We start from the raw sequence: 576,716 nt of genomic DNA on the forward strand, positions 1-576,716 counted from the left end.
ACAAACAGAATGCCTAATCTTTCACATGGCACACACATGACATTGTCACACAGGGTCATGCTGGGCGTCAATTTGACAAGTGAGACAGTGCCCCTGTCCCTGGCATCATGTGACAGATGCCCGTACTGAATAGTGTGCCATCCCAGTGTTGATGTGCATCACAACATGTTTATAATCTTACTTATGTGACAAGTTTAAAGGTTATGTGAACCACATAGTGCCCCATCACAAATGGCATGTCTCAACAGCTCATCACACATCAATTGTGACACATGATCACATGCCCTGTGCTATATCACTGTCTGTCTGCCACACCTAGGGCCTGCTGATGTAAGGATGCCATGCCAATATATACATCGACATCCTCATTATGACCTTACACCTACATCCCTGCCATGTGTTTTCCTGGTATCACTATTGTAATGGTGCCATGCGTGAGCTTGTAAAACGCACCATACACATGCATTCACTAGAGCGTGTCAAACGCCCAGAACCCCTATAGTACGTGCGTGTGTACGGATTGTTTCACTATTACATTCGAGCCATACGCGATAGGACCGTACCCCAATGGTACGTGCGTATGTACGGGTCGTTTCACTATTACATTCGAGCCATACGAAATTGGACCGTGCGTGTGTACGGGTCGTTTCACTATTACATTTGAGCCATACGCGAGCGGACCATACCCCAATTGTACGTGCGTGTGTACGGGTCGTTTCACTATTATATTCGAGCCATACGCGAGCGGACCTTACCTCAATAGTACGTGCGTGTGTACAGGTCGTTTCACTATTACATTGGAACCATAAAGAGCGGACCCTACGTCAATAATACATGCGTGTGTACGGGTCCTTTCACAATTACATTGGAGCCATACGCGATTGGACTGTGCGTGTGTACGGGTTGTTTCACTATTACATTCGAGCCATACGCGAGCGGACCCTACCCCAATAGTACGTGCGTGTGTACAGGTCGTTTCACTATTACATTCGAGCCATACGCGAGCGTACCGTACCCCAATAGTACATGCATGTGTTCGGGTCGTTTCACTATTACATTCGAGCCATACGCGAGCGGACCCTACCCCAATAGTACGTGCGTGTGTACTGGTCGTTTCACTATTACATTCGAGCCATACGTGATTGGACCGTGCGTGTGTACGGGTCGTTTCACTATTACATTCGAGCCATACGCGAGCAGACCCTACCCCAATAGTACGTGCATGTGTACGGGTCGTTTCACTATTACATTCGAGCCATACGCCATTGGACCGCGAGTGTGTACAGGTCGTTTCACTATTACATTCGAGCCATATGCGAGCAGACCGTACCCCAAAAGTACGTGCGTGTGTACGGGTTGTTTCACTATTACATTGGAGCCATACGCGAGCGGACCCTACCCCAATAGTACGTGCATGTGTACGGGTCGTTTCACTATTACATTTGAGCCATACTCGATTGGACCGTGCGTGTGCACGGGTCATTTCACTATTACATTCGAGCCATACGCGAAAGGACCCTACCCCAATAGTATGTGTGTGTGTACAGGTCGTTTCACTATTACATTCGGGCCATACGCGAGCAGACCGTACCCCGCCATTGCGTGTGTGCGGGACGTTTCACTATTGAAAAAGTTGCATTCGCGACGGAAAACGCACCGTACTTGTGAGTGGATCCCAGAAAATACATAGGGAACATCTAGGGGACGAGTAGAATGCCCAGAATGCAGGCTAGCTGTCAAGGAAACAGAGATTTGAGTGTGTTCTACAGGTGTTCTGAAAAATTCAGTTGGCCAAAACTATACAATGTTGCAAAATTTGTTGTGGAGCTCAAGCTAAATTTTTAAACCATGCAAATGTGTGTCATGGCCTTATGTGTAATGGGATTGGATGAAACATAGGATGCAAAGTAATCTGTCCTATCACACTGTACTCTTTGGACTGACAGCCCCTCTGCAGCACTGATTTAAGGCTGCATGTGGCTGTGAGAGGGCACTTGCCTGCACAACATTGGAGTGGCCAACACTGCTGCTGTCTCTGCATTCCCTGGACTCTGATTTTGCTGACCATGGAGACCATGACTGCATTCAGTGAGGAGGAGAACCAGGCCCTACAGGATGCCCTCCTACCAAACTTCATCAAGCTGTATGGGAAACCAGGGGATCAGGTGAGTGATGAATGTGTGAGTGTCACTATAGTTACAACAGAAGAGTAGCACAGAGTCAAACAGAACTGATTAGAACTAAGTAAAACCCACCCTGGGTACCTCAACAAAGACTACAAACATGAAAACAACTATGGGAGCATTTCGACTCTTCAGAAGAGAGATTCCCATCAGTCACCATACGATTCCGCCCTTCATCATCTGGGAACTTTCAACCTCAGAGACAAAAGTACTCACAGTGGACTGGTCAGTTGTTCAAAACCTAGACACACCTGTAAAGTACTAGAGATGAGGGGGAAAAAAACGAGGTAGTATAGTGACTGAAAGCAGTGCTATAAAAGTGAAGTGCAGTGTGCAAGATGAAATGTGAGTTGTAAAATTAGGTAGGGAAGTGAAAAATATATTTATTAAGGGATCACTTCACTCCTAAAATAAAACCATAAGTGCGTAAGTGGTCTAAACAAATAACCACTGCTGGAACAAAAAGGTCGACATGTTTCTGCAGACTGACAAGACCAACTTAGTATCCGGCTGCTTCTTCAGGACCAAAACGCTACTGCTTTAGAGACATATAACAACATATAACTAAGAGAAGACAATAGATATCACCTGCAATCCAGTGATTCTGTCCTTCTCCTGGCAATTGGGCAGGAGAGAAAGCCCCACCTCACCTGGCATACAGCGCAGGTAAAACAGGGCACCGCTCTGTCCGTCGGTACCCCGGGCGTCCCTCTGGGCTGTCGTGGGACCTCGACAGCCCAGAGGGACGCCCGGGGTACCGACGGACAGAGCGGTGCCCTGTTTTACCTGCGCTGTATGCCAGGTGAGGTGGGACTTTTTCTCCTGCCCAATTGCCAGGAGAAGGACAGAATCACTGGATTGCAGGTGATATCTATTGTCTTCTCTTAGTTATATGTTGTTATATGTCTCTAAAGCAGTAGCGTTTTGGTCCTGAAGAAGCAGCCGGATACTAAGTTGGTCTTGTCAGTCTGCAGAAACATGTCGACCTTTTTGTTCTATCAGTGGTTATTTGTTTAGACCACTTACGCACTTATGGTTTTATTTTAGGAGTGAAGTGATCCCTTAATAAATATATTTTTCACTTCCCTACCTAATTTTACAACTCACATTTCATCTTGCACACTGCACTTCACTTTTATAGCACTGCTTTCAGTCACTATACTACCTCGTTTTTTCCCCCTCATCTCTAGTACTTTACAGGTGTGTCTAGGTTTTGAACAACTGACCAGTCCACTGTGAGTACTTTTGTCTCTGAGGTTGAAAGTTCCCAGATGATGAAGGGCGGAATCGTATGGTGACTGATGGGAATCTCTCTTCTGAAGAGTCGAAATGCTCCCATAGTTGTTTTCATGTTTGTAGTCTTTGTTGAGGTACCCAGGGTGGGTTTTACTTAGTTCTAATCAGTTCTGTTTGACTCCGTGCTACTCTTCTGTTGTAACTGTTCTTGGGGACAGTAGCACTTCGGGGTCATTAAACTGTCCCTACAGACCCTCCCCCCCCGTGTTTTCTTGAATGAGTGTCACTATAGCCATTGTGTATTTATGGAACAGACATGCAATGTTGTTTTGAGTGAGGGCCGGGTGTTTACATTGTGGTATCTCCCATGCAGTGAATGATGTAGTTAAATAGTGTTTACTGCTTACCTGCATTGTGCTTACTGCGACATTCAATGCAATGTGAATCACACTTTCTGCGGTGCCACACCTTGCATGTTTTTTAGCCATGATTTACTGAGGTGTAACAGTGTTCCCTTCAGAGTGACAGATGAATGTACTCACTGTTGTTAATTGTTTTTCGTGACCTGTGTGGATGTTGGACAAATGTCTGCTTTGAAGTCATGGACATTGAGGAGTGTGAATGTTCTGTGTCACCTGGCTATTTGTGTATGTGATGTTTGGCAACACTGATGCATGGCGTATGCCACAGCTGTACCCATCTGATGTGACAAGTATGCAGTGCCGTGTGCATGACTTGGACAGTTAGCATGATGCCTGTGTCACATATTTGTAAAGTGTGACATGTGCAAAGTGAGGTTGTATACACTGTTGACAATGACAAGCAAATGATCTGTGCTAGGGTGTGCATGTGTGGTCTGCTGAGGGTTCTTAGGTGTAGTGTGATATGTGTCAGCATGTCACGTGCTGTCCACCACCCTGAAGTTACATATCTTGTTCAGTGTGTGCCATGCTTAGTGAGTGGTTTGCACCCCTTATGGCATCTGTTGCCTTTCAAAGGCATGTAGTGCATTGGTGTGTGCTTACAGGCCACATTCACATGGACAATGATGCAAGTCCTGTCAGCATCCTATGCCCTGTTGTCATCGTCAATGTGGTGCAAGTGTGTGTCTTTGGGACATGGAGCAGGTGTATGGATGTTGTTTCACTTTGTCTTCCTCACAGGTAACTGCCTATGAGAAGGGGGAGATCTGGCTGGACATACCCAGGGCTGTCAGGTCTGTGGGGGCCCTCGCAGTAGGATCCGGAACATCCGAAAGAGGTGGCAGGACATCTGGTGCTGGACCCGCCGTGTCGCCCAGGTCTAGCTGAAGCTTGAAGCTCCACGCCGGCATGGCTGCACCCGTCACCTCCCCCCCCCCCCCACATGCTCCGGGTCCTGGAAGTGGTTTTTCCTGACCTCCATAGGCAGTTGCAGGAGGGACAGCAGCAAGGAGGGGGTAGGTACATGTCTGTTTGTTGTCATGTATGTCACATGCTACCTGCAGTGCTCAGAAGCCTGGTAACACTCCCACAGTTGGGGTAGTCTGGTCAGACAGGCAATGTATGCATTGTCATTACAAGGCCCCATATTTAGCTGATGGTTTTACATCCCTTCCCCTCCTCCACATGTGTCCCCTGCTTTGGGTATTTCATTTTTGCGCATGTACTCCTAGGGTGCAATGTATTAGTATGCATATTGCTTAGCACATCATCATGTTGGAGGGAGGTCAGTGACAGGTGTTGGTACCTTACCTGTTCCACGACCTGTGCACTGTGTTTGCCCTTCATGATTTTTTGGCACTGATCATGAGTCTCAACATGGAGTTCAGCACGGGTCTGCCTCAGTGGCCTTTGTTCCTGGTATACTTTGTATTTCTCATGTATTAGCTACATGTGCACACTGTCCATGTATACAATGTTTGGCTTGTGCATACTCACACTGGGCAGTGCGTGTGTGCATATTCACAAGAATATGTTGCTGGTTGTTTGTGGCTAATATGGATGGGCGGCCACACTAGGTGACCTTGGGTTAATTTAAATTGCTGCACAGTTATTGATACCCTGATACTGAGTTTTCACTACTTGAGCTGTATCACTCACATTGACGTGGTGATGGGGGTGTTGTGCAGGGGAGGTGTGATGGGCCTGCCTGTTTAGCCTTGTCAGTGGTGAGCTGTGTATGTAATTTCTGATGTGAACTCATCACTATGCACTTACCCTGTGATGCTGGACAATGCTGTCATTGTTGGATTTAGAGGCTATTTTGTCGGCTCACAGAGATAATTGTTCCACATAGATTTGTGCAACATGTATGTATTGGTGGTGCAACACAGTTTTGTCTTCCTGTGCACACTACTGTATTCACATTTCCCATGTTTTTGAGGGTGTGTCAACAATGCAGTGATGTTTTTAATATTCACACTTCCAGGCACATTAGCTTAGGCATTTTCAGGATTTTGGACACGTGGGCCACTTCACTTGACAGCCAGTGTGTGTTATGTGCTAGCAACTGTATGATCTGGTGATGGATGCCCCTGTGAGGAGTGTCACAATAGTGTGTGGTGATGGAGGGAGCCGCTGTACCAATCATATACTCACACCCAGTCAACAGGTCAGGGTTTTATCCATCACCTTTCTGTTGCCCACTCTGCCCCCCCAAGTTCAAACATGGTCATGTGCAAATCTGTCTATCCATGTGCCTCATGGGAACAGTCCAGCCAAAAATGTCCAGCCAGGAGGACATGGAAAAATGTTTTTTTTCCCTTTTTTCCGAATTATACCAGGAAGAGTCGTCTCCAAGTTCTGTTAACACTCTGCGGTGGTTGGAGAGTAAGGCTCTTCCAGGTTTGACTGAGGAAGGCCGAAATATGCTTAATAGCTGCTTTACAGAGGAAGAAATTAAACTTTCCATAAAAAATAAAAAAAAAGCAGCGGGCCCGACGCTCTTCCTGGCGAAGTATATAAAGTACTTCAAGATCTCCTGGTGCCGAGATTATGTGATCTGTGTAATTATATCTATAGTCCAGAGGGCAGGATTCCGCCTTCTTGGAAGGAGTCCACAATTGTGCTAATTTTAAAACAAGGGAAAGACCCACTTGGGCGGACTCCTATGGGCCAATCTCCCTGCTAAATGCGGATTATAAGATCGTTACCAGCGTTTTGGCAGGGAGATTGGCCAAGTTGGCTCCATCACTTATTAACCCTGATCAGAAAGGATTTATGCCTGGTAGATATATTCAAGATTTAACCCTACAGTTGATTGGCAGTATCGATCTTGCGGAGGCACGGTCTGAGCCGCTAGCGGTGGCAGCATATGACGCCGCAAAAGCCTTCGACCGTGTCAATTGGCGATTCCTGTGGGATGTTCTCAGCATAATGGGGTTTGGAGCAATTTTTATTCAAGCACTGAGAGGATGTTATGAAGGCGCCTCGGCTGCGATTTTGTGAATGGTTTTTTAAAAAGTTTTGAGCAGGGAGCTACCCTTTCAGACAGGAAAAGGATTGGGTCACCAATTATACAAAGTACAGAATTCCTTCTCCTGGATTTAGTAAATCTTAAATTAGGTACACCCTTAAGAGGACGTTCTCATTGGGAAACAAGGGATTTGCAGTGTTATACGGGTTACCAAATTTACACCTGAAACAATATGTCGGACCCACACGTACTATAAAAACCTCATGTACAAGGACAAAAGTTTATGTAAAAAATCATTCATTTATTTTGTAAAAGTTAAAAAATTCATAATAACATGAGATACGTTATCTGAACCAACAAGCAGTACATTTCAAATTTTTGCAAAAATATACACTCAAATGATTAAAAAGGTTGTCAGATTAAAAATGCTATAATAGCACTGTCTACATCAACATATTAAAAACATCTCATTTATTGGTCAAACAATGGTAAAGGAACAAACTGTAGACGCGGCGTTTCGGTGCCCTTTGTTTTATTCTTGCACCTTCTTCAGGACTCGTTCCCTGTATTTGTCACATCTACAAAAATCATAGTACATTTCATTAGGTCCCATACTTTTATTGCATCAATTACACTTAGATTGCTATAACTATTTAGTTTTCCCTAATATTTGGTAACCCACATACATAGCAATACAAAGGTCATTGCATATTGCTCACCAGCATCTCCAATGCAATGCTTATTTTCTTAAGTATTTGTATCTAGGACTTGTATCATGTTATTGTACTCTAGATACATGTTGGATGTTTCATTAATTAACATCACGGACTATTTATCTTATTGACTCTATATACACCCTGGCGGTTGACTTACCCAGGAGATTTTATTTCCTGGATCTGATGTCTGAGCCTGTTTCTATCCGCTCTTTACACTGTTTCTTTGTTTATGCTAGAACAACAAAACTTTTCATATATATATATATATATATATATATAGCACTCGATCCTTCTTTCTTGGAGAGCCCGGTTTAGAAAGGCGAGCTCCGATCGCGGTCGCCATATTAAATTGGGACCTCGATCTGAAGACCTGGGATTATGAAGGATCGGATGCCCAATCCAAGATGGCGACCGCAATCGAAGCCCGTTTTTCTAAACCGGGCTGTTTAAAACAATCTAAATGACAATAACAATAGTATTTGTCATGAATAAAAGCGCACATTGAGAAATAAAAAATACCACCTTAAAGAAAATGCAATTTAGATGCATGGCACTCAGCAGAAAAAACACATTTACGAAAGTACTAACGTCCAGACATCTAGTCCATATAAATAGGACTGGATGCTTATAAAATAATGAAATATCAAATCGGGGACAGTAAGTATGCTTTATGAACTAAATAGGATGGCTGGTACCAGATATATAAACAATCAAACACACTACAAAATGGCAGCGCTAAAACCCAAATCAAACGAACTAACTAACAAGAAACAGATACCAGGTGATAGCAATTAACCAATCAACAAGGGTATATAATCTGAAAACAGTAGGTGAGTTAACCAGTTGAAAAAAACCGGGGAAGAGGAAGGCGCCACGCAGTTCAGCTACCTATACCAAGTAAGTAGGACAAAAAGAGGGGGCTCTAACTTTAGAGAGAAGATGGGTATAACATTATTGTCCCTATTCTTTTTTCTTTTTGTTTCCCTAGAGTTGACAGCTAAAAATTTTTTTAAAAAAGCTCCAACTGAGACACTGCATAACCTTAAGATCTGGACAAATAAGAGAGTGAACTAAACAGAAAGTAACTCGTTATCTAACCAGTGAGGTAAGATGATTACTGTAGATATAAGACAGAGCACCAGATGTCCTAGAAAAACCTAGATTAAAACCACTAAAACCATGAATTGTTTTTTGATATAATACAGCTAGAAAGATATGAGGAAAAGAAAAGGTAGCTCCCAGAGGTGTCCTTCCCACCACGCAAAGTGATATGGAAAGTGGACCGGTAAGAATCTAAGCACACTAACATGTCTGACTTATGCAAGCAAAAGGGTAGTGTTATAAAAATACGTCTTTTTCCAATTAGGATTGAAGTGGGTCCCTTCCATAAAAATAGAGTGAAAACCGGAAATTAACCAGCACATGAGGTAAAGATCAGAACTATAGTTTTTCTGATAAATGTCCACATAAGTCAGCAGGAATAACTATATGAAAAGTTTTGTTGTTCTAGCATAAACAAAGAAACAGTGTAAAGAGCGGATAGAAACAGGCTCAGACATCAGATCCAGGAAATAAAATCCCCTGGGTAAGTCAACCGCCAGGGTGTATATAGAGTCAATAAGATAAATAGTCCGTGATGTTAATTAATGAAACATCCAACATGTATCTAGAGTACAATAACATGATACAAGTCCTAGATACAAATACTTAAGAAAATAAGCATTGCATTGGAGATGCTGGTGAGCAATATGCAATGACCTTTGTATTGCTATGTATGTGGGTTACCAAATATTAGGGAAAACTAAATAGTTATAGCAATCTAAGTGTAATTGATGCAATAAAAGTATGGGACCTAATGAAATGTACTATGATTTTTGTAGATGTGACAAATACAGGGAACGAGTCCTGAAGAAGGTGCAAGAATAAAACAAAGGGCACCGAAACGCCGCGTCGACAGTTTGTTCCTTTACCATTGTTTGACCAATGTTAGACCTGACATCATTGGCTTGAGTCTCTCCTCCATTTTTCTGTTTGCCTCTACTGTTTTACGATGTTTTGCTGGTATATGCTTTGGGCGCCGTGTCACTGCTGATCAGTGCCATAGCGCAAGTGCTCCCTATGTTAAAATGATGTATCTATTGTATCCATGTTTGGCTTATTTGGTTTACTGTCAGTCCCTAGTCTAGTGCACCAGGAGTGCCGGGGCTTGTAAATACGAATGCCGCTCGTGGGCTTGCAGCACGTGTTGTGCCACCCACAGGAGCGGCCTAGTAAAAGAATGTCTACGGGTCGGTCATTGCGAGACCCACGTGCAGTCTTGCACTGTCACGTCGGCTGCGCAGGTATACCTACCTGCCAGCCCTCCAACCTTCCCTTAACTTCATGTTAGTCACCCCTATGGTAGGCCCATGGGCAGGGTGCATTGTAAGTGTAAGGTAGGACAAGCCTGACCAAGTTGGCATGTCCTGATAGTGAAGTGCCGCCATCTTAGTGCTTCACTATTGCGAGGTAGCCTGCTCTCCGTTGGATAGAATGGGCCGCCGGGATTATTAATGCTATGATCCTAGCTGGCTCGGAGAGTACGGTGCAATGTCGAGTTTGGTATCCCTGAACTCGGGGTTTAATTACGCATCCATTGGTGTGGATGGTTTTTGGACTCTGGGTTCGAAAGTAGTACTTTTAGAGAGTGTCTATTTTCTTGTCTAACCATATCTGGTCTCTGCTGGTCTTACGTGTGTGTGACAGGAGCTGGGTGGCTCCAAGAGGTCTGGATGAGTCAGTATGGGATGAGTGGGACATTTACGTTGAGAGTAGGGGGAGAGTAGTTGTTGATAGCCTGCCTTGCCTGATACAATGCTGGCTCCACCTCCTGCCAAGCGGCTGATGGCTCTGTGCCTGCCATGGACGATCCTAGCCCCACCTCCTGCCAGGAGGGCGATAGCTCTGCTCCTGCCAGTATCAATGCTGGCTCCACCTCCTGCGGGGCGTCTGAGGACCCGGCCCGGCTCAATGAATAGGCCAGGTGCGACTACCTAGCTCCACCCACCACAGACCCAGGATGTTGGGAAACCCCCGGCATAGACAAAGGGATCAAAGACGAAAAGGGGTATAAGAGAAGGACCCCTGAACTAGGAAATCAGATCACTTCTGACAAGGAACCCTGTAACCAAGGACAAGAAGCCTGCTGATCTAAAAGGACTGCCTACCCCTTCTGCCAGTGTGCTGTTGTTGGGGGAATCCTGCAGTGCTTCTTTATTTTTGCCAAGGAACCAGGAGAGAGGAACTGTGTGTGTACTCTCACGCTTGCTAAGAAAATCTCCAAGGACTGGAAGAGTGCCAGTCTCCTGCTGAAGTCACAGGGCTAAAGGACTTCATCTGCTGAAAGTGCTATTTGCTGGAAGTGCGAATCCAGCACCTCTGAAAGAACCAGCAATCACGACGATCGGACGCTGGGCCCGACCGACGCCAGCAGCAACGCCAGTGAGTAGGAGTACGGCTCTAACTCCAGAGGACCTCGTGTCTGCCCCGCTGCTGATCGCATCAACCGTGTGCCCTTCGACGCTGTGAGCGCTGCTCACTCTGTGCAACTGCATCATCGACAACGCCTGCTGAGGCCTGATCGACACCGAAGACGCGACGCCGGATTGCTCGACGCCGCTGATCATCGTGTGCTTCATTTTCCTAAGGTACTGTGTTATTGGGGGTCCGTGTGACTCCAGGCCCGGTGCAGCGCTCCTCGCGGTCGACGCCGAACCTGTGGATTATCTTTGCCCCGGCGTTGTGTAGCTCCCGTGTGAGTTACCCTGTTGCTAAGAACTGTGTTTCCAAGAAGAAGAATTGCTTGATACTAAAGACTTTTGTGCTAAAGAAGAAACTACCTTTGAACTATTCCTTTTCCTTCCTGAACGTATTTATTCCGATTGTGTACAGTTTTGCCGTTATTTGGTCTTGTGCTAAGTCTTATATAAAAATACTTATTTTTATAATACTACTGTGTCGTGTCCATTTGTAGCGTATTCACGTTATTACTGTATGTGGTCATAATTGCTTAACACACAGCCTCTGAGATAAGCCTGTTCTGCTCTGCCAAGCTACCAAGGGGGTGAGCAGGGGTTATCGAAGGGTGTGATCCTCTTGCCCTGACTAGAAAAGGAGTGTCCCTATTTGTCAGAAGTGTATACCTCTGCCAACTAGAGACAGCCGGTTCTAACATTGGATGCAGCGGTGAGGATTTGGACCTTGCATTTATGACCCATGTACAGTGATTAGTGTGCGCTACGTAGTGAAAGCAGACCATAACGCGGTCACAATCTGATTCGGAAGGATCCTATTTTTGTTCTCCGCTTTCCTGAAACGTGATTTTCTAAACACTGCCAGTTTTAACCATGAGTGACAACGGAGTCACTACCCCTGCTATCGTTGTTGTTGAAGAGTTCGAGAGGAGTAAGCTGAAGAGATATAAGAAAGATGAGCTGAAACACTTTTGCAACCAGTTTGAAGTTCCTACCACCGGCCTCTCGAGAAAAGATGATTTTTATAAAGCATTGCAGGCCTGGTGGGAGTCCAGAAATCCCTCTGATGTGGTGGTGGTACCCACAGAGGAAGGGGATGAGGAGGTGCCAGTGAATGGACCTGTGCCCTCTCCCGGAAGCAGTGTTTCCTCCAAAGGTCTTTCCCCTGAAGAAAGAGAAGAAAGGGCGAAAGAGCGAGCTTACAACATGGAGATGGCAAGGCTAAAGATAAATGGGCAGTTGGAGTTAGAAAATGCGAGAGGTAGAAGGGAAGCTGATTTAGAGATCAAAAAGTTGGAGTTTGAACGAGAGAAGTTAGCTTTGGAGCGTGAAGCCAGGTTGAGGGAACTGGATATCCAAGCTAAAAAGTTAGAGTTGACTCCCCCTGGTGGCAGCATTCCATCCGAGCCTGCAGAAAGTAAGTTTTACTTCCCGAAAGATGTGATCAAAGATTACAATAAGAATGAAGATATTGGTCAATGGTTTAAAGCATATGAGTTAGCATTGTTGGCCCACCAGGTCCCTGAGAAGAATTGGGGAGCGGGGTTGTGGGGTCGCTTTGTGAATGAGGGAAGAGATACCCTGTTAGACATGCCTGTTGCAGATAGGATGTCGTATGCTCATATGAAAGATGCTTTAATGTTGCGATATGGTTTAACCCCCGAGCAGTACAGACAAGCTTTTAGAGAATGTAAGAAGTTGCCTGGTACGACGTGGGTTGAATATGTGTCTTATTTTTGCAGAGCCATGGATGGTTGGGTAAAGGGCAGCAAAGTGGAAAGTTATGAAGCTCTCTATGATTTGTTTGCGTGGGAGCACTTGTCTAATAACTGTTTTCCAGAGCTGCGCCAGCACCTGATTGATAGCAAGATATCTAACCCTAGAAAACTTGCTGAGGAGGCGGACCGCTGGGTCAGTACCAGGGTCCACAAGGGTCCAGTGGGAGACTCAGCCAAAGGTGGGCAGGGTCCCCAGCAGAAGAGTGGGGGGGACAAGGGTAAACAGAAGGAGTCTCAGAAAGGGCCCCAAAGTAATCCCCAAGGGAACCAAGGGAAAGGTTCCCAGCCTCCCCCTGAGAAGAAGCCAGGGGCCCCGACGGGTAAACCTGTTCATAGGGGTCCCCTAACCTGCTACGGTTGTGGGCAGGTGGGACACCGGTTTTATGACCCCCAGTGTCCCAAAAAGGATTCAAATGCACCGCCGCGTGCACCCCCTCGTCAGTTGGCAAGTGTAGCCTTGGGAGGGGAGGAGATGGTTGTCCATGGTGGGAGGGGTCCCGCGGAAATGTCCCTGGTCTCGCTAGGAGACATGCAAATGGTCCCTCCACCCCCTCTGCCTAGTAACACTAGTAAATATAGGCAGTGGGTGACCATTAATGGCCATAGAGTGGAAGCTCTCAGAGACACCGGAGCGAGTGTGACAGCTGTCAAGTGTCACTTGGTGTCCAGAGAGCAGGTGGTTCCCCACGCATTCTACCCCGTGATAGCTGCCGATAACTCCCAGAAAGAGTGTGAGGTGGCTCAGGTTTCCTTTGAATGGGGGGGAGTTTCTGGTACTCTTCAGGTCACTGTGAGGCCCGCCATGCCTGTCGACTGTCTCCTGGGCAATGATTTGGAAGACTGCCCTTGGGCGAAGGTGGAGCGAGCGGCGCACTTGAAAATGTTGGGTGTACCAGAGTGGGTGTGTGCAACCACTCGATCCATGACAGCAAGTAAGGGTGTTGATGGGGTCCCGGAGCCTGAAAGTACGGCCCAGGACCCAGCTGTGAAGAGAAGAGGCAGGAGGCGCGGGAAACCGGCCCCCGTTGTTCCCGTGGTCCAGAAGGAGGTAGACCCTGAGGGGGATGCCCTGGAGCCCACAGGGGAACAAATTGCCGAACTGGGAGATCTGCCCGAGCTGACCCACTGGCAGCAGGATGGTGGTCCCTCCAGGGAGGAATTCTGTGCGGAACAGAAGGTGTGCCCTTCTCTTGTGGGCATGAGGCAGCAGGCCTCAGCCCAATCCTCAGGTGATCAGTCAGGGTCACATTTTGTGTACTGGGAGAACGACCTCCTGTATAGCGAGCCTAAGGCTGCTGAGCCTGGGTCAGCCCGTGTGCTGGTGGTACCCCAGCGCTTCAGAGCCTTCCTACTGGGTTTGGCTCATGACGTACCGTTAGCTGGACATCTGGGGCAGGACAAGACCTATGACAGGCTTGTCACCCATTTTTATTGGCCTCAGATGCGTAGGGATGTAGACATCCATTGCAAGACTTGTCGCACTTGCCAGGCAAGTGGGAAAAGCGGAAGGAAGCAGAAGGCTCCCCTCCAACCTTTTCCGGTGGTCAGCACCCCCTTTGACCGGGTGGGTATTGACATTGTTGGGCCCCTGGACCCCAAGACAGCCCTGGGCAACAGGTTCATCCTGGTCTTGGTGGACCATGCCACAAGGTACCCGGAAGCCATCCCTCTCAGGACAGTGACGGCCCCCGTGGTGGGACGGGCACTGATGGGTGTTTTCTCCTGGATGGGGTTCCCCAGAGAGGTGGTGTCCGACCGATGCACCAACTTCATTTCGAACTATATGAAGTCTCTGTGGAAGGAGTGTAGGGTAACCTACAAGTTCACCACTCCTTACCACCCTCAAGGAAATGGGCTGGTTGAGAGATTCAACCGGACCCTGAAAGGCATGATTATGGGTCTTGAAGAACCAATGAGGCGGAAATGGGACGTCCTCTTGCCATGCCTGTTGTTTGCTTACCGTGAGGTGCCGCAGAAGGCTCTAGGGTTCAGCCCCTTTGAGCTCTTATACGGTCACCCGGTAAGAGGACCTTTGAGTCTGGTCAAGGAAGGCTGGGAGCAATCTCCCAGGAAACCTCCCCAGGATGTATACAGCTACATGCTGGCCTTTCGGAACCAGACTCGGCGCTTCAGAGAACTTGCTCAGGCAAATCTGGAGGCCAGCCAGGAGGAGATGAAGCGATGGTACGACCGGAATGCCACTCTGGTAGAGCTTCAGCCTGGTCAGGAAGTGTGGGTCATGTCCCCTGTGGAACCTTGTGCGCTCAAGGACAGGTGGACTGGACCGTTTAAGGTTGTGGAGAAGAAGAGCGATGTCACCTACTTGGTGGACTTGAAATCTCCCAGGAACCCCTTGCGGGTCCTGCATGTCAACCGTTTGAAGCCCCACTTAGAAAGGTCCGAAGTGGGCATGCTCCTAGCTACAGATGATGGAACAGAGGAGGAGAGTGAGCCTCTTCCTGACCTCCTGTATGCTAGAGAGCAAGACGGGTCAGTGGATGGTGTGGTCCTCTCTGACACACTGACCCTTGAGCAGAGACAGGATTGTCACCAACTGTTGGGGCAATTCCCGGATCTGTTTTCCTTGGTTCCGGGTGTCACGCATTGGTGTGTCCATGACGTTGACACCGGAGACAGCCCTCCTGTGAAGCACAAGGCTTACAGGGTGACTGACAAGGTCCGAGCGTACATTAAGGAGGAGGTCTCCAAAATGTTCGCGTTAGGGGTGATTGAGTCCTCTAGCAGTCCTTGGGCCAGCCCAGTGGTCTTGGTCCCGAAGGCTGCAGCGCCTGGTGCTTCACCGGAACTCCGGTTCTGCGTGGACTACCGAGGGCTCAATTCAGTCACGAAGACTGACGCGCACCCCATCCCCAGAGCTGATGAGCTCATTGATCGGTTGGGGGCTGCCCGGTACCTTAGTACGTTTGACTTAACGTCTGGGTACTGGCAGATCGCCTTGACTGATGGGGCAAAAGAGAGGTCAGCGTTCTCCACACCAGATGGGCTATACCAGTTCCGGGTGATGCCCTTTGGGATGAAGAATGCCCCTGCCACCTTCCAGAGGTTGGTCAACCAGGTCTTGGCTGGACTGGAGGAATTCAGTGCCGCCTACTTGGACGACATCGCAGTGTTCAGCGCCAGCTGGGAGGAACACTTGCGCCACCTCCAGGAATTGTTGTTGGCCCTGCGCGGAGCAGGCCTCACAATCAAAGCCAGTAAGTGCCAGATTGGGCAGGGTTCTGTGGTGTACTTGGGACACCAAGTAGGGAGCGGTAAGGTGGCCCCCCTGCAACCCAAGATTGATACCATCCTGGCTTGGGCACCGCCCAAAACCCAAACGCAGGTGAGAGCCTTCTTAGGACTCACGGGTTATTACAGGAGGTTTGTCAAGGATTACGGCAACATTGTGCACCCCTTGACTTCGCTGACTTCCAGGAAGCAGCCACGAAACGTGATCTGGACTGATGCCTGTCAAACGGCCTTTGACACCCTGAAAACTGCAATGTGCACAGCACCCATACTCCAAGCACCCGATTTTTCGAAAGAATTCATTGTTCAGACGGACGCTTCAGAGCATGGCGTGGGGGCTGTTCTAGCTCAGGTGAATGAAGAGGGCCGAGACTTGCCGGTAGCCTTCATCAGTAGGAGGTTACTTCCCAGGGAAACGAGGTGGAGTGCGATAGAGAGAGAAGCATTTGCTGTGGTCTGGGCGCTGAAGAAGCAAAGACCCTACCTGTTTGGGACTCACTTCCGGGTTCAGACAGACCACAGGCCCCTCAGATGGTTGATGCAAATGAGGGGTGAGAATCCAAAACTGTTGAGGTGGTCCATTGCTCTACAGGGGATGGACTTTACGGTGGAACACCGCCCTGGTACAGATCACGCCAATGCTGATGGTCTGTCCAGATTTTTCCGCCTTAGTGATGAGGACTCCCTAGGTTAAGGGTAGTTCCCCCCACATTTCAGCTGGAGGGGACACGTGTTAGACCTGACATCATTGACTTGAGTCTCTCCTCCATTTTTCTGTTTGCCTCTACTGTTTTACGATGTTTTGCTGGTATATGCTTTGGGCGCCGTGTCACTGCTGATCAGTGCCATAGCGCAAGTGCTCCCTATGTTAAAATTATGTATCTATTGTATCCATGTTTGGCTTATTTGGTTTACTGTCAGTCCCTAGTCTAGTGCACCAGGAGTGCCGGGGCTTGTAAATACGAATGCCGCTCGTGGGCTTGCAGCACGTGTTGTGCCACCCACAGGAGCGGCCTTGTAAAAGAATGTCTACGGGTCGGTCATTGCGAGACCCACGTGCAGTCTTGCACTGTCACGTCGGCTGCGCAGGTATACCTACCTGCCAGCCCTCCAACCTTCCCTTAACTTCATGTTAGTCACCCCTATGGTAGGCCCATGGGCAGGGTGCATTGTAAGTGTAAGGTAGGACAAGCCTGACCAAGTTGGCATGTCCTGATAGTGAAGTGCCGCCATCTTAGTGCTTCACTATTGCGAGGTAGCCTGCTCTCCGTTGGATAGAATGGGCCGCCGGGATTATTAATGCTATGATCCTAGCTGGCTCGGAGAGTACGGTGCAATGTCGAGTTTGGTATCCCTGAACTCGGGGTTTAATTACGCATCCATTGGTGTGGATGGTTTTTGGACTCTGGGTTCGAAAGTAGTACTTTTAGAGAGTGTCTATTTTCTTGTCTAACCATATCTGGTCTCTGCTGGTCTTACGTGTGTGTGACAGGAGCTGGGTGGCTCCAAGAGGTCTGGATGAGTCAGTATGGGATGAGTGGGACATTTACGTTGAGAGTAGGGGGAGAGTAGTTGTTGATAGCCTGCCTTGCCTGATACAATGCTGGCTCCACCTCCTGCCAAGCGGCTGATGGCTCTGTGCCTGCCATGGACGATCCTAGCCCCACCTCCTGCCAGGAGGGCGATAGCTCTGCTCCTGCCAGTATCAATGCTGGCTCCACCTCCTGCGGGGCGTCTGAGGACCCGGCCCGGCTCAATGAATAGGCCAGGTGCGACTACCTAGCTCCACCCACCACAGACCCAGGATGTTGGGAAACCCCCGGCATAGACAAAGGGATCAAAGACGAAAAGGGGTATAAGAGAAGGACCCCTGAACTAGGAAATCAGATCACTTCTGACAAGGAACCCTGTAACCAAGGACAAAAAGCCTGCTGATCTAAAAGGACTGCCTACCCCTTCTGCCAGTGTGCTGTTGTTGGGGGAATCCTGCAGTGCTTCTTTATTTTTGCCAATGAACCAGGAGAGAGGAACTGTGTGTGTACTCTCACGCTTGCTAAGAAAATCTCCAAGGACTGGAAGAGTGCCAGTCTCCTGCTGAAGTCACAGGGCTAAAGGACTTCATCTGCTGAAAGTGCTATTTGCTGGAAGTGCGAATCCAGCACCTCTGAAAGAACCAGCAATCACGACGATCGGACGCTGGGCCCGACCGACGCCAGCAGCAACGCCAGTGAGTAGGAGTACGGCTCTAACTCCAGAGGACCTCGTGTCTGCCCCGCTGCTGATCGCATCAACCGTGTGCCCTTCGACGCCGTGAGCCCTGCTCACTCTGTGCAACTGCATCATCGACAACGCCTGCTGAGGCCTGATCGACACCGAAGACGCGACGCCGGATTGCTCGACGCCGCTGATCATCGTGTGCTTCATTTTCCTAAGGTACTGTGTTATTGGGGGTCCGTGTGACTCCAGGCCCGGCGCAGCGCTCCTCGCGGTCGACGCCGAACCTGTGGATTATCTTTGCCCCGGCGTTGTGTAGCTCCCGTGTGAGTTACCCTGTTGCTAAGAACTGTGTTTCCAAGAAGAAGAATTGCTTGATACTAAAGACTTTTGTGCTAAAGAAGAAACTACCTTTGAACTATTCCTTTTCCTTCCTGAACGTATTTATTCCGATTGTGTACAGTTTTGCCGTTATTTGGTCTTGTGCTAAGTCTTATATAAAAATACTTATTTTTATAATACTACTGTGTCGTGTCCATTTGTAGCGTATTCACGTTATTACTGTATGTGGTCATAATTGCTTAACACACAGCCTCTGAGATAAGCCTGTTCTGCTCTGCCAAGCTACCAAGGGGGTGAGCAGGGGTTATCGAAGGGTGTGATCCTCTTGCCCTGACTAGAAAAGGAGTGTCCCTATTTGTCAGAAGTGTATACCTCTGCCAACTAGAGACAGCCGGTTCTAACAACCAATAAATGAGATGTTTTTAATATGTTGATGTAGACAGTGCTATTATAGCATTTTTAATCTGACAACCTTTTTAATCATTTGAGTGTATATTTTTGCAAAAATTTGAAATGTACTGCTTGTTGGTTCAGATAACGTATCTCATGTTATTATGAATTTTTTAACTTTTACAAAATAAATGAATGATTTTTTACATAAACTTTTGTCCTTGTACATGAGGTTTTTATAGTACGTGTGGGTCCGACATATTGTTTCAGGTGTAAATTTGGTAACCCGTATAACACTGCAAATCCCTTGTTTCCCAATGAGAACGTCCTCTTAAGGGTGTACCTCATTTAAGATTTACTAAATCCAGGAGAAGGAATTCTGTACTTTGTGAATGGTTTTTTGACACCACGCTTCCATATCGGGAGGGGAACTAGGCAGGGGTGCCCCATCTTGCCCCTCCTGTTCGACCTCTATATCGAGCTGTTGGCACAGGCGCTGAGGATAGACGAACGAATAACACCCTTTAGAGTAGAGGACTATAGCTGCCAGCTGGCGTTGTATGCAGACGATTTGATGGTGTATACCAGCAATCCGGTAGAGGTATTCCCTAGAGTGAAGGAGATAATGGCTGAATACGGTTGGTACTCTGGTTATTTGATCAATAACTCAAAGACAGAAAAGATGTGCTGGGGAGTCGACCAATGGGAGAGAGCCCAAAGCAGCCAGTTTAAGTACTTGGGTATATTAATAACATCTGATGTCAACAATATAGTGAAGAATAATGTAAAAAAGGTGACTAAGGATATCGATCACCTCTTCTCGAGATGGCAAAACCTTTCGCTGACAATATATGGCTGTGTAAATTTGGTCAAAATGGGCATTTTGCCCAAGCTGACCTACTTGTTCAATACGATACCCCTGACTTTTCCTAATAAAAGCTTGGAAAAAATTCAAGTGAAGATTGGTAGTTTTATTTGTGCAAATAAGAACGCTAGGATATCATGGAAAAAATTGAAAAGAAGACTGTTAAAGGGGGGACTTGCGCTTCCTGATGTCCTATGGTTTGCCTTTGCTTTTCAGTTAAAAAATATTCGAAGCCTTCTTACTACCCTGGATGTATCCAATTGGGGGCAGATCCTCAATACGATGGTGGACCAAGAGGGAGGTGGGCCTGGGTTCTTGTATAAATTCGGTGCACCAAGATTCTACAAAAAGGTACGCCTTAAGGTATTAAAATCTGCCTCACTACTCTGGAGTACAGTAAAAGGAAGTTGTGGTATAAAATACTACTCAGATTTTGCCCCAATATGGGATTCTCCCGGTATACCATCTTGTCTCCAGGATAGTTTGTCCCTTCCTGTTAGGAGAGCAGGAATAACAACTTGGTCAGACTTGGTAAAAGCAGAGGGAGTACTCCCTTGGGAGGTTTTGAGATCCAAAATTGGGGACTCCTTCTCTAGATTTAAATACATCCAACTCTGTTCCTGGTTTTCCGCTGAGAAAGAGAACATCAGCGGTAACTGGGACATTGAGCTTGCTCTCCAATCCCCGGGCTGCAGGAAAAGGGAAGTGGGACTGTGGTACAGGAAACTGATTGAGGCAGATGAAATACAGGCCCCCTCATTACATCTTGTTTGGAGCTTGTCTAGTTTGGAGGTTGTTTCAGCTACCCTCTATGATACATCTCTCCAATACCTGTATAAATATGTTAGGTCTGCCTCTCTCAAGAAGAATCACTTTTACGTTGTAAATAGGCTTTACTATACGCCAAAAAAAATCGCAAAGTTTGTTAGCCCACCCCCTTTGTGCCCCAGATGTGGTATGCCAGAGGCAGATGACATCCACGTCTTTTATGAATGTTCTATTTTGGGTAATTTCTGGGGTACTGTGGAGAAGGCATTAGAGAGTATTTTTAAGGTGAAACTTAGATTGAATGTAGTAAGGGTCTAGTTTGGGTTGGACACTGATCTCATTAGTGGGTTCAGGGGGGCACAGGTTGCTTTATTTTTCACTCTTATACTCATTGCATGTAGAGAAATATGCAAGCTGTGGAAAGATGCTAGTCCTCCCCTGTATGAAAACGGGCTCCGGGCTGCATTGAGAATGGCACATTTGGAATCTGGAATGGCATATAACACTAATATTATTGTTTGGCAACCTTTGATAGACTGGGGAATAGAAATGAGGCTGGTTTAAAGTCCTGAAAATGTCCTATGATTACACCAGGCCCCGGAATAAAGGGGTAGCCGAGATGGCTCAAGGCAAAGTAAGAACTTCAGCCCTGGGCGCCCAGAACGGAATAGGGTTGTTAGTGTTCAATTGTACTTGCCAAGGGTGAGATGAGGACAAAAAAAATGTCAAGTCATGCCTTCCATGGATTGAAAACAAGGTTCCTGGGACCACTTTCTGGCATTACAGCGGTCTTCAGCCATGCTTGTTTGTATACCCATCTGTGTTTCACGCAAGCCTGGCTATAGACAGCTGTGATGCCAGTGAGAGGTGATAGAAAGCTTGTTTCAGGTCCAGGGATGGCATTACATGGCAGTTCGTGCAGGACTGTTCTCATGTGGCACAGGGTCAGACAGATTTGAACATGACCATGTCTGGACTGGGGTGGCAGAGTGGGCAACAGAACGGTGATGGATCAACACCTGACCTGTTGACATACAGTGGCTCATCATTGTGACTCTCATTCAAGTTGTGGCCTGGTATGTTACTTGTATCTTTCTATGCAAGGAGCGTTGTGTCTATTACAATTGCGCAGTACTAGACTTAAATATGTGCTGAGTTATGTGGCATGTGACTCATGATGCATACCATGATTAGAAATGTCCCCAAATGATTTGTTGCTCATATGTCTGATGTGTACAGGTGACTGATATATATTTTTACTTTCTCCTTGCCAACAGCATCATCACCTGAAAGTGGAGGAGACACAAGCATGGACCAGGCAGAGGGACCCAGCCACAGTGCCACCAGCCTTGAGGTGTCTGAGGGAGGCAGTGGCACAGAGGGTGAGGGCAGTCAGGCGGCCGGACCTCATGAGCAAGACACATCACATCATGCGGACGGCTCAGCTTCGGACTCCCAGGAGGAGGGGGAATATGCAGCAATGGCATCTGGACCCACTACGTCTGTCCCCTCCTCATCCAGACCCATCTTCACCCTCCCAGTTGCTAGGGCCCCTTCGGTCCGTGCTGCCCCCCTTGTCTCCTTCATCCCCGGCACCGCAGCCCCTGCCCCTGTCTCCCCTGCTGCCCTCAGTGCTAAGTCTGTGGACCTACTCCGGCAGATTCAAGTTGGTCAGACGTCAATGCTGACTGTCCTCCATGGCCAAACACAAATCATGACACAGTTGTTGTCCTTCATGGAGGGCATGCCATCTGACATGTCGGATCAACGTCGGTGTTTGTCGTCCATAGACTCTACACTGACGGCAGCACTTGCCATCCTGCAGTGTCAACCCCCCCCACTCCTTCAGACCCATCCACATCCCACTCTCCCATACCTGTCTACCATACACACAGACGCACCAGATCACACACCCCAACAGAGACACCCAGCACACCCACACGTAAATCAAAGCGCAGACCTTAAGGCACCCAATCTCAGGGGGATGTAAGCACACCCACAGGGACAGGGGACAGACATCACACATCCACCCACAGACACACTACACCTGACTCACAGCCCTCTACCTCCACTCCCATTGTGTCCCCGGGTTCAGGTAGTGGCCTGTCAGAACTGGCAGCAGTGTGCAGCACTAAATATGTTTCATCCTTTTGCACTGCACCTGCCACTGTGGAGGAATCCTCCCCACCTGCACCCACTACACATACCCTTCCCTCTCCTGTCCCTGCGGTGCCGGACACTGACTCCGATGATGCCCCCCATGGGTCCACAGACCTCTAACTCCACCATATGCAGGCAAGTTTGGGGGTGACAACCTCCACAAAGTCACCACTGTTATGGACAGTATTTTGGACAGGCCATTGGCCTTCTGTGATCCTGGACTCAATTATTTATTCATTTACATAATGGGGCTGAATAAAGCATTTTGTTTTTCATTCTGAACTATTGCATTTCAGGGAATTGCTTTAGGTGCTGTGTGCCTACGAGTTGGTGTAATATTAATGTTTTGGTATTGTGAAAGATGTCTATTTTTCTGATGGGAATGAGGTGGACCATGCTATCTCTGTGCTATCCCAATGTTGCAGCAAATTATCTAGATTGGCGTGTGTGCAGTTTGCATCCAGACATTATCTGAAACATTGTCCCTTCCTCAGTGACACATGAGATCTTCACTACAGACAGTTGCACAATTGTTGTGGTGACTTTTGTATGGATTTCCCATAGATTTGTACATTCCCTTCGGCAATGGCCATGCCTGCTCACAAATGAAATCATATAATTGTTCAGTACCATCCATGCTACTCACTGTGCTTGGGTTTGTAGTGTGTAGTAATGCCTTTAGGGAGTCCATCATAATTTTTCACACTATGCATGACAATGTTATCCGCCTTGACCTCATGATTCAGATTGTAAAATTAGAAATTTGTGCACACAAAACACATTTGGGTGCTTTGTATCTAGGGGTTTTCTACCCTGTTCCTTGCATGACGGAGTACATGTTTCACCACCTGGACATTCACATCATGTCCGGAATGTACATGACACTTTATTAGTCCATTTGTGCTTCATTTATTTGGTGGTCTGTTACATGACTACAAACTATTGCGTCATGATGGAGGGGGGGGGGGTGTGCACCAGCAAACTACATGGGTGGATATGCATGTGGGATCTGACAAAACAACCACATGTGGTGTGTCACCCAGTGTGTGACAGGATACCATTCTACGTGGAGTAGGTCACTGCTGTGAGTGATGTGTTGATATGCAACTATCATGAGTGTTAAAGGTTAGGGATGTACACATACAGGCATGTAGTTGTTGTATGATGTTGGAAATGCACACCCCTATGACTGAGCATTGCTGGGAGTCCTGTGCACCCACCCCCTATACTGTTGGGCAGTGCTGGAAGTCCCGTGCACCCATCCCTCCTATGTCTGGGCACTGATGGGAGTCCTCTGCACCCACACTCCTATGTCTGTGCACTGCTGGGAGTCCTCTGAACCCACCCCCATACTGTCTAGGCACTGCTGAGAGTCCTCTGCACCCACCCCTCCTATTTCCGGGCACTGCTGGGAGTCCTCTGCACCCACCCCCTATACTGTTGGACACTGCTGGGAGTCCTCTGCACCCACCCCTACTATGTCTGGGCAATGCTGGGAGTCCTGTGCACCCACCCCTCCTATGTCTGGGCACTGCTGGGAGTCCTCTGTACCCATCCGCATACTGTCTGGGCACTGCTAGGAGTTCTGTGCACCCACCCCTCCTATGTCTGGGCACTGCTGGGAGTCCTCTGCACCCACCCCCTATACTGCTGGGCACAGCTGGGAGTCCTCTGCACCCACCCCTCCTATGTATTGGCACTGCTAGGAGTCCTCTGCACCCACCCCCTATACTGTTGGGCACTGATGGGCACTGCTGGGAGTCCTGTGCACCCACCCCTCCTATGAGTGGGCACTGCTGGGAGTCCTCTGCACTCGCCCCCATACTGTCTGGGCACTGCTGGGAGTCCTATGCACCCACCCCCTATACTGCTGGGCACTGCTGGGAGTCCTCTGCACCCACCCCTCCTATGTATAGGCACTGCTGGGAGTCCTCTGCACCCACCCCCTATACTATTGGGCACTGATGAGCACTGCTGGGAGTCCTGTGCACCCACCCCTCCTATGTCTGGGTACTGCTGGGAGTCCTCTGCACCCGCCTCCATACTGTCTGGGCACTGCTGGGAGTCCTATGCACCCACCCCTCCTATGTCTGGGCACTGCTGGGAGTCCTCTGCACCCACCCCCATACTGTCTGGACACTACTGGGAGTCTTGTGCACCCACCCCCTATACTGTTGGGCACTGCTGGGCACTGCTGGGAGTCCTGTGCACCCACCCCTCCTATGTCTGAGCACTGCTGGGAGTCCTCTGCACCCATCCCCTATACTGTTGGGCACTGCTGGGAGTCCTCTGCACCCACCCCTCCTATGTCTGGGCACTGCTGGGAGTCCTCTGCACCCACCCCATACTGTCCGGGCACTGCTGGGAGTCCTCAGCACCCACCCCTCCTATGTCTGGGCACTGCTGGGAGTCCTGTGCACCCACCCCTCCTATATCTGGGCACTGATTTGAGTCCTCTGCACCCACCCCTATACTGTTGGGCACTGCTGGAAGTCCTTTGCACCCACCCCTCCTATGTCTGGGCACTGCTGGGACTCTTCTGCACCCACCCCTATACTGTTGGGCACTGATGGGCACTGATGGGCACTGCTGGGAGTCCTGTGCACCCACCCCTCCTATATCTGGGCACTGCTAGGATTCCTCTGCACCCACCCCATACTGTCTGGGCACTGCTAGGAGTCATCTGCACCCACCCCTCCTATGTCTGGGCACTGCTGGGAGCCCTCTGCACCCACCCCCATACTGTCTGGGCACAGCTGGGAGTCCTGTGCACCCACCCCCTATACTGTTGGGCACTGCTGGGCACTGCTGGGAGTCCTCTGCAACCACCCCTCCTATGTATAGGCACTGCTGGGAGTCCTCTGCACCCACCCCTATACTGTTGGGCACTGCTGGGCACTGCTGGGAGTCTTGTGCACCCACCCCTCCTATGTCTGGGCACTGCTGGGAGTCCTCTGCACCCACCCCCATACTGTCTGGGCACTGCTGGGAGTCCTCTGCACCCACCCCTCCTATGCCTGGGCACTGCTGGGAGTCCTCTGCGCCCACCCCCATACTGTCTGGGCACTGCTGGGAGTCCTCTGCACCCACCCCCTATACAGTTCGGCACTGCTGAGCACAGCTGGGAGTCCTGTGCACCCACCCCTCCTATGTCTGGGTACTGCTGGGAGTCCTCTGCACCCACCCCTCCTACGTCTGGGCACTGCTGGGAGTCCTCTGCACCCACCCCATACTGTCTGGGCACTGCTGGGAGTCCCGTGCACCCACCCCTCCTATGTCTGGGCACTGCTGGGAGTCCTCTGCACCTATCCCTTATACTGTTGGGCACTGCTGGGAGTCCTCTGCACCCACCTGTCCTATGTCTGGGCACTGCTTAGAGTCCTCTGCACCCACCCCCATAGTGTCTGGGCACTGCTGGGAGTCCTCAGCTCCCACCCCTCCTATGTCTGGGCACTGCTGGGAGTCCTGTGCGCCCACCCCTCCTATGTCTGTGCACTGTTGGGAGTCCTCTGTACCCACCCCCTATACTGTTGGGCACTGCTGGAAGTCCTCTGCACCCACCCCTCCTATGTCTGGGCACTGCTGGGAGTCTTCTGCACCCACCCTCGATACTGTTGGGCACTGCTGGGCACTGCTGGAAGTCCTGTGCACCCACCCCTCCTATGTCTGGGCATTGCTGGGAGTACTCTGCACCCACCCCCATACTGTCTGGGCACTGCTGGGAGTCCTCTGCTCCCACCCCTCCTATGTCTGGGCACTGCTGGGAGTCCTCTGCACCCACCCCCATACTGTCTGGGCACTCCTGGGAGTCCTGTGCACCCACCCCCTATACTGTTGGGCACTGCTGGGCACTGCTGGGAGTCCTCAGCACCCACCCCCAATACTGTTAGGCACTGCTGGGAGTCTTTTCCACCTACCACTCAGATGTGATGCACCGAACACATACATTACAGACGTGTGTGCGGCACTTATCACTATTGCAGTGGGCATATGCGCTAGAGTGTGGCGCACCGTAACCTGACATTAATGGCGTATGTGCTGCACGTATCACTATTGCAATGGTGATATGCGCTAGTGTGTGGCGCACCGTACCCAGACATTACAGACGTGTGTGTGGCACGTATCACTATTGCAATGGTGATATGCGCGTGCGTGTGGCGCAACGTACCCCTACATTAATGGCGTATATGCAGCACATTTAACTATTGCAATTGTGATGTGCGCGTGTGGAGCACCGTACAGGTATACTTCGGTTGTTGCGGTAGGTTGTACTCACCGTCTGCGCCGTTGTCGGTTTCTATGTACGAGGTTGTAGGCGTACAGGACTGGGATGACACGGACGATGGGGTTCATGTCGTGTATGTCGCGTACCGAGGTGCGGTTCGGGCCGGACTCTGCTTTTACAGCTGTTTTCAGCTCCCGTAGCAAAAGGGCCGTACGGAGTGTCGTCAACATGGATCGTACTTCCTGGTCCGGAAAGAGCGGCCGATTTACGTTTGGACGTAGCGTACCGCATCACCCGGATACAATCCGTATGTACTTTCTAGTTGTACGGTGTTTGGTACGAGTCGTATGGAGGGGCGCTTTGGGTTAAGATCGTACTTGCTTGTACGTTCGGGGACGTTGTAGGTGTACAATTCGTACGGGAAAAACGCTCCGTACAGCTAATCAGAGCGCTTTTTCCCAAATCGGAATCGACACCTAAATGTATCTTATATTAAAAAGATTCCTATTGTACAGTATTTATTTTGCTTAGTATTGTTTAAGGGCAGTGTGTTACCCCTAGTTCTTTCTTCCAGTGCCAGCCGGAGTATGCTCACCCCGCTTTCGTTTAACACCAGGGTGGGTATCCTTTATAAACCCTCCTAGGGTCATTTATCTTCAACTCTATTCCTGTCTCCCTGCTCTCCAATTTCGACCTCCCAGAGGCAATCGCCCTCTGCAAGAGAGTGCTTCTCTTCACACATCTGGTCTGCTGTCACCCCCAAACGCATGCTGCAGTAGAATGCAGATTAACAGTCGTTGCTGCATTGAGCGCCACATAGCTTGGCAATTCTAGAAGTGCAATATTTGTATTTTTTAGAATTTGTTTTACAGTTCATCGAAACTTATATACACCTCTTCGTTTTTCATTTGCACTTGCTAATTCCTTGGCATTATATACTGGTTGCATCACAGGAACCGCTGCTAGCCCTTGTAACATAAATGTTAGATGGTAGGCTATGAGGAGATCAATGGTACTGAAAATATACATACTCTTGTCTTCCAGGCAATAATAACTGAAACACATTAAATGCCCTTGCTAAGTTCAACTGGGTCTCCAACATTCACTGTAATCTAACGAATAAGTTAATGTGCATGTATTCATAGAAGTGCTGTGAAAAACCATTTACAGTACTCCAAGGTCTAGTCACAGGGTATCTACGGCGTTAGAAAATACCACTATTCTCAATTTATCAATACCTGAACTATCAATTGACTACAACCACCTTCATTGGTAGAATATGGAATTCAACTTTCAAGCACACTAAAACATAAAACATGTTTGTGTGCTGTTTCTGGAACTTCATTTGTTTCCATTTTTTAGGTCTGACGCTTAATGGCGCTTGAGCCATTCATGGCGAAGATTTTGTACTCTTAGGGGCTTTGGCTCAGCCTCCATCACCAAGTGAGGCTTCTTTGGCTCACGAGTATTTAGCCATTAGCATGAGACATTGTTAATCACATTTGGACAATCCTTAGTAGTACTTTAGTCTTACTTTGTTTCTATTGGCTGTTTGGGTGTTTCCTTCCACCTGCATACTTAACACCTTCTCTCATCCAATTACTGTTTACACAAAGCAATGTTAACTGACTTGCACTGTGGATAGCACTTTATTTGCTTTTGTTAGTGCTCAAGAGTGAGCCTGAAACCTATTAACTTTGCCAGTGCTTCTTTCAACTGTAACCAAAGGGTTTACCACCTTTGTAAGTGCATGGATATAGCAGCCTTAATATTTTTTTGCTTTACTCTCACCATGTTTTCTAATCACTCCCTATCAAACAAGCATTGGCAAAGCCAATACATCTCTTACCTGCAAGCTATTGACTTGGTCAACATTTTGTTTGACATGTCGTACAGCAGTGTGGCAGCTGTCCATCATGTCTGAAAGTGAAGTCGAAAAAAATGGTATTTACTTTCAGCAGTGCTGCATATCAGGCACGCTGTAGTACACCATGTCTAAAAGACATTGACACGGGTAACAGACCTCACATTAGCGAGACCTATTGGCTTTGCCAATGCTTGTTTAAACTGGGGGTTCTGATTAACAAAAAAGGGGTGACCCTGTGTCCCTCAGAACCTGGGTATTCAATAGTTAAACAAAAAATAGTTCTGTCGGTTAAGACAGATTACTTGATCAATGCTCATAAATGTAGACAAACGAAAGACAGCTCTCTGATACACAGTGTACGTTTTGAGAAATAAATGCTCAAAAAACAAAGTCATAAGGTCAATGTGTTATATTGTATAAATTATAACAAATTTTTTCCGAACATATCATAATTACTGCATTCAAGGATACATTTTTCAATACATGATATGACCGTCATAAAAACATGCAAATTTTGTGACTTTTTGTGAAGTGGTGCTCAATGGGGGTGATAACATATACAGTGCGCAGGAATTAATACATATACATATATACAAAATATATTTCAAATGCCAGATGCTGAATATTGACCAAGGATTCCTAAGATTGTTGTGAGGATCCTGGTGAGTCTGGGCCTATAAATGCGTGGACGTTTCGACCCTCAAGCGCCCCTGTGGATGGTCGCGGCGGGTCTTTCTCAAGACAAGGAAGGATGACAGTTCAGGTTAAACAGACAGGGGACCCTCAGTCTGAATCTTTGTGGCGCAATGGCCCGTGGTATCTAAAGTGTAGGTGACGGGGCGCGATCGGCTGCTCTCCGTGCCTGCATAGGTCCGCGTCCATCATGGAGGTCTAGAGGTGATTGCGCTGTTTTCCAAAACAAAGTAATCTTTTTCTAAAGCTAATCTACCTTCCACCCATGTTTCTTGTAAACAGATTATATCTGCCTTTTGGGAATGCAAGAAGCATAATTTCTCCTTATAATCTTTAAAACCAGCAGTGTTCCATGAGATAAGCTTCAGCTCTCTGTTAAAAATTTGAATGTGGTTTGGGGCAGAGAGTAGATTTACTCGCTAGAACTCCAGGTAACCAACTCCATTTAGACTGATCATCCTTCACCGTTTGTTTAAGAGGAGGATTTTTATATGAAACTTGCCTTTCATTCCTAGCCACACATATTTTTAAGTCCTCCGATCTAAAACTAGACCAATCCGACAACAGCACACCCGTATTGGAGGGAGGTGATAAATTGGCAAGAATACTTTGAGTTCGTTTTTCCCCAAAGTATGGCATAACATCTATCCCTCTGACTTGTAATTCCTCCGCCCACTGTAGAATAAGATTTGACACAACTTTAGAATGGAATTTCACCCTTGTGGATTTTGTAGATCTCCCTACCAAGGAGTTAAGAAGGAATACTACGTCCAAATCGGACGTTTGAATTAATTTTAAACTTTCAATCTCTTTGAAACAGATCAGTAGGGCAGATCTATTTAGAATTAAGTCTTGTTCAAATAAGGGAGAAAAATCCAGAAACAAAGTATCTACATTTATTTTTTCTTTAGGGGGAATGACTACAATTGAGGAAGGATCCTGGAAGGGTCTTGCTGAAGGATTGAGAGAGGAAAGGGAAGGATTAACAGAAGGAGAAGTAACCTTGGGAACAACTTGGAAAGGCCCTGCTGTAGAATTGCAATATGAAAGGAAAGGGTTGACGGAGGGTAAGGTAACCTTGGGGAGGAAAGGATTAGTGAAACTTATGGGACCTAAACCTATAGACGGGAGTTCCCCTTTAGGGGAAACAATCCTGTCTTCTTCATGAGGGGTAGGAGACTGCTCAACCTGAGGAAGATCTTCTAGTATTGGTTCCGCACTTTTATCAAAATGAAGTTTTCTCTGTCTTTTTTTAGAGAATCTTCGAATGGGTTTTCTCTTCTTTATTCTGATCTTTTTTTGTTTCAAAGGACTCGATTTTTCAATCAATCCATGATTTGCTTTAGGGATCTCCTCTTCTTTGTTTGACGGCAAGGAAAATATAGGGAAGAGAGAGGGAGTTTCAATTTTATGAATGAGTGGGGACGTTGTTATTACCTCTATCTTCTCACTAATGGGAGCTATGCTCGCCAGGAGGTAAAACGCCATATATACCTGCCTATTTATTACTTATGTGCATGCACCCCAGTTCTCTGTGCGTAGTCTGCCACTATTCTTATTCAGTGGTTTGTTTAATAAACCGATTCTCTGGGTGTGATAAAAGGGGCCAAACACAACTCATTGGCCCAATTTAAACACAAGGGGCCCTATTCACAAAGGTAAAGTAAAAAGAAAGTCTAACTTTATGACTTTTGGTATTCACAAAGGCATATACGAGTAGTACATGCTCTTTATGAATACTAAAAGTCGTAAAGTTAGACTTTTGTCTCACTTTACCTTTGTGAATCGGGCTCAATATGTATATATACAATTTGCACAACAATCTCACCACACCTGCCTCATAACAGGGTTCTAAGTGTAAAGTTATGGTTGATGGTCTGACAAAACAAAATGGTGGTCTATTGGCCATTTCCAAAACAAAAACGCATTTGAACCAAAACATGGCATGGGAGTAGGCTATTTAGTTGATCGCGTAGGGGATCATTACGATGGGGGTGTCAAAGCTGGATTGAGACCTGCCGATAAGGAGTCAGCAGTCTCACCTACCATAGTCCTCCTTATGATGCTTGTCGGACAATCATTCGACCGACATCTTAGCGGGATTGGGACTGCTCGACGTGGAAGTCCCACCTTCGGAATTACAATGCGACCACCAGCACAGCAGTGGGACACATAGCCTTTACTATTGAAACTTGTGCTACCAGCTGGAAAAGGGCTGCAGCACAAGCCGCAATAGTAAAGGGTATGTTTTCAAACATCTATGCACCGTGTGCGAGGCACCAAAGTTACCCTTCCTGTACAAAATACTATGCCTAGACAAGTTTAAACATTTTTCCCACTTTGTATGTGTGCTGCATGTGCAGCACACATGCAAAGTCGGAAAAGAACTGAGAAATAAAAATGTTTACCTCTTAATGCCTCCTTTGAAGTGTCATTATGTTTTGGCACAAAACCCTGTCTGTAACTGTTTGTAGATTGGGTTTTGCATCAAAAGGCATGGGTGGTTGCATGGGAACGCCCATGCACCACCAATGTAACGCCCTCTTGGTGCTCAGTAATGCAAAACAGTGTTTTGCACTGTTTTGCGTTACTTTTAGGGAACTTTCCAGCACAAATCCAGTTTTGCGCTGGAAAGTAAATAAGAAAAAAAACATTTTGTGCTGGTTAGCTTAACTTTTGTGACGCTAACCCAGCACAAAATGTTTTTAAATCTACCCCATTATGTGAAGTGAGCTCCAGCTTGCTCCTATCCAGAGGGAGGAGGCAAGTTCTGGGAATGTGTATAGCCCTTAGCTAAGCAGAAGTCATGAAACTCAGCCTCACAGTTGCAGGGTCTCGTCACAAAGTGTCAGAGGATCCATAAACATGTTGTTTTGCAAAGTGTTTACTTTCGAAATCTCTCTGCGGGAAAATTGCTGAAGTGAGGTAACTGCTGCACACATTTTAACTGTGATATGCAGGCTAACTCATTTGCACACAGAACAGAATTTAACATCACTCAAAATCACGTCCCAAGTGGGGGTACTTAGAGGTAATTTGTAATCAGCAATTCCTGATCTGTTTTCACTTTCTGCTTGCTTTCTATAGGTGAAGATACAGCTTTTTAGGTCTCGCTAGAGTCAGCGCGCATGCGCTGCTCTTGTGAGAAATTAAGTAGGTCCTTTAGAAGTACTCCAGGCCGGCGATCAGCTTGCGAGAACACGCACAAGCACGCGCAACTTGCACAGCACTTTTTGCCAATGCTTGTATTTATTTGCCGCCAATCTTAGTAGTTTTTGGGTGGTATACTTGAGAGAACTTGGGTGTTAAACACCAGGGGGCAGTCTTCCACAGACTAGACTGTCTTTTCCGAAATGTTCATTTGGGCATACCTTGAAGACCACTATTGCTCCGAATACTCAGGCGGAGCAAAAATTACTGCGTATTTTCATGCGTTAATTTTGCACCGTTCGATTTCAAGCTTTCGTCTGCAATTTTTCCGTGTTCACTTTTACTATGCAGTAAAATAGCTTTAGGAATGAACGCATGCGATTTTGCCTGGCAGTAAAATTCCATGCACAAAATTAATACAGCTATTGAACGTTGAGAGAAAAATCTTCTTACATTAACAATTAGCGCCTAAATTTACTACCTGCCTAGAGCAAGTGGAACTTTTTTTTTTACATATAGTGTGCATTTATTTAACTGCTTTAAAACGATGGTAAACGTAAAATGTGACATTAACAATTTTTTAACCAAAAATAATTTTATTAATTTAATAATTGGATTTTATTTTTTATTTATAGGTTATTTATATTAAAGGCTAGTGATATTGGAATTACTTAACATTATGCTATTCAAAATTGCTTTCAACATTGAAACCCTAACAATAAATATTAGCATTGCAACATACATTTACATTTTTAGACATCGATTTATGCCGCAGTAACCTTGATATATTTATGACTTACATGTAAAATATCATGCCGATCTTCAGTCACTCAGTCAAACAACATCATCACCATGGCATGATGGCAGGGTATGTCAAATAAATTACAGTTTCTCAGTAATGAGTTCGAAACAATAATTGAGTTGCTAAAAAATGTTTGATTATTTAAAAAAAAAATGTGATTTTACAAAGTATGTCACAATAAAGAGGAAACGCTTCATATGAAATATTAATATATGTTTCCTGCTACATAATAAGATTGTTTTAGTAAAAATAAACAAATGCACCCAATTTTTAATCAATAAAGTAAAAAAAATACATTTGATAAAATATATCTATAAAGAAGCATCAATTAAGAAGGGTCATTAAGTGAAGCATTGAGTGCAGCCCTACTTCTTGGACTTGCTGGGAACATCCGTTTCTGATGAGGTAGAATTACTAGTAGGTAGAGGGGATTGGCTGCTTAAAGGAGTAGGAGATGGCTCATTAGTGTAGTGTGGTAGGTGGCCTCAATAATCCTTGCTGAAATGCATGTGTCCATGTAAACATAGGACAGGGACTCCAAAGCTGAGTTAGTAAATGTTTTAACTTATGTTTAATCCTTAGAAGCCCTCCAGCCACAAAAACATCTGGATCCCTCCGACCAGTCTCTCCGACTTCCCAGTATCATCAGAACTTTACCGCATTCCACATTGTATGGTACATCACTGAGAAACAACTAACTACTTAACATTCTTAACATTATTATAACCAAGATACCACAGTCTGTACATTTACTGATCCATGCAAGGATATCTGTGCCTCCCCAAACATGCTCAACCATGCACCAGTCCATATCCTTTTTCCATATCCCTATCTCAGGGGTCTGGGGGACGAGGGTTGTTTGCTCATCATAGTCAGACAATATCTCATCTTTCTGCCTTTAGGACTAGGCTGCAAAATATTTTAAATGGGGTCTTCTCCTCCAATATATCTAGAACAAACAGTTTCACTTTGGGTTCTACTAGGAGTTTTGGACTTTTTTCATGCATTGAAATACCCCCTTCCAGAAGATCTCCAGTCAAGGGCATGACCATAATGTAAATATAAAGTTACCCATTTAGCTACATCCCCTGGGACACCAATCCAATCCGGCGCTGACAAATTTAACTAAGTGTGCTCTAAGATATTGTGAACTTTGTAGAATTCTTAGTTGTAAGAGCTGGAATCCAGTCCAAATTGCTTGAAGTAGACTTAGAGGCCACATTCTATGACAAAACACTTTTAAAAGAACTAGACTCCTGGGCCCATTGAACCAACCTCATACCCCCAGATAAACTGGCTTCAGGAGAGCCAGAAGCACTCTAGATGACATTCTCCGTTTCTCCTTAGTCATCCAGGAGACGCTAAAGGTAAAACGGACCAGCCTGTTTGCTTGTTTTTTATTACTTTTAGCCACTGGCTGCCCTCCCCAAATAATGTCTTTTAATCAAAAATTGATTGTTTTCTTAGATAAACAATTAGTTTGTTTTAAGAATTGACTTGATTTTGTAACATATAGATTTTTTAAGAACCAATTGAAATTACAATAACACCAATTAAATACCTACAGACCCTGGATTGATTAAAGATCTGATTAGGGATTAATGACGGTAAACATCCCCACCTTTGACCCATCCTATAAACGCCGCAGCATGACCTCTGACTCCCTCTTGTAGGAAATATGCCCTCGAATGAAAGGGACAATCAAAAGCAATCAGTACTTGTATGCTGCATAATTACACTGCGCTCAACGCAACATACACTCCAAATACCACTCAGTGCCACATAATTACACGCCACATAATTACACTGCACTCAATGCAACATACACTCCAAATACCACTCAGTGCCACATAATTACAGGCCACATAATGACACTATAAATCTATCTATCTATCTATCTATCTATCTATCTATCTATCTATCTATCTATCTATCTATCTATCTATCTATCTATCTATCTATCTATCTATCTATCTCTATCGCCCTCACTCTATCTATCTATCTATCTATCTACCGCCCTCACTCAATCTATCTATCGCCCCTCACTCGATCAATCTATCTATCTATCGCCCTCACTCTATCTATCTGTTGCCCTCACTCTATCTATCTATCTATCTATCGCCATCACTCTATCTATCTATCTATCTATCTATCTATCTATCTATCTATCTATCTATCTATCTATCTATCTATCTATCGCCCCTCACTCTATCAATCTATCTATCGCCCTCACTCTATCTGTCGCCCTCACTCTATCTATCTATCTATCTATCTATCTATCTATCTATCTATCTATCTATCTATCTATCTATCTATCTATCTAGTTTCAAGTTTATTTTTATTTGCTTTGGTACTCAACTGAGGACCACAAATATTTTAAACATAAAATTCAGGTTATTTACAACAGTAAAATTTCTTGCGCTAATACAATGTTAAAAAAGATTTTAAACATTTATAAAAGTTATAACAAACAAATTCATTTGGCGGGAATTTACATAGAGTGATCAGTTCCTTTGCTGAGTTAATCCTACATTTAATGTATATGGCTTGCAAATACCGCTTCCTTGCCGTTACCACCTTTGGATTTAAACAGGCAAACATTAGATGCTCGACATCTTGCTCTCCTCCATTACACAGATTACATTTAGAGTTTTCCTTTAAGTTCCATTTGGCTGTTACAGTTTTGACTGGTAAAATACAGAACGGGAGCAGAACAATCGCTCTCCTGACAGAATGATTTAGGTTGAAAGCAATGTACTGTTGAATTTTCTTTTATGTTATAGTTTCAGTGAAATTCTTATATGTAGATAGTTTAGAACAATGCAAAAGGTCTAGAAGAAAGCTCAGCCTTGAGGTGAAATGTTTCAAAAAGAGTTTAAGTTGGGATGGTGTCCAAGCTAGCAGCAAATCGATATTAATCTCCGCTAGCTTTTCTTAAAAACGTGTTTGGATGAGTCACGATCAATTGTTTCTATTTTGAGCAGAGATCGAAGAGTTCCTGCCTCTGCGTGCAGGAGATTATATGCCCACCTGATGACATTAGCAATTCCTCAAGAGTAGGAGCTGGTTAATGAGAACTAGAGGCGAAGAGCTTGTACAGGAACGGCCTGTGACACCTTCGTTAGTCTCCATAATATTTTTCCTTCTTTTAGGTCTAGGAAGTTCCACTGGTTTATGGGGATATATTCCAAGGCATATCATAGTACAGGTGGTATCTTAACACTATATACCTTGAGCAGAGAAGAGAAATGCCTGTGTCCTGACGCTGCGTATAGTCTTGCAAGAGCTCCCGCGTGTACATCAGCTTTCCTGGTCAGGTTCACAGTGTGTGGCCGATTTTGTAGAGACTTGGTGAAGATCCTGCCTAGATAGGTGTATTCATTTACTTCTTCCACCTTGTCTCCCCCAAGGGTCCAGTTATATTTAGAACTCTTTTTCTTTCCTGAAAAAGAAACTATTTTTGTTTTGGTAATGTTAGGGATTAAGTAATTTTCCTCTGTGTATTTGTTCAGTGCCTGGAGATTGCTTTGTAGTCCAAATGGTGTTAAATCTAATATAACAATATCGTCTGCGTATAACAGTGTATGTATGTTATGGGAGGCAACTTTTGGTAGGAAATTGCGTGCTTGCTGGAGACATTGAGGCATATCACTGAGATAGAGTGAAAAGAGTAGGGGAGCAAGGAGACATCCCTGTTTGAGGCCATTGGGGGTCGGAATAGGGCTGGTTAAGCCCTTTTCTCTCCCCATTTGTACCTGGCACCAGGTGTCTGTATGCAGTGATATTAATATTCGTAGTAACTGGTATTCCCAGAGTATTCTCCTGTCCACCCTATCAAACACAGTCGAAAAGTTGATGAAAGCTGCGTAAACAGCCTGAGATTTGATGGACACGTATTTATCTAGGATAGTTTGAAGGATGGCAATATTGTCCGTGACTGAATGCTTTGGTCTAAAGCCAGCTTGATATCGAGGGATCAGTCCAGATGAGAAGGCCCAGTTTTTAAGTTGATCCAGGACTTCCGCCCTGAAGATCTTTCCAGTGGCATCCAGCAAAGCGATTTGTCTGTAGTTACCAGGTTGTAGTCTTGATCCCTTTTTATGTATAGGTATGATGATACTCCCCTTCCAGGACTTCGGGATTACCCCAGTGCTGAGAATGTAGTTGAAGAGGGGGGAAAGCATCCTGCTCCACCCTTTAGGATCGATCAGGAGGTCTTTGATTGGGATTTGATCTGGGCCAGTTGCTCCTGTTGATCTCGCCCTTCTTATGTGTATCTCAATAGAGAGGGGAGTGGATGTTCCAGTATTTAAGATTTCAGTTTCTGAATTACTAGAGAACGTATAGGCCATTTCTGAATTATTGTTTAATTTGTATAGATTAGTGAGATAGGTTTCCCATTCGTTTGGGGGCACAGGAATACTTTGTAATGTTTTTTTCTTGCCCGTTTCTTTGGCGATTATGGTCCAGTAGGCACGTTGGTTGTTCTGTTTTGCTGCTATCTGCAGATCCACCCAATTTTGATCTTGGGTTATTCTCTTGTGTTTTTCTTTTTCTCTCCTCCGTTGGTTCTTTAGTTTGTTAATTTCTGCTTGCCTAGACGGTGAAGCTTCTAAGAACTGTGCTCTTATCAGTTTATTTAGCAGCTTTGTTACAGTATCTAACTTTGGATTTTTGTTTTCAGTCTTTGTAAATCTTGGTTGCGTCAGCTTTTTCTGCAATTTTTGCGTTAGTTCTTTTATGATCAGTTCAAAATTCATTATTGGGTTTACAGAGTGTGTTGTTTGAAGAAGCTGGTTAGTGGCTATTGTATTAGTTATCTTATCAAGTGTCGCTGAGTTCCAATAAATCCGCCTTTGGTTTTGATTTACCATGACTGTACTGTGCTTGTACATGATTTGAGTAGGTGAACATAGATGTATTTTCCACTCTGTAGATAACTGTAGGATAGCGTGATCGCTTCCATGAACAACATTTATTTTTAGTTGTAGGGGGGATCCGAACAAGTCGAGACTGGATATCATATAATCCAAAAGTGTGTTGCTATTATTCCCCTGTCTCGTATTTGAAGCGGGAATGTCGCCTTCCATATTCCCGTTTAATATTATTCCATTTAGCGTTGGAAGCGAAGCTAGTAGAATTTTTTCCCCTTTGATCCGCCTTGTTCCCTTTGGGGAATAATGGAGTGGAAATTTCCAGCGCCTCTTCTTTATACCAGTTAGACCATTTTGATATTTCTTTGTTGGAAACTTTTGCATTTAGGTCCCCCATAATGAGGAACGGTGGATACTCATGCCTTTTGATTATTTGATCTATGTCATCCAGGATCTCTGTCATCATTCCATCCATTTTTGCTCCAGGCGGGATATATACATTAAAGATTATCTATCTATCTATCTATCTATCTATCTATCTATCTATCTATCTATCTATCTATCTATCTATCTATCTATCTATCTATCTATCTATCTATCTATCTATCTATATATCTATTGCCCTCACTCTATCTATCTATCCCCCTCACTCTATCTATTGCCCTCACTCTATCTATCTATCTATCTATCTATCTATCTATCTATCTATCTATCTATCTATCTATCTATCTATCTATCTATCTATCTATCTATCTATCTATCTATCTATCTATCTATCTATCTATCTATCTATCTATCTATCTATCTATCTATCTATCTATCTATCTATCTGTCTATCTGTCTGTCTGTCTGTCTGTCTGTCTGTCTGTCTGTCTGTCTGTCTGTCTGTCTATCTATCTATCTATCTATCTATCTATCTATCTATCTATCTATCTATCTATCGCCCTCACTCTATCTATCTATCTATCTATCTATCTATCTATCTATCTATCTATCTATCTATCTATCTATCTATCTATCTATCTATCTATCTATCTATCTATCTATCTATCTATCTATCTATCGTGCTCAATCTATCTATCTATCTATCTATCTATCTATCTATCTATCTATCTATCTATCTATCTATCTATCTATCTATCTATCTATCTATCTATCTATCTATCCATCTATCTATCTCACTCACTCTATCTATCTATCGCCCTCACTCTATCTATCACCCTCCCTCTATCTATCTATCACCCTCCCTCTATCTATCTATCACCCTCCCTCTATCTATCTATCACCCTCCCTCTATCTATCGCCCTCACTCTATCACCCTCCCTCTATCTATCTATCTATCACCCTCACTCTATCACCCTCCCTCTATCTATCTATCACCCTCACTCTATCTATCACCTGCCCTCTATCACCCTCACTCTATCTATCGCACTCACTCTATCACCTTCCCTCTATCTATCTATCACCCTCCCTCTATCTATCGCCCTCACTCTATCACCCTCCCTCTATCTATCTATCACCCTCCCTCTATCTATCACCCTCACTCTATCACCCTCCCTCTATCTATCTATCACCCTCACTCTATCTATCACCCGCCCTCTATCGCCCTCACTCTATCTATCGCACTCACTCTATCTATCTATCATATCACCACAGCATCACTGAGCACCACCACAGCATCACTCATGGGCACCACAACATCCCTATGCGCTACTACAGCATCACTGAAGACCACAGCATCACTCGTCGCCACCACAACATCACTCAACGCCACCACAACATCAATCTGTGCAACCATTCAACACAACTGGTTCAAATATGTTCTCTCAATGTTTCATGCTTTATTACAAATGTCACAAAAAGATGTTAATATTTCACTTCTGTTCTTGGATTTTCGTCACAATAAAATACACTGAACATAATCTTCACAAAAGTTATTTACAAAAGTTTAAGCTATTGCCATTATAAATTACAATAACTTTTATTTAAGTATTAATTATAAAAAAAATAAAAGCCATTGTTATTTGTAATATCAATACATCTAAGTCACGTAAATACAACAGATATTGCATTACACATGGTATAGGTGTCACATTTGCGTAAGTTATAACTATTGGCTTGTAAATGATAAAGCTATTAATTTCGCTATTTTCAAAACCAACACATAAATAAAAAATGTGTCATTTACAATACCAATAGCTCAAACGTTCATAATACGAGACCTATTGTATGCAAATGCTTGTTTTTAATGTAATGTTCTAAATCTTGGCTACATCTTCGTTGTTTGTTTCGAAGATTTATTTATCTGTTGCACCATGGGGCTCATTAAGTCTGCAAATGACAAAACACGTTTCTAAAATCCAAGACACCAATTTAAGTGGGAATGTGCGAAGCTTATATTACAGAGTGAAGGCTTGCACAGAGCCCGAATATTGGTATTTTACAGTTTTCCAATATTCCTCTTTCTACACAGTACACACTGGCATAAGTTATCCCCACAACCTAGCAATATTTGCTCTCAAGTGGCAATATTTCCATGAAGTGGTAGCCAGCGGGTCTTTTTGAGACTTTGCAGATACATGGATGTTTGCGATTGTTTTTCTCTCGAAACAACTTAAATGGATGCGAAAATCGAAGATATTTTTTTAATTACAAGTAGTTATTGTAATAATAACCAAGGCTGTGGGGCCTTTGTGAGAGAAACATTTTTACCTATTTACCACTTGAATACTATTTTATAGGAACACATTTGTATCAAACAGCTGTACCTTAATGAACATGCCTCAATATTCCTTCACTCAGTTGTGCTTATTATTCACAGTATTAAAAGAAAATATTGTTGCAGTCTACGTAAAAGGCAGCGTATTGTGAGCGTGCCGCGTGTGACCTTTGATAGCACGCAGGATCAGATAAGATTCCTTTCTGACGCGCCTGTGTGCAGAGGTATGTCTGTGGCCCTTTAGGGCAGGCATCAGCTGGACGCCCAGCGGCGCCCTACAAAGGTAAGTCTGTGATGTGCATTGTTTCGGCTCATGGATCTGTGTATGGCACGATGACCTAACTGCGCGGATCCGTGCCAGGGGAGAACGGAATAAAGGCGCAGATAAAAAGATCAATGAAGAGGATTACTTCTAGCCTCACCCAGCTGCAGACAGGCAGCTGCCGGTGCCAAGCCCTCCTGCGCCCCCCCCCCCATTAGAGGACAGGGTGGAGGGCTCCCCTATAAAACCCCACAGATAAAGCACACCCAACGAGATATAGGGAAAGAAAGCACACGGATCCTCCAGGCAGGCGCAGCACAGGAAAACAGGCAGGAGGAGATGGCGCAGAGGCACGAGTGGGGCTACTCCAGGCACAATGGTGAGTGGACCCAGGTCTGCAGGAAGAGTCACTGTGGAAAGTTCTGCGGAGTTCAGTTGGGATTTCTGCCTCACACGCACTTTGAATCTCTATGGTTGTTAAAGTGCTACTGGCCTTGATTCTGAGATACAATTCGCTCATACAGGTCTTAGCAATGATATTGTTTACATTACCGAGCTGACTGCAGCAGCATGTGTGGTCCCATTCCTTTACCCCGAGTCAGTGAGTTTGTAAATTGCAGTTGGTCCCAACAACAAGTTTCCCCTGGTTTTCCTGATGGTCTTCTTCCTGTTTTGCTGCATATCTCTTCACCATATTTGTGGGCTGGAGAAGCAAGTACATGATTGTGTAGAGCCATGAGGTTGGGCTGCTTCTTCGAGAGTGGCAGTGACAGACAGGGCTGTCTGTTTTCTTCCCTCACTTGATGGATGGCGAGGGTCCAGTTTTTGGTGACTTGTGGACTGCACGGCGTCGTAACTTTGCTATGATGCGATTGTCTTAATACATGCATTTCTGTGGGTTTCTTCAGAAAATACAGTTGGGAAAGACTGGTAGGCCCAGACGTACTAATCTTGGTACTTCCCAATATGAAAGTAAGCACTGCTGCATTATTGCACGATTGGTAAACAAAACTGGGCAATTTTATATTTATTAAGAGTTACAAGGATTTCATCATCCATGCCTGTGCCAAAACCCCGTTTTAATGTGATGGTCAGTGTTGCAATGCTGCAAAGTTTACGCAGCACAGCCTTGAATGAGATTTGTACTCAAGCTACATCATCCTGTACAGATATCAGGACAACAATCCAGGGGTAAACTGTGTAAAATACATCATTTTTAAAAATTGTACATTAAACACTCAGGAATATCTCATGACTTTCTCCTTATCTCTTGATTTTGCCTGGTTTCATTTGGGGCTACGATTTTAGTCAGAGCAAGATCATGCTATTTTTGGAAGAGTTGGCTTTTCATGAAAATCTATTGTAGAGTGTGCTGTTTAGGTCCTATTGCACCCCATTTGAATAGATAATGAAGGTTGTTGGCGCTCCACAACGCAAAGCCACCTTGCACTTCTTTCACTTCAACTATTCATAGTGAAACGTATTTTGGGGCAGATTTACAAGCCCTTGTGCCACTTTTGCATCCCTTTTCCCTTGTTAAAAGTGACGTAAAAGTGGCGCAAGGGGCTTGTAAATCTGCCCCTTTCTACCTGAAAGCTGAGGTTTGTTCTGATTTGCATCTTGATGTGCCCAGTAGTTGCATGAGCAGCAGTGCTAATTTTAGTTACTATGGGCTTGAGAGCTACATCCATAGCATTGTAAAGACTTGTGGGTCTATTTACAAAGGTAACTTACACTTGAGAGTAATTTACATTTGTGAGTTAACTCTTACACTTCTGAGTAACTTTACTACCTTTGACTAGTCGCAAAATCTGAGTGCAAATTTACTAAGAGTGTCGAGTTACATGTCTCCACCACATTTAGGGGTTGGAGCCAAATTTATGAATGTAAGTTACTACTACCAAAAAGAAACAGTAGTAAGTCCGGCACGACACATGGCCGTCACTTATCTAACACCCTCTCATAGAAAATTATCAGAGTAAATTAAAATATTTAAAATGGGTAAAAATATAAATAATTTTTTTAATGTTAAGAAATAAACATATTTATTACACTTTTATAAAATATTTACATGCTTTTATGATTTAGTAATTATACAAAATTACATTTTAATAAATATAATTAAATTGCATTCAATTTATTCTTGACCATAAGGATATCCCTCCCTGTCTGAGGAGTATCCTTACAGTAAATTATTGGAAAAAGTAAAACAAAGTTTATATACCTTGAAAAAATATATCAAAAATATTTTTCAAAATGCTACAGCACTGTCAGCTTAATTTTAAATGATATCTTTAATCAATTTAAATATATTGAAATAAATTAAAAATGTTTTTCTGGAGTTTAAATTAGAAAGTAAATTCCCACCTTTTTTGTTATGCATTGATAATTATTAAAAGTGATGTAAGGAATAATGAAAAGTACTTTTATTTTATTTTAATAACATATATTCTTACCATAATATATTTTTTTAAAGTGTTAACATATTATATTTTATAATTAAATAATAAATATGCTTATTTTATATATTCTTTAACAATAAGGGTTTAATTACGATTCCTGTCAGATGCGCGTCAGACCGACATCGTAGCAGAAGAGGGACCGCCTAACAAGGAGTCGGAGGTCCTGTTTCCCAGATTACGAACTGACCACTGACTGAATTGGCGGTCAAATCCTGTATTTTTTCCATTGTGGCTTGTGCTGCCACTCGCAGTTCAAGCCTCAATGGAAAAAATTCAGAGTGTAAACATCCCTGCACCGTGTGGCAGACACCATGGGGTCCCTGCCACATGGTGCAGGGATATTTATGGGGGCATCACAGGTGACCTCCAGGCCCCATAGCAGAGGGCTGTATGAGAAGGCGGCCCTGCTAGGGGCCCCCAAAGTCACTTTCCGCCTGCCTTTTTATGGGGGGTGGACCATCATGAAAGGGGAGGCGAAAAGCGAAATTGTAATTCTGACGGCGGAGCCGAGGCTGGCTCCACTGCCATTTATGGATTACTTTTTCGACCGCCGCTCGATGGGGTCCATGAGCCCGTTGAAAGCGGAATAGTATTCCCTCATGGTTGTCCCTCCTACCACCAGTATCGCAATATGGCGGTCGGACGGAAACCTCTGATGTCGGGTGTAAAGCCTCAGATGAGCTGTCAAAAGCCTTTCCGCCCAACATCATCATGAGGTCCTAAATCAATTTTTATTTATATAGTTTTTTATTTTAACAAATTTTCTTGATTTTACCAACATTGTTTCCAATGTTTTTTTAATTTCCCTACCTTCAATATTTTCTACCGGAGGGTGGTGTAATACAGTGGTTGGCCACATAAGGTTGTTTCGGATCCTTTTTTGGATCCTTTTTGGTTGTAGTAACTTTGTAAGTTCAGTTTATGATTAGCACTGGACTTACTCTATCATAAGTGTGTGCACATCCCTTCCTAAATCCCTCTTTTCCCCTCCTCATGCCCCTTGTTACTCTTCTCTTATCCTCTCCCCTTTAGTCATAAGTATTCTCCATTTTTCGGCCACTCCTCTTTCTCCCTCCCACAATATTATTAGAACGTGAACTTACATGTGCAGAGACTCCGCAGTTGTGTAGGAGACCTCCCCACAGCAAAAGATAAGAGAGATAGAGGAGGAAGCTCCACATGAAAGTTTGTGAATACCATATAATGGCATTTTTGTAGTGCTATTGTAATATTACAAAATGTACTACAAAGTGCAGTTTGAGGTGACATTTCTTTGTTCGTATTCTGAGGGGCTTATCTGTGTATATGTATAGGTATCTCACCCCCATTGTTTCTGCATAAAGGGTGAAAATTGTTTATGAATGAATAATGTAGTTTTCTAGAGTTTTCAGACTCTCGTTGACAACTACATGTTTGAATTGATGATTCCTTTACAAAATAGCACAATTCTCAGCTTATGATTACAAGCATTGAATCCAAAATTTAGGTGACTTGACTCAGGACAAATCCATTAATAAGGACTGGAACAGGAGATTTGTGGTGTCTAAAATGGAGAAACCATATTTAACATTGTACATTACAAAGGTTGTCATTCTTGATGTCTCTGATATTTCATTAAGATTGAGTATCATATTTGAGATAATTTGGAGTGTGTCAGCCTATTTCTGGACCGAAGTGCCTTGGTTATATAATCCCAATTCTCCATATAACTCTGAGAAATGTTTCGCCCTTTGAAGAATTAAGCAGCGTCCTGCAAAATTGTAGTCAAGGGATGTCCAGCGAGGCTTCAAGAGGATTGGATCCATGCCACATTTTCAGAATATTCTCACAAGATACATTTACATGCAACTAACCTAATGGCACTCATCTACAAAGCCACTGTGGCCTGGAAATTGTGTGTGGATCAGGCTATCTTGGAACCAATGCCCTGATGTAGTTCGTTCACTGGCTATTGCTAGGAAGCAGAAAGGACCCTAATACATTGATATGGTTCATAGCCCTGGTCTGCATAAGACACAGAACAGGATTGCGCTCCATATTTATAAAAATGTTCTGTACCAAGTGCTGCTGTGACTTGAGACTGCATTTGGGACAGTGAGATGTTTAAGCCAGACTATCCTAGAGAGTTGTACACCCCTCTGGTGTAGGGACTCTAAGAGTGCATGGGACTCTTAACACCCAACTGCAAAAGGCATTCTCAGAGTGTGCACTAACCTTGCACCACTTCTTATGCCCCAAATAGTTAGGCCCTGATTTACTAAGCCTTTGTGTTGTCCTTGTGTTGCGCAAGTTGACGCAAGGCAGAAGAAAGCCTTAAGAAGCATTTACAAAGCCATTTAAGGGGCAATTTGTGTGTCTTTGTATAGAAATGTAATGCAAAGCAGTGGCTTGTGCCTTGTTGCATTTCATTTTGTAGTTTTAGGTGTGGGTGTGGGTGGAGCATGGTGTCCCATGTTCCTACCTATGCCATTTATTGCAATCCCAGACTTACTGAAATCAATAAGCCTGGGATTGCACCCAACTGGTATGCTACCCCTAACATGGCATAATGAGGGGTAACATGTTTATTTCTACTCATTACTTCCTTTTACGTCTATTTTCGTGCAGGAAGGTATTCCTTCCTGCTCAAAAACAATCCTATCCATAATGCGGCCACTCTTGCACCTTGGTGCAAGGCTGCCTTCATTGGCGTTAGGCAGCCTTAAATGCGCCAGTGTAATCTGAGTGAGTTAAAAAAAAATTGACAGAGCCAATGGCCTGTTATTTTGAATAATTACATTGCTTATTTTTTATTTAACAGTAATGGTTTGCATGTATGGTTGTTTGGTTGTGCATATGTGGTTGTTAGGATAGGTAAGTGGGTGGATGCATAAGTGATTTAGTGGATGAATAAGGTGGTGGATGAATTGGTTGCTCTGTGGGTAGTAGGAAAAGGATTTGTGGACAGTGAATGAATGGTATGGTGGGTCGATGAGTATGTAGCTGATTGAGTACATAGTTGGATAAGTGAAGAGACCTCACATGATCCAACCCAAGAGGATAATAGCATGATCCAGGAAGCAGGCACCAAGAGCTGAGTAAGACAGGACAGAAAGTTTTGTTGTGTACACAATGGATAATGTTAAGTCTCAGGAAGGACGACATCAGTGGGTGCCCACAGCAAGGGATAAGATTGCGCAAAGAAGCTCAGGAGGATGTGGTATTTATTGACCATGTCTGTGGCTTTCCGCAGCTCTGACTATCTGCCCATCCGTAACTAGAGAAGTGGGCCTGTTAGAGTTCGCTGGGATGGGTGGGCTATCCTGGTCTCTTTCTTCAGTAGCTGACCTGGAGTTGCCTAAGAAGAGGCAGTATTGCACTGCTGTGAACATACATGTAATTGTAGCAAATAGTATAAAACTTTAGCAATACATGAAAAGCAAACAGCTTGGACAGCATTGCCAGGATATGAACTCATGACGTGCAGATTTCTGATAGGTTATCATCAAACACTTAAGACTAGCCACCCTGCCTGTGTAATTCCTGGTGGCCCGCCTACAATATCTCCTTAACATGAAGAAAAATGTACATTATCAGGACTTGGAACTTGAAACTGTGGCAGGGATTTTCATGAGCACAGACTTTTAGTGGTTGAAGGCATGTTGTTAGCATTGCACCCTGGATGATTTTGAGAACAAAAAAAGCGACTACGTCCAAAGGTAAAACCTGGGACCGAGGTGAGGTGGAACCTGTGAAGTGAATATGATGGCTATGAATTCCAGATTTGGCCCACTTAACAGTTTCATCTGGAGCTTGTGGACGATGCATCCAACTTTGAGGGACCCTCCTTGCCATCAGTCTAGGATCTTGCCCTGTTGAAGAATTTAGACTTCTCTGTAAGCCAAAGGTAAAACCGTTGACCAGGACAATGCTCTTGATGTATCTGACCTGTGTTCCTTTACAGTCCACCTGAAATCGCACCTACTGGGCCCCGGTTACCGGAAACGGCTGGTGTTGGGTAAAGATAGCGGGGCGGGGTAGCGCGAGCGGGGAGGAAGTTAACAACACATGAAAATAAGGAACTTACCTGCCGCTCGCAATATCGCCACACTTCTGCTGCTCTTCTGCACAGAGGCTCCCAGACACCTCTATGGCCAATTCAGATGTTGCGCTCATGCTGCTGGCAGCAGGAGAGAAGTGCAGGGACTGGCCTGAGTGCCCAGGATTTGCCCTCCCACAGAGACTGGGAGCCTTTGCCTGCTGTTTCCAACCTGGCAATGCAGCTCAGGTTGGAGAGACATCTCAGTGCGCATGTTGGTTTGGCCGTTCTAGGTCGGCCAGCCAAACCCACATGCGCACTTAGCAGCAGTTTCCACCACTCCTTCTATGCCCATCATCACGATGGCCCCACCCCCTAGACTTGGCTCTATGAAGCAAAATAAAATGATTATAAACCTGTGTGATTGTCATTTTATTTAACAAGTTTTCATCTGCTGGCGGGGTGGGGGGGGGGGGGGTGGTGGTGGTTACGGAGTGACGCTCCACACCCCCATATTGAAGGAGCTGTGCCTCTGGCTGTTTGTGGCATAGCCGTCAGGTTTTGGGCAGAGATCCTCTCAGAACTATGTTTTGGTCTAACCAGATTGTGTTTATTATGTTGGGTCAACTTAATAGTTACTGCAGTTCCTGGGGCCCACCATCAAAATAAATGCAGACCCCCATCAGCACATATGGCAGCAGCTGCTGCAGGTATATATGTCTTGTAGTTGCTCTACTAGTAAATATGTCTCACTACTCAAAATTAATGAGTAAATCACACCTCTGCTTGGTGTAAGACACAACTTATTACTAGAAGTGGTTTGTGAATCAGGCCTCGATCATCAAGTTTCAATCTCACCTAATACAGAAGACACAAACACTTATAATGACAGTTTTTTTTAATTTGGCTATCATGCATTGACCATGACCTCAGATGATTCTTTACTTCTCTCTACATTTCCTCAAGATTAGGTATTCTATTTTGTTTATTTGAAAGTGGTAGAACATTTAGTGATCTGAGATTGGCAAAAGGACTTGTAAATTTGCTAGGAAGCAAGGGTTCATGATGTCTTGCCTACTGCAGACCAAAAGCAGAACCCCAATAATCTAATCTGATCAACAGACTCCACCAGATCGGAATTCAAGGCAGCCCTCAAGTGGATTGCTTCCTACCTCGCAGGTAGAATGCAGAAGATCATCCTCCCTCTATACTCCTCACTTCCTTAGAACATCACCTGCGGTGTACCTCAAGGCTCTTTCCTCAGCCCAACCCTCTGCACCCCTAGCTAACATTGTCAGGAGCCACGGACTCAACATTATCACCTACGCTGAAGGCACCCAACTCATTCTCTCCCTGCCAAACAATCTTACAACCATCAAAGACAAGTTTCAAAGATGCATGAAGGACGTGGCCATCTGGATAAACAACTGTCTCAAACTCAACACAGACAAAATAGAAGTACACATCTTCGGGAAAGGAAAGGACACCTATTGAACAACGCATGGTGGCCACCCTAGCTGGATCCCACCCCAAAACCCATGAACACTCCTGCAACCTCGGCATCACACTTGACAGCCAGCTATCACTGAAGAAGCAGGTCATTGCCATTTCCTCTGCCTACTTCTTCGCCCTCTGAATGATCTGGAATGTCCTCAGATGGTTCCCACCCAACACCAGGCACACTATCACACAAGCTCTCATCACCAGCAGGCTCGACTATATCAACTCCCTCTATGTAGGAATCATCCACCAACTAAGGAAACTCCAGACCATCAAGAACACAGCAGTCAGACTCATCCTCGACCTCCCTAGACAGACGCACATCACCCCTCACCTCAGGACAGTCCATTGGCTCCCAGTCATAAAGACATGTCAGTTCAAGCTGCTCAAGCACGTTTTCTAAGCAGTACAAAGCAGTATCCACTGAAGGACCAGTGCATCTCAACAAACAAGTGAATTTCCACCAACCCAACAGGGAGCTTAGTTCTGCATCCCACGCCCTAGCAGTCACCCAATGCATCAGCCGAGTGAACAGCGGAGGCCACTCCTTCTCCCACCTGGTGGCTAAGACCTGGAACACCCTCCCACATGCACCTCAGAGCCTGCAAACATACAGGTTGCTATAAAAGAACTGAGGCAAGTTTAAAAAAATCTACTTAAGTGGGTGGCACAATAAGTGCTGCAGGCCCACAGTACCATTTAACGTACCAGCCATGGGTACAAGTAGTATCACTTTACTACAGGCTTAAAAGTAAATAAATTGTGCCAATTGGGCGTAACATAATTTTACCATTTTTAAAGGAGAGAGAAAAGGCACTTTAGCACTGGTCCGCAGTGTTAAGGTGCAAAAAGTCCTATGCCCTACAAAAATGAATTCAGCAAAACAGGAGGGGTCAGGGCAAAAACTTTGGGGGTGACCCTGCCAGGTCCAATAGAGTGCTTGGAGGTAGACTGGAATTCCTTAAAACTCATTCTGACCGGGATGAACCCAAATATTCTTGAATGCCAAAGTACCTCTTTGAGGAAGGAATCTGGCACTTGTTCCAAGAATTGTTTCATGAATTCTACGTCATTCCTCATTAACATTGACAGTCATTTCAATGGCAAGTATTTCCTCAAAACCAGCTGCCTTGATGTTGAGCAGGCTACAAGAATGGATATAGACCACCCTTTTAGCTGTAATATTCTGAGCAAATCCAGATTGTATTTTCAATCCCTTATATAACACCATGTGGACATTTTGTATTTCAAATTCTATCTTTACCTTCTCCTATCTTATTCTGCATTCTTTCCATCAATTGTTCTTTTTGCCTTCTCCTATCTCCTCCATTTGAGGTTTGGTGACCTAAAATGCTTAAACTGTAAATGTCATCCATACGACGTGTGTAATACAAAAAAAATCCATAATGCCTTGCTATTTTGCTTCTTATATCTATCTATGTATGCTCCACCTTCTTCCGGAGTAAGTGTTTTATCTAGCAGCGGCCCATGCAGGTAAGAGCAGTGGGGCAATGGGGCTGGGTTGGGGGGGGGGGGGGGGCTCGGCAGACGACCACGAGGAAAAATTCATTATTTATTTAATTTTCCATGTTGGTCATCTATCAAATGCCCCCAACCCGCCACCACTCTTACCTGCATGGTCCACTCCTTCTTTCATCTATATTGTTTTTGTGCTTTTCATGCTAGCATGACCAATGTTCATGAACCCAAAGCAGTGACCATCAGGCACATCTTTGTTCATTCCCCTCTCCAGGAGGGCTATCCCTCACACATCACCACACACATCAACCACCTGGGTCCCAGGACATGTGACTGGAGTAATAAATAGGAAGTAGGTGTATGTGCCCTCACTCTAGGTATGCATTTAAGTAGATCTCTGTGTATTCCTTTGTCACAGTGAAGCTGGTGCCACGCCAAACTCTGCAATGGCAATGAAGCAAACTAGACCCTACATTTCTCCTCCACCCATGCAAGGATGAGACCTGCATCTGGTTGTTTCCCTTGTGGTGCAGCTCAGGCTATTCCTATTGTTAATGAGGATGAGGAGTGCATGGTGTCGCAAGGCCTGACTCAGGAAGGGAGCCTTCAGGTCTATGAGGCCCAATAAGCTGCAGCCTCCTCTCGCAACAAAACTGCTGCTACAGTACTTTCCCGCCATGGGAGCTATCTTCCCTAGCAGAAGAAAGGGAAGATTAAGTTTTCTGGAAAAAGAGTCACCTACAAGCGTCATCACCTGCCTAGGCAGGGTCGAACCATTCGCACTACAAGTACTGATCTATTTACAGTATCACATAATCACTTGCCTATGGCACACACCACCTGCTTCCTTGCACCTGAACAGAACTATTTACATGCAGTTATTGTTCCACTCTGCACATACAACCCCAGTGTTGCTGTCCGAGCAAGGGATTCGAAAGTGCTTGCCAGTGAAGGTGCACAGCTGCATTCTGACCCAGCCTCGTTGTAATCATCTACCAAATAATTCCTCACTGCATAATTGTTCCTGCCCAGAAACTAAGACACTCCGGGCTTCACAATGACTAGTCAGCTGCTCCTACACCTCTGCAACCACCTTCTTTCAAGGCCGTCTGAAGAGGCTGCAGAGAATCCTGTAGTGCGTGACGTTGCACATGTGGTCATGGTGCACCAGCACTCATTATTACATCGCTGACAATCACCGTTGCTGGTACTCCTACATTTGCGATGATGAGTGGCATGTGCCCCCACCCACCGCAATACTCGCAACGCACCAGCAGCTGCCTATGGTGATTCAGATATCTACCATCTGACATACAGGTGAGCACATGGTGTCAGCACCGTACAAACAGCACCGCACCGTCAGTCGCTTTATCTAACTGCAAACCACACCGCTCAGAACATCAAGATAAGTTCTACAGCTCCTGACGTTGTGAGGTGTTACCAATGAGCACTCATGGCATGCAATGTTATTATCCACCGTTATTGGGGCAGCCTTGCACACTTCTGAGAAGCTTGACCAGCCCTGGGCCTGAGCTTGCATTCGAAGGTCAAACAGCAAGTGCTCACATGGTACCATAGCCCAATGTATTGCCTGCCTCACCTTCATGTTAATGCTTGGACATAGCCACGTCTGAGTGCCACAGACAGCAAGGTTGTACAGTGCTTGAAACAAAAAACACAACCCAACTTAGACAAGCATAGAACCGTGTTACCTACCTGAGAATCCCACTGTGAGTCAGGCACACCAAGGACATGACACAGCTGCAGGACCGGTCAAGCCTGTGGCAGCCCTGGGTGCAAATGCTCCTGATACCTACCCATGGCACAGACGGGAAACATCCTATACAACAAAACGTTTACAACGCAATGCTTTTACAACGCAGGTTTTACAACGAAAACCATTACAACGCATTGCACTGGGGGACGCTCTAGGATAGGGAATAGTTTTAATTTACTATCCAACACCTTCCCTACTAACCACGGGGACTGGAGTTGGAATAGTAAATTAAACTATTCACTATCCAGCACCCCAAAGCGCTATGCGTTGTAACAGCATGCGTTGTAAAAACTGCGTTGTAACAGCATGCATGGTAAAACCATGCGTTGTAATGTCATACATCCGGCACAGACCATTCCACACAATTTGTTAGCTAGAGACCCTCTATCACCCATCAGCGAACTGAGTGCTCCTGCCGCAGCAGCACCTTGCTGGCAAGTCTGGGTGGCCAAGCTCAATAACTGCTTCAAGGCCATGAAGGAGAGTGATGGGGAAACAAAAAAGTTGCCCCTGCTAACCATACAGGGGGAGAAATAGTCGACTTTTCTGGAACCTCACTTACACAGGCGATAAAACGGATTATGACAGTGACGAATAAACCCTGATTTTGATTGTTTAAGCTTTGCCAAGCTCGACAGCATGAAGAGGAGTCCATAGATGTCTTCTTTGCATGTCTCATTTAACTGGTGAGCACCTACACAAAGGATGATCCACAGAAGGAAGCAAGGGCACATCTTGTCAATGGCTGTAGGTTGGATACCCTGAAGCGCCTCATCCTCAGACATCCAGGGATAAAGGTACAGGAAATTCTCACACTAGCCCACTCACAAGAGCTCTCAAATGATTAAGCATAGCAGATGGAGCTAGTGTTCACTGAAATAAGTACCAAAGTGGAACCTAGTGACCCCAGGCCAATCAAAACCATTGCAGCTGTGCTGAGAGATTACATGCCACACACCCAAGCTGTACCCAAGAAACTCGTCCATGCAGAAACCATATGGTTATTGTGGATTTAATCAACACCCACTCTAAGGCTGCCCAAGCAGGGACAAGTTATAGTCAAACTGCTAGCAACCCAGCCACTTTGTCCAGGTCAGCAGAGGAGGGCAATGCTTGACCCCTAAGAGAACAAATGGCACTGAAGAGATGCCAAGAACCGTGTGCCATTCTGTCAACATAAGGAGAATCTAGTCTGGACTGAAGCAACACCTTCGGGCTTGATAGCCAAGACACGAGTGAGAATAACAACATTTACCTGATTTCCTGCTTGGCTGGCGAGCAAACAAGCCTAAGGAAACTGTGCCCAACTTGCTACATATGTGTGGAGGCACACCTTTTGTGTCCCTCATCGACACCAGGGCATCCGTGTATGTAATGTGCACAGAACAATTTTCCAAGTTAAAGTCCTCACCGACATTGGGCCCAAGATGAAAAATCTTTGTATGTGACGCTATGGGGGTCTAACCAGTAGAACGACTCCCTGACTTTCTGGGTGGCATAAGGAAGTGCAATGACATCAGGCAGTAAAACTGATTGCTCTGTGACGAGTGCAGGCAGAACTCAGCGTCACTGAAGATGGTGTCCTTTTGTGAGGACAGAGGATAGTAATCTCTGCAGCCTTGAGCAAAACACGATTCACCTATCAGGCGTAGAACGTCAAGGAACAAGGAAAGCTAAAATCAGACTCAGGAGAAAAGTTTGATTCCCTGCGATGGACAACTCAGTAAATTAGGTGGAAGCTCAAAGCCAGTCACCCCAATTTAACAGTGTCCCTGAGAAACATGCCCTTATTACCACCAAAAACGCTAGACAAGGTCAGTGGCAATATGACAATGTTGTGTCTCGAGCTGTGCCGTGTTGTGTCTCGAGCCAGTATTATGCTCTTCCTGGCTCTAGCACTACACGGTTGTGTTCTTGTGCTCGAGTTCTCACGCTCCGTGTAGTCGGCATTTGTTGTTAATTGAAAAGGGGTTTGAACATTCCTTAAGAATGTTAGAGGTTGTGGGCAGATTTGGTGGTTAGAGCTGACCGGCGGCTGCGTCCGCAATTCCTCTGTCAATAGGGGTTATGTTCCTGAATAAAGGATTATCTACTATCTCGGACTACGTGTATCCATCATAACAGACAACATGGACTTCATATTCCACCCAGATGTATGGGACATATCGATGATCACAGACCATTTCTCAAGGTATCCGAATGTAGAGGCTGTAACCAGCACTGATTTCGAACAAACCCAAAAGAAACTAGACCAATTATTTGCCATGTTTGGGCTTCCTTAGACATTAAAATCAGACAACAGTCCACCATTCCAGGGTAACACATTTAGAAACTATCTATCATCCCTAAACTTAAGTCACTGGATGATCACACCCCAGTGGTCTCAGGCAAACAGCGAGGTGGAAAGATTAACGAGGACCCTAAACAAAGTGATCAGAATCCGGGTAAACAACAGAGACAGAGAGTAGGCAATAACACATTCTTGGGGCTTACAGTCAAACTCTTCTCTGTCCATGAAACAGAGGATCCCAATGTTAGAGATTGAGGGAAGAAGAGGTATTGAAGGCGGTCCTTATCTGCATCCTCCCAAAACAATCTCTATAGCACCGGAACACAATCAGAACTGGTACATTTAGACTTTGGTATCCAACAGAAGAAACCTTTACCTAACTTGTGGAAACCAGATGATCTGATTATTTACCCATTCGAAAAGACCAAGGACATATATAAAATTGTAAGGAGATGTCTCACACATCCTCCGGTGTCATGCTTCATTATTGGCCCACCATGCTTGCCAGGGACAATTCTAGTGGTGAGTGGGTCCTTTGTATTGGCAGGGAGTACTTATGATGTGTAGTGGAAATAATAATCTCAGACCCTTTCTAAAGTATTCTCTTTATTCTTAAGAGGCTCTACAATACAGAATAGAATCCTCCCTCATGTGTCTTGCCGTTTTAGATGCAAAAACCTTAACAAATTTTGTATAATACTCGATCAACCCTAAAAAGGACCTTAGCTGATCTTTACTGGTGGGTATAGGAGCTTGTTCAATTGCTTCAAAATCTTCAACTTGTGTTCAACACCTTGGTGACCTAAATAATCTATCCATCGCATGAATACCTGTACTTGTCTTTCCCTAAGGTTAAGCCTGAACACTTCAAAATGTCCAACACACTATCCATCTTGCATCATGCTCACACAACTTTTTCCCACCAATCAACACATTGTCCTGGAAACATGTTACACCAGGCACATCTACAAACAAATAGTTCATCAATCTGTGAAAAACGGAGGATGCGGAGGCCAGTCTAAACGACGTGCGCTTACAGCGGTATGCTCCTTCAGGGGTCACAAATGAGGTTAAACGTCTCGACTCATCGCACAATTCTATCTGATGATATGACATCGACATCTCAAGTGTTGTAAAGATTGCAGCACCATTTAAAGTGGACAACATCCCAATCAAATCCTCTTGTTCGCATTTGAAAAATGCATAAAACCACAATTTTCAACCCGTTGTATGCTCATGACGAGCTCATTTCGTCATGGCATACACCTCTTGAGTGCTCATAACGAGCTGAGCTCGTCATGGCCCGTGGATCGCCCAGGTGCTGGTAGAAATCCCCTGCTGTGCTGAGCGTTCCATAGGAGCCAATGCACCTGTGACGAGCTGAGCTCGTCATGAGCACCCGAGAGGTGTATGCCATGACGAGCTGAGCTCGTCATGAGCATGCGGGCGCTGTGCGCGCCCCCCTCCCCCCAGCACAGCAGGGGAATAACCCAAGCAGTGAAGGGGTTAAATACACAGCAGATTAAACAAATGCAACAAATCTATTAAAAGTATAAAAAACAATGTAAATGGATTAAAAAAAAGTCCTCTGTGGCTTAGGCAGTCTCTAAAAAACAATACACCTGCTTAAAGTTTAATAACAATGACACTACAACATTGCACCTACAATACATCATGTCATGAAGCATATTATTGGAGTTTCTAGAGAATTTATTACAGCAAGAGCATGAGAATGCAAATTTAAACTCAATTTTCTCAGCATAGGAATAATACATTTTTTCTTTCTAGCTTATAAAATAAGCTAAAGAATAAAATGTGAGAAATGGATTGAATAGACCATTTATCGTAAGACAAGGAGATAAATGAGTAAGGGCCCGATGTAGGTAAATGGCATTTACCGATTCGTAAATACCGAATTTTAACGATTCTGTATTTACAAATCGGTAAATGCTATGTAGGTATTTTTACCGATTTTTTTACCGAATCTGGAACATTCGGTAATTACCGAATCGCTATTTACCGATTCGGTAATTGCCATTGATTCCAACGGGCCTTGAGGCCCATAGGAACCAATGTCAATTACCGAATCGGTAAATACTGATTCGGTAAAATTACCGAATTTACAAGGGGGACAGGGTGTTACTTTGACACCCTGTTGCACCCCTGATTCAGGCTTGTGTGCCATGTGTCACACATACATGCCCTTAGGGCACGTATGTGTGCCACATGGCACAGGTGTACATGCACAGATGTGCATTTACACAGGAATTCGTTATTTACCATGCAATAGTATTACATGGTAAATAACGAATTCTTAGGGGCTTGTGGCACTGTTTCCAGTGCCACCTACATATAGATTTACCGATTCGGTGTTTTACAGAATCTGTAAATTTACCGAATCGGTAAATTTACCAATTCTGTAAAATATAGGCCCGACATCTCAATCACCAAATACCGGTCGGTAACGGCCGAAATCGGCCGTTACCGACCGGCATGTGGTGACCTACATCTGGCCCTAAGTGAATAGACTTGGGACGGGTAGCCACCTATTAGAGGAAAGATATTCAATCTAATCCTGATCAATAGTAATCAATGCAAATTATTAGATATGAAAGAAAGATAGGCATGACCCAATGCTACAGCGGGTATTGCCTGGTAAGCTTGTACCATGAGTTTGGATTGGTTTTGTTGCCACCTATCATAATCACACTTAGCAATTAATATACTTTTTAATCTTGATTTGGGAAACGGCAAACAATGAGATGGGGATTCAAACAGGGATAATAGGCTCAGATCTTTAAAGGTCTGCTTTACATAGGCTAACCAAGGAATACTGGTCGCTCGGTCAAGAGTAAGTAAATCCCCAAGCACCATTTGGTTTAATTTAACAGAGTCACTTTTCCAAATAATTAGCCATAGTAAAAGCTGGGCTAGTTTAATAAGATCAGTTATAAACGGAATGCTTAGCTCTTTATAAACAATGATTTTCAGGCAGGAGGGTGGGATTGACAGCAATCTTTTTAAGAATTTATCCTCAACTGCCTGAATAACATCAACTAAAGCTGTACCCCAAATTGCAGCACCATATGATGCTATAGATACTGATTTTGCCTGATAGATGTCCAACATTTCCTTACATGGTTTCTTTCCTAAGTTGGAAGAAAATTTCTACCGTGCTGGTAAGCTTTTTTTCATAAGGTTCATCCTGTTTAAAACCATTGCAGACCAATTTAATTTAGCATCGAAAAGTATTCCCAAATACATAAAATTCTCCACACGTTCCAGCGTTTTTGTATCTAATTGTAGGTACATTAGTTTTTTCTTTCTGGTACCAACTACCATCACAAAACTTTCAGATTTATTTACTGAAAATCCCAAATCTGCCATATATTCTGAATAAATATCAATGGATTTCTGAAGGGCCCTACTGGCCATAAGGACCGTGTCATCGGCATATAGCAGTGCGGGCAAGGGTACACCAACTACAGCTGGAACACCCTTACATTCAGTACTAAGTACTTTGCTTAGATTATTGGTGTATAATTAGTAGAGGAAAGGGCAAGGACACAACCTTGATGTATGCCCTTTTCATTTCTAAAAGAGTTTGTACATTCGCCCTGTATCCCATATCTGATTACAGCCCTTGAGTCTCAGTAGAGCTGAAGAGGATTATGGAGTTATCCACGCCTATCGACTCCATGATACCCCACAATTTGCAGTGGATCATGCAGTCAAAGGCCATGGGCAGGTCCATAAAGGCCAGATATAGGTGACCCTTTTTTGCCAAGCGTATTTAGCTGCAATTAGGACTAGGTTTAAACACTGATCTACCGTCCCCCTTCCCTGTTTAAATCCATACTGAATATCAGCCATGACATTATTTTCATCCGCCCAACTCTCCAACTAATTCAGTAACAGACTCCCCATTAACTTGGCTGTACTATCCAGTAAGGAGATTGGACGATAATTAGCTGGATTCGAGGGATCTCCTGTCTTAAAAATTGAAATGATCAATGATTGTTTCCACGATGATGGGGAACCCATTTTGGCTACAGCGTTAAAAACTAGGGTCAAAGGTGGGGCCCATATTAGTCTGTATGGAAGAGAAAGATATCAAGTGAGACACAATACAGTCAGACTGCCTTTAGGGTGGGCAATTGTAAAAGGGCGAGTTCTATTTTCTCATATGAAAACTCCAATAACAGGGGAGCTGGAGAGGAGTTCACTGAAGCCATACCATTACCTTCTGATTGAGCATGGAATATATTTTGGAAATGTGTTAAGCAAGTTATTTTGTCTACATGGGGTTCAAACGATGGACCACCCCACCCCCATGCAAGAATGGAGCATTGGTCACTTTCCAGAAAGCCTTGCTTTCTTTACTCAGTGATGTTGGTCTCAGACTGCTTCCTCCCGTAATTGGCTATTCCTCACTTCTCTTGCCAGTTTATATTTTGCCCTAAGGTCTCTTTTAAGTGATTGATTTCTTGGATGTATTTTGAGGGCATTCCTCAGTTCTCATGATGCCTTGGAGCAATTAAGCTTGAACTATTTAGTAGACTTTGAGAACATTTGAGAAGCTGGTCGAAAAAGGTGGGTTCTAATGCTAGTTAAAGTTTTACTGAAAGCGACCACCACTTGTAAGCTACTTGTTTGTGGGTCTAAACAGTTTTAAATGTCCTGTAACATTTCTCCTACAACCAAGGAAAGAGAACAATTAAAACCATTTTTTCCCATTTTAAAGTAAAACCATTTATCCTAGATAAAAGCGGTTTAGAGGCAGAGAGTGAGCTTGATTTACTAAAATATGACCAGGAGAAGGTGCAATGAATTAGAGCATGGTCGCTAAATTCGGTCGGCTGCACCAGAATATTCTTCACACATTTCTTAAAATATGCAGGGATAATTATAAATTCAATTGTCGAGGTAGAGCCGGACCGATAAAAGGTTAAGGATCATTTGATCTGTGTAAAGATATAATGGATTTATTGAAATTAAGTCCCAAATCAATAAAAGGCTATTTAAAGATGTTACCATATTTGTGATGGTTAAAGTGGGTAATCACAGACTCACTCAAGTCAGTTTCTCAGCAAATACGCTGATCAGTTTTACTACATGTATGGACAATGGCTCATTGATGTTGGGGAGTGGTTGGCGGTCTACCAAGATATTGGAATTTAGATCGTGCAAATCCACACATAAACGCAAAGACTTATCTGACTTGCGCACCAATATAACTGGGGCCAACCACTCTGAACTCTCAATGGGTTTAATAATGTCCAAATCACAAAGGTTCTTTATCTCCACTTTAAGTCCCTCCCTCAAATTGATGGGAATCCACCTTGTGCAATCTCGGCTTTGTCTTATCACTCAAAATTATGCGGTGTGGAAACCTTTCAATCAACCAAGTTGTTCTGTAAACACCTCTGGATAGGCACTAGTCCAATTATTCTCAGCCACATTGCACACATCACTACTGTACACTTCTAACAACCGTTGTCTCGATAATACTAACTCCGGATGATTAGGATCGAGAATTAAATCCAGGTCCCCTTGCTCATTTCACCCTAAAAGATTGGAAACTCCTTTGGCCACATACACAGTGCCACCTGCAATACTGTTCACAAAACCACGAACTCGAATCGCATTTGCTTAATACCTCCACCCTTTTACCCCCACAAGCAAAGATTTTAATGTGTAACTCCTGGACATAAGCATCTTCGGATGTGTCTCCTTTTTGTCAACACCTGACACATGTCTTACTGTCAGGTGGTTATATGAGCTTACATGCAACTTACTACCACCCGTAAAACATGACACCTCAGTCTTGCAACTTTGTTGATTTCCACCACCTCGGTTCCCACTGGGAAAAAATGTGTCCATTGGACGTTTGCCAGCCCTCTTGACGACTTCTTTACTTATGGCTTTGACTTCCTGATCTGAAACACCTTTCATACAAAGCTCAGAATGTTCAATGCTTCTAGCAATAGATATGCCGCTTCCAAACTTGGGCCCTCATTTATGAAAAGTGACGCATTGCTGCGTGAAAACAGCGATGCGTCACTTTTCACTGCGCACTCCTTGCGACACCAATGATGCGTCATATTTAATGTATGACGCATCATGTCGCAAGGTCTTACAGATACGTCAGTATTTCTGATGTATCTGTAAACGCAAAAGTGACGCAATGCTGGAGTGTGTCACAAAAGTGACGCAACTCCAGCAATGCGTCCTTTCACATGGGGAAAGCCCCATGTGAAAGGGTTTGCGTCAGTCTTACGCCTGCTGTGAGGCAGGCGCAAGATTTTGACGCAACAGCGTCCTAAAAGTGACGCAGTGAAATCTCATAGATTTCACTGCGTCACTATTACAAGGCTTTTTGCGGGGAACGCCCCCTCTGCATACATTATACCTGACGCAGGTATAATGTGGCGCAGGGGTTTAAAAAGTGACGCATCTACCTAGATGCGTCATTTTTTAAATAAAACGCAACAAGGCGCATATTTTACGCTGCTGGTGCGTCACAAAAAGTGACGCACCGGCGGCGCAAAACTGACGCAAGGCCTCATAAATAAGGGCCTAGGATCTTTTGTGAACAACAGTCTTTCCTGGATCTTGCAATTGTTTGTTTTTTCAATTAACTGATCCCTTATGATTTCATCTGTGAGATTTGAAAATTGCACGTCACTGCCAACTTGTGCAAAGCTGCCACATAATCATCGATGATTTAAACTGGTGCTTCCGCACATTGTAGAAACTTTTGGCGTTCCAAAACCGTATTTTTCCTGGGGTTGAATCTCTTTTGTAACGTATATATAACAGAAGCATATTCATCCATCACTTAATTATGACCATCTTTCCCAGATCCTACATGTGCCAACACAATTTCCAACAGAAGGTTCTTTTTTTTCCAATAATGTTTATTAATTTTTAATATACCATACTTAAACAGCAGAGCAGTAGTTCAGATTGTGCATGAATTTCAGTATACCATTCACTACAGAGTTATAAAGTTATACACACATTGTATATAAGCAAATATTGAGAACGTATCATGAGTCTGCTGTTACATTGCTGCATAGAGAAAGCATTGTTAATCAAAAAGACAAAAGAAAACTACTTAACATATTAACAGTATATGCTCTTAAAATTTGTTGTGTGTACTCTTTATGTAAGTTACTCGTACATACTTGGATCGCGGTTCCAACTGTAGGTTCTTACAGATATTCCTTCCCTCAGTTCTGAGATTGTAAAGTAACAATGCATTTGTTTTCTTAGATGTAAGAGATTCACTATCCATTACATCCAGATATGATTCAAAAGTCTTATGCCATTGCTCCCAACAAATTGGAGGTGTACCTGGGGATGCCAAAAATTGTGGGGGTGTAACCTCTCTGTACATGACTGCTATTGTAGCTTACTCTAAATTTAAAGTAATTATGTGCTACTTGTTCCTTATGCAAAGTTATGTTATCTACCTATTTTACAATTACGCCAGAGCGCCTGCAGATAACTTTCTCACAAAATGTATCCTTTGTTCCCTTTAAATTGGTTATGGCACATCCACTAGAAAATCCTGTGTTTGCAATTCCTATGTAACCTCTGCTACTCAAAGATGGCTGCCATAATGATTTCACACAGTTAAAATAAAGGGTGTGTCTGTCACTGACAGATCAACAGGCAAACCATGTTCAGAAAAGCGGTTAGCGGTTCAGCTTACACGGCCAGTACAGGTAATTCCCGCTGAGCGGTGCCACACTAGACGCTGCTGTCTTGCTGACGGCACACAGCCACTAAAAACTGACAATGCTGTAACTTACGACTGACCTTTGCTGAGAGCATAAGGCCTGGTACTACCTATACCCCCCTCCTCCCTTGTCAAGACCCACATAATATCAATAATAAGATTTTCTTTGGATTACGAGGTCGTAGATAAGCCCCTGGCGGTATTTATTAACATAACATTAAAACAAATGTAATATTTGCAATATTTACAAAAATATGCAGAAAGCATTAAAATGACATTGATTACATTGATAAGTACAAATGGCAGATGGCTAACCTTAACATAACTCTAATACAAGTTATTCCTATCGAATCTAAAGATATCATCATCAATAATCCTAATAGCAGTTACTTTTCTGCGTACCCCTATCTGAACCTACGGCAAGGTCAATAACTGGTGTCAGATCCTTATCCAATTAAGCTCGCCCTCCTACCGGAGTGCGCATGCGCAGAGTTCCCGTTCACCGTGAGGGTACTCCCCCCCGGTTACCTCGTATCCTATGTATACTATCTCCATTAGGGGCCCTTGCAGTTCTTTGCCATTGTGCACGTGCCGGGTGGCCAGCCAGCCTAGGTAAAGCGTAACTCCTCACTCCCCCGCACCCATCCAGCCAACCGGCTGTCACCGCCCCTGGAGTTCTAGGAGAGACCACTTTTCCCTCCCCCTTGAGCGACCCCATTCGAGAATGGCGCCGCGCTCTAAGGACCTTAAATTTACTGCTCACCAATCATGACCTTACCGCTTGACCAAGAAATAGCACTAGTAAATACGACAATAGATGACCTGTAGAAGAAAAAACATCTCACCAGACACCACATTATAAATGGAACAAAGCATACACTACAAACCTTTGCTTTAGGGGACAGTGGGTGGGGATATAAAATTACAGCCTCGTGGTGAGACTGGTCCGGCAGGCTGGGGAGCCCGCGGAGCAAAGAGGATGATTTCTCCGCTACCCGGCCTTTTATGGAACATTTCTGGCCTGGCTGGTTCTAACCGACCTGGCGTAGTCCACACGCGTGACCCGGAAGTGATTGAAAATCACTTCCGGGACATGCCCCGGACCCATGACCAATCGTGTTTGAGGCGGGCCTGTCACGTTACTACTGCGTTCGACAGGCCTGCCTCTAGGGTCGTCAGGGGCCGGCACGAACGCCATACGTTAGGCGGGTCCGATGCCGGCCCCGCCTTTTCTCTATGGCCTGGTACTACCTATACCCCCTCCTCCCTTGTCAAGACCCACATAATATCAATAACAAGATTTTCTTTGAATAAGGAGGTCGTAGATAACCCCCTGGCCGTATTTATTAACATAAAATTAAAACAAACCTAATATTTACAATATTTACAAAAATATGCAGAAAACATAAAAATGACATTGATTACATTGATAACCTTGACATAAATCTAATACAAGTTATTCCTATCTGAATATAAACATATCATCATCAATAATCATAATAGCAGTTACTTTTCTCTGTATCTCTATCTGAGCCTAGGGCAAGGTCAATAACTGGTGTTATGTTATGTTATGTTAAAATGGGACTTTTATAGCGCAACGGCTACTCCAAAGGAGTGTCCCGGCGCTTTGTGCTCCAGACCAAAGAAAAGCTGGAAAACATAAGAGTAAAAGAACAGGGGCCTGAAAGAGGGGACGGACTATCCAGAAAACAGCCAAGTTTTTAAGTCTTTCCTGAAGACAAGCAGGTTCGCGGTATTCCGCAGAGACACCGGTAAGGAATTCCATAGCTGGGGAGCAAGGAATCTAAAGGACCGGCCGCCTAGCCGAGCCCTTTTGATACGTGGTACCCGAGCCAAAGCCAATGTTTCTGACCTGAGGGATCGTGTAGGTCGGTAGAAATCCAACCTCTTCTGAAGATATTTAGCACCATTGCCATGCAAGGCCTTATGGGCAAGGGTCATGGCCTTGAACAGTATCCTCTTCCGCACCGGAAGCCAGTGGAGGGATACAAGGAGGTTCGAGGCGCTGGTGCGACGGTGCAGGCCAAAAATTGCACGAGCGGCAGCATTCTGGGTAACCTGCAGACGCTGGAGGAGATATTCTGGCAGACCCAGATAAAGGACATTTGCATAGTCCAATCTGGATCCTATAAGTGCCTGAACAGTGATCCTCCGATGTTCCTCCGAGAGAAGGGGAAAGAACTTGCGAAGCATTCTGAGGATCCCAAAGCATGTTCCCGTAAGAGTCGAAACCTGGGATTTGAGCGAAAGCTCGTTGTCAATTTTAACTCCCAGGTTCTTAGCCCACTTCGAGGACTGAGTGGGAGGGAACATGTCAGCAGGCCACCATCCATGCCAATCTGGTTCCGATGGGCATCCGAAGAATAGTATTTCGGATTTGTCCGAGTTGCACTTGAGACTGTTATGATGAAACCAGTTAAAAACAGCCCCAAGGCACTCGCGGATCCTTTCTCCATCGAACTGGTGTCAGATCCTTATCCAATTAAGCCCGCCCTCCCGCTGGAGTGCCGATGCGCAGAGGGCCCATTCACCATGAGGGTACTTCCCCCCCCCCGGTTACCCCCGTACGCTTTGTATACCATCTCCATAAGGGGCCCTTGCAGTTCTGCGCACTTTACTGGTGCCATTGTGCACGTGCGGGGTGGCCAACCAGCCTAGGTAAAGCATAACTCCCCACTCCCCCACACCCATGCAGCCAACCGGCTGTAACTGCCCTTGGAGTTCTAGGAGAGACCACTTGTCCCTCCCCCTTGGGCGACCCCATTCGAGAATGGTGCCGCCCTCTACGGACCTTAAATTTACTGCTCACCAATCATGACCTTACCGCCACAGGCCAGCATAGTTGCCCGACTACTTGGCCCCCCAATTTGCTAGCTAAGAGGTTATATCCTGCTTGTGAACCCCCCTAACCATGCCAGCAGATTCTCTAAAAGGATTTCATTACCTACTTTTGACAAATGGACACCGTCTTTTAAGAAGCACAGCTCCGCCCTGATACACCCGTGGACGATGGTCTGTAAGTGAGGAGACCTAAACAGCCTCTCTATGGGCCCGATTCACAGAATGAACTTAAGACTCAATCCTAAACTTACTACTTTTGGTATTCACAGAATGAACTTACTACTTTTGGTATTCACAGAAGTTAGGATTTTGTCTTAAGTCTGTCTTAAGTCTGTCTTAAGTTTGTCTTAAGTCTGTCTTAAGTCTGTCTTAAGACAAACTTAAGACAAAATCCTAACTTCCTGTGAATGCCAAAAGTAGTAAGTGCATTTTGTGAATGCCAAAAGTAGTAAGTGCATTCTGTGAATACCAAAATAGTAGTAAGTTTAGTATTGAGTCTTAAGTTCATTCTGTGAATCGGGCCCTATCTTATTATTGATCCTCCTTACTGAGTGATTCAATGCCCTTACAGACTCCCCCTCTCTCCATTGAAATCTGGGTACCATCTGTGACCAAACTATTGTGGACCTTGGGCATGTCTTAGCTAACCAACCCACCTCCGTGATTATGGCTTCCACTAGCCCCTTTCTACCCAAATTCACCAGATCATTCCCTCCCAGGTGCAAGATAATGATACTAGGGAGAGCCCCCCCCTTACTCAACAGGTCCATTACAAAACACCTTAACTGACTAAAGCGGAGACCCCCTTTCCATGAAATGACACCCTAAAACCAACCTGCTCAACTCTGGATTTGCAATTCCCTGAAAAGAAAAAGGCATTCAAACGTCTCACATGTGAATGGGCGATCATACAAACGACATGTGGTCCTGCTTTCTGTGGATGTGCACGTCCTTGTGTTGATAGTAGCTACTGTTGTGCCGCCGCCAGTTTCCCCCCAGCGTGACAGGCTTGAGAAACTGTAAGTGTAAGCAGAAAAGGAACATGCATCAGTACCAGGCAAATGTCCTATTCACAACATGTGCAGCCGTACGTAGCGTTTATAACAACTGGAGGACCACCTCCCAATCCTTTCCACAATGCTACTATGAAAACCTCTCGCTGTCGCCTCAGTGGCAGACCCAATTCTAAAATAATGGGTTCCAAAGCAACTAGGATCCAAGCCTGTTTTCTGCACTTCCATATCCATGACTCTTTTAAACTGAAACCTGGTGAACGGGTACCATCAGCATGTATTAACAATGTCCCCCCTCTTGTACTTGATCTATGCCGTAAGAATGCCTCTAACTGTGTTACGGGGCAGCAAGGGTTACCATGTGCCTGGTGTAATACTATCCCCTCACCCCAGGCTTCTTAATCTGTTTTGGATTTCCTAATGGATATCAATAAGGTGTCGCCTTGTATCTTCGCATGTTCTAACTGCAGACCCCCTTTTACGTCCTGTCTATTCTGGGCAACCAATTCCCCTACCCTAAAGGCACCATAGAAGGCTAGTGAAAAGGCTGATCTGAAAAGTAGAGCTTCTTTTGGGGTGCTGTAAATAATATCAAGAGTCCCTAGTAAAGATGTTAGCAACTCCACCCCTGTTGGATGTCTTGTGTCTGGTGCTGACCCCTAGATGCGTTGCCACTCTTTTAAGGCTTTCCTAACTGTGAAGCTGTTGGAGGGATCTCCCCTGTCTCTACTTTGCGCGAAGAAAGAGATTGCTGCCACATGCCGCTGAGCGCCCCTCTTCAATGAAAGAACCTAAGTAACGTAGAAGTTCCCCTGTATCATGCCGCTTCTCCGCCCACTCTCTTCCCAAGAATGTACAATATGCCCAAAACGCCCCTTCATAAGCTTTCCTGGTCCTGGGAGCTAGGCTCGCTGCCACGAGGTTCGATAGTTGGGGCACCAATCTGCCAAAGAACTTCTGGGAAGGATGTCGGAGTTGCTTCTGCAAATGGGAGGTGTGCCCTGAAAACCTGCATCTTGAAGTGAGAGAGTGCATCAGCAGCATAATTCAATACCCCTGGCACATGCTTAGCTTTGAATTGCATGTTCAATTTCATACATAACAACACTATCTCTTTCAACAGGCGGAGAATCACTTTACACCGTGCTGCCTGTTGGTTGATGCATTTGACTACAGTCATGTTGTCCGACCAGAACACCACTGATTGATTACGCAGACGTTCAGGCCAAACTGTCAATGCCACCCAGATGGGAAATAGCTCCAAGAAACCAATGTGGCTGTCACACCATTCTCCACCCACCAAGCAGGCCAATGCTGAGCCACCCACTCATTACCGAGTATGGCACTGAATCCCACACTACCCACAGCGTCAATCCATAAACCTAGCTCCGCAGAAGTAGAGGGTGGACTGTGCCATACTACCCTGCCGTTGAAGTTCTGCAGGAATGCCATCCAAATCCACATGGCCTGCCTAAACTCAGCCGACAGTCTTGTGTGGTGGTATTTTTCTTGAAAACCTGCCTTGGCCTGAGAGATGGAGCGTGAAAATGATCGTGCCATCGGTATGACTCTCAGAGCAGAATTCAACTGCCCTACCATCTGTTGTAGCTGATGCAAGTCACCTTATCTTTTGCCAGGCATTGCTGCAATGCTGTCCTGAATTTCTTAATCTTGTCTGCCGGTAACCAAAAACACCCTTGGACTGAGTCTAACTCAATGCCCAGGAATTCTATCATAGTTGTTGGACCTACTGTCTTTCCTGGTGCCAGGGGAACCCCAAAAGCCAGCATGAGCACGCAAAATTCCTTCAGTTCCCATGCACACTCCCGGGAGCCCGCTGTCCCCAAGATAAGAAAATCGTCCAGATAGTGCATGACAAACTGATGCCCTGTCGCCTGCCTAAAAACCCATTCCAAAAATGAACTGAATTTCTCAAAGTATGAGCAGGAGACAGAATGCCCCATGGGCATGAACATGTCCATGTAGAATTTGTCCTGAAACTTAAAACCCAGGAGGTAAAAATCCGATGGGTGAACTGACAACAAACGAATAGCAGACTCAATATCAGATTTTGCCAGCAGGGCATCAGGGTCCAGACCCCTAAACATCTCCACCGCCTGGTCAAAAGAAGCATATTTCACACTACAAATCTCATCACTGATGGCGTCATTCAATGAGTTGCCCTTAGGTGCCAATAGATTATGAATCAACCTGAACTCCCCACCTACTTTTTTGGGGACCACTCCCAACGGGGAGCAGACAAAATTGGGTACAGGGATGCAATCAAATGGCCCAACTACTCTGCCCAAGCTAAGTTCCTTTTCAATCTTTGTTGCTGCCACGCCTGGATTGGTCCTAACAGAAAGTTGATTTTTGAATTCAGGTGTCCCTACGTAGTCAGGTTCAGGGATCCTAAAACCATACATGAAACCTTCTCGCAATGTTCCAGCAGTGGAATGATAAGGGTACTTGTTCAGCCAAGGGGTCATAGCTGTTACATTAATGGGTGAGTGTGACATATGTTGTGTCACTCCCGTTTCTTCCTTCCCTTATATCCTGATTTCTTGAGACATTTTGACTCTGGGTGAGATGGGTTGGCACAGATAGAGCATGCATGTCTGAACTTGCATGTGCCTGGGGTCCTGGTGCATGCCTGCCTATTAAAATCCCAACATGCCCCCTTCCGTCCTCACCTACTAGCTGGACTAGTAGCAGGGCCCTTGGATTGGAATGCCTGGCCCCTGTTAGTGGGTTAGTGGATTGCGCTGGGCCAAACTGATCTAACCGTGAGATTGTGTCAACGCGGTCCCAGCAAAGGGAGGGTTCAGATGCCTTCACCTATCTAAAGTCCTTATCGTATTCCTTCCACCCTATGCCCCCATACTTGACATGAGCCATAGTAATCTGACTCTGGTAACATGCCATCTCTTCATGTATATTAGGAAAATATTCAGCCATCACTGCCATAAATACTGAGAAACCAGTAATCCAGTTATTCAAATTCTCCTCAATCCTGGATTTTCAACAATTCACTTGCCCATTCTCTAGGGAGCATCCAATCCTTCTGTTTCTTTGCTTCCTCCCTTTCTCTTTCATCCAGGAGCAAAGAGAAAATGCTAACATAACTACCTGACCATGTAATTTCTTTCACCTCTCATGTTACGTGTCTGGCCAAATTCTCCCTCCCGGTATGTGATTCACACACACCCAACAGTGGTAATGTCACCTGCTTACCTGCTGAAGCCACTGCAGCTGGCTCCATCAACTTCTCCTTCGCCAGGCAGTTCACTGGCACGTTCTTGTTGATTTCAAGTGGAAGAACCCCACTGGTTGGTTTGGGAAGAGAAGTAGTACCCAGCCCCCCACCTGACGATCCCCCAGGTGTTGCAACAAACTGAGCCACCATCCTCTTTGCTTTAGCCAATGGGTCTTCCCCTATTTCTATCGCCCGACCGATGTTGCCAACATCCCTGCCTTTCCTAACCTAGGAAGAACTGCAGCTAATTGTGCCACTAAGTCCTGTGAAACCGGGTTAGAGCCCACAGGAACGTCTTTTGGGTCCCCCCCGTGGTCACTGAATCCTGTGCGCCGCTTCCTGCCAGAACCACCCTTGCAGAAACAACCATGACAGGGGCACGGAATGGAACACTTCCCAGGGGGACCCCCGCAGGAACCACTGGGTCTGGGGCACCCAAAGGAACACCTCCCAGAGGAACCACACCCGGTGGACCGGGCACCTTCCCTTCACCCCCGAGCTGTGGGACTGGCACAAGTGCTTTTGGCAAACTCTTTTCTTTTGTAACCACTTTTTTGGGTCTGGCCTGCTTGTGAAGGGGGCTAATTCCCCCCTGGGCATGGGGGGGCACTACGGTTTGCCAAGGCCTCTCCAAAGCCTCACCTTGACCCTCTACCCTCTTTCTGAGATCTGCAAGGCTCTGCCCTATTTTATCAACCTTCTTCCATCTCCTATCCATAGTCACCATTTTGCACATCATTGTCTCCATCATGTATTCCATGCGAGAGCGCTTCTCGCCGCGCTTTGCCTTACTGGCATAGCTTCTAACCAATTGCAGGGTTACTTTGAAAGTGCCGGTCACTAACACTGCGTACACAATGCTACCCACACTTAAGTATTTTCAGTCTTATAATGAAAGACACCCCACTGTATTTCAATGCCTGGTACACTGTCCAGGCCCTTACCTTAATGCTGCTGTAGGTGCAAGACCGGCTGTAAGCACCCACGCAACTGGAGCTGCGCCACACCAGCTAATCTGGTGGTTAGGCGAGTAATCTCAAGCCAGCGCGGCTCACAGAGCAGTGGAGTGCAGGCCAGTCTGTGTCCTCTTGAGCGATGCCCTTGTGTTGCACCGGATACGCCAACAGAGATGAGCCTCCTTGTGCTTGGACTCTACAATCGGGACAAGGAAAAGATTAGAGCAAGTGAAACTATAGGCGTGACTCTCAACAACCCCTCAACAGGTCTGTTACACTGTAATCAAATCAATCTGTATTCTGTTGCTTTATTTATTGAACGTTCACTCCTATGTGATTAGCCCGAACAAACAGCCCCCGCGGTATTAGCTGCACCACAATGTAAACTGCTACACCAATGTGCCTTGTGCTCAGCCCGGGAAACTGTTTAAGTTAAAATCACCCTGTTATTTAATAAATGCGCTTGCCCCACACACAGCGCTCAGCCCAGAGAACAACCGCTACACCAATGCACTCGGTAAGTAAGCAAAGATTGCCCCACACGCAGTACCACAGTCCCCTCTGCTCACCCCGGGTAACCGTTTAACTTAAAACCACCCGGTTATTTAAGAAATGCGCTTGCCCACATACGCAGCGTTCATCCCGGAAAACAGCCCCCAGCGGTACTTCATGCACCGCAATGTAAACCGCTTTAAAATACCGTACAAACTATTCCTCACTTGTAAACAAAGGGATTCTGTAACCCCCTGTTCAGTTACCTTACAGAAGCGCTGTACGCCCCACCGACACAGATATCACAGCCTCCGAGTCCGAGGGAGCATGGGTCGGGTCTGAGCTCCAAGCGCGTCTTCTGGATACCGCGTCGAGCTGTCCTCAATCTCGCTCGCCTGCAGCAAAACAAAAGGGGGAAAAGAAGCCTGATGTCCTGCGACGCCGCTACGCTCTCCTCAGCCGCCTTCACCGATTCAAAGCAGCCAACAGCACTAGCAAACAAAGCTGCACCGCTTTCCTCCCTTCGAAGACCTGAAAAATAAAGAGATAACTAAAATTACAGCCTCGTGGTGAGGCTGGTCCGGCAGGCTCGGGAGCGCGAGGAGCAAAGAGGATGATTCCTCCGCTCCCCGGCCTTTGTAAATGTAAATGTGGCGTATTTGTATAGCGCGAACAGTGACCCGGAGGCATCCCGGCGCTTGTACTCCTACCACAAGGGAACCCCTCCTGGCTTTTCCTTGTGGGGTGTCCACTCCTGGGCATCCCATGGTGAAACCAAGCATCCCTTGTGTATCAGGGGGCCTTTGTGGAGACTAAGCAAGCTATTGCCCAGAGTTGCAGCGTGGGACCCATGCTTAGAATCGGCACTGAGGCGAGAATATCCGGTCAGAGGAATTTAAGCCCGAAACTCGCCGAGGCGGGAAGCGAACCCTGGTCCCTGGCCAGCGTTCTGCATCAAGGTCTGCCGCTCTAAGCATTGAGCCACACTTCTCCACACTTCTCCCTTTTATGAAACATTTCTGATCAGACCGGTTCTAACCGGCCTGGTGTAGTGATTCAAATCACTTCCGGGGCACGCCCCGCACCCATGAACAATCATGATTGAGGCAGACCTGTCGCATCACTGCTGCGTGCGACAGGCCCGCCTCTAGGGTTGTCAGGGGCTGGCATGAACGCCATACTTTTGGCAGGTCCGATGCCGGCCCCGCCTTTTCTCTGGCTGCAGGGACTGATTAGTTGTTGTCCGTAATGCTCAGCGCTGACGCCTGCTCAGCCCGACTGCAACTCTCTGCCGAAGCACAACTCACGGCAGGCTCAGAAATAAACTTCTGCATGTTGGATCCTCCAGGGGGCGTGGCAAGCAAGCCATCATGGCGGATGGAGACTGTTAGAGCTCCGGTGCCGCCGGGAGACAACACACCCTGTAAGCTGTAACGGGGGGCCGTCCTGCGCCAACAACGGCTGGATTCTGCCCCTGTGGTGCCCCGCTCGCCTCGACGAAAGTTTGGAGTCTCCAGGTGCCGCGGTTGCCCGGCGGACCGAAAGGAGGAATCTGCGGCCTGGGCCCGCACGGCGAGCCGGGGCCTCGAGTGCGGGCTATGCCCGGGACATGGAACGCTGCCTGCCGTGGTGTCGGGGGACTGTCCTGGTGCGAACAACTGACGAACTGCCCAGCTACTAGCGGAGCCAAGGGGTTGCAGGCTGAGACCATTCCCCCCCCCCCCCCCACCGACACCCCTGATGCAAGATTTCGGGGGTCTGGAGGCGACCACCCGGAGGGAGGAGCTGGCGCACGGAGAGGAGCTCTGCCTGCGGGAACCCCGGCGCCACACCGCACCGACGTCCTTGACCGGAGACCCGTGAGCCTGCCGCCGAGTGGGGGGAGCACGGAGACACCGTGGAAGGCGCCGAACTGGCCCAATCTGCCTTCCCCCACCTCCCCCCACCCCGCTGACATTGCCGCTGCTGGAGAGCCAAGACGGCGGGATAATACAAGCGCCAACGGCCTGGGTCGAGGCTGGAAACGTGTGAGAACCACTGCAATTACCCTGTGTAAGGAGGGGGTAATGGGCGGAGGGGAACCGCCGGCCTAGAACCGCGCTGCACTGGAGGGATAAGGACTCGGTCGGTCGGCGCCAAACACAGCGGAGGCGCGGGACCGGGCCCAAAAGACGAGTGAGGGCGCGAAGAAGGCCGCCATTGTTGTCTAGGGCAGGGAGTGCAAAATCGCCCACCCTGGAATTAAGGAGGCGGCGGAAGCTGACTGCCCACCCTGTGAACTGGTCCCTGATGCCCCACTGAGGTGGACAGAGGTGAGTGAGGCCTGCGCCCTCATATGCAATAGTGCCCTACCTGGGACCCTGTCGAGAGGCCGACTACCTATCGAAGACTAGAGAGACCGCAGGGCTGCGACGGGAGCCCGAGTGGAAGGTGCACAGGAGGTGGTAGGTGCCTGCCCTGCGACATGGCCCGGCCGCTGCGTGGGCCTCCGGACGACGACCATGGTACGAAAAGGTACAAAGGCCACGGATGGCAAAGAGGGAACATCTGCGGGGCCTACTCCAGATGCGGGCCTGGGAGGTTCCACACCTCTAACACTGACCTCTAGAGGACCAACAGGGGGACAAACTGGATCTGATACTCAAGGAAATCAGAGACTCCAGGGCCGTGATGGAGACGCAAATGGGCACCCTTACCACTAACATCTCACTGCTTAAAGCCGATCATGATAAACTGGCGGACAAAGTCAAAGACCAAGGGCTGACGGACCTCACCCCGACGGTGGCGGAACACACCGACTCCATCCAACAAATTTAACACCAGGTAAAAACTCTTATGGAACGTGTGGAGGATGCAGAAGGTCGCAATTGACGCAATAACATCCACGTCATTGGACTGCCGGAACGCAGTGAGGGGCCCCACGCGACGGAATTCATGGAGCAGTGGTTCAGAGACAACGTAGCTGCAGAGGGACTGTCACCGTTCTTCTGTGTGGAGAGAGCGCACAGGATCCCCACTGGCCGACCGAGACCGGGACAACCACCACGGCCCCTGATTGTAAAGATTCTTAACTATCGAGATAGGGACACGCTGCTTAGACAGGCCCGGATGAAATCCATCATAGAGTACGAAAACAAACGTATCTCACTATACCCGGATTATACCAACCTGGTGCAGAAGCAGAGGTCTTCCTACTACGAGATTAAAAAGAGACTCCAGAGAGCCAAACTCCGCTACGCCCTGTTGTTTCCTGCACGCCTCCAGGTGATCCACGACAACAAAACTCACTTCTTTGAAAGCCCCACGGACGTGGAAGAGTGGCTAGAAGTGATGGATATCGAGGAGAACCCAGACCCAACCCAAGGCTCATCGGCCAGCAGATCCAAGGATGGATCAGATCACGCGGAGGACAGGTCAAGGGCACGTAGTGCGGAACCGAAACGGCGTAAACCTACTGCTCACCAACAGAAACAAGAACAGGATGATGCTGTGGCAATGGTGGGCTCCTTCAGGGAGGAACGTGGGACAATAAATACGGACACTGAATACTGCAATGTACATTCGGACTCGGAAAATAGTATGGTACTGTTCCCGACTGTAACACCCAGAGCAGCAGATGAACTTTTGGACAATGCCCATGAATAACTCTTAATATGGATGAGACCTGGATCTTCAGGTCAAATTGGTATCCTTTTCTTTTATTATAAACTGAATGCACAGCCAAGACATGGTGGGGGAAGGGGTCCTGCAGACAGGGTGCATGATTGTGTTTATAACTTGATTGATGAAACCTGAGGTAACCAAGTTGTGCTCCCTATATACTGTCTCTGACATGAGGACCTCACACACCCCACACCTCTGTGCAACACAGGAATATAACACTGTATAAGCAGGGGAAATGTCCCCCCCAAAACGCGGCTAACAGTAATGGACGAATATATGATAACTCTCCCGGCCGCGCCGTTGAGCCGACGGCGCAGACAAGTATGGCTCTTTGGACACGGCTCAAGCTTAGCCGACCCCCCAAAAGCGTATGCACCACAGATTGTTTGGTTATGTTTTTCAGTTTCATGTTCGGCACAGCAGGATTTAGAGGCTGCGCCTTCAGAGTTTGTGTTTGGGTAAGGGAGGGAACTGTCTCCAGGCTAGCACTGACAATGTACATACTGCAACATGAAAAGATACCCACTGTGACACCAGTATTTGGATATGACTGAAGAGAAAGGGAAATATAGGCTGGTTACTTGGAATGTGCGAGGGCTAGGGGCGATACAAAAACGACATAGAGTACACGCCTTCTTGATTCGCTAGCGAGCGCACATAGTATTCCTACAGGAATCCCACCTAACACAGTCCGAGGCGCACACATTACGGAAGAAATGGAGGGGAACCATTTGTTTCGCCACGTATTCTGCCTTCTCCAGGGGGGGCCACGATATGGGTGCGCTACGGTACCCCTTTCGTTGAACTGGAGAGGAAGGTAGACGAGCAAGGGCGCTACATACTGGTAAAGGGCACACTAGACAGTACAATGGTAGTCTAGGGTAGTATATATGCTCCGAACTTTGACCAGGACAGATTCCTTACAACCGTGGGTCGGGCCTTGGCAGACTGGATAGATATCCCCTGGATATTAGGGGGAGACTGGAACATGATACTAGATGTGGACCTAGACAGATCACACCCTCCCCGCCAGACAACAGGGATACATAAACTGTCTGATTCATTTGGCACATGGCTTCAGGGATGGGGAATGACAGATGTGTGGCGCACGCTACACACAAAGAATATTCATACTACTCCCCACTGCACAACCTACATACCCGCCTAGACAGATTCATCTGCACCAACTCCTTGACGGCAAAGTGTACGTCCTCAGCCTACCTTGCCAAAACATTTTCGGACCATAGGCAGCTAACGCTTGACCTACACTGGGGAAAGATACCCTCAACAGTACCCACCTGGAGGCTCAACCCCTCACTACTTGAAGACGGCCCGTTCCGCACACACCTTGCCGACACGTTAACCAATTACTTCAGGGAAAACTGGGACTCCACGTCCTCGAACTTGGTAGTATGGGATGCAATGAAGGTTGTGATAAGGGGAGCCGCGATTGGTCGGTTGGTGGGAGCCAGACAAGAAACTCATGAAAAGCTCTTTGAAGTGGAGAACCGCCTGAAAGAACTTGAGACTGAGGTAGGAATAGACCCAGAGCGCAAAGGCGACTTACAATTGTGTAACATTGAGCATGCAGAAATCCTGGAAACCTTAAGGGTTATGGATTATGGGGACTATCTGAGACGACAGCAGGCGGAGGCGGACAGGTCCGGTGCACTGCTAGCTCGTTTGATGCGAGATACCCCTGAGATCCCAGTAATTACGAGCATCCGGGATGAAACAGGCAGACAGGTAAACACAAAACTAGAAATTAACACTGTGTTCAAGACCCATCTAGAGAGACTCTATGCTCCTCCCCCTGCAGATACTAGGGATGCCATGATAGACTTCCTAGGAGAATTGACTATTCCAACCCTGACCCAGGAGATTCAGACGGCCCTAGCCAAACCCATAACGCAACAGGAGATTAAAGTAGCTATCCACACACTTAACCGGGGTAAGACCCCGGGTTGAATGGACTGCCTGGGGAGTTTTACCAAACTTTTTCCGAAACACTGGCACCCGTCTTGGAAAAAATTTACAAAACTGATTATGAAGTTGGCCATCTGCCAGCCACGACTATGCAGGCCTTGGTAATTTCTATTCCGAAAACCGGCAGAGACACCCTTGACGTGAGTAACTATAGACCCCTCTCCATGCTCTCCTCGGAGTATAAAATCCTTAGCAAAACTATCGCCTTACGAATACAAGCGGAGTGGACAAGCAGTGGAGAAGTGTGGCTCAGGGGTTAGAGGCGGCAGACCCGGAAGCAGAGATCAGTCCTGGACCAGGGTTCAATTCCCTGCCTCGGCGGGTCTTGGGCTAAAAATTCCACGGACTCGATAATTCTCGCTCCGGTGCCTTCTCGACTCACGGGTTCACACTCTGCGACTCTGGGCAATAGCTTGCTTAATCTCCACAACGGCCCCTCGCGGCGGGATGCCTGACTTTCACCTTGTGGATACCCGCTGGGGCTATCACACAGGGGAATATCAGGACGGGTTCCCTAAGCAAGCGCCGGGACACCCACTGCGGGTAGCTGCGCGCTATATAAGCTCAACTACATACATACAAGCCCATCACCCTGGCCTGATCCACACTGATCAATGTGGCTTTCTCCCAGAGAGCAGTACTTCTTAGAATACGAGGCGACTCCACGCCCTCATGACGACTGCCCCACAAGAACTGCCGCATGCTGGCTGCATAGCCCTGGATCTCCAACAAGAGTTTGATTCCCTGACATGGGACTTTATGTTTGAAGCCCTAAGACGCTTCGGCTTCCCGGACGCCCTGATAAAATGGATTCGTCTGCTATACACTAATCCAACGGCTAGAGCACGCATAGGCAGGCACACCTCGGACAGTTATGACGTCCACAGGGGCACCCGACAGGGCTGCCCGCTGTCGCCCTTTATGTTCGTACTTACACTAGAACCCCTAGCGATCGCACTCCGAACAAGGGCAGCGGAGGCGGGCATACCAGTTGGGGATATCCATAATTTGATCTCCATATATGCCGACGACATAATGGGGTTCCTCCGTAATCTGCAGGATGACCATGCACACCTAGCGACCATCTTTGAACGATTTGAGACAATCTCTGGCTTGGCCGTAAACCCAGAAAAATCACTGGGCTTCTTTTTCCGGGATGGACAGCGGCCTACCCATATACAGTTTGGTACCTATGAGATCCAGGTAGCACCAACCACATTTAAATACCTCAGTATTAATGTATATTGGAGTCAGGAAGACCGATTGAGGGTAATGTACGGGGGGCAATCAGTGGCCTTCGGAGCAGCGTGAACTTTTGGACATCCCTGCCCCTATCTGTAATGGGCCGGGTGGCGATCTCAAAAATGGTCCTCCTTGCCCGGGTACTGTACTACTTCGTAAACTTACCAGTACTACTCCCACAACAAATGTTTACCACACTAAACACATTATTAATCAATCTCATCTGGGGGTCGGGAAGACGGCGAATAAGCCTCAAGAAATTGCAACTGAACACCAGACAGGGAGGCCTAGGCGTACCAGACCTACGAAGCTACTATTATGCAAGCCGACTCCAATGGCTGACACTCAACTAGATCATGCCTCCTTCGCACAATCCACAGGTGCCCCGCAACGACTGTACTTCCTGCACGCCTCGGTGACCCACTATATAAGACGTACCTGGGCTCCGTAACGTTCCAAGCCAGACCAACACGAATTGGTTTATCTCCTCCACTATATGGGGATGGGAGGACACCTAGTAAAGTGGCTCAATGTGGGCATTAGAGAACATGCAGCTTTGCCCCTCACCACACTCAGGGAGGCTTGAGCTACGGACACAGGGGAGGCCGTAACAGACGGATGGAAGATCATCCTGGGTCACCATAGGAGGGTGTCCAGAAATGTTAAATTCAAATTTATACAGGCCATGGTTTTACATAGGGCATATCTCACCCCGAAAGGCTCCACAGGATGTTTCCTACCACCCCCCACAACTGCCCTAGATGTCAGGAGGATGAAGCAAATATCCTCCACATGTTGTGGACATGCCCGAGATTATGCAACTACTGGGTGACGATCAGAAACACACTATACACTGTAAAAGCCCTGCAGATCCCTGAGGGTGCACTACCCTGCCTGATAGGACACAGGAAGAGATCCAAGACCTGTAAGGCACAACTGAAATTTTTAGATTTAGCCATCTTGTTGGCACTCAGAGTTCTCACTATGAGGTGGAAGTCGCCCAGACCCCCAAATGTAGAAATATGGCGATCTGACCTGCTGAAATGGGGCAAAGCGGAAACTGCGGTGCTGCGTAGGGAGGAAGAGAAAGGACTACGTAAATACCCTATTGCACAAGAATGGGAACGAATGTGGATAGAGTTGGAAGATGTAGACCTAGAAATGCCACAAGGACTTACCATCCGACCGTACATACAATATGTGGAATGCCAGCACGTACGGTTATTTAGACAAGATGCACCGGTTAACCAAGCCAAGCAATTGAAATACTCTCTGGAAAGACTAAAAGCTAATATATCCAAGTTACAGAGTGTGTACAAAGAAGCAGCTGGGGGACAGGGAGGGGGAGGGAAGGGGTTGAGGGACAGTTCATATACAGGCGATATTGTAATTTGAATGCAAATGATAAATGTTGCAATGGCATGATATCCGGAGAAATGTGAGATGTGACGAAAAGTTAGATACGAAGATTAATACGCAAAAGTTGAGTTAAAGAAAACGGTCACGAATAAAGAGTTTAAAAAAAAAATGTTGGATCCTCCAGGTGCTGGTTCGTCACCAGTAAAAGGAGGCAACAGGTTAAGACGAGGTAAGATTTATTATCCTAGCTAGCACCGGCCTCCGGCGGCTGCAACCATCTTCCTTCAAATCCCCGCCTTTGCCAACGCTCCACTGCCGGTAACAAAGGCATCGAAACATGACACACAGACTCAATACCTCTCTATTGGCCTATGTTAGATTCTCTTTTTGAATTCTTTTGTGTTGTGGTTTAACTATATGTCAGTTGGGGAAAGGTCCTGGGCCCTTTTGTACAGAGGAAGCTGTGCCTTTTCCACTCTCAATAAATCACTTCAAGTAACCTGGGAGTTCAATATTTATCTACACTACACATCCCTTCCATAACTATGAAATCGTGACGTGAGGAATTCCTGAGAACGCAAGATGCAGCCATGCCTACGGGCAAAGTGCAGCCAGTGATCACCCCATTAGCAAGAAAATCATTGATTAGTTTGACAACGACCACAACTAAGCATGGGCGAATTTTGCGAATCTCGCGTTCGCGAATTTTGCGGATTTGCGAACTCGCAATCCGCAAAATCCGCGAATTCTCGCGAATTTGCGGATTTTTTTTTTGTGTTCGCGCGGGTTTCTGCCAGGTCGCGAGGGTTTTTGTACAATTTCGCAAACGCGAACTTACCTGTCGGGTCGCAAGTTTAGCGAACTTGTTGTTTCTACGTGTCCAGCCTGTTTGGGACACTCTTCTTCATCACTGCCACCCTCTGTCACCACATGCCACCCTCTGGCTCACCCATGCCACCCTCTGTTTCATCACAGCACCCTCTGGTTGTCCAGTGTACATTATTGTGGCAAAGCAAAGCACACCTTCCCTGCCTCAAGTGACCTGAATTAATTTGGGGCTGATTAATGTGTCACAGAATATTTTTTTAGCTGGCACCTGCTTCCTTAGTGCTTCCTGATTAGTGATCTTTTGCACTTGCTAAGTGCTTTCATTGTTGCAAAATTAGTTACAACACCTGCCCTGCCCCAACTGACAATAATGAATTAGGGGCTGATTAATGTGTCACTGGATTTGAACTTCCAGCCTGGCTCCTGCTTGTCTCCCTTAGCTGTAATTCAGGACCTTTGTGGCATATGTGTAACTATTCTGAGGGTCAGAGCAGGGTCACATAATAGTTGCAAGTAGGCAACTGAACTCTGGAGGGGCCCCTCAGGAAGCACTACAGGAAATGGCTACTAATGATGAGCTTGAACTTTTGAACCTGGTAAGTAGTTTCAGTTTTGCTAAGATCGTATTTCTGCAATTTAGCGCTTATTCGCGGGGCGCGAAGTTGAACTGGGAAGCCGCGAACTCACGCGAACAGTGCGAGCAAGCCATAAAATCCGCTGCTCGCAGATTTGCGGATTTTGCGGGAAATTCGCGAATCTCGCGGATTGCGAATTTACCGAAAAGCCGCAAAATCCGCGAGCGGAACGGATTTTCCGCCCATACTTAACCACAACTGTCAAAAGCTTCAGTAAGATGAATCAGCACTGAACTCTAGGAGCATCATCTTGTCATGTATGGTGTCAAACATCCTGGATCTTTGCATCAGTGTTTTTTCCTTAATCACAATTAGATAACATTAATTAGATAACATTATAAACTCTAGTGACGATGTTTTGCTGCAGCTGACAGTCTGTCTAATTGTCCCCTTCTGTCCTGCTGATTAGCTCTGAGATTAATAGACTACTGCATGTCCTGTTTGTTTTTGTTTTCCCCATTGTAGTTTTGATCTTTTGTAATTATTTGGGAGTAACATGGCGTCCATCACTTCACATCACTGTGCAGTCACCTCTCCAAGAGTGCCGTCTCGTACACTTCCCTAAACTCACCTTTCTCACAGGACAAGTGACCAGGTTAATAAATAGGAGCAGGGCGCACATGCTCTTACTCCAGTTCAGTGACTTAGGGTCTGATTTTGATGTGGACAGAGCTGGTCCTGTCATTGCTTTTTCAGAAGTTTTCCACATGCCGGCTTGGCAGTCCACCTGTTGTATTTAGGAGTTGGTGGGTCCTTGGAGAGAAAACCATCATAGTCCTGCTGCCTCTACCAGAATCTTTCTCCCATGTTTACGGCATCAGAGGCAGAAGCGGCTATCATAGGGAGTCCCATCAAGATTCCTGCTATCCCAATTACAATGTGCCTTTCCATCGAGGCAACTGTGGCAGGGAAACCTCCAAGCCCGGGTTAGAGGAAAAGATGAAAAAGAGGCGAAAACGTAACTTTTTTCAGGTTCCCACTTCCATTTCCATTTTGAACGCCATCGTCCAGGTTGTTCCTGTGCTGCTACCACTTAAACACAACACTCAGCCACCCCGTTGTTGATGGAATCTAAGGTAGGCTTGTGTGTCACCTGTCTCACTATGAATCATGTGGTAACATTAGCTATCTCCTCGTGTAATTTTACATAGCTCTTATATGCATTTTTATGTGTCCTGCATGAGTATACATCTTACCACTTCTTATAGTGTATTGACACTTAAAAAATAATTTATTAGTGGTGGTGGTTGTGGGTGTTGTGCTTGTGGTGCTTGTGGGTGTACATACAATAGTGTGTGTATGTTGTGTGTATGTTGGTGTGTTACCTGTGGGTGTACATACAATCGTGTGTGTATGTTGGTGTGCAATGCTATATGTAATAAAAAAGGGCATTACACATTGCCTACATATACATTATGACACATTCACAATATATGTATGTGTACTGAGATAATGATTAGAAGTGCTTACTTGTCTCCACACCAGCAGGGCCTCACTCTGTCAGAACTCTGCTCCCAGGGTACTGCCAGCACAACAGGAATTTGCCCAGCACAACATGAATTCGCTGGCCCCCAGGCCAGCGAATTCATGGAACTCCTCCCTGGCCTCAATTTCTGCCACCACACCACCTCTGCCACCCATGTCAAGGGACATACCCTTAATCAGGTGTGGAGTAATAATCTCACCATCTCTACTCCCACCATTCGCCCTTGCATTTGGTCTGATCACTTCATAATCAAATTCACCATCTCGATCACGACTGACTATAAGCCCCCAGTAACAGAGGGGGGCCTTATTAGAAAATGGAGCACTCTCGACAAACCTGCCCTTCTGGACAGCTTAGCTAGCTCCCTTCCAGTCGACGATACCGACCTCGAACAGGCTGAAACTAACATCTCCCAGTGGCTGTTAGCAGCAAGTAACATACATGCCCCTTTGAAAAATCTCAAAACTGCTCGCCGCTCGGACGCCCAGAAGTGGTTCTCTCATGATCTAAGGGCCCAAAAATTAGACATTCGTCAAAAGCAACGGAAATGGAGGAGAGACTACGATCCACACGTAAAATCCCTCTATCTGGCCGCTCGTGCAGCTACAAGAAAGCCATCATCCAAGCCAAGGCCTTGTATTTCTCTAATATAATCACTCATTCAGGAAACAAATCCAAAGAAATTTTTGCAATTGTCAATGAACTGTCAAACATAGAGAGAGCCCTTCCTAAACCGACTGTGTCCCAAGATTTGTGTAACTCCTTGAACCAATACTTCCTTGACAAAATCACCACCATTAAAGATAGCATTCCAGCCACTGACCCTACACTGAATCACTCGTTACAGACACCCAGCACTCCCTGCTTCGGTCACTTCCCACCTCTCAATGTACACTCCCTTCAAGCACTTCTAATAAGGGTAAAATCTGGTTCAACCAGGGACTGATGCCCCCCTCATATCTTAAAGGAAATTGTCTCGGCCTTCCCCGCCCTCATCCTGACCTTCCTTAATGCCTCTCTGTCTCAGGGCATGGTTCCTAAAGCCTTCAAAGAGGCAGTGGTCGTACCCCTCTTGAAGAAACCGGGTGCGGACCCCTCAACCCTCTCTAACCATAGGCCAATTTCCCTTCTTCCTTACTTGGCCAAGGTCCTGGAAGCCCACGTAACCACCCATCTCTCCAATTTCATTGAACAATCCAATTATCTGGATCCTCATTGTAGGAGAGTAGGGTCTGCTATCCTATGGTCACCCCAAGTTTATTGGGATGAAGGACTCCTTTACACAGAGGGTAGAGACCCCAAGCCTGGTGCAACCAGGAGGTTGGTTATACCTCTGCAATTTAGGGGTTTCATTCTCACCTTGGCCCATGATATTCCTTTAGCAGGACACTTAGGCCAGAATAAGACCTGGGACAGGCTTGTCCCTCACTTTCACTGGCCTCACATGTCTGAAGACACCAAGGAGTTTTGTCGCTCCTGTGAAACCTGCCAAGCCAGTGGTAAAGCAGGTGGAACCACAAAGGCCCCCCTGATACCACTACCTGTGGTGGGGGTTCCCTTTGAAAGAGTGGGGATTGATATTGTAGGTCCAATGGATCCCCCTACAGCATCTGGGCACAGATTCATACTGGTGGTGGTGGACCATGCCACCAGGTACCCAGAGGCAATTCCACTTAGGACCACAACAGCTCCTGTTGTGGCCAGGGCCTTACTTGGAGTTTTCTCCAGAGTGGGGTTTCCTAAGGAGGTAATATCTGACAGAGGTACCAACTTCATGTCAGGATATTTGACAGCTATGTGGAAGGAATGTGGTGTCAACTACAAGTTCACCACTCCTTATCATCCACAATGTAATGGGCTTGTTGAAAGGTTTAACAAGACCCTAAAGGGTATGATCAAAGGATTACCTGAAAAGCTCAGGCGAAGATGGGACATCCTTCTACCCTGCCTTTTGTTTACTTACAGAGAGGTCCCTCAAAAGGGGGTTGGCTTCAGCCCCTTTGAATTGTTGTTTGGGCACCCTGTAAGAGGACCACTGTGTCTGGTGAAGGAAGGATGGGAGTTACCTCTCAAAAAGCCTAAGCAAAACATAGTGGACTATGTACTTGGTCTCCGCTTCAGGATGGCAGAGTACATGGAAAAAGCATCCAAAAACCTTGAGGCTAGCCAAGAATTACAGAAAGCTTGGCATGACCAAAAGGCTGTCCTGGTTGAGTTTCAGCCTGGACAGAAGGTATGGGTGTTGGAGCCAGTGGCCCCAGCAGCACTCCAGGACAAATGGTCTGGACCCCATACAATTCTGGAAAAGAAGGGAGAGGTTACCTACTTGGTGGACCTAGGAACTCCCAGGAGCCCCCACAGGGTGCTCCATGCCAACAGACTAAAGGCATATGTCAGCAGGGCAGACATGGGCTTGCTCATGGCTACAGATGAGGGACAGGAGGAAGAGAGTGACCCTCTCCCAGACCTGCTCACTCAGAACCCTGAGGATGGCTCAGTTGATGGTGTGTCCTTAGATGGCAGCCTCACTGAACATCAGCAAAATGACTGTAGACAAGTTCTGCAGGCATACAGGCATATGTTCTCATTGACACCCAGTCAGACTAACTGGTGTACCCATGTGGTGGACACTGGTGACAGTCTTCCTGTAAAGAGCAAGATTTACAGGCAACCTGATCATGTCAGGGACTGTATAAAGACTGAGGTGCAATAGATGCTGGAATTAGGTGTCATTGAGCCTTCAGAGAGCCCCTGGGCTAGCCCAGTGGTTCTGGTCCCCAAACCTCACACCAAAGATGGCAAGAGAGAGATGAGGTTCTGTGTGGATTACAGAGAACTCAATGCTGTCACCAGGACAGATGCACACCCTATTCCAAGGGCAGATGAGCTCATTGACAAGTTGGCTTCTGCCAAATATTTGAGCACATTTGACTTGACAGCTGGCTACTGGCAAATCAGGTTAGCTGAGGAGTCTAAAGCCAAGACAGCATTTTCTACCCCTAGTGGGCATTATCAATTTGTGGTGATGCCTTTTGGTTTGAAAAATGCACCTGCCACCTTCCAAAGGTTGGTGAATCAAGTCCTTACTGGGTTGGATGACTTTTGCGCAGCATATCTGGATGATATTGCTGTCTTTAGCTCCACCTGGGAGGATCACCTGGTCCACCTGAAGGAAGTGCTTGAGGCTCTGCAAAAGGCAGGCCTCACTATCAAGGCAACAAAGTGCCAGATAGGGCAGAGCAAGGTTGTATACCTGGGCCACCTTGTAGGTGGAGGCCAAGTTCAACCACTGGAGAGTAAGATCCAGACCATAAAGGACTGGTCCCCTCCAACTACCCAGACTCAGGTCAGAGCTTTCTTGGGCCTGACTGGGTACTACAGGAAGTTTGTTAAGAACTATGGGTCCATTGTGACTCCTCTTAATGATCTGACATCTAAGAAGATGCCCAAAAAGGTTCAGTGGACAGAAGTCTGTCAAAAGGCATTTGATGACCTGAAGAAGGCCATGTGCTCTGCACCTATCCTGAAGAGTCCTGACTACTCAAGAGAGTTCATTGTCCAAACAGATGCTTCTGAGTTGGGAGTGGGAGCAGTGCTTTCACAGCTTAATGTAGATGGCCAGGACCAGCCCATTGTTTTTATTAGCAGAAGGCTGACCCCCAGAGAGAAACGTTGGTCAGCTATTGAGAGGGAGGCCTTTGCTGTGGTGTGGGCCCTGAAGAAGTTGAGACCATACTTATTTGGCACTCACTTCAAGATTCAGACCGACCATAAGCCCCTCTTATGGCTTAATCAGATGAAGGGTGAAAACCCCAAACTACTCAGGTGGTCCATTTCCCTACAGGGGATGGACTTTACAGTGGAGCACCGCCCAGGGACTGACCATGGCAACGCAGATGTTCTCTCCAGGTACTTCCACTTAGAACATGAAGACACAACTGGTCAAGGTTAGTCTAATGTCCCTGCGTTTGGGGGGGGGGTTGTGTAGGAGAGTAGGGTCTGCTATCCTATGGTCACCCCAAATTTTTGCTTTTTGCTTCACTGGTTTATGACTTAATGTGGCTGTGGGCCTGCTAATCAGACCCACAGCCTGCTGTTCTCTCTCTAAATTACTGCCAATGCACTCTAGGTGCATTACGAATTGGATACTGGTTCACCTTGTTGGCCCCTGTAACAGTGTACCCTAGGTACCCAGGGCATAGGTGCATCCAAGGCCTGCCAGGGGCTGCAGCATGTATTGTGCCACCCCTGGCCTGGCCTCCATATTTGACACAACTGGCTGATCACTCAGCTGGGGTAAGTTGGTGTAATCACCTCTTACTTAGATATAGTATCCCTATATCTACCCTTAAACTGGACACATATGTCCCTATCAGCCACTCCTATGGAAGGCCTCATCAATCCTGGAGGCAGAGTGCTTGGAAATATGTGAGATGGTGCTCTAGCATGAGCTGAGCCTGTCTGCAGCTGTCGGGAACCACTCCCTAAGCTGTTCCGGGATATTGCCATACCATATACTCTTAAGTGCATTATAATCCTCGCGGTTATATGCTATCTTTGGTTTGGCTTTATCAAAACATGTCGAGTAAGGTGTCATACGAATTGGAATACTATCCCCTCGACAGTTCTGTCGACGGGGATAGCATTCCACCCTTCTAGAGGGACACGACATGTGTGTAGCCTTAACCCCGGTTAAAGTTAACCAGAGCCTCAGCATCACAAAATGGATGCTGCCACCACAGACACGGGTCTGACCTCCTGCTGCTGGGAGTCCTTCCAGCGAGGGAGGCTTGGACAAAGGGTTTTCTGCCTTGGGAGGGGCGAGCACCACCCCAGACAGGGTTTTGTGTATTGGGTAGGACAGGGCTGAATAGATTGAGACATGCCCGGGGCACACAAGGTGTCCCCGTGCATAAGCCAGTCCAAACCGGTCCTGGGACTTTCCAGACCCAGGCCTGGCGAGGAGCTGGACAAAGGAAAGGGGGCGTAACCGCCCCCCTTCCTGGTTCCTCCCAGAGGAGGGACCTAGTAGGTGATCCACCCCTCAGATTGGGAATAAGAGTGGGAGCAGTGCCATTGCACAGCAGATCATCCTGAATCAACTTTACACGAAGAAGAAGACTGGACTTCGACATTCTGCTGCACAGAAGACTGAAGAGAATCTCCCTTGTGGCCTAGGAGTGGCCACCCTGTGAACACAGGCACCAACCAGCGAATCGACGTCTGCTTTGCCGCCGCCTCCCGCCTCCCGCCGGAGCCCGAGCCCAGAGCCTGACAAGACCCAGACTCCCAGACTTCTCAGAGCCCGATCCACAGTTCCTGCAAAGAAGGGACCCGTGGAGGCACCGATAGACGTGGGACCGGACTTCTTGGAAGACACCCGAAGAGCTAACAGCGCAGCACCAGAGGCATCCTCGACAATGTGCTTTGGGGACTGAGAACCCCCACCATCGAGCAGCCCTTGCACCGAAGATCAGCCCCCCAGCATCTCCACGATCTGCGTGGGGCCCTTTTGCATTGTGCCACTTGACGCGCCATCCCGGCCACTAGCCACGTGCTCAGCGGCCATCTTGGCGACTACAACTATGAACTACACTGCGGGTCTGGTTGCTCCAGACATGCCCTAGCTCCTGTAACAAGGAGCCCCTGCTCAGACCTGCTGGTCCGAGTAACAAGCCTTTCTTGATTCCTGCGTGGCTTGCATTAGCCAAGGCCTGTTTGCTACAATCAAGTTGCCGACACCGCCAACAGCGAGAAGCCTGCGTGGGACAGCTTGTGACCGACTCCTGGACGTCCTCAACCCCCGGTGTCCACGTGGCTGCAGAGAGAAGCTACACCTCAACACCTGTTTGCACCCGACATCGCCTGGTTCCAATCTGGTTCCACGGTAGTCACTGGCTAGTGACTTTGAACATTGCCCCCTCTGCTTTCAGGTCTTCACATCTTCAGATCCACCCTTGGATCCACCGGAACTCTTCACCTCGAGCCGCCTGCAGCATCTTCAGCTCCAAGCACCATCGACCAGCGTGATGAAACCCGACACTACTTCGACCCTGTGCACCCGCTTCCTGTGGGTGAGGTAACTCAGCTCCGCCGGTGTCCCTACACTGGTACACACCTCTAGGGCCTGTGTCTCAAGTTTCAGCTTTCTAGGTCACTCGGAAGGTTCCGAACTAACTAACTTTGTACTTTTTACGCACCATAGACTTTGCATTGGTGAGTGCCTGCACTTTAAACACTGCACCAAGTCCCGCGGACCTTTCCCGACTTAGTCACTGCTAGTCTCAAATAGCTCCAGCGATTCCCAAGGCCCTAGGCTTGTTTCCTTTCCGATTGGTATCTCTTATACCACTTTCTTAGTATATGGTTTAGGTGGCCCCTAGGGCTCATCCATATTGTGCAACTTTTGTGTATTTTAAACTGTCTTGTGTTTAACGCTTGTGCTTCTGTGCTCATAAAGAGTCCAGGGGATACTTTTAGTTAATAAATCAATATATATTTTCAATATATATCTGTGTGGTGTCCTTTCATTCGGTATTCAAGGGGATTGTGTATGGTAATTCAGCTGGCTTCAAATGCCTTTCAGCGTTTAGCCTAAGACTGCTTTGTCCACGTTACCACTAGGATAACTGGTCTATAAGGTTGACTTACAACCAATCATCATAAGGGTTGCTTGGCATGGTACAAAGTGATCACTAGAATTAGTGAGCATTATATACCAGGCCAACTTCTCACACTCATCAAGCGGGGTTTCGTCCGGCCCATTCCACTGAGACTGTTATCACCGCTATCATGGACTCTCTCCGTGACAACGCAGACAAGAGAATCCCTCAGGCCTTGGTCCTACTGAATCTCTCAGCTGCGTTCGACACGGTCGACCATGCCATCTTATTGGATCGTGTCGAACAGGCTGGTATCTGCAACTCGGCCTACAGTTGGATTAGGTCCTTCCTCAGTGACCGCAATCAAGCAGTCCGGATTGCCCCCTTCACTGCCCCTAAAGTTCGGACCACCTGCGGGGTTCCCTAGGGCTCCTCATTGTCTCCCCTCTTGTTTAACCTGTACCTTGCCCCCTTGATCAAGTCCCTGAAAACGTTCAAGGCCGTCACATTCAATTATGCTGATGACCTTCAACTTATTTTCACAATAGACAATTCTCCCGAATCCATCAGGGAGGCCAGGGACACCATGCTTCACATCCGTCATTGGATGGACTCCAATCACCTAAAACTGAATCCCGGTAAAACAGAGCTAGTTCTCAATGGCAAAAGCCAAACACTGTGGGGCCCACACTATTGGCCCCCCACCCACCCCCTCCGCCTCTGTAAAGAGCTTTGGAGTAGTCATCGATCGGGATCTGTCTCTAAAAACCCAAGTGGGCACGGTAGTTTCCTCCTGCTTCTACCAGCTCTGCAGGATTATGAAAATCAGCCGGATGCTAACCCAGTCGGCCTTGATCCAGGTGGTGATCGCATTGGTAGTGTCACACCTGGATTATGCCAATTCCATCTATCGGGGCCTTCCTCTCTACCTTAGTAGACGTCTCCAACTGGTGCAGAACCAAGCAGCCAGGCTGATTCACCAGCAACGTCGTTGGCAATAGGCCAGGCCACTGTTAAAACAACTTCATTGGCTCCCCGTTTCCCAATGAGTAGAATTTAAAACTGTATGTACCATCTTTAATTCTCTCCATGCCTGCAGCCCCTAGTTTATTCACATCCTCCTGCCCAGGTACATCCCTTCTCGCAACCTCCGGTCTGCCAATCTCCATCTGTTGGCCACCCCCACCTTCTATTTGAAGCGTCAGGGAGGACGTAGGTTTGCGACTCTCGCTTCCAAACTCTGGAATTCCCTCCCTCTGGACATCCGTTCTTGCACTGACCTTCTTATGTTTAGGAAACAACTTAAAACTTGGCTTTTTTTTCAGGCCCAGGCATAACCCTACCTCACTTCTGAGATTCTGCTAGTCAGCGCCATGAAACCTCTGGGTGTACGCGCAATCTATAAAAAGTTATTAACATAACATTAACATACCATAACAGGAACATCTAAATTGGCTCAGCCCAAACCTGCCAGCCTGACGGTGACAGACTACTGTTAGCCAGCAGTGTGACGGAGTACTTGGAACTGCCGTTGCTGTGGGACAGAGTTAGCCCCGCTAAAATTTAAATCAAGCCCTGAGTTATGTGTCCCTGACTTACTTAGCACAACGAGGCCTGCACCATGCAAGACCCTGCTCCTAAGTTTGCATTTCATCTCATCCCATTTCTGTCTCTTTGTTCACCCATGAATGGCTTGAAAGTTTCTTCATTTCATTTATTGCTGGCCGATTTCAATCATCCCATGAATCATCTTTCGAGATTAGTATTATGACTTTCGGTTTATAATTTCAGAGTTATAAATATTTTAATTTCTTCCTTAGCCCTCTGGTACCTTTGTACACAGTGCTTAATCTGGTTTACTTTTCATCATTTCACAAAGTCACGATGTATGCATTACAAAGGTTCGTGCTAGCACGCTATTGCTAGCAATTTTTCAATCTTTCAATTATTGCATTTATTTATTTACAATTTGGCATACATGTGAACTTGCAGGCTGATAATCAATGAACGGGAAGGAGTGCTCTATAATCCTTTAAGAGAGTGCTATACAAATGACATTGCTCAACATAATCCACTTCTGCCACCTAGTGGATTTTTTGGTACAATTCACTACTTCATACAGTTATGAATTGATGTTCACAACTTAGTTCTCAATAATCATATTTCATTATTAACTTTATCATTTCTTTTTGCTCCTTTAGAATAATGAGTATATCTTTTATAAGAGGTATCTGTCCATGACTTTATATTTCAAATCATATCTCTATGATCCATACTCTTCATCCATACTCTGTAAGTTTTACTTCCTTCCTTCATTTTTAAGAATGATACGTTATTCAAAGCGCTCAGAACGGTTTTCATTCAGCATAAGACTGAATAATAAATAAAACAGCTGCAAGAAACCTAGGAAAGGTTACCACGGAGCAACTATGAGATCCTAGGGCCTACTGACTCCCCCTTCGATCTATCCTCTTGTTTCTGCTGTTCAACAACAAGTTACCTCTTCGAGAGCTGACCCAAAACTTTTTTATGGGGTGAGTGAACCTTTAACTGGTCCCCAAGTCTAGAAACCCCCTACTTCAATGACTCTCAAAGCCAGGATCATGAGGAGAATCTTTGACTCAGGACTTTGAATCCCTCAATCAACACTGTGATCAGAGGCATCTATCTCCAGCTATGCTTAATTCACAAAATCCTTCCTCTCTGCCAAGCCAGTCATAGGGTAGAACTAACAAGATCTGGACTACTGCAATGCTCCCTGCACCTGTCTTTCTAAGAAACCCACTGGCAGGCTAAATTACTAGGCACCAACCCTGTGCCCATACGTCTCAAACACAACCACATCATACCAGTTGTTAGAGCTCTTCACTGGTTTCCATCAGAAGTCTGGGTTGAATTCGGCATTTTCTGCACTATCCACAAAGACTAGAGGGGCAAAATATTTCTGGAATACCTGCGCAATATGGTTTCTGTAGACTCAAGATGGAAATGTTGGAGAAACTACTCCAAAGATGGAAATAAAATACCTGCACAATCCCCAATTAGAGTGACCATTGTTGAATAGTGCCACATTTAAATTTGAACTGGTGCTAGAACAGACTGCACACTTGCAACGAAAAATATTTAGTTATGTTTGTTGTATGTGTTTTGCATGTTTGTAACCCCGAGGAAGACTCAGCGACGGCTCGTGGAGGGAGTTACGGTGGGGCAGGAGGAGAGGGAGGGGCAGGGTGGAGGTTGCTAAAAACCGGCATATGGGTAATTGCAGGTAAGTAAACAATTTAATTAATAAAACGAATTTCGTAGCTCGCACTGCATTGCATTTTGCGATGCAAGGCGCACTACGAAATTCGTTTTATTAATTACATTGTTTACTTACCTGCAATTATCCATATGCCGGTTTTTAGCAACCTCCACCCTGCCCCTCCCCCTCCCCACCCTCCTGCCCCACCATAACTCCCTCCACGAGCCGTCGCTGGGAAGACTGTGTTTAGGCGAAACACGTTGGCTGTGCTTATTGAAAAGAAATGGATTAAAGAAAGAGAAAACTACAAGCGCTGACTGATTCGTCTTGTTTGCTATAGTCCTGTGTCCAAATTGTTGCCTGCTACATTTTGGTTTCTGTTGCCTCTCAATCTATGATTTAAGTAGCTAAGCTATGGCCAACTGGTACCTGGCTTCTTTTGGGTGGGAAACTTAGCTCAATAATTAGTGTTTACTTCAGGAGGGGCGGCTGCCAGTCATTGTTTTACTCTTGCTACCAAGAAGTGTATGTATGGTGATTACACTGAGCAATCCTAAATATATGCATCTTGGCTTGTTTGTGCCGTTTTTCTGTTTGAACTTGGTTGTTGGTGTGGATACATGTACACCTGTCCAAGTACGGATGAACCTTGCTCATAACTTTGGTACTGTGCACATGAATACAGTTTGTGGAATCCCTAGCTACGGCTCATGGACTATGTATTCACTTTACACTTTATATGCAAAACAATCTCTACAATTGACTTTTTTGGGAGTATTATCTCTTGGCAGTGCATTAATTAATCACTGGGACTTTATGATATTCTTTTGTAAGTTTAAAAAAAATATCTACTGAGTACATTCCATGCTGAGTTTTTGCTCCATATTCATGACTTTCCACTGGCAGTTTTAAATGTTACAGTATTATCCAGTGGTGGCAGCATAAGTGTGTCCCGTGCATGTGTTCCCCGTCCCGTTCCCGGAGTAATGGTACCTGTGTCACGTGTGGTCAGGTTGAGAAATCAGGGGTGGTAGAAACTGCCTTACCGGTCTGGGGTGTGTGTGGATGAATGGTGTGTTGCACTGGACAAGTGGTGTGAGTTCTCTGAAATAAGGAACTTGCTGAATACTTGTTGTGTACTCTTGTTTTTGCTCAGACACCTAGGTTCCTTGTGTTAAACTTTTCCTGAGAACGTCTGCAGAAGTGGAACCTGCTTTTGATTATTTCTGTGGTCTGTTTAGATACAGTATGTTAGAGTGTTAAGGTTCTGGGAAGAGGGAGACATAGAGGTGGAGTGATTCCAAAAGGAGTGGCTTTGGTGTTTTCCAGCCCAGCATTGTGGAAGAGGTTCAGAGTAGCCCAGCTAGGTCCCGGTGTAGGGGCCCTGTCCTGTATCTGAGGAGAAGGAGTGGGTGGGACTGCGTGTCTCCAGGTGCCCAAAACCCAGTCTCAGGGCCTGGATAGTTTCTTAAGGGAACATCAGGTCGGGGGCCTAGGCTGTACTAATAGGCCATTTGAGGAGGATCTCCCAGGGTGGAGAGAACGTGGAGCACCTCTAAGCAGGGCTCTAGTAGTTCTATTGTCTGGCCGTACTGCTCCAGGTGGGAGGGTGCAGAAGTCCAGATGGAGGGGTGCATGGGGGATAGGCTCCCCAGTGGAAGAACCAGAGGGTCAGGGGCCAGCCAGAAGGGTTGTGTCGCCGGCGAGTGACCATGGTGATGCCACTTCTGTCCTGGATAACAGGCAGACTTGTGACACGACACATCAGTTATGTGTCACCCTCAAGGAAGTCCTAGTGCGCCAGGCATCTGACCAAAGGGTACGTCCCTAGGTTGGGGAGCCAGTAGCCGTTGTTTCCGGATCTGGACGTAAGGGTAACTGTAAGCAGTGTCCTGAAGTTACAAGAAGAAACTTATTCCTGAAGAGAAGGTACCGGGTAAGCTGTATGGAGTACTGTCCCTGACCTGGGGTATTGGCCTGCAGTGGTTGCCTTGCTGCTGAAGGAGAGGAGAAAGTCTTAGATTTTTGTTTTCAACTTGTAGAAGTCTTGGTGCGCCGCCGCCAGGCATCTAATCAAAGAGTAGCGTCCCTAGGTTGGGGAGCCAGGTTCAGGTGTTTGCCTGTCCTGGACGGCAGGGCGACTGAAGCCATTGTCCTGGCCAGTTTGTCTTCTAGGGGTACCATTCCAGTTGGGAGGGTGCAGAACTCTGGAAGGGGGTCAGAGGGAGTCTGACCCCTGTGCATCCGTGAATTTGAATCCCAGATGGTAGACCAGTTCAGGGAGCTGTGACCTCGCCCTCAAGATCACCCTGGTGTCCTGTAGGCACCGCAACGTGCAACGCCTCGCTACACCTCCATGGCATGGTCTGACCGCTGTCACTGCTGCTATGGGAGTAACGTCCCGAACTGGTGGGAGAGTTGTGTTCTGGAGGGTGCTTCTCCTGGGAGAGTGTGCGACCCCAGAAGAAGTAGAGGGAGGGTGGGGCATTCTTGCCCGTGACCTCTGGTCAGCCTGAGGGTGTGGACCCTAGGTTGAAGGATCAGTGGTAGTTTGGAACTACACTGAGAAGGAGGGTGGAGAATGGCTATTGTAGGCAAGGGGTTACTACCCCCACTCTGTAGATTGGCATGGACCAGTGGTATCTGGGTGGCCTAGGGCCTGGTCCTAGCCGGGGACAACAAGGAGTACCAGTGGGGTAGCCTGGTTGAGCCAGAATTGTTTTTTTAAGTGTGCTTGTTTTGGAACAACGTGGCGTAGAACCGGAGGGTGTCCCTGCAGTGCGGGCCCGCGTCCGTGTTCTATCGCCCAAAGCAGGGAAGTCCATCACAGTGGTGATTGGTCTGCCCTGCGTTTTGGCTGGAAGAGGGTGGCGCACTGTAAAGTGCGTGCGCTCTCTGAGTGCGTGTGTGAGATTGGCCTGCCCTCCAATAGGAATGCATGGGGAATGTGTGGGTCCATGGTAGTTCCTGATGTGTGGGGTGTGCAGGCTCGAGTTTAGTATGGGCGAACTCGTGAGATTGAATGCTGCACGATGATGTGTGTGGCGTTCATGTGTCTAGTGAGGAAGTACCACTTTTGGAGTTGGCCTGTCTGTGCAGTGAAGGTGCTAGCTTGTGATTGGCTGGGGCTCGCTGGTGTGCCAGGCTCCTGGAGTCAGGATGGGTCTGCCCCGGTGGTGAATGGGAGATCTGCATGCTGATGGCTGGGGAGGAGTGCACCTGGGACCTGAATAGGGCTGGGCTTTCCCTCCACAATGCTGGCTCCACCCCCTGTGGTGTGTCTGATGTCCCTGACCCATCCTGTGAATAGGCAGACGGGCTGAGCAAAACAAAGTGCTCAGGAACCAGTTGTATCTGGTTCGCCCCTTGCCTGCACCTTTAGACAAAGGAATTGTGTGTATAAAAAGAGGCTATGACCTATTGTAAAATGTTCTTGTCTTGCTACTTGAATCCTGCCAGGGGTGTGCTGCTGCTGGGGCCCAGGGGAAGGCTTGCCTCCCTGGGCCCTGCCCAGCCCTTGGATGCCTGATGGATTTCCTGAAACCTTTGGGGCTTTATGTCCTTATTTAAGGACCTTGGGGACCTTCGTGCGCTATTCTTTACCCCAGGACTTTTGATTGACTAAGCGCTGCTGAAAGCGCTATCTTTTAATGGGCCCAGCTGATAAAGAGCACGAGGGCTCCGCAGCCCAGCGCGGCTGCAACCTTGCCCCCCTGCTGGAGGGGAGAGAGGCGGGAGCCTACCCCACATGTTGCCACTCACTCAAATTTTTTTATGAATTTATGGGTGCCCGGCGCATTTTTATTTAAATTACGGGCCCCCCCCCACCTGGCTTCTGTGGTCATCTCACGGTGAAAGGACGCGGGTGCCCACCCCGCGATTGCCGCCTAGATCAGAAATCACCGCCGCAGCCCTGCTCTGTGATACCGGACGTCAGGCGAACCTGGTGGTGACGTGGGCGGGGCCTTCCACCGGAAGCAGAAGTGCGGCCCACAAGAGCAGAATCGAGTGCAAGGAGTGTTGCAGGGCTCCCATGAGCGACGGGGAGCCCCGGTGGAGGAATTTGCCCGGAGCCTCGCCGGCTCCATGTCAGAAGCCCCGGGTCCCTGGAGGGGGGCCCGGGTGAAGTGAGGAGGCAACAGCAGCCGCCATTGGCAGCGCAGGGCTCCCGAGTGGAACAAGGAAGCCCAGCGCCACAAGACAACCAGAGGAGCCTTTCCCCCGCCGAGAGCCGGTAAGTGAAGACGGCTGGGGCGGGGGGGAAGCCAACACAGGGACCCGAGTTGTGCCCCTTCTTTTGAGCGGCCCCAGATGGTAGTGGGCAGCTCCAGCAAAAGCTCTTGTCATTCCAAGGACCCCGTGGGGGTTCCTGAAGTGCCGGGCCCGTTTTTCCCAGGAGCCATTACGCTCCAACCACGGGGCCTTTCCTGGGGGTAGAGCGGCCCCGGTTGGCAGCGGGCCGCTCCCACAGTTTGGAGAACACATTTCTTTTGAGCCCACAAGGCTTCTGAGGCCCCAGTGATTCTTAGAGTCCCCACGAGAGACTTGGGACATGTTATGTTCAGAGCCTAGATGGCTCCAACCTGTGCCACCATATATTTGTTCTAGAGCTTGGAAGGCTCCCACGTGGCACAGTTTTGCTCCAGAGCCAGATAGCTCCAGCATTTGTGCGCATTCTTTATCCCAGAGCCAGATGGCTCCCACAGTTGGTGCAGTCTTTGTTCTTAAGGTGCTAGTGAAAGCCCATGTCGCAGGTTGCTTTCCAGCTGCCCAGCAAGTAGTGGGCTTCTAAAAAGGAGAGGTGGTCCAAAGGGGAATCCAAGGCTATATCAGTCTTCACGTAGTTTTGTATAAGAAGGCCCCACTCAAAAAAACTCTGGACCTCTTGAGTTTTAAACAGTAAAGTCTTTAGGGGGATAGTGAGTGTGTTTACAACATTTCTTTATATCATCATGCCAAATCCTTACTCATATAGATTGAGTCAAAGTCCATTTTTATGTAGAAAAAGGATCTTTATTGATTCTAGTAAAAACATGAACAGCCGACACGTGTTTCGCCCCCTATGGTGATTCGCGCCAGGGCTTTTTCAAGGCTATTTACATATCAGTCTGCTCATTGCAGTTCTTCATCATTATTGTACTGTTTTCCAACAATCTTTCTTCTTGGTTCCGGTGTCCCTCTCGGTCCTCCCTGCTCTGCTCTGGTGGACGGTGTTGGACATTCTCACCACGGGTCTGCCTCTCCCCTCCTCTCCAGTTGTTCTCATGACGGATGCCAGTGCAGTGGGGTGGGGTGCAAAGTTGGGGTCGGACTCCCTTCAGGGTCATTAGTCCCTTCTGGAGGGTCAGTGGTCTTTGAATTGGTGCAAGTTGTCTGCAGTGCTCCGGGATCGGTTGTTGAACCGCAATGTGCTTGTTCGTTCAGACAACACAGTGACAGTGCCCTGCCTGAATCACCAGGGGGTATCAGGTCCAAGACCCTGAATGCTGTGGTGTCCCTGTTATTTTGCTGGGCGGAGCGGCACCCTTGTCTCTGGTGGCTGTTCATATCCGGGGAGGTCCTCAGTCAGTATTTTCCTGCCTCCTAGGAGTTAGCCTTGACTCCAGTGGCCTTTTGTCTGGTGTGCATGAGGTTTGATCCTCCTTATCTCGACCTCTTTGCTTCCCGGCTTCTGCTCCTGGGTCCCTCAGGCGGGGTCTTGGGTGGTGGATGCTCTGACCTTTCCTTGGCCATCTCGGGTGCTGTATGCCTTTCCTCCCCTTGCTCTATGTAGGGATTTCACGGCCAAAGGGGTGTAAAAGTCAGACTGCAATACTTTCCGATCTTGGTTGGTTGTGTTTTTATTTGTATTAAGGATAGTGCAGATCAACAGTATATAAGGGTATAGTTCATAGGGTCTCGGAACACTGGTTCTCTGCCTCCTGTTGGGTCCAGACGGGGTTAGGAAGGTAGGGCCTTTTCTTGAACTCGAAGGTCTCTGGAATCCCGGGGTCTTGGGGCCTCAGAAGGGAAGAGAAAGAAAGGTGCAAGGCACAGGGTCAGTACTCTATTCTGCCTTTCTAATGTGTGTGCTACCGTCACCAGTCCGTGGGGTGAGGGGGTGTGAGGGATGTCCAAACAAACAAACTACCACCCAGTGCCTCTCGAGTATTCTGCCTCCCGCCTCCACGTATCAACTTCTCTACCTCCCGCCTCCCCAAACATCCCACCAGAATGCCCCTTTCAATGGCACTTGCCTGTGGCCGTGGCCCGTTCCTTGGGCCACGGCGCCTGGACCCGGGGCGTCTTCTCCTCCTCCTCTCAGCCCACCGGGTTTACTCGAGGTGTATAAAACGGCCTCCTGTTGTGGGTATTCCCTCGCCGGTTCCTCCCCTCGGCTCTCTGCTTTCGCTTCCTCCGCTCCTCCTCCACGGCTCTCTGCTCCCTCCTCCTCCTCTGGTCCGATGCAGCTTTCGGTCCTCTCCACCACGTCTCGCCTGCTCGAAGTCGTCCTCTCCGTTGGTTCTCCTCCTCGTCCTCCAGGTGCTCGGCTATCCTGCCTTCGCTGCTGCACCCCGTCTGTTCCATTCCCAGTCCTCTTATCCTCCTCGCTTCCGCGTTTCGTCTTGGCTCCGCCCCTTCCGGTTTGCCCGCGACTAGAGTGCTATCCCGTTCCTGGTCTGTGTATGACGGCAAGGCGGAAGTGCCTTTCAGGGTACCACCACGGTGTCCGTCCTGCTCCTCCTCACACTCTAATCTCTCAGTGTCTGTATTTCCTGGTGGAGGAGGATTGGGAGGTGGTGGTGGTGGTGCCCTTCTGGACCCGCCAGTCCAGGTTTCCCACTCTGTAGTTGTTAGCTGGTCAGGGTCCTTGGTTCTTCCTGTTCCCTCTGTTTCCCTTGCGGTCCTCTCTGATATTGTCCCTCCGGCAGCTTCATCTGTTGGTCTGGAGGTTGAGAGGCAAGGGCGGAGGAGTCGGGGTCTCCCCGCGCATTTAGCTTTGGCTTTTCAGCAATCCAGGAAGCAGTCTACTCTCAAGTCCTACAGTCATCATTGGGGTAACATTAAGCATTTTTTGTCAAGGTCTGTCGTTGTCTACTCTGGATTGTCCCTTGCCTGATGTCCTTGAGTTTCTCTGGGAGGGGTTTCAGAAGGGATTGTCTATCTCCACTTAACGTGCCACGGGGGCTACTATTCAGGCTTTCCATTCCCCTTGGGGAATTTGTCTGATGTTGATGACCTGGTTTCTCGTTTGCTGAGCAGTTTTTAATTGTCACTTCCTGTGGTACAGCCTTCTTTTACTCTTTGGGACTTTCCTTTGGTGTGGAGGGCTTTGATGGCTGCTCCTTTTGAGCCTTTCGAGGACGTTGAGCTGAGATTTGTTACTTTCAAAGTTGTTTTTTTGGTGGCCATGATTTCAGCTAGGCCCCTTGGGGAGATGGGAGATTTGATGGCTCGGGAGCCTTTTCTGTACTTTTTGGACGATGGCGTGGTTCTGCGTTTGGATTTGTCCTTTATTCCTAAAGTTCCTTCTCAGTAGTTCCATCGCTCCCAGGAACTGGTCTTGCCTGCTTTGATTGTGGAGCAGGTGGAGGGGTGATCTACCTTGGGCTTTGTTGGATTTTTGCCGGGCGTTGTGGATCTATGTGGCCATACTCGTCCTTTTCGGCAGTCTGACTCTCTGTTTGTTTCTTTTGGTGTTTACTTTCGTGGTGCAGGGCTTCCTCTTCCTCCATTGGTCGCTGGCTGAAGCAAGTTATCATGTTGGCCTACTCCCTTTCAGACTCCCCTCCTCCGGCTGGAGATCAGGGGCATTCTACTCGTGGGGTGGCGGCCTTTTGGGCGGAAGTTTTTGCGGTGTCCCTGTCTGAGATTTATAGGGCAGCCACTTGGGCTTCTGCTAATAACTTTGTTAGGCATTATTGTAGTCAGAATGTTCTGGGGGATGATGATAGCTTTGGTCTGGGGATGCTTCAAGCTGTGTGCTCCTGATTCCCCTTTCTTTCCGTTCTGTTTTTCAATAAATCACTGGGTTTTCTTTTTTTTCTGTGTCCTGGTGGTTTGTTGTGGGATGATGGCCGGTTGCTGCTTGGGTATTCTCACTTGTTAAGTATGGAGAGGACGAGGACAGGAGGGACCTGGGGATAATGTCCTATTACTTACCGGTAATCTTCATTACTCCAGGTCCCATTATCCTCTTACCCTTCATATGATTCCTCCCTCCCTCCTGGACTTGCAGCCCTCATCTGGGGCTTGGTGGTTCAGGAGGAATGCTGGGTAGAGTATAGTTATGTACTTCCAGTGGGAGTGGGAGGGGTGGTACCAGCATTCCTTCTTTCTTTTTTCTGTTGGTAAGATACATTATCTCACTTGATAAGTATGGAGGGAACGAGGACAACTGGACCCGGAGTAATGAAGATTACCTGTAAGTACTAGGACATTAGTGAAGTGGCTCTAGCCATTGGAAAATGTGCACTCAGGAAAGCACCAGGCCCAGATGGTGTCCCTGCCGATATCTATAAATCTAATATTAACCTATTGGGCTCTCCTCTTAATAAACGTGATAAGGAATTCTGTGATCGGTCCCATCCTTACTCTTGGAGGTCAGCAGCCATTGCCCCCATTTTCAAACAAGCACTGGCATAGCCAATAGGTGTCACCTTTTGGACCTTGTAAGTGTTTAGCTATGCAGCACCTTAAACTGGTGCAAATACAATATGACGTAGATGATGTAATGAAAAACACATGTATTTTTTGTTTAATAATTTTTAGAGTAAGAAAAACATTAGCAAACATATGAACACAATACAAATATGATACAACAACCAATATTGAAAAATAGAACATGAGTAAATAATTTAGCAAAAAAGAAAAGGGGAAAACAAAACAAGAGAGAAAGAAAAAGAAGAGAATAAAGAAAGAAAAGAAAGGAATAAAGAAGAAAAAGATTATATAAAGAAGAAAAAAAGGATTAAGATAATAGCTACGATGCAGGTGCATATGTAGAAAGATATGAAGTGAAAGGTAACCAAAATAGGTCAGATTTAATCTTCTGAGAAAGGGAAAGCGAAGAAACAGTAGCAATTCTGTGTTCATCACAAATGTAATTCCACCATATTAACATTGGTAATTTAGAGGTGTCTTTTTAACAGGACAAGATCACTTTAAATGCAATAGCAATGAAAAGATCAAATAACAAAGATTTAGGAGATAGGTCATCAAATGCAGGTGAAACTGTACCAAGAAAAATATTTTGAATTGATAATGGAATATTGCATTGAAATATTTCCATGCATTTAGCCCAAACAGATCGTCAAAACTTCAAATCATTAGGACATTCATACAATTGGTGAATCAAAGTACCAGTAAACACAGAGCAGGACCAACATAGGGGAGAGGTGGAAGGGGAAAACGTGGATATACATTCAGGAGTAATAAGAGCTCTACTATAGATGAAATATAGGAATTGAGTGATACCAGCTGCTCCAGAAGTTTTAAAGAACTTAAGCCAAAATTTATACCAAGAAGGAATAGGCAGTGATATAGATAAATCCGCTTCTCAGAGTAATTCATTAGAGGCTTTAGGTCTTTCAATAACAGGTGACAATATCATCTCATAAATAGAAGCAGCCTTGGGTTTAGGTTCATGAGAAATGTTGTATAGAGGTGAGGTAGGGATAAGAGAGGGGGAAATTGAAGGAAAATTATTTACTTTTAGATAAAACTGTAAAGCAGAAGAAATTAAAAGGTACTCATTGAGAAACAAATTAGGTAAGTTATACTGTGACTGCAAATAGGAGAAGGGAATAACAGAGTTATGATGGACAAGCTGATAACTTTCACCTGCGAACCACTTTGGACTCGCTGCTGTCCGAAGAACCTCTCTTGCCACCGCTGAGCTGTTTGCCTGCCTGTTCATCTTTATAACTATGCTGGACGGTGAAGTCCCTGAAAGCCACGCTTTGTACTGTTGGGGAGGGGCGCCACCCCAGATCCCCTCCGTTCCCTTTTCTCCTTACAGCTTGTCTGCTTCACAGGCTTCATTTGAAACGTACCCATTCTTTGTGACCCTGCATTCTACAGTGCCTCATATTCTCCTTAGGGTTATCCCCGATAGAGACTCCTGTCCGTCCTGACTGAGCCCTGTCTGATCTGGGTGGATTTTCCAGCATTTGCTACTTTGTCTCTTCAGACGAGTGACTTATTCTCCATTTAAGAGCCATTTCCTAAAATTTTCAAGGACCCCATTGATGGTTAGTGACCATCCAGTACTGGTGCTCCTTGTCCCCCGTTTTGCATTTCATTTCTGGATCGCATCAGTTATTCCCCTGAAGAAGGTGATGGCTAGTTCCTAGCGCTTCACAGAAACGCGCCTTGGCCTTGAGTTTGATGGAAACTATGGAGTGTTAGAAACAAAACAACTCTGTAAATTGTAACATCCCTTTTTGTACATTACTCATGCCATTGTAGAGAGGTTAGATTGTTTGTTCATCCTTCAAGTCTCTCTTACCATACACAAAGTTTCCTGAACCCCGACCTGGGATCCAGTTTAAAAACTTCCTTCAAATTCTGGTTTCTGTCATTCTTGTTCATGATTTTTCAAGTGTATGATTGCGAGAGAGAGTCTTTAGTATGAATGGATCTAGTGTGTTTGATGGCCTAGACTATGCCTGGATGAGAGTTGTTTTAATAGCTTTGTGCGTCATCTTTCCTGACAGGGAAAGGTGTGTTCATTTACTGTTATTACATGTATTTTTTTATTTGCTCGTTTTTGTATATACACACATGTTCATTGACACTGTTCCTGTGTACCCCAGATTTAAACGCTAACAGAATTCTTTTCTTCTTATATATTTTACCTTGTATATCAATTAGATCTTTTGTTTCAATAAAGCATTGATTTTTTGCCTATTATATATTCATCTTTGTATGCATTGAAATGTTCTAGTTATTACATGTGCCGTATGACCTTGTTCTCCCCAATTGAGAAACCCACTTTAGACCATTTAGAGATGCGCCCGCTCATACTTATTCTAGGCAGGTGACACTGAGCTCCTTCCTATCTGGAAGGTTGTTGCTATTCAGAAATAAACATAGTTCTATTTTCCTTCCAGTGATTGTAGTAAAATGATTTCTGTCTAATTTTTACAAATGTGTTATTCCAAATAGTAGAAGACAGAAGGCACTGATGTGGGTCAAGGCCAACTGACAAACATTATATAATAGTTGTTGGGAGTATTTCAATATAGGATTATTTGAAATAAAAGTACAATTAGACATATATATTATATTTTTAAAGGAGAAATCCAGCAGTTGGGAGTGTTCAAATGCAATCCATTGTGGTATGGGGTTATCTTCAAATCCATATGTTAAGCCAAAAAATTGCCTAATTAAAAATGCAGAATGATATAGTTTAAAATCAGTAAAACAAATACCTCCCTCATTAAGTTTCGCAAGGGCAATATGGGGTGTTTAATATTCCATACAAATTTGATACAAACGAATTGATTTGAGAGAAATATGAAACAGGAATCCTAAAGGGTAACATGGATAATGTATAAAGTACTTGGGAACAATCATTATTTTAATAGTGTCCAGTCTACCCCACCATGATAAGTGGGAGCCACCAGGAGAGAAGAAATCTTTGTAATGTGATAATTAATGCATTAAACGAATGACTGAGTGTGTTAGAGAGAGTAGAGAAGAACCAAATTCCAAGATATTTTACCAAGTGAAGTTAGTGTTGGCAAACATAAATTGGTAGCATAGGGAATTTAAAGGTAATACCTCTGTTTTAGAAAAATGTTATTTATAGCCAGATATACTAGAGTATAACTGGACCTCATCTAAAAAGGGCAGTAGGGAAGAAATAGGTTGGACATATAAACCAGAATATCTTCGGCATAAGCAGTCAGTTTAGTTTCAGTAGCATTATCTATAAACCCAGAGATAAGTGGATTAGCACAAATGCGTTCAAGGAATGGGTCTAAACATAAAACAAATAACTAGGGTGAGAGAGGGCAACCTTGACTGGTGCCTCCATATAAGGGGAAATATTTAGAGAAATGGTTATTAACAAAAATACTGGCATGCAGGCAGAGTATAATAATTTAACATAGGAGATAAAGTTTGGCCCCACATCATACCAATGCAGAGTAGTAAACATGAATGTCCAAGTAATACGATAAAAAACCTTCTCTGCATCCAGAGATAGTGCTGCAAGAGGAGACTGGTATTTTTTTCCAAAGGTGATGACATTAGAAAACATTTGTGCATTATCAGCAGCCAATCTGCCCTTAACAAAACCAGATTGATCGGCATTAATCAGTAATGGGACATGGATTCAAGACAAGAGGCGAGTGGTTTAGCAAAAATCTTACAATCATAAATAATTAATGAGATAGGTCGATAGTTTTTACAAAGGGAATAAGGACAAGCAGAGCTTCCATAAAGGAACCAGATGCCTTATAGACTTGGAGGAAGGAGTTAAAAAAAGCAAGGAGTCTAGATGCAAAAATAGATGAAAAAGTGGAAACTAATTCAGCTGAGAGGCCATCAGGACCAGAAGCTTTAGAATTTTTTAGATTTCTAATGGCATCGGTTATTTCTTGGAGAGTTATCTCAGCTTCTAAAAAGTCAAATTTTTCTGACAAGGATGGGGGTTTAGGGAGACCATTAAAAAATGAATGCATATTCTGAGGAGAGGGTTTTGTGTCATCAGAATATGCAGATAGATTCATCAACGAAAAATGGGCTCGCAAAGGGCCAGATTCTGAGAATCTGGCCCTTTGCGAGTGCAATTTTTGCATTTGGGATTCATCATCCCAAATGCAAAAATCGGTAATTGCGAAATCGCATATTTGCGAGGAATTGCATTTAAGGAATCTCTATTTGAGATTCCTTAAATGCAATTCATTAATCATTTTTGATTTGCGAATTCGCTATTTTGGCCGCTATTTACCGCGAGGTCAAACCTTGTGGTAAATAGCGAAAACTTAGAAAACTGCATTTAAATGCATTTTTCTAAGTTGCATGTTACACACACACATGTCCTTTGGACATGTGTGTGCGCAAGACCAATGTAGATTACATTTCACGGGTGCTACAGGGTGTCCTTTGGACACCCCTGGCACCCTTGAAATCGCATCCTTATTTGGGATTAGCAAATTGCTAATTGCAAATAAGGAATAACTCCCCATTCATTTCTATGGGCCTTTAGGCCCATAGGAATGAATGGGGAGTTATTCCTTATTTGCGATTAGCAATTTGCTAATCGCAAATAAGGAATGTGTAGGAATCACAATTTATTTAGCGATTCCTACATGAATCCCGTTTTGCAAGTCCTTAATAGCGATTCCTTAATAATCGCTATTAAGGACTCGCAAAACGGCACTATGATGAATCTAGCTGATAGTGACTGACAGTAATCTTGAAAAGTGTTAGAAATATCTCCATCAGAGGATGCCAATTTGTTGGTATGCTCATTTAGGATGTAACCAACATGTTTGTGTTCAGATTTAAATTTCAAAAAATTGGCCAACATTTTACTTGCTTTATTTTGGCCTCCATGGTACTTAGATTTAATTTTAAGAAGAACATTACATGCATCAACTGTAGCAAGTTTGTTAAGAGCAGATTTGACCTTAATTAATTCCTGCAGTATCAAAGGGGGTTTTGATGTAAAATAAGTATGCTCCAGCAATTTACATTGATGTAGAAGAGTGGTATAGTTGGCGAGGTTGGTTTTCTTCATTTTTGCTGAGTATGCAATAGTAAAGGCAAGGAAAGAAGCTTTAAAGGCATCCCAAGTATCGGCGATAGAGGTGTCCAATGGATTAATAATATTAAAAAATTAATTGATAAAAGTAGTGGCTTCAGAGATGAAAACAGTATCAGACAAAAGAAAATTATTAAGTTTCCATCGACCAAATTTCGGAGTGTTCAGGGAGAGATCAAGTGAGGAAAGGACAGGAGCATGGTCCGAAATAAAAATAGATCAAATCTCAGAAGATTGGATGGAGGGAAGTAAGGGTTTACTAACCAAAATATAATCAATTCTAGAGCGAGTATGGTAGACAGTAGAAAAAAATGTGAATGCAAAAGAATCAGGATTTTCCATACATAAAACAATGGATGCGAGGCAATGGCAGATTGAAAAGCTTTGTGGGAACTATCGGGATTGAATTTACATTTAGACTGTCTGTCAGAAAATGGGTCTAGCCACTGATTAAAATCACCAGCAACAATAATGTTAGGATAATCGATGGAGGAAAGTTAAATCTTGATGTTATTCCAAAAATCAGAGTCTGGCCTAACAGGGCCATAAATGTTGAGTAAAACAAGTTCTTTATTGTAGATGACAACCTTAGCCATTACCCAACGCCCATCACTATCACATTGAGTAGATAAAATGTGTACATGCAACGACTTATGAAAAAGAATAGCAACACCATCCTTACGATTGGAAGCTGGGGAATAAACAATCTGGCCCACCCACTGTCTCTTTAATTTAACCCCTTCCGTGCTGCGAACGTCCAACGGTCGTCGCGTGCACTACCTCGCTGGTGCTGCGCACGACCGTTGGACGTCCGAATCCCGTTAGCGCGATCGAACGTCCGCACTGGGGCGGAATGTTCGACGCGCTAAACGGGTTAAGAGATTCAGCATCATTACAATGGGTTTCCTGCAAGAAAGCAACATGCAAATTCAATCTAGACGAATGAGAAAGTACCTTCTGTCTTTTAACAGGGAGTCCAAGACCACGAACGTTCCACAAGACAACATTACACATATTGGGAGGTGGGGCAGGTAGTACATGAATGGAGATGATACACTTTGGGAACAAAGCTGAAAACAGAGAAACAGCATGTATTAAATGAATATAGGACACAAAATAAACAGTAACAAAAAATAGAGCTAAGCACATGCATCGTACAGATTAAAAAAAAAGAACAAGAACAAGAAAAGGGATAGATCAAGGAAAGAGATCCAGATCTAAGATGAAGAGTAGATGGAATGAACATGGGGCGCAACAGCACAGAGAACAAAAGGAACAACAGAGAAATCAATACTCAGATATAAGAAAATGAACAGCCATAAGGAATATTTTAGAAAAAAGATTAGAGGCGTTGGATAGAACCATCAATGGCGCTTGGTGTGAGACTGTGGAGAAAAGACTTCAATTTCACAGGATCATCAAAAGAACGAGTAGTGCCCTCATGAGTAATTTTACATAGACACAGGTGTAAGATGCCATAGCGAATATGTAACTGCCTCATCTGTGGGTGAAGAGCTAGAAATTCCTTCCTTCTGGCATTAGTAGCATTAGAGAGATCTTTAGAGAGGAAAATGTTATGACCGGACCATATGAGGCGACGCGTTACTTTTGCTGCTTTTAGCACACCAATGAGATATGTAAATTCCCAAAATAGCATTATAATTCCTCTAGGTCTAGTGGAGTGTGTTCGGATGCGACCAAGACGATGTGCACATTGGATGTTTAGTGGAGGCTCTAAGGGAAGATCCAGGAGCTCAGGCAGGAACCTCTTTAGGAAGAGAAGAAGGTCCGAGCCCTCCAAATTCTCCGGAAGGCCATACAGATGGTGGTTGTTATGCTGATTGCGATTTTCAAGGTCCTCAGTATGTAGCTTGAGGCGTTGAATTTCCAGCTCCAAGATAGGAATTTTTGTTGTGACATTGTGTAAATCACTGATACTCTGCTCCATATTAAACACCTTTGCTTCCATATTAACCCATCTCTCCTCAATTTGTTGAAGTTTCTCATTAGTAGAGGACATAAAAGAGTTAAGACCCCTCCCTTCATTGAGGATAGTGTCAAGGACAGAATTGTGAGACGACAAAATGGGTAAGGGGGGTGCATTTTTAACCCTATTGGGTTTTGTACCAGAAGACCCAGCAACAACGGAGGTTGAAATTTCACCAGCCATATTAGCATGGCGAAAAGGATGATGAACCAGCTGGAGAGGTGATATCAGCCAGCCCATACACTTTACACACTGCTAAGAGGAAGGCAGATATGAAGAAAAAAATTTAATTTCGATATATGTGTCGCATACCAAAAAGAAGAGACGATCCTCCGCTTAGCGAACAAACCGATGGTATATAAAGCCAAGTCAATGTAAAAGATTATATTTGGAAACAGCATGCAGAAAAAAAAGAAAAGAAAAGGAATCCATTCATGTCGAAAAGTACCTTCTGAATAAGAGCTATAATAAAAAAGTCCAAGTTAGGTGAAGAAAAAGTGCCAGCAGCTATATAAATATATAAAAGAAAAAAGGTGCCGAGCGTTAATGAAAGAAACGCTAGTTTTATCTCATGAAGAGATCTTGACGTGAAAGCAGCAGGCTCGCAAAATGGCAGCCGCTCGAATTGATAACAAGGGAAATCTCACCGCTGCCGCTCCGGATCAGCCAGGAGAAAATTCATCGTCGGAACAGCTCCAAATGCTGCTCCGACCCTTAGGAAGTTTTCAGGCAGAGGCGTGTTCTGCCAAACGCCGAAAAACAGGCTGAAATGCGCGAAAGAGCTCTGCATCAAAGCAGAGCTCAGGTCAGTCCCGCCATCTTGTTCCGGCGCGAGACCACGCCCCCATAAAAAACATATATAAATGAAACCACCTTCATCTTGTCACCTGTATGAAGTCCAATCCATCGTATTCCAGCTACATCCTTGACATTAATATCAGCAATCCAAAATGCACGACGAGTCCTGGGCATGTAAATGAACCAATGAAGTTAAGCTTTGCCCGAAACTCTATGCTCCCAAAAAAGTGTTGTGGTTGAGAAGACAAACGAGAATGAACTGAAACATTTGTCGCTTATTATAAAAGAATGCAGGAAAACATAAAGCATTAGCATAGCAGCTGTCAATTCCTATCTCATAGAAGAAGGGTAGCCAGGTATGCCCTTTTTGCTAATGATAGAGCCACATACGCCATTTTGAGTGTGGCTCAATATGTCCACAATGAACATCGCCCACAAATTGAGACCACTCGCTTTCTCATAGCAGAAAAGGCCACTTTATTCAGGATATGTATATTCATAAATTTCCCAACAGATCATCAATCATGTAAATTTGGCAGTTGAACCGAAACCATTTATTTATTTATTTCATTTCATTATAAATTTAGACTTTATACCGAAACCATCAAATAATCTCTTTTCTTGTATTGAACTCATCATAACTTCCCCAACATTTTCTTTCCATTTTTCCCCTCCGTTGTTCTGTATAATTCCCCCTATCTAACTAATAACTGGAGGAGCCCGCTCTAGACTTCTCCTCCCTGGGGATTTTATGCCTCAAGCTATCTGGTATGGGAAACGCATCCTGAAGTGGCAAACCATATATATATATATGCATACTCACCAATAACACACTCGTAAACCTGGCGATATACAAAAGCATATATACATATATATACATAAACACATAGCACATGTACATCTATTTCATGAAGTACATCGTGTGTTTTTTTTTTTTTATAGGGTGGGTGGGTGGGATTTCGCTAAAGAGGAAGAAACCCCCTCTCTAAACTACCTGCGCCTAATCTCCTCAGAAACTACGCACTGATACCTGCCCTGACGCTCCCTCTCTATCATGCTCCTGGACCCTACCATTATGCGCGAAATCCGCAGGGGGAGACGTCTCGCGCCGCTCGCCCTGCGGAGCCATCGCCCACAAATTGAGACCACTCGCTTTCTCATAGCAGAAAAGGCCACTTTATTCAGGATATGTATGTTCATTAATTTCCCAACAGATCATCAATCATGTAAATTTGGCAGTTGAACCGAAACCATTTATTTATTTCATTATAAATTTAGACTTTATACCGAAACCATCAAATAATCTCTTTTCTTGTATTGAACTCATCATAACTTCCCCAACATTTTCTTTCCATTTTTTCCCCTCCATTGTTATGTATAATTCCCCCTATCTAACTAATAACTGGAGGAGCCCGCTCTAGACTTCTCCTCCCTGGGGATTTTATGCCTCAAGCCATCTGTTATGGGAAACGCATCCTGAAGTGGCAAACCATATATATATATGCATACTCACCAATAACACGCTCGTAAACCTGGCGATATACAAAAGCATATATACATATATATACATAAACACATAGCAAATGTACATCTATTTCATGAAGTACATTGTGTGTTTTTTTTTTTATAGGGTGGGTGGGTGGGATTTCGCTAAAGAGGAAGAAACCCCCTCTCTAAACTACCTGCGCCTAATCTCCTCAGAAACTACGCACTGATACCTGCCCTGACGCTCCCTCTCTATCACGCTCCTGGACCCTACCATTGTGCGCGAAATCCGCAGGGGGAGACGTCTCGCGCCGCTCGCCCTGCGGAGCCATCGCCCACAAATTGAGACCACTCGCTTTCTCATAGCAGAAAAGGCCACTTTATTCAGGATATGTATGTTCATAAATTTCCCAACAGATCATCAATCATGTAAATTTGGCAGTTGAACCGAAACCATTTATTTATTTATTTATTTCATTTCATTATAAATTTAGACTTTATACCAAAACCATCAAATAATCTCTTTTCTTGTATTGAACTCATCATAACTTCCCCAACATTTTCTTTCCATTTTTTCCCCTCCATTGTTCTGTATAATTCCCCCTATCTAACTAATAACTGGAGGAGCCCGCTCTAGACTTCTCCTCCCTGGGGATTTTATGCCACCCAGGAAAACCAAGGAGTTTTCCTGGCCCCACCCAAGATAGGACGAATGTTCCTTCATAACTTTGAATTGCACCATAGATTTACCTGTAATTCTTGCGCGAGCATGTCTCTGATTTCAACTAAATAGTAGGCCATGCCTAACTGAGACAGGTGGACCCCGTCATCTCGAAAAAGATGAATATCGCTACTCGAGATGTTTTCGTGTGGTAAAACCTCAATCTTCATAACGTTACAAAACACCCTTATAGCTTTGTTTAGTTTTTGTCTGGCCTTTTCAACTGCTGCATGAGACCTGACCTGTCGCCAAGATTGTCTGTAGATGAACTCTGTCCAAAACAAGCGAGTGGTCGGCCAATTTGTCTTCAGCACCGTCAAATCAAGTTGCATCTGCTTGATGAGCGTGAGGCCTGACATTGTGACCAAATTGTTCTCGCCTAAATGGATGATAAGGTGGTCCGGACAACCTCGTATGTGGAACATCTGTGTTATTGTTGGAAACAGATCGGCCCACTTCATGCCTCCTTTACCCTTCCAGACTACTTCGTGCTGCGCGCTAGGAATACCCAGTGATCGTCCATAAATCTGCTTCTCAGCGAACAGGGCTGCCCACTTTACAAACGAATGGCCTACCATCCAGGTCTGCCGTTTAAACTTCGAATTTTCACCCCGCACAGTACCTGAAATGAAATAAGAATTAGACCAACGCAACCCATCGGGGTACCAAAACAGCAAAGTCATTTTCGCACATAACGTTTGTAACTGTTAGACTTCCATCTGCCAATGCGTTTTAGTACATCCAAACCCAAACCCAACCTGCCAGCCTCTGTAGCTGCCCCTATACGAAAAGAGTGTGTGGCACAAAATTGCAGAATGTCAGCGCCCCTCTCAATACCGCTAAAAATTGTGAACTAGTAATCTTCTCTCCAGATTCATGAATGAAAATATGGCCTGTTTTGAACGCGTCCCTAGAGACAAATCGAACCCACTCTTGCACAGGGCAACAGTCTGCCATCCCACTACTGTTCAGAAAAACCCACGTACCTCGGCCTAGCTGATCGGTTTTAGACTTCCTTACCCATATCCCCAATCTATGTTCTCTTACTGAAATCTCTGCACTGGATAGACCTCTGTCACTTCCCACTCCCGACACCTCAGAAACCCTGAAAGCCCCAAAGAACATCCAAATCATAGCTAACCTAAAACGCCCAACCTCCCAACGATCATAACAAAACAACCCCAACTGTTCTAACAACTTCTGGAACAACTCAAATGTGATGGGAGCTCGTGGCCGCTGAAAACCAATTAAACCCCGCGGCAAACCCCTCAACATTTTTCTTACTAACTGGTCATCCACCGGGTCAAAACCCCACAACAATTGACCATAGAAAGATAAACCGGACAGCTTTCCTGCGATGGTGGTGTGAGACAAACCTTTATCTATGAGAGTCAAAACAAAATCGCAAATACTACCTTTGACCTTCCCCACTGACTCTGATCCGCCCAAACTCTGTGTGTAGTGTAAAAACTCCTGCCATGCTTGCACATAACTTCTTCTAGTCAAAGGGGCAATGGACTGCTCGACTAGCTGAACGATCTTCACTCCCTTAGGGCCCAAAGGTTGTGTGGCACTTCCGTTTTGTGGAGATCTGCCCCTGGCGCCAATTCGCGGAACTTCTGCCACTGGAATCGGGAAAGAGCATTAGCAATGCAATTATTAATCCCTGGGACATGTCTAGCTTTGAACATCATGTTGAAGCGTAAACTTAAAAGCATGAACATTCTCAATAATTGTAAAACTCTAACGTCTTTAGCCTTCTGGTTGTTTATCAGGTTCACCACTGCCTTGTTATCAACATGAAAAAACACCGACCTGTTCTGAAATTCTTGGCCCCACACTAGTAATGCTACAATCAGCGGAAAAAACTCTAGAAAAGCAATGCTCCTGCCTTGACTCTTCCAATGTTCTGGCCAACCCGCTGCGCACCACCTTCCTTCCCAGAAAATGCCGAAACCACTGGACCCCGCAGCATCAGAATATATTTGAACTTGCCATACAAAATTGTCATCCACAAAATGTAAAGGTATGCCATTGAAATTGTCCAGAAAACACAGCTACACTCGCAAATCTTCTTTGATGTTTTTAGTCACTCGAACTCTGTGGTGTGGGAGATATGCACCAGATAAAACCATGCCTAAACGTCTACAAAACGTCCTACCCGCCCTCACCACTCGACAAGCGAAGTTCAAATAACCCAACAATCGCTGCACCTGTCTCACCTCGATTTTATTTGTGTTCATAACAGTGAGGAGAAAAGCCTTGATCTCGCAAATCTTACTCCATGGAAGGCGTGCTGTCATGTGTGTGGTATCTAATTCAATGCCCAGGAAAGTTATGACTGTATCAGGTCCTTCGGTCTTGTCTGGTGCTAAAGGGACCCCCAGAACCTCAGCAAGCCTCTGGAATTGCGTCAGTGCTTTTTTACATTGTCCCGTGTTTGCCTTTCCTATGAACAGGAAATCGTCCAAGTAATGACAACTGACACCCTCTGGACACGTCTGAGAAAAACTCCATTGTATGAATGTGCTGAACATTTCAAAGAGCGCACAAGAGGCCGCACAGCCCATTGGCAATACTCTGTCAACAAAATAATGTCCTTGAAAGAACATCCCCAACAGTTCAAAATCAGTAGGGTGAATGGGCATCAAACGAAAAGCAGATTGAATATCACATTTTGCCATTTCAGCCCCCTTTTCCATTTTTGTCACTAGCTCCATTGCTTCATCCACTGTTGTGTAAGACACTGATGTGTCCAACTCTGATATAAAATCGGTTATAGATCCCCCTTCTGGCCAGGACAGATGCTGAATCATTCTATATTCGCCAGCAGCTTTCTTGGGAATGACTCCAAGAGGGGACACTATCAAAGTCGGTAAAGGACAATGTCGGAAAGGGCCCGATATTCTACCTGCTTCGATTTCAGTTTCCAGTTTTTTACGTACCACCTCCGGCAGCTCCTTAGCAGAACGCAAGTTGTCGGCCCACCTCTGTTGTCTGGGGCCCTGATATCCCAGTTTGAAACCTTCCCGAAACCCCCAGAACAAACGAGATGCTGAATCAGTATTGTGATATCTATTCAACCAGGGCACCAAGCTATTCAGTCTAATTGGAGTAGGCGCCTTTTGGGAAAGTAGGGAAAGGGGCGCCTCTACCTCTCGCTGCCCAGCCACCCTGCTCTGGAAACTGCTGTTGGTCACTGATTCTGTGTCCACTGAAACCCCCCGCTGAGGGATTACATTGCGTGAGCGGATGACGCCCCCCACAATGGGAACAGTCGTGCTTGAAACAGCACAATGGTCTGTTGCACATTCCTCTGTTATAATTCCAACAGGCTCCTGTACCTGATGAAAAGCCTCTTCCCCATGTACCTGCTCCAGATTGAGCGGGACGCCATAGAAAGAGCCTGTAGGGGACTGGCAAGCCACTTGCTGTGTGTGTCGTAGCCGATGGATGAGATGTGGACATCCATTGAAGCCAAAGCTCCGAATCTCCGTCACCCCAAGGCTTCTCTACACAAATGCTAATACGAGCTCGAAACTCCTCGTCATAGTTAAGCCAAGAGTATCCCCCAAAGTGTAACTGTGCCTTCCTAACTATGTCCATGTATTTGTAAAGGGCAACAGACCTTTCTGGATACCTTTCACAATATATGCTTGCGTATATCAGGAAGGCTGAAGTCCAGTTCTCAATCGTACGAGGCACCCTGGGACGTCGCGCTAACTCCCATTCCTCCTCTTTTGAACCCTCTTTGGCCTGTACATCTCGGTGCAGCAACTTGAATATGTCTACGAACTCGTGATTCCATATTCGCTGCTTAGTTTTGTCCGACAAGTGGGACCCCAACGGCATCGCCAACCCCATATAAGGAAGCCGCTGCCTAACATTAATAGCTACCCTCTGCTCCGATGCCGCATCCTGAGCATTCCCTCCCGCCATAGCTGGCAACTCCTGAGGTAAAACTCCTGTGTTTATTGCATTAATCGGAGGCAGTGTACCAGAAACCGCCGAAGTACCTGGCAAAACATTTTTCCTGCCTTCCCCTCCCCCAACAACGTTCACCACAGGTAACTCTCGAAATTTCGCCCTGTCATCTCTTCCCTCATCCCACACTGCCCACCATTGATGCTTACCGCATGGTAGCTGTCCTGCACGTCGCTGCAATTCGTTCGGAGACATCCGCTCTTGATAGTCTCTTGGGGTCACATTCACCACCGAAAAGTCCGCACTTGACCTCTGAAACAACAAAGAAGAATTTGTTGCCCCCCCCAACCCTGACCTCTTTCCCCACAGTACCCACAAAACTCTGTTTGGACTGGACACTCTTTTTGGCTTTCTTTGAATTCCCGACGTGACCCTTCGACGCCTGACTAAACTCACCCCTTACCTGAAAACCACCACTAGTATCCGGGCAAGCTCCATCCCCCACTCCCCCATCAAAAGTCGACCAAATCAGATCAGAACTCCGCTCTTGAGGCCTGTCTGATCGCAAAAAATCCGCTCTGGATTCACTGGAGTATACTTTACCAAACTCCTCAGTATGCAGTGACACGGTAGGGGCAGCCGCATGAACAGATGGCGCATCCTGAAAATTAACCATCTGCGCCTCAGCCATGTCGCCCGTTACTCGTGAGGAAGTAACAACATCCCTAGGAGCATGGCGCATAGCTTGGTTGCCAGTGAACATTGGGCGCTCGACCCAAAGCAACTGACCTTCTCCGCTCCCGCCCTGTGCTCTCTTCGTGTGTGGTGTGTCATACGGTGACGGGCGGGCCCGTGGAAACAGATATTGAGTGTCCCACCGCCTGGCTTCAGGATCTGCTGACAATGTTGTATGTCCATGCTCCTGTTCGCACTCTTCTTCCGTGTCAGTACCCTCATAATACTCATCCTCTACCTCAGAATCACTCACATCCTGTGTCCCCTGAAATGCTGCAACTTGGTTAAATGCCTGGGTACCAACCATTACAGCCAAGGGCGGCTCTCGTGCGCCCGACTCAACAGTTCTAGTCAGCCTCAGACTATTCTGAGGTAATTGCATAGGAATCAGTTGGAGAGGAGGGGCGCGGGTAGGTTGCGTATCATAAACCACTTCGTCATCGCTGTCACTGGAGTAAGCCACCAACGAACCCGTCCTCCCTCTCATTATGAACTTCTGACTGACATTGTTCTGTCCATGGTCCATGCCCGTTGCGTCGCGGACAGGAAGACAATTTAAGGGATGAGGAGGTAATGGAAACCCCTGCCCACCCATCCTGTCCTGGATAAGAGCCACCTTCTTAATAGCCTTTTCCTTCCCTTTTCTCTTCAGAGCCACCTGTGTACTACTCTTAGCTGCTCCTGAAGGAGTTCCCGCCACCAGCGTATTTACCTCAGAGGCGTTCGGTCTGTTGTCGAAGTCGCTCGCTGGCTTTTGATGTGTGAGGGAAGACGCTCTTCGCACCGTCACGACTTTTCCTGTCTCGCCAGGACGCAAAGACGCCTCCACACCAGCGCTCAACGAACAGACTCGCCCATTCCGTTTCTTGACAGAAGCCGGTTGACAGGCTTCAATGGCATACTTCACCCCTTTTGCCGCTTGTCTCTGTGGTGGGCGCTTTGGGGGAAGCATTTCATCGCGCGCTGCCTGTGTCAGCATGTCTTCTCTCCCTTCTTGCTGGATCACTCTTGTTAGAACTGGGGGTCTCTAGTTGGCAGAGGTAGGTACCCCTGTCCAAATAGGGACCCTTGCTTCTAGCCAGGGCAAGGAGATAACCCTCTTAGATAACCCCTGCTCGCCCTCTAGGTAGCTTGGCCTGAGCAGTCTAGGCTAACCAGTGGCAATGCGTAAAGTATTTGTACCAACACTCACAGTAACACAGTGAAAACACCACAAACTGATTCCACAACAGTTTAGGAAAATAAAGATATTTATTCTAAACTACACAAGACCAAAACGTCAAAAATCCAACACACACACAGTTCGAGAATATGGTTTCAAAAGAGTTCTTCAGGTTGTAATCAAAGTTCTTTAAGTTGCGTTAAAATAATCCACAGATGCGTGAAAAGTTCACAGTTGCGTCACGTTTACTCACAGTACCTTTTAGATGCAACAAAGTTCCACAAGCAGGAAGCTGGTGCGGTGGAAACAAGCGATGCATTACTCCTGAGACCCTGGGGAGGCGATGCGACAGCCCCGCTGCAGCAGCGGGCGTGTTGCGACGAATCCGGTCTGTATGGGGAGGAAGGCCGCTTGTGTGGATTCCGGTGCGTAGGTTCCGTAGGAAGTCTGTTCTCGCAAAGGCACGATGCGATGATCTCGTAGGGGCTGCGACGATCTCCGGGGCGACGATGTGCGGTCCAGCGGTGATCCTCTCTCTCGCAGCTCCTCGATGCAATGGTTCTTCGACGATATTCGCAGCGACGTGATGCGGTCCGCAAGCAAGCGGGGCGGTGATCTCATCCAGCGATGACAGGCTCTGCGACGACACTCGCAGCGATGTTCGATTCTCCCGCACCAGTGTGGTGCGTCCCGCAAACGAAGGATGCGACGGCTCCGGCAGCGGCGTCAGGCGCTGCGCCGATCTCGACCTTCGTAGCGGCGGGAAACTTCTCGCACTGTCGGGGATGCGCTCCGCAAGCGAGCGATGCGACATTTTTCAGCTTCAAAAAGTCTCTCAAGCTTAGTTTCAAGCTTCCCAGCTCAGGTTCAACTTCCAGAGGCCCCACAACTGGATCAAGCACTCTAGGAAGGACAGAACTCTCTCAGCAGAGTTCAGGGAAACTGGGGGTGAAGTCCTTTTGTTCCTGTGACTTCAAAGACAGGGAGCCAGCTCTTCTCAGGCCCTTGGAGATTCCTTCAAGACAGGGGACACAGCTCACAGCAAAGTCATTCCCCTCTCCTTGGCAGCAAAGCAACAGCAGGTCAGTCCAGCACAGCAACAGCAGGACAGTCTTCCTTCTTCAGAGTCAGCTTTCTCCTTGGCAGAGGTTCTTTCTTGATTCCAGGATGATCTAATTTTCTGTTGTCAGGGGTCCTGTACTTATACCCCTAAAGTCTTTGTTCTCTCTGTGCATGTGGGCCCTGAGCCCGGTCTGAACCAGTTCTGGGTGGATCCTGAGCACTTTGTTTTGCTGGCTGCATCTTTCCTTTCAGAGTGAGGGGCAGGGTCCTCAGCCGCCCAGTAGGAGGTGGAGCCAGCATTGTGGCAGGCAGGCACAGCCCTATTCAGCCCAGGTGCTAACTCCTCCCACCACTCAGGTTGCAATGCATCCATTCAGCCTAGTGCTGACTCATCCAGCCTCTGGGGGAATTCCCCAGCCCCTGTCACTCACAAACCAGACAGTCAATACACAAACAGGCCCAGGCACACAGAAGGGTCAGACAAGAGAACAGCAACTTTCTAAAAGTGCTGTTCCCAAACACAGGATTTAAAAACCACCTTTCCTAAAAGATGTGTTATTAAATTCTGAGTTCAGGGATACTAGATACTTATGTCCTATCTTGTTCCTATGGGATGAAATGCTGTTAACCACTGTAGCCAGCATCCCCCATGTTAACCTATGGAGCAAGATAGCCTTACAATAGTGAAAAACGAAAATGGCTGTAATTCACTACCAGAGCATGTCACCTGCACTAGTACATGCTCTACCTTTCACATACACTGCACCCTGCCCAGGGGGGTACCTTGGGCCTTCCATAGGGGTGACTGATGTGCACGAAAAGGGAAGGGTTAGGCCTGGTCAGTGGGGACACTGACCAAGAGGACATGGCAGTTCTAAACTGCCCGTAGGCACTGCAGTGGCAGGCCTGAGACACCATTTTAGAGCTACTCCTGTGGGTGGCACAATCAGTGCTGCAGGCCCACTAGTAGCATTTGTCATCACCAGCTCTGGCACACCCAGTGCACTTTACTAGGGACTTCATGGTGAAACAAATATGCCAAACATGTATATCCATTCAGAATAACAATTTACATAGGGAGCACTTACACTCTGGCACTGATCAGCAGTGGCAGAGTGTCCAAAGCATCTAAACCAGCAAAAACGAATCCAGCACAGCATCAAAAATACAGGAGGCAGAGGCAAAAAGATAGGGGTAATCACGCCAAAGATGCCAGGTCTAACAACTCTCAACGCCGCTATCAGCTGTTCACTCATTTCCATTCTGTGAAAAATGAACTTTCTCTGACTAAACTAACCTTCACTTCTATACCACCAAAGTGATTAACCTGCCTGAAACTCGGATTTCGCTAAAGAGGAAGAAACCCCCTCTCTAAACTACCTGCGCCTAATCTCCTCAGAAACTACGCACTGATACCTGCCCTGACGCTCCCTCTCTATCACGCTCCTGGACCCTACCATTATGCGCGAAATCTGCAGGGGGAGACGTCTCGCGCCGCTCGCCCTGCGGAGCCATGGGACGATAAGTGCAAGTGAAATGCGCCCACACGGACCAGAAGTTGTGGCAATTCCTGACATTTCAACTATCCCTTTATGCCTTTGAAGGCTTTTCAAAATAGATGAAATTTCGATTTCCTTCTTCTTTTTGCTATAATTTGTAAAACAAATGTCTATGCCGAATACGTAATGCATTATCCCTTTGTAAATAACGATGGCCGCTGTAGTTGATGACATTCAGGAACCATGATAAGTTGTTTAACCCTTTCGCTGCTGATGACGAGCTCAGCTCGTCATCACCCACGGGTGTCGTGTGCTGATGACGAGCTGAGCTCGTCATATCTGCAGCAGAAGAGCAATTTGCAGCACAGCGCAAAAATCCCCGCAGCAGCCATGTGGTTAAGCAAAGGATTAATTCACAGGGGCTTTACTGAAGTCTGAAGGAGCTGTAATCATTCTCTTTTTGATGAGTGAAATGCTTGAACATTTCCTTGACTTCAAGGTCTTTCACCCCAATATATTTTATTTCTATTATTTTATTATATGAAAATAACTGTGTAATGTTATATATATTACGCAGCAATACAAATACTGGCATTTAGAAAATGTAAGCAAAGAACTTTGAAAAAAGGTTCTTTTCAAAGGGTAATTTAAATGGCAGTTCCTTGATGCTATGTCCTTTCAATATTTCTTCACGTATTCCACCAACCTGTTATATGGTTGGAAGTGATAACTTTAATATTTGGAACTGAGAAGAAGGAGATCGTGAAATTAGCAAAGGATAAGTTTGCTACCCTTTTGCAGAAAATACAGGGCTTTCAGAATATCACTGCACCCAGTGGTATTTTAGGAAACGATTTGTATTCAAAGTTCATTTCAATTTTTTATTAATATCTATACTGTTCCACAGTGCTGTGAAATAAGCAAGGAAGACAGTGGTAGAATACACAAAACGATTAAATATATAAGTGCACACTATCACAGAGTATCCAGAGAGCCAAGAATAACAAACATACATACAGCGATTTTACATATTTTTACGAAGCAAATTAAGCTGCTTTTGGGCATAAGCCTGCCAACAATAACACCTTCGGGCAAAATATAAACGTGACCTGTGGGTAGGCCTGAACTTTGTAGGTGGATAATTAAAAGGCTTTCTTGTAGTGTACACTTTCTAATGCAATATTATGAGTAAGGCATGCCGACCGGCCTGGAAGATGCAATTGTGCAATCCCTAGGTTTATTAAAATAGAATGCCGCTGACAATGCACTAATAGCCAATCTGGGAGAGAGACATGTTGCAATCTGGGAATTGTTTGCGGTTTCAAATCAGTTTTTGTTCTTTTAAAACCGTGCTTCTTTTAGAACAGATTTTTGGAGAACAGTTTTTTTTACGCTTGCTTGAGAGTCCCGCAGATATGTAGATCTTAGTCTTAGTACTATGAATGCCAGGAGTTATTAGAAGAGAAACACTTGATTTAATGGTACTACTATTTATGAGACAAAGATAAAAGCAGAGTCAGCAGTTTCGGAAGTTGGTCCTGTGACCTGAAGATTAAGCAGAGATCTGTGCAGCAGGGCGAACACCCATTTATTTACATGTTAATGCAGTACCAGTTACTGCAAAGCGCGGCATGGCATCTGACTCACCCAAAACATGCAGAGTACAGAACAAGCACGTCACAACCAACTTCGAAAAGGACGGCCTGCGGGTAGACGACAAACTGGCAGCGTTACTCCTTGAAGGCTCAAACATGTAAATTCAAAGGACAGAATTAGTTACAGATTAACGAGCCAGACGGTCGCATCCCACAACAAGGGGTGCCGCTTAGACTGGGCGCGCTTCATGCAGCAGCGAAGACCTGGTTTCCTTAACACAGCATTAGCGTATTCATTTGTAAAGTAAAATACACCAAGTGGACTTGTGGAATCGAGATCATCGCTAGGTGCATTACGCGGTAAGACAAATCTTAAGGAACTGTTACTTACTCAAAAAAAGTTGCATATAAATAGAAAATTAAAACGATATGATTTCATACTCGTATGTACAACCCTGAAATTGCTATTGGGTGTGAAGCTGGAAGAGCAAACATGCAGTACAGCACTACTGGCAATTCCGTGCTATGAGAGTGTGGAACAATAATCAGGAAAGTAGGGTGAGATGAGGCAAGTTCTAAAAAAGGAAAATCGTTTTATGAATGAATAATCATTTATTGTATACAATTACTAAACTATCCACTACAATAAAATCTCTTTACACAGATGACCTGGGAGCAAGGTCACTTCTCGTCTTCGGGTGTATGCAAAAACGATAACCAAATCAGGGATGCATAACTCACTGGAGTTAAAACCTGCCCTGCTTATAAGAGGCGAGACACAAAATGCAGCCTTCGGAGACGGGCTGGAAAAAAGGAACTCTCAAATCGGCCCCACAAATGCCAAACATATTTCAGGTAAAACACTTCCTCACCAGGGCAGGTAACCTCAGTCACGCCAGTGTAAGTGACAGGTTACCAGGTGATGCCATCTCACTGGGACATAACCCCATATTGGAATTTCCATCCACAAATTGCCTTTTCTGGCGTCTGTATGGTTTGTGTTAAATTTAACTAAACAGAATTACAACTCCCAGAATGCATTGATTTTGCAACCAGAAAGAATAGGACTGGAGCCAACTGGTCGTGCACTTCGTGGAAACAACAGGTCGTTCAGGTGACATGCAGCCATCTCCTAACCGGCCGGATATACATGCAAAGTCAAATTAACAAATGTATTTTTAGGCATAGTTAATTAAAACCTTCTCAAAACGAAAAAAACAAAAGTCTCTCCATGCCCACCATATCTACAATGTGAGGCAGATCCACAGAGCGCAGGGCTTCACATTTTGTAGTCATTTTCACAATCGCCGCTTCCTAAAACAGCTAAAGTGATGTCTAAAGAGATGCTCTTCGTCAAATGGCGTTCCGCTTCAATTCATTTGAGGTGATCTCAACGCAAATGAAGTCTAAAACTTAATGAGGCACAGGAACAAATAACAATCAATGCCACGCGACTAATTCCTGAAAAGATGACCCCAGCAGAAAACATTTAGTTGAGCACTGCATGTTTGGGGTCTCAAGTAAATGGCTTGACACGCTCGTTCTGATTATTGATTGGCTGGCCTGGCACAAATAAATTATGGGACTCGGTGAAAGGCTAACACCATTTAAAGGGACGGACAACGCAAAAAGAACGGGTTTACACGGACTTTATGCGTTGTATTGACTTGCGATTTTCCAGTGTGCGATGTCATGTACTTGCCCATAGGAATCAATGTATCTGCGTTGCAACGCCGTGCGTTGTGAACATTGCCGGTCAAACGGTTTTTGCGATGCATTGCACGCGTGGTAAAAGCACACGTTGCAATTATGTGCGATGTGTGAACATACATCCGTGCACACACAAAGCTTCATGCGGGATGCTTTTGCTTCGGCTACATGTACCCATCTGCCTGTAAACTGTGGAACACAGGTTAAAACCTCCGACAGCTCTGGGGAAGAAACCATGACTGGAAAATATGTGTAAACGGTACAGAGTTGAATGCCACAGGGTCCAATCCCACTTAGCTTGGTGGGTGAATGTACCTGCTGCACGGATGTATGTTCATCGGAGGTTTTAACCTGTGTTCCACAGTTTACAGGCAGGTGGGTACATGTAGCCGAGGCAAAAGCATCCCGCATGGAGCTTAGTGTGTGCACTGGCATTCTGCCTTAGCCTTCCGGATGGCCTGGTGTCCCGATTTTATGCTAATTCCCGGCATAAACAATGGAATACATTGTTTAAATTTCAGCTGTGTCGAGCACCAAAAACACATTTTCTTCTGTCTTGTGGCCCTGTCCAGTGTCCACCCTCTACACATGATACAGCTAGATCATCCGATGGGTGAGGATGCTGTCTGAACAAACAAACAGCATTGAATCGCTGGGTGGATCCGACTCCTTTAAGTTGCCCAAAATGCTGCATCATCAGTCTAGCTTCATGGTCAAATGGTTTCCTTTAGTGCCGCCATGCCCATCCAGACATTGTGGCACATGAAAGTAAAGGTTTTACAAAACAAATAACTAAAAAATTCACAGAAAATGAATAGTAGCAAACGCAAAAAAAAGGTGAGCGTTAGAAATAAAGTATTCATAGTGAAAAGGAAAAATGCCGACTTCCAATGTAAAGAGCCTGTAGTTCACTACCAGAAAAACAAGTGGGCAAGTCAACAAATTCCAGGGAGAGAGAGCTGTAAACAGCAGTAGTGTAACACGATCCGTGGCTGCGATGCCCAAATGGGAGGAGGGTCCATCACATGCTGTAACAGGAAAAAGCGTGAACACAGCGATGGGCCTCAAAAATGTTCACTGACTTAAATTGTCTGGGCAACAACCAGGCAGCCCAAGGAGGGACTTTGAAAAGCAACCCACTAACAAAAAGTCAGCATTTCTGACTGGCACAATAAAGAACCAAATGGAATCGATGGGCGTGGTTTAAGCCCTAAGAGAAGTTTACAGCATGTCTTGCACACAGCGCATGCACGCTTCCTTGTCTCAACCTAAAAAGGAGATACAACATTACCCTCAAGTTTCAGGCCAATCTCCTGGCTAGATTCCAGTAAAAAGATTCTTGGCTGAGAGCTTGGGTTGAAGAAAATAAGATACTTTCTGAAACACAATTTGGCTTCAGGCCAGAAAGTTGGCACTGTAGAACAATCCTTAAATGTCTATATTATAACATGGAAATACGTTGTGGCCTAGAAGAGAGCCCTACATTTGTCCTTTACTTATTTGAAGAGTTGCAAATGTGATCTTTTTCCATTTCTCTCTTTCCATTTGAATTTGATGGGTTTCACCCCTGATGACTAGTTTGAAAATGTAATATAACTTTTTAACAATCTGTGCCACTGTAATAATATACTGAAATAAAGCACAGGTCAATTTATATTGTTTTGTCCATCATATTCAGCACCTCTGTTCTCCCTCCTGGTCCCTGTCTTGGGCAGGTCAAACCTGAAACAGCATCAGAAAGGATTGGCATTCCTACAGCAACTTTGCACAATAGACGACTGTCATGCCGTTTTAATTTTTAATAAGGAAATAATATGAAGAGTTTCATATATGATCTTATTCTTTTTACCTGTTTTCATTTGAATTTGATGACTAGTTTGAAAAATGTTATGTAACTTTTTAATAATCTTGTCATATTTTACATTTTGTGCATGTTATGCCTTTTAAGGCTCATTTTAACTGAACTGAACAGAATTTTGTGTTCTATTTGTAGGACCAGATATTTGGGACGAGTTTTTCCCAAAGGCCAGAGGAGACTGCCAGTCTCCCATTGAACTTCACACCAGATACATCAAGCATGACGCTTCGCTGAAGCCTTGGAGTGCCTCCTATGACTCCGGATCCTCACTCACCATGCTGAACATAGGGACCACCTGCAGGGTGATGTTTGACGATTCAAACGACAAATCAGGTTACTTTCCAATTCCATATCACATCTTTGATCTATTGCACAACTTATGGGGCAGTGGTGAGTTTAAAAAAGCAAACTAGTTTGGGAATACTCCAAACCATTCAAACATTCCATTTCACTAAATGAGGGTGGGCTGTGTTAAACATTCCAAAAATGAAATGAGTTTGAGACAAAGAAGAGAAGTAGATAGAGAATAGCAAATCCTCCTAAATGTTACACTAAGGGGCGAAAATCGCTGAAATTGTATCAAACTCCTAGAAGTACTGTTCAAAGCTCAACTTCACCATTTTTCATTAGTCTAGAGCCCATTCCTTTTGAACTCCTAGCTCGCCCAAAGACGCTTACAGATAATGAATCCAGAGATAGTACACTTCATTTTATGGTGAATTATTTGCTTCCTATAACGTACACATAGTTGAATCAGCTGGGTGTAATTTGCTTTGGAGCAGGATTTAAAATTATGCTTTCATTTTGATTGGTTATCTCTTTAGATTAAACTAAAGACTAACCTGCATTTGACTTAACCTGGGTGGTGAACTCCACTCCTCTTGTGGAGTTTCCCGCACTCCGCTTTACACGGAGCTAGTGGAGTTCCGAAAAACTTCGCTTTGCGCAGCGGAGCAGAGTTTTTTCCTCGCTCGTGTTTACCAATGCCAAGTTAGTGAGCGCGAGCAAAGAAAATCCTCCTCCCGACGAGATTTTTCCTCATTTGCGATCAGCAACATCAAGATGGCGAGCGCAAGCATGGAAAATAAACCTCCCGGGGAGATCTCTCAACGCAGGGGGGGGTCAGGTTTCTCATTGAGGGTGGTCGCGTATGCTCGCGACCGCTCGTGTTGAGAAACTGCCCGTTCACGTTAAGAAAGCTGCTGCTCGAAAATCTACTTGAGCGGCAGAAAAGGTAAGCTTGCGCTGTGCATGGTGCTGTTCGCAATGATTGCAGAGTGCGGACAAGTATTCGGCATGTGCAATCACTGCGAACAGCATTTTTCTACCGTACTCTGCAGCTTGCGGAGCTCTGCATAGTGCGATGTTTTTTTTTTTGCACTTCGCGTAGTTCTGCGTAGTGCAACTCAATGAACTCCACCCAGGGTTACATTTGACCTGTGGTGTTCAATAATCCAAATATTGTTTTAACTAATGGGCATTGGGCCAAGTCAAGCTACTGAGCAAGCCTCCTTTGAAAGAACCCAGCCCTTAAGATCAAAGTAGGCAAGAATTTGGTGCAAAGGCTCTCCTAGATTGGGTGAAGATTGAGACCATCACATTTTTCTACATTTACCGGAGACCAAAAATTAGGGTTGGATACTTGCTTTTCAACGCTGCTGCGTGTGCTTATACACAGCCACCACCGGGAAAGATCTCAAATATTTGCAGCCAACGGACCTCACCACATTACTTAAGTACGGATCACTGAAACAATGGGCCTAATTATGATGGGAGTGGGAAAGCCTAAGACAGCAGGCAAGAGGCTTTTCGAGTCTCATTGTGGTTTCAGTTTCGACCGCCGCATTACCATGCAAGCAGTCAAAAGTGAAACCGGACGGTCATTCCGGCTGGATTCCAACAGGCTCAAGGAGCCCGTCGGGCGGTTAGAGGCCTGCCCGCAATCCTTATGGATGGCGTTTCCGCCGTCGGGATTATGATGTCGGTTTCCTAAAGGCTTCTCATGATGTGCTCTCCGACATGGAAAGCCTGTTGGAAAGTGAAATTGGGGTCCCCTAGCAGGGCCCCCTTCACCCAGCAGCCTCTGATTGGGAGCCAAGCAGGATTGGTGCCCCCGTTAAACCCTGCACTTTGTGGGTGCCTGCCACGTGGTGCAAGGATGAACAGATTCTCCCAGTTGTCTATGGGAGCTTGTCCTACCGCCGCAGCACAAGTTTCCAAAGACAAATTGGAGTATGCACTTGCACCATGTGAAGTTGCATTGTAATCTCAGTGTCGGGACTGGTGACTGGAGGTCAGCCGGTCCCGAGACCACAACGACACATTGTAATTAGGCCCAACATCGTGGTAATGAATATCGTTGGCAAAAATATCGGAAAAATATATTGTTTTCCATAATATCGTGATCCTACACTCATAATGATAGTACAACAATATTGAAAAAATATCTGACACTAATATTGTCAAAGAATAGACAGAAATATTGATTTTTAAATATACATCGAATTTAAAGTAGCAAATGTTAAATATCTTATCATATAATTAATATTTAATACTGTTTCTTATGTTTCAAATGCTTGTTGCTGATGCACCCAAAGCGGGGGCCTCCCTACATGAGGGTGGACTCACAAAACAACTATTTTCAGCCAAACCGACAAGGACGATGAGCACTGAGGGTGATTTAAGATTCAATTTATCATTTAGACACCATTATCACAGATGTGTTTCACCTTTCTGTCTTGTTCACTGTGATTGTTTAAAACACGTGCACCTCCCCTAAAAAAAAGAAATCATCATACTTTAGGAACATAGAAACAGACTTTATATACATAGAAAGGGGAAACCCTATGTCAAAAGTGCATACAACAAAAGAGTAACCGAGAGCCATTTCAAAAAACATTGTTTCTGATATTGTAATTCTTCATCAAGCCTTCCACATTATAGTATTGGAGAATTTCTATCATATGCAAACTGTCCATACTAATACCATTTTGGCATTTATTAAAATAAATCCATCATGTTACAAAAAACAGACCATTACCTCTTGAACAGAGAAAATGCATTTAAAAAAACCCTGTCACTAACCCGGTGATGGCAACGCAACAGACAGTCCGTTCCTCCTTGCCTGGCCCGGAAGTCAGGCACAGGGGAGAAGTCAGGTCATCGCGTCTGATCCAGATCAAGAAGGAGACAGAAGCGCGCGCAGGGAGAGAGACAAAAGAGAAGATGGAGACCAAGAACGGGACGCAGGAGTAAACGGTACCAGAGAAGGTTCCCGGGGAGGAACTCAGGAAGGAGCGGAGCAGAGTGAGCCCATGCTGTCCGCGAGACTACAGGAAGACCCGGCAGAAAAGGTGTCCCCTGGCCGCCCGACAACAGAATGTTCCCACCACGTCCCACTTGACCTACTTTTTAATCTCCGATTACATTTTTAATTATTATCTACTGGTGAAAAGAGTCTACCCATTAATCATATACTTATGTCATGATATCATTTGAGATGTCATCAGTGATGTCATCAGTGAAGTCACTGACCATGTCATGAATGATGTAATATGTGATGTCATCAGCAGTGCATTGCGGGGGCGTGAGTTATAGTTAGCTGAACTAACAATAACCGGGGAATTTCTATGGTTTTATACGAATGAAATGTCCAACTAACTATAACGTCCCTGAAACCTATGTTTTTTTCAGTGAATTTCTAACGCTTTTAAAATGCTAATTTCTAACTATAACGTGTCTGAAACCCATGGTTTTTTCAGTGGATTTCAATGGTTTTTTAAAGGATAATTTCTAACTATAATATGTCTGAAACCTATGTTTTCTTCAAGGAATCTTATGTTTTTTGAAATGCTAATTTCTAACTATGCCTACAAAGTTAGCACATGTGAAGAAAGAGGAAGAAAAGCACAGAAAAAAGCAAGGCACATGCAGAAAGAGGCAACAGAAGTCCAGAAAGACGAAGAAAAGTGCAGGAAGAAGCAAGAGATGTGCAGAAAGAACCAACAGAGGTGCAGAAAGTCCATCTGTGCCCTCAACTTTTTTCTGACAGGTACTGGTGGTAACTGACTCTGACTAACCAGGACCGGAGCCAGTGCTATGCTAAAAGGCACTTAGAATACAGTGAAAATACCTACATACACTAGGGAACACTATGCGTTGGGGTACCCCTGTAATTAGCATGACCGCTTCTGTATTTGCCATGAGTTAATGCCTGGGTCATGTCATGAGTACATGGGTAGTGGCTGGATGATTAGAGTGCTGCAAGGTCAGTGTATGGTGATTATATAACTGCTTGGGTTTTGGCGGAGTGATTAGATAAGTCCATGATGCTGGATGGGTGATTTGAGGAGTGCAGGGGTAGTAACAGAGAGATTTCTGGAGTGCATGGGTACAACCTGGGTAATTGGAGGAATGAATCAGTACTGTGTAGGTGGTTAGAGGTCTGCATGGTAGTGCACAGGGGATTGTAGCAGTGCATGTGTTAGTGCCTACATGGGTACTGACTGGAAGATTATAGTACTGCAAGGAGAGTACATGGTGAATTTATAAGTGCTTGGGTTTTGGTGGAGTGATTGAATAAGTACATGGTGTTGGCTGGGTGATTGAAAAAGGGCAAGGGTACTAACAGGGCGATGGCTGGACTGCATGGGTAGAGCACAGAGGATTGTAGCAGTGCATGTGTTAGTTCCTGGGTTATTGCATAAGTACATAGGTACTGATTGGATGATTAGAGTATGGCAAGAACAGTGCATGGTGAATTTATAAGTGCCAGGGCTTTGGTGGAGTGATTGGAAAGTACATGGTGCTTTCTGGGTGAATGGGGAAGTGCATGGGTAGTGATAGCGCGGGTCTGGACTGCATGGGAACTGCTCAGGGTTTTCTAGCAGTGCATGAGTTAGTGCATGGGTCATTGCATGAGTGCATGGGTAGTGAATGGATGATTAGAGTGCTGCAAGGAAAGTGCATGGTGAATTTATATGTGCTTGGGTTTTGGCAGAGTGACTGCATCAGGCTCCGCCCCCTCGCTTCACCACTGTGCAAATGCACCCCCTGGTGGGTTTTATTTGGGGAATAAATTCCCCTTGAATCCTGAGGGTCCCTGGTAGCCAACTAGCCCACCAGGTACCTCAAGTAAGCGCCACAGAGCAGCGTTGCAGAGAGGTGGTCCAAGGCAATGTCCCTTTTTACACCTCTCTGCAACGCAACTCTGTGGTGCTTACTGGATGTACCTGGTGGGCTAGTTGGTCCCCAGGGACCCTCAGGATTCAAGGGGACTTAATTACCCAACTTAAAACACGCCACAGGGCGCGTTTGCACACTTGTCACATCAGGCCATGACCCCTCCCTGCACCACTGTGCAAACGCACCCCCTGGTGCATATTTGAGGTATCTAGTGGGCTAGTTGGCACCCAGGGACCGTCAGTATTCAAGGAGAATTAATTCCCCAACTTACAACGCGCCAGGGGGCGCGTTTGCTGAGTGCTGCAGGGAGGGGGCAGGGCCAAGCAACGATGCCGGCTTTAAAAAAATTAAGAAGGGGGGGCCGTGTGGCCCCACCTTCTTTTTCCTTTTTTTGGGCCCTGGGGACCCCATCCACCAGGGCCTGACCCCTTTTTTTGTACATGTAAACGAGAAGGGGGCCGCTTGGGCCCCCCTTCCGTTGCCAATTCCGGCCCTGGGGACCCCATCCCCGTGGGCATGGCCACATATATTTTTTTTAAGGAGGGGGGCGGCGTGTCACCCCTCCAGAGGCCTCTATTGCTCCGGGGACCCTAACCCCCGGGGCCAGCCTTTATTTATAAATGTTTTTATTTGGGGAGGGGGGCCGCTTGGTCCCCCTCCCAGGCCACATCTGGCCCCGGGGACCCCATCCCCCAGGGCCTGGCCATCCTATTGTTTTTTATTTTTGGGAGGTCGCCCGCGTGGCCCCCCTCCCGGGCCACTTCTAGCTCTGGGAACCCCATCCCCCGGGGCCTGACCTCAACATTAAAAAAATATATATATTCACAGTGGAGGGGGCCGTGTGGCCCCCTCCTCAGGCCAATTATGGCCCCAGGGACCCCATCCCCCAGGGTCTGGCCTCAACGTTGGGGACTGTGGGGGGAGCCCCAATGTCCCCACAGTCCCGCTGGCTCCCCGCGTCCTGCGGGAGCCGGCATTGCTTTTCCACACGGGGGGCTGCTGACATGCAGCTTCCCGTGTGGAAAAGCAAACAGCTTTGGATTTTGGCAGCGAGAGCAAGTTTGCTATGACAGGGGTGGAGCTGCATGGCTCCCACCCTGCCATAGCAAACAGCAGTGTCCCAGGGGTGGGCACCCAGGACACTGCAGGAGCCAGCCCTGGGGGTTGGCGGTCTCCAGGGCCATTGAGGGCCTCAGGAGGGCGGCCACGAGGCCCCCTCCCTCCATTTGAAATCCCCGGAATCTCAATATTAAATGCCCTGGGAAAGCGGGGAAGTGGTGGTCCCTGGGGCAGTGTGGGGAGGCTTGGACCCCCCACACTAATTATTTTTTTTGCCCCGGGGAGGTGGCGATCCCCAGGGTTCTGAACTGCTGAACAGAATTACACCAAATTTTGCAAAAAAAGATAGCGCTCGGTTCAGGAAAGCAACCTTTTTTTAAATGGTGTAAATACTTTCAGTAGCTACTGAGAGATTCGAAAAACAAAAGTCAAAAAATCCATTTCCCATAGGAAACTTTAGACAAGGCTACAGCCCGAACTGCTGAACGGAATTACACCAAAACGGGCAAAAAGGTAGTTATTGGTTCAGAAAGTGACCTTTTTTTAAAATGGTGTAAATCAGTTCAGAAGTTGCTGAGAAAATCAAAAAATAAAACTATTGATATCTAGGGGCGTGGTGGGTTCGCGAACCCTCCCAACCATGCGCTTCATTCTAATTGGCTGCCAACAGTCCAAATCCAGAAGTGTTGGCAGCCATCTTGTGACTCAGTAGAACCAAGTCACAAGAAAAAAGTGAAAGAAAGTGAAAAATGAAGAAAAGTGGCAGGGTGAGACACCCTGACCCTCTAGGCCTGCTCAGGGGGTCCCACAAGGACCCCCCAAATTCTTTTTTTTCTTTTTTTTTTAAACGTACAAAAGCGCGCAGGGTGTGCGAATCTGGACGAATTTTTTTTTAAAGGAAGTGGGGCTCCCCCACTTCATATAAATGAGCCCCCAGATGGGCCAGGTCCCGGGGGCAATCTTATATTTATACCGCCACCTCTTTGGGGCTATGTAAATTAGGTGCGGGAGGTCACACAGTCTTTCCACGCTCCGGGGACCACCACCACCCGGGGCTTTGAAAATAGAGGGAGGGGGGCCACAGGGAAAACCTCCTCTCGCTTCACTAAAGGAAAGGAGAATTGCTTTTGGGCAAGGGAAGCTGCATGTTAGTAGCTCCCATTGCCCAAAAAGAATGCCAGCTCCCGCAGGAGGCGGGGAACCGGCGGGACCATGGGGGCATTGGGGCTCACCCCACGGTCTCCAACAGAGAGATCAGTCCCAGGGGGATGGGATACGAGGGGCCAGAAGGGACCTGGGAGGGGACCACGTAGCCCCTCCCCTTTGAAAATAAATCAATTATGTAGATGTGGGGATGCTTGGGGGATGGGGTCCTGAGGCGAATGTAAATTAATGAAAGTGAATGCCTTTTTTTTTTCAATAAAGTTTGGAGTCGTGATCCTAGAGCAGCCCCTAGTGTGAACATGAAGGGTGCGGGACTCTCAGCGTGGCACCCTAGTGTGAATACGAATGGTGCGTGTCCCCCAAGTGTGAAAGTGTTGGGTGCGTGGCATTCAGCGCGGCACTCAAGTATTTCGCAGGCCTTTAAAACCCAGAGGGGCATATTCTCAAGGACAAATCGCAGAGTTAACAGCAGCCAAAATAAAAATAAATTTAACGCACCATTCACAAGTTCCGCCCGGAAAGTGGCGCGTTACAGGCAGAAGGTTCCATAAAGAAGTTTGTCCTTCCTTGGTCTTGTTCTCTTTTGGTCGGGTATGAACCAACTTATCCCTAATGTTGGCACTTCTTTTGTACGCAAACACGGGAACCAGAAGTTTATTGTTTCCTGTATTTAGTATCTTCCAATTATACTTTTCTTTATTTGATTTGAATAACCTTAAAACGTGTTGACAAAGGTAAGTCTGGAGTTATTCTCTTTTTCCGATTGGATCTCCAAAAGTGCTTCTCTATTATTGTTGGCCGCCCTTTTGCGTGACCTGCGTATTATAGGTGGTTGCATAATTCTTTACCTTCAGGTCTCTGGCCAAGGCATCAGCATGTTCATTATACTTCTCGATAGAAGAGCAATTGCGCCTTACCCTGAGGAATTGCCCAAAAGGCAAGATCTCACGAAGAGCTTTTGGATGGTAGCTTTGATATGGTAGCAAAGAGTTACAAGCCATTGGGCTTTTGTATAACTCTGTCGCCAAACCATCATCTTTAGGAAAGATCTTGACGTCCAGAAAGGACAAATTTTCTTTTGAACACTCCAACGTGAATATCGAGAATTCATTCTCAGCGTGTTAATAAAATCGTGGTTGTGCATCAACCTAGGCAGTTTTAACATTTCACCTTACATATTAGTTTATCACATCATTCCTTTTTTTGCCCTGCACCCTCGCTACTCCTTGAGGCTCACATATGGGATTTAGCATTTCTCCCCTACAGTAACATACTAAAGAAAACGGTAGTCAGTCAAAATATCGAGTTGGAAATATCGACCTACCATAATATCGAGTCTGAAATATCGAAGGAGCATAATATCGAAGGCAAGAATATCGTAGGACAGAATATCGACCCAAGGTAAGTAATATCGAAATACTTAATATCGATGTAAGTAATATCGAAGTTAGTAATATCGATAGCATATATATCGATGTTAATAATTTCGATGACACTAATATCGATATTTGTATTATTTTATAGTTTTTTAATATGTATGTGTTATATGTTTAATTTAAGTATTTAAAATAATTACTATTATATGTGTATACATTTTCTATAATAATATAGAAATTTATAAGGAAATTTGATGTTTTAGTACCGGAGCGGGTTGTGGGTTTATAGGGGAATAGGGTGGGAAGTAATTTAATTATGGTAAGTTGATTAATAATTAGTAGGATTAATTAATTAATTATAATTATTTGCTAATTAATATTGATTAATTGGGAAATAATTAATTGATTAATTGATATATATTTTCTGTAGCGGGATGTGGGTTTATAGGGGAATAGGGTGGGGAGTAATTTAATAATAATTAATTAATTAATATATGTTTTTAAATATTTATAACTAATTAATTGGCAAATAATTAATATTAATTAGTTAATTAATTAATATAATTTTGTACCTATTTTAAATTAGTAATTAATTGGTAATTAAATAATATTAGTTAGTTAATTACATTATTAGAGTAATTTATTTATATATATAATTTTTAGTTACTGTTAATTAATTAATTGGGGAAAAATGATATTAATTATTAAATTATATTAATTACAGCTTATGTGCTAATATATTTACTTTATTGTTATTGTTAATTAATTATTAATTGCTAATTAAATAATATTATCTAACTTTGGGTTAAGGAGTATTTTTAGGGTTCAGGGTCATTTTGGGGTTTTTGGGTAAAGGGGTATTTTGAGTGTTTAGGGTCAGTTTTCAGTTTTTGGGTAAAGGGGTATTTTTAGGGTTCAGGGTCAGTTTTCAGTTTTTGGGTAAAGGGTATTTTTAGGGTTCAGGGTCAGTTTTCAGTTCATGGGTAAAGGGGTATTTTTAGTGTTCAGGGTCAGTTTTCAGTTCATGGGTAAAGGGGTATTTTTAGGGTTCAGGGTCAGTTTTCAGTTTTTGGGTAAAGGGGTATTTTTAGGGTTCAGGGTCAGTTTTCAGTTTTTGGGTAAAGGGGTATTTTTAGGGTTCAGGGTCAGTTTTCAGTTCTTGGGTAAAGGGGTATTTTTAGGGTTCAGGGTCAGTTTTCAGTTTTTGGGTAAAGGGGTATTTTTAGGGTTCAGGGGCAGTTTTCAGTTTTTGGGTAAAGGGGTATTTTTAGGGTTCAGGGTCAGTTTTCAGTTCTTGGGTAAAGGGGTATTTTTAGGGTTCAGGGTCAGTTTTCAGTTTTTGGGTAAAGGGGTATTTTTAGGGTTCAGGGTCAGTTTTCAGTTTTTGGGTAAAGGGGTATTTTTAGGGTTCAGGGTCAGTTTTCAGTTCGTGGGTAAAGGGGTGGTTTTTGGGTTCAGGGTCAGTTTTCTCGACTGTTGCACTCTCTGGAGTGGGAATAGTAATTTTATCCCTACGCTATCAAACGCTTTCCCTACTGTTCTACTCTCTGGAGTAGGAATAGTAATTTTTACCCTTACGCTATCCAACGTTTTATATAATTAATTGTTAAAATATCACATGTTTATTTTATTTTTTATATTACTTACATTTTATGTATGTTATTGTTTTATGTTTGTACATGTATTAGTAAATTAGAATATATTTCATTAATTTAGAAATTAGTAAATTAATTATTAATACTTATTGTTCAGTACATATATATTATATCTTTACTGTATATATTTAATAATGTATTATTAATATATATGTTTTATTTATTAATTTAAAACATTATTAGATACTTTTAAATATGTATATTTTATTTATTAGTGTTATATACTTACTTTTACATTTATATATATTAAAAAAAAAATCGATATTTTTAACATCGATATTTTTTACAACGATATTATTTTTTCGATATTTTTGTACTTACCATGTTGTAGATAGGATGTCGATATTTTTGCCCTCGATATTGTTGACTCGATATTCTTGTAGGTCGATATTTTTGTAGTCGAAATTCTGTCATAGATCCAAAGAAAACATCTCTGAGCTCCTTCATCACAGTGAAGAAGTCGTAGCACCCAGAAGGACTAGGTTTTCCTACTGGAAAGGAGGAACCCATATGATGAAGCATGTCACGCATGGGTGAGTGAGGGTTCTAGTCCTTAAGGGATACATTCCCCCTTATTAACATTATTTCTCTTCATTTAGTTCATAAATATAATTTCTGTCAATGAGAGAGTTTGGATACAGACCGCATTTTCCGGCCCAGCATAGGCCTATAGTGCGTCGTTTAGATCCGAGGAGATAGTCTGTTGTTTATTCTGTCTGAAGGGGAAATCTCTCCTCACAGGTCTATAAACCTGATTCCCTGGGACCCCAACCCCATTTCTTGTTGTTACAGAGAATGGAAATGGCCTCCAGCACATGTGCCTGGCCCTTTTTATTCGCAGAGTTACACGTTCTGTGATGCCTGTGCTGCATGGGTATGGTGTGGGTGTAAACCAGCCATGAGGTAGTGGATGTGGCATGCTGACAACTAGACCTGTGATCAGCAGATCACTACAGGGAAGACCTGGGACATGTAGCATTGTCGTTCCTCCCTGTAAGTGTAAGCGGAGTGGGCTGGCCTGGCGTATGACGGTCTTGCGTGAGGCTGTGAACAATGACTCCGGAGCTCTGGACGTGGTTCCGTCCTGGGCTGTATGAGGAATCACCTGATGCGGGGGTCTCTGTTGAAGAGTTGCCGCCACCCGGGTGCAAGCGCCAATGTGTCACCCTGTGACCCAAATCCCACAACATAGCCAACATGGAAGGTAGGGGGAATCATTGACCCTACATTCATCCATACTTACACACATGAAAGATCGTGGACTTGACATATCTGTGTGGATATGAATGTTTATTGCACATTCAGTGGAGTGTTGCAGCTGTAGCAATACAGAGCCATGCAAAGCCTACATTTCAGTTTTTGGTACATGGAGGGCAGCCAATTAGATCCAAGCTAATGCTCGGAGGTTAGGCTCCACCAACACATGTACTTATCCAATCACTCTGCCAATCCCCAAGCACTTATAAATTCACTATACACTCTCCTTGCAGTACTCTAATGATTCAGTCTCTACCTATGTACTCATACAATGACCCAGACAAAGTTACATAACCAAAGTCTTCCCCACTGCCAGAGGTAACATGGTTGCGTGCACTGTCCACAGCACAATGTAATGTGGTAGGGCCCAGGGGCATCATGCATACGTAATGAACACACAAACACATTAGATAGATAGTGGAACTGGGTATGGGCATGTGCGCTCTGCCCCTTTTTATTACCAGGGTCTCATGTCCAGGGACGTCTGTGCTGGATGCGTGTGGGGTGAGTGTAAGCCAGACCTCAGGGAATGGTTAGTGCTGCAAACAAGTACAACAGTAATTATCAGATCACACACAGAGATTCAATCATAAAGGGTGTATGACTTGTGCTGCACTAAGGTAGGGGCACCAGATGTGAAATAATACTCAAAGGATTCTATCGTAAAGTGTCCATGACTTGTGGTGCACTGATGTAGGGGCAGCAGATCTGAAATCATACACAAAAGATTCTATCATAAACGTTTCATGAGTTGTGGTGCACTGAGGTAGGGGCATCAGAAGCATTCAGCAATCGCGAGTCGATATGAATTGTGAGCCCTGCTGTCAGCAGTGTAGATCGAAGGCAGTAGTCAGCACAGACATTGAGGAATGCTTTTTGTCAATTCCTCTTGACAAAATCTGAGGACATTGAGTACAGTTCACTCTGCAATTAATAAATCAAAACTGAATTTGAATTGTGAGCTCTGCTGTCCATGATACTGCATTCAGGGTTCCTTTGGCTTGCAAAATGAATGTGGTCATTGTACTTAAGCTATAACTGATATAAAACCTGTTCTTAAAGCAGGATACTAAAAGGATATTATGTAGGATTTAGGGACATTATAGTTAGATGCCTACTGGACTCTGCAATTAATGAATCAAGACTCAATTCTAATTGTGAGCCCTGATGACCGCAGTGTAGGCCAGAAGCTGCAGTCAGCAAAGGCCCACAGCCACATTGCGTTGACTTGAGCTGTACAGAGTTAGTGGCACCTGAAGCACTCAGCTTGTGCGCAGCCTGCGATAATGAGTGGTTCGGACGGGCCACACTTGGAGCAGTGTCTGTTGCCTACTGGACTGCCTCATCTGCAATCGCGACTCGATCTGAATTGTGAGCCCTGCTGTCCGCAGTGTACATTGAAGGCAGTAGTCTGTTTAGACATAACTATTTGGTGTTGTGCCACTGGGGGCCTGTGTAGAGGAGGCTGGCTGTCATGGCGGCAGCCTTGTTGCAGGGTGAGGGCCTCCGCTCTGGTAGATGCATTGGCCTTCCCAGAAGTGAACAACACCCAGAACCCCAGCCTATTTATTCACACTCCTACCCTGGAGTGGCATACGTTGGATCAGCCCACTCTGCTTCAGCTTACAGGGGGGCGACACAGCTACATGACGAGATCTTTCCCACTGCCTGAGGTAACTTGGCTGCGTCCACTGTCCACAACACTACAAACACCAGCAGTATATTTAGTCATGAAGAGGTCTGTGCTCTGCATAGTGAGGTCTGTCCAGCACATTACTGCTACACTTGGCATTGTGTGCATTGTTATTGATGGGTAGCTTGTGTCCTTCACACATACTTGGATGCCACATCTCCCAACATTTAGCTATTGTGTGACTGAGGGGCCATGCTGTTTTGGGAAGGTCCGCTGTCCTGTTCTGCGCTGCCTTGGTGGTAGTAGGGGGGGTGGTCCGGCGGGATGTCCTGGGGTGGTGGCGGTGGGTGTTGTGGCCTTCTTGGGTGTCGGAACTGCATGATCAGAAGCTCTATGACATGTGCTGGTCTTCAGATGTTGTTCTGGGCAGGGCTCCCTTTCATAATGGAGGTAGTTGTCCTGCTTACATCAGTAAAAGGCAGATGTTAAGTTCTTCCCTGCTAACGCCGCATATCGCCTGTTTTTGGATCGCATTGCCGATTTGGCTTGTCGTTGAAAATATCGGGAAGTGGTGTTTTCGTGTTATTTTTGCACGGGAAGCCTATTCTGCATATCATTAGCGTTAGTTGTCGGTTTCATTTGTGGCGATGTGTTTTGCTGAAGCTATCGCTGAAAAACTAGCGATATCGTCAGTTTTCACCAAGTTGAGAATGGGATGATAATTTAAAATTATTGAAAAAAACATAGGTTTAATGAACATTATAATTAGAAATTAGCATTTAAAAAACCTTTGACATCAGTGATGTCATCAGTGATGTCACTGACCATGTCATGAGTTCTGTAATATGTGACATTATCAGCAGTGCATTGCGGGGGCGCGAGTTATAGTTAGCTCTACTAACTATAACGGACAAATTTCTCTGGTCTTGTACGAGTGAAATGTCCAACTACCTATAATGTCCCTGAAACCTATGGTTTTTTTTTCAGAGAATATATATGTCTATGTTTTCTACACATGTGATTTGTGATGTAAACAGTGGGAGGGGCACTTTTGCACTTTAAATTTGAATGATGGTGTTTTCAATCTGTGACACGTGATCAAGGGCTTACGGGCTTGAAACGCGTTGTGTTGGGTCACTGAATAAAATACTGCCCACTTGAAAAACCTCGGAGGTCTGTGTCTCTTTCCTCGCCTGACTGCCATTGGGAGAACTCAGGAAGTGGCTTGAGAGTTTCTATATATATATATATATATATATATATATATATATATATATATATATATATATGACGCCCGAAAACCCTTCTTAGTTTAGCAAGAAAGAGGCAGCACTCATAGACCAAGAGTTATCCAGGTGATTTAATCTTTTGGGAACAAAAAGCACAGACGCGTTTCGGCGTTAGCCTTCGTCAGTGTGTCACTCCTCATTAACAGACATCCCATTAAATGTGAACGTAGATAAGCATTGACATAAACATAGGACTTCACCCCTGTGTGCCACAATGGGCGCCATATTGAAAAGGTGTTCTATCCAGACAGGGATATGGTCTAATTCGTCCGTATATTCTCACGTTGAAATAAAGCCGTGGATCGACCAGTGTCCTTTGTTAAAATGTACAATGCCATACATACAAACAAATAATAAACAAACAATACAGGCCCAAAAACACAGAGTAAGAGTAATATAGCATTTCATACGAAATTCATCAAAAGAATCATCATAAGAATTCATCAAAATTTGGCATGAGAATTCATTTCTTTGAAATATTAATTCAAAATGTATCAAAAATTTATCAAAAGTTTACTCTATCAAGGGGATAACCATCCAAAAAGGGGGTAGGGGGTGTACCATGACGTGTGGCATACATTTATAATATATCCAAATTAGCCAGAAAAGCCAAGAAACTAAAGGAGCCAGAAAGCTCATAGGGATATCACATTTCATTTCATCATGGGGCTTCTCAGGGTTAATTTTCAACATAATTCTGTGACCCCCACAATAGAGTACCCAAATATAGAAAGACATTTCCCATCAAATCATAGTCTCATATATATATATATATATTCACTGAAAAAACCATAGGTTTCACACCAGTTATAGTTAGGAATTAGCATATAAAAAACCTATTAAATTCGCTTAAAAAACCATAGGTTTCACACCAGTTATAGTTAGCTGCAAATTTTACTGACATAAAACCATTGAAATTCCACGTTATAGTTAGTTGGACTCACTATAACTTGCGCGTGTAATGCACTGCTGATGACGTCACATATTACATCACTCATGACATGGTCATTGACATCACTCATGACATCACTGATGACACCATCCAGTTAAAGTGTGTCTTTCTGAAAAATAAATATGTTTTATATATGTATATGTAAAGGTCGATGGAAGAATAAATGTTTAAATAAGTGTGTAAATGAATGTTTTAAAAAAAAAATTGATTGGTTAACTGGCTTATTAAGTGTATCTTAGTGAATACATATATTAGCGAGTAATGTTTAAATATTTAAATATATGTATCAGTGTTTCACTTTGTGTATATTTGGCTGCATGGGTTGGTGAGTAGCTACATGTGTGTGTATATGGGTTATTAGATTTGTTTTAGTATCAGTATGAGTCTCTGTATAGTTTAGTGGGGGTATTACTTAGCACATAGATGCATCAATGACTGACTCACTGTTTAGATGTGTTTTGAAGACAGCATATGTGCAGGACTGTATGGGTGGATGAGTGTGCATATGTGTGTGTTAGTGAGTGAATGACTGTCTCATTGGTGTCTTTATCAGTAACGACATATGTTTTAATCTAGTATATGTGAGTATTGATGTTTATAAGTGAGTATATGTGAGATTGTACGAGTCCCTGTTTAAATAAGTATGTGTTTCTATAAGTGATTGTTTAAGAGAGTAAGTATGTGTAAGTTTCCTTAGAAGTAAGGTGGTAGTGTGTGTGTAGTTGTATATGCAAATAAATGGATGTTCAATAGTTTATTTGCATGTGTGAGTGAGTATGTGTGTGAGTAACTTTTGGATGACTGTCGGTGTGTAACAGGATGTATTTGTGTATTTCTACATACGATGAGTGAGTATATGTATGAGTGACTATATAGAACTGTTGGTGAATGAGTGGATGTGTATATAGATGGTGGTATTACTGAATTGTTTGTTGTAACTGGTATGGATATCTCCATTTTTTGGAAAATGTTAGTTTCTATTTTTGAATATGTGTTTCAAGGGTTACATTACACTGAAAGGAGGTCTGTCACTCTGTCACAAAGATGGTGTCATCAGTGATGTCATGAGTGATGTCACTGACCATGTCATGAGTGATGTAATATGTGACGTCATCAGCAGTGCATTACACGCGCAAGTTATAGTGAGTCCAACTAACTATAACGTGGAATTTCAATGGTTTTATGTCAGTAAAATTTGCAGCTAACTATAACTGGTGTGAAACCTATGGTTTTTTCAGTGAATTTAATAGGTTTTTTATATGCTAAAGCCTAACTATAACTGGTGTGAAACCTATGGTTTTTTCAGTGAATTTCATTGGTTTTTTAAATGCTAATTCCTAACTATATATAAGGCCCCAAACCTATGTTTTTTTCTTTGAAGTTCAAAATTTGGTTAATAGCAAATGTCTATAGCTATGAAATGTAATATTTTTGAAAATGAATGAATCCTATATTTTATTAGTATTTTAAACAATTTTGTAATTTTGTAATTTTTTAAAAATTTTTGACCCTGGAGCGCTACCGAGGCACGCCCCGGTGAGCGCCCCGGAGAGCGTAGTCGTTTGAAGCGCCCCGGTGCGCGAACCGGGAAGCGTCCCGTTAGCGCCAATGTCGCGAACGTAAACATGATCGTTACGTATCGCGTAGCCGCGTCCGCGTGATACGCACGGCGTAAGCGCACCCGGAAGCACTCGAGCGAATAAGATCGCGCAAAGTAAACTTCCGACGTGCTTACGGGATGTGACCCGGGGCGCGCCCCGGGCGCGCCCGTGGGCGCGTCGCGTAAGCGCGTCGGTCATGTGACCTGAAATTAACACTTTTAATTGATGCAGAACAGTTTTACTTTCATAATGATGAAATCCCTGGTCTTGTGACCTGAAAATAACACTTCTCATTGGTTCAGGCCTTTTTATTTTCCAAATGATGAAAGACCCCACCTTTTTTCCTTATTCTGACTTTGTCCTTTGACTGAGGAAGACCTGTTTCAGTAATAGAGAGAGAACTATATTGTACTTTCTAATGGCTACTGTACCTGCAACAGCTGGAGCATCTGCACCACCACCACCACCACAACCACCAAGAGGGCCACCACAACAGTACATTGGTGGTCAAGAAGAGGAGGAGGAGGAAGAGGAAGAGGAGGATGGGAGAAGATGGGGCTGCCTGAACAAAATACCCCATACAAGCCCAAGTCACACATTGTAGGGGAGTTTTTTTCACTCCCAGAGGGCAAGAAAAAAGTGAATGTGGCCAAGGTAACTTGCCTAATCTGTAAAGAACAACTCTCAAGGGGCAACCCAAACAAAAAGTATTCCTTTGGTAACAATACCATGATTCGACATATGATCCGTAAGCACCCTAACAACTATTCTCGTGCAGAGCTCAGGGAACTGGCCAGTAACCTCCCCCAGTCTTCAAGGACCACCTCCCAAAGAAACAAACCCACTTCATCGGGACCAGAAACATTAGAGATGATGCCTTGTATTCAGCAACAATTTGCTGATTTTAAAATCACTTGTATTGAATGTGGCAAGCTTATCGCCTATGGTGAAAAGAGCGTAAAGCTCATCGTCCTTGCTGGAGACAATCACAAGTGCCCCAAAAAGAAGTAATTTTTTCAGTTTTTTGTTTTTTGCTCCAGTTGAGCCAGTTTCAATTCCCTTTTTTTTGTTTCTCCCCCTAAAAAAATACAAAAAAAATATTAAACTGTTTTGAAAAGCCAAAAAAAGTAATGTTCAAAAAACATTAAAAAAAATATAAAACAACAAAAAGAAGAAAAAACCCAGTTCTTTTTAGAACTACTTCCAATTTATAAAAAAAGGCTTCATTTTTAAAAAACTCTGTCATTCTTTTTTCCTCATGGTACGCTCCCCGGTCCGCTCCCCGGTGTGCGTACCGTGCGCTCCCCCGCGCAAAACGAAAAAAAAAATGGTTTTTTTTGCCCCGCCGGACCCTTTTATAGCCACCACATCAAACCTAGGGGGTCAGGGGGGGTCTACTCTGCCCCCTTATGGTCATTTCCCCCTTTGTTTTGGCCACCTCTTGCGTCTCGATCCTACCGATACACAAGATGGCGGCCGCTCCGGACTGTATCGAATGTTTACAGACACCTGAGAGCCAATCAGCTTTCCGTGCGCACCTGGCGTGTCGCGCCCGCTGCGCTCCCCGGTGCGCGTACCGGGGCGCTGCCATAGATATATATATTTTTTTTAACCTAAATTACTCAAAATCCACTGGAGCACATATCTTGAGACATAGCAAAGGCACATCGGGCTACCAGTCCCTACAATTTTGCCAAGTTTGGTGCAAATCCATTCAGCCGTTCAGGCTAAAAGTGAGTTTGACCGCCCTATGGAAATTAACATGGGGAAAACACGTTTTGGGACCCCCCTTTTATCTCGAACCCCTCTTGACGAATCCCCCCAAACTTTCAGGGAAGGACTGGAGCTCGACGAGGCAAATTTTAGGAAATTTTCAGGCAGATTCATCAATCGGCGCCAAAGTTATTCCAAATAGAATTCTGAGATTTTGCATTGAAAAAAATCCTAACTATAACTACCTACTGGCGACACATATGAATGTATATATATATATATGTATATATATATATATATATATATATATATATATATATATATATATATATATATATATATATATATATATATATATATATATATATATATAAATTCACTGAAAAAACCATAGGTTATAGAACATATATAGTTAGGAATTAGCATTTACAAAACCTTGAAAATTCACTGAAAAAACCATAGGTTATAGGCCATATATAGTTAGGAATTCGCATTTACAAAACCTTATTTTACTCACACAAAACCATTGAAATTCCATATATAGTTAGTTGCACTAACTATATATCGCGCACCCGTAATCCACTGCTGATGATGTCACATATTACATCATTCATGACATGGTCAGTGACATCACTGATGACATCACTGATGACATCTCAAATGACATCACTGATGACATCTCAAATGACATCACTGATGACATCACTGATGACATCTCATTTGACATTACTGATCACATCACTGATGATATCATTCATGTGATAATACGATGAACCTCTTCAGACTCTAATATAACCTTAGATACAATCAGTGTAAACAGGCACTCACAGACTGTCACTCATCCATGGAGTTACTCACACACCTAGTCAGTCATGCAAAGAATCAATCACACCTCCATTTCCTCAACTATACAGTTATACAAACTTTACTTATTCAAACATATACTAACACATATTTACTCTCTTATACAATCCCTGATACAAGTTCACAATGATCCATACAGCCACTCACACATTCACTGGCTCTTATGCACAGTTATTTATATATGTCAACTCTCACATGTACTGTGTTTTACATATGTACTTACTTTGACATGTAGCACTGAGATATCCATTCACTCACCAATACACTCATGCACACAGTCAACCGCCCATACAGCTGTTTCCACATGCACTTTTGAAACCATACATCTAGTGAATCAACTGCTCACACATCTATGCACAGAGTCATATACCTCCCAGCCACCCACACACACACTCAGTCTCCCATACAAATACTTGGGCAACCAATCAATAACCCATATAGTTACTCATATAGCTACTTATCAACACATGCAACAGTTTACAGAACAACAGACATAATGATGCACAAATTAAGACAGTTTAGTCACTAACCCATGCACTCAGTGAGACACATTTAATCACTCACTCATACAGTCAGTCATGCACCTACTAAATCCTTCATCCAGACACTTATACATCCACTCATTCTTCAATATGTAAGACATATTTTAACTTTACAGAAACATACAGTCACTGGATGTTGACATCAGTGATGTCATCAGTGATGTCATTTGAGATGTCATCAGTGATGTCATCAGTGATGTCACTGACCATGTCATGAATGATGTAATATGTGACATCATCAGCAGTGGATTGCGGGTGCGCGATATATAGTTAGTGCAACTAACTATATATGGAATTTCAATGGTTTTGTGTGAGTAAAATAAGGTTTTGTAAATGCGAATTCCTAACTATATATGGTCTATAACCTATGGTTTTTTCAGTGAATTTTCAAGGTTTTGTAAATGCTAATTCCTAACTATATATGGTCTATAACCTATGGTTTTTTCAGTGAATTTTCAAGGTTTTGTAAATGCTAATTCCTAACTATATATGGTCTATAACCTATGGTTTTTTCAGTGAATATATATATATACATACATATATAAACATATATCATCTGTATATCTATATAAATACAAACATAAATGCATGCATACATATACTTATATGCATACAGATGCATGTTATTTACATGAAAGTTGAAAAAACACTAATAAAAGCAAAGCTAAAAAGCCACCTCATTACAAACAGAATGGCTTTAATTTAAACGAGGGCGAGATCTATTGCATTTTCAATGCTTGTTTACTTTGGTTCCATCAAGAAGGCATTCAGATGTGTCACACATTTGCCATAAATTCTGAATGTTAGCGCTCTAGTTGCACATTAGATCACTGTAGTAAAGCTACTGCTCACCAGGGACGTCTGCTGCTGGTATTCAAAGTGCATGTTTCAGTCTGCATGTCAGAATTTTTTTCATGAAATTGAAGAGGGTTTGAGAAGTCACTCAAAATGTGCCCTAATTTTTCTTTCTGCAGCACTAATCATAATTCATATGTCAACATATACCCCCTCATTTTGTTCCTTTTTAAATTAAATGTTTTAAGAGTTACCACTTTAGTCCAATCAAGATGGCTTCAGGTGTGCCATACCTTTGTAATAAGTAGGACTGTTAGCGCTCTAGTTGTTCTTTAGAACACTCTGGGACATTCCTTCATTGGGCTATACTTGGGCTACATTTGGGTGATATTTGGGCTACATTTGGGCTCTTTTGTCTCTGGTGGCCATTTTGGGAGACTGCATGTCAGAATTTTTTAATGAAATAGAAGAGGATTTGAAAAGTCACTCAAAATGTGCCCTAATTTTTCTTTCTGCAGCACTAATAATACCTTCTATTGCATAATATACCCCCTCATTTTGTTCCTTTTTAAATTAAATGTTTTAAGAGTTACCACTTTATTCCCATCACGATGGCTCCAGGTGTGCTATACCTTTGTAATAAGTAGGACTGTTAGCGCTCTAGTTGTTCTTTAGAACACTCTGGGACATTCTGTCATTGGGCTATACTTGGGCTACATCTGGGTGATATTTGGGCTACATTTGGGCTCTTTTGTCTCTGGTGGCCATTTTGGGAGACTGCATGTCAGAATGTTTTAATGAAATAGAAAAGGATTTGAGAGTCACTCAAAATGTGCCCTAATTTTTCATTCTGCAGCACTAATCATACTTTCTATGGCAAAATATACCCCCTCATGTTGTTTCTTTTTAAATTAAATGTTTTAAGAGTTACCACTTTATTCCAATCAAGATGGCTTCAGGTGTGCCATACCTTTGTAATAAGTAGGACTGTTAGCGCTCTAGTTGTTCTTTAGAACACTCTGGGACATTCTGTCATTGGGCTATACTTGGGCTACATCTGGGTGATATTTGGGCTACATTTGGGCTCTTTTGTCTCTGGTGGCCATTTTGGGAGACTGCATGTCAGAATGTTTTAATGAAATAGAAAAGGATTTGAGAAGTCACTCAAAATGTGCCCTAATTTTTCATTCTGCAGCACTAATCATACTTTCTATGGCAAAATATACCCCCTCATGTTGTTTCTTTTTAAATTAAATGTTTTAAGAGTTACCACTTTATTCCAATCAAGATGGCTTCAGGTGTGCCATACCTTTGTAATAAGTAGGACTGTTAGCGCTCTAGTTGTTCTTTAGAACACTCTAGGAGGCTGCAGTAGAACACAAAGGAATCAACTGACAGTCTCTGTCCTTGTTGGATGTACATGTTTTACTGAGAATGTCAAACTTCATTTTCACATGACTGAGAAAGATAATGTGAATTTACAGAAAATATGCTTTCAGTTTAGCTTATAGATCCCCTTCCAAACCACTGTGGGAAAATCATGAGATATTAGTTTTCTTTCAAAAAATATTCATGATATCACAGCAGAAGGTTTTTTCACATGGTAAAATCACCTTAGAACCCACCACAATTCCTAAAACGAGTATGGTACCATCAACAAATGATTTATAATGTAACTAAAGTCCTAAAACCCTCTATTAACTACAATGCTTTTTAATGAGGTGCTATCATGTATATTGGTCCCAAGATGGCTGCCAACACTTCTTGGATGAAGTGCTGACAGCCAATCAGGTCAGATGTGTGGTTAGGCTCCGCCCAGATATATATCTTTTTTTGAACCTAAATTACTCAAAATCCACTGGAGCACATATATTGAGACCTAGCAAAGGCACATCGGGCTAACAGTCCCTACAATTTTGCCAAGTTTCGTGCAAATCCATTCAGCCGCTCAAGCTAAAAGTGAGGCCAACCGCCCTATGGAAATTAACATGGGAAAAACATGTTTTGGGACCCCCCTTTTTTCTCGGCCCCCCCTTGATGAAACCCCCCCAAATTGTCAGGGGCTGCTCAGAAACAAAATGTTCCATTTTCCTGAAAATTTCAGCCAATTCCGTCCACAAACGCCAAAGTTATTAGACATAGAATTTTCAAAAATCCCATAGAGAAAAAATCCTAACTATATATACCTACTGGCGACCGCCAGTAGGTAATATATATATATATATATATTATATGTACATATATATGTTCATATATATACATATATATATGTACATAAATATATATATATATATATATATGTATGTATATTCACTGACAAAAACCATAGGTTTCACACCAGTAATAGTTAGGGATTAGCATTTAAAAAAACCATTAAATTCACTGAAAAAACCATAGGTTTCACACCAGTTATAGTTAGCTGGAAATTTTACTGACATAAAACCATTAAAATTCCAACGTTATAGTAAGTTGGACTCACTATAACAAGCGCGCCTGCAATGCACTGCTGATGACGTCACATATTACATCACTCATGACATGGTCAGTGACATCACTCATGACATCACTGATGACACCATCCAGTGAATGTGTGTCTTTCTAAAAATAAATATGTTTTATATATGTATTTGTAAAGGTTGATGGAAGAATAAATGATTAAATAAGTGTGTAAATGGATGTTTAAAAAAAAATTGATTGGGTAACTGGCTTATTAAGTGTATCTTAGTGAATACATATATTAGCGAGTAACTTTTAAATATTGAAATATATGTATCAGTGTTTCACTTTGTGTATAAGTGGCTGCATGGGTTGGTGACTGACTCACTGTTTGTATGTGTTTTGAAGACAGCATATGTGCAGGACTGTATGGGTGGATGAGTGTGTATATGTGTGTGTTAGTGAGTCAATGACTGTCTCACTATTGATGTATATAAGTGAGTATATGTGAGAGTGAGAGATTGTAAGAGTTTCTGTTTAAATAAGTATGTGTTTCTATAAGTGGATGTTTAAGAGAGTAAGTATGTGTAAGTTTCCTTAGAAGTAAGGTGGTAGTGTGTGTATAGTTGTTTTTGCAAATAAATGGATGTTCAATTGTTTATTGGCATGTGTGAGTATGTGTGTGAGTAACTTTTGGATGACTGTCGGGGTGTAACAGGATGTATAGGTGTATCAATACATATGATGAGTGAGTATATGTATGAGTGACTATATAGAACTGTTGGTGAATGAGTGGATGTGTATATAGATGGTGGAATTACTGATTTAGTTGTTGTAACTGGTATGGGTATCTCCATTTTTTGGAAAATGTTAGTTTCTATTTTTGAATATGTGTTTCAAGGGTTACATTACACTCAAAGGAGGTCTGTCACTCTGTCACAAGGATGGTGTCATGAGTGATGTCATGAGTGATGTCACTGACCATGTCATGAGTGATGTAATATGTGACGTCATCAGCAGTGCATTGCAGGCGCGCTTGTTATAGTGAGTCCAACTAACTATAACGTTGGAATTCCAATTGTTTTATGTCGGTAAAATTTCCAGCTAACTATAACTGGTGTGAAACCTATGGTTTTTTCTGTGAATTTAATAGGTTTTTTAAATGCTAATCCCTAACTATAACTGGTGTGAAACCTATGTTTTTTTTCAGTGAATTTCATAGGTTTTTTAAATGCTAATTCCTAACTATAACTGGTGTGAAACCTATGGTTCTTTCAGTGAATTTCATAGATTTTTAAATGATAATTCCTAACTATATATAGGGCCTCAAACCTATGTTTTTTTCAGTGAATTTCAAAGGTTTTTTAATAGCAAATTTCTATAGCTATGAAATGTAATATTTTTTATAATGAATCCTATATTGTATATTTATGTAATACTATTTTATTTATGTATATTGTTCTTGATTTTTTCAATTTATTTATTTTTGCCCTGGAGCGCTCCCGGTGCGCGTACCGGGGAGCGTGCCGGTCAGCGCAATCTTGCGGCGCGCCCGGTGCGCGTACCGGGGAGCGTCCCGTTAGCGCGTTTGCCACGAACGAAAACATCATCGTGACGTATCGTGTAGCCACGTCCGCGTAATACGCACGGCATAAGCGCACCCGGAAGCACCCACGCGCATACGAACGCGCTACGCGCCCCGGGGCGCACCCCGGGTCACGTAGCGTAAGCGCGTCGGGTCATGGGACCTGAAAATAACACTTTTCATTGGTTCAGAACAGTTTTGGTTTCCAAATGATGATAGCCCGAGTCATGTGACCTGAAAATCACACTTTTCATTGGTTCAGGACAGTTTTGTTTTCCAAATGATGAAAGCCCCCACCTTTTTTCCTTATTCTCACTTTGTCCTTTGACTGAGGAAGACCTGTTTGGAGACCTATTCCCAATTTGTACTGAAAAATGGCTACAGTAGCAGCAGCAGCAGGAGCATCTCAGCCACCACCACCACAAGGACCACCATAACACCACAGTGGTGGAGATGAAGAGGAGGAGGAGGAGGAGGAGGAGGAGGAGGAGGAGGAGGAGGAGGAGGAGGAGGAGGAGGAGGAGGAGAGGAGGACGTTCCTGCAAGAAGATACTCCCACCTATAAGCCAAAGGAGCACATAGTCTGGGAGTTTTTTTCCATCCCAAAGGACCAGAAGAAAGTTAATGCGCCCAAGGTGTCTTGTCTGATCTGTGGCACTGTACTTTCAAGGGGGAACCCCAACAAAAAGTACTCTTTTGGCAACAGCACCATGATTCGCCACATGCAACGCCGGCACCCTTTCAACTATGCTAGCGCAGAGGTGAGGGAAATGGCCAGAAACCCTCCCCAATCTTCTCCCAGCACATCCCAAAGAAAACAACTCACTCCATCGGGTCCAGAGGCAAGGGAGATGGTCCCAAACATACAAACCCAGTTTGGACAATTCAAAATTGTTTGTATTTTTTGTGGGCATACAATTACTTATGGTGAGCAAAGCATTAAGCTCATCAACCGTGCTGGTGACAACCACGTGAGCCCCAAAAAACCTTAATTTTTTCCTGATTTTTTTTGCTCCAGTTGAGCCGTTTACAATTCCCTGTCTTTTTTTTGTCTCCATAAAAATAACAAAAAAAATATAAAATTGTTTATAAAAGCCAAAAAAAGTACAAAATGTTCCAAAAAACAATAAAAAACAATATAAAACAACAAAAAGAATAAAAAACCCAGTTATTTTTAGAACAACCTCCAATTTATAAAAAAATGCTACTTTTTAAAAAAAGATCTGTCATTCTTTTTTCCTCATGGTACGCTCCCGGTGCGCGTACCGGGCGCTCCCCCGCGCAAATCGAAATGGCCCCCACATCAAACCTAGGGAGTCAGGGGGGGTCTACCCTGCCCCCTTTTGCTAATTTCCCCCTTTGTTTTTGCCACCTCTTGTGTCTCGATCCTACCGAGACACAAGATGGCGGCCGCTCCGGACTGTTTGGAATGTTGACAGACACCCGAGACCCAATCAGCTTTCCGCTCGCGAACTCGCGTAGCGCGATGGTGCGCGACCCGGTGCGCGCCCCGGTGCGCGTACCGGGGCGCGCTTATAGATATATATATTTTCTTTAACCTAGATTACTCAAAATCCACTGGAGCACATATCTTGAGACATAGCAAAGGCACATCGGGCTACCAGTCCCTACAATTTTGCCAAGTTTTGTGGAAATCCATTCAGCCGTTCGGGCTAAAAGTGAGTCCTAAAGATAGACTGGTTCCCTTATATACAAAATAAGCTAAAACTTAGCCTTAAGTCAAAAAGATAAAATCATGAACTAATGCGATCTTAAGCATGAAGTACAACAAAATTTATTAAAGTAACAAGAATAAAAACAGTTTACATTTATGCATCGTAGAATTCCTAAGCATAACAATTAAAATTCCAACTAATAATACAATCTATTGTGACCTGCACAATACAAAAGACAGACAAAAATTTGTAAAACATAAAAAATTGTAAAATACAAGTGGTACATTCAATGCTATGATTTCATCACACCCTTGTTGTATAGCCACAAGTTTTATATTGTCAAGGGAGGAAAGGGCTTGAATTGTACAGTGGTTGGGCGTCGACGGGTTTCGGTGGCACTGGACAGAAATATGATCCACCTTTATCAAGACTAAGGTTTGATGTCTGTCTTGTTTCTGGGTCTGAGAAATTACCCTATAATAGATATACATACAATTAATCATCCATTCACTTAAAATACTTCCACAATTGTGATACTTGTTCAGCGCATAACATTTCAATTTCACATTGTTAACTCACATTTCCTATTTACAGGACATATTTTGCGACTGACATAGTACAGCTATATTGTGTTTGTTCTGTCATGCATTGTCTCTATTACCCCCATCTTTGCTAGCTGTTATCGAAAACCAAATCATAAAGTTTACTGGGAAATTAGAAGGTAAAGGGTCATCCTCTATTCTCAGTTACTACTTTGGTACAGCACTACCTTTTACACTATCGTGTTCTATTAAGATATCTATCTAGCCGTCTTATGTGGTTATCAAGGCACCCTACTACTTATGATGGATTTGGACCTATCCAGGAAAGTTGGAACCTCATACATTTGAAGTTTTAAAGAAAGAAACTCGTAAAGTCTCTTCCACTTTTAGGAAACCTAGATACTCTTGTAATTTGGATAATTCAATCTCCATCTTACCTATACCAATCAGCAATGCGTGATTAACAAATGAGTCTGGGGACCAAATCTCAACCGCGTTTCTTAAATGCAATGTACATATTGTGTGGTTTTCACCAGAAAAGTTTCTAAGTGTCTATTTTTGAAACGTACAAATATTCCTCTAAAATCAGCCGAACTATGAATTCTGATTTACTCACCTGTTATCAGGAGAGACCTCAGTGCTGCATCTTTCAGCCCACTACTGATCCTGAAAAGTAATCCTAACCATACTTACAGTAACTTGAATTTCCTTCCAAAGGCTCACATTGACTGGTTTCACTTGGAAATTCTTCTTAAGGCCAGATTCTGAGGCGGGTTGGAAAGCATTCCCACCCAGGGCCTGATTCTGATTCTGTTAGGAAGGCCTCCTAATGGCATTTGCTCCTTCCAAATAGGATTGTGAGCGACCCAGTGCCCAATTACGATGCAGTTAGGAACATGTGCTCCCACTGAATTCCTAACTATATATAGGGCCTCAAACCTATGTTTTTTTCAGTGAATTTCAAAGGTTTTTTAATAGCAAATTTCTATAGCTATGAAATGTAATATTTTTTATAATGAATCCTATATTGTATATTTATGTAATACTATTTTATTCATGTATATTGTTCTTGATTTTTTTATTTATTTATTTTTGCCCTGGAGCGCTCCCGGTGCGCGTACCGGGGAGCGCGCCTGTCAGTGCAATCTTGTGGCGCGCCCCGGTGCGCGTACCGGGGAGCGTCCCGATAGCGCGTTTGCCGCGAACGAAAACATCATTGTGACGTATCACGTAGCCGCGTCCGCGTGATACGTACGGCATAAGCACACCCGGAAGCACCCACGCGCATACAAACGCGCTACGCGCCCCGGGGCGCGCCCCGGGTCGCGTAGCGTAAGCGCGTCGGGTCATGGGACCTGAAAATGACACTTTTCATTGTTTCAGAACAATTTTGGTTTCCAAATGATGATAGCCCGAGTCATGTGACCTGAAAATCACACTTTTCATTGGTTCAGGACAGTTTTGTTTTCCAAATGATGAAAGCCCCCACCTTTTTTCCTTATTCTCACTTTGTCCTTTGACTGAGGAAGACCTGTTTGGAGACCTATTCCCAATTTGTACTGAAAAATGGCTACAGTAGCAGCAGCAGCAGGAGCATCTCAGCCACCACCACCACCACAACACCACAGTGGTGGAGATGAAGAGGAGGAGGAGGAGGAGGAGGAGGAGGAGGAGGAGGAGAGGAGGACGTTCCTGCAAGAAGATACTCCCACCTATAAAAATGTAATGTAATGTAATGTAAAGGAGCACATAGTCTGGGAGTTTTTTTCCATCCCAAAGGACCAGAAGAAAGTTAATGCGCCCAAGGTGACTTGTCTGATCTGTGGCACTGTACTTTCAAGGGGGAACCCTAACAAAAAGTACTCTTTTGGCAACAACATCATGATTCGCCACATGCAACGCCGGCACCCTTTCAACTATGCTAGGGCAGAGGTGAGGGAAATGGCCAGAAACCCTCCCCAATCTTCTCCCAGCACATCCTAAAGAAAACAACCCACTCCATCGGGTCCAGAGGCAAGGGAGATGGTCCCAAACAACCCAGTTTGGACAATTCAAAATTGTTTGTATTTTTTGTGGGCATACAATTACTTATGGTGAGCAAAGCATTAAGCTCATCAACCGTGCTGGTGACAACCACGTGTGCCCCAAAAAACCTTAATTTTTTCCTGATTTTTTTTGCTCCAGTTGAGCCGTTTACAATTCTCTGTTTTTTGTTTGTCCCCATAAAAATAACAAAAAAATATAAGATTGTTTATAAAAGCCAAAAAAAGTACAAAATGTTCCCAAAAACAATAAAAAAAAACATATAAAACAACAAAAAGAATAAAAAACCCAGTTCTTTTTAGAACAACCTCCAATTTATAAAAAAATGCTACTTTTAAAAAAAATCTGTCATTCTTTTTTCCTCATGGTACGCTCCCGGTGCGCGTACCGGGCGCTCCCCCCGCGCAAATCGAAATGGCCCCCACATCAAACCTAGGGGGTCAGGGGGAGTCTACCCTGCCCCCTTTTGCTCATTTCCTCCTTTGTTTTTGCCACCTCTTGTGTCTCGATCCTACCGAGACACAAGATGGCGGCCGCTCCGGACTGTTTGGAATGTTGACAGACACCCGAGACCCAATCAGCTTTCCGCTCGCGAACTCGCGTAGCGCGCTGGTGCGCGCCACGGTGCGCGTACCGGGGCGCGCTTATAGATATATATATATTTTTTAACCTAGATTTCTCAAAATCCATATGAGCACATATCTTGAGACATAGCAAAGGCACATCGGGCTACCAGTCCCTACAATTTTGCCAAGTTTTGTGGAAATCCATTCAGCCGTTCGGGCTAAAAGTGAGTCCTAAAGATAGACTGGTTCCTTTGAGACATATACAAAATAAGCTAAAACTTAGCCTTAAGTCAAAAAGATAAAACCATGAACTAATGCGATCTTAAACATGAAGTACAACAAAATTTATTAAAGTAACAAGAATAAAAACAGTTTACATTTATGCATCGTAGAATTCCTAAGCATAACAATTAAAATTCCAACTAATAATACAATCTATTGTGACCTGCACAATACAAAAGACAGACAAAAATTTGTAAAACATAAAAAGTTGTAAAATACAAGTGGTATATTCAATGCTATGATTTCATCACACCCTTGTTGTATAGCCACAAGTTTTATATCGTCAAGGGAGGAAAGGGCTTGAATTGTACAGTGGTTGGGCGTCGACGCGTTTCGGTGGCACTGGACAGAAATATGATCCACCTTTATCAAGACGAGGTTTGATGTCTGTCTTGTTTCTGGGTCTGAGAAATTACCCTATAATAGATATACATACAATAATCATCCATTCACTTAAAATACTTACACAATTGTGATACTTGTTCAGCGCATAACATTTCAATTTCACATTATTAACTCACATTTCCTATTTACAGGACATATTTTGCGACTGACATAGTACAGCTATATTGTGTTTGTTCTGTCATGCATTGTCTCTGTTACCCCCATCTTTGCTAGTTGTTATCGAAAACCAAATCTTAAAGTTTACTGGGAAATTAGAAGGTAAAGGGTCATCCTCTATTCTCAGTTACTACTTTGGTACAGCACTACCTTTTACACTATCTTGTTCTATTAAGATATCTATCTAGCCGTCTTATGTGGTTAACAAGGCACCCTACTACTTATGATGGATTTGGACCTATCCAGGAAAGTTGGAACCTCATACATTTGAAGTTTTAAAGAAAGGAACTCGTAAAGTCTCTTCCACTTTTAGGAAACCTAGATACTCTTGTAATTTGGATAATTCAATCTCCATCTTACCTATACCAATCAGCAATGCGTGATTAACAAATGAGTCTGGGGACCAAATCTCAACCGCGTTTCTTAAATGCAATGTACATTGCATTTAAGAAACGCGGTTGAGATTTGGTCCCCAGACTCATTTGTTAATCACGCATTGCTGATTGAAGGTTTATAAAGGTTATTTTGTATTGTGCAGGTCACAATAGATTGTATTATTAGTTGGAATTTTAATTGTTATGCTTAGGAATTCTACAATGCATAAATGTAAACTGTTTTTATTCTTGTTACTTTAATACATTTTGTTGTACTTCATGTTTAAGATCGCATTAGTTCATGATTTTATCTTTTTGACTTAAGGCTAAGTTTTAACTTATTTTGTATATGTCTCAAGGGAACCAGTCTATCTTTAGGACTCACTTTTAACCCGAACGGCTGAAGGATTTCCACAAAACTTGACAAAATTGTCATCAAACCTTAGTCTTGATAAAGGTGGATCATATTTCCGTCCAGTGCCACCGAAACGCGTCAACGTGACGTCATCAGCAGGGCATTGCTGGCGCACAAGTTATAGTTAGCTGAACTAACTATAACGGGGGAATTTCAATGGATTTTGTATAAGCGAATTGTCCAGCTCACTATAACATGTGTGAAACCTATGGTTTTTTTCTGTGAATTGCCAAGGTTTTCTAAATGCTAATTCCTAACTATAACATGGCTGAATCCTATGGTTTTTTCAGTGAATGTCTAAGGTTTTTTAAATGCTAATTCCTAACTATAATGTGGCTCAAACCTATGTTTTTTTTCAGTAAATTTCAAAGGTTTTGTAAATGATCATTTTTAAAAGTATTAATTGTTATATTTTTTTATACTGATTTTCTACATTGTTTTGAAGTATTTATGTTTAGATATTTTATTTTTTAAATTACATTACATATTTATTATATAAATTGGAAAAAAAATGTTTTTAAAAATATTGAAATTGTGATATTTTTAATTTTTATTTTATATATTTTTAATGTATATATATTTTATATAGCAGGCAATGATATTCTATGGAAGGAAATTCAAGTTACTGGTAAGTATGGCTAAAATTACTTTTCAGGAACAGTAGCGAGCTGAAAGATGCAGCACTGAGGTCTCTCCTGATAACAAGTGAGTAAATCGGAATTCGTAGTTCGACTGATTTTAGAGGAATTTTTTAAAGTACCAAAACTCCACACTTAGGGGCTGATTCTGATGAGGTTTGGAAATGCTTCCTGACCGAATCAGGTTGGAAATGGTTTCCGACCCAGTCGAATCGGGAGAGTCCGACTGTCCAAGTACAATGCATCCGGATGCTTCCAGATACAATTTGGTTGGACTCCTATAGAATTCAGTGGGAGCACATGTTCCTAACTGCATCATAATTGGGCACTGGGCCGCTCACGATCCTATTTGGAAGGAGCAAATGCCATTAGGAGGCCTTCCTAACAGAATCAGAATCAGGCCCTGGGTGGGAATGCTTTCCAACCCGCCTCAGAATCTGGCCAAAAGAAGAATTTCCAAGTGAAACCAGTCAATGTGAGCCTATGGAAGGAAATTCAAGTTACTGTAAGTATGGTTAGGATTACTTTTCAGGATCAGTAGTGGGCTGAAAGATGCAGCACTGAGGTCTCTCCTGATAACAGGTGAGTAAATCAGAATTCATAGTTCGGCTGATTTTAGAGGAATATTTGTACGTTTCAAAAATAGACACTAAGAAACATTTATATTGACAACCACACAATAGATTCCTATGGAAGGAAATACAAGTTACTGGTAAGTACGCTTAGATTTACTTTTCGGGGTCCATACTGGGCTCAAAGATGCAGCACTGACGTCTCTCGTGATAACAGGGGAGTAAATCGGAATTCGTAGTTCAGGTGATTTTAGAGGAATATTGTGTTTGTGCTCAATAGTGAAGGAAGGGGGCGGGGCCTGAGGTGACATGTGTGCAAACACGCCCTGTGGCAGGTTTTAGATTGGGGAATTAATTCCTCATCAATCCTCAGGTCCCCTGTGAGCCAACTAGCCCACCAGGTACCTCTAGTATGTGCCAGGGAGATGCGTTGCAGAGAGGTGTTCAGAGGGCACGCCCCCTTTTACAACACTCTTCAATGCAGCTCCGTGGCGCTTACTGGAGGTACCTGTTGGGCTAGTTGGCCCCTAGGGAACCTCTAGATTGAAGAGGAATTAATTCCCCAAAACGCGCCTCAGGGCATGTTTGCACACATATCACCTCAAACCCTGCCCCCTACCTTCACCACTGTGCAAACGCGCCCCGTAGTGCGTTCTAAGTTGGGGGATTAAGTCCCCTTGCATACTAGCCCACTAGGAACCTCCAGTATGCGCCAGGGGGCTGCGTTGCAGAGAGGTGTAACAAGGGGCGTGGCCTCATTACACCTCTCTGCAACGCAGCCCCCTGGTGCGTTTGCAGAGGTGGAACTAATTCCCCTTGCATTCCGGGGGTCCCTCGGGGACAACTAGCACACCAGGAACCTCCAGTATGCACCAGGGTGCTGCGTTGCAGAGAGGTGTAATGAGGCCATGCCCCTTTTTGCACCTCTCTGCAATTCAGCCCCCTGGCGCGTTTGCAGAGGGGGAACTAATTCCCCTTGCATACTGGGGGTGCCTGGGGGCCAACTAGCCCACCAGGAACCTCCAGTATGCACCAGGGGCTGCTTTGCATAGAGGTGTAATGAGGCCACGCCCCTTTTTATACCTCTCTGCAATGCAGCCCCCTGGCACGTTTGCAGAGGGGGAACTAATTCCCCTTGCATACTGGGTGTTTTTGGGGGCCAACTACCCCACCAGGAACCTCCAGTATGCACCAGGGGGCTGCGTTGCAGAGAGGTGTGAAAAGGGGCATGGCCTCATTACACCTCTCTGCAACGCAGCCCCCTGGCGCGTTTGCAGAAGGGGGAACTAATTCCCCTTGCATACTGGGGGTCCCTGGGGGCCAACAAGCCCACCAGGATTCTCCAGTATGCGCCACGGGGCTGCGTTGCAGGGAGGTGTAATGAGGCCACGCCCCTTTTTACACCTCTCTGCTACGCTGCCCCCTGGTGCGTTTGCAGGGGGGGAACTAATTCCCCTATCATACTGGGGGTCCCTGGGGGCCAACTAGCCCACCAGGAACCTCCAGTATGTGCCAGGGGGCTGCGTTGCAGAGGTGTAATGAGGCCACGCCCCTTTTTACACCTCTCTGCGTACACAGTCCCCTGGCGAATTTGCAGAGTGGTAACTAATTCCCCTTGCATACTGGGGATCCCTGGGGGCCAACTAGCCCACCAAGAACCTCCAGTATGCGCCAGGGGGCTTTGTTGCAGAGAGGTGTAAAAAGGGGCATGGCCTCATTACACCTCTCTGCAACGCAGCCCCCTGGTGCATTTGCAGAGGGGTAACTAATTCCCCTTGCATACTAAGCTGCCCTGGGGGCCAACTAGCCCACCAACAACCTCCATTTTGCGCCAGGGGGCTGAGTTGCAGAGAGGTGTAATGAGGCCACACCCCTTTTTACACCTCTCTGCAACACAGCCCCCTGGCGCGTTTGGTGAGGGGGAAGTAATTCCCCTTGCATACTGGGGGTCCCTGGGGGCTAACTAGTCCACCAGGAACCTCCAGTATGCGCCAGGGGGCTGCGTTGCAGAGACGTGTAATGAGGCCACTCCCTTTTTTTACACCTCTCTGCAACGCAACCCCCTGGTGCATACTGGAGGTTCCTGGTGGGCTAGTTGGCCCCCAGGGACCCCCAGTATTCAAGGGGAATTATCCCCCTGGCGTGTTTGCAGAGTGGTGCAATCCGTCATTTTTTTTATCGGCAGGCATATCCCGCGATAAAAAAAAAGCGTTTTTAGGCCGTGGGGGTCCTTGTGGGACCCCCTAAGCAGGCCTAGGGGGTCAGGGTGTTTCTACCCTGCCCCCTTCTTGAGTTTTTCGCGTTTCTTTTTCTGTTTTCTTGTGCCTCGGTTCTACTGAGGCACAAGATGGCTGCCAACACTTCCTGGTTTGGAGTGTTGACAGAGAGTTTACAGCCAATTAGCATGCAGTTCGTGCTCGTAATGGTACGCGAAAAGGACTCGGACAGTACGCGTACGGTACAACTTCGAATATATATCTATGATTTTACTTTTGATTTTCTCAGGAACTACTGAACGGATTTACACCATTTAACAAAAAGCATAATCTACGGAGCATACTCTACCTTTTTGCCAAATTTAGGGCCTCATTATGATTGCAGTGAATCCGCATACTCCGGGCCGGCGGAAGCCACCGCCGTCCCGGAGTATGCGGATTCACCGCTGCAGCCACATAGAACACCCACCGCCAGATTAGGATGGCGGTGGGATTGCGGATGGACCAGCGGCGGACTGCAGGTCCGTCCGCCACTGATCCGCGGGGAGGGGAGGGCTATTTGGTGACGGTGTCTGCAAGACACCGTCAGCCAAATTAGGATTTGCACGGAGACATGCTTTTCCGCGGCGGCTTTTCCGCCGTGGAAAAGCATGTGGACTTTGGCTTTTGGGGGCCCGTTGCAGGCCCCCAGGGTGTCGGGGGGTGGGGGGTGCACATGGGGGGTACCTATGGTACCCCCCAACATTTACAGGCCCAAAGCGGCAGGCACCGCGCGGTGCCTGCCTCTTTGTGCATGTAAATGTAATACATGCATTTTTAACATTGCGGCGGGTGCAGCTTGAAGCTGCACCCGCCGCAATGTTAAAAATAGAGGATGTGACCGCCACCCTGGCGGTCAGATCCTAATTTGTATGGAGGGACCGCCGCTGCCCCTGCAGACGGTCCCTCCTTCTCTATGGTGGCGGACGGACTTGACATTATTGCCTAAAATACCTTATCAACCATTCTAATTTGTTGACCCTTGGCCAATGAGAGGACCAGTTAACGTAATGTCTCCTTCACGGCTTTCCTGTCCCTCCGACATTGCTACATCATCTACGATCTGACGATTCTAAATACGGGGCCCATGCCCCATTAAAAATCTGCCCCGATGGATTGACTAGGATGCAGGTAACATTGTCATAAAGACAGGCACGGACGTTGATTTCTTTTCTTAAAATGACAAATGTCCTCTCAAAAACTTTTGACTTTAATAGTCCTTCCACCTCTTTATGGGGTTGACCAAACGGTGCACACAAGTGATTCCTCGCCTCAGCCGCTGGATGTACACAATGGAGACATCCATAGGTTTTGTTCAAATGGCTCGGCATCCACGAGTTTGTATAACTCTCAACCTTCATTCCAGTCAACGGGGAAACCATTCAACGGCTGTGCCAGCGAAATTCGATTATCCTCATTTCTGAAAGCGTCCCACACAGCTGCTGCACTCAGGACAGGCACATCTGTTTGCTAGGTGGGAAAAAGTGTCCCACACAGCAACTTATTTAACAATTTTTAGAGCACTCAGGGGGTCTTTAAAAGTATTTATTAGCCGCAGTAATTTCAGCATGACTCGTTTCAGCATTTTGCCTTTTTCAAACGTCGAAACGTGTCCTTCCGGAAATATTTATTTTACATTATATGGATATTTTTTTACAATTTTAAATATATTAATATGAACATATCTATATATATTTGCAATATTATTCAAATTATATAATCTTAAAACATATTTTTCTTAAATATGTTAGACTACATAGACTTTATATATTTCTTTATCTTACATATGGAATGAACCTTGAAAATATAAAAAATACAATAAGATAAAACATACGAAGTGGAGATAAAATATATAAATTAATGTACACAATAAATAAAATATTAAAAACTAAAAAAATACAAAAACACTTTTCAAAAATACTATACTAAAATATGCTGTCTTCTCACATGAGAAATACTCAAGGCACCACAAATACTATAAATACTAAAATATGTTGTCTTCTCACATGAGAAATACTCAAGGCACCACAAGTACCAGGAGTCCATGCAGGTACCAAGCCCACTGGGGCGAGTCCAAGTTGAAATATGGGTGCACTTACTGCCATGCATCTCTGTCAAAAACATGTCTATGAAGAAGAGCGGGAGCTCGAAACACATCGGCTGTAAAGAACAGTTGTGTACATCGTACGTGTTTGTGCAATTGGCAATACTTAGCTGTGTAGGCTTCTACTGTTTTGGGCAACTCTATGTTTTGGCTTCGTAATGGTTAGCCTAGCAGAAGCCCAGCTTCGGAAAGCAGACCTTGGCAATGCAAACTGGCATGTGCCAGCGATTTTATTGTTGAGTTTAATCTAACAGAGTGCATTTCATCTCACATGAGAAATACTGAAGGCACCAAAAGTACCAGAAGTCCATGTGGCGCCCACGCCCACTGGGGTGAGTACAAAGTTTAAATATGGGTGCACTTACTGCCATGCATCTATGTCAAAAACATGCTTATGAAGAAGAGCGGGAGCTCGAAACGCGTCGCTTGTAAGGAACAGTTGTGTACATCGTACGTGTTTGTGCTGCAGCTTCCATTAAATCAATTGGCGATACTTACCTGTGTGGGCTTCTACTGTTTGGGGCAACTCAGTGTTTTGGATATATATATATATTATAGATTAAGAAAGGCTGCTGACTCAGCCGAAAGGCGTCGCTTCAGTCGCTGGGTTGAAGGAGGCCCTATTAACCCCTTCCCTGCGGGGGATTTTCACCTCGTGTGCAGGGGGAGTGGGGCCGCGTGCGGCGTCACACTGCTGGTGACGAGCCCAGCTCGTCATGAGGCACAGCGCAGCTGCACTCAAGACGAGCTGAGCTCGTCACGACCACACCCGTTTTTAGAACGTTCAGCACAGCGGGGAAATTATCCTCGCATGCAACGTGCCAACGGCCATGACAAGCTCAGCTCGTCACCAGCACAGAAAGGGTTAAATAAAGAAACCTTGATCCTGCAGTCTTCGAGTGCGTGCCTTCTTCTTGTGAGGAGTAAGGGATGCTATGGATATATATATATGCATATATATATATCCATAAATAACAAAATAAAAACATATTAATCAGTTTATTCATAATTACTATTCATTAACATAGTTATTGTTCAATTAGTAAATAATTTTTAATCAATTATTAATTAATTACCTTCCCACCCTATCCCCTTGCACCCCAGCAACCCACACCTAAAATATAACTTAAAAAATAAGCATTCCATAAGTTACATTTTTAAAAACAATTAAATAATTAATAAGCAATTAATAATGAATTTCTAATGAATTATTTCTTAATGAACTTCCCAGCCTAAACCCATACAAACCTAGCAGCTCGCAACTAAAATATAAGTGCAATACTTCAATTGTTCATAATTTAAATATTTAAAATTCAACTAAATTATACATTTAGAAATACTAATTAATTATAAATTAAGTATTAACAGAATACCTTCCCATCCTCCACCCCGCAAACAAAACATCTTGTAACTAAAATATTAGTGCAATACATAATTATTCCATATTTTACATAATTAAAAAATAAGTTAAATAATTATATAATAATTATTGTTAAATTATTAATTCATTATTACTTAACTTCCCACCATAAACTCCTTCAAACCTGGCAGCCCACCATTAAAATACAAGTAAAATAAATAAGGATTTCATAAAGCACATAATTAAAATCAATTAAATAATTGATTAACAATTAATATGTAATTGTTAATTAACTAGTACTTAATGTACTTCCCACCCTATCCCCCTAGAAATGCAACAACCCGCTACAACACTATAAATTACTATAGAAATGTAATAGAAAATGTGAAATCACTTAAAATGACAAGCTATATTTAACACACATATCTTTTATATCAGCAAAAGTAGCACAGAAAATCAATACATCAACAAAAACACATTCAAAGCATTTTAAAACAATATTTGTTACCACTATATTATTGAAAACACTATTAAAAACATCAATATTATTAAAAACAATATTACCTATATAAGTGATGTTCTTGTCAATGATATTTGTTCATCACAATATTTGTGTAGCACAATATTTTTTCCCCTGATATATCAATACAATACAATACAATAATTTATTTGATTTAGTTCTCTTATGAGAACAACAAATTATACACGACACAAATTTAATTTTTGCTAAAAGAGATTATCACATCAATATAATTTTAAAAAAGACTTTAAAAAATTGTACAGGTTAATACACACAAATTCATTGGGTGGAGCATTGGAGAGGGAAATCAACATCTGGACCGAGTTTATATTACATTTTGTTTTGATCGGGGTAATGTATCTGTTCCTAGCTGCTACCACGATCTCGCTAGGACATACAAACAGAACATGTTCTAGATCTTGCACCCCACCTTTGCATAAGTCACAGAGATTCGTCTCTCCTTGATTTGATGCCCACTTAAAGGTGTATGATTTCAGCGGAAATATTCCTAGCCGTATTTGAAGTATAGCTCGCCTTACTCCATGATTTCGGTTAAAAAAGATATATGGTTGCGTTTTTTTAAAAACTATTGTGTCCGCTAACTGTTTGTACATTGAGAGCCTGGAGCAGTGTTGAATATCCAATTCCATGCTTAGCCTGATATATCTGTCTCCCGATATTTTGAATTCAATATTTCGTGCAAATGCCCTTCCGTTTACATACAAGACCCAGACTCTGGAAATTATGACTAACGCCAATGATGATTGTTTCAGCTACGTTACCCACAAATCAATGTTCCTGATGGGACTACTCCAATAATGTTAATGCCCACTGAAGGCCTATGCTGGTACAATAAAAAAATTACTAAGTCTCCGATTCAGAGTGTCGCAGTCCACAGACTGCCAGGCTTGATGGGCGTGAGGGTGACGGTCTCCTGACCGCCCATTTACAATATGGGCAGTGGGACCGCCACAGCCCTGTCGCCAGGAAACCACCTTCACCTGGTTGTGTTGCAGCAGTCAGGAGGCAGTAATAAGCTTGGTGGGAATGCCGCAGTATATAACAAGCATAGACTCTGCCACGGTTTTCATGGTTGTTCCACTGCCATGAAAACGGTGATGGAGAGGAAACAAAGGTTCACACCCTGTGGATGTACACAGGGGTGTGCATGCACACCACTTCGTGCATGGGATTAACTTTTCAGTCCATGGCATGCAGGAACTGTTTTTGGCGTTCCCATTGCAGTGCCCATTTTCAGGGCACTGCTGTGGGAATGGCGAAAACAAAGTCCACCGGACAGGAGGAAACTTCTAATCTTGCGCACGGTCTGACCACACCTTTGGCAGTACATCCGCTGGACTGACCCAGCACAGCAGCGCTAAAGTTGTAATCAGGCCCTTAATAACCTGAATATATGCATTGGTCGCAACAATTCATCCAGATCTCCTATGTCATATTTGTTGTCTCTTTAAGATTCAAAATGTTTTGAGAAGGTCTCACCCCAAAGACCTCCACCAGATCTTCTTTCTTACTCTCATACCTTTGATGATCACGCATATGTAGCCCATTTTTTTGCCTCTGTGAGACTGTGGTGCACATGGTCGATATTGCTTGCTGCTTTCGCTTCTTCACGTAGCTTGTGAATATCACACACCAATTCAAACTAAGTCAACCCCCCCAAAACATGCCTGTTAACAAAATAAGCCTCAACTATATCCTTGAGAACGTGAGGTTGAGGGGGGACTGACAGGGGCTGCTGCTATCACAGAAACGACTGGGTTAATAGCAGCCTGCAGAAACTCAATTTACCGTCTCTCTCTCCCTCTAACTCAGTGGTTCCCAAACTTTTTTGATCCGTGGCTTCCTTGACCTAATTGGCAGTTGGCTGTGGCTCCCCAAAATTTTTTTACCGGAGGGCGGGTGGAGGGGATGAAAGCTCGACCGTGGGAGTACTTCGTGTTGTCTTCCTTAAATTAATTGGGATGCAATGAAAGTATTTAATCATATTTGTAACAAAATAAAAAGATAACAGTTGCAAAAGGGGAAAAACAAACTTTTGTTTTATGTGCTGATACGTTTTCTCTCACCGAGAATGTAAATACGGTGTGTACTCAGGGGTGGGAGGCTGTAGTGAAGCCAGTGACCATACTGATGTTTCAGTAATATCTGAATGTATTCCCCTTTCAGGGACCATCCGAGAGTTCTACTGGGTTTGGTCTAGAATAGATTAGAAAAATGACGATAGCCTTTTTTTAAATTTCATTGTAAATGCATATTCCAGATTGAATATATGGAATATGCATTTACAATGAAATAAAAAAAGTGTATTTTGTTTAAAAAACATCTTCAAATGTGCGTTTACAGACAGGGCCATAGTCATTTTTCTAATCTATTCTAGATCAAACCTAATATAACTCTCTGTTAATCAGGAGTTAAATTCCACCGAGTTAAGACGGAGCCACTCAGTGTTATCATTGCGAACTGGAGTGAATTGCACCCAACAGGCAAACAGGCACACCGAAATTCATTTAATACACCCCATTATACTTTCGCAAATGCTTGTGGTTTTGGGCCTGCCCTGAAATGACTTTCACCAAAATTCTTAAAAAATTGTGTACAATTGAGTCTGAGCATTGTAACTATGAAAGTTGCCTCATCTTATTTAGCGCCATCACGAACTGTGCAGTGGGGGCAAATAATTTAAAGCAGTACTAATAATTATTTCAGACTCATAAAATAAAAACGCCATGCATCTGGAACATTCGAAAGTGAATAATGTGCTCCCAATATTATTAATTTAAAGCGGCGGATTGCAACTCAGCAAGTACGCAGTCACAGACTAAAGCGGTCGTATGAATGCATCATTGCAGAGGAGCTTAATACTGCTCAGTAAGTGGCTTGAGCTTCGATCTTGGCCTTCTTGCTTTTATGCCGGGGCTCCTAACATTTTACTCCCGTACTGTTCGATGGACTACACAGGAATCCCTCCCATCCTAGTACCAGCACTCAAACGGATTTCACTTTCTTACTTACCTATTTCCTTGCCAAGAGGATCCCACGAGGCAGCGCAGCAATAACGCTCCTCAAACAATGGTCAGAGCTGTATGCCAGTAATGCGGAGACTATGCCTCTGAAAGCACGTACAACACATGCGTACGTACGCACGTATGGCGGCAGTGCGCTCTTGGGCCAAATCATTTCCCACAATTATGCAAGGGGAATTTCTACATTTCTACCGCTGCGGCTGCAATTTCCCACATTGTGCCGTGGCTCCCCTGGCAACTCATATTGGGGCACTGGATGGCGCGGTGCACAGTTTGGGAACCGCTGCTCTAACTCCTTCTCTTTTTTCCACCAATTTTCTAAATTCTCTTGGACTCACAGGACTTTATTTATTCATTCACAAGCCTTCCTCTTTTCACTCTGGGTATTAAGATACTTAGTTGCTCAGTGCACTTTTCCTACCCGACTTTCTTTCTGACTCTGGCACAGGTTAGCAAATAGCATGTAAAGTTCATCTAAACATTCGAACTATGCATTTGATTCGTAGATGCTCAGAAACTAATGATGGTACATATGTTCTTATTACAGATAATGAGAACCCCCTGGTTTTAATAGTATGTATGCACCTGTCTGTTGTCCAGTTTCTTGTTGGCCCTGAAGAAGGTGAAGCAAAGTAATGACATCACCGAAACGTACGTAGGCCGTACGCACCAGAGACCCTCACACAAAAATTAATTCAAACCCTGGAGGGAAAAAAAAGGAAAGGATCCCTAAAGACTATTAACCCTCACAATAAAAAGAAAGACTTAAAGACTATTGGTCTTCGCAACATCTTGAGGAGTCTACTAGAGGACATATTATTTGTTTTTCACTTTTTCCATTGTTGTTTGTAGTGTTAGCAATGCCAGGACAATTAGTATGAAAGATTGTCTATGTATGAATGCTGGTATGAGTGAGAGTAACTTTATATGTAATGTTTAGGGGTTTCTGTCAAGATATGATTTAATCTTGCATTTTAGAAATGTTTTGCACATAAGTTACCATGTCACTGTATTGCAATTTTGATAAAATAATCACAAAAAAATGAGAAAAAAACTAAAGTGTTATGATAACGACAGAAAATAAATGAAAGAAATAAAAAAGAAATACTCAGTCTAAGTGAATTAATTTATGTTTCTTGTAGCATCCAGTATGTAATTTTGAAGAAACTTTTATGTTCATGTATAAAGAAATATAGGTCACAATAGAGGTTCCCCTTTTTCTTGTTGTTGAAGTGCCCAAAGTGCCCCAGCACCTCAAAAACTTTTTCCCATACTAAACCTCGCCTCAAAAGCCCAAATAAAAACACCCCCTCCCACCAAATTAAAACAAACTACATGCATTACACATTACATTATTAAATAAAATGTAAGTGTACTTAAATATGAAATACCAGCATTTGTAAAGCACACAGCTACCTCCGGAGAGGTTTCCCGGCGCTGGGGGCCATCAGGAAGATTAAGCGAGCTATTGCCTAGAGTCACAAGGTGCTGGTCTAACCTGCCGCCGGCACCGGGGATCGAACCATGAGCTCCAATGTTCCAGAGTCAGCTGCCCTGGCCGCTGCACCCGCCTCTTCCATACTTACCCACGGGCTTCGTGATCTACTTGCTGTCCTTAAAGCCTGTGGAATGAAGAACCCTCCCCTAACCAATCCTGGAGTTGCTCTCATGCTACATGAGAAAAGCGCCATGATTTGATGGAGTGGGTTGGCAAAATGCTCCTTTAGGCCCTTGAGGCCTGTTCTTGGTCTCCACCCAGCTGTCTAAGCCACTGGGAGGAAAGCTTTCATGTGCGCATGTCACTTTGGCCTGCACAAGATGACCGGCCAAAGTTACATGCACACTTTGAAATGTGTGTCCAGCACTACTCCAGTCCTCATGCTGCCAATCGGCAGCAGAAGACACACTCTCCTGGCTCAGAGGCAGACTGGGCTGTGGCACGCCTTGGTTAAAAATAAAATGGCAGTTAAATAATTTCATTGTCATTTGATTTTTAACACTTTGCACGGTAAGCTGTGGGCGATGGTGGAGGGGTGACATGCCCCTGCCCTCATAAAGAAGCCACCGCATGCTAAGAAATGTAGAAACTTGGATGACCGCATCCCTCCAGGTATAACAGACACTGGGGCAGATTTCCAACTTCTGTCGCATCTCTGCTAATCAGCAGGATGCGCCAGAACAGTTACGACACGCCAAACCACCCATGTGCAACCACTGATATGCCACATTTACAATGCTGCACACCGTGGCACACAGATGGGCAGATGCGTGTCGCATCCCCCGGCAGAAAGACGGCGCATTGCTGGAGTTGCGTCGCAAGGGCGACGCAGCTCCAGCAAGGCTCAGGGTGCCCCTATGCCTAGCATGCTGCATCAATCCTTATGCGTGCTTCAAGCAGGCGCAGGGCTTTGACACAGCATGGCCGTAAAAGTGACTAAATGAAGCCACTTTTCTGAGGCGTTCCTGCGCCAGAATGCCCACCCCTGTAACGGAACGCCCACATGTGGCGCAGGGCTTTACAACGTGACGCATCTCCCAGGTGTAAATACCCCACAGCATGGCGTGGCTTTGCGCCGCCGCTGCGTCACAAAAGGTGGCGCAAATGTGGCGTACAGGGCTTGTAAATCTGCCCCACTGTTTCCAGCCTTGGACTTTAGTGTAACAGCCAAATGAATTCTGAATATGTAGTCTTGCTTTGCTTCTATTCAGTTAATTAGACGTAATACATGTAAAACGAATGAAGTGAGGCCAAAAGGTTTAGGACTGAAAGCAGTATCGATCATGACCTGGAATGAGGGTGTCACCTCCAATAAATAAATCCGATTATAATCTAGTCTAATGATAATGTCCTTGGTGTGATAATTCCCAGAACCATATCTTGTCAGTGGTAGTGTACAGGACGACAAAGGGATCAGAAATAGATTTCATGTTGCAGTTTTAAAGGGCATGAATCAGGCTGTGGAGTCCAACGCAGGCCCACTGTTACCAGGCTATTCAGCTAAAATAAATATACATACAATGGCTCTAAATGGAAATCACTACCTAGTCAGTGGCTATTCTGAAAAACTGGCATGTACCCAGCCACCCAGGGCCTTAGGATAAATACCGCAGCCTTATGTTATGCCATGTTATGCACTTGTATAGCGCCCCAGCCTTTGTGATGGCACCATAATGCGCCCAACCGTGCTGCAGTGCATTATTTCTTGTTCAGAGGCTTATGCCAGCCGTGACGAAAGACAGATTACTAGCATTCTGTTGTCCTAGTACCTATGACTAGTCTAAAGCTGTAGTGTAAGCGGCGTCACATACCAGTTCCATCGTTATTAGGAAAGTGACCATTAATAGTGTCAAGATAGAAGGACAAAGCAAAAGGTCAAATAAAAAAATGTCTTCCATAACTGCAGGTCTATCTGATGAGGTGTTCTGCATTAATCCACACTTTCAGGAACAATGAACTCTAATGGAATGACCCAGGAGACCTTCGTAACCTTAATAAAAACAATCTGTTGTTTCTGGTATGCTCAAGTATTCCCCAGAGCAAGGATCTGGGTCATACTACAGGGGACAGCCAGTCCTCTTTTATTATGTTACCTTAAGAAGCAGTGCTGCACATACAAGGTAATATTTTTATGCTGGAAATCTGGAGCATAGCTTCATTCACCCGAATTAAACAGAGACAATGGGTTTTAAGTATGTGCATTGAAATGTGTGCAGATAGGTGTAATTTCAAGGAAATCCATCAACAACTATACAATACTTAAAAATGTATTGTCATGCGAACAAAGTCAATAAGAACCACTACGATCACACTTCATCAGAAATAAATCTTTTGTAAGTGGCATATCTAGGTTGTCATGGGCCCCAGTGCAAGCAAAGTAACTGAGCCCCTTCACTAGGGTGACATACAAATAGTTTTGTGTTTCAACGCCCTGCACTACATTTTTTTAGGTCAAATACACAACCCTAAAAAGCATTACCAAAGCCAATAGGTTTGACCATTGCAAAGTGCACACACAACTATTACATGCTTGGACCCCAACACTTACATAGGCACCCCCCATGCTGCACTCATACAGGAATATGCTTCACTTTGCATTCACAGAGGAACAACTTTCAACCAGTAGATCACTTACTCTCACTCACAAAAGACAATGTTAATTCTGCATTCACACAGACACATACCTCACAATGCACAAAACATGATGGTTATACAGCACTCACACAAACACACTGCTCCCACACAGGTGCATTACTCACTAAGAAGGACCAGAGTTGGGACAGATGTTGGCATAGGAGACACAACTTAAGTATCGGGTGCATCGGTCAACCAGTGCATTTCAAAGCTGTTGAAGTAAGCTACACTTAAGCCTGAATGTCAACTGAGGCTATCTAAAATCCCATTTGCCACACTTTGAACAGCACAGCAGACTATGTGAGTCTAATCTTTGTGGACTTTTGACGGTAAGAATCTAGGCATCAAAAAAGACCCACTTGCCTTTTAAAAAACAAGGTGGTGTTTTTTCTTGTAGTGCAAGCAAATGCTAAAATAAACAGAAAAGTAAAAACAAAAGAAAACAAATAAGCCAACTAAACTTGGAGAGCATATATTTCCAAAAATATTTCCATCAACCAAGCAAGTGCATTCAAATGTTATATTACTGAAGCCCAAACAAATTACATTTTGTAGGAACTTTGAAATTTTCCTGAGCTCAGTATGGACTGGTTTTGCCCACTTAAGAAGTAGTAGAATCAGTAAAGAACCTAAGCTCCAAGGGCACTCTTTCAAACAATTAACCAAAAAAACAGAACCTGGGCTTTAAAGATTTATTTTTGTGATCTGTAATATTGTCATGGTTTTGTTTTTTGTGTAAGTTTTGTTCAATTTTGTGATTTTTTCTCTTTTTGTAAATGTAGTATTGTCATTTTCCCTGTGTATTGACAAGCTTATAAATGTTTTTTTACGAAGAATACAGTTAAAAAAGTTAATTATTGTACAAAGGAAAATGAAAAAACAATACATATTTGATGGTCAGAACATGTGGTGTGTGATCATGTGTGTGAATGATTTTGCGGAATGAAATCTATACTGGCACTTGTGTTGTTTCTCAAACTTTGTAAACCTGGCATTTTCAGAATTGTAATTTAAAATCCGACTTCACTATAAGCCAGGATTCTAAATTGTGCCTCAGAGACACCAAACTTGAACTTGTTATCGCTTTTCATTTGGAAATTACACTTATAAGATGTAATTAGGTAATTCCAATGTTATCCTATGAGAGAGGTGGCCTTGCACTAGTGATAACAAATGTAAATTGTTTTCACTACGAGGACATGTAGAACTTCAAAATACATATCCAACCTTTTACATATATTGCACTCTGCCCCCTGGGCTGCCTAGGGCTTACCCTAGCGGTGATGTAAATGTATTAAAAAGAAATGTTCAAGCCTGGCAAAAGGTTTTCTTTGTCTGGTTGAAATGGCAGTTTAAAACTGCACACACAGGCTCTGCAATAGCAGGTCTCAGACATGTTTAAAGGGCTACTTAAGCAAGTCGCACAATCTGTGCTGCAGGCCCACTAGTAGCATTTAATTTACAGGCTCTGGGCATCAGTGATGCCACTTTACCAGGGACTTATAAGTAAACTAAATATGCCAATTGGGTATAAGTCAATGATACCACATTTAGAGAAGAGAGCACACGCCTTTTAGCACTAGTTAGCAGTGGTAAGGTGCACAGAGTCCTAAAACCAGCAAAAACGAGGAGGAAGGGAAAACTTTCGGGGAAGACATCTGAAATCCAGCCTGGTTTTTTTGGGGGTGCTGCAACACCCCTGCGTCACTGCTTCCAGCGCCTATGTTAGTAGATGCACTCTCAGGGCTCAAGGGGTTGTTGTACTTGCCCTCCTCCACATCTGGGCAGGGGTGCATTGCACTGCCTGAACCACTGCTAGCTACACCCTTCATTTTTGTCTTTTTATTTAGTCAATTGCAGCACAGATATATACAAAAAGTATGTGCTCCATGTCTTTGGTGAACACAAAGTGCTTGAAAAATTGTTTGGGCAGCACAATATAGTGATCAAAATGAAACAGCAAAAAGAACACAGTAATTCCACAACATGTGCAGATAATGGTTCCCAGTGTATGAAAGTTTGTAATTATTCTTACGGCAGTAATCAGAGAGGTCTCTGCCCTCAAAGGAGTGCTTCATTGTTTTTACTGTTGCTGAAATTTTAAAACAACATTACTGCTAATTTTTTAACTGTGTTTAAATCATGTACCTTGGGGGAGCTGTCTTATAGCTCGGGTGTAGGGTAAACTGGGGAGCTGGTGCTGACCAGGGAGAGGCACATGCAGTAACGGGCGCCGGGTCAGCGGTCTAGTGGCTGGACCCGACGCTCTGCTGGCACTCTCAAAAGCGCAACATGACGCAACTGTGCCGATATTCATGTGCCTCTATGACAAAAATTACCCTAGCACCACTTGATGATAGGCCATTTGTTATTAGCTTTATAGTGATGGTTTTCCTTAAGTTTTCAGGGATCATTATAGCATCCGGGTCATTTTGTTGGAAACCTGTAATGTCTAAACCCTGTCTGGCTGCAGCTCCACTGGTCTCGTTTTCAGTCATGTTGTTGACTGAAAGTTTGCAGCCCAAGTTTCAAGGAACAAAGATAAGGTGCACAATATTTTGGAACACTGTATCCTTCAACGTTGAATCAAACCAGAAACAAATACATAGGATTTTCGTCCTACTCAGTTTGGTGGATATTTTATCCTTTTACCCACTCCAGACATCTATTGGAGTATTTTAAGGAATAAGGGATCTCTGTGAAAAGCACGACTGAGTTACTCTAGTATCTAGCATTAAATTAGTGCCTTACCAAACGTTGGGTGCCATGTAGTGTAGTTTCTATATTACCAATAGGCTCTGCCCATTGGAATAACATATCCTATAGATGTGACGTAGGACTTAAGTCGACTAGGTCTCTATCGAATATATTAGACTTAATTGTGAGTGCCAGCTAGCTCAGAGGTCACTTGAAACTTTCTCGAATACACAAGAAGGGATTTGTTTCTGACAATAGCATAAATATGACAACTTTGTTTCCCCAAGAATAAAACTGATCTTCAGAGTCGTGGAAACAATAGATAGATATTTTACTCAGTCAATCGTGCATGCTTCGTTTCACCAGAGGTGCAGAGAAAATTAGAGAGACGGGCGTTTTCAATAAAAGTATTTATTGAACAGTCTTCTTTCTCATGTAGAAGAAATGAACTGCTACCATCGTAACACTGGCTGTAAAGTATAATGCGTACTGCAAGAAGAGTATAATGAAATAATACTGTAAAAGCATGGTATGGTTTCTAAGCGAGAAAATACATACATAAATAACAAAGACTAAAAGTACTCAACTGGTATTTCTAAAATACGTCTACCCTGATAAAAAATAACCTTAGTCTAGTACGAGGGAAGAAGTAAGTATGTGTTTAGTTTCTTTGCCAAGAATCTATACAAGATTTCTCTTAGTGTCTAATCAGCTCCGTACCTTGGTGTAGAATGAAGGAGGTCTGGTATCTTTCTGTCTCGGGACTCGATTACCCAACACCCCGCAAGGGAAGCTTGGAAACTCTGGACCTGGATTCTCAGCGAGAGAAAGACAGCCTCTCCCTCAGAGCGTCAGCTTGAGGGTCGCCTTCCTTCGGTACTTGCTGTAGCGAGATGCGTTTTGCAAGTAGGTAGTCGGACTGCTCCAAACCACTGTGTGTTTGCTAGGGCAAGTGTAGGCATATTTAAACCTTGAAGGTGCCTGGATTAACATAAGGTCGGACATAATAACATCAACAAAGAATGGTAGTTCTTTGAAAACGCCATGATTTCTAGGACAAATCAATATTCAAGAAAGGGGATGTCCCTAACTGCTGAAGCAGAGTTTTCCAAGAAATCGTTGTGGCTTTTTGGAACTAGTGGAAGTAGCCATGCTGTATTTGGACTGGATGGGTTATGTCTAAATATAGGTATGATTATTATGCCTATATAAGGGTAATGTGAATTATACCTATATAAGTGCATGAATCAGTAAAATTACACTAGGGTCCTGAAACGCTATACAACACCCACTCCACTTTGTTATGTATGACAGTACTAAATACTAAGCAAAGACATATCTAAAGCATATGTTTACAATCCCATCCAAAATACATAAAATGCATTAAAAACGGTTGTACATGAAAATGAGCATTGGTGCTGCATGTATTTAAAAAACATTATTTTCATTCAAAGCCTGTAGTGTGACAATGGAAAAAATGCTTATCAGAATGAATCATGAAATAACATTTATGAAATGGCTCTGAAATACAGAATAAAGGTCGCGACCATTCCATGACAGAATATATAAACTGTTTAGGTTGTGAACAAGGTCAAATATTGTCTTTTGGAAGTGTTCAAAGAATTCTTGTTCTCTAAGAATAGTTCTACTTTAGGCAGATTACTTTGTGCCCCCAAAAAAATAATTACATTTGGAAAAAGTTAATTCGAAGAAATATAGAGTTCTGAAGTTAGAAATTTTGTTTTGAAAAATGAAGGTCAAATCAGAGTTCATCAGAACGCTGTGTGCTAACTTCAAAAGTCACTCTAGCTGTTGGGAGAAAACATCAACTCTTCTAAATTTGAAAAGAATGTGTTTACTACTGTAGGGGAAAGTCGGACTATCTTGTTAAGCAGATCAATTGTACACAGATGAGAAGCATAGCCGTCAGCGTCAGTCGCATTAGCAATGTTCGCAGTAGATGGTACCTGTGTGCCTGTCGGTCCACGTATCTCACCATCAGCTGGTTGTGCTGGTGAGACCTCCATGAATGCCGTCATCAGGATTGGTAGCCGCTGGGGACAACACAATGCACGGGCCGTTACCAAACCAAGCAAAGCGTCAACATCCGTTGGCAGTGCTGATGGAAGTGTTAGACAGATGTCTAGCACGCATTCTTCTCCACATAACAGGCATCGCAGAACAGGTAAGATGCAATCTAGCCAGATTGGTCTGAATGAAGGAAACCATGTGGTATTCAGATCTCTAAATGAGCCAAGCCCAAAATCTGGATTATGCGCTCACGACACTTCATCGCCAGGAGAGTGTTCTCGATGGTAATCTGGGCGTCGTTAGTCAATTGGCTTGCCATATCGGAGCAGAAGTAGCAAAAATAAAATCCCTCCTGCGAGTCCCAAAATGAGAAGCAGTCTGCCAAACACCGAGTGCACGAAGTTTGGAAATATGCTCAGGACTGCTTCAAAGGGTGTTAACAGTCCCCAAAAAATTGTCTTAAGTACATGTACAATACCACTGGTATCAGACATGTTTAAGATACGACCTAACATTGCTGCGAAATGTATGGGGCAGTTTGTTGATAATAAGGCATGTATGTCCGCAGAGGACCTTGCAACTTGCAGATCATATGTCTCTTTAGACGAGGTCAGTGGTACCGTTTTTTGTAAAAGAATGGCTTTCATTCTGCTTAAAGTATCAATTCGAATACAAGAGATGTTCAGTGAAGGCCATAATGGTGACTCACCATCTCTCTTGCTTTTAGGAAACAATACTTGCATACAACAAGTGACCCTGGCTGATACACTTACGAGATAGGCAATTCCTGGCATCATTCCACAACAGCTGTGATCATTCAATCAATCAATCAATCAGAGTACTTGTAAAGCTCGCTACTTACCCGTGAGGGTCTCAAGGCGCTGAGGGGAGGGGGTACCACTACTGCTCAAAGAGCCAGGTCTTGAGGAGTCTTCTGAAGGCGAGTAGGTCTTGGGTCTGCCGTAGGGGGGTAGGGAGAGTGTTACAGGTCTTGGAGGTGAGGTAGGAGAAGGATCTGCCGCCGGAGGTTGTTTGTTGGATGCGGGGGACAGCGGCTAGGGCGAGACTGGCGGAGCTGGCGGGTGGGGGTGTAGAAGCTGAGTCTGCTGGTCAGGTAAGCTGGTTCGGCATTGTGGAGTGCTTTGTGTGCGTGGGTGAGGAGCTTGAAGGTGATCCTCTTGTCGATGGGGAGCCAGAGTAGGACTCTCAGGTGGGGGTGATGTGGCTGTGGCGGGGGATGTTGACGATCAGTTGGGCGGAGGCGTTTTGGATGTGTTGTAGTCGTCATAGGTGTTTGGCTGGGATTCCTGTGTAGCGTGCGTTGCCATAGTCCAGCCTGCTGCTGACGAGGGCCTGTGTCACCGTTCTTCTTGTTTTGGTCGGGATCCACTTGTAGATCCTGCGGAGCATGCGAGGGTGTTGCAGAAGGAGGAGGAGATGGTGTGAGCCTGTTCAGACATGAAGAGGGAGGAGTCGAGGATGAATCCTAGGTTGCGTGCATGGTCGGTGGGTGTTGGTGCTGTTCCCAGTGTGGTCGGCCAACAGGAGTCGTCCCAGGCTGAGGGGGTGGGTCCGAGGATGAGTATCTTCATCTTGTCCGAGTTTAGCTTCAGACGGCCGTTGCTCATCCAGTCGGCGATGGCCTTCATTCCCTCGTGGGGGTTGGTTTTGGCGGTGTGCGTGTCCTTGGTGAGGGAGAGGATGAGCTTGGTGTTGTTGGCGTAGGAGATGATGTTGAGGTCATGTTGGCGGGCCACTTGTGCGAGGGTGGCCATTTAGATGTTGAACAGCATTGGGCTGAGGGATGAGCCCTGGGGGACGCCGCAGATGATGTCAGTAGCTTCGGATCGGAAGGGCGGGAGGCGGACCTAAAAATTGGATCTATCACTGCTGCCGGAGAACCTTGCAGGTGGCAGGATAAGTTCGTCGAAGAACCATCACAGGTTCCATGTAAAATAATACCCTGACATAAAAGTGCGCTGTTACATTGTGTGCCACTAAGAAATACTTCTTTTCCCTCACTCCAACATTTGTGTGTGTATGGTAAATCCCAGGTTGACTTATTGTATTCTTTACCAAACCTTTCATAAAGGCCAGCTGGTATGTGTTTCAAGCAATACTGAAACTGGAAAATCGTCACTGGCAAAGTAATGGTGCCATGTATTATCCATTCTATGGCTGGTTTCTCAGAAACAAATCATGGTAATCTTTCCAGTTTTTCTATTCTCAGCACCGTATAGTTAGCTCCCCTTTGTGCCAAAGAGATTTGTTTAACTGTAAAGTTAAATCCAGTAAACAATGACGTGGCGTTGATTAGACGCCAAGGCACATAGCCAGAATGAAGATTTTGTAACATCCAGCCTAGCAGCATTATAGAACGCAATTGTCCATGTTGTAACATGAGCAAGTCCTGTTCCATTATGTCTATGGCAGAGGATATAATGCTGTACAAAGAATACATTCTGTATGACAGAGTTGTGAACCCATTATCAACTACAGAGAGAGCTTTCTCGAAATTCATACGATCAATTTCTCGTATTCGTTCTGCAGTTTCCATTTGCATGACTTTCCATGCTTCATTATAAGCAGCATAAATACCGGCGTATATGAAACGTTTATGACGCGGTTTATGAGGCCCTAATAGGAAGTCCCTCAAATCAACGCCTTCTTTAAGTAAAGTTAAGTGTTGTTTAACCTCTGTAGGTGTAGATTGTTGTAGCCATTCAAGGCATAGTTTTCTTACACTGTAAGATGTTACTATCCCTGGATGTTGTCTTTGGACATATCTTGGGTCTGGCCTAGTTACTGTAAACCCTTGTGTCTTGTTCAGGAATCTATCTTGACAGATATTCGTGTATGTGGGCCAGATTAACCAGGATGTTTGTTGAGCAGTGCCATTCAAAAACATTATTTGCTCAGGAATAATGCAGGCTCGGAATAAGACTTCTATTCCCTGCACTTGCCAGTCTTTTGAACCCCAGACAGTTTTTGTTTCTATGTTGTCTCTCCAAAAGTCGAAACCTAATGAGGACAACCGGGCATAAAAGGCTGCAGAATAAATTTGCTTTGTATTTGCCAACATACTTTTCATTCCTGTCTTATTAGCATTTTTTAATTAAAATGTTTCTGGATTTGTGGTATTAAAACCTGAGAAGTATTGAAATTTGTTATAGAATGTTTTTGAGCTACCTTTTGGTGGCGTTGGACAATGTTCCCATTGATTGAAAGTATAAACATTTCTAGGGCTTGCAGATTTGTGCAAGTAATGATGACCAAAATGATTCTAACAATACATTTGTGCATAATTTATTTATTTATTAATTTATTACATTTGTATGGCGCAACAGCTACCCTGAGGGTTTCCCGGCGCCTTGGATCTGTTTAACTGAACAAAGAGTACTGTGGACGCTACTGATTAAAAAGCCAGGCTTCGGCTCCCCTCCGGTATTGGAGGTAACTAGGTTCCAGACGTAGTTTGAGTGGAAGAGAATTCCACAGAACTGGGGCCAAATAAGTGAATGAGCGTCCGCCCAAGCGTGCTCGTTTGAACCTGGTGACAACAAATTTGGCTTGAGACATAGACCAAAGAGTGCGGGAGGGAAAGTATTTCTGGGCCAGTTTACATAAATAGGTAGGTGCTTCCCTCACATTGATCCGAAACATATAGCAGAGTGCTTTAAATTTCACTCTATTGGCGATCTTCAGCTAATGCAATTTCTTCAAATATTCTGACATGCTTGTACGCCCTGGGAGATGAAGGAGCAACCTAGCTGCGTCATTTTGTATAACCTGAAGACGATTAGTAGTGTCTTTATTAGCTCCTAAATAAAGGATGTTTCCGTAGTCTAATCTAGAATCTATTAAGGCCTGTAATACTGTTCTCTGTGCCCCTTCCGGGAGTTGCCACAGTATTTTCCTCAACCATTTGAGGATTGCAAAGCATGTTGAAGCTGTTTTAGCGGTTTGTGCGCGCATTGACAACTTATCATCAACTATTATCCCGAGGTTGCGAGCAAATTGTACCGCAAACGGGGTCGGGCCCATTTCAACCGGCCAATGAGTGGGGCCCCAAAGATCCTTATGATCACCAAAGATAAGTAACTCTGTCTTTTCCCCGTTCAGTTTTAATTTGTTTGAGTGAAGCCAATCAGCCATTCTCAGTATTTCAGAACGGAGAGGGGAAATTTTAGATTTGTCAGTAGTTGCTAGGGAGAACACTAATTGCGTATCATCCGAGTAGGAATAAACAGTAAGGCCCATTTCTTCAGCAATTTTAGCTAATGGGGTAACATAAATATTGAATAATAATGGACTCAATATAGAGCCCTGGGGTACCCCGTAGAGGGAGTTCCGGATATCAGAGGAGTTGTTTTTGGAAAAGACCTGAAAGGTCCGATGTGAAAGGAATTGTTCCAGCCACCTTAGTGCTTTCCCTCTTACTCCTATGTCCTCTAACGTCTGAATCAGGGTTTTGTGGGAGATGGTGTCAAAGGCGGCACTCAAATCTAAAAGAATGAGTGCCACTGTGCCACCGCCATCCAGTTCTTTTTGGATGGCTTCAGTGACCCCTAATAGGGTTGACTCCGTGGAGTGGCCCCTTCTAAACCCTGACTGAGAATAGTGCAGCAGATTGTTATCATTGACAAAGTCAGCTAGTTGTTTATTTACGTGCTTTTCCAAAATTTTCGAAAAAATTGGTAGTAATGGTATTGGGCTAAAATTAGAAAAAATCTCTGGGTCGCAATTTGCCTTTCTTAGCAAGAGAACTACCATAGCACGCTTCCAGTCATCAGGTACCACAGCTTCCTCTAAAGAAGCGTTTAACAAAGATCTGATTACACCCAGAATCAAAGGATCCAGCTGCTTTAGAATGGACTCTTGAGGTGAGCCTGATCTAATGCTGTTAAGTACTTCTACAAAAGTCGTGTTGTCCATAGATTGCCACCTTGTTAGTACGTTCTCTGGGGAATTCACCCTTTCCGCTCTCTCACTGGGGAGAGAGGCTGATGCTACAGAGTCTGTGGCCTCATCATTTTTGCTAAAATTAGAATAAATCTTTGTTATTTTCTCATTAAAAAAGTTAGCTATGAGATTGCATTGCGTAGTGGACAGAGTCAGGGGTTCTGGTTGGTGAGCCGCTCCTGCCAGGTTTTTTAAAACTTTAAAAAGGGTGCCAGGGTTGCTCTGTGTGGCTAAGATGGTGTCTTTAGTGTAATTTCCCTTAGCTATTTTACAGGACAAATGGTAGGCGTTAAGCGCTTGTTTATATATTTCCTTAGTAGCTAGGTTATAATCTCTTCTCCACTGCCTCTCTAATTTTTTACAATTACTTTTTTCTTCTCTTAATTTCTCAGTAAACCACGGGACAGGGCGATTACATGATTTGCGTTTGCTCAAAGTAAGCGGGGCTGTGGTCTGTACGGCACTAGCTAGCCACATATTGATCACTTTGTGGTCACTAATTTTGAGCTCCTTAAAAACAGTGTCAGGACTTGAGTGGATTAGCTGTGCGTTGAGGTCATTTATGCTAAGTTTTTGGCCAATTCCTGAACCAGACTTCCGATCTAATCAGGTTTTTGGTACTGGGAACCCAAATTTTAAAATGGGTTAGAAAATGATCAGACCATAAAATAGGGAAAGCGGGCTCACAGATTATGCGATCGAAATTTGCAAAAATCGGATCTAATAAATGACCTGCAGAATGAGTGGGGCCATTTTTCCACAATTGAACATTAAGTGCTTCTAGGTCAGAAAGAAGATTGAGGATCATAGGGCAGCTACGATCCTCCAAGTGCAAATTGAGATCCCCAAGAATGGAAAATATAGATGCTTCCATTAGAAATGGAGTAATCAGCTCTGACAAATCAGCCGCCCAATCCCCAGCCGCCCCAGGTGGCCAATAAATCAGGATTCCAGTGAATGTAGTTTGGGGAGTCAAAGTAAGTTTAAAAAGACCAGCTTCACAGTTGGCCAGATTAAGATCTTCCCCATTTGCATATATTATTTTTAATTATCCCTATGCCGCCCCCGCCTTGGTTAAATCAATCTTTTCTAACTATGGCATAATTTGGGGGGAGGGCCGTGGCAATATCTGGCCCTGAACTAGCATTTAGCCAGGTCTCAATTAAAAATAATGCATCCGGCTGCTCATCAGTTAGAAGATTAAAAATATCCTCTTTATGTTTAGGCAGTGATCTGCAATTCATACTGAGTACTTTTAAAAGGTTCCGTGCAAACAAGAGTGTGCAAAATAGCAAATATTTTTAGTCATACCCGCCACTTCGCCACCCCAGTTAAACAGCAGATCCAGCGAGTGCCTGTGGAGCCCACAACTAAATAGTGCTCTGTTGAACCTTCTAAGTATTCCTGTTTTGTAAATTTTGCAGATATTTCTAAATCTGACATCATGTTATTAACAGTCTCAAAGTCCCAATCATCAGAAAATGTGCTGGGTGAAACAAAGTCACACTGGGAAACCTTGAATTGATGTGGAATCTTCAGCAGCTTGGCAGGACCATAAATGTCATAATCTGTTCTGTCCCTTGCTATACCACCTGGTATTGGAACGGCTGTGATGTTCACTGATGACATGTCTCTTTGTTCATGATGAGATGATTTGTGTGGTTTCAGGAGCAAGTTGATATTCTTACTTGCTGTGTCCATTTTACTATATTTTCCATCTATCAGCTTTCCCAAACTTAAAACAAGAATGAGCCAAAGTAGGAGAAAAAGTACACCTAACACAATCCAAAATTCAACACATGGTGAAACCAGATAAGTCTTTTCTAGTTGCTGAAAAAGTGCAGTTATTTTGTCTTTAAAAGTTTTGTTTGCTGCATTGTTTCAGGCTCACTGGGATCCTCAGAAAATGTATCAAAGTTGATGAAATAGCCAGAGCTAGTTCTGTCAATTGTTGGTATTGCATCCGGATTACTTGAAATCGCTGGAGCTTCTGGACCTCTTGCCATATTAGTACAGTCCGAGGCTACATCATTGTAAACAGGAGTGTCTTGACAAACTGTTATTTGGGTTTCACAAGGCACAAGTTCCATTGCTTTGTTGCATAGTCCTTCATTTCTTACTGCAGATTCTTCAAAGGTGATGAGTCTCTCCGTTTGAACCTCTTGGATAGTAGCCAGATTTGGTCTTCTGCTACATTTTTGGAGTCCACAGGGCCCACTACTTATTATCGGCCACATGGTGTGGTTTTACCAGGTCAATTGATACAAACCGGTTCTCCTTTCTTCCAGCAAGGGGCGGCAGTAACACTGTTCTTGATCCGTGGATTGCTAGCACAGGTACTGGTTTTATGTATGAAGGCCCAAATTCCTTCTTGTCCGCGATCTTTTGTCTGACTAAATCCCCAATCTTTGGAATCTAGATAGGCCTTGCTGGGACAGGTGGTTTTTGTTCAGTGGTCGTTGGCTTCTGTAATGTGTTACTTAGACTTCTTCTTGTTTCATTTAAGTCCTGCAAAATAGCCAAAGGGTTTTTGTTCTACCACTGAAGTTTGATCGAGATTGTTAAGACTACGTTGGACACTTATTAGATGTTTGACCCACCTGTTACTCGAGCCTAGTACCCTAACTGTTATAGATTGCTTTATGTCACAGTTTTTTCTTTCCACACCCGAATTTCCCTCAGGATGGAATGGACTTGAGTACCGCAATGTAACGCCCAAGCTGGCCATGGCCTTCTTGTAAGCTCGAGAGCTAAACACAGGAATCTGGTCAGAATGTAGCGTGCCAATTGCATATGTGCCGATAAAGACTCGCAAATCTTTTATGAAAGTTCGGGTGTCAGCCGAGCGCTGAGGCCACATCCAAATGAATCTTCAGCATCAATCCTCTGCGACTATTATATATTTATAGTTGCCATCCCTCTGTAAGGGACCAGAGTGGTCCAGATAAACACATGCTAATGGTTTATCTGAAATTAGAGGGGACCAGGCGTTTCACAGTCGAAAACTTCATTTTCTGGCAGATTTCACATTCCAAAACATAGTTTCTGGTCTGTTTCCTCATGCGCGGCCACCGGTATCTTTGTTTTAATAACAACACTGTGACAGAAATACCTGCATGTGCAGAGGCAAGCCCTTCATGTGCTGCTAAAATGAGTCCTAATCTGTGTTCCATGTTTGAATTACTCTATCCCCCACTCCAGGGATTCGAGCAAAAGGAACATTATTTGCATCAGTTATATAGGAGTACTTGAGTGGAAAGCCTTTTGGTAGCGTTTTACCGCTGTCTTTATTGGAAGCGGCGACAGCCTGCATTATTTTGCTGTCTATTTTTGTTTTTTAACAAGTGATTGCAGCTACGGAAGCCGTTTGCACAGCTGCATTCGCGGCTTCATCAGCCAATGAATTCCCTTCAACGTGAGCGCCATCACGCTGATGACTCAGTGTATGGATCAAGTGAGTCTTTTGTAGTTCTTTCTGTAACTGAACTACTTGCTCCCAGAGCAACTTATGCTTGATTGTGCCACCTTTTGCATCTTTGAAACCATTTTAAACCCAGTTCTGCAAGTATTCATTATAAGATTGGACGCAGTAATACGAATCGCACACTATGAGTGTGGGTAATTCGCGATCAGTATTTTCCAGCACCATCTTGAAAGCCTGTAGTTCAGCTCGCTGAGCTGTAAATCTCCGAGAGATTGAGTTTTTGTGACCATAGGCCAGAATTTACCATTGTGCCAGCGACCTTTAACAATTGCGCATGCAGCACTATAAGCTTGTTTACCCCCAATAGCGGGCTGTGCTGATCCGTCTGTATAAGTTATACATTCGTACTGTTCTAGAGGGACAATTTCAGTCAGCAGAGGACATTCTTGTTCATATTGTAAAAATTCTTGAGTTTTCAAGTAGGGGTCAAAAACGTATTAAATGTCTGTCATAGTAAGAGAGTTAACCCATTGTATCCATCTTGGATGTAAAACCTTTGCATTCGGAATGCTTGCTTTTGTCACTTCCTCTAAGGCAGGTATAGGAGTAACAACTTTTGTATGTTTTCCCTGTGCGAGAGCTCTCTCTTTTGCTACTGCAGTTTGAACCGCTGTCAGAATTTTTTCTGTTGAAGTGAATTTCATTTCAGCTTGTGTGTACAAGTGTGATTTACAAGCAATTGGTGCTTTTTCACCTTCATTAAAGGTTAAGTACGTGAATCTGCATCTTCCTGGGATGATTTGGATTACAAGGTTGCGTACTTTTACGCGTGTCTGTAAATGTGTTGTTGCTAACATGTCTGTTTGCACTGAACGCCAAACTTCTGTGTGTTTTTTAGTCTAATTTGTTGTTTTAAAATCACGTTTCATTAATTCGCAAAGAGGTTTAACCCTTTCTGCGTAATTTAGAATGTAAGTTCTTCCGAAATTCAGGAAATCTAGTATTGACTGTAAGTTTTTCAGCGTTTTTTGAGGTTGGAGCAGCGCACATTTCTCTAAAAAGTTTGCTGCCAGGCTTTTGCCTTCACTTGAAAGTTCGTATTCTAAGAATAGGACGTTGAGGTGGGCAATTCTTGATTTTTTAAAGTTGAATTTGTACCCTTCAGATGCGAAACCAAGTATTATAGTGTTCACCCTGTTCAAGTGCCCTTCCAAATCATCGTCTGTAAGGTGGATATCATCAACATAAGATAATGCCTCATCATCATACGTTTGTAGTAACTCTGTTACTCTGGATGAAAATAACCCTGGACTATTCTTGAATCCCTGGGGGAGACAACAGAAGTGACGCTGTGTCCCCATAATTGAGAAAGCGGTCAAGTACCTGCTTTCAGGTGCGATATTTTGACAGAAGAAACCGTTTGAAATATCTAATGTGGTTTTTTGCTTTTTGCGCACAATGTTATTCATCAGTGCTGCACTGTGTGCATTTTATACTGCAAATGCTTTGCAACAAGAGTTAAAATGTCTGTAGTCCAAAACTAGACGATATGTATTGTCTGGTTTGGAGATAGGAAACAAAGGATTGTTCATGGATGAGGTGCGTGTTTCAATCACACCCTGGTATTCAAGTTGATCTAAGATCTCCCTGACATGCTTCTTAGCTTCATGCTTAACTGGATACTGCCTTTGAGCAGTTGGTTGATTTTTTAACTGGATTTTATGATGAGGAGAATCCTCATCCCATCCTACATGATTTTTATAGAATGCTGGAGCCTGGGCTACAGCCCATTTTCTGGCATAAGTATATTTTTTATGAATCAGAATATGGTTGGAGAAGGCTGGCATAATGATCTCTTAGCCATGTGGGCACTCCCTGACAAATTTTGGTGGCCAGTCTTTTTCACCTAGAAGAATGTCATAACCCTTAGAGAGCTTCTCCCAAAAGAGTGCTCTTATTTTCCTAGTGATGTCTAACTCCAGCCGGAGTGTTACTTCATATAACTTATGGGGTACACTAACCCTGATGTTGGCAGTTTCAACTTGAATATACTCATTCAAGTTGATTGTCTCCAGAAGCTCCTTCAGGATCTTGCGAGCTATGGTGACTTCTGCTGCGCTGTCCAGCATTGTCTGGGCCCACTCCCCATTCTTGAGTTGTGTCCTTAAGATCCTCGGCATGTCTGATTTTTAGACCTGCTACCTTCTTTTTAGTGAATTGGGTTTTCTTACTTTTTTGGAACGTGTTGATCGTCTTTGGACTTCACGCGTTCTTCCTTGTGTTCTGTCCATCCCCTTCTTTCCGATTTCTGTGAGGAACTCTGAAAGGTACGAGAGGAACGTGTATCAGTATCTTGATATCTATCAGGTTTTCTCAAATTATCCCTATTCCTGAAGTAGTACCTCTTTTCAGAGGGCTCCCTTTGAGGAGACCTACCTCTGGATTGAGAACGCTTCTCTTTAGGAAGTTGTTACATCTGGCTATGTCTTACATTTCCCTTGCTTAGACTTCCCCATTGCTTATCCACTGTAAGTGGCAGAATGCCTGATGACATCATAGAATATTTGGTGCCTGACTGGTGTGTGGAGAGGCAGTTGATGGCAGGCAGGCTGAGCGACAGAAGAACTGCTCCTGGTGGGGTTACAATTGCATCTACTTATATCTGTATTATTAACTTAACCTGGAACTAATCTACAATAAATCAAACCTATTATATTATACTGGATTCAAGAGAAGTGTCTGTCTAGTATTTTCCCACTTCTTTTTAGGAGTAGTGAGAGTGTTTTTAATAAAAAAAATCAGGATTTTCTGTTAGTTGGGGCTTTACTGGTTTTTCACCCAAACTATCTCTACCTAGTACTTCATAGGGTTTTTCAATTATTCTGGCCAGTTCATATGGTTGCTCAGTTACATCAAGTTCTTTTAATTTTTGGTGGATCGCCATGGATGCTGCTTCACCTTTAATATTAGCTAATATTATAGCTGAGACCTGTTTGAAATCTTTTAAGTAATTTCATACCTAGATTCAAAACAGGCTCTGGCCTGTATTCATTTTGAATCTGTTTCAGGGCGTCTGGTATTACTGCCATAGACGGAACACCATGAGTTTTTGTGTAGATTGCAGCAAGACTATACCCCAAGTGTTGTAGTCCTCCAGATGTGGTGCGATCCCCATTGGTAAACAGATTGTTAAAATTCTGTGTTTCTCATGAGGTGTACTGTCAGGAAATACTGCCTCAATTTGAATGATTTGTTTTAGCTAACCAGAATGGAATTTGTTCCCGTTTTGCGGGTAATTTACCAATGACTGATTGTATGGTCTGTGGTGTAATTTTATTTGTGTTCCCCTGATGAGGGGTTTGCTGTGGAATCCTGATAGCAGGTTGGACTGTTAGACTCCGCATGACATATTGAACCAATTGTCTATGTATTTAGATTAATTGTTTTGGTTGAACTAATAGTTCTTCACTTGACATTTGTTCAATGTCAGGATGTGGTGTATAGCTGGCTAGTACCGGCCATGTTGCTCCTGGTCTACCTAGTGGACAGATCCTGGTAATGTGATTTTGATGTTGTAGGGTGCCTTTAAACCAGAGCTGATGCTCTTGGTAAGTTAGTGGAATTTCAATGTCTTCAAAAGGAACGTATTCCGTTGGAGGTTCCTCTACTTTGTAGAAGTGGAACACATGTGTTACTGGATTTGCTTCAGGGAAGACAATCCATGAATAGAATACCTCTGTCTGCCGATATTCATGTGCCTCTATGACAAAAATTACCTTACCACCTCTTGATGATAGGCCATTTGTTATTAGCTTTATTGTGATGGTTTTCCTTAAGTTTTCCGGGATCATTATAGCATCCGGGTCATTTTGTTGGAAACCTGTAACGTCTAAACCCAGTCTTGCTGCAGCTGCATCTCCATCAGTCTCGTTTTCAGTCATTTTGTTGACTGAAAGTTTGCAGCGCAAGTTTCAAGGAAACAAAGTGAGGTGCACAATATTTTGGAACACTGTATCCTTCAACGTTCAATCAAACCAAAAACTAATACATAGGATTTTCGTCCTACTCAGTTATGGTGGATATTTTAGCCTTTTACCCACTCCAGACGCCTAGTGGAGTATTTTACGGGAAAAAGGGGTCCCTGTGAAAAGCACGACAGAGTTACTCTAGTATCTAGCGTTAAATTAGTGCCTTACCAAACTTTGGGCGCCATGTAGTGTAGTTCCTATATTGCCAATAGGCTCTGAGCATTGGAATAATATATCCTATAGATGTGACGTAGGACATAAGTCGACTAGGTCTCTATCGAATATATTAGACTCAATTGTGAGTGCCATCTAGCTCAGAGGCCACTAGAAATTTTCTCGAATACAGAAGAAGGGATTAGTTTCTGACAACCGCATAAACATGACAACTTTGTTTCCCCAAGAATAAAACTGATCTTCAGAGTCGTGGAAACAATAGATAGATATTTTACTCAGTCAATTGTGCATGCTTCGTTTCACCAGAGGTGCAGAGAAATAGAGAGACGGGCGTTTTCAATAAAAGTATTTATTGAAGAGTCTTCTTTCTCATGCAGAAGAAATGAACTGCTACAATTGTAATACTGGCTGTAAAGTATAATGTGTACAGCAAGAAGAGTATTATGAAATAATACTGTGAAAGCCTACGGTTTCTAGCCATAAAATACATACATAAATAACAAAGCCTAAAAGTAGTCAACTGGTGTTTCTAAAATACGCCTACCCCGATGTATCTAACCTTAGTCTAGTACAAGGGAAGAAGTAAGTATGTGTTTAGATTCTTTGCCAAGAATCTATCCAAGATTTCTCTTAGGGTCTAATCAGCTCCGTACCTTAGATTAGAATGATGGAGATCTGATATCTCTCTATCTCACGACTCGATTTACCAACACCCCGCAAGGGGAGCTTGGAAACACTGGAGCTGGATTCTCAGTGAGAGAAAGGCAGCCTCTCGGTCAGTGCGTCAGCTGGAGGGTCGGCTTCCTTCGGTACTTGCTGTAGCAATATGCGTCGAGCAAGTAGATAGTCGGACTGCTCCAAACCTCTGTGTGTTGGCTAGGGCAAGTGTAGGCATATTTATACCTTGAAGATGCCTGGATTGACTTAAGGTCGGACATATTAACATCACCAAAGAACGGTAGTTCTTTGAAAAAGCCATGATTTCTGGACAAATCCATATTCAAGAAAGGGGATGTCCCTGACTGCTTTCGCCGAGTTTTCCAAGACATCGTTGTGGCTGTTTGGAAATAGTGGAAGTAGCCATGCTGTATTTGGACTGGATGGGTTATGTCTAAATATGGGTATGATTTTTATGCCTATATAAGGGTAATGTGAATTATACCTATATAAGGGCATGAATAGGTAAAATTACACTAGGGTCCTAAAACACTACACAACACCAGACTGTGAAAATATTAATTTCTCAATAGAACTGACTCCCTTATTGTCACTTTCTGGCATTTTTATCTATTGTCCACCAGGGACGAAGGGACAATTCTGCGACTCTTTGTTGGAAACAGCTATCTTGCTAGCACTTTGGCTAATTTTATTCTTCTCAGAGATTTTATTATGCATTCGATGACCCCATGGCAGCAGCGGCGAATGAGCTAGCTCTCGACCTCAGGGTCTGCCAACTGTCTCAGAAAGTCCCGGAACCCACCAATATCAAAGGTCACCTCCTGGACCCTATGTTATCAAACCTGGAGGAACTCAAAGGGAAATCCCCCTCCCTATACCGTGGTCAGACCATTTTCTTATTCCTTTTATTTGCCCCCCCTCTACTGTATCACCCTTCCATTTGACACACAGGTTTATTCGCCCCTGGCCCCAACTCCCCCTGTAGCGGTGGATACAGAAACTTGAAAATACTAAACCACACCTTGATCCCAATCCTGTGACAGCCAACAAAAACGTTGTGAACTGGATTGAGATATCTCTGAATACAGTGCTCCCCAAGAAAACTATCCACAAGAAATTGGGACCTAATAGGGCTGCTTGGTTTTCTCCCACACTACGCAGCCTAAAACAGCAATGTAAAAAGCTCGAAAGGATATGGAGAAAAGTTTTCTCACCCAACAAAAAACAAGAATATAGAACAGCCATCGGCTTTTATAAGGCAGAAATTAAGAAAGTTCAGGCTGCCTATTATGAAGAAAAGATTACATACGCAGGGAACTCCTCAAGAGAAACTTTCCTCATAGCTAAAAAGCTACTTAAAGTTCCCTATCCCCCAACAGCACCCGATCCTTCGGGAAACCACTGCAACAGACTTGTGGAATACATTTCCACTAAAGTACAGAATATTCTCAAGCAACTCCCCCAAAGACATAGTGATACAATAACCTATCCCGCAGACCTTAGCCAGTGCCAAAAAGAACATCACTTGGAAACCTATGCTTTGCTGACCCATGAGTCCTTTTTAGCCATTCTTTCCTCAGTTAAATCACGATCACCACTTGATCCAGCACCACCCAATATTTTAAAACTGGTGTTAACACAATTGCCCCTGCTATCATTGGCCTGATTAACGCCTCCCTTGCTTCAGGAATAGTCGCTCCTGAGGGGAAAAAGGCAATGATAATAGCATTGCTAAAAAAAACGCACCTGGATCCTGCGGACCTGGGCAACTACTGTCCCATCTCGTTGCTCCCAGAAACATGTCAATAATTTACTTTCCACATTCATTGAGTCTCAAAACCTGCTCCACCCCTCACAAATGGGCTTCCGCCCCCGTCAGGGTACAGAGACCACCTCATAAGCGGTTGTGGAAGAATCAAGAAAGATCATGGATGCAGGAGCTCAGCTGCCATAATTCTCCTCGACCTGAGTGCAGCCTTTGACATGGTGAGCCATCAAACTTTGACTCAACGGCTTAGGACCATTGGTATGTCCGGCACCGCCTTACTATGGCTCCAATCTTTTTTAGAAGACAGACGTGCCCAGGTTTTTGAAGGAGACACCTGCTCAAAACCCCTCCCCCTCCAGTGTGGAGTCCCTCCGGGATCCTCCCTGAGTCCAACCCTTTTTAATAGTTATATGTCTCCATTGGCAGATATTACCTCTCCCTTTGGGATTCATATTGTTACGTATGTCGGCAACACCCAGCTCATTGTCGCACTAAAGAAGAGCAACAAGACGCCTACTGAGCTCCATTCTTGCCTCGAAGAAGTGGCCAAATGGATGAGCCTATCCCATTTAAAACTTAACTGTGACAAAACCGAACTGATGCTGTTAGGCAACCATTTAAATTTCAAATCATGTACTATGTGGCCATCCTGTATGGGTCAAGCACCGGTCCCAAAAACAGAGATCAAAAGCCTTGGTGTCTGGTTAGACCAAGAACTATCATTTAAAACACAAGCCAGGAAGATGGTAACATCTTGGTGTGGGCTGTTAAAAATGTTATGTAAGGTGCTTCCCCTCCTACCCATTCAATCCAAAAAACTGCTGGTCCAAGCTCTAATTCAGTCCAGAATAGATATGGCAACGCCGTCTACTTGGCGCCCATGGCTCAGCTGTTCTGAAACTACAGATCGTGCAGAACTCAGCCGCAAGGCTGCTTACTGGGACTCCCAATAGGTGCTCAGCAAGACCTTCTCTGCGAGTTGTCTATTGACTCCTGGTGCAATAAAAAATCAATTTTAAAGCCCTGTGTGTAGCTCACAAGTCTCTGAGAGGAACTGGACCACCTATTATCAAATACCTGATCCGTCCTTACAAAGCCAATAAAATATTTACGCTCAGATGAGCTTCACTTAGCGTTAATACCCAAGATCAAGATCAAGAAAGCCAGAAGCGGGGGACGGCTCCTTTCTTACAACGCAGCTAAACTTTGGAATGCCCTCCCGCTGAACCTCCGTAAAGAACCCAACCCCCTCACGTTCCGAAAACAATTAAAGACCTGGCTCTTCCCATAGAGGCGGGCTCCCCCTCTGGTTACTGTCACAGATCTGGGATGCCTACAGGTAGCCTGCGCTTTATAAAAACCCTTTTCATTTCATTACGTAAAATTCATTTAATAAGAGAAATATATTCCAGCTGGGATACAGTCAATGACGTTTCAACCTTCCACAAGTTAGCAGGTCATCATCAGGGCCAAAAATAATTGAGCACTAGGAGGCTTAAGGTGCTAGGAGATCAGTTCCAAGGAAACAAATTAATCTTGGTAACACCCTCTCAGAATGATGTGGAGGCGTGGGACTAAATAGCATCCAGAATTACCATGTGGAACTTCAAGGATCAGTATTGTATGTAAGGCAAGTCACTGACTTATGGAGTATTGCCTTTTGAATAGCAGAGGCAGAAAGTGTTTGGTCAATGGTCTGGTGCCAAATGGTATGAGTCTGAGTGAACCATGCAGTTTCCAACATCTTGGGTACCTTAAACTGACCTAACAAAAACTCCCAAACCATGTTTTGCCTTTATCAGGGCAAACATTTTCAGCTGCAAATTTGAATGGGGATAATGTGTAGAAGATGCAATAAATCAGGGCTAAAATGATATTTAGCACACTCTGTATTGTCATTTATTTGAACAGACGACTTTTCTCATAGGCTCAAAATGTCAGATGGTTTAAACTAATGGGTGGTCACGCCTTAGCGGAAGGTGGTAGTTATTGTGGGGATAGCTCTTAAGCACCAATAGCTCCAAGTCTTCTTTTGAAGCTGATTCTGCCAGCCCGAAGCAAGTAAATCATGGAGTGCTACATTATCTACTTGTGTTGGGTTCAGAGAAGACCTAACTGTTGACATACACCTTTACAGCTTTTACTTTTGCAGTATGTTTTTGTGTTTGCCACCTGCTCTATCTGACACGTAAATCAGATTTTGAGAGGGCTTTTGAAATGAGTGTTGAATAGGTACGGCCTGGACCTTGCTCCAAGAAGATTATAAGCAAACCTCAAATCGTAGTATCATGATTAAGTGCATTTAACAATTAAGTAATAACAGATAACAGTCAAAGAGTTGAAACTTTTCAAATAATCCGTTAGCAGTCATTTGGTTTGATAACTGACCTATTCGAACAACAAAAGGCCTGGTTGGTGGAGAGTACCTTCAAATACAACTCTTTTCGGGGAACTGCATATAGCATGGTCATATCAATTTCAACCTGCTATTTTGTCCAACGTCCAATTTTACTCAGTCCCAATCTCTGTCTTTCTTATTATTATCCTGAGCAAAAGGTTTAACAGAACCACACTGCTGTGAAAAATGCCAAACCACGCAAATCCTTTCTCACTCCAAGAAAATAAAGGAATAACACCAAGGAAAATAAGTGAGAAAGTGAGAGGGCACCTGACGTACGCAACACCAGGAAGGCTACCAGATGGTTCTCACCAGTATGCCCACGTTTATCATCATTGGTTACCAACTCACAAAAGAAAAAGTATATAGTGTTAAAGGAGATAAACAGAAAAAAGCGAAGGAAGCACCAACATAACCCCGTGATCGAACCAGAACAGACTTGTTCAATTTCAATTAAAATCAAGATAAAGAAGGAAGGCCTTCCTGGAAAAGGTTAGCAACATGCTGTGCTTTTAATTCGAGTACAGCTCACAATCCAGAACAATGAGGGTATACTATGAGTGAGTCTTTTTTCTTAGTATGGCCTTCATGAAGTTTCAAGGATGAATCTCATTTCACAGCATTTCACACCCAGGCCACTTTTCTATCCACCAGCTGCTGCCATCCATTGCTCCTGAAATAATCTGTCCTAGGCCATTCATTAAGCTCGTGCCACAAACATTCTAGGACCTGAGTAAAACTAACCATTAAGCATTTACCTTTGAGAAACAACTTTCAATCTACTGTTGTGGGCCTTCTGTCATGCCAAGTGCACCCTTTGCCTCTTTGTTGCATCATTCAAGACCAAGAAGAGGTGAAGAGATGCTGCGGTGCAGGTTATAAACCATTCCTGCCACTCTCGTGTGATTCAGTTTTAGTTTTATGTTGCACAACTTACTTCACAGGCCTGCAGATGGCAATTTATGTAACTCCCAGTCTCTGTCTCAATGTCAGCCATCGCTCACTCGCTGGACTGGCAGCCACAAGCCATCCAATGCCATTCTCACTGGCAATGACTTTAAAACAATGGACCACGGATGTAATATATACTCGTATTTGTTTTCTATCTGGATACTTAAAAGCCCTAGATCACCATGTTGATAGGACATGTTTTTAAATATAGTACCTATGTAACTGGATCCTTCAGGCTTGAAAGCCTCTGTTACTTAACTGTGTACGACAAACATTGGCAAAGCCACTAGATTAGAAGTTGCTGGCTTTACCACTGCTCAATTGTGTACTGCGAAGCAAGTGAAAAGAAAAGCATCTGAAAAAATAGATTATACAGAAAAAAAGTTAGCATTCTTTTTCTGTAGCATCCATCTTTCAGCGCTCGCTCCCCAAAGCTACAGGGCCACTGGATGGCCTGTAAAATAGTCCTTCAAGTATTCCAGCGGAGGCAGATGGACAGGCCTAAATAGTCGAGGTAAAACTGTGACATAAAATACTCCTTTAGGCTAACCCAAGATGTGCTTGATTATGTTGCAAATAAACACCTGAAGGTTCCATTGCAGAAGAAGCCAATGGCCCGAGAAGGCTGATTCAAATCCCTTTAATCTGAGTATAAAACACAATATGTTTACCCTGAATGGCTCGATACAATATATCTGGTTATTAATTTTAAAGGAAGTGGCATTATTGAGAACCATGCCGTGCCCAGCTTTCCCGGAACCGTTTCTGGTCTCTTCTTTATCAAAACTCAGGGCTTTGTTTTTAGTCATGCCGCTTGGCGTCGCTCTCTGCTCTTCGTTTCCTTGTGACCTGCTCCAATATGCAATCAACGACGCCTGCCCTACAATTCATCTCAGTAGTGGCAGAATGTAGGCCCTTAATCTGAGAGCTTAATCTGAGAGCTCTGTTTTAATTTCCTGTCATTCAAGATTAAATTTAAGATTAAAAGCCTCTTCAATCCAGATGAAAAAGCTGCAAACAACGAGTGCAGCCCCCCCCCCCCTCACCTACCCTTTACCCAGGCCTGCAGCAGGAGCAGAAGAACGTGCAACGTCAAAAGGTGGCTCGCCCCCTGACCTTATGATGTGAAACGTGAACGGTCATGGCGAATTCCCCACATAAAAGTATGGTCTCATCTAGGTGAATTCAAGGCAATTTGAAAAAAAGCATTGTGTGCGGGGCCAGCTATCCTATCCTAATTTTAATAGGAAAAGTCCTAAATAGCAAAGCCGTTAAAGACAAAGCAATGAAACAGTATTAGGGTTAGAGTTCAGGTTTGGGGGAAGAATAGAGCTAGGATGTAGGGCCCAGGTTTAGAGTATGGGTAGAGAGCAAGGGTACTCCAGTAGTGAGACCAGGGGTAATATATTTAGTTGAAAATACAGCGGTCTGGGGGAGGCCACTGAGGTCCTCAGGTAGCCAGGGCTACTAATATTTTAAGTATAGCCTTCAGTGTTAGAATCGTGGGCTGGAGTCCGTAGAGTCAATCTGGGGGATCCAGACTGCCCGAGGGGGCCAAATGTTGGAGGATAGGAAGGTAGTGGATCCGGGTTACTGCTGGTGCAAAGCAGAAACCAGCTACTGGCGCTGGAGTCAGCCGGCATGGATAAGTCAGCAGGCTGACTTATCCTCACTGCAGGAACTGTGGACCGCTCACCTCCACATTCTCCGGAACTAAACCTTCCATGACCCAGCGATGATCCCAGCTTAAAGCATCACGCTTTCAGATCCTACCAGCTCACACGTTCTTTCATCCTGATGATGGTCTCTAACTAAGAAGATCGAAAGACCGTCGACTTTCACAACCGAAACTCCTTTAACATAACTTAATGCTTTTTGAGTTTTGTACAGTGTTGTTAATGCGATGTAAATTTTAAGTCACCAGCACCTATCACTTCACACACTTTCACCTACTGTGTGAGCACCAGGAATAGCTCCTAAAAAGTGGATGATACTCTGTTTATGATGTTAAGAAATGTGATGTCATTCGTACAACCTGTGTCCTTTCATACATTGTCACTCTGGTCCTATTTGGACTCCATCTTCACTACTAAAACCTAGACGAAGGCTATACTTTAAATAACAGTATCCCCGGCTACCTGAGGACCTCGGTGGCCTCCCCCAGACCGCTGTCTTTTCAATTACTAGCGTATAGATAGGGCATTGAACTAGCCTTATGGTTAGAGGTTTGTTATATGGTGTAGGGCCTAGTGTTAGAAGGTTAGGGCAATGGTGGTGGTTGCGGTGAGGGTAAAGATTAGAGTTTAGGGGTACCATTAATCATTTAGTTGGAATAATTTCCAGCGTATTAATTTTAGTTGTTGTTTTCCATGATTCCAATTAGAAGGAATGCTGAACAATCATAAATACTCTGTAAGGCAATTTGTGAATTTTCTTCAAAGGGGCTTTTGTACAAATCATGTATTTTTAGCATTGTTTTGACAACACAGCTGTCGCCGACCTTATGTGGGGAACAGAAAAAAAGCTTTACGAAGCACTACTGAAAGTGGGGCTTTGGCTCCTCCCAAATGTTGATTATCTTGAACACAGGTTTGATTGAACAGAAAGCGTACTCTTCAGTTGAAAAAGAGTGCTCGTATTGCACCTTTTGCATGCTAGAAAGGTTCATGCTCAATACAGCAGGACTGAGTTGGTTATGGTGTCAAGCCAATGATAAAGACATACGGCATATCTGATTATTGTGAAACGGTATGACAGAGGAAGAAGGCCTAATTTATGTATTGTGAAAAAAATATTTGAAACCAAAAGACCATTAAGGGTTGATAGTCAGTACCCATTGTTATAGCTTGTATACAGGTATTTTGTTACATACATTGTCACAGATTACCATAGTAGGTGTTAGAAATGGGGGTCTCTAGTTGGCAGAGGTAGGTACCTTTGTCCAAATAGGGACCGTAGCTTCTAGTCAGGGTAAGGGAGATACACTCCTAAAATAACCCCTTCTCACCCCTTGGTAGCTTGGCACGAGGAGACAGGCTTATCTCAGAGGTAGTGTGTAAAGCATTTATGAACACATACAGGAACTCAGTGAAAACACTACAAATGGACACCACACCAGTTTAGAAAAATAAGTAATCTTTATCTAAACCAAAACAAGACCAAACAACAAAAAACCACAATACAGTATCAAAAATATCCTTAAAAATAGGTTATTCACTCAAATCAAGTTTCTAGCAACAAATAACTCCAACCGGAGTTATTACGACGTTGTGACAGATGAAAAGCCCAAAGAACAGCCCTGACCTCCAGGTTGCGGCGTCGGGCCCGGAGTCAAGCAGACCCACAAAGAACAGTACCTTGGAATAGATGAAAGTGAAGATGGTGCATGGTGTCGGGGAGGAGATGCGCTGTTGACAGCGACGTCGGTTCCCTACGACCCCAAGGGAGGTGATGCCTCTGTTCCTTACTGCAGCTCAGGGCCGGTGAGACGTCGGTTCCCTACTGTGTTAGGTAGGTGACGTCACGGATGGCAGAGAGGCATTGGTTCCTTATGGCGGTGCGATGTCGATGGATTCGAAAGTCACCCACATCGAGGATCGGCTGCCCGTTGATGAAGCACCGACATCGATGAAGTCGTGGCTGCGGTGTGAGCCGGGACGGATTGTTATGGACTTTCTTTTTTTAAAGGCAATTTTATTGATTTTATTACAGTTCTTATGTTCTACAAAAGTTGCCATTTGGTCAATAGCATAGGCATATGCGTAGTTGAACTTCAGTTACATTGCTATAAGCAAACTGTAATTGCACATATAAACATTTACATATATTAGCATCCATTGCTGAAGATATGTATCAAATATCATGGGTAACGCCTGATATTGTACATAATCAAATATATATTATATGAATCAGTTCTACCCCTTAAACTACACATTAATATTCCCTATTCTAAGGTTAACCCCCTCCCACCCATTGTCCTGGCTTCCCACATGCGTGTACATATATTAAAAGGTTATGTTCTCTCATTTATGAGTATATGGTGGTGGCAATAGTATCCATTTATTGGTTCCTAAGAATAGATGCATTGTACAATATATGGTATTACATGGGTTCAGTTGTATTAACAAGCGTGGATGGGGAAGGTGGTCTTTTGACTTGGGAAATTGGGGTTTCGCTGAACCCTAGCTTTCAATGATTCTAACATCTGGTCCCAGTCCAAAGATATGGGAATTTTACAAAAGCACAGAGTTCTTCTTTTTCTATAATAGCACTTTCTGCACTGCCCCAGCAAGTCCTTTCTGTGTGCCAGGTAAGTAGAGTAAGGGGAATGGCTGACTTCCATCTCATCGTGATGGCGCGCTTCGCTATAAGTATAGTCAAGTCTGCGAACCTATAACGTACCTTTCGCTCTTTCGTACAGTGGTGCAAACACAGTAGGCAGCTTTTTGCTGTTTTCCAGACAGCAGTGCCCGTAATTTCTTCTAGTTAATGTCCTATTGTGTGCCAGAATCCCCGTAAACACAGGCCGTCCCACAACATCTGGAGTATATCAGCACCAGCCTCCTGACATCGGGGGCAAGGGAGTTGCGCATCCGGATACATACCGTTAATACGGTGTAGAGTAAGATAAGCCCTATGCAAAATCATATACTGTATATATTTAAATTTAGCATTTCAGGACACAATTGTAGGGAATTTCTGTATGAATGCCAACTATCTATCTGTGAAATCAATGCCTAGATCCCCAGTCCACTTTGTGCGCAGGAGAGTAAGTGATATTCCTGATTGTACCTTAATGCCTCTATATAGCCAGCGGGTAAGGTGTTGCCCCTCCCCCATTAAGTGTACTGCATGTACTAGTTTATGAGTAGAGGGCTCCCCCCATCGGGGGACCAGTATTGTTTAATATAGTAGGAAATGGCAGATAATCAATGTCTGAGGGACACCTTGAGCGCGGGTGAAGTTTTCGTGATCCGCCAGTGTGTCACCTATAAACAGTTCCCCAATCGTCATCACTCCTTCCTCTGTCCATTGGGAAACTTTACGTTGAGTGATCATCCGAGTCGGAGTGGGTATCCCAAGCAAAGGGATATTAGGAGAGTATGGAGAAACTTGTTAAGTATATTGTAGTGTCCGCCTCCAGTACTTTAGAGCTGTTTTAATCAAAGGGGGGCACTGGGTGGCAGCCTAGTGTTCAGCATGAGCAGTATACTCTGGTCAAGGATTTGTAGTGTGTATAGCCATTCTTGTGTATGTTATGCCCTGCTAACAGGTATGAAAGCCATTGTAATTGACTGGCTATACAATGTGTGAAAATCAGGGGCGCCCAATCCTCCTTCTTCGGGCCTCAATTGTAATTTTGCTAGACTCACCCTGCTATGTCCACTACTCCATATAAGTTTCGATAGGAGGGTATCGAGCGTGCAAACAATTTTGGCTGAAATGAATATCGGCAAATTAGTGAAAAAATATAAATGCCTCAGGACCATCACAATTTTTTAAATGGCCACTCTGCCCATTACCGACAAGAGCAGCGAAGTCCACAAAGAGACCTGTGCCCGCAAAGATCTGATTGTCTTCCCTAGTTACTGTCCAGTAGGTCCTGTGAAGATAGATCTATATATTTGTATGCCTAAGCATTTAAAAGTTTGCAGTGCAGTTAATAAAGTTAAGTCCCCAAAATGAATGGGGTCTGGGTTTTCCTTATATCGCATGTAAAATTCATGTGATTTGGAAGCATGAATGGCCAAGCCCAAAACCCGCTCAAACTGTTTTCATATATGTGGGATAGGTTATATATCTGTAGTGAGGTCTTCCAGAAAAAGTATAAGGTCATCAGCATATGCGGACACTACATGCGTTGATTGTCCTATTTGAATCCCTATTACTGCATCCTCTTTGCGCAGATTGAAGAGTAAAGGTTCTAGTGATAAAACTAATAACAGTAGCAACAGGGCACAGCCTTGTCATGTTCCCCTTGCTACTGGGTAAGGGTGAGAGATATGGTAGCCCGTCCTAGCACGAGTCGTAGGGGCGAAGTATAATAATTCAACCCATCTGAGGTTTCTTCTTGAGATGCCATATCTTGTCGGAGTTGCCAACATATATTTCCAATTAAGCATATCAAACGCTTGCTGGAGGTCTAGGAAAATACATCCAGTTTTACAGGAGAGTTTGGATGCAGCCTCCATTATGTAATGTACTTGTCTGATGTTTAGGGAGGGACAATGTGTTGTGGAGAAGTGTGGCTCAGGGGTTAGAGGCGGCAGACCCGGAATCTGAGATCGGCCCTGGACCAGGGTTCAATTCCCCGCCTGACGGGGCTTGGGCTCAATAATTCCACGGACTCGATAATTCTCGCTCCAGTGCCTACTCGACTCACGGGTTCACACTCTGCGACTCTGGGCAATAGCTTGCTTAATCTCCACAACGGCCCCTCGCGGCAGGATGCCTGGCTTTCACCTTGTGGATACCCTGCCAGGGTATCTCACAGGGGAATACCAGGATGGGTTCCCTAAGCAAGCGCTTAGATACCTGTGGTGTGGGTGATTTGCGCTATATAAATACATGTACATTTACATTTGGATGTCACGAGCGGTGTCACCGGCCCCGGTGGAGGCAGCGGCCTCCATGACTGCTTTGGAGTCTATGTGGTGGGCGTCGGGCCTACGGTGCAAGTCGGGGCAGTGCGTTGTCCTCTTCACGAGCGGGGTCTATGGCTACGGTGCAGGTTACGGCATCGCTCGCCGGCTTCAGTCTTCGAAATTTCCTTCTGTAAAACAGCAGTTCCAGATGCAGAGAGACAGAAGGGATGACGACCTTGTGACCCTGAGACTTCAGTACAGGAGGCAAGCTCAGTTTCTGGCCCTTGGAGGTCTTTTCTTCAAGCAGGTGACAAAGCAAACAGCAAAGTCCTTTTTCACCTTTCCTTGGCAGTAAGCAGCCACTGCAGGCCACCCCCAGACAGCAAACATCACAGGGCAGTACTCCTCCTCAGCTTAACAGGTTCTTCTCCTTGGCAAAGATTCCTCTTGATTTCCCAGAAGTGATCTAAAAGTCTGGGGTCTGGGCCACAACATTTATAGCACCCAGACCTTTTTTCTCTGAAGACAGAGAGTGTCTGTACCCAGCCACTACCAGTTCTGTCTTCACTGGTGCAGTTTCCTGGCAAGAGGTGGAGACAGCATTGTTGTAGGCAGACCAGGCTCATTCAGGTGAAAAGGAAATCTCCTCCCCCTACTCTAAATTCAGCCCAGGTCTATTCATCCCAGCCCTGACTCCTCAGACTTATAGAGCCACTTCCCCTCTCCAGCCCCTGACATCCAAAAGCCAGACATGCAATACACAAACCTAGCAGAGGCACACTGGATGCTTAGGCAAGAAAATACCTTCTTTCTATAAGTGGTATTTTCAAACAGAATGTAAAAATCACCCTCACTAAAAGATGCACTTTAACATTATGAGTTAAGGCATCCTAAATTTTACTTTTCGATCTTGTTCCCAGGGTCAGTTATAAACAAACTCCCCATTCTGTCCTATGGGAACAGTTAGCCTTGCAATAGTGAAAAACGAAAGTGGCAGTATTTTACTATCAGGACATGTCACACACATCAGGGCATGTCGTACCTTTCACATACAATTCACCCTTCCCACAGAGGTACCTTCGGCCTACTTTAGGGGTAACTAATATGTAGAAAAGGGAAGGCTTAGGAACTGGCAAGTGGGTGCACTTGCTAAGTCAACATGGCAATTCCAGACTGCACACAGGCTCTGCAATGGAAGGCCTGAGTCAAATTTTACAAGCTGCTTCTGTGGGTGGCACAATCAGTGCTGCAAGCCCACCAGCCACATTTGATTTAAAGGCCCTGGGCACTCATAGTGCATGGTACCAGAGTCTAACAAGTAAATCAAATACGCCAATCAAGGAATCACTAATCCATTACAATAATTTACAAAGGGAGTACTTGCCCTTTGGCACTGAGCAGCAGTGGCATAGTGCCCAAAGCATCTAGACCAGCAACAATGGAGTCCAACACACAGCAAAAAACAGGAGGTAAAGGAAAAAAATGGAATGTAGACCCACGCCAATGTTGCCAGGTCTAACAATGGGCAAGTGTTTTAGTGTGGTTTACCCCTCTGACAAACCATCAAGGAAGATGATCTAAGTAATTTTGGACTTATTTGTAATTTTATTCAGACTGTGAACTCTCTTACAAATACTAAAGGAAGGAATTTTCAAGTAAATTCTGCCAAACACCATATGCAGGGCTTCACATTGTGAACCCCCTGACAAATGCATGAAGAAGAAAGAAGTTTGACATGATGAACTCCGATAGATACACTAGGAAATTTACACTAAACACCAATGGCCACCGGATGGGAGCTCCTCCACTGAGCTCCTGGGTTAAGGGATCACCTTTTTGGTAGAAATCCCAGCACAACCCGGCCATCCATCGCTCCCCTTTGCCCTGCTGCCCTCCTACGCCACCATACAACAACATCGTGCAAACTTGGCCCCCGCAGCGCCGCACCAACCAGCCTCAAGGTACCCCACTTACCTCAGCTGTCCTGAAGAGTGGGCTGCTAGTCGAATTCACATGCCCATTGGATGCCTCGCTGAGTTGCTGACGAACGGTGCCCCAACCGAGTGTTGCTCCATGAATCCTGCGGGCAGCGACTGAAGGCTGGGCTGCTGGGGTACCGACCGAGGATGTCTGTCCCGATCTGGCAATCTCAGTGAGTCCGATCCTACCCTCCCCTTCTACTCCGCTGCAGGCCATTTTTGGGTCCCTTAACCTGGGACTGGCCGGGAACAGGCGAAGCTGCGCTGGCTCCTAGGCAAGGTTCTCTGCTCCAGCGACGGATAATCCTGGCAATTACCGAGGCACTGGGAGGCTGCTTTGCCGCGTCGCCTCCCCCCACCCCTGGTGAAGCACTCCCACGACGATAACGCTCGGGCTACAGGGGCATCGGGGAGCAGAAAAGAATGATGTGAAAGGGCAACCGCAATCCTCCACTAGCAAACGAAGCCTGGGCTCTATTGTTGAACACCATAATCAAGAGCACGTAGCACATCCCTTGCAAACAGAACTGAGGAGCCGAGGTACTGGGGAGCTGTTTCTTGCCCCCCCTGATGCAGCGCTGCCGTTCCGATCGCGCAGCAGAGAAACCACGTGCTGCGAGGAACTGTTGAACGGGCTCACGGCTTGAGACAAAGCCCTGCCCCATCCCCGACACAGTAACCGCACTTAAAGCAGCAGTAAGCTCAATGGCTGAGAACGGTGTGCCTGCCTTGAGGACTTACACATGGAGAACAACAGATGGTTAACTCGGCCAACAGATGAGAAGCCCCCCACAATATGACAAGCACTGAGTGAGCCGTGTGCATTATCAGGGACATAGCGATATCCAGACACGGTGGTGAGTCTGGTATTGGAATTCTTAGCAGTACTGTGAAGCGGCCAGTCTATGACACAACAGCAGCTTTATTGCCCCTGCCATTTTGTTCACAAAACTGCCCCTTCACGCTGCCCAGACAGTCTACCCTCGAAAATGGCAGCACCTTGAAATGGCTATAGAGAGAGGACTAAACAATAGAAACAAACTAGGGTCCACAGCTGTACCCCAGCCAGGCTTGATCAGCAATGGAAACAGAAAGAGGACTGCACCTTCTCAACAAACAAGGGCCCAAAACTGCACCCTGAGCCATGCTCGCTCAGGTTGCTGCCATCTTGAAGTGGCACTGACCTGCTATAGCAATCAATAAAAGCCTGTTGGTCCTTGGAAAGCTCCAGGAATTTCATCTCACTTACGACCCGGCCTAACTCTTATCTCTCAAAGTTACTATCCCAATGACTACGGACATAAGGATTTGTGCTGATTACTGACCCAGGTCGCTCCTTTAGTGCCCAACCCTTTTCAACATGGTTGGTCCTGGCCTGACTGGTACTGGGGTAAATGCATACACCCTGGTTTACCCCCTACCCTCTCCAAAACGGCCGCAAAGAATTTCCAGCACCTCACCCTGAAAAATCACCCTGAGACTCTGATCTCTGACCTATGTTTCAGTGCGGACAATGGCACAGTCATCAACGATCTTGTTTTCTACTCCAGAAGAACCCCTGCTTGGCGCAATACCTTTGAGCACTTCCTTAATGTACGCTCAACCAGGAACCTTCCATACGGCAGTATGCTCACAATAGCGCCCTCCGCAACCCTGCGAGCCGACCTTACCATCACACTTTACAAAAGCGGCATTGTATTGGTCCAAGCTTCAACCAAAAACCTTAATAAATTTGCGGACCTTTTTACCCTCCTCAGAAACCATGTGCATGACACTAGCAGGGCGACCAACTCCCGCCTCGATGATCTTCCGACCTGCCCTCCCCGTATATCTAACTTCCCACAAACCACCTCTCTAAGGTTCTCCAACACTACTCCTCCCAACCCCTCCAGGTCGTTCATCGGCCCTGCCAGCACTACCGCCCGAGACCTCTGGTCCCCGTCCCTCTTTCTCCCCATACGGTCTCGGAGGTCTCTAGCACAGGTCACCCCAACCCCCTCAGCTCATCTACTAACGCAATCGACCCAAAACCCTTGGTCTGCTAACGTCTAGCTCCCCACTCGGACTCTGAGATCGGTAAGCCTCCAATGACCTATGATGCAGGTCAAGCTAACCCTGCTAGCCCACAAACCACCCCGCTACTGCTCCCAATACAGCCGATCCTAACCCTCCTAGCACCACTATCGTGCCTGCTCCCAACACAGCCCATCCTAACCCTCCTATCACCCCTATCGCCCCTGCTCCCAATACAGACCATCCTAACCCTTCTAGCACACCTACTGCGCCCCTCCTTATATGGATATTGATACTCTCCAGAGCCTCCAAAATAATCCAGAGCATCCATTTCTCCATCCTGGATCTAACGAACCTCCTCCACCTCGCTGAACTCTCCTTCGGCAGCCTCAAGCCCTTGTTGAACTCCACTTCACCATATATTACAGAGCTCCCCAAACACCCTCTACCTCCATCCCTGAGGCCCCTTCGCCCTCGCAAGCACCCTTGCCACCAATTGGAGGAAGAAACCCTAGCTCTCGCCCTCTTCTACAACCCTTCCCTCGCCTCACCAAATCCGCTAGACCTCACTGAAAAAGAAATCCTCGCCATTCTACAGGACCACAATGCAGACCCAGTCAGACCCTTGTCTATCAGCTGTGAGTGAAGAACATCCCATCTGCACGGTCGCTATCAACCCCTGCAGATCTGCTACCCTCTGCAACAGAAGTGTGACCAGAAGCAATCTACTGCCTGTACTTCTGTCTGCCCCGACACCCCTTCCGACGGCTCCCTGACTGGTCTCTGAATCAACTGCTGATCGACAGTAAAGCACCCCGCTGTTGTTGCTGCTCTCATCATGAACAATAAGTTTGACTTAGCAATTCTAACAGAATCATGGCTAAACAATTCCTCATCCCCGTGCCTGGACCTCTTAGTCCCTCCCAACTACAACATTGCTAGGCTGGACAGACAACATAGCAAGAAAGGAGGGGGCATCGCCTGAATCAATCGTTCTAACCTTCATGTCACCGAAATTCTGGCAGATACCACCAACTCCTGCGAATAATTCATCCTCTCAGTTTGCAATAACTCCACCCAACTATGCAACCTCCACATCTTTTACCACCCACCAGGCATGAACGACTCCTTTACTGACCTCCTCATGGAAATCCTCACAGCAAAGATTTCCTCCAATGCTAAAGACATCTTCCTCAGCGATTTCAACTTACACTGGAACAACCTCAAGGACCCCCATGTCAACACCCTTAAAGACCTCCTCACTGATCAAGCCCTGACCCAATCTTGTTTACTCCCAACTCACTCGAAAGGGGCCACTCTTGACTGGATCATCTCTAAGGATACAACTGTCAAGCTTATCTCAATAGACCCCTGTGACTGGTCTGACCACCACGCCATTGCCTTCCTACTACCTGGCACCTTCAAGACAAGGGCACCCTAGCCGGTGCTTCCAGAGCGCTGGGTCAGAGACACTAAGTACCTAGACCACGAGGAACTCGAGGCTCGGTGCAAATCTGACCTCCCCCGCACATATCAAGGCGGTCAGTGACCTCAATGGTCCCTATTCGGCAACTATGTCCAACATTCTGGATGACCTAGCCCCACTAAAACTAAAAAGAACTTAAATCAAAGATAGAAACCCGACAATCCGAAACAATCTGGAGAAAGCACCCCTCTGCCGCTCACCAAAAACTTCTCTGCCAGGATTTGCATTGAAAGATATTCCCACTGCTGGTATCAATGCTCCAAAGATATCACCTATTATTTCTATTACACTCTCCCTCTTTCTATGACTTAAAGGTTTACCTATCTCATTTATGCCATTCGTACCTCTATCTACATGAAAGATTTTTGGAAAGACCAAACCCGCATTTTGCGGGATTTAGACAGCAGGGCTGCTTGTGAGGCTCGCATCGCGGCGTTAGCCGCCATATTGGGTCAGTGTTAGTGCGAACGGGCCGTTTACTAGGCGCCATCTTGGTTGGCGGTCTAGAGGCTCGCATCGGCGGACTCCCGCACTTTGGTTTGCATTTAAGGAGCTCTCCCCCTACGTTCAGGTAGATCTTTGGAACCTGCACACGCGTAACATTCTGTTACTGCAATTGCCAGCTTTTAATCTTTTTATTTCCTTAGCACTGTGCACGCTCGCGCTGTAACATGCGCACTCGCGTTTTTATATAATTTAGAGGCTTCTGATTAGTGGAGGACTTACCCGCACTATAATAGTTGACGCACCCGCATTTTGCGGGATTTAGACAGCACGGCTGCTTGTGAGGCTCGCATCGCGGCGTTAGCCGCCATATTGGGTCAGTGTTAGTGCAAACGGGCCGTTTACTAGGTGCCATCTTGGTTGGCGGTCTAGAGGCTCGCATCGGTGGACTTCCGCGCTTACGGTGATAAATAGTAATGGTGGACCCAGCGCGCAGCGTTGGCACGCAGCGGGTGCGTCATTGGCGCGCCGGAGGTGCGCCAGAGGTAAGCCCGTTTGTGCCCGTTTGCGCACAGGGCGCGCAGGCGTGTGGAAACGCTGCCCCTGCGACCCCCACTCGTTTAATTTATACTAAAGAGGAGCTCCTTGGTTGGAAACCTGCTGATATATCCGGCCATCAGTCCCCTATAACCAATAGATGTCAAGAATCCTTGTCCTGTGGCTTGCTGAATGTGAGATCACTCTGCAAGCATTTCATGGAGATAGCGCTACTCATTGAACAACATGAGATAGACGTTCTCTTCATGACAGAAACCTGGACTAGGATAGATAGCGCAGTGGATTTGGGGCAAGCCTGCCCCCAGGATACAAGAACAGACACAATCCTCGTCTTGGGGCTAGAGGAGGAGGCGTAGGGCTAATTTACAGGGAATCGCTGGATTTTTCCCAGCTGGAAATCAAGGGAATCCCCGGATTGTGAGCTGATGCGTTTTTCCTTGAAGGGGTAAGGTGCGGTTTTATATACCGGCTTACTGTGTTATAGACCCCCGGCTAGTGCCTTGTCTGCCGTGACTGAGCTCACGGATCTGATCTATGATCTCTCGAACTCCCACGCCAAATTGGTGGTGTTAGGGGATTTCAACCTGTGCCCAGACGGACCAACAGATTCAGCCTTTAAATACCTGACTCAGGCATGCTGTAATATCCAATTGGAGCAGCTAGTTCTCTCTAAGACTCACCAAAAGGGCCATGTTCTGGACCTGATTTTTGCAGACACTAGCCAGGTGACTGTTGGGAACATCCTACCGCAATGCTGGACGGACCATGCCCTCCTCCCTTTTTCTATAGCTTTTCCAGTAGGCTGCTTAAAGAACAGTAGCACGGGAACTGTTAAGATTGGTAGAGAATGGTCGAGGCTTCTGAAACATGCTAGTCTGCCGAATCTGCTCCCCGGAACCTTTAGGCTGGGAGGCAATGCAGATGAAAGTTACAACTCTCTCACCCAGCGAATCACCGCCTCTCTGTATAATTTTGCCCCACTGAGGAAAACGCGGGATAGAACCAAAATCGCCATGCCCTGGTTTTCGAGGGAGCTTCTTCAGCTTAAACTTCAGTGCAAGCGCGCTGAGCGGGTATGGAGGAAACAGTATCTTGAGCCTGACAAACTCCTCTTTAAACAACAACTGGCGGCTTATAAGTCGCAGATCAAATGCGCTAAAGCTAGGTTCTTAGAGGAGACTTTATTGTCAGCCTCAAATAAAGCCCAGGCCTTGTTTAAAATTGTTAAAGATCTGTCAAGCCCGGCCTGTGTTACAACAGCTATTCCAGCCTCTCAATTACTATGCGACTCGTTGGCTAAGGCCTTTGAGGATAAGATCACGACTATTTTGAGTAAATTGAGCCCCCGGGCACCCGTGGTTGCATCACCATCTTTATTAGAGATGGAGGCCGGGAAAGCCCGGTTGTATAGTTTTCCTCTTCCTTCTTTCATGGAATTCTGCGCTCTAGCGGATGGAGTATCTTCAGGCTCTCCCCTTGATGTGCTTCCGCACAAATTTTGGAAGTTGTTCAGGGATGAGCTCTTTCCTCCCCTCCACGCAATCTGTTGCCAGTCCCTTGGCTCTATCCAGGTCCCGGATAGCTGGAAGCTTGCAGTAGTTTCTCCGCTGCTGAAGAAGGAATCGCTGGACCCCTTGTGTCCAGCAAATTACAGACCTATCTCATTGCTCCCTTTTCCGATCAAAATCTTGGAAAAACTGGTTACAAAACATCTGTCCAGTTTTTTGGAGACTAATGATTGTCTGGATGCGGCGCAGATTGGTTTTAGACCAGCCCATGGAACTGAATAAGCTTTGGTGACTGTCTTGAATGACCTCCGTTCACGTGCCGACCAAGGTCGAGCAGCATTTTTAGTGATGCTCGACATGTCGGCAGCGTTCGACAAGGTCAGCCATGCCATCTTGATCAGGAGATTGGAGGAGGCCAGAGTGTCGGGCCTGGCCCTGGACTGGCTGGTCTCATACCTTGCCAACAGACATCAGGTGGCTGTCCTGCCTCCCTTCAAGTCTACCATCAAAAGGGTTGGGCAAGGCGTACCTCAGGGTTCGGCCATCAGTCCCATTCTTTTTAACCTCTACCTCTGCCCCCTGGTCAAGCTAATTAAATCTTTTGGCATTGCAGTCACCAATTACGCCGATGACACACAATTTATCTTATCTTTTGAGGGTAAGAATGCAGTGTCACAGGAGACCTTTCATCATTGTATGGTCACTACGGCGGAATGGCTGGGCAACAACTCTTTACAGTTCAACAGCTCTAAAACCGAGGTGCTGCACTGCTCGGCAGACCGTATCCCTCGACCTTTACCACAAGATTTTTGGCCCTCTTCCTTTCAGGGCACAGTAGCGGTGGCAGACTCCGTTCGAAACCTGGGAGTGACGATGGAACCCAATTTACAACTGGATGGTTTCGTAAACAAAACAGTGTCCACCTGTATGGTGCTGCTGCGCACCCTGCGGAAGATCCTTCCCCTGCTCCCGGCCCATGCCAGACCAGAAGTAGTGCGTAGCATCATCTTAAGCAGACTCGATTACTGCAACACACTGCTTCTGGGAGCACCCGTCACCTTGTTGGGCAAACTGCAACAAGGTGACGGGTGCTCCCAGAAGCAGTGTGCCGCTAAGTTGGCACTTTCCCGCCAGCGCCTCGACTCTTCTTCAGCAGCACTCAAGGATCTTCATTGGCTGCCTATTTCCCAACGTGTTGAATTTAAAGCTCTGTGTTTGGTTTTTCGGGCTCTCCAAGGTCTGGGACCGATTACTTTGCAGGAGTTGTTCTCCTGGTACACCCCTACTAGATCTCTTCGCTCCGCCTCAGCCTACCTAGTGGTAGTTCCCAAGATCCGGAGGATACGGATGGGTGGCCGTTCTTTTGGCTACACGGCATCCAGGCTATGGAATGCACTGCCATTGTCTCTTAGAAGCTCGGGAGATCTTTCCTCTTTTAAAAAGGGAATAAAAACTCACCTCTTCCCAAGGATACTGTAGTTGGCTGTTAAAGTAATGTTTGTGTTCAGGCCTTGAAAGATCACAGCGCCAGGATACCCGTTGGGTGGCAGTTGCGCTTTACAAATGTGCCATACAATAAAATACAATACAATACAATACAATACACATAGCAAGTCCCATACCAGTGGTCAGGTAATCTATAATAAGCCTTGTTTCCACATATAAAATAACTACCAGGAAAAACTGGATCTTTTCCCCCTTTAAATCCCCAACCCTCTTGAATTCTATAAGTGTCTTTACATTGACTTGCACCCACAAAAGAATTATCATAGTATTGTCTCTCCTAATACAAAATTTCCCTAACAATGGAGTATCTATATTTATAGCTACATTCACATTTCTTTCATCAAGATTTTCATCATCAAATGTCCAATATTTGGATTTCTCATGCCTTACTTTTTCTTTTCGTTTATAAGCCATCCTTCTCTCTTCAATCATATCTAAAAATGCTTTCTCTTCCACTCTCATTTTACATGTCAAATTATTTTTAAATGCATAATCGAGGGTCAACTCATCTATTTCTAAAAAATATTCTCCCATAACTGTAGCAGGCTTTTTCTTACCCAATGCCTTATCAATTTTTAATTTTGCAAAAACTTCATCTGAATTTGAGTAGAGATATTCTAATTTACCTGTTTGACAAAACAGGCTTGCAATCACACTACACGTGACTCCATATGTAAGCGGAAGGTGGCGATATGTCACCCCCTCGGAAACAGATGCGGCTAACTTTACACACACATAACAGTCGCTAGCATCCATTGTTCAAACATACTCAGATAACTATTTTGAAAATGTATTCTTCGTAAAGTCACTGATAGAGCTATCCTGTTGTAATTCTGGCCTATATACATGCTGCTTGTTAGACTTTGATTCGGCATTTTGTTCACCTGAACTCACATTATGTTTTAACTTTACTAAGTTATCCTGGAAAGGAATGACAATAGCTAATATTATCCATATCAACATTAGTAATCCAGTGCAAATTAGACCCGACCTACACCATTTTTTAAAAAAAGGAACATTTTGTTTTATGCTCATTAGTAACCATTTATTTATTTATTTATTTATTACACAGCAAATTTTTCTAACAAGATTTCTTCGACCTTGTGTCTCTTGGCTACTATTTACCTCTTCAATTGGAGGTAGGACAATATAAGTCCATTCAGGTGATTTGTACTTCTGATTTGGTCTTCTCACTCTTCAGTTTTCTTATTTGACAGTTCTTTCACTCTGTTAGGAACATCTCCATAGCTGGTACTTGGAATTTCGTCCTCTGAGTTGTTTCCTCTTTTACAGTGTCAGGATTTTCGTTCCTGCTTTCAGAGCTTTCTGTCTGTCCTTCAGAATTTTCTTGTTCAGCAGTTTTATCTTCACCTTGCTCAGTGTCCTTACTGGTGTCAGTCTTTCCCAATTCTCGATCTTCAGATTGATCTTCAGAATTCGGTACTTCAAGAGTTTCTCCTTCTCCTTCAGATGCAGAACTAGTATCTGATATTTCCAGATGTCGACGTTCCTGTCGATCTTCAGTATCTGGACTTCTCTCTGGTTCACCTTCAGAGTCAGAATCAGTTGTGCTTTCACCTTCTTCGTTTAGATTTTCAGGTTCAGGCACCCGGATTGTGTGGCTTGTGTGCACCCATCCCTTTTACTCCGGCACATTTGACTGCTGTGGTGCTAACCAATATGACCTGTCTTGGTCTTTGCCAACGAGGTAGCAAGCAGTTTCTTCTGCGGTGTACTTTTATGCGAACCCAGTCTCCAGGAACTAGATCAAGAGCAGGATTTTTCTCTTTCGTGTTCAATTCAGTTCCCACCTGATGAAACACAGAAATCACCACATCAGACAGGTTTTTGGAGTAATCCAGCATGATGTCATCATTAATTGTCAACAATTTATCAACTGGTACAAATGCTTGTCTCATCACCCTGCCCATTGAGATCTCATGTGGACTTAGTCCAGTTTTCCTGTCAGGAATGCTTCTCAAGGTCATCAAAACAAGTGGCAAGGCATCGGGCCATTTAGTCCTGTTGCTAAGCACATTTTTCGAAGCCTGCCCTTAATTGTTCCATTTACTTGTTCAACCACTCCTGAAGCCTCAGGTCTGTAAGCACAATTTGTTTCTGGCGGATGTCCAGTGCTTCACATACCATTTGCATGAGTTCATTCTGAAAATCGGGGCAACGATCAGTTTCAATGATCACTGGGAAACCGAATCTCAGTAACATTTCCTGTAGAAGTAATTTTGCAACAGTTAGACCATCGTTCCTCCTTGTGGGGAAAGCCTCTACCCATCAGGAGAACAAACAGATGATCACAAAAATATATCTGAGTCTGTTACATGGCGGAAGCTCAATAAAACCCAATTGCATTTGTGTAAATTGACCTCCCTCCGGTCCTATGGTTCCGAAACTTGCAATTGTTTTCCTGTTTGGATTAAACTGCTGACACACAAGGCATCTCTGGCACAAGCTCTCAGCTATCATTCTGAACTTGGGATTGTACCACGTCTGGCTGAATAAACAAAGCATGGTATCTCTCCCAATATGAGCTTGACCATGGTACATTCGGGCCATATTTGAGATCATGCTATCGGGCATTACTGGTCTTTCATCTTTGTAAACCCAAATTTCATCTTCCCCTCTTTGTCTGCATCCTGCCTTTAACCAAATATTTTTCTCTTCCGGGTCAGCTTCTTTCTGCATTTGCCTCACTTCCTGCCAAGTTTCAACTACATTTGTTAGCATCAAAGGACTTGAAACATGCTCTTTCTCCCTGTCCCGGTTGATAGATGCCAGGTTTTTAGTACAGTATTTGGAAATTGAGTCTACATACCTGTTACCTCGGGTGATGGAATCATCCCCCTTTTTGTGAGCTGCACATTTCACCACAGCTATTTTATCAGGGAGTTGAATTGCGTCAATTAACATTCTCACAAATTCTGCATTTCTTATGGGGGATCCTGCAGAAGTCAAATAACCTCTTTGGGACCACAGTTGTCCATAGTCATGGACAACCCCAAAACCATATTGACTGTCGGTCACTATAGATACCTTGATTTCTTTTCCCAAGTTCACATGCTCGAATCAAAGCAATCAATTCCGCTATTTGAGCAGAACGAATTCCTTTCAGACAAGAAGCTTCCAATACATCTGCCACAGTGCAAACTGCATGTGCTTCACTCAAAACACCCTCATCTGTTCTCAGACATGAACCATCAACAAACATCACATAGTCAGATTCAAGCAATGGCTCATCTTGATGTCTGATCTTGGTTTGGTACAATATTCAAGAACATCTAGGCACTTGTGATCAACCTCATTTCTCACTTCGTTTTCCATTGTACCTGGCAATAATGTAGAAGGGTTCACATTTACGCATCTAGAGATTGTCACATTTTCTGCTCCCAGAATTGTCTTCTCATATGTGGTCATCCTATTGTTGGTCAGGTACTGTGCTTTTGTCCTAGTGAGGAGAATCTCCACAGAATGAGGTACATACACCCTCACAGGAAATCCCATCATTATCCCTTCACTTTGCTCTATACTGACACTTGTAGCTACTACTGCTTTTAGACAACCTGGCAATGCCTTTGCGACAGGGTCCAAAACGGTTGAGAAATATGCAATAAGTTTTCTCAGTCTTCCATGTCTCTGAATCAGTACTGACAATGCACATCCTTCTCGTTCACTGCAGTACAATTCAAACTCTTTTTCATAGTCAGGCATCCCTAAAGCTGGTGCTTCACATAAGCTTGTTTTCACTTGTTCAAATGCTTCCATTTCAGTTTTGGTCAGAATGATAGGGTCTCTGATATCTGCTCTGGTTACTCTCTGCAAAGGCTTGGCAATCAGTGAGAAACCACCAATCCACTGTCTACAGTAACCCACCATTCCCAGGAGCATCCTCACCTGTCTTTTGGTGGCTGCATTCCTTGTATCATTTTAATGCTTTCTGCAGTGACTTCTCTAATTCCTTTGGCAATCTTATGACCTAAGTATTGCACTTCCTTCTGACAAAATTGTAATTTTGACGGAGACACTTTATGTGCCTCTTCGGCCAAATGATTCAATAATGCAATGGTATCAGTTACACATGCATCTTTTGTCTTCGATGCCACTAGGAAATCATCGATATATTGGACCAACACGAACTCTCCAGGCATGCTCAAACTTTCTAATGATTTCTTTAACAACTGATTAAAGATAGATGGACTTTCGGTATACCCTTGAGGGATTTGGCACCATGCCAAAATACGATCTCCGAATCTGAACTCAAAAATTGGCTGGCTTTCTGGGTGCAATGGAACTTTAAAGAACGCATTACACAGATCGATCACAGTGTACCATTCTGCATCATGGGGAATTTGATATAGAATCACTGCTGGATTTGGTACAATCGGACAACATGGCACAACTATTTTATTTACCTTTCTAAGGTCTTGTACAATCCTAAATGTTCAGTTTGGCTTTTTCAATACCATTATCGGTGAATTACAAGGACTACTCTCTATTTCTCTCAATATTCCTTGCTCAATCATTTTGTTTATCACTGTTATTCCTTCAATTATTTCTGCTGTCATTTTGTACTGGGGAATGTTTGGGTAACTCGCACCTTCTTTGATAGAGACTTTTACAGGATCGACATCTTTCATCAACCCAATATCTTCTCCTGTGAAATCCCACACTTTTCCTGTCACTACCTTTTTCAATTAATCCGGTATCTTTTCTCGATCAAACACGGGTAACAATTTATTTTGTTCTGCCTCAATCATAAGCATGGTCGTTTTATACAGACTATCTTCATCTGGGGTTTGCAATTCTATGCCATATGGTGAACAGCATATGGCACAGTTCATTTTACATAGAATGTCTCGTCCTAACAGATTTACAGGGCTGCTATCACACACCACAAATCGGTGCATATCTTTGAAATTTCCAATCTCTACCTCAACTGGTTGTGTTAGAGAGGTTTTAATTTGTCTATTAGCTACACCTACAACTTGGATGTGGTCTCCTGAGAGAGAAGATTTTGGACTTCCACTGATCTAACAGTAGAACGGGTAGCACCAGTGTCCACTAGGAAAGTTATTTCTGGTGATTTCCGAAGGGCAAGATGGCCACAGCTGGACTGTAGCGAACAGTCGCATCAATTTCTTCTCCATCCTAGGAAGATGCCGGAGCATTGAATAGGATGCTGTATACCCCCGATGGCTTTGAGAGCTGGATGCAAGTGGGACTAAGAGAGTACAGAGCAATCAAGCGTGCTAAAGCTTAGTCTGAACAGCCTGATCGCCATTCTCTCCCAATCAAAGCTGGCTTTTAACATGCCCCCACGGCCCCACAAGCAAGAGAAGGAGAAGGAGCAGCCGGAGCCAATTGTAGCAAAAACGATGGCAGAAAGCACGACAAAGAAGGACCCACCGGCTTCAGGTCCGGTGCAGCGATCCCTCGGAGCAGTGCGAAAAACGACAATCCTCGCTCCGAAGAAGAAAACGGAGCCGCGTGGGAAAACAGGAGACCGAGGCAGTACGGAGGAGGTACGGGCTGTATCGCTGCAGAAGCCTGGGAAAGAGGGCAACCAGCAGAAAAGTAAGGATTTCACAATAAAGCAACCTACACTGGCTGAAGCCTTCAACCCAAAGCCTGCAGAACAGCCGGACGTCAACCCGATTGGAAACGAACACGGGCCGTCCTAGAGGGCGCTGCGAGCGAAGTTGCTAGGCATTGCCCAGGCATGGATTCAAGCTCTGCAGCAGGAGATCCCATGGCAAACCAGGAGAGAGGTGAGACGACTTGTGTTTCAAAAAAAAGAGAACCCGATGGAAACGAGGGGGCGCTGAATACCGTAGAGGCAGGCAATGCTGACATGTTGAGCGCTCTAATGGTGGTGGAGTCTGGATTGAATATCCCGCGCCAAACTGTAAGTACATGGGGGAGCGACATTAGCTTGGCAAACAAGAAAGACATGGCAAATTATATTTTTCAGGAAGGCCTGGAAAGAAGGGGTGGAGGCTCACCAGAAGGGGATTGCTTTTTTTCTCTAAACGAAGACTCTGATTCTTTACAAACCAGTGAAGTGAGCTCTGGGGAAGGGACAGACACAGGGTCTAGCACCTCTGGCGATAAAAGCACTCTGAAAAAACGGAGATCAAAAATAAGGATGCATGCTCCCCGGCAGGGACGGATTAAAGGTTAGTTTGGGATTACTCCGCCACCTCACAGGTGTACCAGGATGAAAACAATTTACCACTTACACCCACGGAGGCCCTTAGCTAATACCCCAGCTCAGCATGCTTCACCAGACTTACTATTTAATACCCACAAACTGATGCAGGGGGAAGCAAGAGCAGAAAGCCGCAGAGCTAGACAGGCTACAAAGAAAATCCAGAATACACTAAGGAACTCAATGATGAAGTAGCGGACAGAGTGACACAAGTTGAGGGGAGAACTTGAAAGCTGTAAGACGACATGAGTAGCTGGCAGTCCTTCCAAATGGCGCAGGAGAAACTGGCAGAAGACATAGAGTGGAAACTGGAGGATTTTGAAAACCACCAGAGGCGGAACAATGTTAGACTTTTGGGTGTGGCAGAGGGGCAGGATGCCAGGCTATTTGTGATAAACCTGTTAAAGGGAGCATTTCCTGACACTCATGCCAATGGGATAATGAGGTGCAAAGTGCGCATAGGTTCCCATTCACGATGAAGAAAGAGCGGGGAGCAGGGGGGGCTGGCCAGGGGAGCATGCCCAGGGCAATACTGGTAAATGTGGGGAACTACCTGCTCAGACAGAAAATCAATGACAAGGCTAGGCCAGACTCCAAAAGATTGTTTAATGGCACCACCTTCTTTGCCTGACCCGATTTCTGTCACGTCATGGTGGAAAGAAGGTGGAAGCTTAGGCAGTTAATCACACCCTTCCAGGCCCTAGGTTCAGAGTCTTACCTTTTGTTCCCTGCCAGGCTCAAGATAATCACAAAAGGAAAAGTAAGGATGTTATTTTCAGAAATTAAGGCACAGCAGTTTTTGGAGGAGTTAAAGGGCCAGAAGGGCGGCTAAGGGTGTTAGTCCTGCTCACAAGACAAGACAACTCACCGCTTTAGTTAGCTGTGTAAATAAGGTCCTTCATTTTTAAAATGGCGTGGGTGGGAGGGCACGGGGCACAAAGGGGGTAGCACTGCAAGTACCACAGTGCTAGGGGTGAGAGGGATGCGACAGCTGCAATTCAAAATCGACCACACATAGGTCATGTGTGACCTATTTGCCTGTAAGGGGGCAGGGGGGATCGGGGCGGGCTCAGGGTGGGGCAGGAGGGGCTGGGGGAGGCAAGTGGGAGTGTAACGGGGGAGTGAAAGGTATACACAAGGTAGGTTCACACAGCATGGCAGCACAGCATGTTACAGACTGGATACGCACTGGTATATACTCGGTTGATAAAACTGGCATCAGGGCGGCAGGAGCGCAATACGATACATTTTAATGAGTATTAGAAATGCCTCGATAAACATTTGTGGCCTCAATGATGGGAATAAAAGGCGTAGAGTGGCTGCACTTCTAAGAACAATGAGGTTGGATATAGTTTGCATGCAGGAGACCCATATTGAAGGGACTAAAAGCTATCTCTTGGAACAACTGGGCTTTACAGTTTTAGCTTACACAAAACAGGGGACTAAAACTCGCGGGGTGGCCATACTAGCCAAAAGGGGAGTTACTATTGTTAAAAGGAAAAAGGAGGATTTATTGGGGAGGTGGGCACTTCTTGAGTGCTGTATCAAGAATGAGACATTTACACTGGCTTCCGTTTATGGGTCCACTGAGGATGAACCAGATATCTTTGACTTTCTGGACTCGGAGCTCCACCTATGGCAAGAACCTATAGTCTGTTGTGGTGATTTCAACATCAACGGCCTGTCTGGCTTAGGCACAGAGGACGGGCAGGTCTATACTGGCTGCAAGCTGTGGACCTTCCAAGCAATTCTCAATTTGGCACATCACAATTCATTAGCGCACTTATGGGCACGCTTGAATCCAGTGGGGACTTGAAGTACGTTTTACTCAGCGCCCCATAGGATATCCGTTAGATTGGATTACTTATTGATCTCAAATTCTTTAGTCACAAGGGCAAGGATAGATAAACAACCCAGAATTATATCTGACCATAATCCTCTAATACTCACGCTTAAGCTGGGGAGAGTGGAGGTTAAAGAAAATAGCTGGACATTTGAGAGGGCTCTATTCAAAGACGAGGACTACGTTAAGCATATGCGCGAAAGGCTCGCCATATTTTGGGAGATCAATAAAGGGAGTGCCTCCCCGGGGGTCGTCTGGGATACCTGCAAGGTCGGCATTAGAGGGGAGACATTAAGCTATACACTACACAGGAATAAGCAGGATAAGACTAGGATAGAAAGAAGGAATAAAAAATGAATAGAATTAGACGAAGAGCTGAGCATGGCTACAGAAAGGAAGGCGCCCCTGGAGGATATCCTTCTAAGGATCACGTTAAGCAAAGCAGAGGCCTGCGAGTGTATCTCCAGTAAGGCGGCTGCTAACTACTTAACCAAAAGAGAAAACTGCTATTAACTTAGTGAGCATATAGTGCATATTCTGGCGATCCGGACAAGGCAGAAATTGGCGGCTGGGGAAATCAGAGAGATCTCGGATGGCAAGGGAGGCTTGACTTCAGACCCACTGGAAATAAGGGAGGTTTGTAGGCATTTTTATGTGAATCTCTATAATCAAAACCAGATTGCAGATATGACACTTATTAAGGAGTACCTTGATGGTATTCCACACCCGATCATTTCTGAAGAGGAAAAAGGTGCACTGGACCTTCCTATAACGCTACAGGAAATAGTCACAGCCCTGGAAAATCTCCCCTTGGGGAAAGCAGCAGACCCGGACCAGAATTTTATAAAGTTTTTAGGGAGGCTCTAGGCAAGGATATCTCTACCACACTTTTACAAGCACAACAAGGCATATCAAATCCAAAAAATCCGGCGCGGGGGGGGGGTCTGGGCGATATAATAGTTATATTAAAAAAGGGTAAACCTCCCCTGGATCCCGGCTCTTACAGACCCATCACACTTATGAATGCAGATGCAAAAATATTCTCTAAAGTATTAGCAGCAAGGTTAGGCAAGGTGATTAGGGGTCTGGTTAGTCCCACACAGCACAGCTTTATCCCCGGAAGGGGTACCACACAGCATATAAGACAGATGACAACATTATTTGATGTAACAGATGTCTCAGGAGACCCTGCCGCAGCCATATTGTTAGACGCAGAGAAGGCCTTCGACAGGGTCGCCTGGGACTACCTGTGGATGGCTATGAGGTGGTGCGGTATAGGGGAAGGGTTTGTAGGGGCGGTGCAGGCCCTGTACAGAGATCCGTCGGCTAGAGTAAAAATTAATAAAGGCTTTACCAATTTGATGCAGATTAAGCGGGGGACCAGGCAGGGGTGCCCCTCCTCTCCATTACTATTTGCCCTATATATGGATCCACTGCTACGTTGGCTAGAATATAATAACAAGATCCCACCCATCGTTATGCACGGAGAAGAGTATAAAACACTTGCGTATGCAGACGACGTCACCATCATCATGTCGTCCCCATCTGAGGCAGTCAAGGAGATTGAACTAGAGGCCAGGGGTTTTGGGGCAATATCAGGTTACGAGATCAATAGGGCTAAAACACAAATAGTTAGGAATATTGCCATACCCTGTAATGATGATAGGGTGGTCAGCTCGGCTGTATATTTAGGGATAAGAATCACATCAGGCTTAAACACTCTGGTAGAGCAGAATATGGAGCCACTAATAAAGAAAGTCAAAGAGGACCTTGAAAGACTACATAATTTACATCTAACAATAGTAGGCTGCACAAATGTAATAAAAATGCTCATACTGCCGAAATTCCTCTACTTGTTTAGGGCAATACCATTGTTATTCAAACCTAAATGGTTTGACAGAATAGAACACATACTGAATAGGTTTATCTGGGCCCATGGTAAAACAAGGAGAGCTTACCGCTATATCGCTCTCCCTAGGGAGAGAGGGGGCTGAGGGGCCCCAGATCTTAGAATGTACTACTGGGCGGCGGCACTCCAATATATGCAGGGGTTAATAGGCGGAGCAGGGATAAGAGCAGTGGACTCTAGAAGCAGACCTAGGTATACCAATCTATATACTATTCTGTTGGGGAGTGCAACAGGGAATGGCTTTTTAAGCTGCATTGATTTTAGCTACTATAAACGTACAAAGTTTAAGACACTACAAGCGGCGTACAAGATCTGGGCAGCTTTCTCCAAGAAGTTCGGCATTGGGAGGTTCAATAGATACACCCGTATGGTAGCAAATGTCTCCCTGCCTGCTGAAATATTTAGGGATTCAGTGATGTCGAATTGGGGGATGTGTGGTATTCAGAAAGTAGGAGATCTCCTGGGCCATGATGGACAGCTTCAGTTTTAGGAAATACAGTCTAAGTATAATATTGATAGTAGGACCTTTTTCAAATACCTACAGGTTAGGAGTTTAATTGGTAGCAAAAATGGCGGACCCGTAGGGTTTGGTCACAATCGTATTTTAGATACTATTGAGGGCAGGGGGGATTGCACGATACGCCGGTTCTACTCAGAACTGATTGTAGCCAAACCAGATGACCTTGAGAAATTTGCCATAAAATGGACAGAGAAACTAGGCATTACTCAGGAGGGGTTACAGGTTACCCTGGGCTTGGGACAAACCATACTGTGCTCCGCCTCCTTACAAGCACAACACTACAAGACAATATATTCTTTGTATCACACACCTGCAAGGATAGCACAGTGGGGGGGGCAACTCAGGCACTACCTGCTCATGCTGTGACTCCAGCGAGGCAGACATAATTCATATCTTTGCGACATGCCCACAGCTCCATGCACTTCTAAGGGTGATTGAAAAATGTATGGACACCTCACTGGGGATCAAGATCACCCTCTCAGCAGATTTAATCATACTGGGGGTTAATGCAGAACCTGGGGGGCCGCATGCAGAATTTCTGTTCATGGCTATGGCGGTGCTACGTATATGTATAGCTAAGTATTGGTTAGATAAGGTACCCCCAAACCTTCATCATTGGCTAGCCAGGCTGCTGGCCGCTTATAACCTAGAAAGTGCAATCTATGCCAGGAAAGGCCATAGGGGCAGAATACTAGGGGGGAAATTTGGAACCCCATCGAGCAGTGGAAAAAGGGATTGAATAGCATACCAGGGTATGGATGTCTATTTCTCTTTATCGGGGGTGTTGTTGGGCAAGAGATGCTGATGGGGTTAAACTGTTCCTGTAATTGTATTTTTTTTTCTTTTTTGTTTCTTTTTCTTCTCTTGCTTGTCTATAACTGGCTTTTTTTACTTCCCTTGCCCTATTTTTCCTTTGTTCTTCTTTTTCTGGCTTCCTACTTGATTGAATTCGCAATGCTGTGCCTAAACTGTGTAAAATGTGCTTAAAATGTGCGTAAATTATGTAAGAAAGGGGAAAGAAGGATGAGAAAAAAGAAGAAATTACAATTCGAATGAATTGTATAGTATGTTGCTGTGCCGTGTGCTGTAACACCAGGTGTAATGATTATTGGAAAAAAAATTTAAAATAAAAAAAATAAAAAAGGAAAGTTATTTCTACATCATTCAGTTTTCTGTTTACAAATGGACCAGACTGATCTACCTCAAGAGTGGCTCCAAGCACACACTCTTCTCCCTCTCTCAGGCACCGTCAGAAACTTTCATCCGACTCACTTCCACCTTCTTCTTGCAACCAATACTGGGGACTCACATTCACTCTAGGTGATCTGTTTACCTGCTCAACTCCGCAGAATCCTCTCTCTGCACTGTATCTCTGTTGATTAATACTGTGTGGTGGTTGTGGCACCTGACTTTGCTGAGTAACTATCTGCTGCTGTTGCAGTTGCTGTTGGATTACCTCATTCTGCACCTTTGGGTTCAATTATGTATTTTCGGGATTAACTCTTGGTGGATACTTACATTCTTTTCTCCAATGCCCTATTCTGCCGCAATTATGACAAGGGAACTTTTTCTTGAGCTCTTCGATATTTCCTACTAATTTTGTTTTGGGGAAATTCCCTTTCAATTTTCCTTGATTTGTATCAGCGTTTTTATTTTCCAATTGTGCTACCTGGTGTTCTGCTACCTTCACTTGTGCCCACATAGCTTTTTCTTTTAATTTCCTTTCTTTGGCATCAATTTCTTCACAATAACATTTGGCTTTTCTCAAAACATCATCTACAGATCCTGACTGCCATCCTATCATATTATGTCTGATCATATCTCCGATTTCTGGCCTTAATCCATATATACGAATCGATATATAAAATGACTTGTCCTTTTCACTCAACTCTTCATATCCACTGTATTGTTTAAATACCAACAACAATCTTTCATAAAATGAATGTACAGATTCTTTTGATTCTTGAGTGGTTCTGTCTATGTTAACCCAATCTGTTTCTTTTGGCGGAATTTTATTCTTTAAAAACACTATCACTTGTTCATATTTTCTCATTACTTCAGGTGACGGGGCACCTGTCACTTTGTCTCGAGGATACTCTTCCCTTGGCCAATTTACAGATATTTTACATTCAGTCCACAAGTCTGCTGGCACTACTATGTCAAATAATCCATCCAGATCAACCCATAGTACTTTTGAAACTTTTACAAATCGATCTCCCTGTAGATACCATTCTACTGGCTTTTCTCTCACTCTGGGGAAATCATTTGTAAATGATAATATATCCTATCTACTCCATGGAACATGCACATATCCTCCTCCAGGTATTTCTCTCATAGGGAACTCTTTTGTGACCGTCTCCTTTTCTCTAACCGGGAATGCTAACGTGGATTTATCACTAGTCTCCTCTTTCTTCTTTGCCTATTTCACTCTCCATTTATTCACATCTCCCCATCTCCTTAGCAGCACAATTAATTCTTTTATTTGGGTTAACCTTCCGGCAGTATTCGTGTTTTCAATGTCTTTTTCTGAAAAATCTACTCTATAGGATTTCTGCAATGTTTTATTCTTTGCAAATTACATTTCAAATTCATTTGCCAGTCCTTCTAATTGATCATGTATAGATTTCGCTTTCCATGTTATGCTTTTACACATGAATGTAAGTTCATCATCTTGGTTCGTTTTTAATCTTTCTGTTCCAATTGTTCCAATAATTAATTCTTCCATGTCAACTTTTAATCTTGCTATATCCAGTACTTTAGGTTCATGCTCTTTTAACCCCTTCGATGCTCATGACGAGCTCAGTTCGTCATGAGGCACGGTTGAGCTGTGCTTATGACGAGCTGAGCTCGTCATGAACAATGGGATTTACAGATCACTCAGCACAGGAGGGGAATACCATCAGCAGCGATGGTGTTAATTTCAAAGTTTTAATCCAATCACTTAATTCCTGCTCTGATGGTCCTACAGGGGTTTGCGTTAAATCTATTTTTTCAATACTCTTTTCGGATGTAGCAGAGTCAGATTCTGCTCCGGTTGCACACTTATGTGGTAAACTCTGATTGAAAGTTAAATCTGGCGGATTTATATTACCCGTTCATCTGATTTCTGACAAATCTGGATAAATATTTTCTTTTACTTTTTGCAAGCTCTGTTGTAAAGGGATTGTTAAACGTGGTTCTTTTATTTTTTGATTTTCGAAAACTGGGATTACAGGTCCTATTGTTACTGGAACTGTCATTGCTTCCATATTTTTCGTAAGTTCTTGTATCTTTTCTGTCAATTCATTTGTAGATCGTATGTATTCAGCAGTACTGGCTTGTTCTTCAACTAGTTTTTCTACCCTATTTACACTTTCTCGTTCATTAATTTGCATGGGAGTTCCGGCAAGTCTTGATTCTGTTATTGAAGTACTCGGGTTATATCTCACCTCTACTCCCTCTGGTACATCTTTAAAATGAGGAAATTGTCTTGGAGTTTTATTAATTCCTTCATCTACAATAGGAGCATTAGGTGTAGTCCATAAAGAACCTGGTTGATATGGTGGCGGTCTTCTATTTAATATTTCTTCTAGTACACCATCCTCTGATTCACTGTCACCATAACCTTCTCTCCCTGCTTACGCTTTTTCCCTCTTTTTGTGCATTTCCGCCCTTCATATTCTTCCACTAATCTGACTGGATACATGCCATCACACATGTTAGCATTTCTCCATCTATGCATTCTACTCTCATGAGTCTCTCCCCTTAAATTACGAAATCTATATCTTGGTCTGATATTCCCTCTCAATCTTTCACTTTCCAATTCATGCATCTCATCTTCCCATTCAACTAAAGCTTCAAACTGAGTCTGTCTAGGTCTTGGTTCAAGGTTCATCATCTTTTCTCTCAAATTTCGCAAAACTGCCACATCAAAAGATCCTCCTTCTGGAAAAGCTAGTACACCATCATTTCTGGTATATCTAACCCAATTCTCTAACCAAACAGACGTATGGTAACCATATTTTGACAACATATAGGAAGCAGGCGTTTTTGGCGGAGGAAGTAATTTTCCCTCTCTTGTTATTATCGTCTTGTCCTTTACAAACACATTTTTCAATTTCTGAAACCATGAAGGTTTCTTCCTTTCCTCTTCGTAAAAGTAATCCACTATTCTGTAAATTCCCTGGGCCTCATTTATGAGGCTGTGCTTAACTTTTACGCCGCCGGTGCGTCTCTTTTTGTGACGCACCAGTGGCCTAAAAAATGCACCTTGTTGCGCCATATTTACAAAGTGACGCATCTAGGTAGATGCGTCACTTTGTAAACCCCTGTGCCACATTATACCTGCGCCAGGTATAATGTATGCAAGGGGAGGCGTATTGACGCAAGGAAGGGTCGTAAAATTGACGCAGTGAAATCTATGAGATTTCACGGTGTCACTTTTAGGATGCCGTTGCGTCAAAATCTTGCGCCTGCCTCACAGCAGGCGTAAGACTGACGCAGTCCCTTTCCCATGGGGCTTGCCCCATGTGAAAGGACGCATTGCTGAAGTTGCGTCACTTTTGTGATACACTCCAGCAATGCGTCACTTTTGCGCCTACAGATACGTCAGAATTACTGACATATCTGTAACTCTTTGCGACATGATGCGTCATACTGTAAATATGACGCATCATTGGTGTCGCAAGGAGGGTGCAATGAAAAGTGACGCATCGCTGTTGTCACGCAGCGATGCGTCACTTTTCATAAATGAGGCCCCCTGTCTTTCAAAAGATTGCGCACTTCCTAATTGATGTTCCGTAGCACCAACCTATCACAGAGTGGTTAACACTAGCGTACCAATTAGAACGAGATACGTCTCTTTAGTCCTTAACCAATAGTTTTGCTGCTTTTCGTGATGCACCAATCAGCTCTTACTCTGTCTTGGTCACCAGAATCAATCCCAGCGCGACACTTTTGACGTCACCAGCGCTCCGGCTTCTGCAGCGCTGACTGACCCCCTCCTTTACAAGGTTTATTGAGAAGCTGTATTTACAAGATATTCAACTGAATTGGTTAGTAACTTACACAAAACAACTCCATTCGTCTGTTTCGCTAAACAAAGTGATAGTTTTCTCAATCACACAAGTATTCTGTATTTCCAGTAGACAGCGCTTACCTCTTCTCTACCACAGAATATTAATTCGCCGATAAAGCACCGCTTCCCTCTACCTTAACCTTCTCACAAGCTCGGGTTAAGTTCTATTACTCTCCGAGCAGTAAGTTTTAAATCAGGATACGCAATGATCCCTGTACTTGAAAGCCAAGATTTTATGGCCTGTTCTCGCTATACATTTATCCTTTCACACGTAGTGTCCCTAAACAGTGATATATGACAATTCCACCGCAGTATACAATGGTACAATTTTTTTTAAACTGAATATGCGATGCTCGACTTCACTTGCCAATCTTCCTCTGCCTGCAGACAGAGTGGCCAAATTCACGCAATACTTGGAAGCCTTTTCAAGACTACATATAACGTAATACGGACTCAACAGATGTTAGTCATAATTCTGTACATCAAAATGTAAATGTACATGTATTTATATAGCGCAAATCGCCCACATCGCAGGCATCTATGCGCTTGCTTAGGGAACCCGTCCTGGTATTCCCCTGTGAGATACCCCGGCAGGGTATCCACAAGGTGAAAGCCAGGCATCCCGCCGCGCGGGGCCGTTGTGGAGATTAAGCAAGCTATTGCCCAGAGTCGCAGAGTGTGAATCCGTGAGTCAAGTAGGCACCGGTGTGAGAATTATCGAGTCCGTGGAATTATTGAGCCCAACCCCCGTCGGGGTGGGGAATTGAACCCTGGTCCAGGGCCGATCTCAGCCTCCGGGTCTGCCGCCTCTAACCCCTGAGCCACACTTCTCCAAACCCCTTATATGACACTTTATACATAATCGTAGCTAATTCTATAGCAACCAATGCTCTGCTACCAAGCTAATTACTGATGCAGCGTTACTCCGGAAATAATTTCTAATTCCATATCACCTTTCCCTGAAGTACAACATCATGCATCTACTCGTCAGTGGGGCCCATAACACTGTGAGTTACTCACAAAACATTTCCATCTTACTTCGAGGATCAGTGAAATTCAAAGGAGAGATGATGTATCATAGTGGAGTGTCTAAACTAAAACTAATATTTATACTATTTACACCTGCAGTTTAAATGAATTTACCATGGTTTTCATCAACAAGACATTTATTTAGACCCTCCACCACTGTGGTCGACGAATCTGCTGGTAAAAATTAGGCATAGGAAAACTCAAGACCAGCTTAATTCTCCATTTATCTAATTTTTATTAAGAGCAGATTTAGCATGTCTAAAAGTTTATTCACTTTATTTATTTATTTATTTTTAAAAAAAGAACATTTAAAAGAATAAGAATCTATTTCAAACAGGTAATTTAATTTATTTTAAAAAAATTCAGAAATGGACATTTTATTAAATTCAGAAATGCAAGTATTAGCAAAAGACAGATAGTTCCCAAAATTCATTTTCTCCTACTTCCCTAACTTCCCTGACTAATAACCTCACCTAAAGTTCAGATCTCATTCAAAAGAAACAGAAAAATTATTCAGAGTCTTACATCTCATGAAAAATCAGCACTCCGACAGCATCTCTCGAGGAACTCGAAAAGAAGTTTTTTCTTCAATAATATCAGCACTTTTTATACCTTTTTCACTAGCCCTATCTATCTAAAAGAGTAACGTTCAGCTTAAATTCGAGTTCTGATTGGACAATTTTGGGTAGATGAGATAATCTCATCATTATAATATTAGTTTTTCTTCCGTCAGCTAGTTTTGGGCAATGTCCGGCCTAGTCCTGTTCTCCATTTGCAACTTCGCAAGATCTTCTCACGTTCTAAACCATTGTGCTCATCCTTTTGGCAGCCATCAATACTTCCAGGCCACACCTTCCTTGAACTGTGTTCACTCCAGACACAAGCAGCTCGCATTCGGACTCGCATTTTATTTGCGCATGCGTATTTCTTTTATGGCCACAGTAATCGAGTGACTCCATTTTCTGCTAGGCCTCACAAGTCAAAAATAGGAACTATCATAGAAACAAACACAAATGAACGTTAATTTAGGAATTTTAACCCTTCTGTTTACCTCCCCCCCTTTCTAAGGTTTTCCCCTTTAGTAGTTACCTAGCGAAATAGCCACATTTAAGGATATTATACTCACTTATCCTTTAGGTTTTGCCAGAAAACACATAAACAAAATCACAATAATGCCGCATTCCATTATCTCAAAGCTGCCTATTAGTTTAGGACATGACAGAATCACATAATTAGTTAATTAAGATTGCAACATAAGCACAATTAGTTCTCACGTATGTCTGTGTAGGTGCAACTTTTTATTCTAGGTTGGTTAGTTTCACGCGTCATTAAATTAGTTCAAGTTATGATTATGGAAGTGTGATTTCACAAGGGTACACAAAATGTTGTTTCTCCACCTTGCTCCAACAGTGGCACATGGTATTTTTTTAAAACACTCTCAGTCAATATCCTCTGTTAACGCCACAAACTTCGACTTCGGCTAGCAGACTATGCCTCGCTTCACCCCACCAAGCTCGTCCCCCTTGTAACACTTATTACCTGCCAAAGCCTACCTTGTTCATTGTGTAAACATTTCCTAAATTTTATAATCATGGGATCTTTGGAATATATTTGCTGCTTGATCAATAGCCCAATTGGTGTCTATAGGCTGGTAAAAACTATAGAATGATGTTAATTGTGATGAAACTGATTAACGTCTGACTGTAGCCAAACATTGTCTCCTAGCAAGTGTCACCTTCTCAAACCTGCAACCGTAAATGCAGAAAATGTACATTTAAAAATGAATGAATATACTATTTATGTTGTTTTACATGCAGTGATCAAAGGAGGGCCACTCAATGGAGTCTACAGGTTGCGGCAGTGCCAGTTTCACTGGGGATCTTGCGATGAACAAGGATCCGAACATGTTGTGGATGGAATGAGGTACTCCGGCGAGGTAGGTGTTTTTTTTTAAAAGGAAAGTATTCAGTTTTTAACACTTTTAGAAATCCCCTCTACACATGTAAGGAGTGAAATAAATTGAAGGAGTGAAATCTGCTCAGACCGGTGTTGAAATTCTGAATTGAGCAGAAGAAATTAAGGGCTTTTGGGGGGGAACTATGGGCGGACTCGGGGAGGAGATGGCGAGATGATCAACACGTTATCTAACCACACTCTTTGTTTATGATTTGGCCAAAGAGTTTTATGTGAACTCTAATGAGTTTCATAAAGAAGTGCATGTGGAAAAATAGCTGCAGTTGTGTCTTTGCAAGAAATATAAAGTGACAGGTATAAAATGACACAAACGATATGGGTTATATTTAGGGACACTAGACTTTTGCACAGTGGAGGGATTACCTAGCAAGCTAATTAAATAATGCAAGAAAAAGCGTATTATGAGGAATTATACAGAACATTGTATGGCAGTGCTATTTTGATATGTCGTCATTGGACCACATTTTGCTACTGTCTCAACAAGGTTTTCACCGCCTTAGTACCTACCCAGTTTAACAGCTAAATGTAGTGGTGAGCACCGATAGCTTCATGTTATGTTTTGCAGTCTAAACTCTACATTTGTAATAATGATCTCACACAATACATTTTAAATATCACACGTACCCTTGTACTTAACTCATTCAAGACAATGGTATTCTCAGTCATGGTATTCTCAGAATTGTTTTGCTCAGTAATGGCACTCAGAAGTTTATTCTCAAATGTCGAGTGAACTTTTGAAAGATATGCTGCCCCTAGAGAGGACATCCAGATGAGATTCAGGAATATTTAAAAAAGACGGCCAATTTATTGCATCGGCTAGGATTTTAGGCATAGGGTAAAAAAAAAAACGGAAAAATCTAAATTAATAAAAATATTGGTACATTTGTTCCGCAACTATATTTTTAAAATATTTGTAATTTTCTAAATTACCCATCGGACTCTCCAGAAACCTTTATATTGTTATGTAAGATTCTTAACGCTCCAGCTTAGCATTAAAGATGCCTTTGGGCTTAATAGTCCACAAGAGATGCTTGTGGATAATATTTCTACCACCGGCTGATCTTGTTGATATGACGGTCATAGTGCAGACCGTGGTAGATAAAAGCCTGGTGAATTATGTGTGCTGTAGTTTAGTTGTGACCACCTAGGTAGGATTGGCTCTCTTGATTATTGCGGCCGAATGTTCTAAGGTAATGAGTCTGGAATCCTGATGTTGTATCTCCACTGATAAATGTCACAACATGTGGGATGGACTTCCAAAGGCAAACTACATACAATAGTCGGAGTATCAGTTTAACCTGATCTCTGAAAATACTCCAGCATAAACGTCTGGCTTCACTTCTGATGTTCATCTTGAAAGATCACAAATTGGAATATAATAAGTGGAAGTTTTAGTGCAAAGTTGAGTCTGAGGTACATCCATGATGTCAGGAGTCTTATAACTGTCCTTTTGGACCAGTGTGATTTTGTTCGCTAACTTATTACCTACTAACTGCAGAAAACAAGACACCCCAAGGGGCCTCTCAATAACGGTATGAGCAGCCATCCATAGACATTTCATATCGTGTAAAAAACATCCCTTGACATCCATGGGTGTTCAATGTCTCAGATACAAGTAAGATATTTCCATGGATGCAAATTTCTATTAAAAACAGATATTTAGCAAACATCTTAGTTTAACTTCTGGGATCAAATGTTAGTTGCCCTGCACTAATTTGAGGACTAAAGATTGTCATGCTCTCCCTTTTTCATTTGCACAGATACATTTGATTCACTGGAATAACAAATACAGTAGCTTTATAGAAGCACTCAAGAATCCAGATGGAGTTGCCATTGTGGCCATTTTTATGAAGGTACGTGAAGTAAAACATCTTCTTTTTACTCCTCACAGACATTAACTGTTCTCATCTCTAAATCAAGTGTTTCACGTGAGCCCCATTATCCATTAAACTCAGTGTCTCCCTTTCTGCACTAGGCCACATTCTTCTTGAAACCCAGAGGCCCCCTTCTGCATTCAGCCACAATCTTCTTTAAACCCAGTCTTTTTGTGACCTAATGTCATTGTCTCCCCATCCAACAACTCTTTTTTACAAAGCCTGGTGCTTCCCTTTCTCCATTCAGCCACACTTCACTGAACCTACATGGGTGACCGCATATTTCATTAATTCATCAAGATGCTGCTAATGTGTTAAGTTGCCTTTCTTTTGCACTATATTTCTCTTTGTATTGAAGGTGTGCTTTCTTTTGCTTGAGCTATCTCATCTTTCAGTGTGACTGAATGGGTTCCACACTGAGTGGAGGGTGCCACCGTCTAGGTGTTGGTGTCATGAAAGGCCGAGCAGCGAGTGGAGTTCGCGACATGGTGGCCTTACAACCACTGTGTCATGCTTTGAATCCCACATAGGAATAGTAAAAATGATTATTCTCACTACGTATGAAGGTAAGAACATGGTGGTTGTGGTAGCTCGGTCAAAGAGAGACATCATCTCTGAATGTTGAAAGCAGAGAATAAGTGTGGTCTCAGACGGCACCCAAAGAACTAGAAAGAGACTGAGGCAGCTGGCGTCAGGGGAAGTCACTGCAAAGGTGCTAGTCTGCTCAGCTTAAGATGGGGGAGATGTGTAGGGGTACCCAAAGAGTTAATGGAACTTAGCAAAAATAAGTCAACAAGCTGAGGACTTACAGGGCCATGGTAAAAGGGAGCGGACTACATCCTAAGTCATCCTATGAGAGCCAGAGAGGCTGGAAGCGATGCAGGGTTCCATGAATTGGAACATGGTTCGGAGCCCTTCCGGTCGAAATCGGAATCGGCCCCTCAGTGTAGGACAATGGCCTGTGAACGGGTACAGGTACAGCGTGACTTTCAGGGTCCCCCGCTTAATCTGCAGAAAATTGGTAAAGCCTTTATTCATTTTTACTCTAGCCGACGGATCTCTGTACCAGGCCTGCACCGCCCCTGCAAACCCTTCCCCTATTCCGCACCACCTCATAGCCATCCACAGGTAGTCCCAGGCGACCCTGTCGAAGGCCTTTTCTGCGTCTAACAATATGGCTGCGGCAGGGTCCCCTGAGACATCTGTTGCATCAAATAATGTCATCTGTCTTATATGCTGTGTGGTGCCCCTTCCGGGGATAAAACCGTGCTGTGTGGGACTAACCAGACCCCCAATCACCTTGCCTAACCCAGTTGCTAATACTTTAGAGAAAATGTTTGCATCTGCATTCATATGTGTATGAAGATGGGAAAAAAGTGTTTGACAGGCCCACTGTAGTAGTTCTGAGAAAATGCCTGGGGGTAGATGACTGGCCTAAAAGTTACTTGGGCACACATTCATTTAGGGATGCCCCAGCCACAGAGGAGTACAAACTGAGACTGAGTGAAGACATTTGAAAAATTCAGCCATTGGTGGTCAAAGTGCATTTGGGGTTATGTTCTCCCCAGGAAAAAGATAACAAATGGACCATGCAAACCAAGATTATTTATTGTCAGGAGTGAGAGAATGGAGGGGCCAGAAGAAGGTTTTGTATTTGTGGTCATTTGATAGTGAAATGGGAAGAGGAGCAAGCAATAAGTCAGTGCTATAGGCTGTAGCTGGGCCTCGGGAAAGAGAAGGTAATGGTGCATTTGTATGGCCAGGGAGGATGCCATGGGTCAGGTCTTACGTATGTTTCTGGTGATGGACGAAAGGAGGCCAGGGCCACATACAATACTGTTGCATGTGGAGGAGAATGATTTGGTGTATGTATTGGGCCTGGAGCTGATTAAGCTGGAGAAGACAAACATGAAAAGGATCATTGATGGTGGGAAAAGACATAGATTTGGTGGACTTTCTAGAAGTATTTGGAGGGGTGCAATGAAACCAGCAGTGCAAAAAAATGGGTTAATGGTTGACGAGGGTGAAACTCTACTCAAGCCTTAACCAAAATCCTTATCATGGTGAAGCCACAAGCAAACCCCAAATTAACATGTGCTTAACCCTTTGGTAGCTTAGAACAGAGCAGTCAGGAAAATTTAGAGGCAATGTGCAAAACGTTTATGCAGCACTTCAATCAGTACCAGAGTCAAAATACAACACAAAAAAATCCCACACCAATTTAGAATAGGCTAAGTTTAATAAACAAAACAAGGCCAAAATGAACTCTAATCAGTAGAACCAGAGATATACAATTTAAATAATTTCAGGCAGTTGTGCCAAAAAGTCCAAAGTGAAAACTGTGGTTATCTGGTCATGCTGGACCGGAACAAAGTCACAAGGTCAAGCTGACCATGATGGAGCGCTGGTTGATTACAGGGACCTAGTTAGGCCTGTTGAATAAGTGTACCTTAAAAACCAATTGCGGAGCGTTGCAAAGTCCGGCATTGAGGATGGGTCACACAGCAGAGGTGATGCAAGGTCTGGAAAAGAGATGCATCACACAGCGTCGGTTCCGGGAAGCTAAAAGCTTCAATGTGAGGTCATGTGTCGTCGTTGAGGAGGCTGCTGATGATGGGGCATGTGATGCAAAGTACTGAGTTGAAGATGCATCACGCAACCCCTGGTTCTGAAGAAGTTGCGGGCTTGTGATGAAAAGTTCTGCGTCTTAATCCAGGCTGCGGATGATGAGAGGCTTGTGATGTGAGGGCCTCCATCAGAGATATGTCCCACCGTGGTGGTGCTAATGAGGCTATGGCCTGCAAAAGTGATGCAAATGTATTTGCACCAGGAAAGTCTTTGCAGTAGAGGCAATGTGTTGGTTGTGCTCAGGGTTGCGCCATCCAGCAGAGGAGCTGTGTCGGTTCTGCTGGGTCCTCAAATAGGCTGCCGGAGCACATTCAAGTGCTGGTTACAAGAGACTAGCCTACAGATGGGCAACCAGAGCACATTCAGGTGTTGGTTACAAGAGACTAGCCCTTGGAGTCAAACCAGTTGCTCTCACCAAGGCAAGAGGTAGCAGAGCAACAGGCCAGCACAGCATGGTAGCAGTCCAGCAGAGTGGCAGTCCTTTTTAGCAGAATAGTAGTCCTTCTTCCTAGCAGAGTCTTCCTCAGATCAGAAGTGTTCTGAAGAGTTTGTGTCTAAGCTTCAATATTTAAACCTGGTGCCTCCGTTGAAGTGGGAGAAGCTTCTAGAGGTTTCCCTTTAAGGTACTCAAGTTTCCTGCCTCTCCTGCCCTGACTTCAGACTAAATACTGGGGGTATGCAATCCTTTGTGTGAAGACAGGACACAGCCTATTTTGTTGGAAGTGGGGTTGTGCCTAGCTTCACCCCCAAATACTGCCAATGATGGCCCATTCAGGCACATCTAAGCTCTCTATTTTATATGGCAGTCTGGGAGTAATATACTAGGACCAACAACACCTAGTCATGTGGCCCAAAGACAGGTTTCAGGCACTAGATGGCTAAGACAGGAAAATGCCAACTTTCTAAAAGTGGTTCCACCAAGTTGCACAGCCACCAAGGCTATAAATCCAAAGAATCAAACCGTTTTAATAATCTTCATTTTAATCAATTGTTTTTCATTCCATTCTTCTTTTTGTCACCTTATTTATTCAATTCGTTTTATTCATATTCACTGTATGATGTTACTTTCATAAAACTTCAAAAGCACAAATAGCATTCCTCGTGTCATGATTTATCTAAAAACAACCCAATGCATTTCGGGAAGATATTCCCTCGTCAGGGGCATCTAAAAGAATGAAATTAACATGAATATTTAATCCATCTACTTTAGCGAAATGATGCTCTTAAAAAAATAAAAGTGAAATAAAAACAGAATTTCACATGAAAGGAGTCCATCTTTTGTACATGAAATTATTGATCGCCCTCAATTACAAATTCAAACGTTATGATTTAATCATACCCAGACACTGAAAAAAATTCTTAGAAGGACTAGCAAATCAACTCCCGTCACTTCCGCAAGGCCTGCATTCTTACCATTTGTTTAAAGATGATATTCCTCCAGTTTTCTCCCCTAACTTACGAGTGATTGTAAACATCAGTTCATCAGCGTTCAAACTACCCCAAGCAAAATTATGCTTACCATGACATCTGGTCCCTTTACTATACTCCTCACTTATTAAAACAAACGTAACAATCACATCTTCTTGTTGTTACTCAGCGTGCCGAGGCGCGCGTGTCTCGCTTTAAGCATGAACAAATAATGTCAGAGAAGTGCCAGTTTTTATGTTGTACCGCCCTCTACAACCACCCCCAGGTGAGACTAACCACATCTATACCGGAGTTATAAACAAAGCTAAACGACAGACTCAAAACTCTTCCCCCTTCTCCCACACAACAACACATCCCATAATGCAGTGTGCTCCGTCCTTCACATGTTATTTTCCATTACTCGTCTATTCCTACATGACACCAAACTAGTGTTGCTGCCAATAAAACTCAATGAACGTTCTTTATCAACATCTACTGCAGTTTCATGCTAAATTGCAATATTTAATCATTGCGACGAAAATAGTTAGTTTTACTCCTTTTCCTTGTTTTAACAAACTGCTTACATTCATTCTAATAGCCATGACTGGGGTCCTGCTCCTGTGCAGATCGTCATGGGTTATATGATAATCTTTGCCGTCCTTCACATAATGTTATTTTCCATTACTTGTCTATTTCTACATGGCACCAAACTAGTGTTGCTGCCAATAAAAAGGTGAAAAAAAGAAGAATGGAATGAAAAACGATTAAAATGAAGATTATTAAAACGGTTTGACTCTTTGGATTCATAGCCTCGGTGGCTGTGCAACTTGTTGGAGCCATATTCGTCTCCCCCCGTAATTTGTGAAATTGCAGCGCAATGAGACGAAGCGCGGAACAAATAAGCACGCTCAGTAAAGCAACAAGGACTAAACAAGGATTAATAAGGAATAAACGTGATTCTTTGGAGTGCTTCTCACCACCCCACTTAACTTTCTAAAAGTGGCATTTGCAAAATTGTAATTCAAAATCTGACTTTACCATAAGAGAGGATTTTTCACAACAATTCCAAAGACATCACTCTTAAATGGTTCACCTAGCAATAGGGGAAAGGTAACACACTCTACCAACCCATCATACTCCTGGGCAGACTAGAGGTCAGATAGAGGTTCACTCTGCTCTTTCACCCCTTCATCTGTCACGAGAAGCATATTGACTTTAGACCTCTCAAAGTGGGGTTTGAGGCAGTTTATGTGGATCACTCTTAAGGGGTTTCTAGGGATCTTGAGATCCACCAGGTATGTGAACTCTCTTTCTGCTCCTTCACCTCATATCGGCCTGTCCAGCAATCCTGGAGAGCTCTGGGCTCCACAGGCTCCATAACCCACACCTTCTACCAAGGTTGAAACTCTACCAGAGTGGCCTGGCCGTGCCAGATTTTCATGACTTCTTGACTGGCAATGCGTCTGGTTACTGAGTGCAGCATGAAGCTGACCACATCCTGAGGGGTTTTCCTGGGATCTTGTTCTTACCCCTCTCTTACAAGGCTAAGAGGTCCTCGGCAGAATGGCCATAGAGCAGTTTGAAGGGGCTAAACCCAGCTCCATTTGGTGGCAATTCCCTGTAGGCAATCAGAAGGCATGGCCGGACAGAGTCGTACTTACGTGTCAAGGGCTCAGGTAGGCCCATTATCATGCCTATGAGAAAATGTTGAATCTCTCCACAAGCCTTTCTGTTTGGGGGTGATAAGGTGTGGAGAACTCATAAGTCACTCAACACTCATCCCACATGGACTTCACGTACGCTGACACAAATGTATTGCTTCCTTCAGACACTAACTCTTTGGGGAACCCCACATGGGTAAAAATCCACATCAGTGTGCTGGCCACCGCAGGTGCAGTCGCCGAACTCAGAGGGATGGCCTCTGGGTAGTAGGTGGCGTGGTCCACCAAGACCAGGATGAACCTGTTGGCTAAAGCTGTCTTGGAGTCCAAGGGACCAACAATGTTGAGGCCTCTGAAAGGCCAACAACAGGTAATGGGGTCAAGGGAGCCTAGAGCTCTTTCCATGACTTCCCACTGGCCTTGCATGTGGGAAAGGACCTACAGAATGCATTTGTGGCAGTTTTCATCTGGGGCCAATAGAAGTGGGCGACAAGCCTGTCACCGTACTTATTTCGCCTCAGATGTCCAACCAGAAGGATATTGTAAGCCAACCCCAGTAAGAATAGCCTGTAACACTGAAGGGCCACCAGCACATGGGTTGTCCCAGGTCCAGGAACCTTAGGCTTACTGTAAAAATGGCCAGATAAAATTCTTTTACTTCAGGTATGGTCTCAGACAGTTCGGCTGCAATGAGAGTAGGTTTGGAAAAAGCAAAAGAAGCCAATCAAAAATAATTTTAAAATGATCTCAAATTATTTATATGGGATGGTAGTGTAACACAAAAATGACTGTATGGCAGACTGTAGACACCAACTGCACAAACTCAAGTCCAAATCCTTACCGCTGATCACCAATGTAAGAAATTGGGTTACTGTTTAAGGGGGGGGGGTGTAACCCAACTCAAGCAGGAACCATAATCCTTGTCAGGGTGAAATCCAAAGTAAACCCCAAATTAACCTCTGTTCTGGAAGCTTGGCGCAGAGCAGTCAGGCTTAACTTAGAGGCACTGTATAAAGTATTTATGCCGCACTTCAAACAATAATAACGTTAAAACACCACACAAAAAGGGATCCAACACCAAATTTCAGGGACCCGCACCCAGGTTTTAGGGTACTCTTGTTCAGCGGGCCTAAGTGGGCCCCTGTAGATGGCCCACTTTCCCTCACAGTGGGCCTAAACATTTGACTTTGTCCCGGTCCGGCGCAAACAAGATAACCACAGTTGACAAATAGTGCTTTTTAGTTTTAAATTTGTTTTATTGATTTCAAAAGTAGCAGTAAACATTACAGTGCAACAAAGGCATATCAAGCCAGGGAGGCCACCTAAACAGATAAGTACACAAATTCTGTAAAGCAAGTAGATGGTCAATTACATTTGACATGACAAAGGTTCAGTGCCTTGTCTGCAAATGTCTCTTATAGTGAGGCGATGAAATTGTAGGAGTAAAAAACATAACCAAAACTCCCATCCAGTCCCCCCAAATAGTGCTTTTTGATAAATCTTTACTGACATCTTTAAACTTGCATATGTTCAGTTCTACTGATTTGATTTTTGTAATTGTAGTCTTGTTTTATTTATTAAACATACTCTGTTTTCCTTAATCAAATGTGCTGCATAAATACTTTACACAGTATATCTCTAAGTTAAGCCTATCTACTCTGTGCCAACCTGCCAGTGGGTTGAGCACAGGCTAATTTTGGGTTTGCTTGTGACTTTACCCTGACAAGAATTGTGGTTTTTGCTTGAACAGGGTTTCAGCCCCTTCAACCATGTATAACTCTACTTTAACCCTTTCCGTGCTGATGACGGAACCGCTCCATCATCAGCTGCGGTGGCGCTGTGCTGATGACAGAGCGGTTCCGTCATGGCCCGCCCGACGCGCCTGCTCGGCGCTGATTTCGCGCCTGCACGGTGAGTTCTATTAAGCGGGCGGGGCCATGACGGAACCACTCCGTCATGAGCACAGCTCAACCGCGGCTGGTGACGGAGCGGTTCCGCCACCAGCATGGGCGCGCCGCGTGGCGCCCCCTCCCCCTTAGCGCTGCGGCGGAATAGCCGCCGCAGCGATGAGGCTGACCTTTGTTTTTTTATGTGACTTTATAATGCTTTTTTAATGTAAAGTAAGATCTTATTATTATATCTAAATACACTTCAGCTATGTGTGGCCAGGTGCAGCACTCAATATCCTGTGAGCAGCCAAACCCTCAGGATGGCCAACTTCCCAAGGGTGGCCTACCACACCATCACGCATTACTTTTAGCTCAGAACAAGAGGACCAACTCCCTGAGTCTTCAAAATGTTAAAAATAACCTTTCTGTTGATAGTGCGTTTCTCCAGTATTACATCTTTCATAGATTCACATGCTTGTATCTTCCACGTCGTCATGGTGGGAGTCTCACGGTAACAGAATGACCAAAGCAGTATCATAGAAAAGAAAACTGCATAGAAAAGCCCATAGGGACTGTACTATTTGGTAACCAGACCTCCTCATTGTTTGGTCCAAAAGTCAGCCAATCAGCATTGCTGCCCTGCCCTCACACTCCCCAGCAGAATCTTCCTGCCTCAGATTTCCAGCCTTCGCGTGAGAAAGGAGTCTCCCTGAGCTCCGCTCGGTTTGATGTTCCTGTGTGAACTATTGACCTTTCATTTTCTACTGTCTTATCATCTGGTTTAAGGTATTGTGAGTACCTATTTCTTTCAGTATGGCTGAAAGCTCTAAAAAGAGGCTTTTCAGACCTTGCAGATCCTGTGGAAAGGCTAGGCTTTTCTCTGAAGACCCTCACAAGGACTGCTTATATTGTCTTCATCCAAAGCATGTGGCCAAGGATTGTAAATATTGTAGAACCTTCTCTGCTAAAACGCTGAGGGACAGAGAGGCTCGTTTGCTGTTGTGGCTTCAAAAGAAGAAGGCCGCATCAGATTCTGATTCTGGTGAGGAATTCATTGCTTTAACACCTAAAAAGAGAAAGGCCTCACATTCTGAGGAAAGGGTGGACCCTAAGAAGGTTAAATTGAAGGGGAAGGAGGTGTGATCTCTCCCTCAGACTCTCCTCAAGAAGCAGTCAGGTCAGAAAGGGGCAGGATCTGCTCCATCGACCAGCTCCCTGGCTTCTGCTGAAAAATCTGTGGAAAAGACTTCAGCCCCGTTGACGACTTCACAGTCGACGACGACGGTTTCGACGACGGCAGGTGCGTCGACGACAGGACTAATGCAGTGTCAACGACGACTACGTCGACGAGTTTGATCGTCCCGTCGACGAAGAAAACGATGACGACGACATCGTCGACGACAGGGTCAGCGACGACGTCGACGACGACCCCTTCGACGGGTACCCCGTCGACGACAGTTCCGTCGACGATGGCTTTGGTGACGACGACTCCATCAACGAGGGCTATGTTGTCGACGACTCCGTCGACGAAGAGTGTAATTTCAATGGCAAAGGCATTTAAATCACCGCAGTCGAAGACTTTGATCTGCATTCACTCATTTCAGTTGTTGAGGGGTTCAGCAACCATAAGTAAATCTGCAGAATTCACGTCGTGGACGCAGATGTCGCCTTTACCACCATCTTCTTTGCTGGAGCAGGATTCAGAAGGGGAGGAGTCGTCCGAAGTGGCATATAGCCCTTCACAACTTAAGATAAAAAGCCAGGATACAGATAAAGAAGAAGTGTTTTCCTTTAAAGTGAGAGCTCATTCTCAATCTTCAAGATATGAATCTTTCCAGTAGACCTGTGACTATGGGGAAGATTATGAGCAACAGGAAGAGTTGCGAGAAGAGTCGCGAGAGGAGTCAGTCTCCATACCTGTATCTCTGGTTTCTGACCTGAGGTTTATGATTAACGACTATTATCGTCATTTTCCAGAGGCAAATGTGCCTCTGTCATCTACGCCGGTGCCTACAACACAGCCTCCAAGAGCCCAAACTACTCCTCACACGCAGTCTCTGAGATCACCACCAGTGGTAACGATCAGGGACGATCTGATGGACACTGATGATGATGAGCAACCTGAGGAAGGTGAGCTTATACATGACTCTACGGGAGGTCAGGAATGGAATGAGTACATTTTGCCGTCGGCTCCTTCACCTACTCCGATGCCAACCACTTCTCCTCCTCAGGATATTGGAGGATTCCATGACATTATGGAAAAAGCGGCCAAAAGATTTGATCTGGAAATGGAGGTTAAAGAAACTGAATGTTTCTTACATGATTTCAAAGATGACACAAGGAAATCTGCACGCTCAATTCCGATTATTCCTCACATTTGGGAGGAGGGCCTAAAGATTTTGAAGACACTGGCTTCCATCGCGGTGTCGGTTCCTAGAATCGAAAAGAAATATAGAGCACCAGAGTCTTCTCCGGCCTGCTTGATAGGTCACTCGAGACCAGAGTCGGTGGTGACGCAAGCGGCACAAAGAAATTCAAAGAATCCGGTTTCTACTTCAATGGTGCCGCCAGACAAAGAAGGAAGGAGGATGGATGGAGCTGGTAAGAGGTTTGCGGTCATGGCAGCCTCTACTATTAAAGCAGCCAATGCTAGGGCCCTAATTAGCGGTTTTAACAGACAAATGTGGTCGGATTTGGCACCCATTCTGTCTGCGCTACCGGAGGATAAGAAAGAGGAGGCTGCTGCTATCCTCCGTGATGGGGCTAAGTCGGCAGCGGAATCCATTGACGTTGCCATGGATATTTCCTCTATGGCCTTCAGGCAGGAGCAGTTTCACTTCGGAGACAGGGTTTGCTAAGGGCAACATCCTTTCGTCCGGAGGTGCAGGCGAAGATTGTTGATATGGCATTCGATGGGGAAAATCTTTTTGGCAAACATGTAGACAAGGCGCTACCAGGTATCAAGTCAGATACAGATACGGCTAGAGTGCTGGGATCCCTTCAGCAAGGAAGGTTCCAGTCCTTTCGTAAGAGAGGTACAAGAGGTCAATTTAATCAGAGATAGTCATATACATCCAACATATATCAGCCCTATAACCAGCAAGGATGTAGGCAATACAATTCATGAAATCAATACAAGCCTTCCAACTCTTCTTTCCAGCAACAATCTAGGGGCAAGTCCACCAATAGAGGAAAGAATCAACAAACTAACAGAAGACAATTATTTCATGCCGGCGCTCCCCACACAGCACGTCCCGGAAAACGACCACTATCTGTCTCTCTTCTTCGACAATTGGATGTGCATAACATCGGACAAATGGGTTTTGGACGTAATAAGCAGAGGCCATACCCTAGAGTTTGTGCAAATACCACCAGATCATCCCCCGGTGCTCAGACACCATCAACATCATCAGGAGCTGCAAAAGGAAGTCCATTCACTATTGCAGAAGGGGGCTATAGAGGAAGTACCTCAACAACACAGAGGGAAAGGCTTCTATTTGCATTTCTTCCTCATCAAGAAGAAAGAAACTACGAAGTGGAGGCAGGTATTGGATTTGAGGGATCTGAATCAATACATAAAGAAAATTCCCTTCCGAATGATCTCGTTGCAGGAGATCCTACTAATGTTAAAGAAGAAAGACTTCATGGCTTCTTTGGATCTAATGGATGCATACTTCCATATCCCAATTCATCGGAAGCACAGAAAATATTTAAGATTTGCTGTGGAGAGTCGCCATTTCCAATTCAAGGTGTTGCCATTTGGCCTCAAATCGGCCCCAAGGGGGTTTACTAAGTGCATGGCCCCGGTGGCAGCACACTTAAGGTTAAGAGGGCATTGCATTTACCCATATCTGAACAATTGGCTGGTGACAGGTCCATCATTCATGAAAGCCAAGAGGTCCATTCAGTGCTGCATCCGCCTGTTCCATCGGTTAGGCCTAAGAAACAACTTGGAAAAATTTTCACTGATTCCAGCTCAGGGCATTCTATTCCTAGGGGCATGGATATGCACCAAGGAAACAAAAGCATACCCGTCCGAAGAAAGGATGAGGAAAATAATGGGCCTCGCAACATCCCTTCAAACAAAAAGGTTCACTTCTGTGCGGATGTACAAATCCTTGTTGGGGATGAAGTCCTCTTGCATCCCACTGGTTCCAAATTGCCGTCTTCGAATGTGATCCTTGCAGGAGCACCTAGACGAGCAATGGGTTCAGTCCAAAGGAACCTTCGAAGATCCGATCCGAAAGGTGCCGCATTACCGCGCCGCGGTTTGTTAGCGCTTAGTTTTTAATTATACCTGCTTTTGAATTATTGACTATTTTATTTTGTTTCTTCAGCTTTTATAGTGGAACTGGCTGGGCTCTCTCCCCCCCTCATACCTGCATATAATTTTGGAAAATACACCACCGTTTTGGTGGGTCCGGGTTCTGAGGGTGGTCCGGGGATCGACGATCGGCGCCATTTTGGTTTGGGACGCTGGTCTTTCGGCGGGCGCCATCTTGGAGCGTCCTTGCGCTCCTCCCACCATTTCTCCGCCTATTTAAGGTGATTTTTGGCAGCGAGCAGCCTGGAAAAGGTGCCGCATTACCGCGCCGCGGTTTGTTAGCGCTTAGCTTTTAATTATACCTGCTTTTGAATTATTGACTATTTTATTTTGTTTCTTCAGCTTTTATAGTGGAACTGGCTGGGCTCTCTCCCCCCCTCATACCTGCATATAATTTTGGAAAATACACCACCGTTTTGGTGGGTCCGGGTTCGGAGGGTGGTCCGGGGATCGACGATCGGCGCCATTTTGGTTTGGGACGCTGGTCTTTCGGCGGGCGCCATCTTGGAGCGTCCTTGCGCTCCTCCAACCATTTCTCCGCCTATTTAAAGTCGCTCTCTCCCGCGCAGCCGGACGCCGTCGCTAGCCGGAGTCTTGCCAGAGTCCTGCCCGTCTGCGCCCGTCCGCGCTAGGGACGCGCTGGGCGCAGCGGGCTCCTCCCGTTTAGTACCTTTTGGGAGGTAGGATGATTGTTTACACCAGTGCATTGCTCCGGGCGATTGGGCAGTCCCTCCCGCGGTGCGTTATTGCACCGACCCATCCCTTGTGTGGCCCCTATCAATGTGCCTGCAAAGGACGGTCGCTCGACCAGCCAGCGGGTATTCGGGACCATGACAACTTTGCAGCCCCACTGGAAGGCATAAGTGTGCCTCAGCTGAGCAAGTGTCGTGTTCATGGTCTGCGGATGTTAAACCTTAATACTAGATCTCTGGTTAAACATCATCTGTCTATCATGGACCTTATCACCGATGAGGAGCCAGATTTGTTTATCATCACTGAGACCTGGCTCCAGGACACAGACGCAGCCATAATTCATTTGGCTTGCCCCCCAGGATATTCACTTTTTACGTGGAACCGCCTGTCCAGAGGTGGAGGTATTGCCCTAGCTATAAAATCTACTTTTGCGTGCACTTGGACGGGTCTGCATATTGCTGGGTGCGAAAGCGCCCTGTTTAAGATCACCATCAGTCCCCAGTTCACGCTGTCTGGGATGGTCGTATACCGCCCCCCAGGCAGTGATGTAGCATTCAGGGGAGCTTTCCCTGAGGCGGTTAGTACGCTAGCTAGTGACTGCGCCAATTTTTGCATCTTAGGTGACCGTAACCTCCATTTTGACAACCAACTGACCTCGGCTATCAGTGGTTTTCTGGCGGATTTGGAGGCCCTTCAGCTGACCCAACTTGTCACTCAACCTACGCATGTGGCTGGCCACATTTTGGACCCGTTTTTTACTAACTTACCGGATGTCCAAGTTTCGGCTATTTCTCCAGTGGGATGGACCGATCATTTTTAGGTGTCCGTCTGGCTACCTCTCCCCGAAACCCCCATTATTCCATCTCCTAAGCGGATCCCTCGGCGGCACTGGAATAAGCTTAGGCTAGAGGACCTACATTACATCATGGCTGAAGAGCCACTAGGCCCTCTGCTCAACGCCACCTTGGGCTACGACCAATTCTGCAGCTGGATTACCAAGGCGCTCGACATATTGGTGCCCATCATCTCAAGTAAATCCAGCTCCAGGCAGTCGAGTCCTTGGTATGACAGTGCCCTCCGCGCTCTGAAGGGTTCATGTAGACGGGCAGAAAGGGAGTGGCGGAAGACGTATGATGTCATAAAAAAAAGCGTATTTGGCTTCCGTCAAGCTCTACCATCGAGTTATCTGTAGAGCCCGTGCGGCGTTCTACGCGACGGAATTCCGTAACAGCCACAATCCATCGTTCCCCAGTACGACGCTGCCACTCATTCCTCTGAATGGCCCTCGCAGCTGCCCGACATTACACTCTCTCCCTACTCTGTCCTGGGATGGGTTTGTCAAGTTGGCACAACGAGTCAAGTCCGGCTCTCCTGCGGACCCGCTCAGACCTGCCCTCTTTAGAGATCCCTCTTTTCAGGGGCGCACTGTAGTGTGTTCGCTGATTAACCTTTCCTTGACTTCAGGTACGGTTCCTGCCAAGTGGAAGCAGGCGGTGGTTTCCCCGATCCTGAAAAAACCATCATTGGATCCTTTAAAACCGGACAACTACCGCCCGATTTCATTGCTTCCCTGGCCGGCCCAAGTCATGGAGGCTCACGTCAACCTGGCTCTATCCGAGCATATGGCCCGGGCCAATGTCCTCGACCGTACGCAGAATGGGTTCCGTGCTGGTCACAGCACGGAGACCGCCCTTCTGGCAATGGTAGAACATCTGTGGAGTGTGTTGAATGCAGGTCAAACGGCAGCGCTTATTTTATTAGACCTTAGCGCTGCCTTTGACACGGTGTCCCATCGCATCCGTCTGCACCGCCTGGAGGACATTGGCATCTGTGGCTCTGCTCTGCAGTGGTTCCGCTCCTTCCTTAGCGATCGCTCCTTCTGCGTTGCCACCCCTTCTTTTCAGTCCAAATTCCATCAGCTGGACCTGGGGGTCCCTCAGGGCTCCTCGCTGAGTCCCACGCTTTTCAATCTCTACGTGCGGCCGCTGGCTGATGTCGCCAGGCAGTGGGGCCTAACCATGGTCTCGTATGCCGACGACACGCAGCTAGCGGTCACGATCCGCGGGGATGTCGAACAGGATGCCCCCAGGTTCCGAGATGGGCTGAGAGAGGTGGCCAGCTGGATGAATAACAACTGTCTCCAGCTGAACGCGAAAAAAACTGAGGTGATGATCATTGGGAGGGGAGCAGATCGCTGGGGGGACATCTGGTGGCCTCTGGAGTTAGGGCCGGCCCCTACACCAGTGATGGAACTTAGAAACCTGGGAGTGTGGCTAGATCACACCCTTTGCTTCACTACCCACACTAAGAGAGTGGCGGCATGCTGTTTCGGTGTCCTGCGTGGGCTAAGGCCGGTGCTCAAATTTTTTGATGCTCCGACGAGACAGTTGGTTATCCAAGCGACGATTATCTCCCGGCTGGACTATGCCAGCTCGCTCCTGCTGGGAGTTAACCAATCTGAGATCGTTCGCTTGCAGCGCGTACAGAACGCGGCTGCGAGAGCAGTGGTGGGTCTGCCGAGGTCCTGTCCCATTTCCAATACTCTGCGGTCCCTACATTGGTTACCGATCAAAAGCCGAATCCACTTTAAGGCCCTTAGCCTTGCCTTCAAAATTTTAAAAGGGTCGGCACCTGAGATTCTCAATAATCTCTTATCCGCCTATGTCCCGACTCGCTCTCTCAGATCTCTTGGGCAATCCCTTGCGGTTATCCAGCGTTTCAGGCTTAGCCGGATGGGCGGTCGCTCTTTTCGTGTGAGAGCTGCGCCTCTCTGGAACTCCCTCCCTTTGGAAATCCGCCTGTTAGAGGATCTATTAGCATTCCGTAGGGCCGTGAAAACTCACCTGTTTTAATTCCTCTTATTCTGACTTTTTCACTTTTCTGTTTCCTTTTGCGTTGTGTTATGTTCACCTTTTCCTGCGCCAGGACGCTCCTTAGCTGGAGCATCTGTGCGCAAAATAAATGATAATAACATAACATAATATAACATAACATAACATCACTCATATATATATTCACTGAAAAAACCATAGGTTTTAGGCCATATATAGTTAGGGGTTAGCATTTACAAAACCTTAATTTACTCGCACAAAACCATAGAAATTCGCATATATAGTTAGATGCAATAACTATATATCGCGCACCCGCAATCCACTGCTGATGATGCCACATATTACATCATTAATGACATGGTCAGTGACATCACTGATGACATCACTGATGACATCTCAAATGACATCACTGATGACATCACTGATGACATCTCAAATGACAACATCCAGTGACTGTATGTTTCTGAAAAGTCAAAATATGTCTTACATATTGAAGAATGAGTGGATGTATAAGTGTCTGGATGAAGGATTTAGTAGATGCACGACTGACTGTATGAGAGAGTGATTAAATGTGTCTCACTGAGTGCATGGGTTAGTGACTAAACTGTCTTAATTTGTGCATCATTATATCTGTTGTTCTATGAAGTGCTGCATGTGTTAATCAGTAGCTATATGAGTAACTATATGGGTTATTGATTGGTTGCCTAAGTATTTCTATGGGAGAGTAAGTGTGTGTGTGGGGGTGGCTGGGAGGTGTGTGACTCTGTGTATACATGTGTGAACAGTTGATTCACTCGATCTATGGGTTCAAAACTGCATGTTGAAACAGCTGTATGGGTGGTTGACTGTGTACGAGTGTATTGGTGAGTGAATGGATATCTCAGTGCTACATGTCAAAGTAAGTAAATATGTAAAACACAGTACATGTGAGAGTTCACATATATAAATTACTGTGTATAAGAGCCAGTGAATGTGTGAGTGGCTGAATGGATCATTGAGAACTTGTATCAGGGATTGTATAAGAGAGTAAATATGTGTTAGAATATGTTTGAATAAGTAAGGTGTGTATAACTGTATAGTTGATGAAATGGAGGTGTGATTGATTCAGTGCATGACTGACTAGGTGTGTGAGTAACTCCATGGATGAGTGACAGTCTGTGAGTGTCTGTTTACTCTGAGTGTATCTAAGGTTATATTAGAGTCTGAAGAGGTTGATCGTATTATCACATGATTGATGTCATCAGTGATGTTGTCAGTGATGTCATCAGTGATGTCACTGACCGTGTCATTAATGATGTAATATGTGACATCATCAGCAGTGGATTGCGGGTGCGCGATATATAGTTATTGCATCTAACTATATATGCGAATTTCTATGGTTTTGTGCGAGTAAATTAAGGTTTTGTAAATGCTAACCCCTGACTATATATGGCCTAAAACCTATGTTTTTTTCAGTGAATTTCAATGGTTTTTTAATAGCAAATATCAAAAGCTGTCAAATGTGAAGTACGTGATAGGTACAAACATTTTCGTATTTATGCACGCTGATGTACTTTGAACGCTGCCCCCCCCCCCTCTTTTCTCTTAGCAGTACTCTCTCTTTGCAGATAGTGAAGGGTAGTTAACGCAGGCCTTTGCCTCCGTTCTAATCCGTCGTGCCTGCTTCTCTCTCCATTTGATTGATTGTTATCCAAGCATTTACTGTTTTAGAATTGGTTCTCTTTGGTTCATTCTCTATTTACAAACAAGCACAGAGTCGCAATACTCTGTTTAGTCTTTGCAGATAGTGAAAAATCGTTTTAAAAAACAAAAGGAATCGAGCAAAATCAGTAGGCCACTAATGGGATCTCTTTTTGACCTAGCTAAAATAGAAACATTAAAAACAACCCCTCATGAGAAATACGAAACTAGTGAGATGAACTGAGCTCCACACGATGATGGCTGCAAGACAGCTCGGCTCCGCCACCCACCCCACCCAAAATAACGACAAACCCTATGCAAATATTATAAATATATACAACACACCAGCAAAGTAACAAGGTAAAACATTTTATTAAATAACTATTTACATAACTATTTTATTCTTTTAGTTGCCCGATCCGGCTAGCTCAATCGATCGAGCATGAGACTCATGCACACTGATCTCCTTTGCCTCAGTCAAGCATCAATAGTAAAATTGAGTGTTCGTTCATGGTTTTGGTCCCTGAGTTGCTTCAATGTCACTGCCTTGCACAAATGGCATAAGTCCTGGATGTTGGGTGCCATAGTTCAGAGTTCTGAGCAGCGCTTGTAACACTGTCTAAAGCTTATTTGCACCTGCTGCAGCTTCACTATTCTCAAAGTAAGTGGGGGCCGTTTGTGGACCTGACTGCATTTGAAAACAATGTGATACGGTACCTCCCTAAACCACTTGACGGAGGCCCCCGAGGGGCGGTGTCATGGCACGGACTCGGAGAAGACGCTTGGCTCCGACCCCCTCCCCAAGTCTTATAGCCCTGGTGTAGCCTGAGATTGCACCCGACATAGGCGGCCGGCTCCCGGGGTCAAGCTGTCTTTGACGTTTTGTAGCCTTTCGAATTCTATCCTTAGACGGCATTGTCTAATTCCCAAATAATCTGCAGTTGAATCTGTGGTGAAATATAATAAAAAATGTTATTAACCACTATTACCAAACAGTAAATCAATAACAGTAAGAACTAGATTTGACAATGCTATAAAAAAAATAAAAAAAAGTATGCACAAGGGTGCAGGGGGTATCACTTTGACACCCTCTGACACCCTCAAAACAGGCACAGGTGCCATGTGGCAAGCAAACCAGCCCTAAGGGCAGATCTGCCTTTCACATGACATAGGTGTGCGAGCACACATGTGCATGCACACCGGAATCGGTATTTTACCATGAAGTTTGATTTCATGCTAAAATACCGATTCCTTAAGGTCTTTGGGACTCAGAAGACTCCCCCCAACATAACAAATTAACAGAATCGGTAAAATTACCGATTCGGTATTTTACTGAACAAATAATTTTTCCGATTCTATAAATGTAGATTTACCTACACGTGGCCTTGGATTTAAGCCCCTACATATGGATTTGCCATTTAACAATCGGAAACGGCCGAAAACGGCCGTAACCGGTCGGTAAATGGCCTGAAACGACCACCTACATCTGGCCCTAAGTGTGCATGCATTTGATTTCAAACAAAGTTTTAAAACATTTTATGTACAACAATAATACACCTAGTGCCAGATGTAGGTAAATCACATTTACCAATTTTGAAATACCGAATATTACCGAATTTTACCGATTCGGTATTTCAAAATCGGTAAATGGGATGTAAGTACCAACATCTGATTTATTACCGATTCCTTAAAAATTCGGTATTTACCGATTCGGTAAATACCGAATCGATATTTGCTATTGAATCCTATGGGCCTTGAAGCCCATAGGATTCAATTCAAATACCGATTCAGTATTTACTGAATCGGTAAATACCGAATTTGTCAAGGGTGCAGGGGGTATCACTTTGACACCATCTAGCACCCCCAAAACGGGCATGTGTGCAATGTGGCACACAGACATGCCCTAAGGACACGTCTGTCTGTCACATGGCATATGTGTACATGCACAGATGTGCACAGATGTGCATGTACACAGGAATCAGTATTTTACCATGGATTTGTATTCCATGGTAAAATACCGATTCTGAAAGCCATGTGCCACTGGAAAATTGGCTACGCACATTTCAATCTTGCATTTTCGGTAAAATTACCGAATCAATAAAATTACTGATTCGATAAAATTACCGAAAAAGCAACATTTAAGGGCAAATTAATTAATTTTACACATGGGGGCGTATTTACAAGGGCCTTACACTACAAGGAAAACGACTTCAAATGACCAGACACACATGGGGACGTATTTACAAGGCCCTTGAACCCGGGGGAAGTAACTTGAAATTGCTAAGCACAGAGTATCTACAATGCCCGTGCAACACTTATGCATCATTTTTTACATGTACACCGTAACATTAAGAACACAATTACATCATATATCTGTTCCGCAAAAGCGACACATTGCAGGAGTCACATCATTTTACCATCAAAAACAATTTCACCTTTTGGTGACTCTTCCATTCTGAACATTGTCCCACAATCCGTTTGACCTGAAACGATTACACAAATAAAACATTTGTGACTTTTAAATTTCCGGAGAAGTATAATTCACCAATACCTTAAGAAACATGGAAGTGGTGAAAAAAGCCAAGCTTGACGTTACGGCAGTTACGAGGTAGCTAGGCTCCGCCACCCCCCCACTGCTCCAAGCATGTCTGTCCCACCGCCCGCCACGCCCATTAACGGTAACATGAAATAGATACAAATCAGCAGATACCTACCCCCATTCCGGAAACTCCCGAAGTGCAACAGGGCCATGGTTACGCCCATCCGGAAGATGAGGCCTCGACACGTGCAGGGCAGCCGTGGGGTGGATGGCCCGAAATGTACTGGTCTCCCGATTCCCTTCTTCTGCCGCCTTGCAGGCCACGGGGGGGGTTGTCTTGCCTCTGTCTCCGACCCCCCCTCTTATCGCCTGGTCCGGACTTCACGGATATCAACGCCAGGTGTCGGCGTGGGGTGCGCTGGGAGGGAGAGGCGGCGCGAACGAGCCTCTCCCACCCCCACAGGTGGGGGCCCCTCAGCTGCACCCCCAACGCTCCACTCACCCAACAAAAGGGTTCCTCCACTCTTGCGATGCAGCGGCGCTGCATTCACCCGACAAAAGGTCTTGTCCACTATTGCGAGGCAATGATGCTCCGCTCACCCAGCGGGGTCTCGTCCACTGTTGCGGTGCAACGACGCTTCTAGTTTCCTGCATCCAGAAACGTTCTCCTCAACTTTGAAGATTCTATAAGAGCCACGGGGGCCCCCGATGGGGAATGACTGCCATGATCACCCACGGAACGACCACGACGAAGCCGCGAAACGTCGGCGCGCTCATGCCGGCGCCGGCCTCAGTCTTGAAATCACCAAAATCCTGCAAGACTACCAACTTGATCAGTTCCGGTGGGACACCAGTATGACCCGGTAGGAGAGATTGTTTCCTCCCACCCCACTTTCACTGATGGTTCATTTCACCAGTCCCCTCTGCTACCCTTCAACGAAAACTTTTGGACTGCCAAAAGAGGTCCCGGTCCAACCACGAGTTGGTGGAGACATTTTGACTATACTTAAACCTTCCTGACCTCACCCAAAATGGCGCCGGTACAAATGAAACTCTCAACTCCTTGTTGTGCCCCGATTGCTCAGCCTTGATATCATGAGATATGTATGCAGTTTTTAGCACATGAATTGATATGGGATAAGACTGATTATATGTTCGGACAATGAATTCATCCAGGATGGGTATTGATTATACTTTCGAACAATGAATTGACATGGGACGGGTACTGATTACACTTTCGAACAATGAATTGATATTAACTTCTAATGCATCATTGATTACTGTATTTATTATTGAAGGTTCGAATTGTCGACACTTTTGGTACTTGCTCACAATGAATTATCGATATGATTTTGTTGCACTTCACGCACTTTTCACTATAAAAATCAACGACCACTTACTCTGTTATGTTTTCCACAAATAAATCCCCCCCCCCCCCATTTTCAGTTCCAGCCTGCTCCGTGGCCGGCTCACAGGGTTATAAACCCGTATTTGGGCACCAACATTTTTATTAAAGGTTTTTGAAAAAGCAAACGTAGTTGTAACGCGTAGATTGGTAAGTTTCGAAGAAATGGCCACTGTTTCCGAGTTTAAAAAAAAAAAAAAAAAAAAAGCAGGTGAAATGAAGCAGCTCAATTAGTTAAGGGTTAAAAAGTATAGTACGCAGAAACATTGAAAATATGAATGGTCCAGGTTTGTTGTGTGTTTTTCATTTTTCTACAGCATAAAGCAATCGATAAAGATCCTGGTATTTAGCCTCTACTTTATATGCTACCTGTATCAGGGAAGTTGTTTTAAATGCCCCAAGCCACCCCGAACGAATGTAACCTGGCCCCCCTAGTACGAACGAAAACGACCCCGTACTACTGTAGGTTATCTCTCTTCCTCAAAAATGACAAAAATTACTTTCTAGAACGTTTTGGACATTGATGATTTTCATATGATCTATTTATTAAAGTAATACTCATCTCTCCGCATGAAATTAATTTTCCACATGCTACACAAGTCAATCTCATCTGCCTAAAGTTCTTTTACAGATTTGGGACCGTTTCCCTTGCTTCTGACTCACTTATTGCTAAGTCATTGGTGGATGTTTTTGCCGGTCGGGGATTATCCACCAAATCTCGAAGTTGTGCTTTAGAATAATTAAGAGAGTGCCACCTCTCCATGTGCCGATGCATGGTATGATTACCATAGCTATATTTTTTTTCGGTCCCTCTCGAGAGTTTTTTTTTTTACAGATGAGGCAGGTAACGAACCTGGCATTAACTTTCTTTTCATGAGAAGGAAAAGAAAAAAATTGCCAGATAAAATTCACTTTCACATGGGACGTTCTTGGCATTTCTTTCAGAAACTTTTACATCACTGTGTCATTTCTTTGTCTATCCTGGTTAAAGCAATGTCATGTAAATAGTTGTTTAAAAAGTTTTTTTTAACGTGTTTACTTTGTTGGAGCGTTGTATATATTTATAAGGTATTAAAGTGTTATAATCCTACAACTTTGTTGGAGTGCTATATATTTTTAATGTGACACATAATTGTGAAGACTTTGATGTACAAAAAGGCATCCCTGGAATCTTCCACTTCAGGCTCGGACCCACACACCCTCACAGTGAGAATCCCCTCCCCAAGCACAATACAGGATGGTTATCAGATAGTAGGAACGCGTGTGGTGTGACGGATCTCATCGGGTGGGGGCCTTGATCTACTGTAACTCCTTTGAAGAGGGGTGATTCTTTACAGCTGGGGCCATAAACTACATCTGCAGGGCTAGGTGATAGCCTGGGACCGGCCTGGACAATCGGACACAGAGGAAGAGGAGTGTCAGAGGGTGCGGTAGTGAATAGGGTGAAAGGGAGGTGTCGGGCGGGTACAGAGTGTGATTCTCAGGGAAGAGCAGCGCAAATGGGGGGAGGTTTATGGCCCATGCATGAGAGAAAGAGCGGGGGTGACCAGTGCGTGGGGGAGATGCTTGCAAGGGTGGGGAGCCATGCTGAGGATCAGCGGCGTTCAGAGAGTGGGTCTGGTCAAGGCATCTAAAATGGCTGCCGTGCACGACAAAAGTGTGGCATTGCAAAAAAGGCAAGATGGCGCAGACAATGTTTATCAATAAGGATTCATTTATAACAATTATTTTTAACAAAATATTTACTCGCAGTGACAAAATGGCGGTCAACAGCTCCTGATTTCCAGCGAATCGAACGTTAACAGAAGTCAAGCGGCAAAAAAAAAAAAAACGCTCACGCACAGCCGCTGGAAGACATGTATCAACATATATGAGCCTCCTCAGCCACCCTCAGAAAACATAAGGGGTCAGGATACGTCTCCTGTACCCCCTTATACCTAGTAATTTGATTAAATCGAAACACAAAATGGCGAATTCACGTTTCGCTACCAGTTTGCAACCCGGTTCGCGAACCGAGAGGCGCTTCTACCGTGAAAAATCACATTTTTATTATTTGCCCCACGGGACCCTTTAATAACCCCAACATCATTCCTAGGGGGTCAAGAAGGATATACCTTGCCCCCTTTCATTAAATTCCCCCTTCGTTTTTCTCCTCCTCTTGTCTCTCGATCCTACCGAGAGACAAGATGGCGGCCGCAACGGACTGTTTAGAATGTTGACAGACACCGGAGAGCCAATCAGCTTCGATACGCAAAGCTCCGTTACGCGAAAAGTACGCGATCTGGTGCGCTATCTAGGACGCTGTCACAGATATATCTGTTTTTTTAAACGTTAATTTCTCGAAATCCACTGGAGCACATATATTGAGACCCAGCAAAGGCACATCGGGCTAACAGTCCCTATAATTTTGCCAAGTTTCGTGTAAATCCATTCAGCCGTTCGAGCTAAAAGTGAGGCCAAAGGCCCTATGGAAAAATGAATGGGAAAAACGCGTTTTGGGACCCCCCTTTTTCTTGGCCCCCCCTTGACGGAACCCCCCCAAATTTTCAGGGGCTGCCCAGAAACAGAATGTGCCATTTTCCTGAAAATTTCAGCCGATTCCGTCTACAAACGCCAAAGTTATTAGACATAGAATATTCAAAAGTTCCATAGAGAAAAAATCCTAACTATATATACCTACTGGCGACCGCCAGTAGGTAATATATATATATATATATATATATATATATAAAATCTGCTGTTGTTATGGATGGTTTAATATTTTTCTTTCAAGAACTTGCACTGTATGAGATAAAGGGGTGTTAGGATTTTATTCCTATCTGCCCTGGGTATTTTCAGATCATGTTCTAACAATGGGTCAGCTGCAGAACTTCCTTCTGGGTTCTATCCTGGAAACGCTGCAGGCTTTGTGGTTACTACTTACTACTCTGATACAAGCATGTGAATCTATGAAAGATTTAATACTGGAGAAGGAATTAGTTACTTACCTGTACACTATAGTTCTTGAGTATTATCTTTCATAGATTCACATGCGCCCGCCCACCTCCCCGTTTCTCAGGCAGAACCTGTTATCCCGGTATTATCCATGTCTCTCACTCGGGGACGGAAATCTGAGGCAGGAAGATTCTGCTGGGGAGTGTGAGGGCAGGGCAGCAATGCTGATTGGCTGACTTTTGGACCAAACAATGAGGAGGTCTGGTTACCAAATAGTACAGTCCCTATGGGCTTTTCTATGCAGTTTTCTTCTCTATGATACTGCTTTGGTCATTTTGTTACAGTGAGACTCCCACCATGACGACGGGAAGATACAAGCATCTGAATCTATGAAAGATAATACTGGAGAACTATAGTGTACAGGTAAGTAACTAATTCCATTTTAGCCCCCTCCCCCTTTTTCTCATCTCCTGCTTTATGGATCACCCTTAATCTTTCCCGGTAGAAGCCGATCTACAGCCACTTTTTTTTTTTAACTTTCATAAAGAATTGTCAAACAACACCAAAGTTATTAGCAAAACAAAAAACGTTCTTGCTATCCTGTTCCAACAGACCTATTCTAATATATGTAAATGGGTTGTCTAAAGATGAGTCTTTGTGAGCTATAGGTGTGCTTGTGTGTGGTGCAGAGTGTAGTCATAAAGTCAGTATGAATTAAACTACCTCTTGGTGGATCTAAAAGTCTTTTGGATTTTTGTGTTCAGAAGTGATAGGATTAAAACTAAGAGCGGAGAGAAACTTTCAACCCAATCATTGGTAAGGGGTTAACATGTTTCTGTATACCTCTGACCCTTTAACCAGGTGTAGAGACATTGTCTCTGTAGGACCGTACTTTAGGTACTCTGCCAACTATTAAGATGAAGTATCAAAGGCGAAAAGCAAAATTAATCGAAACAGGGTACAACCAGTGCTCCAGGAGGTAGGAAGGAATCCACCATTGTACAACACTCGTTGATCAGGTGCAGGCCTCAACTCAAGGCTATCAGACAGGATATTGATACGAAAGAGGAGACAAGCTCATTAGTTCAAAACTCTCCTAGTGTTTTACTGAACCTTGATTCTAAGGTAGTTGCTAACAGAAAGTGAAGAATGTTGTCTACTGTGTAAAAGGCTGCAAAGAGATTAAGGAGGATGATTATTAAGTATTGACCCAGGTCTCTTGCCATGTCTAAGATTTCCTAAAGTCCATTTAGTTTTACTCAGTCCTCCTGTGCAGTATTAAACTGATTGAAAATCCTAGACGATGTTATTTGATTTCATATCTGAAAACTATTTGGAAATGACCATTGGTTCAATAATGTTTGCTATAGTGAGTATGCCACAGATTGGGCTTTAGTTTTTCAGGACGATGGAACACTAGTTGGTGTTTTAATAGTAGAGGTATGATGACATACCGGAGTTTCTGGGGCATGACATCCCAGATGCCAGTCATTGATCCTCCTTCTGATGATTGGATTGATAGGTGCCTGGAACAGTTTAATGATCTTGATTCTTACTTGACACGTATTATCCTTTTATTCGTTTTAGGTAATCCTGTTTTACTGAGAATATTACAACTCAAGCTGTAAATCTGCTGGATTAACACAAGAAATTGCATTGTATTATATTCTATGACATTGTGTGTATATGCTTTTTATGGTTTTTAGCCAAAATAAAAGCTAATTGATTCATTGGTCTTGGTTTTGAAGATTATTTTGAGGGCTTAAGGTTGTTAATGATCGTGAAAATGTTATCTTTTGGGACAAGATGGAAGTTGTACATATTAGCTTGGCAGGGCAAAGATGCACCAAGACCTTGTAATGAGTGATGATATGCTCTAGATTTGTCTAGTAATGAAGCAAGGTGTTATAAATTGACATATTTTTCTCAGCCATTGAAACTGGGCTTCTTAATGTGCTTCTCAGAATGTTGAGATCATTTCCTGATAGACGTCAGTGCCTGGACACCCTCACGCGTGGAAAGGAGCTCTCTAGATTAACTGATTGGTTGATTGATAGACGCAGTAGAGTTCCTCTGAATAATTTTCTTCCTCTGCAGTGCAAAACAGAATAGCCTTTTAGCTCTGTGGATTGCAGAGGGTCAGCAAGTTAAATTCATAAAACAGATAAAAAAAGCCTTAAAGTAAAAATGGAATACAAGTAAACATCCAGGCATATACACAGAAAAGTATCTGGTAAATGTATCCTCAAGTATATTTTTACTAACCCTGGGCAAAGCACTACTCTACGCTGGCGTAGTTTGCGAAGTTTGCGCTACTTCACACTACGCGAACTGCACGTAGCACAGTGAAAACATGCGTAGCGTAGCGTAGTGCAGCGGTCATTTTTTGCTTGCTCGCGGTCCTGAACATCAAGTTGGCAACCGCAAGCAAGCAAAATGACATCCCGGCGAGACTTTTTCCTTATTCGCGCTCATCAGCATCAAGTTGCCGATCACGAGCGTGGAAAATAAACCTCCCGGCGAGATTCTCAACGCGAGGAGGTCAGGACCGCTCGCAATGTGAAACTACTAGTCCGCGCTGAGAAAGCTGCCGCTCGAGTAAAAATCTACTCGAGCGGCAGAAAACTACAGCTCGCACTGTGCAAGATGCCGTTTTCAATGATTGCACAGTGCTGAATGCTTGTCGGCACTGTGCAATCATTGAAAACGGCATCTTGCACAGAGCGAACAGGGTACTCCGCAGTTCACGTAGTGCTACACGTAGCTCGCGTAGTGCAAAGTGCACTTCGCGTAGCTACGCATAGCGCTACTTCACGATCTACGCTCAGGGCTAATTTTTACCAAAAGTGATATTTGTTTAGCTCAGTTGCTGGGAATGCAGGCACATATGTATGCTTGTCTGTTTTGTTTCTGACAGTACTTTTTACTGGTGATGTTATTAATAACTGCAGTGATGCCTGTCGGTGTGTCTGTCTTCATGGATCAGCGATTTACTCCTGTCAGGATTTCTTGTAAAATCAGACCCAGAGCTTTAATTTATGTCGCTCATTCACTGGAAGTTAGTACCGATCCGTCAGCGTGAGAATTGCTTCAAGTTGAATATCTCACAGTACATTTCAATAAGTATCAGTACCACAGGGTAAAACTTCAATTTGGAAGACACGTTTTCCACGGAACATGTTTTCGTGATCAGTGATCCATGACAGTGAAAGACAAACAAAAGACAATGAAAATTAACTCTTATGCTCTATTTTGAATCCATAATGACTGGACACTGGGCCATTGCATGTGTCAGTAATAGTTCTATTACTGCCTGAACCTGGAGGGCATTTTGGACAGAAATCATCTATCTGTGACATCAGTTTTAGATATTCTTTTCACAATTTTATGGTGTGCCTACTTTTTCAAATTGATTTTCTTACGATTCCTAATAAAGGAAATGATCTCGTGGACATCCCATTTGTACTTACCAATACAATTTCATGTATCTAAAACTAAATTGTGCATTGCAGATTGGAAAGGCCAAGCCACAGACGAAGTTAGTAGTGGAAGCGCTGGATTGCGTTAAAACAAAGGTAAGCAATCCTTTATACCAGATTCTCAAGTCGACATTACGCTTCTAATTTGACTTGCACCTTATATAGAGTACCTTACATTTGTGCACATGCAGAAAGAAATATTTTTCACGCATACAAACCTCCTGCCTGCATGTATACCTTGTGCAAGTAACAGGTGGAAGCTACAGCAACAAGGTAGATAAGTGGCTGGAACAGTTAAATCAGCCCACTTGCATTTACAAACCTTGAAGTATTCGAGCAGTGGCCAAGGACAGGCCATGCACATGATGGAAAGACAACGAAGGAAACAGAGGTCAAAGTCAAGGCCAACATTTGCAGATTTCCGAATATGGCACACACCTTTCATGCCAAATATTCCTGATCATAACTTGGTCGAAGGAGGCACAAAGAAGTAAATTATAATGCATTTTATTTATCTGTTTTGAAAACCAACACAGAAATAAAAGGCATTGTCATTTACAATGCCAATAGCTCAAACTCTCGTACATGCAAGACATTGCATTGCAAATGCTTGCCTTTCTGTTTATGTTAAGCGATCTGACACACTACCTGAAGGTCATGATGACAACAAATATACATACATACATACATACATACATATATATATATATATATATATATATATATATATATATATATATATATATATATATATATATATATATATATATATATGTATGTATGTATATGTATGTATGTATGTATGTATGTATGTATGTATGTATGTATGTATGTATGTATGTATATATATATATATATATATATATATATATATATATATATATATATATATATATATATATATATATATACCTACTGGCTATCGCCAGTAGGTATATATAGTTAGAATTTTTTCCCTATGGGACTTTTGAAAATTCTATGTCTAATAACTTTGGCGTTTGTGGACGGAATCGGCTGAAATTTTCAGGAAAATGGCACATTTTGTTTCTGAGCAGCCCCTGAAAATTTGGTGGGGTTTCGTCAAGGGAGGGCTGAGAAAAAAGGGGGGTCCCAAAACGCGTTTTTTGCATTGAGTTTTCCATAGGGCGGTTGGACTCACTTTTAGCTCGAACGGCTGAATGGATTTGCACGAAACTTGGCAAAATTGTAGGGACTGTTAGCCCGATGTGCCTTTGCTAGGTCTCAATATATGTGCTCCAGTAGTTTTTGAGAAATTAACGTTTAAATCAAGATATATATCTGTAACAGCGCTCCGGGCAGCGATCCGGTCCGCTTACTTTTCGCTTATCGGAACTTTGCGCGCAGAAAGCTGATTGGCTCTCCGGTGTCTGTCAACATTCTAAACAGTCCGGAGCGGACGCCATCTTGTCTCTCGGTAGGATCGAGAGAGAAGAAGAGGTGGAAAACGAAGGGGGAATTTAATGAAAGGGGGCAAGGCATCCCCCTCTTGACCCCCTAGGAATGTTGTTGGGGTTATTAAAGGGTCCCGTGGGGAAAATAAAAAAAAAATGATTTTTCACGGTAGAAGCGCGGCCGCGAACTGGTAGCGAAACGGGAATTCGCCATTTTGTGCTTCGTAAATTAAATTACTAGTTATAAGTGGGTGCGGGAGACGTATCCTAATCCCCTATGTTTCCTGAGGGTGGGTGAGGAGGCTGATATATGTTGATACATCTCTTCCAGCGGCTGTGCGTGAGCTTTTTTTTTTTTTTTGCTGCGTGACAGTCCGGAGCGGCCGCCATCTTGTCTCTCGGTAGGATCGAGAGAGAAGAAAAGGTGAAAAACTAAGGGGGAATTTAATGAAAGGGGGCAAGGTATCCCCCTCTTGACCCCCTAGGAATGTTGTTGGGGTTATTAAAGGGTCCCGTGGGGAAAATAAAAAAAAAAAGATTTTTCACGGTAGAAGCGCTTCACGGGCCGCGAACTGGGCCGCAAACTGGTAGCGAAACGGGAATTCGCCATTTTGTGCTTCGTTAATTAAAGTACTAGGTATAAGGGGGTGCGGGAGACATATCCTAATCCCCTATGTTTCCTGAGGGTGGCTGAGGAGGCTGATATATGTTGATATATCTCTTCCAGCGGCTGCGCCATCTTGCCTTTTTTCGAATGCCACAATTTTGTCGTGCACGGCAGCCATTTTAGATGCCAGGCTGGTTCCAGGCTATCACCTAACCCTGCGGATGTAGTTTATGGCCCCAGCTGTAGAGAATTCAGACATGCCAATCCTCCTGATTCAGGCGTGTGAGTACTGATTTCAGTGCTAGTCTCCCGCCTCCCGATTTCTGCAAGCAAAAACCCGGGGGCATATTACGAACAACTAGCGATAATTTTTGTCTATAACTTGTTTAGAGACAAAAATTATCGCCGCACATCGGCGATTTTTATCGCAGATAAACCTTGCTATTATCGCAGAAAAGTCAGCGATATTCATGTATTATCGACCTAATGCTCTTAGCCATGTTATCCACCTCCCATTGGATAACATGGCTAAGAACTGCTCAGGGCAGGTGTTAGATTTTGGAGATATTCGCGCTTAGCGCGAATATCTCCAAAAGTTGGTAATAGGAGATAGCGATGTTAGGGACTGTTTCCAGTCGCTAACATCTTGGCACGCCACTTTGCATGTCATTAGTGATAAGTATCACTGACATGCAAAGCGGGGCCCAAGATGGTCGCTATCTCCTTTTAGCTGTCACTAACTGGTGTTAGCGACAGCTTGATAATAGGGAAATAATTTTATCTCCGCTTTCATGGTTTTTAAAGCCAAAAAAGCGGAGATAAACCCCCTTGATAATATGCCCCACGATTCCTTGGGGGTTTCAGCTGACAGGGCTTGGTATTGTGTTACATGGTAATTTTTCCATGAAACGTCAGAGGGTCGATGTAGGGGTTCTAGAAGAGGTGATAAACCATTTAAGCCTCATGAACAAGCGCATGGTCTTTTAAAGATTTGTGAAGTACTCGGGGCGGCGGTGTGTGTGTGCCCTCTTTCAGGAGCGGGCGGGGGGGCACTGCCAGCAACTTGCCAGGTCAGGTAGTGTTCAACACGTGCATCACCCTTTCTCTGCCTGCTATTGCGCTCCATGCTTCGGAAAGGTAAGAAAAAGAACGTGCATTTGAGTTTGAAATGTCCGATCCTGCAGCAGCACACTTCCAAAGCCCACACATGACAATAACCCGAATCAAGGCCCCATTCACCCGTTTTAAAAAAAATAGATAACACTCCAACAAAGTAAGGTTATAAAACTTTATTAACTACTAACTTTAACAAACGGAACAAAAACTAAAAACATTTAAACATTTCTCCACACAAAAAGCAACAATGGTTAGAAGCGGTCTTTTGTGCGAATAGTCCCAAGGCAGCACAACGTGCAGAGTTCTGGACGGCACCCAGGTGATGTCGCCTGGGTGCCGCACTGGTTTAGGGATCCTACAATGCTGCTCCGAAAATTGGCGTGGGGCGTCCCGGGTGGGGCGGGAGGAGGCCTCGTCAGTAGCGGTCTGTTGTGCGAATAGTCCCAAGGCAGCACAACGTGCAGAGTTCTGGACGGCACCCAGGTGATGTCGCCTGGGTGCCGCACTGGTTTAGGGATCCTACAATGCAGCACAGAAAAACAGCGTGGGGCGTCCCGGGTGGTGCGGGGGGAGGCCTCGTCAGTAGCGGTCTGTGTCCAGTGTCACATGGCTGACACAACATGTACGACAGGCACCCAGGTGATGTCCAGTAAACTGCCGCACTGGTTTTGGTATCCTACAATGCTGCTCCGAAAATTGGCGTGCGGCGGCCCGGGGGGGGGCGTGGGGGAGCCGGCGTGAACGGGCCTCCCCAGGTGGCGGCCATCTAGCTGAGTTGCGCTCGCTCTTGCGGCCACAGCGTCTCGCTCACCATGTTGTTGAGTTGCTCCCACTCTTGCAGTGCAGCGATAGGCGGCTGCCACATGGCTCTTAAAATGGCGGACGGCTCCTCGGTTTTGGGCCTGGTCCACTGAAATGGCCCTGGGACACTTTGAAACTCGGACGCTTGCCTGCTAGGGCTTGGGCTCCATTCTCGAAAAGCGTCCCCTCAGCCGTGAAGATTGTATAAAAGTCTTGGGGGCCCCCGACTCCCGCAGACTTCCGGTGGGGAGCGGCTGCCATGATTGCTCGCGGAATGACCACGACGGAGCCACGAGATGGTGGTGCTCTCATGCTGACGCCAGCTTCAGTCTGAATGATCCAGAAACAAGGTGGGGCTTTCATCGTTTGGGAAAAAAAAATGTTCTAAACCAATGAAAAGTGTTATTTTTAGGTCATATGACCAAGCCTTCCATCTTTAGGAAACCAAAAGTAAAATGAACCAATGAAAAGTTTTATAAACAAGCCACATGACCTGTTATGCGACATAGGGCTACAAAAAGCGTAGAAAATCCGTTGGCACGTGAGGCGGCGTCAGTAGCGGACCGATGTGCGAATAGGCCGAAGGCAGCACAACGCGCTGAGACGGGCGGGCGGGGACGAGAATTGATTTTGACATCCCTATTGATATTAAGTTCTGATGTGTTATTGATTACTGTAGTATTGAAAGTTCGAATTAACGTCACCCATGGTACTTGCCCGCAAATGTATATCTAGATGATTTTTTTGTAAGTGGCCCTGTCGTAATTTAATTATAAAATGTACGTCCACCGATTCCGCAACTGTGAGACACCTTAGTTCTTGCAACCTAATGGCCCGCTCGTTACGTTCTTCTACAGTGTAAATGTCTCCTCATCATATACGATTTCAGTTTGCTCCGTGGCCGGCCCACGTGGTTATAGGCCCGTATTTGTATACTGACATTTTCACAATAAAGGTTTTTAAAACAAAACACGGTAGTAGTATTTTCATTTGTAAAGTTTTTACTTTTAGTGACTGTTTTCGAATCAGTAAAAGGCAAGTGAAATAAAGCAGTCCAATTACATGACGGATAAAAGGTATAATATGTAGGAACGCAGTAAAGATAAATGGTCAAGGGCAGTTGTGTTTTTCATGTCTGCAACATAAAGTGATCGATAAGAATCTGATAATCAGGCGTATCGGCGACTAAGACAGCAGGCCGAATCTCTTTTACTCAACGGCTCCGTCATGGAAGGAAGAAACGCCCTTTTTCTCGAAAAAGGAATATATTTTACTTGCAAGACAGTTGTAAATTTTCCGGGAAAGTACATTAGCCTGGAATATTATAACATATGTTTGAAAAAAAAATATTGTTTGAAAATAATAAAAAGCGTAATTTTTAGGTCATATGACCAAGCTTTTCATCATTAAATTAACAAAAGTAAAATGAACCAATGAAAAGTTTTATTAACAAGTCACATGACCTGTTATGCTTACGTTACGCGCTGCGCGCCGCGCCTCGGATCACTTCCGGGTGCGCTAACGCGGCGTGTCATAAAACGCATTACGCGACAACGTAGGTCAAGAATATAGTCTAAATGTCTCCACCAACCACCGTTCAGAACACAACCCCTTTCAGCAGTCCAAAAAGTTCTGTTAAATGACAACAGAGGGGACAGGCAACAAGAACCATCAGTCAAAGAGGGGAGGGCAAGTTCTTCTCTTCCGGGTCATGTTGGGGCGCTACCGGAAGTGATCGAATTGGTAGTCTACAGTGTTTCTGGATGTTTCAGACTAAAGCTGGCGTCAGCATGAGACCACTACCATCTCGTAGCTCCGTCGTGGCCATTCCACGAGCAATCATGGCAGCCGCTCCCCACCAGAAGCCTGCGGGAGTCGGAGGCCCCCAAGACTTTTGTAGAATCTTCACGGCTGAGGGGACGCTTTTCGAGAATGGGACCCAAGCCCTAGCAGACAAGCGTCCGAGTTCCAAGGTGTCCCAGGGCCATTTTAGTGGACCAGGCCCAAAACCGAAGAGCCGGCCGCCATTTTGAGAGTCCTGTGGCAGCCGCCTATCGCTGCACCGCAAGAGCGGGCGCATCTCAACTACATGGTGAGCGAGACGCTGTAGTCGCAAGAGCGGGCGGAAAACAGCTGAATGGCGGAAGAGGCACAGTGTAGCAAAAGCGGGCGGAATGGCAACTAAAACGATAAAGGGGCGCCCCACTACAGCTTGTCTTCAGGTCAAACGGATTGTGGGACAAGGTCCAGAATTGAAGAGTCATCAAAAGGCAAAAAGTTCCGCCGGACCCCGGGAGCCGGCCGCCTATGTCGGGGGCGATCTCAGGCTACACCAGTGCTATAAGACTTGGGGAGGGTGTCGGAGCCAAGCGTCTTCTCCGAGTCCATGGCCATCACACCGCCCCTCAGGGGCCTCCGTCAAGCTGTTTAGGAAGGTAACATATCACATTGTTTTCTAATGCAGTCAGGTCCACAAACGACACTCACTTACTTTGAGAATAGTGAAGCTGCAGTAGGTGGAAATAAGCTTCAGACAGTGTTACAAGCGCTGCTCAGAACTCTTAACTATGGCACCCAACATCCAGAACTTATGCTATTTGAGAATGGTAGTGACATCGAAGCATCTCAGGGACCAAAACCATTAACGTACTTTCACGTATGAAAATCTTACTTGGGGAGGGGGCAGGAGCGAAGCGCCCCCTCCCAGTTAGCGCCACCACACCGTATGTTGAAAATCTGAAGCCATCGTTCTACAAAGTCAACCAAACTTGGATTGAAAAATCTAGAAAAATGTACAAACTGAAAACCAGTTTTGGTCTGCATAGCATCAGTAACAACGCTTGAGTCAGCTTTGTGTCAAGCCGCCATTTTGATTCAACAAAGCACAGGCATTGAAAAAGGCTGAAATTCAGAACTCTAAACTATGGCACCCAACATCCAGGAGCTTGCTATCCGGATCTTGGAGCCTTGTGCTGTTTTCGATCTATTCACACATCGGTCCACTACTGACATCATCTTATAAACCAACGTTATGTAAATAGTTTTTTAATAAAATGTTTTACCCTGTTTCTTTGCTGGTGTGTTGTCTATATTTTTAATATTTGCATAGGGTTTGTCATTATTTTGTGCGGGATGGGTGATGGAGCCGAGCTGTCTTGCAGCCCTCATGGTGTGGAGCTCAGTTCATCTCACTATTTTCGTATTTCTCAAGAAGGGTTGTTCCTAATATTTCTATTTTAGCGAGGTCAAAAAGAGATCCAATTAGTGGCCTACTGATTTTGCTCGATTACTTTTATTTTTTTACACGATTTTTCACTATCTGCAAAGACTAAACAGAGTATTGCGACTTTGTGCTTGTTTGTAAATAGAGAATGATCCAAAGAGAACCAATTCTAAAACAGTAAATGCTTGGACAACAATCAATCAAATGGAGAGACAAGGAGGCACGACGGATTACAACGGGGGTAAAGGCCTGCGTTAACTACCCTTCAGTATCTGCAAAGAGAGAGTACTACTAAGGCAAAAGAGGGGAGGGGGGGGGGCAGCGTTCAAAGCACATCAGCGTGCATAAATACGAAAATGTTTTTATCTATCACGTACTTGACATTTTAAAGCTTTTCATATTTGCTATTAAAAAACCAATGAAATTCACAGAAAAAACCATAGGTTATAGTGGATATATAGTTAGGAATTTGCATTTACAAAACCTTGAAAATTCAATGAAAAAACCATAGGTTATAGGCCATATATAGTTAGGAATTAGCATTTACAAAACCTTATTTTACTCGCATAAAACCATTGAAATTCCATATATAGTTAGAAGCGCTAACTATATATCGCGCACCCGCAATCCACTGCTGATGATGTCACATATTACATCATTCATGACATGGTCAGTGACATCACTGATGACATCACTGATGACATCTCAAATGACATCACTGATGACAACTCAAATGATATCAATGATGACATCTCAAATGACATCACTGATGACATCACTGATGACAACTCAAATGACATCACTGATGACATCTCATTTGTCATCACTGATCACATCACTCATGTGATAATACAATGAACCTCTTCAGACTCTAATATAACCTTACATACACTCAGTATAAACAGACACTCACAGACTGTCAGTCATCCATGGAGTTACTCACACACCTAGTCAGTCATGCAAAGAATCAATCACACCTCCATTTCCTCAACTATACAGTTATACACATCTTACTTATTCAAACATATAATAACACATATTTACTCTCTTATATAATCCCTGATACAAGCTCACAGTGATCGATACAGCCACTCACACATTCACTGGCTCTTATGTTCAGTTATTTATATATCTCAACTCTCACATGTATTGTGTTTTACATACGTACTTACTTGCACATGTAGCAATGAGAAATCCATTCACTCACCAACACACCCATGCACAGTCAACCGCCCATATAGCTGTTTCCACATGCACTCTTGAACTCATACTCCTAGTGAATCAACTGCTTACACATCTATGCACAGAGTCACGCACCTCCCAGCCACCCACACACACACTCAGCCTCCCATTCAAATACTTGGGCAACCAATCAATAACCCATATGGCCACTCTTATAGCTACTGATCAACACATGCAGCAGCTTACACAACAACAAACATACTGATGCACGAATTAAGACAGTTTAGTCACTAACCCATGTACTCAGTGAGACACATTTAATCACTCACTCATACAGTCAGTCATGCACCTACTAAATTCTTCATCCAGACACTTATACATCCACTCATTCTTCAATATGTGAAACATATTTAAACTTTACAGACACATACAATCACTGGATGTTGTGATCAGTGATGTCATCAGTGATGTCATTTGAGATGTCATCAGTGATGTCATCAGTGATGTCACTGACCATGTCATGAATGATGTAATATGTGACATCATCAGCAGTGGATTGCGGGTGCGCGATATATAGTTAGCGCTTCTAACTATATATGGAATTTCAATGGTTTTATGCGAGTAAAATAAGGTTTTGTAAATGCTAATTCCTAACTATATATGGCCTATAACCTATGGTTTTTTCATTGAATTTTCAAGGTTTTGTAAATGCAAATTCCTAACTATATATCCACTATAACCTATGGTTTTTTCTGTGAATATATATATATATATATTTGTTGTCATCATGACCTTCAGGTAGTGTGTCAGATCGCTTAACATAAACAGAAAGGCAAGCATTTGCAATGCAATGTCTTGCATGTACGAGAGTTTGAGCTATTGGCATTGTAAATGACAATGCCTTTTATTTCTGTGTTGGTTTTCAAAACAGATAAATAAAATGCATAATAAAACTGCTAATGCTTAAAAAACAATCAGCTAATATTTAAAAAAACAATCAGTACACAGCTTAGATAGCATGCAAAGTACCCTCACACAATCTTTTAAACACGGCATAAGCAAAACCAGAAACGCATCACTGATATAAGCCAGCACACCATTTTGGAAGAAATGTTACACAAATATAACTTACACACATGCACATAACAAAAGAAAATACATACACAGACATCCACATATGAAACACGTCTGACTGGTCAAGCACTAGCATACACACTGTGTCAGCAAACCTCCATAATGCCTGTTGCGCACAACAACAGAATACACACAGTCTGGCCAGAAATTCACACACCTTCTCCATGTACAGAAAAGACCCATACACATACACGCCAGAAAAATTCACTGTAAAAGAAACAAATGCACACAAAGAACACACAGCAGTATCACAAGATCTTACCTGTTATCTGTTTTTCAGCTTTGTCTGCTTTGGGCTCGTGGGGATGATAGACGCCCTTTCCTTAACAGCACCCGCCACTACTTGTGCCATTCACTTCTGTCCTGCAGGAGATGACAGTGGATAGCACAGCATAGTGTTAAGTTTCAATTTAAATCAATTTGGTTGCCGGAAAGACAAGCGAGTGTGAAAGGCGGAGACCCATTGTAAAACAAATGTTGCGTGTTATTTTTAAATCAGAAATTAAAGAGAATTACTTTGAAATGTACTTTTTGATCTTTTGGAGTCTTGGTATGCTGAACAGTGGTGGGAGGCCAGCGCCCCTCTTGTAGGCTGTATGTTGGGAGTAAAGTACACAGACAGCACAGAAGACGTGCAGTGGCAGGCAGTAAGTGGATCGTCTCTGCTGCTGCTTTTTAATGCTAGACAACGTAATTTTTGGCACCAAGCAGCCGCTGCAAACGCACTGTAAGCACCTCCTGCGGTAGCGCCAAAGCTTTTCATAATGGAGGTAATAGTTTATTACCCAAAACGCACAACCAGTATGCTAGAAGATAGGCAATAGCACTGGTGTTTTAGACAGAAAGCGGGTGCTGTGCTGAGAAAAAACATGGCACCCGTGTAACTAAAAAGAATGTGCATGGGTGTGAATGAAGCGGGCACCATTGGAATAAATAAGTAGTTGGCACAAGTGTATAGAAAATGTGTGTGCTTGGCTTGTGCATGCCTGTGAGTGAAGCGGGCTCCATGCTGATAAATAAGTAGTCCCCCAAAGAATAGATAAAGACCTAGAGTGTAAGGAAACCGTAGTTGGCTGGTGCTCCTACTCTAGAAAAGGAAGTGATCTATCAGGAGCAACAACCAGTAAGAAGACAGGAAATAAAACTGATGCAGGAGTAAACGAATGCCAAGTAGCAGGCGGGATTACACTCAGTATGAGTGATTACTGCAGGTCTTGCAGTCAGCGCATGCATGCTGATGCTCGACCTAAAAAGAGTGGACTCCAAGATTAAACATAGCACCTGTTTCGGAAAAAAAAATACCTTAAATTCCTTGAAAACTCTCAACAGTAAGAGGAAAGATGCAGAGAAGTAGAATAAGGCTGCTACAAAGATTGAATGGTTACTACACTATGAATAGCTTGCAGTGTGATAGATTTACTGCAAAATGGCAGGGGCTTCGAGTAATATGTAGTTTGGATGCTAAATAAATAGGTTGATTTTGCTTCGCAGTCTTATATGGGAAACTTCCTTTAGGACAAAGCCACAATCACGCTGTGCCCTCAAAGAGATGGCAACAGAATGAATGCGTCTTTAGCACACATTTGTTCTACACGCAAGTCGTTACAATGACAGTGAGTTTTGGGAGGTGTGAATCTCAAATTTCCCAAGTAAAAAAATAGTAGGCTTCAGGGTGGAGAGGTGAAATAACCAAGGCTCAGTATAGACTGTTCCCAACAATTGTGTTAGAAGTGACAAACATTGGCAATAGTAGGCTTGGAATGTTGTGCCATTATCAGATTTCCAGGCATACTGCTGGCACACAAACACCCAAAAGATGATTGGAACAATGCCTGGTAGCCACTGGCAATCCCTTGGGGTAGCATTCCAAATCCTCATTTTTCACCCACTGTGTTTTTAGACAGAGGGCCTGATTTAGGGTTTAGCAGATGTACTAAAGGCAGACAGGGTGACAGAGGATTTTACACCCCCACCCTCCTAGTTTAGAGATGTCCGCCGACCCACAGACCTCAATCTAGGAAAATTTTCATAGACAGCTCCATCAAATGTGATGGCTAGCCTTCAAACTATTCCAAAGTGTTTTACTTTTTCAAAAACAAACTCTCAAAGTGGGAGTTTGTTTTCGAAAAACAAAACAACTAATGACCCCCACATCATCGAGCATAGTCCTACATTGTGTGGGAGTAATTTTTTTTTACTGTTCCTCATTGCTAAGTTATACCTGGTGGTGAAGCGCAGTGAAAAAAAAAGCAAACCACCCATCCACTATAAATAAGATGGACGGTCGGATGGCTTACCTCTGATGACACCTATTCTGTTGGGCCCTAGAAGAAAATTTTTCACAAACTGAATGCATTTCACTCTGCTGGGGTTAAACGTGTTGTCTATATGACTCAAATTATGGCTGACAAACCCTGAGTCTCCCAGGCAGGGTACTTCCTCACCGTTACAACACAGTACTCTCTCCTCCAAGCTCTAAATCTTTCTAACAAGTGCACCAAATGCAAATCAGTACTGACCCTGCTCCTCATGGGAACAGTCCATCCCGAACATTGGTTATCTCATCCATTCTCCCTCTGGCCCACAGCTTTTTAGTTGCTTAATTTGAGATTCATATCCCTGAATCTCGCTGACTAAGCGGCGCCCCCATAGAGATCCAGTTTGGTTCGAAGGTGAGTTGCAATGCAACCGTGTTCTATCAGCAGTTTGTCCCTCTTGCCACTTGGTGTTCCCTGTTTCCTAGAACTTTGAGGTAATTTGTTCTGTATTTTTTTTGTCCTGAATTCTGGAATACTCCATTCTGACTTCTGAGGTTTTTCATCCTGCATGAAGGATTTTTATGCCTATGAATTTTTCCTCCTGAGACAGTGGCAGTTTCTGGTGGGCACCTGTTTATCACATGCAGTCGGCTATACCTTGGAAGGACCATGTTACGGCTCAGAAAGGTAACTCAGCATCCAGGTCTGAACAAGCTGCAACACCAACGCTTGCTGACTTGATGGATATGGGTTTGGACCTGGCAACTCTTTTTCAGCGAGAGAATTTGGAGCTAAACTGAGAATGTTGCTATTCATCAAGCAGTCCAGTCTAAGACTGGAGAAAATTCTAATATTAATCCTTCAGCACCAAAGTTTTCCTGTGATCCCACTAAACTGAAAAATGTTTTGGGATGGCGTAGGGGTTAACTTTGCTTTCTGTCCTAGATAGTTTTCTTCGGGCAGGTCAAAGATTGGTTACCTGGTTTGATCCTTTTTTGGGGCCCCTTAGCCTGTGTCCCTCCTCTGGTTTCCAATGAAGACTCTATTTTGAATAGTAACTCCAACATCTCAGAGAAATTCTAAAGGATGTTCGAAAGACCAGACCTTAAATCCTCAGCAGAGGAAGCCTTATGCAACATGTCCCAAATAAATTCGGATGTTCTTACATATTTATACAGTATTATGGGTATCTTTCATAGATTCACATGCCTGAATCATTCCCCGTCGTCGGGGTGGGAGTCCCCGGTATATAAAATAGTAATGTCCTAAAGACATATATATATACTAATAGGCCAGAGGCCTCACATTAGTAACCTATCTGAGTCCTTTTGTAAAAAAAAGGACCAAACTTTGGCCATGAGCCAATCAGCTACTACCACCCTCTAGAACCTTCCTGGAAGGAGCCCTAGTCCCTCAGATTTTCTACCGCACGTCGTGCTAAGGGAGTCTCCACTGAGCTCTGCTCAGGTTTCTGGTTTTTCTGGATTTTATCCATATTTTTCTCTTGCTATCTACTCTTGTGAAGGAGGGCTAGAGTCTACTATGTCTACCACTCCTAAAAAAGGGCTCTTTAGACCTTGCGCCTCGTGTAAGAAGCTGAGACTGCATGTAGATGACAAACATGAAGACTGCCTCTACTGTCTCTACCCTGGCCATTCTGCCAAGGACTGTAAGGTCTGTCGCACTTTCTCTGTCAAGACTCTTAAAGACAGAGACGGACGCCTGCTTCTGTGGCTTCAGAGACTGAAGGACAAGGATCAAGCAGTCTCCTCAGGTGAGAGCGAGTGTTCCTTTAGGAGCTCACACTCCTCTTCGAAAAGGCAGAGACAGACTTCTCCAGGTCCATCGAATATGCCTACTCAAAAGAAGACGCCTAAGTCTTCAGAGGGTCGTCCAAAGACCATGGCAGTGAAGACTTCTCTTCAGGAAACTACATTCAAAAAGCCTGTGCTAGTGTCTTCTGCCATGCCTGTGACAGCATCGACAGTCACCATCTCTACGTTGACAGCGTCTGCCTTCACCACCTTAACGACATCTACTTCAACTTCGTCGTCATCTGGTAGGTCTATACCATCTGTTATTCCTGTCAAAAGACCGTCGACGATGCCTCCGTCGTCGACAGCTCCTTCGTCGACGAAGCCAAAGCCTTCGTCGTCGACGAAAGTCCATTCGACGTCGACGACCACCTCGTCGACGAAGCCATCGACAACGAAGCCATCAACGTCGACACCAGCGTCGACAAAGCCGTCGACAGTACCGTCGGCAGAGCCGTCGACGACAAGACCATGGACGAAGACGTCAACACTGCCGTCGACGAAGAAAACACCGTCGACGACGATACCGTCTACGACATCGTCGTCGGAGAAAACAACAGAGAAGTCTGCGGTGGCCGTCAGTTTCTCACCGTCGACGACCACCCCGTCGACGGGCCCGTCGACGGAAGGCTCTCTCAAGCTGTATCATCTGCCCCTCCTCCTTGCCATAGACCACCTCCACTGGTGATTACCCCAGATCCTGTGTCTCTGCCTCCGCAACAATCTTCGGACGAAGAGGAAGCAGTGGAAGAGGAAGAGGAGGGTCAACAGGAAGAGGGAGAAATACAGGATGACGAGTGGAACGAATACGTCATCTCACATCCAGCTTCCCCAGACCAGGCACAGGCAGACTCCCCTCCAGAGGACATCAGGGGGTTCCACAATATTATAGAACGTGCAGCAGCAAGGTTCAAAATAGATATTACCACACAACCTCAGAACTGTTTCTTATACAACTTTAAGGAGCCATTCAAAAAGACGGTCCGGTCAATCCCGATTATTGAACACATCTGGGACCAGGGATTAAAGATAATGCAAAACCCCTCATCTCTACTTCCAGTGCCGGCCAGACTTGATAAGAAATACAAGGCCCCGGACAAGGCACCGGCATGCCTTACAGGCCATACTAAACCGGACTCTGTGATCACACAGGCCGCGTAGCGGAAATCCAACAATCCGGCTGCCGCACTGACTGCGCCTCCGGACAAGGAAGGCCGTAAACTCGATAACATCGGGAAGAGGTTCTCCTCGATGTCGGCCATTAATGTCAGAGCAGCAAACTCGCTTGCGCTCCTGGGACGCTACAATCGCCAGATGTGGGCAGATGTAGCACCATACCTAGGCTCACTGCCATAGGAGCAGAAAGAAGAAGTCAAGAAAATCCTCCTTGAAGGAGAGCGGTCCGCCTCGGAGATTATTGATGTGGCGATGGATATCGCCTCAACAGGATTTCGCCAGCTGGCGGGGGCGGCTGTCCTTAGGCGCCAAGGCTGGCTAAAAGCTACATCTTTCCGGCCGGAAGTCCAAGCCAAGGTACTGGATATGCCGTTCGACGGCGAGCTTCTCTTCAGGAAGCATATCGACGAGATGCTCCAGGGTATCAAGAAAGATACCGAGACCGCAAGATCACTGGGAACACTCCAGTACAAGAATACTTCTTTTCGATGCTCCAGAGGAAGAGGCCAGCAAACAAGAGGTGGATACCAGGGGTACAAATCTACCTACTGCTCGTCCCAGCAATACAAACCTCAATACCAACAGAGGCAACAACAAGGCCAGTCCTCTTACAATAAGTCCTCCTTTCGAGGGAGAGGAGGAAAGAAAGATCCCCCCAGAAGACAGTGACTTCTTTCTCAAACAGGCCTCCGCTTCTTCTCCATGTTACGTAGTTGGAGGAAAAATTTCCAACTTCCTCCACAATTGGCAAAAAATAACTACGGATCGTTGGGTTCTCCAACTGGTTTGGTTCGGGCATACTCTGGAGTTTGTGGACACTCCTCCTTTGAACCCTCCATGTCCCATGCCACACAAGAATCTTCATCTTCTTCAAGTGGAACTCTCACTAATGCTTCAAAAAGGAACCGTAGAGAGAGTTCCCAGAGGTCAGAGGGGGAAAGGATTCTACTCACGGTTCATCGTGATACGGAAAAAGGAGAAGAAATGGAGACCTATACTGGATCTAAGGAACCTCAACACATACCTCAAAAAACAATCATTCCGGATGGTATCCATTCAAGAGGTGTTACAACTACTCAATTCCAGGGATTTCATGGTGTCCTTAGACCTCCAGGATGCCTATTTCCACATACTCATCCACAAAAGTCACTGCCAATTCTTAAGGTTCACTGTGGCGGGCAGACATTACCAGTTCAGAGTGTTGCCTTTCGGCCTAAAGTCGGCGCCACGCATTTTTACAAAATGCCTATCTCCAGTGGCAGCCTACCTTCGCCAACAGCATCACCAGGTATTCCCCTACCTGGACGACTGGCTCATCAAGTCTCCTACTCTAGAAGGTGTGAACAGATCTTCCAACTCCTGTCTTCAGCTCTTCGAGAGTCTAGGACTTACACTCAATCAGGAAAAGTCAGTACTACAGCCCTCTCAACGCCTCACTTTCCTGGGAGCAATTCTGGACACACATCAAGAGAAGGCCTTTCCATCTCAGGAACGTCAGGCCAAACTGAGGTCGCTGGCAGCACACATTCAGCTCAAAAAGACCATCAAGGTGCGACTTTTAAAGTCACTGCTAGGAATGATGTCCTCCAACATCCTCCTAATTCCACACTGCCGCCTTCGTATGCGTCCCTTACAGGAGGCATTATCAGCTCAGTGGATTCAAAGTACGGGATCCTTCGACGATCGACTCAGGATCACCCCGTTCATGGTGAACGCCCTGCACTGGTGGCTTCAAATAAAAAACCTGAACCAGGGCCTTCCATTTCTGCTTCCGGTCTCCCCACACGTGATAACAACAGATGCATCTTTGGAAGGATGGGGTGCGTTCCTGCAGGAACTTCAGATACATGGTCAGTTGTTGGCAGCAGAGAAACTGCTCCACATCAATCTGTTAGAACTGAGGGCAGTACACCTGGCTCTTCGAGCTTTCCTGCCCAGAATCAGGAACTCCCCAGTGCTTGTGAGGATGGACAACACCACCACAATGCACTACTTAAACAAGCAAGGGGGAACTCGATCCATGACGTTGTCTCAAGAATCGCAGCTAATTTGGAAGTGGCTACTCCAACACAACATCTCGCTGAGGGCGGAGTACGTCCCAGGAGCAGACAACACCCTGGCAGTCTTTCTAAGCAGGCAACGCTCCATCTGCCACGATTGGGAGCTCGACCAACATGCCCTCGACGCTTTGTTCTCCAGATGGGGCAGACCTCACCTGGATCTGTTTGCGACAAAGATCCATGCAAAATGCCAACATTGCGCAAGCTGGCTTCCCCAGAAAAGGTCTCTCGGGGATGCATTTTCGATGACATGGTGCAACGTCTTTGCCTACGCTTTTCCACCATTTCCTCTGATCCCCAGGGTCCTTCGGAAACTGAAAGCAGAGCATTGCACTTTGATCCTGGTAGCCCCAGCGTGGCCATGCCAACACTGGTTTACAGAACTCCACCTTCTATCGCTGGAGCCTCAGATTCCTTTCAGACCTTACCCGCATCTCCTCACCATGAACCAGGGGCAAGTCCAGCATCCAGATCTGACATCTCTCAAATTATCGGCTTGCCTCCTGAGTTCAGAGAGTTCCAGGACTTAGATATCCCTCAGGACTGCAGGGTTGTCCTAGCCCGGGCCCGGGCTGACAGTACCAATAAGACATATTCCCTTAAGTGGAAGAGATTCTGTTTATGGTGAAAAGCTAACAAACTGCACCCGTTCTCGTCATCTCTGGCACAACTGCTGCCCTACCTGCTTCACCTAGCCAACTCGGGACTGGCACACGCCTCAATCAAAGTCCACCTGGCAGCCATATCTCGATTCAGACGCTCTTCGTCGGGTGCTTCTCTATGGTCCAATAGACTGATCAAGCAGTTTCTAAAAGGCTTATGCAGGACTTATCCTCCAGTGATACCTTTACCACCTACATGGCAGCTCAATCTTGTCCTGGCGCAGTTGATGAAGCACCCCTTCGAGCCGATACATAAAGCGGATCTCAAATACTTGTCATGGAAAACAGCTCTCTTGCTGGCTCTCACGTCAGTAAGGAGGGTGAGCGAGCTACAGGCTTTCTGTATTCAGGACCCGTTCCTTCAGTTCAAACAGGACAGAGTCATTCTACGGACTAACCCCAAATTCATACCAAAGGTTCCGTCTGTTTTCCATCTGAACGAACCTATTGTCCTAAGATCTTTCTTCGCTAATCCATCCTCTACAGCAGAAAGATCTCTACATTCCTTTGATCTGAAGAGATGTCTAAAAAATTCTACCTTCATAGAACAGAACAATTTCGCAAATCCAACCAATTATTTATTGCCTTCAGCAGGCCCAGGAAGGGCCTACCATTGACAAAGCAGAGCATTTCAAGATGGATCTCTGCAGCTATCGCCTTCTGCCACCAACAAGCGGGTCATCCTCTGCCAGCCAAGGTTCGGGCTCATTCCACTAGAGCGGTTTCCACCTCCATGGCGCTCTTTTCTAGGGTGCTCATTGTCGACATTTGCAGAGCGGCGACATGGAAAACACCACATGCGCTCACCAAGCACTACTGCTTGGATTCTGAACTTATGAAGGATGCAGCAGTGGGACAGGCGGTGCTCCGTCATCTATTCCATTAGAGGTGAGCCTTCTTCCTTTCATCCCACCTTTCCAATTTCACTGATTGCACATTTCTTATCTTGCTACTGTTTGCAGTTTCTTTTGTTGCACTATTGATAAGTTATTATCAGGTGTCTTACATACTATATTATGCGAAATGTGCTGCCAACAACTCGCTACTCTGATTCAGGCATGTGAATCTATGAAAGATACCCATAATACTGGATAAGAAATGCTTTACTTACCTGTAACTGCAGTTATCCAGTATTGGTATCTGAGGGACAAGGGCTCCTTTCAGGAAGGTTCTAGAGGGTGGTAGTAGCTGATTGGCTCCTGGCCAAAGTTTGGTCCTTTTTTTTTTTACAAAAGGACTCAGATAGGTTACTAATGTGAGGCCTCTGGCCTATTAGTATATATATGTCTTTAGGACATTACTATTTTATATACCGGTGACTCCCAACCCGACGACGGGGAATGATTCAGGCATGTGAATCTATGAAAGATACCAATACTGGATAGCTGCAGTTACAGGTAAGTAACGCATTTCATCTCCTGAATCAGCTGAAACCAATTGGGTGGAGCACACTTAGATGACTCTGTTTCAGAGAGTGCCCAAGGAGGAACTGAAAGAAAAACTGGCTAGAACTCCATAGGCTACTTCTTCCTCCCGACCTTTATCTCCCATTTTTACAACAGAAGACAGGATTTTGGAGAGAATACTGGAGAGATGTAAGGGCTGGTCTGATTCAAACTTTCCACTTTGAAAATTTAAATGACCTGAGCCAGACCTTTTACGAACTCTTAAAAGGACTGGGTACTCAAAAACAGCCTATATTTATGCTGTAGAAACCCAGGCTGCATGGTTAGACAGTGCCCCGTCGGCCTTCCCGGTTTTAGGCAGATGCCAAGGCCTAGCCTTTAGAGAGGATAATTGGACAGAAATGTTTCTTCTCCCAAAATTGACAGCCTGAAATTCTTCCAAAGAGTCTGGATCTCATATGTTTGTTTTCCTTCAAGTTACTCCGGAGATTTGTCTCCTTGCCTGTGCTGTTCTTTTCAGGGGAATGTATATGGATAAGGAGTGGGACTCAAAGTTTGAAACATCAATCAGAAGGAAGACCTCTCACGTGCATGCCAAGACCATAGACAATTAATCCTTGTATCTCGGACTTTTGACGTCCAGGACTGTTCAATTGATGCTTTCCTTAGGCAATCATAAGGAAATAGTAGCTTTTGATCTGATAACTTCACTTAACTATACCATCATATTAGGCATTCCTTGATTGGAGCCTCATACCCCATACATCAATTGGAAGACTTGTACCCTCTCCCTTTTTTCTCAGTTTTGTAAAAACAACTGTTATCTTGATGGAAGGGGTTGGTCTCATATTGAGCAAGAATCTGCAGAAACTGAGCCCTCCTCTGCAATAGCCCATGTAGTGTCTGGAGGGTGTTCAGAAGCCCACTGTGGTTTCTCTACCTTCACACAAATATTTGTATTGCTATATTCCCAATTTGCCTAATACTGTGAATCCCTTTGGAAGGATTTACTCCTTGTCCCTGCAAGAAAAGGAGGTTCTGAAACAGTATTTGGAAGAAAATCTTCAGAATGGACTGATTGGTCTTCCTCTCCGGTTTGAGCTTCTTTGTTTTTTGTGTATCAATGACTTTATATGAGCACTATCAAAGATTGCTATTCTCCCTCCCTTTAGTAAGGACATCTTAAGTGGGTGCAGGGGGATACATAGTTCATCAAGCTTCATCTCGGAGGAGCTTACCATCTGCTTCACATCAAAGAGCAAGATGAGTGGACGGCTGGCTTCTGAACTTCTTATTGGCACTTTGAATATTGAGTTATGCCCTTTGGCTTGCAAATGCTCCAAGAGACTTCTAGAGAATCATAAATAGCATCTTCTCAAACATTCCAAATAAGTATACTTCTTCCACCTGGTCTAAGCATGTTGTTTCTGTTCCTTTGCTCCGTCTAAGAAAATCTATTACCTTGCAAGCCAGAAATGTGCAACTGAGGTAGAAAAAAATGTAGTACTCAGGATATTATCTTTCTAAGGAAGCCCTACCTATAGATCTACTTTAGGTCTTGGCCATCCTGGATTGCACAGTCCTAATGTCCATCAAGTAGACTCAGAACTTTCTGGGTCTAAGACATTTGTATAGACAGATTATAAGGAACTATAACTCATTGACCTGCAATATTTCAGCCAAACTGAAAAAAAATATATCTTTCTAAGGGGGAATGCAGAAGCACATGAGACCTTTTTAGAGCCCAAAATTGTTTACTCAAGCATCCATTCTCAAGGACCTAGACCCTACCCACAAATTTATAGTTGTGTTTGATGCCTCTGATTGAGCTCTTGGAGCTGTTTAGTTTCATCTCCACGAGAAAGAGTTTTTTTTAACATCCCCTACTTTATTGATTCCATATCCTGAATTCCTGTGAGTGGAAGTGTTCAGACCTGGAACATGTAAGTTTTGCCCTAAAACATGCTTGTCTTGAATAGTGACATTTTTAATGAACTCAAATTAACCCTATGAAGTCCACACTGACCACAGGAATTTACTAATTCTCCATAACATTCAGTGGAGTAATAGCAGACAAGCCATTGTACATATTTCTTCTCCCAATATGACTTTTATATAACATAAATATCAGATTCCCAGAATATTATTGTAGATGATCTCTCCAGACGAGATTTAACAACTTAAGATCTGGATCCTGCTTCCAGATAGGATTATAGGTTTAAGACAAACCTTTATTCAACAACTTAGAGGTTCCCATTCTCCGCTTTCTCAAAAGCAGCTGGATACAGTAGAGAATTGGGTTCCCTTTACCTATCATCAGATTCTCAATTATTTTTAACAGGCTATAATAATTCCAACTAAGAGGCTACAGACGAAAGTCCTTAAAATGTGCCATTGCTCCGCTGTTGTAGGTGATCGAGGCTTGAGTTCAACTTTTCATCTTGTTTCTCAGCCTTTCTGGTGGTCTTCTATTCTCCAGGATGCAGATGTGTATGTAAGGTCTTGCACGTTTGTGCTTAGCCTAAAGCCATTGATGAAAAACATTTTGTATACACCCAGTCACTTTTGGTACCTCCTCATCCATGGCAGAACATTTTTACAGATTTTATTGTTGACTTGACACCTCACATGGGGCGCTAAGTAGTTATGGTCACAGTCGATCTTTTTTCTAAGATAGCACACTATTTTCTATTTTAGAACCTTCAATGAAATGGACAAAATGTCCTTACACGTTATATTACAGGTATGTGGACTACCTGATACGATAGTTTCTGACAGGGGCTCTCAATACATTTCATGATTTTGGCAATCAGTTTGCTTCTCTTGAGGAATCCACATAAGCCCTTATTTCAGGGATATAACCACAGTCCAATGGGTATTCCTGAGGTGTTTTTGAAAGGATTTTACAAAATGACTGGGTAGAGTGTCTACCATTAGCTGAGTTCCCTTGCAACAACCCTACATATTTTGATAACCAGATCTCTCTCTTCTCTTGAATTGAGTGCTTTCATTCTCTTTCATTTCTATCGCCTACTCTGTCCAGACCTTTAGTATCAGCTACCTATGGTATCCTTGAAAGATTCCATTTTGAAAGACAATTGATTGCTAGGAACCTTAAAGATTCCAAGACTATCATGTAGACCAGAATTAATAAAACTAGAAGCCCAACTCCTAATTATAAACTAGGAAATAAGCTTTAGTTTTCTTCTAAGTTTCTTTCCACTCATAATGTTTGTTTTCTCCTTGCTATCTCGATTCTTTTGTTATTGTTAAGCAGATCAATCCTGTAGCCTTTAGTCTCTCTGTATAACACTTGGTAGATGCGTTCAACTTTTCAGGTATCGCAACTGAAACAATACATTTTTTATTTATATCCAAAATTATTTGAATCAATTTCCTCATGAGATTTCTTGTGATGTTCAAGGTAAAATCTTCTTTAATTACCACCCTCTATTTCTTATTGCAGACCATTTACTGGAAATAGTTGATGATTATTTAGAGTTTGAGGAAGTCTTTTTTAACCTGCAGAATGAAAAACGGAACTAAACTAATTAAAGCAAGAGTTCTTATATGTGAAAGAGTGTAGAAGAATTTGGTAGAACCAGAAAGATTTTCTTTTTTTACTTATAAGAGATGCGTAAAACAGGTGCCCTAGCAGAAGATATTTCAACTGTTCTTTCAACTTTATTCACTCTCATCTGTGACCAGCTCAACCGCAGGTGTATAGGCTGACTGCTACACTGAGTCACTTGTATTTAAGCACAGTCTGACCATTAACACCTTTTCATCAAAATAGCAACAGTAGTGGAAGTGACACCATACCACCTTTAAACTCCATGAGGACATCGTAGGACCTGACTTCCAACCGTTTTGGGACATGATGAAATCAGAGAACAGATAAAAAAAGAATCCCACAATAAGTGTAAAAAGAATTAATGAGTTCAAGTTCATTGTCTCCAAAAATAACAAACTCCAAAAGATGTTAAATGAGAGGCAAAATGACGTTTTGAATGCTCATTTGCTATATTGGTGAACCCCAAATCATACAGCTGCCCCTATTTACTTTGCTACATAATGCCCAGTCATTTGGTAAACATGAAGGGGTAGTCCACAAATAGACTGATGGTGATAAAGACTCTGGAGATGACTCCTCTGAGAAGTTAAGGATCCTAGGGGTGCCAATTAGGCTTTCAGAATAAGCTGGAGAAGGTGAGTTAACAGGAAACACTCATTCCAGCTAAATAGTGTAGATCGTTTTCTCTTCACGAGATGCCTCGCTTCCACAAGACACTCCATTCAATTTTTACCTGCCCTGGCTTGAAATGATTGGTGTTTCTCACATCCACTGTTCATGTGCCACAGAAATTGCTTTTTTGTATCCCTTGAGTCTGTTACTTATTTAGTGCGACAGATTAAAAAAATAAGAGTCAATGATTTAGAGAATTGTGTGTCAAATCAAACCAAATGTTGTTGTATTCAGAGTCAGCCGCTCTTTATTGTATTCAGAGTCAGCCACTCTTTCCAAAAGGTTACGGTGTGCTCTTTTATATTGAAGGGCACGAAAGCTCACTTTACTGACTATGACCCAACTGGCCTGCTCCCATCCTCTCTGGATTACTGGACCTACCAAGGCTCCTTCACTACTCCGCCATGTGAAGAATGTGTGTCCTGGATCCTCCTGCGGGAGCCCATTACTGTCAGCCCTGAGCAGGTAAAGCATTTGTTTACTTTCTGGAATGTCCCTCGTTTCTGTACAGCCCTTTTAAGAGATGGCTTGTTTGTAGGGCATAGTATACACTACATCAATCTACAGATAATATGTACTTCCTCAATCTACATATATAAACACAAAGGTGTTTGACTGATTAGGCTGTTGCTTGTTTTAGTGTTAAAAAACAACTAGATGCGATAGAGTTCTAGGGTGGAGATGGAAAGTGAGAATTTTATTGGTAGTGGTTTCCATTCACTGATTTGTCTCAATTTGCCACAATATTTGTTCCATGTGGATTACGGGATAAATCGCCATTTAGAGATTAATCTCGAAGTGATTACTTTTGGAGCCTATTCGAAACAGTATCAAAAATATTCTCAGAATTTTTTTATAAAATCCAAGGTAAATCTTGATTTTGCTTTTTATTCTTTTCAATACACTCTGAGGTCTTCTCTTACAGCCCAAAAACTAGCCTCCCTTGTCCACTTCTCTTCATTATTCTTCCACTAACACATATCTTTTAACTGATTTCTTACCCTATTTCTATTCCTAAAAGTAACTCTTTTGTTAACAATTTTACTCACATTTCTTTCTTTGTTTTTGTTTAGCCAGCTATTTCTTCCTGTGACTCTAGTATTCTAAAGTCATAGTCACAAACAAAGACATCACCTCTACATTTTCGTGTGATGTTTAACTATTTTTTTGTATATTAAGTGTTTCTGACAATATCAGAACAAAACTTCTAACTCTCATTGGTATCCTCAGGTCACATTAATCATTTTGTGTAATTTCTGAGCTGCATGAAGTATTATTTGCATATGCGGGATTTGTAGGTCCACAACCATTAGTTTGTGAATCACACTAAGCCCCCATTAGTTAGTGAATCACATTAAACCCCTGTTTTCCATGTTGAATGTAGAAGTATGGTAGCTATACCAACATCCCTGGCCTTTCATGCGGGCATCGTCATAGCAAGGTAGAGGAGTGCTCATTCCAGTTCTCAGAAGTCCTTCCAAGAGCCCTAGATTCTATTTTTTAATTCAAAAGCATATTTTCGGATTTTATGAAGAAAGAAACATAAAGAAAACAGTTCAAATCAAGTTGTCTAGAATCTTATGTTGTTATGTTACATTGCGTGGTGTGTTAGTGTAGCGCACCGTATTGTGGTATATCAAGTTGTTCTCTTCCATTGACTGAAGTATTTAGTTGGATTATGGAGTATTGTGTACTATAGTTTGGAATTGTGCATGGTAGGTCTGTTTTGAAGATCAGTACAATGATGCATTGCAGAGTTTAGGGTAACATGGCAGGGTGTGCTATTGAATAGTGCTGAGTGGTTTTGAATGAAGAGGCATGGTATATTAGGTTGTTTAATGTGTTGGGTAGAGCGATTTGAATTGGTACAGTATTGTATTATGTGATGTATTGAGGTATGGGTGATGTGCTCTGGAAGTATGTGCTCACATGTTTTGTCGAATATTGGGCATGTAGATGATAAATTGAGTGGTAACGCAGTGATCAGAAGTAACAGTAAAGTTTTGCTCTGTGCTATCTGGCTGCTATTTGATATGGTAGGCTGTGATATGAGGGTAGCGCATTTGTATGACTTGTGCTGGATGTTAGTTTGGTGAGCTATCATAAAGAGTTTTATTCTAATATAATATATTCTTAGATGAGGTGTAGAGCAGTGTGGCTTGTTGTGAAGTAATTTCTTCTCTTAGTAGGTGATGAAGTGGTGTTGTGGAATCTTAGAGAGGAAGCCCATTGTTATTCACAAACTGCACTTTTAAGTTACTACAGACAAAAATGGAACCAAACATTAGTAAAGTACCTAGGCTTAGAACTGATGTAAGTCCAGCAGCGCTCATGGCCAACCACCAATACCACAATATCCTCCCACAGAAGATAATGGAGGTAGGGACTTAAAATAAAACCCACAGGAAATAATGTAAAAATAAATTAAAAGTGTTTAAAATAAACTATTATTTTAAAAAAAGATATGAAATATTTATTATTTGATTTGAAAATATTTGAATAACCCTTTTTGACATTTGAAATTCATGTAATGTAAATAAATTACTTTTAATTAACTGTACATCACATTTAATTGTTTTAATGTGTTTTGAAAATATTAATTATTTTACTTTAGGTGGGAATTTACTTTTTATTTAAACTTAGAAAATAATTTTTACATAAAAGTATTTATATTAGTTAAATATGAAATTCAAAATTATGTTGATGATTCTGTAATGTTTTGCATTCTTATGTTCTACATTTAAAGTAAATACATAATGTAAATTCACATTAAAATTTAACATTAAATATCTTCACAAATTTTTATTGAGTTCAATAAAAAAAAATCTCTCCACCATACTTAACATAGGAGGACTTGGACATCTATGATAAGGCATATGGAAAACTAAAAGAAACTCTAAACTTTGGAAACCGTGGCAAGGATATTTTTATGTTAAATATTATTGTAAATTAGTTTTATGTATTTGTTTTAAATGTAGAACAAAAGAAAACAAATAATATATCAAATTAATTTTGACTTCGTTCTTGATATGATTTAGATATATTGAATTACATAATATTTATTTCCTGTAGTTTGAATTAAAATATAAATTACAATCTAAAGAAAAAAATACACTTTTAATATTTACCAATCATTATTAAAAGTGGTGTATAGAAATAATAAAAAGTAATATAGTAATATGTTTGGATACATTCGTGTTATAATAATTTTTCATTTAAAAAAGGATTCTTAAAACATAGATTTAATTAATAAATATACATTATTTTAATTTGTTGAACATTACATGATATTTGTTTAGACTTTTATAAATAATTATTGTACATTTTTTTCCTATTGCATTTTATTGCAAGTCTCCATTAGTTTCTACATGAGGGTGTTGCAGTGGTTGGCCATGTGTGAACTTACTACTGTCTCTTTTGACAGTCATAACTTTCACTTGAAGATGTTGCTCCACCCCCTTTCTCAGAGGTGGCGATGTGCATTAGTAGTAAAGTTACCCAACAGTGTCAGTGTAAACACACAAATGCAAATTACTCACTCAAGTGTAAGTTATCTTAGAGAATAGCCCAGTTAAACCTGAATGGTTTGATGCTCAGATAGAAAATGCTGAATCATGATATGTGTTTCAGTGATAGTGCAATGACATACCTGTAGTTGCCCTAAAAGATCTCTCAGCATAGGCCTATAGGGAGACTATCATCCCCATAAGCCTGGTCCTCCTCAATAGATTCTCCATCAAACCCTCTAACATTTTAACAGATCAGTTCTCAAAAAAGTAAATCACTTCAGGACAAACACTAGTGCATGGTACAGAGAGTGTGTAGGTATTTGCCCATAAGTATGGAAATAATGATTGGGTTAGAAATATGGTTAGGTAGAAATGTAGGGTTATGTTTAGGTTATGTTTAGGGGGATAGGCTTTGAGTAGAGTCAGATATGGTGTGAGGAGTGAATTATGCTCAGGATAAAGGTATAGGTTTCTGTTTGAAATGGTGTTTGCACCCTGTCTAGGTAAGGGCCCACACTCTAGTCAGAGTAAGGGAGTAACACATCTAATATAACACCCTCTAACCCCCGGTAGCTTGGCATGAGCAGTCAGGCTTATCTCAGAGGCAATGTCTAAAGCATATGTATATATACGCACACAGTAATAGAGTAAAAACACTCCAAAATTAGTCCACACCAGTTTAGAAACATAGCCAATATTTATCTGAATTAAACAAGGACTAAACCACAAATATCCAACATACACCAGCAAAGATATCACTTTTCAAAGGTTAAGGAAATGTAGTCCATTGGAATCTTTGGACACGTCACTATTAGCCCAAAGTACCTTGGAGGTGTTAAAATTCAAAAAAGGTGCAAGGCACAGGGGAGGTGAGGCACTTGGAAAAACAAAGTGATGCAGTGGTTCCTCACTCTCAGGGGATGTGAAGCGGGAAGTGATATGTTGGTTCCTTACTTCTGTGCAGGGGAGGTAATGTGTTAGTTCCTTACTGTCAGGGGAGGTGCTTCACCCATTCCTTACTGGAAGGGGAACTAAAGAGTCGATCTCCAGACACGCAGCCTCAGTTCCTTACTGCTGAGCAATGCGATGAAGAAATCAGCGCCCATGGATGATGCATCAAAAATCCAGACACACTGCGTCGATTCCACAGCTGTGAAGCATGCACTACGTCGGAGTTGGAGCTGTGTGCCACAGACTTCGGTGATGCTATGCTTGAAACTCATGCGGTAGGGAACCATGCACCGGTGCTGGCAGTAGCAATGCGCAGAAGTTTGTAGTGATGCGTCAATAAAAACAGATGCTGGGAGTTGACGTGTGGATTTTCTTCTTCAGTCCACCAGATTCCACTTCCGAGGGCCCAAAGACAGAATTTGGCACCACTTTGCAAGTCAGGACTCTCAGCAGAAGAGCCCAGAAGTGTTCTGATTTTGGGGTGTCAGAGGTCCATTACTTATACCCCTTTCTGCAGTTGAAGTGGGCAAACTTCAAAGGAAAGTCTTTATAGTGCACAAGAACCTGCCTTTCCCTGACCTGGCTCCAGACACATTACATGGGGTTGGAGACAGATTTGTGTGAGGACAGACCCACCCCTATTTAGGTGTCAGTAACAACTCCTCCCACCACTCTAACTCCGGAAGGCCCATCAGCCTGGTGATGGTCCATCAGAATATGCAAGGCACATATCAGCTCCCTTTGTGTGACTGTCTACAGTGAATGCAAAAGAGCCCAACTGTCATTCTAACTCAGACATGGATTCTACAGACAGGCAGACACATTGAAGGGTTAAGCAAGACAAAGCCCACTTTCTAAAAGAAAAAAACAGCAGTACTGACATAGCTGTATATGAACTTTTTAATTGACTGATCATGACTTTTAATCAACATGATCACAAATAGTTTCTTTTATTCGTTCATTGCGAACTCAAACGTTAAATTCAATCAATCTATGTGAAGATAACTGTCATAAACATAGAAGCCGTACAGAGAAATTTATATACATTCCACACGCCCCGGGCACACCTGGTGCCCTTTACTAGGGACTTATTAGTAAATAAAAATGCCAATGATGGATAAGCCAATCAACAATACAATTTACACAGGAAGCACTTGTACACTGGTCTGCAGTGGTAAAGTGCCTAGAGTCCAATAACCACCAAAAACGAAAGGCAGCACACAGTCAAAAACAGGAGCTCAGAAGCAAAAAGACAGGGAAATCATGCCAAAAGATGGCAGGTTTAACAGGTTTTATTCCTAATGGCAGCAAAATTCAGTAATAGGTAAGAGATTTAGTTTATAGTAGATTAACCTTAGGTGGTATGTTAGGGTTTGAGTTACAGTACGGAATGCTGTTGGGGAAAGATGTCTGAATAGGAGTTATGGTTAGACATGGAATAGGAAACACTTTCAGGGATGGGTTAAGAGTTATGATTTTGGTATGGGATGGGGTCATGTTAGGATTAGGGTTCAAATAATGGACGTTGTAAGTGATGGAATGAGAAGAAGTACTGGTGAAATGATTGCAGAAGGCAATTTCGGAGCACAGGAGAACTACCTGTGAAGGAGACAAGAAAGTGCATTAACCCACCAACCTCTCTTACTTGCATTGGACTCTGGTATTTTCCTCAGTTTACATTTACTCATATTTTAAACCTTAAGGTTGTACTGGAATCCTACCGGGTCTTCACCTGTGGTCTGAAGCAGCAGTGTGCAGGCATCTTTTGAGCACCCAGAGACGACATTACATTTAGGGCCTACCCTAAGCTACCAGGCAGAGGTAGAAACCGAGGCATAAATGCCTTGGCAGACCTAGAAAGCAGGCAGCCACCACAGGAAATGTTTCACAGAGTCTGCAGATCACTGCCCACCAAAGGGACTAAAACCGTCTTGGTTCTCAAAGATAAGTGCAAAAAGAACTATTGATGGTCAGAATGTAGAACAATGTCATACATTCACCCCAGTACAGAGATCTGGGCCTAAATCCATCGTTTTTTGCTCACCATGCCATTCCAGTTTGGATCCAGCCATATGCAAATCAGTCTTGACCCTGTGCCCAATGGGAACAGTCTAGTCCGAACTACAAGGCCAGGTCCTCCCTGGACTGGAAACAAGCATCCTAGGATCGGTTTTGGGCTGTCAGCCCTCATTAGCCAGGATAGCTTGACTCCAGTGGCATGGAGAGCAAGGGACCCACGTCTGGGCATACCCGTCCCACTCGTGGTGACAAACGCAAAAAGAACAATTGATGGACAGTATGCAGAACAATGTCATACATTCACCCCAGTACAGAGATCTGGGCCTAAATCAATCGTTTTTTTGCTCACCATGCCATTCCAGTTTGACCCAGCCATATGCAAATCAGTCTTGACCCAGCGCCCAATGGGAACAGTCCAGCCCGAACTGCCAGGCCAGGTCCCTCATCAGCCAGCCCTCATCAGCCAGGATAACTTGACTCCAGTGGCATGGAGAGCATGGGACCCAAGTCTGGGCATACCCGTCCCACTCGGGGTGACAAATGCAAAAAGAACAATTGATTGACAGAATGCAGAACAATGTCATACATTCACCCCAGTACAGAGATCTGGGCTTAAATCCATTGTTTCTTTGCTCACCGTGCCATTTTAGTTTGAACCCAGCCATATGCAAATCAGTCTTGACCCTGCACGCAATGGGACCAGTCCAGCCAGAACTGCCAGGTCAGGTCCTCCCTGGACTGGAAACAAACATCCTTGGATCGGTTTCAGGCTTTCAGCCCTCATCAGCCAGGATTGCTTGACTCCAGGGGCAAGGAGAGCACGGGACCCACTTCTGGGCATACCCGTCCCACTCGGGTGACAAATGAAAAAAGAACAATTGATGGACAGAATGCAGAACAATGTCATACTTTCACCCCAGTACAGAGATCTGGGCCTAAATCCATTTTTTTGCTCACCATGCTATTCCAGTTTGGACCCAGCCATATGCAAATTAGTCTTGACCCTGCGCCCAATGGGAACAGTTCAGCTCGAACTGCTAGGCCAGCTCCTCCCTGAACTGGAAACAAGCATCCTAGGACCGGTTTCGGTCTTTCAGCCCTCATCAGCCAGGGTAGCTTGACTCCAGTGGCATGGAGAGCACGGGACCCACGTCTTGGCATACCCGTCCCACTCTAGGTGAGTGTCTGAAAAGTTTCAGCACTTCGTCCATCATCTCCTTGTATTTGCTTTGTTCACCCTAAGTTGACAGGGTATACCCAGAAGTGGATCCCTTGCTCACTATGCCACTGGATTCAAGCTAGCATGGCTGATGAAGGATTTTACCCAGAAACCGGTCCCAGGATGCTTGTTTCCGGTTCAGGGAAGACCTGGCTTGGCGGTTCGGGCTGGACTGTTCCCAGGAGGCACAGGGTTAAGACGGATTTGCATATAGCTGTGTCTGATCTGAGGTGGCAAAGTGAGCTAAAGAATGAAGATGGATTCAACCCAGATCTGTGACTGGGGGTGAGTGTCTGAAAAGTTTCAGCACTCCGTCCATCATCTCCCTGTGTTTGCTTTGTTCACCCTAATTTGGCAGGGTATGCCCAGACGTGGTTCCCTTGCTCACTTTGCCACTGGATTCAAGCTAGCCTGGCTGATGAAGGGCGGTACCCAGAAACTGGTCCCAGGATGCATGTTTCCGGTTCAGGGAAGACCAGGCTTGGTAGTTCGGGATGGACTGTTCCCATGAGGCGCAGGGTCAAGACTGAATTGCATATAGCTGGGTCTGAACTAAGGTGGCGAAGTGAGCTAAAGAATGATGATGGATTCATCCCAGATCTGTGACTGGGGTTGGGTGTCTGAAAAGTTTCAGGACTCCATCCATCATCTCCTTGTGTTTGCTTTGTTCTCTCAAAGATAAGTGCCACTGGTGTCGACTGGCAACCACCGGCACAAAGTTAGCACTGCCTACACCACCTCCCTTGAAGCAGGCCTTGACTGCTAGTTCATGCCTACTTGGAGAGACAAGGAGGCTCAGTAGGGCTAATTTATTTTCAATTACAAACCCAGTTTTTGCAGCCTAGGATACTAAGACAACTTAGCCCGGACATATTTGAGTGCTTGGTGGGCCCAGCTAAGCCCCCCAGAGAAAATGTCTGACATACCACGAGTGTATCTTCAATTGCAGGAAAACTGTTGGGGTTCAAGGGGGCCTGGTGCCTTCTGTCTAGTTCCCCGTTCAGCGGATTTAGCTTAAAGTGCCAAGTGCATATGCAAATTTATGGATGCTCCCTAGGGCTCGCTTTAAAAGGGGGCTGCCAACAGGAAACATGTGCTTGGTTTCTTCATTGGTCCCTTGCCGTGTGTTTCCTGTTCCTGTGGTTCTACCTTGTTCCCTTTCCTTCAAGCCCTGTTCCAGCGGTCTTTTCTAGTGCTGGGGTTTGATCCCCTTCTTCCCTGTTACCCTGTTTCTTATTCCTTTGGGCATTGCTGAACCCTTATTGGGGACCTGTTTTTGATATTCGGTGACGCTCTGGGATTCGCGGCTGCGTTTCCTATGAGTTCTGGCGTCCCGTTATTTACCCTTTTTTGTATCCAAACCATCTTGTTGTACGTTGTGTTTGGGTGTTTTCACGAAGGAGCTGAATAACGGCCATTTTTTGTGCTACCTTCATGTTCTTTTTTAGATTCCATGGGTTTTTTGGGTGTCTTTCGAATTCCCTCGATGCCTTTTTTCTCTTGTCCCTTTTTTGTCTTATGATTGTGAATTCCATCCCTTTTGACATTCTCGGTGTTTCCCGAGGGGGCGTGGTTGGTCTGGGGTTACGCAAGAAACAACCAATACGATTGCAGTGGAGTGGAAGAAATCTTGTTTCGTATCTAGCCACTCCCGTTTGTTAACTAGGGTAAGCAGGGAGGTCGGTAGTTCATGTGTGTACTTGGCACTGGTATTATTAGTAGGGGTGTGTTTAATCTTGTCCCTTTTTTAATTTATAGCGGTCTCGTCTGTGTCAAGCTGTCAGCTGCCAAGAAGCCAGAGGAGACGAGCTGTGTTCCCAAAGACCTTGGGTTCCCTTGTTTTGTTACCCACCTTCTCCCGGTGTCGTGTTCTCCACCATCCAATTTGGTCGCGGGTGTTGGGGGTCACGGTGAGGGCAGAGGATTGGGACGTTATTCACTCCTGCGGTGTTGGGCTGGTCGGCATCGGAACAGAAAACCAAGCCCACAAATTAATACAACGCCCGAGTGAAGAATGGTTGAGGAGGCAGCGGGGGGGGGGGGCTTCTACGATACAGGAATTTATGCAGGACTTAGCACTCATGCAGGGTGAAGTCCATTCCCTGCGTCAGGAGAATCAGGAGTTACGGGTGACCCTGAGTGAGGTGAAGGAAAGCACTAAGAGAAGAGGGAGGGATCCCTCAGTAAAGGCTAGGCCCCCCTTGATTCAACCAGCCACATTTAAATATGAGAGGAGTGGGGGCAGAGTGGGTCTTCTTCTCCTTTGTCAGTTACAGTGAATACTCCTGTGCCGGTGCCTCTCGCAGCTCCAGAGAGGTTTTCCGGGGACAGTAGCAGATATGCTATTTTTATGAACCAGTGCCATTTGCACTTCATGTGTCACCCAACCGCTTTTCCTGACGATATTACTAAGGTAGCGTTTGTGATTTCATATCTCTCGGGTACTGCTCCTGGTTGGGCGGTCCCCTTAGTCGAAAGCAATGACGCTGTGTTAAGTAGTTTCCCGGCCTTTAAGATCCAGATGCATAGTCTGTTTGCTAAGCATGCGTTCATGCAGGCAAGCGATGTTGAATTGTTAAAACTACGGCAGGGGAAGCAGGATCTTCTGGGTTATGTGGCTCTTTTTAATCGCCTAGTAGCAGAGACACAATGGCCCATGGCAAAAGAACCTCTTTATTTTATCAGGGCTTGTGCGAGGACTTAAAAGATATAGTTTCACAGGTTGTAGACACCCCCGAAGATTGTGTTGAGTTCATCGATTTGGTGGTAAAACTCAACCATCGAATGAGTGAAAGAAAAGGGGAAAAGATCACAGTATAATCCAGCTCCCATCTTGCTAAGTTATTGTTACTACCATCTTTCCTGGCGCTTAGAGGCCTGCAGGTGATTAGGCGCGCTATAAAATCCCATTAACAATAACAATAACAATAACAATAACAATAACAAGATCAGGTTTCAACCCCCTAAGACAACTGTACCCAAGAGAGAAACATCAGAGAATGGGGGTGTAAAAACAGATCCCAAACCTATGCCTTTGGGTGGGGTGCGGGGTCCCTTATCCAAGGAGGAAAAGGAGCGGAGGCGCTTGTTGCAGTTGTGTTTGTATTGTGGGAGGGGTGGACACTTCGCTCGAGAGTGTCCAGTGAAACCGTCCCGGATACCAGTGAATAAGGCTGTGGCTTTCGTGGGAAGGGGGTGTGAGAGACCTTCTGTCCTTGAGAGTGAATTTTGTAATCCATATGATGTACAAGGGGCGGTTCAAAGAGTCCCGCATCATTTCACGGTATCGGCTTGCTTCGCTTATTCATCAAGTGGTAGAGCTTCCTTGTCGGTGTTATTGGATTGGGGGGCCACAGGGAAATTTATGGACATTGGGTTGGCCAAGAAGCTGATGGTTCCCTGTGTGATGAAAAGACAACCTGAACACGTGAGGGCTATTGACGGCACGAAGCTAATCTCTGGGTCGATTGTTCTACAAACCGAACCCCTGTTGATGACATTCGATAATGGGCATTCTGAGATAGTCTGTTTTGATCTGATAGCCGCACCAGCTTTTGGGGTGGTACTCTGGGTGCCCTGGTTACAGGCCCATAATCCCAGAATCGATTGGGCATGGAGGTTGGCCATGCTTGATTCGGAGTATTGCCTTCTTCACTGTTATTGTGAGGCGACTGATTGGGTGTCTCCGTTGTCTTGTGCAGCGAGTGGTTGCGTTCAGAACAGTTTGCCTCCTCATTTGTGGCATACAAGGAGGTGTTTGATAAGGATCAGGCGAGTGTATTGCCACCACACAGGGCTTTTGATTGCCGTATTGATTTGGTTCCGGGGGCCATTTTGCCCTGTAGTAGGGTTTATGCGTTGTCGGAGCCGGAGGAGAAACATCTACGGCAGTATTTGGATGAGATGTTACAGAATGGGTTTATTCGACCTTCTTCTTCGCCTGTATCATCCTCCATATTTTTTATACCGAAGAAGGAGGGTGATCTTCGCACTTGCGTGGATTAAAGAGCGTTGAATAAAGTCACAATAAAGAACAAGTACCCATTACCTCTCATTCCGGTGTTGTTAGATCAGCTGCGACATGCCAAGGTGTTCACAAAGCTTGATTTAAGAGGTGCTTACCATCTCGTTCGCGTCCGTGAGGGCGACGAATGGAAAACGGCGTTCCGTACCAAGTTTGGTTTGTTTGAATATTGTGTTATGCCTTTTGGTTTGTGTAACGCCCCTGCCGCTTTTCAGATTTTAATTAATGAGGTTTTGCGTGAGTTTTTGGATATCAGTGTGATTGTTTACATTGATGACATACATTTTGGTTTTTTCCCCGTCCTTTGAGGAACATGATGCTCATGTTTCGCAGGTTTTGTCTAAGTTGTTGGAACACCGTTCATTTGTTAAGCTGGATAAATGCACATTTGGTGCGACACATGTTGAGTTTTTGGGATTCTTGATTTCTGCAGATGGTATTAAGATGGATCCCCGGAAGATTGAAGCTATTGTCAACTGGCCCATACCCACATGTATTAAGGATATACAGGTGCTACTTGGTTTCGCCAACTTCTACAGGCGTTTTATCAGTCATTTCTCTGATATTGTTTCGCCTATGATTTCATTGTTGCAGAAGGGAGTGGTGTTTGATTGGACGCCTGCAGCACAGTTGGCTTTGGAAAGATTGATCGGGCTTTTTACATCTGCTCCTGTGTTGATGCATCCTGATCCTGCCCTTCCATTTTATGTAGAGGCGGATGCGTCCCAGCTAGCCATTGGGGGCGTGTTGTCTCAGCGTGACAGTGAATCTGGGTTGATGCATCCAATTGTGTTTTTTTCAAAGAAACTACTACCGGCTGAGCAGAATTATATGGTAGCCGAGAGGGAGCTATTGGCCATAAAGCTTTCTTTTGAGGAATGGCGCCATTATCTTTGGGGGGCTCGTCACCCCATTACTATCTATATGGATCATAAGAACTTGGAGTTTTTCCGGTCCGCTAGGGCTTTGACTCCCAGACAGATGAGATGGGTGCTATTTTTTTATGAATATGATTTTACCATCAGGTATAGGCCAGCTGCTCAACAGGGGAAATCTGATGCATTATCTCGGATTTATGCGGATCTGTCACAGGGAAGCATGATGGAGGAGTCCTGTTTTATGATTCCCAGTGATAAGATCGTTGGTTGTGCCTCCATAGATGAATTTATGGTTAAAGTGCAGGATGAAATGAAACAGTTGGATCTGGCTCCGTGGCTGTCAGGACCTGGGATCACGTTAAAGGGTGGGTTATTGTATCAGGCAAAGAAGTTGTTTGTGCCCCCTGAGTTGCGTACACTGGTTCTTACATATTGTCATTCATCGTCCTTGGTTGGGCCTCTGGGGGTCAATAAGACCAAAGAGCTGTGTATGTGTTGGTTTTGGTGGAAGTCTCTGGCCCATGATGTACAGGTATTTGTGGCCTCATGCCCGGTGTGTGCTGTTAGTAAGTCCTCGCACATGTCTCCATCTGGGTAGTTGCACCCTTTGCCAGTGCCTCCCTCCCCCTGGCATACGGTCAGTATGGACTTTGTGACCGATTTGCCGCTTGATTCAGGGTTTACAGCCATTTTAGTTTTTAGTGGATTTATTCACTAAAACTGCCCACTTCGTTCCCTTGCCAGGGTTACCTACGTCTAGAGAACTGGCTGATGTGTTTATGGCCCAAGTGATCCAATTGCATGGGGTGCCTACTGCCATCGTTTTAGATAGAGGGGCACAGTTTGTTTCACATTTTTGGACTGCCCTGTGTCGGTCATTAAAGATGGAAGTACGTTTGTCGACAGCTTACCATCCACAAAGTGACGGGCAAACAGAACGCACCAATCAAACCATGGAGCAGTATTTGCGCTGTTTGCTAACGTCACTGACGGGCAGTTGGGTACAAGCCCTTCCTGTGGCTGAGTTCGCATATAATAACAGCATGCACTCAGCTTTAGGCATGTCACTGTTTTATTGTTTGATGGGGTTCCATCCCAAGGCAATTTCTATTCAGCCATCTGAGAAGGTGCCAGCAGTGGATTCCCTGAGTAGGGGTTTGATTGAAATCTGGAAGAAAGCCCAACAGAAACCATTTGAGTCCAAGAAAGCCATGAAGGTACAGGCAGACAGGCATAGACGGCCAGCTCCTCTGTATGCAGTTGGGGATAGGGTTTGGCTAGCAACAAAGAATCTGAAGTTGCCGGGGCCAAGAAAATTACAGCCTCGGTTTGTGGGTCCCTTTCCTGTCCAGAAGGTGGTGAATCCAATTGCGATCAGGTTGACTTTACCGGCTGAGTATAGTATTCTTCCTGTATTTCATACCTCTTTGTTGAAACCGTATGTCACCACTTCTAGAGAATTGCCACCTCCTCCTCCTGTTTTGATTGATGATAATGGGGAGTATGAGGTTAAAACTGTTTTGAATGCCAAGCGGATGAAGGGAAGGCTGTATTACCTTATTGACTGGAAGGGTTATCCCCCAGAGGACCGCTCTTGGGTTCCGGCGAGTAGGGTGCATACTGCCCGGTTGGTTAGTCTGTTTCATCGCCTACACCCTGGAAAACCTAGGCCGGTAGGAAGGCTTTCGGGAGGGGGTACTGTTGGGGCTCCAGGGGGCCTGGTGCCTTCTGTTTAGTTCCCCGTTCAGCGGATTTAGCTTAAAGTGCCAAGTGCATATGCGAATTTATGGATGCTCCCTAGGGCTCGCTTTAAAAGGGGGCTGCCAACAGGAAACAGGTGCTTAGTTTCTTCATTGGTCCCTTGCCGTGTGTTTCCTGTTCCTGTGGTTCTACCTTGTTCCCTTTCCTTCGAGCCCTGTTCCACTGGTCTTTTCTAGTGCTGGGTTTTGATCCCCTTCTTCCCTGTTACCCTGTTTCTTATTCCTTTGGGCATTGCTGAACCCTTATTGGGGACCTGTTTTTGATATTCGGTGACGCTCTGGGATTCGCGGCTGCGTTTCCTATGAGTTCTGGCGTCCCGTTATTTACCCTTTTTTGTATCCAAACCATCTTGTTGTACGTTGTGTTTGGGTGGTTTCACGAAGGAGCTGAATAACGGCCGTTTTTTGTGCTACCTTCGTGTTCTTTTTTAGATTCATGGGGTTTTTTGGGTGTCTTTCGAATTCCCTCGATGCCTTTTTTCCCCTGTCCCTTTTTTGTCTTATGATTGTGAATTCCACCCCCTTTGACATTCTCGGTGTTTCCCGAGGGGGCGTGGTTGGTCTGGGGTTACGCAAGAAACAACCAATATGATTGCAGTGGAGTGGAAGAAATCTTGTTTCGTATCAAGCCACTCCCGTTTGTTAACTGGGGTAAGCAGGGAGGTCGGTAGTTTGTGTGTTTACTTGGCACTGGTATTATTAGTAGGGGTGTGTTTAATCTTGTACCTTTTTTCATTTATAGCGGTCTCGTCTGTGTCAAGCTGTCAGCTGCCAAGAAGCCAGAGGAGACGAGCTGTGTTCCCCAAGACCTTGGGTTCCCTTGTTTTGTTACCCACCTTCTCCCTGTGTCGTGTTCTCCACCATCCGTTTTGGTCGCGGGTGTTGGGGCTCACGGTGAGGGCAGAGGATTGGGACGTTCTTCACTCCTGCAGTGTTGGGCTGGTCGGCATCGGAACAAAAACGCTGGAGGCTGACCACCAATATCCTCCCATTCCCCTCTTCCTACCTATTGGATGGATGTTAAGCTGTGCCAGAAAGTGCCTACATTTTTATTATATTAATTTTTAGAAAAACACTATCTTTAAAGTTCTTCTTTCAGTATTTTAGAATATTCCCTGACTAGCCTTCTGAAGCAGTTTGTATGCCAATGTGCAAGCAGTGAAACCTCAACTGGCAGTAAGAACTACTGTAAAACAAACCTTTTGGAGAAGGGAGAAAAGTAGAGTCAATGTATAGAGGCCAGGGCTTAAGCACCTTGGTAGCTTTGGTGTTTATATATTCTGAAAGCTGAAACACTTCCTTAATTCAAATTGATATCCTTCATCTTGACCTGCAGAAGTCACCAGGAAAGTCATACCTGCATGCCTCAAGCACCAACCATCCATCATGTCTGCAAATATTTAAAAGCATTTGTAAAACAGCTGTAAACAAGTGTGCATGGGTGGTCCAGCGTCCCTTGGGTTGTTATTTATGATCTTAGAATGGACCTTAAACTGAACATGCAATCGCCCTTATCATACACCATTCCAATGTTTTGGACACCAAGGTCCTATTTCTGAAGAAGTCCTGCAATGCAGCAAGACAGGGAGAGATATAGTGCATTCCTGTTCTCTCCTTGCGCTGGCACACTGAGATGCAGACAGCCATGCAAGGATGGATGAGTTACAGGTCAGATTGTTTTTTTTGCAGGAAGTGACACCTTCCTGTTCCAAAACAATACATAGAGCTCTTTTACTCTTTCTAAGAGTGCTTCAGAATTCAGCACACGTGGCAAGGGCAAAAACAAGGACAAATAAAGATATTTCTCCTCATTAAGCCTCCTTTTGGAAGGTGTAGCATTCTGACACATTCCCAGGTTTACGAATCTTTGTAAATCTAGGAATGTGCCAAAATCAATAGTTGGATGCATGGTAACACACATGATCCACCCATGGACGGCTTCCCCATGCGGAGTAATCCAAGGCAGAAATTTGAGCTACCTTACATTACTTTGGATTTACTAAGCCACATAGAGCCACACAAGGTGGATTTGAGTGGTTAAGTAAATCTCACTTAAGCCATGTTGCCTTGCGTCGCCTTGCATGACGCAAGGGAAACACAAGGGCTTAGTAAATCTGGTCCCAGGTTTCTTCTGGGCCAATGCTCTTGAGACCACCTTAGTTTTCTTAACCACAACAAGTGTTATGTATGTGTTCCTAAATTGACCATTCTATTCATGAAGTATAGCAATAGGGCTTGTCCACGATTCCTTTCTTTTTTTCCACCCTTTTAACCTTTTCCAATTTTTATAATTTGTCAGTCTGGTGCTTTTGCTACAAAACAGCCCGTACATTGTTAGTATAAGTGAATGTTTCCACCATACAGCTTCTACTACCATCTTGTACAGTGAACGTAAGCTAAAGTGTCATTTTATGACAGGTGACTGACAATCTATTGGCCTGAGTAGTCATTTAATTAGTTGAAGAAATGGAGAAGCATTGTTTCAACACTTAGGCAGTGGTAAATGTTTGCTTGTCACAAGAACAAAAGGCATGTGGTGTTTTTGACATATCAAAGGTATACAACATAACATAACACAATAGCATAAACAAAGCAGCATAATATCACAATTAAGACATAACTAGGTACAAAAGAATAAAAACAGAATGCAGCACAACAGCCACAGTACAACACATCCTGGCACAACAAAGCGCCTCACAAAAAACATGTACAAACATTCTTGTCACACATTTAATGGCTGCTCCTCCTCTGCTAAGGCAGAGGGGAGTCATCCCACTGCTCTTAGATCAGTGAAAGAGGGCAAAATAAAATGATAATAACTTATGTTATTATCGTTTCATGTCTGGTTGTGTGGGGCTGGGTTAGGTTTGGTGAGGGTTGTGGCTCTGGGAGGAGGAGTGGACTGTGCACACTATGGGGTCTAATAGGATGGCGGACGTTTGGCTGCCACCGGTTCGGCTGAAAAAACCACAGTTGATGCACAGAATGCAGAACACTATCATACATTCACCCCAGTACAGAGATCTGGGCCTAAATCCATCGTTTTTTTGCACTCCTCACCACCCCAGTTCAGACATGGGCCATATGCAAATCAGTCTGACCCTGTGCCTCATGGGAACAGTCCAGCCCGAACTGCCAAGCCATGCCTTCCCTGGACCAGAAACAAGCTTCCGAGGACCGGTTTCAGGCATTCTAGCCGTCTTCAGCCCGTCTTGCTTGAATCCAGTGGTGTGGAGAGCATGGGACTCACATCTGAGCATACCCATCCCACTCGGGGTGACACATGCAAAAACCAAAATTGATGGACAGAATGCAGAACAATGTCATAAATTCACCCCAGTACAGAGATCTGGGCCTAAATCCATCATTTTTTTGCACTCCACACCACCCCAGTTCAGACATGGCCATATGCAAATCAGTCTGACCCTGTGCCTCATGGCTGCGGCCTTCCATCGGCGATCATAGCCCGCAAAACCACCGGTCACATTAGCTTGGCGGTGATGACCGCGGCAGTGATAAATTCCACCTGACACTTTTCCGCCCGTAGCAGTCCACACGCTTGCCTGGTGGACGGAGCTGGACCACTAAAATAGGGCTGGTGTAGGGCCAAGCTCGGCTGGCATCATAATCATGCCGGCGGTAACCAGCCTTTCTGCTGCGGTCGTACCGCCATGAAAAGGCATGCAGAGAATATCTTTGGGGGCCCATTGAGGGCCCCCAATGTGCTGGGTGCACTGGGGGGGTACCACATGTCCCTGTACGCGGTGGCAGGTACTGTGCATTGCCTGCCACGCAGTGCAGGGATATGCAGGACCCGCTTCTTTTGACATTGCAGCTGTGCTGCTGGCAGCAGCAACCGCCTCAATGTTAAAGGCCGTGATCATACCGCCGCGGTTGGATTTCGACTGCGGAGCATACTAATTGGACCGGCGATTATGCCGCGGTCCTGGCAGGCGGTCTTTTCCTGCTACAATGGCAGTCGGTGATTTTCCTACGGCCACCCTAATAAACCCCTAATTGCACATGACTGCTTGACAGGCCGTTTTGGCCTGGGCAAGCAGTCATGCGCACATTGCATATTCCCCACCAGGCTGTAAAGGACAGCTGGTGTGGAATATGCACAGGCTCCCTGTCCCTATCTGAGCGCCGATCCACGGTGCGTAGACCAATCAGAATGCTGCATTGCAGCATTGTGATTTGCTCAGCGGAGCCTGTGTACCTGGGAGCTTCCTGCTTCTTCTTCCGGACCGGACTGGAGAAGAGAAGTGGAGACGGAGAGGCAGTGGAAAAGGTAAGTTTTCTTTTTTAATATTGTCAAACCCCCCGTCACCCCTACCAGCCCCCCCATGTTGCCTACCAGCCACCACTGCACACATTACTCCCTCCAGAAACCAGCTTTTATAATATAGTGATAAAAAAATGTTCACTACTTTAACTTACCATCAAGGATATGATATAGCGCTCGAAAAATGTTTTGTGATCTGACCCCTGGTTTCCACTTTGCTGAAAGTATTAGCTGTGTGAAGCATAAAGAAAGTGTTTTAAACTACAATAATTCCCATATCATGATTTCTGTCCTGGTCATGGTTCCATCTCATTCCAGTGCAAAGAGATTCCCATGAGCTAGATCAGGTCCTTGTGGTTTTGGTTGCACCACAAGCCATGACATCATGTGCAATTAAATATAGTAGCAAAGTGATAAACCTGTAGCACTTTGTAAAGATGTGAATTTGTAATTGGTGTCAAGTTATAGGTTCTAGATGATATGCCTCGCTCTCTGAAAGCCAAGTGTTATTGTGGCCCTGTTCCTTTCCTCCAACAACAAACAATGTCGCCTATTTGTATTACTACAGTTCTTTATTGCATATTAGAGTTCAAGCTAACTGATATTTCACCTTACTGTGCACTACTGTACATGTGCCACTGTACTTATCCCAACATCATTCTCACAGAAACGTGTGCAAGCAACATCCCACAAAATACAAACCATTGCTTTTGATTCAATATAAGGTTCAGCGATTGTCATAGAAGGGAGAAATGCTAAGAATGGGAACAAAAAGGCAAGTGTGTGCAAGAGTCAGGATGAATGGTGCAACCTGATTCAACCACCCTGCTAGGTTACAGTCTTGACATGGCCTCAGAATTAGTGTAGATAGCCTTGGACTGCTCATTGTGCGCATCACAGAAGAGCACTCACTTGTAGAACTGACTTTTACAGAGTGCAGCCTGTGGTTGTCTCCACAACGATGCCCTGCATCTGCAGATAAAAAGGGTATTTGAAGAGTCTTTAAATCCATTTAAATGTTCTAAGTGCGCAGACTTTGGAAGAGAATACTAGGAGCTGTCTCAAACATAGTATTCCAGGAGCGCAGCAGGTGTGTGCCCTCCTTAAATGCCCTGGGCACTCTGGTATGACAGAGCAGACAGCAGATGCTTGTGAAGCTCGTTCGGTAATACATATTTTTCCAGCACACATTTTTCTCAGGCGCAATCCTAAGGAGGTGGTCCCTCATTTGTAAGGGGGTATGGCCCAATGCAAATGAGTGAAACATTTTACCTCCTCGCCCCGCAAAATCATGGACGAAAAGGGCAAGAGGCTATTGGAGAGACCCATAAATAGATGCTGCGCAGTCAGCACACCCCTGAGGCCAGTTTCTTATAGAGACAAATGGGTCCCATGACCTCCCTGACCTACCCCTGCAGGTGGGTACAGTCACTCACTACACCCGTCTGCAAGGGCTTATGTCCTGTCTTGTAAACCGAGGTGCATGCCGCCTGAACTTTGAAGACTGGCCGATTGCTTCAAAGATCTGATTTTCACTAATGCGCTGCCCCCAGGAATGCTGCGACCTTGAAGCAGGTCTGGGGGCAGCTCATTATCTGTAATTGGGTGCACTCTCCTTGTTTCCACCCGCTTCACCTTGTTAAAGGCATGACACAGTACAAACAGGGACGTGTGCTCTGTATGTAATTCGGCCCCCGCTGGATTCATCATGGTTCTTTTCTCAGTGATTTCTTTAAAAAGGTTCTTAAGATGTATATATATATTTACTGTACCATACTACATTGACTTTATTTTTGCTTCTGCAGATGGAGAAGTTCCGCAGCATTTATGCCAGTGCTGAAGATGAATCACCATGCCACATGGTGGACAACTTTCGTCCAACACAACCCTTGAAGGGCCGCGAAGTCAGGGCCTCCTTTGATTAGGATTAGTCTAGTTAAAGTACACTGTTCCTGCTTCAAACTTGTTGAAATAGTCCATGCCAGTCACAAAAGAGTCTTGCTTTGCTGGACATTCAGTGTCATAGGTCTGACCTCAAAGACTCCAAGCAATCCAGTGAGACAGGCTACAAAATTCTCAAATTAAGCGAGACATATAATCAAAGGCACAGCATCCCATTAAAAATGTCACGGTTCATTTTATATACAATTCGCCTCGCCTCATGCTCATAATGGTAAATTTATGAAGGAACTTTCAAGATAAAGGAATGTAAACTAATGGATAGCTGTGTGTTGTATTTCATAACCTGCAGAATGATGTTTTGAGTTGTAAATTGTAGAATTTTAGTCTAATACTAAGCTATGCATATGCAATAAATTGCAATCCAAAGTATGTGTTAGAGTGGAAACAAACAATTACATACATTTGAAAACAACAGGTAGCAAATGAATGCTATACAATTTATATTATTGCTTTTGGATATTGCTGTCACTATTTAGGAAGAAATGCAAGACGTTCTTCTGTATGTCATAATATATATTTAACTATGTAATCAGTCCATGTGATTAAAATATTAAAATTGTTCGTCTTGCTTTGTTCTAAGCTGGCATTCAAATCCTATTAAAGAATTTTCTTTCAAGATAGGGTCTAGCTGAAGATATTTATTTGTGTGTGTGCGTGTGTTTTTTTGTCCTTGGGCCTCCTTGAAGATACCTATTGCTTCCCAGAATCTTTCTTCATTACTGGAAGGGTGATCAAAGGATGCTGCAATTAAAGTATACGGAACTCTCTAATAACTGTAAAAACGTATCGCTAGTTTTCGTATTAGAGTCTTGTGGAAGAAACATTACTATTTAACTGTAATAAGAAACTAACACCACTTCTCCACTGCAGAAACATGTGCTTACATGTCAGTTGTGACATCTCAATGACTGTTGCCACAGCCAGCTGACAATATGAAAAGCAGGTCAGTGAGCAATCTGAGACGGCTGCATAAGGACATAAAGGGGGAACTTGTTTTTTTGAATTTTTTTAGATACTGGATAATATTGCTATTGTAAATAAGACCTTTAAAATTTGGGTCAAAGTTCACAAAATAGTTTTTTAAGATGGTGTGTTTTTCATGGGACTATTTAGGTGGAAGGTTACAAGAAGCACAGCTGTTGGATTTTTTTGTGATGATTACCATTTTTGTACTACTAGTGGCAGCCGGTACGGTATGGGGGTAGTTGGAAAAAAATAAAAATTCACTTACCTGATCTCGCCACCTCTCTCCTCTGTCTCTCCCAAGTCGTGACTCAGGAACCACCCAGGCTCCCCATAGCCAATCACAACACTGCAATCCAGCGTTGTGATTGGTCTGAGCACTGTGGTTCACGCTCAGACAGGGGCTGGGGGCCTGGACATGTTCTCCACCCAGGCTGTAATGCAGCCTGCATGGAGAACATGCAAAGCGCACATGACGCTTTGGCCAGCCTGAGACGGCTCACCAAAGCGCCATGCACACTGCAACCACTGCCTCCCTGACGTCAGGGGAGCCAAGAACTGCCACGCCTGAGACATACTAAAAATATTATGATGATAACTTTAGTTATTAGGATTTTATTTTTGCTTTTACACTGCTCCATGAGCTGTGGAACCATGCTCCTCTGCCTTAGCAGAGGAGCCGCAACTGTGTGCTTCTGAAATGCATTATAGTGATAGCCTAGTTTTGAGGCTTACAAAGAGAAGCCTATATAAAGGGTGATAACACTGTAACATGAATAATTTGCTAACAGTGACATGCCAATTTTAAGAATTACAGTGAGCTCAAAGATTATTTCACCACGTGAAAAATACTGCAGCTTTGCTGGCTTTTGATAACCCATGTTTCGGACAAAATGGTTCTCAAATGATTTTCTCGTGGATAATGGCAAGTGCTCCAAAAGCTACGAGGACACATTTTCTATAATTTTCCACTTATGTTCCTCAATGATGAGAGGTAAATGTCTGATATACTTAGGAAATCAAAACATCCAATAAGAGCAGCAGGCTATCAGTTGATTCCTCCGTGTTCTACAACAGCTTCAGTGCAGATTTCCACTGAACTAGAGTACATTGTACCTTGTTTCTAAACAACTACAGGAGTGCACTTCTAAAGCCACAGTTCCCCAGAGGAGGGTACTTACAGGATCTCCGGGTAGCAAGCAGAGTTCAAGAGCAAAGACCAGTCAAAGGCCAGTTGCCACTGGTCAGCTGCATACTTAGGAAAAACGCCTCTTGAAGCTTGCTGTTTCCTCATAGCCCCACAGGAAGTCGGCATACTGAAGCTCGAAGTACATTTCTTTCTCCTGGGTTCAAGAGGGAGACATTGTTACCTCTCAGGTCATAGAGGGGAAGCCCAGTTCACTTCTGATCTTCTGCAGGGCCTGAAACTGTTCTGATGGGGTGTATTGGGATGCCACATTCATTTCTGGCACTTACTAGTGCGTGAGATAACTTCTGGCCATTTCCTCATTAATAGGGTAAAATGTCTGGGGGGACAACCCTACCTATATTTTCAGTAGTTCCTGTTTGCCTTACTGTATACAGGCTCAAGATGCCTTATGTCAGGGCATATTAAAGATAGCGAAATTCTTCGGCCACACCAAACATGGGCTCTGAGGATTGTGAGTATGTAGGGGAGTACACTATGATAATCCTTATGCTCCTCCCACACACAACACTAAATCTAGTTTCTAAAAGGCCCTGTACTCCCAACAAACTAAGAAACAGATGTATGGTAGGACAAAGGCAGGCTCCACTCGCACCCAGACACGGGATTCAATAAATTTGTTCTGGCATCCTGTTTTCTTCCTTTCAAGTGTGTCAAAGTTTTACATGTGATGCAAACAGACCTGTCACACAGGATGTGACACTTTGCAGTCCACAAGCCTCCACCCTAAATATTCTGCTGAGCTCAAAGGAGTCATCCTAATGCATAGCTCCTGGGAGGTATTTCACAACTCGTTTACACCTCAATCAGGACTGAGGACAGACTGGGAGCTGACACAGGCTAATGCTAATTAATCTTCCGAAAGCACAGGTATATAAGGTTTCTAAAAGGTTTTTTTCTTAATATTTATTGAACATGAAGTATAACTATCACACATAGGAGCAGATTCCAATCTCGCTGGGAGAAGGCTCTGTCCGACTTGGATCCGGAGGGCTTTCCGACTGACTCGTGCTCCGGGGCTCCGGGGCTCCGAGCACCCCGAGCGCCCGAGTACGATGCGAACAAGCACTGACGGATACGGGTCGCTTCGAGCCCCATTGAAATCAATGGGAGCCTATTCTACGATGTGTACATAGGCTCCCATTGACAAAAAAGGTACGCACAAGGGCGCCCCGTGTAGTGGGGACGCTTCTATGACACCTGCACCGTACATGCATGTGTAGGGGGGACCCTTGGCTCTCCCCCTGTGATAGACTCAAAAGGCGACGGGTGAAGGGGGGTCTAGCGCGGACCCCCGAATTCCACTTCCCGGTGCGTTTACGTGTCAGAGGCTTCGACTCAACCTGGCTGTCCAATTCATGCATCGTACTGGCTGGGTTGGAAACCGCGTCCATTGCATGGCACGGTTTGCTTACGGATGAGACGTACAGAGTGGTTCAGACCCGGAAACGATTCGGTCGGCTATTTTGCGTTTCTCGCATCGTACTTGCTCGCTCGTACATCTGTACGAGTTGGTCGGAAAACACGGTTACACCTCGTACTTTTTCCGGCCGGATCGCGCGTGGAGCCCTTCCGAGCGAGATCGGAATCGGCCCCATAATGTTTGAGTTATTTTTCCAGCTGTTCCCACTTTTGAGTTAGGAGTATTTGTATGTTAATCTGTACTCTGGTTTTCCACAAAGGACAGCTAGGCCTACCACAGTGAAAATAGATTTGTGTGCCTTGTCACCGTAGGGTCATGGCAACATTAATTTTCTACACGTCCCTCCTTAAAATACTATGCACCCTGCTCTATGTTTATGTTTATGTTTTTGGGATTTTTATTGCGCACAACTACCCTGGGGTGTCTCGGCGCATATCGAACTTCCTGGGACAGAGAGCAGCCAAATGAATCATTGATTGAATAACCAGGTTTTCAGAAGTTTACGGAACATGATGAGAGTGGGACTGGTTTTGACGGACAAAGGGAGATAGTTCCACAGCCTGGGGGTTGCTACTAGGAAACGTCTATCTCCCCAGGTAGTGGTTCTAGTACGTGGGACAGGGAGGAGGTAGGTGCAGGATGAGCGAAGTGATCTTTTAGGGGCATAGATCCGAAAAGCATCCTTAAGGAACCTGGGTCCTGAGTCATGGATGGCCTTGTAGGCGATACAGAGTGCTTTAAACTTAATCCAACTCTTAACTCTTAGCCAATGCAGATGACGTATGGCCGCGGAGGTGGGGCGGTGACTGGGGATGCTGAGCAGGATTCTGGCTGCCGCATTTTGAACTGATTGTAGTTTGGTTAAAACCTGTTCTTGCGTGTTGAGGAAGAGAGCGTTGCCATAGTCCATCTTAGAAAAAACGAGAGTGGTGATCAATGTTTTTCCTGCAGCTGGAGGGAGATATGGCAACAGCTTCTTAATCTTCCTCAACATATAGAAGGAGAATGCGACCACTGCATTCACATGGTGCTTGAATAACAGCTTGTCATCGAACATGACACCGAGGTTTCTGACCCTGGCAACCGGAGTGGGAGGTGAGCCCATTTCACTGGGCCACCAGATGGAAGACCAATCCGGCAAAAGGTTGCCAAAGGGCATCACCTTGGTCTTGCCCGAATTTAATTTCAAGCAGTTACTCGACATCCATGAGCTAATGGCCAACATCCCCTCCTGGAATCTTGCAGCAATGGCTGTTCCATCCTTGTGCACTGCCAACACCAATTGGGTGTCATCCGCATAGGTGGTTAAGCGCAGTCCGTGTGCTTTTATAACCATCGCCAAATCCGCCACATATATATTAAATAATGTGGGGCTTAGCGAGGAGCCCTGGGGCACCCCACACGGAGGGGTGAAGGTGGGCGAGTAGAAAGTGCCTAATTTCACCGCCTGCGTACGGTTGGCCAGAAACGAAGCAATCAGGTCCCTGGCAAGATGGGTCACCCCCAAGGATGTGACACGGTCGATCAAGAAGGAATGATCGACCGTGCCAAAGGCAGCAGACAGATCTAGGAGTACAAGGACCGCCGCCCCACCCTGGTCCATGATAGTCCTAATCTCGTCAGAGGCCTTTATCAAAGCAGTTTCTGTGCCATGGCCCTTCCTAAACCCGGGCTACAAGGCATGAATGGGGGTGACTTCTTAATATTTGAAAGGAAGTTCTTTCTCTGTCAAAGGTTTTATCTTTTTTGTCCTCATTAGCCACTTTATCGTTCCAAGAATTAACAGACCACCAAAAAAAGTCCCTGAAAGGTAGGTACCTAGAAAATAGCTCCATTCTTCTCAGGAACAGACCAGATATCTTGGCGGGAGGTACCTCTGGACGATCTTACTCCATCAAAGCCTAAGACAGGCTATCGGCCCACTTTCTTCGTGGCATGGGGGAGCCTCCCGTTGGACCTGGAGTACTGGGCCTAATCATCAGACCCGGGAAAAAACAAAAAACACCCCGGGTTCTCTGACAGTTTTATCTCCACTCAAGTAGCAAATTCCAAAAGCCCAAACTACGGGGACTACAAGCCCTTGCCATATCTTTTTTAGATATTTCATAAAGTGATGTCAGCCACTCTGCATGAGTCGGTGGATTGACATTGACCCAGTTTTTACAGATTTGTCTTCTTGCTATCAAAATAGCATAAAAACAAAAATGACCTCTCTAACCCCCCAATGTTATCACTTAGTCCAAAAATGACTAAGGACCAAGAAAAAGAAATCTAGGTTTTAAGGATTGATTCAAGAGAAGCCTTAACTTCCTGCAGAAACTGCTAATGTTGGGACATTCCCAAAACATGTGAACATCTGAGGCTGCTGGGAGGAGACATTTATTGCAGCACTTCCCTGATTGGAACTTAGACAGTCTTTGGGGAGAGAAGTATGCGCGATGCAAAGTAAATAGATGATTGCGCCTCAGCCAGGCAGGTTTGATGACTTTATACAGGAGACTGAAAGATCTCGTCCATAATTCTTCCGCCTGAACTTCTCCATTCCCTCCCCACAGTTCTGCCGGGAGGTTGAAGTCTCCGTCCGCTTCCTCCATAATGTTCCAATACAAAAAAGCAACTTCCTTACCACCCCTAACTTTCTCTACTAGATTTTTTTCTAAGGAACTGTATCCCCCCAGTTTAACCTTTTTCTTTGTCTGTTCAGTTCTCGAGAACCAGCTTGACAATTGTATATATATAAAACAGGATAAAGGTGAGCCGACCCTATCAGAAAATGCATCCCATTCTACTAAAATCCCTCCTGCCACCAGCTCTCCCCATCTTGATATCCCTGCCTCCAATAGCACAGATGTAAAGCTATCGACAAGGTGCGGAGAGAGCCCTGGAAGATCCCAAATAGGAGCGAAATTAGAAAAGTATGCCAGCCAAACCCTAGCTTTAATTTGAGTCCATTCTTTTACAAGAAAATGTAGGGTCTTTAGCCTCACTCTCTTGAAATATCTCTGGTGCCCGAATTTAAACAAAAATCCGTCAAGCAGGAGATTAGAGCCAGATAGCATTGCCTTGAACATGCAACCATTTGAATTATATTCGGGGGTCTTTAATAACATCCTAGAGTGGGACAGGTGAAAAGCCCAAGCATAATATTCCAGGTCTGGCAGTGCAAGGCCCCCCTTTTCCCTCCTTCTTCTTAACTTCTTCCATGCCAACCTGGTAGATCTAAAACCCCAGATGAAAGAATTAATGTTTTGTTGGCATTTAAAAAGTTGCTTAGAATCAAATGCCAACAGGATGGTGTTAAAGATAAATGTATATTTAGGAAGTATAGTCATTTTCACTAAACTCGTTCTTCCATAGATAGTAAGTGGGAGAAAGGACCATGCTTTCATCAGTGCCTTAGATTCGCGGGATATCCGATCTAAATTAATCTGGGCCAAAATACTTATATCGTTTGTAATTCTAACTCCCAGACAGCGGATTGAAGGTGTCACCGGGAGATGAAGGTTTGCGATATTCCAAGCCATGAGATCGGTTTTCCCAGCATTGACTTCATAGCCCAAGAACTTCCCAAATTCCTCGGCCTTTTTATAACCCTGGGAAAAGCCTGCTCGGGATCGGTTGTATAAATGAGAATATCGTCCGCATACAACCCAACCTTTTTCTCCCAGCCGAAAAAGGAGAAGGGCGGAATGTTACTATCGTCCCTAAGGGTCTGAACAAAGGGTTCAACATAAATATTGATCAGGAGGGGGGAAAGCGGACACCCCTGTCTTTTCCCCCTACGAATTTCAAAAGGTTCTGTGCGGGTGCCGTTAATCAAGAGGCTAGCTCTCGGATCTTTATATAGCAAGCTGATTACTCGACAGAATTTGGGACCAAATTGGAATTTTTTCATTACTGCATCTAGATAGAGCCAATCGACCCTGTTGAATGCCTTCGTTGCGTCAAGTGTCATAATCCCAAGAGGCAGGGCAAAAGTTGAGGCGATATCTATTGCCCCGACCAAATCGTAGGCCAAATCGGCCAACTGGCGACCCCGAATAAAGCCCTTTCGGTCCGGGTTGATGATCGTACCGATCTCGCTCCCCAAACGTGCCGCCAAAATTGCTGCAAAGATCTTATAATCAATATTTAGGAGCGTGATCGGACGATAAGATCCACACTCAGCTGGATCCTTTCCTGATTTCGGAACTAGGGCAATATTTGCCTCACCCCATGAACTAGGCGGTGCCTCACCCCTGATTAAAATGTTGTTAAACAAGCCCGTCAAGACTGGGATGATAGTCGAGTCTAGCACCCGATACAGTTCTCCGGGTATGCCATGCGGCCCTGCGGCCTTCCCCTGCTTCAGTTGTTTGATAGCTCTTGTGACTTCTGCCTCTGTTATTTCTTTGTCTAGATGTTCACTCTGTCGCTTAGTTAATTTTGGGAGGCTCACCTTCTCCAACCACGTATCTCTCTCCTCATCATTTACTCTGATTCCTTCCGTGTATATATTCTGAAAAAAGGCCCGAAAGGCTTCCCCTATTTCCAAGTCTGAGTTCCTATTATTGGTTTCGCCCTCTACCCTCACTTCTTTAATATAGTTTCTGGCTTGGTCTGCTTTAATTTTCCAGGCAAGCAACTTGCCCGCAGCCTCACCATATTCGAAGTGGGAAAGCTTACTAGCCTGCCACCTTTTATTCACTCTCTCCTGCGATATAGCATCTAATTTGTTTTTTAGCACAGACCTTCTTTCCGAATTCGCCGGGGACATGGGGTCGTCCGAATCTATGAGCGCCAGGTCTCGCTCTATATTTGATAGCTCCTCTCTATATTTCTTTTTTCTAAAGGAGGCGCGGTTGGTAATGCATCCCCTCAGATAGGCCTTCCAAGTCTCCCACACAGAGACCAGGGGGGCAGAATTTAAATTGCACTCCAGAAAGGCAGCGGACTTAGATATAAGAAATTCTCTCCTCTTCTTCCAGAAGAATGGTGTGATCGAAGGACCATGAGGTATGAGTGACATTCTGGCCTAATATTAATGAAAAGAGAATAGCGGAGTGGTCAGACAAATGAGGGGGAAGGTAGACCAAGCTTTTTATTGAGTCTTTAAGGGTGAAGCTGAATAGGGCATAATCAATGCGAGATTTATGTTTGTATTTGTAATTATGGAACGAAACCCCCAAGATATGACCTGCTCTCTCCCGCCAAAATCCACCAGCCCCAAATTCGACATACAAGTCAGGAGAGTAGCCCTCGCTTTGCTGTGTGGTACTGCTCTAGAGCTGGGGGATTTATCCAATTTCGGGTCTAGGACCAGATTGAAGTCTCCCATCCATATTACAGGATTCTGAGTCGTGATCAAGTGGTTCTGTATTGTATCAAGGTAGGAAGGATCATCCTGGTTGGGGTCATAGTACCCAACCAGAGTGAACCCCCTCCCATCAAGCTGGACATTGGCTATCAACCATCTACTGCTTGGATCCACCCTGTAATCCGCAATCTGAGCTTTGGCTTCCTTTTTAAAAATAATAGCTATCCCGCGAATGTTAGCATTATGGTCCGTGCTGAGAAATTTGTCCACCCATTTCAATTTCTTCATTATATCAATGACCTCTTGTTTTAGTAAGTGTGTCTCCTGGATTATTATGACCTGCGCGGGGGAGTCCCTAATATATTGCATAATTTTATGTCTCCTTCCCTTCACGCGCAGGCCATTAACATTCCAGGATAAAAACGTAATCTCCCTCATCTATCTTTACCGACCATCCTCCCATCTCCTGGCCTGCTTACTTCTGGGGACCCTGTACTTCTCCCTACCGTTTCCTGTCTAATCTGGGTTATATTATCAAATTGGTGGCTAGGATAGTGCTTGGAATCTCCAAAATGCAAAAAAGCTAAACGCTGCTTATAAGGACTTTTTAATGCTTTCGCCCTCCCCCCTCACCTCCCCTACCCCTGGAACCCCCCCCCCAACTTACTCTGGCTAGATGTCTTGCCAGTTTGCCATCTCCCGCATAACCCCTACCCTGCCCCTATCCATCTTAGAAGGACGATATTGGCCAGCTAGTGGATAGGAATCAAATTTATATAGGTGGTGTGCAGAAAAAGCCAGAAAGTACGGAGAGGAGGAAAAGAGTGGAAAAGGCCATAGATCTGGTTATGCAGGTATACAGAAAGTTTGTCCCTATAGAATACTTTTAATATTTGATATCTTCTTTAATTACAAAGTAGGTTCATACTATTCCTTTATTTTATATTATATTCTCTTCTCTTTCTTACTGCTACTATTCCACACATTAACTCTTTGATTCCTCTCCTTTCCCCTTTTTGTATATATATATATTTTTTCCTTAGTGCTTCCTTAGTGCTTCACCTTTTTTTGATTGATTTATGATTACCCTTTCCCCCCCCTTTTTTTTGTATTCTTTACTGGGCTCATTTGAGCATCTTATTCCATGTACCCAGTACAATCCTGTATTCGTACCTCTTAGACCTACTGTCTGTCTATTGTATAGACTATCTTATAAACTAATATATCAGCCTAAGGAGACGACCAATGGGAAGGTGGAAAAGTGACCAGACAACGGTGTAAAATCAAAAATCATCTCTTGGGTGAGGAGAGATGCTAGGAACCCGTTTGTGTAAACTCACTAATAGAAACTAGCAGTTTGTCTGCTTCTAGAGGGGTCTTAATGTTATACATTTTATTGTTAAATATTATCTTCAGAAAGGCGGGGAACCTCATCTGCACTGTGGCCCCCAAGGCCCTGAACTTCTCCATTCTCTGCCCGAGCTCCCACTGCCTTTCTAATGTGGTTTTTGACAGATCTGATCTAACTTCGAAGGAGAAGTCTGAGGCCTTCAATGTCTTAGCTTTGAGTGCAAGATTCAGAATCTTCTCCTTTGTTGCGTAGGTTAGAAAGTTCACAAGGATTTTCCTGGGCTTTGTCCTCCCTGGATTCAGACGGAAAGGGTCCTGATGTATCCTTTGTATATCCAATTCTAACTCTGCTACTGACTCATCTTAGTTGTGGGCATCTCTAAGGAGGGAAACAACATATTGTTTGATTTCACTCCCCTCCTTCCCTTCTGGGATTTTTAAAAGCCTAAGGTTGTTCCTCCTAGAATAATTTTCCAAGGACTCAACTCTGTCTTTTACTACTTCCCCTTCTCTCCGCAATGTCTGGATTTTTACTTCTGCATGCTCTAATTTAGCCTTGAGCTCTCCTACAGTGCCTTCCAGGCTCCCCGTCCTCTCAAAGAGGCCATCCACTTTCATCTCTAGAGTTTCACACATTGCCCGGATCTCAGATTGATTTTGTCTTGACTCCGCAAAGCTCTTTTTCGATTCCGCAAAGCCACTTTTAATTTCACTTCTCAAGTCAATTAGCATATCCTGGAGGAAACCGTCACTGCTACCCCCAGAGAATAACTCTGACGCGCTGGTGATGTTTGCGGAATCAGGCCCGCCGAATCAACCGAAGCAGAGTCCATTAGCGCCACTGTAATTGTTGTTTGTTCAAGTGCTCCTGCAGTCGTCATGTCTGTCTGCCCCAATAATTCTCCTACTGCGCGGATATCACTACTGCGAAGAGCGATGGGGGCGGTGGCAGGGGTGCTTATACTCTTATTATGTAAATTTTGTTCGTCCACTGGACCCTGCAGTTCTTGAGGTATATTCAGAACCTGAGGCAGGAGCTTAAAATAAGACTTTAGAGAGGGGGTGATTAGGGCAGCCTTTTTACCTGTATTTCTGGGTTTGCTTTTTTTTTAAGGACTGCTTTAGCAGCAGCTCATTTGTGGTGGTGCTATGCCCGGACCCTTCAACTCTTATGTTAACAGCCTGAGATACAGGTTTTATTGCTTCCCCTGCCTCACTCAAAGTATCGCCCCCTGGTACCAACACTGGATCCAGCCCAGGCTCAGGCTCAGTCTCCGGCTCCCCCCTGGCTCGTACTCAGATTCAGAGTCTCTAATGGAGTCTTTATCTGTCAACAGGCTTTTCACCTGCTTCCTGTTCTTACCCCTTCGCTTCCCCATAGTTCCGCTGGAGACCTCTCTTTTTCCTCGGGGTTGCCCCTTCTTTGGAACCTTCCTGATCTTCTGAGCTTGCACAATAGTATTAATAGAATGTATCTTGCTCCTAATTTCTCTCAGCTTTGGGGCAAAATCAGGACAGGAACTGGATTTTGTAAATGTGACCTGGGCAGAGCTTACAGCAATATCTGGCTCTATATCACTATCATTATTGATGTCTAGACCAGCTCCACGAGCACCTGGAACTACAGACCCCCGTGCAGCCAACTTACTGCACCCCTTGAACGCTCCTCCGCCTCTGAGAAGACCGTGGACGGCCGCCCTACGGCTCCTCCGCAGCTCCACGGCTGCCTCCAGCCAACGGAAAGGCACGGGGGCGGAACCAGTGCTAAACACATGGGCTGCTCCGGGAGTGATGCGCCGCGGTCCGGGAACACAGGAACGCTGACTCAGCCAAGTCCCAACCCGAAAAGCCTGAGAGCCCCGGAAAGCACCGTCACATGCTGTCCATGGCTGCGGCACCTCACCACCTCCGATTCATGAGCCAACCAGGTAGGGATTCAATACACTAGGGCTCCAGGTCGGGAGTGTTTGTCGGGACGAGCGCACCGCTCTAACTGGCGGCCGCCATGTTTTCCTTCCTGCAGCTGGAGGGAGATATGGCAACAGCTTCTTAATCTTCCTCAACATATAGAATGAGGATGCAACCACTGCATTCACTTGGTGCTTGAATAACAGCTTGTCATCGAACATGACACCAAGGTTTCTGACCCTGGCAACCGGAGTGGGAGGTGAGCCCATTTCACTGGGCCACCAGATGGAAGACTATTCCGGCGAAAGGTTGCCAAAGGTCATCACCTCGGTCTTGTCCGAATTAAATTTCAAGCAGTTACTCGACATCCATGAGCTAATGGCCAACATCGCCTCCTGGAATCTTGCAGCAACGGCTGTTCCATCCTTGTGCACCGCCAACACCAATTGGGTGTCATCCACATAGGTGGTTAAGCGCAGTCTGTGTGCTTTTATAACCCTCGCCAAATCCGCCACATATATATTAAATAATGTAGGGCTTAGCGAGGAGCCCTGGGGCACCCCACACGGAAGGGTGAAGGGGGCAAGTAGAAAGTGCCCAATTTCACCGCCTGCGTACGGTTGGCCAGAAACGAAGCAATGAGGTCCCTGGCAAGATGGGTCACCCCCAAGGATGTGACACGGTCGATCAAGATGGAATGATCGACCGTATCAAAGGCAGCGGACAGATCTAGGAGTACAAGGACCTCCGCCCCACCCTGGTCCATGATAGTCCTAAACTCGTCAGAGGCCTTTATCAAAGCAGTTTCTGTGCCATGGCCCTTCCTAAACCCGGGCTACAAGGCATGAATAGGGGTGACTTCTTAATATTTAAAAGGGAGTTCTTTCTCTGTCAAAAGTTTTATCTTGATAGGCTGCAGTGCAGGTTGTATACTGTGGCAGACTACACAGGGTAGAACTATAGTCATGTTTGCACAGCCACTGTAGTGGACGGCACAATAGTTGCTGCAGTCCACAAGTGCATTTAAAGACTAGTCCCAGGTTGGATTTTATACATCATATGCTAGGGGCTTCAAGGCAAGTTAAAGATGCCAATCAGGAATAAGCCAATGTAACCATATTTAAAGAGGGTGCACAGGCGCTTTCCTTATGGGTAGCAGGGGTAAGGTGCACAGAGTTTTAAATCCAGCAAAATTAGTGTCTAGTAAATGGAGAAAAATCAGGATTGAACATGAAGAAATGGCAGATTTCCGACAATATGAATATTTACAGTGGGGTTCAATATTTCCTGTGAAGAATTATGTGCTGTGGCCAAATGAGAAGGTAAAATTAGTATGCAACCTTTTAGAGCAAAAGGTGCCCCATGTGTACCTCAAGATCCAATTACCATACATTTTTTAAGCGCTTTAATATGTATCCTCATCAGATAGGCTTTCAAACAATTGTGAGCTAAAACTGGTGATTTCTACTTTTTAATAGAGAGTTAAATGTTTCATTTTCCATAGAAAATCGATTTTCAGCATTAATTTAAGTAGTACAATATGAGGCCGATGTTACAATTTTCAGAAGCCTTTTAATCTGAAATATAACAAATCAAAAGCATCAGTTATAAACAATTTGTCCTGTCAGCTTTTGCTTTTTCAATTGTTAACAGAGTGGAAAAGTAATTACGATGCAAAATCTTGAGGTATAACAGATGAGAGATGTAACATGTACATCCAATGGATTTTAAGGTAGTAATTCATCTCCGAGGAAAAATACTGTGCTCGAATTTGCTCCACCGTTTATGATTTCTAATAATATTCCACTTTACGTTTGCCAATTTACAATCACATAAAGTATTTATTAAAAGTCATTGAGAGCCTATAACATTTAATAGGGAATTTTGGTGAGGGTGATGGTGTGTTTGACCATATTTTATAAGGAATACAATAAATTCAACTATATATAAAAAATACATTGCAAGTTATTGTACAATTCTGTGACTTAATAAACACTCTCACCCTTCTGCCTCATTCCTTTATATAGTCTTGTGTTACCTACAATATCCTAATATATAAAGGTAATATAAAATGCCACAACACAACACATGACATGACATAATATAAAATAACATCATATAACACTACACTGTAGAAAGGTGACTAATGTCCAAACAATGTAAACTTTGCTGTGTTTTGATGCTGGACTACCTGTAAAAAGGGTTTTAATTAGATTTACAAAAAACAAAGAATACAATAATCAACTAGTACATTAACAGAATAAAATGAACTGAAATTTATAAACAAAATTATTATTAAATAATGAAATAAAACGAAAATAAAGCAATCTATTTTGAATCAGATTTCATAGAGAGAAGTTGTCAAGTATAGGGAATTAAACATATCAAACAAACAAAACACTTTATTTTAGTACAAAATTCATAAAATTATACAAATAAAAGAGTATATAGCACATGATGAGTAATAGTAGTACATAAATGTATTTCTGGAACTAGCTGCATACAGCTTTCATTAAAACAAAAGCCTTCAATTTAATATATTAAATATTCATAAAACTGTAAATGCATAACAAAGTGATAACAAGCAAACAAAAAAGTGATACAACAGGTGCATACTACCCGTGCAGCTTGTCTATGTGATCACATTAACAATACCATTACTTTTACAATTCTTGGTTAAATACACAAAAACAAAATACCCAAAACAACAGTGTCCCCACCAAGAGGCAGAAAAATATGAATACATGGGGAATAAAGTATGTAAATAATTTGTTTTTGTGAGTCTAACTGTAAAGTGTGTACTGTGCATGAAAATTACAAATTTCAGTAATGCAATACTCCAGATTTCTAAAATGTTAACATTAATTTATGCTTTTTGGGCTAATTTATTTTCAAACATAGTTCAATCGATAATCAAAGTGAAAGACCCAGTCAAGTAAAAATTACTTTATTTGATTAATAAAAATAATCATAAAAGTTCATATGTATATCACAGATATATACAATAAAACACCAGTTAAAACATTTAAAAACAATTCCTCTCAACAAGTGTACAATTTCCTAGTTTTTAAGGACAGACTTAAAAATGAGGCAACACAGAAGCAGGTTAGAGGGTCAGGCAACATTCGTAAAAAATGCAGGGCTGTAAAACATTGTCTGAAGTTGTGCTTGCGCAGGATTAGAAGTAAAAGTCTATCACGATGTTCACAATAAAATCTACAAAAAAAGAAAATGTGTAAGTCAGATTAGGACGAGGTACCATCGCGTAGACAGCACGAGGGATCATGGGTAGAATAGGTGCCAGTGGGGAAACCCAACATGCACCAAATGAGGTTTAGGCGAAACCTAATTAAAATATATCTATGGCAGGGGTCTGGTACAAATGCCAGATAAGATGGTACCTCCTTACCATGCATTGGGCCCTCAAGGTACTCTTGGGACATTTATTGATCTGGGCTGAGAGTCTAGTTTTGACCATAAATTTTCGGAAGTAGGTTTTTAGGGCTTTTTTCGTTATGATCAGACATTTTTCTGGGGTTCCAAACAGAATCCCCCAGTCCAGTGCTTGTAGTGTGTTTTTGACATATGTTATCCATAGTATCCTCTGTACGTGTTCTGGTACCATATTAGACCATGATAGCATAAGGTCAAAAGTCATCCCTAAATATGAGAACATCTCTGTCTGCACCACTTTCTAAGCAGACATGAAAAAAGAAGGGGGGTTCTTCACCTTATGGCCTGCAACTAAAATGAAGGTTCTAGCTTCATTTTGTTTGTAAGTCCATACTGTGCATATAGTTTTTATAAATATCTAGCTATTTCTGGAGGGCCCTTCCCATGTGTGCAATTAGGACTGCATAGTCTGCGTATATTAGGATTGGAATACGCATCTTGTTTGTTGTAGGGGCGTCCAGGGGGGATTCTAACAATTGGGCCTCTACTCCATTGGTATATAAGGAGAACAAAAAAGGGGCAAGAATTAAACCTTGGCGAACCCCCCTGGTAATTGGAAACCATCTGGTGCAGCCCCCCTGTTGTCCGTAATGTTCACAGACTTCGGCCCTCGGAAGACTCAGTCTCTTTCTAAAAAGTCAGACTGTAAAAACTATGATAAGACTAGTATCTGACTAGAGGATCTAAAGGGTGATTTTTTTATCGTCTCACATCTATGGCCAGACAAATTAGCAAGACGCACAGCACACCACGTCTGGGTTATGATAAGCAATGGACATAAAAATAAAATGTGTTCTACATCTACATACAATTTGACTCATTTCATTTTGACCATAGTTAGATCAATAATCAAAGTGGAAGACCCAATCTCTTTCTAAAAAATCAGACTACATATAAATAACTACTAAAGCCTGGCTGCATCCCTAACGAGAGAGATTATCAGTGATTGTATGAGATGTGTGAAAGGGAAGGACATACCATGGCTTTCATGGGTGTATCAGAGCCTATGTAGCGTTAACAAGGGAAAACTTTTCTCAGATCCCAGCACAGCAACGACTATGAACAAAAATGAATTTAGGAGTGCGCTCTATTCGCTGTATAGGGCAGAAAGGATTGAAAAGCAATCCCAAAAAATCGCTACATGGTCATTGAAAATTCTGTACACCTGCTTGCTAATAACATTACCTTGCCTAGGAGCCCTTGGGAGAGGAGCCTTTTGTTTTGTTTAAGGGCAGGCACTATTACATTTGTATTATGTTTTCCTCTTGGCTACCACTCCGACCTTGATTGTATACACTGTCCGTGTGACGGTCAGAGTGGCAAATCTATTTTACACTTCTTGATCTTTTGAAATTACTATTTAAAGTATATTAAGTGGCTTTTAACTCCATATTTTAGAAAGCATATGCCCATCAGCTTGGAAAACGCTTATTTGAGGCTACTTACCCTGGACGACGAGGAGCTGGTCTTTCGCACAGGCACTTTTTTGAGAATTGCAGTTCGTGCACACCAAATGATGTCTAACTCTTGAGCTTTTATCTACTAATGAACTTTTATGAATCTAAAGATTACTGTACATTATATGTTGCTAACGGTTTTTATTATGACTCTCTTATTTGTATTTTCTTCTTTTACTGAGTCAGGGGAGGGCCCAAATTATTAGCATATCATTTGTATATCTTTTTAACCTGCTTATTGTTGTGTTTCGTGATTTGTGGATAATATGTTTTCCGAATAAAGTGTTTTTGAACCTTTGAACCTTGAACTACTACGTACAACGACTGTGATGGGACTAGTATCTGTCCAGAGGATCTGAAGGTCGATTTTGTATTGTTTCACACCTAAGGCCAAACAGAGTGGCCTAATCCACACCAGTCTGGGTTTAATAAACAATGGACAGAAAAATTACATTTGTTCTATATCCTCTGCAATTCTATTACATAATATGCAGTGTTGGGATTTGGTTGAGTTGGTCTTTTATTTTCTAGTGAACTTACTCACATGCAATGTGCCAAGCCTGAATGTAATGTAAAATGTTCAGGCGTACAAGGTATAAAATTGTGATCCTGTTCGGTTCTAGAGAAGGGACAAATTTATTGGACAAAAATGCATGTGTAAAATCTAACAATTTTGGAATTTCTTTAAAAAGAGTTGGTTGTGTAATTCCAAAATGGTTTTTTTACAGAGGCAGTAATACTTTTATTGATCGATGCTGGTTCAGTCCAACAATTTGCCATACCTTTTTAAATAAAAAAATGTTATCGATATGTTGGAACTTGGGGATTTCATGTGCTTTGCCTATACTCCCAATTTCTACATGGGCAGACCAATAGTGGAGTAACTCACGAGTGGCGCAAAGTCAAACCCAATAGATCAAGTGTCTCAAGACAGCTAGGTCTCTGACCTTATTCAAGTCTATATTTTTTTTCAAAAGGGACCGTAGGGGTACTTTGGGAAACACTAAATACGGATTTGACAATTTTTTGTACTTTGAGACCAGCCCAATTAAATTCCCAGCTCCCCAAATTTCTGCACTATACAATGACATGGTTTGTGCTTTCGTGGGGTAAAGCTCGACGGCAGGAGAAAGAGATTTCTGCATGGTAGCTTCATATTTTTTGATAATTGCAGAATCCCTTTGTAGCAAGGTAAACTCACTTTTTATTATATGTGTTCTCCACGAATTATGTTTGTCAGTCTTAATGCCCAAAGAATCAAATTTGTAAAGAAAATGCAAGGGCAAAACTTTCATCAAGAACCAACATCTAAATGACCTGTGAGGTTTGAACATCATGACCTTGGGTTTGGAAGTATTTCACTTCCAATCTTTTGTGGTCACAGAAATCAGTAAATTTATTAAGCAAGGTATGTAGTCCAGACTGGATAAGGGAAACCAGAAAGGTGTTGTGTGCAAATAAGAGTGCTGCGACTGGGGTACCATCTAACTTTGGAGAATCATGAACACTGGACCTTAGATGTACTATAAAATCATTTAAATAAAGGGAGAACAAGGTGGAGGCGAGCAGGCACCCATCTGTGATGCACCCCATCTCTGAGCTCGCCACTTCCCCCCATTTTACTTGGACAACATTTGCCTCATGGAATCCCAACAAAATATCCAGTAAGGCAGGGTGTACTCCCATTAGTGCGAGTGAGGACCATAGACTTTGCCGAGGCACTAAATGGAAGGCCACCCGTAGATCTTCAAATGCCTTTGGACAGCTTCCAATATTTCTACAGAATAGGACTGAGAAGATCTGATCGATCATGCTCACCTTAGCGTGAAACCTTGCCTGTAATGGGGAGAGAACCTGTTAATCATTAATCCATTAAGTTGTTTATCTAAAATCTGGCAATAGAATACTTTCTACAAATTGACAATCAGTATAATGGACTAGTAATTACAAGAGATGCCCTTGTCCCCTCTTTTAAATAATGGAATAATCTTGGTGCCACGCAATAAGTTTGGAATTCTTTCCCCAGCCATGATCTTATTTGACAATGCATTGATGGAGGGACCCCACACAGCTGGTTCTGAGCAGTGTAGGTCACCAGGGATTCTATCTGAGCCATAAGCTTTCTTTGTTGGAGGGATTGAATAACCCAATCGGTATTCTCCAGGGTTAATTGAACTGGATCATGGGCTATTTGATATAGATCTAACAGGTTAGAAATAGGTTCTAAATTTCTACTATTTCCAGCATACATTTCTGTAAAGTGATCCACCCACTCTTGTGGTTGCACACAGAACTCCAGGAGGCTGACATATCTTCTACTACCATGTGCCAAAGTGTGCCAAAAGGCTGCAGATATCTCTGCCATGAGGTCTCAACATAGGCATTTGAATCCATCCAGCTCTGTTTAGAAGAAGATGCTACACGTTTAAATTGAGAACGTGCTTTCCTAATTGCTTCTTAAACTCCCAACTTGGTGGTTTTAAATAATACTATTTTGGCCTCTTAGCATTCAGCAATAAACAAGGAGGAAGACTGGTGGATGTCTGGTTTAAATGAAGAAGCTTCTTTTGATCATAGCTTGTGTATGGCCCTGAACATGGAATTGGTGAAATCAAATAAAGGGATCATGCTAACTGGACAGTTCTAAAATAAAACAAGGGATTTGGTAAATTTTTCGTAAATTTGCCTAGCATGCAAGAATTTGCAATATATATTGGCCCATCTCATGGACTTCCTATTATTCCCCACAGATAAAACCACCTCTGACCGGTTATGTGTGATGATTGTGTCGGCAAAGAAGTTACATTTTAATGTTAACTTTAGAGCAGTGTGGTCACTATCATACTTTGATACTACTTCAAAGTCTAGCACTGTTTGCCAAAGATCTATATTCAGCACGTTGTAATAAATCTGACTCTGACATTTCCCCCTAGAGAATGTAAATGCTCTATGTCTGACTGATTTGAATCTCCTGTTACAAGCATGCAGACCATATAGTAAAGTGAAAGACAATAATTGCAAAGCGAGAGCGGACCAAGGACATAAGGATTGTGAATCCAACTTCTGGATACCCTGGATCTAATCTTCCATGTATATGATAGGAGAGGTACTGTCTAATGGTTCAAAAGTAACATTGAAGTCCACAACAATCGATAGTGGTGACTTATCTGACCTACTTTCAAGTTGGTGCAGAAGCATTTTTAATGTAGGAGATTCTGCATGATTATGTTATGTGCTACAGTTATATACATTAGAAAGTGTTACTTTACATCCTTTGCTACGATTCAACTGTGAAACAACCATTACAACACAGTCATTACAACGCACTACCTTTACAACACAGCTGTTACAATGCAACTGCCTTTACATTGCATGCAATTACAACGCATGCCATTATAATGCATGTCACTGCAATGCATGCCATTACAACGCATACCATTGCAACGCATGCCATTACAGCGCATTATCAGTAAGTAATGGGGATTAGTTTGCTTTAGGGTGGGTATGGGTTTTGGAATACATGGGAATAGAATGTTTACCCCTACACTATCCAAAACTTACCCTACTGTTGCACTCACTGGAGTGGTAATGGTAATTTTTACCCCTACACTATCCAACACTTACCCTACTGTTGCACTTGCTGGAGTGGGAATAGTAATTTTTACCCATACACTATCCAACACTTACCCCACTGTTGCCCCAAAAGTATTTTCCGTTATAATGGTATGCATTGTAATGTTGTGCGTTGTAATGTTATGTGTTGTAATGGCAGTTGCCAGTAGATAGTTATAGTTAGGACCTAGTTTTCGTAGGAAAAGTTTTTTTTGTTTTGCTAATGACTTAGCACCATTCAACAAATCTTTTATGAATTTTTCAAAACTAATTTGTCGCTCTCTTCAGCTGCTGTCTGGAAACATTTAAGGCGATTCTTCAAGTGGGGGCTGAGAAAATTGCAATTTCCAATAGGGATTTTAGACACAACTACAGCCCGAACCGGTGAACAGAATTACACCAACTTTTGCACAAAGGTAGATCCTGGTCCAGAAAGATCTCTTTTTAGGTCTCGGCTCTAAGATGGTGCGCAGGCGCAGTCCTGAACCGAGACGCCATGTATTTCCTTTAGGACATACAACACGCCCATAGGCTTCCCATTTGCTGTAGCCCTGGTCGCCACAGTCTGCGTCTTCCCATTTGTCGAAGACATGCATGAGTCATGCCTCTTCTCATGTTTAGCCCTCCGGAGCGATCCCCCCTACTACTGTTAGACATATGCAGGGGGCATTGTAGGGCACTGTTTTAGGACTACTTTATTATTTCATTAAGTTCGCTCCTGTTTTTACACGCAGCAGTCGGCAGCACTGCCTCTACGATATTTTTGCATACAATGTTGATGAGTTTTCACCGGGTAATTTGCTGTGGGAGTTGAGGTCTTCAGCCTAAAGTGAGCTCAGTACTGTGGTGTTTAAGTCATCTTTCAGTTATAGAGCATAAGCGTCAGGCTGCCCACAAACCAGATGATGCTATTACATGAGGACACGTACACTACCCACCCATATTATGTTGATATACAGTTTGCATCAACACACATTCATTCTGTGCTGGTACACAGTCAAATTCTGACACATGGTGGTGCTGTGTATCATTAAATTCCCTAGCCAGATGAGCGATTTCTGGAAAGGAGGCTTCCCTTTTCCAGGAACCGACTGCAGGTGTCCTTTCCGTGATGCCTGGTGATGAATGGCTATATATTCTGAGGAAACAAGGGGACCCAAGTAAAGTCAACCAGAGACCTTGGGATTCAGTTATTTTAACCAACACTAGTCCCCAAAAACATTCAGAATAGAGAACCAATAAATAAATATAGACTCGATCAGTGCTATATTAAATGGACATGTCCAGCCGGACAGAGTTCTAATATTTACTCATATGCAATTTCAAACATTAATTACACAACAACACATGGAGTGGGACACAAGCCTGTGTCCTACGAGACCGATACAATACAAAACAAAACAAAACAAAAGAGGGCGGCTCTTAAAGGCTGCAGCTCAGACATGGCTGTGGAATGGCAGCTGACAGAGGCTCTGCAGAGACCTGCTGTTCAGATCCTTCTTCTGCATAGAAGTCTACCAGGCAAGAAAGTGAGAAGATTAAGTTTAAGTTTCAGGTTTAACTAGAGGCGAGGATGTGGTTAAACGGTTAGAGCGGTGACTTCGAAGCATATGAGCATTCTGGGCAAATCACGTAATCTCCCTGCCCTAATAACAAGCATTAAAAATGCAAAAGGTCTCACCTTTCATTAAGTTAAAGCCATTTGCTTTGCTATACAATACCATAAGCACATCAAATGGCTTTAACGTAATCAAAGATGAGACCTATTGCATTTTCAATGCTTGTATAGTTCTGACTCCAGTCGCAGCATGTTTGTCGACAAGTGCTTGAGAGCAGGTCAACATTTTTTAGCATATTTATGTAAATCCAGGATTTTGGCAGTCTGCCTTTTGGAGTCTATATTTTGCCAATCGTTGTTTTCAGTCAATTTTTTCTCAGGAGTCTCTGGAAAAGACACTACACTGGTGTGACCCAAGCCCTTTGTGTGATCCAAAACCCACTAGCTACTTAAAGAAACAATCACTGGCAACGCCAAAAGGTGTGGCCTTGACATGCTGAGGCAATATTTACATATTTTTATTTTTCGTTACAAGCACTGGCTTCAAAAAGAAAACGAAAAAAAATATACTGCCTGGTAAGTGTGGCAGCCATAGGATTGAAATAAAATATAACTATTTTTCAAAAACCTCTAACGTGGCTGTTTAATTGGTGCTTCTTTTTTTAATACAAAGCCTTTCAGTTGTGCCATGCATTTTATTATTATTTAAGAAGAAGTCAAGAATAAACTGCCCGATCAAGACAAAGATTCAAATCACGGGCATCTACAATGTTGCAATGTCACTTAATGACATTATAACAACTATTAAAAAAATAAATTAAATCACAATCTAACAGAACACACGAATTGCAAGCATGATAAATAGCTGGTATTTAAAGTTAAAATTAAAATAAAATATAAAAGCACACTTTGAACCGCTATGCCACTGGGAAAAATTGTTTTAGGCAAAATGTGATTCAGGCGCAACCGGTTGTTTTATGGACTTCACGGAAGCCGAACGTCTTGGAGTAATACTTCTGCCGAAGGAGTCCCCTGAAAAGGTCTATGCTGTGGACGGAAAGGAGCTAGAAGTCCGCCCCATCAAATACCACACCCCTGAGTATGAGCTTACTCACAACAACAACCACCGTGAAACACTGTCCTTTAACAACATCCAGGCCCCTCACTACTGGGTCATTCTAGGGCGCCCTTGGCTACAAAAACATGAGCCACTTATTCACTGGACAACTAAGTCTGTACGGTTCACGTCAGACTATTGCAAGGAACATTGCACAACCAGGTCTTGTGGTCCCTCGCGGGTATTGGCCTACGTGCAGAGTATTGCTACAGCCGCTGAAAAGGAAGTAACACTTCCTTCTTGCTACGAGGCATTCCGGGCGGTTTTCAGCGACACGCAGGCAGAGATGCTCCCGCCTCACAGGCAGTACGACTGCCGAATCGATCTTATTCCGGGAGCAGTGGTTCCTAACGGAAGAATTTACGCCCTCACGGTCCCTGAAAACGAGTATTTAAGGGAATATCTAGACAAATACCTCGCTCTCGGATACATAAGACCATCAAGATCCCCGGCAGCCTCTCCGTTGTTTTTCATCCCCAAAGCCAATGGGTTGAAGAGATGTTGCATAGACTATAGAGCGCTGAACTCGATAACAGTGAGGAACCAATACCCTCTGCCACTGATCCCTGTTCTGTTAGAACAAGTACGATCCACCAAGATCTACACCAAATTGGACCTCAGAGGCGCTTACCACCAGTACGAATACGACAAGGCGACGAGTGGAAAACAGCTTTCAAGACGCGGTATGGGCTCTTTGAATACCTCGTTATGCCCTTCGGGCTCTGTAATGCCCCAGCCGCATTTCAATTCTTTTTAAATGAGGTGTTTCGAGAATATCTTGATCATTTCGCCGTTGTGTACATCGACGACATTTTAGTCTATTCGAATACAACCCAAGAACACACGGCACATGTGAGTAAAGTGTTACAGGCTCTAGTCAAGCATCATCTATACTGCAAATCTTTTTTTTTGTGGGGGGGGGCATCAATAGTCTGTATTACTCTCAGTTTCAAAGCCAAACTTGAAAAAAACGTGCTACTAGCCTACTACGTTTGAGCGATCATTTCGAGGTGCACCCTAAGAGATAAACACCAGGATTAAAGGTGTGTGGTCGAACAACAGTGGCCTAAGTTTTTTCCTTTAAAAGAGGTGACAGGGCTTTGGATCCGACAGTAAAGGAGCATAATGGAGAGGAGACCCCTCTACAGTCCCCGAGGTCCGATGGGAGGGGGCCCTAATGTACCTTGGGCCTCATTTATGAAAAGTGACGCATCACTGCGTGAAAACAGCAATGCGTCACTTTTCATTGCGCCCTCCTTGCGACACCAATGATGAGTCATATTTACAGTATGACGCATCATTTTGCAAGGAGTTACAGATACGTCAGTATTTCTGACGTATCTGTATGGCGCAAAAGTGACGCATTGCTGGAGTGTGTCACAAAAGTGACGCAACTCCAGCAATGTGTCCTTTCACATGGGGCAAGCCCCATGTGAAAGGGCCTACGTCAGTCTTACGCCTGCCAGGCGTAAGATTTTGACGCATTTGAGTCCTAGAAGTGGGAGAGAGAAATCTCATAGATTTCACTGCATCACTTCCATGACCCTTTTTTGCGTCAATATGCCCCCCTAGCATACATTATACCTGGTGCAGGTATAATGTGGCGCAGGGGTTTACAAAGTGACGCATCTACCTAGATGCGCCACTTTGTAAATATGGCGCAACAAGGCGCATTTTGTACGCCACTGGTGCGTCACAAAAAGTGACGCACCGGCCGCGTAAAAGTGACGCACAGCCTCATAAATGAGGCCCCTTGTTTTGGAGAAGGCCCCCTCAGCCCTTTAGCCTTGCCATTGCATGCCGGCAGAACGAGTACAATGGCAAGCAATATAAAACAGTTTAGAGCTCCGGAAAGCACTCTGCTTTCCAGAACAATAACAAATAGAATTACAAATCTGGTAAGTAAATATTGCTGGCAGACAGGGGCCCAGCGAAAGTGCATGGAAGGGGCTTAACACAGGCAGGGCGCATGGGGGCCTCTAACAACCCTTTAGATGGGACCTCACTCCTTCGGGGGACACTATTAAGCCCAAGACAAGTGAATATATGTTCAGTTTGAGAGACTCTGGGGCCCACCACCCACGTTACATTCGGCATGGGAAGCCGTCTTTTCGCGTAACGCCACTGAGACAGCCTCGCAGATTGGGCACTCGACAGCTCGCTGCCTACTGTAAGGAGGACGCGCCCTGGGGTACAGGGCCCTCCTTAAACAGAGGCTGAGGCGCACGCTGCTCGGGCAGGCGGTGTTTACATTACATCTTTCCCTCCACTACCCCCACTGAGCCCCCACCACTCCCTGGCTTGGGCCCTGCGTCTCGAAGGCTCCAACAGCAGTGTGGTTTGTCTCCAGCACCTCCTTCCTGAACAGTGCCCTTTCCCACAAAAATATGTTTAACTCGAAACTTAGACTAGGGACTGGGAAAAGACGAAGGAGATAAAGGAGAGAGAATGAAAGACGGGGCGAAGCAGGAGAAATAATAAAGGGGAGAAGGCCGAGGGAAGAGGCGAAGATACAGAGCGCGGCAGAGAAAGGAGTAGCTAATGGGCAAGATGGAAGGGAAAGAGAAAACGCCAAGTGATGATTCAGAGAGAGAGAGAGAATAAAGAGAAAACAGTCAAAAGAAAGGGGGCGGGCGAGAAAGACTAAACGAAGAGAGGAGCTAGAGAAAGAGAGGGTTAGGAGATGGACTGGAAGGGGCACAGTGTTTATACAGAGGCCATATGGAAAGTTAAAGAGAGGGAAAGGAGAAAACTATAAAGGCAAAGGCAGGGATGGAGGAGGTGAATGAGGGAAGAAGAGTGTAGAAGATGAGGGTCAGCGAGTGAAAGGGATTAAGAAACAATTAGAGTAAGAGGGTCTGACCAAGACAGACAGATGAGAGAAAACGTAGAGTGAGGGGGAAATAATAGAAGTGGAGGTGGGCAAGCGATAGGGGGTGTGAGAAAGAAGTCAAAGAACAGCGAAAACTGGCACAGATACCCCTTTTGGGGTTTGGCGCAGAGTACACGACTAATTATGCCCCAAGCCCAGGCTGGCATTGCTATGAGACACAGTGTACAGCAAGCCCTCCGCTAACAACACGAGAAGGTGTAAACTGGCATGGGCAAGTTACTCAAGAGATGCCAGGTTACGACAACTCCAGGGTGAGAGAGTATGGGGTGTTAGCAAGTGCATTGGGTGGGGGGGAGAGTGTACACCCGCCTCACTTAAGAGCCTTGTGATCAGGTGGCTAGCTTCGTGAACCTGTAGCAGTCCTCAGCCCTTCCAGATGTCCCCTGTTGGTGCAAAGAGTGTACCCACCGCTGTATTCTCTGAGTGAGAGTGTAGGACACACCCACACCTGTCTCCTGCTGTGGCTGTAACCAACCTAGTGGCCCGGTAACCGAAAATAAGTAGGGAGAAGCAGAGCAAGGCATGGCTTTAAGTTGGGCGGGTCCTGCCAGTGCTCCACACTCCCAGTAAATGAAATGCACCCCAGACCCATTATTCATGTCATTAACTTTACAAGGAAAACACTGATTTCTGACAGTGTGGGCAAGAACATTTAAGGGGATCCGAGTCAGCGACTTAGTCCCTGTTAAAGTTTGTTCACTTTATTTAATTGTGAACTATGTGCGCGTCTCTATTTCCTAAGAATATTTTCATATCTCAGATGGGTTTCAGTAATGTTGGTTTTTGATGCAATGTACAAATCTTGCATAACCGCACTTCAAGCCCATTCACCTCAAGATGTCTGTATGAGGTAGTTCAGGGTGTGGGTGATTGTTCATGACTGGGCATGATTGACAACTGCAGCTGAGGTTGAAGGCAGTTCGACTTTCTGACAGCCTTGCATAAAGGTGTTCTTACTAAATGCTCATTCAATCCTTGGCCTCTCTACTGGGCGCACAGAACGATGGCCACATGTGTTCCAATTGTAACTGAAAATCTATGAGTCTTCAGGAATCCCTTGTCCTCCCCGTGACCCTGTGTGCCGCTGAGCTCCCTGCCTGCTTCACAGTTGTCCAGAAGACTTTTCTTATCTGCTTGTTAAATAAACAAGCAGATAAGAAAAGTCTTCACAACAGTCGTGAATCAGGCGAGCTAGTCTGGCAAAAAGTCAAAGGGAGGCATCGAAAAACCCTCCTTTCCTATGGGAAGCCAGCGTTTACTATAAACCCTGACGCTACCCAATTGAAATGAGGGGCAGGGCTCGACTCCCCTTCCCCAAACTGACTTGTTCACTATAGCTCTCACAGGCGAGAAGCACATGCGCGCTCCAATGCCAGCCGAGACCTAAAAAATGTGAAGTGCACGATTGTCTCAACCTAATAGTAACTTATTTTGACTTGTACTATAGTGGTTGTCTATTTACTTCCTTATATACTATTGTGCGACCTCCTCTAATGTGTCTGTAAAACTTACCTTTTGTCCCAAAGATTTGTCCTGAATTTTGACCTCCTGTCCTGAATTTTTGCCCTGAATTTTGACCCTTTGTCCTGAATTTATACAATCACCGCCCTGAAATTCCATCCAAGCCAGTTGGTCATCCTAAGTTTCACAGTTCAAACCCTGGCGCTCAGGCCATTAAACCGCGTGTCCTCCGCTTGTTGTCTGTAGTGTTAAGATTATAACTATTCCACCATGAACTGTTTTTTGTGCTTCCCACGCGCATTGTAAGGTGCTCTGACGACGTTATTCTTGCGTGTCGCATCCTATGAAATCTGTTGGAAATGTCTAATGCTAGTCTGTTTAGAGAGGTAAGTAAGCAGCTAATAGTGGTGAATGCAAAACTGCCATGATGCATCATCAAGCGTGACCCTGAAGCCAGCACTGGATTAGCCAGCAGCTAAATGTTTGCAAAGTGAGATTTTTACACCCAAGTTCAAACCCTGGTGCTCTGGTCATTAAACCGCGTGTGCTCCGCTTGTTGCCTGTAGTGTTATGATTATAACTATTCCACCGTGAACTGTTTTTCTGTGCTTCCCACGTGCATTGTAAGGTACTCTGACGTTATTCTTGCGTGTCGCATCCTATGAAAGCTGTAGGAAATGTCTAAAGCTATTCTGTTTAGAGAGGCAAGTAAGCAGCTAATAGTGGTGAATGCAAAACTGCCATGATGCATCATCAAGCGTGACCCTGAAGCCAGCGCTGGATTAGCCAGCAGCTAAATGTTTGCCAACCGGGATGTTTACACCCAAGCTTATAATAGAAAAATCGAAAGCACGAGCCCAAGATTTCTAAGTGTTGCTGTCAGAAAAGCCTTGTCTGCCTGAAAGTGTCATGCGTGACATGATGGCTCGAGGCAGATGTGCGTTTAACAGCCTCGCTCATAGTAGGAGCGTGCTAAAGGGGGCTTGAAGGGATCACGACTGCAAATCTGACAACTGACCCTCAATAGAGCAGTAATTGTTTCAGCGAGGAGAGCGACCATTTAACATCCGTGTGCAGGATGAGGGGGTGGGAAGCATGCTGGGAGGGCCGCTTCTGGTTCCCGTGTAGCAGTGCCTTCTTCACACTTGGCTGATGGGGTGGGCACTAGTACTGTCACATGCAGCAGATGGCGGGTCATACCCTCCACTGTTCTTCACAGACATCAGAGCGCATGCCAACATTCCAGAAAACACGAGTTATAGATGTGAGTTTTGCATAGAATTCTCATATTTTACTAAGCATTTTTCCTGGACATATTATGATAATTCCGTTAAACAATATGGTAGAGTAGGACGGCTTTAGAACTGTTGGCGCCCGGTGCGTCAATGATGGAATTTGTTGTCAGCGTTATGGGTGAAGTTTACATTTCAGGCAGAGTTAAATAGAGCAACAGTGACAAAAAAGCTCAACAAGCTCTCGACATTGCGCACATTGTAAAGCCCCTGTCCCAGCTGCACGCGTCGGGAGGGACCAAGGAATACAGATTGCTGCTCAGCTGTGTGTGGAGGGTTACCGGATGACTAGCGGCGGTAAAAGTGAAACCGACTGCGCTGACATGATGACTAGCGGCGGTGCGGCATAAGTGAAACTGAACGCGCTTACAGGATAATTACAAACAAGATGCCGTGGGACTGTCCACAGTCCCACGAACACACCCATGCTGTCTGCTATAGTCAGATGGCGAGAGTAGCCATCTTTGTCCATGCAGGCATGTGCAAGTAAGTCCACGGGGAGAATTGATTCCAAAAGGTCCTCTCTGGCGAGAGTGGTGCATGCGCTGCTTTCGCCAGGCGAGACCTAAAAAGGGAACTTATCCATCTGTAAGGAAACTGGTGCTCATGTAAAGCGCTCTGATACCTTTGAGTATCTCTGGATAAAAAAAACAAGTGTGCGTCTCTCACCTCACTAGAAACTGCAATATTTACCATGCTTTTCAGCAGAGGGCCAAGGCTTAAATGATTAATCCACTTGAATAATATTGCATTTAAAACAAATATGTCCCGTATTTACCCGCTCGGAGCTTGCCCAGTAACTTGTGTAGATGTTTTGTCTGCAAACAAACATTCCACTTTACATTGGACACAGAAGAAGGATGCCCTTACCTCCTCAAAGCCAATGTACCACTTTATGGATGCTGCATTTCCCTGGAGAACCAGAGTATCCATCTTGAAAATAGAATCGGAAACACTCATTTGCACATATATCAATACTGGTACTTTCAGTCTCTAAGAAGTATACCCTATTTTGCCCCAAAATCGACCGCATTGTTCCTTGTGGAAATGTAAGAGCTCTATTGGTCTGCCGTTTCAGGAGAATTGAAGGAGGTATGCCAAAAAATGCCACCAACATTTGCATTAGCAAAAAATAAATACCGAGCACGTGAATGTAAAAAAGAAAATATGGAAATATGAAATGAGTTGCATTGTATGGTAGCTTCAAATGCAATGAAAGGTTGGTTTCAAATTAATCTGCTTATTTTCAGATTTTGATTTAAAAAAATGTAATTGCCAGAAAAAGTCTGTAGATTTCCAAGCACCGCCTGTCCTGTTAACCGAGGGCCTCCCATAGAAAGATGACGCTAACAGTCACAGGCATCGAATCACCCAGGTTACCTTGTTAGTGTATTTTTAAGGAGAGAGGCACCTTTTTGTGTGGGTGCACCTATGCCAGAACACCCTCACTCACTTGGTGTGAGCCCTATACCTTAGAGCACAGTCTGCCTCACCCCTTGCTGCAGTAACTCTTAAACTGGGAGCCAGTCTCACGAAATGCCTTGAAGGACTGACACACTCATTCGATTACAGTTTCACATCTTTGGGCTCACTAATTGCATGTATCACTTCCTGGAGAACAGCCTCAAAATCTGAAGTCATTCCCATGCCTTAGTGCATAGTTTCAGTCATTGCTGCGCGTCCCGTTAACTGACGCACAGTCTCCCTCCTTGCGCGTGAGTACCTCTTCCAGGAGCACAGTCTCACTCACTGGATTTCAGTTTCACTTCACAGAGCACCTTGTCACTCACTGAATGTGTTTTTTACATTGTAAACTACTGTTTTGCTCGCTGGGTGCGAGTTTCATGTCTTGGTCGCACTCACTTAGTGCCGCACCTTTTTGCACAGTCCGACTCCTCTGATCCTGAACTGCAGCCAGATGAGACGATTTCGCCAAATTACTGCTGGCACCAGCGGCAACAAACAACTGACACACTGTTGTTTTATGTATAAAGTGCACATTTTGCAATTATTGTGGCCTTGTTACACTTTTGGAAGTCTGAGTGACTTGCCATGTGTTCTGAAGAAATAATAATAGTACATCATAATAATAATAATATCCTATTTTTTTTAATCCAAGTAAGTTACTGCGGAGTGGACAGCTATTGCACCCAAGACTTGGCTGAACTGACTACACACTGGTGCTGTTCTATGTACAGTTGCAAAGATAATTCACTGCCAATCTCTTTTGTAACTGATCGTTCTCTCTCTCCCCGATCACTGCCTCTTGAACACTCTTCCCATCTCTTTACTGTCACTTATAAACCTCTTAGGTGCTTATGTTTTTCCACTCTGTGCGGAGCCCGTTTTTTGTAGAAAATCTATTTTATTGCCATTTAAATAATATAAAACGTACTTGGTCACACTGTGGGAGGGAACAGCGTGGGTGCTAAGAGACTCTATGAAGTCCTTCTACATGAGACTCCCCGACTTACACATTCACTAGAGTGCCATGTGCAGCCCCTTTGACAAGAAGGAGAGTCATCAATCCAAAGCAATACTTGTCAAAACAGAATACCCTTTTGAGTTTACAAGTAGACAAAGCCACTAAACATTAATAACTGAACAGATGTAGGTTTTGTATGTGCGTAGGACAGTAGGCATAAGCAGTCCTCCTGAAAGATATTCAATCAACAGACTGCAGACTGCTTCACATTTTTTGAAAATTCCAGACAAGACATTTGACAATCGCTCCATTGTCAGGATATTCCAAAGTCTTAGGTGCCACATTGCTACTAGTGGACGTTCCGGTCTCTTCCAGTATGCCATTGTTGTATATTCTTACTTGGTTCAATATGGCTACTTGGTGTCTGTAGTCCTTTCTTAGTGTTCCTACCTTCTCTATCTCCCATAGTACCTAAGTGTAATCTATCTGGTGTGTGTGGATTCCAGCCTTGGCAGTTGGTCTGGTCAGCTGTGAGGTTTCACTGCTCTGCTCTCTTATCTTATCTTGTAACTTAATTTACAACAGCCATCAGTGTATCTTAGAGGATCCCAAACAGTTCCAAGAGATCAGGCAGTCTGCTAAAGTTTGATTTTAAGAGATTTAATGCACAGACCGAAGAGGTATTGATTCTATCTGTGCTAGGATTTCATAAACGCTTGACAATTTGGACAATCTCACCAAATGTGTTTAAAGTCCCCCATAAACTCACAATCCCTCCAGCAAAGAGTGCTCGCCATCGTATACAGTTTCCTCAATTTAATGGGATGGATGGACCAATCAAACATAACCTTGTTAAAAGCCACTCTACCTGCTAGTAAGTGTCTGGGCCTTAAAATGTAAATGTAAATTGATACTTGTATAGCGCACTACTCACCCGCAAGGGTCTCAAGGCGCTTGTACAAATACCACTGTGGAACCCATCCTGGCCTTCCCTGTGAGGCGTCCACTCCTGGGCACCCCCAAGGTGGAGGCCAGGCATCCTTAGCGTTGTGGGGGCCGTTGTGGAGATTAAGCAAGCTATTGCCCAGAGTTGCACTCCATGATTGGAATAGGCACCGAGGCGAGAATTATCAGGTCCGTGGAATTTTGAGCCCAAGACCCGCCGAGGAGGGGAATTGAACCCTGGTCCTGGGCTAGACCTCTGCATCAGGGTCTGCTGCTCCAATCATTGAGCCACACTTCTCCACACTTCTGCCATGGGATAAACCATTGTCTGGTTTTATCTGCCATGACTGACTTTTGTCCCCAAATATATTAAAAGGGAGCATAGGGACTTGGGAGTTTGCCAGTAACACGTTGTTTAAGAAAGATTGTCTCTGTTCGGAAACATAATAGCAATAATGAGGCAACCCCCTTCACCTAGAGTTATCGAAGGAGCCAGGTTTTAAGCCTAGCATAAAAGTCAGGTTTAAAAGGACCGAAGTCTGGGATGAGGGGAACGTAGTGCAGACAGACTTGCTGGTGAGAGCACCTCAGACCATGAGAGGAGTTTATGTGCGTGTAGTTTGATAAGCATTTAGTGGTCTACTGGGTTTTGGTTTCAGATCAGGTCCCAAATGTAACACCCAATCAATGCCCTATTAATACGAGGTTAAAGGCTCTCTGTTTCATTAAGGGACCAGTCTGCTATGCCCCTTAACTGGGACGTTCTGTAGTAGGTGATGAAGTCCAGTAGCAAGAGACCCCCCCATATGTGTAGGGGGGCACGTTTTTATCGGAAAGTCTGTCTCCCTGCCCCTGGCAGATTAAGTGAATGATTCGTTTTTTAACTAATACAAAACACATCTTTCCAAACCAAGATTGGGAGTGCCTGAAAAAGGTAAAGAACTCTTAGTTATATGTCCATTTTGGTAGAATTTAGTCTACCCAGTCGAAAGAGATACATCAGGACCAATTGGCTGCACTCTTCTCTTAAGGTCTACAAAATTGGGGCGACATTGGCTTTATAAAGTCCTTACCTTGGGAACCAGATTGACATCCAAATGCCTAATTGTGTATTCAACCATTGAAAAGTGCAATTAATGCCAACTCGTCGAGGTCCTTCGGAAGCAGAGTAAAGGTGCGGATGCAAGATTTAGAAAGCTTGACCTTAAAGCCCTACACCTTCTCAAAGCGATTGAGCAGGTGTTGAATCCGAGGGATGGATGTTAATTGGTATGGAAGATACAGCAGAACATCATTTGCAAACAAAGATGCTTTATGTTCTACCCGTCCAAAGTGATCCCCTCACCTTTTTCTCCACTCTTTTCTGGGGGCAAAATGCTTAATGCTAAGAGCAAACGGCATGGTCTAAAGCGGGCACCTGTCTTGTTCCCTTCCCCAGAGGAAATCCATCTATCTCTGATCATTAACTAAGATGTGGGAGATAGAGCTGTGATGGTTGGCTTGCACCATGGCGATAAATCTGGGCCCAAAGTCGGATCTCAAGAGGGTTTCATTAAGAAAGGCCCAGCCCACCCGATTGAAGGCTTTTTGGGAATCTAATGGCATATGTATTTGCAGGAGTCTACTTTTTATTTGATTTTTCAACTAAGTGGACTATTCTTCTGAGGCTATCATGTGTCTGCTTCCCCTTGCTAACCCCTGACTGGTGTTGGTGAATCAGGCTTGGCATAAGACATTTAATGTTTACACCAGAATTTTTAAATATACTTTAGCATCTATATTTAACTCAGCTTTTGGCCTACATGAGGCACATAGTCCGGGGTCTTTTCCAGGTTAAGGGGATCAAAGTGATGAGGGCTTCACTCCTCGATTGGGTAACTCTGTTATCTTGAGCTATCAATAAAAACAATTGTTAGGTGTAATATCAACACTGCTGCATAGGCCTTGTAAGAATTACTTGTGAAGCCATTGATACAGAGTGATTTTTAAAGCTTCAATTCTTTGATTGCTATTTTGAACGCCTCTTCTGTTTTCTGAGCTTCTAGTCTGCTCCATTGATCAGAAGAGAGCTGAGGCAGGTAGCTGGCCTTTAGGAGTAAGGTCCTTCTTTGCATAAAGGGAGAGGTAATACAAATGGAATGTTTCTAATTTAGCAAACTACAAGGCAACCTTTTGGTTAGGGGAAGTCTTTATAACGCCAATAAAGGCCCTGTAGTAGTCTGGCTAACTGGGTTCTAACCTTGTTACTCTGCTCATATGTGGTTCTAATAAGGTGTAGGAGGTTCAGCATTGCCATACATCTATCCCTATGGCTGCTTTATAATCTCCCAGTTGACCAGAAGGTTGGTTTCCTCTGTCATTCCTCTGTCAATGTAGACTTGCAGTTCCTTTAGTCAGATTATGCCCTACAGGACCGAGAATTGGGAAACCCATCTTTTTGCTGAGTGCATGGGAGGACCCAGCTAAATACCTATTCATTTTATGCATGATCAGACTGAGTTACATGTGGATTTTAGTATTAACTACCTAGGCTAGCTGGGGGTGGTTAATGGATATATAGTCAAATTTAGAATAACTTTGGTGGAAGTATGATAGGAGTATATAAATAATTATGGAGAGTTTGGTGTTCTTCTGACATCTTTAATGCCCAAAGTATCCATGTAAGGTTTAAATGTTTCAGAGCAGAGCCCCGCAAAGGAGTGAGCACATTGAGATCAATCGACATTTGGATCCCAGATCACTTTGAAATCACCGCTTGAAATAATAATACTCCATCACAAAGTCACCCAGGTTTTGTAATAAGGAACTTAAGAATTACTCCTGTCCTTTGTTGAGGGCACACCAAGTAGCTATTGTGATGAACGCCTCTTGTCTATGTCTAGAGACCATAATATATCTCCCTTCTTAATCAATCGAATTTGCAGCCTGGAAGGTGGAAGCCCAATTCTTTGTTGAAAAACAGTGCTACCCCATTATGCTGTGCTTTACCTGAGAATGTGTAGGATATGGGAAAGAAACGGGGCTTCATGCAGTTTTCATCTTGCTTTTGCAAGTGAGTTTCCAGCAGTGCTATGATATCTCATCTATTATCGCAAAGATATTTCGAGAGCCTTGACTGTTTATTTGTTAATGTGAGCTCTCTCGTATTCAGAGATCACTTTATGCACCAGATTGAGGTAAATTGCACTGCTCTATTGGTGTTGTGTGCCTTGTGGAATGCACTCATTTCATAAGAGTCAAAGTAGGCCTTTCAGCCCCTCCTCCCCATGGACGAGGAGTGACAGCACTAAAAACAGCATGTGGACAATAGTGGAACATGGAACAGGAGAAAAGAGAGCAATACCCATAACACAAACAAAAACATATATTCTATGTGATAGCATTTACTCAGAGAGCAGTGGATGTCAGGCTGTACCTGGAAAGCCTAGAGCAGTGGTTCCCAAACTTTTGACTCCTGCGGACCCCCATTGAGTCACCACTGGAAGCCGGGGACCCCAACGCAGTTTGTAGGATTTACAATTCAAAGATTAAAACAGTAATTCGAAAAATATAAACACACGTGTGCACACAAAACAAATACTCGGATAAGCAAGTATTTTAGGGGCATATTTCCACCCTATCACCATGAGAACATCACTTTTTGCAACGTTCCCATGGCGACAGGGGCTTCGCTTAGTTTACAATGCAGCGTTAAGCCACTTAACATGGCTTAACGCTGGCTAGTAAATAACACCCCCTTTCACCCAATGCTTAGCGTGAAAGGGGTGGGCAGTGGGTGTTGCGGTGGGCGTTCCACCTCAACACCCATTGATTTGGACACTGCCGCCTATTGACAAGGGCAGCGTAAATGGAAGGCAGCGAACGCCTTTGATTGTTTATGTTCTGGAAGATGACCCTTCCTGCACATAAACAATCTTTTAAAAAAATGACACTTTGTTACTTCCATGTGTGCTGCATTAAGCAGCACATATAGAAGTGACAAAACTGCATTTCAAAATTGTTTATGTGCAGGAAGGGGGACCTTACTGTACATAAACAATCTTCCCCTGCACACAGACACCCTTGTACTGTGGTGCAAGGGTGCCTGCGTTGGTGCCACAATGTTAAGTTTAGCGTGAGCGTAGGGGAAACACAGGGCTGCATCATATTCTTGTTAATATAGGTGCAGCTCTGCGTTTCTGAAGTGGCGGAGAGTGTCGTTAAGCCATGGAGGCCAACGATTCTCTCACTTCTGTTGAATATTGAAAGAATTTGGAAAAAATTAAGAAAATTGATGGGAAGGTTGGTGCTGCATCTCTGTGACTAACTTTTAAATGGTTGGTTTTATTTCGCAGTACGAGGCTCCTGCTCCTGCCAGACTGGAAACCCAAAGCAGCCCTGGCAAATGTTTCAGACCAGTCCCCATAGAGTGCACACCAAGTGCAGTGAGTGAGCCTCACCACTACAAAGAGGGCTTTGGAATTCTCCCCCCAAAAAAACATTTAGGAAACAAGGGTGCAGTCTAAAACACAGTTATCATTACATATTGAATTGTATTAGCATTTAAAGAATAATAAATTAGGGGCTCGATGTAGGTAAAATTGATTTACCGATTTTCAATTACCGAATTTTACCGATTCGGTAATTGAAAATCGGTAAACCAATGTGGTGGACATGTAGGTATTTCCGGATGTGTAAATACCGAATCTGTCACATTCGGTATTTACCGATTCTGTAAATACAGAATCGGTATTTACCATTGATTCCTATGCGCTTCAAAGCCCATAGGAATCAATGGGAAATACCGATTCTGTATTTACAGAATCGGTAAATACCGAATTTTGCAAGGGTGCAGAGGGTGTCACTTTGACACCCTCTGGCACCCCACAAATAGGCATGTGCGCCATGTGGCACACAGACATGCCCTAAGGGCATGTCTGTCTGTCACATGGCTAGGTGTGCATGCACACCTGAAATCGGTATTTTACCACACAATAGGATTGTGTGGTAAAATACTGATTTTGTAGGGCCTTTGGGACTCAGAAGAGTCCCACCTACATCACAGATTTACCGAATAGGTAAAAATACTGATTCGGTATTTTACAGAATCGGTAACTTTACCGAATCGGTAAAGTTACCGATTCTGTAAAATTGTGCCCCTACATGCCAAATCATGTATACCGGTCGGTAACGGCAGAAAATACCGATTTTCGGCCGTTACCGACCGACCTACATCTGGCCCTTGGTTCTTACTATGCACCAGAATACGACAATCTTTTTTGGGGTTCTTCAATGATTCCCCCACTATCACCCTCCAACAGTACCTCTCATCTCTCAATAGCCCCTCTGTCACATGTATTAAAGTTTTTATAGCATCTCTCATACCATTGTATGAGAGAGAGCACTTTACATCACACACATATAGAGACAGTGAATCATACATGTAAATCAGTGTATAGAAAATGTCACATAAGGCAAAGGGGACTACAAGGTGCAGAATTCACGTCATTCATACTGGTAGGCATTTTTAAATAGTGCTTAGTCTGGCAAACCACAAACTCAGGATTCAGAACATAACACAGTGGTTAGCATTGACTTTAACAATAAGAATGTATTTCCACCCAAATAAAGAAATAAATAAATGAAAGACTGGGAAAAACAGGTCACTAACTGTACCTTGCAGTTTGCAAGCAGCTCTTTGATGACAGTTTATAGGTCATTGTGATAGATTACGATTGTCACTTATGAACTGCACAGCACTAAAATATTCTCTGTTTTTTAAAATACCTTATACATGTTCTTTGCAGTAGGCATGTTAACCCTCTGTGCTACATTAGATAATTCAAAGCTGCCACTGGACAAACTCTCATCTCTCCCCAGCAGGTACATTAATCACTGGCGTTATCTTGACACTTTTATTGTTGTTCGAAAACTGCTAATTATACAAGATACTTTCAAGTGCATTTAAAACTGCTGCCTGCGGACCCCCTGGAATGTGTCACGGACCGCTGGGGGTCCGTGGACCACAGTTTGGGAAACACTGGCCTAGAGCAATGATAATCTAGGTGATCGCATTGGCACATCTACAACTATCGTTCTGGTGGAACATCCCAAGGGAATTTAAAAGTATACTTTACATATGGAACTCAAATACATCAGGCTTTATCAGGCCTCAAAAATAGTTATTGCAGAAGCAGACAGGTATCTCCACCTTGAGATGACTGAAGACCATGTATGTACAGTGTATAGCCAAGGGGGCAGCCAGCACTGATCAACTGTCACACTGGCTTAAGATGTCGGCGGACTTCTTGCACCTGGCGTGGCATTGCCCTCTGATCACTGAATATTGGGGGGAGGTACTAGAGACAATAGCCGAAGTGACAGGACTCACTATTCCAGACACCCCATGGTAGCACTCTTGGGATACACAGAAGAGAGGCCGCGATCGTGCAGAAGGTTTGTCTCACTGGGACTACTGCTCGCAAAACGCAGACTGGCATGCAGGTGAGGCAGAGGGTGCGCCCCCAAATTCAAGGAGTGGCTGACTGGCCTAATTTACTGCAAGGACCAACTCATCACAAATGCCGCACTGATTCCGGCGTCATCTCGCCGCAGAGACATTTGGCAACCATTGATAAACTATTTAAGGGAAGAATCTACTGACTAATGTTCACGAGCAAGAACACATACACTACCATACTATGTGACCGTAAGCTATTGTTTGCTGGAGAAAGAACAAAGCAGGGACAGACCCCAATACACTTGCCTGAGACACACCCAGCAGATGATCTAACTCAGATGTATCATATCCTATTGCCTTGACGTTTGTAAAATTGATAATGATAAAAAACTGTGTAACAAAGCATTTGTGACTCACACCCATTTGATGATATATAATGTGCAATATGTTGGTTGATTGTTCGTCTATGATCTACTGTACTTATTGAGAAAATCAATTAAAAAAAAATGTTTTTAAAACGTTTCACACTGGCAATCCGCCGGAACACATTGCCTTCTCACCGATTTCAAGGAGTTTCCATTACATAATGTCCTCTGCTGCCCCCCATCTTCGTCCCTGGGGCCATCACAGGCATCTTACTGTCCTCTATGTGATCTGTGTTCCAAGCAGTTGATCTCCTTTTAAGATTTCCATGAAGTGGTGGGATTTTTAGTTTTTAGCTAAAATATAGGCCAAAGGGATACGTCTATCTGTAGCAAACGTTCTCTGTACAGTTTGGCGGTTATAGGTCTAAATTTTGAGTTGGCATTAAAGCATTGCTGAGCAATGTCCGGGTAGAGTGAGCACTGGCTTCACGGAATGAGGTCCTATCCATTTTCCGGACTGCCACCTGGATGTTTTCCTTGGTTTTAACGCTATGTAATTTTGCCAAAAAGTCTCTTGGTTTCTTTCTTTTTGCAAAGAAACTGGAACTTCGTGTATATGATCGATCATGTCTTCTGGGTGGTTGTCTCCCAGATTAGTGGAGAAGAGGCTGGTCACTGTGGCGTTCAAATTGGTTCCCTCTCCACCCTCTTCCAGGTGATAGATGCAGATGTATGTGTACTGGACCAATTTTCCAGGTCCTTGCATTTAAGAATGGTGGTTTATAAAAGGTTCCTAAGCTCGCATGAGGCCTCTCCCTGGTATTCCGCCTGGTTGAATATGCCTGGTTCTCCAAAGTTTGAATATAACGTTTAATATCAAGGATCCTCCTTGCCATAAAATACACATTGTGACAGAGTGCCTCCAGTTTAGTGCTGATCTCAGTTTTAAGTTTGTTAAGAGATTGTGCTCAATAATTTTTTAGGTTACTTCCTCAGTTCTTTTTTTAATTGTTCGAGGTTCGCTGAGAGAGCTTCTTTCGTGAATGCTATTACTTCCGTTGGATTGCGTCCCCCTGCGGTGTCACCTGAGAATCCTGTCAATAAGCAGGGAAATCTGGAAGTAACTTGAGACCCGATTCTGCTGCGATTCAGTCTTTTTGTTTTTTAATGTTTGTGTCAAAATTACTTATAACTGGCCAGTAAGCTTTGATGTAATTAGTCCCAAGGTCAGGGAAACCCTTCTCTAGGTTACCCCGTTGCACTCCTCTTCCATCTAGAGGACGCCATACCCAAGGCAGCAAATACTGTCTTCATCCCTGAGGCTGCAATCTTTATGGCTTGCTCCTCCAGAAATATGTTATCTGTCTGTCGTGAAACCCCCTGCATGGGTCACCCACCAGAGCCAGGATGACTCACGTCTGGGCAGCCATGTTTCGAGACCACGCTGCTGAGGGCTTTTTTGCTGTTCATGGAACTTCGCTGTAAACCCTCCAGAACTATTTGTTATACAAAAGGTATACAGCCAAATTTCCGTCTGGTTAGTTTTTATTACTAAATGTTGAGAATATAAACGTTTCCACTGTTTGTGAAACAAAGTAAGGGAACCAAGAAAAAAAGACAAAATATGGCAAACTGTGTTTGCGTTTTTAAAATGGGAACAAGTGCAGTACAAGGAAGAGTATAGTTTTTATTATGAAAGCGGCATTAACAAAAGGTTAGCTGTCTGGAGATCACTAGCTTCCCAACTGTAAGAAATTGGGCTAAGAGTTCTGCAGGATGTGAGACTTTAGAAAGCAATAAGTCTGCAATATCACCTTACTGGAAGCCAGGCACCCCATTGTAGACTTTAACTCTCTCAGGGTAGCGAAGCCAAGCAGTCCAAGGACCACTTAGGAGAGGTGGAATGAGCTAATAATCATAATGGGCTAGCACACAATACTAACAATCAACAAATGATTGTTCAGTCAGTGGATTTTCTTTGTCAAAGGAAAAGGACATTTATTTTACACCCTACTAAATACTACACATTAATATACAAATATATACGTCAGGCAGATGTATATATTTGTCCTAGTAGTCTCTCAGTTGGGTGAGGGGACATCATCCAGGAAACCCACGACTACTTCCTGTGGAGTCTAGAGCAACAGCGCTAGCCTGCTTGCGAAGACCAGTGTGCCCTGTGAGGAAAAGGAAAGTGCTGGATTCAGTGAGTTCCAGTGGGGACACTAGCTGAGTGGACCCCCTGTGCGAAATGTGAGGAGAGGGCTGCTGCACCAATCAGGTTGTTACTCATTTACAGATTTCAATTGGCAAACTCTATATGCCAGGATGGTGCAGCCGTAAGGATAGGCATGAGCGGAGTGCCAAGCGGGACAAATGAAGTCATATATGAGACCTGTGGCAGTGATCCCATATGCTCGGAGGGTCCACTGTGAACGTTATTGCCGGATTAGAAGGGCCAAAGTCTGTGTGGCAGCAATTGGTGATCCCATGTGCCAGGAGGGGCAGCTGTGGTATGACTACTGTGTGGTGAGGTCCAGCTTCTTGGCCTGTGGAGTTAAGGCAACTCCGTATTCCAAAAGGGTCGGCTGCAATTCAATTGGTTATGAGAGACTGGCAGTCGTCAGCAAAATCTGAGCCGTGACCCATTAGTCACCAAGAAGTAATAAAGTTTGAGCCAGAGCTGCCCCAGTGAAACTGAGGAAAATGTTATGTGTGCATTGCTGCATCACAGGGGCCCCTGCTGGGATCAAAGGACTCAATTCCCCCCCACATGTGGAGCGCAAGTCTTACTGTGCAGGAGGAGCGCTGGAGCCCCTCTTGTTCCACACTGCAAAGTCCGTGCAAACTGCACCACACAGAGCACCAGATGGCGCCAATGCTTGGCTGTCGTTCAAACAGATTTTCCACTCTAGTGGCAGCTTTCTCAATGCAACCGGTCGCGATCTCCTGTGTCCGCCCTTGTGAGAAAATCTTGCCAGGTTCCTTTCTGGCAAACTCTCCACATTAATGTTGGTGGGCCATGCATAAGAAAAAACTCTGGCATACAGCATTTGGCAGCATTTGGCCACAACTCCCTGTTACAAGCGTAATGCAGAGTGGGCAAAATGCCACAAACTCCGCCGGTGGAGCATAAATTATCACCCAACCCTGCGTTTTTCTATGAGGTGAAGTATTTGACTGAACATTGATTTCATTGATATTGCTGTGTGGTATTTGAGTTATGAGTCAAGTTAAGTTAAGTCAAACAACCTTTATTCGGTTTAAAAGACACAACCATAAAAGCATCCTAATAATTATAAACATCTTCACATCACAAAAATATACAATAAAATGCATTGAAAAAGGGAGGAAGATAAAAAGAAATCCCAACAGTGAACCCCAAATGATCATATACATAAAGTGCTACGTGCAGGATATCCAATTTAAAGTAAGGCAATAACTCTAGTGACTTCACTTTTCACCAATTATAGGAATACAATGCATTAGGTTTAAAATTTCATGAATATATCTAAAAGAGGCATAATACAATTAGTGCCCTTTACAAGAGTTGTAATTTAAGAACATGATCTACAACCACGGCCATCATTTATCATTGTGTGATCCAATTTCCTCATAAACAAGAGCCTCAAGATGCGAATTATTATGTCTTATTTGGATTGCCTTCAGGATGTAAACCACCACTGCATTGCAGACTCTAATGTTTGCCAGGCCACAGACAGGTCAAAAGCAGTTTTACTTGTGAACAGTCTCGCCTTTAAAAATAATGGATGTAAGAGACTCTTCCAGATATCTCTAAAAAAAAACACAAAATAAGATAAAATGCAACATAGTCTGGTCTGATTTTCCATCACATGGGCATTTCGGAAGATTATGGTTCCACTTGCCCATCGTTTATTAAAAGTGGGATAATCCCATTCTTAGTCTAGTAAGGTAAAATATATGCTTTGTGTTTGCGACCTGTAATAAATAATATTGTATCCCTGTCCCAAGCGTCCTATCCAAGTATGCCTTTGTCATTGGTTTCATGTTTGCATCAACGTCACTTAACCAATTCAGTGATTCCATTAAGCTAGTCTTTAATTTTTTCTTGTCATACTCATGTATTTGGGAGGGGTTGTTAAAATCAATATTTGCGGAACATTCATTTGAAAGAATTTTAATATACATCAGCCATGGGATTTTTTCCCCATGGCTGAGTGCAACATAATCCTTAATGACATCCTGTATAAACTTTGTACCTTCCTTGCTCTATATCCTGTGCCATACATTCAAACTTACTGTGCCTATAAAATCATTAATATAAGAGGCTTCCAACTCTTTATGCACACTATATGTAGGAGTAGAGTTGGGTATGGCTAGCAGCCTTTGTAAGAAGTTTTTTTCTTGGGTCTGAAGACTTGCACAATTAGCTGCTCCCCATAGTGCTGCACCTAACAGATTCTAGTAAGACACTTGCTCTTATATAGTGTCACGATTTCCCTAATATGTTTATTACCTATTTGTTTTCAGAATCTGAAAATTTCCTCAGTTATCCTGATACATTTTAATGTTCAATGTTCAATATGGGCTCCCCAGTGTCCCTTTGCTGTAAATACTAGCCCTAGATATAGGAAAGAATGTGTTACTGCAAGAAGGGCGCTATTTACATGGTGGGGCCTAGTTTTTACCTTTCCTTGTCCACACACCATGGTAAATGTCTTTTTCAAATTAATTACTAAATCCTTTTCATGCATAAATTCAGAGAATTTTTCAATGAGGGTCTGGAGCTCATTCGCAGTTTTCGATAAAAGAACTGCATCGTCTGCATGCAGTAAAGTCGGTACAGCATGTTTGCCTACTCTAGGTACATCATCGTTTCGTTTTTACAAACTTTCATTTACTCTATTTATTTATAAGGAAAAGAGTAATGGGGCAAGCATGCACCCCCACCTAATTTCCTGTGTTACCCTAAAACTAGTTGTGCACTCTCCATCTAGCCCGTATCGAACTCTTGTGCTCAAAGGACTATATATTTGTGAAGGGTATATGATAATATCTTTAGTGCACCCATATGATTCAAAGTTTGCCATAGCTTTGCATGATGTACTAGGTCAAAAGCACTAATAAGGTTGACAAAACAAATATGCAAATGGCCCTTTTTTGCAATTGTATACTTACTAATCAGTAAATGCAAGATGATACATTGTTCAATTGTCCCTATCTCCCGTCTGAAGCCATATTGTGATTCAGTAAGAATTTTATTTTCGTCTGCCCATATTTAAAACTTCTCCAACAGTATCCTGCCCATCAATTTTGAGGTTGTGTCAAGGAGGGAGATAGGGTGATAGCATTTGGAATCACTTCTATGACACTTTTCAAACATCGGGTCAATTACACTTACGGTCCATGTTCTGGGTATCAGGCCCCCCGCAATGGTATTAAATCCTTTTTGTAAAAGTGGTGCCCAGAAACCGAGTTATGAGTCATGTTCACTTACCTGTATTCACAATTCCACACTGAAGACCTGGAATGACCTCAGTGCAATGATGCTTAGTGTCCTCCAGTCACTGTGTCTCCACTAGTACTCCCTCCAGCATAGCTGCAACAATGATAGAACTATTAACTTTTCATCTGGTGTGCTTAGGGATCTTTGATTTAAGGACCTTCGTATCATTTTTACCTTGTTATCCCTCTTTACCTTTCAAAAATCTCTCTGATTTTTCTTGCTGGTAAAGTTTCCGACTAACTTCTTTGAATCCCTGGCATACAAACACACAACTTTGCCTACATTCCTAGAAACCTTGTGATTTTTCTTAAATTAAATGTCTTCTAGAGTATGCCTTTGCTGCCTTTATTACCTAATTCACACCACTGTGATTCAGTGATATCTTCTCATGGTGTCTTAGTTTACAATGGCAATAAACTCATAACATTATAAATCAGATTAACATAAAAAGGTGTTGGACTTGCCCCTTTTTACAGGGTCATCCCTAAACTTTCCCCTTCCTCCTAGTCTTTTTTTTAACATCGTGTTGGTGGTTTTAGGACTCTGGGCACTTTAGCACTGGTTATCAGTGTAGAGTGTGTGTGCTCTCTGCCCTCCATAGGCTAACATTGGGAACCCCCCCTTAAGGTATAACTCCGAAATAAAACAAAATAAGTATGGCATGTTTGGTATGTGTGGAATGGAAATGATAAGTGCCGCTCAATGGTGTGCACAGATTTATTTTTACTATTTTACGAATGCCACTTTTAGAAGTTGGCCTTTCCGTGTTCTGTGTGCTGCCTGCATGTCTGTTTCTAGAAGTGACCGTGGCTGGTGAGGAGTGGGTTGGTCCAGGGAGGGCAGGAGGAGGCAGGGTCAGGCTGAATGGGAGGTCTGCAACTGGAGTATTGGGCGGAGAAATCCCCTGTCCCTGAATAGGTCTATGCCTGCCCTGTACAATGCTTGCTCCGCCCCCATACTAACACTTCTCCCAGTGCCAGTTGGGACTGGAACTACCAGGACCCCTCAAGAAGTTTCTACCCTCTTCTAGATGCAGGACAGAAAGTTGTATAAATACAGGGGCTGTGACCCCAGGTGAAGTATTGTGCTTGCGCTGACATGGAGGGGACACTCTGCCAGGAGGAACCACCACGGGACCCTGCATGCTGGCCCCTGTGACCAACTTGCCCCTCTACCTTCTGCTGGACCCAGGAAGAGGCTCTGTAGAATTAAAGGCTGCTGCACTGGAAGGCTTGCCTCATTGCTGCGCCTGACTGTTCTTAGGAATTGCTGCTCTGCTTAGTGTGCTATCCCCTGGTCTGCTAACCTTGCCTAACTTTGCCTTTTCATCTTGGGACCTAGCGACTTGGGTGCACTACAATGTTGATTCCAGCTCCAAAGGACTTTGATTTCTGCCTGTTTCCCAGAGGAGAAGAGTGCTGGTGGCTTACGGCGCTCTACCGCTGAGTCTGCGAGGGAATCCCGACGTAAAGGATTCCCCCCTGCGCTGTCTATTGAGCGGGAGGCCACCCCGCGTTCTCTGCCTTCTTTTTAAAAAGAGAGCGGGTGCCCACTCCGCATTTAATACTTTATTAACAAGCGAGTGCACACCCCACTGTTTTCTGCCTCCAGGAGCAGATGCTCACCCCTCATTGCCCCGCTGAGGAAGAACCGCTGGACCGAGATCTACAGAAGCACTGTGTATGCACAACTTTGCTGCTGCCGGCCCAGGAACCTAATTGCATCGTGAGCCCGCCACCCTGTGACTCAAGAAAAGAGCTGGGAGCCAAAGTTCACCGCCGCCGGCCCGGGAGCCTCGGTAACACGGCGCAGATTCCCACGCGGATGTAGGAGCTGGGATTGGTGCCAGTGTGGGAGTTGCTTAGCAACGAGGAGCGTCATCAGGGAAGCCGTGCTGAGGCCGCAGAAGCGCGAGGTGTCCCGACCCATCCCCGCATCCAGCTGACTGCTGGCAAAGGAGAAGGGACCCAGAAGTGATGCCTGCCTGAGCGGGGCTCTTCTGAGTTGGAGAGAGCCCCGCAGCCACATTGTGGGCAACATTCTTAACTTAAGAGAGTAGGGGCTCCCTAGGCGCCGTAGCGCCACATGCTAATTTACACAGCTGTGCCGCTGTTGCGGGCAGCTGCCACGTTTTGGGGCAATTCCTCTTTGAGAGTCCCAGAGTGGGGCTCCAACTTACACAGTGGGGCTCATATTGGTCACAGCTGCATCGCAGGATCGGGCAGCTGCAACGGTGGCCAAATCTGTTTTAAGAGCCCTGGAGGGGGACTCGCCAGGTGCTTTAGCGCCACAAGACTCATTGACGGGGGTGACTTATTATGGAGATGATGCCCTGTCTTGCTAATGTGTTTAGGCCTAATGCTCTTCCTTAATGTCCGCATTGCTGGTTTTATGCCCAATATGACTTATACTGTTATGATGCATTATGGGTCCCTATGCCTTTATGCTCATGTGATTATACCTAATGGTAATAAGGTTATGCCTAATGTCATTAGTGGGTTATGCCTAATGCAGTATAAAGTATACATGGGGTTACTGTGATTCACTAGTGCCAAAATGTTCAGGCCTTATTATATGTACATGATGTAGTTAGGCTGATGCTTGCTAAATGTTAATTAGACCCCATGATTGTTGCATAATGTATTTTAATGCCTAATGTTGCATTTATGCTTATGAGGATGCCTAACGTCAGGTTATTAGGTTTATTGCTGTTCTGATGTGTTTATGCCTCATGTTAATATGGTGTTACGTTTATAATCTTGCTGGTAGGTACTGGGTGTTCTATATGGATTACTTGTACTTTTGCGACGGTTCTGGCAGCGACCTGATTGATGCTGCCTTGCACATAGTCCCCTCTAAATTGTGACCTGGTGCCGGTTGGCACAGTGTGTATATATTTGTGATTGTATTCTAATGTGTTTTTTATAATACAAAGGCTATTTTTATATAACCTTGTGTGGAGTCTCTTTTGTAGTGTGCCTAGTGTGTCGCCGCTGTGTGAGTGTGTTTACACATAGCCTCTGGGATAAGCCTGACTGCTCGTGACAAGCTACCAAGGGGGTGAGCAGGGGTTATCCTCAGGGTGTAGCTCTCTCGCCCTGACTAGGACGGGGGTTTCTGCTTGGCTGAGGCGCATGCCCTAGCCTACCGGAAATCCCCGTTTCTAACAAAAGGTTTTTAGCCTAAACATTTTCTATTGTAATGTATTTGATTACCGTGCTACCGCTAATTTATTTAAAACGTTCTCTTCCCCATTTCCAGGGTTTTATTGTACCTCCAGGTAAGTCACTGACCATCAAGTGCTGGTGCGTTTCTGCTTGTAGCTGCTCAGGATTAATTATTCGCTTTCTCTTTTCGACGAGCAGCTGCTGCTGATAGGGCAGTGGAATGAAGGAGCTGTCCAGTGCTGAAACCGTCTTGACTGCAGTGCTGGAAACATTCAAAGCTTCAAAAGTGAGAGCTTGAATAGCCAGCATGGTCTGCAGTACAAATGTGGTATAAATAGCATCGCGCCCAACATGTACGCCGTTCTCACAAGCTTTGGTAATCTCACAGGAGAGCATAGTAAACACACATGTAAAACACAACCCCACTGGCCACAATCATGCTTCACTGGTTCTTCATGTGATACTTTGTACTGGGGGCATAGTCAGGTTATAATAACCCAGACAATTGCCGGATGCATTCCACAAATACTGCCCAATGAAGAGTTTTAGTTTTGGGTTAATGAAATTCAGAACGTTCATTTAAAAACTTGTCGTTTGATGGAAATGCGCCTCTTGTATTAAGGAAAACATCGAACCGTTACAGGGACAGTCTAAACAATTATGAAGCTCGCTGGGAGAATCAACTGTTTGTACCACTGAAGCTATTCCTCCACTAAGTATTTCTTTGAAAGGAATGAAAATAAAGAGAATTGTAAAAGTGAGTAAACAAATCAAAGTGGGCTGCTGGATCGATAAAAGTAAGCAAGGAAGGGGAATGCCCAGAATCACAGGATGTGCAGCATCGTTGTCGAAACTCGAACCCAGCTCACCGGATTCAAGGACGACCGACCTAGTCGTTAGGCCAACACCTCTATAGAGCGTTCAGCCGTGGAGCCCATACCTCTAATATTTCTGTTAAGTATTTCAAATTTTAAATGTATTTATTGCACAGTTACTTAAAACCATTTGCAATATATCACACTTTAAAATACAAAGTATACCTCTTTTCTTTCCATAGCAAAACATAAAACGGTATAAAGGTTAAACATTTAATTAAGTCTATAAAGGTCTTATCACCGCCCAATAAGCAAGGAAGGGGAATGTGAGAATATAATATGTGTTCCTGGTGCATTTGTTTGGTGGTTTCTAAAAGAATGCCTAACCTTGATATTGTTTCTTGACACAGATCACTATTAGTAATTTCTCTGCCCTAATAGTCAGGTGAGTTTATATCCGCCATTTTCTGTCACTGTTGGGCGCTAAGCCATTCGCAGGTGGGACATTTCACATTTGTTATAAAAAGTTTTTATATGAGTTGTAAAAGAATAATGAAGGGAATGAAGCGGAACTGAAGGAATTATCTTGTTGCGGGATCTAATCCTCGTGTTCCCTACCCTAACACGCTTATCATGTTTGGCCGCTGATTCTCACACTGATGCTAGCTCACATTGTGCGTGCAGAGGTGATACATTCAGCCCCCACTAAGTATCAAGGTCTGACAGGAAACTGGGCCTTTTCCAACCGTATGTCTCCCGCTTGCATTAGTGCACGGGGAGCTGATATACCCCCAGCAATGACCAAAGTGAAAGCCCTCGGTGTCCAATGGCACTGACTCTTTTCCCTTCAATTGTGCGATGGAACGATGCTGTGTACACTGCTCATTCCATAAATGAAACAAATAAACTTGGGACATAGCGGAAAATCTTCCCTCTCATTCTGACTTTATTTGTTCAAAAAGGAAAATCTATTAGTTGAAAAACTACAGCTATTTTCTCTCAGAAAGTGTAGGATATGACTTTAAGCCCTATGCATTCCAGAGGTAATGCAGAGTCTGTGACCATCATGCACTTCAGATTTTATAAGTTAAACTGATCACTACTCTTGGCACTGGAAGTCAACATTTTTATAAGCTATCCCCTCATGGCACATCTTTTCTCTGAAAGTCTTTTGTTAAATATGCTGTGAAATATTTCACTCATCTCCCCAACTCCTTTTTGGTCTCACACCAGTTGAAGACAGGATTTTACCCAAATAGTAAATTGACTCCCGGTCAAACAGGCATTTGTCCACTCTCAAAATTAAGTCATACTCATTAAACTTCTTGAGAACTCTCTTAACACTTTCATTGTGTTCAATGCAAGAGCTCTCATATAGCAAAACATTGTCTAGAACATAATTGGCTCTAGCCAGGTCCGATAAGCATAATGTAAGATCCTAACAATCTTGGCCCCAGTCAACGTAGAAATAATTTTTTGAGATATTAGGTAGAGAGTATTTGTCTACATAGTGTGGGCGAATTTTGCGGATCTGAGGTCCGTGAATTTGCGCTAAATCGCAAAAAAGTCTGCAAATTCGTGGATTTTCCAGCGAAATTGCAGATTTTTTTGCGATTTCCATCTACTCAACTGGAGTACTTTTTTACTGGCTAATCATTAAGTGCTACCTCGTTGGGTAAATGTATAGTGCTTTTCCTATGCTGCAGCTGTGTAAAGGGCCAGAAGATTTGTCTCCACTGACCATGTGTGCCTGTAACTTTGCCACCGCGCCAAAAGGCGCTGAGGTCTCTTGAGTGAGCTGTCCATCATATTTGGGAAAGGGCGGGAAGACGTTACTGAAATTGAGCTTCATCTTGGGCACCTGCTTTATTTATATCTGTAAGTGCTTCCTGTTGAGGTTTATTTTTTGGGACAGAAGCCTCGTGCCAGAATGAATCCTGCCCTGCAGAGGTATCCATGAAGATGCCACCGTTTTGTGCAATACCTCCACTGAACTGGAGAATTTTCTTCTGGCTAATCAGTAAGTGCTACCTCGTTGGATAATGGTAGTGCTTTTCCTACACTGCAGCTGCGTAAAGGGCCAGAAGATTTGTCTCCACTGACCATTTGGGCCTGTAACTTGCCACTGCGCCCAAATGCGCTGAGGTCCCTTGAGTGAGCTGTCCACCATAGTTGGGATTGGGAAAGGGCGGGAAGACATTTGATATCGCTAGTGTGTGGTGCGGGGCTTCTATGGGTGTTCACATGCCTCTTGTGTATAAAGGGTCAGAGAGCGAGCAGGGCAGCAGGTGAGGAGAAAGCAGCCTCCTGGTCACAGGAACGGGGATTGCGCTCGAGAAACTCAGGGATGCAAAGACATCCCTCGGGTATTACAGCTAATTTTCGATGGCAGATATGGGGGTTAAAGCACACTTGCCCAGCCTCGACCGTGCTCACTAATGCTTTTGAGCTGATTAAAACGTTACTGAAATGGAGCTTCAACTCGGGCACCTGCTTTATTTATATCTGTAAGTGCTTCCTGTTGAGGTTTAATGTTTGTGACAGGAGCCTCGTGCCAGAATGAATCCTGCCCTGCACAGTTATCCACAAAGATGCCACAGTTTTGTGCAATACCTCTACTCAACCGGAGTACATTCTACTGGCTAATCCAGTAAGTGCTACCTCGTTGGTTAAATGATAGTGCTTTTCCTATACTGCAGCTGCCTAGGGACAGAAGATTTGTCTCCACTGACCATGTGTTGCTGTAACTTTGGCACAGCGCCAAAAGGCTCTGAGGTCCCTTGAGTGAGCTGTCCATTATAGTTGGGAAAGGGCGGGAAGACGTTTGATACCACTAGTGTGTTGTGCAGGGCTTCTATGCGTGTCAACAAGCCTTGTGTATAAAGGGTCAGAGAGCGAGCAGGGCAGCAGGTGAGGAGAAGCAGCCTCCTGGTCACAGGAACGGGGGTTGCGCTCAAGAAACTCAGGGATGCAAAGACATCCCTCGGGTATAACAGCTAATTTTCGATGGCAGATATGGGGGTTAAAGCACCCTTACCCAGCCTCGACCGTGCTCACTAATATTTTGGGCTGATTAAAAGGTTACTGAATTTGAGCTTCAACTCGGGCACCTGCTTTATTTATATCTGTAAGTGCTTCCTGTTGAGGTTTAATTTTTGGCCCACAGGAAGCACTTACAGAGTTAAGGCAGGTGCCCGAGTTGAAGCTAACTTTGTAACCATTTTAGAATGGTGCCAGCAAGCACTCTGGCAGCTTGCTGGTTACAAAGTTAGCTTAAACTCGAGCACCTGCCTTAGCTGTGCTTCCTGTGGGCCCCCCCAAAAAATCCGCCCTCTCGCGAATTTGCGAATTTTTCAGCAATTTCACGAGATTCGCGGATCGCGAAATTGCCGAAAATTCGCAAATTTTGTGAGCGGAGTGGATTTTGTGCCCATCATCCCTTCCTTCTTTAGAGCCCTGAGACCCCCACACCGTTGACTTTCCTCTCTAGGCTTCTTGGCCATGACAATCAAGCACAAGCATTCTTTGGCTTCCACAGTACAACCACCCTGATCTTTCATACCTTTTCCAATTTCTAATATCCTCAAATATGAACATTGACAGGGAACCTTTCCACAACAGAACAGCTCTGTTTTTCAACATTAATTTATGCACATATGATTTTAAATTGCCCAGCTCTTGTCTACAAAACTTCAAAAACATATTCTAAAAGTCCAAACATGTATCTTCAGTAGGATGAACCTGAAGTGCAGTCAGCCATTAGCATCTACTGAATGTCCAGTTCCCTCTGGTGGGACAATCCTTCAATCTTATCACCCTTCATTGAGATTTAGACCTACACCATGTCAATCTATCTCAAAACTCAATGGTTGCCTCAAAATATGCTTTGATCTTGATCTCTTGACCTCCATAACCACTTACACAGATGTTCATTCTGTTAAATGTTGTCTTATCTAAATTTGTGGACTAATACCTCTTTTGAAGTGATGGTCACGTGGGAGCAGCAGTCAAGCATCCTCTCTAACCTTTATCCTTCAATCTCAAACATTCAAAGTGATTGTTCCCATGCCCCGATGTTCCATGTCAGCTTAACAATCTTATGAGATTTTGAGACATAGTGGAAGCACAGTCCACTGGACTCAATGTCTATGGTGAGGCAATTTGGGGTATGTTTTACGATGCAGTCTGGTGACATGCTACATGGTACAGATCAGGCTTGACAACAAGAGCTACCCAACTCTCAATGCCAGGGCGGCAGAGGAACATCTGGCTGACCCAAAAATAAACCTTTGCCAGAGAACCTGTAGGTTGGGATTCTCTAGCCTACAATGGACCAACAAGAAAAAGGGCAGACCAGGTGGTAACCAACACAGTGTTCCAATGGGGCAATCTCTAGGAAAGATATGTTGTGAGTGAGAGTATACGAGTCTCTATTTATCCAAGAGCAACTAATGTTTCCCACCTACTATGGCAACTCCTAAGGGAGTCCTTGGGCAATGAAGACCCCCACAACCACACCAAATAGTGAGGTAGCACCACATGCAAGAGCATTGAGTACCAGCTAGGTGAAAAAATCAAGAGTCAAGCATGAGGGGGGCACGTTTCTAGTGCACGATGCAATGGTAGACTGCTTTGACAGTGTATTCCTCCTCCAGGGAGAGTGTTGTAGGATTCAATGTCATTATATTATGTGCTCAACTGTTTAGGGTGTTATCGAGGGGGAGACTGTAGGTGCAGTGCTCATTTGGAAAGCCCCTTATTTTTTGTCTGAAGAAGTGTTGTCTGATTTATCAGAGCAGCTAGGTAGGTCTGGGTCCTGCAGTAGAGCCGTAGCGGTCATGGCCAACATCCTCTTGCAGCGTTGCTTTGTTGGCAAAGCCGTACCGGAAGTAAGTCTCTGTGATGGTGTCCCATGATGAGCACTGCAGTCATTCCAAGCAGTCTTTTGGCAGATGAGAGTGGAATCATCTCCCTCCACTGGAAGAGTGTGTTGCTATTGCTCAACACAATCCCACACGTCAGAAGGCTCTGTGAAGAGATACAAATTTGCCTTCACTTTGCAGGAAACAGAAATGAATACTTGAATCTAATGTCCCTCAGCTGACTTTAAAGGCACAAAAATGAAGCCTGCTGACGTAGGTGTAATCTGAGAAGATTAGGACGTGCATTTTCAAAAGTTACGCTGTCTTCCTGTCTTTCAGCGTGAAGGATTGCATCTTTGTTTCTGCAGTTGAATACTCTAGTTATGATTAGTTGGGAGGACTCCAACAGTGGGTGATATTCAGGCACCCGATGCACATGTTTGATTATGAAGTTGGGTGTTTTGACTTCAGACCTCCGGTTTATGCTGAATTCTAATGTATTTGAATTAAGACTCTGTGCACTTAACCACTGGTAACCAGCTCTAATGTGCTTGTGCTCTCTCCTTCAAACATGGTCAAAATTGGCATACACCTAATTGGCACATTTAATTTACTTGAAAGTTCTAAGGTAAATGGTATTACATGTACCCATGGCCTGTAAATTAAATGCTACATGTGGGCCTACTACACATATGCTGCTACCTACAGAAGTAGCCTTTTAAAACATGTCCTAAGTCTGCCATTGTAGCCCGTGGTGCAGTTTTAAACTACCATTTAGACGTGGCAAAATTAACCTTTTGCCAGGCCTAAACCTTCGTTTTTTATACATATACGTCACCCCTAAGATAGACCTGAAAGACTCACAGGGCAGGGTGCAATCTGTTTAAAAAGTATTACATGTGCATTTAAGGTTTATATATCCTGCCAGTGAAAACTCCTCTTTAATGGCAAAGTCGGAATTTAAGTCCCAATTCTGAAAATGCCACTTTTATAAAGTTTGCATTTTCTTCTTGTAACCATTTGCGCCTTCTGCCAACATCGTGGGACATATGACTGTGATTAGCTCTCATGTTGGGGTTTGTGTATTCCTCCCAGACAGTGACAAAGAGGGGACTAGATGTGAACAGGATGGGCCATACTGCCAGGATGGCTGGAGGCAGAGCTGTGCTCTGTCCCATATACACTTCATAGGGATTGCATCCCTCAAACTAAAACCCAGCCTACCTGAACAGCAGACTCAGCTTCTACACCCCGACCCGCCAACTCCGGTCCACCAGCCTCGCCCTGGAGCATCCCTCAAACTACAACCCAGCCTACCTGAACAGCAGACTCAGCTTCTACACCCCGACCCGCCAACTCCGCTCCGCCAGCCTCGCCTCGCCGCTGTCTCCCGCATCCAACGAACAACCTCCGGCAGCAGATCCTTCTCCTACCATGCCGCCAAGACCTGGAGCACCCTCCATACCCACCTACAGCAGACCCAAGATCTACTCGCCTTCAGAAGACTCCTCAAGACCTGGCTCTTCGAGAAGTAGCGCACCCCCTCCCTTCAGTGCCTTGAGACCCTCACGGGTAAGTAGCGCGCTTTACAAGTACTCTGACTGATTGAAACCTGACACCAGCCTTTTGTCACCCTAGACTTTTTGGAGCCTTGAGGGGGGAAGGGGAGAACCTTTCTGAACCAGATTGCAAGTAGGACAGACTCTACCCCCAACATACAAAGGCTGGCACCAGGTATACATGTTAGACCTCCAGAGCCACTCAGAACGCTCCTGGACCTGTGAAAATTAGAGAAGAAGAACTGCTATTCTGCCAGAGAACTGCCCTGCTGCTTGAGGCCTGCCTTACTGTCTGAGAAGGAGCACTGGACCTGCCTGCCTGAATCTTAGGCTAACCAGAGTGACTCCAAGTGACTTACTGTTTGAGCTTAGGGACATAACAAGCTCCACGGGCCTCTGTGGAACTGCCCAGTTGACCTGCTACAACTGGTCTTGCTTGGACCTGCATCTGTACCTGTCTGAGCACTGTTGAAGTGAGGTTCTGATTTCCCAGAGGTGCTCCCAGGTCCTAGACCCTTGGATTGCATCAGTGTGAGCTCCTCCCAAGAGGAAAAGGTGAAATCTTGAAATATGGAGTCTTCGTGACTGTGACACTGCCACCCGTGACAACCGCCAATGCAAAGCTCCAGTGAAGACATAGCTCTTCGCGCTGCAGCAATCCTCAGTGATTAGAGATCTGTACTTTGCACTACATCAATGACAGTCCGCAGTAACTGCCAACACAAAGCAACAGCAACATCCATCCGCAATGCCTGAACGGCTCTATGAGCTGCAGCAGCAACAACCCACATTGCCCAGACCGCTCTTTATGACATAGTGACGACAATCTGCAATGCTGTTCCTGCTCCTGGTGGAGCAACCTCCACCATGAACAGAACTCTTTGTGCTGGACTTTGAGAAAATTACTCTTTCAGCTGGCCTAACATGGTCCCTGTATCCAATCCTCACTCTATCGTGGTCAGCACAAAATTTCAACTTTCTCCTGGTCTAGCACGACTAGTTAACTGTGAGTGGCACATTGCACTTTTAGATGCCATATTTGCTAAAAACTTTAATACTCAATATCTCTGGTTCTACTGATTGGATTTTTATCATTCGGGTATAATTAAAAAATTTTCAAATGTACTCTATTTTTTCAAAATTGGTTTAGGTATGTTTCTTATGTTGACTTTTACCTTTATTAATGTTTGTGTGCTGCCTAAATACTTTACACCAGTGTTTCCCAAACTGTGGTCCGCGTACCCCCAGGGGTCCCTGACACATTCCCAGGGGGTCCGCAGGTAGCAGTTTTAAAAGCACTGCAAAGTATCTTGTTTAATTAGCATTTTTCAAAGAACAACAAAAGAGTCAAGATAACGTCAGTGATTAATGTCCCTGCTGGAGAGAGATGAGGGTTTTTTCAGTAGCAGCTTTGACTTATCTAATGTAGCACAGAGGATTAATATGCCTACTGCAAAGAATGTGGACCATGCATTTTAAAAAACTGTATTTTATAAGCATAGGTCAGTGGGTTACTGCTTTTGTCAGAGAGATTATTTTGTAAAAAGTGCAGTTCATAAGTGACAATTGTAATCTAGCAAAGTGACCTATAAACTGCCATCAAACAGCTGCTTGCAAACTGCAAGGTACAAGTTTGTGACTTTCCAGACTTTCATTATCCTGATGCTGCTAAAAAGGTTTATTTGGGTGGAAATACATTTTTATTGTTAAAGTCAACCACTGTGTTATGTTCTGAATCCTGAGTTTGTGCTTCTCCAGACCAAGCACTCTTTAAAAATGCCTACTAGTATGAATGACGTGAGTTCTACACCGTGTAGTCCCCTTTGCCTCATGTAACATTTTCTATACACTGATTTACATGTATGATCCACTGTCTCTATGTGTGTGTGATGTAAATTGCTCTGACACCCTACAATGGTATGAGAGATGCTATAAAAAATGAAATACACATGAGAGGGGCTATGGAGAGATGAGAAGCACTGTTGGAGGGTGATAGTGGGGACATAATTGAAGAACCACCCAGAAAGATTTTCGTATTCTGGTGCATGGTCAGGTCTTCATTTACAATTCTTTGAAAGCTAATACAATTCAATAAATAATGATAAATGTGTTGTAGACTGCACCATTGTTTCCTAAATTTCTTAGGGGGAGAGACTCCCAAAGCCCCCTTTGTAGTGGTCTGGCTCGCTCACTGCCCTTGGTGTGCACTATAGGGGGACTGGTCTGAAATCATTTGCCAGGGCTGTTTTGGGTTTCCAGTCTGGCCCTGGCAGGAGCAGGAGCCTCGCACTGTGAAAGAAAACCAACCATTGAAAAGTTAGTCATGGAGATGCAGCACCAACCTTCCCAGTAACATTTTTCGTTTTCTAGCAAATTCTTTCAATATAAAATAATACAGAAGAGGTTTTCCCTGGCCTTAATTTTGGCGCTGCCTCCCATTTATGCTGCCCTTGTAAATAGGGGGAAGTGTCAACATTAATGGGTGTTGCAGGGGAAACGTCCACCGCAACACCCACTGCGCACACCTTTCACGCTAAGCATTGGGTGAAAGGGGGTCTTATTTACAAGGCAACGTTAAGCCACGTTAAGTGGCTTAACGTTGCCTTGTAAATAAGGCGAAGCCCCTATCGCCACGGGAACGACTCAAAAAGTGATGTGCTGATGTTGATAGGGGCTTGTAAATATGCCCCTAAAATTATTAGTAATTCGAGTATTTGTTTTGTGTGCCCACGTGTGTTAATTGTTTTCGAATTACTGTTTTAATGTTTGAAATTTAAATCCTATAAATTGCTTGGGGGTCCCCGGCCTCCAGTGGTGACTCAATGGGGGTCCTCAGGAGTCAAAAGTTTGGGAACTACTGCTTTACACTTTACCTCTAAGTGGCTGCTTTTGTGCACAGCTACCACAGGGTTAAGCACAGATTAATTTGGAGACTATTGGTGTACACCCCAACAAGGGTTGTGGTTGTTGTATATGTGGGGCTTCCACCCCAACAAGGATTATGGTTGCTGTATCAGTGGGGATTCCACTCTCTCAATCAATAACCTATCTTCTTACATGGGGGAGGGTACTGTGGGCCCAATGTGAGTAGAAAGCCAGGTGTCAATTAAAGTGGTGGGATCCATACCCTCTGTACCTTCTGGGAATCCTGCAATGCAAATGTTGTTACATCTAGAATGCCCTTCCTCATCTTCCACTCTATCCACCAGGTAACGGACAGCGGAGCTTGTCTGTTCGTTCAATAATTTAGTACTGCAGTTGTCGGTCTTCAGTTGAAGGTCATGTATGGCTGTTTCAGCGTTTTTACCTGATCCGAGAGCTTGCACAGCTTGTAGGAGACCCAGTTCAACTTACACCACATACACTTTGTTCCCTAGATTTGACCTAGTGTTCGCAGTTGCATGAGAATTATGTACAGTTTTTCAGCTAATAGTCCTGCCACAAGCTCAGGTAATCCACTCTAGCAGATGCACCTACTCCCGTTGCACTGAGGAGCAAGGCACATGAACCTAAATTAAGCACATTGCCCTAAAAACTTGTTAATTAGGAAATTCCTATGTGTGTGCATGCAGACAAGTATACCACAATATCTAGAGATATTTTATTTCGATTAATCCGATAACCAAATCAACAATAGCAAAACAAATTATTTTTTAAACAACATTTACAAGTAAGAATAATCCATCAGCACAACAGTGATCAAACCATCTATTAAGCCCAAAATCTGCATCGCATAACCAAACACCTCACATACAGCATAGCAATCCAACTCACAAACCCAAACTTCAGCAGCAATTTGCAAACACCTCAAAAGCTCACATCTTAAAATATCATACAGACCAATTCAGTCTTACAATCTGAAACATTCAGGAGCAGCACTTCGAGTCAAATGTTTCTGCAAAATATTGACACTAGGAACTCCGCCAGTAAATTGACAATCTCCTCTAACCAGGCGTAAGCTTTATGGCTAATGGTCTCTTAGCAAAATGGGGGTGCTCTTTAACATGCAACCTTCCTTTGCTACCAAGGCTTGTGAAAGCAAAACCATACCCCAAAATTTAGACACATCAAAAGTTGAACTCTCAGAAAATTTACATCACACGTTTCGCTCTCTGATTGGATTACACATCAAGGCACCTCGCAAAACTTCAATTAGCAGAGTTAAACATTTAATTAAGTAATGGGACATAGAGTAAATTGCCATGAAGTCTCTCAGATGGAAAGTTATACAGAGTATGTAGAAATGTGAAAAATATTCCAAGCCGCAATGGGCAGCAACATTGTAAGAACATCGGGCAGCATAGGCAAGTCTTCTCATAAATCTCTCAAAATCTGTCTCACCCCCAAAATCAAAGGGTTTTTATACACATTTACTGCATAGAAAATAATAGAAACTTAAAATCATAATGGTGTGATCAAAAAGATCAATCCTTTAGCAAATTAGAACACAAGAATAATAAACACTGTTACTAAGGGTGGGTAGACTCATGGAGTTTCACTCCAGGGAATTCAGCAAAGTTACATAAAAACACAAATATGCATGTCACGCTTCTCACACTACAACTTAGCGCCGGTAGCATGAGCAGTGCTGAAAAATCAGAGTGAACTGCATCATGCGGTGTGCAAGAGAATGTGGCCATTTGAGTTGATTTTGCTGCTGTTCGAGTAGAAAATCTATTCAAGCGGCACTAAATCTACTCGCGAAGCAACCCTCTGACCGTCACCACCCGAGACCACAGGTGATAGAAAATCACTCTAGGGGATGCCAAATCTCGCTCATGCTCGCTAGCTCGCATTTCTGGAGCCTAGCTGGAAAAACATTGCACCATGCAACGATTGGCGCCAGTTGGCCGGAACACAGTGTTTCAAGAGTGATCTTCTTCTAATGAGCAATTGAACATATTCTGCCCATTCTGCCGGCAGAATGAAACATGCCGCCCACCCCTTGCCTTGAGCACCATCCCATTTCTGAAAAAACTAATTCAACAGCCTTTATTCTGATGCCATTTGGAAATGTTCTAACAAATATGAAACATTTAGACAGTAGGACTTTTCTTCAATGAATAGACCAGTGATCACTGCCGAAGGCAGCGGAAGAGACCTTGACAAACTTTACAAGCCAGAGAGAACAGGAAAAAATTCTTCGAAGGCAATGTAATCATAAAAGTGGAAATAAACTAATAAATCTCAGCTCGACTGTACTCTGTGAAGACTTTGGGAAGAAGATGTGTGTGGGGAAAACAGGAGTGAGTGACGGAGATGGCATCCATCTTGTCTAAAATGGTGTTGTGCGTGAAAATGTGGCATAGCTAAAATACATTAGTAAACAATTTTCTACACATCATATTACATTTGTTTCAATTGTAATTGTCATTCAGTCTATATAAATATATTCATGTGCAAAAAGAAAAAAAATCATCATCATTATTAATGAACAAAATAGTAACCCTAAAAAAACAACCTAATAACCTCGAAGTCCTTACTTGCAATATATTTATACTTTGCAGGCATGGATCAGCAATGATACTGGATGGCAGGATGCATGTTTAGTTCAATCTTTACCAGCCTTGACGAAAGAAGTATTACGCGTCCTTTAAAACAACAGTTGCTAAGATTGTCAGCATAGGATGTAGCAAATGTTTTGCTTTTTTTTTATAATCGTCAGTCGAAGCCCAAATGTACATGGGATCTTAACAGCTTTTATTCTCATAATTACCTATGCTGACAAGATAGCTATGCCAGTTGACTTATTGCTACTACCAAATGTGCGAACTGCAGGTAATGGGTATGAATGCTGGCAAGGCAAACTTAGCTGTCCATCCTTTCAAGGTGCATCAATCACTGCGTACCACTAAATTGGAAATTATAATACCAGTTACCTACAGTGATTAGAAGCAACATTCACGGTAGTGTTTAGCTCTCTATGAAAACAAGTTATTGTGTTTTTTTCTGTGATTTCAGACTCATGTTGCTACTGTGCAAAATTAAATTGGGCCATCCCAAAAAGACAGCAATGTGAGCAGTGACTGGGTCAATCTTATAAATGCATATTTTTTCAAAATAACACCCACAATCTTCTCTTGATCCTTCTTCTAATGAAAACTGACCCAAAACCGGAGCCTGATTTTTAGCACTGTGGGTGTATACATTAAATCTCTCTGTCTTCTAGGCAAAAATGCAAACCTGCTGTCAAAATGTTTCTTTATACGCGTGTCCATCATTTGCTCTAAGTGATGGTGGACATAGGCAAAACACAATAGACTTGATTCACGGCAGCATTTGTCCTTGTCAGTCTATTGTACTCACATATAATGTAATTTGGTCACAGGTAATATTATGTGAGATCCACTGTTGCTGGGTTGCCTTGGAATACAGCTGCATAATCATAAACGTTTGTGATTGTGGATATCCAGAGATATCAGCAAGACACATAAGCACACAGGATATAGATAGGGATTTACCTCTGTCAAGGGCATTAGTAAATCCTTATTTGGGGTGGGAACTCCCATTTAAATAGCTGTAGAGGAAGGGACATCTCCATTTAAAAAAGTAGTTTCAACATGGAGATAAGAAACTGCAAACACTTTAAAGTGAAATTACTCTTTTGCTAAATATGGCATGTGAGGAAATGTCATGCTATGTTATGAGTATTTGTAGAGCATACAAATCCCCTGGGAGGGTATCCTGGTGCTGTTAAGTCTAGTCTAGTCAGACCGGGTCTGGGGCCTAGGTAAGGAGCCATGTCTTCAGTTTCTTGTGGAACTCAAGTACTGATGAGGTGGCTTTTATGTGAAAGGGCCGGTCATTCCAGGCTTTAGTACATGGAAAGACAAAGCTCGGCACCCTGTTCTGGGTATGTTAGTGATGTGTACAAGCAGGAGTCCCACAGATTGCAGGTGACTGGTAGGTGTGAGGAGTTGATGCAGGTGTTGAAGTTATTGGGTCTAAGTTGGTTGTGTAGTGCTTTGTATGTGTGAATCGGAAGCTTGAAGAGATGTGTGATTGTGACTAGGGAGCCAGCAAAGGTCACTGAGGTGCCGGGTGATGTGAGTGCAAGGAGGAAGCCAGAGCATACGTTTGACAGTTGTGCTTTGAATGGTTTGTAGTATTCTGGTCAGTTGGGCAATGCTACCAACATAGAGTGTATTGCTGTAGTCTAGTCTGCTGGTGTTGAGTACTTGGGTGGCGGGTCAGCAAACTTTGAGGGGATGAAATGTTAATATATCTTTGTGAGAACTTTGAGGTTGTTAAGCAGGAGGCAGTGCCTGTGTTGACTTGGCTAAACCATTGTAAGGTGGTTGTCCACCACTATTCTAAATGCACACCTATTACATTTAGGCATGCAAAATGCCTATGCCTGGAAAGAACTTGGAATACATAAAAGAGTTTCAGAAATAATTATAAGAAATTGCAGCTGTCCCAGCTTCCAAGATATACTGCAAGAATTCCTGTAAACTCTGAAAAGATTGGAATTTTACTGCAAAGATAGTTGTAACCTTTGTAGGTCCTTTTCTGTATTTTCAACAATTGCGAATTTTTTTAAACGTTTTTCTCACTCTTGCTTTACTGCTGCAGCCTGTCTGCTTAATGCAACGAAGTTCTAACTTCATTGTTTTGTGCTTCCTTTACCATAGCCGTCACTCTGGAAACTAATCTTCATCCAGACCTTACCAATATCCCTATTATCTGGGGACAGGAGGAAACAATGGTAACTTGAAAACCTCTTCAGATCCACCTTGGAGGATTTAAAGTGCTGTGTCTTTTGGTTTAAGAATCTATCTAGGGGTCAGGATTTTAAAGCTCGGAAGGAATCGCTTTCACATCCAACTCCGATTATCGCCGCTTTAGCGGCCGTTTTCGGCCGCTAAGCGGTCATAATTATATCTCCCTATTAGCAAACTGTCACTAACTGATGTTAGCGACAGCTTTGAGGCAATAGCGAGCGGTTTCGGGCCCGCTTTGCATGTCAGCAATATTTATCGCTAATGACATGCAAAGTGGGCATACCCAACGTGTTAGCTATTATCGCTATCGCCTATTATCAACACAGGCTTAGCGATAGAAATATTTGCGCTAAGCGCGAATATCTCCAAAAGCTAACACCTACTCAGACCAGTTCTTAGCCATTATATCCAATGGGAGGGGGATATTATGGCTAAGACCCTATTGGCGTTAATGTGTGAATATCGCTATATTCTCAGCGATAGTCAAGCATTTCGCCGCTTTCGCCGGATATTTTATCGCTTTAAAGATAAACGTTGCTAATAGCACGTTATCTCTGCGATAATATCCGGTGATGCTTGGCAATAAAAAAAAACTCGCTTAGCCCATTTAGCGATAAATATCGCTAGTTGTTGGTAATATGCCCCCGAATCTGGTGCAGTTTCACTACACCTTTTTGTCGATTTCAATAGTCACAGCTCTAATGTTGATGTCTTCAAAACAAGCTTGGTAATCCACCTACCAATAGAGGCTTGCGCCACAGGACTGCCTCCTCTTTCTTCGCATGGGCTTCTTGTGAAGGTTTAAAGCATTCCCCTAAGATTTAATGTACTGACTTCTACTTATCAGTTGAGATTGGCTGAACCATTTTCCACTGTGTATTATCAGTCTGTAAAAACACATCAAACCTTATGAAAAATTTAACATTTTTGATGTTAATACATTTGCACACCTTTTCTTCTTTATTAAAATACTTCAAGATAAGGTAATGGGGGAGACTCTACGAGACCCAACTAATAGCGCAACCGCTGTGAAGGTTGTGGGTTATCATGTTGGCTAATTCAGAACAATTCATTTTTAGTTCTATTGTTAGCCAATGTCAAAACCCTTGACAAACATTAGCAAAGACAAAGGTTGTCTGCCAGCGCCAGATAATTGGCTTTGCCAGTCCTTATTGATTGAAGCTGTCTGTCTCATTTCTCAGCACCAGGATCAGTCTCATGGTCAATTCCTCACGTTCCCTTAATGTCATTTTTTTCAAGAGAAAGACACACCACCTCCTTCCTTCATTATTACCAAAGCCCTTTGTTGCTTTGTCTGCATTGCTGGGTCTAGTGAAGGCTTCCTTACAAAGGAGTCACCATGGCAACGTTTAGAGAATCGGGGACCCACCCTAATAAAGGAGAATTCCTAACCATCAATCTAGCCCAATCGTGTCTGGAACTACTCATCTCCGGGCAGTGCGGGGCGAGCGAGAGGCCAGCAGAGTCGGATTGGTAACGCGGGCACTCTGGAAATGGCTGCAGGGCCGGTATCATTGTTCCAGCTGTATGCTGTTGGGATGCCGCCAGCAGCCCAGTGGGTGCCTGAATGGCCTTTCTAGAGGCTGATGGGTGGAGGTATCACTTCCTTTCTTTGCTGGGCCGGCCCATTAATGTATGCTGATTGAGCGGGAGCATGGGGCCTGAGCAGAAGTGGTCTCACTTGCATTCATGTGTGGCTCAGCAGTGTGAACTAATCTGTGCATTTTTTTAACTAAGTGAAGTTAATAAAATATGCCCGCACCCCCTTTCTTTCCATAAAACTTCCCTGAAGCAGTGTTTTGCGAAAAGGCAATACGCAAATGTGGGCCACTTTTTTAGGTGTGCCAGGGCCGATTTTTTATCCCAATCCAACCCTGGGAGCAGTGCACTGTCACGGTGCACTGTCTCTGGGTAAAGTGGACCCACTTCACCGAGGGACAGTGAGGGCCACCGCTCCCTCACTCATAGGGGTACTGCGCCGGAGGCGAGTTACTTGCAGATCCAGGCCGTCTTCAGCCCTCCACCTGCAGCTTCCAAGTTATGTTATGTTATGTTATAGAGATTTTTATAGCGCACGGCTGCACCAGCAAAGGGGCGTCCCGGCGCTGCGAACAGACAGTATACAGTGAGGTAAAGGCGCAAAAAGACTATTGTTGAAAGAGGTGAGTTTTGACAGCCTTTCTGAAGGCTAGGAGATCCTGTATCCCACGGATAGCTTCAGGTAGACTATTCCATAACTTGGCCGCCAGGAAGGTAAAAGAGCGGCCGCCCACTCTGGCCAGTCTGGTGCGGGGGATGGTCGCAAGATGCTGCCCCTCTGACCGGAGCGATCTCCTAGGGATGTACTCTGACAGAAGCGGGCGAAGTATTGGGGGGGAAGAGGTTTTGAGAATTTTGAAAGCGAGGCACAGTGCTTTGAACTGGACCCTTTTGCCCACCGGGAGCCAATGCAGTTTCTTCAAGGTTCCAGATACCGAGGAGTGGCGCGGGAGACCTACCAGAGCCCTGGCAGCCGCATTCTGAACTCTCTGCAATCTAGTGATTTCAGCTAGATTAGCCCCCAATAAAAGGGAGCTAGCATAGTCCAGTCTGGAAAGGATGGTTGCCTGGACGATTACTTGGCGAGTGCGGCAGTCAAAGAACTTCAGAATGGGCCTGATGTTACGCAGGAAGCCAAAGCACGTGGCGGCAACCTTTTTTGTATGGTGCGTGAACTTTAGAGCAGAGTCCACCCAAACTCCCAAGTTTTTGACACATTCCTTGGGCGTAGGGGGTGGGCTAGGGCATCCGGCCACCAGTTGTCACCCCAGGACGAAGTGTTTTTGCCCAAGAGGAGTATCTCCGTTTTCCCGGCGTTTAATTGAAGAAAATTCGCCGTCATCCAGTGCACGGACTGTTTTGGGGGGAGCGTTGCCTGGTTCTCTGTAATGGCGAGCTGCACACCTTACAACACACTCATTCCAGCCAGTACGTACCTTCTAATACATTCAGTTTTGGTGCACGCACCATTGAGCGCTGCCTTTTCACACACCTGCATAAGTTGTGAATACCGGACTGGTGCCCACAGCTCATTAATATCTCCAAGTTGCATCTGCCCCGCCAAAGGTTCCTGGCATCGCCCTGCCCCGATGAGGCATCAGCACTGCTTCGACAGCACTAATAGTAAACAACCAAGATTCAGTCCGAGTGCGGACACACTTACGCCTCACATCCCAAATGAAATTACAAGTTGCTTGTTTTTAATCACACACTCATTACTGATTTCACTTTATTTCACTTCCTCTTTACCTGTCCCCTTCTCTTCTCACTGGGGATACATTGCACGCCTTCTCCCGGGACACCATAGAACCTATGTGATTATTGCAATCAAAGTTTGTTGTACGTGCATGAAAATGCTTTGCCTGAAGTACAAAAGATTGTGTCAGTCATAATGCATGACTACGCATCAATTGCATACAGTGATTTTACTGTATATATTATGTAACTGCATGAGAACCATTGTCTTGTAGCTGGATGGAGAGAGTCAGGAACTGCTGGGATGTGCCTTCCAAAACCCATTAACTTTGTACATGCACTGAGGCAAGGTTAATTATTTACCATCCTAAGTTAGGATGGCAGCCAAGACTGTGACCTCTTTTCTCCATTTGTTACTAAATTGGATTACTTATGCTCCAGTATTCCTCACTGATTCTTGCAATCCATGAGCGACTGAAGCCAGGCGGTCTCTTTGGCAGCAGACATTTAATTCATGCATTCATAGGTTCCTTAGTAATTATTTTATTTTTAGGTATTTTGTTACGTGCTAATAACCACGCAGATGGTGTCCTCAGAGGGCTCAGTGAATATAGCAAATGGTTGAATGCTAAATATATTAGTATATTCCAAATATGCCTTCTGTCTCATGTTCTAGTACCTTTAAAGAGTTCACACTGATGCTGAAGAAGTTTTGGTCGGGGGAACTGGTTTTAGGCATCTGATCGGTAGGACCTTCAACAGTCCAAAAGCAATGAATTGGACATTTACATTCTGCAGCAGCTGATTTCAATACACAATGACAATTTCAATCTGTTTTCTAGTCCTCTTATAAAAGGCGAACTCATATTTGGCCATAGGGAAGTATGAAAAGAGCAGAAATTGTCAGGTAAAAATGTTTTTTTTGTAAAACTGGAAGCATTCTATGATATAAAAGAAATATTTGGTGGTTACTAACTAACGTGTTGTGTGCACACTTGCACATCACAAAATGATGTAAAGCCTTGTCTCGATTTTCTTTCAAATGGATATATATTTGCTTATAATGTTTAAATCTGACTTTGTATGTATGTGCGCATATATAAATGCATATTTATATTTAGAGGTAGACATAAAATACCCGCATGCATACAAAGTCAGTTTTAAACATTTGAAGCCAACAACTCTCCTTTTCAATGGAGGATGCTAGGACAAATTAATGTATGTGGAACAGTGCAGTGTCTGATTGCGTTTTTTCTGTGTTGCCTCCTAGCACATTCAGAAGCTGTGGTGAGTGACACAAGGGGCTGGAAAGGACAAACAGAGCTGGGGCAGCAGCCCTATATGGCTCCCCACTAGATACAGCAATGAGTTAATACATTTAGGCTTCGGATTCAAATAAACGATACCTGCCTCAGATAATGTATATATTTTTTGCGCTACAACATCATCTTTTCAAAGACTGACTTTGTAGTATCTTGTGAGTTCGAGATGATGGGACCCTTTTTGGTTTCTGACGGACTCAGTTGAACAGTGACGAGAGTGCATGGGTGTGAGACATGGCATGCATGATGTAGAACAGGGGTCTTCAACCTTTTCTGTAGTAAGAGCTACTTCTGATCAGTGAAAACTGTAGTGAGCTACTAAAAGGTAAAACAACTCGCATTTTTTTTTCCGAGAGACCCCCACGCCCAGCTTTATTGACTTTAAGGCCGTCTCACACCTCATCACCCACCATACTGCTACGCTCTGCGTCCTATAAATATATATTTTTTTATATACAATAAAAAATTACAGAAATAACATCATAACCGCACCTTGGGGTTCATCAGGCAAGACATGGAAACACTTCCCACAAAGGATCAAAAACCAAAGAAAACACTTCCAACCACCCACCTTACACATGCCATAGCTTGCTCACCAAGTAGCAAAGTACTTCAGTGCCATACAGTATCTTTTTAATGAGAGCCACGTTTTCCATGCCGGTCAAATTATGGTTCCATAGCAGCGAACTCAGTGGATTAATGTACCTGCTGCAGAAATGTGTATATGTGTTAATGCGCATGCAAACTGAAGGTCGCAGATTCAAACCCACCACGAAAGCTCAGGAGGGTATTGTGATTGATGCAGAGCTCCAGATGTAACCCGTAGGTTACTAATTCCTGCCCCAGTGAGATAGTTGAATAGGTTAAGACAGGACATCTCCCTACAGATAACAGTTTCCTGTTCTAGAATATACATCGGAGGTCAATGCACCTCCTTCACTCATTTGCATTAACCTATGTCTTATTGGTTCAAATGAAAGTAGGATAGATCATGGGATTAATGCACCTGTTGCAAAGCACTGGAGGTCATAGTTTACAAGTGACTGCCCCCACTTCCTGCCTCCTCTATGCCTATATCTCCCGGGCCGATCATCTTTTCACTAAACTGTTTGCTGACAGAGAAAGCGGGTTAACTGCCAACTCTGAGAATGCATATCTTACCTTCTGCTTCACATGCACTCATAGACTGCTTTTCACTGGGGCTGGCCTGCCAGCAGCTGTCTATCGTCTGACTCAGCACTTGGTAACCAGAAAAGGGAAAATAAAATGCATGACTTTATTTATTATCTGATTTTTCCCTAATAAATTCCCATATATTAAGAGTCACCTGACTACTCAGCAATTGTATTTCAGCTAGTGGACATGAAGGGGAATAGGAATTCGTAAGGGCGTTGCCTTGCATTCATAGTACTTTTTCATGCGGGCTTGTTTCTTGAATTCTAAATATACATCTTTGAATCTGATTATCTGCAGCACTTCCAAGTAGGCCTTTGCTGAAATAGGCGGCAGCGTTATTGAACATAAAACAGCACATTTACTGAAATGTTATCAATAAAGTTAATAGTGAATGTTTTTCAGCTGCACTCATTTTTAAAATAAAGAGGAGGACGGTGTTTCGCACGGCGCATGTTTGGTCTTGCTATTATCAGAATGCTGATAAGCTATTTTACTAGAATCATTCAAATTAGGCAGCGTTTCACTCTGATTTTTATTTGGAGGACGGACAGTATTGCATGTACGGGCACACATGTTCAAATCAAGGAGTCTTACACGCACTGATTAATATGAAGCTACTGGGTCAGGGGCTCACTTACCAATCTGCTAATGAGCTCCACTCTTCGCAGGATCGAAAGGCACGTGGCGCAATTTCCTGTAGGGTAGATAGCTCAAAACTGCTTGTGCCACCTGCACTACAGCTATCAGGCTTTCCGTCCTGCTGCTTTGTGCACACATTACACAGGATATAAAGTGCGATGCCAGCCTGGAAAAGGCCAGTGGCGCGGTTCCTGCTAGTGCCGGAGTTCAGGAAGAACGTCATGTTCTTCCGCCCGCCCCAGCTAGGCTCAGTTCAGCCTATCTGAGCAGCTGGTTTGGGTGTGGGCGGGCAAGCATTCAAAACACGCTAAAGAAAATAAAGGGATAATAGACCAGAGCTCATAAACAAGCAATAATTAAATGCCAGGCGCAAGCTACTCCCAGGGGTCGGCGAGCTACCAGTAGCTCGCGATCGACCGGTTGGAGACCCCTGATGTAGAATGTGAAGTCAATGGTTACAAACTGAGGACTAAAGTCGTGTAATGCCATGCTCCATGTGTGGCATAATCATCTGCAAGTACTCAGGCTGGGGAGGACACTACAACTGGTGACAAGATAAGGGATTACTTAAACCCCGTGACTTGGAGAACCGAGAGTTCTCTCCCGCAGAGTTTGCTGTTGTTCAGCAAACTACTCGTATGTGCCACGTGTGCTTCAGTCAATGTGAAAATCAACAGTATGTGGAGTTAAAGCACCCACTCCAGCCAGTGTCAGGCCTGTGAAGAAAGTAAAGGCCTTACAGAAAGTTTGTTTGTCGTCGGCTAGAAATTTACTGTTAAAGTTGAGGCAAGAGGTACTGCGCCACATTGTGACACAGAGCAGTCATTCATACAGTACGTCAACACTAAAGGCAGTGAAAACCAGGGACGGAAAGTGCAACGATCGGCAAGAGCCAGGTGCAAGAGTTTGCTGTGAGCAGAAGCAGGTAAATGCAAAGAAATGCTAAAGGCAGTGAAAACCCACTACAATGCAAAGAGGTGAGATGGGTGCAAGAAACAAAGTTGGTGCTCACTGCCAAAGAAGAAGAAAGCACATTACAACAAGAGAGTGATTGCGAAGACCCAAATGTCAACTCGTGTCTAGGGCATGACAAAGATGCACAAGTGGGCAGCAGACACTGCCAGAACAATCTCCACTCCGGGTAGCAGAAAGTTCCACAGGTTATGATATTGCTGCATTCCTAAAACCACAGCTTCCCTTCGCTACTCCCAAAAAACAAAATATTGGCCACAGATGGACTGCCTAGATCGAAACTTTTGATGATTTTATTGATGCGCTCGAAGAAGCAAATGACAAAAAAATCATTAAATATCTAAAGAATATGACAGGTGATGGAGTAGAAGAAGTGAGAAAGAAAAAGCCAGAAGATGATGAAGTGACGTACTGTATAATCAAAAAGGTGTTAAATACCAAGTTCGATCCAATGCCGCATGTCAACTATGAAAGGCACATCTTCAGCAGGAAAAGCATAGAGCTGGTTGAAATGATTGAGTCTGTAGGAAGACTTAATTCGTTCATAAAGCATTGCAAGTAAAAATTAATTCAATGATGAAGAGGATAGATGGGTGCCATTCTGATTCCTTCAGGCGACGAATGCTGAAAGAGACACTGAGCTTGGAGCAAATATTCATGGCTGCCAGAGTGAAAGAAAGAGCTGACAGAAAAGCAGCTAACATGGAGGCCGGATTGGCCCAAAGTGAATCAGCACTGAGTATGAAAAGTATGTCGAAACACAAGGCTGAAAGCCATAAATTAATGTTGCCATAGATAAGGCAGTTGTGTTTATGATGTGGATTTTCCTTTCCACATGAGGGGGGATGTCCCGCCATTGTACAGATATGCAAATGCTGCGAGAAAAAGATCCATTTTGGAACAGTTTGCAAAGTGAAAGAAAATTGAAGTGTGTCACATCGAAAAAAAAATGGAAGAAAGATCAAGTGCATCAAGTCGACAAAACATAATGGATGCCAAAAAGTTACAGGCGCGACGTTCTGTGCACACCCACAAAGCCATACGGCAATATCAGTTGAGGCAAGTAGAACTGAATGATGTTGATTTTCATCAAATTCTTCCTCTAAGAGTTCATCACTGTAATTGGCAAGCAACAGTAAAGAAGATGGGTGTGTGGTGTCAATGTTCACTGCTGGACGATGTGCTCCTGTAGATTAGCTTCTTGCAAGGAATAGTGCCAATTGAAGCTAGGCCAACAAGTGTTAGTACAAAATTCATTTGCACACTGTTCCAAGATCACACTGAAAGTGAATAGTTGATCCATATATTTAATCACAGACTGTGGCACATCAATAAACAAATGATGTCATTAGAAAAGTGGAATAAACTGTCTCCAGTGCCCATTTAATGTTGTCGAACATCAAAGTATACATGTGGCCTGCTTCAATGCCACTGCAAAGCCAAAGTTCATTCATAGCAACTGCGAAGCATAACAATACAAAAGTACAAGCACTAATTCATGTCTTGCAAGAAGTGTTTGCTCAGTTTCAGCACTGCTGCTGATATAGGGCTGATTTCTGTAAACTAGATTGTCAATGCCTATCATGAGACAGGATTTACAAAAGGGGGTGGTGATGAACAGAGTGTCTGAATTGAGCAGACCACTCTTACCCAGTCCAAAGATCAGGGCTTGATCCATCACCGTTATTTATCTCACTGCCCCATCCCAGCTCAGAACATGGCTATATGCAAATCAGTCTGTCCCTGGCCCAGTGCATCATGGGAACAGGGCAGACTAAACTACCAAGCCAATTCTTTACCAGAAAGGAGACAAGCTACCGGGGACCGGTTTCTGGCATTTCAGCCTCTTCGGCCCGGCTTGCTTGAATCCTGATGGAGCAGTGAGAAAGGGACTCATGTCTGAGTATACCCTGCCACACCTATAGTGGCCAAAATCGATTTACAAAAGGGGGTGGTGATGAACAGAGTGTCTGAATTGAGCAGACCACTCTTACCCAGTCCAAAGATCAGGGCTTGATCCATCACCGTTATTTATCTCACTGCCCCATCCCAGCTCAGAACATGGCTATATGCAAATCAGTCTGTCCCTGGCCCAGTGCATCATGGGAACAGGGCAGACTAAACTACCAAGCCAATTCTTTACCAGAAAGGAGACAAGCTACCGGGGACCGGTTTCTGGCATTTCAGCCTCTTCGGCCCGGCTTGCTTGAATCCTGATGGAGCAGTGAGAAAGGGACTCATGTCTGAGTATACCCTGCCACACCTATAGTGGCCAAAATCGATTTACAAAAGGGGGTGGTGATGAACAGAGTGTCTGAATTGAGCAGACCACTCTTACCCAGTCCAAAGATCAGGGCTTGATCCATCACCGTTATTTATCTCACTGCCCCATCCCAGCTCAGAACATGGCTATATGCAAATCAGTCTGTCCCTGGCCCAGTGCATCATGGGAACAGGGCAGACTAAACTACCAAGCCAATTCTTTACCAGAAAGGAGACAAGCTACCGGGGACCGGTTTCTGGCATTTCAGCCTCTTCGGCCCGGCTTGCTTGAATCCTGATGGAGCAGTGAGAAAGGGACTCATGTCTGAGTATACCCTGCCACACCTATAGTGGCCAAAATCGATTTACAAAAGGGGGTGGTGATGAACAGAGTGTCTGAATTGAGCAGACCACTCTTACCCAGTCCAAAGATCAGGGCTTGATCCATCACCGTTATTTATCTCACTGCCCCATCCCAGCTCAGAACATGGCTATATGCAAATCAGTCTGTCCCTGGCCCAGTGCATCATGGGAACAGGGCAGACTAAACTACCAAGCCAATTCTTTACCAGAAAGGAGACAAGCTACCGGGGACCGGTTTCTGGCATTTCAGCCTCTTCGGCCCGGCTTGCTTGAATCCTGATGGAGCAGTGAGAAAGGGACTCATGTCTGAGTATACCCTGCCACACCTATAGTGGCCAAAATCGATTTACAAAAGGGGGTGGTGATGAACAGAGTGTCTGAATTGAGCAGACCACTCTTACCCAGTCCAAAGATCAGGGCTTGATCCATCACCGTTATTTATCTCACTGCCCCATCCCAGCTCAGAACATGGCTATATGCAAATCAGTCTGTCCCTGGCCCAGTGCATCATGGGAACAGGGCAGACTAAACTACCAAGCCAATTCTTTACCAGAAAGGAGACAAGCTACCGGGGACCGGTTTCTGGCATTTCAGCCTCTTCGGCCCGGCTTGCTTGAATCCTGATGGAGCAGTGAGAAAGGGACTCATGTCTGAGTATACCCTGCCACACCTATAGTGGCCAAAATCGCTTTACAAAAGGGGGTGGTGATGAACAGAGTGTCTGAATTGAGCAGACCACTCTTACCCAGTCCAAAGATCAGGGCTTGATCCATCACCGTTATTTATCTCACTGCCCCATCCCAGCTCAGAACATGGCTATATGCAAATCAGTCTGTCCCTGGCCCAGTGCATCATGGGAACAGGGCAGACTAAACTACCAAGCCAATTCTTTACCAGAAAGGAGACAAGCTACCGGGGACCGGTTTCTGGCATTTCAGCCTCTTCGGCCCGGCTTGCTTGAATCCTGATGGAGCAGTGAGAAAGGGACTCATGTCTGAGTATACCCTGCCACACCTATAGTGGCCAAAATCGATTTACAAAAGGGGGTGGTGATGAACAGAGTGTCTGAATTGAGCAGACCACTCTTACCCAGTCCAAAGATCAGGGCTTGATCCATCACCGTTATTTATCTCACTGCCCCATCCCAGCTCAGAACATGGCTATATGCAAATCAGTCTGTCCCTGGCCCAGTGCATCATGGGAACAGGGCAGACTAAACTACCAAGCCAATTCTTTACCAGAAAGGAGACAAGCTACCGGGGACCGGTATCTGGCATTTCAGCCTCTTCGGCCCGGCTTGCTTGAATCCTGATGGAGCAGTGAGAAAGGGACTCATGTCTGAGTATACCCTGCCACACCTATAGTGGCCAAAATCGATTTACAAAAGGGGGTGGTGATGAACAGAGTGTCTGAATTGAGCAGACCACTCTTACCCAGTCCAAAGATCAGGGCTTGATCCATCACCGTTATTTATCTCACTGCCCCATCCCAGCTCAGAACATGGCTATATGCAAATCAGTCTGTCCCTGGCCCAGTGCATCATGGGAACAGGGCAGACTAAACTACCAAGCCAATTCTTTACCAGAAAGGAGACAAGCTACCGGGGACCGGTTTCTGGCATTTCAGCCTCTTCGGCCCGGCTTGCTTGAATCCTGATGGAGCAGTGAGAAAGGGACTCATGTCTGAGTATACCCTGCCACACCTATAGTGGCCAAAATCGATTTACAAAAGGGGGTGGTGATGAACAGAGTGTCTGAATTGAGCAGACCACTCTTACCCAGTCCAAAGATCAGGGCTTGATCCATCACCGTTATTTATCTCACTGCCCCATCCCAGCTCAGAACATGGCTATATGCAAATCAGTCTGTCCCTGGCCCAGTGCATCATGGGAACAGGGCAGACTAAACTACCAAGCCAATTCTTTACCAGAAAGGAGACAAGCTACCGGGGACCGGTTTCTGGCATTTCAGCCTCTTCGGCCCGGCTTGCTTGAATCCTGATGGAGCAGTGAGAAAGGGACTCATGTCTGAGTATACCCTGCCACACCTATAGTGGCCAAAATCGATTTACAAAAGGGGGTGGTGATGAACAGAGTGTCTGAATTGAGCAGACCACTCTTACCCAGTCCAAAGATCAGGGCTTGATCCATCACCGTTATTTATCTCACTGCCCCATCCCAGCTCAGAACATGGCTATATGCAAATCAGTCTGTCCCTGGCCCAGTGCATCATGGGAACAGGGCAGACTAAACTACCAAGCCAATTCTTTACCAGAAAGGAGACAAGCTACCGGGGACCGGTTTCTGGCATTTCAGCCTCTTCGGCCCGGCTTGCTTGAATCCTGATGGAGCAGTGAGAAAGGGACTCATGTCTGAGTATACCCTGCCACACCTATAGTGGCCAAAATCGATTTACAAAAGGGGGTGGTGATGAACAGAGTGTCTGAATTGAGCAGACCACTCTTACCCAGTCCAAAGATCAGGGCTTGATCCATCACCGTTATTTATCTCACTGCCCCATCCCAGCTCAGAACATGGCTATATGCAAATCAGTCTGTCCCTGGCCCAGTGCATCATGGGAACAGGGCAGACTAAACTACCAAGCCAATTCTTTACCAGAAAGGAGACAAGCTACCGGGGACCGGTTTCTGGCATTTCAGCCTCTTCGGCCCGGCTTGCTTGAATCCTGATGGAGCAGTGAGAAAGGGACTCATGTCTGAGTATACCCTGCCACACCTATAGTGGCCAAAATCGATTTACAAAAGGGGGTGGTGATGAACAGAGTGGCTGAATTGAGCAGACCACTCTTACCCAGTCCAAAGATCAGGGCTTGATCCATCACCGTTATTTATCTCACTGCCCCATCCCAGCTCAGAACATGGCTATATGCAAATCAGTCTGTCCCTGGCCCAGTGCATCATGGGAACAGGGCAGACTAAACTACCAAGCCAATTCTTTACCAGAAAGGAGACAAGCTACCGGGGACCGGTTTCTGGCATTTCAGCCTCTTCGGCCCGGCTTGCTTGAATCCTGATGGAGCAGTGAGAAAGGGACTCATGTCTGAGTATACCCTGCCACACCTATAGTGGCCAAAATCGATTTACAAAAGGGGGTGGTGATGAACAGAGTGTCTGAATTGAGCAGACCACTCTTACCCAGTCCAAAGATCAGGGCTTGATCCATCACCGTTATTTATCTCACTGCCCCATCCCAGCTCAGAACATGGCTATATGCAAATCAGTCTGTCCCTGGCCCAGTGCATCATGGGAACAGGGCAGACTAAACTACCAAGCCAATTCTTTACCAGAAAGGAGACAAGCTACCGGGGACCGGTTTCTGGCATTTCAGCCTCTTCGGCCCGGCTTGCTTGAATCCTGATGGAGCAGTGAGAAAGGGACTCATGTCTGAGTATACCCTGCCACACCTATAGTGGCCAAAATCGATTTACAAAAGGGGGTGGTGATGAACAGAGTGTCTGAATTGAGCAGACCACTCTTACCCAGTCCAAAGATCAGGGCTTGATCCATCACCGTTATTTATCTCACTGCCCCATCCCAGCTCAGAACATGGCTATATGCAAATCAGTCTGTCCCTGGCCCAGTGCATCATGGGAACAGGGCAGACTAAACTACCAAGCCCTGTTCCCATCATGCACTGGGACAGGAACAGACTAATTTGCATACAGCCAGGTTCTGAAACTGGGATGGTGCAGTGAGCTAAAAAACGGTGTTGGATCTAGCCCTGATCTCTTGACTGGGTGAGAGTATTCTGTTTAATTCAGAGACTCTGTCCCTCACCACCCCTTGTTGTAAATATTTTTGTCCACCCTAAGCGTGGAAGGGTATACTCAGATGTGAGTCCCTTGCTCATTGCACTATCAGGATTCAAGCAAGCCGGGCCGAAGAGGCTGAAATGCCAGAAACCGGTCCCCGGTAGCTTGTTTCCTTCCCAGTGTAAGAATTGGCTTTTGTAGTTTGGTTTGCCCTGTTCCCATCATGCACTGGGACAGGAACAGACTAATTTGCATACAGCCAGGTTCTGAAACTGGGATGGTGCAGTGAGCTAAAAAACGGTGTTGGATCTAGCCCTGATCTCTTGACTGGGTGAGAGTATTCTGTTTAATTCAGAGACTCTGTCCCTCACCACCCCTTGTTGTAAATATTTTTGTCCACCCTAAGCGTGGAAGGGTATACTCAGATGTGAGTCCCTTGCTCATTGCACTATCAGGATTCAAGCAAGCCGGGCCAAAGAGGCTGAAATGCCAGAAACCGGTCCCCGGTAGCTTGTTTCCTTCCCAGTGTAAGAATTGGCTTTTGTAGTTTGGTTTGCCCTGTTCCCATCATGCACTGGGACAGGAACAGACTAATTTGCATACAGCCAGGTTCTGAAACTGGGATGGTGCAGTGAGCTAAAAAACGGTGTTGGATCTAGCCCTGATCTCTTGACTGGGTGAGAGTATTCTGTTTAATTCAGAGACTCTGTCCCTCACCACCCCTTGTTGTAAATATTTTTGTCCACCCTAAGCATGGAAGGGTATACTCAGATGTGAGTCCCTTGCTCATTGCACTATCAGGATTCAAGCAAGCCGGGCCGAAGAGGCTGAAATGCCAGAAACCGGTCCCCGGTAGCTTGTTTCCTTCCCAGTGTAAGAATTGGCTTTTGTAGTTTGGTTTGCCCTGTTCCCATCATGCACTGGGACAGGAACAGACTAATTTGCATACAGCCAGGTTCTGAAACTGGGATGGTGCAGTGAGCTAAAAAACGGTGTTGGATCTAGCCCTGATCTCTTGACTGGGTGAGAGTATTCTGTTTAATTCAGAGACTCTGTCCCTCACCACCCCTTGTTGTAAATATTTTTGTCCACCCTAAGCGTGGAAGGGTATACTCAGATGTGAGTCCCTTGCTCATTGCACTATCAGGATTCAAGCAAGCCGGGCCGAAGAGGCTGAAATGCCAGAAACCGGTCCCCGGTAGCTTGTTTCCTTCCCAGTGTAAGAATTGGCTTTTGTAGTTTGGTTTGCCCTGTTCCCATCATGCACTGGGACAGGAACAGACTAATTTGCATACAGCCAGGTTCTGAAACTGGGATGGTGCAGTGAGCTAAAAAACGGTGTTGGATCTAGCCCTGATCTCTTGACTGGGTGAGAGTATTCTGTTTAATTCAGAGACTCTGTCCCTCACCACCCTTTGTTGTAAATATTTTTGTCCACCCTAAGCGTGGAAGGGTATACTCAGATGTGAGTCCCTTGCTCATTGCACTATCAGGATTCAAGCAAGCCGGGCCGAAGAGGCTGAAATGCCAGAAACCGGTCCCCGGTAGCTTGTTTCCTTCCCAGTGTAAGAATTGGCTTTTGTAGTTTGGTTTGCCCTGTTCCCATCATGCACTGGGACAGGAACAGACTAATTTGCATACAGCCAGGTTCTGAAACTGGGATGGTGCAGTGAGCTAAAAAACGGTGTTGGATCTAGCCCTGATCTCTTGACTGGGTGAGAGTATTCTGTTTAATTCAGAGACTCTGTCCCTCACCACCCCTTGTTGTAAATATTTTTGTCCACCCTAAGCGTGGAAGGGTATACTCAGATGTGAGTCCCTTGCTCATTGCACTATCAGGATTCAAGCAAGCCGGGCCGAAGAGGCTGAAATGCCAGAAACCGGTCCCCGGTAGCTTGTTTCCTTCCCAGTGTAAGAATTGGCTTTTGTAGTTTGGTTTGCCCTGTTCCCATCATGCACTGGGACAGGAACAGACTAATTTGCATACAGCCAGGTTCTGAAACTGGGATGGTGCAGTGAGCTAAAAAACGGTGTTGGATCTAGCCCTGATCTCTTGACTGGGTGAGAGTATTCTGTTTAATTCAGAGACTCTGTCCCTCACCACCCCTTGTTGTAAATATTTTTGTCCACCCTAAGCGTGGAAGGGTATACTCAGATGTGAGTCCCTTGCTCATTGCACTATCAGGATTCAAGCAAGCCGGGCCGAAGAGGCTGAAATGCCAGAAACCGGTCCCCGGTAGCTTGTTTCCTTCCCAGTGTAAGAATTGGCTTTTGTAGTTTGGTTTGCCCTGTTCCCATCATGCACTGGGACAGGAACAGACTAATTTGCATACAGCCAGGTTCTGAAACTGGGATGGTGCAGTGAGCTAAAAAACGGTGTTGGATCTAGCCCTGATCTCTTGACTGGGTGAGAGTATTCTGTTTAATTCAGAGACTCTGTCCCTCACCACCCCTTGTTGTAAATATTTTTGTCCACCCTAAGCGTGGAAGGGTATACTCAGATGTGAGTCCCTTGCTCATTGCACTATCAGGATTCAAGCAAGCCGGGCCGAAGAGGCTGAAATGCCAATAACCGGTCCCCGGTAGCTTGTTTCCTTCCCAGTGTAAGAATTGGCTTTTGTAGTTTGGTTTGCCCTGTTCCCATCATGCACTGGGACAGGAACAGACTAATTTGCATACAGCCAGGTTCTGAAACTGGGATGGTGCAGTGAGCTAAAAAACGGTGTTGGATCTAGCCCTGATCTCTTGACTGGGTGAGAGTATTCTGTTTAATTCAGAGACTCTGTCCCTCACCACCCCTTGTTGTAAATATTTTTGTCCACCCTAAGCGTGGAAGGGTATACTCAGATGTGAGTCCCTTGCTCATTGCACTATCAGGATTCAAGCAAGCCGGGCCGAAGAGGCTGAAATGCCAGAAACCGGTCCCCGGTAGCTTGTTTCCTTCCCAGTGTAAGAATTGGCTTTTGTAGTTTGGTTTGCCCTGTTCCCATCATGCACTGGGACAGGAACAGACTAATTTGCATACAGCCAGGTTCTGAAACTGGGATGGTGCAGTGAGCTAAAAAATGGTGTTGGATCTAGCCCTGATCTCTTGACTGGGTGAGAGTATTCTGTTTAATTCAGAGACTCTGTCCCTCACCACCCCTTGTTGTAAATATTTTTGTCCACCCTAAGCGTGGAAGGGTATACTCAGATGTGAGTCCCTTGCTCATTGCACTATCAGGATTCAAGCAAGCCGGGCCGAAGAGGCTGAAATGCCAGAAACCGGTCCCCGGTAGCTTGTTTCCTTCCCAGTGTAAGAATTGGCTTTTGTAGTTTGGTTTGCCCTGTTCCCATCATGCACTGGGACAGGAACAGACTAATTTGCATACAGCCAGGTTCTGAAACTGGGATGGTGCAGTGAGCTAAAAAACGGTGTTGGATCTAGCCCTGATCTCTTGACTGGGTGAGAGTATTCTGTTTAATTCAGAGACTCTGTCCCTCACCACCCCTTGTTGTAAATATTTTTGTCCACCCTAAGCGTGGAAGGGTATACTCAGATGTGAGTCCCTTGCTCATTGCACTATCAGGATTCAAGCAAGCCGGGCCGAAGAGGCTGAAATGCCAGAAACCGGTCCCCGGTAGCTTGTTTCCTTCCCAGTGTAAGAATTGGCTTTTGTAGTTTGGTTTGCCCTGTTCCCATCATGCACTGGGACAGGAACAGACTAATTTGCATACAGCCAGGTTCTGAAACTGGGATGGTGCAGTGAGCTAAAAAACGGTGTTGGATCTAGCCCTGATCTCTTGACTGGGTGAGAGTATTCTGTTTAATTCAGAGACTCTGTCCCTCACCACCCCTTGTTGTAAATATTTTTGTCCACCCTAAGCGTGGAAGGGTATACTCAGATGTGAGTCCCTTGCTCATTGCACTATCAGGATTCAAGCAAGCCGGGCCGAAGAGGCTGAAATGCCAGAAACCGGTCCCCGGTAGCTTGTTTCCTTCCCAGTGTAAGAATTGGCTTTTGTAGTTTGGTTTGCCCCGTTCCCATCATGCACTGGGACAGGAACAGACTAATTTGCATACAGCCAGGTTCTGAAACTGGGATGGTGCAGTGAGCTAAAAAACGGTGTTGGATCTAGCCCTGATCTCTTGACTGGGTGAGAGTATTCTGTTTAATTCAGAGACTCTGTCCCTCACCACCCCTTGTTGTAAATATTTTTGTCCACCCTAAGCGTGGAAGGGTATACTCAGATGTGAGTCCCTTGCTCATTGCACTATCAGGATTCAAGCAAGCCGGGCCGAAGAGGCTGAAATGCCAGAAACCGGTCCCCGGTAGCTTGTTTCCTTCCCAGTGTAAGAATTGGCTTTTGTAGTTTGGTTTGCCCTGTTCCCATCATGCACTGGGACAGGAACAGACTAATTTGCATACAGCCAGGTTCTGAAACTGGGATGGTGCAGTGAGCTAAAAAACGGTGTTGGATCTAGCCCTGATCTCTTGACTGGGTGAGAGTATTCTGTTTAATTCAGAGACTCTGTCCCTCACCACCCCTTGTTGTAAATATTTTTGTCCACCCTAAGCGTGGAAGGGTATACTCAGATGTGAGTCCCTTGCTCATTGCACTATCAGGATTCAAGCAAGCCGGGCCGAAGAGGCTGAAATGCCAGAAACCGGTCCCCGGTAGCTTGTTTCCTTCCCAGTGTAAGAATTGGCTTTTGTAGTTTGGTTTGCCCTGTTCCCATCATGCACTGGGACAGGAACAGACTAATTTGCATACAGCCAGGTTCTGAAACTGGGATGGTGCAGTGAGCTAAAAAACGGTGTTGGATCTAGCCCTGATCTCTTGACTGGGTGAGAGTATTCTGTTTAATTCAGAGACTCTGTCCCTCACCACCCCTTGTTGTAAATATTTTTGTCCACCCTAAGCGTGGAAGGGTATACTCAGATGTGAGTCCCTTGCTCATTGCACTATCAGGATTCAAGCAAGCCGGGCCGAAGAGGCTGAAATGCCAGAAACCGGTCCCCGGTAGCTTGTTTCCTTCCCAGTGTAAGAATTGGCTTTTGTAGTTTGGTTTGCCCTGTTCCCATCATGCACTGGGACAGGAACAGACTAATTTGCATACAGCCAGGTTCTGAAACTGGGATGGTGCAGTGAGCTAAAAAACGGTGTTGGATCTAGCCCTGATCTCTTGACTGGGTGAGAGTATTCTGTTTAATTCAGAGACTCTGTCCCTCACCACCCCTTGTTGTAAATATTTTTGTCCACCCTAAGCGTGGAAGGGTATACTCAGATGTGAGTCCCTTGCTCATTGCACTATCAGGATTCAAGCAAGCCGGGCCGAAGAGGCTGAAATGCCAGAAACCGGTCCCCGGTAGCTTGTTTCCTTCCCAGTGTAAGAATTGGCTTTTGTAGTTTGGTTTGCCCTGTTCCCATCATGCACTGGGACAGGAACAGACTAATTTGCATACAGCCAGGTTCTGAAACTGGGATGGTGCAGTGAGCTAAAAAACGGTGTTGGATCTAGCCCTGATCTCTTGACTGGGTGAGAGTATTCTGTTTAATTCAGAGACTCTGTCCCTCACCACCCCTTGTTGTAAATATTTTTGTCCACCCTAAGCGTGGAAGGGTATACTCAGATGTGAGTCCCTTGCTCATTGCACTATCAGGATTCAAGCAAGCCGGGCCGAAGAGGCTGAAATGCCAGAAACCGGTCCCCGGTAGCTTGTTTCCTTCCCAGTGTAAGAATTGGCTTTTGTAGTTTGGTTTGCCCTGTTCCCATCATGCACTGGGACAGGAACAGACTAATTTGCATACAGCCAGGTTCTGAAACTGGGATGGTGCAGTGAGCTAAAAAACGGTGTTGGATCTAGCCCTGATCTCTTGACTGGGTGAGAGTATTCTGTTTAATTCAGAGACTCTGTCCCTCACCACCCCTTGTTGTAAATATTTTTGTCCACCCTAAGCGTGGAAGGGTATACTCAGATGTGAGTCCCTTGCTCATTGCACTATCAGGATTCAAGCAAGCCGGGCCGAAGAGGCTGAAATGCCAGAAACCGGTCCCCGGTAGCTTGTTTCCTTCCCAGTGTAAGAATTGGCTTTTGTAGTTTGGTTTGCCCTGTTCCCATCATGCACTGGGACAGGAACAGACTAATTTGCATACAGCCAGGTTCTGAAACTGGGATGGTGCAGTGAGCTAAAAAACGGTGTTGGATCTAGCCCTGATCTCTTGACTGGGTGAGAGTATTCTGTTTAATTCAGAGACTCTGTCCCTCACCACCCCTTGTTGTAAATATTTTTGTCCACCCTAAGCGTGGAAGGGTATACTCAGATGTGAGTCCCTTGCTCATTGCACTATCAGGATTCAAGCAAGCCGGGCCGAAGAGGCTGAAATGCCAGAAACCGGTCCCCGGTAGCTTGTTTCCTTCCCAGTGTAAGAATTGGCTTTTGTAGTTTGGTTTGCCCTGTTCCCATCATGCACTGGGACAGGAACAGACTAATTTGCATACAGCCAGGTTCTGAAACTGGGATGGTGCAGTGAGCTAAAAAACGGTGTTGGATCTAGCCCTGATCTCTTGACTGGGTGAGAGTATTCTGTTTAATTCAGAGACTCTGTCCCTCACCACCCCTTGTTGTAAATATTTTTGTCCACCCTAAGCGTGGAAGGGTATACTCAGATGTGAGTCCCTTGCTCATTGCACTATCAGGATTCAAGCAAGCCGGGCCGAAGAGGCTGAAATGCCAGAAACCGGTCCCCGGTAGCTTGTTTCCTTCCCAGTGTAAGAATTGGCTTTTGTAGTTTGGTTTGCCCTGTTCCCATCATGCACTGGGACAGGAACAGACTAATTTGCATACAGCCAGGTTCTGAAACTGGGATGGTGCAGTGAGCTAAAAAACGGTGTTGGATCTAGCCCTGATCTCTTGACTGGGTGAGAGTATTCTGTTTAATTCAGAGACTCTGTCCCTCACCACCCCTTGTTGTAAATATTTTTGTCCACCCTAAGCGTGGAAGGGTATACTCAGATGTGAGTCCCTTGCTCATTGCACTATCAGGATTCAAGCAAGCCGGGCCGAAGAGGCTGAAATGCCAGAAACCGGTCCCCGGTAGCTTGTTTCCTTCCCAGTGTAAGAATTGGCTTTTGTAGTTTGGTTTGCCCTGTTCCCATCATGCACTGGGACAGGAACAGACTAATTTGCATACAGCCAGGTTCTGAAACTGGGATGGTGCAGTGAGCTAAAAAACGGTGTTGGATCTAGCCCTGATCTCTTGACTGGGTGAGAGTATTCTGTTTAATTCAGAGACTCTGTCCCTCACCACCCCTTGTTGTAAATATTTTTGTCCACCCTAAGCGTGGAAGGGTATACTCAGATGTGAGTCCCTTGCTCATTGCACTATCAGGATTCAAGCAAGCCGGGCCGAAGAGGCTGAAATGCCAGAAACCGGTCCCCGGTAGCTTGTTTCCTTCCCAGTGTAAGAATTGGCTTTTGTAGTTTGGTTTGCCCTGTTCCCATCATGCACTGGGACAGGAACAGACTAATTTGCATACAGCCAGGTTCTGAAACTGGGATGGTGCAGTGAGCTAAAAAACGGTGTTGGATCTAGCCCTGATCTCTTGACTGGGTGAGAGTATTCTGTTTAATTCAGAGACTCTGTCCCTCACCACCCCTTGTTGTAAATATTTTTGTCCACCCTAAGCGTGGAAGGGTATACTCAGATGTGAGTCCCTTGCTCATTGCACTATCAGGATTCAAGCAAGCCGGGCCGAAGAGGCTGAAATGCCAGAAACCGGTCCCCGGTAGCTTGTTTCCTTCCCAGTGTAAGAATTGGCTTTTGTAGTTTGGTTTGCCCTGTTCCCATCATGCACTGGGACAGGAACAGACTAATTTGCATACAGCCAGGTTCTGAAACTGGGATGGTGCAGTGAGCTAAAAAACGGTGTTGGATCTAGCCCTGATCTCTTGACTGGGTGAGAGTATTCTGTTTAATTCAGAGACTCTGTCCCTCACCACCCCTTGTTGTAAATATTTTTGTCCACCCTAAGCGTGGAAGGGTATACTCAGATGTGAGTCCCTTGCTCATTGCACTATCAGGATTCAAGCAAGCCGGGCCGAAGAGGCTGAAATGCCAGAAACCGGTCCCCGGTAGCTTGTTTCCTTCCCAGTGTAAGAATTGGCTTTTGTAGTTTGGTTTGCCCTGTTCCCATCATGCACTGGGACAGGAACAGACTAATTTGCATACAGCCAGGTTCTGAAACTGGGATGGTGCAGTGAGCTAAAAAACGGTGTTGGATCTAGCCCTGATCTCTTGACTGGGTGAGAGTATTCTGTTTAATTCAGAGACTCTGTCCCTCACCACCCCTTGTTGTAAATATTTTTGTCCACCCTAAGCGTGGAAGGGTATACTCAGATGTGAGTCCCTTGCTCATTGCACTATCAGGATTCAAGCAAGCCGGGCCGAAGAGGCTGAAATGCCAGAAACCGGTCCCCGGTAGCTTGTTTCCTTCCCAGTGTAAGAATTGGCTTTTGTAGTTTGGTTTGCCCTGTTCCCATCATGCACTGGGACAGGAACAGACTAATTTGCATACAGCCAGGTTCTGAAACTGGGATGGTGCAGTGAGCTAAAAAACGGTGTTGGATCTAGCCCTGATCTCTTGACTGGGTGAGAGTATTCTGTTTAATTCAGAGACTCTGTCCCTCACCACCCCTTGTTGTAAATATTTTTGTCCACCCTAAGCGTGGAAGGGTATACTCAGATGTGAGTCCCTTGCTCATTGCACTATCAGGATTCAAGCAAGCCGGGCCGAAGAGGCTGAAATGCCAGAAACCGGTCCCCGGTAGCTTGTTTCCTTCCCAGTGTAAGAATTGGCTTTTGTAGTTTGGTTTGCCCTGTTCCCATCATGCACTGGGACAGGAACAGACTAATTTGCATACAGCCAGGTTCTGAAACTGGGATGGTGCAGTGAGCTAAAAAACGGTGTTGGATCTAGCCCTGATCTCTTGACTGGGTGAGAGTATTCTGTTTAATTCAGAGACTCTGTCCCTCACCACCCCTTGTTGTAAATATTTTTGTCCACCCTAAGCGTGGAAGGGTATACTCAGATGTGAGTCCCTTGCTCATTGCACTATCAGGATTCAAGCAAGCCGGGCCGAAGAGGCTGAAATGCCAGAAACCGGTCCCCGGTAGCTTGTTTCCTTCCCAGTGTAAGAATTGGCTTTTGTAGTTTGGTTTGCCCTGTTCCCATCATGCACTGGGACAGGAACAGACTAATTTGCATACAGCCAGGTTCTGAAACTGGGATGGTGCAGTGAGCTAAAAAACGGTGTTGGATCTAGCCCTGATCTCTTGACTGGGTGAGAGTATTCTGTTTAATTCAGAGACTCTGTCCCTCACCACCCCTTGTTGTAAATATTTTTGTCCACCCTAAGCGTGGAAGGGTATACTCAGATGTGAGTCCCTTGCTCATTGCACTATCAGGATTCAAGCAAGCCGGGCCGAAGAGGCTGAAATGCCAGAAACCGGTCCCCGGTAGCTTGTTTCCTTCCCAGTGTAAGAATTGGCTTTTGTAGTTTGGTTTGCCCTGTTCCCATCATGCACTGGGACAGGAACAGACTAATTTGCATACAGCCAGGTTCTGAAACTGGGATGGTGCAGTGAGCTAAAAAACGGTGTTGGATCTAGCCCTGATCTCTTGACTGGGTGAGAGTATTCTGTTTAATTCAGAGACTCTGTCCCTCACCACCCCTTGTTGTAAATATTTTTGTCCACCCTAAGCGTGGAAGGGTATACTCAGATGTGAGTCCCTTGCTCATTGCACTATCAGGATTCAAGCAAGCCGGGCCGAAGAGGCTGAAATGCCAGAAACCGGTCCCCGGTAGCTTGTTTCCTTCCCAGTGTAAGAATTGGCTTTTGTAGTTTGGTTTGCCCTGTTCCCATCATGCACTGGGACAGGAACAGACTAATTTGCATACAGCCAGGTTCTGAAACTGGGATGGTGCAGTGAGCTAAAAAACAGTGTTGGATCTAGCCCTGATCTCTTGACTGGGTGAGAGTATTCTGTTTAATTCAGAGACTCTGTCCCTCACCACCCCTTGTTGTAAATATTTTTGTCCACCCTAAGCGTGGAAGGGTATACTCAGATGTGAGTCCCTTGCTCATTGCACTATCAGGATTCAAGCAAGCCGGGCCGAAGAGGCTGAAATGCCAGAAACCGGTCCCCGGTAGCTTGTTTCCTTCCCAGTGTAAGAATTGGCTTTTGTAGTTTGGTTTGCCCTGTTCCCATCATGCACTGGGACAGGAACAGACTAATTTGCATACAGCCAGGTTCTGAAACTGGGATGGTGCAGTGAGCTAAAAAACGGTGTTGGATCTAGCCCTGATCTCTTGACTGGGTGAGAGTATTCTGTTTAATTCAGAGACTCTGTCCCTCACCACCCCTTGTTGTAAATATTTTTGTCCACCCTAAGCGTGGAAGGGTATACTCAGATGTGAGTCCCTTGCTCATTGCACTATCAGGATTCAAGCAAGCCGGGCCGAAGAGGCTGAAATGCCAGAAACCGGTCCCCGGTAGCTTGTTTCCTTCCCAGTGTAAGAATTGGCTTTTGTAGTTTGGTTTGCCCTGTTCCCATCATGCACTGGGACAGGAACAGACTAATTTGCATACAGCCAGGTTCTGAAACTGGGATGGTGCAGTGAGCTAAAAAACGGTGTTGGATCTAGCCCTGATCTCTTGACTGGGTGAGAGTATTCTGTTTAATTCAGAGACTCTGTCCCTCACCACCCCTTGTTGTAAATATTTTTGTCCACCCTAAGCGTGGAAGGGTATACTCAGATGTGAGTCCCTTGCTCATTGCACTATCAGGATTCAAGCAAGCCGGGCCGAAGAGGCTGAAATGCCAGAAACCGGTCCCCGGTAGCTTGTTTCCTTCCCAGTGTAAGAATTGGCTTTTGTAGTTTGGTTTGCCCTGTTCCCATCATGCACTGGGACAGGAACAGACTAATTTGCATACAGCCAGGTTCTGAAACTGGGATGGTGCAGTGAGCTAAAAAACGGTGTTGGATCTAGCCCTGATCTCTTGACTGGGTGAGAGTATTCTGTTTAATTCAGAGACTCTGTCCCTCACCACCCCTTGTTGTAAATATTTTTGTCCACCCTAAGCGTGGAAGGGTATACTCAGATGTGAGTCCCTTGCTCATTGCACTATCAGGATTCAAGCAAGCCGGGCCGAAGAGGCTGAAATGCCAGAAACCGGTCCCCGGTAGCTTGTTTCCTTCCCAGTGTAAGAATTGGCTTTTGTAGTTTGGTTTGCCCTGTTCCCATCATGCACTGGGACAGGAACAGACTAATTTGCATACAGCCAGGTTCTGAAACTGGGATGGTGCAGTGAGCTAAAAAACGGTGTTGGATCTAGCCCTGATCTCTTGACTGGGTGAGAGTATTCTGTTTAATTCAGAGACTCTGTTCCTCACCACCCCTTGTTGTAAATATCATGAGACAGGGACTCAGTTTCCATCTTTGTTTCACAGACTAGGAATACTTCAAACCATGTAAGTGAAACTTCCCATAAATGAGGACATCCATCCTGTTGCTCAACAACATTGTCAAATTGCATTCAATTTAGAAGAGGCAGTTGAGAAAGAACTTGATATCCTATTAAATAAAGCAGAACATAAGTGAGTGATCAACTGGTCCATAGCCATGGGTATCAACCATAGTGGCAGTGTCAAAAAAGCAGAGTGGGGAGAGCCATGTGCATATGCGTTGATATGTGCCAAGCAAAAAAAGCGATTGAATGTGAAAGACATCCAGGTCCGCACATTGTTGACATAATTATGTGGCTGAATGTAGCCAAAGTCTTTTCCCTCCTTGATTTGAACAAAGGGCATCACCGGCTCAGACTGGAAGAGAACTTCAGGAACATTACTTCCTTTTTGACTCATATCGGTTTGTTTCAATATGAAAGGCTACGTTTTGGAGTGTAACCCACTGCTGAACTTTTTCAGGATTTCATTTGTTGCATAATACAGCCAGTCATAAATGCTTTAAATTACAGTGATGACAACCTAGTTTTTTGACCCACATGAAAGGAACATGATAAAGCGCTTATACAAGTGTGTTGTATACTTGCTGATGCAGGTCTCACTTAAAATGTAGGAAAGTGTGAGTTTTCATCAAAGTAAACTAAAGTCCTTTGGTCATATCTTTTCTGTTGGGGTATGACTCCAGAGTCAAATAAAATACATGCCTTGTCATCCACTTCTACCCCCTCAAGATGAAACTATGCTGAGATCCTTCCTTGGTATGGCCAGTTACTGTTCAAGGTACAAACGTGACTTTGCCATTGTAAGTGCCTCATTGAGAAACTTAACAAAATGAAATGTCCTGTTTAAAAGGTCAAGTGAATGTGAACACAGCTTTCAGAAAATCAAGCATGCACTTAAGAGTGCAATTTTATGACAATTTTGATCCAGCACACAAGTCTCTTGTATACGTAAATATATACAATAGTAACCACAATTTGTAGATCACAATGGAAAAACATTCAGTAGCAGAATCAAGGATGTTTTTTTTAAGTTCAATCTTTATTTATTCTTCATAACGCACTGTAGCCAACACGTTTCGTCCTCCACGGACTTCTTCAGGGCAAATAAAGAGAACTCTTCTTACAATGTAAGTGTAGACAAGTATTCTTCCGTCCAGTCAAATGAATACTGGGTATCTTCAAGGAAATCTCCCCTACTTCATCATGTATAAGTATTCGTATTTAATGAAAGGCACTTTGTTTTTGAAATCAAGATCATTCAGGTCGGGTAGCCCGGTGTAGTAGAGAATTTGGGAATGGATTTAGGCCGGCTCCATCGCGTGGCGTCTTTCTTTGTAGCCACAACTACAACGGAATACCCAGTATTCATTTGACTGGACGGAAGAATACTTGTCTACACTTACATTGTAAGAAGAGTTCTCTTTATTTGCCCTGAAGAAGTCCGTGGAGGATGAAAAGCGTTGGCTACAGTGCGTTGTGAAGAATAAATAAAGACTGAACTTCAAAAAAAACATCCTTGATTCTGCTACTGAATGTTTTTCCATTGTGATCTACAAATTGTGGTTACTATTGTATATATTTACGTAAAAAAGACTTGTGTGCTGGATCAATATTGTCATAAAATTGCATGTTGGAACAATCAGTTGTTCTTGGAGATTTAGGGGATATAGAATCTCTGATCCGTGGCACCAAAAAAGAAAGAATAAGGCAGCACTTAGGATAGGTGCAATTGTGCTTCAAACTCCGTTCCTCATTCTTTTGTTTTCAATCATGCACTTAAGAATGCAACTTAAATGGCCTACTTTGATCCAAAATTGCAGATGGATGTTGCTGTCGAAGCAAGCCCTGTGGGGTTGGGTGCAATCCTTGCCCAACACACTAGACATCCTAATGGCCCAAGACACATTGTGGCTTATGCTAGCTGGCGTTTTTCAATGACAGAACATGCATATTCACAACCTGAAAAATAAAGTCTAGCTGTAGTGTGAGCTTGTGAGGATTTTCCTGTGTTCCTGCATGAAAAGCATTTAACAGTTGTCACTGACCACGAAGTATTGCTTACCACTTGTGGCAATCCTAAAGCCAAAATGCCCCCTCACATTGAGAGGTGGGGGTGGTAATTGTATGAGTATGATTACATGATTGTGCTTCATCCAGGAAAAGATCTAAACCCTTCTGATTATTTCTCACGTGTGCCAATACAGTTTCATGGCAATCCTTCTAAAGGAGGCTGATGAAAATTTGAACTGCATTGTGAAGTCCAGTTCCCCTGCTGCCATATCAGCTGAACAAATCAATGCTTCCACAAACACTGACAGGGATTTACTAATACTTAAAGACATTATTGCACTCCAATTGTGGAGAACACATACCCAACCTCTTCATGATGACCTTGATTAGCAGAAATTCAAACATGTACAAGAAGAACTTTCAGTAACCCCAAAAGGTATGATCTTACAAGAGTCAAGAATTGTAATACCAAAGAGTCTGAGACAAGAAGTTATTGAACTGGCCAATAAAGGATAACGTGGAGTTGTTGAGACGAAGCGAGCTTTACGGGACCAAGGGTGGTTCCCCTGCACCGGCGTAGCTAGTGGGTGCGGGGGGCGGTCCACCCCAGGCGGCACGATGTTGAGGGCGGCGGCCGCGCTGCACTGGCCTGTTGTGGCAGCCTTTATAATTTATTTGGGTACACTGACTCACACTACTGCCAGTCAGTGTATCCAAATAAATTATAAAGGCTGCCACAACAGGCCACGTTTGAATTGCCCCTGGAACCTTCCACAACTTCTTTCTCACACAGGAGAGAAATAATTCCCGGAGCTTCAGGCGTGCTGCACCACACAAGATTTCAAAAGGGCAGAAGCAGGGGACGTCACATGCCCCACCCGCCCCCTGCCTCTGCCCTTTTGAACTCTTGTGTGGCGCAGCACCCCTGAGGCTCCGGGAATTATTCCTCTCCTCCGCTGCCTGCAGTGGCACTCTGCAAGAACTCTAGAGGAAGGACGGAAGCATGAAGGAGGATGTAGCATGGTGATACATGGTACCATTTGTGTCACAGTGCCAGCTTCAACAACTTGTCGAGGTAAGAGAGAGACCCCGGAATGTAAGAGAGACCCAGTGACAGCCTTGCAGCGGGCCTGACAGAGGGGAGGTCGCGGACGGGAGGTGGATGCAGCAGACAGAGCAGCAAAGCGAGCAGAGGTGCCGGCCTCACATGGAGGTCAAAAGCAGGGAAGAAAGACCCCGACTCGGGCCCCCATCAGGGTAACAGCTTGAGCGTGACGGCGGGCGGCCTGGAGGACTCTGTGGCTTGCGCTCCCGGCCTCAGCGCTGCTCTCTCAGCAGCGCGTGAGCCACTACGTCACTTTCCCTCTCGTGAGCTCACGGACCTTATCAGCGGGTCCTGAACCCCATCACTGCTGCCCTGTTGACTCTCGAGTACATCCACGTGCAGCTGCACAGAACAGAAGTGCTGCCTTTTGCCACCCTCCACCTGGCATCTAATAAACACAGGAGTCCCACCAGCAGAGCCTTACGGTGAGTGGAGCGTAGTCTGTAGCTAAGTGGAGGGGCCACAGCCATTAAGCGGCAGCCCTCCCCAGGTTCATCTCTCTGATCTCCCCAGGTTCATCTCTCTGATCTCAAAGGCCTGCTTCAAGGTGCAACAAAACACGCCACACGGCAAACACAAATCAGTGGCAGATCAAGAGCCATTTCTTCAAACCTCAGGTCTGCAACCCGTTATTAGACTACAGCATAGTCAGGCGCGAGCTACAAAAGTGAAGAAGTGTCGCTCTAGGCTTTAGGTCAAAATATGTTCATGGCATGTAACGAGTTGGAGCACTGTTTAATTAGTTACAAATCTTCGAACCAGCCTTTACATAATTGTCATTGATCATGCAGCGCACTAAAGAAGGGACAATAAATAAATAATCCAAAAAGCAAGTCGCTTTACTGCTGTTATGAATATAAGAGGCAGAACAGTGCTCTAGATTAAAGATCCAGGCCCACATTTATCAAGGGCTTGCATTGCCCTTGCCTCACACAAGGGGCAACACAAGCCCTTAAGTGGGATTTACTATGCCACACTGAGCCACCTTGAGTACCAAAGTAAATCTGGAGCAACCCAAGGCAGCAAAAGTTGCTGCCTAGCCTTACTCTGTTGGGAAGGTGTTCCATCAGTGGAGCGTGAGTGTTCCCACACATCCACTTATGTGCATTCCCAGATTTATTAACAATAGTAAACCTGGGAATGCGTCAGAATGCTATGCCTTCCTAGGGGAGGCGTAATAAGGAGAAATACGTTTAATTCTAATCGTGTTTTCCTCTATCTACACGTGCTGCATTGTACAGCACACATAGCAAGCGGTAAAAGCCTCAGAGGATAGTTTTTCTGCAGGAAGGTGTCCCTTCCTGCCCAAAAACAATCCTACCTTACTTACACCATAGTGTCTGCATTGGCACTTAGCAGCTACAAGTGCGCCAGCGCAGAGAAAGAGCAGGAATGCACAATAGCTTAGTGCACATGACTAATTCCTGCCCTCTCCATTTGATGCAGTACAGCAACTTCTAGTAAATGTGCCCCCTAATTTCTTGCTTTAGACTAAAGATGGATATCCCTCTTACTAAGAACCTTAATGAATATAAGATTTTGTCGCAGCAAGAAAATGTTCCATCCTGCCCACTCTTACCTATTGTGGAACAGAGCGAACAAATACTTTCCCCCCAGAATAATCACATAATGCATTGTGATAAAAATGCTTCTGGTATAGGGCTAGTAGATTGCAAAGCACTGCAACAATCTTAAACAAATACTCATCTCCGTTCCATTTCTATTGATGAACACAATGGACCACTAATTGAGACAAGGGGGTATATTTACAAGCCCTTAACACCACAGAAATGTCACTTTTGATCTGTTTGAGCCACAAACAATTTATTAGTTCAAATTATCAAATTATGCAGCAGATGATGCATTATGTGGCTAACATTGCAGAGCCATATTTATATAGAAAATATTTGCAAATTAGGATATTTTGCCATTCATGTTTGAACTGCTCTCGTGGAAAGAGGGAGAAGTGCTGATGTCAGAAACTCCATTGCTCTGAGACAAATGGCTTGTGATTCCACTTTTAAGCATATTTGGGACATTCTGTGAATGGAAATGAATCCCACTCTGTGAATGTATTTTAATGTCAATAACTCATAACCTTAAAGAAACGTGTATCTATGGGTTGAATTAAATAATGTAATAATCAGTAACTGGGTAGTGAAATGCCAAACAAATACTAAAAATAAGAATAATTTGCTCTTTCTGGCCACTCCGCCCACTGACCCAGAACTCGGGTTATTCCCACCCTCTGATTCTCCGTCCACAGTTCCCCTACTTTTTTCCCCCCCACTATGTGTGACATCGAGAGATCAGAGACAGCCTCAGCCTCTTTCTGTTACCACTAAAGCTGCACTGGCCTCCGTAGCTTGTCTGACCCCGTGACCATCCCTTTAAGACTGGGAGTGGATTCCTTGTAAAATGGGGGTTCCTCGACATAGTGCAGACCTGGGTTATTGTGCTGCACACCAAAGTGTCTGTATCCTCAGCTTTGAAAGCAATTGATGGCCCTTTGGGGGGTTGTGTAAATGTGTGCACGTTCCTCTTGTGCTAAGTGGTCCCTGACTGCAGACTGCAACACCTGTCCCACACAGATGTAGAGCAGGCCTCACACTCGCACACGCACGCACACAGACACAAACCAACACAGTCTCAAAAGCAGATGTCAACATACACGCACACAGAACAGACACTTGCACAAGCATGCACACACGCATTGCAACAGCCACAGACCATGTCATGTATGTGCATGTAACTTGCATGCTCAAGGTAACTATTAGCAGCGATGCTACATGTCTCTCGGACCTCTTTCAGGTGCTAGCCATCGTTTTTCCCCAGCACCACTCCAGGGGGGCCGCAATCTGAAGGATAGCCATGGGCGCCACAAGCGCCAGCTACGCCGTCGTTCCCCTGTCTTGATGAAGGAGTTTAAAAAGAGTTAAAGGCATGTTATTTGTGCAAATAAACTGGAGAAGATTGCCATTTATTTATTTGGTTCCCTTGGCAATGGATATCATCTACTAGTAATTGTTGATGGACATTCCTATTTTGCCTGGTGGAAGATCTGTTGTCAATTACTCATGAAAGAGTCATTGAGAGACTAGAAAGTATTTTTGCAGTATGGGATGTTCTTTCAATTTTGAAATCTGAAAATGGCCTGTCTTTCAATAGTTGAGAATGTAAAGATTTTGTTACTCATTTAAATGTCAAACATCAGAAACGAACACCTCGCTGGCCACAAGCAAATATTGTGGTCGAGAGATTTATGAGTACACTCAAGAAGACTGTTCAATGTGCTGAGCTTGAAAAGCTTGATCTCAAATCAGTTCTTCAGTCTACGCTTCATGCATACAGGTCAGCTCTAGACCTCTTGTCTTCTTTTGATACGGTCAAACATAACAGCCTCCTAGACTTACTGGTACAGAGGATGGGCATATCAGGGCTTGGAGGGTGGAGCCAGGGGCCAGGGCGTGTGTGCACTTGAGGCAGAGGTCACGAACTGCTCACTCTCACGTTGCTCCTTTTTATATTATTGTTGTGTGTGTAACCAGGGGCCAGGGCATGTGTGCACTTAAGGCAGAGTTCACAAACTGCTCGCTGTGGACGCTCGATAGCAATCTGTTGCGCTAGCTGCTGTAGAAGGTGATCGTTTCACGCTGCTCTTTTTAAAATCACTCTCACGTTGCTCCTTTTAATATTATTGTTGTGTGTGTAATCATCCTACCTGTACATGTGCCGGTTCTGTGCCCACTCGAAATCTCCAGCAAGGAACAACTTTACCGCTCCTACCCCGGTCCACCACGGGCTTGTCCCGATTGTTGTGGAGGGTAGGGTGGCCAATTAAGACTCTCAACGCTGGGAGGGTGGAGCCAGGGGCCAGGGCATGTGTGCTCTTAAGGAGATGCACTTCCGGACCCCCAGCGGACGCACGCAGCGGGCGCACTGTTGGCGCGCCGAAGGCGCCCCAAAGGCAAGTCCGTCTGCGCTCGTCCGCGCCTGTGCCCCGTCCAGCACTAGCAACGCTGCCCAAATCCACCCTATAAAATGTTGCAGCTGGTCTAGAATGAAACTCCTTGAACTAAGACCCGCTACTGGAGACAACCATACTAAGTGCAACCTTGCCCTGCTTAGTAAGCAGTTTACTTGTATGGACAGCTCCTTTTCCCTCGCCCTGCCTCCTCCACGCCTGCGATGGGATATTTTAGAAGGACCTAGCCCAACACCCCCACGCAAACATAAAGCATGCCTTCCTAATTGCCGGTCCTTGCCTAAACATGCAAGTGACATCAGGCTCTCCCTCGCCTCCAACTCCTAGGATGTGATGTTTCTCATGGAGACATGGATAAAGGACACCTCCAACCCCAACATCACCCTAGCAGTCCCCTCTGGCTACCAACTCGTCGGGATCAATTGACCTGGCACAGAAATGGGTGGAGGGATCGCCATAATTCTCAGAGCTCACTGGAAGATAACTTCCGGGAAATTAGTCAAAACTAGGCCGATTGAATCAATGTATTTCAGCATTTCCGAGGCTTCACATGTAATATGTGCTGGGGCTCTGATTTACAATCCTCCCAACACTCAGCCCACTCATACTACAGATCTACTAACGACCTTGGTGGATCTCTCCCTAAAGCACCCCCACTTCACTATTTTAGGTGATTCCAACCTGCACATAGATGACAACACCTGCGCAAAAGCTAAGCCTCTAGTAGAAACTATGGTGGGTATAAACCTTGTCCAGAAAGTACAGGGTCCCACCCACATTGCGGGCCACACCCTGAATCTTATTTTCTCTAACCTACCAGGCCTCACCACTCTAGCACCTCTTCCTCTGACATGGTCAGACCATTTTATCATCCCTTTTAACTTTAAGACCCTTCACCCCCCTACTCCTCACTGTAGGACTAAGAATGTAGGAAGAAAATGGTTCAAGGTCATGTGCGACACGCTCAAACCCGCACTGGCTACGCTTAACTGGCAACCCTCCAACGACTTGAATGTCGATGTTGAGAATCTCAATCACCCTCTCACTACCGCCATTGAGACCATTGCCCCTCTAATTACTCTTTCTTCGGCCAGAACCAAACCTCAGCGCCATGGTTCTCCCAGACACTGCGGGAAGAAAAAAGTAAATGTAAAAGGCTCGAATGCCAATGGCGTCGTACCTATGACCCGGTCACCAAATCATCTTATAAAGATGCGCAAAAAAAGTTCCACAAAACTAAACAAGCTACTATGAAAGAATATTTTTCCAGCAAAATTAACTCCGCTGACAACTCTGCAAAAACGCTTTATCAGATTGTGAAAGACTTTACCAAACCAACAGCCCTCACTCATTCGATTGAGCCCGGTCAAAAGCTCTTGGACTTTTTCCATGAGAAAGCTATTGCCATCTTCTCCTCTTTTAATGTGGCTGGTAGGTCTAGTGAAGGGTTTTCATCCCTGAACCTTACCCCCACTAGGGATAAGAAACTGTGCACGTTCAAACCTATCTTGCTGGATCTGGCCGTACAAAAAAAACAGCTATGCAAGTCAGGCTCCCCGTTAGACCCCATGCCACCGCAGGTGTTCACAGCTGTGGCGTCAACTGTTGTGCAATCCCTGGCAACATTATGGAAAACCTCTCTTCAGTCTGGTCATTTCCCGGAGGCATGGAAACAAGCCATACTGATTCCTCTGCTGAAAAAGTCAGAGGTGGACCCGGCTCTGTATAGCAATTATCGCCCAATGTCACTTCTCCCTAAACCAGCAAAAATGTTGGAAAAATTTGTCCAAGAACAACTCTCCAACTATTTAGAGTCTAATGAGCTTCTTCACGACTCACAATCCGGATTTAGGTCCGGTTATAGCACGGAGACTGTCCTTTTGGAGATCACTGAGACTGTAAGGGAAAGTGTGGACAGGGGAGAGGTAGCCATGTTAGTGCTCCTCGACCTGTCCGCAGCGTTCGATACGGTCTCCCACGCCATACTGCTGGATAGGCTCCATGATGTTGGGATCTGTGACACCCCCCTAGCTTGGATTACATCTTTCCTTACGGATTGAACACAACAGGTGTGGTGTCGACCTTTATGGTCCAAAGAGAAAAAAACCCTCAGCTGTGGTGTCCCGCAAGGGTCAGCTCTCAGTCCGCTCTTTTTTAACGTTTATGTTGCACCCCTAGCAAAGGAGATAGAGGCACTTGGGGTCAGAGTGGTGTCTTACGCTGATGATACTCAGCTTGTCTTCTCCTTTTGAGACCACTCGGACCACGGATTGGAGAAGTTTAAAGCATGTCTCTCCAATATTGTTGCATGGATGAATAAGAACACTCTAAAACTTAACACCGACAAAACTGGGCTGCTATTTTTTAACCAAGCGACCCCCCCTACTGCCCGCCAAGTGGTGGCCATCTGAGCTGAACCCTTCTCCTTCCCCGGTTAGAGTTGCACGCAATCTCGGCGTCCAAATCGACAACGAACTATCCTATAAAACTCAGATTCATAAAGTTACCTCGGCCTGTTTTGGTAAACTACACATGATTACAAAGATCTCTCCTTACCTACCCCTGGAGTCAAGGAAGACAGTAATTCATGCTCTCGTCACTTCCCACCTGGACTACTCAAATAGCCTTTACATGGGAGTGCCAGCCTATCTCCTCCACCGGCTACAGATTATGCAGAATGCTGCGGCCAGGCTGATTTGTAAGGTCCCATACCGTCATTCCATCTCACCTCACCTGAAGAAGCTTCACTGGTTGCCCATTGCATCACGTATCCAATTTAAGTCCCTGGTACTTGTTTTCAGGGCACTGAACGGAAAGGGTCCTAGATATCTCAGATATAGGCTGAAGATAGTCCAGTCGTCACGTGCACTTAGATCAAACCACCTCCGCCTTTTGCTCCCCCCCAGATTCCATCTAGCCAGAAAGGGTGGTAGAGCTTTCGCGGTGGAGGCCACCAGACTCTGGAATTCTTTACCAGTTAATCTCCGCCTAACTGACTCAGAATTTCAATTCAGGAGCAAATTGAAGACATTCCTATTCCCCACCTGCTAAATCTTGGTTCCTTTAGCTCGCAGTCCTCAGAGCCGGGACACCCCTGTTGGGGGTAGCGCGCGCTCAATAAATGTCAGTATTATATAATAATAATAATCCTAAAATGGTTTGCCTCACTTCTCCACAATAGAGCTCAAAGGATCAAGGTGTATGTCCAATCCTGCACTGGTGAGACTAGGCATCCCACTGGGGTCTTCACTATGACGCATTCTCCTAAAACTATTCATTGAACCTCTAACTAAAATTCTAAAATCATTCAAAGTCCACTACAACATATATGCTGATGACACTCATCTATATTTGAAAATCTCCTCCCCCGAGGATGCTAGATAACTCAACACAATTCTACAGAAAACTCAAAAATGGCTGTTCTACAACTACCTCAAATTCAATGTCCTTAAGATGGAATTCCTTCTAACCTCACCTCCCAAACACGCTTGTGACATTGATGAGAGGATGAAGCATTTAACAGCTCTTAATTGTCCCCCACATGTTATAAACTACGCAAGGTCACTGAGAATAAAGCTTGACAACACCCTGAATATGCAGGATCCCACCCGCACTGTTATCAAAGGTGATAATTTACAAATGAACATCCTTACGAAAATAAAGCCCTTCCTCCTCCCTGACAACTTCAAGTCAGCTGCTCGAGCTCTATTAATTTCCAGGCTGAATTATGAAAGTGCAACCATCTTCGGCTTTCCTAGATCTAAGCTGGTCCCACTAAAAGCTTCTCCTAACTCTGCTGCAAGACTCATTACCAGATCAAAAAGTAACTACCACATCTCTCCTGTGATAACATTTCTAAATGGCTCCCATAAGAGGCTAGGATACAATTGAAAATTGCATGCATGACCGATAAAGGACTGCACTTCAACACCCTGAGATACCTTGTACAAAAACTTGAGCTTTCTGTCAGCTTCAGATCCTCTTAAAGCTCCAACACTTTATTGTTGAAACTACAGAAATTTCACAAAAAGAAAACATACAACCCAGCCTTCTCTGGTATTGCTTATTTGGAACTCTTTGCTCCCTGCAACCAGAATGATCCCTTCAACTGCATTATTTAAAAAATAAGTTAACGGTTATTGTTGAACAAATCTCTACTCTTGAATCCATAGAACCCCACTCCCTTGTTAGACCTGGCATCCTTGGTGTGGTTTTCCCCTATCTTTTTGCCACTGCCTCCTATATTTTAGCTATGTGCTGATATCGTTTTTGCTGGTCTAAATGCATTGGGCACTTTGCCACTGCTGATCAGTGACAAAGTGCAAGTGCTCTCCATCTAAATTGTGCATATAGATTGGTGTTTCCATGACTAGCTTGTTTGACTTACTACTAAGTCTCTAGTACTGTGCACAGTGTATGCACAGTGCTTGTAAGTCAAATGCTGCTAGTGGGCCTGCAGCCTTGATTGTGATACCGACACAAGCAGCCTTTCAAAGGGTTTTCAGGTTTGCCACCGTAGCGTCTGCATGCAGTTTTTACTGCCATGTTGACCTGGCGCGTGCACCCACCTGCCAGGCCCAAACCTTCTGTTTTATTACATGTGAGTCACCCCTAAGGTAGGCCCAAAGTACCCCTGTGGGTAGAGTACAGTGTGAGTGAAAAGTAGGACATTTACTGGTGTGTGTGGCATGTCCTGATAGTGTAATACAGTGTATTTCATTTTCACTATTGACAGGCTATCTGTCTCATAGGATAGAATGGGAGTTCCTTTATAGCATATTATAAATATAACTTCCCATTGGGACACAAAAGTAAGTTGGAGTTTAGTATGCCTGAACTCAGAATACAAAAATGCAACTTTTAGTAAAGATGATTTTTATATTGTGTGTTTGCAAATACCACCTTTTAGAAAGTGGGTATTTTCTTGCTTACCCATCCTGTGTGCCTCTGCTGGTTTGTGGATTGACTACTGGCTTGTGAGTCACAGTTGCTGGGGATGTGCATTCTCTTCAGACAGCCACTGAGGGGGTTAAGGTGTGCCCTGCCTTTCCTGAATGAGTCATGGCTGGGCAGAATAGACCTGGGCTGCATTTATAGTAGGGGGAGGAGATTTCCTTGCACCTGAATAAGCCTAGTCTGCCTTACACAATGCTGTCTCCACCTCCTTCCAGGAAGCTGTACCAGCGATGACAGAACTGGTTTGGACTGAGCACAGAGCCTTTCTACCATAAGAGAACACAGAGAAATACAGTATAAACTTTGAGGAAGAGACACCAGAACATTAGAATATTTCTAGACTCAAGAGGAACCTCTTCAAAGGAGAAGAGCTGGGAATGCTGAAGGAGAAGCATTGCTGTGTGCTGTCTGCGTTTGGAATGCAGTGGCTGTTTCTGCTGAGAAGAGGACAACGACTATGCAGTGTGCTGTGCATCCTGCTTGAAGAAGATCTCCAAGGACTTGAAGTAGAGCTTACCTCCTGTTCCGAAGTCTCAGGGGCACAAAGACTTCACCACCAGCCCCTTGAACTTCCTTGCTGTGAGTTCCGACCTGCCAAGAGGTGCCTGTTCCTGTGTTGGGCCTCTAGTGGTTCTGGCTGCTGCTGGGAGCTGAGAAAAGAGGAGAAACTATAGAAGCGTGATGCATCCGCACCCGTTGCCGACGCAACACCGCAGTGTGGGATGAATTCCCACATATTCCCATCATGCCATTGAAGAAACTGCTGCAGCGCCTGCCCGTGGATGAAGAAATCGCTGCACGCTGAGTCTCATGAACTGATCTACGAAATCCGAGATCACCACACTGACTCCGATGCAGGCCCTGCTGTGCGACTGCAAGAAACAACACATCATGGGACCGCGGCTTGAGAGATCAATGCAACGTCACTGCTGTCTAAGGGTGTAACTCACTTACCCTGACTAGAAACAAGGGTACCTACTTGGGCAAAGGTGAAAACCATTGCCAATGGGAGACCCCTCCCATTTCTAACATTGGTGGTCAGCGGTGAACATTAGGACTTGCATGTTTGCCTAAAATACAGTGATTGATGTACACTACTAGTATAGTGCAGACCATTATGTAACCATATACCATTTGGTGATTTTTTTATTTTGGGACTTTTTTGGAACTTGTGAACTGCCAATTTTCACCTAGACAAAATTGCAAGACATTTAAAATCTCAGTGAGAGGCCTCACCAGAAAGGATGAATACCAAAAGGTGTTGAGGGCCTGCTTGGAATCAAGGAAGGGCAGTGGGCATACTGAGGAGCCTATGGCGAAGGCAGAGAATTTAGATAGGCAGCAGGATGGGTCTATTAGTTCTGCCTGGGGGAAAGTGCTTTCCGAGGAAGGCTGCAGTGTGTCTTCAAAAGGGCTATTTCTGTCTCCAGAGGAGCTGGATGACAGAGAGAAAAGCAGAGTGCATGCGACGGAGCTCAAGAAGCTCAGGTTGGGGAAAGAGAGTGACATGGAGGATAAGAAATTGGAGTTAAAGAGGCAGAAATTGCCATGGAGGAAAGGAGGATGCTTTTAGAGCATGGAAGAAATTTGAAGGATCTGGCCATAAAAGCCAAGAGTGTGGAGTCCAGTTCCAATGGTGGCAGCTTGTCTCCAATGCCTGTGCAAGGGAGAGTGGACATTCCTAAGGAAGTGATGAAAGATTTTGGGAGAAGTAATGACATTGGTCAGTGGTTCAAGGGGTATGAGGTAACAATTAGGTCCCACAGAGTCCATGAAAGAGACTGGGATGCAGGTTGTGGAGCCTCTTCATGGCAGAAGGTAGAGATACCTTGCTAGCCTTACCAGAGGAGGATAAAATGATGCATGCTCTTAGGAAAGAGGCCATAATCAAGAGATATGGCTTGACCCCAGAACTGTATAGGCAGAAGTTCATGGCCTGTGAGAAACTTGAGTCACGATCTTCTTTAGAGTATGTTGCTTTCTTTTGCAGACCACTGGATGGTTGGGTGAAGGGTAGCCAGGTAATTGATTTTCAGGAGCTCTAAGATTTGATGGCGTGGGAGCACTTGTCTGCTAATAGTTTTCTAGAGCTACACCAGCACTTGATTGATAGTAAACTGACTGATCTAGGAAGCTTGCTGTGGAGGTGGACCGCTGGGTCAACACCACGGCCACAAGGGGTATGTGGCAGACTCACCCAATGGTAGGCAGGGTGACCAGCAGATGAATGGGGGGGACAAGGGTAAACAAAAGTTGTTCCAAAAATGGCCCCAAAATAATTCCCAAGGGAAAGGTTCCCAGCCCCCCAGTGGTAAAAAGCCTTGGATCTCCACAGGGAAGCCTGCAGGAAAGGGCCTTGCAAGTGTTATGCCTGTGATCAGGTGGGTCACTTTATTTGTGAGCCTAAGTGTCCCAAAGCCACCACTGCACCCACTGGTGCGCCGCCGTGTGGGTTTAGTTGACCACCTGCCCGCATACACTAAGAGATACAGGAGTGGGTGACCATTAATGGCCATAGGGTGCAGGCTCTGAGAGACACTGTAGCCAGTGTGACGGCTGTCACTCGTCGGCTACTGTCTGAAGAGCAGGTGATCCCCAACATACTTTACTTGGTAGTTTAAGCTGACACTTCAGAGTGACTCTGCAAAGTACCACCGGTTTCCTTTGAGTGGGGGATCTCAGGTACCTTGAAAATAGGTGTGAGACCACCATGCCTGTTGACTGTCTGCTCTGTAACAACCTGAAGAGTTTCCCTTGGGAGAAGTTGGAACACATATCTTATCTGGAGATGTTGGATCTAACCGAGTAGGCTTGTGTGACTACTCGGCCAATGGCATATGGTAAGGACAATCAAGAGGACCTGGAGCCTGAGAGAGTGGTTCAGGTGTCTGCCAGAAAAAGAAGAGGCAGGGGGTACAGGAAACCAGTCCCCGAAGTTTCCACAGTCCAGGAGGAAGCAGACCTTAAGGGGTTGCCCTGAAGCCTACAGGGGCGGAAGTGCCAGAATTGGGGGACCTGCCTGAGCTGACCGACTGGGAGCATGAAGGGGACCCTCCAGGGCGGAATTCTGCAAGGAGCAACAAGAATGCCCTGCTCTTGTCCGTTTATGGCAGCAGGCTTCAAACCAGGAGGCAAGTGATCAGTCCAGATCACATTGGATTTACTGGGAGAATGATCTCCTGTATAGTGAGCCTAAAGTTGCTCTGCTTGAGTGAGCCTGTGTGCTGGTGGTACCCCAGCGCTTCAGAGCCTTCCTACTGGGTCTGACTCATGATGTGCCTTTGGCAGGGCATTTGGGGCAGGACAAGACCTTTGAAAGGTTTTTTACCCACTTCTACTGGCACCAAACATGTACGACCTCTGTAGACCTTGCCTGACTTGCCAGGTAAGAGGTAAGAGTGGGACTAAGTGCAAAGCCCCTCTCCAACCTTTTCCTATAGTCAGCACCCCATTTGAGAGGGTGGGTTTTGACATAGTTGGGCCACTGGACCCCAAGACAGTCATGGGCAACAGGTTCATCCTGGTTTTGCTGGACCAGGCCACTGGTACCCCAAGGCTACTCCTCTCCAGACCACAATTGTCCCCAATATGGGGATCTTTTCCCATGTGGGGTTCCCCAGAGAGGTTGTATCTGACTTTGTGGCAGGAGTATGGTGTTACCTATAGGTTCACCACTCCTTAGCACCCCAAAGATAATGGGCTGGTTGAGAGATTCAACCTGACCCTTAAAGGCATGATGGGTCTTGCAGGACCCATGAGGTGTAAGTGGGTTGTCCTATTACAATGCCTGCTATTTGCATACAGAGAGGTAGGACAGAAGTCCTTAGGATTCATTCCCTTTGATTTCCTGTAAGGGCATCCTGCAAGAGGACCTCTGAGTCTGGTCGAAGAAGGCTGGGAGAAAGCTCCCAGTAAACCTCCCCAGGATGTATTTAGCTACATGCAGCCCTTCAGGAACCAAACTAAGTGCTTCAGACAACTCGCTCAGGCAAATCTGGAAGCCAGCAAGGAGGAGATGAAATGCTGGTATGATCAGAATGCCACTCTGATTGAGTTTCAGCCTGATCAAAAAGTGTCTGTTATTTCCCCAGTGGAGCCTTGTTCTCTCCAGGACAAGTGGCTTGGACCCTTTGAGGTGGTGGAGCACAAGAGTAAAGTCTGCTGGACTTGCAGTCACCCTGGTATCCTTCGCCGGTCCTGCATGTGAACCGCCTTAAGCCTCCCTCCCTAGTGACAGATGATGGTATAGAAGAGGCGACTGAGCCTCCCCCTCACCTCCTGTCTGCTAAGGAACATGATGGGTCAGTGGACGGTGTAAACCTCTTCCCCGCCCTACCCCTGAACAGCAGAGGGACCACCGTCAACTGTTGGGGCAGTTTGACACCCTGTTGTCTCTTACCCCAGGTGTCACTCAGCGGTGTGTTCATGATTTGGACACTGGGGACAGTCCTCCCGTTAAACACAAAATATATAGGTTGACTGGCACGGTCAAAGTTAGCATCAAGAAGGATATCTCCAAGATGTTGGCACTAGGGGTGATTAAGCCCTTGAACGGCCCTTGGGCCAGACCAGGGGTCTTTGTCCAAAGGCTGCCACACCCAATGCCACCCCAGAAATCCGGTTCTTTGTGGACTACCAAGGGCTCAATCTGTCACCAGGACTGACGCACACCACATCCTCAGAGCTGATGAGTTCACAGATCGGTTGGGAGCTGCTAAGTACCTTAGTACGTTTGACCTAATGTTCGGGTACTGTCAGATAGCCTTAACTGACAAGACCAAGGAGAGGTCTGCATTTTCAACCCCAGAGGAACACTACCAGTTTCCTGTGATGCCTTTTGGGTTAAAGAATGCCTCTGCCACCTTTCAGAGGTTGATCAACCAGTGGTTGGCAGGACTGGAGGATTTCAGTGCTGCCTACTGGAATGACATTGCAGTGTTCAGTGCCACTTGGGAGGAACATCTGCAATACCTCTGGGAAGTGTTGAAGGCTTTGCAGAGGGCGGACCTCACAATCTAGGCCAGCAACTGCCAGATTGGGCAGGGATCAGTAGTGTACTTAGAGCACCAGGTAGGAAGCGGCCAAGTGGCTCCCCTACCTCCTAAGATTGACACCATTCTGGCTTGCGAACTCCCCAAGACCCAGACAGAGGTGAGAGTCTTCTTAGGCCTCACCGGTTATTACAGGAGGTTTGTCAAGTGGTATGATACCATTGTTGCCCCCTTGAATGAGATGAAATCAAGGAAGCAGCCCAGGAAAGTGAACAGGACTGACACCTGTCAGAAAGCTTTTGATGCCCAGAAATCTGTCATGTGCTTAGCACCCGTTTAAGGCACCCAACTTCTCAAAAGAATTTGTGGTGCAGACAGATGCTTCAGAGCATGGTGTGGGGGTTGTTCCACATGACCATTTGATCTGACCCTCATGGTTCACTTTCGTGATATGTAAAAATTTTATAAGTAGCAAAAATAAATTCTCCTCATTCTACCACATGTATGTGAGAGCCCTGCCATTTTAATGTTTGAGAGAGCCATAGGCAACAAATTGCCACAATGGACCACAGAGAGATCTGTTGACATTAATAAACTTCGAACCACTGATTCGTCACACGAATGCAAAAATAAGACCTACACGGATAGATGTCGATGTGCTCTAAGCACTGTCTTCAATAGAGGAGACAAGTGATTGTCAGGCAGAAACAGAAGCACAAGTCTGATGCTCTTTTTGATGCTGACCCACTGATGGTTGTGACTAGTAAAGGACACTTGGTGACTGCTCACCATCCTGGAAAGTCCTTTACTTGAGATTCTTTGTATTTCAAGCACCTGCATCAACCTTTGCCAGAGACTTGTCCACCTGAAAATCCAGAGAATCCAATGACTGTACTGATGTCTCTGTCACCAGTGCCAGTCATCAACCCTTCTCGTGTATCCTCAGCCTCACTTGACTAGATCTGGGTGATTGATTTGAGCACCAAAATTACATATTGAAGAGTTGTAATGTATGTATGTATTATTGTTACTTTTTATTTAACAAAGGGGAAGATGTAGTGTCTTATGAGTTAGAGATGATGGGACCCTTTGATTCCTGACGGACTCCATAGAACAGTGACGTAAGTGCGGGGGGTGTAATTCATAATGGAGAGTGTCAGTCAATGGTTACACGCTGGGGAATAAAGACGAGTAAAACCAAGCTCCTTGTGTGACGTGATCATTTGCATGTACCGAGGCTAGGGAGGACGTTGCAGCCTTGCCACCATTCCCTAGTGGAAAGCAATGAGAGTTCAGAGTTTTAAGAGGAAAATAGAACAACCGACCAAAATGAGAGGTATGACCCACTGAGAAATAAGAAAGAAGAGTTTCAACTTGTTTGCTATACTACACTCCCTGCAAGCATCTGTACAACTGCAACCTGCATTTCAGGATCCTACAATCACTTTCAAATACAGAACAGCAGCACTTCAACTCAGGCCTGGTTCTAGACGGTGGGCCTGGCCCATCCAAACATGAACCTTGGCCCTGGAAATTACATCAGCAAGGCCAACAGAAAATGGCCACTGCAATTTAAAACGTTCTCTGAACGTTATTTTCCTTCTTTCTTGCTGCAACATTAGAGAACAGTTCATTTAAAGAAGCCGGTAAAACAAGTTAAAAGAACAGGTTATCGTTCTTTCACAGTCTCATCATTTTAGAACTGAAGTATTTTCAATATTATATTCAACAAAGCCATGGTTGCTGCTTTTTTATTTTAAGGAACTAGCAACCATTGACAAAGCCTATAGTCCTGGCTTGTTGTTGGTGTAATGGTATTTGCTGTATTATATATCTGGCTTCAATGACAGAAGTAACATAATACCAGTCGTGCGAAACACTATGCTAAGTGCAGATTTTTAGCATTGGTGTTTTAAACCACGCTCTTAATTACATCAAACACCCCAGTTGAAGAGACCTCCTAGTTTTTTTACACCACTTAAAGCCCTGGAAACAACACCAGGTCACAGTCACCTCACATCCTGGCACTGTGCATCATGCATGACTCATGACTCAGGTCGGCTGCCTTACTTTTAAATCGTTGACCGGGCCTTGTCCCGCCTTTGTGAAATCTCTTATTAGACCCTATTGCCCATCCCGGAATCTGAGATCCACTCATCTTCACCTCTTGACTGTCCCCCCCTACAAGCTTTGCAGATCTGGAGGCCGGAGATTCGCACACCTGGCCCCCAAACTTTGGAACTCTTTCCCTCTGTCTCTCAAAACTTCTAACTCCCTGATACTTTTTCGCAAGTCCTTAAAAACTTGGCTTTTCCCTCAATCCGGTTAGTCCCTCTGTCCTCTCTCTGTCCAACCAGCGCCAGGAAACCCATGGTGTCAGTGCGCTCTTTAAGCACCCCTTACATTACATTACATTACATTACATTACATTACATGACTTCTACGTTTTCAATCTGCCTATGTGCAGGGGCATCGTGAACTCTCCCCCCACCGCACCCCACCCATTGCTTTAGGAACTACAGCAAGGTGAAGTTCTTGATGGGCATCTTCTGTCTGCAACTCTGCAGACAAAGGCTCAGCTCAAAATGTGATAAGGTGGGTGAGTAAATAAGTGAAGGATTGTGTGAATGGCTGGATGGATTACTGAATGGATGAATAAAAGGGGGGAAGGATAGATAGTGAAAGAAAGGATGGATGGGTGAGTGAATGAGTGGAAGTATGGATGTGAGAAAAGGTAAATAGATGGATGGATGGATGGGTGGAAGGGTAGATGGATGAGTAAAAGGGTGGATGGTGTGAGAAGTTGGCCTGATATATAGTGCTCACTATTCTAGTGATCACTGTGTATCATACCAAACGACCCTTATTGATGATTGGTTGTAAGTCAACCTTATAGACCAGCTATCCTAGTAGCGTGGACAAAAGCAGTCTTCAGGCTGAACTCTAGAGCGCGTGTTAAGCCAGCTGTTTTACCATCACATATAACCCTTGAACACCAAGTGAAAGGACACCACACAAGTTGTTATGAAAAATAAAGTATATTTATTTATAACAAGTCTACCCTGAACTCTTTATGAGTCAGGGAGCTAAGCACAATACAAAACTCTTACGAAAATACTTCAAGTTGCACAATTTACACAAATGCCCGTGGGGCACGAAAAACCATATACACTAAAAGTGGAATGCGAAATACTAGCAGGTAAGTAACAAGATCCAGAGGCTTCAGGATCGCTAGGACTACACTACTAAACTCTAAGGTTAGGAGCAGGAGGCCTAGGGAGATCGGGTGCAGAGTGTGCACTCTCACGCGGGATGCGGGACAAAGTCTATGGAGGCTAGTATTTCTAAAGTTACTGTTTTCGGACGAATCCGACTAGGTAGACTTAAAACAAAAAAGGATCTGGACACTTGGATAGTGAACCTGCGTTGGAGCACCGAAATGCTCGGGTTACCTAGCCCAGGGGCTGCGGCTGCATAGGGTTCAAAAGACGTCGGGAATCCTCGTTGTAGTCTATGGAGCCTGAAAGAAGAAGTTGCTGGCAGGCGACCAGTGAAGGTGTTCGGTGTGATCCAAGCCTGGATCGGTGATGGAGACGACCTGAAAGCAGAGGGGACTCAGTTCTTAATCACTAGCCAGTGATTGTGTGGGCACCAGCATGGCACCGGATGAAGTCACCTCGACCAGGTGAGTGGGTGACGCTGGACTCTGCAGTCACACGGGCTGAGAGGCGTTGTCGGCGACCAGGCTGGAGGTGCGAGCTGTCCCACGCAGGTGTCTTCTGTCGGCGATGCTGGACCCAAGATGGGGGCAACAAACCTTGGCAAAGGCAAGCCCACGCGGTGGAGTCAAGATGGCGTCTGGAGTGGACCAGGAGGGTCCAGGGTGCTCCTCTCTTGGAAGGGAATAAGGGCCTTTCTGGAGCAACCAGACCAGCGGTGAAATCATCGTGGTATGTCGTCAGGAGGGCCACTAGCCAACGGGCAAGTGACCGGACAACGCGGTGAGCAGCAAAGAGCAGAAGGGCCCCACGTAGATCTCGTGGATGCTGGGGGGCTGGACTTCGGTGCTGGAGCTGCTCAGGGTTGGGGCTTCTCAAACCCCAGGGCACTCACTCGAGGGTCCCTCAGAGGTCGTGCTGGTTAAGCGTCGTGCAGGTTTGGAAGATGGCCGGTCCCTCAGGTCTCGTTGCACCCACGAATCTCAGCTGGGCTGATGATGCAGGTAGAGGTCAGAGATGCCAGGGAATCCGGGACTCGTCGAGCTGGTCAGTCTTGATCCGGAGGATGGACGTGCAGCAAACCGCGATGCTTAGGTGGTGCCTGCGGATGCAGGGTGGCTACTCCTTAGCCACAAGGGAGAGTCTTCAAAGAAAGTCAAGAGTTCCTTTCATGGAAAGTAGTTCAAGATTCAAGATGATCTAATTTGGGAAGGGGGCCCGCTCCTACCTTTATTCTAAGAAAAGGGGCTGGCACGCGACTAGGTCCTGCCCATGGGTGGGACCAGGAGGGGGGTGGTTACACCCCTCTCCCTTGTCTGGACTTTCCCCAGCTCAGGGGATGGTGTGCCCCTGGAACTGGTTTGAGCCGGCATATGCACAGTGAGCACCGCGGTGCCACTTGCAGTCACCTTCCTCTCAGCCCTGCCTACCTGGGATACACAAAACCCTGTCTGGGAGGGTGCTAGCACCGCCCCTGACAGGAAACCCTTTGTCCGAGCTCTCCTCGCTGGAAAGACTCCCAGCAGCAGGAGGTCAGACTTGTGTCTGTGGTGGCAGCATCCATTTTGTGATGCTGAGGCTCGAGTTAACTTTAACCGGGGTTCACAGTTACACACATGTCGTGTCCCTCTTGAAGGGTGAAATGCTAACCCCGTCGCCAGAATTGGCGAGGGGTTAGTATTCCAATTCGTATGACACCTTACTCGACATGTTTTGATAAAGCGATGCCAAAGTTGGCAAATAACCGCGAGGATTATAATGCACTTAAGAGTATATGGTACGCGTTATCATGGAACAGCTATTAGGACTTGGTTCCGCAAGCTGCAGACGGGCTCAGCTCATGCCAGAGCACCATCTCACATAATTCCAAGCACTCTGCCTTCAGGATTGATAAGGCCTGCCATAGGAGTGACTGATAGGAATACATGTGTCCAATTTAGGGTTAGATATAGGGATACTACATCTAAAGCAAAGGGTGATTACACCACCTTGCCCCAGCTGTCGTGCAGCCAGTTGTGTCAGATTTGGATGGCCAGCCAGGGGTGGCATAATACATGCTGCAGCCCCTGGTAGGCCCTGGGTACACCTATGCCCTGGGTACCTAAGGTACACTGTACAGGGACTGATAAGGTGACTCAGTATCCAATTGGGTATGCACCTAAGGTACATGGAATCCATTTTACAGAGAGAGCAGTAGGCCTGGGGCCCTGAATAGCAGGGTCCCAGGTCAACTAAGTCGAAAAACCAGCAAAACACCAGGCAAAAAGTTGGAGGTAACCATAGTCAGATATCCACCTTCCTACAGATGGGTTTGTGAAAGTATGGATGGATGGATGAGTGAAAGGGTAGATGTTAGGCGAGTGATTGGGTTGATGGATGAATTGATAAGTGAAAATGTGAATGGATGGATGAGTGAAAGGGTGGATGTAAGAATTAATGAGTGAGTGAAAGGGGTTAGATGCACAAAAGGATGGATAGATGAGTGAAGTGAAAGGGTGGATGGATGAGAGACAAATGGTTGGATGAGTGAAAGGATGGACGAGTAATAGGGTCAATGGATGGATTAATGAATGGATGAGTAGATGGGTGGGTGGATGGATGGATAAGTGAAAGAGGATGGAGAGAGAATGGAAGGATGAATGACTTAAAGGGTGAATGGGTGGAAGGATGGGTGAGTGAATAGATGGATAGATGGGAGAGTGGGTGGGTGACTGTACTGATGGATGGGTGAAGGTGTGGGCAGATGAATAATGTATGCATGAGTGAAAGGTTGGATGGAGGGATGGATGAGTTAAATGATGGATGGAAGGATATATGGTGCATAGGTTTGTAAATGGTTGAATATGTTTGGATATAGATGGGCACACAGATGGAAGGACAGAATGAATGGTGAAAGACTGAATGATGGATGAAAGAATGATTACACCTTGTAGCACCCATTGTCTTAAGTAACATTTCCTATACATTGACTTTCATGTTAATATGAGTCGTTGTCTCTATATGATGTGTGTGTGATGTAAAGCACTCCAACACCCTGCCCTACAAACTTGGGATGAGCAACACTATAAAAGAAATTAAATACACATGAGAGACTGTCTAAGTGAAGATGAGGGGCACCATTGGAGGGTGGTAGCAAGGCCGGACTGGCCGGACGGGGCATAAGATGTTTCCCTGGGAGGCTGGAAAGGGGGGGAGGGGTTGTTACTGGGGGCTGGCACTGCAAAGTTCCTTGTATATCCAGTAGTTTTCAATCAACAATAAAAGCGGCCTCACTTATAATCAGGTGCGTTTCACCATTGTCTGGTCCTAATGTACCTGCTGGAGCAAGATACAAATTTTGAATCGTCTAAGGTAGCAAGCTGCGGGCATACTGAAAAACCGTGAAGTGCATGATTGTCTCAACCTAATATAAACTTATTTAGACTTGTACTTAGGTGGTTGTTTATTTACTGACTTATATACTATTGCACGACCACCTCTGACGTGTCTGTAAAACGTACCTTTCGTCCCGTAGTTTTGTCCTGAATTTTGGCCTTTTGTCCTGAATTTTTGTCCTGAATTTAGACCATTTGCCCTGAATGTTTGCACTCACTGTCCTGAATTTGCACCTATGCCAGTTGGTCACCCTACACCTAGACCACGGAACCCCGGTTGTGCAAGTAGCTGCTTGTCAGTGCAGACGAGACCAGATCCCGGCTGCGCGCTGGGTGAAGGACTGAGGCTAATGCGGGGGATGAGCTGCTGTTCCCGAACGTGGGAGTGGACTGTCGGAAGTGCTGGTCGCCGTCACTGACCAAAGAGCACTATCCGACATCTCTCCGCCCCTGAGCTCTGGGAGCCAAGTCCACCTGCGGGCGAGGTAAAGGCGGCGGCGAGACGGAGATGAGGGAATAAACAGCGCTGCCTTATCAAGGACTGACAGGATCGAAGGGAAGCAGCAGCGCGAGGCAGGAATGGCGCGTTCTTGGGGCTACGCCGAGCACAACGGTATGTCACCGCTGAAGTTACTCGGGCTCTTTGGACGGGGTGCAGAGGATCACATCTAAACCCGCGCCGCTACCCTCCTGTGCCCCTCATCCAGTGCTCTGGAATACACCCCGTGCGTACTCCACAGTCACAATTTCCCTCGACTCACCGGAGTTGGCAGGACAGATTTTTTGTGAAAATTTGAATTCCCACCTGAATTATTGCTCGTGAAACATCTGACACCCAGTAAGATAGACGAGATGATCGGCCCAGCTACCAACAGTTCAGCAGCTGCAGTGGTACAGGGGCCTTCGTTTAAAAATCCGATAGAGTGCAACTCCTGTCGCGACATTAAAACACCGAATTCACAATCAAAGTAGGAACACAGAATACATGTCAGGTGTCTGCTTACCTGCAGTAAGTAACACACATTTTGCATATAAGGTGGCAGGAATACCGAAAAAATAAACAAGGCTAAAGTATTGCTAGATTCCTTTAGATAATTTCCTCATTGTTATTTCTAGAATGTTGGACTTTTTTTTCCTCCTCAGAAAATTGAATCAAAATTAGCCACAATGCATTCGTCAGACAGTGGCTTGTCACGGGTGTCCTGAGTCCAAATGCTAGACTGGAAATGAGACCGACATGTCATGGGTTGGTTGTTATACACATGTAGAATTAGGGTGCAATGGGCCCTTCACACCCCTGGGTCCCATTGCCACGGCACCTGCTGCACTAGTGACAACTACACGCTTGGTGAGAGAAATGTATATCTGGTAAAGAGGATCCAGTGTGCAATAGTGGTGGTACAAAGAAAATAGCGGCAGTCCCCTTAATGCATCTCAGTAGTTGTCATCACCATTAGACATGCGGATGTCAGTCAACACTGCTGTTTCCCTGACTGAAGACGCTGTCACCCTGCCCTCCTCACCAACACTACCCTGAATGTACTCACCATTTCACTGACTCTTTGTCGACTCTCACAGATCAGGGTAATATATCCCTGCCACGTTGACATTCGTAATTGTGCACTTTTGTCATTTTGAGGACAAATTACCGTGGCGATGTACAGTATAATCTCAGATTTTAAATCTATTTAAAACACATGCTCAGCATATTTCTGGTTTTGCTGCTTTGTGTAGCACTCCAGCTATAAGCTCTCTAAAATATTGCAAAAGCACGTCCGAGAATAATTGTGCTTATTCTAAGGTACATCATATTTAACACAGTGCACAGAACATCACTGTCGGTATCCCACTTTTCTTTTTTAAGGAAATATATAGTTTGCTTCTTTCCCAAAGCTTAATGCTTGGTGTACTTTGTATGTCCAGGGCCATCTTTTTTCATTTTTGATTGATGCACTTTCTTTACACCAGCATATTTGTCAACAATAATCATGCACACACTCGCTACAAGTTATCAATTATTCCGCATGTGAGTTACCAATAAAAATCTTTTCAAATCAACACTCACAGACTCATTCAAATATGTAAATACTATACAGAACTGAAGGGTTGAGGCAAACAGAAACTGCACCTGGCAACAATAATATTCTGAGAAAGGTACAAAGGGGCATATTTACAATAACTGGTGCATCCCTGCAAATCAGCAGGGATGCACCAGTTATTGTGCGCCACAGCTCTGCCATCATGGATGCGCCGCATTTACAATAGGGCGCACCATGGGGCAAAAACGGCACAGATGCGTGACGCATCTGTGTCCTAAAAGTGATGCATTGCTGGAGTTGCGTCACAAGCTCAACGCAGCTCCAGCAATGCTCTGGGGGCCCTGTATAGTTAATGCTGCGTCAATCCTTACGCCTGCTTCAGGCAAGCGCAGGGTTTTGACGCAGCATGGGCCTAAAAGTGACTGAGTGAAATCTTGTAGATTTCACTCAGCCACTTTTAGGAGGCGTTCCTACGCCGGAACGCCCCCCCCCCTGCACGGGAACGCCTACATGTGGCGCAGGGCATTACAAAGTGACGCATCTCCCAGATGCGTCACGTTGAAAGTACCCCCGCACCATGGAGCAGGATTTGCGCCACCGCTGCGTCACAAAAGTGATGAAACTGAGGTGTAAATGAGGCGCAAGGGGCTTGTAAATCTGCCCCCATATATTTTCAGAGGTGCAATGAACCAAGGAGTACACCCCCTCTCTACTCCAAAAAATGGAAATACTCCAAAATATAAAAAGAACAAAATGTGGTTCAGCACTCAGTGGTCGTATTATATTATAAGAGATGCTTGAGTATAGCAAAAAGGTTAAAGAACACAGAGGCATATTACCGAGGTGTGCGTTGCAAAACGCACAATGCACATCTCCGTATCACCGGCTATCACCGGATTTCATCACCTAATTAGCTGCAATTATCAATGCACATCAGGCAGGCGATTAGAAATCCGGCGATAGTCGGCATATGGCACGTTAGCGCATGAAAACAAACGTTGTTTTCATGAGCTAATGCGGGCCTTGATAATATGGGGGGGGGGGTGGATTCAGCTTTACGATCCACACTCCCATGTTAACAATGCCTAACGCCTGGTTGGAGCAAGAGTTGGGATACCTGCGATAAATGAGTTTATCGCAGGTTTCGGTCTCCCAACGCCTGCCTTGGTAATAGGGTGTTCCCACCTCCAACCACATTTTACATGTGGTTGGACGTGGGAACACCCACTTTGCATGTCATTAGCGATGTTTATCGCCGACATGCAAAGTGGGCTCGGCCCAGGCTTTAAAGTGCCCTTGGTAATAGGGCTCTAGCTGTATCGCCGCTTTCTCTGCACAATTCGCAGAGAAAGCGGAGATACTAGCTCTTGGTAATATATATGCCCCACATCGCTATGTGAGCAAGTAAGAACTTCCAATGTCGACATTTTCTTTCTTCATTTGTCCTTTATTAAATATCTTATCAAATAGAAATACATCAAGGAGATAAAGTACATCCTGTTAGTTTTTTCTGCGTTGCAGTTCCATTTGCCATAGCATCAGGTATGTGTATTTTTCTTTTTTCTGGCAAGGCCGCGGCTTGCTTTAGCAGCCGCACTACCTCTATTGTATATTCATCGGGCTTTAGTAGCTGCGGTTCCTTGGTTGTTTGTTCAGGCTCTGGTGTGGCTTGCTTTGGCAGCTGTGCTGCCTTTCTTGTTTGTTAGGTAGAAACAACTTGAATTTGCAGCCGCACTGCTTTTCCTGTTTGGACTGCGAGCGTGGCTTGCATTTGAACGCAGCTTGCTTTAGCTTCCTACCTTTTGCCCTGCTGTAGCGGGCATTGGCTCGTGTTGGCGGGTGGCATCGCGGAGCATGCCTGTTCCCGTTTCTTCTCCGGCTCCTTCCTCATGCTAGGGTGACCAACTGGCATGGGGGTAAATTCAGGTTAGTGAGTGCAAAAATTCAGGACCAAGTGTCAAAATTCAGGACAAAAATTCAGAATAGAAGGTCAGAATTCAGGACAAAATTTGGGACAAAAGGCATGTTTTGCATACACATCAGAGGAATTCGTGCAATAGTGCATATGTAAATAGACAACCAACACAAGCACAAGTCAAAATTAGGCTTATTTTAGGTTGAGAGAACCTTGCACTCACTGCATCTGTTGTGTATGCAAGTGAAACACACCTGCGTTTGCATATTCAAAAAGTGAAGGAAAAGATCACAGCCGAAGGCTTCTCAGATCTTACATTCCCCCTCACCCCCACTGGAAAAAACACACCCGATCCGAAATGCTGTCACTGGTCAGAGAGGCCTATTATCATTCTGTATGTGCTAATTAGGCCAACATACAGAATGATAATGGGCCTGATAGCTGTCTGTGCCCGGTTGGGCAGGGGCTGCTGAAGGCCACAGATCACAGCAGGATTTGAGCTGCCCCCTGCAGTAAGAGTTACAGGCTGCAACAGGGGGCAGCTCATGCCAATGTCAGAAATTACAGACAAAAGGCGTCCGTGGAAGAAACCCTTACAGACGACAGACAAGAGGCCCAAATTACGGGCAGTCAGTAAAATTTACGGACGGTTAGTCACCCTACCTCATGCGGGCCCCACCCTTAGTGGCTGTTTTTTACTATTCTGGTTGTCTTCTGCTGGTTGGTCCCTCCTGCGAGACATCAGGCCTCAAGACTACGTTTCCCTAGAAATGGGTCTGCTGCAGGAAGTGCCTATCCTTTGTATTTGCATGATGGAGCCTGCTGCTGGCTGCTCCTCGATTGGTCCTACTTTGGATGCCCTCTGTGTTTTGATCAATGAGGCGGTGGAGGATGCCTTTCAGGCACATGAATTGGATGGTCCTCCTGGTGAGGTGCGTCGGCTTCAACTTGTTGCTGATTTTGAGGATCTTGAGAATGATGGGGGCCGGAGGGTTCGTTTTGTTCAAGGAGCTGAGCTATCCGACATATTAGCCCATGTTAGGGGCAATCTGGGGTTTCTTGCTCTTGTGGTGAATGAGTCGGAGGAGGATTTTTTCACCCAGTACCACCAGTCTGACCCGGACTGCTTTCCGCTCCATTCTGTTGTCCGCAAGGTTCTTGCATATGAGTGGGGGGATGTTGACAAGACAGCTTTTCCTCACTTTTTGGGGAATCGCTACAACTTTGAGGGGTTTTCTAAAGAATTCCCTCAGTCTGTGAGAGTGGATAATGTAATGGCTGGTCTCTCTTCAAAGGGCATGGTTCTTTCCGATGACGCCCTTCCTTCCGACCCCATTGATAAGGCTGTGGAGGGGGCTGTTAGACGGTCTTACGCAGCCTCCAATTTTTCAGTTCCGGCAACTGCCTATACAAATGATATGGTCCAGTCCCTTTTGAAGGACTTCCAGGCCCTGGCTTTTCACTTAAGTGAGGGTGGTGATACCTCCTCCCTGTTGGCCCTTATGGAGGTCCAGGTTTGATATTTATCGGACATCTTCTTTGATAATTTGATAAAAGAGTAGGCTAAGAACTAGAAGCTGGTGGCTCCTGTTTGCCCTCCCTCTCTAGCTTGGGATTTTGGTTACCGCTCGTCTTTTGCCTTCCATCAGTCTAGAGGTGCTCACCAGCCCTTTCGAGTCAGGGGTCGTGTCCGAGGGACTCTGGAGGTGACAAGTGCTGGTCTCTGTCCTCCGTTGCTTCCTCCACTCCTGTTCCAAAGCAATGACTATCCACCTTTGCCTGTCAGGGGTCGCCTTTGCTTCTTTCTCATTACTGGCAGGGTCTTTCCAATGCCTAGGCTATTTAGACAGTGGTCTCTGGTTAACAGATAGAGTTCTCATCTCAGCCGGCTCAGGTATTCAAGGAGACCCCTTTGCCACAGGATCCCGTGAGGCGAGCGGCCATGCTGGAGGGTGTTCAGCTTCTCTTGAAGAAACAGGCTGTCATCGAGGTTCTGCCCCTGGAAATGGGACGGGGTACTTTTCGATTCTCGTTTTGGTTTCCAAGAAAGATACAACCGACCTCCACCCTGTGTTGGATTTGAAAGGTGTGAATCTGCACATTCCGCATTGCTGCTTCAAGATGGTGACTTTGCATTCAGGTCTTCAGCTGGTACATCAGGGGTCCTTCCACACCTCTCTTGACCTGATGGACGCTTACCTGCATGTTCCAATCCTTCAGGACATTTAGCAGTGTCTGAGATTTGCTGTGGGCTCCTGGCACTTCCAGTTCCAGGTGCTTACTTTAGGCCTTTCATCAGCTCTAAGGGTTTTTACGAAGCTCTTGGCCCCCCTGGTGGGTATCGTTCATTCCCATGGTATTCAAGTATACCCTTACCTTGATGATTGGCTTTTGTTTCTCCTTCTTTCTCTCAGGTCCAGAGGATGTTCAGCAGTTCTGTCATCTGCTTGGTTCCTTTGATTTCCTCATAAATCACCGGAAGTCCTCCCTTCAGCCCTAACCGTCTCTGAAGATTCTGCGGGCCCTCTTCCGGATGGATCTGGGGATGGTGTTCCTGTCTCCGTAATGTCAATTGATTCTGTTCTAGCATCTCTCCTGGGTGCTCTCCCATTCTCTGGTGTCGACCCAGCTCTGGCTGTGAAATCAGGGGGAGATGGCCTCCACTTTGCATGTGCTTCCTTGGTCCCATCTCCATTTGTATCTCCTTTTGCCTCGCCTTCTATGCCACTGGGATCCTGCTTCACAGGACTCTGTGGCTCTTATTCCTGTGTCTCAGGACCTTTGTGACTACTTCAGTGGTGGCTGCCCCCTCTCAAACTCTCCAGGGTTTTAAACCTTCTTCCCTCTCCTTCCTAGGAGGTCCTCTCCACCGATGCCAGTGCCATGGCATGGGGGGGTAGATCTGAGGGATTCCAAGGCCCAGGGCCGGTGGTCCTGTTCGGAGTCTCTCCAGTCCTTGAAGTGGCAGGAGCTGATGGCAGTTTGGCAGGCCCTTCGCTGGTTCGCTCCCCTACTTTGGTCCCGGGCTGTCTGCGTTCAGATGGACAATCAAGTGGTCCATGCCTACATCAACAGGCAAGGGGGAATGCGCTGGTCTCTGTTTCCCATTTCCCGGAAGATAGGTCTGTGGGCCGAGCAGAATCCCTTTCTCTGCCATGTGCCTCTCTCCTCTTCTTTTTCTGCAGATCGTCTCCATGTTTGGACTTCCTTGGCTGCATCTCTTTGCCTCGGAGGAGACAGCCCTTCTTCCACTGTTCTGCAGCCATATTCTTTTGAGGTTGACCTTGGCAATCAATGCCTTCTTCATCCCATGATCTCATGGGCTCCTGTTTGCCTTCCCTCCTATTCCCTTGATTCCTCGGGTCCTCAGGAAGGTCCGCTTAGATCAGATGGAGCTGCTCCTGGTGGTGCCAGAATAGTCTCAGACGCCCTGGTTTATCTTCCTTCTGAGTTTGTCGATATGTCCCCATTGGCAGTTTCCTCCGTCCTCATCACCTCTGTTTGCTCCCCTTCTCAGCATGTCCTCTCTTCTTCACCTCTGGCTGGGGGTTTGTCTCTTGACAGGTTCAATTTGTTGGATCAGGGATGTTCACTGGAGGTGGCCCAGAGTGTTAAGTTGTCTAATAGACCTTCGACACTGAAGTCTTATGTGCGGCATTTGAAGAACTTTGACTCCTGGTGTAGTAAGCAGGGTTTGTCTTCTTCCTGTGATCCTGCTCAGTCTTTGGATTGTTTGCGGGATGGTTTTAAGTTGGGTTTTGCTGTCTCCACTCTCCATGCTCAATGGGCCGCCATTTTGGCCTTCTGGGGTTCTGCAGTGGCCTCTGCCTCTCCTTAGGGGTCTCGCCTTTTGCTGAGTTTTTTGCTTCAGCGGCCTGTCTCCCATTCTCTAGTTCCCACTTGGGATCTTCCTTTGGTGCTTCAGGTGTTCACTGGTCCCCCGTTTGAGCCCCTACTTTCTGTTGACCTCAAGTTCCTTTCCACTAAGGTTCTTTTTTTGGTGGCCATTTCTTCGGGTAGGGGAGTTGATGAGATTGGGGCTTTTCTGGCTTCTCCCTCTTTTTAGCATTTTTGTTCAGACAAGGTGATCTAGCGGACTAGTCCGATTAAGTCTTGTCTGCTTCCACTGTCAGGAGGCTATTGTTTTTTCCTGTGTTATTTCCTGTTCATTCCTCCCCTGAGGAGGATGTTCTGCATTCCCTTGATGTGTTGCAGGCTGTTTGCATCTATCTGGACTGTACCCAGGAGTTTCGGAAGGCAGACTCTCTTTTTGTCATCTATGGGTTGTCTGGCATGGGTCTGAAGCCTTCTCTGTCCTCTTTGACTCAGTGGTTTAAGTGTGCAGTAGTCCAGTCCTACAAGACTGTGCACTGTCTTCTTCCTTCTTCAGTCCAGAGGCGGTCCACTTGTGGAGTTACCTCCTCCTGGGACATGTTGAAGGGTGTCGCCTTGTGTGATATTTGTAATGCTGCTACTTGGGCCTCTTCCCATACTTTTGTATCCTACTACCGCCTTCCGTTGGGGATGGTTGCATCTGCTGCTTTTGGCTCTCATGTTTTGTCTGCTGTACACGATTTGTAGTCTGTACTGTTCCTGTTCCAATTAAATTTGACCTGTTGGTTCTGCTGCATCCTTCTGTTCTTTGGGTTTTTATGATTTGATCACCTTTTCGCTTGGGTATGGTCTCATTTGCTATCACTCTCTACACAACTCTAGCACCTTTATTAGGGCTGGTCATTCACTATAATCTGCAGATGGAAAAGTCCACTGTTAATCCATTATTAGAACTTGCATATTTTCAAACTAATGCAATACAACCAAACATTGATTTGTATTAAGCTTTAATAATCAGTACTATTGTGACTGCAATATTGTAATAATCCATAGCTCACTAAAAATTTAAATCACAACTTTTATTTTCAACCTAGCATACATCTGTCAATCCTATGCATCATTTACTATCACTCTCTACAGAACTCTAGCACCTATATTATGAGGTAGATAAAAAGATTTGATTGCCAGTATAGTGATAGCTAACTGCTTTTGGCTCTAATGGTTTGTCTGCTGTACATTATTTGTGATCTGTACTATTTCTGTTTCAATTACATTTGACCTGTTGGCTCTGCTGCATCCTTCTGGTCTTTGTGTTTTTGATCACTTTTTTTTGCTTGGGCATAGGCTCACTTATAAGGAATGGACAAGAAGATGTTCAAGGAGGCAATGCCTGGTTACCCACCGTAACATTCATTACTCTGAGTCCTGGTCTTCCCCTTCCATTCCTGGTCCTGTCACTCCCGCCCTGTTTTCTTTTGATTCAGTTGATTGGTTTTCTTTGTCTAGGGTTTCCTTGATATTCTCAGGATGTTGTTGTGACGTATTTCCCTCTTTATGCTTGCCAGACCGTGTAGGCAGCGCCATATTGGAGGAAGTATTTTCAGTTGCTATGGCAAAAGGTTTTTGTAGGGCAGACAAGCTGCTCACTTGTAAGGAATGGAATGGAAAGACCAGAAATCGGAGTAATGAAAAGTAACTGAGCAATTCTCTACATCATCTCACATTGAAATCTTATCTAATAGGTGCAATGTGTACTGAATTCAGTCTCTTGTTTTTTATCTGTAGCAGACAGCACAGGTACAGCACCGACACACACACACACTCACCCCGCCCCCCAAACAGCAGCCACCAGATGCCTGGCAGTGCAGACTGTGGGTGTTTACATGGACTGCAAGGGTCAAATGCACACCAGTCAATTCTGATGCATGGTGACTTTTCCCATTATGGATGACTGCACCTGCACTTCATGCCATCAGCAGAGAGCCAATCAGGGCTGGCCACCTTTTTTTTAAAAAAAAAAAGTATTCTTTGACAAAGATCATTAGCAAATAAACAAGACATTAACATTTTGAATGCATGCCATAAGAGTTTCTGTTCTTAAAATACTTTTTGTTCTGAACCTCAAAACATCTTGTCTTCATTCAGGGCTGGAGCTATATTCAGTCCATTGTAGGCAGGTGCATACTTGTTGCCAATATACATTGCCACAAGATGCTGTCAAATTGCAATAAAGGGCCAATTAAGCTGTGCAGTTAGTGTAAAGGTGGTAACCAAATGAGACTATATCATTTGAAAAGTTATCTCTTGTAATAGAAGAGTGTGATATTTGAAATTCTAAATGTTAAATGTTACTGATTGTGCTTTTCAAATTCCTTTTAGTTGTATGATTTAGAAAGCAGAAGGAGTGGCTATACCAAACAAGATAACGGTTAGCCTGTTTTTGTCTTATTAGTAGTTGGGCTCTGTACACTATTGCATTATTAGAAATGCATGAATTAATGATCATGCATTTCATAATGCTTCAAATGTAAATTACAGATGTTTTTCTAAGCCACTGGCAATGCAGCGTGAATACTAACAAGCTCAAGTGACAAACTATGGGACGAGATCAGAGCCTGCAGACAGATGGAGCGTGCGATCGCTGTTTATTCCAGTTGTTACTGCTATTGTTATGCGGCTCTTCTATAGCGTACAATTGGCTGTCAATCAATCCAACAAGATTTATCAAATGCAGCTAATCACGCAGCAAGGGCATCCAGGCACTGAGGGCCTTGCTGCTTCAAGCATGCTCAGTTGAACAGGCAAGACTTGAGTCCTTTCCAGAATTCTAGAAGGGATTATGAGGTCTGGAGGGGAAGGAGGAGGTCATTCCAGGATTTTGCCACGAGGTAGTAGAAGGAGCGTCTTCCACTGTTGCTTTGGTGAACAGAGTTGGTGTGTATGCGAGGGAGAGGGAGGTGAAACACTGACGTTTGGAGGGTTGGTGGAAGTTCAGGCAGGGATTGATGTAAGGTGGTCCCTGGTTGGCTTTGTAGGTGTGGATGTGCATCTTGAATTGGCACCTCTTCTGATCTATCATCATCTCTTCTGATCTATCCGCTCTCTGTGAATATATGGCATTGCAACTCATTCTAAATGTTTCTGGGGTTCTTGTCCGGCATTGTTGCACGCACAGTGCAAAAGTAATCGGTAAGGTATTAAAAATCTTAATTTTTTCTCTAAATTGTGAATATTCTGATCCTGAGACATAGGCCATCTACTCTTTTTTTCTGACCGTTGACCATATTAAGGACCCTAAACCATTCAATGAAGATTCTTGAAATATAGCAGAAACTCCAGAGCAATCTAATGTCTATCTAGAATAAGAGCCAACATTTGAAGAGTGACCGTGATGGAAATCCCACAGGGGTATTAGGTCTGGAAACCATCTTGGGATGTAAATCAGGAAAAACAACTGTTTTATTTCTAGAACAGTGCACATGTTTTTTGTTGAACAAACAATAAAGATCCCACTCCATGGCCTATATTTACTAACACTTTTGTACTGAGTTTGAATCGTAAAAGTGGCACAAAGTTTCGCAAAATGTTGTATTGAGCTTTTACCTTATGGCACAAATCTGGCATTGAAAAGTAGTCCTAAAGTAATGCAAAGTGGCATTGTGCTCTTTTGTGTGCTACTTTGGCTCAAGGAGAGGTTTCATGGGTGGTGCATGTGCATTTCCATCAACCACCCATGAATTTTGATGTAAAGTATTATCTACTAAGAAAGGTAGACATGGCTTTCTACCAAAAACATACACCAAAAATGTACACATCCATGAGGCAGGTGTAACATTAGAAAACGTTTTTTTTTCCCCAAACTTGTCCCACTTTGCATGTGTGCTGTACTACTCTACCCTAGTATTTTGTATTTGAAGGGTACCCCTCAGTACAAAACGTATGCTAACGACAAGGCAACACCCACAAGGGTGTGTGCCTGTGCGTGGACTGGGGAGCGAGGAGCTGCACCACATTTTAGTAGATATGGCAATGTTCTGCTCTCTCCCTTTGATGCAACAAGTGGCTTTGGTTTCAGTGCTGCATCAGATGTAGGTAAATATGCCCCCATATGTATTACAGGTCACTCCACTCTTTTACTGGTGCCTACACATTACAGTACACAGCTCATTTCTTACAGGCATATGCACTCCATTGGTGCTGCACAACTTTTACAGTTCATTGCACACTGCGTTGGTGGACGATAGCAAATTTTCTGGGTTTTTACCTGCCTGCTCTTTGACCCAACGCATACAGTCCTCTTCTCTCCTGTAATACACATTTTTTCACATTTTACAGATTGTAAGTTTGTTTTCCCTGTCACTAAGAAATATCAGGTGTGTCCAGGGCTCTTGCAGGCATCTCATAACAGTTTAACCTGTGAGTGTCTGAAGTCATGGATAGGATTCATTGATAGGAACTCCTGAATTCAAGGATGAGATCTGTGTACGGCTGCACTCAAATGCAGGCTGTGGAATTTTAGTCCCAACCATTTAAAAATTGGTATCCCATAGTCTGCGCTAAGACTTGAAAATACTTCAGCCTCCCTGCCTCATATAGATCACCAGTCATGCCCTGCCATAGGTGTCCCATAGTAACAAGAACAGATGCCACCCAGCAGTCAATGTACGAATCAGTACCACAAGGCATAAATATTCCTATTCAGTTTCCTGCAAATATATCGGATCCAGCAGTATCTAAGCACTTTACGCAGTCACATAAGCTTCTACATCTTTCCAGGAGTCAGAATCAGGACCTGTCGCCAACCAACTTAGCTCAGCAGAGGGTAATTCCATAAACCGCTTGGTGACCTATTGCAGTTATGCCAAAATATGAGGGAACTCACATCCGGGGACTTCCAATCCTCTCTCCAAGCCAGGAACCTGTACTTTATGACCTGCTACTCCACACTTGTCCTTTTTCTAAATTAACAAAAGTAACAACAGATCTAACTCTTTAAAGTTCTTCATGGGCAGGTATTTGGACAACACATTGAGTTGTAAATATCAGGAGACAGAAAAATCAGGAAAAAATTATATTGCGATGCAGAAGTATAATTGTTAAGAATATCAATTTTTAGGGTAAGCAATATCATTGCTAATAATATTGTTGTTGTTAATATAGTTTTTAATATTATGGGGCCTTAAAAGGATGTTGGTCAGGCTGCCACCGACAGGCCGTCGGTGGCTGTCTGACCGACATCAAGCAGAGCAGTCCGACCGCGGCATTATGATGCGGTCGGTCAGACTGCATCATTTGGAGAGACCAGCCAATGCTTCCAATGGGCTCACGGAGCCCGTCGGCCCGTCAGTCAGATCGTATTCCCTACAATAAGGGCAGTCCTGCTCAGCCACCAACATAAGGATTACAATGTCACTTTCCGACAGCCTTTCCATGGTGGTCCGACCATCACGGAAAGGCTGTCAAAAAGGGACTTTGTAGGCTTCTGGTATGAGGCTAGGGAGCACCTGTGGTGCCCCCCAAACATCCGTGCCTTGTGTGCCAGACACCGCATGGCGCCTGGCACAAGGTGCATGGATGTTTCAAAGCATCCCTTTTTCCATTGTGGCTTGTGCTGAGGCCCTCCCTAAGCCCAGACCAGCCCTCCCAAATATGAGCAAGCCCCTCCCACATCCCAAGCCAGCCCTCCTAATCCAGAGCCCAGTTCTTCCAACAAGTAATCCAGCCCCTCCCCCCAATACCCAAACCACGCATTTCTTTCCTCAGAGGTACCTGGCCTGCCCATTGTATGCTCCTATCCATTGTCGGTTTCACTGGCAGTGCTATGAGTGGAAAGCTTTGTACCCTATGTCTTTACACAGCAATGTGTATGTTGTAATAAAATTCTTATGTATTTTTCGTGCAGACCTGGGTTCTGCCCTTGTTAATCCTGCATACTGTTGTTAGTGTATCTGTAGGCCTGTGAGAGTTTAGTTGTGTTTGTTTCATCATGCTTTATGATCCATTTGCAGTGGTGAGAATGTTCTGCCCCTGGGACAGATAATAGATGTTCAGTGGATGCATATATGAAAATAACAGAAATTACAAAAAGAGCTTAAGAGCCTACCACAAAAGGATATAGGAAGTTAAGAAGAGCTTCTTTGCATCTAAAATTTAGTCCGCAGGGAACACAAGTAGAGACATTTTTAGTATTGTTAAAAGTTTCTCTTCACCCAGTGCTGTGACCAGACACTTCTCCCTTTCAGCTGATTGGATTGGAGAGTTAGCGAATTTCTTCTACACGAACATCAGAACAATTCAATCTTCTTTTGATGCCTTGTGTGGGAAAGAAGTGCAGGCCTCCCCATCGATCTACCCCCAGATTCAGGTGGACAGTGCTTCCCTCTGCCGTTTTCCTCCCCTGTCCTTAGAAACGCCCTTGTCAATGATGAAGGGCCTGTAGTCCGGTTCTCTTGCACACCCTTGCCCCGCTAAATTTCTTACCTCAATGGCTGAGATTCTTGATCCCACAGTGAATAGCATTTTTAATGTGTCTCTTCATAGTGGCCAGGTCCCTGTAAGCTGGAAAAGCGCCAAAATAATTCCACTATTGAAAAAACCTGTGGCTGACCCCACAGAATGATCCAATTATAGACCCATTTCTTTGTTGTCCCTCTTTGCAAAAACAATAGAGAAATATGTTCTCTCTGTGATTAACAGCTTTGTTGAAGGAAATAATCTTCTTCACCTAGCCAGTCTGGTTTTAGACAGAACCTTAATACAGAGACTGCTTTGCTTGAGGTCTCCGAATCTATTAAAGAGACCCTTGTGAAAGGAGGCAAAGTGGTTCTTATTCTTTTAGACCTCTCTGCGGCTTTCAACACTGTGCCCCAAGGTCGCCTCCTGCAGAGATTACGTGAGTGCGGACTTGGTGACGCAGTGTTGAAGTGATTTTCCTCCTTTTTGGAGGATAGAAAACAAGAGGTCTGGTCGCCCCCATTTGCAGCCAGTGTTTTGTCCTTGAACGTTGGTGTGCCTCAGGGGTCTATTTTAAGCCCAGTACTTTTTAATCTGTACATGGCTCCGCTGGCCTCCCTGGCGGAAGCTGGTGAGGCAAAGATTATATTTTACGCCGACAACACTCAGTTGCTGTTCACATGTAAGAACTGTCATATACACATGATGTCAGGCTTCTATGTTGTGGTGGTCATGTACAGTGTTGTGTATTTGTAAGTTTGTATCTGTTACTCCTGTGCTCAACAAGAGTACTTTTGTTGGAGTGAGGGGGGACTCTCATAGGAGCCTGGCTTTGTGCACGAGGGGGATAATCCACATCTGTCAACTCTAGTGTGGCTCACTGGTTAGAGGCGGCAGACCCGAGAGCAGAGAACGGCCCGGGACCAGGGTTCGATTCCCGGCGCGGCAGGTTTCTTGACCAGGGTCAGCGGACTCGATAATTCTCTCGCCTCGGTGCCCACTCTGATCAGCGTTCACACTCGGCAACTCTGGGCATTAGCTTGCCTCATCTTCACTAACGGCCCCACCAGACCGCCGGGGATGCCTGGTCTCACCCTGGAGATACCCATTAAGGGACCATCTCTCAGGGAAGCCAGGAAGGGTTTCGCAGCGGTCGAAGCGCCTTGGGACCCTCCGGGTAAGTAGTGCGCTATATAAATGCCTATACATTTACATTTACATTTACATTTACCTCTTTGATGGCATTTTGTCAGACACATTGACATTGTTCATCCTTGCCATATGGCCCTACATCTTGATATCTGAGACTACAACTTACGGTGCATTGACAGGTGACAAGGAGATTTACCTTTTCCCAATGGTTGTTAGTTGCATTTGTTGTTGAAGACCCTGACTTACTTTATTTACTTTTGGTGATGCTGCAGTTCTGACCTGCCAACAGTGGGGATGGACTGTTTTTAGTGTGTTTGTTGTACCATCTGCAGCTGTATATGGTGTTACTGGTGCATATTTTTGTTTTATTCACACCTTCAGTGAGTGTAACATATGTAAGGTGAGTTGGGGATATTATGAGCATCTGCTTTGGCGACTTACCGGGACTGACGACAGACATACCCGGGGACACTTCATAACCTGCTACCCAACTCACTGTTTTCTTAAATGGCCTTCAGGACACCGAGGCTTTGCAGTGGGTAGATTCTGCCTGGGAGGGTCTGTGAGAGGGGTGTGCCTAATGCAATTGTGAGCGTGTCTTATGACACCTTTGCTATGCATCTGATATACATTTGTAACCTTATTTCATTGGTACAAGACATCTGATACAAGTGACCTCACACCTGGGCCATTCAAGGACTCTTGACTTTCTGATGGGTTGTGAGTTGCATAGGAACGATGCACAACACATATGGCTTTGTTGTGTATTTTGGAAGTGCTTATGTTCAGAGCTAATGAGAATGTGAGTGTGTTGTGATGAATCTCTTGGGAGTGACATTACAGGCACTGCAGGGTGGTACTGATGCTGATGTCAGTTGTGTAGTTGTGAATCCAAATGGTGGCTAGAATGGAGAGCCCTATGGATATTCGTACACAGCTGTGTGGAGGGGATTTTCGCCTGTATGTGACACCTATTCCACTAGCTCAGGTGATGTGGTTAGATCGCCTCGGCCGCCTCGCCTGAAATACGCATTTTGGTTGGGCGGGCTGTTCGTTCAAACACTGTTCTGCTCTCTGATTAGTTCAAATGTGCCTTTCCAGTGCTGCCACGGTCAGGATTTTATTTTCAGAGGGACCGCAGCAGTAGGATTTCAGTGCATTCACTTGCATTATAATATGTCGATTGATGCTACCGCTTCCAATGTTGCTGCGACGGTCCGACCGACTCCGATGGGACATCGGAAGTTGGTCTGACCGGCATCGTAATCAGCCCCTTAGTGATTCAAATCATTGGCTAGTTGTGGAAAGTGCTTGTCATCTCATAAAAAAGGTATTGTGTGGTAATAATGCCCTCAAAATATTAGTGCTGGGAGGCCCCTCATGCAAATTGGTTTGGGCCCGTATATGTTTTGATAACTTTCATGTCATCGCAGCAGTTATCCCCTTGCTAGTTATTTTTAAGGGCAGCAGGAACATGCATACCTCAGCTATTTGGAGTCCTTGCTTTGTGCTATATACATGTTATGTGTCTTGGGTTACATTTAACCCAAATATTATGAAAACATCTATTTTTATAAAACTTTACAGCTATGTAGAAATTATCAGATCAGTCTGCATCTGCAAAACCAATTATTGTCACCAGACGACACAATTGCCAAATTTGCCCAATCTTCTAATATTTTAATTTAGTTATTTTAGGTCTTACAGTGCAATTTCGTCGACTTATTCCAGAAAGGGAGAAATTCAGCTCTGCCCCCAAATAACATAGAGTCACTGCTTGCGAGCATGTGCGGTTATTGCTCTTCTTTTCAGCGTTATCCATATTTCTTATCAATCATTATTTTTTTTAAACTCAGGAAAGTTCTTCGTTATGAATGTCGGCTTCCACTCTGGCGGTCCTTATATTTTTTGTTGCCCAAATAAATGGCCTCTCAAGTGTAAAAAAGTTTCTCAGAAAATGTTCAAAAAGTTTCTCATATGCCATTGTTACTCTGGCACAATGTTTTTACAGACTATTTTACAGTAGAAACACACTATAGTTTGGTAATTTTAAGCCTGAAGGTCATGCTCTTGAGCTCACTGTTGAGGACCAAAGATGACCTATTGAATTGAAGTTCCTGGGGATGCATGATCACTCTAACTGGTGATAAAAGTCCTCAGTTGATGAGGGATACTGTGCCAATGTAATTATTAAGTTTGACTTTTAGGCAGAGTTATTTTGTCTCAGTAGACAATTGTTTTTCACATGAATATATACATACAACATCTAGAGGGTTTTGGGTCAGCAAGCTTTATTTATTAGTCTGTTAAATTGTCATTCACATTTTGCTTCTGTCCACCACAGCATACAGCAGAGGTGCAATGGGTTAGCCTATTTGTTTTCATTTGCTCTCTTTATTTCTGTATTGAAAAACGCAGCAATGATGCATGGATACCATGCAGTTCAAGACAAAGGGCAACGTGTAATAGAAAGGGAGGAAAAAGAGGGTGAGAGAGGACAGGTAGTGAGGGGGGAGGAGGGGAATCGCACATTGCATGTAATACAGATAGTAAACCCAAAGTTGAGAATACTGACCGATGAGGAGCAGCAAGCAGCCGCGACCCGTGGAGGGAGTTCCACGGGGCAGAAAGGCGGGGCGGGGGAGAGGCAGGGTGGGGGTTGCTAAAAACCAGAATATGGATAATTGAAGGTATTAAAACAAATTTCGTAGTGCGTGCTGCATTGAATATTGCGATGCAGGGCGCGCTACGAAATTTGTTTTATTTATTAAATTGTTTACTTACCTTCAATTATCCATATTCCGGTTTTTAGCACCCCCCACCCTGCCCCTTCCCCGCCCCGCCTTTCTGCCCCACCGGGACTTCCTCTAGAGGCCACGGCTGGCAGCAAACCTAGTTGTCCCATTGCGAATAGTACTGTGTGAAAACACCCATCAAGAGAGGGTGCAAGTACCCAAGATGGGGAGGGAGAAGGAAAGTGAGGAGCGATGGAAACATGGCGAGGACGAGCAACATGGAGCAAAGAAAACATCCCACGTCAGTGAAAAGAAGTCGTCATCAAGAGAGGGTGTGCCGAACCACAAGATAGGGCGGGGCCTTAGTGTGGTGCCCATGGCATGGCTAGGCGCGTCCAATGGGTAGAAGGGGAAGGGGGCTTTGAAGGAGAGAAGAAAAAGAGAACAAAGGAAGAAGGAAAGGCGGAAGAAGGACGAGAGCGAGGTAGAGGAAGGTGCGACAATAAAGGAAATGAAGACAAAAGTAAAGGAGCAGAAGAAAAGAAAATGACAAAAGTAAAAGAAGCGAAAAGAAAAGAAAAGAAAAGGAAAGGAGGCTCTCTTTATTTTGCGCAACTGCACAAAGTGTGTGCACATGATTCACATCAACCTAAAAATAGTACTTTTCATTTCAGTAACAAAGGTTTTTCATTTTATTTTTCATATTAAATTTAAATACGAGCTATTTATTTTGGATGCAGTTTGGTGCCCAGTTAGATGGTAATTTATTTTCTGTCATTTTTTTAAAGTTGCTGTTACAAAGTCTTTAAGTGACATTGTAACATTATAGCTGCTTAAGATTTGTATCCATGGTTAGGGGGGATTTATTCTTTTCCCCTTCACAACTATTAATAATAAAATGCACGAGGAAACTGAAAGACTTTCCCCCAGATTCATCATTGTCATGTTTTGCGAGGATGTATGACGTTACCACGCATACTATTACCACGCATACCATTACAACGCAGTATTTACAACGCATACCGTTACAACGCATAGCGCTTTGAGGTGCTGGATAGTGGTAAGTATAATTTTATATTCCAACTCTAGTCCCCGTGGATACTAGGGAAGGTGTTGGATATAAAATTAAACGTATTCCCTATCCTAGAGCGCCCCCCAGCGCAATGCGTTGTAATGGTATGCGTGGTAATGCCTGCATTGTAAGTGTAGTGCGTGGTAAAAAATGCGTGGTAAACGTTGTATACCGTTTTGCGAGTCCTTAATATCGATATTTAAGGGATCGCTTTTAAAGACTTGCAAAATGGGATTCATGTAGAAATCGCAATATTATTAGCGATTTCTAATGCTTCCTTATTAGCGATTAGCTAATTGCTAATCGCAAATAAGGAATGGCTTTCCCATTCATTCCTATGGGCCTAGGAATGAATGGTGAGTCATTCCTTATTTGCGATTAGCAATTAGCTAATCACAATTGTGCCGCAATTTCAAGGGCGCCAGGGTGTCCATAGGACACCCTGTTGCACCCCTGAAATGGTAATGTACCATGGTGTTGCGCACACACATGTCCAAAGGACATGTGTGTGTGTAACATACAACTAAAGTGCATTTTTCTAAGTTTTTGCTATTTACCACGTAGACGTAGTTAGACTTCGCTGTAAATAGCGGCCCCAGATTGCGAATTCGCAATTTTATAATGGTTCATGAATTGCATTTAAGGAATCTCAAATTGAGATTCCTTAAATGCAATTAATCGCACTTTAGCGATTTCTAGAATTGCGATTTTTGCATTTGGGATGATGAATCCCAAATTTAAAAATAGCGCTCGCAAAGGGCCAGATTCTCAGAATCTGGCCTTTTGCGAGACGATTTTGGCTTGATGAATTTAGCTGTTGGTATTTAACCCTTTCGCTGCGGTGGCTATTCCGCCGCAGCGCTAACGGGGCGGGGCGGCCGCATGCTGGTGACAGAACCGCTCCGTCACCAGCCGCGGTTGAGCTGTGCTGGTGACGGAGCGGTTCCGTCATGACCCGCCCGCTCGTTAGAATGGCCGCGCAGGCGTTAAATCAGCGTCGCGCAGGTGTGGCGGCCAGGCCATGACGGAACCGCTCCGTCATCAGCACAGCCCAACCGTTGCTGATGACGGAGCGGTTCCGTCATCAGCAGAGGAGGGGTTAAAATATCACTAGTAAAACCACCGCAACAGTATTTTTTTATTTAAAAGTTTTGTTGCAAGCATATTGCAGTATGTGTTGCGTTTTAAAAAAAATGCTTGTGGCGTATGTTTTTAATAAAAAATATTAATAATTAAATACCTCGACAGCGCACAGAGGCCTGACCTATTTGCTTTGCCAAAGCATGTTTTTTCTGCCATGTGTTTTTCCTCAAATGGACCTGAGCTAAGTTCATTGGGAACGTTTCCGTTTTTTGGTGACAAATAGATTCAATCTGTACAAACTAGAAGTAAGAGGAGATTTTTGCAGCATTGAAAGTTTGAGCTTTGACTGAATGATATTCCCACCTTTGTAGCCAACGCATAATATACAGTGGCCTTTTAAAGCCAGTATTTTTAACACATCTGTGCTTCGGCAAAAAGACTGTGACCCAGCTATGGGCTATGTTTGCTGGGAGCACGACTCTGCTCGTTACTTTTTCTGGAGTACTAGGTCCATGCCTAGGATTCTAGAACGAACACTGTCCATTTATCCTACAAAGAAGCAGAGAGTTTGACACTTAAAAAATCAACTATAAATGGTTATGCCATGGGTCGGTTTTCGATAAATGCAGCAATAGATGTTTATAGTGGTTTTGTACTGTCATCGTGTGCTGTGATTTTAGACTGGCATACTGTGGTTTGATTTCGAATTGGCATAGTGTGCTGTGATTTTGTACTGGCATAGTGTGCTGTGATTTTGGATTGGCATAGTGTGCTTAGTCATGATTCAGTGTTGAGGGCATGAACGCATTATGGGAATTGTAATTACTCATTTCTCATTGATGCTTCCTCCAGAGCACTTTCCGACCACCAGCAGGGCAGTCACATTGAAAAGTGGCGGTCTACTGTCTGCTGCAATAGCGGTTGGCTGTCCGACTGACCGCTATTCTAATTGGACCCTTAGGGGAATATTATCAAGGGGGTTTATCTCCGCTTTTTTGGCTTTAAAAGCCAAGAAAGCGGAGATAAAATTATCTCCCTATTACCTAGCTGTCGCTAACACCAGTTAGCGACAGCTAGTAGGAGATAGCGACCATCTTGGGCACCGCTTTGCATGTCAGTGAAATTTATCACTAATGACATGCAAAGTGGGCGTGCCAAGATGTTAGCGACTGGAAACAGTCGCTAACATCGCTATCTCCTATTACCAACTTTTGGAGATATTCGCGCTAAGCGCGAATATCTCCTAAAGCTAGCACCTGCCCCTGAGCAGTTCTTAGCCATGTTATCCAATGGGAGGTGGATAACTAGGCTAAGAGCATTAGCTCGATAATGCATGAATATCGCTGACTTCTCAGAGATATTCATGCATTTCGGCCGATTTTTATCGCTTAGGAGATAAACCTTGATAATAGCAAGGTTCCTAAGCGATAAAAATCGCCGCAGCTCGGCGATAAAAATATTGCCGCTAAGCCAACATAGCGATAATTATCGCTAGTTGTTGGTAATATGCCCCTAGTTACTATTTTTAGACAGAAAGTATCTGACAGCCTATAAATAATAAATAACAAACACAGAATTCACACTGATAACTAGCAGGTGATGTAGAGCATCTCATAGGTAATGTCTGGTGTATTGTCACTAATTACATCGCCACTGGGTCCTCCTCAAAGGATTTCTTTCTAAGTGTAAAATCAAGGCCAAGGCCTCTGTATTCAATGCATGCTGGCCACAGAGACCAGTGCTGAGAATGGCTACTGGTTTATCTTGACCAGGGAGGGAGGATGGCTGCTGGTTTAGCCTGACTAGGGAGGGAAGATGGCGTTAGAGGGATAGAGAGGCTTGTTTCTGTTTCTAGACACCCCAGAGATAGACCAATATACAGTAACCTACACACTCATCAGTGTTTTTATCAAATAGGAATAAATAATTCCACCTTAAATTCAAAAATGAATTATAAATGGAAAATCATTTTGGACCAAAGTGTACAGGGTACTATCACATTGCAGTAAACATTAGGGGCACACATATTAGCATGAGGAAAAAAGCTTGTAGCAAAAACTGGCTCAGAAAAATGCTGGTGTTACCACAGGGTCGTCAAAGAGGACGGTGGTGCTGGTACAGGGGGAGAAGGTTGGTATATTTATTTATTTATTTGGACATTTTTAAAGCGCCTGGTGACGCCAGAAGGCGTGTCCCCGCGCTATGATAAGTGAGCAGTTGCCATCCCCCCCTCCCCCAGGAGCTACCTGCTAAAAAGGTAAGTTTTTAATTTTTTCCTAAACAGGGCCTCTGATGGCTCAAGACGCAAGTCTGGGGGCAAGACATTCCAGCACTTGGGAGCAAGGTATCTGAAAGATCTCCCCCCCATCCGCGCCTTCCTAACTCTGGGCACCACAAGTAGTCCCGTCTGAGAGGACCGTAAATTGCGGGTAGGCTCATAGTGGGACACCAAACTCTGAAGTGGCACAGGGGCTTTGCCGCTCAGAATGCGATGGCACGTTGAGAGGGCCTTAAACTCAACTCTCTTCTCCATCGGAAGCCAATGGAGAGCTTGGAGAGCGGGTTTAGAGGGAGACCTTCTCGGGAGTCTTAGCACGAGCCGTGCTGCGGCATTTTGGAGCACCTGAAGGCGCCCCATGACCTTGCCTGAAGCCCCCAAATAAAGCAGGTTACCATAGTCTAGGCGCGAGGTGACCAGGGCGTGCACCAGCGTCCTACGAGCCGAGATGGGAAGCAGATCTAGAACCTTCCTCAAAGTTCTCAAGACACCGAAACACACCCCTGTCACCCGGCCAACCTGCGGGCCAAAGGCAAGGTCCTTATCAAGCCACATGCCAAGATTCTTGGCCTCCAGGCTGGGAGTGGGGGCCTCACCTAGGCAGGGTGGCCACCACGCAGGCGACCACGCAGAAGGCCCGCCCCCCACCACGATCACCTCGGTCTTGCTGCCGTTCAGTTTTAAACAGTGTGCGGACATCCAGGCTGCAAGATCTTGCATGCAGTTCCTGAAGATGTCCGCCGCAAGGCCGGGGGAACGAGATAGGGAGACGACCAACTGCGTGTCGTCGGCGTAGGACACCAGGTGGAGACCGTGGCCCTCCGCGATGGCTGCTAACGGGGAGACGTAGATATTGAATAAAGTCGGGCTCAGGGACGAACCCTGTGGTACGCCCTGGCCCAACTCGATCTCCCTCGAATAGCATTCTCCCATCCTGACTTGGAAGCATCTATCAGACAGGAAGGACTTAATCCAACCAAGCGCAGCACCTGTGACCCCTCCTTCACTCAGACACTGTAGCAAGATGGTATGTGCTACAGTGTCGAATGCTGCACTTAAGTCGAGTAGGATCAGAGCCATAGTCTGGCCCTCATCCACACCCTGTCGGAGTGCCTCCACCGCCGCCAGAAGTGCAGATTCCGTTGAGTGACGGGGACGGAAGCCAAATTGTGAGTCGTGGAGTAGCGATGCCTCCTCCACGAACTGCATCAGTTGCGTATTAGCAATTTTCTCCGCTATTTTGGCCATGTAAGGCAGAAGGGAAATGGGGCGGAGATTGTCGAATTTCTCGAAATTCACATTGGCCTTTTTTTGCAGGGGGAGTACAACTGCTCGCTTCCAAGCCTTGGGGACACTCTGGGACAGAAAGGAGGAATCGAGTAGATTGCGAACATAAGGTTCAAGCACCTGCAAGCTGCCCTTAAGCCGACTAGGGGTCGTCGGGTCTCTTGGAGAGCCAGATTTGATTGACCCGCAGATGCGGATTAGCTCTTCTGTGGGCGGGGTGAGGAAGGAGGTAAGCTTTCGTACTCCCGTCTTTTTGACACCCTTCCCCCATATGGGAGCGTTTGTTGCCTGCCGAGGAAAAGGAATTGTAAAGGTGAGTGACTTTGTTAGTGAAAAATTCTGCAACACGGTCACAGCCCTCCACCGTGCAGAGTTTCGGGGGGCATGCCGCAGACTTGCCTATGGTGATGGACTTGTAGATTAAAAAGAGTTCTTTGGTGGACTGCTCAGCTCCTTCAATCCTAGTGCAGAAGTACGCCGATTTGCCCTTCCGTAGTAATTTATGGTAACTACGCCTACGGTTAGTATACTCTGCTTTAGTGGAGACGGAATATGCTACTCTCCATTGCCTTTCAGCCCTTTTACACGCTGCTTTTGCCACCCGCATATCAGCATTAAACCAGAGAGCAGATCTCTTTGCTCGGCCCCCCAATTTGGCCGCACCAAGTGGAGCAACCAGATCCAAGGCCTCTGTAATGCGTTGGTCTAGGTTGGAGTTGATGTCTGCCACACCTATTCCGCCAGGATGACCTTTGGCCGTTAGAGCCAAATTGAATGCGGGTTGGGAGAATGCTGCCCATCTCCGCCTAGGGTGTTTATCAGCTGGAGGGTCAATCGGAGCAGGTTCTTGATTCCCTATGGTAAAGGGGACAAGATGGTGGTCTGTCCATGGAATAGGGACCGGTGTGCATGCTTCCACTTGACTCCAATTAGCAAAGATTGGGTCGAGAAGATGACCCAAGTTATGGGTAGGATGCTGCACCTTTATAGGCCTTTGTTGCACTGGAAATGGTTTAGGTTGGAGAAGAGGTGTAACACAGCCCCTGAATCCCATGGAAGGTAGGGGGGCACCTTTCAGGGGCCCTCCAAGCAGTCTAAAGCCTATGAATATCTTTGAGTTGTGGAGTTTGAGGGGCCCACATGAGATTCTGCTGGCCCCATCATCTTGCATAAGGTCCCTGCATTGGAGGTGTGCCATCAGCAGCAAAATAGAAATTTCAGTATTGTTGTAGACAAGGGTTTGGTCGTCCACAAATTGTGACTACACAAGCAATGGAACCGTAGTGCGGTGGTTATGAGTGATGCAGGTTTTCAATATCTGACTTGAACCTTATCCACAGATCTTTAACAAAAACATAACTTTTCACCTCGATTGTACCTAGATTTGTTTACTTTTACGTTCTCAATTCAATGGGTAATGTTTGCCAAGTGATAACATGTCAAGTGGACTAATTTCTGTGCACAGTTGAGCGGCAAAGGTGTGGTGAGCTCAAGGTTCGATATTACTCATGGTTGGGGTTTCAGTACACAAAGTATACCTGCCTGACGCACACTCGGCAGGTCAGCCTATCCCAGGTGCTTAGTGAATTGAGAACTCTATGGGGCATATTTACAAGAGTTTATCGCCACAGGTACGTCACTTTTTATGATGTGTCTGTGGCGATAGACCCTTTGCATCATTTAAAAGGTGGCGTTAAGCCACTTAACATCGTTTAATGCCGCCTTCTGAATAAGGCCCCCTTTCCAGCCGCACTTAGCGTGAAAGAGGCAGGCAATGGGTGTTGTTGTGGGCATTCCACCGCAACACCTATTGCTTTTTGATGCTGCCCTCTATTTACAAGGGTGGCATAAATATGGGTAAACATAAAAGTTAAGATTCAAAGAAACCTGGTTCTAAAATGGCGAAATTAGTAGAAATTGTAAATTTGTCCTCGTTTTTGCTGTTTCTGTGTGTGCTGCATTGTGCAAATCGCCGTGAATGATTGTTTATGTGCAGGAAGGTGTCTCTTCCTGCACATTAACAATCATTACAAAATTAGGATTTGCAACTTCTATGCGTGCTGTACAATGCAGCACACATAGGAGTTACAAATCACCATTAGTGATTGTTTATGTGCAGGAAGGCGACACCTTCTTACACATAAACAATCATTACCTGCAGCCCAGCCACCCTTGTAGTATGGTGCAAGGTTACCTTCGTTGGGGATAGGCAGCTGAATTTAGCACCAGCGGTAAGGGAAATGCAGGGGTGTGCCATATCATTGTAAATATGGCTCATCCCTATGCTTTCAGAATGGCGGAACACGGCGTTAGCAATTTTCGTTTACTGCTGTACTCCGCTTGTAAATATGCTGCTAAAACTCTATTACTGAGAGATTTATGAAAATGTATGAACCAGTACACATGTATTAGTGTATACATCACCAGTCAATGAAAGGTTGTTTCTGTAAACACAGTTATGCTTCTGTTCAGTAAACATTATGGGACCCAATCTACAAAGTGTGTGTACATTTGCCCTCATAATAGTATTCTGATACGGTATTACTTTTTTGTACTCACAAAACTCAGCAGTGACATAGCTGAAAAGCTGTGGCAAATGGGGAAAGGCAGTCCCTTTGCAATTACACATTGGGCCTCATTTATGAGGCCCCTTGCGCCATCGGAACTTCACTTTTCAGGAAGTTCCGTGGCGCAGAAGCCTGCGTGGTATTTATCAGGCAGCAGTACGCCAGTTTTTGTGGCGTACTGCTGGCTGATAAATATCAGTCCCTTTAACACAGTGTTCTGCGTTGAAGGGGCGTGCAACGGGTGTTGCTGGGGGCGTTCCCAGCAACATCCATGGCCTTTTGACACTGCCCCAGATTTACCAGAAATCGTAACTCTGAAGCAGTGCCAAAAGCTTACGCCTCCCCAGGGGAGGCGTAAGGGAGGCGCAACAGGGAGAAATGTCTTTATTTCTCCTCGTATTTCCTTTTTCTATGTGTGCTGCATTCTGCAGCACACATAGAAAGAGGAAAAGCCTCTTGTGATTATTTTTGTACAGAAAGGTTTCCCTTCCTGTACAAAAATAATCTTCCCCGCAACGCAGGCACCCTTGCACCATTGTGCAAGGGTGCCTGCGCTGGCGCAGGCAGCCCATTGTGCGCCGGCGCAGGGGAATAGGACAGGAATGCGCCGTATCTTATAGATACAGCGCATTTCTGCCCTTTTCTTTTGCCGTAGGGAAGCGCAGCAGGAAGGCCTGCTGCGCTTCCCTACGGCAAAAAGTCATAAATGAGGCCCATTGCTTCTTTCTCATTTTTTCTGCACGGTTATTAAATTTTCCCTGTTAGAGAGACCGATCCACCTCCCCCCTCCCCCATGAAGTTTAAAGGGGACCTGACCCCTTTCCCACAGTAAAAGAGGCCCTAAATTGGAACATATTTGTAACCATTTTAATGGCGGGAAAGGTTGGAGATGAGTTTAGAAATGCCCACATATTCATACGTTTGTGGGCGTTCACAAATTTTCAAAGCATGGAACGTCTGGACCTGCCCACACCTATGGATTTATTAATATGTAATTGTACGCAGATGTCTTAGTCATTTCCGCAGTGGTAAATGCATGTGTGCCTGGAACGTACCGTGATTTAGGTATTGGCTGCAGAATGCTTTAGCTGTTTGCAGAAGACCTATTGTTTATAATGTACGCAAAAAAGGGCTTCGAGACAGCCCCCTGCTCATGATTGAATGTTTTTCCTATGTATGTCGCTTGCGTGGTTCTGATTGTATACTTTTCTTTCCTTTTGTGTTGCCTGGGAGCATTCTGCACTCACAGTGTTCTGATTGGAATCGACGTGCCCTTTCCTGCACACTCAAGGGGATTTGTGTTTATTGTACTTTCGCCACTTCATCGCCGTGCAGGTGTCTCCTTGCTCTCTTCCCCTGTTTTCCAGTCTCCTACCTGTGTACTCTTCATTCTCACTGTCCTGCTTCCATATTCTCCCCATACCGTTTCCCATGCTGAATGTACATCTTTTTACCGAGGATTTCAGTTATATTTCTTTTTTTTCCCCATTTTACCTCACCTCAGCCGAGCTTTGGAGCTCGATGCCCCTCAAACTAAAATCTCCTTACCTTTCGTAATGCTCTTAAAACATGGTTGTATAATAATTAGTACAGCATTCATATCTTTTTTCTTTAAAGTCCGCACTTGATGTCTGGTTGATTCATTTTCCTTTCACCAACTTGAAGGTCTCAGTGCCTAGACACCCTAGGGCAGTTGTGCGCTTTAAAAATTACAATTTCATTTCAATTTCATTTCATTCTAACATAGCCCTCCTCCATGCCGCATGCGCATGTATCATGATGCATCCTGGCTCATACAATATGATGCATGTGTATATATATATCAGCAGCCATCTTGACCAAGCCGAGAACTATTGACTTTGTCAGTGCCTGTTTAAATAGCTGAAAGATGTAAGAAGAGCCATGTTCAGCTGTGAATGTTTGATTAGACCCAAAAATGGCCTTGCGAATCTAGACCATTGTTGTGTAATTTATTAATACTAATATTATTATACTAGGGGAGAGGATGTACCATTAGGGCTAGAGCGACCGACCTCGAAGCTGGGGAACCAGGTTCGAGTCTCGGCAACGACGCTCAACATCCTGTGATTCTGGGCAAATCACTTAATCTCCCCGTGCCTATCAGCAAAAATGATGTGCCCTTCTGTAATAAAACTGGTACTCATGTAAAGCGCTCTGATACCCGATCAGAGTGGTCGCTCCTTCACGCTGCTTCACGCTACTCCCCGGTCTGCCTGCCTCAGTGCTTAATTTGTAAAATATGAAGTGCAGGTGCTCAATGTTTGTCTGAGACCACACCCCTTTTTCTGGCTCCACCCACTTCCTTCACTAGCTCCACCCACTTCCTCTATTGGCCACACCCACACCCTCAACTGGCACGCAAGCCATAAACCGTGAAAATGTCACACGTCCTCAGACCAGAACGCATGGAAATGTTACACATAAGCACCCATGCCATAAACTATGGAAATGTCACACATAAGCAAGCACCCAAGCCATAAACTGTGGAAATGTCACACTTAAGCTCTCAGGCCAGAAAGCATGGAAATGTCACACATAAGCGTCTAGGCCAGAAAGCATGCCATAATCCGTCACACATAAGCATCCAGGACAGAGCTAGGCCAAAAACCGTGGCAATGTCACACATAAACATCCATGATCCAGGCCATAAACCATTGAAATGTCACATATAGGCATCCAGCCGAGGTGTTTTGTTAACTTCCAGCCACAGTAAACCAATGCTTAATTTGTAAAAACATAAGTGCCAGGACCCTTTTCGGGAGGCCATTGCAGCTTGCAGCACTCATTTTCCCTCCCTGGCAGTTCTGACAATAGCAGTACCAACACAACTAGTACACATCACTCACCTAGAATTGTGATAATTCAGACTATTTCAAGTCACCTAAAGCTATATAAATGGTGTGAGCAGTAGATATTATTCATAAATAATGTATATTACATTATTAAACATCTGTTGCTGTGCTTAACTCAAAATTAGACAGACAGGTTCACTAGGTGCCAGACTTTCATAGGTACCGGAATGCAGGTGTTGAGAATTAAGTACTGGTACTGTGCAACAAAAAACACCAGCTGAAAGTAAGTGCTGGGTGCTGCCCTTACTGCACTGCTGAATTTGTGCCAGTTGTTGCAGGTGGTGGTAACAAGCCCTCGTTTTTGAAGACCTGGAATTATTGTTCAACAGCAGACTAACTGTGAGTCAGAGCAAGAGAGAGAAAGGTTAAAAATATTAAATGGCGGAAGAGAAGGGTAGGCAAACAGACACAGGGAGAAAGCCGGCTTGAAAAAGAACACCCAAGAGATAAAATCGTGCAGAGTGAAGAAAGGGCCATTATGAGGTGGAATCAAGACCAGACATCCTCCGTAGTTTGCAACACTGGCATTCAGAAGTTCTCCCAATGGTCTCGAAAGACAAACTTTGGGCCCCTGCATTTCTGTTTTTCACACATTAAGCCAGTGCAACAAGGCCTGCCCTCATCCTCACACTTTCAGGTTCCCATCACCAGCTGAGCATGGGACCAGTATACAAGATGGTTCAATAGGTCAAGGGCATTGTGTTTTTAAGGTCATTAATGAGACTCTTCTCCTGACATATAAACAATATTTACAGTTCTTCTGAAGCGGGAAAGAAATCTGGGCCTCGCAGGTCAGTCGGGCAAAGAGGGCTCCTGGCTGAAAGCATTCCTAGTGGGCAATGCGTCAGTGTGTTTCTTGAATTGATCGAAGTTTGGCTGAAGCCTGTAGTTTCGGTCGACTATGGCTAGAACTGCAGATGGCTGCTGCCTTTTACCTTCTGCCTCCACACTGCCTGCCAGAGCACCACAGTGTATAACTGCCAAGGTTTTAGATTGCTATGTGTGGATTTTCTATAATTTCAGAGAAATTATGAGTGACATTTCAAAGACTATGAGTGACAGTTTCTCATTAGCAAAATAAAGCAATGACGGCGAGGGAAACATATAAACATCAGAAATTGCACCCATTTGCGCAACAAGAAACTCTAGGAACCCTTTATTGGCATTACGTTAAAAGGATAATGAAAATTATATGGGGCTTCCTCCTGGCATCACTTTTGAATTCAGCTCACAGAGGCTGCTCACTTTCACCTAGCCTTTCAGCCTCTGCTTAGATTTATTTGTATAGTGTATACAAGCGCACAGCCTACCAACATGCACTGTGGAAGCTTGTATTACAATGACAGCTTCCTTCCAACATTTCTGGAATTTGATAATCACCCGACTCCAGGTCGACTTCCACTCACGTTTCCAGCAGTGGGTTCCCCTTCGTTAGGTCAGGCGTAGCATTGTCTGCTCAACCTCAGCCTGTGGTGCTCTAATGGGCAGGCAGGGCCAGGTTGTACCCCTTCCGCAGCCCCTGCCCTGTGCAGCAGTTTCATCAGGTCAAGACAGACCAGTGCAGGCTTAGGGTAGGGCAAGAAAAGCATTGTCTGCTCTGCTTGTGTGTCCTGCAATGGTCAGGCTGTGCTCCTGCCTGCATCCCCTTCCCATGTCCCTGCAGCAGTTTAACCGGGTGCAGATCTGCACCTGGTAAGACCAGGCTAGGTGCATCCGGACCTGGTATTATCAGATCTGGAGACTTCGGTTACCTGTAATTCATCAGGGTTCGGTATCCCTACCCAGAGTTAACCCTTCTGTTGAGACACCGTAACTCACAACGAGGGCCTTCATTTAGTTTCTCTAAGGAAATAGTTCTAGAGTGTGGAGTGCATGATTTTTAATTGCTGGTGCCCTGCTGCTTATTGCTGCCTCCCTTCCTTTCTTGAAACAAGTTCTGTAAATTAATTTTGCACGTCTTTGATCGCAGCAGTAGCTCCTTTGATAAAGTAGGTAATGTATTTGAATTCATTGCTAGAATCTGCAGACTATTTAAGTCAGCTACCAGAGCTTTGTCGAAGTGGCTGTTGTGCTAAAAAAAATGGCACTTCAATTATTACATCTTTTTTCAAAACGAGTTGGAAAAACTCCCAGCGGTGCTTTTGGAGGGTATGAGGAGTTGTGTCCTTTTATCATGTTTTGTTTTTGCAGACATATTGTGCTGGGCACCACAAAACACATCCTGAAATAGACGCAGCTAGCTTTTTTGTTTTGCTGCCCACAGGCTCAAAATAAAAAAATAACCGTGAAATGTTTTAAAGGCCTCTGTTTGCAACGTGGGCACTAGAGGTTGAAGAAGGATCATGCTGCCATCCTACGAGAAAGGTGGGAGAAACTCTGATCTTGGTTGAAGGGTGAAGGCGGGCTTGTTGAATAGTTTCTCTGAAGACACATGGGTAGTTCTTGGAAACGTGTCAGGATTCCTTCATCATCCTGCGTTAACTGAGGGGAGGGAGGTCTGTGCTGTTGTGATCAGTGCCGCAGGAGGTCTGAGCTGAGACCCTGCTGGTGTTGTGCTTCTCTCGGGTTTCTAGGTAGTGGGCCTCCTGGCGCTGAGACACTAACAGACTCAGTGCAATGGTGTCTATTAAAGACAGTGCTCAGGAGTGTCCCCCCTCGCGCTGATTACTCAATGCCTTTTTTGTACCACCTGACCTTCATAGTGTATATGCCACAAACATTTCCACCTGAAACACGGCAGTGCTCTAAGAAACACCACGGCAATTGTGCCCTACGTCATTGGAAGCAGAGTGGGTCAGGTGAGAGGAGTTGAGTGCCAGTGACTACAGTGACTGTTACACACAGTGAATGTTACTCTTACATACAGTGACTTACGCACATTTATAAAATTTCCATTTGCTCAGTTAAATAAATATATGAACCCCAGCAAACAGCGCTGCGAGGCCAACGCGGTGCACCTGAGTCACTCGAACCAGTAGCCAGAGTTCAGTTAATTACCCTACCGTAAAACTCGTGGAGCGGGGCTCCTCCAGTCCCATATTTATGGCGTCCGCATGTGTGTCTCTGCTCTGCCAATTGTCGCCTCCAGCCCCGACATTACATGTGATTTGTTTTTGGCTGTGTCTGGATGGACGGCTCTTCGTATATATATGCCCCCAGTTCTTCACATCTTTCCTCCTTTACTCCCTATACCCAAACGCATCTTCTAGCCAGCTTCCTTCTCTGCAAACTTCCCGCTCTGGCAACCAGACCGGAGGTGACGACCCACCCCCTTACCCCCCGCAGCACAGTGGGCAGACTTTGCTTTACATCCCGCCTCAGTGGCGCCGTGGGGCGGGCATCAGTGCTGTCAGCCTGATAGAAGCCCGTGACTCCGCTGCAATCACTACCCAGCAGTAGCAGTGCGTGCAGGCCCCAGCCTTGATTGTGTAATTTACGAGGAGGCAGGGGCTTTGGCACTGCAGTTTCAATCCGAGTGTCACATGCCTCATAAAGCGGGCTGCTGCTGCAGCATTCAATTTGTACTGTATTCAGTATTTTAAACACAATCGTGTGCAATATTAACTCTTTACTAGGGAGACCTCTCTGAATTTAGTGAACAGCTGATATCGCGGGTAGACCCGGCCCTGAAGATTAAGTGCCGGTGCTTAGCACCGGAAAGCACCGGCACAAATTAAGCACTGGCCTGCCTCCATTGGTATCGTAGCGCCAGTCTGCTGCTTGCTGCCTCGCCTCGCTCACACAGCTGCCACTGCCTAATTAACAGCGCATCTCAGTCGTAGCGCGAGATTGCATAATCACAATTTAAATTATTTAATTTATTCATCATTTTGTATCGTAGCGCAGAATTGCCTTAGTGCATAATTAATAATTAATTTACTGTTCGTTTTTTGTATCAGGAGCGCTGGATTGCCCAAGTGCGCTTAAACTAGAATCATTATTGTGCCGCGCTGCCTGCGAAATTGATTTGAACCCTGCTTCGCTCTTGGCGTGCTGCCATTTTGTTTTCATTTCTGTTGTTGTTGTGCCTCCATGACCGGATCTCCACCCCGCTCCCGCCTCCCAGCTGACCCTCCCTCGCCCCTCCACTATCCGCATATGACAGATGCATTTTTGCGCAGCATTCACGCGCAGCGGTCGCGCCCCCTGCGCGCCGAAGGTGCGCCAAAGGTAAGCCCGTCTGCGCCCGTCCGCGCCTGGCCCGCGCCCAGCGCCAGACCCCCTGGTCCACGCAAACCCCACTCCACCCGCATATCGTACGACGCCACCACCCTTCTAGCCCTCAACCCCGGACGCACACCGCAATGCTACGAAGCTGCCCCAGGACGTAGCCACGGTCCCTTCACATGCCACTCCTGCAAATTTACCAGCATCAAGACCCATACCAAATCCACTAACCCCAAAAACAGCTCCGACTCCAACCACCTGAAATGCATCCTGCTAAACACCCGCTCGGTCCACAGACACGCCTCTGAACTCTGGGATCTTCTGGACACTACATCACCGGACGTCGCCTTCCTTACTGAAACATGGATGAACGCATCATCAACACTCGACATCGCCATAGCCATCCAGGACAACTACAAGATCATCCGAAAAGACCGCACCGTCCAAACAGGAGGAGGCATCGCCATCGTCCATAAGAACACCATCAAAATCACGACCAGATCCGACGATATCCTTACAACGGCCGAACACCTCCACTTCCAGATCCACACCGACCCTAGGATCACACTCAGAGGCACCCTCATCTACAGGCCTCCAGGAACCCGTAAACAATTCAGCGAAGACATCACTGACTTCATCAGTCCACATGCCCTCGCCTCCGAGAACTACATTCTACTGGGAGACCTCAACTTCCACCTGGAAAAGAAGAACGACAGCAACACCACCACCCTTCTGGACAACCTGGCCAATCTCGGCCTCAAACAACTTGTTGACACCCCCACCCATGTATCCGGACATACGCTAGATCCAATCTTCACCTCCAGCAAACACATCTCCTTCGATCGCACCACAGCTCTCCATTAGACGGACCACAGCTGTGTTCACTTCAGCTACAAAACCGCCTCGACCCACAACCCCCCTCAACCGATTCCCCGAAGAAAATGGAACAAAATCACCACCGACCAACTCCTCACATCGCTCAACCAAAACCCACCCACCCTCTCATCGGACCCAAACCAAGCCGCCATCAAATTCAAACAATGGATCACTCACAGTGCTGACGAATTAGCACCCTTGAAAAACCATCACACCAAACAAGACAGCAAAAAGGCCCCCTGGTTCAACGATGACCTTAAGAAATCCAAGAAGCTATGCCGTACTCTCGAGAAAACATGGAGAAAAAACCCAACCACCGACAACATGACCACCTTCAAGGCAGCCACCCGCAAACACCACCAGCTGATTCGATCCACCAAGAAATCAGCATTCAAGAATTGACTCGACAACAACGCCCATAACAGCAAGGAACTTTTCAACATCGTCAAAGAATTCACCAACCCCACCGCAGCCTCAAACGACATCACTCCCTCCCAAGACCTCTGCGATTCGTTATCCTCCTTCTTCTACAACAAAATTGCTGACATACATAACAGTTTCGAAAACAGCTCCAACGAACAATCCTCTCCACCCCCCTCAGAACCTAAACTGCCCTCTAACATCCTCAGCGCCTGGAACCCAATCACCACTGAAGACACCATCCGCCTAATGAACTCCATCCATTCTGGCTCGCCAACCGACCCATGCCCCCACCACATCTTCAACAAAGCTGACTCCATCATCGCACCCCATCTACGTGATGTCATCAACTGCTCCTTCAACTCTGCTACCTTCCCAGAAAGCTGGAAACATGCCGAAGTCAGCGCCCTCCTGAAGAAACCCACAGCAGACCCCTCTGAACTTAAGAACTACCGCCCCATATCCCTCCTCCCATTCCCGGCCAAAGTCATTGAGAAAGCCGTCAATAGCCAACTCGCCGCCTTCCTCGAATCCAACAACTCCCTCGATCCCTCACAGTCCGGCTTTCGAGCCAAACACAGCACCGAAACCGCCCTCATCGCAGCAACAGACGACATCCGAACACTACTGGACAACGGAGAAACAGTGGCCCTCATTCTACTCGACCTCTCCGCCGCCTTCGACACTGTCTGTCACAGCACCCTCATACAACGCCTCAGCAACATCGGCATAAAAGGAAAAGCCTTGGACTGGATCATCTCGTTCCTAGCTGGGAGAACTCAGAGAGTCCGACTTCCCCCATTCAAATCAGAGGCCACCGAAGTCATCTGCGGTGTACCACAAGGATCATCACTCAGTCCCACCCTCTTCAACGTTTACATGAGTCCACTCGCTTCCATCGCGCGTCAACACAACCTTAACATCATCTCCTACGCTGAAGACACCCAGCTGATCCTTTCCCTCACCAAAGACCCCAACACCGCCAAAACCAATCTTCACGAAGGCATGAAAGAAGTAGCCGAATGGATGAAAAACAGCCGCCTAAAACTTAACTCAGACAAAACGGAAGTGCTCATCCTAGGATCATCCCCCTCTGCCTGGGACGACTCATGGTGGCTTTCGGATCTGGGCTCAGCACCCATACCCACAGACCACGCACGTAAACTTGGCTTCATCCTAGACTCCTCACTCTCGATGACCAGACAAGTCAACGCCGTCTCATCCTCCTGCTTCAACGTACTTCGTATTGCTCAAAAAAAATCTTCCATTGGATCCCCGCCGAAACAAGAAAGATTGTCACCCACGCACTGGTTACGAGTCGACTAGACTACGGAAACACCCTCTACGCCGGAATTACAGCCAAATTACAGAAAAAATACTCCAACGCATCCAAAACGCATCAGCGAGACTTATTTTGGACATCCCTCGCCAAGATCACATCACCGGCCACCTGAAAGACCTCCACTGGCTTCCCGTCAACAAGAGAATAACATTCCGTCTCCTCACCCACGCACACAAGGCCCTCTACAAAATAGGGCCCGAATGCCTCAGCACTTGACTATCCTTCTACACACCCACCCGCCAACTAAGATCCTCCAATCAAGGACTAGCCGCTGTTCCGCGCATCCAAAGATCCACAATGGGAGGTAGATCCTTCTCCTACTTGACGGCCAAGACCTGGAACTCACTCCCCACTCACCTCCGCCTTACACAGAACCACATCTCCTTCAGAAAAGAACTTAAAACCTGGCTATTCGATAAATAATAATCCCCCCTCCCCAAGCGCCTTGAGACCCTCTGGGTGAGTAGTGCGCTATATAAATTTTTTAACTTGAACTTGAACTTGATGCTCGGGTCTAGTTTCCGCTACATAAAACTGTTTTAAAAAAAAAGGACTGTAACATATATAACTGTGATGGCTATGAAAATATGTTTAGGCGATTTCTATGCGCAGATGTCTTTTATTCTCCTAGCACACTTTAAGATTGTAAACCCTGCTTTATCAATGTTGTGAATTAATATTTATATTGCTTGAAATGTAATAGACTATGCTCTATGAAACGTTTTTCTTTCCACAGGGCCCAGCCACTGGCATACGTTGTACCCTGTGGCCGATGGAGATTATCAGTCCCCTGTTGACATCAGAACGAAAGAAGCCACATATGATGCCACGCTCAAGCCCTTAACCATCCACTATGAGCCGTCCAGTGCCCAAAAGCTCCACAACAACGGGCTGTCCTTCAATGTGGAATTTGATGACTCAAAAGACAAGTCAGGTGAGTGCAGCTCACATATTTATTACTTCAGGAGGTAGTTCTAAAGCCAGACCAAATAATGGAGGTGACCTGAGGGTTTACTGACCTTATTGATTCACAGGATAATGACACTCCTTCTCTGACCAGGTTCTATGTCAGATTAGAACATTGGAATGTTGGGACCACCATTGAAGGCAATGGAGTGCTCCAGGCTTCTAAAGGCTGGTGCAAGCCCTGAGCTCCAACTTTCAGATGTTTGTTCACACCTGTTTCTGTGAACAAAGGCCTCACAAAGCCCGAGGAGATTTCAACCCCCTTGGGATACGTGTGTTCTTTGTTTTACAAATTAAAACATTCTGCCCCCAGGCTTGCACTGCTGCTCTGAAGTTCATTCCTTTAAGGCAAAATCGGGCCAAGGATGAATCCAGGTGATTATTCAGTGGATGCCAACTTGAGGTGAATTCATCTAGGTTCACACAAGATAATAACGTTTTAATATACAGCTGTTTTGGTAATCAATCAATCAATCAATGCATTTGTAAAGCTCGCTACATACCCGAGCTGGGGGAGTGGGGGGGTGGGGGGGTCTGCTACTGATTGAAAAGCCAGGTCTTGAGAAGTCTTCTAAAGGCCAGCAGGTCCTGGGTCTGTCGTAGGCTGGTAGGGAGAGCGCTCCAGGTCTTGGCGGCGAGGTAGGAGAAGGATCTGCCGCCGCCGGTGGTTTTCTGGATACGAGGAACTGTGGCGAGGGCGAGGGTCGCAAAGCGGAGGTTGCGGGTGGGGGTGTGGAAGCTGAGTCGGTTGTTGAGGTATGTTGGTCCGGTGTTGTGTAGTGCTTTGTGTGCGTGGGTGAGGAGTTTGAAGGTGATTCTCTTGTTGACGGTGAGCCAGTGTATGCTTCTCAGGTGGGGTGTGATGTGGCTGCGTCGGAGGACGTCGAGGATCAGTCATGCCGAGGCGTTCTGGATTTGCTGTAGTCGTCTCAGGAGCTTTGCTGTTGTTCCTGAGTAGAGGGCATTCCCGTAGTCGAGTCTGCCGGTGATGAGGGCCTGGGTGACGGTTTTTCTCGTGTCAGGAGGGATCCATTTGAAGATCCTGCGGAGCATCTGGAGGGTGCTGAAGCAGGACACGGAGATGGCATTGACTTGCTTGGTCATGGAGAGGGTGGAGTCGAGGATGAACCCCAGGTTGCGTGCGTGGTCGGTGGGTTCCGGGGCTGTGCCTAGCAATGTGGGCCACCAGGAGTCGTCCCAGGCTGCTGGGGTAGGTCCGAGGATGAGGACCTCCGTCTTGTCTGAATTCAGCTTCAGTCTGCTGTCTTTCATCCAGTCGGCGACAGCCTTCATTCCTCTGTGGAGGTTGGCTTTGGCGGTGAGGGGGTCTTTTGTGAGGGATATGATCAGCTGGGTGTTGTTGGCGTAGGAGATGATGTTGAGGTTGTGTTGTCGTGCGACGTGGGCGAGAGGTGCCATGTAGATGTTGAACTGTGTCGGGCTGAGGGAGGATGCTTGTGGGACGCCGCAGATGATCTCTGTGTTTTTTGAGCAGAACGGTGGGAGGCGGACGTTCTGGGTTCTGCCGGAGAGGAAGGATGTGGTCCAGGCCAGGGCCTTCTCTTGAATTCCGGCGTCATGGATGCGCGCTGATAGGGTGCGGTGGCAGACCGTGTTGAAGGCAGCTCACAGGTCCAGGAGAATGAGAGCAGCTGTTTCTCCTTTGTCCATCAGGATCCTGATTTCGTCGGTGGCGGCGATGAGGGTGGTCTCTGTGCTGCGGTTGCTGTGGAAGCCGGTTTGGGAGGGGTCCAGGATGTTGTTGTCTTCGAGGTAGAAGGTTAGCTGTTTGTTGACAATCTTCTCTGTCACTTTTGCCGGGAACGGAAGCAGGGAGATGGGCCGGAAGTTCTTGAGGTCTTTGGGGTCAGCCTTGGGTTTCTTCAGAAGGGCGTTGATCTCGGCGTGTTTCCAGCTTTTCTGGGAAGGATGCTGTCTTAGAGGAGATGTTGATTGTTTTCCGGAGGTGGGGTGCGATGGTTGTGCTGGCAATGTTGAAAACGTGGTGAGGCCACGTGTCGGATGGGGACCCGGAGTGGAAGGAGTTCATGGTTTTGATGGTGTCTTTGTCGCTGACGTTGGACCAGGCGGTCAGGAGACTGGTGTGGGTGGAGGTCGCGGGGATGGTGGTCTTGGTGGTGGGTGCAGGGGTGTCGCAGTTGAAGCTGTCATGGATGTCAGTAATCTTGCGGTGAAAAAAGGTGGCCAGGGAGTCGCACAGGTCTTGTGATGGTGGAATGTCGTTGGTGTTGGTGCTGGGGTTGGAGAGTTCTTTCACAATGCTGACGAGCTCTTTGGTATTGTGTGCGTTGTTGTCTAGGCGGTCCTTGAAGGCGGTCCTTTTGGCAGTCCTGATGAGTTGGTGGTGTCTGCGGGTGGCGTTCTTGTGGGCTGTGAGGCTGTCTGGTGAACGGTCGTGGAGCCATTTCTTCTCTAGCTTCCGACAGTTGTGCTTGGAGGTCCGGAGGTCTTCGGTAAACCAGGCGGCTTTCTTGTTGGTGTGGTTGTTTATGGAGATCTTGGGAGGGGCGAGGGTGTTGGCGCAGTCGTTGATCCACAGTTTAAGGTTGGTAGCGGCAGGGCGAGGGTGGTGGTCAGTTGATCTTTGGTGACCTTGCCTCAGCAGCGGTGTGGCAGCTGTTGGGTGCGGTGGTGTGTGGTGGGTTTCCTGACGGTGAAGTGAACGCATCTGTGGTTGGTCCAGTGGGGAACCGTGGTGTGGTTGAAGGAGACGTGGGGGCTTGCGGAGAAGATGGGGTCCAGCGTGTGTCCAGCGGCGTGGGCGGGTGTTGTCATGAGCTGTTTGAGTCCGAGGTTGGCGAGATTGTGGATCAGGATGGTGGAGTTTGCGTTGTTGTTGTTCTCGAGGTGGAAGTTCAGGTCTCCGAGGAGGATGTAGTCGTGGAGGCGAGGGCGTGGGTGCTGACGAGGTCGGCGATGGTGTCGCTGAACTGTGGTTGTGGTCCCGGTGGTCTGTAGACGAGTGTTCCTCTGAGGGTCGTGTTGGTGTGGATCTGGAAGTGCATGTGCTCGGCGGTGGTGTGGGTGTTGTCGGTGTTGGTAGAGACTCTGAGGGTGTCTTTGTGGACAATGGCGATTCCCTCTCCAACTCCGTTGGTGCGGTCTCTGCGGGAGATCTTGTAGCCCTGTGGGATGGCTATGGCGATGTCTGGTGCTGAGGTGGCGTTCAGCCAGGTCTCCGTCAGGAAGGCGACTTCGGGAGTGGTGGAGTCTAGGAGGTCCCAGAGTTGATGGCGTGCTTGCGAGCGGAGCGGGTGTTGAGGAGGATGCATCTGAGGTGGTTGGGTTCTCTGGTTGGTGGTTTGGCGGGCTGGATGCTGGTGTATCTGCAGTTCCGGCAGGTGAAAGGCCCTTGGGTGTGCTTCGGGATGGCCTGGCAGCAGGGATGGTATCGTCCGGGGTTGAGTGCGTGGAGGGTGCTGGAGTCGTAGCGCATTCTGGTGTTGCGGGGGGCGCAGGGTGCAGGGGTTCTGGCACGGGGCACAGTTCAGGCGCGGACAGGCACAGACGGGCTTCCCTTTGGCGAGCCTTCAGCGCACCAGCGGCGCGCCTGCTGGGCCGCAGGGGAGCAGCGGCGGGAAGCGGGGGCACAGAGGGCAGGGGCGCAAAAAGGAACGCCTAAGAACAGAAAACCAAAAAATACAAAATACAAATGGCAAGTTAGAGAAAACAGACTAGCAGTTCAGTGGAAAGCGCAACACAGTCCCCAGGGGCACACCAGCTGCGAACCCTTGGCAGCGGCAGCAGTGGGGCAGAGGCACGGGCACAACAGGAGGAGCCGTGCGGCGTGGGGAGCGACCTGGGGTCAAGTACTACCACTGAACAGTAGGAATTCTGTCTTATTCATAATGAGCTTTAGGTAGGTCTTTGACATCAAGCTCTGGGTTAACTCCAGTGTTTTTTCAAAACAATGGTTACTAAATGGCCAATATGGTCCAAAATAGACGCAAGAAATTGCATTAGAGATAGTGTATGTCAATATGCCTAAATTAAAGTGGACATATAGGGTAATTAATGCCAAAAAGAGCAACAAGGAAATATATTAGCAGCGACACACTGGAATTGTGTAACACGTGTTATTTATTTTTTCAACAATATGCTAATATAGTTCAGGTGCTCACATAAAAGTGACAGCAAGCATGATGTGGTGAGTAAGGGTGACTTTAAAATATATACATCACATTTACAACATTAAGTGGAATCTCCTAAGTGACAATTGTTTTAACAATGCAACAAGTTTCTTGAAGTAGGGGGTGCTCCTAGTGAAAAATGTAACCAAACTAATGCTGATTAGTTTGGTTCAATTTTTCACTGGGAGCACAAAATCACTAGCTGCAAAATAATGTACTATAATATAATATGGGCCCAGGGACCATACTTTAACATACTTTGCCATTTTTTATAGATTCTTCTTGCTCACATACACTCTGTCGTGATGATGATCTCAACTCAGTGAGATGGAAACGCCGTCGACCCCCCTACAACAAGAAACTCAGTGCATTGTTTAAAAGGTGTCACTTAGGAGTACCTACTTTATGTTGTCAATGCGATGCATAACCCTTCAAATGACAATAGGAGTTTAATAAAGCGAGCATCGCATATCAACAATCCCACTAACAACCTGATGCTAAAAATGCAAACACAACACGGTACACTAGCTTCCAAAAATGCCAAACTGCGTCACTTGTTAGAAGTGGGACTGAGTTAAACGCAGCATCGCGCTTCTTTAATAGTTGTGGCCGAGCGATTAGAGATTCTTTCAAGAGACAATATAGGGAAGAAGCTCAGATTCTTTCACAGGAGGAAGCCGCGCGAGAGCGCGCGCATCCCACTGGTGCTGGGACACAGCCCTGCGCGCGCACCGGGCTGCTGCCGCGTGACAGGTGACAGATGGCTCCTCGATGCCGCGAGCCGATGTAATCTACAGTTTTGCAGGCATCAGGGTTAGGGAGAGGATTTCCATGAAAGACTTTCACTAATCCTGCCGCTGTCAAGTTGCTCCTGGATAGGGGCGATGCTTTGTTACAAGTACGAGTAGAAAACAGCAAAAATTACATTTCGAAGTGAAATTAATTTGAGTATTTTTTCAATTTCTAGAGAAAGATTGAATACGACGTTCTTTTACCTGTGGCATGCATTTCCTTGTATAAAGCCTGAATTGATACACTGTGCCAACATGACTGAGCATGTCTAGCGGCAATCTGGCCATGTTTTCACAACAATGCAACATCATCACAGCATCTCAGTCAGAATCAACCTATGGCCTGGCCAAAAGCCATTGCTAATCCTGGCCAGGTGCGACGTCAGCGCGTCTGACTATAATTCTGCCTTCCCTTGTCTGTGGGGTGACGGTGGCCTGGCACTGAATTTACAGTGAGCAGTGGATCTTTTACCAGAGGCTGGACGCTGGCACTACAGTCCTCTCTACCTGTGACCATAGAGGTTCCAACTTTTATTTCCCATATCTCATACTTAGTCGAAATAGCTTTACATAGGTAGGACAGCGGTACAGACAGACATGAGACCGATACTAGTTCAGTCCCGTCGTGTCATGCTCTTCCTGTGCCAGCTGTAAACGTACGGTGGTCTGGCATTGACTTGGCTATGCGTGTGCCATGCACTGTGTAAAGTCTACACCGGTCAGGCCATGGTTCCAAGCCCTCGATGGAATCTGCCATTAGCTTGGCTGCGGTTTCATAATGACATGACGCTGCGAGGTGAAGTCTGGGATTCTAACTCGATCCAGGCGAAATCATAGAATTCCCATTTTCTGACTGTGGCCTGCCATGGAGTGATGGTGGCCCTAGAGTTGTAAGACTGTGATTTAGTGAAAGGATAAGGTGTGCCTTCAGCCAGCGATACGGCTCTCTTCACTGTTCGTAATACCTTCGGTCTTTGTTTGATTGCTTGTCCTCAGTGTTATCTCGGCAGTTATCATCAAGTCTGCTTTTATCTTCTCCACCGGCTCAGAGACCTTTGCCCTGTGCGTGGCTGTTCCTGCAGCCCTGTGCACCATGGGCCAGGTTCCACCTGCAGCCGCACGAGCTCTTTCTGTCTTTCCTCAGCGCCATCGGGGCTTTCACTACCGCCAACAGATCATGTTCATTCCTCCACTGCACCCCCCCCCCTCACTATCAGCACCAGCACATCATCAAACATTACACCTTGCAGGCTAATTCGTGAAAGGCAACGTATAACATCTAATATTGTTTGCATAGGGAATCTTTTTTTCGATGAAACAATATTATTCTAAAAACCGAATTTATCTTTAAATTGTCTATCATTATATATTTGTATATTTTTAAAATATTTTATTGTCTTGACAGATACAACCAGATGCAAAATAGTAAAAAGAATAGGAATGAAAAACAAGGGAGAGGGATACAGTAATAGAAGGAAGAGAAAGCAAGTCAAAATTGTGCCATAAGGCTGCGATATACCATCGTCATGGAGTGAAAATTCAGAATTGACGGACAGCAGAAACAAACAGAGTCATTTCTGCAAGTAGAACTTTTCAAACTCAAACGTGAGTCCTTAATGGTTGTACAGTGTCCTCGGTCACTGTTCACTTCTTTTTTATGCCTTTTTAATGAATTATGTTGTATTGTATTGTAATTGCATTTGTATAGCGCTTACTACCCCCGACGAGGCGTAGAAGCGCTTTTTTTGTGAGTAGCACGCTACTCCAGGGCCCATAGAGGATTTGTGTTGAATTGGTATAGTGAAACATGTAGGTACATTTTAAGTGGTGGATAGGTTAGTCAGTTATTTGGATTCGGAAGGATAGCAGAAGGATAGAAGAGGAAAAAAGATTTGTATTTATAAAGGGGTTGTTACCCCTGATGGGGTGTTGAAGCATGCTACTGCGGAAACCCATAAAGGATTAGTGGTGAATTAGTATTGTGAAATATGAAAGTTATTTTGTGGGGGATATTAGTCAGTTATTTGGAGTGAAAAGGATAGCGGAGGAATAAAAGGGGAAGAAAGGTTTGCATTCATATAGCACCTGTTACCCCTGATGTTTGTTAAAGCGCTTTTCTGGCGAGTAGCACGCTACTCCGGTACCCATAAAGGATTTGTTTTGAAAAATTAGTATAGTGAAATATGAAGTTATTTGAGTGGTGGATATGTTATTCAGTTATTTGGATAGTGAAGGTTAGGTGGCGGGATAGAAGAGGGAAAGAGGTTTGTATTTATATAGCGCTTGCTACCCCTGATGGGGTTTTGAAGCACGTTTTTGGCGAGTAGCATGCTACTCTCGAACCCATAAGGATTAGTGTTGAATTAGTATGGTGAAACATGAAATTAATTTGAGTGGTGGATACGTTAGTCAGCTATTGGGATTGAGAAGGGTTGGGGAGGGGTAGAAAAGGGAAAAAGGTTTGCATTTATATAGCGCTTGTAACCCTGATGGGGTGTTGAAACGCTTTATTGGCGAGTAGCACGCTACTCTGGAACCCATGAAGGATTAGTGGTGAATTAGTATAGTGGAATATGGAATTTGAGAAGTGAACATTTTAGTCTGTTATTTTGATTGAAAAGGATAGTGGAGGGATAGAAGAGTGAAGGATTTTTAGGTCATAGCAGTAGGAGGAGGCTTTTGGATGGATGAGTAAAAAGGGTTTTTGGAGGGGAAGAGTCAGAGGGAAGAGTTTAGAAAGGTTTGTTTTGGGGATAGGCATAGTAAAAGAGGTGTCAGAAGATGCAAGGAGGAGTAGAGTAGGGGAGAGTCTAGAAAGGGTTATTTGGGGGATCATAGTAGTGGTATGGGGTTTGGGATAAATGAGAGAGTGTATGTAGAGGATATATTAGTAGATATATAGGGTGAGAGATAGGGTAGTGCATTGGAAAGAGCAGTAGAAAGAAGTTTGAGATGATTCGGAAAGTTGGACTTGAAGGTATTGTAGTGTAGTTCCTAGTTTCCCACTAGGCCCTGCGCATTGGAATAACATAAACAGTAGTATCGATGTGGAACTGCGGATATTCCAGGCCTCCACTGACTATGCTAAACTTAATTGGGTGTGTTACCAACTAGCTCAGAGGTCACTGGAAACTTTCTTCTCTGCATGGGAAGTGATCAGCTTCCCTGGCACAGACAAGAAGGGATTCAGCTTTCCAACAACCGTGCAACATGACAACTTTGCTCCTCAGATCAAGAGTCAATCTCTAGGGTCGTGTGAAACAATAGACATGTATTTCACTCAATCAGGTTAGTGCAGTTTACTTTCACGAGATGTAGAGAACAGAGAGACGGGCGTTTGTCAATAAAGGGTTAACATTTATTGAACAGTCTTTCTTCTCGTACAAGAGAAATGTATTGCCACAATTGCAAGACTTGTTATTATAAAAAGTACGTACAGTAAGATAAGTATTGCGAAATAGAACTGTAAAAGCATTGATATGGTTTCTTAGCCATACAATGGTTTAAAAGTAATAAAACATATATACAGTCATATATACATTAGGCTAAAATACTCAACTGGTGCTTCTAACTATGCCTACCCCAGTGTGCCTGACCTAAGCCTAACACGTGGAAGGGGAGTAAGTAAGTAGCTTTAAGTTAAGTTGGTTTTGCCAAGGTTTGCTTCAAGAATTCTCGTCTAAGGGTTTAGTCAACACCATACCTCTGAATAGAATGATGGAAGTCTGGTATTTCCTTCAGGGGGCACTCAATATCCCAGTCACCCGCGAGGGCAGACCGGAAACGCTGGAGCTGGATTTCTCTGCAGGAGAAAGGCAGCGGGTCTCTTCAGCGCGTCGGGAGGAGGAGGCGGGGGACAGCGTCCGCGGCAGCTGGAATCTGCTGGGCTTCTTTCGCAGAGGGACGGCTGTTCAGCTCCTAAGCGTACTGCACCATCGTTCGCACTTTAGCAGCGATAATGGTATCAGTAGCTTCACCACCAAGGGACAACAGCAGCAGCGTACTGCCTGCAGCAGCAATGGGATGCACAACAAAGTGCACGGCAGGTTACAGCAGCACGACAGCTTTCAGCTCACAGCTCACATTGCTTAAGGCAACGTTGGTAATATTTATACCTGACAGGTGCCGGGTTTGACGCAAGTTTGCTGGACATAAGACGTCAATTAAAGATGTCACTAGGAAGTGATAGCTATCAGTTGCTCATTAGAGTTCCATTACTAATCAAAACACAGCAAGCGGGGATTTCCAGGTTTGCTGAGTTTTTATCTTGTTGAAGAACTCGGAGTGTTAATCTAGGAATATCAGATAGTGACTTCTGCTCTGTCATTGCACTAATTGGTTGCAAAGGAAGTGGCAGAGAACTATGCTGGAATGTGGCTCTGTTCGTGTGAGGCCAGAGATGACTTTTCTGAAAGTCGCACTTGAACGGTTATGCCAATATAGGGAATAAATGGATTTATAGCCGAATAGGGGCATAAGGTCACAGTATCGATCAGGAACCTAGATAAACACGCAACACCCACTCCACTTATTCATGTCCATCAAATTACTTAAACTGGAGCAATTAGATGCATGTGTAACATTCGCCACCCCAAAATATATAAATGCATTCAAAATAGGCGTATTTGTAATACATGAAATTTAGGTACTGTACGTTTTTTGAAGCATATAAATCATTCAAAAATTATTGCATATGAAATCAATGAACGATTATGCATAAGAATTACACATGAAGTATCTCTAACAGAAGAAGGGCGAGATAAATCATCACATATAAATGCATTGTAATAACATGTGCTAGAGGCTGATGTAATGTTGTTATGTCTCTAGATGTGATTTTAGAAATAGAAGTTTGAAGCTTCTGTTCTCTAAGAATAGTTTTTACGTTAAGCAAAGAATTGTTCGTGCCAAAAAAAAAGTGAATATTTAGAAAAATTGTCCAAAACAAAAAGAATTAATGCTTGAACGGGAAAATAGAGCTACAAAGCTTTTTGCAGTCTTTGTTGATCAAAACTGAAGGCGGAATTCAGAGTTCATGGGAACGCTGTGTGTCGGAAAGCTTCTCCAAAGTTATTGTTTCTGTATGGGTGAGAACATCGTATCAGACAGGCTCTCAAAGAATTGGTCTACAAATTCAGGTGACAGTTCAACCAAATTAGATAGCGCTGTAACTTGGCAGGTGTGAGAATGATTGCTGTCATCATAGTCAATGCTCACTGAACGTTGTACCTGGATGATGTTGCTTTTGTCACTCGCTCCACTGTTACCACTTGGTTGTAGCACAGGAGTCTCCACGAATGCCGTCATCAGGATTGGTAGCCGCTGGGGACAACACAATGCGTGAGCAGTTATTGGACTGAGCAAAGTATCGACGTCCATTGGTACTGCTGATGGAAGTGAAAGACAGATGTCCAACACGCATTCATCGCCGCAAAGCATACACCGTAGCACAGGTAAAATGCAATTTTGCCATATCGGTCTGAATGAAAGGAACCAGGTCATGTTTAGATCTCTCAGCCTGGCCAATCCAAGGACGTTAGTTATCCTGTCCCGGTAGCGCATTGCTAGGATTGTCTCTTCCATTCCCATGGGAGCTATGTCTGAGCCGAGGCTTGCCATAACGAAGCAGAAGGGTCAAAAATAAAATCCCTGCGACGAGTCCCAAAAATAATGGTATGCCGTCAAAAACAGAGTGTACAAAATTAGGAACGATTCCCAAAATTGCCTGGAAGGGTGTTAGAAGTCCCGTAAAGACCGACTTAAATATGCCTGGGATGCTTGTTGCACTAGACATGTTAAGGAGTTGGCTGAACATTTCTACGAAATGCACGGGGCAATTTGTTGATAAAAGGTCATGAACTTCAGTAGCTGTCCTTGCAACTAGAAGATCATACGTCTCTTTTGATGACGTTATAGGCACTGTTGTCTGTAAAAGTACAGATTTCATTTTGCTTAATGTATCAATTCGTATAGAATAGAGATTCAGACGAGGCCAAATGGGAGTCACTGTGTCTGCAGGACTACTCGGGAACAATGCTTGCATACAGCATTTGACCATGGATGTTACTTTTACTGGATAACTTTTCCCTGGCACAAGGCCACAACATCTGTGATCCGTTCTAAGAATGTAACTCCCGTTTGAAAGTTGCATAAAGAAGGGCTCCATCTGAGTTGCAGGTGTGACTAGCTGGTGGCATGAAAAGTTGTTTGAATTTCCATCACATGCTCCCTGTAAATTAATACCCTGACACAAAAGTATACCGCTTAGTGAATGTTTACAGTTATCACCACCAAGAAATACATTTTTGTTGCTGTCACCGTAGCAAGAATGTGTGTATGGTAATTTCCATTCAGATTTTATATATCCTTTACCCAATTGCTCATACTGGCCAGCAGGTATGTACTCAAGGCACTTTTTAAATCGGAAAGTTGTTATCGGAATTGTGATAATTCCGTGTATTATCCATTCAATGACAGGACTCTCTGACATTGTCAATGGTAATCTCTCGAGTTTTTCGATGCTCAGGATTGTATAGTCTGCTCCTTTCTGTGCCAAACTGATCTGTTTATCAGTAAGGTTAAAAATGGAAAATAATGACGTTGTGTTGATTAAACGCCAAGGCACATAGCCTGAACGAAGATTTTGCAGCGTCCAGCCTAATTCTATAATAGAGCGTAATTGAGACTGGCCATGTTGTAACATTAGCAAGTCTCTGTCTATCACATCAAAGGCAGATGATACAATATTGTCCAACGAATATATTCTGGAAGACAGAGTCATTAACCCATTGTCTACTACAGAAAGTGATTTCTCCAAATTAATACGATCAATTTCTCGTATTTTTTCAGCAGTTTCAATTTGCTTTACTTTCCAAGCCTCGTTGTAAGCAGCATAGATACTGGTCGCTATGAAACGCTTGTGACGCTGTTTGCGTGGTCCAAGAATGAAATCGCGCAAATCAGCACCATCTTTTAGTAAAGACAAGTGTTGCTTAATTTCAGCCAGTGTGGATGATGTTAGCCATTCAAGGCAGAGTTTCCCTACACTGTATGTTGTTATAATCCCTGGATGTTGTCTCTGGGAGTATCTCGAGTCTAATCTGGTCATTTTTAACCCCTGTGTTTTATTCAGGAATCTATCTTGACAGCTGTTTGTGTCAGTAGGCCAGATTAACCACTTTTTCCAATCAGGATGTGTTCTGTTAAAATGTAACATTTGTGACACGTCTAACTCAATATCTGTGGTTGCATTTTCAGGTATTGGCTTTGGTATAGACGGTGTTTTAAGGTCTTTAATTTTAGCTAGGCCAAGACAAGATGTTTGGTGTATTGTGTCATTTAAAAACAACATTTGTTCTGGTATCATGCAGGTTCTAAATAGTGCTTCAATGCCTTGTACCTGCCAATCTTTTGTACCCCAAATTGTTTTCGTTTCAATGTTATTTTTCCAATAATCAAAACCAAATGTCATCATTTTGTCATAAAATGCTTCTGAATATATCAATTTAGAATTTGTCAGCATTGTTTTCATTCCCGTTTTATCTAACAGTTTGTAATAAAACGTTTCTGCATTACTGGTGTTAAACCCTGAGAAGTATTTGAATTTCTCAAAGAATGCTTTAGAACTGCTTTTAGGTGGTGTAGCACAATGTTCCCATTGATTATACATAAAAACATTCATAGGCTGTGCAGATTTATGCAAGTAATTATCCCCATAGTGGGTGTAACAGAATAGCTGCTCATAACTAGATGAACCTTGTAAATAATCATGATCTGTGAATCTAGCTGACATTACTAAATCAGACATCATGTCATTAATACTGTTAAAGTCCCAATCATCAGAGAATGTACTAGGTGTCACAAAGTCACTTAAGGAAACCTTTAGTTGATGAGGATACTTCAGGATTTTGACCGGACCATAGATCTCATAGTCTGTTTTCTCCCATACTACCCCACCAGGTATTGGAATTGCTGTGACATTTACTGTTGGCAGTTCTCTTTTCTTCACATGGGATGATCTGTGTGGTTTCAGGACTAGGTTGATGTTCTGACTTGCTGTGTCCATTGTAATATACTTTCCCTCAATGAATTTTCCCAAACACAGTACCATGATGAGCCAAAGCAGGAGGAAAAATACACCTAGACCGAACCAGAATTCTAGCCAAGGGGAAATAAGGTAGATTTCCTTCAGTTGATGAAAGAGTTCCGTTGCTTTTTCTTTAAAAGTCTTTTCTGTTTCTGGCATCACTTCGGGGTCGTTTTGATCTTCAGAGAAGTTGTCGAAGTTGATGAAATAACCAGAGGCAGTTCTGTCAATTGATGGGATTGTTCTTTCAATCTGTCTTTCGGTAGCACTTTCTGATGCCACATCATTGTAGACTGGTGTTGTTTCTTGACGAACTGTTTCAATCTGTGTCTCAAGAGGCACGAGTTCCATGGCATTATTGCATAGTCCTTCATTGTGCACTGCAGGCTGATCGAATGTGATTAGTCTTTCAGTTTGAACCTCTTGGATTGTTGCAAGTTTGGGTATTCTGTTGTTTCTTGGGAGTCCACTGGGCCTACTGTTGATTATAGGCCACATGCTTGTGGTTTTACCAGGTCGATGGACACGACTCTGTTCTCCTTTTTACCAGCAAGGGGCGGTAGCACAACTGATCTTGTTCCGGTGACTGCCAAGACAGGTACTGCTTTTCTGTAAGAAGGCCCAAATTCCTTCTTAACCGCGATCTTTTCTCTGACTAGATCCCCAATCTTTGGAATCCAGACAGGCCTTGCTGGGGCTGTTGCTGGTGGTGCCTCGTCAGTGGTAGTTGGCTGTTGCTTTAACTTTATGTTGCTTAAGGATTTTCTTGTTTCATTCAGTTCCTGTAAAACAGCCAAACGATCCTTTACATCAAAGTGCGTTGTTTCTTCTTGTACCACTGACATCTGACTATCGAGGTCCTGAATACGCATTCTAATTCCGAACAATAGTTCGTATGGGCTGAAACCTTTTAGAGAATTTCTTGGCATGTTGTTAAGACTAGTTTGGACACTTATTAAATGTTTGACCCACCCAGCGCCTGAACCTAATACCTTCGCTGTTATAGATTGCTTTATGTCACGGTTTTTTCTTTCTACCACACTGTTCCCTTCGGGGTTTGACGGACAAGAATACCGCAACCCAATTCCCATGCTGGCCATGGCCTCCTTATAGGCTCAAGAGCTGAAAGCAGGACCCTGGTCAGAATGGAACGTGGTAATTGCGTATGTGCCGATAAAGACTCGCAAATCTTTTATAACCGTTCTAGCGTCAGCCGAGCGCTGGGGCCACATCCATATGAACCTCGTACAGGAATCCACTGCTACCATGATATATCTATAGTTGCCGTCCCTTTGTAGGGGACCACAGTGGTCCAGGTAAACGCATGCAAATGGTTTATCCGAGATGAGAAGGGGTGTCTGCGCTGGTCGTTTTACTGTTGATACTTTTATCCTTTGGCATATGTCGCATTCTAATACATACTTTTTAGTTTGTATTCTCAAGCGAGGCCACCAATATCGCTGTTTTAATAGTTATATTGTTGCGGAAACGCCAGCGTGTGCAGAAGCAAGCCCTTCGTGTGCCGCTTTGATTAGTCCTAATCTGTGTTCCCTGTTTGGAATTACTCTATCCCCCACTCCAGGGATTCGAGCAAAAGGAACATTATTTGTATCCGTTAAGTACAAGTACTTTTCAGGAAAGCCTTTTGGGAGTGTTTTCTTATCATTTTTTACTGACGCACTGACAGCTTGTAGAATATCGCTGTCTATTTTTGTTTGTGACCGAGTTATCGCAGCTACGGAAGCCGTTTGCACAGCTGCCTTCGCGGCTTCATCAGCCAATGAATTCCCTGCAACGTGAACGCCATCACGTTGATGACTCAGTGTATGTATCACGTGAGTCTTTTGTAGTTCTTTCTGTAAAAGAACTACCTGTTCCCAAAGCATTTTATGCTTTATTGTGCCACCTTTTGCATCTTTGAAACCATTTTCCACCCAATTCTGCAAGTATTCATTATAAGATTGTACGCAATAAAAAGAATCGCACACTATTAGTGTGGGGAATTCGCGATCGGTATTTTCTAGCGCCATCTTAAATGCTACTAATTCAGCTCATTGAGCCGAGCAATCTCCTAGAGATTGTGTTTTAGTAACCAGTGGTCTGAATTTTCCTTTGTGCCAGCGACCTTTTACAATCGCGCACGCAGCACTGTAAGCTTGCTTACCCCCAACTGCGGGTTGTGCTGATCCGTCAGTATATATAATACTTCCGTATTCTTCGAGAGGCAGGATTTCAATTGGCAGAGGACATTCATATTCATATTGTAAAAATTCCTGTGTTTTTAAGTTAGGATCAAATTCGTAAACTACGTCTGTTGCAGCAAGAGAATTAACCCACTGAATCCATCTCGGATGCAAAGCTTTAGCATTAGGAATGCTTGCTTTAGTTACCGCTTCTAAAGCCGGTATAGGTGTTACGATTATTATTCGTTTACCTTGTGCTAGGGGCCTCTCTTTTGCTACAGCAGTCTGAACCGCAGTTAGGATTTTCTCAGTTGAACTGAATTTTATTTCAGCCTTTGTGTACAAATGTGATTTGTAAGCTATTGGTACCTTTTCTCCCTCATTAGAGGTTAGGTACGTGAATCCGCATCTTCCTGGGATGACTCGGATTACAAGATCACGTGAGTTGTCACGTGTATCTAATTTTGTTTTTGCTAACATGTCTGTTTGCAGTGATCTCAAAATTTCTGTGTGTTTTTGAGTCCAATTGATTTGTTTAAAATCAGGTTCAATTAGTTCGTAGAGAGGTTTAACCCTCTCTGCGTAATTTAGAATGTAAGTTCTTCCGAAATTCAGAAAACCTAGAATGGATTGTAAATTCTTCAGCGTTTTTGGAGCTTGGAGTACAGCGCACTTCTCTAAGAAGTTGTCCGCTAGGCTTTTCCCTTCACTTGATAATTCGTACCCTAAAAACAGTACCGTCAGATGGGCAATTCGAGACTTTTTAAAGTTGAATTTGTAACCCTCTGCTGCGAACCCAAGTATAATGGTGTTCACTCTTTTCAAGTGAGTATCCAAGTCGTCGTCTGTGAGATAAATATCATCTACGTAAGATAATGCTTCATCATCATATATTTGTAGTAACTCTGTTACTCTAGCTGAGAATAGTCCTGGGCTGTTTTTGAACCCCTGTGGGAGTCGACAGAATTTTTTCTGTGACCCAAATGCAGAGAAAGCGGTCAAATATCTGCTTTCTGGTAAAATGTTTTGACAAAAGAAACCATTAGATATGTCTAATGTCGTTTTATATTTTTTCCTAACTATGTTATTCATTAGGGCTGCACTATGCGAGTTTTGTACTGCAAAGGTTTTGCAACATGTATTAAGATGTCTGTAGTTCAAAACTAGACGATATGAATTGTCTGGTTTGGAGACAGGAAACAAAGGATTGTTCATTTGAGAGGTGCATGTTTCAATCACCCCCTAGTATTCAAGTTGATCTAAGATCTCCCTGACTCGTTTTTTAGCTTCTTGCTTTATGGGATACTGCCGTTGGGCAGTTGGTTCACTTTTTAACTGGATTTTGTGAGGAGGAGAGTCATCATCCCATCCTACATGATTTTTATACAATGCAGGTGCCTGGGCCACTGCCCATTTCCTTGCATATGTATATTTTTTGTGAATCGGAATGTGATTCGAGAAGGCAGGCATAATCACTTCTTCGCCACGAGGGCACTCCCTGACAAACTCCGGGGGCCAATCTTTTTCAGCTAACAGAATATCATAGCCTTTTGAGAGCTTATCCCAAAATAGACCCTTATTTTCCTAGTCTTATCACCCTCCATACGCAATGTTATTTCGTATATCTTATGGGGCTCGCTAAGTCTGGTGTCGGCAGTTTCAACCTGAATGTATTCATTCGTGTCCACTGTCTCCAGATGACTCATCAAGATCTTGCGCGCTATACTGATTTCTGCTGCACTGTCCAACATTGTCAATGTCCACTCCCCGTTTTTCAACTGTGTCCTCAGTATTCTCGGCATGGTCGATTACTCTAATACTGGCTACCTTCTTTTTCTGAAAGTGAGATTTTTTATTTTGAGCAGGTTCCTTGTCTTTGGACTTGGTGTGCTCTCCTGGGTCTGACCGTCCTCTTCTTTCCGAAGTCTGTGGAAAAGATCGAGAGGGACGTGTATCAATACTTTGATATCTATCAGGTTTTTTCAGATTATCCCTATTTCTAAGGTTATATCTTTTCTCAGAGGGCTCCCTCTGGGGAGACTGGCGTTCTCGAGTCGGAGTTCTTTCCCTCCGTCGAGGAGACCTTCCTCTGGACTGGAAAACTTTTTCCTTGGGAGTGGATTGTTTATTTCCATCCCAGCTCTTTTTAGGAGTGTTTGAATTATTTTTAATAAATAATTTTTCAGGATTTTCGAGCAGTTGGGCCTTTACCGGTTTCCCACCCAAGCTAACTCTACCTAATTCTTCATAGCACTTTTCAATGATTTTTGCAAGCTCAACACGATCTTTTATATCTGTTTCCTTCAACTTCTGGCGGATCGCCACATATGCTGCTTCTCCCTTTATGTTGGCCAATAATATAGCCGAGACCTGCTTGAAGTCTTTCAGTAATTTCATACCTAGATTTAAAGCGGGCTCTGGACCGAATTCATTTTGAATCTGTTTTAGCACTTCTGGTATTACCGCCATAGACGGAACACCGTGTGTTTTTGTGTAAATGGAAGCAAAGACTGTACCCCAAGTGTCGCAGTCCTCCACGTGTGGTGCGATTCCCATAGGAAGGCAGATTGTCAAGATTCTGTGTTTTTCAATAGGGGTAGTATCATGAAATACTGCCTCTATTTGAGTGATTTTCTGTGCTAACCAGAAAGGAATTTGTTCCCGTTTTACGGGTGTTTTACCAAGACATGACTGTATGTTCTGTGGTGTAATTTTATTTGTGTTCCCCTGATGAGGGGTCAGCTGTGGTGTATTAACAGCTGGTTGGACTGTTGCAGTCCGCATTACATATTGGACTAATTGCCTATGTATTTTTATTAATGTTTTTAGCTGTACTAACAGCTCTTCCTTAGACATTTTTACAATGTCCGGATGTGGTGTGTAGCTGGCTAGAACCGGCCACGTTGCTCCTGGTCTACCTAGTGGACCGAGCCTGGTAATGTGATCATTATGTTTTAGGGCGCCATTAAACCAGAGCAGGTGCTCTTGAAATTTAAGTGGAATTTCAATCTCCTCGAAAGGAGCGTACTCTTCCGGAGGTTTCTCTATTTTGTAATAGTGAAACTCTTTTGTTCTAGCGTTTACCGCTGGAAAGTTTATCCATGAATAGAATACCTCTGTCTGCCGATACTCGTGAGCCTCTATCACGAAAATTACTGTACCACCTTGAGGTGTCAGTCCGTTATCTATAAGTTTTAATGTCATAGATCTTCTTAAGTGGACCGGGATGATAATAGCATCCGGGTCTGTGTATTCGGGACCCTGCTGAGTCGCATCTACTGCGGCCCCAGTGGTTCCGTTTTCTCTTGGCATTGTAAAAATGCAAGGTTTGCAGAGTAGGTCTCCAAGGAGACAAAGATTAGGTGCACAATATTTTGGAACACTGTATCCTTCAACGTTGAATAAACCAGAGCTTTACATAGGAATCTCTTCCTACTAAGGTCGGGCGGATTTTAACCTTTCACCCACTCCAGACGTCTATTGGAGTATTTACGGGAGAAAGGGGTCTGTGTGAAATATGCACGACTGAGTTACTCTAACGTCTTGCGTTAGTTTATCGCCTTACCAAACGTTGGGCGCCATGTAGTGTAGTTCCTAGTTTCCCACTAGGCCCTGCGCATTGGAATAACATAAACAGTAGTATCGACGTGGAACTGCGGATATTCCAGGCCTCCACTGACTATGCTAAACTTAATTGGGTGTGTTACCAACTAGCTCAGAGGTCACTGGAAACTTTCTTCTCTGCATGGGAAGTGATCAGCTTCCCTGGCACAGACAAGAAGGGATTCAGCTTTCCAACAACCATGCAACATGACAACTTTGCTCCTCAGATCAAGAGTCAATCTCTAGGGTCGTGTGAAACAATAGACATGTATTTCACTCAATCAGGTTAGTGCAGTTTACTTTCACGAGATGTAGAGAACAGAGAGACGGGCGTTTGTCAATAAAGGGTTAACATTTATTGAACAGTCTTTCTTCTCGTACAAGAGAAATGTATTGCCACAATTGCAAGACTTGTTATTATAAAAAGTACGTACAGTAAGATAAGTATTGCGAAATAGAACTGTAAAAGCATTGATATGGTTTCTTAGCCATACAATGGTTTAAAAGTAATAAAACATATATACAGTCATATATACATTAGGCTAAAATACTCAACTGGTGCTTCTAACTATGCCTACCCCAGTGTGCCTGACCTAAGCCTAACACGTGGAAGGGGAGTAAGTAAGTAGCTTTAAGTTAAGTTGGTTTTGCCAAGGTTTGCTTCAAGAATTCTCGTCTAAGGGTTTAGTCAACACCATACCTCTGAATAGAATTATGGAAGTCTGGTATTTCCTTCAGGGGGCACTCAATATCCCAGTCACCCGCGAGGGCAGACCGGAAACGCTGGAGCTGGATTTCTCTGCAGGAGAAAGGCAGCGGGTCTCTTCAGCGCGTCGGGAGGAGGAGGCGGGGGACAGCGTCCGCGGCAGCTGGAATCTGCTGGGCTTCTTTCGCAGAACAAGAAGGAAGATAGGGAAAACTACAAGAATGTTAGGAGGAATTACCACACCTCTATCAAGTTGGCGAAAACAAACTATTACACCAACTTGATAGAATCGACCAACAACAACCAAAAAGAGATATTCCAAATAGTCAATGGCTTCAGAAAACCTAAAATACTATCGCAGGAAATTCCACCGTCCCAAGCCCTATGCGACAAAATAGCGGAATATTTCGAACAGAAAATCACAAACTTTACCAAAGAGTTTCCACAGATCAGTCAGCAAGCATTAAACACAGCAGACCCTACCATTCTAAAAGATACACCCTGTACCACCACATGGGACAGTTTTACCTTGATTAACCCAACCGAGTCCTCTCAAGCCATCTCAAAATTGAACTCAGGCTCTCCTCTTGATCCCTGCCCACCTTTACTACTCAAGGCCATAAAAGACGAGGTCAACCCAATTATTAATTCAATCCTGAACTCCTCCCTGCAAACAGGAGACATCCCTACATGCTGGAAGGTCGCGGTAGTCAAACCCCTTCAGAAAAAAGCTATTCAGGACCCTACGACACTGTCAAATCTCCGACCCATATCACTTCTCCCAGCACTATGTAAACTTACAGAGACATGTGTTAACAAACAGCTCACCGCATACCTAGAGAACAACAACTTGCTGCATCCTAATCAAGCAGGCTTCCGCTCTCACCATTCAACTGAATCTGCCCTTATTTTCTCAACGGAAACAATCAGAGCCGCTTTGGATCAGGGCAAAAGAGCCGTCCTGATCCTACTGGATCTATCTGCGGCGTTCGACACGGTGTCCCACGATATTCTACTTCATCGCCTGAGTAGTGCAGGCATAGGGGGCACCGTGTTGAAATGGTTTACCAACTTCCTCAGACAAAGAAAACAGACTATCATCCTAGGGCCATACCACTCTGAGGCAAGAGAAGTTCAATCTGGGGTACCTCAGGGCTCCAGCTTAAGCCCTATATTGTTTAACCTGTACATGGTCCCTTTAATGAAACTTATCTCCTCTTTTGCCATCAGCTCAATAGCCTACGCCGATGACACTCAACTAGTTGTAATCCTAGATGAGGACGCGGCAATTGCCGAACGCTCCCTTAGAGATTGTCTGAAGGCCACTTTTGAGTGGATGAACATAAACCATCTGAGATGCAACACTGCAAAGACGGAAATTCTACCCTTTGGGAAAAATAATTTGTTTTCTCCCCAAACTTGCTGGCCACCCAATGCTGAAGCCCCGCCGAGCACTATAAAGAGTGCCCGAAATCTAGGAATTAAAATTGACGAGGCACTATCCTTCAAGCAACAGACCAGTGAAGTGGCTGGCTCCTGTTTTAATGTCATCAAGGGTCTCCGGAAATTCTTCGACTTCCTCCCCCTGTCAGCTAGGAAAACGGTAGCGGTGGCATTGATCACATCTAGGCTAGACTATTGCAACGGACTATATGTAGGTGCCAATAAAGCCTTCCTACATAAGCTGCAAATGGTACAAAATACTGCAGCAAGGCTGGTGCTAAAAATGCCAAGAAAGTCCTCAGCATCCGCAGCACTCGACACCCTCCACTGGCTCCCTATCCAAAAGAGAATCCTATTCAAATTATTGATAATTTCCTTCAGAGCATTCCATAAAAGAGGCCCAACTTACCTGATTAACAAATTTAATCGCTAACACCCCGGACGTCATCTGAGATCCGCTACGGCCAACCTAATGACTATTCCAAAGTTTCGACTGGCCACTAGAGGGGGAAAGTCTCTGGCGGTCAAAGGCTCTAGAGCATGGAACATACTCCCACCTCAAATTCGTGAAATCTCCTGCGAGAGCAAATTTAGGAAGGCCATCAAAACCTGGATCTACAACCAAACAGCCTCCACCTGCAAAACCTTGGTCTAAAACTGAATCATCTTTAGGGGCTATTACATCTCCCCTCCGCCTCTGAACTACACAAATTACATCTAGCGCCAAGATGCTCCTTGGAGCGATAGAGCGCTATATAAAATCCCCCCAATCAAATCAAATCAGAGGGACGGCTGTTCAGCTCCTAAGCGTACTGCACCATCGTTCGCACTTTAGCAGCGATAATGGTATCAGTAGCTTCACCACCAAGGGACAACAGCAGCAGCGTACTGCCTGCAGCAGCAATGGGATGCACAACAAAGTGCACGGCAGCTTACAGCAGCACGACAGCTTTCAGCTCACAGCTCACATTGCTTAAGGCAACGTTGGTAATATTTATACCTGACAGGTGCCGGGTTTGACGCGAGTTTGCTGGACATAAGACGTCAATTAAAGATGTCACTAGGAAGTGATAGCTATCAGTTGCTCATTAGAGTTCCATTACTAATCAAAACACAGCAAGCGGGGATTTCCAGGTTTGCTGAGTTTTTATCTTGTTGAAGAACTCGGAGTGTTAATCTAGGAATATCAGATAGTGACTTCTGCTCTGTCATTGCACTAATTGGTTGCAAAGGAAGTGGCAGAGAACTATGCTGGAATGTGGCTCTGTTCGTGTGAGGCCAGAGATGACTTTTCTGAAAGTCGCACTTGAACGGTTATGCCAATATAGGGAATAAATGGATTTATAGCCGAATAGGGGCATAAGGTCACAGCATCTATCAGGAACCTAGATAAACACGCAACAGTATATTGAGAGAAGTATAGGCTGAGAAATAGGGTAGTGCATTGGAAATACTAAATTTAAAGAAAGTGATAAATATATAGATCCATAAGTACATTGAAAGTATGTAGATGCGTGAAGGAGATAAGTATATGTAGATTAAAGATATTGATAGAGGCACAGGATGAGAAATTGGGTAGTGCATCGGATATGCTTTTTCAGGATAAAAGTAACAGACACACAGATCCAAGTTCATGGAGGTACATAGATGCACAATAGAAGCAAGTACATGAAGACCAAAGATGATTTTTTTTCACAACATAAGTATTCTACATTTTTATACAAAGCAATACACAAAGAAAGGTACATATCTATAGTGAAAATAAATGCGTATTTACCGATGGATATGCTGTCAATTTCTGTTTGCATATGGTGCTTATCTGGGGAAGAGCCAATTCTTGAGTAGTTTTTTAAAGATAAGGTGGTTGTTGGTGGATCTTATGTTTGGGGGTAAAGAGTTCCTTAGTTTGGCTGTTTGAACAGAGAAGGATGTGCCACCCATGTTTTTTCTTCTTGTATCTTGGGATTTTGAGGCGAGATGTCCCTCTAGAGCGGAGGTTCCTTTGTTGAATATGGTTGGGGATTTTATTTCTAATGAAGAGCGGTCCCATTCCATGTATTGCTTTGCGGTTGATACAAAGTAGCTTGAACGTGGATCTTCTTGCGACCGGTAACCAATGCAGGGCTTTCAAGGCAGGTGAGATGTGGTCTCCCGGTTTGCTATTAAGAGTAGTCTGGCAGCTGAGTTCTGAAATTGGTGTAGTCTTTTCATGGTCATTAAAGGTGATCCGTGGTAGAGGCTATTGGAGTAATCGAGTTTGGAGAGACCAAGGGTGATGGTAGCTTTGACTTTGTGTGGAAATCCCAAAATTGGGGATTTTCCAATGTCTTTTGGGCATTCCAGTTGAAGGAGTATTTGCATGTCATCTGCATAGTTATAGCATTTGAGGTGAAATTGATTGATCAGTTCCGCTAATGACTTTATGTAGATGATGAAAAGCATGGGCAAGATGATAGAGTATGGAGGGATCCCTGCTTTTGTGGAGTATGGTTTGGACGAGAAAGGTGGGGTATGGATGACATTAGTTCTGTTTCGAAAGTAGGACGCTATCCAGTCTAGAGCAGTTCCCTATAAACTGGCTTCATATACTCTTTGTTTCAGGGTGTCATGGTCAACCATGTCAAAGGCAGCCAAGAGGTCCAAGAGGAGTAGCGCATCAACCTCGTTGCGGTGTACTGTATTCTTCAGGTCATCCCTGATGGTAGGGAGGGCAAATTCAGTGCCTCTTCCCAGAGGGAATCCTGTTTGGAAGTCTGAAAGTATTTCATTCTCTTCAATGAATTGTGACATCTGGGCAAGCACTGCTCTTTCTATCAGTTTACCCACTAAATGTCCATTTGTAATGGGTCTGTAGTTGTCAGGGTTCAGCGGGTCCAAGTTTGTTTTCTTCAGAAAAGGGCGTATGTGTGACTTTTTGAGTTCTTCTGGAAATATTCTGGTAGTTAAGGAATCATTGATGATTCTTCTTACTGGAGTGGCAGCAGAGGTTGTTAAAATAATTTTTTGAAAGTTTGTGGTGGACAGGAGTCAGAAGGGCTGCCGGCAGGCCTCCTTGCATTGACCAGGTACATACATTCATTGTGTGAGATGTGTTAGAAGGAACGGAGAGGCTGGGTTAGAGTATTCTTGGATTGTTGTTTAGTACAAGGGTTAGTGCTGGTACTTTGTTTCTGTTTTAAGTACGAGTCCAGTTTGTCTGCTTTGTCGGTGTAATGATTTGACAGTTTGAATGTGAAATCTTGAGTAACAGGATGAGTTCCTTCTAGGCAATTTTGGTTTGCAAAATTCATTGAATATTTTATAGAATTCTTTATTTGCACATTTAGCATATTGAATTCTGTCTGAATTGTACCCTTTCTTAGCTTTTCTGATAGCTGACTTGTATAATCTGTTAATTTTCTGTAGGTGAAGTTTGTCTTGTTAGGCATTTGTTGTTAGCCAGGTACATTGCAGCTTTCTAATTTGTGGTTTTATGTCTTTTATTTCTATGTTTATTCAAGGCTCTTCTTTTCTTTTGTTCTATTGTGTGGTTTTGAGTGGTATCAGGAGGTCAAAAGCTTTCTGCAGCCACTCATATAGATTTTGAACAGAATTTATTGGTTCCAGATTTGTACTGGATGTTAGTTGTGTTTCTAAGTGTTTCAAATTGAGTTTGTTCCATGGCCGATAGGTGGATGGATGTAAGGTAGTTTTAGTTGAGTCGCTTAGTGTTGTTTTATGTTGGAAAGCAAGTAAGTGGTGGTATGACCAAGTGACTGGAGTTATTATTTGAAAGGTAACTAATTCAGTGTTAGAAATGACATCTAGGATAAGTCCACCAATGTGTGTGGGTTCGTGGACAATCAGATTCAGGTTCAGTGCATCTAGGCCAGTGATTATTGTTTTTGGATGGGTCATATTGGGTTTGTCAAACCAAATGTTGAGGTCACCCAGAACGCATAGGTTGGAGTGTATTGGTATCAGGTTTGAAACTGTGTTTAGAAGTCCGTCTGGGAATGTCACCTTGTTAGGTGGGGGTCTGTGAAGGAGCAAGAAGTTAAAGGAGGAAGACGGTGTAGGATTGCTTCTTGTTAGAAGAGCCTCACAATTCTTTATGGAGGTGTCATCAACATTAGGGATATGTAATGTTTGCCTGAACACAATAGCTAGATCACCTCCTTTTTTGCCTATACGATTTTGGGTAATCGTTTGATAGCCTAGAGGAACGGCTTCATAAAGGACTGGAGCCAACCATGATTCAGTTAAGAATAGTACGTCTGGTTTTGCATCTGTGAGAAGGTTGTAGATGTGATGTTTGTTTTTAGAGAGGGATCAGGCATGTATTAGTAGACAGTTTAGAGAATGACCTTTCGTGATAGTGAGACTTTGTTTTGTAGAAGAGTGATCAGTATTGTGTGGGTTTGTAGCAGGTGTGTTTTTAGTGCTGGCATTAGCTGTATTAGGATAGCAATCGTGTAGCTGTTCTGTATCATGTTCCTCATTCAGCATGCTAAGAAGGCATTTTGATGGGACTGCGTGTGTATATGGTGGAGATGGTGTTTGAGAGTGAGTTGGTGTGCTGTGTTGTTTTAGTGGTGTAACATTGTTGTGCAGTAGACATGGGGAAGTGAAGTTGTGAGGTGTGGCACATTGCTTGTATTTTTTATGTGTGTTTAGGGCAGAAGGTGTATGAGTCAGGGGTGGTGGTGCAGCATGTGGGTCATGTAGTAAGGTTCTAAATTGTCCAATGGATGAGTGGCGGTCAGAAGAGAGTTGCTGTGTTGCTGTATCTGTGTTAGGTGTAGTGGAACAGAGAAAGCTTGGCATTGGAGTTTGTTCCTTTGCGTGGTTTGAAAGATGGGTGTATGTTTGTATTTTGTGATGGTAAGTATTATGAGGTGTTGCACTTTGAAGATCTTGTTGTGCTGGTGTGTGTGTAATATGTTTTGTTTTTGAGGAGTATAGAAAAGGGGTGCCGGTGTATTTGTTTCATGCAATGGATTTGGTTGTATAGTATTGTTTGTGAGAGGAGGTTGTAAGGTAGAGCGGGTGGTGATGTGTTTATGAGTAGAGTGTATGTTGTGTGTAGGAGGGAATGAAGTAGAGGTAAGAGTGTTTGTCTTAGACTGATTTGTTGCAAGAGTTAAAAAGTGTGGTGGTGTGCAGTGTATGTGTTGTGCGTTAGTGTTATTATGGTAGAGGGAAGAGGAGGGTGTTGGTTGGACAAATGATGGAAGGCTGATTATATGTTTGTTAGTGATAAAAGGTGGTCTGTTAGCAGTAATTAGAGCAGGGAGCATGTGTCTGGATGGGATGTAGCTATGTATGGTGTTGTGTTAGTGATGAGTGGATTGGTTAGTGGTATAGGTTAGAGTTGTGTACTGCTTGTAGGTGATGGTGGGTATCAGTGGTAGTTGGGATAGAAGGGTGTATAGATGTGGTTTGGTTGTTTTTTAGTGTATGCTGGTACATTGGTTTGTGCATAGGGTTGTGTGTGGTATACATTTTGCGTGAGTGTGTTACTATGTTTGTGGATGGGGATGGTGTGGGGTAGGTATTACTGACTGGGAACATGGGCAGCATTTCTGGCCCTGGTTCCGACCAGTCTCGAACAGGCAACTGCCCTTGTCCTCTCCGCTCTTAACCGCGATGCCTGGGCTGAGACGCCCTAAGGCTTTGTTTTTTATAGCCCTAGTCATCAGGTGACCCCTTCAGCCAAAGGGAACCCTACTCCTAACCCTATCCGATTAAAACACTAGCCCTAAAATCTAGAACCAATAGAAGACCAGAACCTTACAGCCAATCTTAGCCCTAGACCCTGTACCCAATCAGTTTAAAAAACCCTGATCTCTATGTCCAATAGAGTCCTTGTAAATTTGTTTTTATTGTTGCATCATAGAACATGGGTACAGAGTGGATCAACTGCTGGCGTGGCGTCAACATTCAGCCACGTTCAGCCATGCGCGCAACATTTCTGTATATAAACTGGTGTAATTAGGTACTTCCTCCATTAAACAGTACAGATCAATCAAATAGGTCATCAGGCTGGGATACAGTGAGTGTGCTCCGTAAGGGGGACGAAGAATAACAGAGGGCATGTGAATTCCCGCCTCGAGGGCGTAGGATGGGGGTCTGTACAATTCGCATAGCTGTGTTACCAAGTAACAGGGGGGGATGGAACTGTGGGGGGGAAGCATATCGGCGCTAGCAAGATCATGGTAAAAGAAAACAGGTGTCGGGCGTCGGGAGGCAAGGGGTTCCCCCAGTATGTACTCACAGTGAGGTAGGACGGTCAGGGGGTGGAGGCATCCCACGTATGTGAGTAGCGGGGACGGGTGACATGGCAGCGGGCGTTGACGAGGAGGTGTGAAGCACCGGGATACGATACTGGGATGACGGTCAACAGTCAAAGAGTAAGGGTTCTCTCGGGCGGGGGAGAGGGGTGGTGTAGGTGGGTCTTCTGTGTGCAAGGACTGCCGGAAGCTATGAAGGAGCATGGCCCATTCCATAGAAATGGGATTTTTACGCACACCCCTGGCCTCCTCCTCCCTAAGAGCATCTCCCTCCGCCGCCGCCCACTTACAGACCGCCCCTATCCATGCCGCTATGGGGGGACCCTCCGGGGACCGCCAGTGCATGGCTATGCATCTTTTCGCCAGTAGCAGCGCTAAGGACACAAAGCGTCTATGCACCGGTTCTTGCTTAGGGACATGAAAAATGCCCAGCGTGCTGGATTCCCAGGAGGCTAGTGTTGTGAGGCCTGTGAGATCCGTCAGTGTGTTGTGCACCATTTGCCATAGGGAGTGGAGGTCGGGACAGCTCCAAAACATATGGCAAAAATCTGCATTGGGGGAGCGGCATCTGGGGCATAGGAATTGTGTTGATGGGTAAAACTTTTGCAGACGCGCCGGGGTGAGGTATGCCCTGTGTACTATATAGTATTGAATGTTTTTGAAGCGGGCATTCCTAGAGACGCGTTTTGGGGCCTCAAGTGCTCTGGTCTATTCCAAGTCGTGTAGTGTGCGACCGATGTCTTCCTCCGATGTGGCCCGTAGGGTCGCCAGGGGAGCGTACGAGTGTTCCCGGATCGATTTATACAGCCAGGTGACCAAGTGGCGTCCCACTCCCATATGTAGGATAGTGTGTATTACTGGATGCATGTCAGGTTCGCTGGCCTGGAGATTATAGTAGGGACGGAATCCCTCGAGCAACTGTCGGTGTCTGAGGAATTGACCTGGGGGGAGTTCGAACTCAGCGACCAGTCGGTCGATTGGTTTCAACTGACCTTCCTCAAAGAGCGACTCCATGTCCGTGATGGCACAGTGCGTCTATTCAGCTAGCATTGGAGCCGTGAAATAAGAGTCCTGTCTGGGGCAGCCTATCAGCGGTAGTAGCGGGGAGTATGGGGGTCTACCGGGGGACATCCGGTGGATCCGCATCATGCACTGATGCGCTATCGCGACCTGAAGGGGGTATGTTCGCCGGGGCTTGGTGCCCGGGAGGAGAAGACGGGTGAGTTCCGGGGTTGTGACTCTGTCGGTCGGGGTAAAAGTCTCCTGGGTGTAACGGTCCACCGTCCAATACGACAGCCATTGGAGCTGCACCGCCAGGAAATAGGATTCGAAGGAGGGAGCTCCGAGCCCGCCTTGTGTTGTGGGAAGTTGGAGGGTTTTCAGGGCCACCCTGTGTCGGCCTGCACCCCATATAAGGGTATCTAGGAGAGAGTTGAGGTCCCGGAAGAAGGACCTTGATGGCACCACCGGTAGATTAGTGAAGTGGTAGAGAAGTTGGGAAAGCATCACCATTTTAGCTAGGGCTATCCGCCATATTGGGGCTAGTGGGAGCTTATTCCAGAAGGCAACAGTCGGGCGTAGGCCAGCGAGCGTTTTACGGTGATTACCCTCAAAGATGTCTGCCGGAGAGTGGTACAGGCGGACACCGAGGTACCGGAGGGCTTCCGCGGACCATGAGAGTCTATGGGTCCCCAGCCCAACGTCCCAGGGAGGTAAGCTCGGGTGGAGGGGATAGATCGTGGACTTGTCCCAGTTCACCTGGAGTCCTGAGGCGTCTGCGAATTCAGCAAGCGCTACCCCTATGGGGTTAGGTCAGTCTCGATGTCCCGGAAGTATATGAGGAGGGCATCTGCGTGCATAGAGACGCAATGTGTACCGTCCGCGAGCGGGATGCCCCAATGCATTCCCTCCTGGTATACTCTAACCGCCAGCGGTTCGACGGCCAGGGCAAATAAAAGAGGCGACAGGGGGCACCCCTGTCTCGTGCCTCGTTGAACCTCAAATGCAGATGAGATGTGTTTCCCGATCCGTACTCGCGTTGTCAGATCGGTGTACAGAAGGCGTGTGTACGCCATGAGCGTCGGGCCAACATTGAGGCGACGAAGGACCGAGAAGAGGAATGGCCAGGTGAGGGTGTCGAACGCCTTCTCCAGATCCATAATGAGGCAGGCGGCGCGGGGGAATCTGTCCCGTACCTGATCCTGGACATGGACGACTCGGCGGAGGTTTTGTGAGGTATTCCTTCCCGGAACGAAGCCACATTGATCAGGGTGGATCAGTGGGCGTATGACCTGGGCATATCTGTCAGCTAGGATCTTCCCAAGAATCTTACAGTCCGCCGACAGGAGCGTGATAGGGCGGTACGATCCCATGTGGAGTGGGTCCCTCTGGGGTTTGGGAAAGGTAACAATCACGGATTCTCGCAGTGACTGGGGTAGTTTTCCCAGATGAAGGGATGCCTCGAACATCCGAGTCAACTGGGGGACCACCAGGGGAGAAAACGTCAAGTAGTATTCTAGTGGGAAGCCGTCGGGTCCCGGTGCTTTATTCCGAGACAGGGCACGCAGAGCTTGGGTGATATCTGAGGGTGCTATCTTAGTGTCAAGAGTACGCCTATCAGCGTCCGATATCATGGGCAACGTCAGTGGATCTAGGAAACGGTCCACGAATGATCGAGAGTACCGGGTCGGGGCTCCGTATACCTGTGCGTAATAGCATTGGAACACCAGGAGGATCTCGGCTTGAGATCGCACTAGCACTCCCTCTGGGTTGATAATATCCGTGATCGGTTTGATTTCGGTGTCCTGCTTCGCCATCCAGGCGAGCATCGCTCCCGTTTTGGTCCGATAGAGTCCTTAGATCTACCAGTACTCCCAACCCAAGTCCAAGCAACCAATGGCGCAGGAAGCCCTAGTCCCTACTTCCAATAGAAAGCCTAACCCTACTCTTAGTCCCACACCTAGTCCAGCAACCAATCACACCAGAAGCCCTAATCGCTACTTCCAATTAAAGGCCTAACCCTAGTCCCACCCTAGTCCCAACAACCAATAACACATGAAGCCATAGTCCCTACTTCCACTAGAAATCATAACCCTAGCCCTAGTCCCAACCCTACCTTCATTGAGTCACAGACCCAGAAACCAATCAGAACCCTCAAATACCCAACAAATGAGGACGCTAACCCTAATCCAATAGAAACACCATATGCAACCACCAATCAGTGTACACATGTTCCAAACAATAGCAGACTATATAAGGTCCCAGCTACCTCAGATAGGGTTTGCTGGCCAGGGAGTTGAAAGCTGCTCCTCTATTCAGATATCTCATATGAGACAGACTGGCTCAATCCACACTTTGGACTTCTTCAGGTAAGGGCCTAACAAACTTGTTCTCTAACAATACTGTTTGTATAAAACTTTACAGCCTCTCCTGGCCAAAAAATGAAGTGCACAGTCCCTATTAAACACAGTTTAAACAGCTCACAGCAGATTACTGCTGTCTCAGAGCACCCTTTGATGTAGAATATCCCTGTTGCTGGAGGGGTAGGAAGGGGGGGCTGGTTTCACTGACTTGTTAGAACAAAATGGTGGCTGGGGGTGCACTGCTTAACATACAGGTCTTAGCACAGAGCAAAGGAGAAATTTGGAGGGAAAAACTGATAGTCACAGGGAATGAGAGGGAAAAAATGCAGAGTTTGGACTGCAAATGCCACAATTCGACAGGTTAAATGAACACAAGTTTAAACACAAAAACAGGTGATAAATTATGCAATCATGGGCAGGTTAAAACTACAATGTTAAATTGTAACAACCACAGGCAAAGAAAGTTAAAGAATTTTTTTTAAAAAAAAGAAGAGATGATGCAATCACAGGTAGGGAAAATCGTTTTTTAAACTTTTTTAGGAAAGAGACAGCACTAGTCTGCCTCCTTACCACTTCCTGGACTCTGCTCACGGCAATCTGGTGCACAGGTAGGCTGCAACTCACAAGATGGAGGAGAATGATTTGGGGTGAACACAGCAAAGCTTTAAGGGACCTGGGCAGGTGTGAGAGGAGGTCTCAAATTTGCTTGGAGCTGGAAAAACCAATCAGCAGTCCTAGGTCATTTAGCTCTCTGCAGTCAGCAACGTTTCTGCGAGTTTATAGTCCTCTCTTATCGTAGTCATGTTGATTTATTTTGCTAGCATCCATTCATCATGCCTTGGGTTGTACATGTGACCCCTTTCCTGTGGCCCTTTCCAGTACCTAATAAATTGTGATTTGTCTTTTGGCAAGAATGAGATCCAGTCAACTACATGGCATTTCATCCGTTTCCTCTCTGAGGAATGAAACCCACCATGACTCCATATTGGCCCATTCCATTCTAATCATATCACTCACTGCCAACTACAGATATGGGACTAATTTCTTTAAGAACTCTTGCTTCGTCCCATATATGTATATAAAAAAATATAAAGGAGATAAATGATTGAACATGGTATAATTTCTGAGAATCCCTGGTACAAGATGTTTTTTATTTCTGTGAGAATAGTTGTTCAAAATATTAATAGTTGAATTGAATAAGGGAGGAAGGAAAAGTGTTACAAATGATACAGGCTGGAAAATATATATCTATGATATAATTGCATTTTTTTTGCATAAACAGCAAATGCATTTGATTTCCTTGTTGTGTGCAGTTCTTGCTCTCTCTTCGACATACCTTTACAAATTAATATTGCCATTTAGCTTAACTATTAGCAAATATCCAATGCATTGACCACAGGAACCACTGTTCCTTGTTATATAATAGATACCCAGGTTCCCTGCAAGTAGGGAGGCCCTTGATTCCCTTTACACAGCAACTTTCTAAAAGTGACACTTTCAAAATTGTTATGACAAATTTGACTTTACCATTAAAGAGGGCTTATCACCACAATTTTATAGATACCAAACATGATGGAGCTACCTGCTCCAATTGGAAATTACAACTTATTAAATGCAATAAGGAATCCCCAATGTTATCCTATGGGAGGGGTAAGCCTCTCAGTAGTGGAAAAAATAAATTTAGGAGTATTTCACTATCAGGACATGTAAAACTTAAAGGTACATGTCCAACCTTTTAAGTACACAGCACCCTGTCCTATGGGCTACCTAGGGCTAATCTTAGGAGTGACGTATATGTAAGGCACACTGTTTTCTGTTTTTACGGATTTTTACAGCTAAATACAGAAAGAGAACAATGTGTTTTCTGTCTGCATTTATTTTTAAAAGTGGATAAATACAAAAAATATGCTTCCTTTAAGTGACTCTTAATGCTGTCTTTCATGAATTATAGCCCAAAAGCTGAGCAGATGGACAGCATGGGAAATTAAAAAACAGGATGAAATTTCTTTAAATAACTGCATGTATCAACATTAAGCATGGGCGAATTTTGCGAATCTGGAGTTTGCGAATTTGCGAATTCGCAATCTGCAAAATCAGCAAACTCTCGTGAATTTGCGGATTTTTTTTTGTGTTCGCAAGGTTTTCTGCCAGTTCGCGAGGCTTTTGTACCAGTTCGCAATTGCGAACTTACTTGTCGGCTCGCAACGGTCGCAACTTTGTTGTTTCTACGTCTGGTTCATCATCACAGGTTCACAGCACCCTCTGTTTCACCACTGCCACCCTCTGGTTCACCCATGCCACCCTCTGGTACATCACTGCCACCCTCTGATTCATCACTGTAGATTATGGGGGAAAAGCAAGCACACCTGCCCTGCTTCAACTGACATGAATTAATTTCTGGTTCATCACTGTAGATTATGGGGGGGGGGGGAAGCAAGCACACCTGCCCTGCTTCAACTGACATGAATTAATTTGGGGTTGATTAATGTGTCACTGAATTTAAACTTCCTGTCTGGCACCTGCTTCCTTATCTGTAATTTGCTTTCTGTTGCAGTGCAATTTTTTTTCCCAGGACCTTTGTGGCCTACTTGTAGCTATTCTATGAGCCTGCTGTGAGGGTCAGAGCAGGGTCATAGAATAGTTGCAAGTAGGCAACTGAACTCTGGAGGGGCCCCTCAGGAAGCACTACAGGGAATGGTTACTAATGATGAGTTTGAACTTTTTCACCTGCTGAGTGCTTTCAGTTTTGCAAAACTTGTTTTTCTGTGGGGCACTTCCTTCCTCCCCCCCCACCCCCCCAAAATGGACTCCTTGAAATAAAAAGTGCAGGCAAATGTTAACCTGAGGAGTTATTCTGAAAAAATAATCATTTTCAGAAGGTTTATGCTGCTTGCTGGTAGATTTCTTGTGCAGAATTGCAAATTTTGTAATTTCGCGAGTGCAAGATTGTTGCTGCCCGCCGCATCTACATGTTCACAATTGCGAACTCTCGCGATGCGTCGCCAAACTCCCGCGGGATCTCGCAGCAAGATCCAAAATGGCACAGCACTCGCACAATATCGAGAAAAACAACTCGGCAAACGCTGAATGACGGTAAGTGAACGCCGCACGCTGCAATATTGTATCACCAAGCAAAAAAATCCGCTGCATGCGATTTTGCAGATTTTTGGTAAATTCGCGAGAGTTCACGGATTGCGAATTTACCGAATATCCCCAAAATCCGCGAGCGGAACGGATTTTCCGCCCATGCTTAATCAACATACATTTGTGTTATAATGCTGATATTAGCCAGTGGCTGTACTGCTATGTAATATTTGGCAACTTAAACAGCTAAACCACGACAGCAATCAAAGTATGAGTGTGTGTCTATCATTTAAATAAATATGGAAATGTTCAGTTTTACAACTATATTTATACGCAAAACATAAAATAAATATGGATAAATACAGATAAAATGCCCAAAAAATAAATATGGATAAATACAGACGGAAAAGTTAGAAAAATAAATACCATAAAACCGGGATCCCTACGAATATGTAAGAAAAGGGTAAATTCCGTTTGACTCGTTGAATTTGCGGAATTCGGGTAATTTTGTGTTCCGCAGAGAACACAGAATTGCCCAAAATTCCACAATCTGCGGCTTCGCAGAATTTTTTGCTTGTTTGCGCTATCAAAATGCGTGTGCACAAGATATTTCCCCCCGGAGCACGCAAACAGCATTTGTGTTTGCGGAACTCTGCGTGCTCGCAGAGATTTTTTACCATTTCGCAGAGCTTTGCGCAGCAAGACTACGCAAATTCAGTCCACCCCTATTGCATACCACACCCCTACCACTCTTCTGCAGAATGGGCATTGCTCATTTACCACATTTCTTCTTTTTTATGCTTGGATTTTTTAAAATCATTATGACTTCTGTGATATAACACTGATGGTAGTACCTCTCTGAAAATTATTTCTTTCAGCACCATCAAGTGGTAGTGTTGTCAGGCGAAAGTGCCTGAGGACAAAGACTTTTGCAACCATTAAGACCATCGATATCCATCTTTCCCAATAAATTGTACTGTCGTTCACCACTAGAACATCAAGTAAGATGGCAAGTTTGGCTGAAGCAATAAGAGGAACAGTGCTAGTATTTCACAATGTGTTCATACATCTGTCCAGTAGCAGTATAATTTCGTACAGGACCACAGTATATGGAGGTGGTTACACCTAGGTTCCTGGCACCTCCAGCAGTTGTCATGAGCCCATTTCAAATTGTATGGGTACCAGTACCAATCATGCAAAATTTTAAAACAGGGAATATTCAATTGTCCCTCTCTCAGGTTTCTGTGATGATTATCAAGGAAATCTGACCAGTCTTCATCTGTATATTCAACACCTAAGCAGGTGTGCCAATGCCGCTAATATTATGAGAATATTTTCAGTAAATGATAATCTGGCAGAAGTTGGAGAGGGCACCACTGGAGTTGCCACAGATAAGTAAATACTTCCTAATAAGCTATTCTGACAGGGCCACTGGACCAGCACTGAGTACATTGCGTAAGCAATGAGGGAAATTGGCATCATTGCCAATGGTGTACTGGCTTTAGGGAAAAGTCCCTACATAGGGCTTGAAACGTCTTCATTACATAGGTAGTGGTATCATAAACATCCTCTATCACCATAATCCCTCTTTAAACCCATTGTGGACAGTAAAAACTGTTATGGCCTATCTTAAGAGCTATGTTAGACCAGAGTGGTGCTTCTTGGTAAAGCTGACAATTTATGCCCTGGCTCCTGAGTGCATATCTGTAGAATGTCCACATTGTCATCATCCTGGGAGGGTACATAGTTAATGGGAGAGGTTGGGAACAGCACAGTATAACTAGGCATGGTTATGTGTGCACCACAAAGGTTTCTATAGAGACCTAGAAGGGCAGATCCATGGCAGAGGACATATAGTATCCCAGCTGCAAGAGGTGGCGAGCAAGGTAGTTGACATACATATCCAGTAGACGAAGACCCTCCCACTCTTGTGCCTGCATGAAGTTTTGAGGGGTTAAGCATTGACTTTCTGCCGGCTCAGATAAATGCTTTATTACGCCTGTTAGAAATTGGGTTTCTGGTTGGCAGAGGTATGCACGCTGTCCAAGTAGGAACTGCAATCCTAGTCATGGCAAGTCACACACACACCCTGAATTAACCTTTGGTAGCTTGCCACATAGCAGTCAGGCTATTTAAGAGGCACTGTGTAAAGTATTTGTGCAACACTCCAAACAGTAACACAGTGAAAACATCACAAAAAGACTCCACACCAGGTTAGAAAAATAGATCTTAGTTTTATAAGTAAAATAGGACCGAAACACCAAAAATCAAATAAGTAGAACTTGCAATATAATTTTTTAAAGAATATACAGTAAAAAAGTGATTATTTGGGATATCTGGTCATGTCGGACAGGAACAAAGTCAAAAGTTCAGGCCGACCATGATGGAGCACTGGCCAGATACAGGGACTCAGTGAACAAAAGTACATTAATCCTGGTTGTCAATATGAATATGCAGGGTGCAGCTGAGTGATGCATTGGTGTTCTTCACACAGTAGAGGTGATGCATCAACTTTTTCCACGCAGCAGTGGCGATGCATCAGTTCCTAGCTGTGACAGTTCTGAAGGCAATATGGTGGCTTTCTCCATGCCGTAGACGCAATGTTTTGATCTTTTCCACGCAGGGGTGGCAATGCTTTGGTTCTGCAGTGGCGGTTCCAAAGCTGATTCACTGGTTCTGGGGGCAATTCACCCCTTCTGTACCAGCAACAGTGGCGATGCATTGATTCTGCTCATGCAGCAGAGGATATGTTGGTTCTGCTGGAGCAAACACCTTCGGCACAATTCCAAGGGTCTGGGACTGGGGTGGCATGACTTGGCAGGGAAGTCTTACAGATTGCAGAGTCCGAATACAGTATTAGGATGGACGGAGGTCTTGTATGCCCCTGAGACTTCAAATCAAGAGACGGGTCAGCAAGCCCTAGGAGTACCTCGGGGTTCAAGCAATGCAAGTCCAGTCCATTTCACCCAGGCAAGGGAGCAGCAGGCAGAAGGGCAGCACAGCAAGGCTGGAGTCCAGCAAATCAGCAGTCAAAATCAGCAGTCCAGCCCCTGACTCCAGACTCACTACAGGGGGGGGGTATCCAGCACTTTGTGTGTGGACAGGGCACAACCTATAAGTGTAAGGAGGTACCCAGCTCCTCCCTACCATCTTCCGGAATGGCCCATCAAATCACACCTAAGCTCCCTTTGTGTGTGGCTTTCTTGAGGAAATACACAACGCACAGCTGTCCCCCAACTCAGACTGAACAGAGACAGTCAGCAGGAAGCAAATGCCTAAAGTAAGAAATGCCAACTTTCTAAAAATGGCATCCTCAGAGTTGCAATTTACAATCAGAATTTACTATAAGTTGTGATTTTAAATTGTGATTCCAGAGACACCAGACTTGGGGGTCTTATCTCTTCCCAATTGGAAATTACACTTATAAAATAAAATAAGGTAGTCCCAATGTTATCTTATGAGAGAGATAAACCTTGCAGTAGTGAAAACTAATTTAAGAGATTTCACTACCAGTACGTGTAAAAGTTAGAAGTACATGTCCTACTTTTTAAATACACTGCACCCTGCCATTGGGCTATAAAGGGCTTACCTTTGGGGTGACTTATATGTATTAAAAAAGAAGCTTTGGACCCGGCAAGAGGCTTGGGGTAACCTGAGGAGAGCGTCATTTTCAAACTCAACCCCTGCAGCCTACATCAAGGGTAGACTAATCAATACCTTGTTGGACATCCCTGCTTAGGGCATAAGAATCTGGACAATGACCTACTACTATGGGCACTTGTCAGGTCTATGCCTTGCTGAACTTTCTGTGGATTCCTCTATCTATACTCTCTGGGGCACTGAACCAACCCACAGGGAACCCTCCTCCTCACCTGTGGCCCCTATCTGTGCAGCACTTAACTTTAACTTGCTCATAGACACACCCCAGTAGGCAGACAGTACTATCATGGCCAACAACGTGATGTGGCCCATTCTACCCCTTGGACCAGACTTCTAGTCCCAACATAAGGAAAATTCTGTCCATAAGGACAACAACCAATTGAGGCCACTGACAGCTGTCAGTGTCAATAGCCAGGCCGCAGGTCATCCACTGCTAGGTGGCGGCTCTAACTGGGCTGTTGGGTAAGCTTCTCTTCCAAACTCAAGCCTGGCAAGAGGTTCCCTATGGGCTCCTGATGGTTATCTGACCTCTGAGGTTTTTTAAAGGGGGGGGGGCAGTACCCCCTGCTGGTTGGCACCCTTTTCCCACTCTCCCTCCCACCATTTCAGCGGTGAAATTCTGTAACTAATCCTTCAACCCAGGGTCTGTACTCTTAGGCTGAACATGTGCCTGGCAAGCCAGGATTTCCAGGGTGTTACATCCATCCCCTTAAGGTCCTGCCCTCTGTATCTATGAAGCCCTTGATCAGAAGTGGTCACTCCAGGGTCAGTCTTGGGGTGATCTGTACTCACAGATGGCAACCCCTGTCCCACAGATCCTCTCACTGTGGACTATTTGCACCTTCTGCCCTTCCGTCTGCACCTTTTTACCCTCCGCTATGAAGTTGTACCCCCTGAAAAAATAACTGATATGGGTGCCTGTGGAATGGCGATGCATGCACAAAAACTATGGATTTAACCCAGGTCTCAGCATTCCATCCTTCATCTGTTATTTTTTCATTTATCAACCTAAGTGGGAAGGGTATGCCCATATGTGGTTCCCGTGCTCACAGTGCGATCAGATTCAAGCTTGCCTGGCTGATGAGGGGTGATACCCTGAAACCCGTCTCAGGATGCTTGTTTCTGGTCCAGGGAGAACTATTCTCATGGGGAGTAGGGTCAAAACGGATTTGCATATGGTTGGGTCTAAACTGGAACTGCCTGGCGTGCAACAACACGATGGCTTTAACCCAGATTTATAACTGCGGGTGAATGTTTTATTTGTTTAGTATTCTGTCCATCATCTGTTCTTTTTGCATTGTTGCCTTAAGTTGGAAGGGTATGCCCAGATGTGGGCCCCATGCTCGCTATGCCACCAGATTAAAACTAGCTTGGCTGATGATGGGTGATACCCTGAAACCAGTCTCAGGATGTTTGTCTCTGGTCCAGGAAGGACCTGTCCTGGCAGTTTGGGCTGGACTGTTCTCATGGGGAGAAAAGTCAAGACTGATTTGCATATGGCTGGGTACAAACTAGAATGGCCTGGCGTGCAGAAAACTTATAGGCGCCTGGCTGGTCGGCGTCCTGACCAATGACAATGCTGCTATTGCAGCATTGCGATTGGCTTAGGGAAAGGAAGTGGGGGGTGCCTGCTTCCTGTTCCTGTCGGAGGCAAGAGAACAGAAGCCGGAGCCAAGACAACGCAGGACCTGGCTGGCAAAGGTAAGTTAACTTTTTATTTTTTATTTTAGATCAAACTACATCCCCCCTGCATGCCCCATCCCCGTGCGACACCGCGTGTCATGCCGAGCGCGACCGCCCAAAACCTGTCCCAGGATGCTTGTTTTTGGTCCTGGGCGGACCAGGCCTGGCAGTTCAGGTTGGACTGCTCCCAAGGAGAGCAGGGTCAAGAATGATTTGCATATGGCTGGGTCTAAATTGGAATGGCAAGGCGTGCAAAAAACGAATGGCTTTAAGCAAAATCTGTGACTGAGGGTTAATGTTTCTTTGATTCAGTATTCTGTCCATCATCTGTTCTTTTTTTGTCTTTCGCTCTAAGGTGAAAGAGCATGCCCAAACGTTTGTCCTGTGCTCACTATGACACCAGATTCAAGTTAGCTTGGTCGATAAGGAGTGATACCTCGAAACCAGTCTAAGGATTCTTTGTTCCTGGTCCTGGGGGGACCTGGCCTTGCAGTTCTGGCTGGGTTGTTCCCATGGTCAAGACTGATTTGCATATGGCTGGGTCTAAACTGAAATGTCATGGTGTGCAACAAAACAATGGATGTAACCCAGATTTGTGAGGGTAAATTTTTGGTTTGTTCAGCATTCCATTCATCATCTGTTCTGTTATCTATTTCCTTAAAGGCAGCTGCCACTGCTGTCTGAATCATCTGCTGGATAGCCAATAAGAAAGGAATTGCCTCAGGAACCCATGGTTTCACCAATTTCCATCATGCAATTCAGAAAATCAATGACAAATACAGGAAAATATTCCAGCTTACATCACCCTTGACACTCTAAAAGCGACACTGTTGCCAAGCAACCTCCCCAGAATGCCTTACGTCTACCAGCATAAATCCAAAGGGCCCCAGAGGACCGTGTATATTCAGGGTGTAAAAAAAAATGACTGCACTGCTTGCGCACACTACCAGAATTGACGATGAACAACCTGGCTGCGCTCGATCAAGCAGAGCACAGCGCTTGCTACGCGACACACCCTACCTCTGGCCACTCAGTGTAGACCCAAGGAACATCAGAAGCTCACTCCTCACAGCCTCGCTGAAGCCCAGGTAATGGAGAGCACATTACGGGGGACATTGGAAATCCTCTAACAGAAAACAAAAATAGGGTTGCACAATTATTAACTGCCCTCAAAATAAAACAAGGCCCAAGTATGCTTTAGCAATAACTGTACCTTGTGGAATATGAGTCAGCTACTGCACAACCTCTTTCCCATTTGCCTGCAATAACTTGATTTTCACTCGAAAATGTCACTGCAGAAACAAAAAAAACAGGTGGAGCTCTGGGTGCACTTCCTTTTTATAGTGCATGGAGGAAGAGGAAGTTGGCCATATTGGAGGGATGGAAACTAGTTTACTAACATTTTAGTGGAAGTTTCAGTAGGGAGACTAAAGCTCATCATGTTTTTACTGCGGCGAGGGAGACGGACGAGGAGGTAAGAGTGGTGGTCCTTCCTGTGGCATAACTAAATGAAGAGTCTATATAGAGATTAATGGCATAGTGCATTCTAAGGCTTTTCCTCTGATGCCCTTTTGGATTAGTCTGTTAATGTAAGTGGTGTGATTGATGAGGTGAAAAGCACCAAACAGGTTCAGAAGTATAACTACAGGTTTCTGTCCATAGTTGTCTCCAGCTCGTCACAGACCTCAACCACTGAGCACTGAGGTCCTAGATTGGGGGGGGGGTTGTTTTCTGAATTGCCAAGGATCTGCCTTAGCATTTGGTCTAGAGTTTCCTGAGACAGAGGGGTCCAGCACCACGTTTTCTAAAGAGCTTTTTAATGTAGAAAGTAAATCACAAATAATTAGGTGAATAATGATCCCCATTCTATTCATTTGCACCTTGGCAGGGGCGACCTTAGGCATGTGCAAGCTGTGCACCTGCACAGGGCCACCAAACCCCAGGGGCCACCACGCCAATATATATCCTTAATATAATAATCCTCAGAGGATGGATACATATTTGTGTATTGTGGCCCCTGGCAGGGATTTGGTGGACGCCGTCTCTGTTCCACTTCCAAACACACTGACCCCCCCATTTCACTAGCCTCTGCGCTCCGCCCCGCCCGGACCCCCTCTTCCGGGGCCCCTTACCTATGCTCCCTGCCCAGGGCCGCCATGAGCCTAGAGCCGCCCTGACCTTGGACTTTGTGAAACAGCAAACCAGGTGAAAACATATAGAATGCAAAGATATCAGTAGTTGTATCTCCAGAAATGAACACTTTTACATGCGATTCAAGCCCCCAGTACTCTGAAATAGTGGTTTCCGATTTAATGTAATGTGTTGAAGCCCATCCACGAATATAGATAGTCACTATTTTTGTATGACTTTCAAGAAGTATGTCTTTGGTAGAACAGTTCTTTAACAAGTAAATGTAATTACTCAGTGTTGTGGCTGGAAGGAGAGCCTAGAGATTACCCAAAGCCTCCCGCTGAAGAGGCAAGTGTTGCCTCATGGTGTGAGCACGGGGCAGCAGCTTGTTGACAGACTCTCATCAACGCAACCCTCAAGCCTCTGAAATATTACTATGAGTAACAAAATTATTGACTTTCTAGGTACATTGATGAGCTGCTGAGCTGTTGCTTACTGTTTTCTTACACATTTTCTCAACGAAAAATTGATAAAAGGACTTTGATTTCATGAACCTTTAAAGTAGCAATAGATAGATCCTGTGGCGAAGCAAGATCAGGTGGTACCCGGTGTGGAAAATTTCTTGTTACCCCTGGCTTGACAAAACGGCAAAAATATGTGTTTAAAACCACCCACTGCACCTCCCTCCCTACGCCACTGGATAGACCATGCCATTTGAATGAAGAAATCTTGATCGAGGCAGTACGGCAAAGCTCTTGAAATGTCTGACACTAAGTGGATGTCATTGTGTTTGGTTTCAGTGCTGACTGGTGGACCACTGCCCGGAGTCTACCGGCTGAGGCAAATGCACATCCACTGGGGATCAGCTGACGGCCAGGGCTCGGAGCACACGGTGGACGGACGGACACACTCCGCAGAGGTACAGCCCAGTTTTACAATAAGGAGCAGAGTGCAGATAATATGCCCTTGAGAATTCCCATAGAAGGCTATGTTCTGGGGTGAACATGGGCTTCTATTGGAATTCTCAAGGGCATATTATCAAGCCCATTATCGCCGCTGTAGCAGCAGTTTCCTGCTGCTAAAGCAGCGATAATTTTAACGCCTTTCTTGATAATATGCCCCTCAGTGTGGTGCAGTGTGTATATATGTGGTTTCCTGTGACAAACAGCGGATTCCTGGCGGAATATTACATTAAGGGTATCCACTTCTGAATGCATCATTTTAGGAGGATTCTGAGTAAACATAAACAAGGCAATTTACTAGACTCTGTTTCAAGCAATATTGGCGCAATCGAGTTGCATCAGTTTGCCTACTGTGAAACGTTTCTCATATCTGGTTATGATCCAGCAGCAATCAAAGTAGAAATCACCACTAGAAACACGTATGTTCTCAGCAATATTGCATTTTAGGTGGTGCTGCTCGCCCCCAACATTGACGAATAACATAGAGGAAAGGGCTTGGCGACTGATTTTACCACACAGTATTCCATGTAGTGTACTGGTGTGACCATGATAATAGCCACAGGAATATGCATGGCTAAAAACCTGGGACTAAGCACTATCACAGTGGAGCATGTTATTGAAAATGTGCGTGGCCCCATTGTGAACTCACAGTAGCACTCAGTATGAGGTAGTTTTTGTGCACAAGACAAGGGGGTCAAAAAAGGGTTTTGCCATTTCTCAGCTTGCTGGGATATTTAAAGTGAATGTGAGTTTGACAAGAAGCATTACTGGTGCTGAGTGGGAACAGCCGGATTTCAGATCTGGCAGCAGTTCTTGGGCTGGAACCATGTTCCCAAGCGGCACCAGCAACACCCCCCCCCACCCCCGCCCCTCCTGTGTCCCATTGCAGCATCAAAATTCACGTTGCAGCCCCCTCCCACAACAAGACCATGATTACGACCTAGAAGTAAATTTTGATCCTTTAAATTTAATTAACCTAACCCTATAACTAGTGCCCACCGGATTCCAACAGTTCAAACCTGCAGAGGTTTATTGGGGGATACTGTGTAGCAGGCCACCACCCATTAAAGCATAGGTATGGAGGAACAGAACAAAGTATGCTGCTCTTTCTTACATAGACATTCAATACTTACATCATTTAGTCCTCTGATAATTCACTAAATATTAACCCACAAACTACTTTTCTACTTCCCGGAAGTTTTTTGCACTGTGTGCAAACCAACCCCAACTCTATCAAAAATACAATAAAAGTGCCATAGGTCTTCTATTTTTATCAAAATACTGTTCATTTGATATCCTTATTGAACAATTAATGTTATGCGACACATCAAGGAGCAAAAATGTGTTTTGTTTCTTGATAACACATCTGCTCACACTCTGGCATATCCATGCTTTCCTTTCATACATCATAAATACATAGGGCCTCATTTATGAGGCTGTGCGCCACTTTTAGGCCGCCGGTGCGTCACTTTTTGTGATGCACCAGCAGCGTAAAAAATGCGACTTATTGCGCCATATTTACAAAGTGACGCATCTATGTAGATGCGTTACTTGGTAAACCCCTGCGCTACATTATACCTACGTCAGGTATAATGTATACAGGGGGGGGCGTTCTGATGCGAGAAAGGGTCATAGAAGTGACGCAGTGAAATCTATAAGATTTCACTGCACCACTTCTAAGACACAAATGCGTCAATTTCTTACGCCTGCCTCTCAGCAGGTGTAAGACTGACGCAGGCCCTTTCACATGGGGCTTGTCCCATGTGAAAGAACACATTGCTGGAGTTGCGTCACTTTTGTGACACACTCCAGCAATGCGTCACTTTTGCGCCATACAGATATGTCAGAAATACTGACGTATCTGTAACTCCTTGCACCATGATGCATCATACTGTAAATATGACGTATCATTGGTGTCGCAAGGAGGGCGCAGTGAAAAGTGACGCATCGCTGTTTTCACGCAGCGATGCATCACTTTTCATAAATGAGGCCCATATTGTCCTCCAAGTTAGACAACTAAGTAGTACCAAACTAAATTAGGTTATCTAATAGCTATAGTCTACGGATGAGCTAGTTCTAAAAATCCATGATGGTGCTTTCCCGTGAGGTCGTATTTCTTGTATTCAACTTCTTCAGGAGATTCGCGGATAATAACATTTAAAATGGAAAGAAAGGGCTGTTGCCGAGTGGATTTATAATCCAAATATCGAACATTAATCATATATTCTTTTAGCTTCAAAATGTTTATTATTTAAAATTCTTACATTTAAAAATTATACAATATTTATTACATATATCATTTGAAGCAACTGTGCACAGATCATTTACATCCTATCACCAGGGCAGAACTCCCTTTTAACACCCAAACTAAACTGTCGTTAAATGCCTCTTAACACACTGATTCATGAGATTCTCATAATCTAGCATCTGTTAGTGAGTATATTATGTGCTCACCCTCACCCAATGAAAAGGAGACAGAACAAACAATTGCTGGTAATCTGTCTGAATGACCACCCTCTACTTCCAAGTAGGGGAATCAATGTTTCAACTAATCACTTGTAAGGAGTAACTCTATGTTTAACTCTCCATCATCCAGACCTATAACTCAAAACAGGGACGGACCACACAATTGCACATTTTGGACACTAATGACTTATATCTTTCCTGGAGTGCTTGAATTATGTCCTTTTATGACATATTAATTACTACTAGTCTCGATATACAATGGAAGCATGATCACAAAATGATAACTAAGGGCCTGATTCACTAAGGTAAACATACGCTTTTCTGTAAGTTTACAATTGTTTGCTATTCTTGAAGTTATTTTATTAGTAGCATCTTTAGGACAGTCCTATATTTTTATGTGTGGAGATTCCACAGCCATCAAGATACTACTAACAAATAAAATACCTTGGTGAATAGCAAACAATCAGAAAAGTGTCAGTTTACCTTTGTGAATAAGGCCCACAGTCTTGATTATGGAGTGTTTTACATTGAAAGAGACCTTAATACAGCTTATAAGGTCATTTATTTACCCTTCACAAAGTAGCTAAAAGTTGAAATGGTGAATGTGACTGTGTACCTTGAAGACGCTGACCTCTGCATGCATGACGAATATCTCATAAAAATACGTAAATATTACTGCTTTACTCAAAATCTCCCAATCCTCAGTACGTTATTAATTCAACACATTTTCAATTAGAAAAAGAGGTGCCTTTACATCTTTGGACTTCAAATCCCATTAGCAAACTGCAATCATACATTATATAGGCACTACTTCTCATTTGTAGTTTCTTAAAGTGCAGGCACCATTTTTTAATGGTTCCCTAATACAAATCCCCTTCCAGCCATATTCCATGGTCTCGAGTTACAATATTTAAGCAAAGAATGTTGTTTATACTACGATAAGCAATAATTACAATTGGTGTGAATGGTTATTCTTAGTACTAGGCTTTCGTCCCTAATTTTAGGAACTTAAGGCTATTCTGATAGACAACACATATTCATAAACCATAATGTTATATATAACTAACTAGCCTTTCTCTCAGTATAAAGTTGTTAAGGATGAGAAGAAAATCAATTTATCCATATTTCAAATAGATAATTATGAGGCTTTCTTGAATAGATGTCAGATATTTATAAGACAACCTCCATCAATTGCTACATGTCTCCTTACAAATATATTATTCTGTTCATGAGTTTAAAAAGGAAGTTGAGATTCTCATATAACACATATATTTCCCATTGGCTAGAACTTGAAAGTATCTGGTACTTAAAAGTGAATTACATCTTTACATTATTAAAATGATAAAAATATTTTCAGATGTTTTTTATACTAACCGCATCAGGAAATCAGATACTTAATGGTGAGTCAATTCTCCCCCATTATATGGTCCTTCAGACATTTTCCAAAGTTTGTAATTGGAAAATCCAGTATTGATCACTTGTTTTTCTCTTTCCATTTATCTTTAACTTTACTTCTCGATCACCTGAATGTTTCTAAAATCACCCATTTTAGGTCATATTCTGAATGACTCCACTAAAGTTTTCCTCCTTATGCTCTCCCTGTGCTTCACCCAGCACACAGACATCAACATTCCATGCTTCATCACATTCTGACAGCAATAATACTGAAGACTTTACAGCATGCTGGCTCAGCACATGCATACACAGATTCATCACATCCCTGTCGTCTGCCCACATACAGTCACCCCTGTCTTCCATACTGTCATACATACTTCTTAGTTTCCATAGGGAAATAATCTTCCTACTGGAGTTAGTCAAAAACATATTTTTTGTTTCTCCCTCTGTTCTTTATCTGTATATGTATAAACTGTTTGATCTCTTATATTTCTTTTCCTTCTTATCACGAAAAGTATTTTATCCAAATAATGTTTATGCTTACATCTAATCCTTATTTATTAGATACTTGAACTTATTTGTCTTGCATAAATACGTTATAATGCAGATTGTTCTCTTAATCTCTATATTTATTTATTTTTCAAAGAGTCTCCCATTTGTCCACCATGAGTACGTTCTAACATAGACATTCCTCTCACTTTATTACTTCTCCTCTTTTTACTGAAAAGGTGTTGGAAAATAGCCCTCTCTGTAGGGTCACCCCCAAACCTTTTGTCTTCCTCCTCCACTTTTCTGTCCTTGTTTGTGTTGGCCTTGTAACTCTGATCACTTTACTACTGCTAACCAGTGCTAGAGTGCATGAGCTCTCTCCATGAACATGGTAATATGGGCTCATACCCAATTAGCATATTTAGTTTACTTATAAGCCCCTAATAAAGTGCACTACATGTTCCTATGGTCTTTAAAATGAATGCAACTAGTGGGCCTGTAGCACTGCTTGTGTCACCCACCTAAGTAGCCCTCTAATCATGTCTCAGGCTTGCCGTTGCAGAGCCTATGTGTGCAGTTTACACTGCCATTTTAATATGGCAAAATACATCTTTTGCCAGACCCAAACTTTTCTATTTAATACATATAACTTCACCCCTAGTATAGGCCCTGGACAGCCCAGAGGACAGAGTGCAATGTATTTAAAAAGCAAGAAATGTACTTTTAAGTTTTACATGTTTTGGTAGTGAAAAACTCCCGAAGTCATTTTTCACAACTGCAAGGCCTATCTCTCCCAAAGAATAACATTGGGAATACCTTATTACATTTTGTGAGTGTAATTTCCAATTGGGAAGAGATAAAACCCCTAAGTCTGGTGTCTCTAGAATCATAATTTAAAACCCTAACTTATCGGGAAGTAAGTAGGATTTTAAATAGGATTTCTGAAGATCCCACTTTTAGAAAATAGGCATTTTCGTACTTGAGCCATTTGGTGCCTGCTGCCTGTCCCTGATCACATGTTTGGGGTGGGCAACAGCTGGGCTTTGGGTATTCCTCCTCGACAGCCACACATAATGGGAGCCTAGGTGTGACTTGATGGGCCATCCTGGCAGGATGGGAGGGAAGAGCTAGACCCTGCTTCACTTACACTTGAATAGGCTATGTCCTGTCCCTACACACAGGCCTGCAAACCACTCTGCAGTGAGTCTGGCACCAGGGCAGGAAGGACAGGGACTATGAGCACTTCAGAATCCTGTCTTTGAAGTCACCCCCATTTCAAAGGCCCAACTGGGTATACGTACTGGACATCTTACATCACCACTTCAATACACCTCTAGACCTGCGGATACTCTGCCAGGAAGATGGACTGCTGTGCTGCTGAATGGACTTCCACTCTGGTAGACTGCCATTCTGAAGGAGCTGCTGCCTTGCTGTGCTGACCTCTTGCCGGGAGAGGAGAAACTGGACCTGAGACCCACATTGGACCCAGGACTCGAGATGGACTTAAAGGGCTAGTCTGCTAGCCTCCTGATTTGAGCCTCAGGGACCTAACAGGCACCACACAGCTCCTGGACTCACAGCAAGTTCATCTCTTTGCATCGCAAGCATCATCTGCCGTCATGAATCGCCACCATAAGGCTCCAGGCCTTCCCCCAATGACACCTGGCCTGGTCTTCGCACCCCACTGACCATCACCAGTGATGCTCTCCTTGCTCCTGGCAAACTTCTCCCCCATGAATGGGACTCTTGGCACAAAACTTGAGAAGGTAAAATTTCAGCTGGACTACTCTGGGACTGTATCCGACCAACGCTCCCTCCCAGTCATTCTGAACTTTTGGATTTGACCAGATCCAATGGGACCACGTATCCCTGGCTAACACTTTATGCTTTTAAGCTCTATTTTACAGTTTGTTCTATTAAAAACTCATAACTCGGGTTTACATTTTGGCCATTTTGGCCTTGTTTTATTTATAAAATTAAGCTCTAATTTTCTGAGTTTGGATTTTTTTATGTGTAGTGTTTTTAATGTTTAGCTGCTTGAAGTGTAGCACAAATACTTTACATTTTACTTCTAAAGTTAGGCCTGACTGCTCTGTGCCAGGCTACCATAGGATGAGTACATGTTAAATTAGGGTGTGCTTGTGCCTTAACCTGACTACGGCTGTGTTTATTGCTTGACCAGGGCTTATATCGCAGTCAATCAGAAATCCAATTTCTAACAGAAGGTCTCTTTGAAATTAAATGTTATCTCCTGCGCTATCCAAATAATGTATGTATACATCATAAGAAGGTGTTGCTAGGATGTCCTTACGATGTATAAATATGTCATTGTTTCATTGCTGCCTGAGGGTAGCACCTTTATTTTCTTAATGTTTTTGTCCCCTGATGAGGCACACACGCCTTTTATTCCTGAAGGGGTGGGAGGAAGGTGTTTGCTGGTGCCTGAACCTTTCTGTGCACCAAAAAAACTCCCTAAGGAGGTAGCCTCTGTGCTCACTTCCAGGCACCTTCATTATGTTGCTTGGATATGAAATTACCTTAATGAAATGAGAAAGACATGAACAAGTTGGTTTAATTAAACGCTGCAGCTGGGAGAGTCTTAAAAGAATGTATCTGAGGAAAGTCTCATGCGTTTATCTTTGGTATAAGAGATACCCCACCTGGGACCTGTTATTTGATAGCCATGGGTGGAGGTGGCAGGGCCTGTCTGACCATGTATCTCTGGCTTCAGGCTGATGGGAAGGTCACCTTGGGTAAAGCCAACATCAATGGTATGAGTTCACTGGAACTCCTAAAAATAATATGGCAGTTACTGGTGTAACTTTTATTGACATTCACAATAGCTTGTGTACAGTTGTCATTGGTATTGTTTTTACTGATATTGACATGGTTATGCATCCCCAGATCATGACATAGAATGACATCGCTTTTACTGGTAACACCATTGTCTTTTGTACATGGGTTATGGCATTTATTGACATTGCTACTGACGGTATCATCACTGTTGTGTGTCCATAGATTATGACATATTTTGATATTGTACTTATGAGCATTATCATTTTCATATGGGCACAGGTAATGGCAAATGTTGGCATTGCATGTATTGGTGTTGTTGCTGTCAGGGTTGCACACATCATCATACTCATTGACATCGCATTTACCCATTCCAACAATTATTATGCATGTAACATCACAAGTTAACTCCCATGCATATTGGATGGGCCTGCATAGGATTCCATAGCACTCTCCTATGTGAGCAGATGCTGGCAGTCATCAGGGCCTTTGTAGGAGAACTGGTGAGGTATGGATACAGTGAATTGAGAACAGGTCTTATTAGCAGGTCCTATCCTTAATTTCTCCTCCTTTAATTTCCATGATAATTGGGGCAAAACTTTAAAGAAGGCTTGCAGTGTCTGGCTTTGTGACCACCATGAAAAGTGTGGTGGTGAGGAAATAAAGGGCCCTTCAGGGGCTCCTTGTGCCTCTGCGCCATGGGGTGCATGCAGGGGGCGGGGGCAAATGTAGTGCCCCTCTGTCTGTGTGCATCCCCAGTTCCTGCAGGGCATGGACTTCATAGTCCATGCCCTGCAGGAACTGCCTTTGACGCTCCCATTGTAGTGCCTTTTTCGAAGGCACCAACATGGGGCAGCTAAAAAACTACCTACCAGAGTACAGAAAAGTCGTACTCTGGTGGGCGGTTTTTAATGGCTTTGGTGGTCTCTGAGCGGTTGGAAGTGTGGCGGCCCCGCTCAGAGACAGCCAAATTTATAATAAGGCCCTTATCCTTCTTGTTGTTTGAATTTTCCATTTCAATGTCATATCCTGGTGATATTTGCTAACCAATTGGAGATGAATGCCGGTATTCCTTGGTAAACTCACCACTTGGAAGCTCTTAACTAATGTCTGAAGATTAGCAACACTAAAGTTACATTAAGGGAAACTCAATTACGTTTTCCTCAGAAAATCATGTGCTACTGGACTGTCATAGTCATTTATGTGTTTCTCTTCTCAAAGGTCATCTAGTTAGTTTGCTTGCCCATTCCAACTCTTGATAAGGGCGCCACATCCAATGACAACATTAGCATTATAAATAAGCTCGACCCAAATCTTTGGAGACTGGTAAAATAAAGTATCATTGGCTCTCACTAAACAGAATATTGTATTACTGTGGATTATTCATTGCAGAAACTTGCATTAATTGATGCTCAAATTGAAAAGCTGTTAAAGTAGACATTAGGCAAATTAACAGTCATCTTAGGTACAGTAGTAAACACATGGAGGTGATCGTATAAAATCTCAGATTAATGGTGTTGATAATTTGATATTCTTCTTGTAGGGCAGGGCGGTGTTTTCCTATTGGTTGTGATCATTAAACCAGGTCACAGAACGCAACGTTGATGGAGATGATGGGAGTGTCGATTATTCACTGAAATCCGCTTTCCACGAGGAGGCAAGATGGCGGCGGCTCCCTAGACCGCTGTGAGACACCCTCTGCCCAGTGCCTGGGAAAACCGAAAGGGCTATCTCCTTTTTATGAGAATGACATGAGAATGACCTATATCCGCGTTGGTGGCAGAAAGATATAATGAATGAATGAACTCATATATCCGGGAGGAAAGAAGTAATATGCGTGGAGCTTACCTGGCATCTGATTCTCCTTCTATAGCAGACCGGCCTCATCCATCTCTGCACCTGGTGGCCTCGGTGCTCGGTTACGCGCTGCTGAGGCTTCTCTCCTGGCACCGTCTTCCAAATGCTCCAAGCGCTCTGAGCGAAGGCAGTGAGGCACAGAGAGGTACAGAGAGTCCCTCCATCCGGACCGGCGCCTGTATCCCTGCAAAGATGGCACCAAAAAATGCCGCATCGGGTACTGCTGCCTCCAAAGCCCGAGCGGCTAAACAGGCTATCCGGGAACAGAAGCTTGCGGCAAGGCGCGCCTGCGGCTCTGTATCGGAGGAAGGAGCCTGCCCTGAACAGCAACCGCACAAGAGAGATCGAGGTCAGTCCAAGTTGGCAAAGACTCCCGTTACACCGGGGCCCGGGCCAGGGCCGTCTGTGGTGGACCTGTTGCGAAAACTACCCGCCGGAGCAGCTGTTTCTTCCTCCCCTGTTCACCACGCAAAGAGCGGGACGGTGATTGCTGCCGCTCCCGCAGTTCCCGCCGGCCCTGATTCGCTGCTCTCTCCCCAGGCAGTGTTTGCTTTGGAGCCCGGTACAGTGGTTCCCATTGAAGTCCCTGAGGCTTCACAACGCTCAAAACCGACGGAGGCAGCAGAGGCCAGAAAATCGGCAGATCCGACCCCTTCTGAGGCGACTGAGGCTGAAGAGGCTGAAGAGGCAGCTGATACCACCGCACAGCGACAATCAGATACACAGGCCCAAATGGATGGGGGGCCACCTGGCACAGAGGCAATGCCACTAATACCATTAAAATCCACAATGCAAATAGCACCTACATCAGCGGGGCTGGTATCTTCTCAGCAAGGGTTGGCATCGATTCGTAAGGAGGTAAGGCCTGCATCCACACCAGTACCTCAACCAACACAGGCTACGCACACCCTCCACAGTGATGTTCCTTCTGTTTCTTCTGTCGAGCCTGTCGAGCCTAACTCTCTTGAATCAGTTCCAGTTCCAGTGCATCCCCAGGCATGCACAACCCCCCTCGAGACAGTTACGTCCAGCTTGGGTAAGGAGACTACCATCGCTCGGCAGCATCTAAATGATGGGCAGTGTTCAACTGACTTCAAATTGGGGTCAGGCTTAGTGTCAGATACAGACAAGGAACCATCAGAGTTTTTTACCATCTCTGAAGGTGCGGAGGAGTCTATACTGCTTCAGGACCAAGACATCGACTCAGACTCCTACTCTCTCTCTGATCCCCAATCTGACTCAGAAATCTGTACAAACACGGATGCAAGCTCACAAGATAGTGATCCGGACGTAGTTATGGGCAGACACAGGAGGCACACAGTGCTAAAAAAGAAAAAAGGCCACCTTGGTGTTAGTGGTCGCCCTAGGGCCCAATCTCCTCATACTAGCATGCAGGATCCTCCCTCCAGACCCCATAGCGATAGTTCCCCTTTTTTTGATCAGCAAAATGCCACCTTGACATCTGTCATGGACACAGTGCTTCAGGCAATTGCCTCCCATAGGGAACAGACGTCAAAAGATGGGCGCAGGGCTCAACAAGCGCTTCATAAAGTCCAGGGAGTTGTACGCAAACTCTCTAAATCAGTGGCTGCATCAAATGCAAGAATGACCGACATGGAGGACCGCATAGTGGTAAATGAGGCTGAAGCCACTGCTGTAAAGGAACAAGTAGGTGCTCATGATGCTGAATTAAAAGACGTCAGGTGGAAACTGGAGGAAATGGAAAATCGCATGCGACGCAACAACCTCCGAGTACTTGGTGTTCCGGAAAAAATTGAGGGTGAAAATGTGCGTATGTTTGTAATCCAGCTTTTCAAGGATACGCTCCCTGAACTTTCCACCTGGAACTGGGAGCTAGAGGTGCAACGCGCCCACAGAACCCCATTTACTTTAAGGGCCACAAAGGAACAGTCTAAATATCCAAGGGCTATCTTAGTGTACTTTGGAAATTTCCTCCTCCGCCAAGCTATTGCCGAGAAAGCAAGACCAGATGCTCATCGGACAAGAGGTGAAATTTCCTATTTTGTTAGACCCGACTTCTGCCACACCACGGTGGAGCGGAGGTGGCGGCTTCGTCAACTGATTAAGCCTTTCTTGGAGAAAAAGGCCCAGGTGTACCTGAATAACCCGGCAACTCTGAAAGTCATCTATAAGGGCCACGCTAAGTTTTTCACTTCAGAAATCAAAGCAAAAGACTTTCTTGACAGCATGAACTAGAGATGTACTTTTTCACTATAACGTTGGGCCTTACTGCCTTAAAAAGAGGGGGGACTAGAGGGAACTAGAGGGAACAAGAGGGAAACAGCACACCTAGTCAAGGCTATGAATTAGATAACGTCTTTGTGAGATAGCCACCAATTAGCTACTAAATATTCTTAAAAAAAAAGAAAAAAAAGAAGAAAAAGGTGGGGAAAAAAAAGGAAATCCCTAGGGTGCTAGCATGTGGGCTATCTAAGTCCTATCTAATTCCTCTAACTAAACGATAACCAAAATATACATAGAACTGATGTTTATCACACTCTCCAGACAGGATTTTTTTAGCTCTCTATATAAAAGTTCTATAATGGGTCACACTGTTTGCTCTCTTAGTTCTCTGGCTCTATTTTACTCACTACTGCTTTTTTTTCTTTCTCTCCTTTTTTTTTTCTATTTTATTCTCATCATGTATTTTCTCCTATATTATGCCCTCTAAAAGGACTTTATAAGATATAAGTCTATATGGGTGACACTGGGCAGCGATGTCTCTCCATCACAACAGACTCTAGCTAGAGTCTAAATGCCTCACTGGGGGAGAGGCGGGGGGAGTGGGGGAGGGCAGTCAAGGGGTGGGAGGGGGAAAGGGGGTGGGGGAAAATGCAAAAAAATGTACAAATTCATTCGCAAAGTAAAGTATATGCAAATATTATTTGTGGATTACAACAAATATGGCAGAGAAACAAGAGACATTATAATTTTTGACGCTAGCTACAGCTCATTTGGTCGATATATGGAAACCAGGTTGAACGTATTTTTTTTTAAATGGGGAGAGTGAGTTTATGTTCATGGAACGTGGCAGGTTTAAACGATAAAAGTAAAAGGGCTCAACTATTCCAACTAACACGCCAGAATCCAGTAGACATACTTTGCCTGCAAGAAACTCATATTGTAACTGCTGATAGGGAATTACTTAAATTACCTGGATATAATCTGCTGGTAGCCACAACCCAATCCTCTAAAACTAGAGGGATAGCTATTTTAGCTAAACCCATTATGGGCCCCCCGACTCGCAGATTAGCGGATAAGAATGGCAGATGGGCGATAGCTCAACTAGAATGCGGTCTTACAATATGCGCAATCTATGGCTCAAATATGGATGATCCCACCATCTTCCAAGAGTTAGAGATAGAACTGGCCTCCTGGACAGGCTCCTTAATTTTTTGTGGGGATTTCAACATAGATATAGGCGTATTCATCAATAACAGTTTCACTCTGAATTATGGATGCTGGAGGACGGGCAGTCCTGGTGCTCCTGGACCTATCCGCAGCCTTTGATACGGTCCACCATGACATTCTATTGGACCGTCTTGAGGGCTGCGGAATCCAAGGAGTCGCATTGACCATGCTGAAATCCTTCCTAGCAGACAGGATACAAGTGGTGGCCATGGGAGATTTTGAATCGAGCCCTTTTACCCTTCCAGGAGGGGTTCCTCAGGGCTCCTCCCTGAGCCCTACCCTATTTAATGTTTATGTTACCTCCCTCGCCCCGGTGATTCGTTCTTTTGGCTTCGAATTAACATCGTATGCAGATGATACTCAAATTGTGGTATCTCTGCTCCCGGGGCGAGAGGAAGGAATTGCGGCCAGATTCCAGGATTGCATGACGGCAGTAAGTTCATGGATGGCTAAGAACTGCCTTAAATTGAATTCCTCTAAAACTGAGGTTCTTCTCTTTGGAAATGTGACCAATCTCTGGACCCCTGACTGGTGGCCTCACGAAATGGGAGCCCTACACATTCCAGCCACTACAGTAAAAAACCTGGGGGTAATTATTGACTCCCAACTCTCCTTTAAAGCACAGGCTAATGCCTTATCATCCTCCATTCACTGGATAATAAAAACTATTAGGAAAATTCTTCCTTTCCTCTCCAGTGATAGCAGGAAAACGGTGGTGACAGCACTTGTGCTGTCTCGCCTTGACTACTGCAATAGCATGTATCTGGAGGCCCAGCAGGGAGTTCTGAACAAATTGCAAACGCTACAAAATGCTGCTGCCCGACTGATTACCGGTCTACCTAAGTTTGCATCGGTAGCTCAGGAATTAAAAAATCTACACTGGCTTCCAATACGGAAACGTATAATGTTTAAGGCTCTTTGTATGGTATTTAAGGCAGTAAATGGAATAGGTCCATCCTTCCTTCAAGAACACCTCCAACTGTACAAACCAGGGCGACAACTAAGATCTGCTAATAAAAGCCTGGTCATGACTAACCGTATTAGGAAAGCCCGTTGGGGAGGCCGTAGCTTCTTCCACGGAGCATCTAACATCTGGAATGAATTGCCTCTCGCCCTAAAACAAAGCAATGATCTCCTGACCTTCAGGAAAAATATCAAAACATGGCTTTTTAACCTCCAGTAACTTTCTTTGCCTCTTGGAGATAATGTATCGTTTCAGCGCCAGGACACCGCCCGGTAACAGCGCGCTCAACAAATGGTAAAAATAAATAAATAAATAAATAAATAAATTATAAAGGACGCAAACCAAAGGTATTTAGCGCACTTAGGCAATTAATGGAAACCCATAACTTACTAGATATGTGGGTTCAGTCAGGCAAAAAGACGGACGGTCATACATTCTTTTCTTACCCCCACAATATATATTCCCGGATCGACTACATCATGTCATCGTTAGAGGGCTTGGTAATGATTGATATGATCAAGTCCCCTAAAACAATTTCGGACCACAATGCGCGCACCTTTGTCTTTGATCTCCCCGAATTGGTTAAACCAAAGTGTAATTGGACCTTTGACAGAAGACTCTTGATTAATCAGGAATTCATAACACATATGAAAAATTGGGCACAGGGCTTTTTCGATTGTAACCGCTTTAGCGCGTCACGAGTAACGGTTTGGGACTGTTTTAAAGCGGCAATAAGGGGAGAAACTATCTCATTTGTCGCCAATAAAAAGAAGCGGGAAGACAATATTAATACACAGCTCATGGAGGAACTTTCTGATCTTGAGACACTCCATGCCACTCAGATAGGCCAGGGGGTCCCAACATCTGAAACCTCTAAAAAAATACTGATATTAAAAAATGAAATTAATAACACCTTGATCCAAAAAGCAGCCGAAACCTATCAAGCTAACAAAAATAAGCTATATGAATCAGGGGAGAATGTAGGCAAACACCTAGCATTACGAACACGCCAAAAACAATCACAAGGCAATATAAAGATGATTGAATATGAAGCCAAGGAATATACATCCAAGCAGGATATCCTAAACATATTTCAAAAATATTATAAGAAATTGTATCATAGCGATCTGACAAATTCGGACTCGGACATCACGTCATTTTTGAACAACTGGCTCCCAGACCAAGACATAAATACTAGGATAGATGACAGGATTAAAATAATACTCGAGAGAGAAATTACCTATTCTGAGGTAGAGATTGCCTTATCCGAACTTTCCAATGGTAAGGCGGCAGGCCCCAACAAAATCCCCCTAGAATTGTATAAAATCCTAGGTAAACAAATAATTCAGTTATTGTTAGATCTCTTTCTCGGAGTGCAGTATCACTCCGCCCCACCAGACTCCTGGAAACTAACGAATATTATAATTTTTCACAAAAAAGGTAAACCATCTCAGCTTCCATCATCTTACAGACCGATATCCCTGATAAACTCTGACTCAAAGCTCTACTCAAAAATACTAGCCAACCGACTGAACGGGGTTATCAAACATCTCGTATCCCCCTGGCAGCACGGATTTATACCCGGAAAGGGCACTACAGATCATACCCGGAGAGCCACTACCCTTTTTGATATCATGGGAACTACGGGGGGCGAGATGGCGATGATTCTCCTCGATGCCGAAAAGGCTTTTGATCGAGTAGCATGGCAGTTTCTCTGGAACATATTAGAACGAAAGAATTTTGGATACAAATTCATCAGAGCCATCAAAGCCTTATATATCGATCCTAGTGCAAAAATCTCTATATGTGGCAATGAGTCAGAGCTTATCAAGGTACATAGAGGTACAAGACAGGGATGCCCATGCTCCCCGATCCTGTTCGCACTATACATAGACCCCCTTATTCAGAAACTACTTTTGACCCCTTTAATACAGCCTATTAAAATAGGGCCATATTCCACCAAAGTCATGGCATATGCGGATGACATTGCCGTTGTAACTAACAACCCCACGGTGGCAATCCTGGAAATCGAATCAATTACCCAGGCATTTGGCACATATTCAGGATATTCGTTAAATAGGGACAAAACCATGGTGTTAGCTACTGATAATATCCATTATGAAAGTGCTCTCAAAGTTGAAGAAGCTACATACTTAGGCATACGCCTTACTACTAAAGTGGAGAGAATTATCCATTTGAACTACACTCCCCTCACTGATAAAATTAAAATAGACCTCAAAAGAATAGACAACTTACATCTATCTATAATTGGGAGGGCTAACTATATTAAAATGAATATCTTCCCGAGGGTCCTCTACCTTTTTAGAGCGATCCCGTTGCTAGCTGGAGATAACTTCATTAAGACTATTGAGTCTGCTATATCTAAATTTATATGGAGCTACGGAAAGATAAGAAGATCCCTCCGCTTAATGTCGCTTCCACAGGATAGAGGGGGACTAGCTATCCCCAATCTAAAATTATACCTCTGGGCAACACTGATGCAATCTATGGATCCCCTGCTTACGGATAAAAAAACTAATACCTATACGCCCCCAGACCTATATATTCCATCGATCTATGAACTTAGTCTCGGTGATAAGTGTAAAGGGCTCTTTTTAAGACAGGTAGAGCCTTCATACTATAAAAAAATCAAATTGAAGACAGTCTTAGACGCATGGGTGGGTTGGAAAGCAATCTCTAAATACCTATCAATTCCCAATTTTACAAGATATACTCCTCTTTGGCATAGTAAGATCATCCCCCCATCCCTTAATGATGCTACCTCGCAGAGGTGGGAACATCTAGGTATCAATACAGTTGGCGACATATTAGGACATAATATCCCTATATCTTTTGAATATTTTCAAGAAAAATATCGTGTTCCTACGCAAGATTTTCTTAAATATTTTCAAATACTGTCATGTATCCGCAATGCTTTTCCAATAATAATACGAGACAGACTCCCACTTCTTGAAGCTATTGGTAAGAAAACGACAAGAATAGGGACTCTGTATCAGATTCTTATGGGTAATCTCCCTGATGATATCGAAAAAACAGAACAATCTTGGGCTGTAAAACTGGCAAATCCTAATGTGGATATCGATCTTTCACTAGCGCTATCTACAAAATACTTTATAGCCTCAAATTTAAGAGCACAATATTATAAAACAGTATACAACCTATACTATACACCCGCAAAATTATTTGGTTGGGGTCTTCGGGCCGACGACAACTGCCCAAGATGCAAACAGCCACTGGCCAATCTACTTCACATGTTCTCAGAATGTTCGGAGTTGAGGCGGTTAAAGACCATGATGTTGGAGTTCTGGGCTCAGGTCTTTGGACGTCAGATAAGGGACTCACTAACTCTCTGTATACTAGGCCACGATGGCTCACTGGGTCATAATAAAGAGGAGCAAGCGGTAGTTTTTCTGGGGTATGCTGTACTTTGTATCATTTTGGCAGCTCGCTGGAAAGACGTAGACCCCCCTACTTTTCATATGTGGCTTAGTCGCTTTCTTGCAATCTATAAACAAGAAATCGCAATATATGCTACTAGGGGGAGAAAAATGAAAGCAATAGGAGCACAGATTTGGGACCCGATTACAAGATGGTACACAAATGAGGTTCGCCAATTAGGTTCTGCCGATGATTAATGGACATCTCTTTTGTTTCTCAGATTCCTGATCGTTTAATCTGCTTATATTTTTCTGTTGTCATTTTTTATTTTTATTTTTCATTTTTTTTCTCTTTCCTCTCTGGTGTTATTATCCCACTTGATATTGTATAAATTGTTCTGTTAATTAAGCTATGTGATCATCTGCTGTACCTACTTCTGTTTCTTTTTGAATCTTATGTATTAACTATGAATTTGTCAATAAAAAAAAAAAAAAATAAATAAAAAATAAACCAGGTCACAAGACATTCATCATTCACGAAATATTTGTTGAGATGTTCAACCTTTCAAGATTTTCTATTCAAAGCTTTAATGCTAGCCTACAACTGCTTACTTTGGCTATGGAAGTCAAAAACTAAATCAAGTTGTGGATGTCTAAATGCAAGAGGTGTTGAGCCTTTCTTAGAAAAAGCAACGGACCATGGTTCTGGAATTTTATATAAATATAATCATGTATGGATGTATTGTAATTCATGTTACTTTCTTCACTTATTTATCTTCCCTTTCTTTTTTTAAGCATTTTAATTATTTTTGTTCTGTTTGGTCTTTTGTCTTGTGTATGAGAGAGAGTTGGGAGTAGGTGGAAGGGAGAGTATTATATATTTTAGAAATAATTCATATCAATTGTATGATGTATTGCTTAGATGTTCCAGTTCTTCCAATGTCCACTGTAGCCTGACCTTAAAGTAAGTATTGCTCTTCGGCTAACTTTCGATTATAAATAAAGCATTTACCAATGAAATTATAATCACCTACCAATATAGGCACATTTTATTTAAATAAGGACCCAAGTATAAGCAGTTTTTGGGACTGAAATCTCCTGAATCCTCAAGCCCTCTCTGAGACTTTTTTAAACATGTCTAAAACAGAGCTAGAAGAGTTCAATTTACTATGCAAAGCTCCTAGTCAGAGTCTTGGAGCATGCGCCTTGTGGGTGGCATGATGTGTGAGACCAGGTTTCACAGAGCCACCCTCGTGCCACATTAGATTATGTGTGTTGTTCTCTTGAGAGCAGAACGTCTCTTCGGCTTAAGTTAAGAATGTGCCCATTTCTGAAGATCTAAGACTCAAAAGTCGTGAATTGTTTGAAAAATCTTACTGGATCCGCAAACTGCTAAGATCCTAAGGGTTTAAAAAAAGAGAAAGAAAAAATACATTATTTCAGAGGCTTTTGGCAGCAGAAGGTGGATATTACAACCTGCAAACATTGTATGTGTGATTAGGTGTAGAAGGCCCAAACAGACAGCAGTGCCCTCTTTTCTAAGCAATGCAGTTAAGTGGAAAAAAAACATGGAGGGAACGCAGGGAAACCAATACAAAGGTGCAGGGAGTGCAAACAGGACGAGTGAAGTGAGTGTACAGTAACCATACATCCAAGTATTTGCTAGGTACCTTGTTCCCAATATACTGCTGCATAAATTGCCCTGGATGCAGGTCTTCCATTGTTCTGTTTGGCGTTTCTTCTCTGTCTGACCTGCAACACTCAGTTCCTGCATTACAGCCCTAACCACCACTGTCCAGACTCTCATTTTCCAGTTCTTTGAGTGTAACCTTGTTGTTTTGTATCCATGTTGTTGTTATTTCTAGTCTGTTCTGGTTTTGTGCTACCTCCTGACCTTTGTTGAGTAATGACAGTGGATTGGTGCTCCTTGCTTGCTTTCTGCCTACCCTACCTTGGCTCTTTCCCCAAGGCTTGTTTGAGGTCCACTCACCTTCTGCCACCAACCTGATATTGTATGATGGCCTGTCATCCTGCTTGAGGGTGCCACTCACTCCCGGATACTGCCTTATTTGACCACACCATACGGTCCTCTAGAGGTCCACCTAGCACATCATACATGGTGACCAAAGGAGGGTCAAGGCCTTTTTGATGGTATTGTGTTCCAAGATGTCAGACTCCTGGGAATCCAAAAGCAGGAATTCGACAGAGGGTGCCAATGCCTTTTTTACAAAGCCTTGCATTAACCTATTGAAATTAAGAATCTTAGGGTGACGTCAAGAATGCTGAAAGCTCCTGATTTTGCCTGACTAACAGTGTGTATTAAAAGAAACACCCACCCCTGGTTTGAGACTAGATCTGCTGATCTGTCAACCTGGAACAAAGTCAGACAATCTACTATTGCCTAATTAAATGTTCTGGAGTTTCTCTTAAATTACTTACAGGAACACAGTTATATTCACTTTGATTGTCTGAAAAGATTATGTAAAATCACTATTTCTGCTTTTGTTTTAGCTTCATTTGGTTCACTGGAATGCAAAATATGGCTCTATTGTTGAAGCTTTAAAGCATAAAGATGGGGTTGGTGTTATCGCTCTTTTTTTGGAGGTTAGTGAATTATGTACTGGTTGTCATTTTTATGTACATGCTGCTTCTTTACTGCTCATCTCTATAATGTATGCTGATAAAACTCCAATATGCAGAGGATTTACAGTGACATATGCATGTTTATATTTGCATTACATTATTAATAAGACCCCTTTTTCCACTTTTCCTGATTTTTAATTACACATAGAAAACAAAATCTTCACCTAAAATTTTTAAAAGACAAATAAAACACAAATTAGGTCTTCTTTTCAGTCTTTCCATGCAATCAATACACAACTGCTAGGTTAATGGCTGCATATCCTGATACTTAAAAATAGAGTAGAGAATTCCTAATTCTGCTTCAATAGTTACGACAGAGCTAATGTTCTCAAATAATTTTATTTTACTGTTTATGGTTATTTAACGCATGAAAATGCAACATACAACATTGGAGCATATTTTCAAGCCCCTATATCCACCACATTGTCACTTTCAGTGACGTTGTGATGGCGATATGGTCCTCGCCTTATTTACAAGGCAATGTTAAGCCACTTAATGTGGCTTAACGCTGCCTTGTAAATAAGGCACCCTTTGATGCTGTATTTAGCCTGAAAGGGGAGGGCAATGAGTGTTGTAGTGGGCGTTCCATCGCAACACCCATAGATATTGACACTGCCCTCTATTTACAAGGGCAGCATAAATAGGAGGCAGCACCCAAATAAAGACAAGTGAAAACCTGGTATTAAACAGGCGAAGCGAGGAGAAATGCTTTATTTCTCTGCATTTTTGCTGTTTCCATGTGTGTTGCCTTGGTAAGCACACATAAAAACAGCAAATGTCCTATGATTGTTTATGTGCAGGAAGGTCCTCGTTCCTGCACATAAACAATCATTTTAAAAAAATGTTGTTTTGCAACTTCTACGTCTGCTGCCTTAAGCTGCACACATAGAAGTTACATAATGGCATTTAAAGATTGTTTATGTGCAGTAAGGGGGGGCCTTCCTGGACATAAACAATCTTTTCCCCAATGCAGACACTCTTGCACGATGGTGCAAGGGTGCCTGCGTTGGTGCTACACAGCTGAACACAGCGCCAGTGCAAGGGGAAACACAGGGTTGCACCGCATTCTTGTGAATACGGCACATCCCTGCATTTTTAGAATGGAGAAGTTTGGTGTTAGCAATGTTGCTTAATGCCATACTTCTCCATTCTGCTGTAAATATGCCCAAAAGTGTGATAATGTACTAGTCGCAACATCCTTTTTTCAGACACCAAAATAAATATAGATTTTCATTAATAAGTTGAGAAAAACTTAAATATGGACTGAAACTGCTGGAAATATAAATATATGCACAAATCCCTGTCATCAGGAATCCACCAAGAAATGCAGTATTTTAGATGTGTATTCACTGCATGAGATTCTCCCGCATTCGAAAATAAACTCGATTTTGTGGAGCACGAGGGCAAGCTACTAGGAGATCACAAAAACAGTTGACAAATACATTTGCCCGTGTTTTCAAAGTTCCAATGTTAACAGGGTTGCCGAGCTGGGCACCCTTATATGAGTGAGCATCCTGGGTGCGATTGATTTTATAGACATGACGAGTGGTTGGTTCATCAAGATCTATTTCAATGTAGAGAAGGTGGAAAGAGATGGAGGGAAGAGGGAGGAGGAATGGGGAGATAGAGAAAAAGTGATTGTTAGACCGATCAGTGTTAGGGTGCTCTCCCTCTAAAAATGGTGCCTTCCTCTTCCATTTTTGCTGGTCTTAGGACTCTGCACACTTTACCACTGCTCACCAGTGCTGAAGTGCCTACGCTCTCCCTTCTAAATATGATAATATTCAATTGGCATATTTGATTTCCATTTCTCAGACCTGCCATTGCATCCTGTGTGTGCAGTTTTAGACTGCCATTTCGACCTGGCTAAGTATCTATTTTATTGAAAAACGTTGGTAGTAATGAACTTAGTGTGAACTAAATGTAGTGTGCACAATCTGTTAGTGATGCTTAAAAATCATAAATGTGCTTTGTGTGCACACGATGGGCAGGGCTCCACCCTGGCCCCAGTATATAAAGTTTGAAAAGGAAACTAGAACGAGTGTTCTAAACACTGTACCAAAAGGCTGCAATGTTATTGATATAAACTCGTATTGTACAAATATAAATTAAACATCAAAAGATTTCACAGGTACAAATTACTCAAGTGAATAAAAAACAAACAGTGTTTTCCTTCTGAATTCTGTAATTCATAAATTCATGGTGTCTTTCACAAATGCTGTGGTATCACATTCATGATGTCCACAACCAAATTCAATGTTTCCTGTATACTTCCTAATAAAGACAAAACCCAATGCATTTCGGGTCAAGAAGACCCTTCTTCAGGGGTCACTCTGGACCGGCGACGTCAGTCTGTGATTTGAGTGGTGTACGTGTGTTTTTGTTTTGAAAAAACAAATTCTGGAATTTCTAGCAGCAAGCATCTGCCTGAAAAGTTCACCAATACGCTTGGCGTTAGCTGATGAATAGTCCACATTGTTCCCATCTAAAAGGTGTGCAGACAGGACCCTACCGCCATAGCTGGTTAGTGCTGGTGGATTACACCATTACTACAGCATTTGTGAAAGACACAGTGAATTTATGAATTACAGAATTCAGAAAGAAAACAATGTTTGTCTTTTATTCACTTGAGAAATTTTTACCTGTGACATTTTTTGATGTTTTATTTATATTTGTACAATAACAGTTTATATCAATAACATTACAACCTTTGGGCACAGTCGTGCACACAGTGTCTAGAACAATAGTTCTAGTTCTCTTTACAGTCAACTAACCCTTTTGCCAGGCCCAAACCTTCCTTTTTAATACATATGTCCTTTTTAATACATATGTAGTTTAATAGAGTAGGCCCTGGACAGCCCAAACGGCAGAATGCAATGCACTTTTGAGTTTTACATGTCCTGGTAGTGAAAAAAATCTTAAATTCGTTTTTCACAAGGCTTACTGCTCCCATAGGATAATAGTGGAATTACCTCATTATATTTTATGAGTGTAATTTCCAAATGGGAATAGGTAAGTAAGGCATGTTTGGGGTCTCTGTAATTACATTTTAAAGTCAGATTTTAAGTTGTAATTCTGAAAGGACACTTTTTGAAAGTTAGCATTTTCCTACCTAAGCCGTTAAGTGCATGTAGCCTGTAACTGGGCTATATGACTGGGTTTAGCTAACAATTGAGCTTTGTGTATTCCTTCTAGTCAGCCACACACAATAGGGAGCTTATGTATGCCTGCCTGGACCATCACTGACAGGATGAGATGGAGGAGCAGGGCACAGCCCCAGTTAAAAATGAATAGGCTGAGTCCTGTCCCCACAGGGAGGGCAGGCTGCCTGTGAATGTCACAGGGCAAACTCTAGAAGACTCTCCCCCACTTCAAAGGCACACAGACTCCACCACTTCAGTTCACTTCTGGACCTGTGGATACTCTATCAGGAAGAAAAACTGCTGTGCTGCTACTAGGACTGCTACTCTGCTGGACTGCTGCTCTTAAGGAACTGCTGCCGGGGGTGACCTGTTACCTGCTGACCTCTGCATGGGTGAGAAGTGCTGGACCGGCATCTTTTGAACCCAGAACCAAAAGTGACTCGCAGTGCTAGCTGGCTGGACTCCTGACCTGATGCCTCACAGACATAACAGGCTTTCAACCACCTTGCACTTGCACCTGGAATCTGCTATCTGTGAGTCTACCCTGCAGGTGGTATCACCTCAATCTGGACCCTTGGAAGTGGGCTTAAGGTGCTTACCAGACTGTGTGGATCCCGCAGAACCGATGCATCTCCTCTGTTGAGAATCTCAGCTTGAGCAGAACTGATGCATCACCACTGCTGCATGGATTTGACCTGTCGCAAACAGTTGCATCACAACGCAGCTCTTCGGAAATGCTGCATTGCCCCGACTGCGTTACTCATCCTCAGCACAGGCACTCACATCCCTCATTGACGGCAGCCTCAACGACAACACCAGATTCCACATCGCAGCCTCGCAACTCTCAAGAACCGACACATTGCCTCGATTGTGCTCCACAGCTTTGACGTCAAACTTCGCATCACAAGCCTCGTCGGTGCACTGTAGCCTCACTTCACCTCGGAACGGATATATTGCTTCCGCTGCTCAATACATCTTCAAAGCGGGCCCTCACAACGCTCCTAAAACCAGGATCGAAGGTACTGCGTTCAGCGGGCCTAACTGAGTCCAGATAGGCAGCCTGCTAGCCATCACAGTCGGCCTGAACTTTTTCCCCGGTCCGCAAAGACCAGATATCAACAGTTGCCGATTGTTCAAATCTTTCAAATCCAATATCTCCAGTTCAACTAATTGGAGTTTTGCCATTTTGTTCTTGTTTTATTTTAACAAATGTATCGATTTTTCCAACCTTGTTGCAGGCCCCACTTTGTGGTGTGTTTTCACTGTGTTACTATTTGACTTGTTGCAAAAATACTTTACACATTGCCTCAGCGTTAATCCTGACTGCTCTGTGCCAATCTTCCTGAGGGTTGAACTCAGGTTAATTTAGGTTTTGCTTGTGGCTTCCCCATGAGAAGAACAACCATTAACCCACTTTCTTTCAGAGATCCAAGAGGGAGATAGGGGAATGGATAAATGGATATTGAGAGCATGAGGCGACAAAGGGAGCACGGCTGGTTTGACCATTTGTTCCAGTGCTGGTTTTAGTTTTCCAGTCCAGCCCTCTGCTCAAGTGAAGGTGCCAGCCCTCACTTTAAGACAGGGGAGTGAAAAAGCAGAATCCAGAGGCTGTGGAGAGGGGTGTATTAGTGAATAAGTAGTATTGGTGTAATGAGCAGGTAAAACTGACTGGAATAGAGAGCGAGATGAAATAAATAGAGATGATGTGGGTCAGCATGCCTTGGATGGCTTTATGGGACTAGGAGAGGAGTTGGTTCTTGGGACTGTTTACTGTTGCAGAGAGTGAGGGCAGAACTTGGACTACTGGTGGTGCACCCAAGAGGTGAGGCAGGTACAATGAATGGTGAAATAGTGGAAGTACGGAAAGGAAACATTTCTCAAGAGAAAGTTGAAATGCTATATGCAGCCGTGTAGGTGTTCTCACCTGAGGTCAGTGGAATGATGATGTCATGAAGGAAGTGCTAGTTTAAGTTTGGCTACATCATTCATAAGGCAGAATCTTCCACCAATGAGGATAGGTCCTCAAGAACCACTGTATATTTTGTTCTATTATCATTCCATTATATATCACAAGAGACATTTTCAGGACTTACAGTTTCAATTTATAGATCAGGAATATTCCCTCTTGTACTTAAAAAATAGTTATGTGGTGTAATTTATGAACTTCAGGAAGTGAGTTAGAGAAACTAGTGAGGTAGTGGGGCCATCTTTTGGTAATTAATATTTTGTCCTTACTGTCAGGGGAAGTAAGGAGTGGCACCAATTTGTGTCAGTGGTCAATTGGTGAAGGCCAACTGAGGTTTGGGACATTGTGATTTTGGAAGCATAGCCTGAATTCAGGTAGCCAGATAAGGGTTTTTTTCCCCTATCCCAGCACCAAAATTAGTAGAGGGAATTTCTTTGCCAGTCGGGCACAGAATTTGCAGTAATAAAAACAAATTATAGACTGCTCAATACAACTTAAAGTAAAGGCATCTGTATGTCTCAAATGCAAAAACATATCCCTGAAACCTTGGGGCTATGATTGTAAAGCTATGAAGATACATTTTGCACTTTAGTCAAAATTAAAATCTCGCTGACAGATGTCAATGAGTTCCATTAGAGATGCTGTGGCATTACTGGACCTCCCTGCACCTGCTTCTGCTGTGACGGTTTTCTAAGCACTGAGGTAGCATGCCCAAGAGCACTTGCATAGTCAATATGGCGCTCGTCTCTCATCTCTCGCTTGAAACAACTCTATCTTGAGACTGTCAGTAACTAGACTTTTCCACCGGCTTCTAAAGTCCTTTGTCAGATATGCTAAATTCGTGAGACAGGACCAACCAAACAATTCCAAAGTATTTGTTTTTCAGACATTTTTCACTGCCCTTTCAGATTAGCATATTCTATTGCCTTTTGCTTACTATTGCTTTGTTTTACCACTGGCACTATCTAGGAATAATTAATTATTTATTATACTGAGATTTTTCCAAAGAATCTACTTTATTTGAAGCTGCCTCTGTGGTTCAAGCTCATTTCCACTGAGGTTTGTATTAGCATAATAGTACATGTTGCAGTGGTGTGCTTTTTCCTAAGATCAAGCAATGTCAATTGTCTTAATCTTTTTATGATTTTTCTGACTTCATATTATTCAAATACATTTAAAAAACATCTCTTCATATTAATCGGACCGCATATGTGTATGAGGCCCATTTCTCCAGCACCCTATGGCTGCACAACACATTTCCAAACAACTTTTTTATCAAAATTAATTTTAAGCAAAATATGGGTCAAAAACATTCAACATCTTAAAATATATATTGAATGTGTCCAAAGATTCACTATTCATGTTACATTTACACCAGTCAAATATTTTTACTGGTACAAATAATTTCATTGGTAATAATGTTTATATTATTAATCTTCTTTGTGACCCCTTTTTTTAAGTCCAGCTATAGGGGTTATTTTTATTAAGGTAGGCTATCAATGTATTTTTCAAGGATGGCCCACATGCAGTTGTCTCATTCATTGCAAATAACTCTCCATGAATGGTCGTCAGTGCGTTGCTATTCAAACCTTACATTTCTTTTGGGGTTTGCATCAGACTTGACTGTTTAATTCTTAAGCTCCCTATTGAGAATTTTATTGGCTGGGCACGCCAGAGGACACCAAATAATTATGCTGGGAGCAGAAAACCAATGAAAAGGAGGAGTCAATAGGAATATTAAAAATCAAAAAGGAGAATTGAGTGGAACCTACTAGGGAATTTGCAAAAAACAGTCACTACAAGGCTCTCCAGGGAGCCTCAGAATTAACCAGTCTGGTGCTGCTGAGGACCCCCCCGAAAAATGTAAGGTTCCAAATGTAACATGCTGACGACCATTCATGGTGAGTTATTTGCAGTCAATGAGACAACCGCATGTAGACCTTCCTGGAAAAATAAATTGATAGCCTACCTTATAAAATGCGCTAGATATAAGAACTCACAAAGAAGATTAATAATAATTTTGTGCAGTGTTTTCACTTTATAACTGTTTGAAGTGTTGCACAACTACTTTACACATTACCTCTAAGTTAAGCCTGACTGCTTTGTGTCAAGCTATCAGAGGGTTGAGCACAGGTTAATTTAGTATTGGCTTGTGCCTAACCCTGACAAGGATTGTTGTTGCTGCTTGCCCAGGGCTCACGCTCCAGTCAACAAAAACCCCCATTTCTTAGAGTATCCATGCTAAATTTGTATCCTTTTTTCCCCAATATCCTGGGAATTTGTAAAGGTACTCAGGCTTCTAGGATTTCCCAGGAGGGCAGTGAAGTAGTGTGGCTCACTGGTTAGTGAAGTAGTGTGGCTCACTGGTTAGAGGCGGCAGACCTGAGAGCAGAGGACGGCCCGGGACCAGGGTTCGATTCCCGGCGCGGCAGGTTTCTGGACCAGGGTCAGCGGACTCGATAATTCTCTCGCCTCGGTGCCCACTCTGATCAGCGATCACACTCGGCAACTCTGGGCATTAGCTTGCCTCATCTTCACTAACGGCCCCACCAGACCGCCGGGGATGCCTGGTCTACCCTGGAGATACCCATTAACACCTTGGCTGCTAGGTGTTTTCCCCCTCTGTGCTGGAAATTGCACTTAGGCTCTATTCATGACGAGCTCAGCTCATCATCAGCACAGCTCAACTGTGCATCATGACGAGCTCAGCTCGTCATGAGCATCGAAAGGGTTAAGGGACCATCTCTCAGGGAAGCCAGGAAGGGTTTCGCAGCGGTCGAAGCGCCTTGGGACCCTCCGGGTAAGTAGTGCGCTATATAAAAAAATGCCTATACAAAAAAAAAAATGCCTATACACTGAAAAAAAGCCAAACAATAACTACCTTTTAGGTTTTTGGGAAAACTTGCTGCAGAAAAGAAATGTTATGTTTTTTTCCTTGAAAATGCATCAAAGAAATGTTTCTTATGCTAGCATCACTATCTTCTCAGCTTTAAGTAACAAGCAGAATTTTAGCAACAAAAAAAACATTTTCTACCACAGCTTTTTGCAATTTTTCTTGATTGTAGTCCATTTTTCCTACTTTTATACTTTCAACCTATTTGCAGTTTTGGGGGGAAACGGGTTTGAAACCCATGGGTGATCGTATAAAGCATTACATTTCTGAAAATTAGACTAATTTTTTAATTCAGCAAGGGGTCATTTGTTCTGGTCCTTTTACAGGCATTAGCCCCCGTAGCACAAGTGCTGTTGTCTCTACGTTGTGTTTTGGGGCCTATTCTGTCAGGCGTGCTAGGTCGTACCACATCCATTGGGTAGTATTTTTTATCAGAAGATTGGAAATGCTAGGTGGTAAGAAACTTGTGGATCCCTGCAGATTCTGAAAATTTCTCTCACAGAAATGTTAGGAAAATGTGTGCTTTTTAGCCAAAGTTCATAGTTTCAAGGGCATTGTGAGTAAGGAAACCCATGGGATCCACTCAAGGCACACTACCCTGGACTCCTCTGGGTATGTAGTTTTCATAAATGTCTATTTTTGCCCGGATCCTTATGTTGGCAGCTATGCATAGGCTCTAATGGTGCAGAAATTCAGCATGGCAAAAATTGAAAGCTTGGATTAATCCCACTGCGCTAGTTCATACGTTACAACTATGCCAACATAATCCACATTTCCTCCTGCATGCCATAGGGATGAGGATGGGGATGCTGTGCACCACTAGTGGGAAAAAAGACTGTTCGACTTAGGGGGGAGGGAAGGAATGGCCAACACCAGGGAGGCCAGCACACACCCCATATTCTTCCTCCCTACCCTGGGAAGAAAATTGGGGCTAACCCTCTAACTGCCTCCTGGGGGATAGAAAACCTGTGTTGCCCCTTTTGATGTGATGATTTGGCAAAATGCTGAGGTGGGAAGCTCTCACACCATTTTTTGGCCGAACCTAAAATCCCTGGTGTCTAAAGGCGTGTCCATTACCCCATCGAGGGCCAGATTATAGCCGAACTCTCATTTGGGTCAAATGTCCAATTTGCTCCCAAGGGGGCAACAGGAAGACTATATTGCCCCTTCTGCAGTGGGGATGGCCTTAACACCAGGTTGGGTCCTCCCATTTGTTTGTCGCCATTTCAAAATCCCTGGTACCTAAAAGACTTTTTCGTCTCCTCTGGAGAAAACTGACATCTGGCCCCGGAGAAAGTGGGAGAGGTCAGAAAGACATGCTGGCCCTTTTGGGGTGAAGATGTGGTCCTGTGCCAATACATTTGTTCTAGTGATCCCTGGTGACTTCTGGGCTTTCTACCCTTCTATGGGCAAAGGGAGCAACCCCCAAGTCTGCCTCCAGAGGGTGCTGTTGAAAGACTGAATTGCACCCAAAGGAGCTGGGACATGGGCATATTCAGAAGTGGACCATCTCCACCCCCCCCTTTTTATTTTTAAACAAACAAGAATTTCACTGGTGTCTAGTGTGCTTTCTACCGTTTTACGAAAGAGGCACGCATGGCTAAACCACGCGTGGTTCTACCATGCAGCCTAAACCTCGAATGCGTCTTAAACACGCATTCCTTTACCACGCATGTCTTTACCACATAACTTTGTGGTAAAGGCATGAATGCTAAAGGGGTATGCGTGACTAAGGTCATGATCCCCTTCCCCCGCCGGAAGCTACAAACTCCCCCGGCCCTGAGGTTCAACTACCTCGACCCCTCCCACTCCCTTGTGTTGCTTCTAAAACAGCCGCTACCCCTTCCACTGCCGTTAGGCCTAAAGCCCAAACCCTTATTTTAAAAATCCACCCTGAGCCCTAAAAAGGTACCCGCCCTCCCCTAAGCCCTACAAACTACCCCAACTACCCATTTCCCTGCCCTGAGGCCTAAAACCCTGTCCCTTAACAAATACTATCCCGACCCCCTCTCACCCCCTGCACTGTCCCTAAAACTACACCAACCCCTTCCACTGGCCTTAGGCCTAATACCCTAACCCTTAATTAAAACAACTATCTCCCTCCCCCAGTCTTGAAAACTTCCCCCAAACCCCCAGCCCGGAAAACTACCCCCAAACCCGCAGCCCAGAACACTATCCCGACCCCCCAGCTCAGATAACTACCTTAACCTCAGCCCAGAAAACTACCACCGACCCCACAGCCATGAAAACTACCACTGACACCACCCAGCCCAGGAAACTACCCTTAGCCTCAAAAACTACCCAGCCCAATCCCACTCACTTCACAGCGTCTCTCTTCCTGGTGAGGTCTTCCTGCTTCCGTCCCTGCTGCCTGCAGCAGCCAGCAGCTAGACTACCCACTGCCTTAACCATGCATATGCACGTGCCTTGTTAAGGCAAGCGTGGTTGACAGTGCATAGTCAAAACACATGTGGTTAAGAATGTGGTGTTCTGACTGTTTTCCCTTTCTACCCTGCTAATAAGGTGGCAGGTTGGGCATACCTCCAATCTGCCTCCTGGGGGTGCTGAAAGTCTCTATTGCCCTTCTAGGGTTGGGACATGACTCTAAGCCAGGGTGGCCCACCCCAAACCCTTTTGATATGAATCCATGGTGTCTATTGTGCTTTGGGGCAAACCTATAAAACTGCCCCCCAAAGAGGAGCAGAAAGACTTTCTCCTCCTTGATGTGGGTAGTTTAAGAGGCACAGGTCCTTGTCCAAGAGGCACCTCCACCGCCCCCCAAGGAACAAAGAAATCCCTGGTGTCTAGTAACCTTTCTATGCCCCAGGGCAAACTAGTGGCAATCCTTTGCAACCTGCCCCCTAATCAGGGTAGAACGTCTGTCTTTTCCTAAGGGTGAGAGGAGCACTGTCCCTTTCCCATGGGGTTGATCCCCGTTGCTCAAAATGAATCCCTGGTTCTAGTTGACTTTCCACAGAAGAGCAAATTGCGAGCCCTTTGTCTCACCCTTGAAGGGGTTGGGCACTGGCCCAAGGGGGCTCTCCCCACCAGAAACAAATACATACTTGGTGTCTAGTTTGCTTTGAACCTCACAAGCAAGATGGGGAAGGGCAATTCTAGAGCATGAAACTACAGATCTGTGAACGCTTTAAAGAACCAGAAATAGCACAGGCTGTTCGCATACACTGGGCATCAGCCTTTAATAAATACCACATAGACTGTGTTAATACTGCATATACACCAACCCACAGCATGTTTGAAACAGTATGTTAGACTGAAATATTATCAAATAATATCTCAGTTTTAAACTGCATGTTTAAATAATTCTGCCAGTAAAGCTCGTAGAAAGCTTTTTCAGAAACTGTCGAGAAGGGTGATGGGATTTTCACAACATCAATTAATAACCCTGTATGAGCAATCACGACCACGGTGCTACACTGCACATGCAGAAGCTACTGCATTAGCTGGTGCAGGTGGAAAGCATCAATGCATCTACTTCAGACGATGAACCCATTTCTAAAATACAAAATCAAATGCCCCAAATCTCAGGTTGAGATGGATACAACCATCCCAAATTATAAAGTTACAGGTATAATCGAAAGTCACAATTTCTAGTAACCTTAGAATAACAACAGATTGAGAAAAACACCCAATGTGGATCTAAACCCATGCGGGGAATGAGATTTTGATATCAATTTATGATCAATTTAATAACTTATCTCATTCGTCAATTTTGGATCGGTTTTTATCTGTCATTGAGTAAAAGACAAACCCCGCATAGGTTAGATAAACCCCATAAACTGACGCAACTCTGAAGGACCACTGACAACTGATGAAATTTTAAAAGTTTTATATAAAATCAGAATTAAGTGCATATACAATCTTCTCAGGATAAGATCCAATAATTATACAAAAGAATACAATTAAAGTCAGTTCAAGAATCAGCAATTAAAGGCATCGATATGAAGTGGTTCCTTTGCGTCATCTACAGAAAGAAAAAAAAAATAATCTAGTTAAATCTGTCCCTACTCTATACTACGTGACATCCCTACTTCGCAAGTTCCTAACCTAAAAAGGTGTCAGCAGTTTGACTCCCAAAGAAGTTCAAACTCTCTTAGCCTCTAAAGGTAACTTAAGTTTAAGAAGCAGTACCCTTGCTGCCTACCCATCCGCTCTCTAAGGGTCCTCGGCCTACTGCTCTCTTGCGCTCTGATCTCACTCAGCGCATCTGCTCAAGTCATCTGCGCTTCGCCCTTCTCTCTATTCTCGCTCTGAGCAATTAGCTTCACCTTCGCTGTTCCCCTTCGCTAATCGCTATCTTCTCCCCGGGGTGCTGTCCCTAAAATACACAATCACAGTGTGGGTGGAACGCCCCTTCGACGCCCACCACGGACTTTCCCCGTGAGGTCATCTTCTAGCTTTTTCCTTGCTTCGTCTCTTTCCGTCGTCCATTAAGTTGACCCTTCTTCTTAGACGCCATCTTCGTCTTCTTGTTGGTGACTTCACTTGACATTTCAGATCAAAAGTTTATAACCTTAGCAGAACTTTAATCTTTATGACTATGTATATAACCTTTCTTGGTCCTGTGAATGGTCATTTCAAAACAAGACTCAAATTCCAAGTGTCTCTTCTCACGTTTAGGCAATAAACCTTGTCCAGCATTGTCACCTTAAATCTAACAAGAACTAGACTCCTTGGCTCTCACGTTCACAGCAAGGCTATTCACGACTCCTGTGAGCCCACTAAATTACATACAGCGGACTACACTCCTGTGAACCCTTGGTCAGCCAGGTTAAAATCACAAATGACCTAAACTCTTCTAACATTCTTACAAGAAGCTTTCTCCACAGTATAACCTTTAACACACATTTCTATACAATCGCATTTAGCAAATCCTTTACGTATAAGTGAATACATTGTACATAGAATATAGATTACATAAAGTATAACTTTATATTCTCATTTGTTACATCGCCGTGTATGCTCTCTGCACATTTCTCCATGTTACATTTTCACGCCGTTTCTCCATTTAAAGTTACACACGTATATGAATTCTACTTTGTACGTTCTACATTTCGTAAGCATTTCTACACATTTCTACATTAGCCCACTACGTATACGGGCCTTCTAAATCTAATGCATGTTCAAGAGTAAATACAGTTACATTTGTTAACTTTATGCTATAAGCGTCCACTTCATGTTACGATATACATTTCATTCCTACGTTTTTACGATATACTTCTAAATATGGCTTGGATATACGTTTTATTCAAATTGCGCTCTCTCAGTTCCCCCCTTTGATGACTTTTAGGAGTCATCACTAAATGCAATTTGAATAGTACCTCTACACAGAACTAGTTACAATATTCCCTCTTTTCATCGTTTCGAGTGCTCTCAAACTTTTATACTGTTGGTCTTGTAAAACAGCTAATCTCCTTTCTTGTTCTCTCATTGATCGCTGTAACCGGTTCGACCTATACCATTTATATAGTTTCACTAATCCTAATAAGGTGATTATGCAAATTAATAATATTAATACAGGTTTTAATATATACCATATTATGCTTTTACCAAGGTTGGCAAACCAACTTCCAACCTTTCCTACTCCATGACCTACTTTTTCCCAAACATTTATTTTTGATAAATCTTTGATCTCTTGATGAATCTGTGTAATGTTGCTTATGACTTTCTCAAGTGGTTTTGAATTATCAGGAATATAAGTACAACATTCCTGAACCTTCAAAGCCTTACAAACTCCGCCTTCTTTTGCTAATAGAACATCTAGAGCAAGTCGGTTCTGAAGAACCATTGCTCTAATCGACTGCATCTCGCCTTCTACTAGCATTAATGACCTTGCAGTACTTGCAGATAATCTATCTACGACTGTAGCCAGTCTCCTGATCTTAACATCGTTAAGTATTAAACCTAACATAGGAAACATTGCTCCAAATACATCTCCTACTACTTCTGCATCTCCTACTTCCCTTTTCGCTCTTGTCGAAGCTTTTCCTTCTATAATCGCTAAATCCTTTGCATGATATATTTTGGGGAAGACAATTGCCAAGTAACACGAACCATACCAATTGTCAGGCAGTTTTACATAGGCATTTCTTCCACAAACAAAATACACATTCGGAATTGCTTGCATCCCTTTCATAAAATCTTTCGTATAGTACTCTAATCTAAAAGCATGTTCGCAATTCACTTCACCTACAAATACACTCTCGTAATACGTCTTGCTCCGAGTTAAACATAACTTTCCCTTCTGCGTTCTATCCAAAGCTATTGGACCATTGCTACCTTTCTTTTTATGTGCCTTCTCTTCTTCGGTCCAATCAGTTTTCCACTGTCCTGACATTTTTAGAATCTTCTGCCTTCTGTACCTGTCATCTACTTGTCCTATGAACTTTTTCTCTACCTCTGACAATTTGCAAGTTAGATTATTTCTGCGTGCATATGATGTATCTAATGTATCCCAAGGAAGAAAGAACTTGGCTAGTCTATCCTCCTTTTTGTAATAGTCCCACTTATTCATTTGCTTATAATTCGGAACTTCAGGCAGTACCGAATCATAATTTGAAAAGTAGTACTCAAACCCTTCTCTACCATAAAATATACTAAGCAGTAAACTACATGTTATCCCATAAGTCAGTGGGAGATGATGATATCTAATGCCTTCATCTACAGAAGCCGGCAATTGCATACAAACATAGCAATCCTTGGCCTCCATGGCATCGATATACTCATACAATAGTTTAGCATATGCGTTTGACCTAAAGTTTCCCTGTGATTCGTCTACGTGTAACCTACGAGCTTCATCTGCCAATAACGCCTTTTCACGTATTACATTGCTCTCCTCGTTCTTCCCCACAAGAGCAGGTCTCAAAGTCGTTACAGGCTTTACATCTGCTGTTTCTTTATCGCTCTCATGTCCTATTATGTATGATATTGTCACTACTGTAATTATGAGAAAAATTACTACTGTTATAAGTGTACCTATTATGCATTTAGCTTTTCGGTTTGGGTTGCCGTTCTCCATGTTATCAAACAGCGTAGCTCCTTCTTTTGCGAAAAAGTTTTCTTTTCCAGTCCTTATTTGCTTTATTTGCTTTCTCAGTCCGTAAAGTGCTCTTTATCAAAAAAAGTCTCTTTTTCGCAACCAATGTCTTTTTCTCCTTTAGCAACAGACAACCCTAACCCTTCTTCTTCCTCTAAATGTAATCCCTAATTTTGTTCTTCTTTCCACTAGGTGCTAGGTTATCTTCTTCTTTATAGCTTATATACAAAAGTCTTTATGCATCTACAACTATTCTCGTACCTGCAGCTTTCACAACAATTTCCAATAGTTCAAAACGAATGACTTTTTCTTCTTCCTCTGGAATTTGATGACCAAAAGTCGGAAACTGTAATCTATTTAGCACTAGATCTTGAATTTGACTCAAATATGGGGGTATGGGAAGTGTGAAAGTCAGTAACCCCTCAGTCTCGATTCCAGGCGTCAACATCCATATCTCCACTGCCACAAATGGATCGTGATCGATTACTTTCACTTTCTTCATTCTCCCAGATTTCTGTCCCCAAGACATCTGCTAGATAAGTCCACTCTGGGGTGGCGTACCTTCTGCAGGGCACACGTACCCTTCTCGATCTTCTTGGACTCTCAGTTCCTGAGTCTGTGGTTTCTTCTTCCTGATCCGATTCGTCAGCGATCGGGACAAGAGCTCTTTCTTGATCTGCTTTTTTAGCTTGGCCTTCTCCTTCTCTCCGGCCAACTAGCTTCGTCACTCCTTGTCCTCCTGCTCCTTGTTCTTGGACTTGTCTCTTGGTCACTCTCTGCTTGTTCAGTATCTGATTCGATCTCCCAATTACTCTCTTCTCCTGAGGCGACTTCGGTCTCACTGTTATCCTGACCTTCGTCGACCTGTTCCGTCTCAATCTCAGCCTCTTCGATCACCTCCACAGCTTGGCTTTCCCCCTCTGTGGCTTCTCCGCTTTCTGCTGGATTCTCATCCGAGAGAGGAGCTGTTTCTTCTAGAGGTGTTGGCACTCTTCGGGTGTGTGAGGCATGTATCCAGTTTGGCAGGCCTCCACACTTTACTGCAGTGTTCGTCACAAGTATGACTTGAAACGGTCCTCTCCAGCGCACGTCTAAGCAGTTCTTCCTGACATGTTTTTTCACCAAAACCCAGTCCCCCGGACTCAGGTCATGGCACAAATCTTGTGCTGATGGAACCTCCGCAGCCTGGACCTGGAGGGACACAGAATTAACGGCATCAGATAGTCCCTTACAGTAGTCCAAGATCAAATCGTCTGTGATGTTCACTAGGGCTGCAGTCGGAACCGATGGCAATCTCATGGCTCTCCCCATTAGCACTTCATGAGGAGAGAGACCTGTTTTTCTATCTGGTGTGCTACGTATGCTCATAAGAACCACTGGAAGTGCGTCTGGCCAACTCAGGGATGTTGATGAACAAACTTTGGCAAGTCTGGACTTGATTGTACTGTTGATTTGTTCTACAATCCCTGAAGCTTCTGGTCGATAGCTGCAATGTAGTTTCTGATCGATACCCAAAGCTGAGCACAACATCTTCACTATTTCGCTGTTAAAATGAGTTCCTCTGTCCGATTCCAAAGAGGATGGCACCCCAAACCTCGGTATTAATTCTCTAAGTAACAATTTCGCTACTGTAAGTGTATCGCACCTACGTGTAGGGTAAGCTTCAACCCATCTGGAAAATATGCAAACAATCACTAAAACGTATCTGAGTCTATTGCACTTAGGCATTTCTATGAAGTCAAGCTGCATTCTATTGAAAGGCCCCCCAGACCTCCCAATGTGACTCAATGTGACTGGTGTTCTCTTTCCCACGTTTAGTTGCTGACAGATCGCACATCGCTGACACACTGCTTCTGCCGCTACTCTAAACTTGGGGTTGAACCACATTTGTCTGAATACTCTCACCATAGCATTTCTACCTATGTGTGCTGATCCATGCAATTTCCTTGCCATTGGACTAACAAGTTCATTTGGTAACACTGCCCTCCCATCGGCAGAGATCCAAAAGTTCATCTCACTTCTAATACAAACCGCTGTTTCCCAACTCTTTTTCTCATCATCTGGCGCATTTTCCTGAACACTCCTTAGCTCATCCCACGTATCTACAGTATCTAACAACATTGTCAATTCAGTTCTTTCTTGGATTCCCCCCACTTTTACATCAGTGTGAGAATATCCCTGTTCTGCGCAGTAACGCGCTACTTCATCCGCATAGCGGTTACCTTGAGACACAAAATCTACATTTTTCGTATGCGCAGCACATTTGACAACTGCAATGGCTGTCGGGCCTTGCAATGCCTCTAACAAGAGTCTCACGAATTCTCCATTCCTAATGGGAGAACCCGAGGAGGTCATGTAACCTCTTTGAGACCATAACTGCCCGTAATCATGAACTACCCCGAAACCATACTGGCTATCGGTGTATATAGTGACTCGAAGTTTGTCGCCTGCTAAACAAGCACGCGTCAAAGCAACAATTTCAGCTACCTGAGCGGAGTGTACTCCTTCCAGGCAAGCGGCTTCTATTACTCTCGTAATTGTGCAAACTGCATAAGCTGCTCTCAGCTGACCGATATTGTCCCTTACACATGAACCATCAACAAAGAATATTTCATCAGGGTCAGTCAATGGCTCATCTACAATATCAGGTCTCGGTTTGGTGCATAGTTCAGTCACATCAAGGCAGTCATGATCTGTACAGATTTCATCTTCAATCTCATTTGGAAGTGGCATCAAAGTTGCAGGATTCAAGACGGAGCATCTTTTTAGGGTCACATTCTCGGCAGCCAGTATGACTTGCTCGTAGCGTGTGAGCCTACTATTTGTCAGATGCTGAGTCTTAGTCCTGGTCATTAACAACTCTACAGAATGCGGTACGTACACCACTAACTGATGTCCCATTACCACGCTTTCAGAACGTTCAATGCTGACACCCGTTGCAGCTACGGATTTGAGACATCCGGGCAACGCTGCGGCTACTGGATCTAATGTAGCCGAAAAATACGCAAAAGGCCTACGCGCATCTCCGTGTATCTGGGCCAAAACTGCTAACGCGCATCCCTCTCTTTCGCAGCAGTAAAGCAAAAATGGTTTTGTGTAATCAGGCATTCCTAAAGCCGGGGCGCGACATAAGTCCTCCCTCAGCTGCAAAAACGCCATCAAACAATCTTTGTCCCATGGTACCGGATCACTTACTCCTTTGTGCGTCAGTTGTAATAACGGTTTTGCCTTCAGTGAGAAATTAGCTATCCACTGCCGACAATAACCGACCATGCCTAGAAACATTCTGACTTCTCTTTGTGTTGTAGGCGCGTTCATTTTCATGATCGCCTCTATTCTGTCTGGAGACACCTTCCGCTTTCCCTTTTCAATCCTATGGCCCAAGTATTGCACTTCAGTCTTACAATACTGCAATTTACTTGGAGACACCTTGTGTCCGTTCTCGGCCAAGTGATTTAATAAGGTAATGGTGTCTACCTTGCAAGCTTCCTCAGTTTCTGACGCAACTAGGAGGTCGTCTATGTACTGAACTAGAACCGAGTTCTTGGGCAGTACTAGACTTTCAAGATTTCTCTTCAGTAGCTGGTTAAAAATCGATGGGCTCTCTGTATACCCCTGAGGGATACGACACCATGTTAAAACGCGATCTTCCAGCTTAAAAGCGAAAAGATACTGGCTCTCTTCATCTAAAGGAATTGAAAAGAAAGCCTGGCACAAATCTATCACGGTAAACCATTCAGCTTGGAACGGTATCTGAAATAATATCACCGATGGATTCGGTACCACTGGACAACATGAGACAACAATATTATTAATCTTACGAAGGTCCTGCACTATTCTGTATTTTCCACTAGGCTTCTGCAAACCCATAATCGGGGAGTTACATGGACTTCCCACGATCTCTTTCAGTATTCCCTGTTTAATCATGGATTCGATCACAGGCTTTATTCCTGCAATCGTCTCCGGTGTCAACTTGTATTGTGGTGTTCTTGGATATTCGGCATTGGGTCTTACCAAGATCTTTACTGGTTCTACCCCTTTAATCAATCCTATTTCCTCTCCAGTAAAATCCCACACCTCAGCTGACACTTTCTCCCTCAAGTCCTGTGGAAGCTCCTCCACTGTTAGGGTAGGATATAGTTCCACGCACTCTTGCGAGTTTACAACCTTAAAATCGGCATCCTCATCATTGGTCTGCACTTCTACTCCTTCAGGTGTGCAATGTATTGTGCAATTCAGTTTACACAACAGATCTCTTCCTAGCAAACACACAGGGCTAGAATCACAGATCACAAACTGATGTTCGTCACTGTAATTCCCTATCCTTACTGACACTGGTTCAGTCAGAGGATTCGTCATCCTCTTGTTTGCGACTCCTACCACCTGAATCGTCTCTCCCGATATTGGCAGACCTGGGACTACCGCTGATCTCAGCGTGGATCGAGTGGCCCCCGTATCCACCAAAAAGGTTGTAGGACATCCAGCTACTTCAGCCTCTACGTATGGTCCTCTCTGATCTACTTCCAGGGCTGCTCCTAGAGTACAGTCTTCTTCCCTATTCACTCGTTGCCCTGTAAGAGGATCAACGTAGTAGCATTCTTCACCTCCTACGAACAATGGCATTTGTCTATAGGTTTTCCCTCCATTTGTAATGCGAGGTGGTTGAGGAAACGGGGCTCGAGGAGTCTGAGTCCCCCCTTTGATAAACTTTCCCTTCGGGACTGCGGCTCCCTTAACCACGTTGTTCTGTACCTCTTCCTCCTCTTGTTCTAATTCCCCTGTCTCAACATTGTAAGGACACTCGCGTCGCCAATGTCCCACCTCATTACACTGATGGCACCTCGTTGTCTTTTTCAGTGTCGCAATATCCATTCTCGGTCTTGGTCTTTCCTCCTCATCTCTGCTCTGATTATTCTGTTTCTTTGCTTGCGTTCCTGTTCCCTGTTGCCGCTGTCCACCCTTTCCAGCTGCTTGCATTTGTACCAGCATTAGCTTTTCCTCGAGTTTCTTTGCTTTTGAATCTATTTCATCGCTACAGTACCTTGCATATCTCAGAATCTCATCTAAAGGTTTGTTCTGCCAACAGATCAAATGCTGTTGAATCATCAGGCTTATGTCTGGTCTCAATCCTAAAACAAACTTCGACACAAACTGTCCTATGTCTTTAGGATCCATTAAGTCTAACCCGCTATACTGTTTAAATGCTTTCAGTAGCCTCTCGTAGAACTCGTGAACCGTTTCTTTGGGCTCCCTTGTTGTTCGATCTATCTTAACCCAGTCTATGTCTTGCACTGGCACTTTCTCTTTTAGCCATGTTATTACTCTTTCGTATTTTTCCATGACTCTATCTGATGGACCATTTGTCTGGGTATCTCTCGGAGGCTCACAAGTGGGCCATTCAATACTAAGTTTGCATGCCGTCCACAAATCTCCGGGTACTACGATATCGAACAATGTGTTCAAATCGATCCACAGCACCTTAGAGATCTTCACGAACCTCTCTACCTGCTTGTACCACTCTACAGGGTTTTCTCTCAGTTTCGGGAAAGAATTAGTGAATGCTGCTAAATCCCCCCTACTCCAGGGCACATGAACGTAGTTTCCGTTCGCGATTTCTCGCAAAGGGAAAGCTTCCATTCGCATTAGGTCTGTATCCTGGGACTTCATAATTGTACTTCTTCTGACAGATCCCCTCTTGGACCATTTTTCCTCCCATCTATCCAGATCTTTCCATATCCTGATACACATGATCAGTTCCCTTATGTGTACTTTTAGGCCAATCGTTCTACGTTCATCCAGATCTCGGTCTGTGCAATTTAGCCTATGATTGGGCTGTAAAGCTTTAGTTCGTGACATGTCTATCATATACTTTTCCGCTAATTCAGATAGTTTTTCATGAGCTGCCCTTGCTTTCCGAGTCACATCCTTAGCTAAAAACAATATTTCATCTGGTGCGTACAGTTCCAACCTCTCTATTGCCACTGTGCCGTCTATTATTTCGTCCAAGTCTGATATTAAACTCATTACATCAATCCGTCTTGCTTTTATTTCAGCTCTCAGTATGTCAGTCCTAGGTGGTTCGCTCATACCCCTCTCACCTCCACTATGCGTCCTACGCCTAAACACAGGTGAGTTATGAGGAGTTTTTCTTCCATCTCTTTGTTCCCACCTCTCTAGATCCCAAGCCTTCCCATCTTCCCGTGGGGTGTGGTGGAACATTGCTCCATCCCCCACTTTTACATTCCGTCTTTTCGGCTCGGTTTCTCCAGATACGAGATAGGATCCACCATTCTGTTCCAAACCACTGTAACTCGCTTGCTGTCTGGTGTCGCTCAATAAACGATAAGGTCCTTCATGGCCCTCCATGCTCCCGTGATCTCGATCCTGATCACCAGAAGTATGGCGAGACGTTTCGCGACTCCCTATATTCTCATGACTTCGTTCGCGATCCCCGGATGCATGGCGAGACCCTTCGCGACTCTCCATGTTCCCGTGATTCCAATGTTGCACCGTTTCACCCGGGGTATGGTGAGTGCATCTAAAAGTATTTCGGTACTCCTGCGTCCTTCGTTCCCCCTCACTAAAGGTGACGCGAGGCACTTCGCCACACCCTGCACTCCTGTCGTCGCACATTTGCCTATTGCCGCTGATAGTAGGACAATTATTTCCTCTGCTTTCTTGGCTCCCTCTCTCCCACTCCGGGCTGCTTTCGCCAGCTCCACAATGAGAGAGGATCTTGTTATCCTGATCTCTCCACTCTGCTCCTGTTTCTAAACTTTTATTTCGAATCTCTTCGGCGGTATCCCATTCTTTCAGGTATTCCCTTAACTCCTTATAGGATTTCGGTTTTGGTCCCCTTAAGTCCATTGGCCCTCTTTGACCCCCCTGTTCTACCCAGGGACCTGTTGCGGCATCTAATGGGGTACTCCGACTCATCGGTGCTAGTATCTGCCTCTGAGGATTCATCATGGTATTCCTATTCTCCATCTCTGCCCTTTCCCTGTCCCATCGTGCCTGTTCCTCCTGCTGGACCCCTTCTGGGTTGTAGATTGACACAATAGGCCCTATGGTAACAGGTACCTGTAAAGCGTCTGGCATTTGGTACGACCTTGCATGTTGCGTTTCTGGCACCTTCTGGACCACTACTCTTCCCACTACTCTCTGTTCGGAACTAGATTGAGGTATTTCCTCATCTTTCTTGGTATCCCACTCCGTTACTGGGATCGATTTATTTTCCCCCCATCTAGCTCCGTCCCCTTGCTGTAGTATGGGACTTGCGGTTTCGCTGTTGTACGGAGGTGGTCTATCTGTTAATAGCCTCTCTATCAGATCCTCCTCCGTCTCGCTTTCCTCATCTTCCTCTAGAGGTTTCTTTTCTCCCGTAACTTCTAGCATCGGGTATAGTTTGTCTGCTTCTATCTTTTGCACCCTCCACTTTTTAGCTTCATCGTCCCATTTAGCATCCTGCACTGCCTTTACTGATCGTCTCACTCTTTCTTGGCGCCTCTTTACGCTCTTTTCGTGTGCTGCTCTAAACCATGCACTAAGGGCTTCAAACTGTGTTGGCCTCGGTAGAGGTCTCGTTGCAAGCATTACCGCTTTCAGTTCGTTCAACACGTCTAGTTTAAACGTTCCGAATCTCGGAAACGTCAGTTCCTTATTCCCTTCAGTTAGCCTATTCCACTCGGAGATCCATAGTATCGAGTGTAAGCCTACATTTACTGCCATATGATAAGCTGGTGTGCCTTCTGGTGGAGCTTCTTCTCCGGCATATAAATTTCTTCTATTCCTCCTAAAGATTGCTCTTAAACTCTTAAAATACTTCATTTTCTCTACTCTATTATTTTCCTCTTTCTCTTCCTTGTTTACGTCCCAATGATAAACCAACCAATCCTTACGCGGCTCTCGCTAATCAGCCTATCCCAGTACGACTCTATGCTGACCGACCAATCTCAGCGCGGCTCTACGCTGACGTATGACAAACTAACCAATCTCAGCGCGGTTCTATGCTGACGTCACTCGTTCCCTCTGCAGCAATTCCCCTTCTTTCTCAACTCGTCTCACGATCTTGCATGCGTTTTTCATTCATACGCAAAAAAATGACTACTTCCGTCCAAGCGATCACTTTTCTCTGACTGTACGGCCACAGTCTAACTGTAATTGTCACCTCAACTGACGAAACGTCTTTCCTCTCACGGTCAGACGATCGTCTTAACTGATAGGTTACTTACACACAGTAAACGTACGACCAGCGTCCGTTACTCATACACTCACTCTTACGCTCCCCCTATCATCGGTCTGTCGGGCGATCAATGGTACCTCATGACCCCCTTTCAATGGTAGACAAATTACTCTGGGTGTTCGATACACCCGAACCACTTAAGCTCTCCTTGAACTTAAGATTTTATCCGGTTGCGCGCGCTCACAACCTTCCCTCAATCACACTACAGGCATTCAACTCCGCTTGACATTACAACACAAGTACAACATAAAATACCGCAATCTTACAACGCATGACCCTTATACTCACTCTCGACCGACTCTGCTGCTTTTCTCTCGACACACCATCAGCACCTTCTTCGGCAGGGATTCTTCTTCTGGTCGTCGATGACTAGGGACCTTGGGGTAATCTAGACCTGACCTAGGTTGTCTTCCTCAAGAAGAAAACCATCTTTCTCTGCTACCAACTGCGGGGAATGAGATTTTGATATCAATTTATGATCAATTTAATAACTTATCTCATGCGTCAATTTTGGATCGGTTTTTATCTGTCATTGAGTAAAAGACAAACCCCGCATAGGTTAGATAAACCCCATAAACTGACGCAACTCTGAAGGACCACTGACAACTGATGAAATTTTAAAAGTTTTATATAAAATCAGAATTAAGTGCATATACAATCTTCTCAGGATAAGATCCAATAATTATACAAAAGAATACAATTAAAGTCAGTTCAAGAATCAGCAATTAAAGGCATCGATATGAAGTGGTTCCTTTGCGTCATCTACAGAAAGAAAAAAAAAATAATCTAGTTAAATCTGTCCCTACTCTATACTACGTGACATCCCTACTTCGCAAGTTCCTAACCTAAAAAGGTGTCAGCAGTTTGACTCCCAAAGAAGTTCAAACTCTCTTAGCCTCTAAAGGTAACTTAAGTTTAAGAAGCAGTACCCTTGCTGCCTACCCATCCGCTCTCTAAGGGTCCTCGGCCTACTGCTCTCTTGCGCTCTGATCTCACTCAGCGCATCTGCTCAAGTCATCTGCGCTTCGCCCTTCTCTCTATTCTCGCTCTGAGCAATTAGCTTCACCTTCGCTGTTCCCCTTCGCTAATCGCTATCTTCTCCCCGGGGTGCTGTCCCTAAAATACACAATCACAGTGTGGGTGGAACGCCCCTTCGACGCCCACCACGGACTTTCCCCGTGAGGTCATCTTCTAGCTTTTTCCTTGCTTCGTCTCTTTCCGTCGTCCGTTAAGTTGACCCTTCTTCTTAGACGCCATCTTCGTCTTCTTGTTGGTGACTTCACTTGACATTTCAGATCAAAAGTTTATAACCTTAGCAGAACTTTAATCTTTATGACTATGTATATAACCTTTCTTGGTCCTGTGAATGGTCATTTCAAAACAAGACTCAAATTCCAAGTGTCTCTTCTCACGTTTAGGCAATAAACCTTGTCCAGCATTGTCACCTTAAATCTAACAAGAACTAGACTCCTTGGCTCTCACGTTCACAGCAAGGCTATTCACGACTCCTGTGAGTCCACTAAATTACATACAGCGGACGACACTCCTGTGAACCCTTGGTCAGCCAGGTTAAAATCACAAATGACCTAAACTCTTCTAACATTCTTACAAGAAGCTTTCTCCACAGTATAACCTTTAACACACATTTCTATACAATCGCATTTAGCAAATCCTTTACGTATAAGTGAATACATTGTACATAGAATATAGATTACATAAAGTATAACTTTATATTCTCATTTGTTACATCACCGTGTATGCTCTCTGCACATTTCTCCATGTTACATTTTCACGCCGTTTCTCCATTTAAAGTTACACACGTATATGAATTCTACTTTGTACGTTCTACATTTCGTAAGCATTTCTACACATTTCTACATTAGCCCACTACGTATACGGGCCTTCTAAATCTAATGCATATTCAAGAGTAAATACAGTTACATTTGTTAACTTTATGCTATAAGCGTCCACTTCATGTTACGATATACATTTCATTCCTACGTTTTTACGATATACTTCTAAATATGGCTTGGATATACGTTTTATTCAAATTGCGCCCTCTCACCCATGACTGATTGATAGCTCACTGTGCTATATTAGAAGGATTGCAATGTATAAACTTCAATTAACAAATGAAACTCTGTGTCAAAAGCAGTAACCCAGGCATCTACATAAAATACAGCTATGTGATGTGATTTGCATTAGACACTTTAAACTTCTGAACTATTATTAGATAAAAGACAGATCCCCCCAGCAAGTGCATTAGCCATCAGAGTTATCTTACCATTATTATTATCCCCTGAAATTTGCAGGCCACACAAAGATATCTGAAGCAGATGCCTTAACCTCATAAGATATTTTAAAAGCAGCCTCTTTCTTATGAATTAAGTAAACTAGAGTTTAAAAAAAATAAAGGTATAGGTTGAATTTGAGACTCTGTTTTGCATGACTCCACCCCTTATGACCCCATCCCTTTTGCTTACTTTGCTATCCAATTTATGGGTTTCCAGAATATTTTTTATCAAATTGTAGCACTACAGCAATCACACTAATATCATGCTACATTATGGAGAATATAATAATCGGAACAAGAAGGTTTATTTTAATAACAGCAACATATATAACAATATGTAAATATCTCGAACGTATATCACATTCTCTCAATACGGGCATTCAAATAAGTAGAAAGCAATATTCATTATTTTAAGTGAAATCTCAAGGTCCTTGGACACTTTTTTACAAATCAACGTTTAATATTTTTTATTGTGTTACACTGAAACAGGGCAAACGCTCCTTAGAATGTTTTAACATAATTTCTGCATGATATTGCTTCTTTTTTCATTATTGTTTTGCCTTTCCCACCGGTACATAAAATGTTATTATTTAATTTTTCTCTGTTTTGAATCATCATGCTTTTTCTGTCTCCTATTAAAGTACTCAATTCAAAGACAAATCTACGTGAAAGAGCCATAACTTATTACCATCATTTAACAATCAAGCTGCCCTGCAGGGACGTTTTAAGGATTTTTTGGGCCGTGGGCCAAATGTATTTTGTGGCCCGTGATCCGACCAGCTTTGATTTTATGATCCAATTTCAGCTTTTTCATGCCCTCTTTGGTCAAATTCTAAATGTGTGTACATCTGATATTCAAGAATAGTGATGTGTGTTTTCAGTATTGTAACACAGCAGCAAGTCACTAATATTAATGGAAAAAATCTGTCACACTCGATTTTTCAAATGTGAGGTTCTGTATTGATCTAAAAGAAAGTTTTATATGAATGTTGCAGGAAACATAAACACATTTTGTCTGAAAAATGTATGGAATAGACTCTTACACATTAAAAATAAACGATACAAAGACGCTATTTACTACAAACTGTTTAAGAATTATTCAAGGTCACCAGGGCAAGACTCTCTGCAGGACAGAGCTGGCTTTGTCAAGGGTCCCCCTGAAAGGCTGGGGCCCTGGGCCAGAGCCCCCTTTGCCCATGCCTCTAAACGTCTCTGATTAGCCCTAAGAAGTGTTAAGGTGTATTTCAGAAGTCGTTGGCCTGGATACAAGCTGGTCGTAAAATTCTAACTCCTATACAAACTTCTGTTGGGGTGGGTGGAATTTGCGTAATCCCGTTACGCAAAGCTCTGCAAAACGGTAAATAATCTCCGCGAACACTTAGAAATTCTGCGAACACACGGAATTGCTTGTTCACAGTGCTTTTTTCCTGTTCGCAATCACTGTTTGCGTGCTCGGGGGGAAATATCTTGTGAACACGCATTTTGAGATCGCGAAAAAGCAAAACATTTCGCGAAGTTGCGGAACGCAGAATTTTGGGCAATTTCGCATACTCCGCGGAACGCGAAATTCCACAAATTCCGCGAGCGGAGCGGAATTTACTGCCCAGGCCTAAACTTCTGTTTGGGTAGGGGTGGAAAGTATATATTTTTTGGGTGTTAATCGTTCTTGGTATAGTGCGGTAAAGTTTATATCTCTGGCTAAATACCGATAAGGCAGACCTGCCAATATTTAATGAGGGGAAACGCCCGACAAGTAACGAGAGATGCGAATAATACTAACATGCATGTGTTATTCCCCATTGCCGAGGGCTCCTCTTGGAACAGGCGATAATTATCCCGCCCTAGAAAATCCGAACTTCGCGTGTCTGGTTTCATTGGATGGGATTATAATCACAGCCAACTCCTCAGCATAGTAACTGAGGCCTCTGTGTTTAGGTCTTAGATTTGGACTCTAACATGCATCTTCTGAAGATGATGAAATGAGGACTGGCTATTCACAACATTTCAAAGCAAGATTCAGACCTTGTGGAAGGTGTCTTGTTCACTCTTCAAAACTAATAATAAGGCTGAGATAACTCTGTTCACTTGTTTTCTTTTTTTCAGGTTGGAGAGGTCAATCCCGGCTTACAGAAAGTTATTGACGCCTTGAGCCTAATTCCCAACAAGGTAAGGTGACAGTGTGAAGGACCCAGTGAAGAGCAGAAGCCATGCACAGTGCAAGTGATGAAAAGACAACAGAGAAGGGTTGTGAGATCATTCACCTCATGTGCATATAGAATACACGGTGTGTTATTTCGGACTGCAGACAACACACTGAAGCCACAATCACATAAATAGTCAAAGTTGAAAAATATTCTTCTGACCGGAGAGTAGCGAGTAGGAACCACTGTGCCTAATTCACCATGTGAATAATGGTGTTCGGGCTCCAAAATTGTCACCTTACTGTAACGGTCTGTGAGGGCGCCCCTGCGGACACAGCTTTAGTAGCGGGGCCTTACAAGACAAAATAAGCAATTCCTCTATAAAAGACACTAATAAACTCACTTGCACAGTGGAACACCGAGGCTCCCACTCTCCACACTGTAAACTTTTAATGACCCCCGTGCCTGTAGGTCCTACTGATTTCAAAGAGATTTAAAATTGTAATGTGTTGTTTTATGTACGTCATACAATAACCAGTTTTACTTCGTTTCAGAGTCTAAAATGTACTTTGTGTTTTAAAAATTGTGGTTTTATTGCAATGGGTTTAGGTAACTATGCAATGAATTAATACATTCAAATTCAGCTCTGAATTGGGTAAAAATCTACCAAAATTGCTGCTGAGAGTAAAGTAAAGCAAGTAAATAAGGCTTTATTTCGATATAAAACATATCTTAAAAGCACCGACATTAAAACGACAGTAAAAAGACAGCTTGGAACCCTTAATCTCAACTGGATTTCAACAAGCTATCACAATTTCCTCTAAAACACAAGTTTACACATTCGGGTACATTAGTATTTCCCGAAGGGTAGTAAGCTATAATTACAATTTCCCTTTTTTTGGGCAACACAGGTTTACACATTAAATGTATTCTGTTTGTTAAAAGGTAAAAGAACTGTTATACATTAAAAACTTTAAGACAAGGATTAAACATTTTCTTTCAGCTTTTTTACTCTAATCGACCAAGCCCAACTTAAATATTTGGCCAGGCCAGTGGCACACAAAAGGCTAGAATTCGATGAGAGGATACGCAATGCTACAATGTAATCTCTGGTACCCAATGCTTTGCACAATGGTTTAAGCCAATAACCCCTTGGAACTCTGTAGGCCGGGCAAGCAAACAAGAAATGCGCCATGGACTCTATTCCTAGAGTGCAGCAGGGACAAGCAGAAGACGTTTTGAATTGGGGTTTCCAGCGTACAGTAAATTCCCTTATAGGTAAGGTACCGATCCTAAATTTAAAATACAGTGCCCTGTCTAGGGGTTTGTGGATAATATCTAGGTATGGCTCGGTAAACATATCGTCCTTAATCGTTAGGAACCTGTTTGTTACACTTCCCAACTTAGGATCACAGTTACGCTTGCTTGAAACCCAATTCCAGTAGAGGTTCTTTATTACTGCTTTTGGTGGGGCTGATTTATTCTCCCAGGACTCGCGAAGCCCCAGGTCAAACAGTAGGGACTTGACATCTTGGAGCCATTTGATTTTTTGCCAGCCCATAGTAGACATCACCTCTGCCAAGCCTTCTGCGTATTTGGCCAATTCTGGGACCCGCCACAACCGCGCCCACAATAGAAGTGGGCGAAGTTTTGCCAGGTCGCTAATAGCATGGCACCCAAGATCCAGCAACAAAATAGGCGTGCTCTGCGGGAGTGCCATTAATTCCCTTAGGAATCTATTTTCAGATTTGGTCAAATGCTACGTATTGCTAGAGACCCAAAGTTCTGCTCCATAAAGGGCTGCGCTTACCCCCCTGGCCCCGTATATATCGATTACTGGACCAATGGGTCTAATAGAAGCAGAGCGCAGTTCCTTTAAAAGGGCCCCCGTAACCCTCTTATGGCCCAATAACATCTTCTGCATGTGGGGATTCCACTTCATGGAATCCGAAAGTCGTATGCCAAGATAGTCGAATTCCATGACCCTCTCAAGGGGCTCAGAGTTTAAGACGGGGGGCCTACCCAGTTTTCTTGGCGGGTTCAGCACCAGATATTTAGTCTTGCTGGTGTTTATCACAAGCCCCCTTGAAGCGCAAAATATCTGAAAGCTATCAAGGAGGTTCTGGAGCCCAGCTGGGGATTTAGAAAGAAGAAGAGTATCATCGGCGAACAGGAGGGTTGGAATACGCTCGCCCGCCAGGGATGGTGCGCCAGACTGGATCTTCATTAAATGCTCCACCACTCCGTTCACATAAAGTGAAAACAGAGTGGGGGCAAGGAGGCATCCCTGGCGGATGCCCCTGTCCACCGGGATTCTTCTAGTCTTTTGCCCCTGGGTACCCCACCTCACTTGGGCAAAATTACCGTTGTGGAGTCGCACCAGCAATGACAAGATGTAACCTGGGATTCCCATTTCAGAAAACACTCCCCAGAGGAGAGCACGAGGCACCAAGTCGAAGGCCATCTTGAGATCTATAAATGCCAGGTAGAGGCTTCCCTTCTCAACAAGAACCGTTTTCCAATAGATGAGTAGAAGCCTGAAGGCCTGCTCAATCGTTCCTGTTCCAGATCTAAAACCCGCTTGGTAGTCCGAGAGAATCCTGTTATCATCAACCCATAGCAAGATTCTCATGAGCATCACCTTCCCAATAACCTTCTGGAGTCGATAAGGCTGATTGGGCGGTAGTTTGCAGGCTCGCCCCTATCTCCTTTTTTGAAGATCGGGACGACCTCTGCCCCCTTCCAGGACTGAGAGTAGTAAATATACCCGTCCTGGTCATCATGGTGACAGCATGTTCACTTTTGCTGGAATTCTTAAGTACTTCCTTACAGCCTTATGTAGCTGTGTATTTTGATAGTTTTACTACCTAATAATGTGGTACTTGTAGAGCCCTGCAAAAATGCTCAAACCAAACATGCTCTCTTCATCACTTTGCACAAGTTCTCTCTTCTCATCTAACCATTCTCTCTCTTCTCTTTCTTGTACCGCGCATGTCGCTTTTTCTCTATCTTCTCCCTCCTTCCCCCTTTCTTGAAGCCTTTATCTATCTGCCGAAAATAACCTCGGTGAACTGGGGTAAAGCGACAGACTCACCAGGAGTGGCTAGGGCCTTAAAACAGCCGCGCCCCCTTGGAGGGAGTTGCCGTGGGGCAGAGAGTAAACAATGCCCTGCATCGCAAAATGCGATGAAGCGCGCGCTACGAAATTCGTTTTATTAATGACATTTTTACTTACCTCCAATTATCCATATGCCGGTTTTTAGCACCCCCACCCTGCCCCTCCCCTGCCCCACCTCTCTGCCCCACGCCAACTCCCTCCACGGGCCGCGGCTAGAGCAACTTTGTGCTGGGCAAAGGCTTGCCCACTACTGTGATTGATTGTTACGCTCTAATCGGCTTCCTCAGATGGTATTTTCATGGATCTCTGCCCTTCCCCTCGGATTTCGAGAGATTACATAGGATTTCGCAGATAATTTCAGCACCACGAAGGCATTTAGGGTACGCAGGTATGATTTATTCCATTTGTAATGAATGTGTTATGGCTGAACATGATGTGTATTCATTTCATATTTAAATACGTTTATTCGACAAATGTCCATACAAAGAATACCATAAACAATAATTTACAGTTGTTTAAGATACTATCACTTATGAACTGTACAGAAACAACAGAAGCTCAGTGACAAAAGCTGTAACCCACTGAGCTATGCACATAAAATATTGTTTTTAAGTGCATGGTACATGTTCTTTGCAGCAGGCATATTAAACCTCTATGCCGCCTTAGAGGAATCAAAGCTGCCAATAGAAAAAACTACCATCTCTCTCTCCAGCAGGTATCTTGAAACTTTTATTGTTGCTTTGAAAACTGATGATTATTCAAGGAACTTTGCAGTGATTTTAAAACTGCTGAATGGGGACCCTCTGGGAATGTGTCATGGACCCCTAGGGTTCCAGGGACTCAGTTTGGGAACCACTGTATAGCACATAAAATAGCGAATATATTGTTCGAGAAATACCTAATATTCAATATGCAAGTATTTGCATATTAATATAGAGGAGCCAATGTAAAGAAAGTAGTTCTCAGTTTGCCAACATTAACTTTCTACACGCTGTATTGTCTTGAGGTGTTGCAGAAAATACACTACAAACGACACCAGCCCATTCGTATGCCTATCGCAACAACATACACTAAGACCTCCATTACGAGTGCCCCGGCCACAGATGTTAAAATCTGAAACATTGCAGAAAGAAATGTTATAGCCAGAGCTCGAGTCGGGGTCCTAAGCAGGTAGACGGCGTCCCCCCACTTATTTTACCGGGAAATCGATAACTATAAACAGCAACTGAGTGCAAGCCACCTTTTGTGACGTCACTTCCTGTCATGACGTCAAAGTCCCCCCACTTCTTTTTTTAGGACTTGTGCCCTGGTAATAAGTGAGGGATGTATTACTACCGCACAGCCCCCGTGTGCCCGGATTCTGCTGCCGCTGCCTGCTTGGCCCTCTTGCTGCCGCCTCTCCTTAGGGCCCCTGCTCTCCAGGCTTGCCCTCGCTCCCCAGGCTTGTCCTCGCTCTCCAGGCTTGCTCTCGCTCTCCCCTGCTCCGCTTTCCCGCTCTTTCCAACCCCCCCTCTGCTCCCCGCCGCTGCTCTCCTGCGGCCCGACCCCTTCTCCTGTCTCCCGCTCCCCATTTGCCGCCCGCTGCCGCCTCCCAGCTGCTCCTCCCTTCCACTTCGCCATAAATGGCGGGGATCGCGCGTACGCACAGCGGCCACGCACAGCGGCCACGCCCAGCGGGCGCGCCGATTGCGCACCAAAGGCAAGCCTGTCTGCACCAGAACCCCTGGACCCCGCCAGAGCCAGCCAACCCGACTGAGCTACGACGCCGCCACCCTCCACGCACCCAACACCGGCCGACATCCAGCCTGCTACCAAGCTGCCCCGAAACGCACCAACTGAGCCTTCACCTGCCACGCCTGCTACTTCACCTGCACTCGGTCCTGCACCGCGCCAGCCAAAACAGCCGCCAACAACAACCACCTCAAGTGCATCCTGCTCAACACCCGCTCCATCCACAGGCACGCCGTCGAACTATGGGACCTCCTGGACAAAACGGCACAAGACGTCGCCTTCTTCACGGGAACCTGAATGAACGCCTCCTCAGCCCCCGACATGGCCATTGCTATCCCGGACGGCTACAAGATCATCCGGAGGGACCGTGTTAACCAGACCGGAGGAGGCATCTCCATCGCCCACAGAAACACTATCCGCATCACGACCAACACTGACTACACCCTCGCCACCGCAGAGCACCTGCACTTCCAGATTCACACCGACCCCAAGGCCACCCTAATCTACAGACCACCGGGACCACGCTCACACTTCAGCGAGGCCATCGCAGACTTCATCAGCCCACTCGCCCTCGCCTCCCCCGACTACATCCTCCTAGGAGACCTCAATTTCCACCTGGAGAACGACCAGGACAACAACACCACCGCCCTGCTAGACAACCTCGCCAACCTCGGATTCAAGCAACTAATCAACACCCCCACCCATTACGCCGGCCACACGCTCGACCCTGTCTTCTCCTCCAGCAACCACTTCTCCTTCAGCCACACCACCAAGCTCCACTGGACCAACCACAGCTGCGTACACTTCAACTTCAGGAAAACAACGACCCACCACCGACCTCAACAAACCCCCTGAAGATGCTGGAGCAAGATCACCACCGACCAAATCACCACCTCCTTGCGCCTAAACCCTCCCACCAACACCACGGACCCCAACGAAGGAGCTCGCAACCTCACACAGTGGATCACTGACTGCGCCGACACCCTTGCTCCACTGAAAAAACCTCCCAACAACCTCAACAGCAAGAAAGCCGCGTGGTTCACCATCGATCTCAAAGACTCCAAGAAATCCTGCCGTGACCTTGAGAAAGCCTGGCGCCACAACCAGTCAACGGACAACATGACAGCCCTCAAGAACGCCACCCGCAAACACCACCAGCTGATCCGCACCACCAAAAGGTCATCCTTCAGAGAACGACTGGACAACAACACACACAACAGTAAGGAACTCTTCAACGTTGTGAAAGAACTCTCCAACCCCAAGGCCAGCAACAACGACATCACGTCTTCTCAAGACCTCTGCAACTCTCTGGCCACCTTTTTTCACCGTAAGATCGTCGACATACACAACAGATTCGGCGCTCAGAACAAGTACCCCACCACCGAACCTACACCCCCCACCACCACCATGTGCGCCTGGACTCAGGTCAGCACGGAAGATACCACCCACACGATAAACACCATTCACTCGGGCTCTCCAGCCGATCCCTGCCCACACCACATCTTCAACAAAGCTGACTCCATCATCGCACCCAAACTTCGGGACATCCTCAACAACTCCTTCATATCCGCCACCTTCCCGGAGACCTGGAAGCACGCAGAGATCAACGCCCTCCTGAAGAAACCCACCGCAGACCCCTCAGACCTCAAGAACTTCCGCTCCATCTCGCTCCTCCACTTCCCTGCAAAAGTCATCGAGAAAACCGTCAACAAACAGCCGACAGCCTTTCTGGAAACAAATGTCTCCCTCGACCCATCGCAGTCCGGATTTCGAGCGAACCACAGCACCGAGACCGCCCTCATCACGGCCAACGACGACATCCGGACCCTGCTGGACAGCGGAGAAACCGCCGCCCTCATCCTGCTCGACCTTTCGGTTGCGTTCGACACGGTCTGCCACCACACCCTGACAACACGCCTCCGCCACGCCGGGATCCGAGGAAAGGCCCTTGAATGGATCACCTCCTTCCTCTCCGACAGAACCCAAACAGTCCGTCTCCCGCCCTTCCTCGCAGAAGCCACCAAGATCATCTGCGGCGTACCTCAAGGCTCCTCGCTCAGCCCCACCATCTTCAACGTCTACATGAGCCCCCTCGCAGCCATCGGACGCAAGCACAACCTCAACATCATCTCCTACACCGACGATACCCAACTGATCCTATCTCTCACCAACTACCCCACCTCCGCCAGAGCCAGCTTCCAGGACGGAATGAAAGACATCGCAGACTGGATGAAGCTCAGCCACCTGAAACTGAACTCAGACAAGACGGAAGTCCTCATCCTCGACCCATCCATCTCCGCCTGGGACGACTCCTAGTGGCCCCCTGCTCTGGGCCCCCCACCCAAGCCCACGGACCACACATGCAACCTGGGCTTCACCTTTGACTCCTCCCTCACGATGGCCAAGCAAGTTAACGCTGTTACCTCCTCCTGCTTCAACACTCTCCGCATGCTCCGTAAGATCTTCCGCTGGATCCCCACTGGAACCAGGAAAACGGTCACCCAGGCCCTCGTCACCAGCCGTCTGGACTATGGGAACCCCCTCTACGCTGGGACCGCCGCCAAACTACAGAAAAGACTCCAGCACATCCAGAACGCCTCAGCACGACTCGTCTTGGACATCCCCTGACACAGCCACATCTTCGCCCACCTGAGGGACCTGCACTGGCTCCCCGTCAGCAAAAGGATCACGTTCAGACTCCTCACCCACTCTCACAAGGCTCTCTACGACTTGGGCCCGGAATACCTCAACAACCGCCTCACGTTCTACACGCCAACCCGCCAGCTCCGCTCCGCCAGCCTCGCCCTTGCCACCGTTCCACGGATCCGCAGAACCACCAGGAAGGAAGATCCTTCGACTACCTGGCGGCCAAGACCTGGAACACCCTCCCCACCCACCTACGACTCACCCAGGACCATCTCTCCTTCAGGAAGCAACTCAAGACCTGGCTTTTCGAGCAGTAGCAGCCCCCCCTCCCCCAGCGCCTTGAGACCCTAGCGGGTGAGTAGCGCACAAATACTCTTGATTGATTGATTGATATTACCTGTCCTGATTTCAGCCCTTCAAAATGGGTTAAATGATTCATATTTTGGCGCTTTCTGTATCGAAATATACATATCCTTTTATTTTAAGGCATTGTCGTGTGGTAAACATCGGCAGATTTGATCTGCAGATATCTACATGCAGATAAAAGAGGGGGTGCGGATTTTATCCTACCTGGAAATTATCAGGTGCAGGAAACACAATGATAGTGTGACCCGTACACAAGCTGGTGTTACAAGGCACTCAAAACCAAGGCTTTCGTCTTCAGCTCCATGTTTGCCCTCAGACTATAATAACGTATGTATGAACAGACAGAGGACTAGATAATGAAGCCAGTTGAAACCTACTGGCGCGTTTGATACTCCTGTAGCATGAAATATGTAACACCAATACACAACTTTGAATCAAGGCTTGTCGCTGCTCACAACCATCGCCATGTTTCATATATAAACATAGAGACACATAAATGTATAAGAGTAGAAGGTAGATAAGGACTATCAGTCCTGCTTAGTTTTCTGGTTTCTCTTCTTATTGCAACACTTTAATTATGCTTAGTCTCTGGGTTCGTCTTAACTCTTGACAGAAAGAATTGGATTAATAGTCATTGAAGACAGACTGGGAACAGCAGCCTCCTTTAATGTGCCAGTTTCCCTGCCCGCTGCAACCCCAGATTCTTCTTGGACTTCCGAACGATCTCTGCCCTCACACAATAATCAGTCTCAAAACATGCCCTCATTTTGAGACTCAATCTACATCATATATATATTTACACCAAGCAATTCCAAAGCAATCCCAAAGCAAAGCCAAAGGCTTAGGCTTTTTTGCAAACAGTTCAATACTTTAGCACAATGATATGAAGGACCTGTTTGTGCTTTATTAGATGTTAGATTTTGTGTGACCACTTAGCCTGTTCCTTCCCCACTATGCTGCATTACCATTGACTCTGTCATTAAAGGGAGACAGATACCTCTGACTCATTAAATCTGCCCATTTCCATGCAGTGTGCAAACCAACTTACTACTTGCTCCACAATGTCTTTTTGCTTTCACAGCTCGATTATATGCCATATAAATGTAAGAAGAGAAAGCAAAGTAGGAAAAGAAGGCAATATTAACCTTCTGTCCTCCTTGGTTTTCCCTTTCTCCTGCTTCCTGCCACCCCATAGATTATACTTAGGGTCTTATTACAAGTATGGTGGCCCTCTGGCTGACGTACTTGCTATGGCGGTCCGACCACCACAAACCACTGCGGGTCCGCCAGCCATATTTCGAGTGTGGCAGCCAGACCACCACTGGACCGCCACATCCAGTGGGATCCCGCGGCGGTGGCAAAGCAGAAAGGGATATGCTGGCAGTGCTGATGCGGCACAAGCGAGCATGTTCCTATTAGCATTTCCAACACCTATTTCATGGTGGTGAGCCTGACATGAAAAGGGTGGCAGAGATGCAACTAAGGGGACCTAACAGGGCCCCCTGCTGCTTCTGGGAACGGGGTGTGCATGCGGGGGGCACATGGTGTGCCCCCTGGAATTGCATCCCATTCCTGCACCGAGTGGCATACACCATGCACAACAAGGTGCAGGCCACACCATGCAGGAACATGATGCAGGCGCTGTCACGCGGAGTGTGCTGTTGAGGCTCTCCTATGAACCTAACACAGTCGACCCTGTAAGATTGCAGCAGAACCCACCCGTCCTGGATTCAATTCAGAATCCGGCAGGCAGACGCACCACAGGCTTGGCAGTCCTCCTGCCAGCGCAGTGGTGGCGGTGCTGCAGGAGGACCGCCAAACTCATGATAAGACTCTTAGTCTAAAGGGGTTCTTTAGTTTTTCACCATGATATGAAAACAGCTAATTCGAAGAAAATGGGTCTGCAGGCACTATTGGTAACACGGTTTTTGTTTGTGTGCCTAACATTAAACTAATGTATCGTTGCAGATTATAAAGGAGTGTTTTTTCCATCGATAGTGCTAGACATTAAAAAGAAAACATTGAGTAGGATTCCAAAGCCAGAAGGCCAGTGAAAGTTTGGAGTCGTGAAAAAAACAGATCTTACCCACGCATCTATAGGAAACAACTCCTAGTTTGTCAGTCCATTTTTTTTGTTTTGCAGAAATAAACTCCCACTTTGGAGGTTTGTTTCTGCAAAAGAAAAACAAATGCTGGCCACCCACCATATTTGGTTGCTTCCGGCCTTGGTTTCAAGGAGTTTCATGGCTTTATTGTAAGTATTATGGTCAAATGATCCCCGTGGTCTTTGTTGAGATCAGTAAGCATGTTAGACAGTTTATTTTTTATATTTATTGAGAGTTTTTATATAGCTCGTACAAGACACAAGAGCATCAGATCGGAGTGCATTAGAGTGTATAAGGCAAAGGAATAACAAAGAGCATCAGAAGGCAAAAGAGCATCATAGATCACTTTACACAAAATGGATAAAGGACATTAGGGACTATAACGAGGTCAGTTAATCTACAGTGAAAATAAGCTGGAACAGATCGCAAAGACTACTGAATCTAAATAAGAAATATGAATAAGAAGGTACAAAGTCATCATATTAAAAGGAAGTAATTGGTGGATAATTAGATAAAAACAATTACAAGTGTGCCAAGTATAATTGCCATTTCAAAATGAAAGGAAATTCCAAGTAAGTATGTCGTGACAGAATAGAAAAAGATGCGCAAAAACAAGGGATTACAAAAAAGAATGGGGTGACCCTGTGTCCCTCAGAACCTGAAAATAAGTTATAAACAAAACAATGGTTCTATCGTGCAAGCACAAATATTACTTTAAAACAGCCAATACGATTTCCTAGGTAGTTTTATGCAATTTTTTATGGCACCGAATGACTTAAGGAGCACTCACAGGACAAACACAAACGAACTGGACAACATTTTTTTGGGTAATTGCATCATTTATATATGCCCACAATTCCATATAAAGGCTGTCAACACAGTGGCAAAGTTCAAGGTGGTAAGTGGTTAAGTGACATTTTGTGCTCAGTGATAGAAGTGGATTATGTACAAGGTGAATAAAAATGATTTTTGGGTCCTGTGTGTGTTCCTTAAGCCATTTGGTGTTATACAAATTTGCATAAAACTACCTAGGAAATCGTATTGTCTGCAAAAACAAGGGAGGGCAGAGCCGCCTGGCGTACTGTAAATAGCCTCATTAGAGTTGTGCAAAGGAGCGGCTGAGTGTCTGCATAATGTTACGAGTAAAGTGAGTGTTCGGTTGGATTCTACTGCGGACAGAAATTGCTCTGTTGCTGGAATAAATGGATGGGAGTTGCTAGTAGACGACCATATAAAGATTGCTGTAGGAGCAGCTATAGTCTCCATGGATAAGGAGAGCAGATATATCTAAGACCCTGAAGCCGTACTCTAACCAAGTAAAGAGTCAGTTGTATCCCAAATATTTATGATGAATTATTAATAATGGTGTAACGAAACATTGGTAGACACTTCCCATCAAATCGCAGTCTTTCGAGAGGTTGTGGTGCTGTATAAGAAGTAACATACGAATAGTAGAGCGGAAAGTGTGCTAGTAGTGACTGTGAGACCGCAACTTAAAATGAGACTGCTCCTTTTCATCAAGTGTAATAAAACCTAATAAAAAAAACACTGAAACTGTGACTTCTCCTGTTCACCTTTTCTCTATGGTAATAGCAGTATCAGACTGGATGACCTCTAATTGCCTCCAATGCAACGTAGGCAAAACTGAGGCCAATTTTGTTCGGGGAGGCACCTCTCCTGTGGTCACCAGATTGGTGGCCTTTAGACCTGGGGCCTGCTCCTTGTCCTAAGCAGATAGCAAAGAATCTAGGAGTACGTCTAGACCAGGCCTTGCTACTAAAAGAACATGTTAATCAGGTGACCGGGTCTTGTTTCCACACTATCGGACTCTTAAGACGAATCTTTCCATTCCTGCCTGATCAATATAGAAAGACCCTAGTTCAGACCCTTGTAATAAGTAGGTTAGACTACTGCAATGGCCTTTACATCTCTGCCAATGAGGAACAACTCAGTAGATTACAAGTGGTCCAGAACACCGCAGCAAGACTGGTCCTTAATGCCCCGGCCAGATCCCCCTCCCGTCCCCTCCTTGATACACTCCACTGGCTTCCAGTACGACAACGTATCAAGTTTAAGATTTGCTGTACAAATTTTAAATGTCTCTCTGGCTCTGGACCAAAATACCTGACAGAAATATTTATCCCCTATAGGCCTGAACGTGTTCTACGCTCCAGCAACCAAATGCTCCTTCAGGTACCACGTGTAAGGAAAGTAAGACAGGGAGGTCGAGCCCTGTCCTACAAGGGTCCCATGCTATGGAACTCGCTCCCCTTTATTCTGAGACAGGGCACCAACTTCCAGAGTTTTAAGAAATCCCTCAAAACCCATCTTTTCCCATCCATGTAATCACAGCACACCTCCCTGCGCAAGATTGGGTAACATAGCCTTGGCATAAGCGCGGAGATACCCTCTAGGGGGTCGATTCCTGCGCTATATAAGAAAATAAATAAATAAATATTAAACGGACCACTCTTAGGAACGTAAAAAAATAAAGCTTGGAATCATGTCTTTGATATTAGTTAATGCATACATTCATCCTAAACGATCTGAAAAATCAATAGTTATCCAAAGTTAGGAAAAAGGTTTGAATAATATTTAAGGACAATGTAACTCCAATGCTGGTTACAGTGAGTTTAATTTTATATTTCTGGGTGATCTTGATCATGATGCATCATGGGAGTGGGTAGGTGGTGTACAGAGCTTCCCTTTTGCATCTGTGGTAAAGCAGGAGATGGTTGTCAAATGAAAAGCCTGTTAAGCCTGGTTTAAGGTCTAGAATTGAAGGCACTGAACAGCAGAATATAGCTAAACCTACTCTCAAGCTTCACTTAGTTCTCAGCAAAGAGGACGCAGTTTTAGATTAGGCTATCCTTTTTTAGGTTGTTACATTATTATGACTTGAATGACGTACCAATTAGAGTTGAAATTAATCATGCCACCCAAGAAATCTGTATGACCCCATTAACCTCTAAAACAAACCCAACTTAGGGGCCGATTAGGATTGCGGTGAATCTGCATCCTCCGGGCCGGCGGAAGCCACCGCAGGCCCGGAGGATGCGGATTCACTGCTGCGGTGATTCTAAAGACCCCCGCCAGATTAGGATGGCTGGGGGGTCATCGGCAGATGGGAAGACCGTCCGCCGCTTTCCCGCCGCAGTCGCCTTCCGACCGCGGCGGAAAAGCTCTAATATGGTGGCGGTGTCTATCAGACACCGCCAGCCATATTAGGATTTGCATTGGGACATGCCTTTCTGTGGCGGCAATGCCGCCACGAAAAGGCATACGGTCTTTTCTTTGGGGGCTCGTTGCGGGCCCCCAGGGTGAAGGGGGGGTGGGTGGTGCACATGGGGGGTACCTATGGTACTCCCCTGTATTTACATGCACAAAGCGGCAGGTACTGTGCGGTGCCTGCCGCTTTGTGCATGTCAATGTAAAATATGCTTTTTTAACCTTGCGGCGGTTGCTGCATCAAGCAGCACCCGCCGCAAGGTTAAAGATCGAGGATGTGACCGCCAGGGTGGTGGTCACATCCTAATAGCACCGGAGGGACTGCCGCTGCCCCTGTGGACGGTCCCTCCACCTCGGGGGTGGCGGACGGACACATGTCTGTCCGCCATCCTAATGACGCCCTTAGTACCCTGGAGGGATTGAACGCTGGAAAATAATGAAATAGTCCCTTGGTTGTTTAAAACATATTGGCAAGTAGATAGAGTCTGAATGGTCAAAACACACTCTGCGTTTTTTAGATTTTTGCAGTAAAAGGAAAGAAAGAAGCGATGGGTGGAATGCTTAAATTAATCTCAACCACTGGCAACTACTAGAGGCCACATACCAGTCCATTGTTTGTGTATCCACTATGTCACCTAAAATTAGACCCAGCTATAAGCAAATCAATTGATTTGTAATAGGAACAGTCCAGCTCGAACTGCTAAAGCAGGTCCTTTCTGAACTGGAACACAAGCAACCCACGAGCAGTTTTGCCCTAGTTGGGGCTCTTCAGTCAGGTGCAGCTTGTTTGCAGTGCACAGTGAGTACAGCACAACTATCTTGGCATACCCATCACACTTAGGCCATTGCATTAAAGTAAACAAAAAAGTGTTGGGTGAAATGCTCAAATTATTCACAGCCACTCGTAATTATTTGGTGCTGCATCCCAGTCAATCATTTAATCCCATGCTAACAGCGCCATTGGACTCAAGCTATATCCAACTGACGAGCCCCAAGTAGGGCAAAACCCATCTGCATTTTTTTGTGGTGCCTGGAAATTCAGGACAGACTGTTCCCATGAGAAGCAGAGTTGATACTGATTTGCGTAAGTAAGATGGGACTTTGTGTAGGGTTGCATGGTGGGTAAAAAATAATGGCCTTGAATGTGTACTCAAGCAATTGCCAATGGCTACCATTAATTTGAACATTCCATCCAACACCTTGTTGTAAATGACGTCCTGATTTTGATGAGTATACCAAACATTGATTGCACTCTCACTGTGTCACAGGACTCAAGCTACACTCAATTGATGAGCCCCATACTGGGGCAAAACCCATCTGGGGTTGTTTGTGATCCCTTCTGAATGGGGTCTCACCTTGCAGCATGAAATGGGAAGTTTTCATGAAGAGCAGGGTCAATAGTGATTTGCATAAGGCAGACCTTTGTCTGGAGTGGCAAGGTGGGCAGAAAAAGATGGACTTTAATGTGGTCCAAGTGATTTCCAGTTGCTGAGATTAATTTGAGAATTCCATCAAGCCCCTTGTTGTAGATTACGCCTTCAGTATGATGGTTATTTCCTGACATGGGTCTCGTGATCAGTGTGCCGCAGGACTCCAGCGAAAACCCTACTGATGAGCCCAGAGTAGGGCAAAACTGGTTTGGGGTTGCTTGTAGCACCTTCTGGATGGGGCCTCAACTTGCAGTATTTGACGGACTGTTCCCATGAGAAGCAGGGTCAGTACTGATTTGCATAAGGTAAACCTTTGTCTAGAGTGGCATGGTGGGTGAAAAACATGGACTTGAATGTGAACCGAGTGGTAAATGTGTAACTGAGATTTATTCAAGCATTCCTTCCTTCACCTTGTTGTTAGTTAGACTTTGGCAGATAGGGTATTGATCCCTAAATGTGGTGGAGTGATGCGGTCCATCAAACTCAGGGTTCTCCTGCTCTATTTAGAGGCAAAGGAACGGCCATGTTTCTAACAATGGGTCTATCTATCTATCTATCTATCTATCTATCTATCTATCTATCTATCTATCTATCTATCTATCTATCTATCTATCTATCTATCTATCTATCTATCTATCTATCTATTCTTATATCTATATTTTTACCCAGTGGCAGGTGCCACTGGGTATTTATTTATTTAATGAGTTTGATATAGTGCTGGCTGGACCTGTGGGTATCAGAGCTCTTTACATTAGGTTACACCACAGCGAGTTGCAAGTTACCAGTTTAAATAAGTTACATAATGATTACATATAGAAAAGCAAAGAGTACAGTCATGGAACAGTGACATAAATGACAGTTGCACGGAAATTAACAGGGAAGGTGGAAAAATCAAAAAGGGAGGGACAGAAGGTAGAGGGGGACAAAAGTAGTGTAATGAGAGAGGGTGCGGGGATATGAGGGGATGGAGAAAAGGCAAATAAGAAAGAGGGAGAGACATTTGAAGATTGTCAAAGGGGGAACGAGGGAAAGGGTAAAGGACGAAGGTTCGACAAGATGGCGGGTCTGGGAGCGGAGAAATCGGCGGAGGACAGCAACAAAATGGCGGGCAGGGCAAAAGATAAAAAGTCATAAAGTCCATAAAAGTGACCCAGGGAGCATGAATTAAAGTGCAAAAAATAAGTCAGGGGGGGGGGCTATGTAGTTCCAAAGACAAAGGCGGGGAGGAAGGGAGTAGAGGCCTGTAGACTCGGGTCCACTGGGGCAACGTTGTAGACAATCAGCCGGTTGTGGCTCCTGTGTCCCCATACCTGGGAAAAGTTCTCTCGGGACTCTGGAGTCAGTGATGAGGCAGAGCATATCCAAGTAGATAGCCAGCAAGGGGAGGCAGGAAGGCGGCAGTGAGGACTGGCAGGCAGCAGATGGAGGCAAAGCTGCGCTAAGGCTGTCCCCATTATCATTCAACAGCGGCGAGTAGATCCGAGGCAGTAAGCAAAGGGAGAGCACAGCAGTGGCAGTGGGATGAGGAATGTCTTTCTCCAATGTACAGCTGGGTAGGAGACGTCGCAGGAAAACCCAGGCCTGAGTCCCCAATAGCCAAACCAAGCAGCTCCACTGGGCATCAGCCAAGACGTCTTGCTGTCCCGTGAAGAAGGAATATCACGCCTTAGAGTAGTCCAACACCACCCAGACTCATCTGGAGAAGCAAGAGCTGCGCTGAAGCTGGATAGTTAATAGGAGGACGGTAATCTCTGAGTGAGGTGGCAGAGTCGGAAAGAGAGGCATCAGTGGTGCGGAAATCCATGCCCCGATGTCCGGCTGGGTAGGAGATGGCCTTGGGGGAAATCTGGGCCAGATTCCCCATTTGCAGCTTCACGGGGCATCGGCTAAGTCTTTGCCGTGTCCGCTGTCCAGGTACAGGAGGAACAAAATGGAAAAAGGGGTTATTAAGGGGTTAAAGGTCCGGTGCGGCAAATGCTGACCGGGAGCTACCGGCCGGAGCTGGGTAGTTATAGTTAGGTCAGCTTTTCTATCGTAAATTAGTTTTTTGAGTTGCTGATAACTTTGGCTAAGTTTGATGGATCTCCACGAAACTTTCCCAAAAAGTGCTGTTTTTTGCCAAGTTTGTGCATGGAAAGTTTCAAGGTGATCTGTTAAGGGCGCTAAGACAAAGTGTGGTCTCAAAATGTAAAATCACCATGCATTTTCCATTTACCTTTTTAAACAGTGCTACAGCAAAAACTGCTTAACGGAATTACACCAAATTAGGCTGGAACCTATATCTTGGTACAGAAAGTGACCTTTTTGGGATTTTATGTAAATCCTTTCAGTTGTTTTGGAAAAGAAAGGTCTAAAAATATTTGTATATCATGACTGTTCGGTCCGAGGGACTACTGTGAGAATGACCCCATCTCCTGGGGCTAAATTCTATATTTAAGGGGAGAGGTCTGTGTGCCCCCCCCGCCCTCCCCCCACGAGTCATTATCTTCCCTGGGGACCCCATCCCCGGGTCACAATCTAATTATTTAGGGGAGGGGATACATGGACCCCTCCCCAAGCCATATTCAGACGTGGGGATCACCATCCCTGGGGCCAAATGTGTTTATAAAGGGAGCAGAGACTGCAGCCCCCCTCCCTGAGCCTGGAAAAGGCATAAGGGACCTCATCTCATATGGGTCAGTGAGTGGGTGTGTGAGTGGCTGTACGAGTGTCTGTGAGGGGTTGTGTGGGTGTGTACGTGGGTTTGTGAGTGGGTGTGCAGGTCTGGGAGTGGGTGTGTCAATGGTTTTGTTGGTTTGTGAGTGGGTGTGTGAGTGGTTGCATGGGTGTGTGAGTGGGTGTGTGAGTGGTTCTGTAGCTGTGTAATTGCGTTTGAGAGTGGGTTTGTGATTGGATGTAAGGGTGTGTGAGTAGTTTTGTAGGTCAGTGTGTGGTTTTGTGAGTGGCTGTGTGAGTGTTTTTTTGGGTCTGTGACTGGGTTTGTGAGAGGCTGTATGGGTGTGTGAGTGGTTATGTGGGTGTGCAAGTAGGTGTGAGTTGTGAGAGGGTGTGTGAGTGCATGTGTGAGTGGATGAGTGGGTCTGTGAGTGGGTGTGTGAGTGGTTGTATGGGTACATGAGTGAGTGTGTGAGTGGCTGTATTGGTGTGTGAGTGGGTGTGTGAGTAGTTGTGTGGGTGTGTAAGTGGGTGTCTGAGTGTGTGAGTGGGTATGTGAGTGTATTTCTGAGTGGCTGTGTGGGCCTGTGAGTAGGTATGTGAGTGGTTTTGTGGGTGTGTGAGTGAGTGAGTTGTGTGGGTGTGTGAGTGAGTGTATGAGTAGGTGTGTGGGCCTGTGAGTGGGTGTATGTGTTTTTGTAATTAAGGTTTGTATCTGCAGATCTGCCGCAGATCAAACAGAAGGTGGTGATGAGTGCTGCAGTTGATCTACTGACCCTCACACTAAAATAAATGATTTTGACAATTTCTTGCCCATGAGGGTTCCCTCACAGCCCCTCCATCAGTCCCACTGGGTCAGAGTACCTCTACCCTGGCCTTTTCTATTGTCTTGATGCACAAAATGGCAGCCTTACCTTTCCTCTCAGGTTGCGGCTAGCGAATCACAATATTGCTGTTGGTGCATGGTCAACATATCTGCTCCTGTAGATCCATGATGGATCCCTGTCTCTAGATATACATACGTATTTTTAATTTAATAACTACACAACTGCTGAACAAATTTACACCAAATTACAAACCACACTTTTTCCAGACCAAGATCTAGCTTTCTGCCAAATTTCCTGTAATTCCGTTTAGCGGTTCCGGCTGTAGTTGTGTCTTCAATCCCTATGGGAAATTGCATGGGAAAATGCATTTTGAGATCCCCCTTTTTCTCTGCCTCTGCTTGACAGATCACCCTGAAACTTTTCAGAAGGCAGCTGAAGTCACTGGCAAACTAGTTTGGAAGATTTCATAAAGACTTGTCAAACAGCGCTAAAGTTATTTGTGAAACAAAAAGCTCTCTTCCAATGTATCTATATTCACTTATGAGGGATTTCAGGCAGCTCTCTTCATCCTCAAATCTTCATGTGTTGTTCACATTTTTCTTCCGCCAGCTACAGAATACAGCATGGGGCAATGGGGGCTACGGGTCAGCTCACTTCAGCCATTACCTAACTTTGCTGTGAATTACAGCATTCTGCTCTTTCACCAGCAGCACAACCTCACACAAAGTAGTTCACTTCCATGCCAGGGACCAATATGACAATGCAGGCTGTTTGAGACCAAAAACGTTTTTTTAGCCAATGTTTTCTAATTAATAAAAACCAATACAAAACAAAGCAAAAATTGACACCAACAGACCTATTGGCCTTGACAATGCTTGCCTCATATTTTCACACCAATAAAAGCCTGACAGTTCCAAACACGAGATAGGCTTCATTTCTCCCATGCTTTTGGGAAACAATTTCCAGCATACCAGGCCATTCATGTCTTGTCTTTAAATACAAACCCTACTATGTCCCTTTGTTTTTGATAAATACAATTTCTCTATGCGCATGCATTGAACATGGTGGCTGCACATATAAGCTATAGTGCCTTCAGGGGAGCTGTAAAGATGGAAGATCTGCTGAAAGCACAGCTATCACCTGCCTGATGGAGATCTCTAAATATGACTGGCTGTTCTTCTCTGCTTACAGAAGAGAACAGAATAAAGAACACCAAACATAAATTAAGGCCCTGTTTCTACTATAAAACAAAAAAATAAACAATTGTTTAGCATATATCAGTACTACAGTGATTAATTTTGCCGTGAGTATGCGTTTTAAGCTTTATCAATGAAAGAGATGGAAATAATTCCAACTTGAGCGGGATTTGTATCAGCCAAGAGAATTGTGTTTTATATATAACTCACGTATATGTCAACAGAACAGTCAGTTTGGATAAGTAGCCGGTAGGACCTCATAGTGGCCTTTTCACAAGTGAGCAGTCAGTATCGGACTTAATAATGAGGTCAGAGAATGGGAGTGTGCTGAGCCCCTTTGGTGTTCCTGTGAAATTACTTTAGGCTAATGGCGGACAAGTCTATATAATCATAATTTCTCAATCAATTAGGGCTTCTATGGACCCCGCTTAACCATTACTGGAATCCGGTGAGCCCCACTGAATAATAATTGGAAACCAAGGACTGAGTCATTACTGGAAGTCAGGGACTCCTGCCTAAAACAATTTTGATGATTTTAATCAATCAATCAACCAGTGTCTTGTAGAGTGTGACTACTCACCTGTAAGGGTCTCAAGGTGATGATATGAACCACAAAGCACTACACAAATGATAAAATATAATTGTTTCAAAAAAGAAAATATATATATACACACACAATCATAATTTTAATGGGAAGCTTGGAGCTTCTCTAAATTCTATTATGGCAAACCATCGCCCATACTATATTCTCTTTGATGCTCGTGCAATGTCCCACGAATCAATCTGAGACTGCTAACTTAATTTTTAGCCTCCAATTTCTAATTCCTTCACATTCACTGAACATTTTGCTTCATTCATATACATGTTATTCATCTATTAATATTAATTTAATTTTCTGGGGAGACGCGGACCCCCTGAGTAGGCTTCGTTGACCCCAGGGGTCCCAGGACCACAGGTAATGAACCACTGAATGTCTTGTTGTAGTGGTGAAGATGCATGCCACAATAAGCATTACAAGTTCTAGAACAATGTGCAAAGGACACTAAGCTGATTCCACAGACTCAGATTGGAATGTGACACCATTTTGGAATGATTAGCAATATTACAGCTTTGTGTTCTTTATTCAACAAAGCAGTACATACGTGTGGGCTGTCCTTGTTTGCTTGTTTGCTGCGTTAGGAGGGTGCATTCGAAGGGGTGGATAGGGCATTACTATGGGCATAATTGGTAGGGTGAGGGAGCCCTTACTCACTTGTATCTGTAATTAACAGTTCGCGTCTGAGAACAATTCGGTACAACTGACTCCATCTCAAGGACGCTCCAAACAAACCAAGTGCCAAGAGGGGTTCATGATGGCTCCTTTGTTATTCAATAAATAACCAGAAGATACAGATGTGTACTTGGTAAAATGTGTTAATTTATGCCCATGATAACAGGGTGCCACCTAACAGCGGTGTTGGGTGTATCTCTGTCGTCTTGCTACTCTTGCAACCAGCCCAGAATAAAAGGGTAAACACTGTGAAGCAAATACATTATTTGTAAACCCTGTCAAATCAAACGTGGCAGTATTTACCCGCAAAGAGTGCAATCAAACGGTAACTGGGTAAACTAGACATTGAACGGACAGATAGTTATAACTAAGTGTGGCTGGACACAGTAATGACTCACCAGGTATATAAAAAAAGGAAAGTTAGAGTCATAGCAGTTGTTTTACATTTGTTACATGTAGCAGGCATGTATACTACCCCCTGGCGTGGGAGCAGGTGACATCTCCCACTGAAACATCACAGATCTGCAATTGTATTTCAACATTTATCATTCCGATGGGATTACCCTAACAGTCAATCTCCAACACTGAACAGAGTTCATAGTTTTTAATGAACAGTGTCTTCTCAAGCCCCCAAAGCTCAAGTGACAGTATTCAACAGTTTTACATACCTCAAAGCAGTGGTTGTCATTGTGTGTATAATTAACACGTTTTCGTTTCTGTGCTGCCTGGTGAATTGACCCTATTGATGGCCTGCAAGGCCCTGCAGCGTGATTTAACCCCTTCGCTGCGGCGGCTATTCCGCCGCAGCGCTAAGGGGGCGGGGCGGCCACACGGCAGTTCCGTGCTTGTGACGGAACCGCTCCGTCACGGCTCGCGGGTGAGCTGTGCTTGTGACGGAACGGTTCCGTCACGAACCTGCCCGCCCATTATTTCGTCAGCGCAGGCGCGGAATTCGCGCCGCGCAGGCGCGGCGAGTGGGTCGTGACGGAACCGTTCGTCACAAGCACAGCTCACCCGAGGCTTGTGACGGAACGGTTCCGTCACATGCATGCAAGGGGTTAAATGTAAATAGATTTCTCTGTCATTTTTGAATGTGTTGACATGATTTTTTAATCATTTATCAATTTCTTGAGCATTATAACATGCTTTGGTGTTATTCTGCTTTACTAGTTACTCGCTCCCCTCCCAGTTCTCTATGGTCCAATTATTATCTTACCCTTTGTTGTCCCTTTTGTTTGTAACCTTCTAGTTTGATATGTATATTTGACTTGTTTGGGTTGGTATTCCTTTTGATGATTGTACGTTCGCACTATATAAAACTTTATAAATAAATAAAGGTGCATCGAAAATTGAAATTGATGGCAGTAAGGCCCACCTAATGCAGGTAGTCTGCTCTGCACAATTCCAACTGTACACTGTAGATGCCCTTAGAGTCCTCATTGTCACATTGTCATTACACTATGTATAGCAAGACATTAGATGCTGAAGGTAGATAGGACATCCAGGCCAATTTAGTGTGCATGCTTTCTTGCCTGTGCAACTCTGTATAGACAATCATTGGTCTCCAGGCCTGTCTTTGCTCTAACTTTTCTAATCATAATGATATTATGCACACCTATAGGAATTGAAATGGTGAAATGGCAATACCACCTGATTACCAAACTAAGAATAAATGCAGTTGCCCCTCCAGCTACAGTGAATGTCACAACAGCAACCAAACGCTAATTCTTTTAACGATAAAAACCAAGCTCATTGCCTTTGCCAGTGCTTGTTAATATTTACTTCTTGGGGGACAATTCCAATGTTGAATGGACCGGAGTACTCCCTACATCAGTCAGGAACTGGAACCGAGCATCCTCTTGTTGTTAGCTTCAGACCAGCAAGTAGGAAGCGACTGAACCCTGTTCAGTCGCATTCATATACTTAACAATGGGAGCGTGCATATCATCGTTAAGTACAGAAGTGCAGTTCATCCCTGCACACGGTGGCAGGCACCCCAAGGTGCAGGGATCAACATAGGAGCACCCTAGGTGCCCCCTAGTCTGCCATTCGGTGGCCTCGCTCCCATGGGGGCCCTGCTGGGGTCCCGCAAAGACCGTTTCCAAATTCCTTTCTGTGTCGGAAAGACCGGCACAAAAAGGCAGTGGGAAACTGCCATTGTACTCCCTCGGCCGGAAAGAGCGGGCCGGTGGAGTACTGAATGAATGAATGAAACAGGTTTTTATAGAGCGCAGCGTTCACTCCAAGGAGCATCTTGGCGCTATATGACAGAAGGCTGAGGGGAAGACAGGAGTGGAAACAGTACAGAGAAAAATGGTTGCAAAGGGATTAAATGAGTGCTAGGGTTTCCTGGTCTGAAGTGCTAAAAATCCAAGGGGCAGATTTATGTTAACTGGCGCATCCCCAGGGATGCACCAGTTAACGTGCGCCACAGTGCGCCACAGCTCCGCCAGCCATGGTGCGCTGCGGCGCACCATAGTGCAAAAACGGCACAGATGCGTGACGCATCTGTGCCGGAAATGTGGCGCATTGCTGGAGTTGCGTCGCAAGCGCAACGCAGCTCCAGCAAGGCTCGGGGGTGACCCATCTACACAATGCTGCGTCAAGACCTACGCCTGCTTCAAGCAGGCGCAGGGTTTTGACGCAGCATTGCCCTGAAAGTGACTGAGTGAAATCTCATAGATTTCACTCAGCCACTTTCAGGAGGCGTTCCTGCGCAGGAACGCCCCCCCCCCCCCTGCGCAGGAGCGCCTCCTCATGGCGCAGTGCTTTACAACGTAACGCATCTCCTAGATGCGTCACGTTGTAAATAGGGTGCATTGTTTGCGCCGCAGTTGCGTCAAATAAAGTGATGCAATTGCGGCGCAAAGAGGCGCAACGGCCTCATAAGTCTGCTCCCAAGTTTTTAATGACTTCCTAAACATGGACTTGTTTTGGTGGATGGCGGACAAGGTTCTCCGAGAAGTCGGAAGCCACCTGGAATACCGAGTCAGATTCCTTTCAGACCGATGGGCTCGGTCGGAAAAGAATCCGAAAGGGCATGTCCGATGCGGTTAGGATGACTCTGACCAAGGGTCGGAGCCATTCCTAACAGCATCGGAATTGACCTCTTAGTATTTCATTGATTTAAGTTGAAATTCCTATGTTTTGATTTTGCCTTGTTACTCATGGAAAAGGCTTGTCTAAAGGAACAAGCTTTTCTTTCCGATGTTTCTATGGGTTGTTATGTAATGTTTTTGTTATGTGTCTTTTCTTTTAGGGTAAAGAAATCCATTTTACCAATTACGATCCTTCGATTCTACTTCCCAAATCACTGGATTACTGGACCTACCAGGGCTCTTTGACCACGCCTCCACTCCTCGAAAGCATCATATGGATAGTTCTACGAGCACCAATAACTGTCAGTGCAGAGCAGGTACTTTCTTCATTAATATTTTCCTAAGATTTGAAAAATGTTCATTTAACTTAACGGTGATCAGACTACGTTGCAGATGGTGCAAACCTTGTATGATTCTGCATCCTGCTGCTCACCTGCATCTGTTTGTCTTGACGACTTTTGAAGCCTTCAATTAATTTTGAATACAACTCCATAAAAGGACTTGTGGTGTTTGAGGAAAAGACAATCTGGAGGTCCAGTTTTCTACAATTTAGTGGTGGACGCTGTGCTCTTGGAGGTAATGAGCTATTATATCAAATTCTGGATTCTTCACATTACCAAATAGTGCTATACCAAGCAGTTATTAATTATCCATATTCCCGAATCTCCTGACCTGCCAGAGACACAGGTTAGGCCTTTTATAAAACGCATATAGGGACAGCATGTATATATATAACTTTTGGATATGATTACCTTGTTTTTGACGCTGTTTGGTTCCATAACATTTTTTACACAATATTTTGGTAGGTTACATTAAAAGTATGTAAACTTGATATTTTTGTAGACTATATTTTTTGATAGTCAAGATATTGTTGTTCCTGATAGTCTGTCGCCAACCTCCTATCCATATGTATGAATGGTTTCGGAGTGAAGTAGGTGTCAAAAACATTGAAAGGTTATGGAGCACCAGGTTGGGATGATAACCCATTTGGCAAAGAGAAGTGGTCCGTTTAGCAAAGTAAAAAATAAAAATGGCTTTTGGGGAGGAGGCAGAGGTCCAGGGGACCATTGTTAAATCTCAAAACATGTTTAAAAAGTTGAAAAATTTGGGCTAGAGTCACAAAGGTAAAGAGAGACGAAAGTCTAACTTTATGACTTTCGGTATTCAAAAAGGGCATTTACGACTCGTAAATGCCCTTTGTGATTACCCAAAGTCGAACTTTATGACTTTCAGTATTCACAAAGGGCATTTACGAGTGTTACAGAAAGTCATAAAGTTAGACTTTCGTCTCACTTTACCTTTGTGAATCGGACCCTTTGTTTTTAAACGCAGCCTTGTTTTCTCTAAGGAAAAAGGCTGCAAGTAAAGAAAAAGGTTTTAAAAGCCATCCAAATCATGGTGGTCTGCTGACCCCGGCAGGCGGACATCACTGTGATGGTCTCCAATCTAAGTTAGCTGCAATTTGCGACCTACCAAATGAATATCGACGAGGCAGGTTGGATTGCGACCCACTAATTCGGAAGTTTGTGAACCAGCCTGTTCTTCCATTGGTTGGGTCACAACATTTCACACTGACTGCAAAAATGCATTATTTTGTGACCAGTGTTTTGTACATTTGACCCTAGTAATGATACTGACCAGCAGACATATTGGAACAACTTTGAGGATTGGTTGAAAACCTAGTATCAGCACAAAGCAGTTTTTGTGGAAGTTAAACCTCCCAATATACACATTTTGGTACTAGCTCTTTATTTGACATTTTAAGTGTAAAACTGTCAGAAGACTCTCTATTTTAGATTTGGATTGACAGCTTGCTGCTGTCAGAGACACACCAATATTAATACAACAGGCACATGTGGCATTGTGGCAGTCCAATTGAGATATGTTTGGTAGGGCTCCTTCTGCCACAGGTTAGTTTGCTGAGTTCTGTACATCTTAGACCAGCCTTTGGCATTCCCTGGATGGTCACGTTTTTAAGTAGTTACAGTGCATTGATGATTGGCATTAAAAGAGTCATGCATCAAAATTGTGGCAACAAAGACCATCACTATGCATACTGATGCCCCAGAATTAATATACTCTTTAAAATCTCTGTATCAAACACTGCTGCGTCCCCTCATCAGTAATAATTGGAAATGTCGCAAGGAATGACTTTAAAGGATTGTGATATGGGAATGTGAAGCATTACAAGTAAATAGCATGGTAATAGATGTGTATTTGTGAGTAATCAAAGAACTGCATAATTATATTTGTGTAGGTTAAAAGATCAGGTGACAGTTGCACTGACAAGCCAGACCTAAACATACATGTTAATTAGTGACTGCTCTCCTCTCATCTGTGTTGTTGCCAGAGAAAAACTATATAAATGATTTTGTTATCTAAGACACTTTACAAGGATTACAATGTCATGTGTGTGCCCCTGAAAGTTCAAGCTCAGTCGGCTCGATAAACAGACAAAATTATCACAGCTGCAAGGAAGGCAAGCACTTTTTTGTGGATGCATACAATGTTTGCCCAATCAAAACATGTACTCCTGGCTCCCAACATGTGGGCTGAGTCAAAGCCCCCTCTCTTCTGATGCTCACATAATTGTCTGGCATCAGCTGCGTTATCAGGTCAGACCATTTAAAAATATTCGAGGCCATATCATGGACTTGTTCAGTGCACTGTGCATTGTGAAACATTGCTGCTTTAGTGCATAAACTGCCTGAAAACATAAATGTGTTAGTGTATTAGTTATACACAATACATCTCAGAAATAGGAATAGGCAACCACTGCTCTGTGCTTCCTAGAGAATGCTACAAAGCAGATTTACCAAAAAAAGGTGCTGGGGCCAGGGGCGACTCCTCCATGTGTTCGGAGGTGAGTCTCCCCACTGCGAGAAGCAGAAACATAAAATGGTATTATAAAGCCCATTTTATGTTTCTGCTTCTCAAACTGCGAGAAAGCAGAAGGGTTTGGTTGGGGGAGGGCATGTGGCTGGGTCTGCTCGAGAGCAGAGGAAATTAAATGAAATTAAATGAAATGGACATTTGTAAAGCGCATGGCTGCCAGAAGGCCTCCCAGCGCTAGGCAGACTCATGACCAGGTGAAACATCAAATTTCAAGGGAACAGAGGAGGAGTGGCTAGCCCAATGATGTGGGCTCTGACTGGTCAGCCCTCTGGGATGACCAAACCAGTCATGGGCACTCTCCCTTTTCTCCATGTAGGCTGCTTCCAGCCTACATGGATAAAATGGCCTCCCCATGGACTCCTGTGCGGTCGCCATCCCAACCAATCACAGTGCGGCCATTGCAGAATTGTGATTGGCTTAGGGGAGCGGAGGGAGGCTGCCTCCTTCCTGTTCCTGTGAAGGCAGGAAAGCAGGAGCCGGGGCTGGAGCTTTAAAAACGCTGGACCAGGGAAAGATACGTTTATTTTGTTTTTTAAATTATTTTAACCCCCACTCGCGACTCCCCCTTTCCTTCATGACCACTCAACCATCCCCCCGACCCCGCGTTCGACCCCACCCGGGAGCCATGCCGACCACGACTGGCTAGGACCCATTCTGACCCTGTGTACTGAAGTAGGGTGTGTTTGTAATACAGACTGAGGGTCACCAACTTCAACTCTCATTCCTAATGATACATGTCAAACCCAGCTTCATCTCCCAGTCCTAGTGCCTACATTTCAAACTAAAGCTTAGATCTTCTGGTGCCAAAACAAGGCTTGACACTTGCCAAACCACTCATACAAACCGCGGTTTGGCCGCGTTTAACAGAAACGTACTGAGTTTAGATAATTCTTTTCCACAAGATAGACAATTCACTAGAACAGCACACACTTCACTGAGCACAAAGGCAAAGTGTGTTGCTCAATTGTCACACTTTTCACACGGGAAGACACTCCCCACATTGCTTTTAAATAAACAAAGATCTCCCACATGCTCGTTGAAAATCAATTCCTAGAGATCCTAAATCTGTCTACAAATACACATAAAATGCCATAATCATGGCCTAATAATGTAAAATAAGCTTAATTCACAGTCTGAACTGCACAAACAAGGAACAGGAATAGTCCCTACCATTTCAACAGAGAAGCAATAAGTTGTGCTGAATGCCTACCAATAACCTTTTAATTTCTACTATTAAATCTTAATGAGGTGTAAACATATCTTCATCCATGGACATCCTCGAAATGGGGTGGGAGTAGACAAATAGCAAGAGAGATTTTAGAGCTAGGAATTTAGAAAGACATGGAGGAGTAAAAGAGAAATGATGAAAAGTAACTTGAAAGAGAAACATCAATGAAAGGATTTGTGAACGGAGTTAGAAGCAGAAAATAAAGAATCAATATTTGACCAAAGGAATAAGTGAGGGATGGGCGTGAATTAGGAATGTATGTATTAACAGTGGAAAAAACATCTCTGTGCTTTTTTAGGGGAAAAAATGAATAAACCATGATAACCATTATATGGTGCAATTTTTTCAAACATTTGAAAACACTGAAAAAAGTACTGGAATTCACAAAAAGAAACTGAAAACAAGAAGCCTAATTACATACATCCAGGTAGCATTTAATCAGTTTAGGGCAAAGGTTAAATAAGTCCCTGTCTTCTACTGAGCAAGGACAGATGACACATGTATCTTTACACAGAATATTATGCAATACTTCGAGCTAAAAATATTGCTATAATTTGAAGTTTGCTTCTACTTTGCTTGCTTCTTCCTGGAGGACAGAACACATAAGGACACTCACTTTGTGGCCAAAATTCAGGTGGTATGTTCATGAACTGCACATGTATGAGAGAATGGAAAGTTTTGTCCTATGCTTTCTTTAGCATGGGTTAAATAAAACATGGATTCAGACAAACATTTATAAGCAGCACTATATCAATAAGGTACTCTACCTTCTAGGCCCTGCACTTGTACCATCCACTTGAACATTCTAAATGCATGAGCAATACTGGCCATGTTAGCACACATCCATGTCACGATTGATAGTAACATTAAAACACTATATATCGAAGCCTTGCTCTACAAGTGTTATGAATACTGACTGCTGCCTTAGCAATCTCACTTTCGAGTTGAATGCCAAATTGTCAACAGATATTGTTACTTCTGCTAAAGTTTTCCGAAAGTAGCTTCTTGTCCAAATAAATGGATACTACACTGTGGCCCCAAAATAGTCTATACAAAATTACTGTGGGTTAAATATCTGCTTTGGGCCATCAAAATAGCTGTCGAGAGTACCCACAACATTAGGTCAACTCTTTGAATTCCTCCAATGGCCTAATCAACACCAGTGTAAGCTCTTTAAATGTGCAGCTTCTATCAGTAGGCCAATGAACTGAATACCAACATATAGATGTGCTTGTGGGTGGTTTTTCCAACCTTACTCCATCCACCAATAAATATTTACACGAAATACACAATATCATAATTAATCTGAAGTTAGATTTAAAATTCAAGATTCAGTGTTACGGCACGTCCATAAATAGGCATATTGTTTTCCACCTATATTTTTACATTATAAGTGCTTCGCAGTATTTTATTTGGCTTTATATATATACTAGCAGCCCGTCCCGACGTTGTCCGGGAGCAATTAGGCTTCAGGGCCCTCGCCCGCCCCGATGTTGTCCGTGGGTCCCCCGGAGCCTTCCTCCATATATTGCAGTATTATACCTCTATGTTTACTTTGTACGCTTTTGTAACCTGCACACGTCACTTTTTCCTCCTGTAATGCAGTATTATACCTCTATGCTTACTTTGTACGCTTTTGTAACATGCACACGTAACTTTTTCTCTTGTAATGCACCCTTTGGCTCACTTGTAATGCTTCGTTTGCTTCCTCTTGCTCACGATGTACGCTTTTGTAACCTGCACACGTAACTTTTTCCTCCTGTAATGCACCGTTCGGCTCACTTTTGTAATGCTCTGTTTGCTTCCTCTTGCTCACGATTGTAATTTTTGCTTAATTTCTCCGCCGCTCAAGGCTCCTAAATAAATAAATAAATAACCTACCTCATCCGCCGCTAACCGCTCCTCCCCGCCTGTCCGCCGCTCCTCACCGCCTGTCCGCCGCTCCTCACCGCTCCTCCCCCGAGCCATGTCCGCCGGTCCTCCTCGCGCTCCTGGACGCCGTTCCTCCCAGCGCTCCTCACGTCAGCACGCACGTAGCGGCCGGCGTTTCTTCCAAGGGACAACTTTTTTTTCGGTAAATTTTTTAAATAACCTATATTTAATAAGTTTATATAGCCTATGTCCATCTGCACACCCTCACGATTACAACGATGTATCGGGTGTGTGGATTTGCGCTGTGGTTCCCGAGTTTACCCGCCTCAAAGGTTCAAAGTTCTTCCTTTATAATAGTAGTATAGATATATACATATCTATATAAATTTGTATATATATATATATATATATATATATATATTTATATATTACCTACTGGCGGTCGCCAGTAGGTATATATAGTTAGGATTTTTTCTCTATGGGATTTTTGAAAATTCTATGTCTAATAACTTTGGCGTTTGTGGACGGAATTGGCTGAAATTTTCAGGAAAATGGAACATTTTGTTTCTGAGCAGCCCCTGACAATTTGGGGTGGTTTCATCAAGGGGGGGCGGAGAAAAAAGGGGGGTCCCAAAACGCGTTTTTCCCATGTTAATTTCCATAGGGCAGTTGGCCTCACTTTTAGCTCGAACGGCTGAATGGATTTGCACGAAACTTGGCAAAATTGTAGGGACTGTTAGCCCGATGTGCCTTTGCTAGGTCTCAATATATGTGCTCCAGTGGATTTTGAGTAATTTAGGTTCAAAAAAAGATATATATCTGGGCGGAGCCTAACCACACATCTGATCTGATTGGCTGTCAGCACTTCATCCAAGAAGTGTTGGCAGCCATCTTGGGACGAATATACATGATAGCACCTCATTAAAAAGCATTGTAGTTAATAGAGGGTTTTAGGACTTTAGTTACATTATAAATCATTTGTTGATGGTACCATACTCGTTTTAGGAATTGTGGTGGGTTCTAAGGTGATTTTACCATGTGAAAAAACCTTCTGCTGTGATATCATGAATATTGTTTGAAAGAAAACTAATATCTCATGATTTTCCCACAGTGGTTTGGAAGGGGATCTATAAGCTAAACTGAAAGCATATTTTCTGTAAATTCACATTATCTTTCTCAGTCATGTGAAAATGAAGTCTGACATTCTCAGTAAAACATGTACATCCAGCAAGGACAGAGACTGTCAGTTGATTCCTTTGTGTTCTACTGCAGCCTCCTAGAGTGTTCTAAAGAACAACTAGAGCGCTAACAGTCCTACTTATTACAAAGGTATGGCACACCTGAAGCCATCTTGATTAGAATAAAGTGGTAACTCTTAAAACATTTATTTAAAAAGAAAAAACATGAGGGGGTATATTTTGCCATAGAAAGTATGATTAGTGCTGCAGAATGAAAAATTAGGGCACATTTTGAGTGACTTCTCAAATCCTTTTCTATTTCATTAAAACATTCTGACATGCAGTCTCCCAAAATGGCCACCAGAGACAAAAGAGCCCAAATGTAGCCCAAATATCACCCAGATGTAGCCCAAGTATAGCCCAATGACAGAATGTCCCAGAGTGTTCTAAAGAACAACTAGAGCGCTAACAGTCCTACTTATTACAAAGGTATGGCACACCTGAAGCCATCTTGATTGGAATAAAGTGGTAACTCTTAAAACATTTAATTTAAAAAGAAACAACATGAGGGGGTATATTTTGCCATAGAAAGTATGATTAGTGCTGCAGAATGAAAAATTAGGGCACATTTTGAGTGACTTCTCAAATCCTTTTCTATTTCATTAACACATTCTGACATGCAGTCTGCCAAAATGGCCACCAGAGACAAAAGAGCCCAAATGTAGCCCAAATATCACCCAGATGTAGCCCAAGTATAGCCCAATGACAGAATGTCCCAGAGTGTTCTAAAGAACAACTAGAGCGCTAACAGTCCTACTTATTACAAAGGTATAGCACACCTGGAGCCATCGTGATGGGAATAAAGTGGTAACTCTTAAAACATTTAATTTAAAAAGGAACAAAATGAGGGGGTATATTATGCAATAGAAGGTATTATTAGTGCTGCAGAAAGAAGAATTAGGGCACATTTTGAGTGACTTTTCAAATCCTCTTCTATTTCATTAAAAAATTCTGACATGCAGTCTCCCAAAATGGCCACCAGAGACAAAAGAGCCCAAATGTAGCCCAAATATCACCCAGATGTAGCCCAAGTATAGCCCAATGACAGAATGTCCCAGAGTGTTCTAAAGAACAACTAGAGCGCTAACAGTCCTACTTATTACAAAGGTATGGCACACCTGAAGCCATCTTGATTGGAATAAAGTGGTAACTCTTAAAACATTTAATTTAAAAAGGAACAAAATGAGGGGGTATATTTTGCCATATGAATTATGATTAGTGCTGCAGAAAGAAAAATTAGGGCACATTTTGAGTGACTTCTCAAACCCTCTTCAATTTCATTAAAAAATTCTGACATACAGTCTCCCAAGATGGCCACCAGAGACAAAAGAGCCTAAATGTAGCCCAAATATCACCCAGATGTACCCCAAGTATAGCCCAATGACAGAATGTCCCAGAGTGTTCTAAAGAACAACTAGAGCGCTAACAGTCTTACTTATGACAAAAGTATGGCACACCAGAAGCCATCTTGATTGGAACGAAGTGGTAAGTCTGAAAACACTCAATTTAAAAAGGAACAACATGAGGGGCTAATTTTGCCATAGAAAGTATGATTAGTGCTTCAGAAAGAAAAATTAGGGATCATTTTGAGTGACTTCTCAAATCCTCTTCTATTTCATTAAAAAAATTCTGACATGCAGACTGAAACATGCACTTTGAATACCAGCAGCAGACGTCCCTGGTGAGCAGTAGCTTTACTACAGTGATCTAATGTGCAACTAGAGTGCTAACATTCAGAATTTATGGCAAATGTGTGACACATCTGAATGCCTTCTTGATGGAACCAAAGTAAACAAGCATTGAAAATGCAATAGATCTCGCCCTCGTTTAAGTTAAAGCCATTCTGTTTGTAATGAGGTGGCTTTTTAGCTTTGCTTTTATTAGTGTTTTTTCAACTTTCATGTAAATAACATGCATCTGTATGTATATAAGTATATGTATGCATGCATTTATGTTTGTATTTATATAGATATACAGATGATATATGTTTACATATGTATGTATATATATATATTCACTGAAAAAACCATAAGCTATAGACCATATATAGTTAGGAATTAGCATTTACAAAACCTTGAAAATTCACTGAAAAAACCATAGGTTATAGACCATATATAGTTAGGAATTAGCATTTACAAAACCTTGAAAATTCACTGAAAAAACCATAGGTTATAGACCATATATAGTTAGAAATTCGCATTTACAAAACCTTATTTTACTCACACAAAACCATTGAAATTCCATATATAGTTAGTTGCACTAACTATACATCGCGCACCCGCAATCCACTGCTGATGATGTCACATATTACATCATTCATGACATGGTCAGTGACATCACTGATGACATCACTGATGACATCTCAAATTACATCACTGATGACATCACTGATGACAACATCCAGTGACTGTATGTTTCTGTAAAGTTAAAATATGTCTTACATATTGAAGAATGAGTGGATGTATAAGTGTCTGGATGAAGGATTTAGTAGGTGCTTAACTGACTGTATGAGTGAGTGATTAAATGTGTCTCACTGAGTGCATGGGTTAGTGACTAAACAGTCTTAATTTGTGCATCATTATGTGTGTTGTTCTGTAAACTGTTGCATGTGTTGATAAGTAGCTATATGAGTAACTATATGGGTTATTGATTGGTTGCCCAAGTATTTGTATGGGAGACTGAGTGTGTGTGTGGGTGGCTGGGAGGTGTTTGACTCTGTGCATAGATGTGTGAGCAGTTGATTCACTAGATGTATGGTTTCAAAAGTGCATGTGGAAACAGCTGTATGGGCGGTTGACTGTGTGCATGAGTGTATTGGTGAGTGAATGGATATCTCAGTGCTACATGTCAAAGTAAGTACATATGTAAAACACAGTACATGTGAGAGTTGACATATATAAATAACTGTGCATAAGAGCCAGTGAATGTGTGAGTGGCTGTATGGATCATTGTGAACTTGTATCAGGGATTGTATAAGAGAGTAAATATGTGTTAGTATATGTTTGAATAAGTAAAGTTTGTATAACTGTATAGTTGAGGAAATGGAGGTGTGATTGATTCTTTGCTTGACTGACTAGGTGTGTGAGTAACTCCATGGATGAGTGACAGTCTGTGAGTGTCTGTTTACACTGATTGTATCTAAGGTTATATTAGAGTCTGAAGAGGTTCATCGTATTATCACATGAATGATATCATCAGTGATGTGATCAGTAATGTCAAATGAGATGTCATCAGTGATGTCATCAGTGATGTCATTTGAGATGTCATCAGTGATGTCATTTGAGATGTCATCAGTGATGTCATCAGTGATGTCACTGACCATGTCATGAATGATGTAATATGTGACATCATCAGCAGTGGATTGCGGGTGCGCGATATATAGTTAGTGCAAGTAACTATATATGGAATTTCAATGGTTTTGTGTGAGTAAAATAAGGTTTTGTAAATGCGAATTCCTAACTATATATATTCTATAACCTATGGTTTTTTCAGTGAATTTTCAAGGTTTTGTAAATGCTAATTCCTAACTATATATGGTCTATAACCTATGGTTTTTTCAGTGAATATATATATATATATATATATATATATATATATATATATATATAACAAATCTTCACTCAGCACACTCCTGCCAAAAATGAAGACACGGACCCAGAAGGCTGCAGTAAGGGAGATTTATTTCAACCTCTCAGGTGACGCGTTTCGAGCAACTAGTGATGCTCTTGTTCACACAATATATATATATATATATATATATATATATATATATATATATATATCCAGTGCACTCCAACGTCTGGATATCACTTGAGATTTAAATAATGGTTGCTCTCATTATCATTGCAATGGAACCCATGCGAAAGTGACAATGACATTTTCTGTTTTTCAGATGGCCGAGCTGCGTGCTCTTTACTTTAACACAGAGAAGGAGACCCCGTGCCATATGATGAACAATTACCGCCCACCACAACCTCTGAAGGGTCGAAAAGTAAGAGCATCCTTTCAGTAAAGCACGGCTGGTAGAAAGCAAACTTCGCCTTAACCATACCCCTACTGTGGCTACAACAATTCCATTGGATTTTCCTTCTCAGTTCTCCCATTTACCTCTGAGGTGGCACCTTGTGCAAGGAAGACCATGCATAACCTGTCCCTGAAGTAGGCAAAAGAAGAAAAATGGTTACTTGCTCTTATAAGTCGACAAATTATTTATTCCAGCTGTTAAATAACAAATAGATGAATCTGAAATTATCCTAAATTACATGATATATGGCTACCTGGAAATATGTCTTTTTATGGCCATTATTACACTTTGCAATAGTTGTATGTGACTCCTTAATTAAAATACAACAATAAAGTGACATTTTTTACCACGTTTCTCAATAAAATAACAATAATCAACAGTCTTATGCTCTTCTGTTGTGTATATGGAAAATGGTATGTGTTGGGAAGATCATTAATGGGGAGAGTTTCGTTCCCATGGCTCTCGTGGGTGTAAAAAAAGGTTTCTGAAGGAGTAGCACAACATTCCATATACATCAATATGGGTGAAGTTACTGTTAGGTAATTTTCCTTGAGATACAAGTAACTGGGGTGTAAAAGGAGGAATGGACACTATGAAGGTTTCTGAAGATTCCTCCTTGATTTCCCGATGAAAGGGTGACTCCTCCAAGCAGCCAAGGTGGCAACATGCCCTTACTATGTATGTGAGCCAAGGGTCATCATAAGAGGGTCCCAGATTGGAGAAAAAAGAGTGACAAACGTCCTTGGCAATATCAGTAGCTCTTGATTGTAGATAATGCAAGATTTTCAAGTTTGTAAGTAAGGAAGGCCCCAAAACAGTCATCGTTTAGGATTCAGAAAAAGCCCAAGATAAGATCATCCGGAACTATGAAATTCGAAGTCGATTACAGCTACAACAAAACGGAGCAAAAAATCAGAGCGGAAAGGCAAAACATTGGGTGATGAATGTGACGGAAATTAAGGGAACAAAAGCATTATGATGCTTTTAGCTCAGAGCAAGACCTCCTAATATATAGTCTGGAATTATCGCCGCTTTAGCGGCTGTTTTCAGCCGCTAAGCAGTGATAATTCTATCGCCCTATTAGCAAGCTGTCGCTAACTGATGTTAGCGACAGCTTTTAGGCGATAGCGAGCGGTTTGGGGCCCTCTTTGCATGTCAGCGATGTTTATCGCTAATGACATGCAAAGTGGGCGTACCCAACCAGTTAGCGACTGAAAGCAGTCACTAACGTCGCTATTGCCTATTAGCAAGGCAGGCGTAGCGATGGAAATATTTGTGCTGAGCGCGAATATCTCCAAATGCTAACACCTGCCCAGACCAGTTCTTAGCCATATTTTCCAATGGAAGGTGGATAACATGGCTAAGAGCATTTAGTCGCTAATGCGTGAATATATTGTATTCTCAGCGATATTCACGCATTTCACCGCTATTGCTGGATATTTGAGCACAATGGAGAAAAACGTTGCTAATAGCATGTTTTCTCCGCTAACATATCCAGCAATAGTCAGCGATAAAAAAATGCGCTAAGCGCATTTTGCGATAAATAGCGATATTCCTTGGTAATATGCCCCTTCCTCTCCTCAATACTCCTGATCTTTGCCCATCGCCATATGAGAGCGCAGCTCCCAATGACATTCAGAACTGCCCTGCCAGTAGCATGGAAATTGCAACAGTGACAGAGCAGCACAGGAGAAGATTCTTCATCACCCAGAAGGCATGAGGACCAAAGATGCACTGCCTTCTACTGCAAGCTCATGAGGCCAAGTGCATATGCCTCTGATGAACTCTGTGGCCAAATGTCAAATGTAACATGTAAATTAAAAATACAAAAACATTGCAAATAAATAAATGGGCGGGTGCTGGTTAATATTACAGATTACTATGTGAAACTCAGATTTCCTGATCCAAAAGTAGCCGGACAGTTTTATTGAAATAATAAAAATAAACACAAGCCTTATTTTAATTGCTCCACCACGAATCACACAATATTAACCTTTTAGTGCTTACTGACCCTGACAGTAACACATGGAGCCTCACTATCTAAGGGTGATAAACCCAATAGAAAAATATTGAAAATTTCAAAAAAACGCACAGTAAGAGTACAGGTGCATATGTGTGGATATGTGTAAAAATACCTATTAAATAGTTATTCATTAGGTACAAGAGATTCATGGGTAAGGT

The 576,716-nt window shown here is 44.5% G+C and overlaps 3 protein-coding genes across 3 annotated transcripts; all 3 read left to right on the forward strand.

The window, feature by feature from the left end:
- The first annotated feature begins 41,640 nt into the window (after window positions 1-41,640).
- Window positions 41,641-302,183, forward strand: CA3 (carbonic anhydrase 3). The gene is made up of 7 exons (XM_086965952.1): window positions 41,641-41,780; window positions 124,726-124,923; window positions 228,363-228,481; window positions 230,280-230,372; window positions 257,897-257,959; window positions 281,270-281,425; window positions 301,411-302,183. Exons 1-7 carry the CDS (start codon window positions 41,741-41,743, stop codon window positions 301,528-301,530), a joined length of 789 nt encoding a protein of 262 aa, XP_086822078.1. The 5' UTR covers window positions 41,641-41,740; the 3' UTR covers window positions 301,531-302,183.
- Window positions 302,184-413,731: 111,548 nt separating this feature from the next.
- LOC147724394 (carbonic anhydrase 2-like) lies at window positions 413,732-574,917 on the forward strand. Its single transcript, XM_086965954.1, has 7 exons — window positions 413,732-413,874; window positions 450,091-450,288; window positions 492,275-492,393; window positions 511,742-511,834; window positions 539,571-539,633; window positions 563,440-563,595; window positions 574,404-574,917. The coding sequence occupies exons 1-7, from the start codon at window positions 413,841-413,843 to the stop codon at window positions 574,521-574,523; spliced, it is 783 nt and encodes a 260-aa protein (XP_086822080.1). The 5' UTR covers window positions 413,732-413,840; the 3' UTR covers window positions 574,524-574,917.
- On the forward strand, window positions 501,629-503,661 carry LOC147724395 (uncharacterized). Its single transcript, XM_086965953.1, has one exon. It carries the CDS (start codon window positions 501,629-501,631, stop codon window positions 503,651-503,653), a length of 2,025 nt encoding a protein of 674 aa, XP_086822079.1. The 3' UTR covers window positions 503,654-503,661.
- Window positions 574,918-576,716: the final 1,799 nt, after the last annotated feature.

Source organism: Lissotriton vulgaris, chromosome 4_1 (genome assembly GCF_964263255.1).
Source record: "Lissotriton vulgaris chromosome 4_1, aLisVul1.2, whole genome shotgun sequence".
Taxonomy (NCBI): domain Eukaryota; kingdom Metazoa; phylum Chordata; class Amphibia; order Caudata; family Salamandridae; genus Lissotriton; species Lissotriton vulgaris.

What these genes read in the sequence shown, in the direction of transcription:
- CA3 (XM_086965952.1), top strand. Translation starts at nt 41,741, where the DNA reads ATGGCGCAGAGGCACGAGTGGGGCTACTCCAGGCACAATG. An exon ending in TTGTGGCCATTTTTATGAAG is followed by an intron (nt 230,373 to 257,896) that starts GTACGTGAAGTA and finishes TGTGCATTGCAG; the next exon opens with ATTGGAAAGGCCAAGCCACA. An exon ending in TTACTGTCAGCCCTGAGCAG is followed by an intron (nt 281,426 to 301,410) that starts GTAAAGCATTTG and finishes TTGCTTCTGCAG; the next exon opens with ATGGAGAAGTTCCGCAGCAT.
- LOC147724394 (XM_086965954.1), top strand. Translation starts at nt 413,841, where the DNA reads ATGGCGCGTTCTTGGGGCTACGCCGAGCACAACG. An exon ending in GACGGACACACTCCGCAGAG is followed by an intron (nt 492,394 to 511,741) that starts GTACAGCCCAGT and finishes CTTTTGTTTTAG; the next exon opens with CTTCATTTGGTTCACTGGAA. An exon ending in TGAGCCTAATTCCCAACAAG is followed by an intron (nt 539,634 to 563,439) that starts GTAAGGTGACAG and finishes CTTTTCTTTTAG; the next exon opens with GGTAAAGAAATCCATTTTAC.
- LOC147724395 (XM_086965953.1), top strand. Translation starts at nt 501,629, where the DNA reads ATGGCACCAAAAAATGCCGCATCGGGTACTGCTGCCTCCAAAGCCCGA.